General features: G+C 36.7%; 1 protein-coding gene and 1 pseudogene across 3 annotated transcripts; one reads left to right on the top strand and one right to left on the bottom strand.

Annotated features, from left to right (window-relative positions):
* Positions 1-240,376: 240,376 nt before the first annotated feature.
* On the bottom strand, positions 240,377-536,971 carry XIRP2 (xin actin binding repeat containing 2; the record flags this gene model as incomplete). 2 transcript variants are annotated; one of them, XM_079710147.1, is made up of 9 exons in its annotated part: positions 240,377-241,883; positions 244,102-244,235; positions 256,576-256,706; positions 257,660-257,732; positions 258,112-258,222; positions 285,653-285,790; positions 290,843-291,003; positions 349,868-350,021; positions 536,555-536,971. In XM_079710147.1, the coding sequence occupies 9 exons, from the start codon at positions 536,969-536,971 to the stop codon at positions 240,377-240,379; spliced, it is 2,826 nt and encodes a 941-aa protein (XP_079566273.1). The 2 variants fall into 2 exon arrangements, with proteins under 2 accessions (XP_079566273.1, XP_079566272.1); XM_079710146.1 differs by lacking the exon at positions 240,377-241,883 and adding an exon at positions 246,550-255,913 and having other exon boundaries at positions 244,141-244,235.
* LOC307057112 (signal peptidase complex catalytic subunit SEC11C-like) lies at positions 494,922-495,429 on the top strand (annotated as a pseudogene). The gene has a single exon. The product of its transcript is annotated as a signal peptidase complex catalytic subunit SEC11C-like (transcript).
* Positions 536,972-576,716: the final 39,745 nt, after the last annotated feature.

Genomic DNA, 576,716 nt, shown 5'->3' with positions numbered 1-576,716 from the left:
ACAGTTCTAAGACCCAACCACAAGGATCAAAAAAGTGGGCAGTGGCCCAATTTCTGGAAATCCCTGCCCCTTCCTAAAATAGCTGGAATACTCCTCCCACTCATTAGCCTATGAAATTACTCACTCCTATAAAAACTAACAACCCCATACCCTGGTGCCTTTCTCACCTTCTGAGATGGCCCACACTCTGTCTGTGGACTGTTTCTCTCTAAATAAATCCGCTTCTTACCTATCACTTTGTCTCTCACTGAATTCTTTCTGTGATGAGACATCAAGAACCTGAGCTTCATTAAGTCCTGAAACCAGGTGTGTGATCTCAGTAGGAAGACAGTGGGTTTTGGCCAGGTTCGAGTCCCAGCCGCGTGGGTTCGAGTCCCAGTCAGGGTTTTGGCTGGGTCTGAGTTCCAGCCACGTGGGTTCAAGTCCCAATCTGAGGTGCACGGTTTCAAAAGCGTGTCATCAGTTTGACAACTTGCCCTGTATTCTGCTTCATTTGTCCCCATAGTGCCTATCAATTCCCAACAGATCCTATAGTTATTTTTATGTCTTTTTATTGTCAGAATGTGAGCTTCATGAGAAAAGGGACTCTGTCTTTTGTGTTCACTACCCTGTCCCTGAGCTGGCCCATGGTGGGTATGAAACCAAGTGGGACCCTGTGGGATCCCAGGCACGGAGGCCTTTTCTTTCTTGTAGGCAAGACTCCAGCCTCCATGACCTTCCCTGAGTTCCAAAGGGCAGATTCGAACAGTTGCTAATCCAGGGAGGAGCAACCAAGAAACCACCTGAGGCAGGATTAAAGGGACCAGAGAAGCCCATCAGGATTAGGAGACTGCCCACCTGAGACCCTGCACACACCCTAATGTTGTCAGCAACCCCGCCCTTGAACGGTTGCCATAAAACTCCTCACCTAGCTCCCCTGGGTTGGGACACATAGTTTTCAAGGGCAGGAGCCTGCTGTGTCCCCCTTTGCCTGGCAAAGCAATAAAGCTATTCTTTTCTACTTCACCCAAAACTCTGTCTCTGAGATTTGATTTGGCACCAGTGCACAGAGAAGCTGAGCTTTTGGTGTCAGGTACCCAATAATAAATGCATTTTGAGAAAGTGAAAGTAATAAGTTCAAATATGTTCTTTATGTTAAAATTCAAGTCCGTCTTACTATGTGTCTTTATGTTTTTCATGTAATTTATTATTCCCTTCTTCACAGATGACTTATGTTTTCTGAATATACACATTTATGTAGAAAATTTGGAAAGTATGGAGAGGTAGAAAAAGGAAACCTACCACTCAGGAATAATTACTTCCTAACATTTGGAAGATTTTCCAGATTAAAAAAATATATATGTGAAAATACATATTTCTGGTCTATCTAAAGTCAAGTATATTATTAATCTATTTTACTTGTTTTTATTTTTGTCCATTATTTTTAATAAATGAATGAAGGCAATTAATTTAACTATTTTTTATCATTTGTTTTCAATGTTTCCTTATTAAAATAATACAACAAACATTCTTCACCATTTTTATGATTATCCCACAGGGTGAATAACTTAAACTGAAATGTCTGAATAAAATGGTATATATATATTTTAAGGCTCTTGATTAATATTTTGTCCCTCTCTATTTTACTGATTCTAATGTTGCTACTTTAAGTTTTACTTTTCTATCCATTCTCATTCTTCAGATGATCACATCTTATTATCTCATGGCTTTAAACACTGTCTATATGCCAATGATTCCCAAATTTGTATGTACATTACAGACTTCACCCTGAATTCCAGATGCATATAGCTAATTGACTAACTGACATTTCTACCTAAATGCCTAATTCACGTCTTAAACTTAGAATGTGCAAAACCGAGCTACTATAGTTTCACTCCACAGTGACTGCTTTTCTCACTGTCTTCCTCATTACAGTTAACAACAACTCTGTCCGTTGTTCAGGAGAAACTCCTGAACACCATCTCTGTCTCTCTAGGAAAGCAAGCGTTAGTAGCAGGCTTGCAATCTGTATGTCACCTTAATCCATCTAGGAAAGAAAGATATGACCCAGATGACCTTTGTAAACACATCGATGACAATGCCGGCAATTTACTCGTGGGAAAGTCCTTATCAATAGAATGGTTTTAGTAGGATGTATCTGGCATGCCTAGGATTGTTTACGTTGAAAATACCACTACCACAACAGAACAAAAACAAACTTGGAATTTATAAATTTCTAAGGCACGGCTCCATGAAAAAATCACATTACGAAATTAAAGAGATATAAAAAGAAGATGCTTCATAACTGAAATGACTCCTTGTGCAAGCACTGTATCACATACATTATTTAAACCTCTCATGTTAAATCTGAACCAGAGCACATCCTTATGCCTGAAAAGATCATTTTATGGAGAGCTGCACTGATGGCTTCACACCTTTCCAAGGGAAGGATGCTTGGCTTCTGCATAGCTACTAGCTGTATCCGTGAATTATTAGTAAACTTGATACTGGGTAAGATCTGTAATTCATCTTGAGTCTGCTTTGACAATCTGCCCTTAATTTTATCTCATTCTCCATATCTGACAGTCAACACATTCTACTGGATCTGCTTTCAAAATGTATCTGCTGGGCTTCCCTGGTGGCGCAGTGGTTGAGAATCTGCCTGCTAATGCAGGGGACACGGGTTCGAGCCCTGGTCTGGGAAGATCCCACATGCCGCGGAGCAACTAGGCCCGTGAGCCACAACTACTGAGCCTGTGCGTCTGGAGCCTGTGCTCCGCAACAAGAGAGGCCTGCGCACCGCGATGAAGAGTGGCCCCCACTTGCCACAACCAGAGAAAGCCCTCGTACAGAAATGAAGACCCAACACAGCCAAAAAAAAAAAAAAAAAAAAAAAGCGCCAAGCATTTGAAGCCCTGAAAAAAAAAAAATGTATCTGCTATTCTCCTGCTTCTCTCCACTTCCCAGTGTATGTCCATCACCTGTCTCCTGCACTATTTCATTAATTTTCCCAGTGGCATTCTTACCTCTGCTCTCAACCTCTTTCATTCTGTTCTATACATAGTGGTCAGAGTCATAATCCTTAAAAATTGTAAATGGACCACATCAGTCCTTTGTTCTAAACCTTCCAGATGCTGCTCATCTCTCTCAGAGTAAAAGCCAAGTTCCTTCCAAAGAACTACAAAGCCCTCTGTGATTTGCACCTTTCCTCCCCATCACTTTTCGGACCTCATTTTCTGTTGCTCTTCCCCAGACTCACTCTGCTCCAGCCATGTTGGTTCATTGGCCAAACCAGGTATGCTCTCATATCAAGGTCTTTCCAACTGCTAATGCTTTTAGCTGGATTTCTGCATGGCTTGCTTACTGTCTCATTTCCTTAAGGACTTTAAATAAATGTCTCCTTCTCAAAAAGGCCTTCTCTGGCCATCTTAATAAAATTGCAATTGCACCTTCAATATTTCCTATCCAACTTTCCTTTTTTTTTTTTCATCCTTAGCAATCATCACTCTCTAATATATCATATACTTTCCTTATATATCATATTTATTATCTGTCTCTCCCACAATACTGTAAGCTTCCTGAAAGCAGGGATTTTTGTTATTTGCTGTATTATTTGTTGTTATTTTCAGATTCCAGACAAGTACCTGATACATAGAAGTGGTTCAACATACTTGGATCTAAAGTGCATTCTTGGGAAGGGGGGTGTTGATGAGTTCTGGGTAGCTCTGGATCAAGCATTGATTATATGCTCAAACTCCAAGATGACTGAACACCTCATGACCAAATACATCTGCTTTGTAGATGGCTATTTCCGTGCTCTTCCCTAGGGAGTCCTGGGATTTTACTCCATTTCCCCTCTTGAAATCCCTAATCACATTTCTTGAGCCTGACGTTGAACCATTTGTGAGTGTTAACAAAATCAAAAGGAGCTTCAAAGGTGTTTTTCAGATGCTTACAGGCTTAATACAAATCTATTATTTTCAGAAAACTTTCATCAGCTCCATCTCGCTTAAGAAAATTATTCCTTTCTTTTCTCCTCCTCTTGTGTTTCCATTTTAAAATTTAGAATATTTATTTTTTGATAGTTAATACAGTCACATGGTTCAAAATTTAGAAAATACAAAGTGTGTTGAGTGAAAAGTTTCCCTCTCATTGCTTCATTTTAATCATCTCCCCTCTCCTCCAAACTCATTAACATAATCAGCCCATCGTGTAATCTTCCTGATATATCCTTTACACATACATGTAGATCCACCCATGTTCCTTTTTATTTATATTTATGCAAATGACAGCATATCATACACACTGATCTGCACCTTGCTTTGTTCACTTCATATATTTTGGAAATGTCTCTATATTAGCAGAGAGAAACATACATTCCTTTTTTTAATGGCTGTATGTATTACGTTGTATAGATGTACCTTCATTGAATTAATTAGCCAGCTATCAACGGAAATTGAAGTAAACTACTCCTTTCTGATAAGCCATCTTCTATTTCTTCTTTATGACTGGTTTAAAAGAAAAGAGCCATCTGCCTGTGGCAAATGGTCCTAAAAATTTGTCTTCCCATGAAAACCAATCACAATGAAAACAGAAAAAAAGCAGTACCTTAAATCTGAGATGATTTATTTTGAGATCCTGAAGACTGACTAGTGCTTATTTCCATGGTTGATGTATAACTGGATATGATATCTAGTCCCGAGCAACTTATAACAAACAGTAGGATAGGGACTCTAGGCTGGAATTGTATCCATTCCAATTCAATGTTCTGCAGTCTCAGGAAATGATTACCACTAAATAAATAAAGCCAGCTAAATAAAAGTAGACAATCTACAGGCTTGGCACAAAATTAAGAAACTTCATTATGATTCAAGTATAGATTCTAAATTCTGAGAGTATTTTAACTTCTTCATGATTGGGAGCAATTAACCTGTTATGGAATTGTACCCACTGCATATTAATCCAGGGATCCAGAAAGCTCCTGGTGATGACACAGCAGTTCTTCTGCTTGGTGGTTACTGCTAAATCTCTGTTCTTTTTCATCAACCCAGCAGCATGCATTTATTGAACACTGAATATAGGCAAAGCACCCTGACTTTAAGGCTTTAAAGATAAGCTAGAAAGATGAATTTGAAACATAAAAAGGATGCCTAGAATCTGGGACAATATATAGATCTATTTTGTAAATAGAACCTACACATGAAATAAAGGAAACAAAGTGCACTTGACATTTTAACACAAGGACGGTAATCACAATTTCATAAGTGTTACCAAGCAGATGGGCATCCAGAAATATGGCCTTAGAGAGCCTATATGATTTTTAAAATTGGGTATCAGATAAAAATGCACTCTGGAGCGATGTAGTCAGTTATGATATTATGAAGACTGAATAGGCTTTTGAAGAAGAGAAATTGGGGGGGAGGTGTTTTGGACGGGGGAATTTCTTGGAAGTGAGATAACTTAAGGTACATTAGGAGAAAAGTAAATGAACTGCTTTGGCCAAAGCTTAGAATTTGTGTCGGGAAGTAGTGAGTGACGATGCTGGAAATGTAGGTTGGAGATCACATTGACTGTAAAGAGTTTTTAGTGCCAAGCTACTATATTTTGACAATTATCACATAAAATGCATCAGCTATTGGAAGCTTTAAAGAGTCCAGTGTGATAAAAACTTAATAGTAAGCTTTTTCACTTTTCGCAAGTGTTCAGGAACCAGCAGTAGTCTAGGTGGTAATCAGGTAAAGAGAAACCTCATGGCAGCCAGATACTCTGCAGATCTTGATTTGAAGTACATGTGGCCCTGAATTTTCCACAAATAATCACCCATGAATAGTGATTATTCATGAATAGACATTAGGTCTATTCACTGTATGTAAACACTTCTGTAATAGTGGAGTCAATCCATAAGATTGGATAAAAAGAAAGACTATGTAGAGAAATTTAAGTTTAATGGGCAGTATGTCAATAACAACTTTAAAAGTATCCTGAAATAATCTATATGTTATAAAGTATTAATTAAAATCCTATACAGTTACATTTGTGTTGCTACAGTTTTGTCCAGGAAATATGCTGATGAATATATCACTGGAACATTCTGGTTGCTTTTTCTGAGATGTTCCCCTTCCCTTCACCTATCTTTCTCCTGGAGACTCCTGACTCCTCTGACTATGGTAAGGCATTCTGTTCATCCTGTTTTCTTTATGGCATTTTTCATAATTGTACCTATGGAAAGATAGGCCAAATATTTTGTTTAGTGTGTATCTCCACTACTAAAATGCAAGCCTTCACCACCTTGTTCGCTACCTAACACAAAGGAGACTTTTAGTAAATGTTCCTTGAATAAATCAATGAATGAATGAGTGAACCATCCATGGTCCTTTGTCTTTTCCTTCTATTGTAAGAAAAATGGAATACAGAAGTGATATAGGACAAGTTCATTTCACTAGGGTGCTTACAACTTCAAAGGAATTAACACTAAGAATTCAGAGCAGAAATGAGCCTCTAGAGTCTTGCTATAAATGTCACATGTAATTGATTCATGTATTCGTCTCAAACTCAACATTACTTTGAAGGCTAAATGCCAAGAAATAAGCAGGCACTTCAACGTAAAGTCCAAGGTATTTAATTACTGCAAGAGCAGCCCAGTGGTGGCTCAACCTCACTGACATTCTTTTGCTGTTGCAGATGAGTGAATTAACATTTCTGAAAGCTGTCTTCAGGGGCAAAAAGTTTTCCAAATTTGGAAAAGTTCTCACTGGTTTTGTATTTATATTACAACTAAGAGGCAACTATAACCTGTTTCATAATGTTTGAAACATTGGTTTTGTTTTGTAAACAAAATGTATTGGTGTTTTTTATTTTGATTTATTTCTGTCCTTTAAGTTTGAAATTCAAGCTAAAATCAGGAAAAAAAATTTGACATACTTAAAAACTTAAGTGGAAAAACTGAAAATTTGAGATTTGAAAACTAGCAATACTTATTGGCTGTCTGATGTACTAGCTTTACTAAAATATTACAATATAATTATAATTATAATGTAATATTAATATAAAGATTTTTGAATTTTTAGTTAATAAACATTTTCCTGCTTGCTTTCATTTATTATTTAATAGATATGTTATCAGAAAGAAAAAACAAATTAGATCAAAATATCCACTTTAAGGTATGTTCTAATTTTGTAAATTCAAAGCCCTTTTCCATTTACTTCTATCATACAATATCTTACAAAGTTAGTTAAAAGGACAATAATTTTATAGTCACTGTACTTTATTAAAATATATCATGAAGTTTACACCACTGGCCCCTTACATGTCAATTTTTAAAGGGTATCCTATTACTCTAAGAATTTAGCAGCAAACCAATGAAATAACCTAACTGTTCAATTTATAGTTAATAGTTTCACAATCCTAGATAGTATGATAGACCTACTATCAGCAAAGAATTGAAGTGCAATCAATCAACTATTATCAAAGAGCCTATAATTACCTCATTGGGATAATCTCTTCCTGTGAATCATTCTTCAAAAGATTTTTCTATTCTCGCCCCAGGAATAAGTTAGAATCAGCAAGTGAATTGAAAGCTCCAATAACATTAGCCAAGATGATCAACCATATCCATTTTTAGATCTATGTACTAGCAATGTATTCAAGAATTATTGATGCTCACAAAAAAAAATGTAGCCATGGGCAGACACTCTTGCTTTTATAGGAAGCACAATATGGCATATTTTTTTCCTCCTAAGTCGAGGTCTGTCTGGGGTCTGAGTGTGGCACAGAACCTGTAGATGCTTGCAGTTACTCTACTGGGGGATATAGCCAGATCATCCACATACAGTCAAATCGAGAGAAGATCCCACCGCTCATAAAACAAAAACAGGGGAAGAGAATTTTCTCCAAAGATCACAGCAAGGGCACCCCAGGGGAATTTTTCCTGATTAGCTATCTTTTAAAGTGGTAAAATAAAACTAAGGCATACTAAAGCCACGTCCCACTGAAGAAGGTTAACTTGTCATTTTCTGGTCATCATTTAACTAGCATTTTAACAAGTTCTAGGACATTATTCTTGTCTTTTATTCTCTACAGTTGATGGTCTGGTAAATAAACCCATCAAGTTCTCAGTTGGTTAAACTGAGATTGACAGAGGCGGAGAACACCTTTGCAAACCTGCATCTTCTATGCTGAGACTTAAAGGCTTTTAGCAGAAACCATTAAATTGTTCCTGTGAGACTATTGTGACATTAAGTGGATGTTTTTCTCTGAAAAATTCAGACGCAAGAAGGTGAAATGATGTTTCCAAAGCAACAAAAGCCATTTTGAGTGTCAAACCAAAAACTTGAAAGATAATCAAATATTTCCTTCTGCTTGGAACTCACACTCTTTCCCCTGAGCTTTTGCTCTGTCCACCTCTTGTGCTGTCTCTCTTACATACACATGCTCACTCCTTCCCCCTCCCCACCATCCCCAAGACTTTACTTAAACTACACTAATAGTCAAGCAGATAATCAAGTTAACTTAACTATGGTATCTCCAGGTTCTAGACGGCCATATATTCTCACTTGGTCCTGTCATGTCCTTCACCCAAATTGTTCTCTTGCTCTCTTTCTTTGGGACAAGTAAACATAATTTCTTTTATCCTTTAATGCAGAGCTTTGAGATGCTCTGAAAACATGTTATTTTCTCTCTACCTCTGTTTCTATAAAGCATGTGTCTTATGTGTTTTTGAATATCGAAGGATTAAAAAAAATGATGCATACTTCGGTGCTTATAAAAGTTAAGAATTGTTATTGATGCAATTACAATGACTAATTCAAATAAAAAGCTTTAGAGAAGCTTTTATGTCTAAGTAATCACTTCTAGTGATGCCAGATTCACAGTCAAATATAACAATTCAACTCTCTTCCTCTTAACAAAATATGCCAATTTTTCTTCTGTAAAGATTTCCTTTTACTGCTAAATCCTTGAGTCTCATAATACCAAATATACTAGATTACTATCTTACTATTCTGACTGACATTTTCCGCCTTCCAAGAAATGAAACCAATAAGGGCTACCTTTTAAAAACTCATTTCTGAGACAATGCCTTCAAGGGAAAAGTGGTGATCTTTATCACAGAATATAAGATCTAGATTTCATTTTAAGATTGTTCTCATTTGAAGCATAATGATGGGAGTATCAAATAGTAAACAGTAAAAGCAACATGCAACTCACGCAGCTACAATTTTTTGTTTGCTAACAAATTTAGCCAAATTGTGGAGTTGAGAAAGAAAAAGACAGGTAAATTAAAAGCAATGAGAATCTCATTATGTTGCAATTATGGGAACTACACAGTTCCTTTAATATAAAATGGAAGCAAAAATAAATATAAAAGTGCAACCATCAAGTCAAAATTCCCTTAGAATTCCCCAGGTCTTACAATGCAGACTGAGCAGACGGATTTGTAATTATTTTAAATGGAGACACAACCCTTCTTTCCTGTTTAAAATGTACACACACTTAGGAGAAGGGACACATTGATTCAAACTCACAAGAAGGTATAGATCAGTGACAGTGGATCCTTTCCTGAGAGCAGGTTTTAAAAGGGGCAAGATGATGGGACTCAAAGGAAGAGGGAAAAAGAGAATAAGGGGCAAGAGACTGGACTTAAACAGGATTCTGATCTCCTTCAGAAAGGAGTCAATCCGGAAATTCCATGTAACTGCCACCATCTATCACATCAATGTTAACACACTTTCCTTATTTGTTTTCCAGAATAACAAGCCCATCCCTTTTCTTAGATTAAGATGTTTTTCCATTCTTTGAATGTCTAATTTCCCATTGCTTTCAAAGCACTTTTTTCTGATAGGCTCATTACATAACATAAAAAGATATTTTAAAAAATGAATCCTAGGTCACAGCAGAGGGAGCAGGCACCAGAGCTGAAAGCACCTATTTTATAAATCTCTGACTTCCGTGTACCTTTTTATTAACATTTTTAACAGACATGTATTGAATCACTACTTATGCTACGTTTTAATTCTTATAAACTTAAAAAAAAGAAATCCATTAAGGGAGCTATCGAAGAGGCTATCAAATATTGACAGGCGGGCTTCCCTGATGGCACAGTGGTTGAGCGTCCGCCTGCCGATGCAGGGGACGCGGGTTCGTGCCCCGGTCCGGGAAGATCTCACATGCCACGGAGCGGCTGGGCCCGTGGGCCATGGCCACTGAGCCTGAGCATCCGGAGCCTGTGCTCCACAACGGGAGAGGCCACAGCAGTGAGAGGCCTGCATACCGCAAACAAACAAACAAACAAACAAAAATACTGACAGTCTCCACTCTTCACCCTAGGATAACCATGTGTTTCTGCTGGCTTTTTGAAACCTGAATATCATTGTGCCCTAGAGAAAGGCTCGATGCATTACTAAAATACAAGCTTTGGTGATGACCTGAAGAAAACTCAGTTCTTCAACATGTCAACACTGGGTCTCGTTCTGAAATCAGAGCAGATGGAGGAGCAAAGAGGAAGGAGAAGTTGCACAGCCTCGGTGTGAAGCCTCACACACTGAATCTGAGTCTTTCAAGCTTGTCAACACTTCTTATCAAAGACATTTCAAAACATTATTCAAGTGCCTGTAATGGACAGCTGAAAATCTCAACTTGTCTAGGACACCACTCATTCTTAACAGCACAGATTGTCACTGTACCCGGTGGAGGAAACAGGACCCGTTGGGCACTTTGCAATCCTGTGCTCTCTCTCAGTCAATCAAAACCGTTCTCTCTAGAGTCATCAATGACCTTGGTAACCCAATGTTCCTTCTCCCAACCCCATCGGGGTTTTGTTTCTGCAGTCTTCAGTCCCCTTAATTTTTTTTTTTTTTCTCCTGCATTTGGCACCAGGGAGCCTCGTTTCTTAGCCAAGCCCTCTTTATACAGCTTTAAGGACAGATGCCACCCTGGTTTTTCTCTGCCTTCACTTTCTCTAACTGACCTTAACTAGAGGCATGGCCCAAGGCTGATTCCTTAATTCATGCTGCTTCTTTCCATCTCCTTTGTCCCTTAGAAATTTAATCCAATTTGGCCTGAAGCAGAACTGCAGAGGAGGAAGATTCTTTCCAGCAGCCAAACCCTCCATTTCAGCAGTTGGTGATGGGTACCATTCAGCACCTTGCCTTGAAATAGATTTTAAATTCAAAATGTGGCTGTTCTTGGAATACTCTAGGCACGCTCCCACTGAGGGTCTTTGCTCTTTCTCTTCCTTCCGCCTGGGATGCTCTTTCCTCAGGGGACTGGCTCACTCTTTGACCTTCCTCAAATCTTTGCTCCTTCTCAGGGACGCCTCCCCTGACCATCCCCTGGAACATTGCAAACTGCTGCAATTCTCCCTCTTGGTTCCCCCTCAATCTGCTCAAATTTTTATTTTTCTGTAACAGTTCCAACTTCCAACATGTTATACATTTTACTTACTATATGTATGAGTTATTTTCCATTATGTTTTTTTTTTAATCCTTATAGAATATATGGTCTATTTTGTTCACTGTTGTCTCAGTGGCCTAGAATGGTGACCAGCACTTAGTAGGTGATTAATCAATATTACTCTAATTGAGTTGAAAACTGACCTATTTTATCCACTACCTTTATTTTTCTTTTCACTGCCAACAGCCTCATCCAGGTTTCCGCTCATGGCAATTAGCTAATTAGCATGTTAATTGCATTTCCTATTCCCCACTCTTTAATCCATCTCCTTTACTGTTGGCTGATTTTCTTCTTCAAAACTCACATTTATCTTCTCATTATCCTTCTCAGAAACCTTCACTGTAAGGCAAAGTCCAAATTATTCTGGGACTTGAGGTCCTGTCCAATATGAGTACCAACCCCACCCAACCTCATGTACACCCACAACTCAAGTGACTCTAGTTAAGCTAGTACTGGCTTTTATCACTTAAGAAACATTTGTTGACCTCCTAGTCGTAGATCCTATGTGGTATAAAATGAAGTTACTGTTAGTTTAGGCAACTGAGGTAGAAGAATGTAAGTTTCAACAACAGCATTTGTAGTAAAGAAGAAACTGAGTCCACAGAAGAAAGACACTTGGCCGACTTAGGTATATGTGGTCCCCATCACTGAAATGCCTCTCACCTCTGCCTTTCACGTTCCAGGAAAACAAATCACACCTATTTGTAAAGGTTTAAATTCAACTTACTCCATGATGGATTCTCTGCCTTTTAAATGCCATAATTTACCTTTGGGGAAATGCCTTTGAATAAGCATACACAATAAATGTTTTGTCCTTCCACAAACATTTTGATGCGCCTTTCCTTAGCTTCCTTCTCCTCATCTTAAGAAACACTGATTTATAGACTACACAGGCCTTCCCATCCCAGAGTGCTGAGGAGCCTCTTCTCCCCCAGGAGCAACCCTTGCCCCAAAGCCCAGATCCAACATGGCAAGAAAAGCCTCCGAAGGGACCTGGACCTCTAGGGAAGGGGTGTAGGGCTTGCACTTTGGATTGGTGAGAAAGCTGCCATCCCCAAATGCTGCCATCTTTTTACTGCCATCTCTAAGTGCTTCAAGGTCTCACCACTTCTCCTCTTAACATGAAGGCTGTTAAGATGATGATGAAGCTTGTGGTTTCTGTAGCATTACTCTACCTTGCCACTAATGCTTATGAGGTTCTTGTTCCAGAAGGCCCTCCCAAATTATCCTCCTCTGAACTTCTACTCTATTTACTCTGCTATATACATTAAATATTGTAGGATTTGACATTATTTTGCCTTGGGTTTTGGGAGGTTTTTTTGTTTGTTTGTTTGTTTGGGGGTTTTTTGGGGTCATATACTGATCACTGCAGAAATTCTTGAAGGCATAAATTGTCTTCCCCACGACAGTGGTTGCCAACTTTTGCTAATCAATAAGGCCATCAGTAGAACCTTTTAAAATATCAGATTCCAGGGCCCAGACTCAGATCTGCAGAAAATGAATCACTTGTCTAGATTCTAAGGAATCCATATGTTCACAAAGCTCCCCAAATAATTCTGATAATCAGCCAGATATGAGTATCACTGCTTTAGGTAGTTTCCCTGTGGCTCGATAGTAGCATAACCTCAAAGCACCTTATGACTTGAAAACTATTTACTCTTAACTATTAAAAATTCATGACCAAAGCTTCTGATTCTGGATAGTATTGTTTCACCTTATCTAGGTTTTAGATTCTAGCACTGATTTTGTGAGCACCATATAATATCTATGAAAATTTTAGAATTCAAAACACCTGAAATTTCACCACATATACATACATATTTTATGTGGAAACAGCCATATCAAGCATATATTTGTGGATTCTAATTATTTTTTAACATAACATTATGTTAAATATTCCTAAATGTCATCATTCTTCAAAGCAGTGAAAATAATATTCTATTGGGATGAGGGTAATTAACTTAATAATTGCCCCAGTTTTGGACTTCTTGGGTGTTTATCATTCCCCTATAATTTTAAATATCATAACTGATACCTCTGAAATAAACAATTCATTGACTATTGATGTAACTGTATTATATTTTATCTATTTAGAAATACTTATTCTATTTTAAAAATACGCATATCATTCTTTTTTAAAATGTGCTAATACTGGACACAATTTTTGTGCTGGTATCTCCATTTAGTTTTCTGTCTTGTTTTCAGACTCTTAGGACAACCCTTCATCCATGACACCACTGAAAGGGGCCATGAAGTCACTCAATCTCATTTGTACGTTCTTGTGGTTCCTAGCTTTTGGCCTGATTTCCCTATTTCTCAGGGGGTACTTTCTAACAGCAACCACACTACAAGGAGGAAAACTGTAAATAGTACATATCAGTGTTTTTAAAAACAGGGCTTATAGGTCCCTTTTTTTTTTTTTTTTTTAATAGGTCCCTTATAATAGAGTAACCTGGGGTAACTGTTAAAAGTGAGGAATCCTGGACCCTTCAAATTACTCAGACATTTAGGTATGGAGTCTAAGAGAATGAAATTTAAACAAGAACTCCAGGTAATTTTTATGAATACTAATGTTTGGAAAACCAGTCTTCCGCGTACCATGATATCGATATCAATAACTTTGCAATCTAGATTTGAGGTATACCCAATGCCGACATACCACTTATTCTATTTCTCTAAAAAATTTGCATATACAATTAATCTGTGATCATTAATACAACATAATTCTGTTTCTCTTCCCCCCACCCCCCTGCCCCTCCTGCACTAGACTGCATCTTTTTTAGAAAGTAGAGAACATGTCAATTTTACCTTTGCATTTCTGTCACTGTTGAGATTCTGTTTTGCACGTAAAAATTGCTCATGTATATTAGTTGTTTAATTTTTTAACCAGATCTATTCTCCATTAAATAGGTTAGTTTTGAACATTACACAAAATTATTTACATGATTTAAAGTGATTTCCCTAACTTTTCCTTAAATTATAATCCTCATTCGGTATCTTTAGGACTTTCTTAATAGATTTCTACAGTATTTGATGTAGGTCTATCTAAATGATAACACAATACGGGGTCACTGAAATGCTACCATGTGTCAGGTGACAAAGACTCTCTCCTTGACCAGATCTGAGTGAGCATCCTCTGAGTCCTCTTCTCAACTAGGCTCTGACCTTGAATTCTCTCCTTAGCCTGCTTAGTTCAGTTTTAGCAAGAATTCTGCTGAGTCAGTTTAGTGACTCTTCCCTTGGTATCTGACTATCTTTGCTATTAGGTCAAATTCCTCACCCCCACCATCCATATCTTATCTCCTTGTCCTGCCTTCAGCAAGAATCCTGTTGAGTCAGTCTAGCAAGAATTCCCCTCGCCTTGGTAATTTTCCATCCATCCACTGATCCCCACTTTGCTCCTTGGCTATAAATTTCCACTTGTCCTTGTCCTCTGCTGCAAAATGTCATTGCTGTAGTCCCTCTTGAATAACGTCTTCCTTGCTGTCTTTAACAAGTGTCATGCAAATTTTGTCTTTAACACAGGCATTGTGCCATGTTTCAAAGAAATATGAAAGGAGTCGTACTTACACTGGAGAAGATAACATTCTAGTATGTAAGTCTATCTCATCAGAAATATTTACAAAGTAGTACAATCAAATCTAAAGCAGAAACATGCACCAAGCATACAGAAAAAATTACTATAACTTGCAAGGACTATGAAGAATCTCTTCCTGTGGCTATAGCTGCATTGCTGAATTTAACAGGATACAAAAATTGAGTGCCTAATTTGATGTGGCCTATATAAACACTGTTATTCATGTCAGAAAACTAGCTATATATAACTTCAACCATGGCTTGTTTTAATATCAGGATTCATAGAAAACTCATATTTCATTTTTAGAAACAAACAAAAAATATCTTTGATATAAACTGTATATTTTCATTTTGATGGTGTATTTTTAGAAAAGTCTTTGCCTACTATCACCTCTTTCTATAATGGAGAATAGAAGGTATGCACAGACACACATACATAGACACTTAGGTGTACATACATGCCCACCTCATAAAAATGCACGACCACAGTGAATATCGCCAGGGGAAAGTTCAGATTCTTAATCAGTGTCGTTACCAAGTAAGTGCTGAAGAAAGTTCTAAGTGTCCAGAGTCGTTTCAGTCATCAGTCACAATCTCTTTATAAATTAATTGTATTAAAAACCTAAGACAATGAGAAAACACTACACATCTATTAGGATGGCTAAAATTCAAAACACTGACAACACAAATACTGGTAAGGACGTGGGGCAACAGGAACCGTCATTCATGGCGAATGCAAACTGGTGCAGCCACTTTGGAAGATAGTTAGGAAGTTTCTTGTAAAGCTAAACATACTTGAACCATATGATCCAGTAATCACACTCCTTGGTATATATCCAAATGAACTGTGAACTTATGTCCACACAAAAGTTTGCAGAGAAATATTTATAGCAGCTTTTTTTTCATAACTGTCAAACTTGGAAGTAACCAAGATGTCCTTTAATAAGCTTATGGAAAAACAAACTGTGGTACATCCATACAATGAATATTACTCAACAATATAAAGAAATGAGCTGTCCAGCTGCAAAAAGACATGGAGGAACCGTAAAAGCGTACTGCTAAGTGAAAGAAGCCAATCGGAAAAGGCTATCTGCTGTATGACATTCCTGAAAAGGCAAAGCTATGGAAGCAGTAAAAAGATCAAAGGTCACCAGGGTTTCAGTGAGGGGAGAAGGGCAAATAGGGGGAGCACGCGGAATTTTCAGGGCGGTGAAGATATTCTGTATGATACAGTAACAATGAAAATATGTCATTACACATTTTTCAAACCCACAGAATGAAAAATACAAAGAGTGAAACTTTATGTAGTATACGTCAGTAAATAAAAATGTATCAATATTGGTTCATCAGTTGTAGAAAATGTACCATACTAATAAAAAAAGATGTTAATAATAGGGGAAATCGGGGCTTCCCTGGTGGCGCAGTGGTTGAGAGTCCGCCTGCCGATGCAGGGAACGCGGGTTCGCACCCCAGTCTGGGAAGATCCCACATGCTGCGGAGCGGCTGGGCCCGTAAGCCATGGCCGCTGAGCCTGCGCGTCCGGAGCCTGTGCTCCGCAACGGGAGAGGCCACAACAGTGAGAGGCCCTCGTACCACACACACAAAAAAAATAATAATAATAATAGGGGAAATCATGTGTCCTTTTCAGGAAGAGTATGTAGGAACTCAATGCAGTTTTTTTTCCCCTTTTAATTTTTATTTATTTAGTTAGTTAGTTAGTTAGTTATGGCTGCGTTGGGTCTTTGTTGCCATGTGCGGGCTTTCTCTAGTTGGCATCAAGCAGGGGCTACTCTTCATTGTGGTGGCTTCTCCTGTTGCGGAGCACAGGCTCTAGGTGCGCGGGCTTCAGTAGCTGTGGCTCGCAGGCTCTAGAGCGCAGGCTCAGTAGTTGTGGCGTATGGGCTTAATTACTCTGCGGCACGTGGGATCTTCTCGGATCAGGGCTCAAACCCATGTCCCCTGCACTGGCAGGCGGATTCTTAACCACTGCACCACCAGGGAAGTTCCTCCGTGCAGTTTTTAATTAATTTTCCTGTAAACCTAAAACTGCTCTGAAAAAAGTCTGTTTCTCAACATTTTTTTAAAAAGTAAAATCTAAGACACAGAGGTTATAAAACCAAAGCAAACCAAAACAAGACAAAAATCCTGGTTCGATAAGAGAGCTTCTAGAATTGGGATCAAAGGGTATTTATGCCAGTCTTTCATGGTGACACCACTGGGCATGCCCGCTATTTCCTCTTAACCTTGAGGTGGTAATTGTTGGGGGTACGTGTCATGATATTAGAATAAGGCACAGAAGAAACACCAGCGTATCCAAGTCCCATCAGCTTGCAGCCTACGATTCTGCAGGATTCAGTCTGGGTTTCAGTCAGGCCACAAATCTGCTGAAAGCTTAATCATTTTTTTGAATGACTACTGAGATAACTAAATCTTACCCAGACTAGACCAAATAATGAAGTTGAGGCCTAAACTATACAATTACCTCACCCTACAGGGAGCCCTCCTAACCCTGCAGGTAGATTCTGTCTTATGTAAACTCGCCCAAAGCCCTAGGACCACAAGGAGTCTTGTCAGAACTGACGCCTTCTGGATCCCTTAGGAGAGGACTTCTTTATCACTGTACAGATAGAGAGGGGGAGGAAAATACTTTTAAGTTCAAGTTTCTTGATGTAAAATTACTGGTCAGTCTTCAGGGAAAATTAACTTTATGTGAAAATTTAGAACTAAAAGTATTGTTTTTTCCTCTAAGAAAAGCTTCTCTAAACCCAGACTCCAATCCTAGGGATGCATAAAAAGCAGGGGATACTTCAGGGTTTTCAAAAAGGAAAGCATCTGTTGCTCCCCAGCAGAGCTCTTCCAAACAATGGCTTACTGACGTACTAAGATTTGATCCCTTCAGCTACTCTGGAGCTGAGTACCAGTTGTCTTTGGGAATGAGCGGCCTCTGCAGTGTATCATAGGGATATTACCATTTTCTACATGCACACGACAAGAAAAAGACTGAGAAGCACCTCGAGAGAGAATCTTTCCTAACAATATTTTAATCCCAAATGGCGAGATTGGTGTTTTGCAATTCCCACTGTTCGAACATATTGTCCTGCTTCAAATGTAAAGATAGTATCTGCTAAGGAATTATTTCTGCACCTACTCCACATGAAAGGTGTAAACATGAGTGACTACAAAGCTATAAACCAAATTCCGAGCATCCTTAATACTTCTGATAACGTGGCCTAATTTTACAACACAGTTTCATTAATTTCCAAAGACGAGAAGACCGAAAGTAGGAATCAACTATTACCTTACGATGAAAACTTCTGCACTCGCCTCAGGGTAAAGTGTCAGTGTCCTCACACAATCCCTCCTCCCCGGAACAGAGCAGTTCTTGAAGCGTCTCTACCGGGTCTAAGGGGAAAGAAAAATATATAAATAATCGGCTTGGTGGGCTTCAGCTAACACTCATACTGTGTTTCAAGTTGTTCAGATTCTCTTTTTGCCATTTCATGAAATTTCCACATATCTTGCATCAAACTATCTTGTACAAAATAACACCCTTTATTACAGAAGACTTAATTTGAAGGGGGATTTTTTTTCCTTTAAATCATTTATAATCTCCTCATCCATCTTTGAAAGAATGGCTTCTTTATCTGTTATTAACTCTTTGCCAACAATTACTTACTTACTTTCCCTAGATCACAATTCTATGTTTCTGCAAAAGAAGTTGAAAATTGTTAGACTTACACAAGTCTTGTCTGTGGCTTTGCTAAGGCTGTTTTATTGCTTTACTCTGCTGTGAAATAAACTAACACATTTTGCTCCCTAATCGCCTATGTCTAATTTTTTTTTTTCTGACCTAAAAATCCTTACCAGAGCCCTAAGTACCCCATCAAGTTTATAACAATACTGGTCTGAGCCAGTGAAAAAGTATGCTCCACCAGCATGTTTTATAAGATAGCCTTCCATCACCATAAAGTTTCAGGCATTCTTTTTTGGACCCAGCAAAGAAAATAAGCTGGTGTTGGCAGTCAATCATGGACTGCTCTAATTCGATGAATCCATTTTCTACAGGCTTTACTTGGCAAGCCTCTTCTCACTGCCTGCAAACTGACTAGTTCTTTGTAAACCTCCTTTACAATTCTACCCAAACACCACCCTCTACACCCCCAGAGTTATATGTTATTGAAAATATATTTTAAAGAAGACTTTCAGAGGAAATATCTAATTTTGGAGCTCTTTCTCTTTTTTACTTTTTAAAAAAGTTTTTAATTGAAATATGGTTGCTTTACAGTGTTGTGTTAATTTCTGCTGTACAGCAAAATGATTCATTTATACACATATATACATTCTTTTTCATATTCCTATTCCTCTACAACCTGTCATGCACGTGGTGGTTACCCACAGAACTGTCTTGAGGATAAGTGAAACCAGTGGTGTGCTGCTGTGTAAAGCTCAGAGTTGTCAGGAAAAGGGGCTGTGATCCCAGCTCTGAAATGTTAGGATTAATTAGGGTATTTATTATAATGTAATAAATTCCATATTATTTATTAGTGCATATTATAATATTATATATTATTATACATTATCTTATTTAGATAATAGATTATTAACATTAGAGTTATTTAGATTATTACTGATGGGTTTCATTTGTCAATTGGAAGCTCACAGTACAATGATATAAGTTGAGTGGTACTTCTGAACTCTACTTGTAAGAATCGTATTCTCTGTATCTTTGGAATTCTTGAGAGCAATGGTTGCAGACTGGGGAAGCTGGGGCAGTAAATCCTCCAAGGAGAGGCACACAGTAGTTTTTTAAATACCATCGTCTTTTCTTATTAATCTTATTACAGACACAAAAAACGTACATACTTTATGGTTACATTTAAATGAAGTTATGGAAATGACAAAAAAGAGGCTGTAGTAATAATCAGAACAGTGGTTGTGGGGGATTAACTGGAAAGTAGCAGGAGGGCACTTTCTAGAATAATGGAAAAATTCTATATTTGGTTGAGACAGTGGTTGTATGAGTAGACAGACTTGAAAAAAACTCTATGGAGCCATGCCCATGAAATCTACATTTTACTGTAAGTAAATTATACCTCCATTAAAAAAAAAAAATGGGACTCAAAGAGATCTCTTAATTTTGGAGTGATTTTGAATCAGGGAGACTTTAAGAAGGAGCCATTACCTCCTTCCTGGTCAGCAAAAACAATTCTTCATGCTTTCATTCAAGCATCCACTTGACAAAGATTTATTAAGCACAAATACATCCAGAGCTAACAGAGTGGCATTGAGCTAGAGAAAATAGTGGTTAGCAAAATAGACACAGCTCCTATTATGGAGTTTAGAGTCTGTCAAGGGAAAATAGACAATTAAAATGCACAAAAACGAAGAGTTATGGCTGTAGCATTGAGGACAAGGCCCATGTTTTAACTAAGGACTTGCATCAAAACAGAATGAACTATTTTATGCTAACCCCCAAGCTAATCTGAGCTTAAAATATTGGTGTTCATTGAGTCATTAAAAGCTGTTAGAGTGATCAGACCAAAGCAAAGCAAATAATGTTTTTCTATTAAACCAAGCCTATATGTTCTCTAAAGCTGCTGAATCAAAACATCAAAATACTTTTCATATCAAATTTCATTTTGACATTGAAGTCTCTCTTTTTTTTTTTTACAAACAAAATTTAGGTCTTCTACACCCTAGGGCAGCTTATATATACAGCTGTCCATGAGGAGGAAAACATGGTGTTAAATGACCCTCTTTCCCATGAGCAAATCCCAGCTGGGGAGACAGGTGCATCTACTTCTGGTGACTCTATTGCCAATGAGGGATTTGCAAGCTCTCCCAACAACAAGCATTACGCATACTCAAGATAAATCCAAGCTTGTGACAGGTGCGGTATTTAATATACAAACAAAGTATAACCATGAATAGATCAGCATTCCAATATAAAATGCTTCCAGGTAAATACATTTCCCTAACCCCCCACCTCAACCAATGCTTTTAAACAAAAGTCCCTCTGTGGGCAATCCAATTTTTAAAGCATATGAAAATTTTCCTTGGCTTTCTAACCTGTTTCTTATTTGTCCAAAATTCTTTCCAAAATGGGAGAAAAGATGAAAGGATATAACTAAAAAGTGAAAAGAGAAAAAAACATGAACTACATAATTAAATTATTGAATTTCCAAGTTTCTAAGGAGGCTATACTACTTATTTTGTGAAACCGTCTAGAAGAAAACCAACATGATTTTTTAAAAGATGGCTTTATGAGAAAACATGCTAGAAAGTGAGTAGTTCAAAAGTTTTCTTTGGAATAAGCAGCTTACGTTAAACCAAGGCCATAATGGATAATGAATGCTTTGTATTTAATCAGCTAAACACCCAAACATTACCTCTTACTGGTCTCTACTGTCCTCCCCAGTCTCTGACCACATAACTTGGGGTTTGGGTTACATTCTACTGGTAGGACAGAAAATGACCACTAAAATCCTAAAGTAATTGGGACATGGATAACTATCTCAGTCATGACAGCCATTCCATAAATCTTTAGAAAATACTGCCAGATTGCAATTGAAACTGTGGAATGACACTTTACTTTCTTACTCTGGTCAGTGATAAATTCAAAAGAAATGCTCTGTTGCTTAATAGAAATTATGGTTCCCGTTTCTGTAGGTTTAACCTATTTAATATTTAAGAACTATATATATTTTGACCAAGTAATAAAATTTTTTAAAATCCCATATTTTATCTTTATTCTTCAACCAAATAGTTGATAACACAATGAAGCTTTTTCCTAGCATTTTAGTGTAATTTTTCCTTCCACTTTTCCAATTTTCACTCTCCAATCTCACTTTAGTTTTGGTTTCTATTCTTTCTTTTTGCCAATGTGAATATCAGTTCTCTGTGTTCCCAGTTTCTTAGTCATTCTTTGATATTCACTGTTATTCTAAGAAACACTTTAAGGTAAAATGTGGTATTGAGCATGCGAGGTTTGAAGGAAACTTAGAAATACTGGCATTTAAGACTTTCTCAATCTCCATCCATTGCATACATAATTGTGGTGCAAAATTCTAGATGATTTCTAATGGTTTTTGCATTGTCACAGCTTCCTTCCCCCCAACTCTCAAAGTTGTCACATAATGACATTCAGTCTGCAAGCTTGTATCCAATAAGACAAGCCTTTCCTGTGTCCCTAAAGCAAATTTTAAGCAGCTCCAAATTTAACAAATCTACTAAACCCTAAAATCTATCTAACAGTAGTGAAACATTTTGAGAGAGGAAATAAAATCTTTGGAACTAGTGAATTAGGACTGAATTTTTCCAGAGGTTCAATTTTAGGAATTAGCTTTACTGTGTATGTGTATTTCAGATAAGTTCAAAAGTATATAATTAGCTACTGGTATGTGCCTGTCACTGTGCAAGGCACCAAGCACACATGAACAAAACATGGCCCTTTTGCTAAAGTAGCTCATAGCTTATCCAAGGAAGGTAAGGGGACATAAGCACATAAAAAGATAATTTAGTGTTATTTGCCAAGCACTATGACAAATGTATACATGGGCCTATGAAAAAAAAAATGCAGGTTGGACACTGAGCTTCCCAGATGAGGTGGGAAGGATTATGACATGTTCCGTAAATATTGACTGAACATCTAACTTTGGGACAACACCATGTGTCACCTAAACCAGTCCTTAAGATACTGTTTTGATTACTAGTTGCAGATTTATTTACATACTTTATACACTTGGGTTTGTCTTGTTTTTCATTTAATTTTCTTTTATTTAATATTTGTGGCTAGTTCAGGCTGAATTTTCTCACAAAATGCACATACCAATAGGCTTATTATGATATTTCATGAAATATATTAAACAGTGCAGTATCTGATATGCAGCAATTGTGAAGGAAGGAAGGAAGGCAAGAAGGAAGAATAGAAGGGAGGGGAAAAATGTTTAAACATTCCTATTGAGGATTTGGCTTATAACTTTCTACCCTTGGGCAAATTTTCCATGTGTGAAAGGTCTGAGATTAGTTATCACAGTTCTTCGTCCCTTAGAAGACACCCAACTCATCCAAACAGGTTGCTTGGGTATTTATATCTAAAGGGAGAGCTGTGTATTCCTCTAAGACTAATGCTCACATGGGGCATCTATCTGCAGCTGGAGGTGAGTTTCAAGGGAGACAGCTGAGCTGAGGAGATCTTCAAGGTTTCCACAGAGGTCCATGGATAGGTCCTATGAGGTCTATCTATTCCTCTTAAATATACTGGATGGACAAATCTTGTGAAAGACTGAAATGGATCAAAAGAAGACTGAGTATCTTTAATGCAAAGGTTACATTATCTGGCACATTCTTCTTGGTTATCCGATTCTACGGAGGGCAATTTGAGCTATTTTACAAAGCTGTAAATTATAGATAACTGATAGAAGGTACAATGGTTTATCCAAAGATATGCAAGTTCCTTCTGTTGGAGGGAAAACCGATTTCTCTCCTCACTCCAACCCTATGTAAAAATGCCAGTTTTGCATCTATTTGTAGATTTGTTTCGACACTCCTGACTCAACTATGTACCTGTGGTATTTTGAATTCTCCATTGAGACAGCTGACAACATCTTATTAGTTTCCTCATTAATAATGGATTAAATAAAATTTTTGATAGTTTTTTCATATTTGTATAACAATCCTGAGTTTTCTCTTTAAAACATTACCTTTTAATAATATATTTATGATGTATGCATTTTGATTTCCTATAGTAATTAAAAAATAATCTAAGTGATTTCTGGGTCTTCTGGACCATTATCTTATAACCATGTATTCTCACATGAACCCAGTGCTCATGTTTGTAAATACAATCATTTTGGCATCAAGAAGTATTAATAGGAACAGAGATAGAAAAAGACCAATGATGACACTGTACAAAGAGAGTTCCACAAACAAAATAGGAGAATTGTCACTATACTGCACACTGTATTGTATATAAGAATCTGTGTACAGCAAGTCAGTGCCTTTTTTACATGGTGAACAGATATTTCATTTCCACAAAACACCTCCTATTACATTAAAATCAATATTGTGAAATTGAATTTCTCAGATTTGGAGATTTGTTTGTATTCACTTGTAACTATGTTTTGTATAAGCATAAGGCATTTATGCCTGGTTTTATGTTCGCATATTTTTAAGTAACATTGTAATAAAAATGATTTAATACTGGGGTTCTAAAAGAAGATTTTTGTCCTTGTTTTTGTTTCTGCCTTAGAAAAGACTCTACATATTATATAAGTTTAAGAAACACTGGCCTAAAGGATTGTGGAAAATGTATATTTCAAATTTTGCATTTGTGGAAATTTAGTATCTAATAGATAAAGCTCTGGTATCCTGAAAGAGTTAATTTATTTCAATTTCATGATCATCTTTAATTCATCCTGACTTCCCATATGTACCATAAGAATAATGAAGGCTCAAAATAAATGTCATTTTTTTTAAACCTAGTCTTAATGGAGCTTTGAAAGCTCCCCTACGTAGGTGTAAAATATCATTCATCTCTTCAGATTTTGATATATTATTAATTTGAGTTTAGTAGTATTAGAATCAGAGTATGATATTATTCTATTAGCAGAGGACTGTAAGGAGTGATGGATTTATGCTGTATCCATTTTAAACCCAAGAAGAAAGGAAACATACCAAATCTGTGTTGTTTAAACTGATGGAGTCATTTTCTACTCCTCTAAAAACCAGTTGTGTCTTGGGAAATGGTAGATAGTAGGTGGGAAGCATGTTTTAATTATTTAAAAAACACATTTCTTTCTGTATATTATTCATATAAATGAGCCTTTTACAGAACTCAGCCTTAAAATTGTGTATCTTGAGTTAACTCTTTCGGGGATCTAACAGAGTGCTCTCTCTAGGGGTGGAGAAGGAAATGCCAAATACACAGTTAACTCCTCCACCAGACGGAAAAGTGAAGATTCTAGGCGTGGCTTTGGACTTCTTGGAGAGGTGGGGTTTGGGAGTTCTACTACTTGGGGTATAAGCTGGAGGACTTTTGATATTTACTTGGTGACCAAGAAATTCTCAGCATTTAGTAGATTAGGGACACATCAATTGTTCACTTATTTATCCCTAGTTCCCAGCATATAGCAGACATTCAATAAATGAACCAATGGTGTTTATAGCTAAGAGGGTTCAACCAAGACAGCATGTTCATGTTAAAAGATTTTTAAAAATAGACTCAATGAGAGCATGTGCAGCTCTATTATAGTAAAAACTTTTTTTTTTTATTCTTCCTTCCTACTCACAGTCTCCAATTAGTGGTCGCTGTGTTTACAGCTAAGGTGGTGCACTTTATTTGTGCAAATGGCTTTAAAAATAGTCCAATCACTTTATTAACTCTGCCTTCCACACACTATAGCAAAAACTTTTTAACGTTAATTGTGTTTTAATTGGAGAACATTACTTAAGTTAGAATAAATACAAAGACATATAACCAGCACATTTATTATTTTGTTTTTGTTTTAGCTTATGGAGATAGGTAAACGTAGATAAATATACACTACACCTATCATTCTATTCTAAACTAAGTGCTGATTTTTTTCTATTTCTTTTAGTTAAACTTTTCTACTATATTTAAGTAGCAAAGAGAACTTTCTCGAGAAAAACAAATATCATATATTAATACATATATGTGGAACCTAGAAAAATGGTACAGATGAACCAGTTTGCAGGGCAGAAATAGAGACACAGATGTAGAGAACAAACATATGGACACCAACGGGGGAAGTGGCGGGGGGATGGGGGTGTGTGTGATGAATTGGGCGATTGGGATGGACATGTATACACTAATATGTATAAAACAGACAGCTAATAAGAACCTGCTGTATAAAAAAATAAATAAAATAAAATTTAAATGATAAAAAAATAAGTACTGTCTCGATGCCTCAGGGTATGGTTGATTCAGAGAGAACAAAGAATCACAATTTTGGCCTTTGAGCAACTAGTTTGACCTTTGTAAGACAACAGCGCAGACAATAGTCTTTAAAACCATGGCTTTGAATTGCAAGTACCAGCAGCCTAAAGAGGAAAAAAATTCCAAAAGCTTGGATTTAAGTGTCAAGAGCCAAATCTTGGAGAACCTGGAGCAAGGGTTTAGGTCATAGAGAGGGTAGAAAAAAACTAAGAGATGCCATAGGACCAGTTTTCCTACAAAACAGAGAGGTGATAAAAATAAAGATCCTTTCTGGACTAGAAAAGGAGAACAAAAAGAGTACAAAGAGTATGGGTGGCTCTATTCCCTGAACCTCCTTTGGGGTTGAAACTGGAGAGTGGGGTGACAGAAACTCCCCCAAATATTTAGGAACTCTTGTACTGGTGACTTACACCACATCTACTCTGGACCTTGAGAAGAAAATAACCTTGCTGGTTATCCTTCATCAAACTAGTCAGCTACAATAGGTAGAAAAGTCAGCCAGATAGATCTAGGTAGACAGAGAGCCAGAGATGGACCCCTATCCTACCCAAGTTGTCTTCAGCTGTCATTACATATGGAGGAAACAGCAGAAATTCTCAAGACCATGACTGTAGAACTAAAAAGTTAACAGAGAGTTAGAGAGCCTAAAGGGTTTGACGCTAGGGGATTCCACAGCTGAACAAAATTTGCAGAAGGGGCAGCTCCAGTTAGAAGTCAGATGGAGGTTGCTGCTAAATCCCAGAGGACCACAAAATCAGTAAAAGCCAAACAGGGGCCTAGGTCTGCAGCGGTAGAACTTTATGGTCCTACAGGGCAACTTCTATGTTGTCAATGCCTACAGGACAGGCATCAAATACAACCAAGACTGCAGATGACAGAGATGCAACCATAGATGAGACAATCTTGATCCTAGGAAAATATCTCCAAGGTGTGCCTACAGTACTATAAACAATACCTAAGGCTGTCCTTTCAAAGAGCTTGTTACATCTGTCCACTGTAAAGGAATTTTATAATGGCATGAATACTACTATCTCACATCTCTGAGCTATTTTATTGCAAGGTGGATTTCCCTATTTTGAAGTTCTATTTTGTATACATTCTAATTAATGTTCTGGGCCAACTTGCACAATACCCAAAATGTGACAGAATATCAATTCTGTTTGAAACAGTAAAGAGACCTTCCAAATGCCATTCACAGTTGTTAGTATTTACTATCCTGTCTTTCAAAGTTTGTTTTTGTTGTTTACTTTTCAATCAGCTTACTGAAAAGGCATGGGTGGACAAACAGATGTACTCGAAACTGATGGTTCAATGGAATATGTATAAGGAGAAATGATATCTTTAAATGTTGAATAATTTTCATAACCATCCATTCTTGAAAACTACTATTAGACACCAAGGTACATTGACAAATGGGTCTAACAGTTTCTCAGCAGTGGTCATCAGAGAAGAATTGGTAATGCACTCCATTATTTTGTTAGACATGCACTTCTAGTGCCATTATAGTGCCCATAAAATGGTCTGATAACTTACAATCAGGATACAACTAAAGTAATACATTACAGACCTCATAAAAATGTTTCTTTGAAACTCACTTTCACATTATTATAGCATCTCACTGCATCATCCTGCCTCTTTTGTCTAATCATCTTTCATTCTTCTTATGATCTTTAAACTGCTCTTGCAGCTACTTTATGTTTGAAAACTCTGCTTCTATCACTGTATATGGTCAATCGCTACTTGGGCTGGAGCAACAAATGTGCAGCTGGGCCAACGATTTGGGCGCAGTGGGGACAGACTGAGAGTGGGTCACATAATGTCAAGGATGTCATTTCATCCTGCACCTCTAGCTCTACCTGCTCACAAGACTTTTTAAGCACCTTTAATTTATGTCTTTCTTCCTCCTTTTCCAAAAGGCTAAACTATCAACCTCCTTCCCACATACAGAGTTTAAATTGGCCCAACACTCAAAAGCACATACGCTCATAAGTGGGCAAAACTTTAAACATAAAAAGCATTTGCCGATGTCTTAGCTTTTGCTCCTCCTATTGAGTTATGCATTAGGATTCTTTGATGACTCCTAAAGCTTGAATAATGAATGAAAACATGGATGTGACCAAACAGTTTGAAAGTAATTGGCCAATCTGCTCCTTTTATCTTCTGCAGACAGAATTATTTATGAAACTACAAAACTTACTTAAGAAAGGCTTTCTGAAAAGTCAGAAGAAAGTCTTTTCTCTTGTTTTCTTTTCTTCACATTTGGTCATCCCCTTATTCTCTTTCCCTCTCTCTTTTTTTTTTTCTTCTTTGCCTCCTCTTCCTTAATTTCTTTCTTTATAATGATTCCATTTTATCAATTAAAATTAAATATGAACTGTAGGTGATGAAATCAAATGCTCAACTTTGCTCAAAAATTTAAGGAAGCCATTATTTCAGTGAGAGGTGTAGAGAATAAAATTTCAAAATTTTATTTTGAATGGGGTACCTATATTTTTAAATGAGGGAGTACCCTTTTGCATAGAATGTTTTATTAAGATATTAAGACCCTAAACAGTCAAAAGAATTTCAAAACTGTCAACAGTATTCTCCCTTAAAGGAAAAATCTGAAACCTGTCAAGGTTTAATAGGACAAGAAGGATCATGTTTTATATCTTTCAACATCAGTTGCTTTAAAGTTTCAGGCCCCAGAACTGAAATGCAACTTGAGGCCACAACCTAGTGGGCAAGATATGATATTTTCTGAACTCCTGACCATAAAAATAATAAATACTTAGAACTATGTCCACTGACATTAGAAAAATGCTCAACACTTTTAGTTATCCTGACTCTGGCTTTGCCTACTGAAGATAAATACTCAGATCTGCTAACCTGAATTCTAAGCACAGTCCACAAGAGAAGCAAGCCAATGCATGAACGTCATACTGTTCTTTCTGATCCATTTACTATCACGTGTTGTTATGGCCTCCCCCCGACCCCCAAACTCATATGTTGAAGTCCTAACTCCCAGGACCTCAGAATGGTACCTTATTGGAAGTAGGGCTGTTGTCCACGTGACTAATGAACATGAGGTCATACTGGAGTAGGGTGGTCCCCTAATCCAGTATGACTGCTGTCCTTGTAAAATGGGGAAATTTGGACACAGACACACACAAGAAGAATGCCAGGTGAAGATGAAGGCAGAGATCAGAGTGGTGAAGCAGAAGCCAAGGAACAACAGAGATGGCCAGCAAAACCCCATAAGCTAGGGGACAAGCATAGAACAGATTCTTCCTCACAGCCTTCAGAAGAAACCAACCCTGCCAACACCTTGATCTCATACTTCTAGCCCCTCATTTACTGTGAGACAATAAACTTCTGTTGTTTGAGCCACTCAATGTGCAGTACTTTCTTATGGCAGCCCTAGCAAACGAATCCAGTTGTTTAGTAAGAAGATATATAAAAGATGATGTGATATTTACAATGCATAGCATGTATATTTATTTGTTATTATGAGAAGATAAAATTTTCAATCATCCAGTAATTGTATCTGAATTGGCAATTCAAAATTTTTAGAATCACTTTAGAATCACATTTATGTACTCCCTTTGCAGAGCAAACCACATGCTGAATAATTTACATTTTAACATCTGGGTCAAAATCACATCAAATTTTAGAAGTCTACCAAATACTGATCATAAGAATCTGCAATGTAGCTTCAAGAGCTGATTAAAGTACTGTTGACAGCTCTTTCAACTTGTGCCATATCACTTGTATCTGAGATAACTGCAGGAGTAAACCCAAGTTTTATGGGGCCTGAATCTTATACAACTTTGGGATCTCTATTTAAGAAAAGAAGATAGGATTACAAGTCAAAAATTAGATTTGTATGTAATGGGCTATGTAAGTGATAGGCCTTGAAGCTTAGCCTTGGTTAACTTCACTTTATATCCATTTCTGGAGATAAGACAGTGACAACACAGCCAAGAGACAGTACAACCAGTTTCACAGGGATGAAGTGATGCTTATATCGACACAATTTTGCTAGACTATAACTGTGAAATAAATAGAAGTGAAACACAAGGGAAAAGAGAGATGATAATGCCAAAAGATACCGCAAGTGTTTTAGACAGATAAAGCTAGTCGAATCTCATGTCAGCATTTCTCAACAAGCAACTGTACCAAACAGACAGTAAGTAAGACTGTCAATGAGAAGGCAAATTAGGTGGCCAGTTTGGCAACCTAATGCAAACAGTAAGTCAAAGCAGCTACTGAAGTATGAACCAGTTGACTGACTAGAAATTTTTCATATTCCAGTGGTGTATCCCATAGACGAAGCCTCGTAAACTAACATCCCCATTCTGTCACTTTCCCTTTCCCTTTGCACAATATTAAGTACCAAGCGTTTTAAGAACCACTCAAGAACCTTTGCTATTTCATGCGTTTATGTCTCTGTCTGTTCTGGTTTCTCTGATCCGATGTCATCCCTCTTTGTCTTCCCAGTAAATATCTACTTACCTTTCTGTGTCCCATACAGTTTAGTCCCAGACTTTACAATAATGGGTTGAGCATCTATTACTTTGCATTACTCTGCATTATGCCAGGATAGTTACACTGTTGAACCCATAAGTGTGATACATGGTCTAAGAAGAGCGACACTTGTTAAAGCCTCCATTTTTCTCCCGTTCATTTTCCTCATATACAACAGCAACCCCTACTCATCTTCCTTCTAAATTATCCCTAAACTCCTCGCCAGGTCCTGGTTCTCTCCTGTATTCCCCTTCTTCCTTCATTTGATTTGCATAATCAAAGAACTGATCAGTCAAAGAGAAAACCTTTCTATGAAGGCAGTGGAGGGAAAGAAACTAAGAAAACTACCTTTAGCTCCAGGTGGAAGGGAAAGGCTGGGAATACTCTATGTTGATAATATGTGCTTCTTCTCTTTCTGAAACTCAAACACTCTCGGATACTCCAGGAAAACCTCCCTATTGGCCCACTGCTGCCACCTCTCTCATCATTCATTGATGACTCCACCTTCTTTTCTTTTCTCTCTCTTTTTTTTTTTTTTTACTACCACTATACCTTTAACATGTTTATGTTATTGTACTTATGATGATGTATATTGAAATTATTGGGTTTTTTTTTCTTAAGTCTGTTTCTGCCAGAGTCCAAACTTCTTGAAATCAGGGATTTTATATTCTCGGTGCCAAACACAGTGATGGGCACATAATACATTCTCAGGTAATGTTCATAGGAAAATGAGCTGTCTTTACTGGTTATTTCCAATGTGTTTATTCCTTTGGTTCATGTTTCTTTAGAATCTACACGATAACTGAAACGTAGTATGCTAACTTTCAGAGTGACTGGCATAGACTAGGTGCTCAATAAATACTTATTAAAAGAATGAATTTGTAAGATTTGAGCTTATGAATAATTAACTTCTGCAAATACACTTTAAAGCTCTAAGTAAAACCCCTTACAGACTTCTGAATACAGAATGTGCCTGATATAGATTCCTTAATTAATTATATAATTAAGGAGTCAAATTCAGGCTAAATTTACTTTTGGCAATTTTAATGTTCCACATAGAAAATGACTTAACATTCCTTCACTTTTTTCACAAATACATAGGAAGGACATTTCGATCACGTGTATATGGCCATCTGTCATAAAGAATTCCGAAAATACTGAAATTTCGACAACACTACAGGTCGTTGCCATTTTTCACCATTTCACGTAACATTTGACAGATCTGCTCTTTTGATGCTGCCAAATAAAAACTATACTTCATTTGTAAAAATGAAGAGTGAGGAAGAGCACAGCAAGCAGAGGGAAGAAGGAGGCAAAGTCTTTGAAACAGGAGGAACTTGGAAAGTTCAAAGAAGAGTAAGGCTACCTGAGTGCTTCACAGACAACAGTGAGGGTTTGGTGGACAGGGGTAAATTTGCGTAGTATCCTTTAGACTATGATCAGAGGTTTAAATTTTATTCTAATGTTTCATGGGAAGTCACTGAATGTTCAGCATGGTGTGAATCACCAAGCTGGATCCACTGGACCCAAAAGGTAGAGCCTACAGTGAGACTGGATTTTATGGGCAACACTGAATCAGACTCATAGTTGGGAGGGTGATGAGATGATTTGGAAAGGTCCAGTACCCTTGGGGGCTACAATCTTCTGCAAAGAGATTCCTGTTTATTCTTGTTAACATCTCTCACCTCTACTTTTATTCCAAACCCTTCCAAACACACACACTGAGACAGTAGGACTGAAACTGAAAAATGTGTATGGATGAATTCTGACTTGAAGTCCCATGATGGCATCTCATCAGCAGCAACACATAAAGATTGACTAATTTGTATATTCTGTAAACCTACAGCCAGGTGTGCAGGAACTGCCTAGTCAAATATACACTAATTACATTTGAAACACTGCCAACATACTGAAACATACTGAAACACACACTAAAACACTGAACACACTGAAATTAGTTAGTTTGTATACGGCCAATCACAGCAAGGAAGTGAACAGCAAAACCATTAGGAGAACCAATTACAGAAAAGGAGCTCCTTATTACAGAGTATAAGAACTCTGAGCTTTTATGGTCTGCTAGCACTTTCCCCTAATACAGTGGTTCATACTATCCCTCTGTTCTTCTAACATTTAGCTGAAGGCTCTGGGCCTCTCGCTGAGAGCCCTTGAACTGGATAGAATCCACAGGCTTGGCCTAAATAGCCACCATGAAAGAAAGGCCATCCACAGCTTTAAGGTGACTAATGGACCATGCTAGGCACCCACCAAGAACTTAAAGTATGCACTATGAACTTGTACTTCTGCTTCAAAATGAGTATGTGTGGTGTATATATGAAGGGGAATGTAAATTCTAGATATATTGAATGATACTACACTAGGTAATTTTTTGTAATGGAGAATAATCCTATAAGGAATTTGGAAAGGCTACCTCTGGTCAGTTTCCAAGTGCCACCTTGAAGCTGGTTCACTGTAGGTGTTAGACATCCTATAGTTTTTATAGTAATCTATCCAAACTCTGTATCAGCTGGATTTCCCCAAAGCTCATTAGTTTCTGACAGAGGCTGCCAAAATCTCAGTTTCTACATCTGCTCTTTTAAATCTTCAACTCCAAACCCAGCTTTCATTTTCAATGGGAGTAATTTAGAAGATGGGGTTTGGTATATCGATTTCTTTTTCTCCTTCTTAGCTAACTTTGAAGGGATAAAACTATTCCATTTTATGAAAGGATAATCTGTACATAGGAACATGTCTTCCCACTAAGTCTTAGTTCTATTTATGTGGTATAAATATATCAAATGTCAATTTTTATTTTCAAAATGCACAGATATTTAATATGTGCTAATTAATTAGCTAGTCCTGTTCAGAAATAACAATTCCCACAGGCTTCTTTAGGAAAGGAAACTAAACAAGAAAGGGTCTCTTCATTTTGTTTATCCAGCATTCTGCGTATCTATTTTTAGCAGAATCTTCTTCACTTTTCCCCACTGGACAGGATCAAGGAGCTGAAACTACACTATAATGAAGCTCTTCAGTCGGCCTGCTCTTTCCTACCTGTATAAAGGATAACAAAATACCAAGCTGCTAAAAGCCACAAAGCCTATTTTCTAGGTAGAGTAAATGAATCCTTGGGACAGAGGCTCTGCATGCTCCCTTACAATAGCTATATGAAATTGATCAAGCTACATGGAAAAGTACATATTTTATTTTTAATTTTAGATTTCCTCAATGCTTTTCATAGTTCTTTAAATAGAAATTAGCTCCAAGAAACTGGTCTACTATCTCTCACAAAGTAAAATGAAAAGACTGGTGAATATAATCTTAAGTAACACTGTAAAATCTTCGACATGGGTTGAATGGATCATAATAATGTACAGTCAGTAGAGTAGGAGTGAAACTTATCATAAAGATAAGTTCCAATCCCTCTCCAGCTCCTTCTGTTACCAACTGCAATTTAGATAACATTTTTTAAAAAGAAAGCAGAATATTTAATACCTTTTATAGTTTTAAAAATAATCTCACATCACTCTAGGAAGTATTACTTAAAATCCAAATCTTTACAACATTCCAATGAATTGCATTGGATTACAAATCTATCTATATATCTGTATCTATATATAACTAAAGTTAAGATGCTGACACTAAAATCTCTCTCATCTATCTCTTAATAAAAGAAAAAGAAGACAGGACATATTCAGACTGGTATTTCTATTTATTTCTGATTGCTATAACTGTGAAAAATGAGTTAACCAATTTTTAGTATTTTCTGGATTGATCTGACAGCAGAAAATGATTAATAGGTCCATTCTCAGGGATGATTATACCAGTGAACTTAGTGGACCTTCTTGGTATTATGAAATTAATGGCATCAAATAAACTCCCTTTGGGATAGAGAAGGAATCAAGTAGAGAGACATTGGGTTTGAAGCTGGTGAGATGTACTGCTAGCCCTTGGTCCTAGAACTCATAAATATACATCAGGATTATAGTTCAGAGGAAAGCTACTGTGATGGGAGTTTATTTTTGAAAGTGGACAAAATGAGTGTTCAAAAAAAAATAACAATTCTATTCTTGAGAATTAACACTGTGGACAGTCCTTTGTAGCAAATCCTACAGAAATAATTTTACACAATTTGCTATTAATAAGAAAACAGAATACTTGACAATTTGCAAAGGTATTGGAGATATAAAAGGCTAGCAGCTTTTAAATGCTAGAAGTAGTTTTTCCTTACCTGTTTTGATTTTTTTTTTTTTTTAAGAAGAGGTACATAAGGTGAGATCTGGAAGAGTCCCAACCACAGGAGATTCTGTCCTCACAGAGATGGGTGCGTCACCCTCCCAGCACGTGGATGTGTTTGCCAATTCTGAAGTTCACGAGATCTCTGTTTTTTTCTTTTTTAGAATTTTATTTTATTAATTTTTTTATACATCAAGTTCTTATTAGTCATCCATTCTATACACATCAGTGTATACATGTCAATCCTAATCGCCCAATTCATCAAATCACCAACCCCAAACCCTGCCACTTTCCCCCCTTGGTGTCCATAAGTTTCTTCTCTACATCTCTGTCTCAATTTCTGCCCTGCACACTGGTTCATCTGTACCATTTTTCTAGGTTCCACATATATGCGTTAATATACAATATTTGTTTTTCTCTTTCTGACTTACTTCACTCTGTATGACAGTCTCTAGATTCATGGACGTCTCTACAAATGACCCAATTTTGTTCCTTTATATGGCTGAATAATATTCCATTGTATATATGTACCACATCTTCTTTATCTATTTGTCTGTCTATGGGCATTTAGGTTGCTTCCATGACCTGGCTATTGTAAATAACGCAGCAATGAACACTGGGGTGCATGTGTCTTTTTGAATTATGGTTTTCTCTGGGTATATGGCCAGTAGTGGGATTGCTGGGTCATATGGTAATTCTATTTTTAGTTTTTTAAGGAACCTCCAGACTGTTCTCCATAGTGGCTGTTTCAATTTACATTCCCACCAACAGTGCAAGAGGGTTCCCTTTTCTCCACACCCTCTCCAGCATTTGTTGTTTGTAGATTGACGATGCCCATTCTAACTGGTGTGAGGTGATACCTCCCTGTAGTTTTGATTTGCATTTCTCTAATAATTAGTGATGTTGAGCAGCTTTTCATGTGCTTCTTGGCCATCTGTGTGTCTTCTTTGGATAAATGTCTATTTAGGTCTTCTGCCGATTTTGGGATTGGGTTGTATGTTTTTTTTAAATATTGAGCTGCATGAGCTGTTTATATATTTGGGAGATTAATCCATTGTTGATTCATCTGCACATATTTTTTCCCATTCCGAGGGTTGTCTTTTCGTCATATTTGTAGTTTCCTTTGCTTTGCAAAAGATTTTAAGTTTCATTAGGTCCAATTTGTTTATTTTTGTTTTTATTTCCATTACTCTAGGAGGTGGATCAAAAATGATTTTCCTGTGATTTATGTCAAAGAGTGTTCTGCCTATGTTTTCCTCTAAGAGTTTTGCATGGAATATCTTTTTCCGCCCCCTCACTTTCAGTCTGAATGTGCCCCTAGGTCTGATGTGGGTCTCTTGTAGACAGCATATATATGGGTCTTGTTTTTGTATCCATTCAGCGAGCCTGTGTCTATGCTTGGAGCATTTAATCCATTCATGTTTAAGGTAATTATCAATATGTATGTTCCTATGACCATTTTCTTAATTGTTTTGGGTTTGTTTTTGTAGGTCCTTTTCTTCTCTTGTGTTTCCCACTTAGAGAAGTTACTTTAGCATTTGTTGTAGAGCTGGTTTGGTGGTGCTGAATTCTCTTAGCTTTTGCTTGTCTGTAAAGCTTTTGATTCCTCCATCGAATCTGAATGAGATCCTTGCCCGGTAGAGTAACCTTGGTTGTAGGTTCTTCCCTTTCATCACTTTAATTATATCATGCCACTCCCTTCTAGCTTGTAGAGTTTCTGCTGAGAAATCAGCTGTTAACCTTATGGGACTTCCCTTGTATGTTATTCGTCATTTTTCCCTTGCTGCTTTCAATAATTTTTCTTTGTCTTTAATTTTTGCCAATTTGATTACTATGTGTCTCGGCATGTTTCTCCTTGGGTTTATCCTGTATGGGACTCACTGCACTTCCTGGACTTGGGTGGCTATTTCCTTTCCCATGTTAGGGAATTTTTCGACTATAATCTCTTCAAATATTTTCTCGGGTCCTTTCTCTCTCCCTTCCTCTTCTGGGACCCTATAATGCGAATGTTGTTACGTTTAATGTTGTTCCAGAGGTCTCTTAGGCTGTCTTCATTTCTTTTCATTCTTTTTTCTTTATTCTGTTCTGCAGCAGTGAATTCCACCATTCTGTCTTCCAGGTCACTTATCCATTCTTCTGCCTCAGTTATTCTGCTATTGATTCCTTCTAGTGTATATTTCATTTCAGTTATTGTGTTGTTCATCCCTGTTTGTTTGTTCTTTAATTCTTTTAGATCTTTGTTAAACATTTCTTGCATCTTCTCGATGTTTGCCTCCATTCTTTTTCCGAGGTTCTGGATCATTTTCACTATCATTATTCTGAATTCTTTTTCTGGAACGTTGCCTATGTCCAGTTCATTTAGTTGTTTTTCTGGGATTTTATCTTGTTCCTTTATCTGTTAAATAGCCCTCTGCCTTTTCATTCTTTCTGTGAATGTGGTTTTTGTTCCACAGCCTGCAGGACTGTAGTTCTTGTTTCTGCTCTGTTTTGAATTTTTAATGATTATACATATTAATTAAAATCACGTATTGATATCTAAACTGTGAATGATAATTAGACACTGCTTTTCAATACAGTTTTCTCTTTTCAGAGAGATAACTATAGTTTGGCAGTATTTTATCAAAGTCTCTTAACTCCATATAGATAATATTGTTAACTACTTTATTTTATAATGATTGCAAGTATCTATTAGATCTCATGTTCAGTACTGTTGATAGTGATTTAAGTTGCACTTTATTTAGAATGTGCTCTTATCATGAATGCATCTGCTCACGTGTAGTGCTTAATGCTTAAGTGTACCCACACACTACTTATTAGTTTGTAAAGACTTAGTATAAATGGAGAAAAACAATTTAATTCTAAACGTGAGATTTCAAAATTCCATAGTTCAAATTTTGTTTTTCCGTAATATTATTTATTTAATAAATGTATATGAAACACGCAATAAACACATAATAGAAAGTATAAATACATAGAAAATATTTATTTAATAAATATATACTAAATGAATACATATTAAATCAATATTTAGGCACTATTCTAAATGTCTTAGAAGCCTTAATTTATTTAATCCTCAAAACAACCCCCTAAGATAGATAACATTAACCCAGATAACATTAACCCCATTTCACAAATGAGAAACTGAAGCACAGAGAAGGAAATTACCCAGAGTCACTTAGTTAGCAAGTGGTAGATTTGGCTTTTACACTTCGGTAGGCTTCAGAGTCCACCATTTTAACAATAACACTATGATGCTTCTCAGGATACCACTATGTTGCTTGTCTTACAGATTTGGCTTCTACAGTTCTCTGGGTTGTAGAATGAGTGTTTCAGGACACTTCAGGTATAGCAGCACCACAGAAGACCTCTTTATATCTCCTCAAATCATGCTTTATGTTTTTCTTCTAGACAGGTAATCATTATTGTGATTTAACACCAGGGAGTAGTTTAACTGTTTTTTACTTTATATATGGATCAATCATATCTATCTACCTATCATTTCTCTGTATCTGCAGTTGTAGCCGTATTCTCTTCATTTTTATTCCCTCTCCAACACATGAATACATCTATTCCAATATGTGAACATACCACCTTCAAAAAAAAGTCCATGCTACTGTTGATGGATATTTGGGTTGTTTCCAAATACTTTAGATATAACAAATAATGCGGACATGAACTGTTTCCTAGGGCTACTGTAACAAAGTACCCAAAACTGGGTGGCTTGAAACAGAAATTTATTATCTCTCAGTTCTGAAGGCCATCATGCCCCTTTGGAAACCTGTAAGGAAATCCTTCCTTGCCTCTTCCCCCTTCTGGTGGTTTGCTGGCAATCTTTGACGTTCCTTGGCTTGTAGCTGCGTCCCTCCAGCCACATGGCCATCTTCTCCCTGTTTGCATTCATACCATTTTCCTTCTGTGTGTGTGTCTCTCTATGTCCAAATTTTCCCCTTTTACAAGGACATTAGCCATATTGGATTGGGCCCACCATACTGACCTCATTTCAACTTGATTACTGTGCAAATACCTTATTTTCAAATAAAGTCACATTCTGAGGGACTAGGGGTTAGGAGTTCAACACTCTTTTATGAGATATAGTCCAACCCATAAGAACATTTTTGTATATGTCACATATATGTATATTTGGTGAGCATCTTTTCAAATCCACCACAATATTATATAAAAATATATTTTAAAATGTTGACTTCAGGTCTAGAGGGCTTGCTAACCTCACTTATTACTCTAATAATTTCTTTGTAGTTGCTTTTGTCCTGTCTTCATATACAACCATGTCATCTTTTCTTCTAATTCCTTGACGTTTGTTTCTTTTCACTTTATTCACTAGATAGGTCCTCCAGTGCAGCATTGGATAGAAGTGGCTATAGTGGTATCCTTGCCTTGTTTCTGGTCTTATAGGGTAAGTAGTAAGCACTCCATCATTAAGTATAAAATCAGAAATACTCTATCAGATTGGGAGGATCTTTCCCATTACTAATTTAAGAGTTTTATTTTTTAATTATGAAGAAATGTTGAATATTATTAAACTACTTTTCTGTATTTATTGAGATGAACATCTCCTTTCTTCTTTTATTTTGTAAATGTGGGAAGTTATATTGATTTAATTTTTGAATCTTGCATCACTGGAATAGACCCACCTTGATCATTATGCATGATCATTTTATGTATCATGGAATTTGGCTTGCTAATATTTGGGGTAAATTTTTTGCATTTATGTTATGAGAAAGAGTAGTTTGTAATTACCTTTTCTTATAATGTCCCTGTCAGATTTTGGTTAGATTTGATTAAAAAAACATTTTGTAGTCTACTCTCAGAAGTAATTTATTCTGAAAATTGTTTATCATAGACCTAAAGTCATAAAATATCTATCTATAACATTATTGCCCTTCAGATTATGAATATCAGTAGTCTATAGAATTTTCCCAAGATTGTCATCATTCTAGAAAGCTATGCCCTAGAGTGTCCCACTGAACAATAAATGGCATCACTGTTTGTCCCTTTCTACCCTCCCCCCTTACTCAAACCAAACAGAACCCTGCAGGCCTTCCCTTCCCAACCCGAAGTACAAAGGCCCCTCCATGTCCCCTGCCTCTTGTTTGTAGAAAAGCTAAAGTTTCCCAAGTGTTCCTGAGTCACAAAAAAGCAGGCTCAAGCAGTTAATTATTAGGACAATAGAATCACAGAATCTTTCAGTGTCTGATGCACATTCCTGAGTTGTTTTATAGATACTATAACTGCCACTAGAGGGAAAAAGCTAACTGCATGATGACCAGACTGTAGCCATGACATCAGCTGTTCCATCTTGAGCAGTACTGAATGTATTCTTGTCTAGCACAATTCTGAGAACTGGCCTCAAGAGAATGGGATTAACTCTATTGCTCATAATAATCTATATCTTTGTGGGCATCAAAATAGTTGTAGCTTTCTCTGCCCATATATGTAAGCAGGCAACTAAAATTGTTAGGAAAGAGATGTTACAGACTCATGTCAACTTCTTCCACTCTAAGAAAATGGCTACAGAAGACAGACCCAATCCCATAGAAATGGAATGATGTCTGACAAGTGGGGATTTGTAAGCAGCTCTTTTGCCCTTTTCCTGTTTGCCTATTTCTCTTCCCTTTAAATCTTAATTATAAAAATAAGATCACTAGGTAAACATTTAACATAACTCCTGACTTATGCTCTACTGAATGCATGCAATGCTTTGCCTAATCTGTTGATTCTTTTCCTAGATTAAAAGAAGTAGGAATGAAGAATTAAGTAGTTAAAGAATGACCAGCTCTCTACCTCCAGCAGCCCCCTTAGCAATGCTGCAGGCAGACCACAAAGAGATGAGATCATATCAGAAGAAAGATCATGAGGAGTCAGTCAGCTTACACTCAATGGAAAATGACACAGAGCTTGACCTCCTGCCTTGATGATTCACTGAGATTCTTTCCCCTTTTCCTCTTTAAAAACTATCCTGGCTGAACAGACTCTTGTGAGTTGGTTTTGGGACATGAGTCCACTTTCTCCCCAGATTGCCATCTTTCTGATTAAAGCAACTTTCCTTTCTACCAACCCTTGCCTCTTTACTGGTTTCTGAGTGGCAAACAGCTGAACCTGAGTTCAGTAATAATACCGTGCTTTATGTATCTTCCAAGTACATATCACCAACTAACAATGTGTATTTCTTTGGGTGTTTATTAATTGTCTATTTTGCTCCACCAGAATATAACCTGCATGAAGCAGGGTCTTTGCTTTACCCCAGTGCCTTAAACAGTGTCTGGCACACACTAAACAATGTATATTTGTTGAATGAATGAATACATTAATCTCATACTATATACTCTACGTTATACATATATGTATTGTATCAAGTTTATAAAGTGTATGCTTAATTAATATACTTAATTGATTGCTTTTTTTCCAGTTGTGGAAAACAAATTTTTTTTTTTTTTTTTTTTTTTTTTTTTGTGGTACGTGGGCCTCTCACTGTTGTGGCCTCTCCCGTTGCGGAGCACAGGCTCCGGATACGCAGGCTCAGCGGCCATGGCTCACGGGCCCAGCCGCTCCGCGGCATGTGGGATCCTCCCAGACCGGGGCACGAACCCGCGTCCCCTGCACCGGCAGGCGGACTCTCAACCACTGCGCCACCAGGGAAGCCCAACAAATATTTTTTTTTTTTTTTTTTTTTTTTTTTTTTTTTTTTTTTTTTTTTGTGGTACGCGGGCCTCTCACTGCCGCGGCCTCTCCCGTTGCGGAGCACAGGCTCCGGACGCGCAGGCTCAGCAGCCATGGCTCACGGGCCCAGCCGCTCCGCGGCATATGGGATCCTCCCAGACCGGGGCACGAACCCGTATCCCCTGCATCAGCAGGCGGACTCTCAACCACTGCGCCACCAGGGAGGCCCCCAACAAATATTTTTGACAAAATACAAATGACACACACAATGGCACTGGAGTTAAAAGCCAATTTATTTATCTCCTCTTTATCTGTACCACAGAATGGCCTTCTGATCCCATCCTCTATAAGGAACACAGCCCTACCAGTCATGTGTCATCATGTCAAAACTCTGGCTGACAGGACAAAACAAAGAATAATCAGCCAACCATTTATAATATAGGGTTTATAAACATGTGGGAATAATCACTCAAAGAAATAAGACAGTCTTCTCTCAAGAATCTTAACATGACATTTTTGTTCTTTACTGTTTGTACGACTAAGTAATACTATATAGCTCAACATGGTTGCTGAGGACTATTTGTGTGTTATCAAAAGCAATGCCTGGGGGAGACCTTGCATTTAGTAATAAGCCAAGGGAATACTTGGATTTCTGTACTTTTCTTTTTACTTTTTATTCCCAGGAGAACAAAGAATAGTTATAGATTAGCTCAGATAAAGATGCATTATATTAATGTGGCCCTGAGTGGGCCAGTCAGCTTTGTTCTTTTTCTTGCTAAGCATGCCTCCCTTCCCTTCAGCTCTGCTTTGCCATCTGCAGAATGTGAAGGTCTCCTAACCCTGTTGGTCATTAGATTGACTAAAGGGAACAGTGGATGAATTTGCATCCACCCAAAAGTCTACTGCTACAGCACAGTGTTATCTTGTTTTAATATAAAGGAACATTATAGTAGTTAATGATTATACAAATAAGGTATACAGCTTACTGAGGCCAAGTTAATAGCCTTTTTTCCCCAAGACCATACTGCTTAAAATATTCATAAATAACATGCTAATTTTTCTTAATATATGCCAAATATATCCATATTAGATTCTCAAATTTATTGCTTCCTTTTTTGATAACTTAGCACTTATTTCTCTTCTTAAACAAACAAACAAAAAACAGCTCCCTGGACCTATCAATAAAACTGGGCCATAGGTAACATTTCCTTTGAGGAATTCACTGAAATATTTCCATCTGACTGTAAGAGATGGGTTTGCATTTATAGGAGGGTGAAGCTTTCTGAAGACGACACACTGAGGTATGATTGGGGGCAATGTGTTTTCTTGCCTTAAAGCAAAACCTGTGACTGACTTAGAAGCAGCAGATGATTTCTGCAGGCAATGTCACTGAGCTTTTCTTTCACAAAGGTCATTGTGAGAAAGGCCCTTGGAGATAGAAAGAAATAACCTTACTGAGGGGAAGAGAAAAAAAGTCCAGTCACATCTTCATTAAATTGCCACTTTCCCTTTAGGCAATATGAAGTTTTTTTTTTTTTTTTTTTTTGTCATTTGGCACTATTCCTTTGTACAGTTCAATCTCAGTCACTAAACAATGTTTTAAATAATTAAAAATAATGTATATTTGCTTTTTGGAATTCTTTTGAAAATACATTTGAATACACACATCTTTGATCTTGTCATGAACAAAGACTTTAAGCCATATTAAAAACATATACACCCAAACAAGTTCAATGGAATGATTTTTTTCTCTGAAATACTTTACTCTTTCTTAATACTGAAATATTTCTTAAATACTTTTCTTTTCATATTCCAGAATGGAATGAAAATCTTAGATTCATACAAAAGACTGAAATAGAGCAGTTATCAGGTAACTCCAAAATAACTGTAGGAATGCCTTGTCTTGAAAAATGAGGTATGTATGTATGTATATCTCTATCTATCTATCTGCTTATTTATTTATGCTTAAAAGATCCTCCCTCTCAAGAACCATTTGGATTTTTAAAGTAGTAACTTATTTATGTCAGCACGTAAAGAATTGAGCAGAATAGACCACAATGCCAATACAAATTTGAAAAACGTTCCTGTGATCAATTATGCTGTGAATAATAAATGAATGAAAAGCAGAGTGTTGAGTTTATATTATAACATTGTAACTTCCATTTATCGCACTTGGCACCTCATATCTATTAGATCATCTATTTCCCGAATGATCCTTTGAGTCAATATTTCCATTCATACCCATGTCAGAGATTTGGAAGTGGAAGTTAGGGAAAATTAGGTAACTTAAAGTCAATCAACTAATACTCAGAAAAGCTGAGTTTCTAATTTAAGATTATCCAACTTCAACCCACCCTCCCTACTCATAGCCACTATCCTGTGTTGCCTTACTTGTGTTTATATGGGATGAATTCTGATTCTGCTAAACAGATAAGGACTGGCCACCACTAGCACTCATAAATTTTTTTTTTTTCTAGAGAGAGGGTAGATTATATTTTTCCTCTTAATTGGAATGTCATGGAACTTTCAGATGGCCAAATAAAATCTGCTGCAGGAAACAACAATTTTATCTTCTTACGAGGAAAAAATAGCCCATTTTAAATAGTATAAATTTTATTCTTGTCTGAAAAGAAGAATGATTATTTCATTGAGGCCAAGAATTTGCATTTTAATTGTCTTTATTTTCAGGTTATCTCCTTTAAGAAACAGCTGAAGCAGTGCAATAAAGGCATTATATGATTATCCATATAATGCCTTTATTGCACTGCTTCAGCTGTTTCTTAAAGGAGATAACCTGAAAATAAAGACAATTAAAATGCACCTGATACTTTGCGTTTTTCAAATCATTTTTTTAAACGAAAAGAGATTCTTTAAAAAAAAAATTATACAGGACTCTTGGCTTCTAGTAATGAATTCCTCAAATAAATCATTTAAGGTAACTATGTTTCAGAAAGCCCATCTCTTTCAGTTTGACTTTTCTTAGAAATTATATTAAAGATTAAAGATGGGATAATTACATTTCTCAGACCCGAGTAAGGCAGAGCTTTGAAAAGATGGCCCAGTCCAAAGCTCAGCTTGTCCTAGCTCTTACTCAGGTCCTCTGGGTTAGACAGAGCTTGCCAAAGACATGAACTATAGTTCTAAAGTGTCAGGTCTGGTCTTATAAATGCTGTCTTTATAGTACATTTTCAACGGATTACCATATCTATCTTGTTTCTCACTCAAATCAAATGTCTGTATTACTCAGAGTTTATTCTTATGTCATCTCTTATATTTGCTATTATATTTGCCATTTTCATGTCTTTCGCTGCATTAGCCTTAGAGAACTTCCCAAACTCTTAAATCCATTTTTTATATAATCTTAAAATAAAAGCACTGAAATCCATCAATGTTGGACTTTGTTGGCAGACATTTGAAACATGCAGCTACTGCTTAATCATATCTGGATGTAAACTATGTGATGGTGGGATAACTTTTTTCTTTTACTTAGATTGTGGTAAGAATTATATGAATAATTCATGTAAAACAATTGGAATAGTGCTAAGAATTGTTAAGCACTAAATATTATTATTAATATATTAATAATAATAATATTAAGGAGATATAACTGTATGGACCCATGAGCAGAACCTCACACTTCTTTCTAATAAAATTTAAAAGGTATTTGCTTACTACTATGTTGCTGATGCTAGTAGGGGACAAAAAATAAGTAAAAAGTTCTGCTCTTATAAACATAAAATTTAGTGGAGATAAGATTACAATGAGAAAACAATGGAGCTCTAATTTTGCCACAGAGAAAGTAACTATATATTAGAAAAAATAAATAAACAAACAAATAAACTAGGGCAAATCATTAGGAAAGATTTTGCAAAGAAGATAGCACTTAAGTTGTGTCTTGAGGGAAAGGCTTATGATGTTTTCCAGAAGCTCATGTGGAAATAAAATTTCATTTACAAATAAATTCACATTTGTTTTATTATTAACATACTTTAAAAACTCTGAGGAAAACTGACACAGAACAAACTTACATGGCACTCATCCTGTTGTCATATTTGAAATTTTGTTCCCTGAATAAGGTCCTTCCTTTGATATCCTTTACATGAAAATTAGAGACAATATGTAGGCAGAAGGTGTTTAGTTAGTATTTGTTAATTTTCATAATATATTATCATGAGCTAAAGATTATCAGGAGAAAAGTTTAGATTGAAGGAATCCTTAGAATGGTGAACATGATCCAGCCAACAGAAGCTGGCTGCATTTAAATTCTTATTATTCCTGTCTCCTCACTGAAGTTAATGACACAGAATTACACCAACCTTTGGATATCAAATGGTTTTCAACTCCTCTCTTCCCTTCAGTGCCCAAATCCAATTCATCAGTGTATTAGGACAAAGATGGATATAGTTGCCAATTTTTAGGGAGAAAATAATTTGATGGTGGAAAAGAGGAGTGGACAGAAATCAGATTTTCTTCTTTTAAAAGAGAAGCTTAAGTAGTCCAGAGAAAGGATGAAGGTCTTGATATGGCTTATTACATTTGTCATTTTGGCTCATAAATTTTGAGTCAGCAGTAAGCATGGGGAATTGGCCTAAACCAGTGGCTTTCAACCTTTCCAGCACAGTCCAATTGTGTGCTTGAGCTGGTGCATGAGAAGTGATTGTTAAGTTTTCAGGAATGTTGTGAAACAGTTGTTAAAGATGGCCATTATTAAATATTAAATTATATAATTTAAAATCAAATACATTACATTAAATTAAGTTAATAAAGACTCAAAACATATCCATTTCTAATTATTTTACTACATTTCACTGTAGGCTCATAAGGTTATTTACATATATTATATCTGTAGGATTAGAATACTATATAACCGTGTGCACTGTGCATCTTGCCCAACTCCACCTTCAACAGAGTCACAATGGTAGCTTGACATCTGCTATGAGCAGGAGGGATTGTAATATTTACGCCATGGAAACCGACAAACTATAAACCAGAGCAGTTTGCCCCCAGACAGCTAGTTGTTAAGCATGTTATGTTACAAAATAGTAGCACATACATATTTATACATGTAGACATATACTTGAATCAAAATTTCACATTACTGCACTCTATTTTCTATTCGAATCTCTTCTATATATTAAATCTAATAACATTAAAAAAATCTGGTCACAATTCAATAAAGTAACTTCTATAATCACCCAAAAGCACCCCAATCCAAAGTATGAAAAATAAACCACTTCAAATAAATAAGGGTTTATCTCATTTAAAATAGATTCCAAAAAAGGACATTTTATGACTTTAATTAACTAAACATAATGCTTTTGAACATTTTTCAATATAAAATAAGACATGCTTCATATGCTTTGTGTGTGGTCAGCTTTATGGCTATACCTATAATATATTTCACACCTTTCCAATTAATTAGTACCTCTTTGAGGGTTTGACTCCAGCTCTAGATGTAGCATCTGATTAGTCAAAAAGTGGTTCTCAAATTTAAGCTGGCAGAGGACCTCCCAGAGGACCTGATAAAATATAGGTTGCTGGGGCCCTCCCTCAGAGTTTCTAATTCAGTTGGTCTAGAAGGAGGCCCAGGTGCCACTGATGCTGCCATTTCAAAGATCACACTTTGAGAAATGCTGGGCTAAGTTATGCAGGGTAACTCCAGGCCACTTGCCCCAGTGGTTCATTCAAGATGGGCAGCTTAAGTCAGGGCCATTCCCCTGGTAACAAAGATTTGCTCAAGAAATGGGTGTATGATAGATTTCAGACCAAAGACAGGTAAGGGTAGGTTTGATTATGGGTCTGGGGAAAGCAGTTTTAATTACAGGCCAAATGTTGAAAGTTACACTCTCTGCCTTTGATCTACTTATAAATGTGAAACTAGGAGTACGGTCACCACATCTTGTAAAGAGCCTGATGAGGACACTGATACACACAGGAGGCAGAGCCACAGAACAGACAAATGAACTTGATTCCTGAACCACCTCTGAATTTATTCAGTTAAGAATAGAGACCTCGGGACTTCCCTGGTGGTGCAGTGGTTAAGAATCTGCCTGCCAATGCAGGGGACATGGGTTCGAGCCCTGGTCCGGGAAGATCCCACATGCCATGGAGCAACTAAGCCCGTGTTCCACAACCACTGAGCCCACACTCTAGAGCCCGTGAGCCACAACTACTTAGCCTGCGTACTACAACTACTGAAGCCTGCACGCCTATAGTTTGTGCTCCGCAACAAGAGAAGCCACCACAATGAGAAGCCCGCGCACCGCAATGAAGAGTAGCCCCCTTTTGCCGCAACTAGAGAAAGCCTGTGTGCAGCAACAAAGACCCAATGTAGCCAAAAATAAATAAATTTATTAAAAAAAAAAAAAAAAAAAGGGCTTCCCTGGTGGCACAGTGGTTGAAAGTCCGCCTGCCGATGCAGGGGACACGGGTTCGTGCCCTGGTCCGGGAAGATCCCACGTGCCGCGGAGCGGCTGGGCCCGTGAGTTATGGCCGCTGAGCCTGCGCGTCCGGAGCCTGTGCTCCACAACGGGAGAGGCCACAACAGTGAAAGGCCCGCAAACCACAAAAAAAAAAAAAAAAAAAAAAAAAGAATAGAGACTCCTAGAATTTTCAACATTGTTAAGCTGGTTTGAGTTGAATTTTCATTTCCTTAGAGCAAAAATGCATTTTAACATATCCTTGATGAAGCAAAGTATTTAAAATTCCCTACAAATATATTTTAAATCTTCATGCTTTTTACAACAATCTCTCTGGACTGAGATATTGTTGTGGGAAACCTTCATAAGTGTATGCAAAACTGACATTTTATCCTGTTGCCATTAAGGAAAAGGGTACACATTACATTCCAATCAGGAGTCTGCACTTTGCATTCCAAGAAAAAGAAAAAGCAAGGTCACCCTGAATAACTGAAGTCCCCCAAATAAATAAAAACTTAAGTATTATATACCCTAACAAAACAACTTAACCCCTGGCTTTTGCAATGCTGATTTAAGATATATCTTGATCTTTGAAGATATAATATTAATTTAAGGAGAAAAGAATGCTACTTTCCCACCATGAACAGACTGATTATAAATTTGGTAACCTTGGCTGTTAGTGGGAATGTAAATTGATACAGCCACTACAGAGAACAATATGGAGGTTCCTTAAAAAACTAAAAATAGAATTACCGTATGACCCAGCAACCCCACTACTGGGCATATACCCAGAGAAAACCATAATTCAAAAAGACACATGTGGGCTTCCCTGGTGGCGCAGTGGTTGAGAGTCCGCCTGCCGATGCAGGGGACGCGGGTTCGTGCCCTGGTCCGGGAAGATCCCACATGCCGCGGAGTGGCTGGGCCCGTGAGCCACGACTGCTGAGCCTGCACGTATGGAGCCTGTGCTCCGCAACAGGAGAGGCCACAACAGTGAGAGGCCTGTGTACCGCAAAAAAAAAAAAAAAAAAAGACACATGTACCCCAATGTTCATTGCTGCACTATTTACAATAGCCAGGTCATAGAAGCAACCTAAATGCCCATCGACAGATGAATGGATAAAGAAGATGTGGTACATATATACAGTGGAATATTACTCAGCCATAAAAAGGAATGAAATTGGGTCATTTGTAGAGACGTGGATGCATCTAGAGACTGTCATACAGAGTGAAGTAAGTCTAAAGAGAAAAACAAATATCGTATATTAACGCATATATGTGGAACCCAGAAAATGGTACAGATGAACCAGTTTGCAGAGCAGAATCTGAGACACAGAAGTAGAGAACAAACATATAGACACCAAGGGGGGAAAGCCATGGGGGGGTTGGGATGGTGGTGTGAAGAATTGGGAGATTGGGATTGACATGTATACACTGATGTGTATAAAATGGATGACTAATAAGAAAATAAATAAATAAATAAACATGAAAAAAAAAAAAAGACACATGCACCCCAGTGTTCACTGCAGCACTATTTACAATAGCCAGGTCATGGAAGCAACCTAAATGCCCATTGACAGATGAATGGATAAAGAAGATGTGGCATATATATACAATGGAATATTACTCAGCCATAAAAAGGAATGAAATTGGGTCATTTGTAGAGACGTGGATGGATCTAGAGACTGTCATACAGAGTGAAGTAAGTCAGAAAGAGAAAAACAAATATCGCATATTAACACATATATGTGGGACCTAGAAAAATGGTACAGATGAACCGGTTTGCAGGGCAGAAATTGAGATACAGATGTAGAGAACAAACGTATGGACACCAAGGGGGTAAGTGGTGGGGGGCGGCTGGTGGTGGTGGGATGAATGGGAGATTGGGACTGACATATATACACTAATATGTATAAAATAGATAAGTAATAAGAACCTGCTGTGTAAAAAATAAATAAAAATTTAAAATATAAATAAATAAATAAATAAATCTGGTAACCTTGGAAATTTTGTGAGATCTTTTTTTTTTCTATTGTGATACCTGATGGGCTTATATTTGATGAGCCAGTCCTTCTGAAGTCTGACTCTACTCCAATGGCTTATTAAGGAAATGTCTTCTTTCTTTGACAAGATGCCTTTGTCTCTCAGTCTTCCTTTCACTTACCTCTTTTTTTTAAGACCCAGGAAACTATAGCCCACAGGCCAAATTTTATATTTACATATTTTTTTCCCAGTCTATGCCTTGCCTTTTCATTCTCTTTAGTGGTATACTTTGATGAACTCATGTTTTTAGTCTTAATATGTGATCCGATTTATCTTTTTTTAAATTCCTTTATTATTGGCATTTTTTTTTTTTTCCTATTTAAGAAATCCTTGCTTATTCCATGGTCAGGGAGATTTTTTTGTACGTTTTCTTCTTAGAGTATTATTGTTTTGATTATCACATACAGATCGGAAATTAACTGCAGTTGAGTTATATGTATGGTTTTTGTTAGTGGTCGAATTCATTTCTCACATATACAATTGACAATTTATTGAAAAGATCACCTTCCTCCATCGCACTGTATGGTCTCTTTGCCTTAAATCAGGTGGTTATATATGTGTTGGCTGGACCTCACTTTTAAGAGAATACGACATGCTGTATGTACTCTATGATTTTATAGATATTTATTAAGAGTGTAGCATTTAGAGTGATCTATTACAAGTAAAGAACTGAATTCTTCTTCAATATGATGGAGCAATGGCATTTTTATTTTGCTTCTCTATCTTGAAGTCCACCAAAATCAACAAAACTAAAAATTACATAAATAATATATTATATATATGAAATATATATTACATATTCATATATATATATGAAATAAGGAACTTGCTTGTTCCCCCAAATGATATTAGGTATATTTTTCCAAATCTGGTGAAACTTGGATTTAAATCTGCGTAAACACTAATAAATAACCTTGATCCAGTTAGAATTTTCCCTAAAAGTAAATGTCAGCATTCTGACAAGTCCATTGTATGAGCATAGCTTTTAGAAGTTCTCAATCAATCTAGGGCAATCATGGGACATAGGAAAGTATGGAATGTCCCATACTTCCAAGCATGGAAACACCTGAGTGGATAAGTTTTAATTTGGAAATGCTGAACTCAGAGGGATGTTCTTAGTAGCAAATGAGATAACAGATACGACTTTTATTACTATAAAATCCTATTCAAAGGGGTTATCATTTCTAACATTGCTTTCCTCTCTTAGCATATTCAGTTTTCCAAGAAAACAAGGTTGACAAATAAGCAGATGATATTTACATGAGGCATAAGTCTGAACTACATCTCTCCTTCTGTCTCAATTGTATTTGAGAAATTGGCCTCTGAAATTTTAAAGCAGTTTTCCTTCCATATAGCTCCCCAGATTCCTTTTTTTTTTTTTTTCTCTGAAGTGATGAGGTTGATATTTGCTGTTCCAGTACCACCAGGTAATGGACACTGGGGAGGGCTGGGGTGGAAGTGGCTATGATGGTTAATGTCACGTGTCAACTTGACTGGGTCAGAGGGTGACTAGATGTTTGGGTAAACATGATTTTTGGGTGTGTCTGTGAGGGTATTTCCAGATGAGATTAGCATTTGAGTCAGACTGAGTAAAGCACATTGCCCTCCCTGACATGCGTGGGCATCATTCAATCCTTTGAGAGCCTGAACAGAACAAAAATGTGGAGGAAGGGAAAGTTTGTTCCCTCAACTTACTTGAGCTGTACCATGAGTCTTCTCCTGCCCTCCGACTGGGACTTAACATCATCTGTTCTCCTGGTTCTCAGGTCTTCAGATTTGGACTGGACTATATACCACTGGCTCTCCTGGATCTCCAGCTTGCAGACAGCAGATCATGGAACTTTTCAGCCTCTGCAACCATTGCGTGAGCCAATTCCTTAATATATATATCTTTACTGTGCTAAAAACAACCAATTTAACATACATATATTGAATGCCTACTGCATTCCAGGCAGTGTTCAGGCCTCCCCCACCCCCAAGGAGCCATCTATTTTAGTTTTGTTGATTGTGGTGGGCTTCAAGATAGCAGAGCAAAATAACAATACCACTGCTCCATCATATGTATATGCTGTTGGTTGTTTTCCCTGGAGAAATCTGATTTCCAACCCAGGCTCTATGGCTATATGGTATGGCTTATCCAGAATGTCAGTCCTGATATTCCAAGCCAAGCTAACACTCCACTTGCAGATCACTGACTTTGTTGGTAATTTACACACACACACACACACACACACACACACACACAAATATTCCTGTTATTACTGTATGTGATTACTGTGGTTCATCTGCAGTTGTAGGTTCAGAATATACAAATATAACATAGACATGGTTATGACTTAATAAAAATGCAGTGCACATACACAAAAACCTTAGATCATTTTGGATAAGCCTCTAGTGTAGATAAATAAAACTCTAACCATGCAAGATTCTAGTCTAGATTACTTTAAAAAATTTTGTAATTTGTATGCCAAATAAATAGCAGCTGAAGCTCATTTAAAGTCAAGGTAAATTACAGCTGTTACTTCAACTGATATATCCGTCCTATAATTCTGACAGAGAGGAAAATTCAATTAGTCTGACAGAACTTCACAAAGAATTCCTGATTACTACCTCCTTCCTTTCACATGTTTTCAAAATGATCTGTTGTTAAAATTTCCATTAAGTTTCATGATAGTAAAAGTTTAACCCCCCACACACAAAAAAAGAATAATTCTAGGTGAACCATTTTCCTGCTTAAGATAGAAAGCCAGTTAAACACTCCATTGGCACTTGTCCAGTTTGCAGGTTGAAATGCCTATGTTGAACAGTATTTCCTAAGTGACAGAAAAACGTAGTCTTGTTCTATGAACCTAAACTACCTTCTACTCAGTTTCATTTCATCTTTATCTTCACCTATTGTAATCCTTGCATTAACTTTGTGAAAAGTAGAATATATACATTGCATTTCATATATTTATATAATTGATACTGAACAAATAATTTAGGAATTATAAAGTTGGTGGGGCTGTTTAACATTTGGCAATAAAGCTTACACTCTAAGGACGAAACTAAAAAGCAGAAAATATTAGACCTATATAAAGAAAATTCACCCTATGGCACGCACAATGAAGTGAACCATGGAGATGTTGGGACATCCACTGTCAATGAAGGGGACTAAGAATTTTAGGGAGCTGGAAAGAGATGATTAAAGTTAACAGGAATAAATGAATAAAGTGAAAGTCTATGTATTATATAAACATAAAATGTATTTGAAAATATGTTTTAAAGAATGAAGGAAAATAACAGAGGTAGGATAGTCTGCCTTAGTATAGAAAATGGGAGCTTAGAATGCAAGATTATATCAGTTGAGGAAGGTCACTGAAGGGTCTACTGCACACCCACATCCTTGGCAAGCATATCCTATGGTGAAGGTGTACCTATCAGGTGTGATGAATTTCAAGTTATTAAACTTCTTCCCTTGTGATTCTACATTCCCCAGGCAAGCTACCAACTTCATCCTGCCTCCCTATGTTGATATTCTTCAGGGAAGAGGACGTGCTGATCAACTAACATTGGTAGCTGATCTACTGGCATTACACATCTCAATGTAAATCAGTGATCCTCACTGTAGCTGCATATCAGAATCAGCTGGAAAGTTTTAACTATATTTCAGGACCATTCCAGACCAATTAAACCAGAACTGTGTCTAAGCATTGACATTCTATATGTTACTCTCATGGCACTCAGAGTTAAGAAGCAGTGCCATAATTAAACTGGCAATTTGGCTTAAACATCAGCCTCCTTTCTCTTTGGTTATTGTATGTTGTCTTTCCATGATCAAATTCGATATGAATTGGAAAAATTGAGATTGTGGATTTGCAAAGTTGAAGACCGGTCTCAACTGGTCTCAACTTGCTACATGAAGTGTGTTTTTTCTGAATCAGCAGCACTGGCACTACCTGGGACCTTTTTAGAAATTCAGAATCTTAGGGCAGCCCCAAGACCTACTGAATCAGAATCTGTATTTTAATAAGATATTTAGATGATTCTTTTTCCTATTAAAGTTTGAGAAGCACTGTGCGTTAATGTTTCTCAAAGTACAATTCTTACACCTGTGTATATGAATGATGCTACAAATGCACATTCCTAAACCTCACCCAGACTGTACATACAGTGAGCCCCTGACTCTGCAGGCAGGCAGCTTTCCGCCGTGACTACTCTGTCACCTCTTTCTCTTTCATCATCAATAAATATTTCAAATATTCCTGAAAGACACAGATAACTATAATCATTTACAAAATATGAACTTTCTTATAATTAATCAAAATAGTAAAAAAAATACTAGAAGAGTGGTAATTCTCTCTTTGATGAATCCATGACACTTAGAAGCCAGAATGACAATAAAAGTAGCTACTAAAAAGGAATTTAAAAAATATTTTAAAAATATATTTTCCATTAAAAACTTTGTCATTGAGTTATGGTTATTCATGCAGCTGTCAGAGGCTCTATTTAGAAGGAAATAAACTATCTAGCATTCTTATGAAATTGGTCAATCTACCACAGAATTCTGAATAATGTATGAGGGATCCAGGGAAGATTAATTTGAACAAAAGAATAATCTGAATAACTTTCACTTTTTACCTCACATCAAAATTGAAAACAATATTACTGCTAAACCATTCATTCATTTTTGTTTATATTCTGAAGGTTGCATGGCTGGGAGTCTCTCCCAGGAAAAGGATGACATACATTAGAAATTACCCAGTGCACATGCATTTTTCTTTCTTCTTTGGTAGATAACAATTCCCTAAATACTCATTTTTTGTAGAGGAAGGCAAAAGATTCTTCCATCATTTAAGGGAAAGTTAAAGGTGAAAAATACGTGGTCATTAATAGGCATCCATGATTCTGACCCATGAAGTGCCTCAGAAAAAAAGAGCTACCATTGGAGAATGATTTAAAAACAAGCTTTGCAGATATGATTCTCCCAGATACAACTGCTTGATAACAGAATAATTGTGTTTAGGATGCCATACGATGACCGTTTTCCAGTAGAGTTCCCACCTTAAATCATATCTCTAATGTCTGTTTGTTTTAATGAATTGTAAGATGCAGCTATGAGGAGGAGTCACTGCCATTATTTGCTAGAAGTATCAAAAGAAGGATGATTCTCTCCACCTTATACACCCTGACAACTTCCCTTGTTTGAGTAGGATGAAAGCATCTGACTGATATTTTGATCTGAATTCAGGAAGCAAAGGCAATGCAGCTGATACTCTTCCTGAGATTCTCTGCTTCTGTATGTGTTTTCTTGGCAGATTTTCAATGTCTCTCTCCAATGAAAGTTAACAAATGTAAGAAAGAGAAGCCATAAATAGTAAAGCATCCTACTTCAACTATTTATAAGTAAAATAATTTAGAGAACTGGATATCAGAATCACAACTGTCCCAAATGATCATTTTGTAAATATTATAAGACACCTTACATTAAAAAATAGATGTATCTGTTTTTTTAATAATCAGACATCTAAATCCAATAATCTGGGTCATCAAAACCAGAAGGGCATCTGACTATATTTGTTCGTCCCAACCCACAAAAAGATGTCAAAATATAAGTAAGAATAAATCCAGTATACTAATAATTAACAAGAAAGGGTGACATCAAATCAAATCTTGAAGATTTTCTGGAAGATAACATATGTATGATATAAGATTGGTAGAAAAAACATGCAAAATTTAAGAACTCACAATACTATATGAGCAGAACTGCCAAAAGTGATTTTCTCAGGAGACCCTATTAACAAACCATGACTTGCGGCAGCAAGAACGGGGAGCAAGACTGAAGGGTGGGCAATAAGTGGGCCCATTAACAAAAAGGATGTACAAACATGTTTAATTCCCTTGCTTTCAGAACTGCTGGCTCCAGAGTTTGATTGAGCTAAAAATGAAAGAACAGCCCTTTAAAGCAAACCTTCCCCCAGAGATTCAAACTGTGGGTGTTAGGACCAAAGCTAAAAGTAGAGTCATGGTCCAGGGAAGTTCTCAATCTCTTCATGAACCTTGAAATTCAATTACTCATAGCATATAATACTAGAGCCCATTTGACCAATCATATGCACAATGTAACTCATGACAGCCAGGGATCCTGTAATCAGAATCTAGATTCACTGTCTTTGAGGGCCATTAGAGATAGATAAACCCAGTGTGGCAACTAGTACAGATCAATCTACACTGCATCCTTGGCATCAGTGACCAATTATGTTTAATCAGAATTCTCAAAAATTAATCATGATCATTATTTTTAAAGGCTCAATTAGAAGGTTGAATAAAATAATGGCTATGACTGGAAGAAAAAAATAGAGAAAAAAGAGAAAAAAAGCAAAACAAAAAGATCAAGTAAAGGATCTGAAAAGTTGAAACAGGAAGGTTATCTCAGAACACAATGCAAAGGGAAAGAAAAAAAAGAAAATTCTGAAAGAAAAGCTATGAGATATGGAGGATCAATTAAAAGTATCTAATAACTAGCAAAACAGTGATTCCAGAACAGAGCTATGAAGAAGAAGAAATAATCAAAGACAAAATAAAGGCCAATATTAAAAAAAATAAAATACCTGGACATAACTAAATTAAATTAAGAACCAAATAAAGAAAAATATTGTAAAACCATATAGGAACAAAAAAAGTTATTTTCATAGACAAAAGACTCACACATCAAACTTTTAACCTAAAACATGAAATTTTAGGGAAATCATACTGTAAATTTATAAGGCACAGGAGTGACAAATGCAAACTTCAACGCTTATGCCCATTTAAACCAGTATTTTGAATTCATAGTCATAGTGTATTCAAAACCTCAAAATGTTATGATTTAGAGGCCTTTATAATTTTTTCTTGCTGATGTCTGAGAAAATAAGAAAACAAAAATCCAAGATACAAGAATATAAAAGATAAAAGAAAGGTAAGCCAAGAGCTCAGGAAAATGTGTATTTAACTCCAAATAATTACTTATATTGTAGTTGTGAAATATACTGCTTTTATTACACTAGGATTCATGAAAGAGGCATAATGGAAAAACATAATATAACAATTTCAATTTTGGAACTAAAATTGTAAACAATTACCACAAAATCTGAAAGGTAAATAGGAGGGGAGAAGAAATAGGTAAAAATTTTGCTAAGCATCTTCTCTCACTTACAGGTGAGGTTATAGATATAGACTGGATGTTTCCATTGATAGCAAAACAAATGTTTAAAAATCATCTATTAAAGATCGGGGTAATTTTTACTAGTAGAGAAATAAACTAGAATATGATGACATCAATAAGATTGAAATATAGCTGTAATTTTAAATATTAATTCTAAGATTGGAGGAAGTATATACATATACACCCAAATCCAGCAACCTAAAACAAAATAACATATAAACTTGAAAACAAGAAAATTTAAAATAACATATTAGGAAAATATTAGTAGAAAGAAAGCAGAGTTCATAATATTGATATAGAAATTAGGATTCAAAGGAATTAAAACTGTCTGAGAAGATATAATAATCACAAACCTTCATGCATCAAACAATATAGCTTTAAAGTACAGAAGCAAAATCTGAGTATAAGAAAGGCGACAAAACAACAATCATATAGACTACTATTAGTGTTAATCATTAACACTACTATCTCAGGTATCCAAATATGAAGGGAAAACCCCATTTAAGATGTAAAGTGTTTGAATAACAAAATGAACAATGTTGTTATACGTATCATTATATACACATATATTATACATACTATATGCACACTATATATAATACACTATATATAATGTATATGTAATATATAGTATATATGTATATATCATGTGATATCATGATATCAAAGGGCAGAAGAAAGGGGCAAAATAAGGCAGTTTAGTTTTTTTTTCATGACTGCCTTTGAAAATTCACTCTGTGGGTCTTGGTCTTCCCTTGCCCTTAGATGAAGTCTCAGGTAGATCTCATCTCTCCTTTGGTCACTTTATGATAATACAAAGTCCTTCTGAGTGCTATAGATGGAAACACTTCAACGGGAAAGGGTGACATAGTTACTTCTCTACTGACTCCACCTGAAGCTACTGTCTCTCTTCCCTATTCCAATACATTAGACTGCCAATGCTCTTTGAAGTTTGAAAGGCTGTGGGGAGAAGAAAGAAGCAGAGAATCGCTTCCTAAAGTGAAAGACTTATAAGCTGGAATCAGTACTCTCTTAGCTTGGTTTATGTTAAATCCTAAATTTCACTCCTCAGTGTGCCTTGTGGATTCCATAAAGAGTATTCGTTGCTTAGACTCTTTCACTGAAATTCTTTGGTGCACTTTCCAGCTGGCTGCTTATGACCTTCCCCTGCCCCCAATTCAGATTTTGATTCTCAACAGTCTAAGTCCATCCAAGAAACTCTCTTTCAGAATTCCACCAAATCTCCAGGTGGCACTCTTAGAAATAATCTCAATGAGACAACCCCAGGGAACTCTCTCGTGCATATATCCATAGGAAACATGCATTTTAAATAAATCTTTGAGAAAGCAGTTATTTTCCAAATTACAGCCTTCTACTGGGCTGCCACAAGCAACTTCCATTTCTTGCACTTTGGTTCTCTCAGGCACATCAGGCACTAATTGACACGTATTGTTCAAACCTTCATAGAAAACATCACACTTTCTCAATGGTTTCTTTGAAACCTTCCTCAGTCTGCCTGAGGTTAAAGGAGGAGCACCTCCCTTCCTCCGTAATGTTGTATGTGGGGATATGCCACAGCATTCCAACAACTTTTTACAAAGATGTTCTTTCTCCAATCTCCAATTCCATTTTGCCCTTTCTATCCTCTTTTATTGATGGTTAATCAGCTAGAAGTTGAAAATCTCCTTTGTAAGGCATGTGTAGGTTGTCTAACGCCTTACTTTAGAACACAGGAGAAGTTGTCACCTACAGTTTTCTACTCTGTTGTTTTGGTTCACCAGAAACTAAGACTCACATCCCATTTAAACATCTTGTTACACAAGGGGTTGGTATTGGGGTAACAGGTCTACCCTTGCAGACTATAATTTTCCAGTATCTATCACAGACATCAGCAACGAAGATGTGAATTTCTCTAGCTCAGGACATGGAAACTGTTTTCCATGAGAGTCAAAGAAATCTGGGGCAATGGTGGCATATGATACTCTTAAATAAGGAATGGCTGAGCATTTGGGGATTTAACTGTGGTGGAGAAATATGTGACACTGGGAAAATCTCCATTGCTTCCATTACTTCAGGTGATAAAGAAAAAAGCAAAAATTCTTTGAACAGATGGATCATGACCACTTCCAAGCCTTAAAATGTAAGCAGGGCAGTGAATTCATAAATAAGATATGGTTTTCTCAGTTCAAGGTCAGAGGATACAATTGGCCTTACTCCATGAGTATCTCCTTGATGAACATGGAATGCTGATTCTGGATATCTGAATGGGCACACAAATTTTAAAACTAAACTAGGTAGTGATTTTTTTCCCCCCAAACTGTAGAGGTTATCAAATCCAAATGGAAAACTTGTGCCTGCTGCTTCTAACAGAATGCTCTGTGCACACAGGCAGCTTAACTTGAAGACTATTCAAACAGGAAGCACTGGAATTAGTGTGCAGAGATCTTTGTGTTTAACCAGGGACATATTTGCAGTGGCTAAACCCTTCACCTTTTAGGCCCAACCTATCCCACACAAGATCAGAAGGCACAAACAGATGTTCACTTATCCTAGTAGACTATAAGAGAACTTCTGACTCAATTAACGGAGGATTTCCAGAACCCCTTGCTGTGGAAAGTGCTCCACCTAGTGGGAGTTCAGAAATCTAGAACCTTCCATCCCTCAACAAGAGAGACCCTCAAGAAGAGAGAATTAATGAAAATCTACTAAATATATTAGGGATACAATATAGAGTGCTCTTCCATAATGCTACCAGGACAACACCATTGTTTTTCTTTTTTTCATATTGGGGAACATACCTCAGCTGCCATTTATCTCTGTATACAGTGTGAGTGATGGAGATTATATATCCAGAAACCAGTATGCAGCTAAGCTCAGGGACAAACTTCAGGTATAATACCCCTAAGTATCAAGGTAAAAGTTAGGCTACTTAACAATGGTACCTAACTAGAGTGAATGTTCCTGAATCACAGACTGCAGGGTAAAAGCAAATGGATGACTCTTAGAAGCCCACACCATGCCTGATACTAGGGTGGTGCAGATTTTACCTGTATGCAAGGTGAGAGATGAAAGTGGGTCACATTCATTAACCAAATATTTATTGAGTAAATGTACTGTTCTGGGACCTTGAGACACAGCAATGTAGTTTATATTCCAGTGGAGGGAGATAGATAATGAGAAAATATATTAAATAAATAATAAATACGTAGATTAGAAATAAATATACAGTGTTCTGAGTGGTGATTAAGAGCAATGAAGGAAATTAAATCCAGGTAAGGGAATGGATAGGCGTTATTTTTATTTGGTTGGTCAAAGAAGGACGCCTGAATAAGGACGCAGATTAGTAGAGACCAGGGAAGTAAAGACAGAACAAGTCGTACACATGTCTGAGGAAGAGGGTAGCAGAGAGGGGAGGGCACATGCAAAACACCCGAGGTGAGACTATACTTGGCACGTTGAAGGAAGGGCAAGGAGGCCAACCTGAACTGGACAGTTAGCAAAAAGAGAAAAGTAGTAGAGAGGTCAGAGAAGTCACCAGAGGCCAGATGGTGTAAGGAATTTTATTTTGAGTGAGATGAAGGTTTTGAGCAGAGAAGTGACATCAAATGAGTTATTTTCTAAAGGATTATTCTAACTGTGTAGAATACAGAGGGTCAAGTGTTGGGTAGAGAGATTGGTTTAAGTGTTATTGTCATAGTCAAGATGGGACATAGTGGTGACTTGGACTGAGTGTGTGTGTGTCTGTGTGTGTGTGTGTGTCTGTGTGTGTGTGTGTGTGTGCGCGCGCAGAGATGGAGAAAAACACAGACCAAGACAGAAAGACAGAGCAATTCATACCCATCAAACAGAGACTACATATTCTTTTTCAAGGAATTTTGAGACATTTATAAAAATGAACCATTTACTAGGATATCAATTAAAACTCAAACAATTCTAACAAGTAGAATAGAAATAGGCAACATCCTTCAATCACAATGAATATTAAGAGTGAATGAATAGACAACAAATCTAACCCACTGGAAAACTTTTAAAGTCCTGTGTATAACTTTTAGCTTATTGCCTGACAGTCCTTATTAAACAAGGATCCGTGTGGCCAGTCCTCTTTTTTACCCAGGTGTAGAGGAAAACTGGTAGGTTTACATTTCTCAGATATACATCTCAGAATAAATTTTTTCCAAGTCCAGGAATTCTTGTGATTTATCCCCACACCCTCTTTCCAAGTATTTTTTAAATTATACATCTCCTTTTTTTTGTAAGTATATATTTTTTAAATGTCTCTCTCTTGGTAAAGCCTCTCATGCTTCTTTCCTTTTGTAAGTGTTACTCTAATTCTGAGTTTTCCTGTGCATACCAAGGCTGGAGTTCTACTGAAAGCCCCTCCACAGTGACTACAGAACTGGGGCTACTCTCCAGTGTGAATCTGCTGATAATTTTTAAAGGATAAATGATCAGTGAAGGCCTTTCCACAATGACTACAGACATAGTTTTTTGATCATGTGTTCTCTGTGTGAATAAAGGTTAGTTCTCTGGCTGATGTCTTCCCCATATTCATTATATTTAGTTTTTCCCCTTGTATGAATTTTCTGGTGTCTGTGTAGGTACACACTCTGGAAGAAGGCTCTTCCACATTCATTTATAAGGTTTCTCTCCAGTGTAAAGTTTGTGATGTTGATAAGAACAGAGTATGCATTGAAGGCTTTCCCCTATAGAGACCTGTATGCTTTCCCTCGGTATGAATTCACTTGTGGTGCTTGAAGGATGAATTACTGAAGGCTCTACTATATTGATTACAGACATAAGCTTTCTCTCCTATGTGAGTTTTCTTTACCAGAGGGAATCGTCTTGGGGAAAAACATATAATTCATGCTGGAGAAGCAATTCATGGAAGTAAAGGCTGGAAATCAAGTACTCATAGAGCAACACTTATAGAATATGTGAGGATTCACACGTTATAAAATGCTGTGTCATGAATGAAGGGATGTCTTTAATGATTACTCAATCCTTAGTCAACATTAAAGATCTCACACTGAGGATATATCAATTCTACAGGAAAAGGAGAAAAAGTGCAGTTAGAGTTCACATCAGAATATTCATCCCAGGAAGATACTCAATAAAGAACTCTTTAGTACCCAAGTGAGCAAAAAATTTAGACTTTTGCTATATAGGATAAAGATGTAGTACTCTTAAAAAAGTTGAGTCCAGGGCTTCCCTGGTGGCGCAGTGGTTAAGAATCTGCCTGCCAATGCAAGAGACACGGGTTCGAGCCCTGGTCCGGGAAGATCCCACATGCCGCAGAGCAACTAAGCCCCTGTACCACAACTACTGAGCCTGTGCTCTAGAGCCTGTGAGCCTCAACTACTGAAGTCCGCACGCCTAGAGTCCGTGCTCCACAACAAGAGAAGCCACCAAGATGAGAAGCCCGTGCACCGCAATGAAGACTCAAAGTAGCCAATAAATAAATAAATAAATTTATTAAAAAAAAAAAAAAAGTTGAGTCCAGAATCTGGCAACAAGTAATAACAGCTAGATAAATCCCCTTCAATACATTTATACTTGCAATTAAAATTAAGCAGAAGTTGTTGAAAAACCTTAAAAAAAGTATCTATCTCTACAAATTTGCTTTCAGTTTCTTAAATTTTGCTTTTCTAATAATCCACTTAAAGCATAAATGTAAGAGATGTGTTGACCATCCACTATGAAAAAAAATTAATTTAAAATGGTTTTATTGAAATCATCTATGATTACAGACTCATACATTATGTATCTTTGCTTTTAAGAACCAGTCACGGGCTTCCCTGGTGGCGCAGTGGTTGAGAGTCCGCCTGCCAATGCAGGGGACACGGGTTCGTGCCCCGGTCTGGGAAGATCCCACATGCCGCGGAGCGGCTAGGCCCGTGAGCCATGGCTGCTGGGCCTGCGCGTCCACAGCCTGTGCTCCGCAACGGGAGAGGCCACAGCAGTGAGAAGCCCGTGTAATGCAAAAAAAAAAAAAAAAAAAAAAAGAACCAGTCACAATATTTTCATTCTACTTTATATGGTAGACTTGTAATTTTAAGACTTAATCCTATTTTCATTGCCAGTTCTATATCAAAACATTTTATTTTCATAGATTTTGTTGTTTGCTTACATTTCAGGAAAGGTACATGGATGATACACTTTCTAATCTCATGGACAAATAAGTGACTAGATGAATAAATTCAGAATTTAATTGGAATTTAGAATCACAGTGTTTTCCCTCAAACTCTGTAGAATGGAAAAGTAAGTATTTCTTCAATGAATAAACTGTAAGGAAAAAAGAATGGGAGGAGACATTTACAGATTAAATAACACTTTAAAGATTTATCAACCAAACAATTTGTAAATGTATTTGGGATCCTGATTTGAATAAATCAAAAGTGAATGTATAAAGCTGGGGATGATTTATACACTGATTGGCTATTGAGTGATATTACATAAGTGTATTTTTTTAAGTAGAGTAATTGTTTGTAGTTATGTTTTCAGAAAAAGAGCCCTTATATTTTAGAGACATGTACTGAATTATTTATGAAAGCAAGTGATACAATGCTTCCAAGATTAGGGGGAGGGTGGGTGGAGATACAGATGAAGCCAGGTTGGCAATGAGTTGATAACTATTGAGCTGGGGAATGTGTACATATGGGTTTATTTTATTATTTTGTATGTATTTGAAATTTTCCATAATAGAACAAGAAGGGGAAAAAAAGGGCTAATTATTATTTATTCTTTTCTATAACTTTGTAAGAAAGATCTAAAAATACAGTTTTCTTGGCAAGAAAGGTATTATTTATTCCATTCTACTTCCAGCCAGAATGCTTATTGAATTTCTTTTGCTTACATTTTAATATCTTTACTACATCCATGTCTTTGTCTTTTAAAATTAATTCTATAAATTTTGTTAAATATCAAATTATATCTTTAGCTATGAAATGGTTTCTTCTATTATGTGTTTTAATACCATTTTTAACATGTGCTGATTTCTCTAGCAATTCTATGTTGTTTTCCACATCATTTATCTTTTTTCTGCTCAGTTAAATGTTTGTTGTTACAATTATTATCTGCATTCTAAGATCTATAACGTTTGTTCAGTTTTCTGTTGTATAGTTTCTGCCCTTAATTGGTTTTAAAACATTTAAAAATTCTTCCACAACTTTATACTTTACTTTCATTTATTACTGATCTCTCTTCAAACTTCTGTTTGCCACTCAGCTCCATTTTAATAATCTCTTTTCTTTTACCTTTTATCTCTCTTCTTATACAGTTTATGCTTTCAAAGTAGAAGCCTCTTTCAACTTCTTGGCTTTTTTTAAAATTAATTAATTTATTTGTTTTTGGCTGCATTTGCATCTTGGTTGCTGCACGCGGGCTTCCTCTAGTTGCGGTGAGCGGGGACTACTCTTCGTTGTGGTGCTCAGGCTTCTCGTTGTGGTGGCTTCTCTTGTTGCAAAGCATGGGCTCTAGGCATGCGGGCTTCAGTAGCTGTGGCTCTTGGGCTCAGTAGCTATGGCTTGCAGGCTCTAGAGCACAGGCTCAGCAGTTGTGGCACACAGGCTTAGTTGCTCCATGGCACATGGGATCTTCCCTGACCAGGGCTCGAACCCGTGTTCCCTGCATTGGCAGGCAGATTCTTAACCACTCCACCACCAGGGAAGTCCCCAGTCTCTGCTTTCTTCTTTTGTCAAAGAGACAAAGCAAATAGAATCTGAAATTTCTTGCTGCATATATAACATTTTTCAAGAAAATGTTTTTGTACAGATGGCCAAGAGGCACATGAAAAGATGCTCATCATCACTAATTACTAGAAAAATGCAAATCAAAACTACAGTGAGGTACCACTTCACACCAGTAAGAATAGCCGTCATTAAAAAATCTACAAACAATAAATGGTGGAGAGAGTGTGGAGAAAAGGGATCCCTCTTATACTGTTGGTGGGAATGTAAACTGGTGCAGCCACTATGGAAAATAGTATGGAGGTTCTTAAAAAAACTAAAAATAGAGTTACCATATGATCCAGCAATCCTACTCCTAGGCATATATCCAGACAAAACTATAATTCAAAAAGATACATGCACCCCTATGTTCATAGCAGCACTATTTACAATAGCCAAGACACGGAAACAACCTAAATGTCCATCAACAGACGAATGAATAAAGAAGATGTGGTGCATATATAGACACACACACACACACAATGGAATATTACTCAGACATACAAAAATGAAATAATGCCATGTGCAGCAACATGGATGGACCCAGAGATTATCCTACTAACTGAAGTCAGAAAGAGAATGACAAACACCATATAATATCACTTATATGTGGAATCTAAAATATGACACAAATGAACATATCTATGAAACAAACTGACTCACAGTCATAGAGAATGGACTTATGGCTGTCAAAGGGTTGGGGGGGTGGGAGAAGGATGGATTGGGAGTTTGGCATTAGCAGACACCAACTATTATATATAGGATGGATAAACAACAAGGCCCTACTGTATAGCACAGGGAACTATGTTCAATATCCTGTGATAAACCATAATGGAAAAGAATATGAAAAAGAAAATATATGTGTAACTGAATCACATTACTGTATAGCAGAAATTAACACTGTAAATCAACTACACTTCAATAAAACTGAAAAATAAAGTCAGCTGATCAACAACAAAAAGAATATGTTTTTGGATGTTTATGGGAGTTTTATTTATAATTGCCAAAACTTGGAAGCAACCAAGATGTCCTTCAGTAGGTGAATGGATAAATTGTGGTACATCCAGATCATGGAATATTATTCAGCGCTAAAAGAAAATAGGCTATCAAGCCACTAAAAGGGAGGAAACTTAAATGCATATTACTAAGTGGAAGAAACCAATCTACAAAGGCTACATACTTTGTGATTCTAACTTTATGACATTTTGGAAAAGGCAAAACTATCGAAATAGTAAAAAAAAAAAAAAAAAAAAAATCAGTGGTTGACAGAGGTTGAAGAAGAGAGGGAAGCATGAATAGGCAGGGACTGGAGGATGTTTAGGGCAATGAAAACACTCTGATACACGTCATACATTTCTCCAAACCCACAGAATGTACAACACCAAGAGTGAACTGGAATGTAAACTACAGACTTTGGGTGACAATAATGTATAAATGTAGGTTCATCGCTTGTGACCAGTGTATCACTCTGGTGAGGGGGATGTTCATAATAGAAGAGATTATACATGTGTAGGGACAGGGGATACATGGGAAATCTCTGGACGTTCTGGCCAATTTTGCTGTTCTAAAAATAAAGTCTATTTCTTAAAAAATGATTTCCCTCTGCCTCTTGAATGCTTTATGCTTCATTTTATAATCTTTTCATAAGCCCCCTTTGAATTTCTTTTTTAATTTTTCAAAAGTAACAAGGCTCTCCATGCCTGGCATTTCCCCACAAAAACATGGCATGGGGATTCTTCTTGGGCTTTCTCATTTTCCACTTGCCTACTGTTAGAGAAATTCTTTTAAAGCTCAATCCACAGGGCTTACTGCTCATGTGTTGACATAGTGTGTAAAAGAAGTGGGGCCACTAAGGCTGTGAATGATCCCAGCAGGCCAACTTCATCTCTGCATGCTTTCTCCTCTGCATTTGCAGAAGCCTCTGGGTCAGAAGCTAGATTTGGTGAGACCCAGCCTTCTTCCAAGTGTACCAACAGTGGTATTTCTTTGGACCAATCTTACTAACTTCCCAATCAACAGAACCTCCCATTCAGTATCAGGATATCATTATTCCAGTTGCACAGTTCCTGGCATCCCAGTTCAATTTCATCATGGAAGTCACTGAAGTGTGGAGCCAACTCACTGCTGTCATCATTACTGCAGATTTTCTGTTCCCTTTACTTTTCTGAGTTCCCAGCTCTACTGCCACTAAAACTTATGGGATTTCTGCTGACCCTTATGACTCATTAAGGCCCTACAGGGGGTTTGCCTGGTCAGTCTCTCAGTTCATTCCTCCAAGTCCAGGAAGGCTTATGTCCTCCAGGATATTGATTGCATACTTCCTAAATGACAATCCATCTCTTCTGGCCCAGTGACTTATGAGTAATTTCTTCTTTATTCATGCCCCATCTGCAGTGATTCTAACAGAAAGCATTTCAAGTTAGTGGCAGATTTACAGCTTATTCCCTAGTTTCCAGTGTTGTTGCAGATTTCCCCTAGAAAATCTGCATTGTATTTCCTAGAGATTTTTGAATTTCCTAGAGATTTTTCTTAGCACAGGAGTTACTCCTCCCCGAAAAATTCTCAAGCAATCATCTCTTCTGGAGAGACTGACCAAATTTCAGATAATAATTTTAAAGGGTTCGAAAGAGCAGTGTGCTTTGCCCCTGTTTTCTTAACAGATATCCTAATGACCTAAAACTGCTTTTGGTTGATTGGGATGCACTTACCCCTACCACAGTAAACAGAAAGTTGCCAATGGTGTATTTTTATTATCTCAAAGTAAGAGACGTCTCAATCAACAACGGAACATGAGGTCCAACTAGTGTCAAGACAAATGATTTAAAGACTAATATTCTAAAAGCAAAAAAACCCTATATGAGGGAGGTATCCTCTAACAACTGTCCTGCAAGCATAACATCTTACAGGTTAACCCACTTAGCTACTCAGAGATGCATTTTTGCAACTTAATTAGTCCTGTGGAATTCATCAAAAAGTTATATTACTTTAAAATAAAAACTATCAAGTGTCCATTAATGAAATTTTTCTATGGAGGTGATAGGTAATATTGCTTTGAAATTTCACCAGGTTACAGTTATTACAGACAGAAATGCTCCATGGAAAAGAATCTGGGGGGCGTTTATTTTCCCACTTGTCTAAGTGTTGTTTTCTGAGGAAAGTATTTATCTCTGGCCCTTTTCTCCCTCACCTTCTTCTATGTGAAGGTGGAATGATTATCTCTTTAACCATAACTCTTCTTATTTTCATTGTAGATAATTAATTATACTATCCACTCAATTGACTTTCAAAGCACATGGATTTTCCCTAGGCAGTAGCATAACGAACATGACAGTTTCGTGCCAAAGAATTCTCTGTTGTCTAAATATTATCAACATTTCAGTTGTAAGAAATAACATGGCAGGATGCCTGAAGGATAAGCAGTCCATTAATTCCTCTAATAGCCTAAATTTTATCCTTGCTTTAGTTAGACCATCAAAAAGCTGCACACTTACACTACGTTCCCTCAGATCCTCATTGAAGTGCTTTCTCTCTGAATTGTATTTTGGTGGCATGTCATCCCTCTGCTCTGAGGAAAAGAGTAATACTATTAAAAGTAACAACGATAATGTTGATGCTGATATTATTCTTCCTGAAACTGGCTATTCCCATAATTTTCCCCCAATACCTTTCTGACTTTACCCAGTTGGTATCAATTCCATTCTTTCATTTGCTCAGACCAAAAGCTTTGAAGACATCACTGCCTCCTTTTTTCCTCTAATATCCCACATGTAATCCTTCACATCTTGTTACCTCTAACTTCAAAAAAAGTTACAGATGCTTACTAGTTTTCACCACCTCCACTGCTTCCATCCTGATGCAAGCTTCTATTGTTATTCCCTCACCTGGATAAGTCCAAAAGCCTCCTGACGGAGGAATCAGATGACTCTATTCAAATATAAGTCAGATCGTATCATTCCTCTGCTTTAATTCTCCAGCAGTCCCATCACATTCAGAAGGCACTTACAGATCCCAATGGCACTGGTCCTCATAAGCTCCCTAGCTATATCCCTGTCACTCTCCTCCTCATTACCTTGCTTCCCCCAAACTGTTTTCCTTGTTCCTCAAACACTCATGAATAGCCACTCTGCTCTCTCTGCCTGACATGGTTTCTTCCAGATACACTCATGCTTTCTCTCCAACTCTTCAGGGGAGGCCTCCCCAGCTACGTTATTTAGAACTGAGACCACCTGCACTCACCCTTGGCATTATTTAACCTCATATCTATTTTTTTCCACAGAATTTATGGTTTCCTATCATACTATTCATTCTACTTAAATATTTTGATCATTGTCTGCCTCCTCCTAGTGTAATTCAAGCTCTCTGCAGGCAGGGATTTTGACCTGTTTTGTTTATTGTTGCATCTCCAGTGTGTAGAATGGTGCCTTGCATATAGCAAGCATTCAATAAATATGTATTGAATAAATGGTTATGAAGAAAAATATACTATTAGAGGCTAATATAAATTGCCTTTTGTATTGGCCAGGCATAATCTTTATAGGAATTATTTATGTTCACAATCTTATGCAGTTGGTGATTTTTCCCTCTATGGGAGGAAACTGAGGCCCTCTACAGGGAAAATTTAAACTGAGATCACATAGGTGGCAGTGGCAGAGCTGAAATACAAACCCAGTCTCTTCGACCTTTAAGTCGCCATTTCCTAATCACAACACTGAACTTGCTTTCATCAGAAACTCATATGATACTTGTCTGTTTGTGTGTATGTGTGTGCGTGTGCGTGTGTGTGTGTGTTTTAAGTAGAGGACATTGTTCACTAACTGAGAAAGTTTCTCCTTTATGTAGATCAATAGAAGAAATTTGTCTCAGGTCTCAAGGACAGAAAAGTTATGTTTCTCTAGATACCTGGCTCATTTTATCTTTTGGACACTGTTAATTACCTAAACATTTGTGTTTCCATCTGGGTTGTTCATTAGGAAACTTGGGGAGAAAATGTGAGCTAAGTTTATCATGCAATGTTGGGTGCTAATCTTAACCTTGGTTCTATACTACTTCCTAAAAGTCCTCATTCCCATAAACATTCCAACTTACCTTGTTATGTATTTTATCTTTTGTAGTGTATGGTATTTATGTAAACATCCCAAACCCCCTTAGGATGAAATGGCATGGAGATAAATATATTTATTTAGAAATTAAATCAAAGAGTTGTGTTCTTGTACCAAATTGCTTTGACCTCATAGAAATGCCTATTCCTCAATTGTCTTTTAGTGTTGTGTTCTTCTCATATTATATCATGGGTTGGATACTATAAGGATCAGCCATGAAAAAAAAATAGCTTGCAAGTATCTCTTGCTTTTGTTTTCTAGATGTCTATATCCTTAAAAGAACATAAAGGGGTTTGTGGAAGAGAGCAAAGAAAGGGAGAAGTCTATTGTGGATGGAGAGGAGAAGATGGGGGAAACCAGAAAATAGCCAGTGAGACCCAGAACAGCAGAGATGGGCCCTACCTCTGTCAGCAACACACAAAAGTAGCCCTTGAGAGGCTATGGGGAGCATCCATAGGCTAGACCTTAGGCGGCCTTGGAGAAAGCACCAGGGTCCCCAGGTTTGCCCAGAATTGGTAAAGAGCTGAGGGATTACGCAGCAGGGGCAATGGAACTTTCCTGAAGTCATCTATTTAGACAATGACCTAAAAAGGAACGGCCATGGTACTCTGAAAGACACCAGAGCTGTGGAACCATCCCAGGGAAGAGTAAGAACGCAGGAAGCACAGAGGTTAAATTTTCTACCAGATCCTGGGGGTGCAGGGTCAGAAACTGAGTTAAGTGAGAGAAAATACATTTTTTTTTAAAGTGACAGCTTTGCAAACCTGAGTTTGTGGACCTAAACATATGTAAGCTACTTCAACTTCCTTTCAGAACCAGGTACAGTCCAACTAAACAATCAACCCAACAACAAATACATAAACCAAGAAGAAAACATGGAAATAAAGTTATATGAATTGTAGATAAAGAATTTGTAATTAGAATGATATTATGTTCAAGGTTTGAATTACAATCTCTAAATGATATTTAAATGGTCTTGCTACTGAGTACCCTGAAGACTGAATTAAAATCTGTTCTATCAAATTTATCTTTCCTACAAGATATATTATAGTTTTATTATATATCCTAATATAGTTATGAGGACCCATAATTTTTCCCAGTTTTATTGAGAAATAATTGGCATACACCACTGTACAGTTTTAAGGCATACAGCATGATGGCTGATTTACATATATTGTGAAATGAGTACTGCAATAAGTTCAACTAACATCTTCCTACATAGATATAATAAAAAGAAAGAAAACAAGGGAAAAAAACTTTTCCTCGTGATGAGAATTCCTAGGATTTATTCTCTTAAAACTTTTCCTATATATCAAATGGCAGTGCTGTCATACATTATAACCCAACTACTTATAATTGGCAGTTTGTACCCTTTGACCACATTTCTCCAACTCCTCCTCGCCCCACCCTCTCTAGTCACTGCAAGTCTAATTTTTTTCTATGAATTTGTTTTTTTTTTAAGATTCCATATATAAGTGAGATCATATAGAATATGTCTTTCTCTGTCTGACTTCTTTTACTTACATAATGCCTTCAAGGTCCATTTACGTTGTTGCAAATGGAAGGATTTCCACATTTTTTATGACTGAATTATATTGCCATGTATGTGTGTGGGGGTGTGTATGTATGCTGCTGCATGTTCTTCATCCATTCAACCACTGATAGACACTTAAGTTCTTTCCATGTTTTGGCTACTTCTGGCTATTCTAAATAATGCTGCTATGAACATGGGGTACAGGTATCTTTTCAAGTTAGTGTTTTCACTTCCTTTGGATATATTCCCAGAAGTGGAATTACTGGATCATATGGTGGTTCTATTTTTAATTTTTTGAGGATCCTCCATTGCTTCTCCATAGTGGCTGTATCAATTACAATTCTAGCAACAGTGTATAAGGGTTCCTTTTTCTCCATAGCCATGCCAGCATTTGTTATCTCAACTTTTTGATGATGGACAATCTGATAGGCATGAGGCAATACCACATTATGGGTTTGACTTGCATTTCCCTAATGACTAGTAATATTCACCATCTTTTCAGGTATCTGTTGGCCTTCTGTATATCTCCTTTGGAGAAATGTCTATTCAGATCCTTTGCCAATGTTTTATTTGGGTTATTATTATTTTGCTATTGAGTTGTATGAGTTCTTTATACATTTATCCCTTACCAGATATATGGTTTGCAAATATTTTTCTAATCCTATACGATTTCTTTTCACTTTGTTGATTGTTTCCTTTGTTGTGCTGTGCAGAAGCTTTTTAGTATGATATAGTCCTATCCATTTATTTTTAATTTTGTTGCTTGTGCCTTGGGTGTCATATCCAAAAAATCGTTACTAAGGCCCATGTCAAGGAGATTTATTCCTTATACATTACCGTTACTGTTTACACTATGTTTTTATGTTTTTATGATGTTAATTAGTGTTCTTTTACTCCCACACAAAGAACCCCCCTTAGCATTTCTTGTAAAACAGGTCTGGTGGGTAATAAACTCCCTCAGTTTTTGTTTGTTCAAGAAAGTCTTTATCCTTCCTCCATTTCTGAAGGACAGCTCACCATGTACAGAATTCTTTGTTTAAAGTATCTTCTTTCAATATTTTGAGTATGTCATTCCATTCTCTCCTGGCCTGAAAAGTTTCTGTTGAGAAATCTGCCAACGGTCTTATGGGGGCTCCTCTGTAAATAACTTCTCTCTTTTTTCTTACTGCTCTTAAAATTGTCTTTGATTTTTGACAATTTAATTTGAATGGGTCTCACAGTAGCCCTATTCAGGTTCAACCTATTTGGGGTTTTCTGAGCGTCATGGATCTGGATGTCCATTTCTCTCCCAAGGTTTGGGATGTTTTCAGCCATTACTGCTTTCAATATACTTTCTGTCCCTCTCACTTTCTCTTCTCCTTCTGGAATTCCTAAAATGTAAATATTGTTTCCTTACATTGTGTCTCATAATTCCCTTAGGCTGTTCACTCTTTTTCATTCTTTTTTCTTTTTGTTCCTCTAACGAGGTAATTTCCAATAACCTATACTCCAGGTGGCTGATTCTTTATTCTGCATGGTAGAGTCTATTTTTCAAAATCTCTATTGAATTCTTCAGTTCAGTTACTGCATTTTTCAACTATAGAATTTTTTTTTTTTGATGGTTACTATTTCCTTAGTAACTTCTAAGTTCTTAGTTGAACTTCTATTTTCTTCATGCACTGTTTTCCTAATCCCACTTAGTTGTCTCTTGGTGTTTTCTTGCAGTTTGCTAAGCTTCCTTAAGAGAATTATTGGGGGGGGGGATCAAAATGGCGTACTCGGAGGACACAGAATTCACGTCTCCACACAACTAGGGCACCTACCAGGCACCGGTGGGGGACCACAGACACCTAAGGGGATAGGAGGAACCCCCAGTGACCTGTTGTTTCAATTGTAGTTTTATTTTTCTTAATACATTTTTTAATCTTTCTAATTTTATTTTGTTTTTTTATTCTTTGATATTGTACTGCTCCTTTTTTCCTTTCTTTCTTTCCTTTTTTTTTTTTAAGCTTGCGGAATATTGGTTCCCAGGCCAGAGGTCAGAGCAGAGCTCCTGTGGTGGGAGCTCCAAGCCCAAACTGCTGGACTAACAGAGAACCTCAAACCCCAGGGAATATTAATCAGAGTGAGGCCTGATGGAGGTCCTCATCTCAGCATCAAGACCCAGCTCTATAAAACTAGCTGCAAACTCCAGTGCTGGACGTCTCGGGCCAAACTACCAGTAACATAGGAATACAGCACCACACATCAAAAGGAAAAAAAATGAAATGACAAAAAAATGTGTTACAGACAAATGAGCAAGGTAAAAACCTACAAGACTAATAAATGAAGACAAAAGACGCAACCTACCTGAAAAAAAATTCAGAGTAATGATAGTAAAGATGATCCAAAATCTTGGAAACAGAATGGAGAAAATACAAGAAACATTTAACAAGGATCTAAAAGAACTAAAGCAAACGAACACTGATGAACAACACAATTACTGAAATTAAAAATACTCAAGAAGGAATCAATAGCAGAATAACTGAGGCAGAAGAACAGGTTAAGTGAGCTGGAAGATAAAACGGTGGAAATCACTGCCCGGGAGCATTATAAAGGAAAAAGAATGAAAAGAATTGAGGATAGTCTCAAAGACTTCTGGGACAACATTAAATGCACCAACATTCAAATTATAGGGGTCCCAAAAAGGAAGAGAAAAAGAGGACTTCCCCAGTGGCGCAGTGGTTGAGAGTCCGCCTGCCGATGCAGGGGACACGGGTTCGTGCTCCGGTCCGGAAAGATCCCACATGCCACAGAGTAGCTGGGCCTGTGAGCCATGGCCGCTGAGCCTGCGCGTCCGGAGCCTGTGCTCCGCAACGGGAGAGGCCACAGCAGTGAGAGGCCCGCGTACCGCAAAAACAAAACAAAACAAAAAGAGAACAGAAAAAGAAAGGGTCTGAGAAAATATCTGTAGAGATTGTAGTCAAAAACTTCCCTAACACAGTAAAGGAAATAGCCACCCAAGTCCAGGAGGCACAGAGAGTTCCATAGGGAATAAACACAAAGAGAAACATGCCGAGACACATATTAATCAAACTATAAAAAATTAAATACAAAGAAAAAAATGTTAAAAGCAGCAAGGGAAGAGCAACAAATAACATACAAGGGAATCCCCATAAGGTTAACAGCTGATCTTTCAGCACAAACTCTGCAAGCCAGAAGGGAGTGGCAGAACATACTTAAAGTGAGGAAAGGGAAAGCCTACAACCAAGATTACTCTATCCAGCAAGGATCTCTTTCAGATTTGACGGAGAAATTAAAACCTTTAAAGATAAGCAAAGGTTAAGAGAATTCAGCACCACCAAACCAGCCTTACAACAAATGCTAAAGGAACTCCTCTAGGCAGGAAACACAAGAGAAGGAAAAGACCTACAAAAACAAACCCAAAACAATTAAGAAAATGGTAATAGGAACATACATATCAATAATTACCTTAATGTAAGTGGATTAAATGCTCCAACCAAAAGACATAGACTGGCTAAATGGAAACAAAAACAAGATCCCTATATATGCTGTCTACAAGAGACCCACTTCAGACCTAGAGGCACATACAGACTGAAAGTGAGGGGATGGAAAAAGATATTCCATGCAAATGGAAATCTAAAGAAAGCTGGAGTAGAAATTCTCACATCAGACAGAAGAGACTTTAAAATAAAGACTATTACAAGAGATAAAGAAGGACACTACAAAATGATCAAGGGATCAATCCAAGAAGAAGATATAACAATTGTAAATATTTACGCACCCAACATAGGAGCACCTCAATACATAAGGCAAATGCTAACAGCCATAAAAGGGGAAATTGACAGTAACACAATCATAGTAGGGGACTTCAGCACCCCACTTTCACCAATGGACAGATCATCCAAAATGAAAATAAATAAGGAAACACAAGCTTCAAATGACATATTAAACAAGATGGACTTAATTGATATTTATAGGACATTCCATCCAAAAACAACAGAATACACTTTCTTCTCAAGTGCTCATGGAACATTCTCCAGGATAGATCATATCTTGGGTCACAAATCAAGCCTTGATAAATTGAAGAAAACTGAAATCATATCAAGTATCTTTTCTGACCACAACGCTATGAGACTAGATATCAATTACAGGAAAAAAACTGTAAAAAATACGAACACATGGAGGCTAAACAATATGCTACGCTACTAAATAACCAAGAGATAACTGCAGAAATCAAAGAGGAAATCAAAAAATGCCTAGAAACAAATGAAAATGAAAATACGATGACCCAAAACCTATGGGATGCAGCAAAAGCAGTTCTAAGAGGGAAATTTACAGCAATACAGTCCTGCCTCAAGAAATAAGAAATATCTCAAATAAACAACCTAACCTTACACCTAAAGCAGTTAGAGAAAGAAGAACAAAAAACTCCCAAAAGTTAGCAGAAGGAAAGAAATCCTAATGATCAGATCAGAAATAAATGAAAAAGAAATGAAAGAAATGATAGCAAAGATCAATAAAACTAAAAGCTGGTTCTTTGAGAAGATAAACAAAATTGATAAATCACTAGCCAGACTCACATCAACAGAATTAGAAACAACAAAGGAGAAGTAACAACTGACACTGCAGATATACAAGGATCATGAGAGATTACTACAGGCAACTATATACCAATAAAATGGACAACATGGAAGAAATGGACGAATTCTTAGAAAAGCACAACATTCAGAGACTGAACCAGGAAGAAATAGAAAACATAAAGAGACCACTCACAAGCACTGAAATTGAAACTGTGATTAAAATCTTCCAGCAAACAGAAGCCCAGGATCAGATGGCTTCACAGGCAAATTCTACCAAACATTTAGAGAAGAGCTAACACCTATCCTTCTCAAACTCCTTCAAAATAAAGCAGAGGGAGGAACACTCTCAAACTCATTCTACGAGGCCGCCATCACCCTGATAGCAACACCAGACAAAGATGTCACAAAAAAAGGAAACTACAGGCCAATATCTCTGATGAGCATAGATGCAAAAATCCTCAACAAAATAGTAGCAAACAGAATCCAACAGCACATTAAAAGAATCATAAACCAGGCTTCCCTGGTGGCGCAGTGGTTGGGGGGCCACCTGCCGATGCAGGGGACACGGGTTCGTGCCCTGGTCCAGGAGGATCCCACATGCCGTGGAGCAGCTGGCCCCGTGAGCCATGGCCGCTGACCCTGCACGTCCGGAGCCTGTGCTCCACAACGGGGGAGGCCAAAACAGTGAGAGGCCTGTGTACCACAAAAAAAAAAAAAAAGAGAGAAAAAAAAGAATCATACACCATAATCAAGTGGGGTTTAACCCAGGAATGCCAGGATTCTTCAATATATGCAAATCAATCAATGTGATACACCATATTAACAAACTGAAGGAGAAAAACCATACGGTCATCTCAATAGATGCAGAAAAAGCTTTGGACAAAATTCAACACCCATTTATGATAAAAACCTCTGGAAAGTAGGCACAGAGGGAGCCTACCTCAACCTAATAAAGGCCATGTATGACAAACCAACAGCCAACATCATTCTCAAGGGTTAAAAACTGAAACCATTTCCTCTAAGATAAGGAACAAGACAAGGTTGCCCACTCTCACCACTAATATTCAACATAGTTTTGGAAGTTTTAGCCACAGCAATCAGAGAATAAAAAGAAATAAAAGGAATCCAAATGGGAAAAGAAGAAGTAGAACTGTCACTGTTTGCAGATGACATGATACTATACATAGAGAATCCTAAAGATGCTACCAGGAAACTACTAGAGCTAATCAATGAATTTACTAAAGTAGTGGGATACAAAGTTAATGCACAGAAATCTCTTGCACTCCTATACACTAATGATGAAAAATCTGAAAGAGAATTTAAGGAAACACTCCCATTTACCACTGCAACAAAAAGAAGAAAATACCTAGGAATAAACCTACCTAAGGAGATGAAAGACCTGTATGCAGAAAACTATAAGACACTGATGAAAGAAATTAAAGATGATACAAATAGATGGAGAGGTATACCATGTTCTTGGATTGGAAGAATCAACATTGTGAAAATGACTATACTACCCAAAGCAATCTACAGATTCAATGCAATCCCTATCAAACTACCACTGGCATTTTTCACAGAACTAGAACAAAAAATTTCACAATTTGTATGGAAACACAAAAGACCCTGAAGAGCCAAAGCAATCTTGAGAAAGAAAAACGGAGCTGGAGGAATCAGGCTCCCTGACTTCAGACCATACTACAAAGCTACAGTAATCAAGACAGTATAGTACTGGCACAAAAACAGAAATATAGATCAATGGAACAGGATAGAAAGCCCAGAGATAAAACCATGCCCATATGGTTACCTTATCTTTGACAAAGGAGGCAAGAATATATAGTGGAGAAAAGACAGCCTCTTTAATAAGTGGTGCTGGGAAAACTGGACAGCTACATGTAAAAGAATGAAATTAGAACACTCCCTAACACCATACACAAAAATAAACTCAAAATGGATTAAAGACCTAAATGTAAGGCCAGAAACTATAAAACTCTTAGAGGAAAACATAGGCAGAACACTCTGACATAAATCACAGCAAGATCCTTTTTGACCCACCTCCTAGAGAAATGGAAATAAAAACAAAAATAAACAAATGGGACCTAATGAAACTTAAAAGGCACAGCAAAGGAAACCATAAAGAAGACAAAAAGACAACCATCAGAATGGGAGAAAATATTTCCAAATGATGTAACTGACAAAAGATTAATCTCCAAAATATAGAAGCAGCTCATGCAGCTCAATATCAAAAAAAAAAACAAACAACCCAATCCAAAAATGGGCAGAAGACCTAAATAGACATTTCTCCAAAGAAGATATACAGATTGCCAACAAACACATGAAAGGATACTCAACATTACTAATCATTAGAGAAATGCAAATCAAAAGTATAATGAGGTATCACCTCACACCGGTCAGAATGGCCATCATCAAAAAATCTACAAACAATAAATGCTGCAGAGGGTGTGGAGAAAAGGGAACCCTCTTGCACTGTTGGTGGGACTGTACATTGATACAGCCACTATGGATAACAGTATGGAGGTTCCTTAAAAAACTAAAAATAGAACTACCGTATGTCCCAGCAATCCCACTCCTGGGCATATACCTTGAGAAAACCATAATTCAAAAAGAGTCATGTACCACTATGTTCATTGCAGCACTATTTACTATAGTCAGGACATGGAAGCAACCGAAGTGTCCATGAACAGATGAATGAATAAAGAAGATGTGGTACATATATACAATGGAGTATTATTCTGCCATAAAAAGAAATGAAACTGAGTTATTTGTAGTGAGGTGGATGGACCTACAGTCTGTGATACAGAATGAAGTAAGTCAGAAAGAGAAAAAACTGTATGCTAACACATATATACGGAATCTAAAAAAAAAAAAGGTTCTGATGAACCTAGGGCCAGGACAGGAATAAAGACACAGATGTAGAGAATGGAGTTGAGGACACGGGGAGGGGGAAGGGTAAGCTGGGATGAAGTGAGAGAGTAACATTGACATATATACACTAACAAATGTAAAATAGATAGCTAGTGGGAAGCAGCTGCATAGTACAGGGAGATCAGCTCGGTGCTTTGTGACCACCTAGAGGGCTGGGATAAGGAAGGTGGGATGGATGCGCAAGAGGGAGGGTATATGGGGATATACGTATGTATATAGATGATTCACTTTGTTGTAGAAACTAACACAACATTGTAAAGCAATTATACTCCAATAAAGATGTTAAAAAAATTAAAATTTTAATTTAAAAAAAGGATTATTCTAAATTATTTGTCTAACTGTTCATAGATCTCCATTTCTCTAGGGTCCGTTATTGGAGCTTTATTCGTTTTCTTTAGTGGTGTCATATTTACCTGATTTTTCATGATCCTTGATTTCTCACATCAGTATCTGCACATTTGAGTAATCAGGCTCCTCTTCCAGAGTTTACAGGTTTTCTTTGGCAGAAACAATTCTTCAACAGTTGGCTCAGTTTGGGTTTCTGGGTGTGTCTGCTAGTAATGTCCTTGAGAAGATGAGGACTGTTATTATGGTCTAATTTTGGGTGAGACAACTGTTCAAACTCTAAGGACGGGGAATGGTGGCTGGCTGCCACTGGCTGAGAACAGTTTGATAGGACTGCTGGTTTGGCTTCCTATCAAAGTAAGGCTGAGTATACGTTCTGCATTTGCCGGATTCTCTGGTCAGGCTTACTACGTGGTTGAGACTGAGTACTATATTCAGCAGTAGACGGAGCTATGAATTAGCTTCCCTGCCCTGGCAAGGCAGCAGGGTAGCACACAGTGCCTGTACAGCTAATTGTTTGGGGATTTGAATCAGGCCAGAGTGTGCACTGAATTCCCTGGTCAGATGTGGCCACTAGTTTTGCTCTGCAGATGAGGAAAGCCACAGTCTATGATCTCTGTTCAAGTGCCACTCTACAAGAGGACTACTGAACGGGCTGTGCAGCTTCCTGTGTGCTCTGGTTAGTTTCCCTGGTCAGACAGGCTGAGGCTGTATTCTGTGATGAGCAAGGCTGTGAATTAGATTCCTTGCCCAGGCACAGAGGGAGAAGCAGCTCGAAAGCTGGTAAAGCTTTCCTGTCTTAACTGAAGCTGACCCACACCTCAAGTTCCCTGCTTAAACAGGGCCACCCACTTTGCTCTGCAAACTCTTAGCTCTGCCTGTCTGCCTGTTGGCTCACCCGCTGCTGGGCTGCACAGCTATCAGGAATTTTAGCCAGCCCTTCTGGTCAGATTGAGTCAAAATTCACTCTTCACAGTGGGCGGGGCTAAGTGACGGCTCCCTTACGGTGGTGGGCGAGGTGGGGATGGGTGCGCCTCTCCAGGCTACTCCCAATTTCAAACAGGCTCTGCAGTTGGGAAGCACAAAGACCCATCCTCAGCCTTGGCCATGAATTCATCCCTCTACCTGTGTACAGTATAGGAGGAACACACCACACCCAGGACATGCAGTACTGGCTTTGCTCTGGGGGTGATCAGTTCTGCTCAGTCACCATACTATTCAAGCACTGCTGGGCTGCAGAGCTTCTAGGAGTTGTTGTCAACCCTTCTGGTCAGATGGGGCTGAGAGACACTCTCCACAGTGGGCGGTCTTGTGAGGGGCTGGGGTTGGGGAGGGAGGAGTCTTTCTGGGCTACTCTCAATTCCCCAGACAGGCTCTTCACAACCGATAATTTAAGGTGAAGTGTTTTATTAGTCTAAATCCTTGGTAAATAGTTGTTACTACTATTAATTATGTCTTTTCATGTCTGTATTCTGAATTTTCAAGCGTGATTGCATGCACTATTTCCCTTCATTTGTTATTTATTTATTTATTTAAAGTGAAAAACTGGTTACAGCACATGGGGAACTGAAGAATGATGATCACATCTTATTCTAAGTTAAAGTACATTTTACTATTAAAAATAATCACGTAAATGGTGCCCTGTATGCGTAGGACAAACATCTTGCAAAATCATGATAGCCTTTCTAGGGCCTTTCCAACTCCACTACCAGTGTAATTCTGGGATGTTATGCCTGAAATCTGGAGCAGTTCCATTAAGCAGGAAGGGCACATTCCCAGCATGGAGGGTCACAAATAAAATCTGCTTTTCCCACTGGTTTGATCAGGACAATCTGCCTTTGTTCCTGGAGCTCTCTTAGGGATGTGGGATTGGATAATATAGTTATCATGGTACTGTCCTCTTACAAGTGCCCATTTTCCTTTTAAAGAAAACTGAGATCTGTTGTCTTGTACAGTATTTCTGAAATGCCCTATATTGATTTCCAGCTTACAAAAAGCACTGGAAAACAGTCTTTCAGGCAAGAGTTTATTGTGTCACTTCAAAGTTTAGTTTTCTTTAATTAAACAGCTGAACTAAAAAATTATTAATGTTATATAAAGGCTTTATAAAAACATCCAAAGTGGTTAAAGTTTTAGGTCTAAACTCTTTTACTTATCCATCTATAGAAATTCTAAAGGAACTACTGCAGTGGAAAATGGCATTTTTGTTTATAGTTTCCATGGTATGTGCCTTTTATAAATGTTAACATTTATAATGTCATATTATATATTTTTTGATATTCAAAAATAACTCAAAATTCACACCAAAAAAGAAAAAGCTAAATTCTTCAGATTAAGGTAAATCTGTAACCTCATAAAAGTTTCTGGTGAAATTTTCAATAACTCTGAGACTGACAAACTTTTTGTTCATGATGGGTTCTTCAGCCCACTGTGTTTCATGCCAACTAAACCTAATCTGTGTTTCCCTTGGGCCACAGCATCAGTATCCTATGGATATTTGTGAAGAAGGAAGGTTGTAGGGTTTAATCTCAACCTATTAATTTCAACCTTAGGTTTTTAGTCTAATGGACTTCCCAATGTTGAAGAACTCCTGCACCAAACTCAATCTTTCATTAAAATCTCCACCTGAACCCCTCTGTACAAAAACACTAATGAGGGCCTCCCTGGTGGCGCAGTGGTTGAGAGTCCGCCTGCCGATGCAGGGGATACGGGTTCGTGCCCCGGTCTGGGAGGATCCCATATGCCGCGGAGCGGCTGGGCCCGTGAGCCATGGCTGCTGAGCCTGCGCATCCGGAGCCTGTGCTCCGCAACGGGAGAGGCCACAACAGTGAGAGGCCCGCATACCACAAAAAAAAAAAAAAAAAAAAAACACTAATGATTACTTTGCACACAATTTAGCTCATAGTAGAATCAGTAAATACTATTAAGCCATAGTAGAATCAGTAAATACTATTAAGCCATGGCCCATCCGATTCACCCTACTGCAGCTAGACTACAGAGAGAAGATAGCCGGAAAAATAAGAAGTTTAATGAAATGAATAGCCACATGGCTTCAAAGAGAAGAAACCTGGATTTAGACTGGAAGAACAGATGCACATTTTCCCCTTAACTTTATTTGTAGGAGAAAAATTTAGGAATAACATGCCTTCGTGTTGGAGAGAAACAAGATTGGCACTTTTGACCTTTAACACTCAGATTTATTTATCTAAACTTAGCCAATTCCTTTTGGTCTCAATGACTTAATCTGAATAGTGACATAAAGGGATGGACTATTTGACTGTGGACATTAATATTTTATGATTCTAACATTAAAAGTGATCATAAATAACTCGACAAGTATAATATTAGTTATCAAGAGAAAGTTATTAGTGATCTGTTGTTAGCGATCTACTATAGTTACTATACTGTATTGTATATTTGAGAGTTGCTAACAGATAAGACCTTAAAAGTACTCATCATAAAAAAAGTATTGTAAGTATGTGATGTGTTCACTATACTTATTGTGGTTAACATAATGTATACGTATATAAAATCATGTTATACACCTGAAACTTATCCATGGTTCTATGTCAACTATATCTCAATAAAGTTGGGGAAAAATGCTACTTCTTGCCAATAACTCCTTGTGGCGGGGAGCTCATGATCAATATACTGTCCAACTACTTTAAATAGACTCTGGTAAATATAAGTTGGATTGAACTTTCTACTTGTTTTATCTTTTTACTGTGAAATATATTTACAGAAGAATACATAAAGCCTTCATAGAGTTTAATCAATAATTATAAAGTGATCACTAGTGTAATAATCAGGTCAGAAAGAGAACATCATTGACCCCCAGATCCCCTCCCCAACCCATGTAGCCTTTTCCAATCACAACTCTTTCTTTCCCATATAGGTAACCATTATCCTGAATTTATAGTACTAACTTCCATGTTATCTTAATCACGTTACCTCTGTATACTTTATCTAAACAATATAGTTTAGTTTTGCTTATTTTTGAGATTTGGATAAATGAAATTGTATTTTGTGTTCCTTTATGTTTTTCAATTTTATTCAGTATAATATTTGGACAATTGAGCCAAAGCAGATGTTTCATTTTAATTGCTGTATAATATTCTACTATATGACTATACCACACTTATTTATCCATTCTACTATTGAGGAACATTTAGGTTGAATCCAGTTTGGGGATATATTAAACAATGACACTGTGAACATATTTTTCCTTGCATCCTGCAGCACACAGCCACACATTTCTCTGGAATATATATCTAGGAGTAGAATGCAAGGTCATAGGGTATGCATACCTTCAACTTAACTAATAATGCTGCACCATTTTGCAAAGCGGTTTTGCCCATTTCTATACTTATTGGCAGTACATACGCATTCCTGAGAGCTTTATCACTACCTAACAGTATATTACTTAGGCTATTATACTTAAGATTTTCTATGTCCCAGTCAGTTTGCTAGGAACTAGGAACACAAAGGTGAATACAACAGACACTCTTTCACTGTATCCATTATAAACTGAAATAATGCTAAACAAATCCTGCATGCCCCTCAGGATTCAAATTTCTATCTGCACTCCAGTGGGCCCATAAACTATGAACATGATTTTTCAGGAAAGAGTCCTACTGCAGAGGTAAAAAAGTCTAAGGCATCATCCTGGTCATGATTAACACCATATTCAAAAGCAGTTCAAGCTGCTTCACTTCCGTTCTATTGGCTTGGAACGTGCATCTTACATGGGGAATAATATGCTTTTCTCATGTCACAGGAAACAATTCCTGGATTGTTGCTTTGGAGGTTATAGGTTGCATGTCTTAGCCCGACAAATTACGGATGGAATGAAGAACACAGGGAGGGGGAAGGGTAAGCTGGGACGAAGTGAGAGAGTGGCACTGACATATATACACTACCAAGTGTAAAATAGATAGCTAGTGGGAAGCAGCAGTATAGCACAGGGAGCTCAGCTCGGTGCTTTGTGACCACCTAGTGGGGTGGGATAGGGAGGGTGGGAGGGAGACGCAAGAGGGAAGGGATATGGGGATATATGTATACGTATAGGTGATTCACTCTGTTATACAGCAGAAACTAACACAAAATTGTAAAGCAATTTTGCTCCAGTAAAGATGTTTAAAAAAAAGCAACAAATGGTATATTATGCTTCATGTCAGAATAATATTTAATCAGTTTTTAAATAGGAATTCTGATTTCATTTAAATTCAATGAACACATTTTTCTGAGTGCCTCTGTTTTTGCACATGCATCTACTGTGCTTGTAATTACAAAATTAGTGCATATAAATCATGTACAAAGGCACTGAATCATTATAGATTTGGTACTCAGATACAAATATACATTTGTGTGCATAAATGCAAAATGAAACATAAAAAAAGAACCTGAGAAAATCTGGTACTGAATATCAAGTAAAATACTGTGCAGCAGAGCAATTCTCTTATTCCCACACTAATTTGCCAGAGGAGTTAATTCTGATAACCCAAGTCTGGCAGTGGTTTGCACAGCATGCAACTGGAAAATTATATATCATCCTAAGATGTATGAAAAAGTGATTTTTCTCAACCATATTACTATACTGTTCTTAATCCTTTAAAACTCATATTATCTGAGATAAATGCTTCTTTTAAACAGGTGGGTTTTTCCCCCTTGGTGGGATTTGTCCTTTAACAGTCCATGGTGGTCATTTAAACCTGTGCAGAATCTCTTGGTTATTCTATGGAACTTGTCACTGCATTACTTCAAGAAAAAAAGAAAAAAGTCTGAATCACATACAAAATAACAACCAAAGCAGTTGTAGCCTTCAAATTATTTTTAAAGTGATAAATGGCAACTGCCAACAGAATGTTTAAAGCTCCCAGTTTTGGATCTGCACTCAATACAGGACACAAACAGCAGGGTTCTGTCTGCCAGGGACAAAGAAGGACTCTGCAGGCTTGGTCAAGTGCCTATCATCCACAGAGGGTGCCAGCATTGTTTACAGTCACAAATACAAATTATTTACTGCAGCATATTAAGTAACAGGGTAGGTTTATAGTAGCAGGAGAGGCTGATAAAACCACTGGCAAGACGTAGCTTGTAGAAGTAATAAATTAACCAGAGGAGCAGCTGGGGAAAGAAGTGCAGGCATATGTGTGTGCATTTGGTGAAAATGCAATGTTGACTTCAAAATGATGGGAAAAGAATTCTCTTCCTTCTCCTCTGCTCACCTCAAGGCACAGAATCTAAAAAGGATACTTTCAAATTTCATTGTCTGTCTGCTGTTGGAAATCAGTTGTAGTATATGTAAGTCTCCTATTATTGCTATAAGTCCACAATCCTTCACGACAACCCCCTTAGCTATAAAAGAGAATGGCTGTTAAAAAAGTGTATATTTTCATTGTCAGCTGTAGAAAAATGAGCAGGGGATAAAAGAGCCCTAGGACTTACAGATTTGCTTGCCTCAATCTAAATATGGCTTGCAAACTATTTTTGCTTCATCATTTTGGAAATCACTACACACATACACACACACACACTACTGTAGAGAACACTTCTGAAAGTTTCAAGTTGGAAAAAAAAGACTCTTCCTAGGATTACATAACTTTAATTATGACTTCCTTCTGGCATTTTAGCAGGTGGCATTTCAGTGATCAATGAAGCTCTGGCATCTGCGCTTCCCTGTATATTTTGCTAGTCTGCCAGTCCACTGATCTAGAATTACATTATCGTCAACATCATTTTTAAATGCCTATAAAAACCAGGTCTTCTGGCACCTTTATTCACTTTGTAGCATAAGAGTTATCCAAAATTCTCTCATATTTTTTCCTTAGGGAACAAAATTTCTTTTTCTTTCCCTCTTTGATTCCATATAAGACCCTTTCACTTACGGCATGTGTAGTACTCAAGACAGATTGGAATAGATACATCAAAGCAAAAAGCTGAACGTGTTAGGCACTTAATAAATTGCCATTGAATGATTAGAGATGCCAAATGTGCCTGGGAAAGATGGCATCTTGACATTTCAAATCATTTCCATTCTGCATAATGATACTTTGTGTATACCTTTGGCTTCTGTCGTGCTTATTAAAACATGTTGTCATGTCTACCACCTCATCTGATCTTCGCAGTATTCTTGTGACCTTGGCAGGAAAGCCATTCATTCAATGTTTATTATCTCTTATATGATAGGCACTGTTCTTGGCACTAGGAACAGAGGGGGGAAATAAATGAAACAAACGCTCCTAGTTTAAGGGAGGGGGATTACATTCTAGAAGTTATAACTGCCAACCTACAAATGTGAAAACAGAAGTACCAAGAATTAAAGGTGGGCCCCAAGTAAGCAGTTGCAGGGACACAACTAGTAATCAGGTCTTCTGGGTCCTGCTCGTGGTTCCCAGGTTACTCATAACCCTCTTTGGATTGGGATTAATTGCTGCAAAGAATGATGGTCACAAACCTTGAGCAGAGATATTCAGTTTGTTAATTTGAATGGAAACCCTCAGACTGTGCTTGACAATATATCATGTGCAATTTTAAAGGCTCTTTACACGCAAAGATTTTAAATGACTCCTTGTACCAGGGAGAAACACTTTGGGTATTTGTATCTACTTTATTGCACAAACTGGTCCTGGTCAGTTGTGAGCAGAAAGAAAATAGATTCTTTCTCACCAAGACCCCTTCAAAGATCTCTACATCTTTCTTCCTTTCTTCTGCTTTTTTACATTGCTTTCCAGTATTTCAAAGATCAGTCTGGTTTAAGGTGATCACTCATCCAATTGAGAATTTCTCCCTTCTCCCAGCTGAAGCCTGGACTCCACACCACCTTATGGGCAGGGGGTACCAACGACTTCTTTACTCCCTGCCCGTGGCTCTTCTAGCCTTTTTACCCATTAACAAAGCTGCCTCTTGATCCCTTAGGCTGGAGTGGGGAGACAAAGGAGAAGCAAAAAACCAACAGATGTCACTTGACTGGTAGGCATATAACCTAATATTGGTGCCCTATGGATTTTGATGTCTGGATGCCGCTTTTCCTCTTCTGGAATGCTTCTGAGGGGTTTTTAGACTGCTGTTGCTGGGGTTTTTCCAGCTGTAATTCTCTGACATAAGTGATGTCTCCTCTGGCTAATGCTTCTGTGTTTTTCCTCAGCCCCGTTTTGCAGTAATTCACCCCACATCGCTTTCTCAGTAAATCACCTCACCCCCAAACTCGTGGCTGGGGTCCACTTCAAGATGACCTAAACCTGGCTCCCTTCTGTAGAGTCCACATGAGGCTCCTGGGAAAAATGCACCTTTGCCCGGCCAATCTCTGGAAGGGGAGGCCATTCCCAGAAGCAGTGCTCTTGGCTCTGCCACGCGTGCCTAGAACCTACCATCTCAGCGCAGTGCCAACACAATTAGGATCTTGATATCTAATTCTTTCCCTTTGCACAACAGTACCCAAAAGGATGTCCTACTTATAGTCCATTATTCTATTCAATCAATAATGAATGACTGTTATTTCATCATTTTCACATTAGCAAAGATTAGCACTTAAATGTGTCTAGCAGGTGATATTAGTGTAAGCCACTTTTGATAATATTCTAACACCAAATAACATCCCTTTCTATTTTCTACCATAACTATGCCTATGCCCTTCTTCTACTTCATGCAATAAAGTAGTTTTGGAAGGTAGGACTTAACAGAGTGGGCATCATTTGTCCTTCAAAGAAGCTTTAGAGCAATGCCTCTATGTGTTCTGAGACTGAGCCTATGTACAACTGCTAGAATGGACACAGATAAGATGTTTCATAGTTTGCAAAGCCAATCATTGTGGAAGATATGGACTGCAATGGCCATGCTGGGTATGAGTTAATTTATATTTATTTCAAAACACTTTAGAGATGCAAAGGACATGCTTGAGTCATGTAGTGCTCATTAGGCTTCTCTGGGGTTAACCCCAGGATGCAGTGAGTTTTTCTAGTTCATGGATCTGTCCTTGCTTTTTGAAATGTACAATATCTTCATACAAACAAACCTGTACCATCTCTGATTAACTCTATGTTGAACTAGATACCCCAGAGCTTTACTAGGAGCCCCACCCATTACTTTTAGCTCATCTAGTAAATTTACAGTATTTCTGCTTTTTGTTAATTTTCGTGGTTACCATTCATTAGTTGGCCAAACCATCCAGGTTCTATCCATTATTCACCAGGTTAAGTGGAATACCATTGACACTGACCTTCAGTGAGTATGCCATGGGCACACTCCAGAATTTCACTGGTTACTAATTCTGTCATTCGAAACAATGGGTGGCACAGAAATAATACTGATGTTGATACATAGAAATCTTATGTGAATTCTGAATCAATTCTAAATCTCTAGTGTGTGTGTGTGTGTGTGTGTGTGTGTGTGTGTGTGTGTATAACCTTCAGACTGCTGCAAAAACCTTCAGTTTGCTCTAGATTTTCACCTGGAGTTACGCTCTAAGGAATAGACAAAAACCAGATATCAGTTTGCTGGGACTAATTTTATAGGAGGTAACCCATTAAGCTGATATTTAATAGTCTTTTAAATCCTCAGAATAAATACCAAAGGAAAAAATACGTTTTGTTTAACTATCCTGATTATAGCAGTGTTTTTAGTCCACTCTGATAACCTCACACGACGTAGCATTGAGGGAATCTGCTGGGAAATAACAATACTGTCAGACACATTGGTTCTGACACAGTCAGGCTCACTGGACTGTTTCTGACTAAAGGTGGTGAATAAAGTCAACATCCACTGAAAATAGCAAGTACGATCATCCTTGTGTATTTTCAGAGCTGAAGAGGTTATCAGATGCATCTTGGTGCATTACAACAGATTAACTCAGGTACGATTTAAAATTCTTCATCCTTTGAGTGTGAATGATGACATGAATAAAGGTATTCTGTCCCAACTTCTCCCTACAGATCATCCCAGATGTTTTACCTCATATCAGTTTTTTACATTTTCTAAATTCCTATGGTACTTGCTATTACACATTTTGACAATTTAATGATATACTTTATTATCACCTCTCACACACAGACTCTGCTTCTAGGCAAGAGAACATGTCTCACACATTATCTGTATTTTTCATAGCATCTAGTATAGTGTTAGGCAACTAGAAGGCATCTAATAAATTCTTGCTTATTGGTAGTAAGTATAAGGTCAAACATTCTTGAGAAGAAGAAGCTAGATTTAAATATTGTTGTCTTTTGTGGGCAGAGATTAAACACTGACACCTCATTTACTCAGGTAGGTACTCTACACTTCAAATAACTTTGCAATTGTCTTCTTATGTGATCATATTTGAAAGCACAGTAGCTCCCAATACATTAAATTCTGGGTCTTATTTATTAGTTCTTTATTTGATACAACTATAGATCTCCTTTTCATTTAGATATATTGCCCTGAGCCGTGGTCAAGCTTTCTTTCATTTCATCGGAGTATTCCTAAACCAGAGGCCACAGTGTCATTTTCCTAATGGTATTTTTTTTTCTGGAAAAGTAAGAAAACCATTTAACACATAGAACCCTCTCATTCCTACAGTGGGACATGGACAGAGGCAACCACAGCACCCAGAGGCTGGGTGGTGTCTGCCACTCACCAAAAGCAAACACACAATATTCTCCAATGGAGTAAGAGCCACCATGGCAACTGCTCTCCTCAATCAAAGATCCGGCATCTCCAAGCTCAGATGAGCAGGAAATAGAGAAGGAGGAGGAAGAAAGTGGGAAAGTAGCTTCCTCTGTAGACTCTGGTAAAGTCATAGTCTTGTTCGTGAGAGACAGTTGCAGAACCACTACCAAGTACAAACTCCATTCTACAACTGCCTTTAGGGTCATTGGGGTCCATGGAAAAGCTCTGCAGTATCATTTAAGGCAATAGAAAATTGGTTTTCTCTGGCACTGAGGCAATTAGCTTCTCTTCTGGTAAGTTCTTTTTAACCACCATAGAAAAGACATTAGTTTTCCTTCGTCATCATCCTTTCCCCTGACTTATGTCTTACACCTCTACCTTTTGCTCCTCTCAAGGTTTTGCAGACAAGCTTAGACTTTGCAGCAAGCTGTCTTCTTCAGTTAAGTCACTGCTTTTACACCCACACTGAAGTAGAGAAAGTAAAAGAAAGTAGGAGTAGTCAGAGAGTTAATTCACAGATTTCTGGAGATCTGAACTTTCCAGAAGCACTTGAAAAGCACAGGGCCTAAGAGCTGTGGACCACTTTGGGAGTCAGTGGCATCACGGAAACAAACGGAAGTCATTCCTGAGAGTGCCTTCAATCAAAACAGCATAGTGGCCACAAGGTGGAGGTCCAAAATGGAAATAAGTCACATATAAACTCTAAGTGAATATTAAACTATGACCAAAATCTGCCATTTTCAAGAGCGAAAAATAAAAACTCTTTTAAACTGCAGAACACATGGGACTTGTGTAACACAGTAAATAGTGCTTAACATTAAAAAAGCATCAGAAACTGCTACTGCAATACATTGATCATACCATGAAATTCATATCGTACACTTACTAGACCAAGGTCTGCACAATGCTCGTTATAGCATCTGAGTTACCACTGCAGTAGGAAAACTGTCATTTTGCCAGAGAACTTAGTATTTGTTTAAGCAGTTAACACTTTCAATAATCATGACTATGATAGTCTGTGATTCATTGGGCCTAGTAGGTTAAGTAAAATCATGAAACTATTCACTTTTAGACTAACCATTATTCCTGAGGCCACCTTTCAATGGTGGGCCAATGAGTCCTAGAAATTTCCAGGAAATAGTAACCGTAAATAATACTAGTTTCCTTTAATTACTCTTAAGAGAGCACAGATACTGACTTGACAGTTGATTGACTATGTAAGTCTGGCCACGTGATGTAACCACTCTCAGATGCAGTTTCTAATCTGCAAAAGGTGTTGGGGGTGGTGAGTAAAATCTATCTACCTCATTGAGTTCCTATAAAATTAAATAAGATAATGCATTTATGACATGTAAAAAACACTCAGTAAGCGTGGATTTACTTCTCACTAGAAAAGCGTTAAATGTATTATAGTACTTTGAAAAATGTCTGTTAAAAAATTAAAACAGGGCTTCCCTGGTGGCGCAGTGGTTGAGAGTCCGCCTGCTGATGCAGGGGACACGGGTTCGTGCCCCGGTTTGGGAAGATCCCACATGCCGCAGAGCGGCTGGGCCCGTGAGCCATGGCTGCTGAGCCTGCATGTCCGGAGCCTGTGCTCCGCAACGGGAGAGGCCACAACAGTGAGAGGCCCGCATACCGCCAAAAAAAAAAAAAAAAAAAAAAAAAAAAATTAAACCAGCAATCTGAGCCATGCAGTAAGGGAATATACCTCATACTCCTCACACACATGGCTGCCAAGACTGTTAATACAATTATTTGTGAAAGCCTGGTGAGAGATGAAAGCATATTTGAATGAATCCAAAGCACCACCAACTTACTAGTGGCATTAACATGAGTTGCTGATTGACAGTTTCCAAGTGTTTATAGTGGGCATTACCCTAGGTTCATTAGAGTTAGCATGCATTCATTCAAATGTAATAAATCTTTAATATAACTTATTTTTTTAAGATTCCACAGTTCATATAAATAGCTTTTATGGAGAAAGCCCACTTTGCTTTTCTGCATTGAGATCTACGATTTGGCATTTTTAATTTACTGTGGCTCTTATAAAAAGCACTGAACCAAGAAGAGGACACATGGTTAATTATGTGCCACTTTAGGAGAAATGTAACACACAGGGAACAAAAATGACTTCCATAAAGCGAACATTATAACCTAATTGGTTACTTGGACCTTATAAATTAGAGCTAATTAGCAAAAAGAAATTTTTGCATCTCAGAGTGGTTACGTGGCCTGGCCAGAATTACATGGTCAGTCAATTGCCAAGTCAAGATTTAAGCTCAAGTCTTCTTGATTTGATGTTAATATTCATTCTATTTGCTGTTCTCTCAAGAAGTAGTAAGAAGAAAACTAGTGGTGTTCTGGGTTTTCATGGAAATTGCTAGAACTTAATGACCCAAGACTAGGCAAAAAGAAATTGTCTTCACTGTTTGCATTATCTACAAGAAAAGCAAGGCTGTTTTTTTTAAAACTCGAATCTCTCCATTTTTCTTCAGTTCCTTTATTTATAAATGAGTTTTATAGTTTAACCTATATTATGGGGTATTGTGAAATTAATTGTCGAGCCAACTTTGAAAAATTCATGTTAATAAAGATATTTTAAAACATGCACAACAGGAATATTGACCTATCAAAATAGATACTGGCAGTATATAATAAGAACTAGAGTGAACAGCAACGTGATTATCTATCAACAAAAACTTTAGTTGCTCCAATTTTTAATTAGTGTTACCAATTCCTAAAGTCAATGAATCACAGGTAGTGCAATAATCTGTTTCACAGATAAAGATAAGATTTTAAAATCATGTTGCAAAATGGGAAACCAATGTAAGCATAATGCTGAGGTATCAGCAGTAAGTTGTTCTCATTCCTCTTTCATAGAAATTACCCTCTAACCTGAATGGCCTCTTATTTCCATTAACAATTACTGATTAGACACGAAGAGGTTGGCTATATCTTTCCCACTCTATCAGATCATTGATACAGAGATTCTTTCTTCTCAAAAGAAACGTAAGAAGTAAAAACATTTTAATTTTTAATGATTCTTCCTTTCTTTGTCTCTTTTGAAAACACTTCCCAAGATTAAAATAACCTGTCATTATGCTTGGAATGTCTAGAGCAGTTAAAGAAATATAGCAGATTGATGGTTGAGACATTCCTATTGTAAGTTTTATACCTGAATGCTCTTCAATCATTCTGAGAACCACTCCCTGCTGGATGTGTGTGCAGTAAATACCTGAATAAAATGATTTTGGTAACATGCTGGGGCAGAGAAATAAACTGAAGACCTTTTTCAATAGGTCTACAGAGTAGACTTATGGCTTTCAATGTTTTTGATCATCAGTCACAAAAGAAATACATCTTACATCTTGATCCAACACACACATGCATCAATATTAAATCACCAAACAATACTCTCCTCAACTACTAAAGTGCTTTTCTTATTAGGGGGAAGATATTGCTATGTTAAGTGCAACAATAAGGGTAAATAAACTGAATATGGTTCTTAAGTTTTGGCAACTACAATAATAAACCAGAATGAATGACTTTTAAATCATCAATAAGAAAGCAAAAATAAATTAAAATGAAACAAATTAATAGTAGAGAGTTGAAAATATGGACAAGAAGACAAAGCTAAGTCCTAATAAAACAGCAACTACAATATATGTAAATGACATAAAACAAAAAGACATAGGAACTATAGTATTAATAGAATTGAAAAAGATATCAGGCAAATATGAACGCACAGTAATATTACCATTTGAAAATTTAGAATTTAAGGCAAAAAATACAGTACAAAGAAAGATGTTTATGTACTTTAAAAGTGAGCGATAGAAGTGAGAGAGTGACATGGACATATATACACTACCAAATGTAAAACAGATAGCTAGTGGGAAGCAGCCGCATAGCACAGGGAGATCAGCTCGGTGCTTTGTGACCACCTAGAGGGGTGGGATAGGGAGGGTGGGAGGGAGGGAGACGCAAGAGGGAGGAGATATGGGGATATATGTAAATGTATAGCGGATTCACTATGTTATAAAGAAGAAACTAACACACCATTGTAAAGCAATTATACTCCAATAAAGATGTTTAAAAAAATTTAAAAATGAGCAATAAATAAGATGCATTCATCATAAACACATACGTATCCAACAATACAACTTCAAAATATAAAAGGGTTAACTAACAAAACAAATGACATGTAGTGATAAATAAAAAATTTGGATAGAAAATTTTATCATGCCGCTCTCAAAAAATGTAGGTCATGCAAAAAAATGCAGTGATATAGAAAACCTCAACCAAACAACTTTGCAACCATTGCTAGGTTTAAGCCAGAAGACACATATTAAATTCTGTCTCTCAAATCAGAATACACAATCTGTTAAAGCACACATAAAACATTAACAGTATTGGCCATTTATTAGGCCGAAAAGAAACCTCAGTAAATTCCAAAGGCTGAATATAATGCTAACTATATTCTCCAATTTTTTTTCTATTCCCATCTATTCTCTTTTTCTCCTCTCCCTCTGTCCCTCCATCCGTCCTACCCTCACTCTATCTGTAAGTTTTATTCTGGAACAATCTACATATAGAAAAGAGCACAAATCACAATTGTACACTCAATTAAGCTTCACAAAATGAACAAATCAGTGCAACCAGTCTTCCAAACAAAAAACAGAATGTTACCAGAATCCAAAAAGCCCCTTTCTTGCCCTTTTCTAGATCTTACCCTTGTGCAAGGAATATCCTGATTTCTCATACAATACATGGAATCATATAATATGTACCTTTTTGAATGATGTCTTTTGTTCAACATTATGCTATAAGATCCAGCCAGTCTGTAGCTTTCTCATTTTTTTCTTTCATTTTCTTCTCATATTTGTAAAGTATTTCAATATACCACAATATATTCACAGACATTTGAGATCTTTATAGCTATTTCCAGATCCAATGTTTCCACAGAATATATTTTTGTACATGCCTTTTGGTGAGGAGATGTACACATTTCTTTTGGCTATATACTAGGTATGCAATTGCTGGGTTATAAGGTATGCCTATGGTAAACTTAAGTAAATAAATCTAAACAGTTTTCCAAAGTGGTTGTACCAGTTTACACACTTATTACTGATGTATGAGAGTTTCAGTTGCTTCATAGCCTTGCCAACACTTGGTGTGGTTTTTCTTTTTATAGTAGCCATGTGGTAAGTATGCATGGTATTATGTTGCAAACTCAATTTTTTTTCTATAATAAATTTGAACATATTTTCAAATTTTCTATTGTTTACTTGGGATATCCTTTTTTGCAAAGGGCATGTTTAAGACTTTTGCCCACTTCTATATTTGATTGTCAGTGTTCTGATTATCAATTTGCAGAAATTCTTCACATATTCTGGATATAAGTCCCTAACTAGGTAAAGGTATTGCAGATACTGCAATTCTATGGTTGGGTTTTTTCACTACTTAAAAGATATCATTTGATGATCAAAAATTTGTAGTTAAAATGTAACTTACTTTACTTCTTTATTTTTCATTTTTTTCTAAATGGTTAGTGCTTTTTATATGCAATTTATCTTTGCCAACAACATGTCATAAAAAGTTTCCCCTATGATTTCTTTTTAAAAGCCTTATTGTTTTGCCTTTCATGTTTATTTCTAAAATCCATCTGGAGTTGCTATTTGTATATGCTATAAGGTAGAGTCAATCCACCTCTTTTTTTTTTAAACTTAAATTTTCTGAAGTTGGGGTACAGCTTTAAGTATCACCTGTAGTTTTGAAGTTTAATAAATACTGCATGATGCCACCAATAATAAAATAACTTTAAAAAATAGCTGAAACCTAGAAATGATCTTATAAAATTTAGTATTTTTTGAACAATGACATGCTGTACTGTGTGGGACTGGAAATCAGGTAATCTTTCGTCTACCACAGCTGTCAAAATTGAAGCAAATCAATTTCTGGATATCATTCACCTCAGCCAAAAGGTGTGGTTTTTTTCAATTCACAGTCCCTGCTAAGATCTTTCCTCCTAGTTCTAACCTTTTTCTCCCTTGAATACTTTTATGCCATCCTCCTTAAAGGCAAGAAATTGCACTGGGTGCTCACTTTAAGTAATTATTTTTAAATATTTCAATTATGTTTACACTTAACAAAATAAAAAGATTTCCCCAAATATCATCCTTTCTTACGTAACAGCTGCCTTATTTCCCAATATTTATCTCTACTCATTTTCTTTCTTTCTTTTACAGTCATCCCTTGGTATCTACAGGGGATTGGTGCCAGGACTCCATTAGATCAGAAAATCAAAGTATGCTCAAGTCTCATATAAAGTGGTGTCGTATTTGCATAATCTATGTACATTCTCCTATATATTTAAATCATCTCTAGATTACTTATAATACCTAATACAGTGTAAATGCTATGTAAATACAATGTAAATGCTATGTAAATAGTTGCCTCTGCACCAAATTCAAGTTTTACTTTTTGGAAATTTTCACAATTTTTTTCCCCAAATATTTTCGATCTGAGCTTGGTTGAATCTGTGGATGTGAAATCTGCGGACACGAAGGGCCAACTGTACTTATCCATACATGTTTACATACTTCATTTATTCAACGATAAGTTTTGAATATGGGCATACCTTGTTTTATTGCATTTTGCTATTCTGAGCTCTTTACAAACTGAAGGTGATTCACTCTATGTTATATTTATATTTACAAATTTGTGTGACTTGTTTTACCGTGATAGGCCCTTTATTGTGTGAATCAAACTACACAGTATGCTTAATATTGTACATTTCACATAAAAAGGGAAAGCACGAGGAATCTAATAATTATTTCTGTAGCTCTAAATATATATATGTGAAGTAAATCCTTTGATAATGTAACAAAGATGGTCAGATTGTCTTTATCTTGATCTCATCCTGCCTTTAACATGAACTTTTCAATGATTTCCTAATAAGGAATAATACTACCTCTGCCTCTGACCCATTCTGACCCAATAATAACACCCCAGGAAACTGGGCTTATTATAATTTAAAAAATGATTACCATAATAAGAATAGCATTTAGAAAATAATTATTGCACTGCAATAGTTAACATTAACAACCTTCAGATACTCAATATCCTTTAAGCATTCCTAATGTAATAAATTGGCTATTTATTCCTAATGTAATAAATTGGCTATTTATTTCAGATATTTCAGATCACTAAAGGCATTATTAAAATATAATACTTTTATGTGATAATAATTATTTAACAATACTGAATAGGATAAAATATTTGCTCCTGATGTAATTGAAAGCTACTTTATACTTACAGATATTTTGATATCTGCATTGAAAACTGGTTGCACCTCTAAGTTGTCTGAAGAGTTCTTATTCTATAAAAATTATTATAGTGATAGAATGCTTACTTATCATGGCCAAAGGGACACAGTCATGAAATGCAGTCACTCAAAGGAATCCTTTCTAAGGAGTGGACCAAATGTACCTTTAGTAATAGTGGGCACAAAATGATTAAAACATTGACTGAATATCAAGATTCAGGATGTTTTGATATTGATATTCAGGATGTTTTCCCTGTGCTCATAACAGCAAAAATGAGTTTATAAATTACCTGTGTATGCAACACACATGGTTTGAAATCTGTTCTTTAACTGCCACAAGCCAGTGGAAATAAAAGGACAGCAATTAAACAAGCATCCTAATTATCATAACCTCTGAGGAATACATGAACAGAGTGCCAGGAGGCATTCATTCATTTTCATACCAGGATGTGCTTTATTTAAGCATAGTACAAATCACCAAAGCATTTGAAATCTATGCTACAGTAAGACATTCTTGGTTAATGGAGAGAGAGGTCTTTGAGCACACTACACTGAGCGAAGAATGGCTGTGCCATCCAACATCAATTTTCACTACAAGAAGAGGACTTACATTACAGTGATCATATGTATATTTACTGTGATGCATCTTCACAATTTCAAAATAATTAGTCAAGTTGGGCAAATAGGCCAAAAATACCAGGCAAACAAGTTGTACTGAACAGCAAAGAAACAAAACAATGAAACAGAACAACCTATCAACTGAAATTTCTCCAGTTTAATACTTGAACAATCACTGATAGTATGTTTTATTTTTTTCAACTCCGTGACAAAGTACTTCCTTATGTTATCCTGTAACCTTCTATTTACATCCATCTGTCCTTGCCTCTTGGGATCAAGCAGAAAAAAAATTCTAATCCCTTTTCATGAACAGGCCTTAACCTTTACATACAGAAAACCTCTCATGTCCTCCCTTTTCCTTCCTTTCTTTCTCAGGCAGTAGTCAACTATTCTTTGTCAACCTAGTTTCTGGTTCTTTTCACACTGAGTTGTCTCCCTCATGAACATGTCCAGTTTGTCCATAGTTGTGTGCAGTGTTCTAAATTGTGTGCAGTGTTCTAGTCTGGTCATTCCAGCGCAGACTGGTGGGGGGGGGCTCTATTCCCTGGTCCCAGTCACTCTCCCTACAGCCATCATCAGAAGTTCATTGGCCGCATCATAATACTGATCACATAACTCTCTGGCATGACTCAACTGAAGCCGTATTTGTGTAAACAAATCTGAGTCTTTTTTAAAAAATTATTTTCTATTTAGCCAAATCTCATTCATTACTTAGAGGCAAATGCAATGGGTTGGAGGTCTTGCCATTAAGCCATATCGGGCTTGTTAGAAAATTTTTGAATTTTAAATACACTGTCAGAATTGCACCGCTGGATCCAGAGGAAGATGGCGGAAGAGTAAGACGCGGAGATGACCCTCCTCCCCACAGATACATCAGAAATTCATCTACACGTGGAGCAACTCCTACAGAACACCTACTGAACGCTGACAGAAGACCTCAGACCCCCCAAAAGGCAAGAAACTCCCCACATACCTGGGTAGGGCAAAAGAAAAAAGAATAAACAGAGACAAAAGGATAGGGACGGGACCTGCACCAGTGGGAGGGAGCCGTGAAGGAGGAAAGGTTTCCACACACTAGGAAGCCCCTTCGCGGGCGGAGACTGCGGGTGGCGGAGGGGGAAGCTTCGGAGTAGCCGAGGAGAGCACAGCAACAGGGGTACGGAGGGCAAGGCGGAGAGATTCCCGCACAGAGGATCGGTGCCCTCAGGCAAACACCAGCCGAGAGGCTTGTCTGCTGGGGCGGGCGGGGCTGGGAGCTGAGGCTCGGGTATCGGGTTTCGGTCGGAGCGCAGGGAGAGGACTGGGGCTGGCGGCAGGAAGAGAGCCTGAAGGAGTTGGTGCGCCGCGGCTAGCCCGGAGGGAGTCCGGGGAGAAAGTCTGGAGCCGCCGAAGAGGCAAGAGACTTTTTCTTCCCTTTTGTTTCCTGGTGCGCGAGGAGAGGGCATTAAGAGCGCTGCTTAAAGAAGCTCCAGAGACTGGCGCGAGCCGCGGCTGAAGGCGCGGACCCCGGAGACGGGCGTGGGACGCTGGGGCTGCTGCTGCCGCCGCCACAAGGCCTGTGTGCGAGCGCAGGTCACTGACCGCCCCCCCTTCCAGGGAGCCTGTGCAGCCCGCCACTGCCGGGGTCCCGGGACCCAGGGACGGCTTCCCCAGGAAAGCGCACGGAGTGCCTCGGGCTGGCGTAAGGTCACGCCGGCCGCTACCGCCGCAGGCCCGCCCCGCACTGCGTGCCCCTCCCTCCCCTCGGCCTGAGTGAGCCAGATCCCCCAACTCAGCGGCTCCTTTAAGCCTGTCCTGTCTGAGCGAAGAACGGACGCCCTCCGGCGACCTACGCGCAGAGGCGGGGCCAGGTCCAAGGCTGAGACCCGGGAGCTGTGACAGGAGAGAAGAGACAGGGAAATCTCTGTGCAGCCTCGGAGGCAGCGGATTAAAGCTCCACGGTCCGCTTGATGTGCCCTGCGCCTGTGGAGTGCACGAATGGACAGTGAATCATCCCAAATTGAGGAGGTGGACTTTGAGGACAAGATTTAAGATTTTTTCCCCTTTTCCTCTTTTTACAATGAATTATCCCAAATTAAGGAGGTGGACTTTGAGAGCAAGATTTCAGACTTTTTCCCCTTTTCCTCTTTTTACAACGAATTATCCCAAACTGAGGAGGTGGACTTTGAGAGCAAGATTTCAGACTTTTTCCCCTTTTCCTCTTTTTACAACGAATTATCCCAAACTGAGGAGGTGGACTTTGAGAGCAAGATTTTCGATTTTTTTCCCCATGTTCTCTTTTGGTGAATGTGTATGTGTATGCTTCTGTGTGAGATTTTCTCTGTACAGCTTTGCTTCCACCATAGGTCCGAGGGTTCAATCCGTCCGCTCTTTTTTCATTACTTTATTTTTAATAACGCTACTATATTTTATACTTTATTCTATTTTACTTTATCTGCTCTCTTTCTTTTCTTCCTACCTTCCCTTCCTCCCTCCCTCCCTCTGCCCCTTTCTTTCTCGCCTCTTTCTTTCTTTCTTTCCTTCCTCCCTCCCTCCTGTCTGTCTTTCTTTCTTTCCTCCCTCCCCCACTCCCTTCTTCCTTTCACTCTTTCTTTTTCTTTCCTTCCTCCCTCCCTCCTTTCTTTCCATCCTTCCTCCCTCCCTCCCTCCTTTCTTTCTTTCTTCCTTGCTCCCTTCCTTTCTTTCCTTATTCCTTTCTTTCAATCTCTCTTTCTTTCTTCTACTAATTCTTTCTTTCTACTTTTTCTCACTGTTATTCTGAGCCGGGTGGATGAAAGGCTCTTGGTGCTGCAGCCAGGAGTCAGTGCTGTGCCTCTGAAGTGGGAGAGCCAAGTTCAGGACATGGGTCCACAAGAGACCTCCCAGCTCCACATAATATCAAGCAGCGAAAAGCTCCCAGAGATCTCCATCTCAACACCAGCACCCAGCTTCAGTCAACGACCAGCAAGCTACAGTGCTGGTCACCCTATGCCAAGCAACTAGCAAGACAGGAACACAACCCCACCCATTAGCACAGAGGCTGCCTAAAAACATAATAAGGCCACAGGCACCCCAAAACACACCACCACACGTAGACCTGTCCACCACAAAGACAAGATCGAGCCTCAACCACCAGAACACAGGCACTAGTCCCCCCCACCAGGAAGCCTACACAACCTACTGGAACAACCTTAGCCACTGGGGACAGACACCAAAAACAACGGGAACTACGAATCTGCAGCCTGCAAAAAGGAGACCCAAACACAGTAACATAAGCAAAATGAGAAGACAGAAAAACACACAGCAGGTGAAGGAGCAAGATAAAAACGTACCAGACCTAACAAATGAAGAGGGAATAGGCAGTCTACCTGAAAACGAATTCAGAATAATGATAGTAAAGATGATCCAAGATTCTATTTCCATGATCCAAAATCTTGGAAATAGAATAGACAAAATGCAAGAAACAGTTAACAAGGACCTAGACGAACTAAAGATGAATCAAGCATCGATTAAAAACACAATAAATGAAATGAAAAATACTCTAGATGGGATCAATAGCAGAATAACTGAGGCAGAAGAACGGATAAGTGAGGTGGAAGATAAAATAGTGGAAATAACTGATGCAGAGCAAAATAAAGAAAAAAGAATGAAAAGAACAGAGGACAGTCTCAGAGACCTCTGGGACAACATTAAACGCACCAACATTCGAATTATAGGGGTTCCAGAAGAAGAAGAGAAAAAGAAAGGGACTGAGAAAATATTTGAAGAGATTATAGTTGAAAACTTCCCTAATATAGGAAAGGAAATAGTTAATCAAGTCCAGGAGGCACAGAGAGTCCCATACAGAATAAATCCAAGGAGAAATATGCCAAGACACATATTAATCAAACTGTCAAAAATTAAACACAAATAAATCATATTAAAAGCAGCAAGGGAAAAACAACAAATAACACACAAGGGAATCCCCATCAGGTTAACAGCTGATCTCTCAGCAGAAACTCTACAAGCCAGAAGGGAGTGGCAGGACATAATTAAAGTCATGAAGCAGAAAAACCTGCAACCAAGATTACTCTACCCAGCAAGGATCTCATTCAGATTTGATGGAGAAATTAAAACATTTACAGACAAGCAAAAGCTGAGAGAGTTCAGCACCACCAAACCAGCTTTACAACAAATGCTAAAGGAACTTCTCTAGGCAAGAAACACAACAGAAGGAAAATACCTACAATAACGAACCCAAAACAATTAAGGAAATGGGAATAGGAACATACATATCAATAATTACCTTAGGGCCTCCCTGGTGGCGCAGTGGTTGAGAGTCCGCCTGCTGATGCAGGGGATACGGGTTCGTGCCCCGGTCTGGGAGGATCCCATATGCCGCGGAGCGGCTGGGCCCGTGAGCCATGGCCGCTGAGCCTGCGCATCCAGAGCCTGTGCTCCGCAACGGGAGAGGCCACAACAGTGAGAGGCCCGCGTACCGCAAAAAAAAAAAAAAAATAATAATAATAATAATTACCTTAAATGTAAATGGACTAAATGCTCCCACCAAAAGACACAGAGTGGCTGAATGGATACAAAAACAAGACCCATATATATGCTGTCTACAAGAGACCCACTCCAGACCTAGAGACACATACAGATTGAAAGTAAGGGGATGGAAAAAGATATTCCATGCAAATGGAAATCAAAAGAAAGCTGGAGTAGCAATTCTTATAGCAGACAAAATAGACTTTAAAATAAAGACTATTAGAAGAGACAAAGAAGGACACTACATAATGATCAAGGGATCGATCCAGGAAGAAGATATAACAATTGTAAATATTTATGCACCCAACATAGGAGCACCTCAATACATAAGGCAAATACTAACAGCCATAAAAGGGGAAATCGACAGTAACACACTCATAGTAGGGGACTTTAACACCCCACTTTCACCAATGGACAGATCATCCAAAATGAAAATAAATAAGGAAACACAGCTTTAAATGATACATTAAACAAGATGGACTTAATTGATATTTATAGGACATTCCATCCAAAAACAACAGAATACACATTTTTCTCAAGTGCTCATGGAACATTCTCCAGGATAGATCATATCTTGGGTCACAAATCAAGCCTTGGTAAATTTAAGAAAATTGAAATTGTATCAAGTATCTTTTCCGACCACAATGCTATGAGACTAGACATCAATTACAGGAAAAGATCTGTAAAAAATACAAACACATGGAGGCTAAACAATACACTACTCAATAACGAAGTGATCACTGAAGAAATCAAAGAGGAAATTAAAAAATACCTAGAAACAAATGACAATGGAGACACGACAACCCAAAACCTATGGGACGCAGCAAAAGCAGTTCTAAGGGGGAAGTTTATAGCAGTACAATCCCACCTTAAGAAACAGGAAACATCTCGAGTAAACAACCTGACCCTGCACCTAAAGCAATTAGAGAAAGAAGAACAAATAAACCCCAAAGTTAGCGGAAGGAAAGAAATCATAAAGATCAGATCAGAAATAAATGAAAAAGAAATGAAGGACACGATAGCAAAGATCAATAAAACTAAAAGCTGGTTCTTTGAGAAGATAAACAAAATTGATAAACCATTAGCCAGACTCATCAAGAAAAAAAGGGAGAAGACTCAAATCAATAGAATTAGAAATGAAAAAGGAGAAGTAACAACTGACACTGCAGAAATACAAAAGATCATGAGAGATTACTACAAGCAACTCTATGCCAATAAAATGGACAACCTGGAAGAAATGGACAAATTCTTAGAAATGCACAACCTGCCAAGACTGAATCAGGAAGAAATAGAAAATATGAATAGACCAATCACAAGCACTGAAATTGAAACTGTGGTAAAAAATCTTCCAACAAACAAAAGCCCAGGACCAGATGGCTTCACAGGTGAATTCTATCAAACATTTAGAGAAGAGCTAACACCTATTCTTCTCAAACTCTTCCAAAATACAGCAGAGGGAGGAGCACTCCCAAACTCATTCTACGAGGCCACCATCACCTTGATACCAAAACCAGGCAAGGATGTCACAAAGAAAGAAAACTACAGGCCAATATCACTGATGAACATAGATGCAAAAATCCTCAACAAAATACTAGCAAACAGAATCCAACAGCACATTAAAAGGATCATACACCATGATCAAGTGGGGTTTATCCCAGGAATGCAAGGATTCTTCAATATACGCAAATCAATCAATGTGATACACCATATTAACAAATTGAAGGAGAAAAACCATATGATCATCTCAATAGATGCAGAGAAAGCTTTCAACAAAATTCAACACCCATTTATGATAAAAACCCTGCAGAAAGTAGGCATAGAGGGAACTTTCCTCAACATAATAAAGGCCATATATGACAAACCCACAGCCAACATCGTCCTCAATGGTGAAAAACTGAAACCATTTCCACTAAGATCAGGAACAAGACAAGGCTGCCCACTCTCACCACTCTTATTCAACTTAGTTTTGGAAGTTTTAGCCACAGCAATCAGAGAAGAAAAGGAAATAAAAGGAATCCAAATTGGAAAAGAAGAAGTAAAGCTGTCACTGTTTGCAGATGACATGATACTATACATAGAGAATCCTAAAGATGCTACCAGAAAACTACCAGAGCTAATCAATGAATTTGGTAAAGTAGCAGGATACAAAATTAATGCACAGAAATCTCTGGCATTCCTGTACACTAATGATGAAAAATCTGAAAATGAAATCAAGAAAACACTCCCATTTACCACTGCAACAAAAAGAATAAAATATCTAGGAATAAACCTACCTAAGGAGACAAAAGACCTGTATGCAGAAGATTATAAGACACTGATGAAAGAAATTAAAGATGATACAAATAGATGGAGAGATATACCATGCTCCTGGATTGGAAGAATCAATATTGTGAAAATGACTCGAGTACCCAAAGCAATCTACAGATTCAATGCAATCCCTATCAAACTACCACTGGCATTTTTCACAGAACTAGAACAAAAATTTTCAAAATTTGTTTGGAGAAACAAAAGACCCCGAATAGCCAAAGCAATCTTGAGAACGAAAAACGGAGCTCGAGGAATCAGGCTCCCTGACTTCAGACTATACTACAAAGCTACAGTAATCAAGACAGTGTGGTACTGGCACAAAAACAGAAAGATAGATCAATGGAACAGGATAGAAAGCCCAGAGATAAACCCACGCACATATGGTCAACTTATCTTTGATAAAGGAGGCAGGAATGTACAGTGGAGAAAGGACAGCCTCTTCAATAAGTGGTGCCGGGAAAACTGGACAGGGACATGTAAAAGTATGAGATTAGATCATTCCCTAACACCATACACAAAAATAAGCTCAAAATGGATTAAAGACCTAAATGTAAGGCCAGAAACTATCAAACTCTTAGAGGAAAACATAGGCAGAACACTCTATGACATAAATCACAGCAAGATCCTTTTCGACCCACCTCCTAGAGAAATGGAAATAAAAACAAAGATAAACAATGGGACCTAATGAAACTTCAAAGCTTTTGCACAGCAAAGGAAACCATAAAGAAGACCAAAAGACAACCCTCAGAATGGGAGAAAATATTTGCAAATGAAGCAACTGACAAAGGATTAATCTCCAAAATTTATAAGCAGCTCATGCAGCTCAATAGCAAAAAAACAAACAACCCAATCCAAAAATGGGCAGAAGACTTAAATAGGCATTTCTCCAAAGAAGATATAGAGACTGCCAACAAACACATGAAAGAATGCTCAACATCATTAATCATTAGAGAAATGCAAATCAAAACTACAATGAGATATCATCTCACACCAGTCAGAATGGCCATCATCAAGAAATCTAGAAACAATAAATGCTGGAGAGGGTGTGGAGAAAAGGGAACACTCTTGCACTGCTGGTGGGAATGTGAATTGGTATAGCCACTATGGAGAACAGTATGGAGGTTCCTTAAAAAACTACAAGTAGAACTACCATATGACCCAGCAATCCCACTACTAGGCATATACCCTGAGAAAACCATAATTCAAAAAGAGACATGTACCAAAATGTTCATTGCAGCTCTATTCACAATAGCCCGGAGATGGAAACAACCCAAGTGTCCATCATCGGATGACTGGATAAAGAAGATGTGGCACATATATACAATGGAATATTACTCAGCCATAAAAAGAAACGAAACTGAGCTATTTGTAATGAGGTGGATAGACCTAGAGTCTGTCATACAGAGTGAAGTAAGTCAGAAAGAGAAAGACAAATACCATATGCTAACACATATATATGGAATTTAAGAAAAAAAATGTCATGAAGAACTTAGGGGTAAAACAGGAATAGAGACACAGACCTACTGGGGGTGGGCTTGGGGATATGGGGGGGGCTGTGACGGGGTGGGGGAGAGGCATGGACGTGTATACACTGCCGGGCACGGGGTGGATGGATGGTGGGGGGTGGCCGCGTGGCGCGGGGGGATCGGCTCGGTGCTTTGTGGCCGCCTGGAGGGGTGGGATGGGGAGGGTGGGAGGGAGGGAGACGCAGGAGGGAGGGGATGTGGGAACAGATGTATATGTATGACTGATTCACTTTGTTGTAAAGCAGAGACTAATAAAAAAATTTTTTAAATATATTAAATAATTAAAAAAAATAAAAAAAATTAAAAAAAAAAGAATTGCACCGCTAAGTGATTCCCAATATCTTCCAATCATCTTCCAAAATCTCATGCCATGGAAATGTGACTAACTCTGGGATTTCGGAAATCTGACTTGATGAACCCTATGTGTTGGCCAACTCAAACATGATGATAACTTCAACTGTTCACAGGGGTCTGGTCACTTCCAGGAGCATAATTATTAAGAGCAGAGCTCTGCCACCAGATGTCCTGACCCCTGATTCAAATTGTGTGATCTTGAAGCTACTTAAAGCCCCCATGTCTTATTTCTTTATCAGTACAGTGGAAATGATATAATAATAATAATAATAATAATACCATCTCACAGGTTTTACTTGTGAGGTTTCATTTAATTAAAATATATTAGTTACTAAGAAAGCATCCAGTACATAGCAAGCCTTAGTAGTTGTTTAGCTATATACTCGCAACCAATCTGTCAGAACTGAGATCAGAATAGTGGTTCAGTTATGTATTCTATCAGACAGTAGATTTTCAGAATTTATTATGCTTATGAATCACTTTGCTTAGATGCATATTTCCAAGTTCCACCTGATTTGTTAGGCCTTTTGACTTTTTTTTTTTTTGAAAGTAGGGTATACAAGTACATAAGACAATCAACAGAAATTTGTTTGTTACACTTTTGAGTTATTTAAGTCAATAATTTCCATTATTCATAAATATCACAATTGAGCATAATTCTTTATAATGTTTTCCTAGAAATTAAAATTATTTTATCGTATTAGTGACAAAATTAATTTGTAGGTATTTTAACAATTCCTTCCATTTAGCTCTCCTAATGAAATTGTTTATATTTTCAACATGCAATTGAACTCTGAGCCAATTCTTACTCAGACATGTGCTGTCTGAATTTCTTAAAAGCCAGTCCATTTTCAGCTTTCACCCAGAGCCTTTTACTTCCAAATTAGTGACAATCTCAAACCATTTATTGGTAAGAACTCATTTGTTTCCACTGAATTTCTTGCTTTTTATGAGATTCTACTCCAGTTACAGAATTCAAGCTTAAGGAGTCTTCCTTAGTTCACAGAGTTTTAAAAAATCATTCAAACTTTTCATCAATAATGTGTTCCAGAAAATATTAACTTGTGCCAAACAGGCTTTTAAAATGTGACTTTTCCTTTCTCAGCTTTGGTTGAGGCGTGAAGGCCATAGGTGATGCTGACCAAGGAGAATTCTGAGAGAAAGATTGCTGAAATTTGAGAGGAGGATTTATTTGAAGAGAACTGGTCTGGGAGTCCATCCCCTGAGGCAGAAGGGCCAAGGAGGTGCTGTATTCTAACCGCAAGCAAAAGTAACAGAGAGCTGCAATGAACATTTTGGTACATGTCTCTTTTTGAATTATGGTTTTCTCAGGGTATATGCCTAGTAGTGGGATTGCTGGGTCATATGGTAGTTCTATTTTTAGTTTTTTAAGGAACCTCCATACTGTTCTCCATAGTGGCTGTACCAATTCACATTCCCACCAGCAGTGCAATGTTCATTGCAGCTCTATTCACAATAGCCCGGAGCTGGAAACAACCTAAGTGTCCATCATCGGATGAATGGATAAAGAAGATGTGGCACATATATACAATGGAATATTACTCAGCCATAAAAAGAAACGAAACTGAGCTATTTGTAATGAGGTGGATAGACCTAGAGTCTGTCATACAGAGTGAAGTAAGTCAGAAAGAGAAAGACAAATACCGTATGCTAACACATATATATGGAATTTAAAAAAAAAAAAAAATGTCATGAAGAACCTAGGGGTAAAACGGGAATAAAGACACAGACCTACTTGAGAATGGACTTGAGGATATGGGGAAGGGGAAGGGTAAGCTGTGACAAAGGGAAAGAGAGGCATGGACATATATACACTACCAAACGTAAGGTAGATAGATAGTGGGAAGCAGCCGCAGAGCACAGGGAGATCAGCTCGGTGCTTTGTGACCGCCTGGAGGGGTGGGATGGGGAGGGTGGGAGGGAGGGAGATGCATGAGGGAGGGGATGTGGGAACAGATGTATATGTATGACTGATTCACTTTGTTATAAAGCAAAAACTAATAAAAAAAAAATATATGTGGTCGTGCAGCTAAAAGAAAAAAAAAAAAAAAAAGTAACAGAGAATTCTAAGGGAGCACTCGGAGAAATTGATGCGTATCCCCTGCAGTTGTTGATGCAGTGGATTAGTGAGAAGGCCCTTGTCAAAAGGATCCTGCCAAAGAAGGCAGCCTGCCAAGACAAGAGGACCCCAATTATAAAAGTCTGTGGGTGACACTGTGGGGACTGAAGCTGGGAGCTCAGGAGGAGCCAGGCAAAGGAGGGGCAATGTCCACCTCAAGGCAGTTGCAGAGAAAAGAACCCACTAGCAGATTCTTCACAGAATTCAGAGAAGTTCCCATGAGAGAGTCAGTGTTAAACAACAGCCAAACTCAGAAAACACATGACCATCCTTCCTGTGCTTTCTTCTAACTCCAGTTGGGCTCAAAACTGAAGTTATCCTGCTGAGACTAGAGGGGCAAGAAAGGATGGAAGACTAATTTTACATAAAGTTTGGAATGTTCTACATTATCTGGAACCAAGTAATTTTAATTATTTAACCAAGATTCTTTTGGTAATTTAAAGTGACTTTTAGTTCGGCCTGGGCTTTTCTGTGGCAGGAACATACAGTTCCTCACCAAGCAGATTTAAAGAGAGAGTGGAAGACAAAAACAATGAGCTTTTCTAACTATATCCTATGAGACCTGCTTACTTAAACCGACTACACAGATGTACATGAAAAAAAAAAGGCAACTAAAAAAGTAGACTGAAGCAGAGTAAAATTCTCACCCTATGTTAGTCACCAGCAACTCTGCTAGAAGTTCCAGTTATTGGATTGAGTATGAGAATTTTCTGTTTAATTCAGTTCTGTGGAAGTTTAGGTTGTAGTTTCTGTATCCTGTCTGTGATGGTGATCTTTTGGGATAGATTTCCTACACAAAGCCAGATTTTCTAGTAGGCTCTTCATCCAATTAAGCTGTTGAAAATGTGTATCCTGTTGAGTTCAAGATGGCCAAACTGCTACACAAGTTTTCCCTCCAGCCCTTTCCAAATCCCACTAAATTGATGGTAAAGACGTGTAAGGAAGAGTGTAAATCTGCAACAGTGATGGAAATAGAATTGAGAGAGAGAGATCTTCAGTGAATGAGTTTATAAGAAATTTCTGAAAATGGTATATCTCTAGGGGCTAGTCAGGGTTCAGGAAACCATAGCTGCCCCCCTCTCCTTACCTCAACTGAAAAATCCTAGAAATCTGTTGCATTTCTTTACACCGACAATGAAATATCAGAAAGGGACAGTAAAACAAAAAATCCCTTTTAAAATCACATCAAAATAAATAAATAAATAAAATATTTAGGAATAAACCTGACCAAGGTGAAAGACTTATTTACTAAGAACTATAAAACATTGATAAAGGATATTAAAGATGATTCAAAGAAATGGAAAGATATCCCATGCTCCTGGATTGGAAGAATTAATATTGTTTAGATGGCCATACTACCCAAAGCAATCTACAGATTTAACACGATCCCCATCAAATTACCCATGACATTTTTTACAGAACTGGAACAAATAATCCTAAAATTTATATGGAACCATAAAAGACCCAGAATTGCCATAGCAGTCCTGAGGGAAAAGAGCAAAGCAGGAGGCAAAACCCTCCCAGACTTCAGATAATACTACAAAGCTACAGTCATCAAAACAGCATGGTATTGGCACAAAAAAGACATCTGGATCAATGGAACAGAATAGAGAGCCCAGAAATAAACGCACACACTTATGGTCAATTAATCTTCAACAATGGAGGCAAGAATATATTGGGTGGGCCAAAAAGTACCTTCAGTTTTATAAGTAAAAATAAAAGACACATTTTTCATTTTCACCAAGAACTTTATTGAACAACGTATTCACCCTTTGTTCCACTACCTTCTGCCATTTTTCAGGCAACTTCATAATTCCATCTTCCCAAAACCTTTTATCTTTTTAAGCAAAGAAGTGTTCCAGGTGCCTTTTACAGTCTTCCAGGGAATTGAAATATATTCCATTAAGAGAACTCTGTAAAAACTGAAATAAATGGAAATCCGAAGTGCAATGTCTGGTGAATACAGCGGATGAATCAGAACTCCCCAGCCAAGCCGTAACAGTTTTTGCCTGGTCATCAAAGAAACATGCAGTCTTGTGTTACCCTGATGGAAGATTATGCGTTTTCGTTTGACTAATTCTGGATGTTTTTCATCGAGTGCCACTTTCAGTTGGTCTAACTGGGAGGAGTTCTTGCTGGAATTAATCATTTGGTTTTCCGGAAGGAGCTCATAATAGAGGACTCCCAATCCCACCAAATACACATCACCTTCTTTGGATGAACATCGGCCTTTGGTGTGGTGGGTGGTGGTTCATTTCACTTGCCCCATGATCTCTTCCATTCCACATTGTTGTACAGTATCCACTTTTCATTGACCATCATAATTTGTTTTAAAAACGGAAGATTTTCATTACATTTCAGTAGAGAATCGCATGTGGAAATATGGTCAAGAAGGTTTTTTCACCTAACTTATGTGGAGCCCAAACATCAAAGTGATTCACATAACCAAGCTGGTGTAAATGATTTTCAACACTTGATTTGGATATTTTGAGTATGTCAGCTATCTTCTGCATGGTATAACGTTGATTGTTCTCAATTACTGTTTCAATTTGATTGCTATCAACTTCAACTGGTCTCCCAGGCCGTGGAGCATTGTCCAGTGAGAAATCTTCAGCACAAAACTTTGCAAACCAATTTTGACATGTTCAACCAGTCACAGCACCTTCTCCATACACTGCACAAATCTTCTTTTTGTGTTTCAGTTGTGTTTTTACCTTTCTTGAAAGAATAAAGCATAATATGCCAAAAATGTTGCTTTTTTTCTTCCATCTTTGATATTAAAATGGCTATTCAAAAATTCACCAATTTTGATGTCTTTTTTTAAATGCACGCTGAGATGACAGCTGTCACATACAATCTAACAAAATTGTTTCAAATGAAGTTGAAGACAACTAAGTGCTACTAGAGCCATCTTACGGAAAAAAACGAATGAACTTTTTGACCTACCCAATACAATGAAGAAAAGACAGTCTGTGCAGCAAGTGGTGCTGGGAAAGCTGGACAGCTACATGTAAATCAATGAAGTTAGAACACTTCCTCACACTGTACACAAAAATAAACTCAAAAGGGCTTAAAGACTTAAGTATGAGATATGACACCATAAAACTCCTAGAAGAAAAACTAAGCAAAACATTTTCTGACATAAATCGTACAAATGTTTCCTAAGGCTAGTCTCCCAAGGCAACAGCAATGAAAGCAAAAATAAACAAATGGGACCTAATCAAACTTATAAGCTTTTGTACAGCAAAGGGAACCATAAACAAAAGGAAAAAACCTATGGACTGGGAGAAAATATTTGCAAACCATGCGACCAACACGGGCTTAATTTCCAAAACATACAAACAGCTCATATATCTCAATAACAAAAAACAAACAGCCCAATTAAAAAATGGGCAGAAGACCTAAATAGACATTTCTCCAAAGAAGACATACAGATGGCCAATAGGTACATGAAAAGATGCTCATCATCATTAATTATTAGAGAAATGCAAATCAAAACTACAATGAGGTATCGTCTTATACTGGTCAGAATGACCATCATTCTACAAATAACAAATGCTGGAGAAGATGTGGAGAAGAGGGAACCCTCCTACACTGTTGGTGGGAATGCAAATTGGTGCAGCCACTGTGGAGAACAGTATGGAGGTTCCTTTAAAAACTAAAAACAGAGTTGTTATATGATCCAGCAATCCCACTACTGGGCATATATCCAGAAAAACACATACTTCAAAAAGATACATGCACCCCAATATTCATTGCAGCACTATTTACAATAGCCAAGGCATGAAAGCAACCTAAATGGCCATTGACAGATGAAGGAATAAAGATGATGTGGTATATATACACAATGGACTACTATTCAGCCATAAGAGACAATGAAATCATGTCATTTGCAGCAACATGGGTGGACCTAGAGATTATCATACTAAGTGAAGTCAGAAAGAAAAAGAGAAATACCACATGATATCACTTACATGTGGAATCTAAAATATGATACAAATGAATTTATTTATGAAACAGAAACAGACTCACAGACACAGAAAACAAACTTATGGTTATGAAAGGGGAAAGACTCACAGACACAGAAAACAAACTTATGGTTATGAAAGGGGAAAGGGGGTGGGGGAGGGTTAAATCAGGAGTTTGGGATTAGCAGATACAAACTACTATATATAAAATAGATAAACGACAAGGTCCTACTGTACAGCACAGGAAACTGTATTCAATATCCTGTGATAAACCATATGGAAAAGAATATGAAAAAGAATATGTATGTATATGTGTAACTGAATCACTTCGCTATACACCAGAAACTAATACAACATTGTAAATCACTATACTTCAATTAAAAAAAAAAATCCTAACAGAGATTCAACTAGAAAAGCAGAGAGGAAGTGGGTAGAAATTTGATGATGGATAAAACATTATAATAAAATTTATATCAAAGTGTAAAAGCAGATTAAAAATGTGAACAAAATATAAAAATAATTTAAGAAAAGAAAGACAGAATAGAGGGGGAAGAAATTATCAAATATGTGACCAAAAAATTGCATAGCACTTATAAGTCCTTAGATTGAAATGACTCACCTACTTCCAAGCAGAATGGATGAGTCAAGTTCTGTTCTAACACATATTTATGAAATTTCACAACTTCAAGGAGAAAGGGAAAATCCCCAAAACTTACAGACTTAAAATCAGATCTCCTATAATAGAATAAGAATCATTCTGCTATCAGATTTCTGATAAGCAAAAATAAATGTTATATAATATTAGAGTGACATGTTCAATTTTTAAAGGAAAGTGATTTTGGATTTGTAATTTTATGTCCAAATAAGTTATTAATAAAGGTAACATAAAGACACTTTCTGACATGAAACTATCAGACTTTTATTTCTTTACTCTTCCCTTCATGCTTCTGAAAAATCAACTTGAGTATATGTTCTAGCAAAATGAGAGCCAAACAAGATAGAAAAAGGCATAAAATCCCAGAAAACAGTGCCTCTCACACAGAAGTACATCTAAAAGAAATCCCATAATGACAACTATGAAGCACGTCTAGAAAACAAATAATTCATAGTAAAGCGGTAGATCAAAAACTATGGGAGGGATCTTACTGGGAGGAAAGAGAATTCCTTATATAATTGAAAAGAATAAATAATTTTGAAGAAGAAAGGAATATATTGTTTCTCTGAACCAGCAAAAATAAAGGCAATAAAAAATCTCAGGAAAAACTGAAAGCAAAACAGTGAATGTTAAAATATGAAACAACTATATCACAATTTTAAACAGTTGAAAGTAAAAGAAAAACAGAATGAAAGAGAGAAAGAGAATGAGTATGAGCCATCTGGTCTTGATGGTAGAAATACATTACAGGTGTTACTACATTATTTAAACTTTAGAGGAAAAAAAGGTGTTTAAACTTTGTTTTATCCAATTTGTTTCTATCCTTTCTATAAATTAACAACTATTCTGACCTCTAAGTAACAGAAGACATTTGACACATTCTAAGAGTCACCTGCTGCTTGTTTTTTTTTTTTTTGTGGTACGCGGGCCTCTCACTGCTGTGGCCTCTCCCGTTGCGGAGCACAGGCTCCGGACGTGCAGGCCCAGCGGCCATGGCTCACGGGCCCGGATGCTCCACGGCACATGGGATCCTCTCGGACTGGGGCATGAACCCCTGTCCCCTGCACCGGCAGGTGGACTCTCAACCACTGCGCCACCAGGGAAGCCCCCTGTTGCTTGTTTTGAAGATGATTCCCGATGGGGGGCATTCAGCTCAGTTATTAGTGTGTGCTGTTCCTGCTGGCCCATGTGTTTCTAGAATTTCAAAGGGCTGTGGCTGCCTGCATTCTGTAACTCCCCTAATAAGGCCACCTGCACCATACCTACCCAAGCCATCTCAATTAAATGAGAAGTCTGCCCTTTAGTGGCTATAAAGATATTTCTGCCTGACATGGCTATGGCAGCTTGCCACATCTAGAGTAGCTCAAAATTATGGGGAGCTGTGAATCCTGTTGATTGATTGCAGTCACTAAAGTCTTACCATATGAAGGTCTGTGCTGGCAGATGTCACTTTGGCATTAGAACACAGATCTCTGAGGCAGAGTTCCAGCATGGAAATGCAAAACCCACTAGCGGACACAGGTCGTGGTGGATGAAAACTAAATTCCCTTTGTTTTGTAGCTACAACCATTAGTATAAATCTTGATATGGTAGGCACCTAAGATATGCTTGATGAATGAATAGAGGGAGGGATAAATTAAATGAGCGACTGACTAAATGATATTCTGACCAGTTAATTTAATCAGACCCATAACCTTAGTGGACATTTCTCTCATTAGTATCCTTAGTGGGTATTCCTCTCATGAATGGTTAATACTTTAAAATGTATATGAAGTTTATTTTTCATAACACTTCAATGTACAACAATTGCTTTGTTCTCCATTTTATCATTCCTTCAAATCTAAATAAAATTCATGTAGATTTATACCTGGAACATATTAAATATTCAGTAAAGATTAGCTATTAACTATTATGATTTTTTAAGAGTTGGGGAATAATAGAGAGATAGAGATTGAAACGAAGACAGAGGTAGAGATAGAGAGGTACAGCCCTGGCAATAGATGGAGGAAGGAAGAAGGGAGAGAGAAGAGAGAGACTAGGAAGGCAAAATAAAATCAAATGTTTCTCTCATTACCTAATGGAATTTGTAAGTGCCAAGTCTGCACTAACAGACTGAAGATCTAAGGCTTTTTGGTCATTACTTGGAACCTGATCCATTCAACTGCATAACTGCTAACTTGAACTCACTTTGATTATATCCTCAAAGACTGAACCACAAACTTTTTTCAAATTAGTAAATAAAACACACTATTTATAGTTATAAACTAGTGGATTAGATTGCAAACACAGGAGTATATCAAAAGGTTCCCTGTTATTATTTTGCATGGGCAATAAAGATTAATTGCTCCATAACACTCGAGGTGCAAGAAATGTCACATTACTTTGCAAATCAAAGCTAGGTCTGAATCCATTCAACCAGTTTAATAAGAAGTCCAATCTCAGAGTCTCTTGTCTTTTTTCTTAGATTGTGGCAGAGCAAGGATTACCCTCCCTGAAGAATGGGGGAGAGAATATTTTGCTTATTGATCTGCTGTCTTTAACTGATGAAGATGTTCCTGGATGGAATGAGGGTAAATTCCATCCACCCATGGGACAACAAAATCCAGAAACTGAGAACACAAAGGCACGCAGGGGAAAACAACTTTTCATTTTTTAGGTGGCAAATCTATAATATCAAGAAAATACAACACATCATTTCTTAATAATTCACTTGTTACATATGCAATATGGAATATTTGAGTAGAAAATGATCACTCCCCCTTCATTCTGTTCCATTCTCTTTCTTAACTGTCCAAGAATCTGTTTGCATTGAGGGTTGGTCAGTACAATCAGGGAGCCAGTGAGAATAAGACATCCTAAGAGGTTTTCAAAGTATAGTAATGACATTTCAATACAGTGCCTTCTGAGTTAAGAAGAAAAATGTTTTCCTCTCACCTCTCCAATAACTTGAGAATTATTTAAAAAGTTTTCTCCATATTTGTCCCAGAAAAAAGGCTTGGCATTTTAGATTCAACTTTGACGGGTTAAGTAGAGCAAAAGGAAGGAGGGATGGAAGAAAGGAAAAAAAGGATGAAGGGAGGGCAGGAGAGAAGGGAAGGACGAAGTAGGAGGAAAAGGAAAAGGGAGGATGGGAAGGAAGGAGGATAAAAGAAGGAAAAAAGGAAGAGAGGGAAAGACATGAAAGAGAAAGACATGAAAAGAAATAAGGAAGTAAAAATCTTCAATCTAAATAAAAGGTGATTAATAAATCAAAAATCAGATTTCACCTAGGATTGCAACAAATAGAGATCTTATTCTAAACATCATATTGCCTTTAAAGGGGTACAATTCCTTTTAGGAAGTACTGAATTTGAAGACCTGGCAGATTCGGATTAAGAACATTATTTTATTCAAACTTTACTTTGGCTTTACACCATTAGCCAATATAGCCAATATGAAGGTTCTTTATTTGAAAAGAACCTAAAAAAATCATTGTAGTAATAACCCTAAGGATACTGTTGAGGTCTTTGCTGACTGCATCAGAACATGCCATTTTTATGAAAACCTTCTGAAGGAATTTCATGACTTTGAAGTAACAAGATGTTATATTTTTCCTTTTTGTTCATACATACTAAATCATGTAAGTAATGATATCACCCTTTTTTGCACTGCTTTTTAGACAGGTCACAGCCATTCCTGTGACCCTCCTTGGGCATGTTCTGGACCTCAGGTACACTCATGTTTTACACATCTCAACAAGCTTATTCTTGTGTTCTTGAGCTTTGGTCCAGGAAAATAGTGCCTTATTGCTAATACAGTATCATTGAGGAAAAGTTCATTTATATTTCATATGTTACTTAAAAATCACAAATAAGTATGATTTACATATTGCAAGAGTTTCCTTACAAAGTGCTAAAATCAAAAAACAAGAATGCAAATATATATAACATTAGGTACATATATATGGCTTTTTGATTAAAAGGAAAAATTCTATCCAAAAAAATGTTTCAGTCTGAAACAACTTATTTTTCTGAGACTTCCAGGTAGTAAAAGCTTTGGTCTTCTTAATGAAGTAAGTACTTTGTTCCTCCAAAGACTAATATTCTATTTAATAAGCATTTCAACACACAGAGTACAGCAAAACAGGAAATGTTCTGCAGAATAAAATTCATAAATGATACATTGGCTTTTAGCATGACTAATCTTCAGATGAAGAAGCTTTTGGATTCATAATAATCAACTCTGTTTCCATTCAACTGTTTTCCATGAGAAATTCAAATCAAATTATGCTAGATAGCAATTAATTATAAACTCTTCAGAGGAATTATTTGGTTTTATTTCCAGTAAAAGCCAAGTCTTCATAAAAGCCATTAATTAGTGTATCTTTTGTCTCCACAGTGAAACTAAGAGTTGAAGCCCTTGAACTCCATTTAACCTTCAAAAGGGTCTCTGCAGGTCCAACTTGAAATGCTCTGGAGTGGGGGTGAGTGACACAGGAGAGAAAACATCCAGGAAAACCAATATGAAAATGGGTTTTAATGCAGTTTTTTGGATACTAGTTGAAACAGCCTAGTCAAACTGTAAAATTTCTCTTCTTTATTACCCAATAATGTGTGCAGTGGATGTTCCTGACCTTTACTTCATCTCCAGCTCCCACCCCTGTTACATAGAGTTTTATTGTCTGTATTTGATTTTGTCCAAAAAGTATAAAGTTAATATCCAAGAAATCATCAGTTTTCTCTCAGAATCCATTGTTATAAAGCAGTTTCATATGGATCCTCTGTGTTAGTTTCTCATTGCTGTTGTATCAAATTACCATAAACTGAGAGGCTTAAAACAACATGAATTTATTACCTTTGAATTATGGAGGTCAGAAGTGTGAAATCAATTTCACTGGGCTGAAGTTAAGCTGTCAGCAGGGTTACATTCCTTTTGGAGGCTCTAGCGGGTAATTGGTTTCCTTGTTTTTTTCCAGCTTCTGGTTGCCACTTGTATTCCTTGGTTTGTAGCCTCTTCCCCCATCTTCAAAAATGCATATGGCTGATTCACTTTGTTGTACAACAGAAACTAACACAGCATTGTGAAGCAATTATACTCCAATAAAAATCTATTTAAATAAATAAATAAATAAAATTGACTTGTAATCCCCCCAAAAAACATATGATTCTAATTTCTGCCACAACTACCACATCACTTTCTCCTCTGACTCTGCCTCATCTTGTGTCCTGTGATTACATCAGACCGACACAGATAATCTAGGCTAATCTCTCAATCTCAAAATCCTTAATCTGATTACTTTCAGAAGTTCTTTTTGCCTTATAAACTAACCGTCACAAGTTTCAGGGACTAGGACAGGGGCATATCTGTCAGTATTCAGCCTACTATAGTCCACCTTCTGGGCCCCAAAGATTCACATCCATCTCACATACAAGATACATTCATCCCATCCCAATATCCCCCAGAGTCTCAACTCATTACAGCACCAACTCAAAGTGAAAGCTCATCTAAATATCATCAGCTCAGAAGTCCCAAACCTCATCATCTAAATCAGGTGTGGATGAGACTCTGGGTATGAGCCATTCTGGGGCAAAATTCTACTCTATCTAAGGACTTGTGAAATTAGAGAATAAATGATCTGCTCCCAAAATACAATTGTGGTACAGCACAGGATAACATTTATAGACATTCCCATTCCAAAAGGAAGAAAATGGAAGGAAGAAAGGAGTCACTGGTCCTAAGCACTCACATCCAACTGGGCAAAATCCATTAGGTTTCAATGCCTGGGAATAATCCTCTGTGGTTTGCAGTTCTGCCCTCTGGAAGCTTTCTCCACCCCTAAACCACTTCCATTCTCGATTTCCATGGTTGGGGAGTAGGAAGTATTTGGTGATGTGTGTCTCAGAGTTGGAGGGAAAATATCTATACTGCACTTTGTAATGAAATGCTGAAAATAATGTTTTTTTAAAAAAAAAATGTATAACATATAAAAATGTCCTCACATCAAATTGCTTCTAGCAAAAAGACCACTTCAAAGCATCCCCAAAATTAAAAAAAAAAAAAAAGTTCTTTCTTCAATAGGCTGCATCAAAGCTGCAGTATCAAAATATCATGTACACATCTGGAGTAACATATAAAAAAACTCTGTTGCTACAATTATCTATACTGTTTCAGAAATACAGCAGAGCACATCTTGTGTAATGAAAAATCTGGTTATGGCAGTTTCGTTTCAGAACTAAATGCAATGATTACTTTGGGATAATCTGGCTTTTGTAATGACAAATGAAATTTAGTAGGCCTGCCAAATCTATTCTGCACAGATAGAGAAAACAAAGCGTGTTTGACCTGAAACTATGAGTGTTTAAATCAGTAGAAGGAATGGTTAGTTTTAAACTTTTTCCTGATCCCAAATTTTTGTTGGATACAATCTCATCAGAAATCTTTATAATTCAGGGGCAGATGAAGGATTTATTGTTAAAAGGTACACATTAAGGCAGCAATTTATTTTGATGTTCACTTTGGATTAATTTCACAGCTAAACTGAATATGCAGAATGTCTTATTTTAGATAAGAATTCTAACTAGAACAAATTTGTGATGTCTCCGGAATGTTATCTCTATCTGCCTCTAATTTAACAAGCTAGCTCCAGTAAAGGAGGGGGAAATTTAGCTGTATCATTAAGCTATAAAAAGTAAATTATTATATATTTAAATATAATGATAAAGGACAATATTGTTCACTCCATGTCCAATTTAGAATAATTTAGAGCAAAGTCAGACAAGTGGATAAAGGCTCTAGAGCATGATGCATGTCTGGTCCATTTACAGTCTTAAGTTCCTGCCCTATGTAATGAATATTAAGAGTGACATATGTAGGCCTGAAGTTGAAAAAAATACCACATTATGTTGAAAGATTTTTTGAGATGACCTCCAAAATATTACACAGTGGACTGGATGTGTGTCTCATTGAAAGCAGGTCATCTTTACTGAGAGAGAGAGAATAATTCCTAACTTTGAAAAGAGGAATGTAGAAAGTTAAATCATTTTCAAAATCATTTACTTTTTTAAAACAGTCTTGTTCAATTGCATTTATTTTTAAGAAAAGAAGTTAAAGGCTATGTAGACTGATGTTTGGTTGTTTTGTTTTCTACCATGTCTTTGTTTCATGTTGTGTTTCTGTTAGGAAAGAAACACAGTGTGAAACCAGATCCATGCTGCCTCCAATCCCCGAATCCCCATTCTTAGCATAAAACTCTCCCTGCCCTTGAACATCTTGGTCTTGCCCGAATCTGTTTTAATGAACCTTGGTTCTTCTACCAGATCACAGATACGATTATAAAACAAACAAAACATAAAAAACCAACAACAGAAATATTTATTAATGGCTCATTTTCAGCCCAGAAATGTGTGGATTTTTCAGAAGTGTTCATTCTAAAGGGGAGCGTATTATGGTTTATCCTTCACTATCATATGGGTTATAAATTGTTTTTGGCATGGCTGATTTTTGTTGAATTAATATAAACAATAATACATTGAGTCAAATAAATGTATTAAAATACTGTCTCTGTTATTATCTTAAGTTTTAATGTTCTTTCGTGCTATTTGATGCTGTCTTCCAAAAAACTAAAGTTGTCTAAGACAGAGCAGCTACTTAAAAATATTTACTGACCAAGTAACTTTAATTATATCTTATTTGATTTTAAAAATAATTCAACTTTAAAATAGTGATGATGCATCTCAAGATAAGTTTCAAAAATTAAAATCTATAATGACTCAACTCTGACCTTTCCTACCATGAATAATACTAAATGCATGACAAGTGAGACTGTACTGTTTTTACCATGAGTTGAGCATCGGATTACCTGAAGCAGTTTGAGGTATAATGGATTACCCAGTGGGCTTACATTCTAAACAAAAGAGATGAAAGAAGCAAATCAGCAAGCTGGGGAAAAAAAAAAAAAAGTATATATCCCTAAAGTGAAAGAGCACCGTATTTGGGGAATTTATTTATTTATTATTATTATTATTTTTTTTGGTGTGACCTTTTTTCAGATTCTTCCATGTACCCAACCCTTCTGTCCCTGAGAGAAAACTTCCCAGATTAGATAGTCTTGCTAAAGGCTTACAGAAGTAATGTGAAGGAAGAACTTGCAGAACAGGAAAGAAGAAACATTTCTGGTCTAGTTTACTTGTAGGGCCTGGGAGGAAGGAATAAGATGGTCACAGAAAAGTAACAACAGTGGTCTGCCTGGACAGTGCAAGTGCCACAGAAGAATATTCCTTCCACAGAACTGATGAAAACTCTGGAGCTCCCCAGGGACTAAAAAGTCAAGTCTAAAGAGGCTGTAGGAGAGGGTCAATATTTAGTCACTTTAAAAATGTGTGCACTTCCTAATCAGATTCATCCTTACCTCATTCAAAGAGGGATGGTAAAGTTGCATCATTCAGCGGTATTTAATTTAATTCAACAGGTATTTATCACAGGCTTTCCTTGCCTTAGGCTCTGCTCTAGGTGCCAGAGAGCAAAAGTTCAGACACCGTAGACATCCTGCTTTCCTTATAGAAGTTACAGTCCATTTACCACAGGATGGAAAACAAAGCACAAAAACTGGGATTGAAGGGGGGAATGAGAATTAAGTTTCCACAGACAAAGAACCAAAAAATGTAACGGTAGTCAGGAGGACAATGGTCATACATTATTGATCCTCTCAAAACAGGAAACATTGAAAGCTCACATTTGCCATAAAAATCTATTAGCTCAGGTTAATCCAGATTGAGCTTTAGCAAAATTACACCTGCTTAATGAAAGCTACCATTAAAGCAGCCAGCGGTGGGTGTAAGAGCATTCATTATTCTTTCATCAGTTATTCCCATGATTCATGCAAGTGTTCTTCATCAACTGATTTATTAGGCCTAACATTCAGTATTATAAGGTAATTCTAAGTCTTATCAAAGCACAAAGCTGTTATATAAGGGTTTCTGAATAATAAATAAGCTATAATAAAGGAACAAAAAACAAGTTCCATGGAGCTCACAAAGTCAAAAAATAATCATGATATAGTAACCATGGAACTATAATTAAAATTGCCACATAAATGTACTGTTATCCAGTGCATTCACTCATCCATATAGTACTGCTGTGTTCCGAGGAGACAGAATTTCTCTCATACAATAAAACTAGATGATGGAGGATGATACAACAAAAGGTATAACCTCCATCTTTGGGAAGCCAACAAACCAGATTCCTTCCCGTAGTATCCACATTCCTCTCCCTTCAATAATTCGAGGTGACAGATGTGAGAAATTTTGTCTCAAAGCAAGTTTCATAGTATATTTCAGAGTAAATATAGACCTGTTCTATCCTTCTACATCTAGAGCCATATAAAATGAGAATGATGAGCAACAGGGAACATAATTTAAAAAAAGAAAATGACTTGAAATGTTCTCTATGTTGTGGTTGTTAAAGCAGGAAGGAAGATCAATGAATGTGTTGAATTAAAAATGGATAGATAAGTAAGTGGATTCACTCACTCCCTCATGTGGATATTGACCAAATGCTTCCTCTACTTCAGACATGGATTCATCCCTCATAGAAATCAGTAGCATGGCTCACAGCCTAGCAGAGAATACATTAAATACATAATTACAAATGTCATGAATAATATGGAAGAAGGATCTTAAATAAGGAAGATTTCTGCATTTTGTCCAGAACGTAGGTAGCGGGGCTGAGGGATGGAGGGAGAGGACATAATCAGAATTTCCAGCAAAATATGGAGATAAAGAGAAGGTAGTGGTATGCTTAGTTTGGAAAAGGTGCAAAGATAATGCTGTTATGTGTACTCCAATTGACAGCCTCCACCCGGAGCCTAGGTCAAAGTCTGAAAACTTTAAAGAGAACCTTCTTCCAATATACCCAGTGTTTAATCTCCATGAGCAATGAAGAGAATAGGAGAGGAAAGAAGCAAATCATTTTGACAGGTGAGAATGAGCTCATTTTCTTTAAAGAAGTGTGGTGACCACTCTGCTGGCAATTTCTGTAAGTGGCAAGATCAGGATCATGTACACGGGGGGCAACCGCATCAGCTCTTACCTCATTTCTTCTACATCTCTGTAGCCCCTCCACCCCCAAACTTGAATCAACTATTTAGCCCCACCTGCACACTGGTCTAGCTCCAGTCCCCAGGATCAATCCTAGCTGGAATGGCAAGTATTTGAACAGCCTTAGTCTCACATTCTATTGGGGCTTGGAGGCTAGCAATGAAGCATAGCAATGATTCATTCGGTCCTGGGGCCTTACATAGCTGTTATTTTACCCTTTCTCGTCCACAGTGGCCTGGTATATAGGTCTGGGCTTCTGCCTTGGTCCCTCCTTAATATGGCTGACGTCCCTCTCAGAATGGGGTCATTACCAGAACCTCTTCTCATGGGGTTGTTCTCTTGATAACTCATCTGGCAATTGCCTTTTCCTGTAGGTGGCTGGACTTTGCTTCTCCTACCCCTGGTTTCTGACTAGGATCCCTTTGTAAGTAAGCAAATTTCCTACAACCACCATGTAACTCTAGTTCACTGTACAACCACCTAGACTTTCCCATTTAAGGGCCCTATTCATGCATGAGACATTCATGCTGCACTCTGTTAGGCCTTGAAGTATTTGGTTGACCCCACTCAAGGTAGTATCAGCAAGCTGATTAATTCACACAATCTAGAGCAAACACTCTTGAATGTGGCTCCTCTGGTCTTAAGGTAGTCGTTTCCTACAGACATGTCAGTTACTCAAACTGACACTGAAGTAATAAAATAGCACCAAGTCTCTGAAAATCACCTGGGTCCCATCAGTGGTTGGTTCATTGACATTTTTATTTTTCTCTGCTTTCTACTGAATGAAACTACTAAGGTGTATACATCTGAATTTTTTCTCTGACTTGCAAACAGAAGAATTAGAATGCTTAACATAGACATAATCTCAAATTCCTCATATCTCATGCTTGTATGCAGGGAAAAAATAACCTAAGACTTGTCTTCCCCATCAAAAATATTCATGGGCACACCAGAATCACAGAATTAAGTCTATGACAAGATGTTCTTCTTATATAACATACTGGCTCTCTCTGTAACCAGACTGTGACTTCTTCTTGCCAGCCAAAAGCTGATATATTCTTGGAAATGCCTCTGCCAGAATTTTTAAAAAAGGTAATTTACACTCTAGGAAATTATTTTGTCCATAAAAGAAACAGGTGCATTCGCCTTTAAGGGACAAGACCTCCCTGTCCTTCTGTTGTATTTACAGAAGTCAAATTTGCCAAATATCAGTGTATGGTTTTTATCAAGGAGATGACTCTCCTTGTTTCTGTTGCTATTGTCTTCTTACTACAGAAGTTCTCAAGGCTGGCTGCATGTTAAATCACCTGCAGGGGTTTTCAACAAATCCTTCTAATGCCTGTGTTTCATGCCCCAGGGACCTTGATTTAACTGACCCAAGATGGGGCCCAGGCATTGGGATTTCTTTCAAAGGTCCCCAGGCAATTCTGCTGTGCGGCTGGCATGGAGAGCCACAGCTGCAGGGTCAGTGTGCATTTTTCCTTGTTACTGTGCACTGAAATCCTGGGTACCTGGATAGAATGTTGACCTCAGATGTTTTCACTTTTTAATCCCCAGGTATCGTCTTCAAGTCTGGCAAGGTTCGGATCAATAATGAGCCTGAGTGAGACCCCGAGGAGCATAAGCTCCGTGTGAGTTTTCTGCTCCTAAATGCAGGAGCCTTACTGGAGATTTCCCCAGTCTCCTTCTGATGCTTTAGAACAGATGGTTTGTCTTAACAAAACATTTTGCTATTTTAAATTTGTTTGATGATTTAAGGCCAGATCCCTCCGTCAGACTGCACAGAAGCCTTCAGTGGTTGCAAGGCAATCTTAAATCCTACCAGGTAAAGGTTATTCTATCCTCCTGTGTGAATTACACAGCACCAAATCCACTCTCCCTTTATTTTGTCGTATCTATTTATCTCATCATCTTGCATCTCCCAATAAATGCAGGATTTAGTATTCTAATGCCTCAGTCTCCTCCATCTACAATGTTTCCTTTAAAAATTATACTTAATGCTGCTGACAGGAAAGCTATCTTTCCACACAATGTCACCTGCTATTCAAAAATATTCAATATTTGTTTTACATTTTTATTCAAGTTTTGCTCTTTAGGAAATGCCACCGGTGATGCAATAGGTGGTATCCTATTAAGTTACATATGTTCCTTTCAAATATGCTTCAATACTATCATGAAATAAAGAAAATTGAATTTTGAAATGCAATATTCTGTATTCTGCCAGCTGCAAAAAAATAAGGCATTATTAGCTTCTGGGGGTAGGGTTGGCAGTGGACATTTATGCTATCTTTCTTTTTCCTTTTCCAAATAAAATATGCCTACAGTATTATATGGTTTATAAATTAAATGCATGCAAATCAACACATTCTATGATTTAACTAGTAAAAAGGTGTACTGAAAAATGAAATGTGCAAGTTTAGTAACAAACTGAATCAGCCGCTTTGGAAGTTTTTAAGGTAAACCTAGTAGTTGCTAAAGTAAGGAGAAAACATTGAGTTACATGGTTTGCTTTTCTTTACCTTCATAATTTTCTTTGGTAATGCCTATTAGTCTTTCTTTGACCAAAGGGAAGGGGACTCAACTAATTTTTACGTTTTTTAGTGGAATGTATACAAGAGAAACGCCCACAAGATTTCACATAATGAGATAACATATCACCTCCACTACAGGGCCCTATCCAGATCCAATTTTATGATTTTGCAGCTTCATTTTATATATATATATATATATATATATATATTTTTTTTTTTTTTTTTTTTGAAGTACGCGGGCCTCTCACTGTTGTGGCCTCTCCCGTTGCGGAGCACAGGCTCCGGACGTGCAGGCTCAGCAGCCATGGCTCACGGGCCCAGCCGCTCCGTGGCATGTGGGATCCTCCCGGACCAGGGCACGAACCCATGTCCCCCCACATCGGCAGGCGGACTCTCAACCACTGCGCCACCAGGGAAGCCCCGCAGCTTCATTATATTACTCGACTTAACTAATATCACATCCCATTTTATTGTATTTTTCCCAACTGACAAAATCAAATGATTCCTTTAATGGGATAAGAAATCTAATTTAACTTTACATACATTTTCCCATTTATTTTAGCAATCATAAATTTGAGTTTAGCAATAGCATGCTGTCGATAAAATGTTAGTAAGGACAACGGCAGCCTACTGTATCTTTCAATGCCCTCTCTTGGCAGGAGTCAAGAAAAGTAATAATGTAAAGTGTATTAGAATGACAGTGAGGGCTTTCATGTTCTAACACTGGTTCCCAAGGTAAGTTGCTTCACTAAGCCTCAGTTTCCTTACCTGTGAAATGGGACAGATAGACTACCGGTGGTTAAAACTGTGTCACCCTAAGGGAATCAAGAAGGTCATTCAAGGCCTGGAGCAAAGAGGAGGCAATTATGCAGCCCTCACTTCATCCAGCTGGTCTCTTCATTCATCTATTATATAGTTAGGGCTACTTTTATTAGGGGGAAAAAAAAGGTTTCATTTTCTAAAACTAGTCTGAAACACCTTTAAAATAAACATTGGCCAAGGTCTTATCCAATTCCAGAAGTCAAAGAAAACTTTACAGTAGGATTTAAGCTCCTGGGTCATGTGTCCTAAGCCTCCCACTAGAAATTTGAATTTGCATCTCAGTGATATTATACTAGACTCTGATATTAGAGGATGAAATCTCATGGCTGTGTAAGGCTAGTAACATGGTTTGATACTATTGCTCCTGTTTATAGTTCAGAACAGTACATCAGAATTACTCAAAAAGCTTTTGTAAAAAAAAAAAAAAAAATTCAGTATGTGGCAATATCCCAGGTGTACTGAGTCAGAGTCTGGAGACAATGGGAGATGGCTGTGTTGGTATGTATTTTGAAAGCATGTTCCCAAGTTCTTCTGCTGCTCACCCTCAATTAAAAACCATTATTTATACTGCTGTTTTGTGTGTTTTTATTCCATAGTTTTCTATTTGACTTCCCACCATAAAATTAATACCATCATGTGTACCAATCTAATCAACTAGATTTGGGAAGCAGAATTTTCATTTTACACTAAAGAACTCTCTTAAGAGGAAGCAATGCAATCTTCAAATGGCCTGCCCAGGCACCCAGAGAGCTCTCAAAACCTAACTGAATTTTATTAGCATCTTCTAAGGAACAACAGTGCTAGGGTTCTCCTGAAGAAGAGATAACTGGATTTCCCACTGTGCATCTATTTCAATCTAGACTATGTCAATTAGCAAAAGCCTCTAAAGGCTTAGAGTCTCATAGTAGGGAACCAACCTGCTTTGGCTTAACAGCTGCAGCATGCAAGACAAATAAGAGAGGAAAGAAGAGACCTAAGAAACAGGTTATTTGCTTTACCCGGAATACGTTACCAAGAATATAAATGAAAGTTTATAAACAGTCCTCCTTCCAAACATTACTGTGTTTGCATGATGGAAAATGTGGGAAATGGCCTGATAGAACCTTTTTAATGGTCATCCTCCAAGAAGCCTGAGATTAGGCTGCCAAGTGGAATACTATGGTAGTCAACAAATTGTCTTGAGTAGATTTTTGAACCTGTGCTAGCGGTGTCCATCAAAGTAACTATTTAGACGAATGGAAACCTGTAATTATGTTGTCTCATAATCTCAGTTATGTTTTTTCCTAGCAGTGTGGCCTTTGGAATCTTTCACAACTCCTCTGCCATGAGGAAGGTGGAATTTGGGCAGTATCTTATAGGGATGAGTTGGAAGTTGACAGGCAGAGGAGAGGAAGCATTTGGGGCAGAAGGAACACCATGGGTGGGCAGTGTGGGGAAAGAGTGCCTGCTTTTTTGGGGAAAAGGGCAATGAAGCAGTGGTTTAAAGCTCTGGCTCTGCGGTCTTAGTGGCCCTATATTGGGGTTCTGTTTCCCAGCTTTTACTGAGCTTCCCCAAGCCTCAAGTTCCTCCGCCACACCACCACTGCCCTTGTCTGTGGCAAAAAAAGACACGAGATGACTCTGGTCCTCAGCACAGTGCTCGGCATACAGTAAATTGTTACTGTGGTAGGGCGCGGGTGGGGAATGATGATACTGAGGATAATGCTGATGGTCTGCATGAAGACTGGGCTGAAAAAGTAAAAGGGGACCAATTACCTTCTTTGGGAACTTCTGGTCCAGATAGAGAAGAATGGGCTTTTAGCCCACAGAAACTAGTAAGATGGAGGTTTTATACCTGGGGGAGAGCTGAAGCACAGATGATGGTTTAGATGAGAGAAAGGAAAAGCCAGGTGCTTAGAGAAATGCTGAGCAGGGGCTATGGCAATAGTACAGGAAAGAGATGCAGGGGGCTGGCCAGAGGGCAGAGGTAGTGAGTATGGCGAGGGTGAGATAACAAGACAGATATTTTGGAGAAACCAGGTGACTGGCAGCCTATGGGGAGGGAGGAAACACAACTCAGAGGTTTCTAGATTGGGCAGCTAACTGGATAATGAGTTCTGACAAGTAAATCAGGGAATATAGCAGTGTGTATGAGGGAATGAATGGGTGGGGGTCCAGAGAGGGTTTCAAAAGTAAGAGTCTAGAATTTAAAGTGCCCAAGGCTGCCATAGGACCCCCAGAGCATCCCCTGAGCACACCATATATGTTAGCTTCTTCGAGGAAAACTGCAGTGTGTCAGTCAACAAGCTTATCGAGCATGTATTTGCACCATCCAGGGAGGGAGATGCTTTCTAGTTCTGTTCCAGATCTCTAAGGATCTGGAAAAGATAATCAGCTCCATTTTACCAACATGGTATGGTCTTCATGGTTTTCAAATTCATCCAGATTCACTGTCTCATTCAAGGTGCACCACTTCCCATTTTTAAAGGGATCAGATTTTGTTGCTACTATTTCAAAACTAAAATGGAAAGGTTGGCTAGAGCCCCAGTAGCTAGTTACCCAAGAGCTGGTCCTCTTTACACTAATCCTTACTAACCATAGCTCTATGTTTAACATATATGTAAGGATGTATATATAAATAGTGTGCATTTTGAAAGTATGATATCTATGTTTAAAAGTGTTATAGTTAATGTTATACTACATTTCAAAATGCACAATAAAAACTTTAGCCACAAAATGTAAAACTTTAATCATAAAACTTGAAACCAGAGAGGTTTGCATTAGAAAAATGTTAAGAAAAACTTTGCCAATGTCAGTGACTGAAGGCTTATATTGCAAAGGGCTGTGGAGTGCTTGGTTCACTAGTACTGAAGTGGCCACCAGCAGAAGAGAACTGTGGACAGTTCTACCACCAGACAGAATACCTGGATACTCATGCATGTGCTTTAAAAAAAAAAAAAAATTTTGCATTTACAATGTGTTTCATAGTATATTACATGCTGGTGTTTCAGCACTGAAAAATATGATCCCTAATCCCATTCAGTGGAGCAGTCACAAAAGTACAGAGAAATTATTATTGTAATACCATGTGTTACAGAGGAGTGGTTCCTAACCTAGGCTCTGGAGCTAAGGCAGGCCCTGAATCAAAAGATATGTAGAAGCTAACCAGGATAAAAGCTGGGCAAGCGTATTGTCAAACTGTGGGAACTGTTTAGGCCTCCTTCCCATTCTTTGGAAACTTCCTGCTTCCCAGAAAGATCTCTGATTTGGACCCCACATACTGACTTACTTTGGAGCCCCTTTTTTGAACAGTTGTTTCTCCTATGATTAGAAATTACTCAGAATTGAATCATAGTTGTAGTAAACGTGCGTTTGTAGTAAACGTGCATTAAGAGAGTACCCTGGGCTTCCCTGGTGGCGCAGTGGTTGAGAGTCCGCCTGCCGATGCAGGGGACACGGGTTCGTGCCCCAGTCCGGGAAGATCCCACATGCCGCGGAGCGGCTAGGCCCGTGAGCCACGGCCACTGAGCCTGCGCGTCCGGAGCCTGTGCTCCGCAACGGGAGAGGCCACAACAGTGAGAGGCCCGCATACCGCAAAAAAAAAAAAAAAAAAAGAGAGTACCCTATAAATTCTGGTCAAAATAAGGCACTGCTAGAACTATGGAGACAGTAAAAAAAAGATCAGTGGTTGCCTGATGGGGGAGGGATGACCAGGCGGAGCACAGAGGATTTTTAGGGCAGTGAAACTACACTCTATGATACTATAAGGATGGATACATGTCGTTATACGTTTGTCCAAACACACATAATGTACAACACCAAGAGTGAACCCTAATGTAAACCGTGGATTCTGGGTGGTGATGTTGCATCCATGCAGGTTCATCGACTGTAACAAATGTACCATCTGGCATGGGGGAGGGGCGTGATCATAATGTGGGAGGCTGGGGCAGGGGTATATTTATCTTCCTCTCAATTTTGTTATGAACCTAAAACTGCTCCAAAAAATAAATTCTTAAAAAAAAAAAAAAAAAAGGCACTGCTCATTGTAGAATTACAAAATGCTAGAGCTGGAAGGGAATCGACTCCAACTCTTTTAGTGTATATATAAGGAATCTAGGAATGTAAAGGCATTTATAAATAAGGTATAGAGTACAGCATCTAATTGAAGGGAGATGCAGTCCTCCCTGGTGATTTATAAAGTAACATTTGGCGCATATGCAAATTCAGATGCGACTTACTCCCCGCCTCCACCTGCCATCCCCATTCTTCCTTCATTTCACCTGCAGAGAAGGTTGGGTAGGCTTCCACATACCATATTCACCAAGTTTAATTTCTAGGTATGTAGTTTACTGCAGTGTCTTCTGCCTATTGTATTTCTGGCACTGATTGTCTTTAAAACTACTGGTTTCCATTCTAAGGTGAAGCACTTACCACTCCTTGAATGATTCTCATAAAGGAGTTCTTGATAATATACCCAGGGATGGAGAGAAGAAAGAAAGGAGGGAGGACAAGACGGAGGAAGGGAGAGGCAGGAACTCAGCTCAAATACAATTTTTAACCATAAGTGGCATCCTTAACTAAAGAAAAAAGTAATGCAAAGGTAGTGAAGAGGATAAGAGAGAATTCATTAAAAACTTTTAGGGAAATAAAAACACAGAAGGGAGAAAAAACTCATGCAACTGGGTAGAATGAAAACGTGAAGAGCTTTCATGGCAAAATTATCATTGGAACACCAAACCTAAATAACACCAATGAAGTTTTACCATGTGAGAGAAAAGTATTAAATGGTGGAATCAGTAACATTATATAACCGGGACTTAAAGGCGACTTGATAATGGAGATATGGAAAAATGACATCCTGCAACTATAAAATGAATAGCCTCAATTTAAGCCCGATAACTTATTCCTACTACTGTTGTTACAACCAGCCACCTTTGGCTCACACCATCAACCTCCAATAAAACACAGATGGCAGCACTGGTTACTCAGGTAATAGGCTATGCCCAACATATCAGATCCAAATTTAAAAGGATCCCGCTGTCTACATCATCAGGGTAAGAAAAATAAACTGATCAAAATTGTAGGTAAATAAACCATTAAATGAGATGTTGGTTGTCAATTCTGCAGCCTCAACACCACAAAGCCTTTTATATGGTCCTTAAAACAACAGTCCTTCTCTGGTTAACAGTTGGTATTACCTGCTCCCCGTAGGTTCCTGTTGTATAATGTTCAATATATCTTCATAAAGTTGGCAATGGTAAATCAGATTTTAATGGTACAAATGCAGCATAGCTTATGTAAGCTTCCCTCAATCCTACAGTCAGCAGCATACATCATATAAGTATTAGTTAGAGCACTAGTTCTCTACTCCGACTACATATTACAATCACCAAAAGCTTCCAAATAATATCAATATCCCCAGCATCTTCACCCCAATGATTCTGGTCTGGGATGGAGCCACAGCATTGGTGCTTTCAAGGCTACCAAGTGATCTAATACGTAGCCAGAATTGAAAATCACTGGCTTAAATATTTATGATAAGTCAGAGTATAATTTGGAAAAAAAATTACATTAAAACAAAAGCATTTACAAGTCAACACTTGAATGCTAATTTTATCATCATTTTCCTTTCTCAAATCATGATATTAAGCTTCTCCTTTTATGAGGTATCTGTTCAAGTCTTCCCTTTTTTTGCCTGTTTGTTTTTCCTAGTGATTTATAGGAATTATTTGTTAATTATAAATACCAGACATTTGGGCTTCCCTAGTGGCGCAGTGGTTGAGAGTCCTGCCGATGCAGCAGACATGGGTTCATTCCCCAGTCCGGGAGGATCCCACATGCTGCAGAGCGGCTGGGCCCGTGAGCCATGGCCACTGAGCGTGCGCGTCCGGAGCCTGTGCTCCGCAACGGGAGAGGCCACAGCAGTGAGAGGCCCACATACCACAAAAACAAAACAAAACAAAAACAGACCTTTCTTTGATGTATATACTGAGTTCATGTCTGAGAGTATTTTTCTCCCAGTCTGTGGCTTATTTTTTCATTTTTTCTTAACGGTATCTTTCAAAGAGCAGACAGTTTAAATTTAGATGAAGTTCATTTTATTAATTATGTTCTTGTATAGTTTGGGCTTTGTGTCCTGTCTATCCCAAAGGTTTTAAATATATTCTTCTATATTTTCTTCTAGAAGCTTCAAATTAGCTTTTAAATTTAGGTTTATCATCCATCTTGAATTAGTTTTTGCATATGATGTGTAGCAGAGTTGAAGCTCATATTTTTCCCCATAAACTTATCGAATTGTTCCAAAACTATTTCTTGAAAAGATGTTCTTTTCTCAATGGAATTACCTTAGAACCTTATCAACTGGCCATGTATGAGTAGGTATGTATTTCTGGGCTCATATTATATTCAGATGATGTATTTGTTTATCTTTATGCTAATGCCACTCTGTTTTTATTATCGTACCTTTAAATAAATCTTGAAATCAGGTAGTATGAGTCTCATAACTTCTTTTGCAAAATTGTTTTGGCTATTTTAGATCAGGTCATTTATATTTCATTTGTATTTGTAACAAATTTTAGATATCTTATAAATTTCTACAAACAAACCTGCTGGGATTATGGTTGGGATTGTGTTGAATCTGTAAATCAATTTAGAGAGAATTGACATCTTAACAACATTGAGTATTCTAATTCCTGAACATGACATAGCTCTCCATTTACTCAGGGCTTCCATAATTTCTTTCAGCAATGTTTTATAGTTTTTAGTTTACAGGCCTATGTCTTTTTTTAAATGTTTTCTAAGTATGTTTTTGCTTTGGTATTATTGTAAAGGACTTTTTAAAATTTCATTTTCTCATTGCTTGCTTTTGATGTATAAAAATATAACTGATATTCATATATTTACTTGTTAAACTGTGATCTTGCTAAATCTATTAATTTTAGAAGTTACTTTTTAGATCCTTTAGGATATTCTAAATAAACAATTATGTTTTTGTTACTTTTTTATTTCCGATCTGCAGAACTTTTATTATTATTTCTCCCCTTATTGTATTGGCTTGAGCCTCCACAAAAGTTAGAACAGAGGAAAGAGTGAGCTTCTTTGCTTTGTCCCCAATCTTAGGAAAATCATTTAATATTTCACCATTTGGAATAATGTTAGTTATAGGTTTTTAATAGATCCCATTTATAAATTGAGGACACATCTACATTCAGTTTTCTGACAGTTTCTTTTTTAAACCATAAATAGGTGTTAAATTTGGTCAAATGCTTTTTCTGCATTTATTGAAATAATCATACATTTTTCTCTTTTATTCTGTAAATATAGTAAACTATAGAAGTTATTTTTGAATGTTAAATTAGCTTTTCATTTCTAGGATAAATCTCACTTGGTCATGATGTTTTACCATTTTACGCATTGCTGGATTCAATTTGCTAACATTTTGTTATGGATTTTTCCATCTATGCTCATGAGAAATAATGGTTTATAATTTTACTTGTTTTTAATGACTTGGTCATGGTTTGTTATGAGACTTATGCTGTCCTCATTAAAGAGTGAAAGACTTTGTGTAAAATTAGTATTATTTCTTCTCTAAGTATGTGGAGAATTACCAATGAAACTATCCAGACTATATGGGAATATTTTTTATTATAAAATTAGTTTCTTTAATAGATATAGTTCTATTTAATGCTTTTCTGAAATTTTACTTTATAATTTTAATCATATCTTTTAACCATTTTAATAGTAGACTACCAATTTTGAAGAAATATTGTAAGTATATATCTAAAAGTTAGATAATCAAATCTACTTTATGTTAGCAAATGCTTTAAAGTCTCTAATTCCCCCCAAATTTTCATCTCATTAAAAATTTTAGAACTGATATAGTAATACTATTGTTTAAGTATTTCTTCTCTTATTAGAGATTCAGAATTAAGCCATAAGAACTTATGAAAAGCAATTATTTATTTCTCCTCTTAAGAGTATATGTAATTTGAACAATTTATAATTTCTACCCTCATTTTCAGTTTCCTAGTTTATGAAATGAAGGAATTGGATTAGATATTTTCTAAGAATTCACCCAGCTACAATAGCCTATTAATTCCAATTTATGCTATTACCTTCTTCAGATAAAGTATTAAGTGTTTTACCTAAAGTTTTTATAAATTTAGCCTGCCAATAATCTTAATTAAATCTATTTTTGAGAGTTTTGAAAGTATTCCACAAGAACATTTTTTAACTATATGGGGTGGAGTATCAGTACTATCTATTTAAACACATTGTTATTAAAAGCCAAACAAGATCTTTACCATCTAAATGTTGCTCTTTTAGAAATATGCATTCTTTGTTAGGAAAATATGTATTAATTTTTGAAAATAAAAAGATGTTTGACTTATAAAGACTAAAAAATTTTATGACATACTGTGTAAACCTTCAAGAAATATTTTTGAGTACATACTATGTGCAAAGCACCAAAGATATAGCAGTAATCAAAAATACACCAAAAAACTCTGCCCTCATAGAGTGAATATTCCTGTAATACAAATGAGAAGAACACCACCACTGAATTAGCTTGGACATTCTAGACTCACAGGTGAAATTTTATATAGTTCCTGGTATTGACTGCTGCTATACCTTCTTTTTCCTTCTACTTTTACTGCATCACTGATGCCCTGCTTCCTGATGAGGAAATTTGGTGCACAGAATTGAAATTTTGTAAATCATGGTTGATGATACCATTTCATCATTGTTTCATGCAATTGATCAATTAGGTATTTTATTTTAACAAATAATGAACAGTTTGGAGATAACCCAAATAATTAGAATATTGCCAGTTATATCTACCTAAGTTTCCCGCCCCCTTACCCCACCTCAATGCAGCTCCACCAGAAGTAGCCATCCTTTAACTCTCTAATTCCTCCAGCAGACTAATCTTCCCATCTTAGAAGCACCAAAACCTGAATGTGTGTGTATGCCCTACTGAAGAAAAGGCTGTATCTTCTTTATTTTCTTCCCACAGGGCCTAGCACTAAGCCGGTCAAGAGTATGTGCTTAGTTAATGTTTGTTGAGTGAAAGCACTATAAGAACTCCTGGTTCTGTCATTCAGTGCCTGCAGACATTGCCATTAGGTATAATATATGCCTCTGCAGGAAATATGCTTAACAAAATGAAGCATCATGTGCACAGACTTAGCAGTTAAAGGGATACAGTCGTGGCCTTTTAAGAGACTGGATTCTAAACTAAACATCTATGTATATACAGTAATGAGGTATTCGCATAATCACTGTAAAGTATATTAAAACCTCATAATACAAGCAATGGAAATTTACTAACATTTGTATAGCGATAGAAACTTTGGCTGAAGAAAGAAAAAACTAATACTAACCTGCTCTGCATTTAATTACAGTTAATTTCAACCATCACTGCTTCCATTATTAAAAAACAACAGACAAACAAACAAACAGAAACCCATAGAGGATTACCAAGTGTCAGTAGTGGAACTGAGGCTTCTGATTTGTTTTGTTAATTGAACCAGTGCAATAAAAAAAAAAAAAAAAAAATCACCAACTCCCAAAAATAAATAAAATTTAAAAACGGCTAAGAAGGATAATATTTTTTATCTGCACTATGCTGAATTTCACTTTGTTCCTTGGTCCAGTGTGATCCTGCTATAATACTTTCTGAAACATGGCTTTTATTTAATCATAACCACTATTATCCTTAATATCACATGTTCCATTTCTTGTTGGCTGCTGCACATACAGTATTGAAGCTAAAAGCAATCCTGTTCCAGACCTATGAAATCATCCTAGCCTCATTTCCTCCACTTAATGTACTTCAATCTACGCTTGGATGGTTAAAATAAAATCGAGTATTACTATCACTACCTGTGTAAGGTATATATTTTTACTCAACTGTTTCACAGCTCAGTCAATTTGGTAGTGAGTTGATGTCAAATATTTTCCAGTCCCTAGTTTACTCAATGCAATACTTCAAACTTTAATCTTGTCTGATATCATTCAAAAGAAAACATCTACACTATAACCCTTTCCTGAAAAATCTCTTCCATCTTTTGGCAATTAGTATATACAAAATACTGCAAACACTACCATTCTTAGCAACTTTTGATGTGATTTCGCCACACTATGGTTCGAATTCATAGAATCCTACCCCTCACTCTTTCCCACTATTCTGAATACGGAGATAGTAAAAGGCAAGGCCTCCAAAACAACTTCACTATATTGTGTCACATACATAACAGCACAGAGGCCCCACTGAGTGCAAAGCTAGGCACATCCAAAAATAGACTAGTCTCTCCCCTGTTCAAAGATACTCAATACACACACACACACACACACACACAGAAGATATGAATAGTATCTATTCAATACAAAAACATCTTACTACTTTGGATTGAAAAAGTAAATTTTATAAGACAAAACAGTCAAGCTAATTCCTTATAAATAATTCCTTTGCTGATTAAATTCCTCATTTTAAACTGGCTGCTTTACATCCCCATCTACTATCTTAGGAATACCAACATAATACTGTAAAATGTATATACAACTTATAAAAAATAAAAACATTTACTGATAGTTTGCATAATCAAATACGTACAGCACAGTTGTAACATAAATAGTTTGGAAAGCCACATGAGTAATTTACTAATAATGCAGCACAAAACTGAATAGATGGAAAATATGACTGAAAAGCTACAGAATTTAGAGAATCAATGAATAAATCTAGACCTTTATAATAGGAGTTTAAGCAGAAAGAATAGAAAAAGTGAAAGGGTATGAACAATTCTAAGAAATGCTAATGGAAAATACTACATAATTGAGGAAAAATATCTATCAAAAATTAAGAGTTCACTAAGTGAACAAACAACTAACAGACTAAGCAAACTAAACAGTCCCCATTGACAGAGAAAAGAAATGTGCAAATAAGAATTGCACATCTAATTATTAAATTCAGATGCTAAAAATCAGTAGAATATTTCTGCTGAGGGAAAATAGCTCTAAAGTAAGATACGTCCACACGGTGTAAGACTTACAGAAATTTGAAGTGAGTTAAAGATATTCTCAATCATTCTCAAACTCAGAAATTTCCCAGAAACTTTACAAAAAGAATTGTTTGCATATATACTGCATCAAGAAGAAAAAAAAAGGATACTGATTAGCGTGGGGTCGGGGAGAGAAGCAATAACTAAGGAGCACACTAAAATACCCTAGCATCTTGCACTGCCGCAGAAGGAGACGCAGGGTTCCTAAGATTCAAAAGAGCACGGATTCACAGCAGACCTATCAATAGTAAGGCAAGACAGTAAGGATAACGTTTATTTAGACATACACGAGGTTAAATTTAGAGACTTAATTGTGAATCACATAAAGCCTTAATTAACACTTCCTATGTTTCAGGTGAATGTGATTCCTCTCTGCAAACTGCCTAAATAACAAAAGTGCCAGACCTTCACAGACCTGGAAAATGAGGGTTGTCTGAGTAATATGCAGCAAACAGTGGCTGAGAATTATTTCATTTACATAATTTCTGTATAACTATGAAGTGGTCATAGTACCTACTCCTGTCACTGGGGAACCAGGTAAAGGGCATAGGGACGAGGCACAATGGAAATCACGAGGCAGGGACAGCAGGATTTAAGGCTTCTCAAATGTAAGTGCAACCCTCAGGAGTTCTACATCAGCACAAGTAACAACTCAGAAGAATTTCTCTTTTTTTCTAATAGCTTCTGGACTTAAACTACACAGCTCTTATATTGCTAAGTAAAGCAATAAAAGAAAAAAGTTGGGACAAAACTTCAAGACACTCAAGGATGAAATTTATGTGAACCTGAGCACTCTGGTCACACACTCCAGAAGACAATTTTTCCCTCAAATTAGTTTTTTCTTTGCTCCCATTTAACTGCTTCCAGAATCTTCATATTTCCTGGTCTATAGATTACTTGAGATGAAGGTGTCATACTTTTCTCATTCTTAAAGTGTTGCTTAGAGCTATTTGGTCCTCTTGCTTTTTTAGCCTGGCTGCTAAAGGAAGGAGCATTTACAGCAGAGGGCTACCATTTAGTGTCAACTGACAGAAAATCCTATTTCCTGCTCACAAGATTGGTAGAAAAATAAATGGGAAAATTCCTGCTTTTGAAGTCCTGCTATATTTGATTTGCTATATGCCTTGAAACACTCCAGAGATTCTTATTTACGATTTAAAGAATGACTAGAGGGGCTTCTCTGGTGGCACAGTGGTTAAGAATCCACCTGCCAATGCAGGGGACACGGGTTCGAGCCCTGATCTGGGAAGATCCCATGTGCCATGGAGCAACTACGCCCGTGCGCCGCAACTACTGAGCCTGAACCTGAACTCTAGAGCCCGCAAGCCACAACTACTGAAGCCCGCATGCCTAGAACCTGTGCTCCACAACAAGAGAAGCCACCGCAATGAGAAGCCCGTGCACCACAGCAAAGAGTGGCCCCCGCTTGCCACAACTAGAGAAAAGCCCGTGTGCAGCAACGAAGACCCAACGCAGCCAGAAATTTTAAAAAATTTAAAAAAAAAAAGAATGACTAGACCACTGTAAGGAGATGTTGGCGAGGGAACCACAGCATTTGATACACACCCCACGAGGGAGGCCCGTCTTACTCAGCAGCAAGTAGGGTGGTTTATCATTTAGTTGGCAAATAAATGTTCAAACTCTTGATCAAACTCCTGCGGGAGCAGTCTATATGTTTAACTGGAGAGAACTTCATTGCCTTTCCCAGATGTAAAGGTGATGACAATAGTTGAGCTTTCCATTCTTAACAGAACCGGAGGCTTCTCCTGGTGAATAGAGTTATATACATAACCCGCAAACCTACATCTCATCCTTAAGATATCTTATTAGCTTACTCTTCAAAAACGTGTCCTCTGAAAAATAAGTGATTTCTTCAAGGTGACACAGAAAAAGGAATGAGAGGCTATTCCTGTGGCTCTATGTCCAGCAGAGAATGTTGGAAAACATTGGGCATGCTCGCAAAGAAGATCCAACACTAAGTAATGGATAATCCATCACAACCTCACTGAAAAGATCTATTTGAAGTCAGATTACTAAGTTGCTAAGAGGAAAAAAAAATAGTTAAGATAGATTATTTTCAATTTATTTATTTATTTATTTATTTACTTACTTACTTATTATCCTTTTCAAATCACAGTGGATTCTTTTACCTGGCTTATTGGAGGAAGTAACGAACATTTCCCATTAACTAAAGTTTATTTTTTTAAATACCCGACTTGTTAGAAACCTTTCAAAAATATATACTATGTCTTTGTCTTTCTTAATCAGAATATTCTAAACTGTATGTGACGTAACAGTCAGTTGCATCAGTGGCCCCCACTAGGCCGTACCCACCATGATTTATTTGTGCACTTGCAGAGTCTCTTCCCCGAGTCTGGACTAGCACTATGACGACTGGTTTTAACCAGCAGAATGTGGCAAACATTATACTGTGCTAGTTCTAGGCCTAATACTTAAGAAGGCCTGGCAGCTTCTGCTTTTGTGCCCTAGAGGAAGTCAGGCACCCCCATAAGACACCCAATCACCCTGAGCCTCACGGGGAGCCCACAAAGAAGAGGCCTGATGTCCCTGACAGTCCAGATGAGCTTCCAGCCAAAAGCCAAAACCAACTTGTCAGACCTAAGAATAGAGCACCTTCTGAATGGATCTTCCAGCCTCAGTTGAGTGGAGCCACCTGACATCTGTGGAGCAAAGATGATGTCCCCCCTTGGGTCATGCCCAAATTGCACACATAAGAAAACCAACTGACTGCTGTTGTTCTAAGCCACTATGTTTTGGGATAACAGACAACTGAAACACTGTTCTTCATCTTTTCCTGATGGCTCATGGTCATCATATTTTTTGAAGAGCACAAAAGCAGACATCAGAGGATCTGGATTCTTGTCCAGGTCCACCATCTATGGTCTGATCATTTGACTATTCATACTCGCAATTTCCACATGTATAAATCCTGATTATTCCATAGGATTGTCGTACAAAGTGACATAAAACACATTACAGTGCTTTCAAAATTATTCTATATATCTGAATCTATTCAGTGTTAGCATATTACCTTTAACTCTCAATTCTAATTTTTTATCTATTACTCCCAACGTAAAAATAAAGTTTTGGAGCCAAAGAGGTAGCTCAAATTTTTTGCAACAAAGTATGTGATTTTGTACGTGATTTCAAGTTGGTGAGCCCCAGTTGCCAGCAGTTTGAATACTTCATAAACAAGATGTTGCCTTGCTTGTACACACAGTGGTCCAATTTTCACTGTAGACAAGTTAGAGTGTTTCAATATTATTATTGGTCTCTCAAATTTTTTTTCACGAACTTTATGATGTGCCTTTGATAAGACATTTCCCAATATTGTTTTCTGCAAGCAATTCTGCTCTTTCTTCTGATGTTTTCCAAATTGCTAGACAAAAGGAACACAGGAATCTTACATGTGTGCAGCCTTCAGCCAGTCACTTAATCATTTGGAGATTCAGTTTCATTCTACATAAATTCAGGATAACTATTTCTGCCTTGCTGTTCTGTGTGAGTAATTATTGTTAGAGGCATTACAAAAACATTCAATAAATTCTGGTCGATAATTATTGTCACTATTATCACCCTGATTTCTTTTGTGTGCCATAGTAGTATATATGCCTTCATTTTTAGGGTTTAGAGATTTTAGGACAATCTACTTTTATATCCTCACTCAGAAGAAAGAAAACAAGCATTCAAAAATAAAGTTTTTTTTTCTCTTTGAGAATTTGGCAAAAGGCATTTTACGTGTGAGTATGTATGTGTGTGTGTGTGTGTGTGTGTGTGTGTTTATCTCATATTATGAATATGAGCTCTCTAAGGAAAGACATGTGATTTTCTTATATCTTCTGTTCAGCATCTTGCAATCTAGGGGTGATTAAGAAAGATGTCATTATAAAAAAAAAAAAAAGAAAGATGTCATTATGACAGCAGCAGCAGCAAAAGCAAGAACAGATATGCAAGAGCCAGTATCTCTGATCCTTTCACAGTAGAATAAGTCCGTGATAATTTAGTGAGAACAAATGAAACATAACCTGAAGACTTCTGCCTAGTTTTGGAAGCCAGGTTTCCAGGCAGCTTTACCAAATGCTCCAAACTGAAAGGGCGGGAAGAACATAATTCTTTCTGATCCTACTCGGAGACTGTTCTTAGACTCCAGTTCCTGCTCTGTGAAGGGAGGTGGGCAAAGAAATAGGTATCCTGGATGCAAGTCTCTCGTTTTAATTCCTCAACTGTAACGCATTCTTTGAAGCCCTGGAAACTACCTGTAGTCAAGCAATTCCGAAACTGTTTTGGAATCTATTCTTGAGCTAATACCAAGAACCAGAGTATAATGCCCATCAGGAAAGCATTCCCATAATTCACATTTTACTGCTGCTGTTACATTTCAGGCATTTAAAGCCAAAAGAAACATTTCCACCTACGTAAGGCATTCATAAAAAGTAATTTAAGGCCATCTAAATTGTTCATCGAATAATACCCAGTGCTCCCAGAAATAATAGTGGGTTTTAAGAGGATCTCATGCATTTTTTTTTTTTTTTTTTTTTTTTTGCTGTACTCGGGCCTCTCACTGCTGTGGCCTCTCCGGTTGTGGAGCACAGGCTCCGGACGCGCAGGCCCAGCGGCCATGGCTCACGGGCCCAGCCGCTCCGCGGCATGTGGGATCCTCCCAGACCGGGGCACGAACCCGCATCCCCTCCATCGGCAGGCGGACTCTCAACCACTGCGCCACCAGGGAAGCCCTCATGCGTATTTTGATCCTGCCTAGTCTAACAATATATGGGATGCAAACTGGAAAGGACAAAGTAAAGAAAATGAAGATATGAGCTAACATCAACATTTATGCTAAATATAAAGCACAGTGCTGTCGAAGTGTACGTGTCTACATGAGAACAGGAAGAGAACACCTAGGTATAAATGGATTCCAGTCTTCTGGCTGATGCAAACTACACCTCAGCATCCCTCCCAGGTCCCTTGGTGAAAACGTGTAGAATGGCGGAAGTGCCAGAGGTGGAGGTAGGTAGATATTCAGTTTTCACAGCAGGCAAAATAATGGATTCACTCAATGTTTATTCCCTCATTTAGCAAAACTGTTTTGAGAACGTCTGTTACCTACTAGGTACTAAGATGTTGGGAGTCAGAGATGGAAAGCCTGCCCTCAACAACTAAGGGAAACAACAGTCGAGTAAACAAAAACTCGGCAATAACACGTGAGGAGAGCATACAGGATCGGGGGAAATGGTACGGAGAGTATGGACAAGAAAAATGTACTTTAATCTGGTTCCACAAACATGTATTAAGTTCCCCTTGTGAGCCGGGCACTGGGCATAAAAAAAAAACAAAAACAAGTCTGACCCAGGAAAGCAGGTAGCTCACTCCTGGCATAACAATAGAAAATGGAGTAGGAGTGCATCCAGCTTTCAATGGACTTGAAGGTTTACCAGCTGAAGGGTGGGGCTCGAAGAGAGAGAGGGGAGGGAGTTGAAAAATTGAGAAAATGTATGACCAGTAGTGTCTCTTTTTTTGTGAATCTGGAGGCAAGGCTATCTTCCAACACTAGAAAGCAATGAGACAGGGCTTAAGGGAAGATGAGAAAATGAGGCAAGTTTGAAAGTGCCACAAGTAAGAATGAGAAAAATCATTAACACCAAGTATCGAGGGACTGGCGGACAATGCATAGGACACCTTTAGAGGCCTGAGTCAAAAGCCACTGTGAATGTTGCCTTCTTTGTGAGCAACAGCAATGACTATTCATCTTGCTACGATGCATATACATTTCAAGCTTTGCAGACAGTATGCATTTTTATCAGATCATTAACTATTTTATTGAAAAAGAGTGAAGGAGAAGAAAGTGAAAAAAAGTTAAAATATAGAAGGTGATGAGAAGGGCAAGATCAAAAGACAGTTAAGTAAGGCCCAGCTGAAAGAGGACAGATGACCAGCAGGGAGAAACAAAGGCATGAGGATGAAGGAACGGGGACGTGAAGAATAATGAATATGTGAATGAGTGAATGTGACAATGCAGCAAAAAAGAACGGGGGAAAAAATGGTCATTTTAAAAAAGAAAAGTTGGAAAAGGGGGAACAAAGGACATGGGATAATGACGTGAAAGCGAAAGGTAACACCCTAGAATTACAAGTAGTAAATGTGTATGAACAGGCAGAAATGAAGAAATGTGAGAAAAGAGAATAAAGGCAAGCATAGAAAAAGAGGGGGAAATATCGACCTGTTTCATGGCACTAACTACATTTTATTCAGTCTCATGTATCACTACATCTTCGTCAGTTATGCAATGTCTAAAGACTTTTTAAAGTCAAAAGTGGAAAAACAATAGTTGATTCAGAGGATTTGCAATATATCATATAGCGTTGAACTGTGGAATATGTATTTATTTTTAAAAACATCTCTGCTACAGTGATAGGTAATTTTCTTAGACTCTGAAACTCTGATTTGGGATGAAGAAGGTTTTAGAATGAAAAACAAAGGAGGGAGAAAAACAAGGAAACAGGAGTAGATGTTGATTGGTGCTGGTTGTCAGCATGTTGACAAGGAGGAAACAGATGAATAGTTACCAAGAATGCTAAGCAGTAGACGCTCTGACAAAGGAAAAGCAGAGAGATATTTTTTCTTTCAATTTGCCCTTTTGGATTTTGTTCATGGATCACAATCTGCTGTATGTACAGAAGCACTAAATCTGTCAGTTCCCTGCTCACCACCTGACTTGAATCTCTGCTCCTTTTGCCTCCTGTGGTTTCCACACTGCCACATGGAACCCTTCATGTTCCCAATTCCTTTTTTCAGTTTTTGTTGGATCACTCGATTTTTTTCCTTAATGAAGAATTTTCTCTGTATCATTTAGGAGGGATGAGTCATTGAGAATTTTCTTATTTTCTTATGGCACAACTGGTTCTACACGCCCCTTCGTAAATGATGTCTCCATTTATGCAGATCAATGGTTCATAGACTTAAATGTGCATCAGGGTCACCAGGCCTCACCTGCAGTTACTGACTCAGTAGGTCCGAAGTGAGGTCCAGGAATCTGCCCTTCTAAGAAGTTCCAAGGTGATGTTGATGCTGCTAGTCTAGGGGATCACATTGTGGGAACCATTGATAAAGATCATTCCTACTAGATTTTCTCAAAAGACTTAGTCTTATATCTTGAATGACAGCAAGTGAACTTAAGGTCCTTGATTAGCCACGATGCTCTCTGCTCATAACATTAATTGAACAGAATGCTTAGAATACTCCGCACCACTAATGATAGCAAAATAGTTGCTTACATACCTGTTTGTATCTGGCAGAAATAACAGTTCCTAACCTACAAATTCGATACATCAAAGTGTGGAAAAATCAACCTGTAGAGTTAAAATTTATTAAAATCCTATCACATAATAGTGTACAGTGTTAATGATTCAGATATCACATCAAAATAAAGGATTGTGAATGCATTACTTAATGAGTATAAAGTTTGACAACTTCAAATTGAGCCTTTCGTAAAATTCTCAAGTTATCACTGAAAAGACATTTACCAACAGGCTCTACAAAATTGGATAGTTTTTCTTAGCTTTATTCATAATTAGAACACTGTAATTTAAAAAAAATCTTTGTGTATACTGTCTCCAACAAAACAAAACCTACCAAACAGAATGTGCCTGAGGTTTTTACCATTATGGCAACTTAATCCATCCATGTACCTCTAAAAAATAGCCCACAAAGGTTAAGTCCTAAACTTTGATGCCATTCTTTAAAAATAACCCAGAACGTTCTTCCTTCACTCCTTTTTCAAACTGTATCTACTCCTCACACATACTTTTATCTCTAGGACTTTGCGTTTGTGAACTTATCTTGGCTCCCCTGCCTTGACCTCTTTCTAAAGTAATGGTTCAGACTCAATTTATGACCATCTTAGCTCGGGTTCCCAGCAATCATCCAAGTCATCAGCACATCTATAGGTTTTGCTCCATCCCTTGTAAAAAAAAAAAAAAAAGTATGTAGTAATTTTGGTATCAAATAAGTGCCCTTTTTAAAACAGGCGTCTACACTTTAAATCTTATTCAAAATACCCAAAGTTTGAAGATATAACCAAACAAAACAAAACTTCACTTTATCATACATTCAAAATGCTTTTATTTTGATATCCTATGGTTTCTGCAAATGTTAAAGTGAATCTTGAATTCAAATTAGTTAATGGTTTTACCTATCATTTATATTACAGTTTAAAAAGAGGAATGGGCAATGTTTTATTAAAAAGCTATGAACTGTGTCCAAACAGATATAAAGAAATGTTGAAATAGGTTCCATGTAGAAGAAAGTATAACTTTTATTTTCCAAACAGCAACTTCAATAAATTAAAGTGCTCAATACTGTACCAGCCAGGTGTCAGAAATGAATAGTGAACCTGCCAGCAGAAATGTTTTCAATTTCTTAAGCACCAACCTGGTCCCTGACCGAATTAATTGGCTTTTTGACACAAAGTTGCTGTGGCAGGGATTAAAAAATAAGAAAATTTGCCTTAACAAACTATCTGGGTAATGAACTGTATCCAAATGTAACTCAATATGCCAAACGCTCTATTTTAGGGTGAAGCTAAGATAAATACCAGCACTATTATATTCTGGCATTTAAAATAATAATAACATTGAAGTGAATTTCCAAGAGAAAAATATGTTTAAAAGTTAATTAAATGTTTGTTTTTTTAATATGTACATTGTCATTTCCTCCACTGTTTTTCTGTATATCTTTTCTTTCTTTTTACATAGATCTTTATTGGAGTATAATTGCTTCACAATACCATGTTAGTTTCTGTTGCACAACAAAGTGAATCAGCCATATGCATACACATGTCACCGTATCTCCTCCCTCTTGCGTCTCCCTCCCATCCTCCCTATCCCACCCCTCTAGGTCATCGCAAAGCACTGAGCTGATCTCCCTGTACTGTGCTGCTGCTTCCCACTAGCTATCTATTTTACATTCAGTAGTGTATATATATATGGAAGTTACTCTCACTTTGCCCCAGCTTCAACATCCCACCCCAGTCCTCAAGCCCATTCTCTGTGTCTACCTCTTTATTCCTGCCCTGCAACTAAGTTCATCTGTACCCTTTTTTTTTTTTAGATTCCATATATATGCATTAGCATATAGTATTATTGGTTTTTCTCTTTCTGACTTACTTCACTCTGTTTGACAGACTCTAGGTCCATCCACCTCACTACAAATAACTCAATTTCGTTTCTTTTTATGGCTGAGTAATATTCCATTGTATATATGTGCCACATCTTCTTTATCCATTCATCTGTCGATGGACACTTAGGTTGCTTCCATGTCCTGGCTATTGCAAATAGTGCTGCAATGAACACTGTGGTGCATGTCTCTTTTTGAATTATGGTTTTGTCAGGGTATATGCCCAATAGTGGGATTGCTAGGTCATATGGTAGTCCTATTTTTAGTTTTTTAAGAAACCTCCATACTGTCTTCCATAGTAGTTGTATTAATTTACATTCCCACCAACAGTGCAGGAGGGTTCCCTTTTCACCACACCCTTTCCAGCATTTATTGTTTCCAGCTTTTTTGATAATGGCCATTCTGACTGGTGTGAGGTGATACCTCACTGCAGTTTTGATTTGCATTTCTCTAATAATTAGTGACATTGAGCATCTTTTCATGTGTCTCTTGGCCATCTGTATGTCCTACTTGGTGAAATGTCTATTTAGGTCTTCTGCCTATTTTTTAACTGCATTGTTTATTTTTTTGATATTGAGCTCCATGAGCTGTTTATATATTTTGGAGATTAATCCTTTGTCCATTGATTTGTTTGCAAATATTTTCTCCCATTCTGAGGGTTGTCTTTTTGTCTTGTTTATGGTTTCCTTTGTTGTGCAAAAGCTTTTCAGTTTAATTAAGTCCCGTTTGTTTATTTTTGTTTTTATTTCTGTTACTCTAGGAGGTGGGTCAAAAAATTCTTGCTGTGGTTTATGTCCAAGAGTGTTCTTCCTATGTTTTCCTCTAAAAGTTTTTTTTGGTAATATATTTATTTATTTATTTATGGCTGCGTTGGGTCATCGTTGCTGTGTGCAGGCTTTCTCTAGTTGGCGGCGAGCAGGGGCTACCCTTCGTTGCGGTGCCCAAGCTTCTCATTGCGGTGGCTTTTTTTTTTTTTTTTTTGCGGTACGCGGCCTCTCCCGTAGCAGAGCACAGGCTCCGGACACGCAGGCTCGGTGGCCATGGCTCACAGGCCTAGCCACTCCACAGCATGTGGGATCTTCCCGAACCGGGGCACAAACCCATGTCCCCTGCATCGGCAGGCGGACTCTCAACCACTGCGCCACCAGGGAAGCCCCCTTCTAAAAGTTTTATAGTGTCTAGTCTTACATTTAAGTCTTTAATCCATTTGGAGTTTATTTTTGTGTATGGTGTTAGGAAGTGTTCTAATTTCATTCTTTTACATGCAGTTGTCCAGTTTTCCCAGCACCACTTATTGAAGAGGCTGTCTTTTCTCCATTGTTTGCTCTTGCCTCCTTTGTCATAAATTAGGTGTCCATATGTGTGTTTGTTTATCTCTGGGCATTCTATCCTATACCACTGATCTATATTTCTGTTTTTGGGCCAGTACCATATTGTCTTGATTACTGTAGCTTTGTGGTATAGTTTGAAGTCAGGGAGTCTGATTCCTCCAACTCCGGTTTTCTTTCTCAAGATTGCTTTGGCTATTCGGGGTCTTTTGTGTTTCCATACAAATTGTAAGATTTTTTGTTCTAATTCTGTGAAGAATGCCATTGGTAGTTTGACAGGGATTGTACTGACTCTGTAGATTGCTTTGGGTAGTAGTGTCATTTTCACAATATTGATTCTTCTAATCCAAGAACATGGCATATTTCTCCATCTGTTTGACTGTTTATGTATTCTTTGATTTCTTTCATCAGTGTCTTATAGTTTTCTGAGTACAAGTCTTTTGCCTCCTTAGGCAGGTTTATTCCTGGGTATTTTATTCTTTTTGTTGCATTGGTAAATGGGAGTGTTTCCTTAATTTCTCCTTCTGCTTTTTCGTTGTTGATGTATAGGAATGCCAGAGATTTCTGTGCATTAATTTTGTATCCTGAAACCTTACTAAATTCATTGATTAGTTGTAGTAGTTGGGTTTTTTTTAAAACAATTTTTCTCCTGGATTTGCAACATGAATTCATTAAACATTCTGTACCTACTCTACTTCAAAAAAAATTTTTATCACAAAAGAAATGCAAGTTAATTGCAGAAACTTGCAAAATACATTGAACTCAAGATAAATACTAAAATCCATATTTTAAATGGTATTAAATATAAATACACTTGTGTATTTATTATACACTTTTTATATAACTTGTCTGTAAGGCAAAGTTCTAGAAAACACTAGAAAAGTAATTCTGTATACATGTATATTCACAGGTATATGTTTATGGCCACACATATGTGTATATATGCACACAACTTAAACTGGGGAAATTATTTACAACAGTCACGTTAAGGTTAATGGTGTATCTATTCTTTGTTTAGTATTTTTATGATTTCTTTACTTAAATTTAAATTATGAATCCATTTGAGAATCCATTTGAGAGTATTATCAGTGCATTGAAATGCCACCCTAATGATGCTAGACTCATATAAGTTATTTTTTGGAAACTAGGCTGTCTCATTATATATATATGACTATGTAAATTTTATTAAAACCAACCTTTAGCAATTACTGTAGAGCCAAGGTTTATGCAAATCTATTAGAGAAGTATGAAATTCTAGGACATAGTAAATACAATTTTATTTTTTAGATTACCAAAAATTTCACTTTATAAAAGGATTCACAGCTAGCTTTCTTTAAATGTAAGACTCCCAACAGTAGGTAGTATTTGTTTATACACCACTACCTATTCACAGTGTTGCAGACAGAGAAATTTACAATTAGAATGACAGAAGCAAGGAAAGTAATTTAGCACATTTATATTAATACATTATCTACTACAAAAAATAGTACACCTTAGGCTACAGTATAACAACAACAGTACTTAGAAATAAACCAAATGCATATAATCTACATCCAACCTTCATTCTCCAAATTTTGGCCAAGGACATATGTGTGTGTTGAGGGTCTATTTCACTTTCATTAGTTGCTATAGTCTGTATTAAAGCAAAGTAACAACAGGTACAGAAATACGTGCACATTATCCCCATTTCAGACACCACAGTTCATAATGTATTATAAATGGAGGTATTGACCTTACCACCAAATGGAGAGCAATTTCTGCAGTGAGCAGGGGAGAGGAGTTAGGGTAGTAACTCTCTTGCCGGAGGAGATTTAACCAATCTTGGGCTTCACACTCCACCAGTTGTGCTTAGTTTCTCATTTTCCTTGGAAAACTTGATATACTCAGTTGCTATAAACATTACTGGGTCATGCTTGGCAACTCTGTACTATATAAATCATTCTTAGTACTAATCATTCTTAGATCTCTTCCTTTCACATTGAAAACAAAAATACTTTCCTACCCTTATCACCCCAGCTGCATGTTTCAATCTATTTACCATGAATTATCCTTTTTTTTTTTTTTTTTTATGGTACGCGGGCCTCTCACTGCCGCGGCCTCTCCCGTCGCGGAGCACAGGCTCCGGACGCGCAGGCCCAGCGGCCACGGCTCACGGGCCCAGCCGCTCCACGGCACGCGGGATCCTCCCGGACCGGGGCACGAACCCGCGCCCCCCGCATCGGCAGGCGGACTCAACCACTGCGCCACCAGGGAAGCCCGAATTATCCTTTTTTAAAAATTTATTTTTATTTATTCATTTTTGGCTGCATTGGGTCTTTGTTGCTGCACATGGGCTTTCTCTAGTTGTGGCAAGTGGGGACTACTCTTCGTTGGGTGCGCGGGCTCCTCATTGTGGTGGCTTCTCTTGCGGAGCACGGGATCCAGGCACGTGGGCTTCAGTAGTTGTGGCTCGCGGGCTCTAGAGTGCAGGCTCAGTAGTTGCAACGCATGGGCTTAGTTGCCCCATGGCATATGCGATCTTCCCAGACCAGGGATCGAACCCGTGTCCCCTGCATTGTCAGGCAGATTCTTAACCACTGCGCCACCAGGGAAGTCCCTGAATTATCCTTTTTGAAGAAAAGGAAAACTATGAATGTTCATCTTTCTACATTTTATTACATTAAAAATGTCCATCATTGATATCTGGGATTTCAGTACAATGTTCAAACTAACTGCACACATTTTAAACTTAGTCGTTGACAAAAATCTCTTGTTCTAAAATAAAAAATTCATTATAAAGAAAAAGTGTTCTGAATTTCAGAAATATTAAAAACCAGGACAGGGACTAGTTTTAATAGACATTTTTCATGAAAGACAAACTAATACTAGACTAATGCTGAACAAAACTAGGAGTGTATATATAATGGCATCCTGTTTAAATATCATTTATAGCTCAGATTGTTTGAAAGCAAAAGACTGATATTTCTAGGCAATATTCTGTATTTATTGACCCTGTAAAGTTGTTAAGTATAACACATAGGTATGTATTTGGCAGTCACTCATCAAATTCAACTTTATAAGTTAGGGTCACCCAGCATACCCCATGAGTCCACTCAGCCCTCACTTCCTCACCCGTATAATGCAATTTTCATCAATTAAGTTTCCACTTTTAGACTAACTATAATTTGCAAATTACTTCTAGGTCTCTGAGCCTTCAAAAGTCCTTGAGATAGTTACCTACAAGGTAAAGCTGGAAAAGCCTTATCATCCTGAGACATATGTTGGAAAGAGGGGAGTAAAGAAATGCATGTTTATTGGTCACTCTCCATGTAACAAACTCACCGTAAAGCCTACTATGAATGAAGCTTTTGTTGAGCTAACACTGATGGATTTAGCAAGATTTTATGGAGGAGATAAGACCTGAGGTTAGCAATGGAAGACAGGGAAAATTAAGATATAATTTAGGAAGAACAGAGGAGGTATTGAATGAGCAAAAGCATGGTGACAGTCTAGACTCCACAAGGCGCGTTCTAGAAATCAATGTGCTGGTAATCGATGGTTGATGTAATGACGTTATGAGAGATAAAGATGGAAAAATAAGTTAGACTGGGCAACCAGATCATAAATGTGGTACAGGCAATGTAAGACAATTGAAGGATTGTGAAGCAGGGAATAACTTGCATGGAGTACTGTCATAGACTGAAGCATAAAGGCCTGTTAATGGGCTCTTAATGAAATGAGTACGAGGTTATAAGGATCTTAGCCTAAGCCGTGGCAAAGAAGAAAGAAAAGAGCCGACACAAAAGATTTAACAAAGGAAGAAACAACTATCCTTGTGGATGTACTACTATGAGAGGAAAGGAAATAAGAAAAGTTGGCGATAACTTGAAGAGGCTTTAGCTGTTTTAGAAAGAGGATGGCACTATGGCTTGATGATAAGTCAGGAAAAAATATATACAAAACTGAGAACTATTATACAATCTGGCAACTTGGAAAGGCCATTGTTCTAGAACATGCCTATCAGACAAAGGAGCTGACATACCATAGGTGGTGGAAGATTCCTCATGACTTATGGCATCCTCAGACAAAATGGTACCATCTTTCCAGAGGAAGAAAAATACTAAAATCTGAATTAGTATCCATATCGCATACTTTAATGAATTCAATTAGTTTTGTAAGATTTCAGTTGTTTTTGATGAAACATATTTATGATTATATCATCCTTTATTATCACAAGAAATAAAAGGAAGCTTGAAATTTCATCCTTCAGAACTGCAACACTAAATTCCTTTCCCCAACTTCTAGGAGGTATCAGATAACCAACAAACACAGCACCTATTAGGCAGGTATTAGGTACTGCAAGTGACTCAGTCAGCTACAATATAGTGAAAACACAAGGAACTGAAAAATCATGCAAGTCTCCTAAACTGATATATTTCAGTAAGATTTCAGAATTTAATAAAGATTTTATACTGGTAATTATTTATCTGATGTACTTGGATTTTGCAATGATACAAGCTACACTAATAAAAAATAGTATCCTTCATGACAGTCATATTTGCTCTGTTAGCTGCATTGGATATATACATTGACTGGATAAGACCTATATGTTACTAATTACACATGCAGAATTCAAAAATACAAAAATATTCCTGAACATTAAACAAACCTTGCATCTGACCATTCCTCCACATATACTCATATCCTTTGGTTTGCCACACCAAACCTTTTTCTCACAAAGCCAAGTCTGCTTTCAACAGCAAAATTGCTTTTTATCTTTCATTTCATCAGTAGGAATTAATGCAAAACTACAAAGGCTGATTTTTCTTGTCATGAGATATATTTTATTTTTGCTCCAGAAAAAACTACTCAAATACCTACTTTATCTGCAACAACATGGAGAAGTCATGACACAGACTGTACAAAAACACCTCCGGAATGACAATAAATAAAATGCTACAGTTTCACAAAGTGGTCAATTGTGCCCCAGGATAGAATATAACAAGTGCAGCCAAGGTTACAAGGCAGGTAAGTGCCACCTGGGGAAGAGACAAGTGCATGAGGTTCCTGAGATAACACAGCACGCACACCAGGCCCCAGTACATCAGTGTTTATTTGCAGAAAGAGAAGAGAGAAAATACACAAGATCCAGCCCCTTGCAAAGCATTGGTCCCCCAAGGCCACCAGCTCCACTCTGTAGCCAATGTGGGCAGTGAGGCTGCATGAACCTTACTTCATGCTACAGTAAAATAACTCCAACCTTGGGACTTCCCTGGTGGCCCAGTAGTAAAGAATCCACCTTCCAATGCAGGGGATGCAGGTTAGATCCCTGTTCGAGGAACTAAGATCCCACATGCCGTGGGGCAACTAAGCCCGCGCGCCACAACTACAGAGCTCACACACCCTAGAGCCTGCACCACAACGAGAGAGAGAAAACCCACATGCCACAACTAGAGAGAAGCCCGCACACCACAACAAAAGATTCCACACGCCTCAACAAAGACCCCACGTGTCATAACTAAGACCCAACGCAGCCAAAAAAATAAAGGAAAAAAAAGTCCAATCTTGGAGGTGTGACCAAGGGCCATAGAAGTATGCATAGCTAAACAGTTCCAAGAAAAGTTTGCTTGTGCCAGATACAGACGGACCAGGAATGTATGTACTGGCTGAGCTCTTTGCATGAAATGCAGTTTGCGAGCTTGCCAGCATGTCATTTATTGAGTACAAGTTTCACAGAACCTTAGGAACACAGAAGAGGTGTCCAGCTGCACTGGGACCCTTCCCACACTGATATAAACCTTTCTTTCAAAAGACTGAAAACATGTATTCTAATCAATGATACTATTTATATATCATAAGCAATTCAGAGATTAAAAATTCCTTTGCTTATATAATCATAGTTGATCTTCTCAACAACCCACAGAGTAGGCAGGCCATGTGCTATTATCCTCGTTTTCAAATGAAAAATAAATTGTAATTCAAAGAGATTTAGGAATCTAACCAAAAGCCCACTGTAACAATGAGTGGTGGAATTACTTAGAGTTATGATTCTGATCAGTTTACATACATTTAAAATCTTTTTTCAATTACCATGTTTTCCTTAAGGTTTAAAAGATTGGAAACAATAATGCTTTGCTATCCCTGTGAAAATGCTGATTAGTCCTTATTGGCAATTACAAGTGTGAAGATACATTTAAAGTTCTTTGTATTGATATCAGATCTTTTATAAAAAGCATTTTATAAATGGAGTTCTATTTTTGTATTCCAAATATGGAATACATTGATTGAAATTATGGTTTAATTGTAAACTTCAAGTTCTTCAATATTATTTGTAGAGGAACATAAAAAGAGTTAGTTTTAAAGATAAGCTGTTATAGATATAGGTATGCTCCATTAAAAATTCACACAAGTTACAGTCTGTCTTTATAGAATCCTGAGTATAGTTAGTTATCTATCTCATCACTTAACAATTAATATGACATTTCAATACCTATATCCTGACCTGGAAAATCTGAATTAAGACCAATTCAACAAACATGTATGGTTGGCCTACTAAGTATAGAACCCTCTCCTCACTACTGCAGGGACACAAAGATCAATTGATCATGGATCCTACTTTCAAGGAACTTTTAAAATAACAGGAAAGATATGATGTAGGGAATATGATTATATTACAAAGCAGAAAGACAGATACTATAAACCCTCTATAGAAAAATAATAATGGGGGTTAGAGAAACAGTGCATACTTTTAGTAAGTGAATCTGGGAAGGCTTCCTGGAACAGGTGACTTTGAGAGAAGTCTTTTAGAATGAATGAAATGTGAACATATTGAATACGGTGGAAAGGCTTCATATTCCGAGTGAATAAAAAATAATTTATAGTTCCAGAAAGTGAAATTCAGCTTACATAATAATAAGTGGATAAGGAGAAGATAAGTTTGGAGAAGTAGGGACCAATTCATTGTAGGCTTTGAACAACTGACCAAGAAGTTTGGATTTAGGTCATTTTATGTGGTTAAGCATACCAGGTTTTATCAATTGCTTCAATTCTCTGGCAAATATTAAGCCCTAAGGCCTTCATCAAATAAAATTTGTTTTATTGAGTTCTATCTATTCATGAGGATATTCTATGCAATTAAAGGTAGTAGTGTCCATCAAGAATATAAAGAAATGAATTTATTGCCAAAACACTGCCTCAATGCAATCTCATTTCATATAACATAGAAGAAATACTTTAAAATTTATTGAAAAGGCACCAGGAAGAAAACTGGTTAAATGTATGAACTCATGCCAATATGACTTAAAACTTTTATTAAATTTACTGAAATTTTTCCTTAAAAAATCCATCACTGTTTCTAATAATAATAAGAGTCAACCTCTTCTAAATATATAGTACATGCCAGTTGCTAGGCAATATTTGGGTTTTCACACACTATCTTTGATCATCACACAGCAGTTCTGTAATTTGGAGATTACTATTGCTAATTTATAGAAGACGAAATTAAGGTTCAGAAATGCCCAAGATCACGCAGTAAAATAAGTTTTGGACATGGGATGATTACCCAGGTCAGCCAAGCTACAAAACTAGTATCACTTCTTTTTGCTATCCGAAACACCAAACTAGTACCTCTAAAGGTAAACCTGATTTCTGAAGATATTAATACATGTGGGTTTTCCAGATACGAATACAACTCTTCCATGATAAAAAAAAAAAATAAGTGAATTATTTTCTTTTTCTACCTAATCACAGAAAAAAAATGTTATCTTTAAAAAATAGCAGGAAGTCCATGGATACTAAAGCAAAGACAAGACAGAATTACAGATTCTGTAAGAAACCATTCTATCCACACTTTTATATAAACTCTACTGGTACTGATACTGATGTTAAACAATGTCAAGCCAGTTTCAAGTATAATCTAGTTCTTGTGAATCCCAAGTCACATGGAGCTTGAAGAGTGATACAGTACACATAAAATTTAATTTTCCTATATTAAAAAATCCTGCCAATGCAGAACTTCAAATATAATCCTAGAACACAGTTGGGAAGATGATCTGATAATCAGAGAGAGAACACTGGTGAGAAGGCCCCCTTGGCAAAGGACATTTCTTGAAGAACTGAACTTGCTTTAGGGATTCCAAATGGTCATGAGGTAAAAGAGATTTCATATAATTTCACCCAGTCAGGCTCACCTCTTCATTTCTAAGCTCCTAATCTATTAGTGATGGTATTTGGAGGTGGGACCTTTGGAAGTTACTTAGGTTATGAGGGTGGATACCTCATGAATGGTATTAGTGCCCTTATAAGAAGAGACCCTAGAGAGCTCCCTCACGAGGATACAGCAAGAGGATGGCTGTCTAGGAACCAGGAAATAGGCTCTCACTAGACACTGAATCCATCAGCACCTTGATTTTGGACTTCTCAGTCTCTAGAACTGTGAGAAATAAATTTCTGCTGTTCATAAGCCACTCAGCCTATGGTATTTTTGTTTATAGCAGCCCAAAGGAACTAAAGACATAGGACAAATCACAGCCAGGGTGGCTACATTATTTAAATTACAACTGGAGGATCTCAAAGGACTTTGATTTAATGACTTACTCTTGGCTGGGATTTAAATATGAAGACATCCCTCAACTAGCATTTTTACTGCAAAAATTGCATAATTAACAATACTTGTGTCTATAATATATTTTTTTACAACAGAAGACAGTAACTTGGAATTTTATTTTAGATAACTTAGAAGGTTCATTTTAAACTGTCTCAATGTTTCAGGAAAGGTCTTTTGGTTAAATCCTAAGACATGATGGGAAATTTGTATTTTTTAACTATGTTATATTATTATTTTCTTATAAAAATTGACAACTACCTTATTATTTAAGTTGATGTAGATATTTCACGGAAGTTAAGCTTCAAATTATAGCTCAATCTTTTCAGGATCTTCCAAGTAAAATATTGAGGTTTTCATTCCTTCTCCACTCACACTTATCAGATAATTTTCTAGATAATTCTATAAAGTTATTTCATCTTTAACTTATCATGTGTTCTTTTTAGTCAATTTTATATGATATTTCTATGTCCCCTACTGAGGTTTCACTACAAAGCTTATATCTAATCTAGTTAAGATTTGATTCCACTTAAAAGGAAATAATAATAACTCCACCTAACACAGTTAAAGAGTCAAGCATTTAATGTGACCCAGAAGTCTTCTTTCGCTTAATACCAGGGCCCATTTTTGTTGTTTTTTTAGATTTGGTATAATATCCATGAGGACCAAAAATCTCTCTCTTTTTTCTATTTAGAATTTTGCTCTACACCTAGATAGATTAATATCCCCAAGGAGAGTTTGTGAATTGTCATTCATTTACCCAAAGCCCCAAGTTTACTTTCAGAGTGTTTGATCAGTATGAGGAGGGAGAAAAGAGATGTTGCTTATAAGCACATGATTGAAATGAAATGTCAGCACAATAGGATGTTAAATGTATTTAACACAAAATAGACATAAAATAGTTTCTCAATTATGCTGCTTTTCTTGTCTATCCTCTTCACTTTTGGAAGTGAAGGTGAGTTTGTTTTGGGGGTAAGTGGACAAGGCTCTTTTTTCCCAGCTTTATTCAGATATAATTGACACATAACATTGTGTAAGTTTAAGGTGTACAACATGCTGATTTGATATTTATATATTACAAAATGATTACCATCAAGGTTCTTTCTGATGATATAGGAGCAAACTGTGGGTCAACAGATTGTCTTATTTTTATACGTTAAACTCTTGCTTTATTTCAATTATATTCACAGATCACATTCTCTGTTACCTTGTTATTTTATTTATTTATTCATCATATTCATCAATTTTATGTATAATGTTTGTAATGATTTTTAAAAATCAAGAAATAGATGTAAATAACTATAAACTGACTACCCAAAAGCCATCCAAGGGCTTCCCTGGCGCCACAGTGGTTAAGAATCCGCCTGCCAATGCAGGGGACACGGGTTCGAGCCTCGGTCTGGAAAGATCGCATATGCCGAGAACCAACAAAGCCCGTGCGCCACAGCTACTGGGCCTGTGCTCTAGAGTCCGCGTGCCACAACTATGGAAGCCTGCACGCCTAGAGCCCGTGCTCCGCAACAAGAGAAGTCACCACAATAAGCCCGTGCACCACAACGAAGAGTAACCCCCGCTCACCGCAACGAGAGAAAGCCCGTGCACAGCAATGAAGACCCAACACAGCCAAAAATAAATAAAATAAATAAATAAATAAGCCATCCAATACTCTCTTCTCCCTCATCTTCCTCTAGTACAGAGGTGAGATTTAGAAATGTGATCCAGTTTTGGCCAATGCTACACACGTAGAAATCATGGGGTGTATGAGAAGGGAGGACTTGGGCAAGCACTTTTTAAAGCATATCCTCTTTCATCCTCTACCTTTTAGCTTCTTCCACCTGCCCCTTCTAATCCAGCCTGAAAAAGAGAACTGAAACCTGAAAACACAGAAATCATCTTGCAATCATAATGATGAAGGCCAGAAGGGGGACCATAAACTCATAAATCCATGTCTTTTTTTCTCCCTCCTTTCACTACTGATAAAGTGCACTGAAATTAAAAGTTGGGGTTCTGGGGAAATAACTGGGGTAACAATTGACAAACTTTCTTTTGTGTGATGCCATATAGCAAGTTTGCTCTTTTCCTCCTTCCCTGGATACTGATTTTATTTTTCACTCAACCTGCCTCACATTTAGGGTGTTATGATTCAAACATTATCAGAGAAAAGATGGAACAAAAATATGAAGCTACTTCTTACCACTACAGAATTTTCCAGTTTTATATAATTCACAGACACTCAATCCAGTGGGCAGGGTAAGGAATTTCTTTCAAGAAGAAAAAATGAATAAACCCTGAATGCCCCCTTGAGGTGACACGTGTGTGGACCACCTTAAGAGCTCATTTGCTTTGGTTATTCTTTCTCCTTTGAGCAAACTCTTAGGAGCCCAGAAGCATAATTTTCAAGACGATGAAAAAGAAAGCAGTGAAAACAGGTGTTAAACACTGCGACAACCGCCACAGGAAAAGGTGTCCCCATGACCAGTCAAACCCTTTATGTTCAGTATACATACCGGGCTACGTACTAGAATTAGAATTGCAGTTAAGGGAGCCCGATTACAAGGGGAGGAAAATTTTTTTCAAGTACTAAATAATCAGAGAAGTGATATAGACTCATTTCCAGTATTTTACAAGTTATTTTTCTGTTGATAAACTCCATCTCATATTAAGAAATATTGATCCCAAGACCTTTCGTCTCAGACATTTTCAAAATGTGTCTCTTTTTGTTGCTGTCAGTATTTATTTTATGTTGTTCACTTTATTTCCCCTTGAGTCTTATATTTAAAAACCTTACAATTCTCTATTACTTACAGCAATATCTTTCAGATACTTTCAATGAATTTCTGACTTTGATGATTTTTGTTATTTCTGGTAAGGTTCAATATAATTTTTATGTGACTTGACTATATATCACTGAGTTCAAGAAAAACTGGACTAAGAGTTGATGATTCAACCAGGCAAGTGGCATCCATCAATTTATGGAAAAAAACAAAAACAAAAAAACTCCAGATGTATTAGAAATTTAATAAGGTGAAGAAAATTCTAATATTTCACAACTCCTCTCTGAAAAAATACTCCATGTGATTAGAATGAATATTTTTTTAATTTTTTATTGGAGTATAGTTGCTTTACAATGTTGTGTTAGTTTCTACTGTACAGCAAAGTGAATCAGCTATACGTATACATATATCCCCTCTTTTTTGGATTTCCCTCCCATTTAGGTCACCACAGAGCACTGAGTAGAGTTCCCTGTTCTGTATTAGAATGAATATTTTTATAAGCTCCTTGGATAAGTCCTGATATTACAAAAGTCATGCTCAAGGAACAACAGGGTTGGCTGATATCCTTCTAAGAAAAGTGAGTCTGATGAAGGACATTTTTTTTTGAAGGCTCAATGTTACCTTTTATTTGACAATGCTTCCTGTGTAATATAATATACCAAATATGCATCATTAAGTATCTCTCTTTGAGATGCTTCAGGACAATATGACGAAGGACATTTACAGGGTTGAGTGAAGAATGCATATTTAGAACCGGAGCTGAATTGTTCACTACAAGAGAGAAAAGGCTGGGCTCTAATCCTCATGTTTGCCTTTTTCAGATATCAGCCTCTCTTCTAAATAAATGGTGAAGTAATACATGAAGTGAACCAGACTTCAAACAATTGTTTAGTCAGAATATCCTCACATCTCAGTGAAGCCCTGGAGTAAAGCACTCAACCAACCAACCAACCAACCAAACAAACAAACCACTATTCCTTTACCCTAGCTGGATTATTTTGGGGTCTTTTATTTGTCTCCATATTCCAGAATTGCCTTTCCTGTTTATCCATATTATTTTATCTGTTATTCGGTTTGTATATTTTCTAATGTCCTAAGTACTGTGATCCTATCGTCTGTTACTTGCTGTTAAATCCATCGAGTTCTTTTTTTTTTTTTTTTTGTGGTACGCGGGCCTCTCACTGTTGTGGCCTCTCCCGTTGCGGAGCACAGGCTCCGGACGCACAGGCTCAGCAGCCATGGCTCACGGGCCCAGCCGCTCCGCGGCATATGGGATCCTCCCAGACCGGGGCACGAACCCGTATCCCCTGCATCGGCAGGCGGACTCTCAACCACTGCGCCACCAGGGAGGCCCCCATCGAGTTCTTAATGTCAGTTTTCAGTTGTTGAGTTTCTGTCTGCTGTTACTGATAGATTCCTGTTTTGTTATAGTTCTCCATATTTTTATTTTACTCTGATTTTCCTTTGCTATCTTGAACATATTAAACATAGTGATTTTCAAGTGAATACCTGCCAACACAAATAATTGACTTGTCTATTGTCTGTTTCTTTTCATGATCAATTTCATGGTTCTATCTTTTCTCTCCACGCCCTAGTAATTTTTGTTTGAATGCAAGATATTGTATATTTTCAAAAAATGATAAGAGAGTCCAGATGATGATATCTTCAATTAGAAAAGATTTACTCTTTCTTCTGCTAGGCAGGTAGAGTGGGGTGGGTGTGGCGGTGATGCTATTAACCTTAATGCAGCCATGCAAAGTTATGTCAAGGTGAGGAGGCTCCTTTGCTAAGACCCAGGCTCCACTCTGGTTTCCTTTGTTCTTACTGGATGGTCCTTCACGACTCTCCTTGGAAATCCTTGTGAATCTTTGTCTCCTCAGCACTAAAACCCAGCAAAAATTTCACTTTTTAAAAAGATTTTTATGACCTAGCTTTTTGGCTCCTGCCTGTGCAGCTTCAGATTTTGACACATGTCCTGAGTTGAAGACTGCATGTTGTTTGGAGGCCTCTTAAGTCCGGGATTTTGTAACATCAGCCCTGCTCCACTGTCACTGTGTTTTTGTTCCCAGTTCAGCAGTCCTCCCTTAAGGGTGAAACCTAGATTATCAACCTCTATGTCAGGATTTTTAAGAGACCCCAGGCATTAAGAGGTTGAGGAGATCATCAAAGTCAATCTGGCACTCCTTCAAGTCCTTTCGGCTCTCACCTGTTGTTCTCACACACCTCTCCTTGCTTCCACCCACAGCAGGTCTTTATTTCCCAAACATGAATGCAAGGAACTCATGCTGCTTTTACAAAGATTTTGCTCAAAGCTTATGCAGCTTCAGAACTCACCAAATGTCAGAGTTGGAAACTACACACGTTTGAGACTTCTCAAGTTCCATTTTTGTTAGTTTAGCCCAGTGAGGATGTAAAAAGTTCTGCTAGATTCTTTGTTTCTAGCAGAAACCTTCTGTCCAGGTCTAGCTAATATCTGCAATTTGGAGCCTGTGTGTTGATTCAGTAACTGCCCCGGGGACCACTGCAGAGCCTCAGTTCACTTCCGAAAGGTTCTCCCTGTCTGCAGTTTTACTCCTTTTAGTTCTAATTGCTCTCACTGCTCTTTAATGCCTTTACATATATCATTTTCATAATTCATTGGCTTCTTTGTTTTTAGTGAGAGTCTTGGCCCACTGTGAACTATTTCATCCTTCTTGGAAATGGAAAACTCCTACTGTTTGAATTTCCATTCCTCAACTGAAACCCTCATTCAATTATAAAGTATTTTAAGACTAGCAAAAGACACAGAGAATAATGTATATCAAATACCAGTGTATCCTCCACCCAGCTTAAGAAGTAAATGTCTGCAAAGCAGCCACTTCCCAACATAATAAATAAACCACTGCAAGTACACTAGAAAGTCCCTGTATATAATTCCCTCCCGCAAACTATTCATTATCCTGAATTTAATATTTATCATTCTTATACACATCTTCATGCTCTTTATTTACACCCACCTATAACCACACCCACACACTCCCAACCCTCCACACACGCATTCAAATTCATAATGTACTACTTAGTATTTTTTGTACGTTTCTAAACTTTATATCATGGTATCATACATTATATTCTCTTGTCCAACTTGCTTTTTAAAAATTCAACTTTCTTGGGCTTCCCTGGTGGCGCAGTGGTTGAGAGTCCGCCTGCCGATGCAGGGGACACAGGTTCGTGCCCTGGTCCGGGAAGATCCCACATGCCGTGGAGCAGCTGGGCCCATGAGCCATGGCCGCTGAGCCTGTGGGTCCGGAGCCTGTGCTCCACAGCGGGAGAGGCCACAACAGTGAGAGGACCGCGTACCGCAAAAAAAAAAAAAAAAGAATTCAACTTTCTTTTAAATTTGTGTTGATACATGTAGTTCTGTTCATCGAGCATTTGAATTTTTTCTGTTCTTTTGCCACTGCAATCGATATAGCTATGAATATCCTTATAGTTTCTCCTTTCACAGGTATAAGAATTATCTGTAGAGTATACACCTAGAAGGAGAATTGCTGGGTCATAGGTTATGCACATCTTCAAAGTGAGCAAATTGCTCTCCAATGTGATAATACCAATTTAAATGCCATCCACATTTTACAGGAGTTTCTGTTCCTCTACGTTCTCACTAATATTTAGATTACTTAGCCTTTATAGTTCTGAAAATCTGATGGTATGAACTGGTATCTCATTTTGTTATTTTTTAAATTTATGTTTTCTTATTTATTGAAGGAATTTTTATATATGCTAAATATTAATGCTTCTTTATTATATGTTTTGAAAACTCTTTTCTCAGTCTGTGGTTTTTCTTTTTCACTTTGTTTATTGGGTCTTTTAATGTACAGACACAAAACTTCAAGGTATTCATTTATATCATTTCTTTTTCTTTATAGCTTATATATTTTTTTGTCTTGACTAAGAAAGAAATTCCTTCTCTAAACTTTCTCCTAAATGTCTTAAGTGCTTACTGTGCACATTTTGGGTTAAAATCCATCTACAATTAATATCTGAATAAGGTATGAGATAAGTATCGAATTTTTTTTTCATATCTGTAGCCAATGGACTATTGCAATGCTACCTACATCATCTACTAAGTTTTCAGGTATGCTTATGTTGTTTTTTCGAATACCTATTCAATTCCATTCATCTATTTGTTCTCTCACCTTATATTTATTTGTAAATAATTTACAAATACTATATATTTGTAAATACATATTTCAAAATTAGCTACCTATTCCTGGCATTTTTCTGCTTCATATAAATTTTTATTATTAGTTTTATTAATCTAGATAGGTGTGAATATGTGTTATAAGCAAATAAATCCCCACAAAATTCTAGTGGCTTAAAAAATTGTGGCTCTCCTCCAAATGGTGAATGAGAGATTTAGGGTATTTCATCTGTGGCCTCATGTCCAATCTCAGTGGCCTGAAGCTCACACATGATGCATATCATTCCCTATCATGTTCTGTTGGCTAGTGCTAATTGCCCGGCCAAACTAATTACATGAGAAGCTGGAAAATGTAGAGGTGTACACCTTCTGCTATACATATAAACATTCATGCAAAATCCACTGTAACTTTAATTCTATTTCACTGAATTCAGAGATAAATTTTGAGAGTACTGATTTTTTTAAATTACAACTTTAATTATTTAGAGTGGTTTTAGGTGCACAGCAAAACTGAGGGGAAGGTATAAAGATTTTCCCTAAACCTCCTGCCCCCCCCTCATTTATTGCCTCCACCATGAAAATTAAGATTATCAACATCCCCTATCAGAGTAGTACATTTGTTACAATTGCTGAACCTGCATGGACACATCATAATCATCCTAAGTCCATAGTTTACATTATAGTTCACTCTTGGTGTTACACATTCTATGGGTTTGGACAAATGTATTATGACATATATCAATCAATATGGTATCATACAGAATCTGTTCACTGTTGTAAAAATCCTCTGTGCTCTGCCTGTTTATCCCTCCCAACCACCTAGTCCCTAGAAACCACTGATATTTTTATTGTCTCCATAGTTTTGCCTTTTTTAGAATGGCATATAATTGAATTCAAACAGAATGCAGCTTCTTTCAGATTGGTTTCTTTCACCTAGTAATATGCATTTAAGATTCTTCTATGTCTTTTCATGGCTTAAAAGCTTATTTCTTTTCAGTGCTTAATAATATTCCATTATCTGGATGTACCACAGTTCATTTATCCATTCACCCACTGAAGGACATCTTGGTAGCGTCCATGTCTTGGCAATTATGAATTAGCTGCTGTAAACACTGGTATGCAGACTTTTGTGTGCATATACGTTTTCAACTCTTTTGAGTAAATACTAAGAAGTGTGATTGCTGGATTGTATGCTAAGAATATGTTTAGTTTTGTTAGAAACCACCAAATTTTATTTCAAAACAGTTTCACCATTTTTCATTCCCACCAGCAATGAATGAGAGTTCCTGTTGCTACACATTCTCATCAGCATTTAGTGTTATCAGTGTTTTTGATTTTTATTATTCTATTAAATGTGTAGTACTACCTCATTGTTGCTTTCATTTGCATTTCCCTAATGACATATGATGTGGAACATCTTCTCACATGTTCATTTGCAATCTGTAAATTTTCTTTGGTGAGGTAACTGTTAAGGTCTTTGGTACATTTTTAATCAGGTTGTTTGTTTCCTTATTGTTGACTTTTAAGAGTTCTTTATATGTTTTGGATAACTGACCTTTATCAGATATATCTTTTATACACATTTTCTCCCAGTCTGTGGCTGGTCTTCTCATTCCCTTGACATTGTCTTTCTTATAGCAGATGCTTTTAATTTTAACGAAGTATACGTTATTATTTCTTTCATGATCATGTCTTTGGAGCTAAGAAGTCATCACCATACCCAATGTCAATCTATGTTTTCTCCTCCATTAACTTCTGGGAGTTTTATGGTTTTGTGTTTTACATTTAGTTCTGTAATCCATTTTGAGTTAATTTTTGTGAAGGGTATAAGGTCTGTGTCTAGACTCATTCTAGCACCATTTTCTCTGTCAAAGGTCCATTGGCCATATTTATGTGGGGCTACTTCTAGGCTTTCTATTTTGTCCAATTATCTATTTGTCTATTCTTTTGATAACAGCACACTGTCTGAACTATTGCAGCTTTATAGTAAGTCTTGAAGTCAGGTAGTGCCAGTCTTCCAACTTTGTTCTTATCCTTCAATATTATGTTGACTGTTCTGGGTCTTTTGCCTCTCCGTGTAAACTTCAGAATGTTTGTTGATGTTCATAAGATAACTTGCTGGGATTTTGATTGGAATTGTATTGAATCTATAAATCATGTTTGGTATAACTGAATATAATATTGAGTCTTCCTACCTGAGAACATGAATTATCTCTCCATTTATTTAGCTCTTTGATTTCATGTATCAGTGTTTTATAGTTTTCCTCATATAGAGCTTGTACACATTTTGTTAGATTTATATCTAAGTGTTTCATTTGGGGTATTTACTGTACATGATATTGTGTTTTTAATTTCAAAATTCATTTGTTCATTGCTGGTATATAGGAAAGCAATTGACTTTTGTATATTAACCTTGTATCCTGCAACCTTGCTATAATCCTTATTAGTTCCAGGAGCTTTTGGTTAATTCTTTTGGCTTTTCTACATAGGTTATCATGTCATCTGTGAACACAGTCTTATCTCTTCCTTCCCAAGATGTATACCTTTTATTTCCTTTTCTTGTCTTACTGCCTTAGCCAGAACTTCCAGTATAATTTTGAAAAAGAGTGGTGAAAGGGGACTTAACTGATATCTTTCTAATATTGAATATTTATGCTTACAAATGTAGTATACCTTTCTAAAACCCCTCACTTAAGAGAAACAGAACTGATTACAGAGCTGTAGAGCCATGTGAGGGTGGGATGATTTAATTTTGCACATTGATACATTCACTCCACAAAATTCCAAGCATCTGCTAAGCTGTGTGTGCCAAGACCAAAAACTACGATGACTAAAATTCTGTTTACTTTAGCTTAACACTTTGATAACTCCTGTACACTCTAACATATGATCTAAGAAATAATACATTCTGTCCACCATGTATAACCATTTTGACTTATTAATTTTTCCTAAAATGGGAAATTAGGTCACTTCCTTCAAAAATATCTTGAAAACATGCAATCTTATCACCTTTTCAGTCCAAAACATTCATTGTTTACCTTATTCACACAGGAGAATGCAACAAAAGTTGCTAGACCCACTGTCTCTTGGGTTTCAAAATTTTTCCCATTTAGTAGTGAAAAGAAGGCAGAATACACTTAAACCTTCTCTAATTAGTTTTTGGGAATACAGAGAATTCGTCCAATGAGAGTAGTAACATTGATAATCGTTCATTATTAGCAACCTGAGAAAACAAATGCATATCAATGATTACTTCTTTAACAGACTACTTTTCATGCTATTTACATAGTGAGTGCTAAAAAGCCATCAAATACAAAGGCATATTAGTTTTACATGGCTACTAGTACCTAAAGGTCAGATTTAAATACAGATATCGGATGCAACAACTATGCAACTAATAACATTGTTTCTAGTAATAAATTACTTAAATAGAGGACATTTGAAACTAAAGGAAGTACATTCTTTGTCATTTTTTAAATTGTTAGGATGACAGCTACCAAATGAATACTCAAGTTTATTGCAGCAGCCTGAAAGAATTAATTATATACCCCAAATGCTAAAGTTATCACTAGAAAATAAATTATACAGGAAAGCCAGCTGGTCAGATATTTCTTCACAAAGGAAATGTATTTTGGGAAAGATTTTATTCTGGTGTGTGTGTATGTATGTGTGCATACGTGTGTGCGTGTATGTGTTTGAAGAGTGTAGCAAAGGAATGGATGAGAGATGGATACTCTCCAGAAATGACTTTACATACTGCAATCCTTACAGCATATTACCTATATCCCCTGGTAAGCACCTGAATTATAGGAAGCCACAAAAATGATATCCTATGACTTTCCTGTAGTGGAGGGTATTTTTCAGTTAAAATTAAACGAGAAGTTCACCTCCAACAATAGTTTTAAACCAGCCCTCATGTAATGCTGGTATTCTTCAACATTCTGATTGTGTTCTAACCAGCCCTAGCTTCTCTACATCCTAATCCTACCATAGGAAGAGAGAGAGGAAGGTAAGGAGTAAAGTAAACCTGAAAATCTGGAGGGGAACTGTGAATTCTGCTGTTCCCACCTAGCCCTACTGGATGAGGAAGGGATTTCCAGGTAGAAATCTATGTTCATTTGTGGCTACAAGCTGAGGTTACAGTTGGCTGGGATTTCTGGGCCAAATTCAGGACAAAATTTAAGATATGGACCCTAAATGGAAAATGTTTAAAACTTTTAAAATTATTGTACCTCATTTATTGATTAAAGAAAAATGAAAATTAGTACATAACCTGTATCTTCCAGGTTAGAGACTTTATGGTAGACTTGTAAAGAGCTAAAAAAAAATTTTTTAGGAGGAATTAATTACTAAAAAGTATCTGTTTTAAAGGAGACAAGAGTGGACCTAGGAAATGGAGACATCTAGCTTAACTTCTACACCTGTAACAAGGACCGGACAAAATAATCCCCAATCAATTGTCAAGTACCTAAAAAAGAATGGAATGGAGAATAATCATCAGCCTGCCTTGCTACACTAAATTAACCTGCTTTTATGTAAGAATGCCCTAGCTGACCGAACACTGTGCTCATAATACCACAGCAGCAACATCTTTCAGAGATTAATTTGAATGCCAAATAATTATTTAGTCTGATCAGCACCACTGTTGATGATCATTAGAGCAAGTGCCTTCTGCGTGGTAAACTTGCCTTTCTGGATAAATCCTAACAGGCTTACCAAGCATGAACCCCAATTCCCACCCTTTGAAAGGATGGGGGAAATGTATGTTATTTTTAAGGACTCCACTTCAAGATGCTTGCTTGAATAGATCTCAGATGGCCTAAAACAGTTGATCCGAGCTGACATGTAGAAAACTACTTCAATCTTCAAGTCACTATAGCAGTAAATTTGTGGAAGCAGAATAAACGCCATCAGGTTTTCCTCTGGAGTTCCTATCAACAAGATACAGTAGGCCCTCCATATCTGTGGGTTCCACATCTGTGGATTAAAGCAATGGCTGATAGAAAATATTTGAAAAAAAAGTCCAGAAAGTTTCAAAAAGCAAAACTTGAATTTGCCACATGCCGGCAACTACATACATAGCATTTTCACTGTATTAGCTATTATAAGTCATCTAGAGGTGGTCTTAAAGTATATGGGAAAATGTGCATAGGTTATATGCAAATACTACTGCATCTTATATAAGGGGCTAAGGATCTGTGGATCTTGGTATCCCTCGGGGAGGGGTGGGGGTGGCCCTGGAACCAATCCTTTTGCAGCTACCAAGGGATGACTGTATTAGCAAACGGTCCATTGCCTGGCAAATATAATTGAGATAAGGCAAGAACTAATAACGCATGCAGAATATCTAGGCTCTTGTTTTTAACCAAAGCTTTTTATTTTCTCCCAACAACGTAATCACCAATAAACTAACAAATAAATTAGAATTTGCAATAATTTAGCTGGGGAACTCTGGCTAAAATTCCAAACTACCCTAAGTCTCCATTTGCTCACCTCTAAAATGAAAGGGTTAAATTATTAGATGATTTCTAAAAATCAATGCAGCACTAAACTATGGTTCTTGAAGATAAACTGGAATTATATGCTTCCTATTATGCCTATCTTTTCAAAATGTAAGTAACTGCAGGCTAAGCAGAGAATGTTTATCAGTGGATACTTCCAAGATATCAAGCTAGGGAAGGTGGATAGTATATTAAGAAGTGGTTATCCTTATACAAATAAGACTTCTTAATTAAATGAATAGATGGTCAAAAATATTCCTGTGCTCATTAGAAGGATAGATAAGCCACTACACTTTTTAGAATAAACTAAGCTGTGCTGCTATTTTTTCCTTCTGAGAAGTTTTGAAGAAAACAGGCCAAGAACTAAGAGGTAAAAAGAAGTATTTTAGGCCTCTTAAGAAAATGGATCTTAACCTAGAGACCCAGCCATGTAAGCAAAGCCAAAAATTATACCTCAAGTTGAAATATAAAAGAGGAAATAAAAAGCTTAAGTATTCTAGCAAGAGAGCAACAGTAGCAGAGCTTCAGCAGAAAATCTGAGAAATGAAGCAAGAATATGAATGAAGGACAAAGAAGAAAGGGAGGAAGGAAGGAAGGAAGGAAGGAAGGAAGCAAAGAAGGGAAAATAACAGAACACAGTCACTCGGAAATTAAGAGAAAACAGACCTCAGAAAATTATTTTGCCACAATCAAAGAAAAGCAATCTTATATCTATGACATATAATTCTTAAGAGATGATTACAGAATGAGCCTGTACAAATAAACTTTTGGTTATGTTAAAGTATTCTCAATTGTTAAAATATCTCTGTATTCACCTTATTCACCATATTTTATCTGTATTGTAAATAAAATTTAAAATTCCTCATAAAGAATAGCACCCTAGGGCTTCCCTGGTGGCGCAGTGGTTGAGAGTCCGCCTGCCGATGCAGAGGACATAGGTTCGTGCCCCGGTCCAGGAGGATCCCACATGCTGCGGAGCGGCTGGGCCCGTGAGCCATGGCCGCTGAGCCTGCACGTCGGGAGCCTGTGCTCCGCAACGTGAGAGGCCCGCGTACCACAAAAAAAAAAAAAAAAAAGAATAGCACCCTAAAATACTATCCTTTTCATTAAGGAAGAGAAGCTATACTATCATCTTTAACTAAAAGACTGCAAACCTATTTTTATTGCCCGTTTTACCATCCTCTTGCTTCAATAAGTACCCAAGTAACAGTAGAAAATGATTCTATGTTAGTGTGTGTGTGTGTGTGTGTGTGTGTGTGTGTGTGTCTGTGTGTGTGTATTCCAAATATCTTTGTTTCAAGATGGTTTCAGAGGGAATTACAAACCTGAATGAATCAGCTCATGACCTCCTTTAAAACTAACTTCAGAAATGACTGCTTCACGCTTCATCAACTGTCTTTAACATAATGAATTATAAAGCATGGTTAAATCACCTGGCAGGGACTATTTAAAAGTGAATAGAGTCCCTTTACTTTCCAATGTATTATTCCTCTTTGAGGAAGATTAGGAGGAGACACCGGATGGTTAGTTGTCCATCCACACTAATCTTAAAGGCAGTCGATATCAAATGATCCATACTATCATTAAGTTCTGTAGTGCATAGTGTCACTAGTAGTCTAATCATAGTAAGTAGCTAAAATACTTGTTGAATTGTACTGTATCATGTTTATTTTCCAATATAAATAGGGTCATGTCCTGAACTGTACTCAATTATAATATAATAACTAATGCTAATGGACATAGTAATAAAGTTAAAATAAGCACCTGAATAAAAGTTTTAGTAAGCTGTTATCTGGAAAGTAAGAAAATGGTAAGATAAAATAAAAAGCTCCTTAAACCTAAATAGCAAGATTTCCCAGAGTCGTGAAATACAACTCTGAGAAGAGAGGCTGTTTTAATCTTTTTTTTTTTGCGGTACGCAGGCCTCTCACTGTTGTGGCCTCTCCCGTTGCGGAGCACAGGCTCCGGACACGCAGGCTCAGCGGCCATGGCTCACGGGCCCAGCCGCTCCGCGGCACGTGGGATCTTCCCGGACCGAGGCACGAACCCGTGTCCCCTGCATTGGCAGGCGGACTCTCAACCACTGCGCCACCAGGGAAGCCCTGTTTTAGTCTTTTAAATACGTCCTCATCCTTCCATTCCCAGTAACTTCACCACAGTTTAGGTTAACCTAGTCCATTTCCTCTGTGAACTATTGCAATAACTTAAATTATCTCTGTTCTTGCCATCTAAATCTCATCTAGTGCATTTTACAAACCACCAACTGATTATTTCTCACGAAATTATCTAGTTCCAAATCTTGAGTTGTATATCCTGTTACTGATTGGTCCAAAGCATTCCCCTGCAGGATCATTCTGGGTTAGCAGGTAGTTTCAACGTAGATAGAAAGAAATTCAGAACCTAGTTCTAATAAAGCCACAGTCACTAACTAGCTGTCTGAGCTTGAGGAAGGCCCCTTAGGCTCAGGATTCAAACACCAATGTAACACTGACTTTCAGATTATAAAATTCTACATCTGTACAACACTGCGGCAGGCAGAAAGCAGCAGTGGATCTGAGGACTTAACTTATTCTTAAACAGAATTGTGACCAATTCTCCTGTGTTTAGCTCTGCTTTACACTTATTTCCAGTGGCTCCAAGGAATTTTGTGCACATGCCTGTGTTTCCTTATCTGAGAGAGAAAGTGAATCTAGCATGGCCATTATTAAGGAGGGCAATCTGAGCTTGTACCTGCCCTTTCTTGAGACCTTGCTGTGAAACAGCCTTTGGATGTGATGTGTATCCTTAATTAAATCCTGTTGCAATATTTCATCATTTTTCCTACCATAAATTGTAGGTTTGCATGCATGCATTGCCATTTTGGATCTCATGACTCTTCTTAAGCAATTTAACACTTTTTAACTGCCCTTGTTCGTGCAGTAGGTAAGCATATAATTTTACATTTTAATAAGATTGCTTCAGTAATTTCTGTGCAACAAATTAGTGTATTATATGTACTAGGTACAAATCATTCTCCTTCGCTTTAGGTCCTCATAAAATAAAACCCTCAGGTATGAGTAAATTAAAATATGCCATTGGGGATCTCAAAACAAACAGAAACTTTATAAACAATAACAAACACATGCCAGCACCAGGCAGCAAAGTTAGGCATGTGTTTTGGTGCCACATGGACAAAAGACAAACAATTGATAACTCATGATTATCATCCTGATACTCCATCATCCATTATAAAGTAATGTGCCTCAAACCGTAAGCTGAATGTCATGAACTGAAGCAGTCAAAACAGAGAATCCCAGAGACACAGATTTTCCATCTATACACCTAGAAATTTTTTTATAGAACTACTGCTGTTAATTTCATCTACTAAGCGCACAAAAAGGAAAAAGAATCATAAGTATGGTCATTCTGGCCCATATCCGGTAGGAATTTCAAAACCCATAGTGATCACTTGAATTCAAAATGTACTTGAATTGCATTTTGAATCAACATTCGTGCTCACTCTGAAGCAGGGTACTAGTGTGTTTCCAGCCAAAATAGTGTAGCCAAATCCTGCACCTGCTGAAACCGCACTCATCGATCACAGCTACATGTGAGCCAAGGAGCAGTAAGACACCATGGAGATTGTTGGTGGCCTGGATTGTTTCTATCAAGCTCCCACTAGCAAGACAATATCATTGGCCATATTTCAAAAAGGAATCAGGAAACTGAGCCAATGTGTAATTCTGGACTTGCAGCGTAACTTGGGAGTACTAGGTCCCAGATGTCAGAAGGAAAAAAGAAGTACAACTTCTTAAATGAAATTTTTATTAAAAAACAGAATTTTTTTAATAGCTACCAAATGTGAACCACTGAGCTAAGGGTTTTTATACACAAAACCTGGTGAGAAAAACATAACTATTCCCACTTTATGAATGAGAAAATTAAGGCTCAGTTTGATGAATGAGAAAACAGAGTGTAAGTAATTGTCTGACACTCTCATGCTTGAAATGTCACAAAGCAGACTCTGAACACAGATGTGCATCGCTGCAACGCGCTCTTTCTGCTACACCACATTCTGTCCTAAAAAACCTCTATTACTCTCCTATCCTCTGTCTGTACATGCTCACAGCTAATATCCCCTTTCTACGTTTAACATGGCTACCTATGTTGCTCAGTTACTGAGTTTCCTAATAATTTGGCATTTCAGCTAAGTAGCCACCCATTCATTCATTCATTCGCTCATTCATTTAATCATACGTGCATTAAATAAACATTTTCTGAGCACCAATCTACTCAAAGTCTTATGTACAGATAAGAATACAGAAGCTTTGACCAAGGATTTTCTAAAATAGAAAACAACTTGCATTTAGGATATACTTTACCACCTAAAATGAACCTTTCACTTGTGCGACATGCATGCCACGTACAACTTTACACCTTATATACTCACACTCTTAAATTTTCTGTCCTTTGCTAAATTATGACCTATATAACACCAGCTGGTGAACAAATACTTCGAGCTATTGAACAGTGGGGCTACCTGCCTGCCTGCTTTGCGTGGCTATGTTCTCACACACAATACACTTTTGTCTATGCAGCAATGATTGTTTGAGCAATCATAATAATGTCTGATTGTGCTTTGCCTTTATTTCATTAAAAAAATAACCAGAAAATAGAAAACGAAGGCATTGTTTTGGAGATAACACAACTGAGACAAAATGGAAATGGTGAGTCATGCCAAAAGTGATGAATCCTAAGCCGATAGGCTGTGTTTTCAATTGTGAGGAAAAAATAACACAATCCAAAATCATGAAAAAGAACTGCCTGATTTCTATCAGTGACGATTTTGTCTGAAAGCCTCTATTTAGTGATATATTAAATAAATAAGCGTTTTAGATTATAAGTTTAAAAATCAAGGTTCAAGAGCTCGCCAGTAATTTGGATTTCAGAGAGGGTTTCACCACCCTTGCACAGCTGTTACAGGCCACTTAACCAAAAGAGGAAAACTTGGAATTCATATTTCTTTTGAGAAATTCTTCAAGGAAGTTGATAAGAAGCCACCAAAGTGGGACTTCCCTGGCAATCCAGTGGTTAAGACTTCGCCTTCCAATGCAGGGGGTGTGGGTTCGATCCCTGGTCGGGAAGCTAGGATCCCACATGCCTTGCAGCCAAAAATCCAAAACATAAAACAGAAGCAATATTGTAACAAATTAAATAAAGACTTTAAAAATGGCCCACATCAAAAAAAAATCTTAAAACAAAAAAGAAGCCACCAAAGTGAATGGCAGAATCTCTTATTCCTTTCCTTGCAAAAGCATCGTCAAATACTTCTCAATAACCAAATCACTTATTTTAATTTTCCTAAATGTCATGCAAGTAATGTGAAATTATCTAGTATGTTATAGGAAAAATATGGCACATTCATGCATTTAGAGAAGTAGATCAGGTAAATTTTTATACTTAGTGCTTAACTTTTTTAAATATTACAAACTATAAATCATAAAATTTCACTATTTATAGATTAACTATGGATTTTATCTCTTTTTAACTTCCAGGGAGTTGAATCTCATTAGTGAGATTCTACTGTTTTTCTTTAAGACATTCAACTATTAAATATATATTCAGGAATGTTTTAATTGGAAAGGAGGGGACAGCCTGTATCTGGACAATCCCTTTAAAAATATGTTGGGGGGGCTTCCCTGGTGGCACAATGGTTGAGAATCCACCTGCCGATGCAGGGGACACGGGTTCGTGCCTCGGTCTGGGAAGATCCCACATGCTGCGGAGCGGCTGGGCCCGTGAGCCATGGCCGCTGAGCCTGCGTGTCTGGAGCCTGTGCTCCACAACAGGAGAGGCCACAACAATGAGAGGCCCGCGTACCACACACACACACACACACACACACACACACACACACACAAAATATATATATATATATATATATATGTGTGTGTATATATATATATGTTGGGGAAGAACTTTTCCTAGAAATTAGGTAATAACTTGATAATAAGTACTTCTCTTCATAAAAATTAAACAATACATTTAACCACTATATTAATTTTTTTAGATGTTCAAAATAACCAGATTCTAACTTTCCAGAGAATATGTGTCTTTATTTCACATAGGTAATACACAAGAGGAGAAACTCTCACCTTTAGTACCTCACCAGGAGCAATGAGATCATTGTCTGGATTCTTGGAGCCATTCAAGATTTTAATATTTTAAAAATTAGACTCCCCCTGTCTCAGAAATAGTTCATTTCCCAAATGAAATATCCCTGTAATTTTTCTCTCAATTTTAGTGTTCTCCTTTTTATTAAAAAGCTTATAAATATTAGATAGCACATATTTTTGAACTTGTTAAATATATTACGTTATTTCCAGGTAGCTCACTCTAATGGAATCTATTATAGATCTTTGTTACATTGGAGTCTTTGAAAGACATGCCTAGGCCTTTATGAATTGTTTTACGTAACCATCTGTTTTTAAGAGCAAACATCTCAAGATGCTGAGTATTTTTTTGCTCATGGTGGGTGGGGGGTGTGTGGAGAGAGACAGTTGATAATTAGACAATTTTTTTAGTACATAAAAAAATTAATTTGAAACAATTCACTTGTATTTTTGAAAACTAAGATAGAAGTAACAAATTCCTCGATATTTTATTCTAACAGTGTTCTGCTTCTATTGTTTTTAAGACTATTACAATAAAATAGCTTAATGGCTTTGCATGCCAGTCCTCTTGTAGAAAATGCCATCTTACAAAATGGCATTTTATCATCTTTTAACAATGTAAATGCCTGCCATAAAACTATGGAAGGAGAAAAAAGTCACCATGTCCTTAGAAGCACAAGGATATCACTTTAGATTCTCCACATTTGACCTCTTCTTTCTTCGATCATGTACCACCTAGTCAATGTTAATGTGTATATAACAGCTGTGAAATTATCCATCATGTTACAGGCAAAATATAGCACGATGATGTGTTTACATAATTCCTGACTGTCAGATTTTGAGTCAGATACTTCAGGTAAGATATGGGTGGAGAGGGGAAGTGAAGGGAGAGAGGAAGAAAGAAAGAGAGAATGAAAGAAAAGGAATGGAAAGGAAAGGAAAGAGGGCGGGAAGGAGGGAGGGAGAGAAGAAGAAAGGAAGGAAGAAAAGGAATAGGGAGGAAGGGAGATGGGGGGAGGGAGGGATAAATTGTCCTGACATTTCGAGGAATTTATATACCACATAGCCATGGAAAACTGGTTATGAGGTAGATACTTAGATATTAGTAGAAAGAAAGAAGGAATAAATAATGAAAATACCACTTCAGTCATTTAAAGAATTGACAGTAGAAGAGAAAAGAGACTGAGATTGAGTAACCAAGTCCCAGGAGGAATGCCAAGATATTGTGGTGTCTTAAACGCTAAGAAGGAGTTCCTAGGGTAAGGAAGCAGTGGCCAAAGGTACTGGATGATGCTGAGATTTTAAGCAAGAAATGAACCAACAACTGCTCTGTATATTTTGCTTTTGGACATTAATTGTTAAAGGTTTTCAAATGACTGGTAACTACAGAAGTTGGATTAAAATCGGCTGAGGGGTAAATGGGAATTGGGAAAACAGACCCAAGTTTAGATGACCACTTCCACACATTTATAAGTGGAAGTAAGCAGTTAAAATAGGATGTGGGATAGACAGGCACTTTGTTTCTGTTGTTGTTTTCAAGATAGAAAAATTTTAAATGTACACTGAGAGGTATCAATAGAAAAGGAGGTAAGATTCCTGAGAAAATATGAAGAAAAAATCTTGAGAGTCAAGTGGATGGATGCTTCTTCCACCTTGACCTGGTTAAAGGATCAATGAATTGGTGTGAATGCAGGTGTCTCACTAGATATGGTGTTTGAATATTGAGGGTTTGGATATTGAGGGTTTACATATCAGTCTGTTCCTGACTTTGATTTTCTCTGTGCATGGACATATATTAGAGACTGAGAATAGTGGGAAGGTGGAATTCAAAGCTGTGTAAGTAGGTGGTACAAGATAAAAAATAAACATTACATATAGTAAATATTAGCTTAGTGATTTAAGACAATGAATCTAATAGTTGATATGCTAAAACTAATAACTTTATAAATACTGGGTCAATTTTTTCTAAGACTATTTTCTGTAAAATGAAAATGCTTAGAGATGTATTTTCTTTAATAGATTTATAAGTATTAAATTTTCAGCATTTATTCACTTCACTTCAATAAATATCCTCTTAGTTTTTTTTTCTTTAACTTTATGAGTATAGTATACATTAATAGATTTTGAGGGTTATATTACATTATGTTAACACAAGGAATCCAATATTTAAAAAGGAAGCATCAAAAAGCAATACTTAGGATAAGTTTAACCAAGGAGGGGAAGATCTGTATACTGAAAATTACAAGACTCTGATAAAAGAAATTGAAGAGAAACAAACAAATGGAAAGATATCCCATACTCATGGGTCAGTAGAATTAATAATGTTAAAATATCCATATTACCCAAAGTCATATCTATAGATTTAATGCAATCCTTATTAAAATTCCAACAGCATTTTCCACAGAAACAGAAAAAAATCCTAAAACTTATATGGAACCATACCCTTGAACACCTAAAGCAATCCTAAGAAAGAAGAACAAAGCTGGAGACATCACATTTTCTGATTTGAAACCATACTATGAAGCTATAGTAACCAGAGCAGTATGGTACTGGCATTAAAATAGACATAGGGACTAATGGAACAGAATTAAGAGCACAGAAATAAATACCCACATATATGGTCAAGTAATATTTGACAAGGGAACTCATTATATTCAAGATATTGAATATAACATATAATGTTTCTTCAATAAACGGTGTTGGGAAACTGGATAATACATGTAGAAAAATGAAATTGGACCCTATCATACAACTCTCAGAATGAATTAAAGGCTTAAATGAGAAGCCATAAAACTCCTAGAAGAAAACATAGGGAAAAATCTCCTTGACATAGGTTTTGGCAATGACTTTTTAGATATGACACTAAAAGCACAAGCAACAAAGGCAACAAGTGGGACTACATTGAACTAGAAAGCTTGTGCACAGCAAAAGAAACAATCAACAAAATGAAAAGCCAACCAACGGGATTGGAGAAAAATTTGACAACCATAAGTGTGATAAGGGGCTAATATACAAAATACATAAAGAACTCATATAAACCCATAACAGAAAAACAAACAATCTTATTTTTAAATGGGCAGAGGAACTGAATAGATATTTTAACAAAGAAGACATACAAATGATCAATAGGTACATGAAAAGATGCTCAACATCACTCACTAATCATCAAGGAAATGCAAACGAAAACTACAAGGAGATATCACCTCATATCTGTGTGAAGGTTCCTGAAATAATTTAAAATAGTACTATCATATTACATATTATCCAGCAATCCCACTTCTGGGTAGATATCCAAAGGAAGTGAATATACTATAAAATAGCAAAGAGTTGGGCTTCCCTGGTGGCGCAGTGGTTGAGAGTCTGCCTGCTGATGCAGGGGACACGGGTTCGTGCCCCAGTCTGGGAAGATCCCACATGCTGCGGAGCGGCTAGGCCCGTGAGCCATGGCCGCTGAGCCTGCGCATCCGGAGCCTGTGCTCCGCAACGGGAGAGGCCACAACAGTGAGAGGCCCGCGTACCGCAAAAAAAAAAAAAAAAATAGCAAAGAGTTACCTGAACTCTCATGTTTATGCAGCATTATCCACAATAGCTAAGATATGGATATGACCTAAGTGTTTGTCAATGAATGAATGGATTAAAAAAAGATGTGATATGATATATATCATATAACACAATATAATAATGGAATATTATTCAGCCATGAGAAAGATGGAATTTGTGACAATATGGATAGTCCTTGAGGATATTACACTAAGTAAAATAAGTCAGACAAAGACAAATACTGTTTGTTATCACTTATATGTGGAATCTACAAAAAGCCAAATTCATAGAAACAGAAAGAATGGTGGTTTCCAGGGGCAGGGGTGGGAAAAATTGGGAGATGTTGGTCAAAGGGTACAAACTTCCAGTGAGAAGATGAATAACTTTTGATGTACAGCATTGTGATTATAGATAACAATACTGTGCTATATACTTGAGAGTTGCTAAGAAACTGGATCTTAAATGTTCTTACCACAAAAAAGAAGTGATAATTATGTGATATGATGGAGATTTTAGCTAACACTCTGGTGGTAGTCATATTGCAATATATAAGTGTATCAAATTAACATGTTGTACACCTTAAAGTTACACAATGTTATATGTCAACTGTATCTCAATAAAGTTGGAAAGAAAAAAATAATGATCAAGTGAATTAAAAGACAAGCCACAGGCTGGGAGAAAATAAATATTTGCAAAAGACACATCCAACAGAGTAGTTACCCAAAATAAACAAAGAGCTCATAACTCAACAATCAGAAAACAAACAACTCAATTAAAAAAATGACCCGAAGACCTTAACAGATATCTCGCCAGAGAAGATATACACATGGCAAATAAGCCAAAAGATGCCCCACATCATATGCCATCAGGGAAAATTCAAGTTAAAATATCATCAGGGAAATGTAAATTAAAACAACAATGTGGTTCCACTACATACCTATCTGAACAGCCAAAATCCAGAACACTGACACCAAATGCTGACAAGGATGTAGAGTAACAGGAACTCTCATTCATTGCTGGTGGGAATGTAAAAATGTACAGCCAATTGGGAAGACAATTTAGCAGTTTCTTACAAAACTAAACATCTATCAATCATACTCCTTGGTATTTACCCAAAGAAGTTGAAAACTTATGTCCAAAAAGAAAAAGCCTTCACATGGATGTTTACGGCAGCTTTTCTTCCTAGTTGCCCAAACTTGGAAGCAAACCAAGATATCCTTCAGTAGGTGAACAGATAAACTGTGGTACATGCAGATGATGGGATATTATTCGGTATGGAAAAGAAATGGACTATTAAGCCATGAAAAGACACAGAAGAACCTTAAATGCATATTACTAAGTGAAAGAAGCTAATCTGAAAAGGCTACATACTGTATGATTTTGACTATACGCCATTTTGGAAAAGACAAAACTACGGAGACATTAAAAAGGTCAGTGGGGTTAAGAGATGAATAGGCGGAGCACAGAGGATTTTTAGGGCAGAGAAAATATTCTTCATGATATTATAATGATGGATATATGTCTTTAGGAGTGAACCATAATATATACTATGAACTTTGGATGATTATGATGTGGCAATGTAGTTTCATCCTTGGTAAAAAAAGAAAAAAAAAAAAAGTACCGTTTTGGTTAATGATGTTGATAATGGAGGAGGGGTGCATGTGTGAGGGCAGGGGTATATGGGAAATCTCTGTACCATCCTCTCAATTTTGTTGTAGACCTAAAACTGCTCTAAAACATTAAGTCTTTAAAAAAAAAGTGACATGAAGGCCTTGGCTTAATTTTATTCTTATATTTTAGGTTTTTCTCTATTTTTAATGCATACTAGATTTTCAGCCTAGGTTCATTTTTCTTTTCAATCTTTTAATGATTTTCTTTCTGCTCCAATTACCAAAACTCTTTAAAAAGATGTGACTCCATATTTTTTTTATTGTTTAGAGTATTTGACAGTAGGGGATTTGTTTTATGGTGATTGATTCAAACTTGGAAATCTTCCCTTTAACCTAAAAAGCAGACCTTAGGTGAACATTTTTCTTCAAGAGCCATTATACGATTACAATGCCCACTCCTGAACTGCTTGATTCCCATTTGGCCAACTAAATGTTTTCAATCGATTTTTTTAAAACATGTTGTTTTCTAAAAATATATCTAAATAATATCAGTTTATAATCTATACAGGAAACATTACTTAAAGTGCCTTGAAAATGTTTTTATGCCTGTATATATGTACTTGGGGTGAGGACACTTTGAAGAGAGGAAGAACAGAGATAAGAGTGGAAATGGATTTTACTGTTTAACACAAACATGGCAATATCCAACTCTATGATGGACTTTGAAACCTAGATGTAGAGGCAGAGTCTTAAAAAATAGTCCAGGATGTTGAATTCCAAAAATAGAGAAACACTTAAAGATTCTTAAAATCAAAACATTCTTCAACCTAACTGGAAAAGGCAGGTTTTATTGCATTTCCAAAAGAAGCCAAAGGTTACAAACTTATAGTTTTAAGATGATTAAGTTCTGGGGATCTAATGTACACCATGGTGACTATAGTTAATAATATGGTATTATATACTTGAAATTTGCTAAGAGAGTAGATCTTAAGTGTTCTCACCACACACACAAAAATGGTATCAATGTGAGGTGATGGATGTATTAATTATCTTGATTGTGGTAACCATTTCACAATGTGTGTGTATGTGTATAAAATCATCAAGTTGTATACCTTTAAAAAGAGAAGGCAAGAAATATGATAGTGATTAATCACACCAACAAAGGATTCTAATAGACTGGGTTCAAATCATAACTTGATCACTTCTAAGTTGTGGAACTTAAGGTGTGTGAGTAACCAAGTCACTTAACTACTGGGCCACAGTGTTTTCATCTGAAAATGGAGCTAATGCACCCTCATCCTAGCCTGCTGCGATCCAATGCGTACCCGTAACAAAGGGCTTAGCATAGGGCCTTGGCACACAGTAAATACTTGGTGACACTAGCCATTATTATTAATCATTAATAGATTTTTTGTGTGTCTAGGTACCTATATCTGAGGAATTACAAAAATCACATGTATTACAACTTTGTATGTCCCTCTTTTAAAGAAGGAGATAAGTTTCTTCATCTGAGTTCAAACAAAGGAGAGTGTGCTCTTCTTTTTGTTCTTCATGTCAAAAAGTAATTGGGGCAATGCTGTTATTCTTGTAAGACAATTCTTAGAAAGTCCAACATGTGACTTCCAGAGATTCTCCATGCTCTTCTGCTTTCTGTCTAATTACAGTGGCCGCAGTTATCACTTGCATCTTTGCACAGGTATTTGATAACTGAAAACCATTTCCAGCTTTTGCTGCATTTGTGCATGAGTACCATCTTCAGACCAACAGGTCAGAAGCTACCATCTTAGGCTCCCTGGAAAGGAACTTTGGCTTCAGGGAAGAAAGTTACAAAAGGTAAACAAAGTAGAGTGAAGGAAAGATGAAAGGTTTAGAAAAGCCCTCTCAAAAGTTCAGAGATGTCTGAATGCAGACTTGCCCATTGTAGAAATGTGATCAAAGGCATTGAGATTAACGGCAGCTTCGCTCCTAATGTGCTCCAAACAGACATAACGAGCAAAAAGAGGTCACCTTCCAGTTTGCCCTAACCATTATTATTCCTTACAAAGAGTCCTAAAACCCATCACAAGCAAGGCAATGCCGTCTTATGCTGAACTCTCTAAGGCCAGTTTGACCCATCTAAGTCATCCTTCTTCACAGCTATAAACAGAAGTGGCTCAAACTCCTCTGAGAGCAAAGGTGATGAGAAAGGTGTTCTTGACAGCGAATGGCACCCTGCAGGTTCCAAAAGGCCAAACCCTTCCAGGGATCCCACTCTCCTGTTTGCAGCTGCATTCTGTGGCTGATTTTCAGCCTGTCAGAGAGACTTTTTGCAGCCTCTGTGTAGACAGGAGTCTGTAGGCCACAGCAGCTGAGTATGAGGCTGGCCAGAAGCCCAGGCACCTCAGGGAATCCAGGAGGTTGGAGAAGGAATTTTTTCTTCTCCTTAGCCAAGGAGTGCAGTTGGCTTGCATTTCTGAACCAAATTTGGCTAATTAAGATCAACAAATGTTGAACTTAAATAGCTATGAAATCTTAATGAACTTTTTTAAAAAATAAACTTTTACAGAAAGTAACTACAGAATACACAAGTTGGATTTCTTTTTTTTTTTTTTTTTTTTGCCTCTTCTAAACATCAAATTTCTTAATAGGATAAGGGCACAGTTGAAAAGAAAAGGAAAGTTATTAATTATCTGACTTTTGATTTTTTTTAAAGAAATTCGCAAATATGCTGGATTGCAAATATAAAATGCATATCCATCCAAATTTGTGATGTCATCACTCAAGGAGAACATAAACGTTTCTTTGTTTTTTCAAACATAAACGTTTGGAAATTCAAAGAAGAGGGTAGGCTTCTTTACCACAGCTGTAAGAAATCTGCCAGACAATCATGGTCTGGGTATTCATGAGGTTCACATGTTTTTAAATGTGTCCTCAAGTCACTCCCAGGAACAATGTGACTGTACTGTGTTGGCAGAGCTGAAGCACCCTGGCTTTTCCTTCTCCACACCTGGAGGGCTCTGGAGGCAGGCTGAGTCCTATTAGCATATGCTTCCCTTTAAAGTGTGATTTGTCCACTCACTGTGTGTTCCATTGCCATCCCACGTAGCTGAGCTGATTATCTGGATTCTCTAACATCGTCTGCAGTGTTCATTTATGTTTTGATCAATGCTGGAACAGCCTACATGTTTCAGTCTATCCTCTGACACACATTATTATTATTATTATTTTTTTTTTTTTTAGGAAACCTGTAGGCTTGGACCCACTGGGATTGATTTACTAGCTTGGGGTTCTTTGTTTTTTACTCTTTTTTTTTTTTTTTTTTAAAGAAGATGTTGGGGGTAGGAGTTTATTAATTAATTTATTTATTTTGGCTGTGTTGGGTCTTCATTTCTGTGCGAGGGCTTTCTCTAGTTGTGGCAAGCGGGGGCCACTCTTCATCGCGGTGCCCAGGCCTCTCACTATCGCGGCCTCTCTTGTTGCAGAGCACAGGCTCCAGACGCGCAGGCTCATTAGTTGTGGCTCACGGGCCTAGTTGCTCTGTGGCATGTGGGATCCTCCCAGACCAGGGCTCGAACCCGTGTCCCCTGCATTAGCAGGCAGATTCTCAACCACTGCGCCACCAGGGAAGCCCGACACACATTATTTAAGTAGCCCTCTAATGCCTATAGCACTTCACACTGAAATAATTACAGCTGTTTCCTTATTTCTTTATTCCTCTCATCCTAAAATATCCACCCCACTTAATCTTAGGAGCCTGGGAAAATGGAATTGTTACATTACCAAGTCTCAGAGGATTGACACAACCTGAAAATTGGTAAAAGAAACAAACAAAAAACTTAACTAGTGTATGCCTTCAGTATCTGTGCTATGACATTTACCTTGTTAGTGTCCTGAGAATTTTGTGGTAAGTGCTTTTGTTAGTTTGGATGCCCCTAGGAAGATTTGAGTGCAAGTAGTTTATTTGGGAGCTGACCTCAGGAAGTATCAATAAGGGAAGACAGATGCCAGATAAAGAAGGGTCAGAAGCCAATAAAGGGTGTGTGGTTCAGATGTAGAAAACAAACCTATGGTTACCAAGGGGGGACGGGGTTGGGGGAGGGATAAACTGGGAGATTGGGATTGATATATACACACTACCGTATATAAAACAGATAACTAATACGAACCTACTGTATAGCACAGGGAACTCTGCTCAATACTCTGTATTGACCCGTATGGGAATAGAATCTAACAAAGAGTGGATATATGTATATGTATAACTGATTCTCTTTGCTGTATAGCAGAAATTGTAAATCAACTATAAATCACTGTAAATCAACTATACTCCAATAAAAATTAATTTTTTATAAAAGGGTTTGTGGTTGAGTAGGTTACAGCTTTAGGCAACTGTGCTGCTAGGGAATGCTAGGAGACAAGACAGAATATACCTCAGACTTAGCCCACTTGGGGAGCAAATAGATGTGTATCTACCTCCAACTTCAAGATGTTATTAGCTAAGGACGTTCTTGGGGGCAATAGCCTCTGGGCTTGTCCATCCAGCCCTGCCTGGGATCTGAAAGCCCTCAGCTGGAGAGCAGCAAGACTTGCAGCAATGGCGCACGCCAGTATATTGATGCTGAGCATGAAACGAAGCAAGACCCTATGGTCCTCTCCCACCATGTCCTCTGCCTACCTTTTGTCTGTAGAAAAAACTCTATCCAAAGAAGAAGTTTTACCAGAGAAGTGAGAAAATGCAGAAGCAAAGGAAAGCAGTCAACAGGACAAAATAATAATAGTTTAGTCATTAAACAAAGTCAAGGACTTTTAGCTCCTGCTCAAGGGCTATAGATAATTTTCTGAGCCACATCCTTTGAGCTGTTTTGTAGATCTGAAATCCCCACCAGGTGGAAGAAGTTAACTACAGGATAACCAGACTGTAGCCATGACATAAGCAGCCACAATTTCAAGAACTGGCCTCAAAGAAATGAGAACAAATCAACCCTGGAACCTAAGATTAACCGTACTCAAAACAATCAAGATGACGCTGATCAGACCGCTGCATGACTAATTCCAAGATGACTGTCAGAGCTGACTCTGTTGTTTACACATGTAGCCCCCTCCCTCTACCTAGACACCCCTAAAACTCCCCTTTAAAAGCTCTTGCCCACTGACTGTCAGTGGGGAGGTGGCCTTTGGACATGAGTCCACCCTCTCCCCTGGTTGCCAGCCTCTGACATAAAGCAAATTTTCCTTTCCACCAATCTTGCCTCTTCAGTACTGACTTCCTAGCAGTCAACAGCTGGACCCAACTTTCGGTAATGAGCAGGTTACAAGCAGAAATAAAATAAAGGGTGGATACCAATTTTCTTTACATAGCAGGTGTGATGCTGAAATATTTTGTCATACTTTAAATGATATTAGCAAGACTGCTAGTTATTCAATAATTATCTTTCAACTGTGTACTATGGGGCAGGAAGCACTATGCTATGCAAGAATCCTAAGGTAAAGGTTTTTATGAAGCAGATGCCCATCCCCATTTATTTTTTGTTGTGCTTGTTATACATGCACTTTCATATTTTCACTGTGCATAAAGCATTCCTTATCATTTCTTCCCAATAAATAAAAAAACTTCTAAGAGGTTGGTATGGCACCTTCTGCACCAAATACCCTAGCTTCCCCACTCTCCCATTCATGTCTAGCAGTTCTCACAATCTCGGTAGAAGCACAACTATGCCAGAAATTCAGCAGTAGCTTTTATTTCTATTTCCAAGGCCTGAACAAATGTGAAAGAAAATCTGGGTCACTTGTCCTAATATTTCTTCTCATGCTATGAGGAATTATGTAACTATGTAAAGGACTGGGTATTGAAAAACACTTGCATTTTATTAATATGTGAAATACACAAAATATACTTGTCAATTTGATAAAATGGACAGAAATGCTTCAAAACATATCCTATCATATTAAGCGAACTGGAACACTTTCTCTACTTCTGTGGAAACAAAACTCGTGTCACGTGCAAAACATCGTCTCTCAGCATAAACCTGTTGCCTTAGAAGTAAACAGAAAAACTGTGAAGTCAGGTCTGCAGAGAGGAGTTAATTCTGTTCAAAACTTACTGAGCTAAAATGGGATTATGTTTTGCAGTGGAGCGGAAGGCAGGGGAGAAAAGACATTTTGAATTTCATAGTAATTACAAAGTATTACATCAGCCTAAGCTTTCAAGATACAAATATCTCATTTTATTCTCATAAAACTTTTCTGACATAGGTAAGGTGCTACTTCCCTCTGTTTTCCAGATAGAAAATCTGATGAGCCGTGAAGAGCTCCCTGACAGCCCTGAAAATAGGAACCAGAAGATAGGGAATGATGAAGGAGGTAGTAGCTGCCATTGCTCCCAGTACCTCTGTCACAAAAAAAAAGAATATCATGCCATAGCCCACTGGGTAATGCACTATGAAAAAATCCCATCCGAGACTGAGAAAAGTTCAGACTTTCCTTCTGCCATATAAACAGAGCATAAAAAGTCTTTATGAAAATAAATTATCTCTTCATTTTGTATCTAGATTGGGAAATACTCTACGAGCCTCTTCATAGTATGTGAACTTATACATAGTCAGTATGATATTAAACAGGGATTTTATTTATTTTTTTAATTTAATTTTATTTACTTTTTTATACAGTAGGTTCTTATTAGTCATCCATTTTATACACATCAGTGTATACATGTCAATCCCAATCGCCCAATTCATCACACCCCCACCCCCACCCCCCGCCACTTTCCCACCTTGCTGTCCATACATTTGATCTCTACATCTGTGTCTCTATTTCTGCCCTACAAACTGATTCATCTGTACCATTTTTCTAGGTTCCACATATATGTGTTGATATATGACATTTGTGTTTCTCTTTCTGATTGACTTCACTCTGTATGACAGTCTCTAGATCCATCCATGTCTAAACAAATGACCCAATTTCGTTCCCTTTTATGGCTGAGTAATATTCCATTGTATATATGTACCACTTCTTTATCCATTCGTCTGTTGATGGGGATTTAGGTTGCTCCATGACCTGGCTATTGTAAATAGTGCTGCAATGAACATTTGGGTGCATGTGTCTTTTTGAATTATGGTTTTCTCTGGGTATATGTCCAGTAGTGGGATTGCTAGATCATATGATAATTCTACTTTTAGCTTTTTAAGGAACCTCCATACTGTTCTCCATAGTGGCTGTATCAATTTACATTCCCACCAACAGTGCAAGAGGGTTCCCTTTTCTCCACACCCTCTCCAGCATTTGTTGTTTGTAGATTTTCTGATGATGCCCACTGTAACTGATGTGAGGTGATACCTCATTATAGCTTTGATTTGCATTTCTCTAATAATTAGTGATGTTGAGCAGCTTTTCATGTGCTTCTTGGCCATCTGTATGTCTTCTTTGGAGAAATGTCTATTTAGATCTTCTGCCCATTTTTGGATTGGGTTGTTTGTTTCTTTAATATTGAGCTGCATGAGCTGTTTATATATTTTGGAGATTAATCCTTTGTCCATTGATTCATTTGCAAATATTTTCTCCCATTCTGAGGGTTGTCTTTTCATTTTGTTTATGGTTTCCTTTGTTGTGCAACAGCTTTGAAGTTTCATTAGGTCCCATTTGTTTATTTTTGTTTTTATTTCCATTACTCTAGGAGGTGGATCAAAAAAGATCTTGCTGTAATTTGTCAAAGAATGTTCTTCCTATGTTTTCCTCTAAGAGATCTATAGTGTCCTGTCTTACATTTAGGTCTCTAATCCATTTTGAGTTCATTTTTGTGTATGGTGTTAGGGATTGTTCTAATTTCATTCTTTTACATGTAGCTGTCCAGTTTTCCCAGCACCATTTATTGAACAGACTGTCTTTAATCCATTGTATATCCTTGCCTCCTTTGTCATAGATCAGTTGACCATAGGTGCGTGAGTTTACCTCTGGGCTTTCTATCTTGTTCCATTGATCTATGCTTCTTTTTTTGTGCCAGTACCATATTGTCTTGATTACTGTAGCTTTGTAGTATAGCCTGAAGTCAGGAAGTCTGATTCCTCCAGCTCTGTTTTTTTCCCCTCAAGTCTGTTTTGGCCATTTGGGGTCTTTTTTGTCTCCATGCAAATTTGAAGAATTTTTGTTCTATTTCCGTAAAAAATGCCATTGGTAATTTGGTAAGGATTGCATTGAATCTGTAGATTGCTTTGGGTAGTCATTTTATAGTATAGTCATTTTCACAGTATTGATTCTTCCAATCCAAGAACATGGTATATCTCTCCATCTGTTGGTATCATCTTTAATTTCTTTCATCAGTGTCTTATAGTTTTTCTGCATCCAGGTCTTTTGTCTCCTAGGTAGGTTTATTCCTAGGTATTTTATTCTTTTTGTTGCAATGGTAAATGGGAATGTGTCCTTAATTTCTCTTTCAGATTTTTCATCATTAGTGTATAGGAATGCAAGACATTTCTGTGCATTAATTTTGTATCCTGCAACTTTACCAAATTCATTGATTAGCTCTAGTAGTTTTCTGGTGGCATCTTTAAGATTCTCTATGTATAGTATCATGTCATCTGCAAACAGTGACAGTTTTACTTCTTCTTTACCTATTTGTATTCCTTTTATTTCTTTTTCTTCTCTGAATGCCGTGGCTAGGACTTCCAAAACTATGTTGAATAATAGTGGTGAGAGTGGACATCCTTGTCTTGTTCCTGATCTTACAGAAAATGCTTTCAGTTTTTCACCATTGAGAATGAAGTTTGCAGTGGTCTGTCGTATATGGCCTTTATTATGTTGAGGTAGGTTCCCTTTATACCCACTTTCTGGAGAGTTTTTATTGTAAATGGGTGTTGAATTCTGTCAAATGCTTTTTCTGCATCTATTGAGATGACCATATGGTTTTTATTCTTCAATTTGTTAATATGGTGTATCACATTAATTGATTTGCATATATTGAAGAATCCTTGCATCCCTGGGATATATCCCACTTGATCATGGTGTATGATCCTTTTAAAGTGTTGTTGGATTCCATTTGCCAGTATTTTGTTGAGGATTTTTGCATCTATATTCATCAGTGATATTGGTCTGTAATTTTCTTTTTTTGTGGTATCTTTGACTGGTTTTGGTATCAGGGTGATGGTGGCCTCATAGAATTAGTTTGGAAGTTTTCCTTCCTCTGCAATTTTTTGGGAAGAGTTTGAGAAGTATGGATGATAGCTCTTCTCTAAATGTTTGATAGAATTCACCTGTGAAGCCATCTGGTCCTGGACTTTTGTTTGTTGGAAGATTTTTAATCACAGTTTAAATTTCATTACTTGTGATTGGTCTGTTCATATTTTCTGTTTCTTCCTGGTTTAGTCTTGGAAGGTTATACCTTTCTAACAATTTGTCCATTTCTTCCAGGTTGTCTATTTTATTGGCATAGAGTTGCTTGTAGTAGTCTCTTAGGATGCTCTGTATTCCTGCAGTGTCTGTTGTAACTTCTCCTTTTTCATTTCTAATTTTATTGATTTGAGTCCTCTCCCTCTTTTTCTTGATGAGTCTGGCTAATGGTTTATCAATTTTGTTTATCTTCTCAAAGAACCAGCTTTTAGTTTAATTGATCTTTGCTACTGTTTTCTTTGTTTCAATTTCATTTATTTCTTCTCTGATCTTTATGATTTCCTTCCTTCTGCTAACATTAGGTTTTGTTCTTCTTTCCTTTAGATGTAAGGTTAGATTGTTCATTTGAGATTTTTCTTATTTCTTGAGGTAGGCTTGTATAGCTATCAACTTCCCTCTTAACTGCTTTTGCTGCATCCCATAGGTTTTGGATCGTCGTGTTTTCATTGTCATTTGTCTCTAGGTATTTTTTGATTTCCTCTTTGATTTCTTCAGTGATTTCTTGGTTACCTAGTAACGTACTGTTTAGCCTCCATGTGTTTGTGTTTTTTACGTTTTTTTCCCTGTAATTGATTTCTAATCTCATAGCATTGTGGTCAGAAAAGATGCTTGATATGATTTCAATTTTCTTAAATTTACTGAGGCTTGATTTGTGACCCAAGATGTGATCCATCCTGGAGAATGTTCCGTACGCACTTGAGAAGAAAGTGTAATCTGCGGTTTTTGGATGGAATGTCCTATAAATATCAATTAAATCTATCTGGTCTATTACATCATTTAAAGCTACTGTTTCCTTATTTATTTTCATTTTCTATGATCTGTCTTGGTGTAAGTGAGGTGTTAAAGTCCCCCACTCTTATTGTGTTACTGTAGATTTCCTCTTTTATAGCTGTTAGCAGTTGCCTAATGTATTGAGGTGCTCCTATGTTGGGTGCATATATATTTATAATTCTTATATCTTCTTCTTGGATTGATCCCTTGATCATTATGTAGTGTCCTTCCTTGTCTCTGGCAACATTCTTTATTTTAAAGTCTATTTCACCTGATATGAGTACTGCTACTCCAGCTTTCTTTTGATTTCCATTTGCATGGAATATCCTTTTCCATCCCCTCACTTTCAGTCTGTATGTGTCCCTAGGTCTGAAGTGGGTCTCTTATAGACAGCATATATATGGGTCTTGTTTTTGTATCCATTCAGCAAGCCTGTGTCTTTTGGTTGGAGCATTTAATCCATTCACGTTTAAGGTAATTATCGATATGTATGTTCCTATGACCATTTTCTTAATTGTTCTGGGTTTGTTTTTGTAGGTCCTTTTCTTCTCTTGTGTTTCCCACTTAGAGAAGTTCCTTTAGCATTTGTTGTAGAGCTGGTTTGGTGGTGCTGAATTCTCTTAGCTTTTGTTTGTCTGTAAAGCTTTTGATTCCTCCATCGAATCTGAATGAGATCCTTGCCGGGTAATCTTGGTTGTAGGTTCTTCCCTTTCATCACTTTAAGTATATCATGCCAGTCCCTTCTGGCTTGTAGAGTTTCTGCTGAGAAATCAGCTGTTAACCTTATGGGACTTCCCTTGTATGTTATTGGTCGCTTTTCCCTTGCTGCTTTCAATAATTTTTCTTTGTCTTTAATTTTTGCAATTTGATTACTATGTGTCTCGGCATGTTTCTCCTTGGGTTTATCCTGTATGGGATTTGCTGTGCTTCCTGGACTTGGGTACCTATTTCCTTTCCCATGTTAGGGAAGTTTCCGACTGTAATCTCTTCAAATATTTTCTCTGGTCCTTTCTCTCTCTCTTCTCCTTCTGGGACCTCTATATTGCGAATGTTGTTGCGTTTAATGTTGTTTCAGAGGTCTCTTAGGCTGTCTTCATTTCTTGTCATTCTTTTTTCTTTAGTCTGTTCCGCAGCAGTGAATTCCACCATTCTGTCTTCCAGGTCACTTACCTGTTCTTCTGCCTCAATTATTATGCTATTGATTCCTTCTAGTGTAGTTTTCATTTCAGTTATTGCATTGTTCAACTCTGTGTGTTCGTTCTTTAATTCTTCTAGGCCTTTGTTAAACATTTCTTCCATCTTCTCGGTCTTTGCCTCCATTCTTTTTCCGACGTCCCGGATCATCTTCACTATCATTATTCTGAATTCTTTTTCTGGAAGGTTGCCTATCTCCACTTCATTTAGTTGTTTTTCTGGGGTTTTACCTTGTTCCGTCAACTGGTACGTAGCCCTCTGCCTTTTCATCTTCTCCTTCTTTCTGTGAATGTGGTTTTTGTTCCACAGGCTGCAGGATTGTAGTTCTTCTTGATTCTGCTGTCTGCCCTGTGGTGGATGAGGCTATCTAAGAGGCTTGTGCAAGTTTCCTGAATGGAGGGACTGGTGGTGGGTAGAGCTGACTGTTGCGTAAACAGGGATTTTAAATATGGGTTGGCATGGAGCAAAAAACAAGTCTTATTAGTCTCTGCCTTTCAGTTTATTATGTAGAAACAGCTCTTCATTTTTGAAAGGTTTAACTAATAATTCAATTAAATTTCAAGATTCAGTGGATGTATATCACTATCACCACTTTTACAGAGTTTTTACTAAATATGCATGATTTGTTTTAATAATGCTTAAGAGACATAATTTATTAAGTATTCCTGTTCTGGAGATATTTGGCAATCTAATGGACACACTGAACTGAATCATGAAACAGCTCTCTAATTAGAAATGGATAGTCAATATGTAACAATCCATTTATGTAAATTTGAGAATTTTACTAGGATATAAGATTATACATCCATATAATTTATGCAAAGTATAACTTATGACCTTTATTTGTGAGAAATGGGAGGTCCAGAATCTTGAAGGGCTTTAAAATACAAAATAGAAGCATTATTTTAGTCAATATAAATATACCCAAACTTTTCAGCAGCCCACATTAACAGTATTATCACACTCATAAAAAAAAATCTGTTCATATAAAAATGTGTCCTGTTCGCATGCCAGCCAGGAAAAAATATGGATTCTTAATGAAAATGATAATTTAAAATGATACATAAATATTCACTATTAGTAGTTTTGAATATTTTGCATTTAACAACAACAAAATAAACCTATATTTTAATTCCACACAAACAATTAATCTGGTAAAACCACAAATGACACATCAACCTTTGACACAAATTATATCTTTACTAGAGGAGCTGGTGGACTTACAGGACCAGAGGAACACTTGTTAAAGAACACATTGGCAGCACGTCAATTAGCCTACAATGTTCGTACAATTGAAGTAAAATTGTACATGCTAGTCCCAGTGACAGACCGATTCTGGTGCTGGTAGGTAGCCAGTTTACATTATTATAGGGCAAGGACAACATCTGAACAATTTTCTCTCCCCTCCAAAGGGACTCAGGTTCCTCAGAATCTCAGCCAGTTTTCCCCAATCTTCGTTTTAAAAAATTTTATTGTTCCTCATTTAAAATCTGGAAACCAATGCCAAGCAGCATTTATACACTCATGAGTAGGGAGTATTTTTAAGTGCTCACTGCTAAGCTCAGTTCAAAAGCACATCAGGCTAATATTGTTGACAACCATTTTGGGGGGAATGATTAAGACCCTCCAATCTCCCAGCCAGTGATGCTTACAACAGGATACGGTCTTAATCAGGATTTTAGCCTAATGGCAAAGCCATGTTACTCCTTGTGGGTGCAGCATGAGAAGAGATACTCTTAATATACTTCAGGACTGAAGAAATGCAATTTAAAAATATAAGGGCACTTTCCTTTGGTCAAAGGGAAACAATGGTAAAGAAACTCTAAGTGACTACAAGTGACATGGACTTTACAAGTCTGAAAAGAAAGCATATTTTTGTTAGGTGTACTAAATTGCTGTGCATCCATCAGATGCACAATTATCATCTGATAATTATCAATAAATCAATATCTTCTCAATAACTGATTGACAGAAATAGGACTAGAGACCACATTTACAGACGGTCCCAAACCAAGAAGTTCCCTATGATAGCATCTAAATGCTGAGCTATACAGGGAAATGTTTTCTCTCCTTGCCTTAACCAGGTCAAAAAACCAATTGAATGCTTTGCATTTGAGAGGAGTGTTATTTGACCTGTTGCATTACGGTCATTAAAGGACCAGAGTGCTTAAAGTCCCTTGGATTGGGAGATACAGCCTGGATTTGGATCCTAAAAATACTCTTATTAATCTTTCTATATATAGGCAACTATTTGTGTTTAAATTAATGTTGTTATATTCAGTCATTTAACATGTTGATCATAGTCAAGAATAATCTGTCAATTTTTTAGGTAAGGTTGTTTAAATCACACTGAGTCATTACCAAAAGATGGTTTAGGAATTGGGATATGGGCTTCAAAATCTTCCCTTATTCCTTGCTTTATAAAAAGTAGAGAACAGGCAGGCAAAAATACACGTTAAGTTATCCTGAGAGGAGAGTTAGTTTACTAAGATCCCCACAGAACAATGACAAAAGTGATGGTACACTGGTTTTTCCATGAATTAAGAAGAAAATTGGGACTTAATAAAGCCAAGATATTGTAGCATTATATTGGGACATTGCTTGACTTAACTCACTATGCTTTGTTTGAGGGAGTGAGGGAGAAAGAAAAAACATCCCAGACAAAACTACAACAGAACTACAGTAGTAGTTTAATGGTACATTTTTATGTATGTCTGTTCTTTGTAGTGTTTTTAAACTAACCAATTAATATATATATATATATAATATATAATGTGAATGCAATCTTATGTTTTATTACAAGTAATTTTTCCAGCTTGAGGTTTAATTGACATATAATATTGTGTAAATTTGAGGTGTACAGTGTGATGATTTGATACGGGTATGTATTACAAAATGATTACAACAATAAGGTTAGTTAACACCTTCATCACCTTACATAATTACATTCTTTGTGTGTGGTGAGAACATTTAACTCTATTCTCTAAGCAACTTTCAAGTACACAATACAGTATTGTTAACTGTAGTCACCATGCTGTACGTTACATCCCCAGAACTTATTCATCTTATAAATGGAAGTTTGCACCCTTTGACCAACATCTCCTCATTTCCCCGAACCCCCAGGCCCTAGCAACCAGCATTCTACTTTGTTTTTATGAGTTCAGTTATTTTTAGATTCCACATATAAGTAAGGTCATACAGTATTTGTCTGTCTCTGTCTGACATATTTCACTTAGCATAATGCCTTCAAGATCCATCCATGATGTTGAAAATGGTAGAACTTCCTTCCTTTTATGGATGAATAAGATTCCATTGTGTATACACCACATGTCCTTTATCCATTCGTCTATTGATGGACACTTAGGTTGTTTCCTAATATCTTGGCTATTGTCAGTAATGCAATGAACATGGGGGTGCAGATATCTCTTCAATAGCCTGTTTGCATTTCCTTTGGATATATATCCAGCATTGGCATTGTCAGATCATATGGTAGTTCTATTTTTAATTTTTTTGAATACTCTCTATACTGTTTTCCATGGTGACTGTACCAACACATTCCCACCAATAGTGCACTAGGGTTCCCTTTTGTCCACATCCTCACCAACACTCGTTATGTCTCATATAGCCATTCTAACAGGTCTGAGGTGGTATCTTATTGTGGTTTTGATGTGCATTTCCCTGATAATTATATCACAAATATTCTTCTAAATTAATACTGGTGTTATATGTCTCTCTGACATATATTTACAACCCTTACAATTAACCATGCCTAAATTGTTGTGCTGTCTTGAAAAAAGTCATCACTACCCACACAGAAACAGTGAGTAGTGATAACTTTTTCCAAGCCTTTGAACTTCAAACTTTCCACATCCTAATGTTATAGATACTCCTTTGAAAACAGTACATAGTTAAAATTTTTTAATACAGTCCAACAATCTTTGAGATTGAGATCATTTAATCGATTTACATTTTATGTCATTACAAAATATTGGTTATGGCTTCACCATCTTATATATTCTATTGGTCCCAGTTGTGTTTTTACAATTTCTCTCATTTTTTTGATTGCCTTTTAGACTGAATGTTCTTTTAATTAGAATTTCACTTTTCCCTGTATTACAGTACACTTTTCTATCCTCCCAGATTTACCCTAGAATTTATAGCACACATCCTTAATTTATTAAAGTCTTATGTCCCTCTTCAGATAACTCAAGGACCAAAAGAACCAATTTAACTTCATTTAACTTCCCCTTGATTCATGATTTTGTTGTGTTGTGTATTTTAATTCTCTCAATTCAATTTATTCAATTTCATAATTATTTTATAAGGTCAAATTTCATTTAGATTTATCTATACATTTAACATCCTCCTTGTTTCCTGCACCTATGGGATCACTTTCCTTATACACAGAAAAACTGGTTTAATGCAGGTTTGCCAGCGAGAAACGCAGTTTTTGTCTTTTTTTCTGAAAATCTAGTTTTACTCCATTTTTTTAGGGCTTTAAGAATATTTCCACTGAGTATAAATTTATAGGTAAGCAGTTATTTTTATTCAATATATTGACTATAATATTTTACTGTCTTCTGCCTTCCATTGGTGTTCTGAACGTTGTTCTAATCTATTGAAAGATATGTCTTTCTCTTCTATGTTACTATTTTTGCAATTTCATTATGAAGTGTCTTAGTATGGTTTATGTTTGTTTTTTTTTTTTTTAAACTTACTTGGGACTCCACGGACTCCTTAAATCTTTGGATTAAATTTTTTAATCAGTTCTGGAAAACTTTCAGGCATTGTGTTGTCGAATATTGCTTCTGTCTCTTTCTTTCCTTTCTTTCTGGAACTCCATCTAGATGCATGTAAGGTCCGCCCACTGCCCTTCTATTACCTCCTTTTATATCTTCATCTTACAATTATCACTGTTCTGCCCCATCTTCCAGCTTGCTAAGTCCCTCTTTTTTTAGGTCTCATTTACTGTTAAACTTATTCCAGTAAATTCTTAGTTTCAATTATTGTTATTTTCAATAATAATTTCAGTATGATTCTTTTTCAAAGCTGCTATGTCACCTTTGCCTAAATTTTCAAGTTTGGCTTTTTATATCAATGAAAATAATAAATGTATATTGATTTTTTTTAGTAAGGTATTATAGGTTGTGCTGATAACTTAAATATCTTAGGTCCTGGTGGGCTTAATTTTTCTTTTTAACTTTTCATTTGGAAAGAATTTCAAAATTACAGGAAATTTTTAAGAATAAAAGCAGTACATAACACATCCATGTAACCTTTTCTTGATTCAAATATTGTTAACATTTTGCCCCTTTGCTTTACCATTTTATCTGTCTGGCTATCTACCTAATTCTCTCCCTACATATAATTCTATATATATAATATATGTATATAAGTCTTCTCTGAACCATTTGAGGATAAGTTGCATACATGACTGTTTACTCATAAAACCTTTTGTGTTTAGTTTCTAAGATAAGGCTATTACCTTATATGACTACAAGACAGTTACCAACTTCAGTTATTTTAACACTGTTATAACACTGAATGTTTGTGTCCCCCCTAAAATTCATTATGTTGAAACCCTAATCCCAATGTGATGGCATTTGTGGGGCCTTAGTGAATGGAGTTAGTGCCCTTACAAGGCTTGAGAACTAGCTAGCTCTTTCTACCATGTGAGGACACAAGGAGAAGTTAGCCATCTGCAATCCAGAAGAGGTCTCTCACCAGAACCTAACCATGCTGGCACCCTGATCTCAGACTTCTGGCCACTACAACCGTGAGAAATAAATTTCTGTTCTTTATAAACCACCCAGACTATGGTACTTTGTTGTAGCAGCACAAACTAAAGACAAATATTTTCATCTAGTCTTCCATCCAATATACTATTTTATGAATTGAGCCAGTAATGTCATTTTTTAGCATATTTTCCCCTTCAATATAGGATAATGTATAGCATTTAGTTGTCATGTCTCTCTGATCTCCTTTAATTTGGAACATTTCTACCCGCTTTCTTTGTCTTTTATGACATTGACATATTTAAACAACACAGTCTTGCTTTCCCTGTGCAGTATGCAGGATCCTAATGACCTCATTAAGGCTAATCTGTTATTTCCCAATGATTAGATTCAAGTTATAAATTCTCAGTCATAATACTACATAAATGATACTGTCTCCACCTCAGGATATCATACCTAGAGGCATATGATGACCATCCGCCCTGCATTGATAGTGTTAATTTTGATTCCTTGGTCAATGTATGTCTGGTTTAAATGTATACTGGCTATTATATATGAAAATTTATTTGCTAAAGCATTTCAAACCTAGAATGATAATATTTCTTCTAGACAGGCTTTTCATTTTCTTCTGCCAAGTACTTGATATACTAGCTAGCTTGACCCAGTTTAATCTGATTTCAAGGCTTGTGGTTTTCTAGGCCAACCATATAACATGGAGGTAGGTTGTAAGTTGTGCAAAAACAGGTTTGCTTCCAATAAATTTACTCCTAAACTGCAGCTCTTTACAAATCCATCCCCAGATGGAGGATGGTTAGCTAGTGAATCCCCCTAGGGAAGTTCTAGGGATTCCACCCAGACCCACGAGAGCACCAAAAGTGCAACTCACCCCTCAGACATTTCTTCCTAATGATAAAAATATTCTGGAACACTGAACTCACTTCTATGGGTTCTTCCTTCTCCCAGATTTCAGCACTGTAATTCTTTACAAACTTTGTTGCATTGGAGAAAGTTTTATTTTTCTTTTAAGTTCCATCCAACAACTTTTCTTGCTGCTCTTGGTGGAAAGTTTGTTCAAATGAATGTGTGTATCACAACTGGAAGCAATGTGTTAACAGGCGATGATCCAACCATTGTTATCTCATGGCCACTGGGTAATTTTTACATTCACCCAAATGACAATGACGTTTGTTCTGTTATGTCAGACTCTAAAAACCTCTCCTCACATAAATTAACCCCAAAATAGAGTGGCAGCTTCCAAGGAATCCAGAAAACCTGAAATGTATTTGAAGTAAGTCAACTGAAGTAGATGTCATTACTTTTTGTCTCCCCCTCAACTTTCCTTAGGATCATGATTAGGCCTTATAAGGAGTTCCAGAAAAGCAAGGTGTAGACATATGTGTCAGCATTCGTTTCTCCTGGTCACACGTATTAGGTCACATGACCTAATCATGACTTTCCCCAGAAAAGAACCCCACTCCTTCTTTTCTGGCATCTTTAATTTGGAGATGACTAGTTTAGGGACGAAGGGTGGGATGGGAGGGAGGGCGAGGTTGAAGAAAGAGAGAAAAAGAAAGAAATCGCCTGAGAATGAAGCCAAGCAGAAGCTAGCAGAATACAAAGATGCTGGGTTAGAGAATGTCCCCATATCATTGGCTGAAGACTTTGATCCTGATATACCTGAAAATACCCCTTGGATTGTTCAGTTACGTAAGCCAATAAATTATCCTGAGTTGTTCTGAATTGGGTTCCTGTCTTGCACTAGAGTCTAGACAGGTTAAAAAGTTTTAAAAGCTATGTACCCAATAAAATTATGTGTATAACTATAGAGTGTCTCTCCTCTCATCCAGGTCAGTGAGCAATAACCAAACAAGAAGGAGAAGGCATGTAAAATGATAAACAGTGTAGTAGGAATTAAATCTAAAGAGGAGAGAAGATGGAAATGCTAATTAGCACATTTAATTTTCATGTAGCCAAATCTTTTAGTGTTTTTATTATTGATAAGTTGCCTTAGGAAAAATAAAATGCACACACAGGATAAGTGTAGAATGCTGCTCCCAAATGAGTCTGCAGCACCTTGGTTTCTGCCATTATCCTTACATAATGTGTAGAATCAAAAGTGAGACATTAGCAAACAAGATAAATCATTTTCAGACATACTTGGATAAAGCTGAGGAGTTTCTATTCCATGACTCCAAGGCCACCATTGTTTCTCAACTATATCTCTGAAATAGCCTCTAGCTCATTTCCTAGCAGGCTCTTTCTCCCCCTGCTGTCAATTCGACACATGGTAGCCAGAAAACCCATCACACTACCTTCCCTATCAAAACCCTGCAATCCTTGACATTTCAAACATACTCTATGATCTTTCCTGCAAGCCTACAAAGGGATTGTTGGCAGGCCCTGGCTAGCTCTCCATCCTCACCTCCTGTCCTATTTCTCACTCATTCCTTGCAGTAGTGCTGGGTTGCTTGACGTGTCTCTAACACACATGGTTCAATCCCCCTGCAGCGCCTCTGCCTGAAGAATTCTTCCCCAGGTAGCGTCAAATGGCATGGTCCTTCCTTAATTCTCTGCTCAAATATCACATCTTCTGAGAAATTGTTCTTAACTACCCTACCGAAAGCACACCACCCACTCTTCCATCAGACTGTATGTCCTCTGCCTTGTTTTTATTCGCAGCACTCACACTACCTGACATGCTATCTTGTTATATTATCTGTTTTTTGCCTCTTTCCCCCTCCTCTACTCACACCCCTCCCCCTTTCCTACTGCCTATTAACTCATTTTCTTTCTTTTACAAATTATTTTTATTATTTCACCCTTTATTATCAATGAATTGGGCTCTTGGAATTATAATGTGATTTGATAGGCATAAGAAAATATGGATACTAAGTATTTTCTAAATCACTGGATGACAGATTACAAAACAGCCTAAAACTTTTATGAGGTAAGTCAACGTAGCTATGGAGTCCTACTAGAACAAATAATCACGGGTACCTCATACACTAATTCTGCCACACAAAAAAAGTGGTTCATGAATATGAAGTAATACCAAAGAAGTGGGTATACAATTTTAAGGTACATAAACTCTACATTTCCATCTTTCCAACATTCATGTATTATCTATTTCTTCATTTGCAGAAATTCTGGAATTCTGCTGTTAATTTGGGATTTTACAGTACATTAGTTTTGAGCTAGCATAGGATGTATAAAAGGTAACCAAAAAGAAAGCAAAGCAAATGTGAGAAAAAGAAAAACCAAGTAATAGGGATTAATGCCAGATCTAACCCTTCTGCTCTGGAGCATCTAGCATCAAATATAGACCAAGGTACATTTAATAGTTTTCTTCAACCATAATCTATGAGAAGTCAGTTTCTTGAAATACAATATTAATATATTTAATGAAAAAAAATCTCATGATTGTGATTTATGGCCCCTTGGATGTTAAGCCAGATCCTGCTGGGTAAATTACTTTTGCAACTGGTAAAGTTATAGATAGAAATATGACAATGAATATGACTTTAAAACAGCTAGGAAACAAGGCTTCAGGTGTTTAAGTCCCCAGTTCAAACAGGAGTTAATCACTGAGTTTCTGTATAGTGAAATCACTGCTTTAGATATTTTTAGTTATTTTTTAGGATTTTATATAGATGAAAAAGATCAGCCATCATAAATATTTGTCAAGCCACTGATGGCATAATATAGTTCTCACATCCTATCTGAGCTACAGGGGGAAATTAAGTATAGGATGTCATTTTCCCATCACCAACTAAAAAAGAGAAATAAACTCTATCAACTTAAAATGAGCCTTAAAAAAAATCTGATAGAAATGTACTCAACTCTCAACTCCCACCCCCATCTCACAAAAAAAGCTTTGATTAGAAGCCAAATATCTTGATTTAATTTTTAAACTGACTACATGGAGGGAATCTTACTGCAAGGCCTTTCAAATTTGATTTTAAAATATCACTTACTGCATTTCCCAACTTTAAATTGAAATTTGAAGTAATAAAACAGCATAGTAAATATATGACAGAGGATATGAATAATACAGACAGAAATTATAGCCAATGTCTGAGGAAGATGGGATTGTTTGCCTGGTTATTAGACTACCCTCGGCCTGTTCCTTTCTAGTAATAAATATAAACATATACATATGCACATATGCATATGTGTGTACATGTATAGATGTATGTATATTTGAAATTTCACCTCCTTTATTGAGTTTGTTCGTCAGAGGGGGAAAAGCTGAAAATTCACTATGCACCAAAAGCCAATAAACAAAAGTAGTTCCCTTTTTGTTTGAGGTTTCAGAGTTAAATTCTTGAGTCCATCAAAAACCCATTTTTGAGTCTTGGAAATGTTACTTAATCAATATCTTGTTCTTAGTTTCAGCATCTATAAAATAAAATGATTAATGACAACTACCTCCTAAGGTTTTGCTAAGTATTAAATTCTATAATTCCTATAAAAGGGTAAGCAATTCTATATCTAACACATAGTAACACTCTAAAAATTATATACTGTTATTATTACTATTACTATTATTCTCAATAAAAAGCTTAATGAGATAGTAACTAGGGTCCCATTTACTAAAATGATATTTTAACTCCATTTTCAAATTTCGTTATATCATCATTACTCCTAATCATGGGATGAACATTTAACTATGAATGCAATTTTAAATGGATATGTTTGTAGAGCTTGAGAATTTGTTGAAGTTGTTGAAGGTCTTTTTAATGGAGATACCCACAATTTTTTTAACTATCAACTGGTGGGGCAGTGGGGGGACTTTGGAATAGCTAAGAGTAAAATCTCTGAGTTTAACTAGGAAAAGATAAAGGCAGGGATGATCTTGGCAGTGATATCCCTAAAGGGTATAGTGAAAGGAGAAAGAGGAATTTTAGTATTCCATAAGCAAAAACAGAGGATTCTTTAAAATCTGCCCCAGTCTCAGATGACAGTCCTGGCAGACCACTGATAGGGCATGTCCTAAGCAAGCTCTTTAAACAGCTACACTACTGCCTTCCACTGTAACTTCAAAATGATCCCGTCTACTCACTGGTTCACTGTCTCAGAAATTAACATCTTTACAATGGAGTATTCAAAATCAGTTCACTTGACAGGAAAGATAAGTAGATAGAACTGTAAAATATAGTGCTTCAAACTTGAGATGACACTCTTCTCATTGCCATCTCTTTGAAATTAGCTGTGAGCTTAATACTTTGAAGATAATGTGATAATCAACTGGGCAAAGATAACAAGATAGGCTATGATATAAAACGCATTTCAATAAAGAGAGATAATGCCACTGCATTCATTTCCCAAAGAGTTAGTGAGGGAAAAACGCATACTTCACATTGTTCTTTCCTACTTCAAGTTAACAAATTAACTCATATGTTAAAAGGGTATTTTTCTCATTATATTTTAGTTATTTGCTTTTTCATAAAGATATATAAATATCATGGGCAATCTTATCTAGTGTCCACCTATTTCATGGGGTAAGTATATTGATAGCATGATATATGTGCTATGCTATTAACTGTCTCTTAGTATATTTAAATGAAATTTGTAGAATTTAATAAAAAATTAGGGGACAGTCTGATTTGGCTTATAGTAAAACAGAGAAAGATCAGCATGGTAAGAGCTTAGTGAGCACAGGAGGGGACGGTAGGAGGTTAAGTCTAAAAAGAAAGTAAGAGGCAAGTTCAGTACTGTTCAAAATATTTGAATTTGTCCTTCCAAAGAGAAAAAATTTCTGTCATGAGGAATGAGAGTGAAAGGAGGTTGAGTGATTAAGATGTCTTTTGATACATAGAAGGGGGTGAGAGAGCACTTTTGAAGGCAACAGGCATTGCATTGCAAACCCTAGGACTACAAACACTCATCTCTACAAAAAAGAGAAGATGAAAAATCTCACATCACTGAATAGTAGAAAAGAATCATCCAAAGCTGTAACTTATATTCAGTACAAAATAGTAAAAACAAAAGGGAAAATCTAGTGCTTTTTCAGTTTTAAATTTAAAATGTCGTAAAACATTCTAGATAAATGTTATCTAGATAAATGAGACAAAAAGATAAGAAAGGGATTACCTCTTTTCCCACCATTTTATAACACATTTATAATTTCAGTGTTCATAGGTGTATGTTTTATCTAGCTATAGTTGAACTTGTATATAATTCTGCACACTGTTTCCTCCAAGAAACAATATAGCATATGTATTTTTATTTTATTATAATCCTATTTACCTTTAATGGTTGCATATTATCCTCAAATATATGTGCCTAAGTGTATTATTGGCCATTTGAGTTGCTTCTGAGTTTATTTCACAAAATATATCCATCAACATCTTCAAACATATGACCTTTTCCATATTTTGTACTATTTTCTTAGGATAGATTCCCAGAAGTAATAGTAATAGATAAGACAGCATGAATATTTTCATAGTCCCCCCCATATGCTGCCAAATTGTTTTTCAAAAGGGCTGTGCCAATCTTAATTGCAACGAACGGTTTCTGAAAGCACTGGATTCACTGCATCCTTGCCAACAGGGGGCATGATTATTTTTAATATTATCATTTAGTAGATGAATAACAAGTCCCCCTATTGCTCATATAACTGATTTAGTCTAGTAGACCAAAGGATAGGAAAGGAGAATATCTGAAATTAAGGAACAATTTGACAAAATCTGCCTATTCTAGTGACTATTATTGTGGTCAAGATGGTTAAGCAGATGCTGGAAGCTCACTAAGCAAGCTAAGCTCACAATAAATTGCATAAACACAAAGCATGCTGATAGATAAGTGTAAACCTGGGCAGGGGTCTCTAGAGTAATGTCAGGAATCCTAGTTTTAGGTCCAGTTCAATTCAGCACTATTAATCATGCAACTAAAGACAAGGAAAGCAAGGTAATCAAATGTGAAAATCAAGGTAATCAAATGTGAAAATAAACAAAGACCCATACATTCTCAAAGTAAACAAGCACACATACATTTTAATCCAGAGACTCCACTTCTAGGTCTTAAAGACTTGCACACATGAAATAATGTGTACAAGATTATTCATGACAGTATTGGTTGTGTTGGTCAAAAGATTAGAAAAACATAATCGCTCATCAGGAGGGGACTATCTAATAATAAATAAATTATGGTACTTTCAACAAATGTAATACCACGAAGCTTAAAAATGAATGAGGAAACTATTGACAGTCCTTCCAACACTGCTGAGTTTAAAAAGCAGGAAGCAAAACATATATACATATACACACACACACACACACACACACACACGCACACACACAATGTTAGCATCTGTATAAAAATTGCGGGAAAAAAGAAAAAGTTGAAAAGTTTACTGTTTGTTTGCATGTGCTAGGCTATCTCTGAAAAGATACCAAGAAACTAGTAAGAATGGTTACCTATTTGGGGAAGATGCACACTGGGTATATGGGGAAGGGATATGAGAGGGAGAATTTTTACCGTGTGTTTTCTGAACCATGTGTATATTATCCATTCAAAAAGTATATACAGTGGGGGCTTCCCTGGTGGCGCAGTGGTTGAGAGTCTGCCTGCCGATGCAGGGGATACGGGTTCGTGCCCCGGTCTGGGAAGATCCCACGTGCCGCGGAGCGGCTGGGCCCGTGAGCCATGGCCGCTGAGCCTGAGCGTCCGGAGCCTGTGCTCCACAGCGGAAGAGGCCACAACAGTGAGAGGCCCGTGTACCACAAAAAAAAAAAAAAAAAAAAAAAAAGTATATACATTAATTTAACAAAATAACAACGAAATGATCCTTTCCTGTGCCTTGGAATGGTACTAGCTGTCAGACTGCACATCCCCACAAGCTACAAGGAGGCAGTGGTTATTGGAAGGAACAATGATCAACCAATTTTCTTTTTCTTCTGTTTTTCTCCAGTAATTGCATTATTTGTTCAAGTATAATTCACAAGATCATCAAAATCATCCCATACAGAGCTCAGCCAATACACCAGAGTAAACTGCTACGGAAAAATGCATTACAATAGTAATGCATTATTCTTTTAGGAAAATTCCACCCATTCTTATATCCAGACCCCCTTGTTCTTCTTTGGAAATTATAGTTTCTGAGCTGTAGGTATGAGCAACAGGAAAATAATATTCAAAATATTCAGCTATATTTGCTTTCTGATTTATATGAGGCGGCATGGTTTCCTGCTTTATTATAATCAAATTTTATAGTATCTTTAATTTTATTTAATAAATAGCTGGGCCAGACTATAGTTTATCTTAAGATAGAATAGCTTATATTGTCTCAATTTAAGCATGAGCCTATGGGAATGTGAAGGGTAAATGATGAGATACACACATATCAATACATGTAATTATTTTTATTCTTTTTGAACTTCCTTTGCGAGAAAGAATTCTTCATTTGAACCATAAAATGAGACAACGTTTTAAATCCTATTACATTGAGATTAAAGAGTTAAAAAGCAAAGTCCAAGATGGCTCCTGAAAAGTTATCCAAGTAGGAAACTAGCCAAATTTCACTTGATATATAGTAACTATCTTAATGTGGAAAAGGGAATATTGTACAATTAGCTCCTTTCCTTACAAAATTAAGTATGTCAGTCCAATGTTCTGCTTCCAATATAGTTGTCTAGAAGCTCAAAGCCACTATCATTTCTCCAATGATTCTTTTGCTTTTATGTTTTAGTATTGATTTTTGTATGATTATTGAAGTAGTGCCTGTTCCTGCCAAAAAATACTTTTATAGGCTTAAACATAAAATCCCCGTAATCCTACTGGCCCCCAAAACAAACGTTAATATTTTATTTAAGCCATTTTGTGAATGTGAATGCAAGCTTCTCCTTCATATTAAATTTTGTATTCTTTTTCCACTATGATTTAATCAGCATTTTCCAATGTTATTACCAAGCTTTCAAAATCATGTTTTAATGATACATACCATAATTTCATTATTCCCATATTACTGGCCAAATAGATTATTTTTACTGCCAAACTACTACAAATGCCATTTTAATGAAACTGTGTGTTATTTCTGACTAATTACATGGAATTAATTTCTAGAAGTGGAATTACTGAAACAAAGGCAATACTTTTAAGGCTTTTGATACACACAGTGGATGTCTGTTGTTTTTACCTGTCCAGCATCCATTTTCCCTCCTCAGTAACAGTCCCTTTTTTTTCCTTTGAATGTGGTCTTGATAGGACCAGAAATCAAGGTGCCCAGTGATCCACTGACCAAAGCCTAGGCATGAAACTTGAGCTAGGTCAATAATACTTCTCATTCTAGGAATTTGGGCCTGCAGGAAATTGACACATAGAAAAGGACTGATACTGATTCATCCCAGTGATGGTACCTGGCAAAGATTTCATCAGTTTCTCCTATGATCTCTGTAGTTATTCTATTTCCTCTCCTTGTCTTTTGATTCTGTAAGCTACAAACTACCTTTCTTCCGTTGTGGATCTTATTTATTCCTTGAGTTAGTCATAATTAATACCTGCAGCATGCAACAAAGGAATTCTGTAAACACCAATGAAAAGCCTTGCCAGAAGTTTAGGGGAATCTGCAGTTTGCCCCATCGTCACCATCTCCATCACCTTTTGTAAATGAATCAACCTTTACTGACAGTCTTAACGACTTTGATAAGCGAAAGAGTGCTATCATTTAATTTTTTCCTTTACATTTTATCATTAAGTTAAAATTTTAGCTGCTTATTGGCCTTATATATTTCCAGCTTTCATAGATTATCAGTTTATTTCTTAGTCCATTTTTCTATTGGTATACTTGGAAATTTTTTGGTAGCCAATGACAATGCCTATTGTCTCCAATTATGTTCAAGGCACTAGGGATAAAATGATGATGATCAGTTTCTCTCTTTAAGACATTTTCAATCTAGTGAAGAGGATGGATATAAGCTGTGAATCACAATATTTTGGGATAAGTTCTCTAATAGGAGAAAATGCTGAAAGGTTTTTGTAAGAGTAATGTTAAACTGTTATTCACAATTTGTATTGAAAATATTTTCTTGATTTACTTATGGGATTTTTGACTTAAAACTGTTAAAATTTATGAGGTCAAATCTTTAGGGCTTCCCTGGTGGCGCAGTGGTTGAGAGTCCGCCTGCCGATGCAGGGGACACGGGTTCGTGACCCGGTCTGGGAGGATCCCACGTGCCGCGGAGCGGCTGGGCCCGTGAGCCATGGCCGCTGAGCCTGGGCGTCTGGAGCCTGTGCTCCGCAACGGGAGAGGCCGCGGCAGTGAGAGGCCCGCGTACCGCAAAAAAAATAAATAAAAATAAATAAAATCTTTATATTTTCCCTTTATATTTGTGTTTATGAAGTCTCTATTTTCTTCTAACTTGATTTAGAGTTTCTTTATATTAACTCTTCATACCATCTGACATTTAATTTTGAAATGTAATGTGAGATAGGGAGTGTCACTTTTTTGCAAATAATTACTCAATTTTCCCAGCACAATATATTGATCATTTTTTGTTTTCACACAGGTTTGTGATTACTGCATATCATGCTTTATTTTCCATATTTTAGAGTTCGTGTCTGAGGTTTTTTAAATTTCTTCTTCATGTTTGTCTGCATGTTAATATACTGTATTAATTACCACCATTTTTAATATCTTTAGTTGATAGTACAACTTTGTCTCAATGCTTTTTTTATTTAAACATTCTTTTGCTATCAAAATTTATTTGCTATTCCATATGAACTTCAGAATCTCTAAATTTTGCAACAATCTCTGGATTTTTATTTGGATTGTCTATATATATGTATGTATATACACATACATAAACATAAACATTCAGTATTTCTATTTTGAAAAAGTCTCTACTTTTTCACAGTTATTGTCAATATCCATTAGTAAAAGTTTGCGTTTTAATATCTTCTGAGTTTGAGTTACTTTAACAAAAAGTCAGGAGAAAATTTCAGGCAGCTTTGAAATAACTCCTTATAACACTTAAAGTATAAAATATCTATCTATCTATTTATCTATCTGCCTATCTATCAAGAGACAGACAGACAAAGGGACAGAGAGACAGAGAGAGAGAGAGAAGGAACCAATAAAGATGGAGAAAAAAATGACTATTTTAGCTGCCTTCAAGAAATTGCAGGATTTGGCCTACTTTTTATTTTAGTCAGCATGGTTAGAAACTAAAGATTATCTTTTATTTATTTGAATAAAGGGAATTAGGCCAACATAATCACTAAAATAACTTTATCAGTATACTTCATTATTTTTTAGTTTTTGCCTATCAAATATAGCCACTCTCCTGTCTCTAACTGGATGGATGTGTTCACTCAGAGAAATCAATATGTATTACTCACATTCAATTCATCTAACCCCTCAAAAATTGGAATTCAAGTAATCAGTAATGCTGCTGTCATTTAACAGACATAGAAACTAAAGTAGCGATGGACTGTGGTGGGAACTCACCAGCAACGGAAGGAGTCTAACTATTAGTTCATGTGCCCTATTCATGCAGCCACAGTGTGTGTGTGCACATTGAGTGCAGTTTTTCTTGTCTAGTAGCATTTAAATTTATAACCAATTGTATACAACCAAAGTATACCTCTGGCAATTGTCTTTGATTGAGTGCTAGGGCCCTGGGGAAGTCGCCGATAAATTTTGTTGTTCAGTGAGGAATTGATTCAGCCCTGATGTCACCTATATATCTCATGAGAACATTTCATAGTCAAAGACCAAACAAAATGCTAACTGCAGAAACTCAGAACGAAGTGCAGTATATCAGCTATAAACCATCTCTTCAGTTGCAAATTTGCATCTTAGGACAATGAAGTGTCTCTTCAAACCACTGTCTGACAGAATCTAGCAATAGGTTTGTTTGTTTTCTTTTTCTTTTTCCTTTCCTTGAGTCATAAGAGAGCTCCTAGTTCTTTACAATCCTCTCCTTATCCCCACATGTCCCCTCACTCTGCTGTATTTTGTTTTGTTTTTGTTTTATGATAACTTAAAGCAGTAGCTTTTAAGGTTTTCTTAACCATTTTCCCTTGCTATGGAACGTTCAAGAACGAAAAAATTTGGAAACAGTTGGTATTTCCTGAAGTCCCTGAATTCACCTATTGATCACTTTGAAGCCCGTAGACCTCTGGAAGTAAGAAATCTCTTTTTTAGAGATACTAGTAAATATTTTAAAGGAATATTATAGACAAAATGACTGAATTAAATACAAATATTTTACATGCAAACACACCTCTAGCCCTATAAACCTTAGATGACATCTCTGAATGCCTCTCAATTTATCATTTTCTTGATCCCAACATAATATTAATGTGATGTATTATTATTTCAGATATTAAAATATTTAGATGCACAAATTGGTGGATGTTGTCATTTCTTCTTATACCTCCATTTTAAAAAATGTAGGGCTGTATAATGGGCAATTGGTATGGAGTTAACTTATACAAATAGTAGTTGGCAAACAATGTTTCTAGACCTGGTTTTACTTTCAATTGACTTTGGGTATTATTAACTTCCTGGAGTGAAATTCTTCCTTATACACAGGAGAGGTTAGACTAATGACCTGGGTTTTTCCCAGGTCCAAATATCTGATTTCTGCTTAGCTTTCATCTAACTATTTAATAATCAGCCAAAGCTGACTTTGTGTGCTAGGTATGGTAACTGTTGATTGGTTTACTTGCTTTTTAAAAAACACTGTTTTCCTAAAGTTTTGTATTTGGGGCAGAAAGGAGAAAAGCCAGGGCAAAAAAAGGTAAAGGCTTAAGTGGGTGGTATATGCATCTCTGAATCTAGATAAATATTGAAACAGCATTATCAGAAGACTTTTCCTCATCTCCTAAAACTGGATTGTAGAGCAGCAATCTTGAAGATTTTTCTTGAATGATGGAAATACATTCAGAAATGACTATTAGCATCGTGTGCCCTGCACTAATACCTTGTCATAATAGAACTAGTAAGTTGGCATTAATTCATTATATGATCTGGCTTCTTGGGAGTACAACTTCAGTTTTCCTCTAATATGAAAATACTGTTCACAAACCAACTTTTGAAAGCCAAGCTAGGTTCCATTCTTTACACGAAGGTAAACACACACACACACACACACACACACATACACACACACACACACACAACTATTTTGAGACTTAAGCTAAAGACCCTAAAGAAAATAACGAAATGGAAAGCACAGAAAGTGAAACTGCAATCATAATTGCACACTGTTTTACGCCCAAGAGAACAGAATCTGGGAAAATACAGCAAGGTTTTATCTGTAATTGGACAGGATAACCAAATCAATTCTGAATTAAAGACAAACTTATTTTGAAGTGTTTTGGCATTTCTTATTAGACGATCAGATGGTGAGTCTTTTTTTTTTTTTTTTTTGATGAATAAAATTTAGGAAAACCTTAACCTGTAACTCCAGGATTTTTGATCGACTTTCACAGAGTTAATGAATAGTCACTCTCAATATGGAAGAAGTAGAATGTTTTGCATTAGAATTACGCTTTGGGGTCCTTTATTACCACTTCAATTCACTCATCCCCTTTAAATGAGGTTATGTAGATTTGACCTTGGATAGTCATAAATGCCTTTTAAAATGTTGCTAGTTTGTTGTTTTTTGGGGTTTTTTTTTGTGGTACACAGGCCTCTCACTGTTGTGGCCTCTCCCGTTGCGGAGCACAGGCTCCGGACACGCAGGCTCAGCGGCCATGGCTCACGGGCCCAGCCGCTCCGCGGCACGTGGGACCCTCCCGGACCGGGGGCACGAACCCGCGTCCCCCGCATCAACAGGCGGACTCCCAACCATTGCGCCACCAGGGAAGCCCTAAAATGTTGCTAGTTTGAATGCAATATGTTAAAGGATAAAGTTTCCCACTCTAGTTTCTCTGTAAAATATTGATTTTAAAGAATTTTTAAAGGGCAGATATCCTGTCATTTTATTGCTTAATCATCTTTGAATCCCTCTCTTACCTTTAACCTTCATCATATGCACTGCTGTTTTTGGATACATAGCTTCAGAAGTAACATGTATCAGATATTTATCATGATTACTTTCCAGTTCTTAGATTAATTTGAGTATATTTGTGTGGGTGAGTGGGTAGATGTGTATTAACTGGAGAGAAAATGAGATGGAAAGAGACTGAGCCATGGGATACAGGGTAGGTTGGTAGGAGATAAATCTTCTATATAAGTTACCTACTTACATTTTTTGTTTATGATCTATTTTACCTCAAGAAAATATAAGCCTTATGAGGGCAAGGTTCTTTAATTTATTCTCTGATATGGTCAAAGCAACTAGAACAGTGTTTTGCACACAGTTGGAACACAGTTCAACTTGTTAAATTTTACTTGCATAAACCAGTACCATAATTAATTAGTAAAAGATTACCTAAGAGGATGAGAATTTTGCCTTATGAAGTATACTCATCATTTAGGATGGGTTGGTGAACTTGTTTCAAATGCAGGGGTGGTTATATTCTTCCTGAGAAGCTTTCCAGTACGTGTGCGTGTGTGTGTGCGTGTGTGTGTGTGTGTGTCTGAGAGAGAGACAGAGAGAAAGAGAGACAGGGACAGAGACTTCAAGAAAATGCAAATGAATTTCTGATTTACTGAACTGGTTGAGGATTTTAATTCCCTGAAACATGTTAGTTTTCAAAAACCAAAATGATCTCATCATTAATTAAATGAATACAAATTATTATTAAATAAAATAAAATAAACTTCACTGTCTTAATGTAGAAACTCTAGTCATGACTGTGACAAAACAAATATGTTTTATTTAATAAGATCACGGTATTTATTGCATTGCTATTCACAGTAAATGTGATCTTTTTAGAAAAGTTATGCAGTATTAAAATTAAAATCCGGTATAGGTCAAAAAGTGAATTTAGTGGCCTAGAGTCTTGACAAGTTGACATTTACTTGAGTTACTAAAATCCATCTAGAAAATATGGCAGTCTGAGCTCATGGATTGCCCTGCAGCAAAGCAAGTCAAAACTGAAGTGGATCTGCAGAACGGGCAGAACTTGAATTGCTTGTATAAGCTACGTGGCTAGCACTATTACAGCCCCTATGCCTGAGCACTCCCCCTCCCACCCAACCCTGCCACGTTTCTGCTCTCTGTCACACACAGACACTGCTGCTTTATCCTAACATTTCTGCTCATTGACACATTTCTCCGCACTTTACTACATTTGGGTCTGGTGGCTTTGAAAATGTATTTAATTATCTGAAAAATAATCCCAAAGTAAAAGTCCCCCTCCAAAAAAAACCCTCAAAACACCTGAAAATGAATACAAAAGTTCTGTTTAAAAACTTGTGACTTACCCCAATATATAATGCAGTGGATTTACAAGATATTACTTGTTAGCAATGTGAAAACCACATTCTTAGCCAAGTAGTTGAAAATTTCCTTAAAAGTTCCACTTTGATTACTGGATGTTATTGGTAACTTGGTTTTAATTTAAGCTTATTTTTAAAGTATTGATTAGTAATGCATAATATAATGCAAGCCTATTTCTCCCATATCCGCTAATAGGGGAAAACAATTTTATCAGCTCATAGCACTGCATAAATGAAACACAAAACAAAAATCAACTGCCTAATGTGTTTACTCATCTTAATAAAGTCCTAAAAGTTACAACTAAATATTGCAACAATAATCACCTGGCAACAGGTAAATTGTGTATTGAAATGTAACAACCACAAGCTATACTCCCTTTAATGATATCAGAAAACTATCCTTTTAAACCAGATGCGATGACTACTACAGGGAAAATATTTGCTACCAATTTCGTACTACCCCAAACGCAATGTGTGTGTTCAACTAAAATAGTACGAAAAATTCCATTTACAGTTCATGAATTAAATGATGAAAAAATGTGCAACCATTCTCGGACATAAAACTAACATCACTCCTAGTTCACCAGTAAGTTACTCATCTGCTTCAGAATTATTTTATATTACTAAATTGGGGGTAAATACTACTTTTACAATTTAAAAAAAAAACTTACAAAAAATGCTGACATTTTGGACAGCTCCCTCCTGGTTTATCTACAGTATTTCTATTAGGTGTCTTACTTTCATTTTTTTCAGCTTTGCCAAATCAGAAATGAGTCCAACCAAAGTCGTTTCTGCCGCTTGGGTTTGGGTTTTGTTTGCTGTGTTGCGCGTTGTGTTTGGGGGCCAAAGATTCCTCCAGGGAAAGGGATTAAAGATCTACATAACTGGGAAAGTGCTGTTCTCAGCTCAAGAACCGGCTCCCTGTACTGAGCCAATTTTTAACATTTTTCCAAAGATTCTAGCTGGTAAGAACGGAGCTGCCCTCTCCAGTCCCATTCCCCGCTGCAATTCCAGCGCCTCTGTAAAGGACCACAGCCTCTCCATCTGTGCCAGGGCAGGGGCATTTTGTTACTGCCGAGTTATTTCAAGAACTTTCCAAGCAAAGACTCCTAGGAGACAAAGGGCCACATACAAAACAATCGCCAAGAATAAGTTTGTGCGTCCTGAAGAGGGGTGGAGAAACCACTGCACTGAGCTACGGAGACTCGGACTTAGCCCGGCAGCACCATCCATTTGCAGCAGCGCAAAAATCCGCCTTCTGCGGAAAGGTTTGCAGCGCGGGTGGGACTCCCAGTGGCTTTACAAAATAAACTACTTTAATATAAAGTAAAAACAGTGTAGGTACTGGAAGAAGCTGGGTTCTAAACCTTGGCGGTTAACATGCTCTAGGTCTGGCTGCCCAGACCCCAGTGGGCCGGAACTTTCTCGGAGGGCGGGGCCACCCGGCAGAACGCAGCTGCCGCTGGCGCGCCCGGCCGAGTTCCGACCCCGAAGGTACCGGGCCAAGGTAGCCTGATGAGGCAGGGGCTGCATCTGAACGTGCACTCGAGCCCCGCCCCGTTTCAGCCGCCAAGTCTCTGATACCCGTGCCCCACGCTGGCGCGGGCCAGGAACAACCTCCATCAGGCCCTCAGAGCGGGACTCTCTCCATCCCCAAATCTGCGTTCCCGAAAAGTGTAGCGAGCTTCCTACGTGGGGCGTCAGACACACAAAAATGCCGCCACTCTCCAAGCCTAGTTCCACTCCCCGCCCTCTGTCCTCCTTTTCTCCAGCGAGGCGGACCAACCGTTACTTTCCTGTCCCATCCCCTCCCCTCCAAAGTCCCCGGCGCAGTGGGACTTTGGGGAGCCTCGGTGAATGCGCCTGTCCCCTGGCGCGCTGTATCCACAGCTCCCTCTTTTCATTAAGGCAATAAAGTTCAATTTTCCCGGCTCTTAACGAGCCACGGAGGACTTTCCCGTGCGTTGCGTGCGCTCTCCCTCCCGCTGAGCCAGGTGCAACCTATTCACTCCATCCCAGCCTGGATCCCTGAAGGACGTCGGTTCACGCAAGAGGGGACTCCCCGCGCTCCCCGCAAAGTGCCCCAAACCGCGCACCCACACACGCAGATGCACACACAATGCCATCCCCGCGCTATCAAAGTCTGTCAGCGCGGAGGGGAGAACGCACGAGCAGGAGTGGCGCCGGAGCGAGTATCAGCCTAGCCGTGCGTCCGGACTCTCTGTCCGTGTCCCAAACACCCTTGTCTGAATGCCCGGGCACAATGAGCCTCGTAACCACTAAAGATAACCCCGGTGGTCCCCGAGCCGGCGCGCGTACCGCCGGGCCGGACCTTACCCGTGGGGCGCGTGGTCTCCCGCCGCTCGGCTGGCCCTCGGGCCACAGGGACGCTGCAGCCTGGGTCCCGCAGATGCTGCTGCTCCGCTGCCGCTGCCCCATCCCCGGCGCCAGCATCACTTCTCCGCCGCCTCCACCTCCTCGTGCTCCGTTCTCTCGGCCGCCCCTCCCCGGCGTCCGCCTGCAAGACCGGCAGCGCCGGCGGCGCGGCAGGGTGGGCAGCCGCGGAGGCGGCGGCGCTCGCTCGAGCTCGCCCAGCTGCACCGGCTTGAGCGGCCGCGGCGGCAGCCGAAGCACCCGAGCCCGGCTGCGCTTCCCCGGCGAAGGTTCTGGCCTCGGCGACTGACAACGCCCGGCAGCCAATCGCTGCCTCGCCCTGCGAGGCGGGGGGAGACCAATCAGAGCGGAAGGCCCAAGGTTTTCCTCCGCCTTTGCTCAGCAAGCTCGTTTCCGGGAGAAGCGGCGAGGCTCGAGGCGTTTGCGATGGGGGGAGGTGCGGGAGGGCTTCGCGGTGGGGGACTCCTGGCTCCCGAGCCTTAGGTGTGGCCGGACGGCCGGGCCCACCGAGGTGGGCCTGGGGCGTTTTGTGATGGCTCGGAGCCCGTGGCTTGGCAGAAAAGGGCCCCCCGGGGTGACTCTGTCCCCAGAGCCTCGGCCCGGAGGTTCAGCGTCTTGGCATGCCTGTGTAGCGGTCGTGGGACCCTAGTACGAACGGCATTGCAGGAGAGCGTTATCCCTGGAGGTGGTGGCGGCCTGGAAGGAATCACGCGAACAGCCACTAGACAGCGCCCCCGTCCTTCTCCCTTTGGCAGCTTTGGCATTTTAGAAGAGTGGTACTTCTGAGCCTCCGAACCACTCCATCTCCTAGCAATCAGCCCAGAAGTGTGCCCGAGCTATGAAAGAGGCACCTGGAGAAATGTTCTCAGAGTTGTAGGTGGAGGGACCTTCCAGACCTTCCTTCCAAATAAACTTCCCCACCTTCACCCCGTCTCAATAAAACAAAACAAAACACAACAAAACACCTCAAGTAGCAATAAGAAAGATAGTTTAAACAGGCAACCTAGCTGGTTTGCCTTTTTTTTCCCTTTGGAGAGTCACTTCTGAATGATAAAATAGGTTTTTGTTTGTTTTTCGTGTGTGTGTGTGTGTGTGTGTGTGTGTGTGTGTGCTTGACACAAACACCAGAGAAGTTATGTTATTTAACAAGAAAAGAAAAAGCGAAAATGGCAAACTCTTTCCCCTCATCATTCTCTCCCAGAAACTTGTGATGATCTTTCCTTGTGCAGCATTTTAAGTCCCTTCAGTGCAAATACGTTTGAAAGGTCTAGAATTCTAATAAGGCTGTAATCCATGTTGCAGTAAAAAAAAAAAAAAAAGTAAACGAAGTTCTACGTGAAGAACTTAACTTGTGGGTCATTCTTCAAGCAACCTTCTCTATCTTACAACTTTGTTGTGAAGGTCAAAAATCAAGGGTATAAATTAGCTACATAGTTGTCTGACAAATAGTTGGAATTCGGTATGTGTTAGCTATGCTGCTGCTGCTATTTCTAATTATATTTAAGTAATCTTTATTTTTGCAGTAATCACCCCTTCCTTCATTTACCTTCCTTCCAAGATAATTCCATGTGACCTGTGATAATCAAAATAAACCCTGCCGAAATTTTATGAGCACTCTAAGGAAAATTTAAGTGCACTTGTGTTGTTGCCATCTTCTAGTACTATAGGAAATGTATGCATATCAGTACCATTCTTCCCAATTTTCTTGTACTCCTTTCCCCCCTCATCAGTCACTTGACCAATCTAGTTTGGGAGGTAGACCATCTCTGATTAAAGAGACAACTATGCAAATGAAACAGATGTTATTTACTTTTAAGTCTAAAAACAGACATGTACCACATCACTTTGAATTTTTAATCTAGAGGTTTCTGTTGCTATTGTTTGTTTAGTTTTTTAAATTATTTATTGTTCATTATTTTTTGTGGTTATTGTGTAGCTGAAAATCAACACCCTCAGGTGATCAGTAGAGGAATGGAGTTTCAGTCTGAGAGAGAAAAAAATAGGTGTTTTATTCAAACTTCATGGGGGGAAAAGGGAGCTGTTATTTGCAATAAGTAGAAATATTAAAAAGTATATCTTAAAATTGGAAAATTTAAGTGCAATGACAATTTAGAAATATCTCTGATAAAAGATGTTTTGAATGACCTTCAATCAAGAGTAATCCTGACTAAAGAAAGCGTATAAAATATGAAAATGTTACGAAACTTCAGCATACTAAAAACTTTCAGAGATGTGCACACAAATATCTACATAATTTTTCTAACCACCCCTCCATGCCCTGCCAAACATATTATTTTCCAGTATCATGTAATATTTTTTCATGATATCTGGTATTTTGCAACAGTTAATCCTGAAAATATATGGGTCCTATGTTCCATGGGTTGTTAGTGATTAAGATAATCAAATGACTGTCTGACAAGCAAAAAAGTTAAAATTAACAGCACACATACAGCTATAAAGTAATATCTCCCATCACTAGTGCTATGCATAAACAGCTTTGAGCAAAACAAACCTGCACAATTAACAACCTACTAAGAATGAAAACCATGAAATATTTAACATCAACAAAGATGGAAAAGTAAGAAAAAAATTTTTAAGTAGCTGAAAAGACTGCATGCTGATGCTAAGTTTTATGCATTGCTGTGAATTTCATGGGATGTATTGGGCAGAAAGCCCAGTGTTATTTAAATATATGACTATTTAATGAGCTAATTATATTTAAGTAAATAACTGTTTGATGTTTCCTTTTTTTTTATTGTTCCTGCCTTCTTGAGTATGTCTGTTTTTCTCCCCATGCAATGAGAGAAGTTACTCAACTTGTTAGTGGAGGAAGAAGTTTGCTTAGGCACTACTTAAATCAATAACCACTTGTCTAACCTTGAAAACATATAAACTCATTGTATATTAATTGATGCAAAAAATCTGTGTTTATCAAGAATAGAAACTGAATACTTCACTAGAGTCAGTTCTGAGAAAAGCTACATCTAGCAGACGGAAAACTGAGTAGAAAGGAAAGAAATCGGTCTAGTTCCAGCTCTGTTTATGACTGGGTGAGTAATTGCAGGTGAGTCACTTAAACTTGCCCAGCATTCCTTATCTGTAACATAGAGATTAAAACCGAAGTAAACCTGTAGCTGCCTTTCTCAGGTGTGAGGATTAACTTATAATTGGAACTGCAAGCTAAAACGGTCTTTTTGCAGAGAAGACTTTCCAGAAAGGTACAGCACTGGAATTTAATGATAATATTACCCTCTTTTGAGTGTGAGTTAGGTTAATTCTCACAACAGCCCTGTTCATTGTGGATATGTCATACCTATTTCTACAAATGAATATATTAAGTTCCAAAGAGGCTCTTTTACCAATTTTTTGTTAAATTGACTATCAGGTGCATTTTATTTGTGGATGTAATCCAGAGAGAGTGTTTTTCCCATGGTTCCTGCACTCTGCCATTTCCAGTATGGTTGAAATATGCAAGTTTAAAGGCTGGCTCCTTAATTTAAATGAAGCTCAACCCATTTTGTTTAATATTGGATGTAAATTGCACCTGGAATAAAGCTATTGCCCCCCCCGCCAATAATGTAATTAATTAGATAACTTCAAATACATAAAGCTTCTATTTTCATATTTAAAACTCTGAGACATCTGTAACGATGATGTCATGCTCATGTTAAAAGATTACTATGTAAGTTTCTTGTGTTAAAAGATTAAAGAAAAATCGATGAGAAAACAAAACCACCAGAATGGAATTGTATTCTATTCAGGTCATCATAACTAGTATTTTATTTTAAATACACTTTATACCAGGACCAATGATCTTCCCCCACCCCAGCATACACAGGAACACAATAGTCACTCATCAAAATTTTATAAGGGGACAGGACTCCAAACTAAGCAAATGTTCCAACTCCTAGCCTTATACTATTCCCCCCTCATCATACTTTTCTCCTGAGATTTGGGAGTTGTCAGTAGAGAGGGAATCACTGAAACTAAGAGAATGTAAAAGATATCCAAGGACAAAATGTAGACACAGCAGCAAGCCTAGGAGATCACCTGCAGTTAAGAGAAAATAAGGATGGTGGGGTCATTTTGCGGGGGAGGGGATTTAATCTGAAACCTGGGAAGAGAAAAGTAATTGGGTACCGTGGAATCCAAGGAAGGATAAGGTAGTTAAAGGACTGGAAGGTGAAATATACCAACTCTTGACTCTAAGTGTTGATGAGAGATTGTGGATTAAGTGAGATCTTTGGTTTCTCTTGAAAGGACAGTTATGGTAGGCTGATTAGAGTGAAAATCATTTGATCCACACAGAATGGGAAAAAGATAGTTCAAGTGGGTATGTTTCTATTATATTAGAAAAGAGTTATGTTATTCTGGGTTCAGTATTTTGAAATAAAGGTGGAATTATGATTTATGCAGAAGGCTGTATAAAGAACTTTAACTGAGACAAGGTCTCACAAATTCTTAAAGTATTGAGAATATTTATTGTTATTATTGAAGCAAACTCATTTGCAAAGATACGCAGTCCTTCAATGAGTGTGTATGTTATAGAAATCAAACTATTATCAACATTGAAGAAAAAATCTTTCTTGAACTATCCTATAGATTATCTTCAATTTTTATAATCTAGAATTAGGTTATTTGCTTGACTAAGAAAATTCAATCTGTTTTAATAATGTTTCTTTTTTTTTTTTCTTTCCTGTAGCTTTAATCACTAAAGAGAGCTGCATATTGCATTGGTCCAGCATGAAGTAGGAAAGTGGAAAGGAAATGTGTGTGTGTGTGTGTGTGTGTGTGTACTTGTGGGGTTGGGGCATTGGGGGGAGGCTAGGCAGGTGAAGGAGAAGCAGGGAGGGATGGGAAGGGTAGGAAGGAGAGGAGTAGAACTTTTTTAGTAATTTGCAAAGCAGTTTTCCATGGCTTCATTAATCAACACTTCTTTCAGAAGCCACGTAAAGCAGAGGACACTAAAAAATTAATTTAAAAAAATTAATGACTTCTATATTACCACAACAGAATGTTAAGTGCCTAGCAGAGTGCTAGGAGTTCAATAAATGTTTGATCAAGAAAAAATGAATTTATAAATATTGCATGGAGTTTTTTGGGGGGGAAGGAGAGGGCTGCTGCTGAAAGTTGAAATCAACTGATAATATTTAACATATGTCCTGCAATTAGGATTATTTTAAATTTACATAAACGAAATCTTAACATGTAATTTTACTTCCCAGGTTTTCCCCAGATTGCTGGGCAGATCACACATGCCATGGGATGCATTCTCTCCTCAGACTAAATCTTTTCCCTTAGCTTCCCAGCCCCTCTCCCAGTCAGGCTTTTAACTCATTCTCCTGGTGTTTTTAGGTGATTAGGAAGTATGCCTGGAGAATGATCCTACTTACTTGGGAGAAAAGTGCTAATAAAAGGTCAAAGTTGAGTTCCTAGGGACTGGGGCTGCTGAATCTAATAGCATGAATCATCATTAGCTTTTACTGATGCCAAGTCTTGCAAGTCTGTGGAGTTCACACAGAAAGAGAAATTTGGATCAATAAGGCTTTATGGTACCATGCAGCTTGATAATTACTTTCTAGAAATTAAGTTTGTAAAGCTTTTTTCTTCCTTAAAAAAAAGTTGTTTTCTGTTCTGAGATCCTGCCTTAGTTTCTGTACCTATAGATAAACCTGTAGTATTTTCCTTTAGCAAACTTTTAAAAAAATTCTTCTTTGATGTTGCATTACTTTGGACGTTGGCTGGATGCTTCCTTTATATTCAGTAACCTTTGGTGTCTATTTAACAGTGGCCTGATATTTCAGAGCAGGATTGATTTTAAAAAATCCACTTCTCCAAATGTCTACAACACCAAGTCACAAACATATTCAGTCCTTGGTTTGTAATCGGCTAGTGTTCTGGCTGTTGACCTGGCAATGTTAGGGGTAGGTGGGTTATGTTGTTTAGTTGGTAAGTGAAGTGTGCAAGCCGTTGCTGCTTCTGTTTTATTGCATATTGACTGCACAGAGACCCAGTGAGCACCATGAAATGCTTTTACATTCACAGGGAAAAATATAATAGACTTGCACATCTCAGTGTTGAAGGCCTTAAACAGAAATAGCCAACAAAATATTTTATGCCCTTGCAATGTCAAGAATTTTTAAAGCTTTAACATAAACCAGGGACCTGAGAGTTGTTTATGACCTTAATACCATAGAATGTGAGTTACCTTGCACGTAGACTCAGTCATGCCCACTTGCGTTTAGCTGCTAGTGGACAGGACTTTTAGATGTGGTTAGAGAGAGAAAGTGGAAGTAAATGTTTTTAAAGAGGTAGAAAGACCTACCTTTCTTATTAGCATTATTTTAATCACAAAGTGAAAATCTGGTTTCACATTTCAGAATTTTCTTAAAATGCAGCTTATGTAAACTAGAATATTAGAAATCTTATAGTCTACATCTTTACGTCCCTGGCTTACAATCTTTTCTAAAATCTTATAACTCTATTCCTGTACTGATGAGTTTTCTCTCCCAAAAGATGTGAATTCCTGACAGTTTATGTAAATGTCTCTGAAAGAAAAAACCTCATTATTTGAATTTTAAAAACTTGCAGTAATAATGGCTTCCATTTTTTATATCCTTCAGTGTTTTAATTGTGATTTTATGTGTATATACTGCATTCAGGTTTTTTTTTTTCCTTAATTATACTCACTGGTTAGACCTATACAGTACTTGACTGAGTAGTTCATTCTTAGAGAAGCAATTCTGATTATTATCAAGCACTTTTCAATTGAGACATTAATTATAAATATTTTTAACAAGGACATTGCAAAACATAGCTGCACAGGATAAAATAAGTCAGATTCCCAACATGATACACTTGTAACATCTCTACCAGGTTTTAGGTACTCTATAAATATGTTATATTAGAATTAATGTTAATATGTATAAGAAAGATAGATGACAAGGTATTTTACCTTGCTGGTGTTTATCTCCCCTATGGCCTCTTGGATGGTCAGCTCTCATAAAGCCACTGCCCTGTGGATTTTAAGTCTTTGGTGTAAATCTTCCTGAATTAATCCAGTCCTCAGCCACATGCCATCTCAAGCCCTTCTAACCGCACCTCAGGGTTACATCCCCTAGTCCAGTATACCAAAAATGTTCTAACAGTACAACCCATTAGACATTATATAAAGTCTCAAGCTGTTGTAGCAACTTGGAAATCCCTTAACAGAATATTTGTCAGTTACTTTAATGTAACTAATTAGCGTCTTTTTAGTCTTTGAAAAACTTGTTGTTTCTGGGGATTGAACAGGAGACCCTAGAATCTAAAAGCAATAGATCGAATCTGAGCAGGAAGATAATTTCCAACAGCTGGTATTGGCACTAGAACATAGATCCTCTTTGTGGGGCTTTCGCCTCTGGGGGCAAGAACATCATTGTTTTCCGAAGAGTAATAAGATAATTGCATGAAGCACAATAGCAAATCAGCCACAAGAAGCAAATAAATGAAAGACCCCAAAATGTACAAGTATTCTTTTTTGCTTGACTTTTAATGAGAAAGTAATGAAAATTAACCACTAAGTCATTAATGTGTAATGTCTATTTTCATTGGAATGGAGTGGCTAGTATTCAGTGACATAAACACAAGTAAAGTATATATTTTATGGGATTTTCTGGACATTTACTGAGTGACAGTGGTACAATAAGATGAGCGCTGGTTTAGATGATCAACTGAAAAATGTGTTTAAGAGAAGCGTGGTTCGATTCATTTTGGAAAACCCCACCACAAAACCTCAATCATCCCAGGCACATTTTCATTTACATCGAACGGGTAAAGCAGGGACATTTTAAAGTGCTTTGCTTCCTAAGCAATAGAATGAAGTGATTAAGAATGGGGAGTGTGGGGACAGACCAATCTGAGCTAAAATTCTAGGTCTACCTTTTATGAGATGTGTGACCAGGCCCACTGAGTTTATAACTCAGTGCCTCAGTTTCCTCACTGGTGTAAAATAGGAATAATAATAATAATACCTAGTTCTCAGAAGGACTGTGAAATTTAAATGAGATAATATGCTCTATGTGCTTAGTTTAGTACCTGGAAGGTAACTGCTCAATATATATTAGCTATGTAGATAATTTTCATTATTATTGATCAATATATTAGAGCAGGAGTAATCAAAGTTGGGGTGGTTGACGTGTTTCAACTTTCAATCATTCTTTTAAAGATCCATCTAGTCTTATAGTTTTTGCTCATGCTTTTCCCACTAAAGAGATATGTTTCTTCATTACAAGTAAATTACAGGAGCTATTTCACTTTTGCTTTTTTTTCTGCGAAATCTTCCCTAAAGTAGTTGTTGGGATAGCTACCCTGAAACAGATAAACCCCAATATATCAATGGCTTAACACGATAGACATTTCTTTCTTCCTCATTCTTGTTCTATTGGTATAGTGAAGAGGAGAAGCAAAGGGATTTGCTCCACAGGGTCATTCAGGCTCCTTCATCGTCAACATATAGCTTTCAAAATGATTCTGGGAATCAACATCCAGATGAAGATGGCATATGAGACAAGAAGCATTGTTCAGGTGCGACATGTCATTTCTGCTGACATGTTATTGGTCAAAACTTAATGACATGGCCACATCAGCTGCAAGGGGTCTGGGAATGCCAGTCTAACTGTTCACCAGGAGGAAAGAGAAATGCTTTTAATGAACAGTTCACCTGCTTCTACCACAGGCTACCCTTTTAAATTTTCTCTTGACCTCCACTATGGTTAGAAAGATAAACCAATTCCCAACTAGTTGCTGCATCTGGCTCAATACTAAGATATTTGTGTGCTGTACCTTCTTCTCCATCTGGCATGCTTCCTCATAAACTATAAACTAAAAGACTAGTTATCTTACCCCAGCCCGCCACTGCCCCAGTGAACAACGGTAAATAGAGAATAGAGTAGCAATTAAAAACCATCTTCTTAGGAATGAGAGTAGTGGGACATGTCAAGGAGACACTGGTCCATAACAATTAAGAAAACTTTACTGTGGGCTTTGTCAAAGCCCCCAGTCTGGGTGAGGGAAAGTTCTTTAGTGAGGCCCTGATTCTAATTTCCAGGAGGAAGACTCTTGTGCATGTTTCTCTCTGGCCCCGCTTTTACCTGCAGGAAGGATTTTCTCTAGTACATTATTCTTCATGATCACATTTGAAGTGGTGATGGGCATATGCTCTTTTTGCACCTGCTTCTTGCTGGTTCAAGCTTGGAAACTCAGTGGTTTTTTTTATACCCTGAAGAATCCAAGTTTTGTTGTTGTTTTTAAAGCCTGGACTTCCGATGTCTTTGATAATACATCAAAGACTTAATAGGCTCCCATCCTACTTGTTTCCAGATAGTACTGTATGCTAGTATTCACATATTCACAAGTTCCTTCATAGACATAATTCTCAAGCCTAATTTATTTGTTTTTATCCTTGCTCTTCTGTCTCTTGCCCTTCAACTCAGTGAAAGCTTCTTTGAGATCAATCAACAGAAATGGGTGGGGTGGATACACTCTTAAACCAACTTAATGGATCAAGTTGCTCAATCTATTTCTAAATTGTCTTTCCTAATATGTGAGGACCAGAATCAAATTTGTCAAAACTTTAAGTCACCAACTTTTGGGTCTTTCACTATTCCTTTTCATTTCTACTTGTAAAACAATCAATTCTTGATTTACCTCATGTGTCTTTATTTTTAGTACTTGCTAAGTTTAGCTATTAGCAAATGATACACACTGTTACAATTGCATTTTCCAACTTCTCCTAGTTCTAAAGAAAGGCTCAGTGGATACTTGGTATTATTCACTTTATTGCCGACAACAATTTTTCCAAACAACAATTTTTCCAAACATTTTGCTTGCACGTGGCATCGTTCTACATCTTCAAACTCATAATATTAATTTTCTTGTAGCCTACTGCCCAACTACTAAGCCAGTGTCACATATTTTAAGTTTTAGTTTTGTAGCATTCCCCTTCTAATACCAATTTATGTGTTAGTAGATGTAGCATTAGTTGCTATGACAGATAAATCTAGAAATATTATTGGCTTAAATTAGTGGATATTCATTTCTTGCTCACATAAAGTCCAGCTAGGGGTGGGTAGTACTGAATCCATTCAAGAATTCAGGCTGAGGGAAGCCCAGGGAAAGAAAGAGAGGAAGATTACACAGGTGACGTTTATGGGCGAGGCCTGGAAGTGATATATACAGTCATGGCCAGACTAACTGTAAAGTAGGCTGAGAAACGTAGTCTGTCCAGAAGGAAAGGGAGATGGGTTTGTTGAAAAGCTTACTAGTTCCTCACCTATTTACTTCAGTTCTTACTGATCTTTCCTTATACTAACTGTGACACCATAGGAAATTATTTTTCACCAGGAGCTATATTTAGGTCAATTCTTCCTCATCTCCATCCAAATGAGAAGTATATATACAAACATAAGACACACACTTGGTTCTTATTTCTGTATTGGTAGTTGAGAAAGCTTAGGCTTTTGAATCAGTCAATCCTGGGTTCAGAGTCCAGCTCCACCACAAATAAGCTGTGTGCTATTGGGTTACTGCACTTCCCAGATAACCAGTTTTCTCATTATAAAATAGGAATAATAAGAGCTACTTTGTAGGGAAATTGGGAAGATTAAAGGATACAGTGGCAAAAGATAAGGTGTCTTTTCTCCTAGGTACAGATTAAGTACTAATTTACTTGATTAACATTATGAAAATTGGAAGGGAGTTTGTGTACCCAATCAATAATGGAATAATAAATGCAAGCCTTTAATTCATAGTTTATTTTTGTCCTGATTATTATCAATCAAGTGTGATTCAAGGGACTCAAAAGACCCCTAACCTTGATCTTGCTTGTAAATTTTATCTTTTAAAGATAAAAATGATTCAGTGATTCTATGATTCAAATTCCCTTCCAAGTTTTTTCTCTCTGAAGTCCTATTCTTAGATTTTAAAACATTTTATATCACAAAAAACTAGGTTATACTCTTAGTAGCACAACCGAAGGCATGTTGACATTCTGATATCTTTAAGCATCTACCTTGACAGTGCAACAGTGGTAGCAGCAAAACAGAAATTAAATTAAGAAGAAATAACAGAAAAATACAGAGAATATAAAAGGAGTTTTGTTTCAGATAACAAATTCATTTATTCATAAAACCAAAAACAATTTTTGTGCTAATTTTCCACTTAATGAACTTAGAAAACATTTCTTTCACACTCTTCTCTGTCTAAAGTGTTGTCTGCTTTTTGAAACTATAAGGGTATATTTATTAACAAGGAATATGCTCACAACATATTATTAAGTGGAAACAGCAGGTCAAAAACAACAAGCTTGATCCATGAAAGAGAAAAATTGATGTTGGACTTCATTAAAATTAAAAACTCTGCTCTGTGAAAGACCTAGTAAAGAGAATGAAAAGACAAAGCCATACACTGGGAGAAAATATTTGTCAAACCCATATCTGATAAAAGACTTGTATGCAAGATATACAAAGAACTCTTAAACCTCAACAATAAGAATGATTGAAAGTTGAAACAAGTCAACCACCCCAACTTTGATTACCCCTGCTCTAATAGATTGATCAATAATAATGAAAATTCTCTACATAGCTAATATATATTGAGCAGTTACCTTCCAGGCACTAAACTAAGCACTTAGAGCATATTATCTCATTTAAATTTCAAAGTCCTTCTGAGAACTAGGTATTATTATTATTATTCCTATTTTACACCAGTGAGGAAACTGGGGACCTGTATATTGTAAATACAGTTTAATAAAAACATTCAGTTGTGAATTTAATGATAGAAGCTCAACAAAACCTCTTCCTTGCTGAAAAAGTAGGTAAGAACTGCTAATTCCTGCCTCCATATACAAAAATGTGGCTTTTTCAAACTTTTAAGGATAGGAATAATCCTTTGGTCTTAGGAACCAAAAAACTGGTGCAACTCCAAATAAAAGTAACAAATCTACACTAAGTACACTGTTCAGACTAATTTTGCCAATTCTAATAACCACCTTTGACATCTACAAAAGCAACCTGTACGCATTTTGTGTAAAAAACGTGATCTCATATGCCTTTATGAGAAGCTTAATGCCCACAGTAACGTTCATCCATTCAAACCAATAAATAATGAATGACTTCAAGCTGACCCCAGTTTGCCGCAGGCCCTACTGCTCCCCTTTGTCCCTGCCATGGGAGGTGAGTGATAGTTACTGTTCATGACTGAGCTCGCTTTCTGTACCCAATGTGCTTGTCATATTTAGAAGTCCTGTTTGGCTCCACGGGCATTTGTGCGTGCTACCCTTTACTGTGTGTCCTTAGACCTGGAAGAGAGAGACAAGCAGTGGACTAAGTCTGTACAGTTTCTACATCCTGTGCCTCTAGACCACTTTTTGCTTCAGTCTTAAATCCAAAATTTGAAAGGAGTAGAAATGTGTTCAACTTCTTCACTGTCATTCAAAATGATGAATGTATTTAGGAAAGATGATAATGATGGATCAACATCTAAATTGCCGCTTTGTTTGTTTCTTTCTGCTGTGAAATGTCTGGTGAATCCAGGAATTTTTCTTTATTGTTTTACTTACAAGGAAAAGTTATAGAGCAGTGGAGAGAAAGATTTATAATTAGAAGACATGGTATTGTATTTTAAATCTGGAATTCACTAGCTGTGTACCTTGGGGTAAGCCACTAAACTTTTATGAACACATGCATAAACTAATCTATAAAATGGATATAATATCTCCCCTATCTCTTTCACAGGACTATTTTAAGGCTCAAGTATGATTATGAGTATGAAATGCTTTAAAGAGCATGAAACTGTTAATATAAGGGATTGTTTTTAAATGGAAAATAGACTCTCATACATTAATAACAGAATGAAATTCAGGTATTTGCCTAATTTTTATATTATTTTGACTATGTATGTTAGACAGAATAATGTCCCCCCAAAGACATACACGTCTTCATCCTCAGACCCTTTGAATATATTATTTACATGGCTAAAGGGACTTTGCAAGTGAGATGAAGTTAAAGGTATTGCAATGGTGTGCTTATCCTGGATTGCTACTATGCTGGCATACATGAGCCAACAATTGCAGGAGGGCTCCAGAAGCTGGAAAAGGATAGGAAACTAATTTTCCCCTAGAGCCACTGGAAGGAACACAATCCTGTTGATATCTTGATTTGGGGACTTCTGACCTCCAGAAAGAAAAGATTATAAGTTTGTGTTGTTTTAAGTCACTAAGTGTGTGGTTACTTGTTATAGCAGCAATAGGAAACTCACATATCCTCGTAGCATACAGGTACAAATTTTAAAGAGTAATACTTAGTACAAAGGTAATGAAAAATAGATGTGGTTAGGTGTCTGAAAGTCTGGACTTCATTTTATCTCATTACGGCAGAGGTTCAGATATATGCATGTTTTTATTTTCTTCCTGGGCCCAAAGTTTCCTACATTTCCCAGGCTCCCTTAGGTAGGTGTGGCTATATCATTGAGTTCTGGACAATGAAATGCAGGCAAAAGTGATGTGCCCCATTTCCAGGCCTGGCCCATAGAAACCTCCCACTGGTGAGCCTCATTCCCCTTTACCTCTCTGTCTGCCAATTCAGGACACTCCAGGGCCTCAGAGGAGTGTAGAGCCACAACGTGGGGAGACTGAGTTCCTGAAAGCCTTTTTGGAGCAGATTTTCTTCCTCGCCAACTCAAAGTGGTTTGTGATACGAGCAAGGATTAAACCACTCTTATCTTAAACCACTGAGATTTCAGGGTCTGTCTGTTACACCTGGAGTTACTGTTGGTAACCAGTATGTTCCTCTAACTGCCTTCTTTGCTTCTGGGGTTTCAATCCTAGAATCTGAACCAGTCTGTTTTCACTGATGGAATGAACCCCACTTATACTGCTAAACCCTTTGCTTTTCCTTCATCTGTTCATTATCACTCACATTTAAGTGAAAAGCATAAATAAGAACAAAAAACAAAAACATACTTCTAAGCTGTTTCCCTGGATAATTTTCTCTTTTACTATTTCCCACATACCTCTACTTCTCAGATCTCCCAGATTAGGTTTAAGCATACTAATTTTTAGCCAGTGTTCCCATGGTCTCTCATAATTTATTGTGATCTGCCACTTTCTAGATGGGTGACCTTGGGAAAGTAGTTTAACTTCTTCAAGACTTAAGTTCTTTACATAGAGATAATAATACCTTATCTCAGAAGTATGTTATTAAAACTAAATGAACCTCAATCAGTTACCTCAATTATAAAAGCATGATACTTAAATATATGCCCTATATTTTAAGTATCAAATGGATATTAATAGATTTTGAAAGATCTATTTACTTTGGCAAAATATAGGCATCCCCATAAATTTCTTCCCTCCTTTCCTTCTTCCTGGTCTCCTTACTCTCTATTATCAGCTATATTTGGGGACAAAGATCTGAAGGTGCTTCTGCAACGTGCTACCATTCGCTGTCCACGGGAACCTATGCCATTCATTGGTCCATTTATTCATTCGTTCGTCTATCAAGAATTAACTGAGCACTCATCGTGTGCTGGCATTAAGGGAGACAGAGGCAAGATGCCACAGCTAATGAAAAAGGCTGGAAAAGGCGGTGGTGTGGGAATAAGTGGCTGCCTACCCTGAGGGCAGGAAAGAGATGAAAAGGAAGACCATGGGGAATGTCTTTAGCAGGATCTTGTAGAAGATTGCCATTTAAAGCAGAAGCAGCAGAAATCCAGGCTATGTCATTTATGCTCACAATTCCCTTCCTTCTGCCTTGGAATAAAAATATCAGAGGAAATTACTCTGTAAACGTGGCCATTATGTTTTACTTCTGCTGATATTGAAGTTCGTTCTTATTCCCCGAGGACACAAGTGAAGGTGGAAGGGAGCTAGTGGTCTGGGTAGGTTGGAGACGCCAAGCCTGGAACTGAACATTTTCTGTAGACAATCTCTTCGTGGGTAATTGAAAGTGGGCTCTTTGAAATGCTAGTGATTTAATAACTTTCTTATGAATTAAAAAATAGGCACGTGTTCTTCCTTTCTTCTTTATAACGTAGCCATTTACACATCTTCCAGTCTTGGAAGTATTTCTAGCTTAAACATTTCAGAACTTTGAAACTTAAAAGGTTTGGTATTTAGGGCGAATAGTTCTTGTCCCGTTTCACATAACCAAGGCTGAACATTTCACGTCCTGACATTTCCAGGCACAGGGACAAATGCTGCCATGTTTTACAGCCACATGGAGAGTGAGGTAATTACTAGCAGCAGAGGCGTTGATGTCTTTCTCTAAGTTATTCACAGTCTTCAGGTCCCACATGTGCTGATTCCTACATGATATCTCCTCTCTGCCACATTCAATTGCTTTTGTTAATTTCATCGATTTAAAAAGAGCAGTTCTGCTTGCTGCTTGCCTTTAAGGTAGGCATGAGGATTGATATATTTCCTTCACTTCCACTCCCTGAGGTTGATGACATTTTCGATAAGCAATCTTATTTTTTTTCTCCACTTTGCATTATAAATGTGTCTTTGGAATGTATAGGCATAAGTACCTGGTTGTAGTCATGTAATAATATACGTGTGTGTATGTGTGTATACAAATGCACAAATGCACATAGAAACACACACAAAATGTGATCTGCATATACATTGTACATGTGAATATTCTTTGTATTATATAAATTTATATAGTTATAGGCACATTACTGGTGCATACCTGTGTTCATATGTATATATGTGATCATTTCATGTATATATTTTTACACACACAATGAAGGGTTGAGAGGCCAGATGGAGGTGGAAAAGCCATAGTTAATGGACTTTTTAGTCAGTTAGGTCTAATTTCAGTCTGTGCTTTGGCACTCACAAGCTGGATAACTTGGTTAAACTCAGTCAAGAAACTTAACCTCCCTAATCCACAGGCCCTTCAGCAGGAATAGTGAAACTTTATCTCATGTCATACCCATGGAACACTTGTGAGGAATAAATGAGATCAGGAACCACAGTGCTGTCCTTGCTGTGAGCTTGGAACACAGCAAAAGATGAATGCTATCTGCTACTAATTTATATTATTTTTGTATGGACATGCATAGCTGTTTTCTCTAATAAATGGCAATTAGTTCCCTGCCTATCTGTAATTTCTGGTTAAATAATGGTTAATCCAGACCGTTTTTTTTCTTTTCAATTCTTGTTAAAATCTTCCAAAACCAATGGACTCCATAGGTTATCTAAGTTCATTAAAATCATCAACACACTAAATTTCTAAACATATTGAAATTATGTGTTTATGTAAAAACTAATAAATTGTTTTTTCAGCCAAAACATGTGTAGGACCTTGATTGAGCAATAGATGTTTCATGTAGTGCTAGAACATTAGAACATTAGTGTGTGTGCATACATATGTATATGCACACATAGATGTACATGTATGCATAAGTGATATATACACACATACACACACATATATATATATATCACAATTATATACAATGATAAATGCAGGAGCAAAAAATAAAGTCAGAAAATGAAATTTAAATTCTTGGTAGCAAAATCACAACAAACTTTTCACAGAGACTGTTTGGATGGAGGAAAGGGTATGGGACTTCAAATAATAACTCTTTTTCATGTCTTTGTGTCACAGTATTAAATGTGTGATCTTGGGCAACTCAAAATCTCTAAATCTTGTTTTCCTCAAATATGAACTAGGAATTCTAAGATATCTTTCAGTTCTAATTTACTGGGTTGTCTTGGGATAAATATGTATCCTCTCTGAGCCCCAGTTTCTTTATATGTCAGATGAAGTAAAGATTTACATACAGTATAGGGTTTTTGTGAAGACTGAGATAAATCATATTGACATGCTTTATAAATTACAAGAGAACCACATAAACTTCTATAGCTAGTAAAAATAATAGAGGTATTACCATATGAATTCTTATACTTTAAATAAGTTCCTTTAAAATTCCATCTTTAACATCATTTTATTTATATGTGGTTCTACTTTTTGAAATGTGACCTCCAAATCAAAGATTTATCATCATTCCAGCCTTTAACTATCCAACCAAAATGTTCTATACAAGTTATTGTACAGAAAAATGTAACTACTAATACATGGGAAATATACACTTTAAAGCTATTGTAATGTATATTAATACAGATTTCACATATATGTACGAGTGTATTTGTGTGAATGAATTTGTCTATCCTTAGGTGCTGGATTAATTTTGTCAGTCTTTAAGAAAATAAACATGTTTTCCTGTAAAAATCTGTCTAGCACTATTTGTAATAATGAAGTCTACCCATTCAGCCATTGTTCTAGAAAAATGCCCAATGGTGCCATTGACATTTAGATTGGCAATCTGGGAGTACAACTGCAGTTCTCTTGGAAGTATTGCTTTTAAATATTATCAACATGGTCTGCGGTTGAAACTTTGTGTATAATGCAAAAATCATTCCAGTAGATATCCTTATCCATTTCCATATATAATTCTAATACAGTGTGTACAGTGGCTCAAGTTTTAGATATAAATAGTGATTGGCTCTTTCAATTTTTTCAAAATTTATTAAATGCCTACCATATGCCAAACTTTTTGCTGGGACTTGAGGAAATGTGGAGAGTAAAATCAGACCCAGTTCTGTCTTTATAAAGCTTTCAGTCAGTATGGGAGGGATGGGGTTGAGTGCTAATTGCACTCAACAAATAATTTATAAAAAACACATAATACTACAAACGTGATTTGTGCTAGGAAGAAAAGATAAGAGAGTTATTTAAGCTGTAAAAATGAATTGGATTTGGTGAAAGATTTTAATTGTGAATGGATGAAAAAGTAAGAGTATAAAATATGAGTCCTAGTTTTTTAGCAACTGGATGGCTAATGGAGTCTGAGATAGGAAATAGAGGAAGAGACCCAAATTTGAGGCTGGAGGTAGGGAGTGGGTGATGCTTTGATTTGGACATGCTGGATTTAAGGTGCCATTGAAACATCCAAGAGAAACTGTCAAACAGGCAGTTGTCTATATGATTCTAGTGTTCAGGGGAGAGCTCAGGGAAGGTGATATAAATTTGGGAGTTATTGATATTAAAGAGGTAATTGAAGCCTCGGGCATGGGTAAAATTGCTAGGAATCATATAGATGATGAAATAAAAGAGATTAGTATAATGTTTTGAGTAGCTATAATATGGTTACAAGAATTATGTTAATGGACGTGCATTTGCTTACAAGTACTATATCTACGTTGTCAACAACAAACCAATGAAGGTATTAACAAAAAAGAGAGTAAAATGTATAACCTGAATATTACAGTTGGTAACATAAATGTTATCCATTTGATAATAAATATCCAAATAATGTTGTTATTAACTTATAACAAGTACGTATTCAATGTTGGTGATTTTGACAGCAGTAAGATTAAATGTGTTGGCTTGCTAAAAACAGGCTAAACAGCATTGAAAAGTGCTGATATTGATATTTTTAAAAATAATTTGGATATTAGCTATAAACACATACTCATACATTCACATTCACACATACAAACATGTACACTTACAGTATGAAATTCAGGGATTAAGATTTGTTTAAGACTTTAAATAGAACTAGGGTATGGCATTTAATAATTTTTTCCCATTATTTGTTCTTAGACATTGCCAGCTTAATTGTGTTTTATGTATCATCTCAGTTACAAAATACCTGAAACTTTTATTGAACAAGAAATATTTTAGGTTAGATAGAGTTCAGGAAATAACGAATTATTTTGGAATTGGCTTTTTAACTAATTTGTTCAAGGAAATTTCTATATAGGAAATATAGAAAGGTTTGTTCACCAGAAATATCTGTTAACCAGTTTGTCCTGCTCCTAAAAGAAAGAGTTTAATGGAGATGAAAGGAACGCCATGAGAATTAATAAATAAACATCTGTCACCATCTTACAAAACATGTGGTAAATGAGAGGGTGGATACTGTAGTTGTTGTTACCAATTATTGTCTCTATGAAACTTTTAAATCTTCATTCATCAGGAATCATGTGTGGGATGGGTCCAAGTGCAGTGGGACACCTCTTCTTTTTTACCCCAAAGAACCCTGTGCTCCTAAAGGACATGCTGGAAAGGTCACAAATCACACTGCATGCAATGCTCAGAGCACAGCCTGTACCTACAAGCCTGTTCCCTCCGTATCAGGGTACATGCAAACTTTTGTTGGAACTGCTTAGCTTTGGTGTGTCAATGGCTCTTGGGAACACCCTCAGCTTCCTGTATTTCAGACTCCATGGGGCAAGGGTCAGGGTCCTTCTACTGTAGCATGAAGTGAGTTGACACTGCCCATGTTGGCTATAGAGTGGATCCACCAGCCATGGGGGACCAACGCATTGTAAGGGGCTGGATCTTGCACACACTCTCTCCCCTCTTGCTGTAAGTAAACACTATACAACTAGAGGCTTGCAGTGCTCTCACTCTGACTCTGAATATAAGACTTGCTTCGGCCATTAGAATGAGGCAGAAGTAAATGGTGTGCCAGTGTTTCTCCTTCTTCTCTTTCACTTCTGCCATCACCATGACAAGGGCATGCTCAGAATCACATGCTCAGGTCACAGGAGAAGGATGAATCACCTACAACAGAGCTGTCTCAGCTAAGCACAACCTAGAATACAGCTCCCAGAAGACTTGCTGATACTTGAGTGAGGTCAGCCAAGACCAGCAGAAGCACCCAGTTGAGTTGGGGAGAGGCATCCGCATCATCTTTGAGTAAGAGTTTAAGTGTTAACCTTTAATAGGGAGGAATGGGCCACTTCCATAGGCTCAGGTCGTTCAGAGGAATCTGGGGTTTCAACATTTTTGGTTGCATCAGCCAATTTATCTCCATCCATGTTCTGGATCCCATTCTTTTCCAAACAAGTCCCTGACCTTGGCAAAAACTTTAACCTTCCATGGGGCTCAGCTACTCTTACAATTAAACCACATTTAGCCTTTTATTGTTAATTAATACTTTCAGCGTTCTGTTAATTTTTCCCCACAGAGTGACAGGGCTTAACAATGGCCACTCAGTTCCATTTTCATTGCAGTAATTGCTATTTCTCCTACACATCTGATATATGGTACCAGCTAGGGATTTGCTTCAATCAGTATAGCCATTCTAGTCCAACAATGCTGGGATTTTTAACAATTGCACTGCCATCTTGTGCCCAGTGTCAGGCAGCAAATATTTTAGCTCCAAAATACCATGCCAGTGTCTGCTTTCTTGGGCCACTCCTAGCACCAGCTGGTCCAGGTTGGGTTCTCAAAGACATTGATTTTGAGACAGAGATTAATGTTGGGGATGTTTTATCAGGGTGTGCTCTTGGTTCCAAGGGCAGGGAAGGGATGGGGAAGAAGGCAGATTGGGCAGAAGTTGAGTTGTGTTGTAGGCTCAGTAGAGACCTCAGCCAGCCTTACAGGGAGATTGACATTGGAGTGACCCTTCAGATTTGTGCCAGGTTGTCCTTTCACTGATCATTACTGAATACAGTCCATGTGGAGGGAAGTGGCTCTCTTTTGCTAGACCAATCCTGGCAGGGGTCTGAAAGACAAGAGGTTTCTGTGGGCAGTACTTTCAGCATCTGGGGAAGTAAATCCTTCATTCCTGCAGGGGGAATCTTGGCTGTGCATAGTAGAATCCACAACCACATAATTACATCTAAGTAAATTATGATTATGGCAAAATGAAGACAGTTTAGCTTTCAAATCCCTAAATTTCCCACCTGTTTATTTACTACTACTTTGAAATCTTCCAGTTTAAGAGAACTCTTTGTGGTTTTACATTTTCCTGGGTTGGTTTCCTCTACATCCATAAGCATCAGCTGTAATTAGTGGGTTTTTTAAATGTTTTTTATTCCAGTCTGAGAGCTTATATGGAAGGTACCATGATGTATTCTTAAAAAGAAAAATCACTGTGCTAACACATACCAAGGGTTCCATAATATTTGTGGAATGGCTGTTGACTAGGGCACCACAGTCTATATTTGTCAGGCTTTCTATCCATCAGTTTACTTTCTGCAAAGAGGTACTATATTAAAAGATAATGATAATGATCCCATTGTAGACAATCTACAACTATTACTTTCCCTTTATCACTTCATTTGCATACAAATACCTAAAGTTTTAAAATTTCTCATAATATTTTAGGGGGGAAATATCCATGGTAAATGAACCTTGTTAGGTAGCTTAAATTAGCCTTTCCAAAAGACTCCATCAAATCTGAGATTAAATTACTTTTAGATTATATTTATCCAAAAATATTTCTTGTCTTTTATTAGAGATAATTTCCATGGGACTGAGACTCCAAATTCTTCAGTACCTCTCATATGCTTTCATGGCTCTTATTTTGAATCTGAGTATTACGTTCATTGCCTATTTCTGAACTCCATGTAAATTCAATTTTTCTAAAGTAAGATTTTATATTATTGTTAATACCTACAGATTTTTAAACTTTTACATTAGATATGGAAATCACCCTTGGTTCTCAATAGCATTTCCAGAGAGGAGGAAATGTATTGCACTTCTCTTTCACTGCAACATCTGTGATTGTCTTTCTATAAGTTCATTTTCTTAGCAATGGGAAAACTTTTCTCCTCCTCAGTTGGATAGTAACTAGTAGTCAGTTACTAAAACGTAGCAGAGAAAGTATTTTTCTATCTTCCAGTTCCTTAAAAAATTAATGTGCCTTTAGAAATTACTCTAGAGATGTTTATAGAGAATTGTTAGTCTGGGGGAAAATATGGCAGCTGCACATGTTGTTTGCACATTAGGGACTGGGTAGTAGGTGTGCATTCTGCAGTATTATTGCACTGTGGGAAAACCATTGTCCTAAACCAAAGAATGTGCTGCCTAGAGTTCCAAATCTCTCACAAGGGTTGATTGTGTGGAAGCTGAAAAAGATAATTCAGCACAGTTTTCTGGGTAACAGAACATTTTTATAAGATTCATTGGAAGGTCCAGTCTTGAAAAAATAATGCAAAACCCCATACATGCTAAGCTCTGCCATCATACAGCCTCCTCTGGTAAAGCACTTGGTCTATCATGAGCCTATTTTGATTCCTTTGAAAGAGAATTATTTTCCTGGAAATATTAATTTTTATAGCATAAATCTATATATGACATAGTTCTGTGATATAAATCCCAAGTGAAAAATTATTAGGAAGTTTTTTCATAATATTAATAGATGTATTTTAAAAAGACTCAAGGTGAAAGGTGATTACTGCTGTTATGGACTGAATTGTGTCCCCCTAAAATTAATATGTTGAAGTCCTAACCCCCAGTATCTGGAAAAGTGACTGCATTTGGAGGTTGGGTCTTTGAAGTGATAATTAATGTAAAATGAGGTCATTAAGGTAGGCCCTAATCCAATATAACTGATGGCATTATAAGAGGAAGAAATCTGGACACAGACCCATACAAGAGAAAGACCATGACAGAAAGAAGATGACCATTTGTAAGCCAAGTAGAGAGTCATCGGAAGAAACCAACTTGCCAACTTGATCTTGGACTTCAGCCTCCAGAATTGTGTGAAAATAAATTTCTGGTTGTTTAAGCTATTCAGTCTGTAGTACTTAGCTATGGCAGCCCCAGCAAACTGAGACCCTGTCTGCAACAATAAGAAAACTTGCTGTATTTTGGATTTGTGTGTTTATCTGTACTTTAGTTCCTAAAGCTTGCTATTTATTTAGCTGAAAGATTTTGTCATAGAGTGAAACAATACTCATTACTAAATAAAACAATATCTGGACTTCTAAGTATATCTGAATTTTAAAAAAGTCTTACATGTCATCTAAGGAAGGTGATGAAGTCAATAATTAAGATATTTCTGATAAAGAAGATTTTAAAACAATATGTTGTTGATTGAAGGAAGGGTAAACAGAAGAACAATTCATATTTTTCTATTGTTTTCCCTGATATGTACCTTAGCTTATTTTAATCCCAAGTTTTAACATAACTGAACAGTGGACTGGGCTACAAAGATTAAGTGGGCAGAGTCCCAAGGTAGAATTTTTATAAAGAAAGGCAATTTAGTAAAAGCACAGCTGACATTAAGAAACTATATCTTAGGATGCTATGTCATGATCATTCATAAATTATTTTTTCTCTATGGAAACATTTGTGTAATTTCAGCATATATGATTATAGGTATAATGCTGTGTCTTTAAGAATATATGAAGGGCTTCCCTGGTGGCGCAGTGGTTGAGAGTCCGCCTGCCGATTCAGGGGACATGGGTTTGAGCCCTGGTCCGGGAAGATCCCACATGTCGCGGAACAGCTAGACCACTGAGCCTGCACGTACGGAGCCTGTGCTCCGCAAAGGGAAAGGCCACAACAGTGAGAGGCCCGCGTACCGCAAAAAAAAAAAAAAAAAGAATATATGAAGAGCAGTGCAAAAGTGCACTAATTCAATTTAAACAATACTTTTGCTACTGTAGCCCCACAGCTTACTATTTTCTTGGCAGACTCTCACAGTATTCAATTAAATTGAGTAAATATGTCCCCACAAAAGGTATATGTTGAAGCCCTATCCCCCAATGTGACTGTATTTAGAGGTAGGGCCATTATAGAGGTAATTAAGGTTAAATGAGGTCCTCGGAGAGGGGCCCTAACCCAATAGGACTAGTGTCTTTACAGGAAGAGGAAGAGACATCAGCAGTGCACCTGCACAGAGGAGAGGCCATATGAGGACAGAGTGAGAGGGCAGCCGTCTATAAGTCAAGGAGAGACGCCTTAGGAGAAACCAATCCTGCTGACACCTTGGTCTTGAACATCCAACCTCTAAAACTGTGAGAGTAAATTTCTCTTGTTTAAGCCATCCACTATGTGGTACTTTGTATGGCAGCCCTAGCAAACTAATAATGTCTCAGGTATCTGTTGAGAATATACTAACAAGAGAGAATCGTTATAATTTCTAAAAGGAGCGAGTTTTCAACACTGCATTTTGGTTTGGACAGGCAATGGTTTGTGCTTATGTAGGAAAATATGGGATAGGGCCTGTTTCATATACGTACATTCTATATCATCAGGAAGCAGCGCATTTATATTCATGTTAGCTTTCTTCTTAGAATCATCAAATGTATTTGAGGAAAGGCAAATTCAGCAGAAAATTCAGAAGCCAAATCTTCTGTTTTCCTAACAGAAAAAATTAATATCCATTAATTAGGATAAGAAAAAAATCTGACAAAATGTAGTGATATCACTTGTATGTTTATCAATTGCATATAGTAAGCAATTAAAAATGCAATTGGCATAATTTATTTAAGTAACTTCTAAAACCTTTCCAGTTCATTTGATTTCTGAGTATGGACTCCACATTAATTTGAAGAAAACTGATATTTTTCATTACATGTTTATAGACATGTTCCATGATAGTTTAATGTAGGTAATTAATTAAAGAACTACAGTAGTCTTTGTATCTTTACAAAAAGAGCAAAAAAGAGAAAGAATATTTTATATTTTCTAACGATACTGTGGCTTTGGTTTAGTATTTAATTTTTCCAGGAGTGTGTGTGTGTGTGTGTATTAAATACTTGGCCCAAGACAAATACTTCCTAAATCATGGAAAACATACATACTTAGAATGACAATATATATGGAAAAAAGAAACACAAGTGTTTTGGTTTGCACCCCAGGTGATTTAATTTTATTTCAGCAGAAATTATAGAGGAAGTTTAAGAACAGTGATAAATATCAGCAGTATAGAATGTCACCAGTGATGTTATCTGGCATGTTGAAAAACAGAGCAATATACTTAAGTGCCATTTGACAGGAAAACAGAGCCATGTTGTTTCATCTCTTCGTTGCATTCAGATTCAAACCAATTATGAAAAACAACATATAGTGTAATACAAGGAATATTCCATTTTGATACACATGAGATTTCAACAAGTTCAACAAAAGGTTATCAGAATCCCCAAAGTCCTATTTCAGGGCACTGATATTTCTTGGTGCCTGAGTGCAGACTGCAAGTGGCCAGAGATGTTTCACTCAGTGTCACTGTAGCACCTGTTCCTTTTAATTTGCTCTTCCACCGTGAGTTGTTCAAACTGGACCTCCACTGTGGGAAATGGAGGCTCAGTTGTAAATTCACTGTTTGAAGCATCAAAACTTGTGTTTCCATTAATATGTGCTGCTCCTATTGTTTCACCATGCCAATGTCTGATGTCCTTCTCCAATTCTCTTAAATACAAACATGGCATATTTTTAATTTGATCTACAGAATCTATTAAATTATTCTTAAAAATGTTCTCATTCTTCTTGGAAAAAGCAGCAATTTTCACAGTGTTAGAAAAGAAGAACTGTAGGTTTTTGTTATTTGAGTGGTTTCCTTTGATATTTAAGATATTTGTATCAGAAGAGGGCATTGACCTTTTCCCCTTTACTATGATCCTGTCACTGAGGCCTGACTTGGGGACAGACTGCATAGGACTGCCAGCAGTAGCTCTGTCAGTCTGTTTATCAAGAGCCATAGCCAGTACATTCCCCGAGTAAGTCTTTTCAGATTCAAATACACCAAGTAACTCTGAGATTCTAGAAGCATTTTCTAAGTTTTCAGTTTGATATTCATTTGCAGTGTAGTGTGCTTCACTTGACAGTGGCAATAGATTAGGAAATTCTAAAATAGATGTCTTCTGCCTGCAATTATTCAGATATGACGCTGCTACATAATTGTTATTATTATTCTTATTCAAATTCTCTTTACGATTTTCTGGCTCCACCTCATCATCAGTGTTAGTAACCTGTAAAACTTCTGTACCATCAGGTTCATTAGTTTTTTCATTTTTCTCCTTCTCAGCACTCTGCACAACCACATTACTGTTGTCATGAAGATCCATTTCACTTTTCCTCTTATTCTTTGTATCTTTGGGCTCATTCAGCTTATCTTGCACATTCTTATTTCCTTCCTTCTTTTCATCTTTTCTTGCTTCATACATTTCCATTTCTTTGATTCCTGTAACATCCTCTTTCTGACACATGTGGATGGGCTGCAGGCATGGCTGCAGGAAAGAAATGTTATCTTGTTCTTGTCCTTTATTTTCCACAGTTTTCATGTGTTCTATTAGCGACTCACTTTTAAATTCAGCAGATGTAGAGGTTGTCATTTCCGGTGGCCATTTAGGTTTACTCATTTTGAGCTCCTCCTCAAGGGGGAAGGTTTTCTTAGGCATCTCCCTGGAAGGGGGCCAAATGATTTTTAATTTTCCCCTCTCCCCACATTTTCTCAAGTCATCCCTTTGCCCTTCACTGTTACCAGCATCTAAATGTTTATTAAGCTCTCCAAGCATGGGGGTATTTTCTGCATTGTTTTTACACATATTTGGTTCTTCACTGGGAGTAAAGTCAACTGAGCTGCTTTGATTTTTGCAATTCCATCGATCTTTATGCTGTTTGTGTCCAAAACCTTCATCATAATTTCCTTTAGATTTGAAAAGTTGTTTAAAGTGAGGTTTACAATATATTTGTCCATGAAGCGATGCATAATTTCCCAAACTGTCAAAAAGAAAAAAAAATTTAACATTCTAAATATACACTGCAAATTCATAAGGAATTAGGGAATTGATTATTTCAAGAATGAGTCAGAGATTCAGCACAATTAACTTACTGACAATAGGAATGTGCTTATTAATTGAACATTCCTGTTAGATAATAGTCACCACTAATGCCCTACATGATACTTGTCTCGGAGTATTTAGAATTTCATGCTGTATGTCAGGTATTGGTATAATAGGTATTATAGTGTAATGCATATGTAGTTATAGATGGTGTAAAATGATAGGATAAGTCTTTGCTAACTCAGTGAATTGTGTGAGGGGTTTCAGTTTTCAATAAATCCTGAAGAGCATACATGCAAAAATCAACTATTTGAGCTTCCTTGTTAACTGGATTTTGAATGAATTGGAAAGCTTGCCTATGCAATTTTTTATCTTGTCTCTTTGGAGAGATTAACAAATAGAATGCCTGTTAAAATTAAAATCAAATTTAGTCAAAGGCAGCAGCATCAGTTTTTGAATATTTCTGAACCTCCACATAAAAACAGAAAGCAAAACTTAAAACACATGGATAAAATTACAACAAAACTAAGTGACAAGGTATCCTCACCAGCCCCAAAATACAAGGAGGTAAGGACAAACCAACAACAGCTACAAGACTAGCATAATAGTTGCATCTGTATGAGTGACAGTAGAGGGAGAAATGAAGGTGTCTAATGGACCTGACAATATGAGACCACAAAATAGGCAATCAATATTTCCTGGAAAGTGTCACATGCCAATCAGAGAGCAGCAGCTGAAATTGGGAGGGGTTTTGCCCATTTCAATAGCCAGTGAGTGCAAAGGCCCTGTGGTAGGAAAGACTGAAGAGGCTAGAGAAATCAAACTCAAAACTGACCCACTGAGATCCCCTCTTAGAACAAGACTCTACCCTGAGAAAAACAATTATGGGAGTGGAATCAAAATTGAGTTGGATAATGATGACAGAAATGAAAAGAAGGTCCCAATCAACATGGGGGAGAGGATCCAAGGCAGGAAATCCAAGAAGTCAAGCCACCATACTTTTTTGAACAGTATATGAAAACCAGAAGAGGCAGTTCTGTGAAGGTGGGAAAACCATCCTGAATTTTTCTTCCTTCCAAGATTTGGATAAACGAATTCAATATAAAAATGAGCAACAGGAAAGGACACCATTTACTCACACGCAAGAGATAGGTTGTGTTTGGGTGGGGCCCAGGGAGGAAGGAGCTTCTGGAATGACTAGCAGTGTCATATTTCTTGACCTTGATCGTGGTTACAATATGTTCACTTTATAATAATTTAGTGAGCCACATACTTGCTTTGTTTGGTTTTTTTGTATTTGTGGGTTTTTATATAATGATTTTTAAAAATAGCAGTCATTAAATAAATATTTTTGAGTCCTTATTGTATATCTGCGTTTACTAGGTGTTGGCAAAACAAACATTAATACATTTCCTACAGCCAGTGACAACTACATTAGATTGTGTTAAGAACAGGGCAAGCACAGGGGATGCTGTGATCCACATAGGGGAGTTAAAGCAGGTTTCGTCAAAGACATAGTCTCAGTTGAGATCTGAAGAATGAGTGGTTATTAGCTGGGTGGAGAGCTGGGAGAGAGGCATGGGAAAACTCCTCCAAGGAGCAGCAGTAACATTTGGAACCAGCTAGATGTGACAGAGAAAAATAATGATTTTGAGGAACTGAAAGAAATTCATGGAAAGTAACATGCAACAGGAGGAAGGGGTGTTGGGAGATGAGAAGGGACAAGATCTTGATGTGCCTTTTAATTCATATTTAGATGTTAATTTTGGGGAGAGAGGAAGCCATTATATGTTTTAAACTGAGAAGGGCTCTCAGATTTGCATTTTAGAAAGATCATTCCCCCTGCACTATGGAGCATGCCACTGGGGCAGGTTGGTGGTGGTGAGAGTAACACTTGATTTTTCTTATTTATGTGATCTCCATGCTGGGACAAAAGGGACCCTTCTGGATTTGACTAAGAAAGCAGAATACCAAAAGGAAAAAGGTCACGGCCATCCTGAGCAACACATAACAGAACATGACCACATTCCTGTTTGTTGTTGTTTTAACTGACGGCAACAGGATCTGGAAAAGTTGACATCTTTCTAGAGACATGATGTTATAAGTATACTGCAGACTCTTCAAATATTTGTGCCCCAGACCACAAAACATTTTACCTCAGTTTACTGTTGCAATGGTGGCAGCGGAAACAGGATTTATGAAAACTCTGCCTGTCTGCTACTAGGCACTCCATTGGATAAACCGTCTTCTGACAAAGTATACATATTTCCTTGTCTTGGAGTTGCAGTTTCTAAAAATAAAAATTTATAAAAGCTTATGTAATATTGTCTTCAGTCGCATTGTAAAAACAAAACAAACAGCAACAGCATGTTAACTGGCCATGCAGTTAGAGTAGAAAGCGCTAACACTATTGCCCTGGATGTTGTGCCTCTGGATGCAGGGCATCCCACCATCAGGTTTAAGGTCCTGGTACAATCAACCTTATTCTGGTGTCTCTATTATTTATACATTGTAAAAGTGGATTTATTATTTAAGGAAATATACATGAGTATAACGTGTTCATTAACTTTAATACATTAAAAAGAATATATAGGGAACTCAGCCATGAGGAGCCCTGAGAGCACTTATCCTTCTAAATAACTCGGCTTTCCATATATATAAAGGTTTACACCTAACTTGGTCCAAAGTGTTTGTTTTTAAAGCATTCTGAAGAGATTTTTCCAAAATATATACATATCTTTTTCAGCTGATACTGTATTTGTTTAGATAGTTTCTTGATGACTTAGTGTTGACTCTCTAACACCAATTTTTAACTTTAAGACGAGCCTCCTAATACACTGAAATGTTCAGGGCCATTTGTCCTCAATCTAAACGGCTTAAGATTTTATGGCTCTGGGGATTCTTTTTTTTTTTTTGCGGTACACAGGCCTCTCACTGTTGTGGCCTCTCCCGTTGCGGAGCACAGGCTCCGGACCCACAGGCTCAGCGGCCACGGCTCACGGGTCCAGCCGCTCCGCGGCATGTGGGATCTTCCTGGACCGGGGCATGAACCCGTGTCCCCTGCATCGGCAGACAGACTCTCAACCACTGCACCACCAGGGAAGCCCGGCTCTGGGGATTCTTATATCTGCTTCTTATGATTTTCCTACCTCTACCTACAGTCACATGCTGCTGCTCGCATGTGAATGCCAGCTCCTATGAATAATAGTAGTTATATTACTAACCAGTGTTTGTATAATGGTTCAAAGCTGACACAGAACTTTCACTGGAGTATTGTTTTGATCTTCACAACAATCCTGTGAGAATAAGTAAGCTTTCATAGTAGTTATATACAAGAGCATATATGCTCAATGTTCTTTATATAAAAAAATACATACACTTTAATGCTTTGATGCTCAATTTGGGCTACTGAGAAATTGCCTTTGTTTATTTTGTTCTACTAGGAGACACACTTCTATATTTAATACCATTTTCCTTGTGTTTTTTGTTTGTAGTTATCTTAGAAACTGAGCATTTGAAATTAATTAGAGAGCTTTGCTTAATTATGCCAGAAGCAAGTACATTAAGAAATCATATTAACCTATAAATTAGACACATATGTTGCAAATATGATAGAGGCAGAATTATTAGTTTCAGCAGTTTTTATTCTTAAACTTGCTATTTCAATCTGTCCAAAAGAATGCACTACATTAATTATGTCAAGTATTTTTATTGTAAAGCCTCATTAATTGTAAAAAGCAGGAAAATATAAAGAAATGAGCTGTTCTCTGACGTTAAAAATTTTGTACTAAGTTCATATGTTTTAAATCTCCCTCCTTCCAAATATAATCATATTTTAAAATTATTGTCCATGTTCATCTGTGAATGAGGCCAACTGAGCTATAATTTGGGGTTTAAAAAAGGTGAAAAAAATCATTTATAGAAAAAAAAACAGTGGCAGTAGAGAAAGCTAATTCCATCCAACTCAGTAACAATAATTTATATACAAAAGGTCTAATTCCATATCTACACTTTTGTCAGAGATCCCAATCAATAAAAATCCTTAAAACACATATGAAGAGTGTAAATTGTTTCTTGGATTATTAACAGGCTGTGTTGAATTCAAGCTCAAACACCACTTAAGTCTGACAGTTAAAAATCCGTCAATAGTAGGTCAAGGAATATTATTTAATATTGTCTTCAACAAGTGGTTGAAATAATAACTTTTCATAAGAAATATTCATAATGTGCTAATGGTATACAATGATTAATAAATATATAGTTCCATATAATAGTTAATACTATCACAATAACAAATATTATTATACCTGCTGCTTTATCCAAAGCCTTATTTACGTTGATAAACACAGGTCTCAATAATCTATATAGTAGTATTTGTTACTCTCACACAGTGCTGGTGAATCATATTAAATTCCTTTGCAAAGAGAAAGTAGTAAAAGCAAGCATTGTAAAGGGAAGGATATCAACAACCAGGGAAAGCTGTTAGTTTTAGGTTATGTTGTTTAGTACTTTCCAGGTACTCTTTTATCTGCAAATCATCTTAGTTATGGAACAGGTGCCTTTAAATGGGTTAATCTTACTTCACTCTTTGCAAGCTCATTTACCACTTATAAATTCAGATTCCTCTTGGAAGGTGGTTTTCATCTCAGTTGCAGAAGCATCTGGGGTTGCATATCCCAGGTTTTTAAAAACTCTTTCACTCTCCTGCCACGTCTGTTGAAAATTCCTCCTGAGTTCTTTAGGTGAATCAGAAACATCTAAAATATGGCCAGCGATGACATCCTCATAGGTTGGTGGGGCGTGCTTGAAGTCAAAGCCGGATCTGCCAGCTTCTGAGCCTTGTGATGAAGAGACCATCATCTTCGACCCAACAACTTGACTCTCAAATGCATCCACACCTGAGAAAACTTCACTTAGAGATCTTGTTTCAGAGCAGATGCTGGGCGGCTTAACAGGCATCGTTTCTTGCAGCTCTCTAGGATGACTGTGAGAAAAGCCGGTAAAGCTAGCGCTTTCTAAAGATGTTAATCCAAATTCCTCCTTACAAAATGTACGACTTTCTTGTTTTATATTATGGTTTGCTTCTCCATTTGCATAAACTCTTCTATTTGACTTTGCGTCAAAACCTAGGCCATCCTCAAAGCCCCTGAACCATCTGTTTAATTCATTTTCATGGTCATTCATGACATTTTCAGCCATTTGAGCAGTCCGGTTGTTGGCTTCATACCTCTGCATGTGCTCTGATAGGTGAGGTTTTTCGACTTTGCGGATGATTTCGACTGCGTCAAAACTCACAGTATCTGGCACTAGGCGCTTAGTGGAATTTACTCCATCTTTGTGAACGTAAGTCGCCCTTTTCCCTACTTTCCTTTCTTCCTCTTGAGCTTCCACGGATTCTCTGAAGGAACCACTATCAGCGTGATTTACACTTATAGGTATTGTGATTGTAGGTGGAGAGTCCCTACCACGAGCCTCTATCTTAATTTGACGACGAAGTGTTGCAGGAGATGTGATGATCTCAGACCTCTTCTCTACAATGGGAACCGGGGTTATGGATGAACCTGGGATGGTCCCCCTGGATAGCTTCGCAGTGGTGTCTTTGAGTTTGACAAGCTGTTCAGAGTGACTCTTGGGTGGAGACGGGGAGGTATTTGCTCTGAGAATTCTAGATGGTTGTGACACAGGTCTTGGTGATGGTTCAGCAAAACTGTCCTTTTGAAGGGACTGGGAAAGCTCATCCTTAGCAGAGGTTTCTGTTTGCCGTGCAGTAGACTCGATTGTTATAAAAGTTGGTGATGGCGGGCGTGTTTTTAAAGAGGGAGGAGAAGCCTTGGCATCAACTAGTTTAATTTCCTGATGGGTTTTCACATGATGCTGAGCAGTTCCTTCTTGATGAGTTGCTACTTGGTGGTGCTCTGTTTTTTCTACAATTGTATTTTCTTTCCGCTCAGTGTTTTTATTATAGCTGACATCAGCATTAGACACTTTAGATAATGTTTCATTAACATTAGTAGCTTTATTTCTCTGCTTTCCTGCTTTAAAGGATATCATGGCTGTTTGAATTATATTTTCACAGGACACAAGCATATCCTCTGCCTGAGTTTTAATGTGCATTATTTCTTCTTTGATTTTTTCTATGTTATTCTCCATAGCAATGCGAACTCCATATTCTCTTTTTTCTTCACTTAGTAGCCATACTGGAATAATATTTAAGAGCATCTGAAATGTTTTAAGGCCATTTTTATCTGGCTCTGCTTCAAACTCTTTTACCCTAGACAAAATCTGTTGTAGTTCTTCACGTTTTCTCAAGAATCCCAATATATTTACAGCACATTTTCCATCATCCTGCTGGGATTCTCTCATAGAGGAAAATAAAGACTTGTCCTGTGTAATCTCTTGCTTTGAATCTTTAGTGTTAGAAAAGACTTGTTTCTGTTGTATGCCCTTGACGCCAAGACATTTTTCTTCCTGCAGATTATTACATGCCTGGGGCAATTTTTTATGTTCACCTTGACTTTCAGAAGTCTGTATATATGTTTGCTGAAAATTCTGAGTCTGTGAATCAAGATGAGCATCAGTAACCTTTTGTTTGACTACCTTCTGGGCTGATTTATTCAAATGTTTTTGTTTTCTTTCAACTACTAGTTTTTCTTTCTTTGGACCAATCATTGGTGGTCCCTGAATTGTTTCTTCACTTCCTGGAAGTTTCCCACTCTCAGATTCTCCAAATTCTTTTTGCTTCTCATGAACTATATTGAGCTTACTTTCATGGCTTTTCTCTGTGGATTCTGTAGGCAGTTTTACTGTTACTGTCTTCTCCTTCATAGGTAACTGGTAATATTTGTCAGCCACCAATTGCTTATTGCTACATTCAGTCCTTGCTTCTGTTTTCTCGGTTTCCTGGTACTGTTGTTTGGTAATGGTTTGAACATCAACTTCAGCTTGCTTTTCATGGCTTTCATAGCTGTGGTTTGTTTCATTTAACTTATGGTCTAGAGTTGGAAGCTTGATGGTTTTAACTTTGAAACTGGGGGAAACTGGTTTGCTTTGGGGCAAGTGCAACTGCTCCAGATACTTCTTCTGTTGTGTTTGCTCTGTCCTACATTCTTGGTGACTCTGTTTAATTTCACGAGCTGATTTAGATTGGCTCATGTCCCTTGAGCTCTGCAAAACTTCCTTTTTCACAGTATCTTTGTCTTCTGAGGCTGCTGGAACACGTTGGAGCCTCTTGGCAGTGAATATCACTGCTGGTGTTGTGGAAAGCTGGTTATCGGTACACACTCCTAGTACTTGAGAAAGACTTTGAGAGACTGGGTTGGTTTGGGTCACAGTGACCCCTGAATCCATTCCAGCTAGGGGGACCTCCTCCTTTGTTTTTTGTAACAACACTTCCTTTTTCAACTCTGATACATTTTGATTTTGGCTTTCTCTTTTGATTAGGTTGTAGCAAGAACTCTCCTGTTTTTTCTGTTTTTCAAGTTCTTCTCTTTGTTGTCTGTATTTTTCTTCAGCAATCATTAAAGGCGTCTTAAATTTTCTCATATAAGGTTTTGGACTTTGCTGTCCTGAACCTGCTGGAAATGAATGAGATTTTATGAGAGGTGCTATCAGTTTTTCCTTGGGTGGTGAAGTTTCTGGAACTGTTTGTGAGAGAGACCTTGTAGAGTCCATAGATAATTGTTTTCTTTTATCAAGACTTTTTCTAGATACGTTCTGCTTTGTCTCTATGTGTTCACTGCTACTTGCCATTATTACTCTTTTCTGATCCTTTGAGGGAGTAAGTTTACATTCTATATCTGGCGGTGAATTTTCCAATTCAACTTTTGGGGAACTATGATTCTTCTTATCTTCTATCTGCTTGGGAAATTTGGGTTTGGGGAGTGTGGGAGGTGGCAAACGTCCTCCAGATTTTCCTGTTATGATTTTAGCCTGAGAGCTTGAGGCTTCTTCTTGGGAATATTGTATGAATGCCCCACTGTGCTTTTCTTGAACAGAAGAGGAAAGGGGATGTGCTGGTTTTAGAGATGGAGCTGGCGGAGGGGGAGGTGGTGGAAACATTGCTAGACATTCTCTTTCAAATTTCTCATCTTCTGGTGGTGGAGGAAGAGGGAGGCCTGGGAAATTCTCAACTTCAGCCTTTATCTTCTCTGTGGACAGTGAGGGAAGAAACGCATTTTTTTCAGGCAACATCATGAAAGGAGGTGGAGGAGGAAGAGGAAATTCAATTTCAGCTGATGAATTGGAAGGTAGAGGAGGAGGTGGAGATGGAGGTGGAAGAGGGAACTCACTTTCTTTTGCATTATTTTCAGGGTTACAGTTGATTGGATTAAAGGACATTTCCATTGCCATTTTTAAGTCTTTGGAAGTATTTGTCTTCATTAGAAAGTCCTGGCTTCTCAGATGAATATCAGTCTGCTTTTTGTCAGTTGCCTTAAATTTATTGTGGCTTTTTGGGGAGACTTTCACTTCTGTTACATTTGACATGTCTTGATCCACAGGCAAAGTCTGCCACACTGGTTGAGGGGTCACGTTCTTTTTCTTTATATCTTTATTAGAATATTGCATTTCTTGCTTTAACAGAGTCTGCTTCTGAAAGTCCTCTGAAACTTCACATGTTTCTTTAGCCATCTTGTTGACTGGACCCTGGGTTAAACTGGGCTTAGAGCTTTGTGTATCTGTTGACGTTTTAGTGTTTTTGGTATTTTTAGGACTCTTGTCAGGGAAAGCCTCAATCTTCTGGTGGTCATTCCTCAATTCACAAGTTTCAGTCTGTTGCTTTCCAATTGTTTTATCAATAGATTGGGTAAAGACAGCATCCTTCTTCTGTTCTCTCACTGTCTCTGATTCCTTGGTTTTTAGATGTTCCCTAACTGACACAGTTGAAGTCAGTTGTCCACTCACATGTTCATCTCTAAGATGTTGCTCTGTTGTGTTATCAGTCCAGATACCCATTCTGTCTCCTGATTCCAACACATTTTTAATAGCTTTGTGGTGTGAATTAGATAGCCTTCTAAGGTTTTTCTCAAGAGCATCATTGTTTTGTTCACGATCTATGACAATCTTTACGGTGCCCTTGGGGGCTTTTGGAAGATTAACCTCAGTTCTTTCTTCTCTTAAATCCCCATGACAAGATTTGTCTATAGTTTGATTAAGAATGTCTGTTCCCCCCTGCCACCTGGCTGCCGGCTCAAATGGTCCTGGTCTTGGCTGAAGAACGCTTTTTTTGTCCCTCATGACAGCCACCTGATGATTCTCAGTTTTCTGCTCTTTCTCAGATCCTACCATCACAGATTGCACATCTTCTTTGATTACACTTTTTTTATTTACCTCTTTGAAAGCTCTTTGTGCTTCTTTTAGATTCCTTAATGATGCTTCAAGGTCATCTCGGATAAGCTCCTTTTTCAGGATTTCCATCTTTGTGTTTGCAGTCTTTTCAAGGCATTCAGTAGCTTTCTCTATATCCCCAGGGATGACATCAGGCTGTTTAGATTCTTTCCATTTTTGACTTGATTCCTTAAGTGACATGAGTGTGGCCAGCATGTCACCTTTTATAATTTCTTCTGTTTTAGCCACTGTTTTCTGACTTATGGCCTGGCTCAGGGAATTTAGGGTTGACTTCAAATCACCTTTTATGATTTCTTCTTTGGGTAACTTACAAGATGTACTCTGAGGCTCTGTCAGAAAAACCTTAACTGTATTATGCACATCTCCTGGGATGATGTCAGTTTCATTAACAGTACGTTCAACCTGAGATTGCCTTTTCTTTAATAACAGTTTTGTTCCTTCTACATTGCCACCAATTATATCTTCCTCTTTTTCTTGTTTCCTAGCTGTTAGTGTTTCATTTGACCATGTCTGGAGCTCTCTGAGATAATCCAAAGCTCCAGTTTCTATGCATGTTGTAAAAAACTGAACATTTCCCCTCTCAGAGGCATCGATTTTAGCCCTTTCAGATGTTTTATTGTTTGATATGGAAGATAGCAAATTATGAATAGTACGTTTTACATCACCCCCTATTACTTCTTCACGCTTAATTGTGTCACCAGCATTTTCATGAAGAAGACAATAGATAGTCATGTGAACATCTCCTCTTTCATCTTCCTGAATCAAAATGCCTTTCTTTACAGATCCTTCCTCAGAGAACAGGTTTTTTATTGCTTGTTGGACATCACCACTCACTATCTCTTCTTTTTCAGCATGAAATTCTGTTGATCTGTTTAATAATTGAGTTTTGGTCAAATTAACGTTTCCCTTCTCTTCTTCACTAACCCAAATCTCTCTTTTCTTACAGTCTCTTTTGGAAAGTAGCTTCACCATTATACTTCTGAGATCAACCCTGAGGATTTCTTCTTTCTGTATCTCAGGAGAGGCTTGATTCAGGAGCTTGTATTTTGCCATTCGAACATCCCCAACTTCATCAGCTTCAATGATGATTCCAGGAGCCTCAATAACTTTTTGAGAGCAGAGTTCTTCTAAGGTTTCTTTAATGCTCTTGCCAATAACTTCCACCTTTTCTACCCTATTTTCAGTAAATTCATGAAGGGGTGTAGTTTCAAAGAGCCATGTAGTTGTCTTGACATCAGAAGGAGGGATTTCTTCCTTAGTGATTTTTGTGATGCTTTCATCTGCTTCCTTAATAGAATCTAAAGTTTGATTTTCAAAAAGCCATACTGCCTGCTTCACATCACCTTTCTGCATATCTTCCTGGGTGACTGTTTTGATATTTTCATATCCTGACCCTTCTCCTCTCAGCTCATCTAGAGTGTGGGTCTCAAATAGCCAAGTAGATGTTTTAACATTGCCCTTTTGTATTTCATTGACACTTACTGTTCTTACATAAGTCTTCTTATCCAAATTTTCAGACTCAAAGAATTGTTTACTTGTCTTTACATCCCCACCTTGAATACAGTCTACAGTGGGCACAATATCATGTGGTTCTTTTGCAATCTGATCCAGTGGCTGTGTTTCAAATCTGTATCTGACAGAACTAACATCTCCCTTCTGAATGTCTTCTTGTGTGACAGATTTAATAACATACACAGTCTCTGATTCATTAATGGAGTCTAATGGTTTCGTTTCAAAAAGCCACCTTGTCCCTCGTACATCTCCATGAATTACCTCTTCCTTTTTAACTGTTGTCACTTCATGATAAAACCCTTCTCCATCTTGAATTGCATAGAGTGGCTGGGTTTCAAAGAGCATTCTGTAGCTTTTTACGTCACCCTTTAGTGCTTCTTCAGTCATTGCTTTCTTGGTGCTAATATAGTCAGATTCTTCTTTAATCTCATCTAGAGAAAAAGTCTCAAAAATAAAGCACCCCTTTCTTACATCTCCACCTTGTATGTCTGTCACTGTCTTAACTAATTTATCACCTTCTTGGCTTTCTTTTATCATATCAATTGGTTGGTTTTCAAAAAGCCACCTGCAATTTAAAACATTGCCTTTCTGAATATCTTCAGTCTTTAGGGTTTTGATCTTTTTCAAAACTTCCTCTGAACTGGAACTTATAGAATCTAAGGACTGACTTTCAAATTTATGCCGCAGGCTGGAGACATCCCCAGCTTGGATATCCATTTCCACGGCCTTGATTTCCTTTCCTTCTTCTCCTTTTATGCTGTCCAAACTTTCTGTCTCAAAAAGAAAGCATGCTGTACGAACATCCCCACCATGGATTTCCTCCTGTTTTACAGTTTGCAATTTGACTGTTGCTTCGGAGTCATCTTTTATGGAATCAAGTGACTGAGTTTCAAAGAGCCAAGTACAGGCTTTGACATCTCCCTTATGAATTTCTTCACTGTCAGTCATTAATGAAACTTTTTCATAAAGAGACTCCATTGGCTGGGTTTCAAAAAGCCATCTACAGGTTTTGACATCCCCTTTAATAATATCTGTAGCTTGTTCAGTTTTACTTTCTACTTCTTCCATATTACTAAAATATTTAATCGAATCAAGAGGTTGGGTTTCAAACAGCCATTTAGCAGATTTCACGTTCCCAGTCTGTATTTCTTGAGCAGATATTCCTCTAATTATCTGAAATTTATGAATGCTTTCATCAAACTGGTCAATGGGTCTTGTTTCAAAAAGCCACCTACAGCTTCTTACATCCCCTCTTAGGATTTCTTCTTGCTGGACTGTCTTTACTTGATGATATTTTCCAAGGTGATCTTGAATGGCATACAATGGTGTTGTTTCAAAGAGTGATTTATTTAACTCTACAGCACCTCTTGTGACTCCTTCCACCTCTATTTTATCCGATGCATCAAATTTAATTAAGTTGTTTGATTCAAAGATACGTGTGTAATTCCTTACATCTCCTCTGTCAACTTCTTCAAGTTTCACTGTTCGTATGTACTCTTTTTTATCTTCTCTAATCTCTTCCAGAGGTTGGGTTTCAAAAATCCATTTCTGGTGCCTAACATCCCCCTTTTCTTCTTCAGAAGTAGTAATTTTTTGAAGTTTTCCAACATCAGGGCTATCTTTTAAAGCCTTTATTGGAAGTGTTTCAAATAAATGCTTAGTAGTTTGTACATCACCCCCTATTATCTCTTCAGACCTTAGAGGGTCTGCATCAGGAACTTCTTTTAGAATATCTAATGGCTGTGTTTCGAACATCCAACACTTTCTAGAGACATCTGTACCTATTACTGTTTCCTTTTCAGTGATGACCTCTTCTGACTCTTCTTTGATTTTCTCCAAAGGTTGAGTTTCAAATAACCACTTTGCCCTACTCACCCCACCTTTGACATTTTCTTCCATGGATATTCCTCTGATGACTTTAATTTCTGTTATATCCTTGTTAATTGTGTCTAAGGGCTGTGTTTCAAACATCCAACGTGCTCTTCTCACATCCCCCTTTTCAACATCTTCTCTGTGAACGGTTTTAATCTCTAGCATTTGACCTGAACCATCTCTAATAACATACAATGGTTGAGTTTCAAAACATTTTATACTTCTCTTAACATTTCCCTTAATTTCTTTGAGCTCAGACCTGAGTTGCAGTAGGTGCACCTCATCTACTGAGTGAAGGTGTCTAAGTTGATCCAGATGTTGAGTTTCAAACATGTATCTCACAGTCTTGACATCCCCCCCGGTTATGTCCTTTATGGCAGTTACTATTGATTCTTCTTGATTTTGATGCATTTTATGCATTGAGTCTAATGGCTTTGTTTCAAACATCCACCGGGCTGTGCAGACATCTCCTCTGGCTAGCTCAGGAATTTTCTCAGCATTTTCTTCAGTGCCAGAAGAATGATCCCCCAGAGTATCGATGGGTTGGGTTTCAAACATCCATGTTGTATATCTCACATCACCACCAGCAATGATTTCTCGATCAGCAATGCCCTTGGAGATGTTATCTTCATCTGGAGAGCCATTGTTAATGGAATCTAATGGCTGATTCTCAAAGATCCATCTCATGGACTGCACCTCTCCCTTCAGAATTTCATCCCACTCCAAGTGTTCTCTTTCTGAGTTCAGACCTTTTTGAGAACTGTCATTCGTATTTTCAAAAACATACCGGGCTTGTTGCACATCTGCTGAAACTGAGCTCCCCAGGTTCACTTGACGAGAAACAATCTCAGAAACCTCACTGATATAATCTTTTTCTAAGTTTTTTCTTAACTCAGGATGGATGTGTTTATATAAACGGTTTAATTCATACAAATTTCTTTGCTTGGAATATAATTCTTTGGGGACTGGTGGTATTCTAGGAGGGCTGGGGAGTTCAGGGGACTGGGAAAATGCTGTCACATCTATTGGAGTTTGAAGTATGTCAGGTGGGGGAGGAGGAAATTCTTCTGCCTTTTCCGAAGAAGTGGCATTAACTTGTGCCAGAGTCGAGGAAGTGGCACTGTGGTCACTGTATCTTGTGGTTGATGTTTCCTTCCTCTGGCTGGTTGAAGTGTAAGAAGTGGAAGAGGTACCCACAATTGATGATGGCTTTAAAGTCTCTTCATATTCATTTTCAATCTTTAAGGGAGAGAAAATCAAATCTTATAAAGATGAGTGTAGTGGTAGAGACTTTTTAGGCACTGCCCTTCACCTGTCCACCTGCTATGACATCTGCACTGGGAACAATGGGTGGTATACTCCATTTAGAGACCTACTTAGGAGCAACAGTCAGTATTTGTTACTATCTTACCTATAATCTATTTTCACTTTTTAAAGTTATATTCCCTATTCAAAACATCAACAACTCAGTATTTTAACTTTTACACGTAATCTTGATTATTTTTCCTCCTTTACGTAATGTGCTATGCAGAGTAATCTAGAGGGAAACAATAAAAGTCTTAAAGGACTTTTGAGGGTTGTTTTGTTTTCCTTGGAATTTTAAACAGAACAGAGTAAGTAGCTGACATTTTAAAATTGGCTTTATTACTTTAATGTTAGTTATTAAACTTTAGTGCATACATAATTTTTTCTTCCCTAATTTTCTCTAGTGAGAAAAGTTTTCTTTCTACTGCTTTTCTCATATAGAATAATATTCTTCTTACGGAACAGAATAAGCACTGGCTCTGGATATTTTTTGTTGTTGTTGAAAAACCAGCTCAAACATTCAATAATTTGAAAATGTTATGTATTTACATCTGGATTTACACTTAGTATGTCTCTGTGCAGAGAAATTATCTTACCTTAATCTGCTTGGTTGGGGTCGTCTCTTTGTCAGAATAAAGGAGCTTTTCCTGGGCAGACTTTTCAAATTGTTCTTTTAAAAACTTAGTTGAAACCTTTGGAATCTCTTCATCCTCAGGTGTATCTATGACTACAAACAGAAAACAACACCAGGGATATTATGTAACTAATAAACATGATGTTTAAGAAGACATAATAATGCTATGGAAAACTTCTCATAATGTAAGTTAAGTAAAAATATTCAGGATATAAATGTATACATATGGCAGTATTTCATTACATAAGTTAGTATATGTCAAGAAATATAGGAGGAAAAATGGTGGTGATTATCTCTGGATGGAAAGTCATAAGTGATGAAAGTGCTGTTTATTTTAATTGTATGTATTTTCCAAATTTTCTACAAGCATGTTTTGCTGTTGTGCTCAAAAAGAATAATAAAAGTTATAAAACAAGAAAAGAACAGTAGAAGAACAGAAAAGGAAGATCTACTTCTTTAAGCAAAACTAAAATAAAACCAAATTCAGATATAGTCAAATAACGTTTGGGTCACAGTTGGCTTAAATCTACCCTTTTAGCACTTTGGGACAGCAAAACTTCTCATTCTGCTTTTATAGGCAAGACACCCTGTACCCATCTTATGCAAACTTGCGCAGGTTTGCCTGTAGTCTAATCTCATATCTGTGGGTTGGAGAATTAGACTTAAACGTGCTTAACTTTGTTATTAAAAGTAACACAATCTAGATAACTTTTCTGTTCTCAGGGAGCTTGATAACATCAAGTTTTATTCTGGATCCCTGAGCAAAATGCAATTCAGAGGTGGCTGGCTTATCACCTTCTAGGCGTTTTGGATGAATACATCATAAGGCTGAAGGGCAATGAACAATTTTAGAAGCTTATTGCATCTCGTACCACAGGCAGAACCTAATTATATATAGAAATACTACTCTGTCCCCTTTGGGATCATAAGTCATAGTTACTAAATTTTTTTAGTGGGAAGGTTTGTGATTTGGAAGTCCTCCATTCAAACACAGAAACATCAATAGGAAAAAGATATATTGGGGTGAAATAATACCAGATTCTTACCTGTTTCTTGAACATATTGATGGAGTGGAGAAGCTTGATTTATTTCCTCAGTGTGTTTTTCAAGATGAGAGACCTGTGTTTAAAGATAATTTTAAATAAATAATTGTTTTTAATTAGTCAATTATTTCAGTATTGCACACATATTCTTCATTGCACCGTGATTTTCATCCAAGACTTCAGCACACATTGATTACACTTTGGTCATTTATTTTAATGCATGGGTTCATGCTATAACAGAACAAATATGAATTGACACCTAAAGTGCACTTATATTTTTAGGGTGCCCATTTTATTTTTCAAAGAATATCAACCCCAAAGTATGGAAAGAGACACTGATGTGTATTGATATTAAATATATAAAAGGACAATAAAAGCAACTGTTTATAACAAGGTCAGAATTTCCACACAGTTCTGCAAACTGTGTGGAAAGTGTTGTTTTTCTAAATAGTTACCATTTCTGTTCCAAGCACATCAATTTTGTGTGCTTTGGAAGTTTCTTGTTCATTTCTTTCCATTTCCTGGCTGTGTCCTGCAATGTCGACCTGGCTGCTACGGATTACCTCCTGAAAATGAATGGATGAATGAATGAATGAATGAATGCCTTAAGAAAATTCTGAAAATTTTAACTTTTATTTTATTAATGCAGTTTCAGAGACAGACGCTTCTGAAAAAAAACTGTTTCCTCAGTATATTGTTTACTTGGCTGTTGTAACAATTACCACAAAGTTAATATCTTACAGTTCTGTAGGTCAGAAGCCCTGAATGGGTCTTACTGAGTGTTGGCAGGTGTCAGAAGGCATGCATTCCTTTCTGCAGGCTCTAGGAGAGAATCCATTCTATTGCCTCTTGCAGTTCTAGAGACTGCCCACTTTCATTGGCTCATGGCCCCCATCCTCCATCAAGTTGAAATTTTTCTCACTCTGCCACCTCTCTGATTTTCTCTTGGGATCCCCTCTTTCACTTTTAAGGACCACTGTGATTACACTGGACTAATCCAGAGTATTCAGGATTATTTCCCTGTCAAAAGGTCAGCTACTTAACAGCTCTAATTTCATCTACAACCTTAATTTTTCTTTGCCATGTAACTTAACATATTCACGAATTCTGAGGATTAAGACATAGATATCTTCAGGAGCCTTTATTCTGCCTACTACCCTTAGAAAGCAACAAATGTTAATGAGGCAACTCATACCCAATATGACAAAGATGAATCTCAAAAAGAAAATGAAAACCCTTGATGAAAAAGAAACATATTTTGTTGTTTATAAGCCAGATTTTCATTCTACAGAAAGACATTCCCATCTTCAAGGTGGCCTTCTGGTTTGATGACACATCCAGAGTTCAATCGAAGAATATAACCATTAAATATAACCAATACAAATAGGCCATATTATGCTAGCGTGTCTCTATCTTCACACATGGCACTACTTTTTATTTTGGTTAAGTTAGCACAGTGATCCTGGCTGAATTGGAGGGTTGGAACTCCTATTAATTTTGGTGATCCAGCCCTGCTGTTACTACAGAATGTGATCTGACACAAGTATATGATTGATTGATTGACTGATTGATATGGTGAAGCAGCTGGTATACTGCTAAAAATCTTAACATCAAAAAATAAGGACATAGACATATGACTCTGCAAGAACACACCTATTTGAACACCTTTGAAGTTGGGATTTCACTTTACCCTTGATATCTACATGACTAACAAATACTGTTTCTGAGATGGGATTTAAAAATTTTTGTCTTAGTAGAGAATAGTCAAGTGAGCAAAGGGGTATTATTACTATTAATCAAATAGGAGCACTAACATTTTTTTTTAAAAAAAACCATGGAGTTAAATAGTTCTAAGGGATCAAATTCTAAAGCTTTAAACCAAGAATAAGTTTAAAGTTAACTCATGAGATCTTGACTTGTGATTTTCTTTTCTTCCTAGTGGACTTGTAGTGTCTGGCTTACCCCCAGGGGTATCTGGTATACAGGGTTAAATTTCTGATTAACCAAGTGGCAGTCAGACATTTGCTTAGAGATATACAGTATTATCTGATCTTATTACACTATCTAGGAAGGAGAATTAAGACAAAAAATTGATACCCTCCCAAAAGTCCTTCAGAGAATTGAAGCCAAAATGTAGGTTTGCACTTTAAAATGTAGATTACATTTCATTGGGTGTGTTAATTAACTAGATGGGAGGAATCCTTTCACAGTGTGTATGTCTATCAAATTATCGCTATGTACACTTTAAATATCTTATAATTTTTTCAATTATACCTCAATAAAGCTGGAAAAATATAAATTATATCTCATTAAATTAAAGGCCGGTGTAATCTTTTCCCAAGCAGAATGGGTTTCTAGCCCGAGTTAATGATCCACATATATCAATAGATATTTATTAACATGCTTGACACATAGTTTATGCTAAGGAAAAGTTTACTTAATGAATGAATGAATAAAATAGCAAATTTCCGTTAATAAATGAATTTCATTCAACCTTCTATTGGTCTGAGAATGTCCTAGAACCTGGGGTTAGAACAATGAACAAAATGTGTACTTTACTTTTTCAAGAGGGAGTATAGAAAATAAACAATTCATATTCTTTCCTTTAAGTTCAAAAAATCAAAATTCTATATAATAAAAAGTTTTGCATAATCAAGTTTTATTTAAGGGTATTAATAACATTAGGCTGGAGGGAACAATAACCATCATTGAAGACCACAGATAGAAAAAAATGCATGGGCACAAATAACAACTCTTTGCATAATAACTGTTTACAACTATGGCAAGTCTTTCCATCTATAGGAATATAATGGGGATATTCTATGGCTTTCTTATGACACACTGAGAAATAGGAAGTACTGATTAAACAGACAGTGAAAGAGCAAAGGACATGAGAACCTGACCAGTATCAAGATCCTTATTGAAGGGCACAATGATCATTACTATAGAATCACATCTCTGCCTAGAGGCTCAGATGACAAGCTGTGGCCCAGAGACAAGCTTATTTGACCCACTCAATGTTTTTAAAAGTTTTGAACTAATTAAAACTTACAAAAAAATCAAGATTTCTGCTTATGTTTGAAAAATTTGAAGATCTGGCAATATGCCATATTCCAACATGGCAGTGGCTTGCTGGAACAAAGTAGTGGCCACCTGTCTTACTTGGGGCATATACTTTTCAGTTGGTCACTTTTCCCATCACTCTCTAATGGAGTATTTAACACCAAGTTGACATTTTAAAAAAAAACCTGCCTATCATCTTTAAATATATTTTCTTGTGGGAGATGACACAACATAAACAGTAGAAGGATACATAAATTTAGTTTAAAGTTATAAGTTTCTTCTTCAGCACTATGTGCTATTACTAAATACAGCTGTAATTGCTACACCAGTTTGGTATGTCAGTGTCAATGCATCAATTTTACTGCCCCCTGTTTTCTGCAGTTTACATAACGTCTGTCTTAAAATATTCCAAGATTTTGTTTCCATCATTTACTGTGTTTCATATTATGCAACTAGTAGAGTTGGATTTTAAATCTGACTTTCATTCTCCCCAATTGCTGGTGTCTATAGAGTGAAGGGTTAGATAAAAGGATGGATCATCATAATGCTCAGGAAGAAGTCAAATTACACAAATAAAGTGTAATAAAGAATTCCGGCCAGAATACCATATGCAAATTCACATGAAATAGTTTATGAAATTGGTACTTAAAAATTAAATTCAAATATAGATCGGGCTGCAAGAAGAAAAATGCAGTTTTGTTCACAGGTGGATTAACCAAAGTCAGGAATGGGGATAGTACTCACTCTCTCCTTTATATTAGATATGATATAATCTTGGGTAAGTTACTAAATCACACTTAAACTCTTTTTTTAAATCTCATTCATCCATGAAAAGAAACACAGATGATATACGTGGTCTAATTTTGGAATCTAAAGGAGAAAATGTGGCATGATCATAAAATGTTATAATATTTGCATAGCTCACGCCAATCTGATATCAGCTCATAGATTAGTCAAGTATATTACAAAAGTCTCTCATGGATGTACACTTCTCCTATGGAGATTTCTCCAGCACAGGAAAGAGTTCACACTCTGCCTACCCAACTTGCCACTGTTATTATCATTACAGGAAAAGACATTGTACATTTCCACTGATAAAAATGCAAACTCATGCTAGCATAATGAGTAAGGAAAGAAAAGGACAGACTTTTTATGGTGACTCACTATTATTGTGACTCCTAGAAGTATACCCAGTAGAAAAATGTGTGATGAAAAACTGGCAGAAGAGTAGATGATTACTGCCTCACTGGAGTGGAAAAAACAGCTCATGTTCAATACCAGTAATTCAGCAATTTTACCCATCACTAACCTCATTCTTAATAAAACTAGGAAGGGTTATGATGTATTAATGTTATATGCATCGTTGTCAAACAGACAGAAACAATACCAAAAATGTGCTATTTATGTTAGCAAAAATGTCAGTTGATTCAAGGTTTGAAAGAATAATCAGTTCTTTCTTTTAAGTGATGAGCATAAAAATTTGTGGTTGATATATTGTGTTTGTCTAGATTTTGATATGTTTGAATTCAAATATGTTTTCTTTTTGCCCTGAATTTTCTCTTTATATTTTAAAAATTTACTTTAAAACTTTGCAGTATAAAATTTGACGTCCCTAGCATTGGAGCTTCAGGTTAGGGCTTTTCCTCATTCACTATACCCTTCTGAGTCTTGGCTCAAAAATTATTTTCTATTTGAAACCTTTCCTGACTTTTCTATACAGAGTTCCCTATTATTGCTTCTTTTATTGTATTCCTTCTTTTATTGTATTGGTCACTGTTCCCATCACTCTCTAATAGAGTATTTAACACCAAGTTGACATTTTTTTAAAAACCTGCCTATCATCTTTAAATATATTTTCTTGTGGGAGATGACACAACATAAACAGTAGAAGGATACATAAATTTAGTTTAAAGTTATAAGTTTCTAGTTCAGCACTATGTGCTATTACTAAATACATCTGTAATTGTTACACTAGTTTGGTATGTCAGTGTCAATGCATCAATTTTACTGCCCCCTGTTTTCTGCAGTTTACTCTATTATCTACCTATCCATTTCACATTCATTATTTGATAATACGACCCTTTCCTTTAACTGAATTCATGCATCCTCAAATCCCAATGTTTAGCTTCCTGGAAGAGAGTAGATGCCCCCCAAAATATCAAGGAGTGAATAGTAATATTATGAGCAAATAGTCAATAGTAATATCATGAGCAAATAGTCACTTTTTTCCCAGGAGTGTGAAAATTTTATAATTTAAAAATTAAAATTCTATTTTTCCCCACATAATCCTATGATTTTATTTTTTGGTATTTTGGCTGACAATCTTTGACACTGAACATTTTATGATTGGTAGGTGGAGTTACTGAAGCTGATGCATATAACAATAACATGTCAATCACTGACAAAGTATATGAAGAATTCTCTTGATAACATTGCAAGTGATCAGAACATTTATGGAAGAATATGGGCAGTGCTGTGATGCTGTGAAGAGCAGCTGACATCATTAGAGGGAGGAGAAGCCTGTACCAAGAAACCAAAAAATACACGAAGGTAACAAACACGTACAAAAAGGTAACAAACACATACAAAAAGGTAAAGAACATTGAAAAATAGGAAAATTTATTTTCAGGTGGTCTTTTTATAGAAAGATCTTCATGGTGCTAAAAAAAAAAACTAGTCTGTATGTTCTTTTTTTAGTGAATTGTTATTATTCACTGAGTTTGTGAATCTGATGTATTGCCAAGAAATAGCAGTAGAAATGTGTTGAGCAGAATTACTATGACATCAAAAACTTAAGTTGAGGTATTTATGATGACAGTAAAAGACAATACTTTATCCTTATTTTTAATATCAAGGGAAAAGAAGAATCAAGGCAAATGTAAGTCGTGATTCTTCATATAACTCAATATATTTGGAAGTGAAGACTACAATTTTACTTGGTTCAGTAGTAATGCTGCCTGAAGCTATGAGTGTGTCCTAGTTGGACTGTTGGATCCTAAGAGACTGATGATGCAAAACATTCAGAAAAAAAATTAAGATAGTAACTTTTTCCTTTGAAATCACTGCATCCCTAAATGTGAGTGATCGTATATAGCTTCACTTATACATTTATTTATTCAACCAATAGCTACTGAGCACCAACTATCTCTACAGCATTTTGCTAGGCATTGTCAGTACTGTTTTAGTAAAAGTTTTATCTACCAACCTATCTACATATCAATCATCTGCCTATTCATCTATCTCTGTATCTGTGCAATATATAAAAATATGTACAGGATTTCCGGTGGTCCAGTGGTTAAGACTCTGCGCTCCCAATGCCTGGGTTAGATCCCTGGTCAGGGAACTAGATCCCGCATGCTGCAACTAAGAGCCTGCATTCCACAGCTAAAAAGATCCTACACGCTGCAACAAAGACCTGGTGCAGCCAAATAAATTAATTAATTAATTTTTTAAAATGTACATACATATCTAATGGAATAAAAATGGCTCACTTAGCTTGAAATTCTCTTGAGACAAGATTTGTAATATATACACATGCATGAATTATGCAGGTTTGTTGTATAAATCTCTGAGAGAAGCACTATCATTCAATTAATTTCAGCTCTTTCTGGGCTCAAAACAATTATGCTTTGGTCATATTTAGCTATAAAGAGCAAAACATATAATTTTTCAATAAAAATACTTAATTTGAAAGTAGGAATATTTGACTTCAAAGAGGGAGGTTTATGAAGAAGTAAAGCCAGCTTTCACTACTAAAACTTTGTCCTCTACTTTCCCCAAAGTGTTATTTATAGAGCCATATCCCAGCATCCAAAAATGCTGAAGATTCATTAAAAGAACATGTAAAAGATGTACTCTCAACTGGGCCATCAAACATATTAGTAATATAAACAACAATACTTATTTGACAAACTAAAAAGAACAGGATACATAAAAACATTCAATTTTCAGTAAAGGAAACCTTCTAGAAGTTTTATGTAGATGTATGTTTTATATACACACACATACATGTATACAAGATTTCAATCTAACATAGACATAAGGCATCTTAAAACAAAAAAGGCACTTGTATATAAATAAATATAAAAGTACAAAAAAACAGGCTAAAACTTAGTCTCAAGGAGCAGTGAAATTACAAAAACAAAGCTTGCAAAAAGAATGAAAAAATTTTAAAGAAAAAGAAAACCAAGGGTAACATATATCTTTCATTAATTAATGCAATCCAAAACAGAGAATTCTACCTTTTTATTATTACCCCTCTTCACCAATATCCAATTGATTTATAAGCTCTTCCAGGAGTCCGGAGGAAGATGACGGAAGAGTAAGATGCGGAGATCACCTTCCTCCCCACAGATACATCAGAAATTCATCTACACGTGGAACAACTCCTACAGAACACCTACTGAACGCTGACAGAAGACCTCAGACCCCCCAAAAGCCAAGAAACTCCCCACATACCTGGGTAGATGAAAAGCTCTTGGTGCTGCAGCCAGGAGTCAGTGCTGTGCCTCCGAAGTGGGAGAGCCAACTTAGGGACACGGGTCCACAAGAGACCTCCCAGCTCCACATAATATCAAGCAGCGAAAATCTCCCAGAGATCTCCATCTCAATACCAGCACCCAGCTTCAGTCAACGACCAGCAAGCTACAGTGCCGGTCACCCTATGCCAAGCAACTAGCAAGACAGGAACACAACCCCACCCATTAGCAGAGAGGCTGCCTAAAAACATAATAAGGCCACAGGCACCCCAAAACACACCACCACAAGTGGACCTGTCCACCACAAAGACAAGATCGAGCCTCAACCACCAGAACACAGGCACTAGTCCCCCCCACCAGGAAGCCTACACAACTTACTGGAACAACCTTAGCCACTGGGGACAGACACCAAAAACAACGGGAACTACGAATCTGCAGCCTGCAAAAAGGAAACCCCAAACACAGTAAGATAAGCAAAATGAGAAGACAGAAAAACACACAGCAGGTGAAGGAGCAAGATAAAAACCTACCAGACCTAACAAATGAAGAGGTAATAGGCAGTCTACCTGGAAAAGAATTCAGAATAATGATAGTAAAGCTGATCCAAGATTCTATTTCCAAGATCCAAAATCTTGGAAATAGAATAGACAAAATGCAAGAAACAGTTAACAAGGATCTAGAAGAACTAAAGATGAATCAAGCATCGATTAAAAACACAATAAATGAAATGAAAAATACTCTAGATGGGATCAATAGCAGAATAACTGAGGCAGAAGAACGGATAAGTGAGGTGGAAGATAAAATAGTGGAAATAACTGATGCAGAGCAAAATAAAGAAAAAAGAATGAAAAGAACAGAGGAGAGTCTCAGAGACCTCTGAGACAACATTAAACACACCAACATTCGAATTACAGGAGTTCCAGAAGAAGAGAAAAAGAAAGGGACTGAGAAAATATTTGAAGAGATTATAGTTGAAAACTTCCCTAATATGGGAAAGGAAATAGTTAATCAAGTCCAGGAGGCACAGAGAGTCCCATACAGAATAAATCCAAGGAGAAATACGCCAAGACACATATTAATCAAACTGTCAAAAATTAAACACAAAGAAATCATATTAAAAGCAGCAAGGCAAAAACAACAAATAACACACAAGGGAATTCCCATCAGGTTAACAGCTGATCTCTCAGCAGAAACTCTACAAGCCAGAAGGGAGTGGCAGGACATAATTAAAGTGATGAAGGAGAAAAACCTGCAACCAAGATTACTCTACCCAGCAAGGATCTCATTCAGATTTGATGGAGAAATTTAAACCTTTACAGACAAGCAAAAGCTGAGAGAGTTCAGCACCACCAAACCAGCTTTATAACAAATGCTAAAGGAACTTCTCTAGGCAAGAAACACAACAGAAGGAAAAGACCTACAATAACGAACCCAAAACAATTAAGAAAATGGGAATAGGAACATACATATCAATAATTACCTTAAATGTAAATGGACTAAATGCTCCCACCAAAAGACACAGAGTGGCTGAATGGATACAAAAACAAGACCCATATATATGCTGTCTACAAGAGACCCACTTCAGACCTAGAGACACATACAGATTGAAAGTAAGGGGATGGAAAAAGATATTCCATGCAAATGGAAATCAAAAGAAAGCTGGAGTAGCAATTCTTATATCAGGCAAAATAGACTTTAAAATAAAGACTATTAGAAGAGACAAAGAAGGACACTACATAATGATCAAGGGATCGATCCAAGAAGAAGATATAACAATTGTAAATATTTATGCACCCAACATAGGAGCATCTCAAAACATAAGGCAAATACTAACAGCCATAAAAGGGGAAATCGACAGTAACGCAATCATAGTAGGGGACTTTGACACCCCACTTTCACCAATGGACAGATCATCCAAAATGAAAATAAATAAGGAAACACAAGCTTTAAATGATACATTAAACAAGATGGACTTAATTGATATTTATAGGACATTCCATCCAAAAACAACAGAATACACATTTTTCTCAAGTGCTCATGGAACATTCTCCAGGATAGATCATATCTTGGGTCACAAATCAAGCCTTGGTAAATTTAAGAAAATTGAAATTGTATCAAGTATCTTTTCCGACCACAATGCTATGAGACTAGACATCAATTACAGGAAAAGATCTGTAAAAAATACAAACACATGGAGGCTAAACAATACACTACCCAATAACGAAGTGATCACTGAAGAAATCAAAGAGGAAATTAAAAAATACCTAGAAACAAATGACAATGGAGACACGATGACCCAAAACCTATGGGACGCAGCAAAAGCAGTTCTAAGGGGGAAGTTTATAGCAATACAATCCCACCTTAAGAAACAGGAAACATCTCGAGTAAACAACCTGACCCTGCACCTAAAGCAATTAGAGAAAGAAGAACAAAAAAACCCCAAAGTTAGCGGAAGGAAAGAAATCATAAAGATCAGATCAGAAATAAATGAAAAAGAAATGAAGGAAACGATAGCAAAGATCAACCAAACTAAAAGCTGGTTCTTTGAGAAGATAAACAAAATTGACAAACCATTAGCCAGACTCATCAAGAAAAGAAGGGAGAAGACTCAAATCAATAGAATTAGAAATGAAAAAGGAGAAGTAACAAGTGACACTACAGAAATACAAAAGATCATGAGAGATTACTACAAGCAACTCTATGCCAATAAAATGGACAACCTGGAAGAAATGGACAAATTCTTAGAAATGTACAACCTGCCAAGACTGAATCAGGAAGAAATAGAAAATATGAATAGACCAATCACAAGCACTGAAATTGAAACTGTGATTAAAAATCTTCCAACAAACAAAAGCCCAGGACCAGATGGCTTCACAGGCAAATTCTATCAGACATTTAGAGAAGAGCTAACACCTATTCTTCTCAAATTCTTCCAAAATAGAGCAGAGGGAGGAGCACTCCCAAACTCATTCTACGAGGCCACCATCACCTTGATACCAAAACCAGGCAAGGATGTCACAAAGAAAGAAAACTACAGGCCAATATCACTGATGAACATAGATGCAAAAATCCTCAACAAAATACTAGCAAACAGAATCCAACAGCACATTAAAAGGATCATACACCATGATCAAGTGGGGTTTATCCCAGGAATGCAAGGATTCTTCAATATACGCAAATCAATCAATGTGATACACCATATTAACAAATTGAAGGAGAAAAACCATATGATCATCTCAATAGATGCAGAGAAAGCTTTCGACAAAATTCAACACCCATTTATGATAAAAACCCTGCAGAAAGTAGGCATAGAGGGAACTTTCCTCAACATAATAAAGGCCATATATGACAAACCCACAGCCAACATCGTCCTCAATGGTGAAAAACTGAAACCATTTCCACTAAGATCAGGAACAAGACAAGGCTGCCCACTCTCACCACTCTTATTCAACTTAGTTTTGGAAGTTTTAGCCACAGCAATCAGAGAAGAAAAGGAAATAAAAGGAATCCAAATTGGAAAAGAAGAAGTAAAGCTGTCACTGTTTGCAGATGACATGATACTATACATAGAGAATCCTAAAGATGCTACCAGAAAATTACTAGAGCTAATCAATGAATTTGGTAAAGTAGCAGGATACAAAATTAATGCACAGAAATCTCTGGCATTCCTGTACACTAATGATGAAAAATCTGAAAGTGAAATCAAGAAAACACTCCCATTTACCATTGCAACAAAAAGAATAAAATATCTAGGAATAAACCTACCTAAGGAGACAAAAGACCTGTATGCAGAAAATTATAAGACACTGATGAAAGAAATTAAAGATGATACAAACAGATGGAGAGATATACCATGCTCCTGTATTGGAAGAATCAACATTGTGAAAATGACTCTACTACCCAAAGCAATCTACAGATTCAATGCAATCCCTATCAAACTACCACTGGCATTTTTCACAGAACTAGAACAAAAAATTTAAAATTTGTTTGGAAAAACAAAGACCCCGAATAGCCAAAGCAATCTTGAGAATTAAACACGGAGCTGGAGGAATCAGGCTCCCTGCCTTCAGACTATAGTACAAAGCTACAGTAATCAAGACAGTGTGGTACTGGCACAAAAACAGAAGGATAGATCAATGGAACAGGATAGAAAGCCCAGAGATAAACCCACGCACATATGGTCAACTTATCTTTGATAAAGGAGGCAGGAATGTACAGTGGAGAAAGGACAGCCTCTTCAATAAGTGGTGTTGGGAAAACTGGACAGGGACATGTAAAAGTATGAGATTAGATCATTCCCTAACACCATACACAAAAATAAGCTCAAAATGGATTAACGACCTAAATGTAAGGCCAGACACTGTCAAACTCTTAGAGGAAAACATAGGCAGAACACTCTATGACATAAATCACAGCAAGATCCTTTTGGACCCATCTCCTAGAGAAATGGAAATAAAAACAAAGATAAACAAATGGGACCTAATGAAACTGAAAAGCTTTTGCACAGCAAAGGAAACCATAAACAAGACCAAAAGAGAACCCTCAAAATGGGAGAAAATATTTGCAAATGAAGCAACTGACAAAGGATTAATTTCCAAAATTTACAAGCAGTTAATGCAGCTCAATAACAAAAGAGCAAACAACCCAATCCAAAAATGGGCAGAAGACCTAAACAGACATTTCTCCAAAGAAGATATACAGATTGCCAACAAACACAGGAAAGAATGCTCAACATCATTAATCATTAGAGAAATGCAAATCAAAACTACAATGAGATATCATCTCACAGCAGTCAGAATGGTCATCATCAAAAAATCTAGAAACAATAAATGCTGGAGAGGGTGTGGAGAAAAGGGAACACTCTTGCACTGTTGGTGGGAATGTAAATTGATACAGCCACTATGGAGAACACTGTGGAGGTTCCTTAAAAAACTAAAAATAGAACTACCATATGACCCAGCAATCCCACTACTAGGCATATACCCTGAGAAAACCATAATTCAAAAAGAGACATGTTCCAAAATGTTCATTGCAGCTCTATTCACAATAGCCCGGAGATGGAAACAACCCAAGTGTCCATCATCGGATGAATGGATAAAGAAGATGTGGCACATATATACAATGGAATATTACTCAGCCATAAAAAGAAACGAAACTGAGCTATTTGTAATGAGGTGGATAGACCTAGAATCTGTCATACAGAGTGAAGTAAGTCAGAAAGAGAAAGACAAATACCGTAAGCTAACACATATATATGGAATTTAAGGAAAAAAAATGTCATGAAGAACCTAGGGGTAAAACAGGAATAAAGACAAAGACCTACTTGAGAATGGACTTGAGGATATGGGGAGGGGGAAGGGTAAGCTGTGACAAAGCAAGAGAGAGGCATGTACAGTACCAAACGTAAGTTAGATAGATAGTGGGAAGCAGCCGCATAGCACAGGGAGATTAGCTGGGTGCTTTGTGACCGCCTGGAGGGGTGGGATAGGGAGGGTGGGAGGGAGGGAGACGCAAGAGGGAAGGGATGTGGGAACAGATGTATATGTATGACTGTTTCACTTTGTTATAAAGAAGAAACTAATAAATAAAAAATTTAAAAAAAGCTCTTCCAATTCTATCTTTAATTATCTTTTGAGTCAATGCCCTCTTTACCCTAGAACTTCTGACCCATTTAAGTCCTCATGTATTTAATCTGCTATTTCAGTAGTCTCCTAACTTATCTTCTTCAGTCTAACCTCGACACCATTTATATCAATACTATACAGCTAGTAAAAATGTTTCTTAAATGAATATCTATTCATCTTACTCACCTGTTTGTTTCTTCAATGGTTTTTGATTGCCTTAGAATAAAGTAAAAGTTCTTTATTATAGCATATACGTTTTTCTCTTATCCAGCCTTTGGCTACATCTCCAGGTTCATGACTCAATTGTGCCTCACTATATTCACAAATATACTATTTTACCTTTTGCATAAGTTGTTCCTTTCACCTAGAATGTAATTCTGTATTTATAAAAAATTATTTTAAGTCTCAGCTGAAGCATCCTCCACCCTCAGATTCCCCTCCTTGACCATCCTTCATCCAGAGTAAAGTTTATCACAACCTCCTTGTGTCCCAACAAACCTCATTTATATTTTCCATGATAGAATCTACCATACTGCACTTGTAATTATTTGTTATATGTGTTTCTCTCTGATAGAGTGAGCTTCTTGAGGGCAAAATAATATCATACTCATCATTGAATCTTTTGTGCTTGACATATGGTGAGTGCTTAATGACTATCAGCTGAATAAAAAAAAAATAAGGCACAGACTCTGGAGTCAGCCTTCCTGAGTTAGGACCACATTTGCTCACTTTCTTGGGCAAGTCACTTAGATCTTCCATGAGTTCATTTCTTGTCAAAAAAAAAGTAGGGGGTGGGCAGCTAAAAATAATGCCTATCTCAGAAGGTTATAGTGAGGAGAAAGTCAGTTAACACATGTGAAAACCTGGCTCCTAAGTGCTACATTAGTATTTGCTATCTTTGCTTAACATATTCATTGCACACTTACTCTGCATCAGCTATTTTCCTAGTAACTTGGGATACATAGTAAGCAAGGCAAAAAAAAAAAAAAAAAAAAGACTGAAGGAAAGTAGATTGTCTGTGGTTATGTCAATAAATTTTGCCATGAATTTTTTCATTGTAGAATTAAGCCCAGAAATGAAAGAAAAAACAAATTTCAATATGTACATTTTTTTCAACCAGAGAAGCAGTGGATTTGGGGGATTTTTCAAAGAGAAGCAAAAAGGTGCCTAGGCATATTATAACTCTTCTAAGTCGTTCTGGCCCATAAGATATGGACATTTCTATAGAGGCATGGCCAGAGAGTGGCCTTCTGATCACCTATCCAGTTTTTCTCTGGTTCATTGTTCATGAACTGGTACCCAGTGGAGAGTCAGTTCACAGTGATTTAATCTACTATTATACAATTCTTCTCACACTTGACTCTTTCCTAAAAGGTCCTTTTGTGTGCCTCTCACCTAGACGATAAAATAAGAATGTTAAGATTTGTAATTTATATAGTTTTATCAGTCACAGCTCCCAGTGTCAAGCATCAGAGTCTAACTGATTTATAAAGGACAGGTACTTTGTTAAAGAGACATTTCATAGCAGAAGTGTATTTCACAGAATCTCCAGGAATAAGACTCCAGAAATATACTTATTCTCACAGAATAAGACTTGGAGGTTTTGTAGCCAGGAACAGTGCTGAAAAATGCTGCAGAACCTTCTGGAGAAGGCACCATTGCTGCTGACATTGGACACACTCATTGCCGAAGCCATTGATACCATATAACAGATATTGCTTCTAGAATGGCTCTTTCTTGAAAATTGATGTAGCTAATCTCCGCCACCAGCCATCACCAAAACTGATTCTGCATAGTCCCTGCTTCTCATGCCATTTCATCGCTTCTTTATGCAAAGACTGAGTTGGAGGTGTCTGATTGGTGCAGTCTAGTTCACAAGCTTGGGTCCTAGATACCAGGGAGGGCCAGGAGAGTGAGTGTATGGTATTTGCAGCTTCTTCTAGTGGAGGCTGGTTTTGCCTCATGGGGTGGTGGAACCCCCAAGTACAGGAGGTTCAGATGTCCAAAAGAATGAAAAGTGCACATTACCTCTCCTAAGAAAGTATTATTTGCCAACACGGAGGTCTTATTAACCAAACAGAAACCAGTTAAAAACACAAGAAAAGGAATGCCACTCATTTTTGACAACAGATAACATAGTAGAAAATGCTACTCATGTCCCATGATGAAATTGATTTGGGCTTATTTCTTGGCGATATATGTTCCATGTGACATTACAACTTCCTTTAGGAAGACTGAGACAGTACAATTTGCCTGCTAATAGGATCATGAAGAGTTCCTGTTATACAAACCTGCCTCCTTCTTTCACTGTCCCTCTGAGCCTTTATGGTCATCAGTCTTGCTCACTGGGAGGAATACATTTTAAATCCTTATATAAAATCCAAGAGGAAGGAAAAAGCACCATAAAACAGATTTGGCTCTGATGTAAGCATTCCGAGATAATCCATGCAAACAAAGCATTTCAGGATAATTATTAATTATGACTACAAATTAATTACTCTGATCGTTTGGGTTTTCTTCATAATGAGGAAAAATGAGGAAAAATAAAAGGGTAATTAGTTGCAATTTCACTGGTGAATGTATCTACTAGTAAAATGGGGAATGGAAAGAGATTGAAGTAGAGACAGGAATGTTGGGTTATGGGCTGGAGTTAGTCATCAATTCAAGTGAGAAATCAGGTAAGTAAATCACAGCTAATTTCAGTCTCACTTAGAATCCTCATTTGTAATCTGCTGGGGTAGACAGTAGGGAAGCATTGAAGGAGATAGATAGAAGGAGCTACCACTGATTGAGTGCTGTTATGTATCAGGAAATATACAAGGCCCTTCACACTTTATAACATCTAATTTCTTTTTTTAAATCTTTTTTTTTTTTTTTGAGGTACGCGGGCCTCTCACTGTTGTGGCCTCTCCCACTGCGGAGCACAGGCTCCGGACGCGCAGGCTCAGCAGCCATGGCTCACGGGCCCAGCCTCTCCGCGGCACGTGGGATTCTCCCGGACCGGGGCACGAACCCGTGTCCCCTGCATCGGCAGGCAGACTCTCAACCACTGCGCCACCAGGGAAGCCCCTAACATCTAATTTCTTAAGAATTTTCCCATTTTTAAATTCTACATGTTGATTACCCATGGACTTAACCAGTAAAAGGAGTTGAAGGGAGAATGCTGTGCAAGATTTGAAAATTCCAAACATACACCATGAATATAGAGATTAACAAGAATTCAGTCAACCAGTTGTTTTGAGTCAATGCTTTTAACACCTTAAAGCAATACGTGATGTGCTCAACGTGCACTTGTGATGTACCTAAAGTGCATTTAAAGTAGGGACAAGAAAGGAGAGTTATTCTCAGCTAGCTAAGTATGCTGAAGAACTGCACTGAAATGCCTTCAAAGAATCTAAAAATTAATAATCATGTGCTGTAATTTTTATTGTATATTAATTTTTTTGAAAAAAATCACTGAGTCTTTTACCCTAATATGCTTTTCACCAGTATATCAGGTAACCACACAATTTTCTTTATTTCTTTTAGGGTTGTTGATTCAGTGAACCATCTTTTCTATCAGTATAATATTGGTCATCAAGTGCAAAGGTTTCAAGAAATATAAAAATCAATGTCAGAGGTTAGAAGGATCTCAGAATGGAAACCAGGTTCTTAGAAAAAAGGATAAAGAACGATTTGCTTTAAGTAGATGCTTAAATAGTTTCATTTTGCCTAAAAATGTACATCTACAGCTTATATAAATTGAGCCATTTAACTCCCATAGATTTATAGAAACAAATCAGATGAAATGAAATTTAAGGACATACCCTTTGATCTGTACTGGATTTTCTCCCAGTTACACTTATCAGTTCCAGGGTACTGTAAAGGATAGGGCACCCACCCACTTGCTGAAGACTCATGACTGAAGATCAAGTTGGTTCTATAAGGATGCATCAGAGTGGATGAGATTCAAACAGGCTTTGCTAAGGAGTGATAGTCTTTAAAACTTATTTCAAGTATAGTGGTCTATGAAACAGTAAAATATAAATACTTGATCATGTATCTCAAAATTATAAGAAGAGAAATAATACTGAGCATAGGTGCCAAACACAGAGCCTATGATTATTATATTTAAGTAATTTAACCTGTATTTTGTGTGACATGATATTGTCTGTCTCCACTATTTTTACAGGAGGAAATCAACATATTTGCATCTGATTCTGATATAGAAAAAGTAGCTCTGTATGTAAGTATCTATAATTCTCTCATCAGTATTTTTTTTCACACTCCCTCCTCCCCACAAATGATTGCTTTTCTTTCTCTATTTTCTGTACCCAGACTTGATGGTACACTTTCTCATTATCATAATCCCCTCTCTACTAATGAAAGTCCTGGAAAAAATAAAGACAGGAAAGAAAAGGAACTGAGGAAAAAAAGGAAAACTTTTTCTGATCCTCTAAAAGAAAAACAAAACACAGAAAATATGATTGGGGAGAATTTGTTGATATTTTTAGAATAATGATACTAAATGCTTCTGATAAAAGGCTCACAAACTGAACCCCAGCCTAAAGTACTGACTTCATCGAAGCACCCTAAACCTCCCCAAACAGTTCTATACACTGTGCAATATGATGAATTGCAGGATCCAAGGGAGGAATTTCAAATGCCATAGCAGAATGATGTCTCTAGAAGACCCTGGTATTTATCCAAGGATAAGGAAGATGAATTGAGCACTTGGCTCCCCCTATTGGTGTCCATCTAGTGGCTGGTATATGATGTGCCCTGTCCTCCTGATGGGGTTAGAAATGAAGTAGTCTCCTAAAAAGCTGTTTCTTGGACCATGCTGGGTAGATCACTCAGGATAGATAGGGATAAAGAACAAGGACAAGAAAAGGCTGTTAGAAGGAGATGTAATCTTACTCTGGGTTCTGTGATGTTGAGATTTGCAAAGAAGCTGGAAAAAATGAAGAATTTCTTAAACATATCTCTGTAAGGGCATGGTGCTAAGGACAGGCCTTATGTTCTTCTTGTGTTTGCTCAGGCCTTGTGTTCTTCCAGTTTTTTTTAGCATGATAATTTTTTTAGCATGATAATTCATTTGTAATTATGCAAACTAATAAATATACTAACAACCAAAAGAATAGACAAGCTTGACTCAATCCAACCATTTTCAGAGATCCATGAAGACAGGCTTATTCTGAGAAATATCAGACCCAGAAGCAGCAGAAAGAGCTAATAATATCCTCTCATGTCAAGTGCTTACAGAAAACACCCGTTTTATAAAAGTAATCATGTGGAAAAAACATTTTGCAGATTTTACTAAGTTCTGCAAACAAAATGATTGTGTAATGTTAAGGGTTTCTTTTGTTGTTATAATTTTCCTTGCTCCTCACAAACTAGCAAAATCTCAGAACTTAAAATTCTATATCTTGCCAATCTATTATAAAATTTAAAAAGAAAGTAAATCTAATTAGTATATTATAAGTTATTGTCTATATACTTGAGAATTCTATTAAGCGTAATTATACAAAGAGCACAGTTATAATTCTAAACTAATAGGAGACCAGATTGAAGAAGGGGCTATACAAATGTATTTTTTTTTCTATTCCAACTTTCCCTAAATATCCACTCCCTCCCATAAAAGAAGACATAAAATTTGATTATGTCAAAACCTCTGTGTTTTACATCTTTATCAACATCAAAAACCTTTTCAGATCACCTGCTGAACCTCTAAGAACATGAAACTCTATGCTCTCACTTTGTGTCTTTGAGGAAAGGGTCTAGGTGACACTCTCTCAATAACCATAGGCCCTGTGATAAGAACAATACCACTCCTTTTCTCCTAAAGCAATCCCAATTCCTTTCACTTTAAAGGAGCAAAGGGTATATCTGTATGTATACTTGTCTTCTGTAAATGAAACTGAAAATGGATTCTATAAGAACAAATAGGTTTCAGAAACAGAAAACTCACAGTACCATTAAGAGAAAGAGAAACTTTGATAGTAATACTCCAATAATTGGGATAAATGTTACTACTACAAATTTTATTTTGGAGAATAAGATGAATCATAGAAAAGCAACAAATTCAAGGTTTTTTGAAAGCATTGAATCTTGCAACTCAGTTTTACTTATGAATGTTTGTACCATTCACTGAGGCCCTGACTGTCTGAGAAACTGTGCTGGGGGCCCCCCTTCCTCTGGTAATGTTTATAAACCCCTCCAAGCCACCAGGCAGATTCGTTTGTTTGCTCATTTTCAGCACAGTAAAGGAACCCAGGCAGAATGCACACATTGGATGGACTATACTGTTTCATCAAGAAGATAGAGTTTCCACACAAGACCCAGGCAAATGCTTTGCGGGTGTCTTCACAGTGTGGGGTTGGAATGTGTTTCCCTTTATAATGCTGCACTGGAATGGCCTGCAGTGCTGTCTCAGGGGAGGGAGGTGTGAATCCCTCTGTGCACTAGCATCTACCAACAGATTCTGCAATAGAAGCTGAAATTGGAAGTTGCAAAGGAACCATGACTGAGACTTTATGGTCACACCTCAGTAGACAGTTAGCAATTACCATCAACTTCATTTGGGGACAGCAGAAGTTGAGAGTTATATTGTGTGGCTCTAAAGTAATGTGATTAATGCCAGTAGATCACATAAGATAGTCTTATAGTGCTTTATGGGCACACCTTGTAACCCAGGGGGAGTCCACATATTAGTTTAGCTGTGTAAGGAGCCAAATGTCTATGAGCATGTTACTATATGATTTAATAAGGTTTATCACTTTATAATCGTCTTATGTCTTTCAGAAATTAATATTATTTTTATAGAAATATCAAAGGGACAAACTCAAGAGACATTAGGTATCCAGATTGCATAATCCTATGAAATTAAAATTTTTAATGAAAGATGGCAATATTAATGAGTTAAATCTCAGTTTTAATTAATTATTGGCATATCAGTGTAGCTTAAGCTAATAAATTCATTATTTTTAGTTTATTTTTATTTTAATTGGTTTATTTAAAATGCTTTGATATGTATTTCTTTAGTTCACTTATATCACTCCATTATCTAGTTTTTAAAAAATATTTGAATATATCTTTTTATATATGCAAAAAAATCCTCACTATTTTAATACAGTCTGCAATTAACACGGGAGTTAACTGGGCTTGGAGGTACCAGTAAATTGGTCGTTTGGCTGATTGGCATTTATTATATTTACCATGATTTTTTTAAGCCCTTGATTTCTCTACTCTCAGCAGCCCCTGTTTTATTCTTTGCAGTAGGCACCTCAAGAAAAATCTCAATAGAAATAGAAGGGCCTTGGTATCAGCGTGAAGAATGAGGTGGGCAGTGGAGAAGCCTCAGATGAGAAACTAAGAGGGGAGTGGTCATCTCTGGGATAACAAATCCTGGCTCAAGTTTGAACTGCCATGCTCATTGCTGCACATTAGAATCCTCTGGAGGGCTATAAAATTCCCTGATCCCTGACCACATGCCAGGGCAATTAAACCAGAATTACCTGGGCTGCCCGAGGAGTTCCAGTGCATGACCAGAGTTGAGGACCACCTTACTGAGAGCCTAGGAGAGTTAGATGACAAGAGCTCCCACTGAGATTTCATGTCATTTCTAAATCCTTATCCAGTCAGAGAAAAGGTAGGAGAAGACATGTCAGGAGCTCTGAAGAGGTCTTGCTTCAGGTCCAGAGTGATGTAGAAACCAGCAGACAGAGGACTTATTGAAACCCACTCCTACTACATTCCTGTACCCCAACCCAGGGAGGCCTGGGGTAGAAGCACGTAATAGGTGCTCCATAAGTACTGGAAGCCCCATTTCTAGACAAACCAGGCACATACGGGCTTTATGGAAGCAGGAGAAGAATTAGTGGTTTGTTGGGGCTGGTAGAAAAAGGCCTTCATCCTGAGAAATACACATTTTCACAGAGTTTAGTTTGTGTTTTTGCTTTTGTTTTCCTCATAGTTGGGAAAAGCAGTCCTAAAGGCAGTTAATTGGCTTCACATCTTGAGCAAGGAAATTTTTTTACCAAATATAATTCTTTTCCATTCACCTTCTGTAGGAAAAAATGTGGGATTCCACCAAGACCTACAGAGCTATAGGAAGGTGGACACGGGTAGGAAGAGAGGAGACAGATGGAGACTGGGTAGCAGGAGGTCACCAGTTGCAAAGCATGTACAGGGATGTTAATTTTAAACTAATCTTTAATTACCTAATGAGCTTCTAGGAAATGATTCTGTCTCCCCAGGCTAAAAAACTGAAAAAACAGTTAAGGTGTGAGGCACAGAACAATGCCATCCTTCTTTGTCATCTTACCTATACATAAAATGTTTATGAATCGCATTCTACTTTGAGAATAATTACCACTGGATTATGCTTTAGTGGCAACACTACTAATGATTATAGCTGGTGTTTACTGAACTTTTAATATCTGCTAGGCATTCTAGTAAGAATTTTACATGAACTGTCTCATTTTATTCTTAACACACCTGTTACTTCATCCTCATTTCACAGAATAGGTTATGTGGTTAAATCAGGGAATTCTAACCTGGGCTGTATGACTGTGGAGCCAATAAGCCTAACCATTAGTGTAAACTGCCTCATTTTGAGTGGGGTTACTTTAGCTATAATAGTCATTTTAAAACCGTGCACACAACTACAAAACTTTTCAAGACACACTTTTGGTCACAACCTTGTGTGCTGATAGAGACCTAGGTTAGATTGGGGTTGTTAATAGCAATCTAGGCCCTTGAAAAATTGTGCATGTGGCAGAAAGCTAAAGGTAGGTTTAAAACATTTACGTGAGAAATGCTTTGCAATGTGGACATTTAGCTGATAAAAATATATTTAGTTTGCTAGAAAATAATTATGGGTCACCTTTAAAGAGTCTAAAACACACAGATGTCAGATTATATCTGTCACAACCTGTCAAAAATATTTTCTATCAGCCTAAAATTGTCCAGAGGTTGTTCCAAATCCACATAATCCTACAGAGCGCTAATGTTTACATGAGGATTTCTGCAACAGCAGATGTATGCGGAAAGATACATACTGTCTTGCAGCTCCCTACTGGTCCCCATCAGACTTGGCGGCAGGGAGTGAAGGTCAGGAATACTTTAGACCCTTGACATAGATTCAGTGCAGCCATTTTCACATGAAAGCAATTACCTAAGTGCTGTATCGCACTGATTACTTACCAGACTTTTGGAGCCCCATCTGCTCTTCCCTACTTAAGCGACTTAAAATGAAAAAACAAACAAACAAACAAAAAAACAACTCCAGAAAAGAAGAGGCTTCTAGGGCTTCACAATTAATACGCAAGGAGCTACTCAGTACTGTGTAAATAAAAGAGAAAGAAAATGAAGAGGAAATAAGCATGAGAGAATGAAAATCAAACCCTGAATGTGAGACTATGGCACAAAGAAGGAACATCTTAAGACTGCTAATGGGTCCAAGGTTTGTTTTTTGGAGGAATGGAAATGTTCTAAAATTAGATTGTGGTGACACTGTACAACTTTGTGAATATATTAAACAGACATTGAATTGTACACTTAAAATGGGTGTGTTCTATGGTATGCAAATTATCTCAATAAAGCTGTTAAAAAAGAAGAAAGAGAGGAAAAAAATCTTAAAAAAAAAACCAACCCAGAAACCATGGAAAGGGTGAGTGAAAATCAGCTCTGAAAAGAGACAATGGCCATTTCATACCAACAACATCTGCTCCAGCATACTTCAAGACACCCTTTTAAGGATGAGGGGATGGGTTATTATTTTTTTTTTCCCCAAATGGAGCCTGCTGTACTGAGTGGATTAAAAATATCCCTCTTTAATGGTCCTTTCCATTCTAGCATTAAGAACCTACTGATTTTCACTGGCATAGAATTCTGAGAAATAAATCCTAAGACAAAGTCAGAAACAATGCTAATGTGATATTTCTAACCTAAATATCAACAGGACACATGCCGAATGGCTCATAATCCCTTAAGGAGGGTTGGATTTCATTCATATCTACAGGAATCAGTAATGGCTGTTTTGAAAAACAGAATCTAAATGGGTGATATTAAAAATGGGTAGTACTGGGCTTCCCTGGTGGCGCAGTGGTTGGGAGTCTGCCTGACGATGCAGGGGACACGGGTTCGTGCCCTGGTCCAGGAGGATCCCACATGCCGCGGAGCGGCTAGGCCTGTGAGCCATGGACACTGATCCTGTGCGTCCGGAGCCCGTGCTCCACAACAGGAGAGGCCGCGGCAGTGAGAGGCCCAATTACCGCAAAAAAAAAAAAAAAAAAGGGTAGTACTAACTACCAGAGCCACCTAATAAAGTTTTCTCCAACACATTCTTCTAAGAAGCTGAACCCTCACCCCAAACATCCTTCACCCAGGGGCCCTGACTGTTGAGAGTAGCTCCTTTTTCTAATTTACATAAGGATACTCCACAGGCTAGCAGTGATGCTGGTAACTGTTAAACAGGCAGAACCATAAAGCATAAGTCTAGAACACATAACTAGGACATCATTCCAAGTTTAAAATGTCTGGCATAAATGAATGTTCCTATATCTTGTACCTCCTTTTTCCCCCCTATTTCAGAACCTCTTTTTCAATAGGTATGAAATAATCAATCAAAAAAGAAGGACCTTTAACCTCAGAGATAGCTAAATTTTCAAAACTTGTTTAGTCCCATTGCTGATCTCCCAGACAAACTGTTTCCAAATAGCTAATTACCCTGAAATAGCTCACTTCAATACATTAGGAAGGAAAGAGGCAGATTGGATTGAATTATTACACCTTATGAAATATTACTAATTGTGATATTAAATATTGTCAGAATCCAAAACAAATGTTCTTTCTTTTAACTCTAATTAAACTTGATTTCCAAGCTAATATTAATTTTTATATGTCAGCAAAATAAATATTTTTCTGACCAGTGGCAGACTTAGCAGAGAGCTAAATCTCAAGTACTTTCAATAAAGAGACTGAAAACACCCTCAGAGCCGACAATAACTTGGGTAAGTCAGAATTAACTGTCTGTCTACCAGTAAATGTTTTGTTCTCAATCCCTGCTGATAAAAGAAGTGATTTTTATTTTATTATTTTATTTTTTTATTTTTTGCGGTACGTGGGCCTCTCACTGTTGTGGCCTCTCCCGTTGCGGAGCACAGGCTCCAGACGCGCAGGCTCAGCAGCCATGGCTCACAGGCCCAGCCGCTCCGCAGCATGTGGGATCTTCCTGGACCGGGGCACGAACCCGTGTCCCCTGCATCGGCAGGCGGACTCTCAACCACTGCGCCACCAGGGAAGCCCAAGAAGTGATTTTTAGAATGCATTCAGATAGCTTTAAAAGTTTAAGTGAATATCTAAGACATGATTTTTCTATGTTTTCCTCTCTATAACCAAATCTGATATGTATCTCAAATTTCCATTAAGTATTATAAGTTAGTCATTTGATTTTCTAAGATACAGATGACTTTTTTCTTTCATTTTCCTACAGACTTTTGCATACAGTTCAATAAATGGTATTTACTAGTTTACCCTTCTATATATTCCCTTTATATTTTATTTATATTGCATTGCACTGTGACTTAGATTTAGTTATTCCTCATGGAATTATGGGGTATTATTAGTATATCTAAACGTAGATAATGAAACTGAAGTTCAGAGAGGTCACTACAGGCCCAGAGTCATGCAGATATTCAGATTTTTAGCACATGTTTTTTTTTATTACTCTCACACACTTTAGTATGTCATGGTCACAGAGAAGGAACTACAGCTTATAATAATAAACTATATTTGCAAGGAGCTTATAGTGGCTATATATATATATATATATATATATATATATATATATATTGCTGGTTTGGTTGTTTTTGTTTTTACCCAGCATTCATTTATTCTTTGTTCATAAGGGTATGCTGAGATCTTCCACGTAGGTAAACAAGTACAGAGGCCTCAGCCAATCAGCATCTTCTAGCTACAGCAATTTAGTTCTAGGGGGAGCATGTGTATTCCACTTAGAGCCAATTAGATGCTGTTAGGTTTTTTTCCCTGGGGCTTCTGGGAAAAGGATTCTCACTCTTTCTCTGCATCATTTGTACTCCTTTCTGGGGAAAACCTGGGAGAGAATGGGGCCAGCTCAGAGGAAGTGAGGCTGAGAGGTAAAAAAGAAGAAATATGATCAAGGGGATACTCAGTTTTTTAAACAAACACTTGTGAAGTGCTTATAAAGGGCCAGGCACAGTTTTAAGCACTTTACAAAAACAGCTTACTTAATCCTCTTAACAAACCTATAAGGTGGGTACTATTATAATCTTGATTTTATAATTGAGGAAATTGAGACACAGAGAAGTTAAGAAACTTGCCTAATGTCATTCAGCTAATAAATGAAGGAGGGCTTCCCTGGTGGCACAGTGGTTAAGAATCTGCCTGCCAATGCAGGGAACATGGGTTCGAGCCCTGGTCTGGGAAGATCCCACATGCTGGGGAGCAGCTAAGCCCATGTGCCACAACTGCTGAGCCTGCGCTCTAGAGCCCACGAGCCACAACTACTGAGCCCACGTGCTACAACTACTGAAGCCCATGTGCCTAGAGCCCATGCTCCACAACAAGAGAATGAGAAGCCCTCACACTGCATCGAAGAGTAGCCCCTGCTTGCTGCAACTAGAGAAAGCCCACCCGCAGCAACGAAGACCCAATGCAACCAAAAATAAACACATAAAATAAATTTATAAAATAAATAAATAAATAAATGAAAGAGCAGGGATTTGGACCCAGGTGATCATGCTCCATTCCAGTTCTCTTAGCTACTATGCTAGAGACATACTGTGAGTGATTAATTATATCAGTGGTAAGGTAATATATGTTTCACAATGGGTTCTCAAAGAAAAGAAGGAAAGAGGGAAGGAAGGAAGAAGGGAAGGGAAGGGACATCCCTGATTTTTTGCATTTGCCAATTCCCTTGGTATAAATATTCTCAACATGGCTGATTTCAAACTATTAACACGATATTATCTGGTTTGCAAAATTCCTGAAAAGTTAATAATCAAAGAGTTGGTACAAGCCAGTTGCTCTAGTACACCCCTGGAACTTACATCAAACCTCCCGTCCACAAGACTGCATTTTTATGAATCTGTAATGTTCCTTTTGGTTTAAGAGTCTTGTGGTTGAGTTTTTGGTCTTTTGCAATATAAAGCATCCTAATTGATATCAAGTTCCACAGATGATGAAATGCTTTCATGGAAACTGCTCTTTGTCATCTTTGACTACCACAATCACCTCATGAGATAGACAAAATACTCATCAGTTTCTCCATTAAACTCAACAGAAACTGAGACTTTGAGGGGCTTATGAATTTGGACTATGTAGCACTGGCTACATAATTTGCCACACCCAGTGCAAAATGAAAATGTAGGGTCCATTATTCAAAAATCATTAAGAATTTCAAGATGACAGCAGAGCATGAAACTAAGTGCAGGGCCCCTCTAAGTATGGAGCCCTGTTTAACTGCCCACAATGAAGATGGCCCTGGGTCTTATGGGACTCCGCTGATAAATGTCAAAGGTGGTGTGTGAACTCAGATCTACAAGTCCCATAGCTCTTACACTCTATCACACTGCTTCCCTGCAAAATAAAGGATATGGAAATATTTTACCTATCTTCTATGTAGGATTTATTTAAATTATTAATGATGACTATATAGTATGTGGTTGATCAGTTTCAAGTAAACACATATACTTGATTCACTTAGAATCCTATGTTTCAAGAGCTATACATTAGGTCACAAGTATATCCAATCTTAATTTATTTACATTACATTTCCTTTAGGCAAAATTAAAAGAAATCTTACCGTAAACTTATTGTGAGCAACTTACATTGCACATTTTTTTCTTGTTTACTTTTCAAACAAAGCCAGAAAAAGAAAACAAATACTATTCCACATACCAGACTTTTAATCAATCTATCTGGTATACTGCCCCTGACGCCACCTTACAAACCCAACTGCCTTAATAGTCACAACTTAGACAACTCTAAATACCCTAGGGAGTTTTCTGAAAAAACAAGCAAACAAACAAACAAACAAACAAAACCAAAAACAAACCCCACATTTATCTCTGACTACAACATGTCAGAAATACCCCAGTTACTTTCTTCCTCCTGGAAAACCTGGGCCTAAGCCCAACTGTTTACAATGCAATTACTATTTTCCAAAGTGCCAGGCTCACTCTAATGAGTTTTATTACTTAGATTTTCACATTCAAAAATCATAACCCATGACAATATTCGGTAATAAATGACAATGGTGTAATGAAATGTGAAAGAATCTTTTATATAAGATAGCATTTAGAAGTTGTATTATGCAGGTTTATATAACATCTGGTTTCCACTACTCAATTTTTGGTGATTTTTTAAAGAAAGCAGAAAACTCATCACAATAAGCAGCTGAATAATGCTTCAGATTTAATCTATGCAAACAAATAACAGATAGTTTATCATGAATTATAACCTAAAGGCAGAGGCTCAATGTAAATTTTGTTCTCAACATTTCTATTTACCTGTTGACTAATCTAGGCTATTTAATTTTCATTTTTGCTTGAGACATTAGAAGCCAAGAGAAAAAATATTCCAGTATGATTCCCTAGAAACATGGCAAAATGATCCAAGTAAATAAATCAATACATTGATATGCTTTAAAGGTGATTTTCTAAAACATTTAAAAATTATAATTCTTGTTAACGAGTAATGAAAATAAATATACCACCAAAGAGGGCAGGGATGTGTGTTTTATATTAGCACTGAAATGAAAGCATTTCAACCAGACATGATTTATCCTTTACCAACAGTAGTCCTACCTGCTCAGATCTGTCCTGGTGCTGGTATTGGTGCTGAGTAAAAGTATTACGGGAAGAAGCAATTTTGTCCTTCTCAAATTGTTTCTTCACTCTGGCCAAACCACCAGGCACTGTGCACATTTCTGATTCTTCCAGCATCTAAGACAAGAAAAAGGAAAGAAAAAGGAAATTTCAGCTTGACATCTTCTCAGGATGGGATTCTCAAGCTATTTTTTAAAAAATGGTTGATAATTATTGAGTGGTATATTAAAAAGATATTAACATACACAATTATTTCAGGAGGATCTTATTACAGAAAACCTTAATAAAAATAATTTCTCTATGTTGTTTTTTCCTGTATTAGCCTTTTGATATAAAGTCAGAAGGATCTTTAAAATATTGAGTTAATTTTCCTTATCTCAGATAGATTTTGATGTCTGGAGATTAGATCTGTTAGAATGGATTTCTCTCATAATACACAGACTAGCAGAAATTAGAATAATGGATTCAATTTTAATCAACAATAAAGTTGTCATTAAAATTCCAAATGTCTATATAGGTAACACATTATTAAGAATATTAAAAAACATTTGACTAATTCCAAAATGTATTTAAATCATTAAGGATGAACAAAATAGCTTTCAAGCTATTTTGGGGAGCATATTTTTATTAATATACAAAAATATTAATATTAGTAAAAATAACAACTACTTAATACATAGTGCTGAGTGATTTTCTATGTATTTACATATATTTTGTCACTTGATGCTTCTCCATGTTCTGTGAGATATGGTCATTTATGGTGGGGATGTCTAAGTTTAGAAGGATTCAGGTCTATCATTGGCATTTTACTAATGAGAAAGCCTATTCCAGTAGGTGTCATTTAGAACAACCTGAATAACTTTGAGGAGTCTTGTCAGATATTATGCCCCTGTGGGAAGTGCAGTAATTCGAAGGCTTTGGTTTTGATGATTCAGCACATTCCCCAGCCTAGTGGGCACTCAAGCCCAGATGGGATGACAACTGTCAAGCAAACAGGCCCCAGGCCAGCCCACTTTCCTCTAAGATACATCCAGGTCCACCTGAAACTGGGAGGAGACTCAGTGACACTTCATGCACAGGAGGTCTCCTGAGGTCTGGCCTAGTCCTGACATAACTCTGGAAGCCTTGAGACCTGAGAGTAACTGAATGCCTGTGAGCTGAGGTTTCCATACCTTGGACTGTGGACTCTTGAGATCCTGAAAGCTTTACCCAAATATGTAGTTCCTCAAACAAATACTAAAAATACAGCTACTAAATTGGGGTTTTCCATACTCATAAATACTGGAGGTGAAATTAATATTCAGGATTATCTGAATTACTAGCAAATACTCAAGTGGTTGCTTTATCAAGTTCAGCCTTTCCGTAGTTACAAGGACTGCCAAATATTTAAGAATATGCACATTGACTCTATGGAAAGAAAGGATACATTCTATCAAATTCTGCAACAAATTTCACATGTAAATCCTGGTCAATTACTGTCACTTGATACATGTTAAAGTCATTAGAAATTATGGCATCTCTTTTGAAATTTAAGATAAAGAAAGGGAAGGGTGAATTAAGGCTACAATATTTCTTTTACCCCCTCTGCCATTTAATTTACATAAATGGTCTTCTTCAATTGATCATATGCAGATAATACATAAATATTAAATTACAGAAATTAAGGCAAATTTTGTTAAGAAGAAACTTACTTTTTCCAACAACTATAAACAGTGTCCAAATGATGTGCAAATTAATCTGGTAAGCCTCATTAATTATGCTAACGAGTGGATATTTTACTAGTGTGTGCGTTTACACAAAAATATCAGTTCCTATACTGAACAGGTTGCCTCTTATCTACTAAATGAATTAAAAAACAGATATATCCTTTTATTTACTTTAGCACTGTGTTTTGGAATCAGATCATGTTACACAGGCAAAAATGCATACAGTTGATTATTTTTACTAGTAGTACAACCATGACTGCAACCCTCCTGATGCTGCTCTCCGGCCTAAGGGAGAAAGTCCTTTGAGCTATAGTTTAGTTAGTGGTGGTGATGAGGTCATCTTGTTCAGCTCAGCTTGGAAAGTTTACATATGTAAGATGGAAGTACTTACTCAAGGAGAAGCCTATGGCCATGAGCTGGAGTGATGTTTCTTTGCTCAGACTGAGATCACTTTGCCTTGTTTACCACCATGGACTAACATCCCAACTAATCCATGTAATTGTAAATGACCAGATAACTTAGATTGCTTTGTGTTGAACCTTTTTAAAAATGTTTATCCTTATTCTATGTATCTTATTCTTTTTTTTTTTTTTTTTTTTTGTGGTACGCGGGCCTCTCACTGTTGTGGCCTCTCCCGTTGCAGAGCACAGGCTCCGGACGCGCAGGCTTAGCGGCCATGGCTCACGGGCCCAGCCGCTCCGCGGCATGTGGGATCTTCCTGGACCGGGGCATGAACCCATGTCCCCTGCATTGGCAGGCGGACTCTCAACCACTGTGCCACCAGGGAAGCCCATATGTTTCTTATTCTTGGACACAGAAACAAGATTTGGAATTTAATGGATATGCCGATAATTATTCTATTAACGAATTAATTTAAATACTTAATACAGAACCTACCTAATGTTATTTTAATAATAAGTTAATTTAAATACATAACACTGAAGCCTAGGTAAGTATATTCCACACAGAATCAGCAATTTCCTTTACAAAGAACTGATCTTGGTTTGTAGGGCATAATAGAAATAACAATCTGGGGAGTTGGACAGACAGTAATTCTAATCCCAGTTGTGACACTTAAAACCTTGGGCTAGAGTTCCTGAACCTCAGTTTTCTTTCCTATGAACTGGGAATAGCAATATATTTCTCACAGATTTCTTGCAAGTGTTAAAAAAGATAAAGGAAATAAAACTGCACAGTACAGAACCTGTTATTTTGTTGCCTAACAAATGTTATTTCTCCTTTCTCCTCTAGGGGGCTTCTGAGGACCGATGCCTTTTCACAGGCAGGCCTTTCGTTTAGGTTCAACAAAATGCCATCTGCCTGAGTCTAGGACAAAGAACAAACTGATCTAGGACAAAGAGAAACTGATCTAGGACAAAGAGTAACTACTTCAATGTGACTGAAATATAATGGATTCAGTTTGGGGCCAAATCAGTGACTTCCAAATTTTGCACATAAAATATTTGGTTTATTTGTATAGACAGAAATTTGGTTATAAGCAGTTTCCATGATTTTTTGATTTAACAAACATTTGATGCAACTGACCAAATAAGGCAGTTATTTTGCTTTACTTTAGATATTTATCAGGATTTCTCTGAGACAATATGTGTGCTCATTTTTCTCAAAATATTAGCTTAGGGCCAAACCAAACAGTAGGGCACTTTTTTTGGACCAAAGATGCTTTCTTATATAAGAGGAGGCAAAGAGTACTAGAGGGGCTTCCCTGGTGGCGCAGTGGTTGAGAGTCCGTCTGCCGATGCAGGGGACACGGGTTCATGCCCCAGTCCAGGAGGATCCCACATGCCGCGGAGCGGCTGGGCCCGTGAACCATGGCCGCTGAGCCTGCGCGTCCAGAGCCTGTGCTCCGCAACGGCAGAGGCCACGGCAGTGAGAGGTCCGCGTACCGCAAAAAAAAAAAAAAAAAAAAAAGAGTACTAGAGTCAAGAGACTGGAATCTAGTCTGGCTTTGTCCCTGTCTAATTGCATGATCTAACATAAATCACTGCCCCTCAATTTGTGTCTGTAAATGGGCAGGAAAGAGAAGGATTATTAAATTCCTTATATGTAGAATTTCTTCCGAATAGCATTAAAATTTAAAATTTTTATATTAAATAGTGAGATAATTTAGTTTCCTTATGTGCCCAATTTAAATATTCTCCTTTTAGTACACTATAAATACGAATCATGCCTTATACAGATTTGTTTTATGGTATATTCTCCTAGTGTTTAGCAAGATAAAAGTCTTCCTAGATAAAAGATTGCTTACTAAACAACCAGTCTTCAACTAGGTATTTTCAAAGTCAGCTTGTTTCACCAAGAATCATGTTTCCAATTTAGAATACTAATTTGTAGTAAAGTTCCTTAATGATCCAGCAGGGGGTGCTATGTAAGAAGACTGGCAGGAGGCGCTGGAGGGATACTATTTGTTTTGGAAGTGATGACGTTACTTATGTCATTTCTGTACATTCGTTCAAAATCTATGGTGCGCCTGAAATGTATTTCAATAACTATGTAAAAACTTAAATGTCATCTAGAATTGCAACATTGTTAATGAGTTTGGCACAGTCATTCTTGTCTCTGAATGATTTGTAAAGAAAAATGTTCAGAGTAGCTATTTTAGAATACCAGGCTTCTTGGCTATTCTCTCTCTCTCTTTCTCTTTTGGTTAAATGAACAACTTTGCTAACTTGGAGATTATAATTATAAAAGAATATCCTTATATTCCATTAAGCTATGAAGCTGCTACTGATAAAATGACTTATCAAATCCTGTGGATTGAAGGTCACAGAATATGGAACCCAACAAATTCTTTTGAATATGACTTTATTATGCATTCGCTCTAAAAACTGGTGGTCTTACTGAATCCTGCTGTTTCCTGTAATCATAATTGGTTTAGCAGAGTCTCTACATTGCTAATCTCCCTCACTTCTATGTTGATTAAGCTATTTCTAATGGATTTAGGGCATACAGAGAAACGAGAAAAGCAAAACAAATTATACTGCCAGTGAATTTATATGAACTATACATGAGACCAAGGAGGGCAGCATGCAGACCCACATTATTAAGATCTGAAATTAATTCCCAACATTCCCAAGGAGAATAGCTATAGGTTAAATGATAATTATGGCAGTAGTAACACATTTATACAGTGCCTTATGGCTTACACGTAAATTATCTCTTTTACTCTTCATGGAGACCCTCCGCAATAGATGGTTTTTTCCCATTTTTCAGTTAAGGAAACTGAAGTTCAGAGAAGGGTTAAGATAGTAGCTCAAGTTCACACAACTAATAAGTGGCAGAGCTGAAGCTTAATTTCAGATACTCTGGATTTGATACACACTATTTCTGTGTTTTTTCTACTTTATCCCATTGTCCAGTAGTATTCTTATATTGCAATGTAAAGGAGGCATGTGAAAGGCAAACAAGCAGCCTGCCTAATGCAGAAGCACTAGAAGCAGCTTACGTTGGCGGAGAAGCTGCGGCAGTCACCCTTGGAAACAGCTGCCTGGTACCTCGCCATCCGCTCCTTCAAGGACACCACCTCCTGGAGGTCTGACACACCCTCTCTCTGCGCAGCACTGTCTTCTGCAAATCCACTCGCAGGCTTACGAGGGCCAGCAGTCACTGAAAACAAATGTAGCATCGTTTCAGGTTTTGAAAAGAAAATAGCATCATCTTAGGAACAGTGAAGGCACTTAAAACATCTGGTCTCGGAAAACAGACTGTAACATTCCATGGTATTTTCCACGTTTCATGGTCACCCTCTTTTTTTCAAGCTTTCAAGCAAAGCTACAAAATGCCTACACAGAAGCATATGCTTATGCAAACAGCAAAAGAAAATATTGTCCCCACTCCTACTCCTGCAATTATTCTGATAAACAATAGGTATTTATTAAGAGATACATAATGTTAATGAACATTTCCTGAAGCATTACGTGTTGGAGTTATGCTAAATGCTATAAAAGCATCATCTCATTTACTTCTTTAACATCCTCATGAGGTAGGTTCTATTATTTTCTAAAATTTATAGATAAAGAAAATGGAGAGTCAGAGTAGTTAAAAAACTTTCTCATGATCACACAATTAGTAAGTGTCAAATTTGGTGGGTTGACTAAATCTTTGGCAAGTCTAAAAATTGCTCTTTGCTTCTCACCCTACCCTTCAACCCTCAAGGAGATAAATCTAAAATATGTGAATGCTATGAGAATTACAGACTGTGGATTTTTTTCCTTTTATTCCATAGAGGCATGTGTAACATAAGAAAGAAATAATAGTCCCATTAAGAAAAAGCTTTGTCAGTTGTTCCAGAGCATCCTATATTTTCCCATGTAAGCCATCTATCTGACAAAAATACAGGGTATTAGGAATTACATACTTGCAAACAGAGCAAAAGACTGATTGCATGATCACAGAATAACAGTTGTTAGAAACAGAAATGTCCTAGAGATGATACAGTCTCACCTAGTCTAACCAACTCCTTTTAGGCATAAGGAAACATGTCTAACTATTTCCTTATGTGAAAGAAACCTAAGGATCCTCCCTGGTTAATGTGATGGTTATTTAGATATAGGTGCCAGAGTTGGTTCCAAAACTAGTTTTTCTTATTTTATCCAGTGTTCTTTGCTGTTATCACTCTGCTTGTTGGTTTACTATTCACTCTTAAAGAATTGTAATTACAAAATCATTTCAAGGGCTCCTTCTGGGACCAACCAGTATATGGTGTGTGTGTATATATGTGTGCATGTGTGAGTTTTGATATGTTTATCACTCATTCATACACCCCCTGCCTTTCACCTTAGGGCTGGTAGTTTTTTGGACTCACAGGGTTAGCGGTCTTTGGTATACTTTATTATTTGAATCGGTTTGACTTAATTACAATGAACCAAGTTCCAGACAACCTCAGGTAACAGACTACCACCAAGCTGTTCCTTCCCTGCCCTGTTCTCCCTACCTTCTTACCCAGTCCCTACACTGAACCATCTTATTACATTGTTTGTTCTTTCTATTAGCTTCTCCAAGATTTCTGTACACAACAGCAGTTGAGAACAACTACTGTGACCCAGGAAAAATTAAAAATCATTTGTTTTTTGACTCCCTGAGTATTTGCTTTTCCTTAAGGACTTCTTATTCAGTTAAATTTTTCATTTATTTTAATAAAATTTGAAAATATGTTTTAAAAATTTTAATATTTATTTTTTATATTTCATTTCACACAATATTGAAAGAAAAAAATATAAAGGAATAAGACATTGTATCATATGAATACTGTGATTGTAGAAACTGATATGTTCACAATAAATGTCAGTTAGTTTTAAAAATTCAGCTGTCTTCCAAAACCTCATATCCACACAAATGTACACTCCTCCAGTTGATCTGATAAAAAGAGATTCCCACCAACTACTGAAAGTCTTTCACATGCTGAAGAAAATATATCTTTATTTTCCTCTCTGGATTATCTATTTGCACAGATGAATTCCATTTATGTTCAGCTGTACTCTTCTTACTTTGTTGTAAATGGTCACTATATAAATTTTATTGAACATGAACCACTGAAGTTTTTCCACATTAAGATATAAATTTCATTTTGCACATTATTAATTAAAGATGTTATTCTTTTATTAATCTTAACACAAAGTCAGCAGTTTATTTTTGCAAAAATTTACAGAGAGTATTTACTTTCGAAATATTTCCAAATGATTTTTATCATTTTCATCCTACTGGGAAATGCCTAAGATTAATGGTCAGGAAATCAGTTGCCTGAGTATTAAGAGATTTGGACTCCATTGCCTTGTAGCCTTTTATTCTGATCACAGAAAAAACATTACATCTTTGTCTCTCTTTTTCTCGCTCTCTCTCCTTCTCTTTTTCCCATCAGTAACTTTGCCTACACAGGTAGGGTCATGGAATAGAAAACCAACCTTCAGCTAACAAACTGTGTCCATGTTATTTCTTAACCTCCTAAGTCAGTGTCTTTCAATTTCCTCATCTGAAAAACAAGGTGATGTTTCCTGACTAGTATACTATAAGGCAGTGCACCTATCTGTTCCTATCTTGATGCTGATGACACCTGATGTAAATTTGTAGGGTTGATAAGACAGTTCCTTACTTAGGGACTTAGGGGTGTGTGGGGAAGAAGATAGGAACATTGGTCGCCTGACCTCACAATGTGTTATTTCAGAAGACTTGGATGCAACTGAGATTGGAAACAGTGTTTAATGAGTTTAGGGTAACTTTAAAGAGAAAGGTAACACAGAAGAACAAGTTGGGTGTAAGACAGACTCAAGGATGCATTGTACAACATGGGGAATATAGCCAATATTTTGTAATAACTGTAAATGGAAATTAATATTTAAAATTTATATAAAAATTTTTAAAAAGCAAATAACTGACTGAAAAAATGATGCTACTGTCATCAATAAATAAGTCTATAGAATAAAGTAAAAAGTACTTTGACCTCTTTATTTCACTAAGAGAACACTTGCTAATATCTGAGTTGTGAAGCTGATATTTGCTCTGTCTGATTTACAATACAGGTGTAAGCAGAGGTGTGTCTGATTTCCTAGCCATGGTGAAATCAGAAGAAAGGAAAGTTATCAAAGGTGAGAAGAGAACTAAGGGTATTGAAGGTTTCTTAGAAGAATTAAAATACACATTGAAGGCAGTTAATAGAGTAATATATGCTGCAGAAGAGAAAAACCAATAACATACTAACAACAATGTGAAAGAAGACAACAAAGATAGAGAGCAGACAGCAAAATTCAAACTAGAAGATAACAGCATTTCCGTGGGAGGGAGGGAGAGTGGGCAGAACAAATGAAATACAATAGAAGAAATTTTTGTTGAAGATGAAATTTGGGCATAGATTTAAAGTATTTACCATAATATAGGAATAAACTTAATTTTAAAACATGAATATATCAGCAAATCCTAGTAAAACATTTCAGAATCAAGGAAAAAGAAAAGTTCTACAATTACCCAGACACATGAAGAGTTTCTGTGATGAAGAAAGAAAATTCAGAAATCCTGAGGTATCTTCTTTATAACACTGAACACTAAAAGCAGTTAGAGAACTGATTACCTGTTACTGAAATTTTAGTTTTGAGGACTACTCTATGTGAATTCAAGTTGTTACTCATGTGAGAAGTCAACAAAAAGCCAAACACAGTCCATTTAACAAAAGTCAGCCAAAAAAGAAAACAAAGAGCCTTAACAAAGAAAACCAAATGTAATAGTGTAAAACCAAATGTAAATAAACACGGGTCAAACTTCACCCTAAAAGACAAAGACAAATAAATCCAACCATATGCCACCTGCAAGACACAAAATTTTAAAAGAAAATATTGGCCAAGAAATTGTGAGGCAAAAATGAATGAAGAGAAGTTATCATGACTATATTCCTTTCATGCAAAGTAGCATTAAAGACAAAATATGTTAAATGAAATAGAGAGCTATTCTGTAGATAGAAGATGCTGTCCCACTATAAAGTTGTAACAACCATGTGACTCTACATGCTGACTAGCATAGTACAGAAACATATAAAGAGCATCTGTAACAAGAAGAAGAATTTTATGGGACTGTAATTGCTGTGGATGACTTTAACTTTCTTCCATCTTTGCCATATGAAACTTCAAAAATAAATTATTTGAATTATATAATTAATAAGATTTATTTTAATATACTTATTCATTATTATTAAATAAATATTGATTATCTACAGTAAGCATAAGACACATTCACTATGCTCCAGAGATTTCAGTCTAGTTAGCAAGAGAAACAGGCAATTATAGCCCAAGGAGTTTACGGTTTTGCACCAGGTGAGTTGGGAGCCTACAGGGGAGAACCTAATCCACCTGGGTGTGTCAGTGAGCTAGGTGTCTGGAAGGCATCCTGAGAAGTGGAACATTTGCACTGAAACACGAAGGAGTTGGCCATGTGACTATGTGGAAGAGAGAACAATGCAGAAATGGGAGGAAACAGCAGAATTACCAAAAAATCATGTTGGGAAAAGTAGGTAATGATTTGAGGAAAACATTCAGAGTTCCTCACCACACTGCATATTACACACGGAGTATTAGATAAAGACTTAAATGCTTTTTTTTTTTTTTTTTTTTTTTTTTTTTTTTGCGGTACGCGGGTCTCTCACTGTTGTGGCCTCTCTCGTTGCGGAGCACAGGCTCCGGACGCGCAGGCTCAGCAGCCATGGCTCACGGGCCCAGCCACGCCGCGGCATGTGGGATCTTCCCGGACCGGGGCACGAACCCGTGTCCCCTGCATCGGCAGGCGGACTCTCAACCACTGTGCCACCAGGGAAGCCCTTAAATGCTTTTTAAAATGATGAAAAATTCTTAGAGAGATATAAGTAATTCATAAAATGATTTTAGTTGGACTTTCTAAGCATGAAAATTCAAAGTGAAAAAATCTTTCAAAAAATTTATACAGCAAAAGGAAAATGGAAAAGGGACAATTATAATAAATAGGTTGAAGTGTTAATTTTCTGTAAAGAATATTGGTTGGAAAAAAAAACTAACGTTATTGAAAAGACAGATAAAGGACTTAAAAGAATGATTCACAAGTAAAAAAATAATAGCAAATATGTATAAAGTGCTTTCTATGTGTCAGACTAGTTAGTCTTTTTAATGGTCTCAACCACCCTATGAAGTAGAGACTATATTTATTTTTAATCTCCATTTTACAGATAAGGAAACAGAGACATAGAAAAGATTGTAAAACTTGCTCAAGATCATGTGGCTGGTGAGCTTCAGAGCTGGAAGGGAAGCTAGACAGTCTGGCTCCAGGTTCTGTGACTTAAGTACAATTCTATGCTACATCTCAAGAAGTACAAGAGTCCAAAAGACAAACCCAAACAATCACTTGCCCAAGGAAACAGATGAAGGAAAATTCAAACAACAAAAAGATGCCTTTTTTGTTGTTAACTGACTAATTGCCTGTGCAATAAAATACATACAATAAACAAATAGTCCTATAACTAATCCAATGTATAAGTATGACTCAAAAGAAATTGTAAGATTCAATAGTAATTTGAACTCTCCAGCAGAAAAATGAGAATTTAATGATTTTTTTCTTGGAAATTTTCTAAAATCAATTCGAGAAGCCTTTATTTAGTCCAAACTAAAAGCCAGGCAGAGAATGAGCTGGGGTGTCACATGGAAGCCCACAAAGCTGATGCAAATATAGATGCCAGCTTCAAGGAGGCAAGCGTACTTTTGGTGACATATCAATAGCCTTGCTATTATATTCTGGATGCATTATAAAGAAGTCAACTGCTTTGAACTCAGAAAATTGATTGAGAACTAAATTGGGAGAATGACGAACTAAGTTCTATCAAATCTAAATATATGATCTACAACCCAGCTCGGATTTGTGTACAGCATATCATACCAATGGACATACCATAGACTCAGAGACATTAGCATGAATAAATTTTCTATAATTTATAAAATTTGCATATCCCTCAGCTAATAATAAAATTCATCTCTTTTAAACATTCAGAATGCTGCTGCCAAGTCAAATTTGTAATCAATTTGAGTTTTATATATTTTACCCTCATTTGAATATTATAAAGCCAAGAAACGGAGAATAAAATGAAAGAGCAAGTGTATAGCACAATCTTGCATTAATTTACAGTTTTTAAAAAACATGGAGAGGAAGGGCAAAGAGTAAAATGAGTGGAAGTGTATGCCATGATGGCACGAAAGCTATACTGTGCCGTCCCTCCAGCATACGAACCCAGTGAATCAGATTCCATCTTTTAAACTAACCTCCTTATGGTCCCACTCCCCAAAAATGCATTGTGTTGTGTGTACTACTGTCACCTTCCCCAAAATCCATCCATTCATTTGATTAGCATGATTTATACATTAACAAAAACAGATCATCTCTCAGGGTAATAAAAAGGATTAGTTCTTGCCTCCTTACTAAATCTTCCATAACCACTATTCTCCTAATTCACCGGGTACTGGAAGAGATCCTATACATCCAGTTGCCTGACAGAGGAAAACGACAAGATTTAGCAATGTGGTAAACAAAATATTGGTCCTCCAAAGATGTGCACACCCTTATTCCCAGAATTTGTGAATACACTACATTACATGGCAAAAGGGACTTTGCAGATGTGATTAAGTTAAGGATTTTGAGATGGGGAGATTATCCTGGATTGTCCAGGTGGGTTCAATGTAGTCACAAGGGTTCTTATAAGTGAAAGAGGGGCAGGAGAGTCAGAATCAGAAAGGAGAGGTAATGACAGAAGGAGAGAGAGAGGGAAGAAGAAGAAGAAAAAAAAGAAGAAGGAGGGGGGGAGGGAGAAGAAGAGGGAGAGGAAGAAAAAGAAAGAGAGTGAGAGAGAGAGATGCATTGCAGAATCTAAACTACTGGCTTTGAAAGTGGAGGAAAGGTCCCATGAGTCTAGGAATGTAGGTAGATTCTAAAAGCTGGAAAAGGCAAGGAAGGAAACAGGTAACCTCCCTCATAGAGCTTTTAGGAGGAGTGGGGCCCCAGCCAACAGCTTGATTTTGACCCAGCAAAACTCATTTTGGATTTTGGATCTCCAGAACTATAATATAATGGATTTGTGCTATTATAAGCCCAATTGTTTGTGCTTACAATTGTTTGCAGTAATTTGTTACAACAGCAACAGGAAACTAATACAAGCATCCACTATACATACACATACACCTGCCCAAGTCAGAAAGCACTACACAGTAAATTCTTCTTAAGGCATATTTCAGTTCTAGCTCCCCCTAATCTCACAGATTCATATACACAAACCACCCTGTGATGGAAACATCTTTGAATTTCTTTACACCCCAAAGAATAAATGTCCACCTACTTATAGATAAGACTCAGCATAAATGTCTATTTAGATAGTAATCTCTTTGAGTAACAGAACTGCCATTTCTAATTGTAGTAAGTTTTTCTTATATAGACTTGTCTTCTGTTTTCTGCAGCCCCTATCATCTCACAAGAAGTACTTCTGGTACGAGAGCAGTTATAAATGTACAGAAGTTAGACAGAAATCAAATAATCATTAGTAGGTTAATATTGTTCGTTTGGGCATATTTGAAAATTCAATCATATTGCTATTAAATTAATTAATTGCTTAGTTTAGTTAAGGAATTGGCCAGTTAAAAAATCAATAATTGAATAAAATGACTTAAATTCCTTTGAAATAGTCAAATAAATTAAAACTACTAAATGCTTATAGATGATGCATATTTTTACAATGTAAGTCTCTTGTTAGACACTTCCCTAGCACAATCAGACTTATGTTGCATTATAACAATGATAACCATCTGTTAATGAGTATCAATTACACATTAATCATTTTACACGTATTCTTACACATCTACATTTTACATCTAATTCTTATAACAACTATATCTGATGGGTGGTATTATTTCCAGTTTACTGTGGTGAAAGTAACATTTAAAAAGGTAAAAAACATATAGTAAGTGGCTCAGCTTGGCATTAAGTTCAGGTATTTCTGAGTACAAGGCTATTTAACTCTACACAGTCTCTTATGTAAGTATTTTTCATTAAAATATAACATTATAAAGTAAATTTTAAATTAAGGGTATGAATTCTCCTTTCTGTTTCCTAAACACCTACACACAAATCCTTTATTTCAGTGTATCTAGGGATAAATCAAAGGGAAACCAATAAGTTGAATTTCTATGTCTCTAAGTGAATCCTTTTTTTGTCCTTATAAGCTTGAGTTTAGAATTAGAAATCAAAGCAAATTTTTCAGTTATATTTCTTTGGTCACTATAGAGATCAAACTTGAGATGGGGTTAGGTATTGATCCAAACCAGCAGGGAGAAAGACAAACTTTACTATAAGGGAAGGAAAATGTGAAGCAAGGTCCACTGTTCTGATTTCTATTGATTTGTTTTGCCTCAAGGCATGGGAGGTGGTGGCATGCTTCCATCAAAGTTTCCTCTTGTTTAAATCTGCATCCCAGGTATACAATAAGAGTATTTGATAAACTCTCCTCTTAAGGCTTTAGGCATACATTCAGTAAACATCTACTATCCATCTGCTGTTGACCAAGTACAGTGCTCAGGGCAGGGCACAAATTACTCACCATTGTATTTAGTCCTGCTCTACCGAAAAGAGAGGGAAGGAAAAACACCAGAGAGTTCCTCAAGAAATACAGTATTCTAAGTGTTAATCTGGCCTTATCTCTAAGAACAGAAATACAACAGGTTGCACCATTTCGACATGCTGATTTAGGAATAAAAAATTTCCCAGATAGCTGGCCCTGCTAAGGGAGTTACCTTTTCTGAAGACATACCAAATGGAGTCCTCCTTAGGTGGGGAATCCTGAGGAACTTGGTAGCACACACTCCACATCCCCATTCCCAAAATCACATTTATTTATACTGAGATGAAACTGAATTAAAATAGATCAAGACCAATCAGATTTGATGGGGTTGAAAAGTCCCTCACATGTATCCTCACAGTGGCTCAATTTCTCTTCAGATTTTTCCCCACTTAATCTAGGCAGTGAGTAGCTCCCTCTGCTGTGCTCTCCCAACATTTAAAAATTACACTTCTGTCTGTATTACTTGTTACTTTTTAGTGTAGCATTGAATTTCTCTGTCTTCCCTTCTTCTCTCACCTTTCACCCACATGCACGCTCCTCCAGCACAGGGTTAAGTTCATTTAGGAGACCTGTTTTATGCTGGGTTCTGTCTTGGTTTCATCCGCAGCAGGCAGACCCACAGGGAGGTTGACCATCTACTCTGGACACAGAAGCCCAATATTTATTCTATTTCTGACACTTACTTTTGACTTTAAGCAAATTTCTTAACCTCTCGAAGTCTCCCTCTTCTTAGCTATAACATGAGAACGATACCAGAATCTGATTGCCTGTGAGGACTGAAGGAGATCTTATTAAAGTAAGGGGTTTTACATAGTATCTTGCACATAGTAAATAATATATGCTCACTAACTTCCAGTCACCTTAGGTGTTATTATATATCCTATTATTTTCCAGATAATCTGACATGATACAAGTTTGAGATAATAAAAGTTATGAAATTTTCCCAAATCTCAAAGCTAGTAAGTAGAAAGGATAGGACTTGACTCTGGTCCATATGAATCTAAAGGTTATAATGATATTCCATTCCTCTTTATAAGCCAAGTATCTGCCATGTTGCTTGAAACAAGGAGAACGCAATAGATTATGAAAGAATAGATAATTACAGTAAGAGATTAGGGCAAGGAAGTTGGCACAGTTCTGCTCATATGGCCATAGGAATGGAGAAAATATATATAAAAGAGAAGAATGTCCATGTATATGATATCAAAGTGTTAGTCTATCTGTGTTTTTGGCACTAGTCAATGAGCTACTAATTTTTCACCAGCAAAGAAGAGGGCAGTCCCCTGAAAATGTAAAGTTCATGAAAATCACCCTAGTATGGCCCACTATAGGGACAGATCTGCTCCTTTTCTTCCTGCGATGGTTCCTCATGTTTTCCCCTGCTCTCTGTTTTTTAGGTAAAATCATGACACCATGACTCAAAGTTATTCACATTTTTCATTTTCCTATAGGGTCTCTGAACAGTGGGCTTGGCACAATGAACCCTGGCCTGGACCAGACAGGCGGGGATGACTGGGCCGCTCCCTAAGTCTCTGCTGCCCTTGTCACCACCCACCAAAGGCAAAGAAGAGAAGGATCCTGGATCCCTCACTTATGATCCATTCCATTGCTCTACTAAGTACCTTTGCATTGCTAGGCACCTCTGTACCCCTACTAAGAAACTTATTTAGGTGTTTGATAACTGCTAAAGGAAGAGGTGTTTTAATATCTGGTTAGTTTGAATATAGGTATTCTTTCTATTTAATCTGTGTATTCCTTCTGTTTAAATTGATTTCCATCCCTTTTTTCCTAAAGTCTCTGTTCTAGAAAATCTTCAAAGTTGGTATCATTCTACATTATTCACCTCTCCCTAAGTTGTTACCTCTTTGATATAACTTCTTTTTCTCACTCATTATTTCCTAATATACTTGTTTTTTATTCCTACTGATTACTAGCTTAGAATTTGTCTTTCCCTAAAATAATCGACTTTTGCTTCTCATAGGCTTTTAAAAAATCCATACGAAGTTAGTTCATGTGTACTGAACTGTTTCGTTTAGTTCTAAGTATGCTGTTGTCACTAAACAGATCAAAAATAAACAACAGTAATAAAATGCAGATGAACATTTAATAATTTGCAGCTTTGAAAAACATCTTCCCAGCATCCCTACCTTTAAATTGTTTGAGCATGGGCAGGGTAGGAAAGTTACTTAGTTATTATTACCTTAAATAAGTTCTATGCTAGCTGCAGTCTGGAAAAGCCAGACGTTTCCAGATCCATTTTTAGGAATTCCTCAATTCTTCATCCTCTTTCTGACTTTCACCTCTCCATTAAGGTTAGCATCTGAGATTTATTCTGACAAAGGATATTAAAAGAAAGCAAATCACTAAACTCTGACTCTCAATGACTTAGACAATTAATGCTGTGGCAGCTTCTCTCTTATTAATCATTATTTTCCTTTGAATAATAAAATGTATTTAATTCAGTCCACCTTTTGTCTTAGAGAAATTCGGTCTTTGAATTTACACAAACTCTTTTCAATGACCTTAAGTAAGTCTTTGTTTAGTCTTTGTTTAAAATGCTTCCTCTGCCTAAGTCCACAAATAATAGCATACTTTGATATGGTTTTCTTTTGAACTTAATGGCTAATAGACTTGATCAAAGAAAGGAAAGCACACTAATTCCATATACTTTCTTTACTGAACATTATCTGGAAAAGCTAAGCAATCAAGGAGAAAAGTGAAAATGCTTAAATAATGCAACATTTTGCTTGCTGAATAAAAGATGCCTTTGGAAGTAAATTCACTCTTTCAGAGCAGTGATGTACTTAGAAAAATTCTACCTAAAGAAATAAACACTTTGCAAACGATGTGATCTTCAATCATTTAAATGTTTCCTGGGTAGGAAGATAAAACTGTGAATGTTAAGCAGAAATATTAAGAATCTGTTTTTCTTACCAAAGCTCTGGTTCTTCTAACATGCTCTAAAATGAAAGGTAATCAGCACTTGTCAAATGTTTGTACTGTCACAACTCCTTTCTGATTATTGTCCCCCGTAATTGCAGGGGACACTAGATAGTGCTGTATACATTTTGAACAGTCTTTTAAATTTCGCACAAGGATATTTATAAATTAAAGCTATAATGATTTTAATATATCAAAACTTTGAATTAGCCAGGTGCTGGGTTATTCTCCCTGTCATCATTAACATGACTTAAATATCCTCTGCATATCAACACAGACTGTAATTTCAAAAGAAAGAGATGATGTCAGTTTCCTAATGATATGCTGGCCCTAAGAACTGTCCAAAGAGTGGAAGTAATTTAATAGTCTCCCCTGCTTAAGATACACGTGGGATACATAGTTAGTCTCATCATCCCTTAATTTATTTATAGTTACTTATCTTAAAACATTTGGCACTGGCATTTGTTTCTTTTCCCTCAGATACAAAACCTAATCCTGTAAGTGCCCCGTAAGTGGAGGAACTCAGTTTATGCTGCTTATTTCACTCCTGTTTTTAGAGGGTGTAGTGTAAAAATCAGTCTTTAAATGTTATTCAGATTGAAACTTGCTCTTTTCCATGCACATTAAGACAGTAATATCTGTGAACAACAAAGAATTTAATTAAAACTTGCAAACAAAATTTTCCTAGACCAATGGTATTTAAATTCAAGTGTAGTAGAAGGTGAGAGGAGGAAAGTTGTGGGGAGTGAAATGTAAGAAGCAATTAAAAACTATATATTGGGCTTCTTTGTAAAATTCCATATGAAGCTAGGCTTTCACGGCTTTAAAATAGAATCACTTTCCAAGACAACTCCCTTTAGGTACGAAAAGCCTTAGGTGGATGGACAAATCACTTCATCTTAGTGTGACCTCCTACTGTTTTAGGACAACTTACTTAAAAGGGAACTCAGACTCTAAAGTTAAGCATCTCCTTGTTTGTTTGTTTTTTTGTTTGTTTGTTGTTTTGTTTTGTTTTTTGCTGTATGCGGGCCTCTCACTGTTGTGGCCTCTCCCGTTGCGGAGCACAGGCTCCGGACGCGCAGGCTCAGTGGCCATGGCTCACGGGCCCAGCCGCTCCACGGCATGTGGGATCTTCCCGGACCGGGGCACGAACCTGTGTCTCCTGCATCGGCAGGTGGACTCCCGACCACTGTGCCACCAGGAAAGCCAGCCTTATTTGTTTTTAAAGATTATTTAAAAAATTTAGACACCTAACTACAACTACAGGTTGTCAACCACTAGCCAGGAACTCAGCATCAGTCTCCATCTCTTAAATCTTCTAGTAGCCTGCATAACTGTGTCCACCATGATTTCAGTCAAAGAATCTCTTAGTTTCATCAGTTTACAAAATGGCAACACCCACATTGTGATTATGAAAGGCTGACCATCACACAGTGGCCAGAAATGCTCCTTGTGGGCCCTTATGTGGAGGTAGAAGAAATATAATGCACCTCTAAGCATGACATGCTTGTGCTTTCCCTAAAAATAAGTGCCAGAGACTTTCCTAACATTTTTGCAGAACTGGTTATTCAATTTTTATTATTACCTAAAATACCTAGATTGCCAAGAAGCAAACCGACAGTTGAGATGAATCCGGCCAACTTCACAGGTATGTAACATATAACATCATGACTTGTGCACAGTGTATGTCCAATAAGCATTTATTGAATGAAACTGCCTTGCAAAAATACTGCAAAATTCAATGCCCATCTTTTTACGGTTCCTGTTGACAGATTTTAATTTCTCTCTCGTACTTCTTTTTAAAGAGCAGAAAACAAGTTCCAAATTCTGTAACAGAAGTTATTTAACCAGAGCAGCAATGTGAAATTTGGGATTAGAGCTTCCGGGAGGGAGCAAAAATAAACTTCTTGCCTGTGAACCTGTGAGTCTGCCACAATGAAATCCAGCTCAATTCCCAAATGCTCAGTGGGACACCACATGAGCAGGTGAAAATTAGAACTGCACAAAAATCTGTGTTTGGAAAGTTAAACTAGTCAACTTTGGGCTTTCTGCCCAGTTTAATTTCTGCCAGAAATTCTCCTGTTATTACATATTTGCAGAAAGAAATTAGAAAAGTGTTATAGCTAAAAAATTTCAGATACATTCATATCTCTATCGCAGTTTGGCCCAGAAAAAATAACTAGCTTCCCCAGGCCAGTGGGCAAGTACAGGACTACGGCTAGAACATGGAAACACTAATACACACACACACACACACACACACACACACTTTTCTTTGGAGGACCATTTAATCACAGATAGTATCCGATTTGTTTTATGAGATCTAGGAGGAAGACCTCAGTAAGTTTTCAGAGTGTCCCAGTGCAGCTCTGAGTTGAAAGTCTGCCAAGGAAAGCAGATGTGGCAGAAAGCCCCAGGTCCCATTCACCAGCAGTGCAGGGCCTGAGGAAAATGTCATAAAACTCATGGGGCCTAACACTTGCCATTACAAGAAACATCTCAGAAGGAGGAATTAAAAATGCTGATGCTTTGCAGCATTCTCTGCATTGTTCTTTATAAACTCTCAAAACCGAGTGTGGAGTTGGTGAGTAGCTTAGACCAGGAAAAAGTAACACTCATCTATCTATGTCTCCTGAAACACACACACACACACACACACACACACACACACACACACACACACACACAATTCTTGACACCCAACCATGTATATTTTTCAGGGCTCCATCCCCAATCTTCTATTTCTGTCTTATCACACACACTCCATCAGTTCTCAGCTTCATCCATATTATATCAATGTATATGTCTAGTAACTAAGAGTTAATCTTAACCTTGACAAACCTTTAAAATTCAACGTGGCTTTTTAAAAAACATATTACCCACAAATTTGTTTCCATTTTCAACTTTTCCAGTGGTATAATAGAATAGAGAACATCTGGGATTATCAGGAATAATGGTGAATGTGATATGCAGTCAATTAAAAGTGAATAAAATGATTGTTGGGTATTAGCATATATACAAAACCACAGACCTTTAAATATACATATTTAAATATATATATAAATATGTACACCTAGGCAGCCTGGGAATGGGAGCAAATATATCAGATTATGAGGAAAATGTTGAACTGGCTTTTGATGAGGTAGATTTAGCTCAAGAACATGGGGACAAATGAGATGGGAGGTCAGTGAAAGCTCTTCTCTTGCAGCTGACAATGGGGCCCAAGCAGAATGGGCACTGGGTGTCTCACAGCTCCTTTAAGCTTTAGACCCATCCCTGAAGCCTGGAGTCAGGAGCCCTTAACACCAGGCCACCAACACTTCTGAACTGTTCTTGGCCTTGGTTGAAATGGGTGCCCTAGTCCATCCTAGGCTCCATCCTGTCGTGTTCCTAGCTCTCCTTACTTCTGACTTTGTGATTTATTTTCCCGCTTAGCTTCATCCATCAAACCTGATGCATTGTACCATTTCACTGGCTCATAAGCTTTTGTTTTCTCTTCCATTATTGGATTCTTCTTTGCCTTTTCTGCTTTAGATTCTCCTGATAAACAGTCTGGTACCCACAGCCCCATCTTTCAGTGCCTCCCTCCCCAGTAAGAGTCCTCCTTCCATCTTTACTCAGACACTGTGAGTGGATCCAAAATACAGAGAGATGAGGCAAAAGAGGCAGAGAGCTGAGGGGCAGGATGTGTTGAGGATGGGAAGACTATGCTGTGGGTCAAGACCAGTTGTAGTTGAAAAGAAAGAAAACAGTGATCTAAAAGAGTATTCTGAGAGTCCAAGAACTAACTCAAAGTAATGACAAGGTCCAATGTATGACTGTGAGCAGCTCCATCAGAAAGGAGACAGAGTCATTATGGTTGAAGTGGTTGAAGAGTTCAGTTTCTTGAAGTAATGTGATGCTGACATCAGGGAGGATAACTGAAAAGTTATTAGTTTCAAGTGTTGGAAAGATTATCATAGAAGAAGGGTATTTAATAGCTTTCTACAACCCCAGAGAGGACAGAAATTTAATTTGAGCTCAAGAGTGAACCTCTGAAAGGGCAGGATGCCTTTAACAAGAGAACAACCTATTAAATCAGGTAGATAATTTTCTCTCAAACGGTTCTCATTTAGTGTGCTGTTATTTTGAATGTTCAGCATCTAGGATAACTTGGTACTTTATATTCTTATCTTGCTCTCTGGGAAAGATGTAAAGGTTATTATATTAGTCTCATATATTGAACAATAATAATGATAATACAGCAAAAGCTTATGTAGAACTTACTATGTACCAGGCTCTATTGTTTTAGTCATTTTACAAATATGAATTTATTTAATCCTCAAAACAACCCTGTGAGACAGATTTTATTATTATCTCGATTTTCAGATGAGGAAACAGGCACAGAGACGGATTAAGTAATTTGCCCAGATTCAACCAGCTGGTTAAGTGTCAGAGCTAGAATCCAAACCCAGGTAGTCTGGCTGCAAAGTCTGTGTTCAACTAATAAGGGTTTACCTGACAGCATTTTCTGGTTTCCTAGTAAAGTGTTATGTGGATTTCCTTTGGAATTTCTTCTGGCCCTGGGAGATGCTGTTTCTGTGATTCTGATAAACTGAGGACACTTCATACATCTTAAGGATAGTGATAGCTCTAGGGTTAAGTAATATATTCCAGAGGTCTTTACTAGAAATGAAATAAAAAAGAAGGAAGGAGAAAGGGAGAGAGAGAGAACATAGCACATCATTTGTGAAATCTTTCTAATTTCAAAAACTATTCAAAAAACTTTATAATTTCAATATGTAAAAATGATATCAATAATGAATTTTTATATGTCAACTCCTGGAACTCCTTTTATATAACTATCTATGGGAGAATAATCCTGTAGAAAATGTTTATTATTGTCATCATTATTATAAAGATGTAGCTTCGCACTTTCTCAATACAAATGTTTACAAAACTCTGTCAGGCTCTTTACGCAATGTTACACAAAAGGTAAAAAGAGGTGTCATTATGGATGATATTGTGGTTACTGGATGTTGTTTGAAGACTACTCATCTTTCTTTGAACGTCTAAATGGACTTTTAAAATATGAAAGAAATGGAGAACAATATGGAGGCATAGGTAACACTGTGCTTTACAGAAAATAAAATATACATACACAGACACACATATATACAAACATCTATGTATATATGAGCATAATGGAGCACAAATTGAAAGAGATAGTAATAGAATAACATAATGACATAGTCGAGAAGCTGGGGCCAGTGGGGCTGAAATGGTGAATTAAGTGAAAAGCAGTGAAAATTGAAGTTTGCAGTAATTTGTTGCTTCTATTTAAAGGGTGGACTGTTAGAAACTATAAATTGTAGTTTTGAGCTGACAATTGCAATAGCTGGACTACATCTTTGTAGGGAAAAAAATATTGCGACTTTAATACAAAAATATGCCTTCCTTTCAAATTTCATTTCTCTGATATTTTACAGAGTTAAACTTGGGGTTATTGTTCAGCTCTGGATGAATGAATGGATGATGAATCCTGAAATTATTCCCATTCCAGAATGAGTCAGTGACTGAAGCACACATGCACTAATACAGTTCTATTCTTAAAAATAAATGTTTTTGAGTCCTCCGGGACCCAGAGGGCTAGCATAGTTTCTACTGAAGAAGTCAGAGCTGTAACGAGGTTCTATTCCCACTCTGAGCATCCTTGGATGGCACAGAGGACAGAAAGAGCTGACCAAGCGGCTGACTGCTGCCCGTCGCTCTTTCTTTGGCACCTCTAGCTCTGGCCCCTGTGTTCCAACTTGAAACTGGGCTGGGCTTCACCCTAGTAGCCAAATAGCAGACTTTTACCCTATATAATACTCAGGAGAATCGGTCAAAATCCAACAGAAGCAGAGGCAGTGAATTTTAAACAAAGCTTGTAGCTGGGATTGACCACCCTTAAATAATGTGACCAAACTCACTTTATTCTATCTCTTTCCCAGAATATTCCAACTTGACAATAAGACCCTTGTGTCAACAAGAAAAACTTCTAACTTATAAGACAGATAAATTAAAAGGTGATCCTTGGCTTAAAAAAAAAGATTTTTCACTGTTTCCCTGGAGCACTTATTTACTATAGTTACTTATGAAGTCTAATTACTTGACAAAAAGGCTTAGTGGTTAGATAAGATAAAGCTGAATTCTTATTATGATGGTACTGACTAAAAATAAAATAATCAACAGCAACAGAGATAGTGATAAAGCACCCTTGAATTTTAGTGCAATTCAATGGGGAACAGTGACTGTACTCATCAAAATTTAATATACATAGTTTAAACAAACCCAGCCACTTTATAATGTGAGTTCTGCGTACAACTTATTTCAATGCAATTAACTTCCTATGAATTAAAAAATAAAATAAAATGATTATTATTTGAACATTATTTTATATTCAGTTCATATTTATGAAACTTTACATGAAAACCATTGACATGTTTTGAAATCATTTATAATGCTGGACTTTGCTTTTAAAATTAATGGTGAGGGCTTCCTTGGTGGTGCAGTGGTTAAGAATCCGCCTGCCAATGCAGGGGACATGGTTTGAGCCCTGGTCCGGGAAGATCCCACATGCCGTGGAGCAACTAGGCCCGTGCGTCACAACTATTGAGCCTGCGCTCAGAGGCCACGAGCCACAACTACTGAGCCCGCGTGCCTAGAGCTCATGCTCTGTGACAAGAGAAGCCGCCGCAACTAAGGAAAGCCCGCGCGCAGCAACGAAGACCCAACGCAGCCAAAAACAAATAAATAAATTTATTTAAAAAAATTAATGGTGGTACAATTTTTTCTTTTTAGCTTTTCTATGTTGATAACTACCAAGTTAATGCATTTAGAAACACACATGCTGATATATTCAGATTTGGGGGGAATGTGTTATTGGATCTTTGACCAACAAAAATTTCCTAAAATAAATACTTTTAGTATTATATTTATTTTAAGTTGTATGTGTGCCTGGAGCAATTTGGCAATTATTTACTTTTGAACAGTCAGACATATCTAAAGCGTTCACCTCGCCGGGCAACAGGATATCTCCTGCATACAATTAGAAAAATGTAGAAGACTAAAACCTACTTGAAGGTCTGCCAAAAAGAGCAGTGAAAAATGATGTCTCCAATGACAAGGTCATGGTGGGGGTCTGCGGTGGGGTTGGGGGGCAGAAACAGCTCATCTAGCACAGAAGATGAGCAAACTTAAATGCTTAGTCAAGTTAAAAAATAAACCAATCACCATTTTTTTGAGTTTTAAGTGAATATGTGGGTCTGTTCTCCTTTTCCATAATTTAGCCTAAATTAAAGAGAAACAGGAAATGCAAAATAAAAAGCAACAAAAACCTGGGAGAAAAAAGGCTTTATGAAGGTTTACCTCTAAATGTGTTCCAAGTCATGGGGGTGGAGTAAGGTTGGGGTGATATGGCACAAAGCTTTGCAGAATGACATATAGCACTGAAATATAAGTCAAGAGAGTTGGTTTCTAGTTCTCTCTGCCTAAATCTTGTAAGTTACTAGTTAATGTTCTGTGGCTCAGTGTTCTTATCTAGAACTTAAAGGTGTTAAATCAAATAGTCACTGAAGTTCTTTGTGTTATCTATGTAATAAATTCCTTTTATCCTTTGTGATATTTTAAGAAGTACAGCCACTCTACCAGGAATTTGGATTACCTATTGCACTGCTCACTGCCAGATTATTTTTATGCCATCATGTACGCCCACAAAGTCCCAAGAGTCATTAAATATAGCAATACGCTCATTTCTTGTATCCAAACTGATACAAATAACTCATTGAATTTGCTGATTCTCAATTCTTAAGGAAAAAAAACCCTTTATTCTTTACACTGGCTGTCTGATTATCATTGTTCTTTGTGCTTTTCCTGATTATACTGTACAAATGGAGAAGTACTCAGGTTAGTTAAATTTGCAAAAGAAGGATTCCAATGATTAGGAAAATAAATTGGATGAAACTTTTACTCTGGAGTTTATAGGTAGCGTTTCATAGACGGAGAAGTAACATTGTGGATATATGTGATATAATACACAATAAGGATTTGGTATTTGTCTCTGGTTCCTGGCACAGAGCTCCTAAAACCCTTCAAAACTCCTGAGTGATGGTGTCTTTGGTATGCTAGCTAATGAGCTAATTCCTGGCCTTATGCAGGGGTAGGGGGAATAGAGATAGCTTCAGGATGGGGGCTGGTTGCCAGAAAAACCAACCAAGCGATTAGAGTCTGAATATTCAGCCCCACTTCCCACCTTGGAAATGGGGAGAGGGGTTAGAGATTGAACCTACTTAACGATGGCCAGTGATTCAGCCAATCATCCTACATCATGAAATCTCAATAAAAATTCTAAACAACAGGATTTAGTGAGCTTCCAGTTGGTGAACATATTGATGGGTGGTGAGCCCGGAGAGTGCATGGAAGCTCTGTGCCCCCCCTGCCCATTACTCTATGAATCTCTTCCATTTGGCTGTTCCTGAGTTAGTGGCTAAAGTGCGGGCAATAGGTGGGTTCTGCTCTAACTCTGGAAGTTAATGTGAGAATTGAACTGAATTGTTGTACACCCCACTGGTGTCAGAGAATTGGAGAACTGGCTGGTGTCAGAAAATAACATGCATTTGGTGTCAGGGAAAAAACAACAACAATACAACATATCATGCAGTCACATAAAGACCATGTACTAATATTGAATAAATCAGTGTTCTAAAAAAAGTTATTCCTGAATCAGAAAAGTCTGATGTTACCCACATTCTGCAACGGATGAACCTATAATTTGAATGAGCAAGGGTCTGTCCCAGTAGCAGGGAAAAAAAATTACAATTTAATTAAATTTCAAAGTGTAACTTGAATGCTTTTAAAAGAGGGGGTGGGAAGCAAATAGAAAGGACAACGTAATGTCATTTAAGTTCTATCCCTCACAGATTGTTCAATCAGAAATCTGGGAATTATACTGCCAAGCACTGATTAACTTTCTGGCCTGGTCTGTAAATTACTGAATCTAGATGTGACTCCAAGCTAACAAACAAGCATTACAAAATGGTCTCTTACTGCCCAGACTTATGTGCATACATGAGAGAGAGAGAAGAGAGGAAGTATCAGATTCCTGTTCCAAGGTTACCATGGGGGTCCAACCCCAAATTGTCTCATCATAAGTAATATTTTACCAAACGAATAAAACGAATACTGATATGCAGAAGTTTTTCAATTGTGGTAAATGTAAGTGAGAGGCAAAATACTGGAAATGACTGAATAGCAGACAGCTACCAATGGTAAACAATAGTAAATTATCTATGAACTTTGTGGGGTTTTTTTTACCCAAAAGTAAACTTGAGGAAAGACAACCAACCCTCTCTTCCTTTGTAATCACTGAAGACTTGAGGCCCACCTGACATTTTCTGAAGTAAAGCTCTCTGTGATCATTAGAATATCTACTTTTATTTTTCAGGTGGTTGAGGGAAGTTGTATCTAAAAGATGCACAACACTGCATGCAGAAATATTTACTCCAAACTCCAGACTACATTTTCCCCAAACAGCTGGCACTTTGCCGTATTGTAGACATCTGAAATGCTGAATGACTTTAAAAAATGGATCTAGTTGTTCATTTACATGTTAACAGTAAAAAAGGTAAAAGATTCAAAGATTAGGCAGAGAAGTAGAGAAATATTTAAGAACAGAATTCAAGACTTTCCCATTTTTTATCCAATATTTTTGCCACTCAATGGTAATAGCTTCTAAAATTCAAAACTGGTGCTCATATTAAAATTCAGGGCTCTGAATGTAGCTGAGGTAAATATTTTACTCGTCCTTTGGCACCCTGCACATAAAATTTTAAAATAATTCAAACAAACTCCAACTCGTCAGTGACCAAATAGAGCTCTGGTAAAAATAAAACATCTTTCAGTTCAGCACCAGCTGGCTAAATTTAAACCCTGTATTATGTAATCTTAAAGTGTCCTTGCTTTTAGTTGGTGTCATAAGAGATTCTGTTATAATGCCTCTTCCAAATCACTTCAGTCTCTAACATCTAGACATTTAAGGCACAACAGGAACAAATTAAGGTGTTCATAGGCAACTGAAGACAGAATAAATTCATTTGAAACAGTATATAGGCCATGTTATTTTAAAAGTAAAATCTCAGTCTTCTCTCTTTAAGTTTGTAGTTACTATAATTAGGCCTGGCAGATCCAACTGGCAGTGCTTTTCTTAATTCTGCAAAACATGTAAGGACCTGATTCTTTAATCCTTATTCCAGTAATACTCCCAGAGGAGATAAGACTAGCTGGGGCAAGAAGCACAAAATCAAACTAAGGCTGGAGAAAGAATACATTTTATACATTTCTCTGAGCAAGCTGCAACAGTTGAGCATATTTTCAACTCTTTCTTTCCCTCAGCAAATTTTAAGAAGTATAGTTAAAAAAAAAAAGAAATATAGTTTAGAGTTTCAAACATATTCATTGTATACATTATCAATTTATGCTCATAAAAGATAAACTAATTTTTTCAGTTTTCCCTTTTAGCTATAAATTGAAGTATAATTTTCATTGATGTCTGTTCATCAGGTTTGGTTCATATTTCTTCAATACTAAAAATAAAAAATGCTAACTATTCTACAAAATCCAACTGAATATTTGCTGTGATGAAAATTACAATTTGACCTGTGGTCTTCATTGGTCTTAAGCAATCAGCAAGAACATATCACAACTCTGGAAGTAGAGTATCAATGACTATATAACACATACCTTTTGTAATATTTAGACTTAACCCCAAGTTCGTGGAAATGTCATATATCTTTACAGTTCTTCACCGACTAGTTTCCTTCTTTGTACAGCAAATTTCCCAGTCCCCTGAAAGCAATCGGTGGAGTGGAGGCCAGCTCCACTGAAGGGTCTATCAAGAGAGTAGATGGGACGGCTGAATTTATTTCAGCCCTGCATCGAAAGGATGCAACTTAGCACCTATTTTTAGGAACTGAGCTCTGTATAGGTGGGGCCTGAGTCAACTACTCTTTTCAGAAGTGTTCTCTAAGGGCACTCTGCCTCGTAGTGCCCTCAATAATGTATGCATAGTATTAGCACATGTGCAGTCAATCAAACTCCCTTCCACAGCCATGACCATCGAGCCAACTCTGACCTTCTGAACAAAGCCTAAAATATAACCAGCACCGATGAGGAAAAAAGGGAATGAAAGCTCTTGAATTACTTGCATTTGTTTTAATAATTTCAATCTTTAAGAGTCAAGAATCTGAAAATAAATCACAGAGAGAATGTTCCAATTTATTCTGGTGGAATTTGGGTTCTCAGGAAGTGGAAACGCTGTTTTTATTTACAGAATGTTCTTAGGCATGGAAAATATTAGTTTGCTTTTTGAGACTTCACATATAAAGCAAAACACTATTGTGATGTTTATATAAGTAAAGAAAGTGCTCTTTTGGACAAAAAAGTGAAGGAGGAAGGAGTGATAAGGCATTCTAGAGAGAATAAAGGGCACACCTACTGTGTGATTCCTGCCCATTAATATTAGCTTAAAATCACTTGGCAGGAGGAACAGCGGGCAAGGGACAGGAGTCACCTCACATGCTCCTGAAAGAATCATATTAAGTGTCCTTTGCTGCCACCCTGCTTATTCAGCACACCCTGCAGACCTGACCCGGAAGGAAGTAGGAGAACTCACCATTTAGCTCCATAATGCCAACATCTAATACATTCTAAGTAAATATAAAACAACCAGCTTCCCCTATCTTTCCTCTCTTCTATTATTTTCCTTATGTGGGCTTAAGTATGTATACTAATGCCCTCACAGCAAGCCCAAATAAAGAAAGAGAAAATTGCCCTTTGACTTAAAGAAAGCACCTGACTTACATACTGTTTATTTCATACAAATATTTACAAGTAAGCTATTTACCATATTATTTACTAATAAAGACCAGTATATACATTACATTTTTTCCATATACAGTATTGATTTCTATTAAAAGTAGGTCAAGGAGTGATGTTCTAGCTGATTAAGAAAAAGCTTCTAAAATGGTGTTCTTGTACACTTCACAAGATTTTTCAGGGCCAGCAGCCAATATACTCTAATTAGTTTAGAGTTGTGCTGTCCAGTGTGGTAGCTACTAGACACATGTGACTGTTTAAATTTTACTTGATTAAATTAAATAAAATTAAAAGTTCATTTCCTCAGTTGTACTACGCACATTTCAAGTACTCAATTTCTACATGTGCCTGGTGGCTATGTATTAGACAGTGCAGTGATAGAACATTTCCATTATTGCAGAAAATTCTATAGGACAGTGCTGTTTTAGAGCACAGGATTTTAACACAGCTTTGACACTAACTAAACTCTATGACCTGGCAAATTTCATATGTTGTCTATGCTTCATTTTACTTCTCTATAACTAAACAGGACTAAGTTTACCTACTTTAAATGGTAGGTGTGAGGATTAAATGTCATAATATATAGGTAATACTCATGAAAGTCTAAATCTAGGACAAAATATTTATTTTAAAATTATTATTATTATTATTATGACTTTATCCTGCTATATGGATAAGAAAATGGCATTAGACCGATCTAAGATCATAATAGTTCGATTTAAGTCATGAGGAGATAGACCCACAATGAAAATATAGTTAAATTTAATCTGGTATTTGCATATAGGTGCTAATGATGCTTATCATGGTTTTAGTCTTTCAAAATATTGATAATTACTCAAGGATATGACTTGTAGCTTCCTTATTTTCTCTTCTTACTTAAAACTGCCTGCCTTCTCCTTCCATTGTAGTGATAGGTTTCTTCACTTGTTTCTCTAAGTTTCATTCAAGACAACCTTTCTTCAAACTTTCTTTTTTCTGCCCTTTCAGGAAAGAAATATATTTGATTTAAATACATACATAAGTAAAATTATTTTTTCATATTTTCTAATGTTTATAATCATCCCAAAACTCAATGATTATGCATTGTTAAAAGAAAAAAAATAATGGATAGGAAAAAATCCTTGTTGAAACATTATAAAATAGGTGGTAATGGAGTAAGAGCAATAAATGTTAGATCTAAGGTAGTATGCATAAATTAACTAACGTAAGATCAAGCAAAGTTTTTCAGTTATAGAATTAGCTAGCTATCATACAATTTGGTTTATTCATTTTAGTCATGAAGACAATGAAAATGTCAGCACATAGATTTTACCATTTGTTATTTCAGTTGTTTCAGACACTGATTTTCATTCTTCATTTTGAAACAATCTAATTAATTGTTATGAAATTACTCTGAAAGAAAGATGGATGGAGGGGTGGCTAGATGGATGGATGAATGGGTAGATGGATGGATGAATGGGTAGATGGATGACAGCTAGCTAAACAGGTAGAAAGATCCAGAAGGTTATTCCTTGTATCAAAAATCTTAGAAAGTTTAAGTGGAAAATTTTGTTCCCTATCCAATCCATAAACATACTTTATCTTCACAGAGCCTTGATACCTCTACCTATTAAAGCCTGTATTGTACTCATTTGGAACCTACATAAGACTGTTGCTTTTAGTGAGATGGAGTCATTAGCATCAGGCCAATGCTCCCACTGAGAAAAATTAGAAAAGCTGAATCAGTTACAAAAGTAATATATGTAAGGTATCAAGGATCAGCCAAACAATAAGCACCAGAGGGAGCACAATTCAGGAAATGCAAGACTAAGAGCTAAGAATCTGAAGCTGTCCTTGGAGGTTATTTTTCATTTCCGGATGCAGATAGAGGCTGAGAATCCAGGCTCAACTCAGGAAGAGCACTGCTGCTGGGGGACAAAAGAACAGCAAAACTTTTGGCAGTTACATGGGACTGGAGTAACAAAATTGGAGAGTAGCAGGACCTCAAATTCTTTTTTCTCCCCAAGATATTTGCTAAGTGTCAAAATTTCACAGCAAAGCAGGCTACAGTCATAAGCCCAAACACAGAAAATTAAAGTGGAATAGCCTGTATTTTCATGATACTTAGGAGACAAAGGTCTACTGGGAGGACAGGTGACAGCTGAAAGTCCTCACAGGAAAGGGAAATTGACTCTAAAATAATCTGCGATAACTTTGTTCTTAGTGGTGCTTGATAGTGTGGGCTGAGCTGGAGGCTGAGTGAGGATCCTGTTTCAGCCCTTAGAAGGTGGGAGACAGGTGAAACAGCAAAGTTGGGGACCTGATCAGGCTTGGGGTGATAAAAGTGGTGACTTGAGTAGACTCAGCCATAGCCAGTCTCCCCCTCAAGACATTTGCCAAATTCGGAAGCTTCATGGGGTGTGAGGCTACATATCCAAGCTGAAGACCTCTGAAAAGTAGAGCAGAGATAGAATCTGACAGATTCTCAAAGAAAACTTAAAGTGATCAGCCCCACTACCCCCTCTACTCTATCTGCCTAGCAGAGGACAGGCTGAACCTCTCTGATGAAAGTATATCATCTGGAGAGTATATCATCTGGAAAGTATATCATTTTCCACCTTTGCTTTTTGAAAACACAATGCTTGACTTTCAATTAAAAAAAAAAATACCTGGCATGCAAAGAGACAGAACACTGTGGCTAGTTATAAGTAAAAAAAAAAAAAGGGAGAAAAAGCAGATGGTATGGATGTTTGAATTAGCAGATAAGGACTTTAAAATAATAATGATTTATATATTTAAGAAAATACAAGAAATAACATAGAAAATATATAAAAGATGGAGAATTTCACAATAAAATTAAACTTACAAAATAATAATGAAATGGACATTCCAGTATTGAAAAATACAATATCGGACATTAAGAACTCAAGGGATAGTTTAATAGCTAATGGGAGACAGCAAAAGACAAGATTAGTAATCTGGAAGACAGATGAATAAAAAATAGAAAGCTTTGGTTTGGATATTTTATATTGAATATCAAAAAGTGCTCACAGGGTTTTCTGCAGCAATATGACATTGCTGAATCATATAACTATCGTCCATTAAAATGTCTTTTTTGCATATATTACTGACAAGCCACATCACATTCTCCTATAATTGTTTAGTTTATGCCTAAGCAAATGGCAATGATTCCATCCCATTATTCCAGCTCGCTTCTGCCATCAAGCATAGTTGTTCTCTTCACAAGGCAATATATGTGTTACCTAAGTCAATGATAAAGGATATTTAACAGAATGGAACCACTAACATATATAAAGTCATACTCCTGCTAAAGATCTCCCTCTGAAGGAAAACTGATATATGAGTTTAGATCCACTTATGTATCTACATTTGTAGATATTCTTGATGACTTGAAATAAAATGTATCTGATTAGGGGATTTCAAAATTCTCTGTGCTTCTTTACTAGGTCATCAGTAATCTTGAATTTATTCCCTTTTCTACTTTTGCTGATACCATTTGTTGGTTGAAGCCTATTCTCCTTAACAAAAAAGACCATTTAGGAATTCATTTGGTTCACTTTCTTTTCTTGTTCATTAATATTAAAAATTTCCAAGAAAAGCAGTGAATCTCTCTTCTTCCTTTAATTTTCCCTTAATAATAAATCTATACTTTATAAGAGAATTGTGCCATTGTGATTTACATTTATTTTCTTTTATTCTTACAACAACCCCAAGATTTTGGTATTATCACCATTTCATAGAAGGAAACTGAGGGTGAGTGAAGTTAAGTAATTTCTTCAAAGACAAAAGTTTATCAGCATTACTGGGAATTAGACTCAATTCTGTTGATTTCATATGTTTGGATTATTTGGCATATATTATTTATCCTGACCTTAATCTAAAAATTCTATCCAATCACTATTACATATCCTGAATGATATGCTTTGAGAGGGGTCAACTCTTTCACATATTGATAAATACTGTGGCTAAGGCCTGCAAATTAGGTAGGCTCTGGCAAGGCCTTTTGTACATGGCAGCAAGCAAAGTGAACTATCAATCAGTGGACACTCCAAAGACAAAAAGATTGGATGAGTGAGAACTTTAAAGCTGGGACAATTGTACTTCAGTTACCTGCTATATAGTCCCTGGACCAATGGGGCCAATCTAAGATTTCTAGAATTAAAGAACAAAAAGTCTAAAATTTTTAGAATTAAAGAACTTGAATATATATAGTCTCAAATTCTACATTATTATCTAGCATACATGAAGTACTAATCCACCAATTAGAATTTAACAATCTGCTTTGAACATTGTTGATGGCATGACCCATTCAGTTGTCATGCAAACAGGAATAGGGTATTAGTAACTAAATTATGGCTGAATTTAATTAACTGTAATTTTCACTTGCTCAATTCCATTAAAATTACATCACAAGGGGGCTTCCCTGGTGGCGCAGTGGTTGAGAGTCCGCCTGCCGATGCAGGGGACACGGGTTCATGCCCCGGTCCGGGAAGATCCCACGTGCCGTGGAGCGGCTGGGCCCATGAGCCATGGCCACTGAGCCTGTGCATCCGGAGCCTGTGCTCTGCAATGGGAGAGGCCACAACAGTAAGAGGCCCACATACCAGAAAAAAAAAAAGAATTACATCACAAGGGGCTTCCCTGGTTGCGCAGTGGTTAGGAGTCCGCCTGCCAATGTATGGGACATGGGTTTGAGCCCTGGTCTGGGAAGATCCCACATGCCGCAGAGCAACTAAGCCCATGTGCCACAACTACTGAGCCTGCACTATAGAGCCCACGAGCCACAATTACTGAGCCCGTGCGCCACAACTACTGAAGCCCGTGAGCCTAGAGCCAGTGCTCCACAACAAGAGAAGCCACCACAATGAGAAGCCCGTGCACCACAACAAAAAGTAGCCTCCACTTGCGCAACTAGAGAAAGCCCAGATGCAGCAACAAAGACCCAACAGAGCCAAAAATAATAAATAAATAAAAATTTAAAAATTACATCACAATATTAAGGAAGCATGAGTAAGTCTTTCAGGCATATATGACTCACATTTTAATTGTATCTCATAGTCTTATGTAGGATGATGCAAACCAGGATGCTTTAGATAGTGAAAGGAACACTATAAATAATTATGCTAACACAACAGCACAATCTGAAACAGTCCAGGTCAAACAGGGATGTGGAATCACCTGACTAATAAGCCATATGTAGACCTTCTTGACTCACCATCAGGGTCTGCATACAGGGGGATGTCTAGTGACCTGGCTTCCAATATAAAAAAGAAAAAGAAAAGCGTTCTTTTTTTTTTTTTTTTTTTTTAGTTTCTGCTTTATAACAAAGTGAATCAGTCATACATATACATCTGTTCCCACATCCCCTCCCTCATGCATCTCCCTCCCTCCCACCCTCCCCATCCCACCCCTCCAGGCGGTCACAAAGCACCGAGCTGATCTCCCTGTGCTCTGCGGCTGCTTCCCACTATCTATCTAACTTACGTTTGGTAGTGTATATATGTCCATGCCTCTCTTTCCCTTTGTCACAGCTTCCCCTTCCCCTTCCCCATATCCTCAAGTCCATTCTCAAGTAGGTCTGTGTCTTTATTCCCGTTTTACCCCTAGGTTCTTCATGACATTTTTTTTTTTTAATTCCATATATATGTGTTAGCATACGGTATTTGTCTTTCTCTTTCTGACTTACTTCACTCTGTATGACAGACTCTAGGTCTATCCACCTCATTACAAATAGCTCAGTTTCGTTTCTTTTTATGGCTGAGTAATATTCCATTGTATATATGTGCCACATCTTCTTTATCCATTCATCCGATGATGGACACTTAGGTTGTTTCCAGCTCCGGGCTATTGTGAATAGAGCTGCAATGAACATTGCACTGCTGGTGGGAATGTGAATTGGTACAGCCACTATGGAGAACAGTATGGAGGTTCCTTAAAAAACTAAAAATAGAACTACCATATGACCCAGCAATCCCACTACTAGGCATATACCCTGAGAAAACCATAATTCAAAAAGCGTTCTTTACTAGGTACTTCAGTATGTGAATCATCCCTACTCTTTAAATATAATTTGTATAAAACATGTTCCTTATAACAAAGACAGGGATGAATTAAAGAACTCTAGGGAATCTATGAGATTTGATCCAGAAAAGGGTAAGTTAAAATTAGGGAGCTACCTGGTTAAAAAATGACAGAGGACTAGACATTCCTAATAGGATTTTTATTAACTGTCAAGTAAAATAGTAAAAAAGAAAAAAGAAAAAGCAGCACAAAATTGCATGAATTGCTAATACAGTAATGAAAGAGAGAGAGTATTAATGTGATTTTATGTTTGTGTAAGAGAGAAGATGAAGGAGATTAAAAAAATAAGAGAAAAGGAGGAGGAAGAAGAAGAGGAGAAAATACTCTGACATTTGTACAGAATTTCCAATAATGGTTATGATTGAGAGTGACAAACATGAATCACAGTTTTGGATGACACATTGCATAGTGAACACTCTGAATCAGAAGTGGACACAGTTTTCTCAAGTAAGAGGGAAAGACTGACTCACTCCACAGCCTCATGTTGCTCTGACCAAAACTAGGAGGTCTTCCCTCAGTACCATGTGAAATACTTCTGGGCCAACCTGAGCTATAGCCCTGACTCATCTCCATCCCTACCCCTCTCTGTATATATCAATACATGCACTACATCTCTCAGAAGGGAGAAATGGGGTGGATTTTAGGTTCCTAAAGAAGCACTTTAGAGAGTAGATGATGGAACTTTGTACAATTTTTCATGCTTTGCACCATGCAAAAGCAAATTTACACACTGTATCTGATAACCTAAGTTAATTTTGTAAGGTATGGGGTAAAAGTTTCAACCTCTCTTCAGCAAATTTGGATAGGGCCAAAAATTAAAGATTTTAGATGTAGTTCAGAGACAAAAAGGAAAAATTATGGGAGAAATTATAAGAGCCAAGTGTTCTGTGATGGCGGAAAAGGAAAAAGTCCACCTACCCTATCTGAAGGAAATGGCAAGCCTGAATCAATCTCAACACAGTGCAAGTAAAGTAAATAAGTCAAGATGTCATAAGGAGGCACTGCTGGAAGAAGGCAAAGGGCACTGACTTGATGAGGCCAGTTGATAACATAGTTTTTTTAAATTAGTTTATTTTTGAAATAGCTGAAAAATTTACACTTATATTCTTGATGTTCTCAAAAAGATTCAGGAGGAGGAGCCTCTACAAAACCATAATAGGTGCTATTAAGGAGAGAATAGGATGGAATGAAAGAATGGAAAAAGTGAAGACTAAAACAGTTTGTAAGAAAATGCAAAATTCAATAGAAAATTAAAGTAGCATTTGAGATAGTAAAGAGCACATATGAAAAAAATTAATTCAATCAACGAAGTGGGGAAAGATTTGAGAACTTTTTCTGTAATGCAGGAGCAAAATCAAAGAGATGAAAATGATGGCCTAGATAATCATGGATATGAATTGTAGAGATATGATCAAAGAAACAACTGTTTCAGGGGAAGGAAGAGAAAAATAGCAAGGACATAAATAATTAAATTTAAAAGAAAAGAAAAAGTTTTCAAGCTGAAGATCTGAGAGGAAAAAAACCAAAGGCTCATCAAGATACCTGGATATGCCCTTATAAATTTTTGAATTTTAAAGATAAAAAATAATGAATAAGGAAAAAGACAAGCTGTTCTCAGAGTTCTTCACTGAGACATTATGTATTATGAGAGAGTAGAATGTTGTATATGAGGTGTTTTGCTTTTGTTTGTTTTTATGATGGACATAGATTTGAATGAAGAATTCTCATCATAGACAAGTGTCTGTTATTCATGTATGAGGCACATAGAGATACATTTTTCAATATATAAAAAATTTCTCAAAGAAAATGGTTAATATATCCTCAGTAGGGAAGCAGCTAAAGTATATCTGCAAGCCTACAAAAGATGATTCAACATCAAGAATAAAAGAATGAGAAATTTATTGTATAAAAGACATTATTTGAATTGAAAGTAAACAAATATTGTAAATGCAGTTACAAAATTGAATGTAAACTCCCCCAAAATCTTTGAAAAAATGTATATGGAAAATAATATATTTTTAGTATTCATGACATCTTATCTTAATAATGTAATAATTCAGGGCTCTAATCATAGATTAAAATAAATTATGTGACATTAAATGTCAAGAGTGGAGAAAAGCAGGGGAAATAAAATCGAGTGTGTGATTTTTTTGGAGTTTGATGAATTTATTCAATCACTCACACATGCATTCATTCTTTGAGTAGGTCAGTCATCAAGTATTTATAGAGCAGGTGTGTATCAAGTGCCACCTAGATATAGTGTTTATAGGATGAACAAAATTCATGGGCCCTAGTAAATACACAAATACATATACTGCATAAAGAGGGATAAGTTTATGAAAAAGAAGAAATCAGTGGTATGAAAAAGAAAACACTTTAATTTGAGTGGTCAAAGTACACACCTTAAGGTGGTGACCAAATTTCAAATTTCATCAGAAAAATGTATACAAAAATTTAATAAAAGAGTGAGGTAAAAAACATGATAAACCATAATGACACACTAGCCCCAAAACAAATTTCAATTTACAAAGCTACATTAATTCAAATATAGTGAAATTGGTGTTGAAATCAATATTCCTTTTAGTGGAATAAAAATAACTATTCTGAATCAAGCATAACAAAATGGAATTAATTCTTCAGAATAAACTCAACTAAATAATTGGAAAAAAAATATTTCAAAGTCTCACCTTATACTTTACTTCAAAATATATTCTAAGCTAATAAAATACTTAAGCCTAAATGCAATAAATAACCATAAGAAATAGAGGCATGTATATTTTTCCAAAGTCATGTATGGTCAACATTTCACACAGCACAAGAGAGTAGGCATAAAATAAAACCTTTCTCCTAGCCTAGACACCCAGATCTTTTGCATATGGGCAACAGATTGTTGTTAAGTTTTTCATTATCCTGAAATGTTCTCTGTACATAAAAGGACACGTATGTGAGTGATAATATATGCATAAAACATGTCTATGTGTGTGTGTGTGTGTGTATATATATATATATATATATATATATATATATATATATATATCTCCATACTTTCCTCTTTTATACAAATAGGAGAATTATATACCCAATGGTCTGCATTTGCTTTATTTTTTCGTGAGCAATGATGCAAATCCATTTCCATCTCCAAAGCAAATAAAGTCATTCACCATAATTGTAGATTAAAAAATTTTAAGTAATTTATCATTCTAGTAACTGAAGAACCATACTTGACAACATTCAATATCCTTTCATGATTAAAAACTTTCAACAAACTAAGAACAAAAAGAAATTATTTAAACTTCAAAAACAGCATGTACATAAAATTCTATAGCCAACATCACACTTAATGATAAAAAGTGAATGCTTTGTTTTTATTAAAAATTAGATGAAGATGTCTACTCTCATCCCTTCCACTTGGCATCATGCTGGAGTGTCTTGCCAGTGTAATAGGACAAGAAAAAGAAATATGTGACAAAATGATTAGAAAGGAAGAAGTACAACTATCATTATTCAAATAGCATTACTATATATTTAAAAACCTTCAGAAATTACTATAACTAATAAAAACACAATCAAATACCACCACACATCTTGTAGAATATAGAATACCACTACACAGCTAGTAGAATGCTAATTCCTAAAAATGTGTATTTATATATGCTTATTTACATGTAATCCATTGAGAAAAAAACTAGGAGGAAATACACCTGTTTCTCGCTGGGTAGGAATATCAGTAATTTTTATTTTCTTTAAACTTTCTCTATCTTGTAATGGGAAATCCGTGTTATATTTACAACAAGAACAAAACAATAAACCCCATTAAATTTTTTTTTTCAAATAAGAAACGTGCTGTCATTTGTGTTGGACAATATACATTTACAAGTGGAGGAACTTTTGTAGCCAGATTTTTTTTTTTTTTTTGCAGTACGCAGGCCTCTCACTGTTGTGGCCTCTCCCGTTGCAGAGCACAGGCTCCGGACGCGCAGGCTCAGCGGCCATGGCTCACGGGCCCAGCCGCTCCGCGGCACGAACCCATGTCCCCTGCATCAGCAGGCAGACTCTCAACCACTGCGCCACCAGGGAAGCCCTGTAGCCAGATTTTTTAAATCTAATTTTTTAATATCTTATTTTTCTGTTGCTTATATATGTTAGAAACAACTAGATTGCTTAGAGAATTATTTATTAATAATCACCTCTCCCCAAGACCTGCACGTGCCATTCTACTGTCTTCTAGCATTGCACAGGTTGGAGAAAAATTCAGTGCATCTTGACAGTGTTGCTTTGTATATGATGGATTTTCTTCCCGGGATGCTTATAGATTTTTATTCTTTATCCTACATATTTAAGATTTTTTAATGGAAGAAGTAACTCAATAATATATGATAATAACAACAGTAGTCTACAAATGAGCATTATGTATGTGCCAGCTACATTCCAAACACATTGCAAACATCATCTAATATAATCTTCATAAGAAATATATGAAGTAAGTTCTGTTTTTTGTTTGTTTTTTAAATGAAGAAACAGAAACACAGAGAGGTTAAATATTTTTCCCAACATATTTTGCCCAAAGTCTAACAGTCAGAAATTGGACCAGTCTGGTGCCAAATTCAATGCTTTCGATTACCAGGTTGTAAGTTTTACTCCTTATAATAATGGGCAAAATATTTAATCTCATAGTTCTTTATCTTTTAAAACAAATACAGGAAATATATTTTTAAATGACTTCATCCATGACATAAGAATAAAATATGTATCCCCTTAGCGAACTGTGACAAATAAATGATATGATATAATTCATCTAAATGTTCTTGATATACCAATGTGTCTCTTATCATTTTATTCCTCTAAGCTCCAAATCTACCCTCTGTGGCTCTGTTTGCGATACTGGAATGTTTCTCCCTTGCCAGTTGGCAAGATGGTAAGCTTCATCAGTAGAGAACCCTGGAGGGATCCTGGAAGAGAAACAGTTCTCGGTTTCTGTGCATCCTCTCTCCTGGCAGGCTCCTGTAATTCTCTGTGGCCAGCAGCATATGGCACCTCTCCATGGTACCTCCCTCAGCAACCCAGAAGTTGATTTCCCACTTTCCCAGTGCAGCCCCTGGATGAACTTCTCTGCCATCCAGTGGGCCACAGGTAGTGCCCTGAGGTCTGGATCCCAGCTTTATTAGGGCAGAGGCCCCTTTCCATATTTGTTCCTTTCTTGGCTGCTCTGTGTTATCCCTAGAAATCGTGGCTGCTCTCTTTTCTTTACCCCTTTATATTGAACACCCTTTTGCTTCTATTTCCTGCTATAGTTGACGATTCCTTATTTTAAACTTTCCCTGTTGAAATTACTGTAGGTTTCTTGTCTCCTGATTGAAATCTTATTGAAAGAACCATTAAGTGAAATAAAATATAAATGGCTATTTTTGTGATTGAATATCCTCTACACATATTTGTAGTTATCTCTGAATCTCCCAGCCTTAAAATGTCCAAGTTTTAATAATCTCATTTATATGCTGGGAATAATAACACTTATCTCAAAGGATAAGAAGTAGATAAGACAAATGTTTGTAAAAATGCCTTACATATTGTTGAAGCACAATAGAAATGTAAGCTATTATTACCACATGGTAAACTCTGTGAGGGCAGGTCTATCTCTGTCCTGCTGTTTCTGGATACCCAGGGCCTTTAACAAGGCTTGGTACACTGTGGGTGTTCCATAAATGCTGGTTTGGTGAATAGATGCTTGGACACATCTCTATTACTCCATTTCATGCTTAAGTCCACTTGAACTAAATTTCAAAAACGTTAGATAAATCTAGTGCTTTCAACTTTGCAAAAGGTAAATACTATACAATTAAAAAAAACTTTGTATCCTTCAACTGCATGTCAAAATCTTCTACTGTAGATTCTTGCCTCCAAAACATTTGTAGTTATAAATGAGATAGAAAATACAGAGAAAAAGATGTAGCCTCAGAGACTAAAACTGTGATGCTCTGTTTAATTAGTGATTTTCAGGTGCATTTTGTAAGGATATTTACTGTTTGTAACCTGATAAGACATATAATTGACTACAATTTTTCTTTTGTTATCTTTAAGCAAATTATAGGTTCTGATGGCAAACTGTTTATGTTTCTGCATAACTACAACACTGTTTTAAGGCATTTTATTATGTCGATAAATAACTTCACACCTGATGCCCTTTATTTTCAGGGAGAAAAGAAACAGCTTTCATAGATTTTTTTCACTCTTAATAGTCTCTCCTACAGTATTTTAACCAAAAGCCTTGACAGATATCAAGTTGAACTATGTCACAATGACCAAGATGAAGCTGTACAATTTTTTCTTCTTACATCAATACTCAGGCTTGTGTACACATACTGTTTGTTCCTCCTTCTGCAACATTTTTCATAATGATCTCCAGCAGCCTTGTCAAGGAAGTTTATTGCTTTTTTTCCTAAGAGTATGGAATTAGTAACATTTCACAAGCTGCTCTGATCATGGGTGGGGGGTGGGTGGGGGAAGAAAGGCAAGGGTTCTGGATTCCCAAAACTTTTTCTAAAAGTAATGAAAAATCACTTATTTTTCAGTGGACTTCCTTCTCTGTGTCTGTGTCTGGTGTTTCTAAAAAAAAAAACAACAACAAAACAAAAAACAATTGGAGATGAAGGATAGCCTCTGAGCTGTTATACATGTATATGTATTTAGTATCTGTGTAAGCTTCTTTCCTTTGCTTCACGTAAATTAAGAACAATATCCATACAAAGTAGATACTGACTTTTGACATAGGAACATTCCGTTGAACATACTTGGATCAAATGTTATCCCAAGCAAAAATAATGAATTAAGTCAAAAGCACACCCAAAACATCTGTTTGCTTTATGAAATACAGATAAATAGATAGATAAGTAAATGAATAAATTAATCAAATGAAAGTCAAGAAGATTTGAGGGAAGGATTTAGCAGTACAAAACTAGGTTCACTGGGTTTTCTCATGAACTTATCACTTTTTTCAAGAATGCCATTTGGATGTCATAAACTGCTTCATGTGTCTATTGAGGATGCTTGTTTCCATGCCTTTATTGCACTCAATGCGTTTGTCGTTGTTGTAAATAACAAAGCATAGTAAACGTTTCTAAGCAACATTTGATTTGTTTATGTTGGGAATTGAGAAAATGTGTAGGGATGATTTAATATGGGCATTTTTAGACTGTGAATTGAAAAAACATAAGCAAGATGAAAATAAAAATCTAAAAAAGATGCAGTGGAGCTTGGAAGAGGAAAGTCATGAACAGTCAGACATAAGCAAGATGAAAATAAAAATCTAAAAATGATGCAGTAGAGCTTGGAAGAGGAAAGTCATGAACAGTCAGTTTCATTATCTTTGAAGTTTTAGACACTTGTCTGTTTCCTCATCTATTTTTATTGACTAACCAAAGAGCCATTTATGTTTTGCTTCAATTGTCATTTTACATTGATAGGACAGTTTTTCTTACGCTTCAAGCCTTACTTATTTAAAAAAATATTTTTCTATTGACAGGTCATAAAAACATGAATACAGCAGACTTTATCTGATACAAAGTTTTTTCAAAACTTATCATTTAAATTTATGCCTCAGAAGTGCAATCCACAGCCAACCACCTTGTCAAGACCTGGAAAATCACGTATTCACATAAATAACATTCCTTGAATGTCTACTAGGTACTGAGTATGCAAGTACAACTTGCCTTGTATTGATGAACTTACAATTGTTTATTGATGCAAAGAACTTGGAAACATCTTAGAGATATGCTTTAAAATGATTCACTCTATAAATATATCTTATAGAAGTTTTATAGAATGTACTTTCCCTAGCTGACAAACAAAATCTGTGCCATTTTGAGTGCTATGCCGTATAATAAGTTATTTTTATGTAATATTCAAGGTAATACCAACAACAGGCCTAAGAGATAGCTATTATTAACTTTACTATTTTAAAGAGTAGGAAATTAAAGCTTAGAGCACTTAGGTAACTTTCTCAAGCTTGCACAGTTTATAAACGCCCAAAACAGAATTTAACCTGGACTTGCCTGCCACCAAAAGGCATTTTCAACTATTTTATCACAAGTCTGTATATGAAAAAGCATATTCCCATATGCACAAAATTATAACTATGTTCAATGATTCTTAGTATCTCAAAATTAATTTATTAATTCAACAAGTATTTTGAACATATACTTCACACAGGGCACATATTGCTATGTACTTGTGAATAACACAGACAAATAAATCATAACACAGTGTAGAACATGCCAGAATCATCATATAGATACATGTAGAGGTTGCATGTGCAATTGGGGGAGGGGTTTCATTTGACGGAGCATCTGAAGAAGACGTCCTGGGATCATTTTATCTGTTATTCTAATGTCAGTGGCTCAAAACACCAACTTCCCTTTAAGCCATCTAGGTATTTTCTATTTTGTAGAATGTTGTACTTCTCAAAGTGATTACATGGAAGCGGAGGCATCAACATGGTAAACATTTCTCCATGGGCCCATTTTTTCTTCTTTTAAATTTTTTATTGGAGTATAGTTGCTTTACAATGTTGTGTTAGTTTCTACTGTACAGCAAAGAGAATCAGCTATACATATATCTCCTATTTTTTGGATTTCCTTCCCATTTAGGTCATCACAGAGCATTCAGGAGAGGTCCCTGTGCTATACAGTAGGTTCTCATTAGTCATCTATTTTACACATAGTATCAGTAGTGTATTTATGTCAATCCCAATCTACCAATTCATCCCACCCCCACTTTCCCCCTGGGTATCCATGTTTGTTCTCTACATCTGTGGCGTTTTTTCTTATTGAGATAGCTATTCACATATCTAGAGCTGAGGTTTCTGTTATATAGTTTTTCTAGCCCTAATTAACTATGATTTGACTTATCTTCTTGCTCTTCAAGCCCAGGTTGTGTTGGGCATGAAGACATATCAAGTCCGTTGCTGTGAGGACGTAAATGACTATGTATGTATACATGAAGACTTTAAAAAAAATAAGCAATAATACCCAGCTGGTCTAAAAAAAAAAGTAAGCTTAACCTGAATGAAATGAAAGTGCATGGTCAGAACATTCCTCTCACAGAACTGTCAGCCACAGATGCTTACTTCAGGAGTTAGTTGATTTACAAATACGACAACAAGAAAAGAGAGCTGATATCACCTCTACAATCATTTGACAGCCTACTGACACATACATAGCTCAGAAAATATCTTGTCAGACTTAAGAGCTAATTCTTTTGAAATCTAGTTGGAAATTCAATTTTACAGATTATGTTTAAATGGTTCCTTTGTCCCCAGTAATTCTGTAGTCACCCCCATCCCATACACCCAGTTTTCTTCCTTTACTCTCACAATTTGTCATTACCTATTTTGTTACTAGTTTATGTACTTATTGTCTACGTTCTCCACCAGAATGAAAGATCCATATGGGCAGGAACCATCTTTTTGTTCATCATGGTATATCTAGTGCCTGGTGTCCAGTAGTCACCCCATGAATTTGTTGCTTGAATAAATGAATAGTGATTTCTATAGCTTTATCAGCATTTATTTCAATATATTTGTATCCATATCCATCTTCTTCTCTAAACTGTGAGCTCCTTGAGAGCAAGATTATAGTCTTAATTCATATTAGTGTCTTCTGAGCCTAGTCTATAAGAGATGCTCAACCATAATTTGTTAAATGAATTGATTCAACCCAGATATTGCAAGACTGTTCCACTCACACAAACAACTCCAACATATAATTTCCTTGAATGACTTTAATGGGGAGAGAGGGAGAATCCCAGGATCCATTTGAGAATATATTTCCTATTTCTCTCTGTCTGAAGAGAATTTTTGCTGATCTAAAATTTACGGTACTTTTTTTTTTTGCGGTACGCGGGCCTCTCACTGTTATGGCCTCTCCCGTTGTGGAGCACAGGCTCCGGACGCGCAGGCTCAGCAGCCATGGCTCACGGGCCCAGCCGCTCCACGGCGTGTGGGATCTTCCTAGACCGGGGCACGAACCCGTGTCCCCTGCATCGGCAGGCGGACTCTCAACCACTGCGCCACCAGGGAAGCCCTTATGGTACTTTTAATTTGTGTTCTTATGCCTTTGTTAGCTATTTTCATGTTGACTGGCCTGTACCCAAAACTCAAAACTTTGATCCCACTCCAGCCTAACTCCTGCCTCTCTGCAAACACAAGATGGATCTTGGTACTTATAAGCTGCTAGAATTCAGTGGTATTTCCCTTAGCAAACAAAAATCCAAGATAATATAGTTTACCAAACTAGACCAGAATGCAAGGAAATCACTTGGAAAGTTTATTAAAATGCACTGAGAGTCAGAGTCCAAATCAAAGAGATAAGCTACATTTTACTTTAAGCTATAGGTTGCACTGAGAAATCTGCATTTTAATAATCATGCTAGCAGGGTGATTTGAGAAACTAAAATTATAAGACTTGAGAACTCAGAGAGGATGTTTTACGCATCCTTGCATTGTCAGTGCCTATGTCTGACACATAATTGGTATTAACATCCTCCCTTAAAATGTAAATGCCTAGGCTCCCTAGAGAATCGGTTTTCTCATGATCTATCTTCTTTTGTTAACCTTTTTTCTGTCCCAGAATTCATTTCCTATTACTTCTTATCCTATGTTAAGGCCCAGCCTCAATAGGAATTCAGCCTATTGGTTTATATTTAATGACAATCTTTTTTATGCCATTAACAATTTCCACGGGCTTCCCTGGTGGCGCAGTGGTTGGGAGTCCGCCTGTCGATGCAGGGGACATGGGTTCGTGCCCCGGTCTGGGAGGATCCCACATGCCGCGGAGTGGCTGGTCCTGTGAGCCATGGCCGCTGAGCCTGCGCATCCAGAGCCTGTGATCCGCAACGGGAGAGGCCACAACAGTGAGAGGCCCACGTACCGCAAAAAACAAAACAAAACAAAACAAAACAATTTCCAATATCACTTAAGATAACTGAATTGTTTATTAAGAGCCAGTTGAAATGCAAACAACTTAAGCAATGTCCTATAGCCACTGGGACCCAATCCAGATTGCTTGGTGGTAAATGACAAACATTGAATTTATTCCTTTGTAAACTTGTAAAAGAATCTAGACTTTGTTCTTCAGACAATGCAATATCATAGATTGAGTTATGTCCTAAAATAGATTTTACTTAAAGTTATAAGATTTTATATTAACCTCTTCTAAAATACTTTATTCACTAATATTTGTTAAACTTGAAAATCTCTAAAAAACTTCCACCAAGGTGGAAAGAAATTGAAATAACAGTGGTCTTTTAAAAAATGTGGAATCAAATAAGCAACAAAAGGCCAGTTCCACTGTCCAAATAGCCACGTTTTAATATAATAGTTTTTCACTTATATTGCTATTATAAAATTTAAACCTAACTTTTTGCAGCTTTTTACGATTCTTAAGCACATAGCTATGCCACTCACAGTACTGAAACCAAGCAGGACACCGTGGGGCCTTCCCAGATACAAAAGCCTTTCCGTGTCCCCCATTTCTTGTTTGTAGGAAAAGGTTTCAACCTCCTAGACCTTCCTTGACTTCCAAAGGGCAGATTCAAACAGTTACTAATTAGGGGAGTGAGGGAATGCAGAAACAAAGGAAAGGCAGTCAAGAAACAATAGTGCAGTGATGGGGCAGGGTCCTGGATCCTCTTCGAGGGATATACATAACAATCTGATATATATTTCTGAGTTCTTCTACAGGAACTAAGGCCCCCACCCGGGTGGAGAATGATAACTTCAGGCTGAGCACAAGGACATAGACCCCAGACTGATTGAAATCAGAAGACTTATGATTAAGATTCCTGGAAAACCACCCTGTTACCTCACCATCAACCAATCAGATGAAGGCCACACACCCTGCATACCTCCCCCTAAACTTTGCCTATAAAAACTTTTCCAGGAAAACCATCAAAGAGTCTGGGCTTTTTGAGCATGAGCCACCCATTCTCCTTGATTGGTCCTTGCAATAAACCTTTCTCTGCTCCAAACGCTGACATTTTTGTTTGTTTGGCCTCACTGTGAGTCAGGCACACAAACTTGGGTTTGACAACAGTACTATGAAGATTTCAGTATTTTACTTAATCAAAAAAGTTGCCACACTCTTAGGGATTTTTCTATTTTCAAAATTATACTAGTAATACATGGAAAATACTTTCTTGGTGTAGAACATTAAAACAGCAGAGAAACCTAACAACACATCTTAGAAAACTTTCTATGTCAGTACCAACTGAACTATCTTATTCTTATCAAAGTTATATAGTATTTCTTGGTATTGGTGATCCATAATCTATTTAATCATCTCCTTATTGATAGGCATATAAGTGTTATCCAATCAATCTCTAATAAAATCAATACTGCAATATATATCCTCCAATATTGATGATTATACTCATTTGTAGTGTTTCTTTTAGATAAATAGATAAAAGTTGATAAAAAAATTTTTGGGTGAGATTTTGAATTTTAATTAACATTTTAAAATTGTCTCTCCAAGAGATCATACCATTTCTGTACTACCACCACTAATGTATGAGAGGGTTTATTTCTTTATATATCCTACAAATGCAAATTGTTACACAACTTTTTTTTTATTCTAATGGTCTGATGGAAAATATTATGCCTAATTATTATGTTAATTTCTATTTTTCCCATTCATTAGTAATGCTGTTCACATTTTCATATGATTATTACCTATTACAGTTTTGTTTTGGTTCATATACTCTGCCCAGTTTTAAGTCTGGTTGTCTCTTCTTTGGTAGATGTTTCCTATATATATCCTGGATATTAGTGTTTTGTTGGTTATATATGCAGTAATATTTTTTAATTTTTCTAATCTTTTAATTAGTTAATATATTGTTCATAGAACTGTGGAAAAAGAATGTCACCTGCCATATCAATAAACAAAGGACGTTGGGGCCACCAAGCCATTGACTGCTGAAGCCACTCTGATGGTACAACCTGAGGGGGTTCAGAATGGAGAAAAATAGGACACTGGTCCTAGATAGTTGAGGTGCATATCAAAGGAATAATTTCATTAAGCCCAGACTCTTGCATCTTCCCTTACATAGAACAATGTTAAATTCATTAACTTGAGATGTCTGTTTTTTCTTTAATTAGCAGTAATCTTTTGATGTTCAACTACCTCCTGGGTTTGTTTGGTTTTTTTGCAAAAACTCCTATATATCCCAGCTCCTCCCTTACCTCCTTAGAACAGTCCCTTGGAGATATCTGAGAGGCTGTGTCCTGGGCTTAATTTCTCAGTAATGTCCCCAATAAAACATAATTCTCAACTTTTAGGTTGTGCATTTTTTTTCAGTCAACATAAGTTTAAATACTTTTATGATGTTGGGTCTCATATTTTCTCTTTCTGGTTCTTGTTTTTAGTGTTCCTTTTCCCCTCTGAAGTCATAAATATATCCTTCTATCATTCTTCTAACTTGTTAGAGTTTCGAGATTTATGTGTAACTCTTTAAACCATCTGGCAGAAAGTTTGTGTATAATGAAAGACACGAACTACTTTTTATTTGTTTGTTTTTAATGACAGACAGTTATCCAAGACTACTCTATCCATTTCCAATGAACTTGAATGCTAAATGTTTTACAACTAAATTCCATAGTATACAGAATTCCCTTTCTAAAATCTCTAATTCATACCGGATGTCTATGTAGATATAGTTCTGCTTTGTTATACATGTTGACTCATATAGATTCGTTTCTTGTGTATGTTGTGATTTTTGATTGTGAGCTCATGTTCACTGGAACTCTATCCCTAGACTTTACTGAGGCCCCAGTTAAAAGTACATTCCTCCAGAGAGGATTTATATTTTGTCCTACCAGCTATTTACCAAGCTGGGTCCATTATAAATTAATATTAAAATTCCTTAATAGTTTCCTATCTATAGTATAACTAAAAGTAATGGGCTCCATGCTCTGACGCTATCTTCCCACAGAGCAGTACATCATTGCTAGGGATGGAAGCTGAAGATATTTAAGCAATGAGTCAAAAGTATTATGACGTGATGATGTAAAATAGGTTTGGAGGTGGTGTATCAAATTCTTCCCTGACGTTTATGAAAAGCGATGGTCTTAACAGTCACTAGAGAATGATTATATACTCCCTAATAAATCTGGAATTATCTAAAATGTTACATGCTGAAATATTAGGCCTAATAAACTGTTAAACAGGACGAGTTTCCAATTGTGTTTGGCAAGAATTGATTACCTTTTTTTATTTTTTATTTTATTTATTTATTTATTTATTTTTGCGGTATGTGGGCCTCTCACTGTTGTGGCCTCTCCCGTTGCGGAGCACAGGCTCCGGACGCGCAGGCCCAATGGCCATGGCTCACGGGCCCAGCCGCTCCGCGGCATGTGGGATTTTCCCAGACCGGGGCACGAACCCGTGTCCCCTGCATCGGCAGGCGGACTCTCAACCACTGCGCCACCAGGGAAGCCCTGAGTACCTTTTTTTAAATAGGTGATCTTCAAAAAATTGAACAACTGTTTTTTTGTCTTAGGCAATACAAAGTTATGTGTTATTCTTTAAGAATTCTGAGACCCTCTGGCTGGGACTTTGTGTACTCTTCTAATTGAGGCCTCATATAGTATTTCATCACTTTGGAAGCTGCAATCATAACTGTGACAGGCAAAACTTATTCATAGAACATTATTTTAGCCCCATCCTCATATTTATAGATGTTCAAAAAAAGCCAAATATAGAAACGTGTAACTCTTTGTAAATGTAACTTCAGAAAGAGAAAAGTTCATGTGCTATTATGTTTTCATATTTATTATTAATAAGTTATTATTCTTATAATTCATCATAGATACTATTTATTTTAAAGGGCCATGTGAAGCTGCATTAAGCAGAAATAATAAGAAATTACCTTTAAAAGTAAAATGTTTCTAATTAATTTTGATTTCAAATAAATGAGGTATTTCTAATATTAAATTGTGTGGGAAAAATACACATTTTAAATAAAAGTGTGTGGCTCAAAACCTGAAACTACAAATACATAAAAAACTTTATATACTTTGAAAATTGAATTTTAAAGAATTGCTAATTAGCTAATATACTTAGTGGCTTTTTTCCCACTCCCCATATCTAGGATGTCTAGAGCTTAGTATTGCCCCTAGAATGCTAGTTTTTTATTGTGGTTAAAAATAGACAAATACTCCACTCCTTCACTTTTGTAAACATCGTTAAAACATGTCAATGAACATTTTAATCAACTCTGAAAGCATAAAAATTGTCTTCCCTTTTCATTCAAACCAGCTCTTAACCTGGCAACTGAGTCTAATTAACCTCAACCTGAATTGTTTCACCCTCATTTTAGAATTGAGAACCCACTCTGGCCCCAGCTCATGCAGTATAAGGACATTCATCAAAATGACCTACTAAGTATCAAACATATGGAGGGTCCCTATTTCCCTCAAATTCCTTACTTTCAATAACCCTTCATGATTTTTCTAGATCTACCTGGAATTTCCACCCTTCCTCCTATTCCTCCCTCTCAAACATCCCTTCTTTCTCTTCTTGATCAAATCCCAATCATACTTCACAATCAGCGGAAAAAAAAAAAAGTAAAAGAGAAAAGGAAAAAGAAAATCAGCACTTCTACAAAGCATCTCAGGTTCAGGCACACATGGCTTCTTCTGTGTCCTTCCCTGGTAGAACTGTTCATCCTTTAAAGATGATGTTTGTTTATGAACCTGCTTCCTTTCTTAAAATAAAATCACTCAGGGACAGAGTGGGTCTTCACATACTCCCCAATACCAAACACAGGAGCAGGTCCATAGTACATGTTCAGTAAACATCTGCTGAATTTATGGATTTTGCTACTGCTCTCCCTCTGTGTTTGTCTCTGACACCAAAAATAGTTCTTTAATAACTGGATTCTAGCTACTTCTCAAAAGTGTTTTAGAACTGCTTTTTCCTCTCTGTCTCTTCCTGCCTTTTTCCCTCCATTCTTACTTGTGTTTCTCTCTGTCCCTTTCTCTGCCTCTGTCCCTCTCCTCCTTTATTCTTTCCTTCTTCCCTTTCCCTGAAAATCACCAGCTCAAAGTAATGAGTTTTCTTAGTCATGCACTAATCCTTAGCGACTAGGTTTTTTGCTTAAACCCAGCTAGGATTGCATCTTCAACACCGGTCATTGAACCTCTCCAATGTGGACCTAACACATTCATGAACCTCTAACGTTGCCTTTATTTTGAAACACTGACGGTCATCTGAGCCATGCCAACCTAGAGAGACACATGGAATCATGAACTCAGGTTAAGATATGGGGTTCTTGTGTTTCACTTTTGTACTGACTTTCTAATTTCAAACCTATTAGGTAACACAATTCTCATGTCCCTTTCCCTAGGATAACCACTTCTAGTTCGGCTCCCATGTGTGGGCTCCAAGTCTTCAGCCAGCCGTGTGATTCTGCCTGAACTCTTTGTCTCCTATCTGGGCCTGTTCTCTGGAGATCAAAAGAGAGCAATAAATACTCCAAATGTATAAGATGTGTATTGAGGAACAAAGGGAGGAAGAGTCACACACTTTGCATTGGTGACAGTGGTAAGGTGTAAGGATTTTACTGCCATATATATCTTTCCTCTGCTTCTAGTAACTGCATAAAAACCAGCAATATAGTCAACTCAGATCATGGGGTTTGGCATCACCCAGGGAGGATTCTGCCTCAAATCTTCTTGGATATATATGTGTCTTAAACACATTTAAAAATATGACTTTGTATACCCCTAGAGATGAAGAAAAAGAGAAAATATTTTATTCAAGTCTTTGCTTAAATGTCATCTTTTTGTTGTGGCTGATCCTGACCACCCCAATTAAAACTGAAGTCCTTCACCAAGTGCCATCCATTCTATCCTGGTCTATATTTTCTATAGTACTTATTACCTTCTGGTATGTAATCTACTTTTTAACTATTTTTTATTGTGCATTGTGTGTTTCTCCCTGTTAGAATACAAGCTGCACAAAGGCAGGGTTTTTTTCTTTTTTCTCATCTGTGTCTGTTTTATTCATGGATGTTCCCAAGCACTTAGACTAGTACCTGGCTCAAGTAAACACTCAAAAAATATTTGCTGAATGAATGAATGGACAAATGAAAACAGTGCATAAAAATATACTCTAGGAACAGATATACATTTCTGATTCTACAATCAGAATATTTAAAAACAATATTTAGTTCTTTCCAATTGCAAGGGAGTAAGATGAATGAATGGTTTTCAAGTGGGATATTTATATTTGTTGTTCTCTTTCTTTGATGGCATCATGTTTTAAAATTAAGTATGACCATGTCCCAGCTCAAAATGATTTCCTGGGATTTTGATTATTAATCAATGGAAATTTTCCAGCATTCCAAGGTGTTGATTTATAGCTACCATGTGAAAGACTTAATGAATAGACCTTTCATTACAGTTTCCTCAGAATAGCAAACTCCCAGCTGCCCCTTCCAGCAGAGCCCATGATTTAACTCTGGAATTTGTTTTGACTCACTGACTATAAAAGGAACTAAAAGGGCCATGTGGGAGTCATTGAAAAACTGCAGATGAAACCCACTTTAAGAAAGAGAAAAAACAACTCCAAACTGAGTAAACAGATCAAACATAGCAAATCCTTTTGATGTGACAAAAGGATTCTTCACGTTGTAAAGGACGTCACCCACGTCAGGATTATTTTAAATGGTGATTCACTAACAATAATTTTACTGATGAAATGTCTCCTGTGTGAATCAAAATAATGGCTCTTTTTAAGGAGATTGTCTGGGGGCGTGAAAGAAGGTACAAACAGGGAAGGAAGCAAGTCTGGAAGCAGAAGTTGGTGTTGAGAGTTTAGGGTTCACCATGGTGTGTCCAGAGACTAGGTTGAAAACCTGTGCTCTGAGTTTCATTAGAGAGAACACATCAGTCAGAGCAGAACAAATGGTGCTGATAGCCATCACAGGAGATGCTCTGTGACTAAATGTCTGATTTATTTATAAGCTTCCAAATGAAGCCCGTTTTTATTAAGGGAATGGTTCTGTTAATTTTAAAGCATCCTGTTACGGCATTTCATTTAACTTTGTTGACCTTAGGAATTTAGAGAATGGGCTATTTCCTGATCTGAGAGGATTCATATTCCCAAGACAATTAAGCTGTAGAAAATATGTTATAGAAAAATGCATAGCCTAACAGTAGATATTTCTGTTCCTATTATAAAACCATTGTTTTTTAGTGCATTGAGAAGGGAACACAGGTGAAACTACGTTTCTCTTTATTTTGTTACTAGGAAATACTGCACAGAAGAGACTGTCACTAGATCTCGAAGACAATCTTTTTACTGTGTGGATTATTGCTGCTTACTTGTTTATTTTGCTGACATAAATTTTCTTTATATTTATCCACATATATTTTAAGAAGGATACATTTGTGGAGACAGGGTAAAAAAATGAATCACTATCATCTGGATCCCTTTCTATGTGAAAGGTAGAAAATGAGTTTCTTGGAGAAATGACAACTACTAAAACTATAATGTCCAAAAGAGTGACTACTTGTATTTAAGTTAATTAAAATGCAATAAAATTCACAATAAGTTGCTCAGTCTCACCAGCTACTTTTGAAGTGCTTAATTGACATTAGTGGTTATTGGCTAGTAGTATTATCACATTGGACAGCATACATGTGGAACAATTTTATATCACAAAAAACACTACTCTAAAATGCCTAATTTTAAACAAAAAATGAGATATGTAAATAATAATCACTCACACACACAAATATATATAGTGCACCTACATCAATATTGTAGAAGCATTAATAATTGAAAGGATTCCACCACTTAAAGAGCAGTATAAAGTTTGAAAAAACAGAACACTCAGTTTGTTTGTAAAATCTGTCAGAGAAGATGAATGGCCATTAAAAGAATAAAGAATGAATTTAGCTTTAATGGAGCATAATAAAAAGAGATATACAGCAGGTAATTTCTAAGGTTTATCACAAAAGCCTTGAAGAAGTGATTTTGGGGCTTCCCTGGTGGCGCAGTGGTTGAGTCTGCCTGCCGATGCAGGGGACACGGGTTCGTGCCCCAGTCCGGGAAGATCCCACATACCGCAGAGCGGCTGGGCCCGTAAGCCATGGCTGCTGAGCCTGCGTGTCCGGAGCCTGTGCTCCACAACGGGAGAGACCACAACAGTGAGAGGCCCGCATACCAAAAAAAAAAAAAAAGTGACTTTGAATGTATATTTTATCTGTTAGCATTTTACATGTTGATGACTTAGAAAATTAATATTAAAATTATGGTTTAGAGAATAAAAGTGAAAAGCAGGTAATTGTCATATAAAAAATCCCAAGTAATTTAAACTTGATAAACATTACCCAATCACCTGTGATATGTGAAGCATCCCTTGGACCAGAATCTTTCAGCAGAAAAAGTAGATGTTTTACACTATGTACAGGTGGATCAAACCCAAGTAGATCAAACCACGTAAATCAGTACCCAAGGCTCTCGATATTCACTTTCCAACTTATCAGCTTTTAAATTTCTAAAGGAAATTCCACAAATCAGATTTTTTATATCCCTACGATACTTCCATCAAAACCATTTATATAAATTTATTTTTTTCCTCATACCTATCACGTCATCCAAATTTGTCAAATTATGGATTTATCATGCTTGACATTTAATTTCAAATGAGCCATGTCTTCCTAGAATCATTGGAACAATTAACTGCTAGAGTACATACCACAGAAAACGTGAATGGAATGCACTAATGTGTACACACAGCACTGTGTTTTATTTGACACCCGTAGATCAGTGAGGAAATCTTAGCAAACCTAAGAAAAGAGTGGTAAGAGCAATTAAACACAACCTGGGATGGCTCATCAAACATAGAAAGGAGTCTGGGGAAATTCCAGTGCCTTCTGTGCTGCTCCCTGGGACCTGCAGTTGAGGATAAGGGGCCTGAACTAATCCATCAGGCATCTCTATTCCTGAGTCCTGAGATGGGACTATCAATTTACATTGATTTTACTAAATTCTAACAATGCAGGACATTAGGTAGCTACATTTTAATGATCTATTGTTAGTTTATTTTTAAAATTCTACTGTTTATGAAAGAGCTATAAATAAATAATACATTCAAGTATGAAATGCTTGAGGCTACTTAAGAGGTTTAACTAATATGTGAGGCCATTATAGTCACTCATATAATTGTATAAACTCTGACAGCTTTCAGTTATCACATTTTATTCAGACACTTGTATTTATCTTCTTGGAAAAAATTCTCTTTGCAGCAGAACGACATCAATATACTCTTTGGTTGTGTAGGTTTTGTCAAGATTATAAATTAACTCTAAGTATTAAAAGGGCTTATGATCATACCATCAGAGAGAAAAATTTTGGCCACCACAGAAGAATTAAAAGGATCCCATAATGGGGCTTCCCTGGTGGCACAGTGATTAAGAATCTGCCTGCCAATGCAGGGGACACGGATTTGAGCCCTGGTCTGGGAAGATCGCACATGCCTCAGAGCAACTAAGCCCATGTGCCACAACTACTGAGCCTGCACTCTAGAGCACGCGTGCCACAATTACTGAAGCCTGCACGCCTAGAGCCTGTGCTCTGCAACAAGAGAAGCCACCGCAATGAGAAGCCCGCACACCGCAACTAAGAGTAGCCCCCACTCACTGCAACTAGAGAAAGCCCGCACGCAGCAACAAAGACCCAACGCAGCCAAAAATAAATACATTTATAAAAAAGAAAAAAGTATCCTATAATAAAAGAAGTTTCTCTTTTAAAAAGCAGTGATGGGCTTCCCTGGTGGCGCAGTGGTTGAGAGTCCGCCTGCCGATGCAGGGGACATGGGTTCGTTCCCCGATCCGGGAAGATCGCACATGCCATGGAGCGGCTGGGCCCGTGAGCCACGGCCGCTGAGCCTGTGCGTCTGGAGCCTGTGCTCCACAACGGGAGAGGCTACAACAGTGAGAGGCCCGCGTACCGCAAAAAAAAAAAAAAAAAAAAAAAAAGCAGTGATGCATAGGGATTAGAGTTCTTGGGCAATGTGCAGATAAAATAAAAATGAAGTTGGTTGCTATCATCAACCTTAGTGCAATTTCCCTACAATGGTTTTTTTTCAGTATACCTGAAAATTTAAATCTGTGATCACTCTTAAATTTGTCATATCTCTTTTTAAAAAAATACATCTTTATTGGATTATAATTGCTTCACAATACCGTGTTAGTTTCTGTTGCACAACAAAGTGAATCAGACATATGCATACACCTGTCCCCATATCCCCTTCCTCTTGAGGCTCCCTCCCATCCTCCCTATCCCACCCCTCTAGGTCATCGCAAAGCACTGATCTCCCTTTTCTATTCTGCGGCTTCCCACCAGCCAACTACTTTACATTCGGTATTGTATATACACCGATGCTACTCTCACTTTGCCCCAGCTTCACCGCCCCACCCCATGCTATCAAATCCATTCTGTGTCTACCTCTTTATTCCTGCCCTGCAACTAGGTTCATCAGTATCAATTTTGTTTTTTAAATTCCATATATATGCGTTAGCATACAGTATTGATTTTTCCCTTTCTGACTTACTTCACTCTGTATGACAGACTCTAGGTCCATCCACCTCACTACAAATAACTCAATTCCATTTCTTTTAATGCCTCAGTAATATTCCGTTGTATATGTGTGCCACATCTTCTTTCTCCATTCATCTGTCAGTGGACATTTAAGTTGCTTCCATGTCCTGGCTATTGTAAATAGTGCTGCAATGAACATTGTGGTGCATGTCTCTTTTTGAATTATGGTTTTCTCAGGGTATATGCCCAGTAGTGGGCTTGCTGGGTCATATGGTAGCACTATTTTTAGTTTTTAAAGGAACCTCCATACTGTTCTCCATAGTGGTTGTATCAATTTAAATTCCCACCAACAGGGCAAGAGGATTCCCTTTTCTCCACACCCTTTCCAGCATTTATTTTTTTCTAGCTTTTTTGATAATGGCCATTCTGACCGGTATGAGGTGATACCTAATTGTAGTTTTGATTTGCATTTTCCTAATAATTAGTGATGTTGAGTATCTCTTCATGCGCCTCTTGGCTATGTGTGTGTCTTCCTTGGTGAAATGTCTATTTAGGTCTTCAACCCATTTTTTAACTGGATTGTTTGTTTATTTGATATTGAGCTCCATGAGCTGTCTGTATATTTTGGAGATTAATCCTTTGTCTGTAGTTTCATTTGCAAATATTATCTCCCATTCTGAGGGTTGTCTTGTTTATGGTTTCCTTTGCTGTTCAAAAGCTTTTAATTTTCATTAGGTCTCATTTGTTATTTTTGTTTTTGTTTTTGTTACTCTAGGAGGTGGGTCAAAAAAGATCTTGCTGTGGTTTATGTTAAAGAGTGTTTTTCTTATGTCTTTCCCTAAAAGTTTTATAGTGTCTGGTCTTACATTTAAGCTTTTAATCCATCTGGAGTTTATTTTTGTGTATGGTGTTAGGTAGTGTTCTAATTTCATTCTTTTACATGTAGCTGTCCAGTTTTCCCAGCACCACTTATTGAAGAGGCTGTCTTTTCTCCATTGTATGTTCTTGCCACCTTTGTCGTAAATTAGGTGTCCATATGTGTATGGGTTTAACTCTGGGCATTCTATCCTGTACCATTGATCTATATTTCTTCTTTTGTGCCAGGACCATGCTGTTTTGATTACTGTAGCTTTGTGGTATAGTTTGAAGTCAGGAAGCCTGATTCCTCCAACTCTGTTTTTCTTTCTCAAGATTGCTTTGGCTATTCAGAGTCTTTTGTGTTTCCATACGAATTTTAAGATTTTTTTGTTCTAATTCTGTGAAGAATGCCATGGGTAGTTTGATAGGGATTGCATTGAATCTGTAGATTGCTTTAGGTAGTAGAGTCATATTCACAATATTGATTCTTCCAATCCAGGAACATGGTATATTTCTCCATCTGTTTATGTCATCTTTGATTTCTTTCATCAGTGTTCTATAGTTTTCTGAGTACAAGTTTTCCCCCTCCTTAGGCAGGTTTATTCCTAGGTATTTTATCCCTTTGTTGCAATGGTAAATGGAAGTGTTTCTTTAATTTCTCTTTCTGATTTTTTGTTGTGGGTGTATAGGAATACCCGAGATTTCTGTGCATTAATTTGGTATTCTGCAACCTTACCAATTTCATTGATTTCTAGTAGTTCTAATAGTTTTCTGGTGGAATCTTTAGGATTTTCTCTGTATAGTATCATGTCATCTGCAAAAAGTGACAGTTTTACTTCTTCTTTTCCAATTTGTATCCCTTTTATTTATTTTTCTTCTCTGATTTCCATGGCTAGGACTTCCAAAACTATGTTGAATAAGAGTGGCGAGAGTGGACATCCTTGTCTTGTTCCTGATCCTAGTGGAAATGCTTTCAGTTTTTCACCATTGAGTATGATGCTTGCTGCAGGTTTGTCATATATGGCCTTTATTATGTTGAAGTAGGTTCCCTCTATGCCCACTTTCTGGAGAGTGTTTATCATAAATGGATGTGGAATTTTGTCAAAAGCTTTTTCTGCATCTATTGAGATGATCATATGGTTTTTATTCCTTAATTTGTTAATGTGGTGTATCACAATGATTGATTTGCGTATATTGATGAATCCTTGTGTCCCTGGGATAAATCCCACTTGATCATGGTGTATGATTCTTTTAATGTGCTGTTGGATTCTGTTTGCTAGTATTTTGTTGAGGATTTTTGCATCTATGCTCATCAGTGATATTCGTCTAGAATTTTCTTTTTTGTGATATCTTTTTCTGGTTTTGGTATCAGGGTGGTGGTGGCTTTGTAGAATGAATTTGGGAGTGTTTCTCCCTCTGCAATTTTTTGGAAGAGTTTGAGAAGGATAGGTGTTATCTCTTCTCTAAATGTTTGATAGAATTTGCCTGTGAAGCCATCTGGTCCTGGAGTTTTGTTTGTTGGAAGATTTCTAATTACGGTTTCAATATCATTACTTGTGACAGGTCTATTTATATTTTCTAATTCTTGCTGTTCAGTCTTGGAAAATTGTACCTTTCCAAGAATTTGTCCATTTCTTTATGGTTGTCCATTTTATTGGCATAAAATTGTTTGTAGTAGTCTCTTATAATCCTTTTTATTTCTGCTGTGTCAGTTGTGATTTCTCCCTTTTCATTTCTAAGTTTATTGATTTGTGCCCACTCTCTTTTTTTCTTGATGAGTCTGGCTAAGAGTTTATCAATTTTGTTTATCTTCTCAAAGAACCAGCTTTTAGTTTTATTGATCTTTGCTATTGTTTTCTTCATTTCTATTTCTTTATTTCTGCTCTGATCTTTATAATTTCTTTCCTTCTACTGACTTTGGGTTTTCTTTGTTCTTTCTCGAGTTGTTTTAAGTGTAGGGTTAGATTGCTTATTTGAGATTTTTCTTGTTTCTTGAGATGAGATTGAATTGCTATAAACTTCCTTCTTAGAATTGCTTTAGCTGCATCCCATAGGTTTTGGGTTATCGTGTTTTTGTTGTCATTTGTTTCTATGTATTTTTTTATTTCTTCTTTGATTTCTTCAGTGATCTCTTGGGTATTTTGTAGCACATGTTTAACCTCTATGTATTTGTGATTTTTTACTGTTTATTCCTGTACTTGATTTCCAATCTCATAGTGTTCTGGTCAGAAAAGATGCGTGATATGATTTCAATTTTCTTAAATTTACCAAGGCTTGACTTGTGACCCAAGATGTGATGTATCTGGAGAATGTTCCACGTGTACTTGAGAAAAAAGTGTATTCTGCCACTTTTGGGTGGACTGTTCTATAAATATCAATTAGATCCATCTGGTCTATTGTGTCATTTAAAGCTTGTGTTTCCTTATTTATTTTCTGTTTGGATGATCTGTCCTTTGGTGTAAGTGGGGTGCTAAAGTCCCTTACTATTATTGTGTTACTGTTGATTTCTCCTTTCATTGTTGTTAGCATTTTCCTTATGTATTGAGGTGCTCCTATGTTGGGTGCATAAACATTTATAATTGTTATATCTTCTTCTTGGGTTGATCCTTTGATCATTATATCCTGTCCCTCCTTATCTCTTGTAATAATCTTTATTTTAAAGCCTATTTTATCTTATACAAGTGTTGCTACTCCAGCATTCTTTTGATTTCAATTTGCATGGAATAACTTTTTCCATCCCTTCACTTTCAGTCTGTATGTGTCCCTGGATCTGAAGTGGGTCTCTTGTAGACAGCATATATATGGGTCTTGTTTTTGTATCCATTCAACCAGCCTGTGTCTTTTGGTTGGGGCATTTAATCCATTTACATTTAAGGTTATTACCAATATGTATGTTCCTATGATCATTTTCTTAATTGTTCTGGGTTTGTTTTTGTGGGTCTTTTTCTTCTCTTGTGTTTCCTGCTTAGAGAAGTTTCTTTAGCATTTGTTGTAAAGCTGGTTTGGTGGTGCTGAATTCTGTTAGCTTTTGCTTGTCTGAAAAACTTCTCCATAGAATCTGAATAAGATCATTGCTGGGTAGAGTAATCTTGGTTGTAGGTTCTTCTCTTTCATCACTTTAAGTATATCCTGCCACTTCCTTCTGGCCTGCAGAGTTTCTGCTGGAAAATCAGCTGATAACCTTTTGGGGATTCCTTTTTATGTTATTTTTTGTTTTCCCTTGCTGCTTTTAATATTTTTTCTTTGAATTTAATTTTTGTTAGTCTGATTAGTACATGTCTTGTTGTGTTTTTCCTAGGGTTTATCCTGTATAGTACTCTCTGTGCTTCCTGGACTTGGGTGACTATTTCTTTTCCCATGTTAGGGAAGTTTTCCACTATAATCTCTTCAACTATTTTCTCAGACCCTTTCTTTTTCTCTTCTTCTTCTGGGATCCCTACAATTCGAATGTTGGTGCATTTACTGCTGTCCCAGAGGTCTCTGAGGTCATCTTCAATTCTTTTCATTCTTTTTTCTTTATTCTGCTCCTCAGCAGTTATTTCCACCATTTTGTCTTCCAGCTCACTTGTTCATTCTTCTGCCTCCGTAATTCTGTTATTGATTCCTTCTAGTGTATTTTTCATTTCAGTTATTGTGTTGTTCATCTCTGTTTGTTTGTTGTTTAGTTCTTCTAGATCCTTGTTAAACATTTCTTGTATTTTCTCAATCTGTGCTTCCATTCTATTTCTGAGATCCTGGATCATCTTTACTATCATTACTCTGAATTCTTTTTCAGGGAGATTACCTATATCCTCTTCATTTATTTGATCTTGCAGGTTTTTAACTTGCTCCTTCATCTGTGACATATTTTTTGCCTTTTTTTTTTTTTATGATTGGGATTGTGTTCCTGTTTTACTGGTTGTTTGTCCTGAGGCTTCCAACACTGGAATTTGTAGGCTATTGGTAGAGCTGGGTCTTGGTGCTGAGATGAGGAACTCTGTGAGACCACACTCTGATGAATATTCCCTGGATTCTGAGGTTCTCTGTTAATCCAGTGTTTTGGACTCAGAGCTCCCACTGCAGGAGCTTCCACCCAACCCCAGGCTCATGAATCAAGATTCCACAAGCCACATGGGGCAGCAAAAAAAAAAAAAAAAAAAAAAAAACAGAACAATAGCAAAGTAAAAAATTAAATTAGACTAGGAACTAACAGATACGTTAGAAAGAATGTAAAAATAAAAAATATAGATGAATCAACAGCCAGAAGGTACAACAGTATGACAGTAGTAAAAAAGAGGAGGAAGGAAAAAAAAAAGTGCAGGGTTGGGGGGTAAGGGGGTGTGAGGGGGAAGGACTCGGTTGTGGAGAGTGGGGTCTAAACAAGGGCGAGGTTTGGGCGGTGGGCAGAGCCAATGCTCAGGAGCCACAGGGATGGAAAATGCCCTAGGGGATATAGGGGGTGGGGCTTAGGCTCAAGGAACAGAAGGGGCCCAGGCTTGCCCCCCACCCATGGTCTCAGAGGGCAGGGGACCTCACTTGGGAGCCCAGCAGGCTTCCTGTGCTCAAGTGGGTGGGGCAAACACCATCCTCACTTCTGCTTCTCCGTTCTGGGGTCTGGGAGGGCCCCTCCCACCTGCTTCTCCTGTTGTCCCCTAGGCCTACCCCCTATGTCCCCAAAGACCCACATGACCTGGAGGCAGCTTTGGAGGGCAGGGGATTGGCCTGGGAGCTCAGCTGGCTCCCCAGGCTGAGTGGGCAGGGGAATCGCCCTCCACTCTTCTCCTGCTCCTCCCACAGGGCCCCTCCCACCTGCCTCTCCTGTTCTCCCCTCAGCCTCCCTCCTATGCCCCCAGGACCCACGCAGCCTGGATGGGGCTTTGGAGGGGTGGGAAGTGGATTGGGAGCTCAGAAGGCTCCTCAGCCTGAGTGGGCCAGGCGACTGCCTTCTGCTCCTCTCCCGCTCTTCCTGGAGAGTCTCTCTCACCTGTCTCTCCTGATCTCCCTGGCCTCAGGGGCCACTTCTCCTCCCCCTTCGGTCCCCCTACATCCTAACAGTTCACTTTGGGGTTCCTCCTGTCTCCTTGGGGGTCAGAGTTCCCCACTAGATGCCGGCAGACACCCTAGTTGTGGGGAGATGCTAACTCCGCGTCTTCCCACACCGCCATCTTGACTCCTCCCCTCTAAGTCATATCTTGATACTAAATTATAGCTGCCCTCCAAGACTGCCTTTTCTAAGCTTGTAAAGTAAAGAGACTTTTAAGAAGCTTTGCAGGGAAACCAAAGAAAACATGGGATAGGAGAAGTAGGGTGAGATGAGAGTTGTTTATGTCACGTAACTTTGATCAGTTTGCCAACTTCATATACACCTCCCAGTGCTAAGATCTCCACAGGCCAGCATCATCAGAACATAAATCATTCCCTAAAGCTTCCCTGTTTTTGGCCTCTGCTAATCTAATTCTTTTCCATTCAGCAAAGTGCACACAAAGTTTAATCACAAGGCTAGAAATATGTGGAGTAAATTTTTCAAGACTGATACTAATCCTATTAGGATATCAATTGGGCATACCAAAATTAATTGAAAATGAAAAAGAGAGATTGAGATTCTAATTCGAAGGTATTTAGAAATCCACGCTTGGCCCATCCTTAGAAAACTCCCCTTTATTCTTTCCACACCACCTCCCACTCCAAATTACATACTTAAACCAATTGGAAACAGAATGGGCTAAATCATATGTAAATCATTCTGAGGTTCAGTCTGTACTATCATAGAGTATAGCTTCTCAAACTTTAAAGTGCACACGAATCATCTGAGGATCTTGTTAACATGCTGATTCTGATTCAGTAGGACTGGTGAGGGGTCCAAGGTTCTGCATTTCTAATATGCCTCCAGGTGATGCTCCTGGTCTGATTCACGGAAGACATTTTGAATAGCAAAGTTTTAAAGTAGAGTGTCATTTGCTTTCCAAAATTGTGACCTGTCTGTCATACTCCAAAGACTATTCCACATTACTAATGTTGACTGGTAACTTGATATTTGGCTATATATAAATATATATATCAAAGAGTGTCCTAAAAGTTGTACTAATTATGATCTTTAACAAACATCACAAATACTATAATATGCATTACTTGGCTAAAATGGAAAAACCCAGAATGTGACTAATCAGAAATGATAAATGATATCTCTATTTTATAATAAATTATTTATATTTTGCACTTCTGTCATATTTGAAATTATATTGATAGTGTAATTTCTAACATATGAGCTAGTGACTTTTTTGTTTTGTTTTTTTTTTTTTTTTGCGGTACGCGGGCCTCTCACTGTTGTGGCCTCTCCCGTTGCGGAGCACAGGCTCCGGACGCGCAGGCTCAGCGGCCATGGCTCACGGGCCCAGCCGCTCCACGGCATGTGGGATCCTCCCGGACCAGGGCACGAACCCGTGTCCCCTGCATCGGCAGGCGGACTCTCAACCACTGCGCCACCAGGGAAGCCCTAGTGACTTTTTAATAACATTTGTAAAACATTAATCTAATTTAAGAGGTTTTCCCTTAAATTATGACACTCTCATGTCACTTTTTATTCTGAATTCATTAAGCACATTAAGTTTAATTGTCTGAAAAAGAGATGCTGAAGGCATTAAACTTTTTTTGTTTTGCCACCAACAATTACTTATATTTTATCCTTTTATTTCCCATAGACAGAGAGACAAATATGTTTCCTTTCTTTCACAAAAGGAAAAGTCAAATGACGGTCAAATGCATTGTTCCAAAAGCATAATACAGAAATGCTTATTGTACTGATTTATAATTAATTAAAATATATTTTACTTTTAAAAATTAAAGCAAATATGGTATAGAGAGAAGTATTTAAATATACCTTCCTTCTTTCCCCCTGAATTGTGTTTCTTGAGCTATTCCTTCCCAATTTTTAAACGAAACTTTTTAAGATTTTATTTATTAACCACTCATGCTGTATAATATATAATCCCAAGAAATCACATCAAAATATTATGCTAACCTTCAAAGATGTGGCTGTGACCACTTTCAGGTGACATCTTGTCAAAAGGTGTTTCCTCACCTTTCTTGTCTGAGTCTTTCACAGAATCATCGGACTGGCTCCCAGGCTGACTCTTAAATGTTGGTGAACACAAATTTCTCTCAATTTCCACTTCCTGTTAGAAGACATTAAAGGGATGTGTGTTAAAGCTATCAGTGGGAAACGGATGTGGTTTTTAGGGGGTTTAGAAGGCGGGAGTGAGTGAGGGAGGAGGTTTCTATGAGTGATGTTTTCCAATATGCTTCGGGTAAAATGTTGATAACTTAGCCAAGAATGGCAAACACACATCTGAGGCTTAGTTTATTTTTCTGCCACTGGTTCCACTTCTGAATTAGCTTTTCTTTCATGTGGCTTTTTTTGCTCTCATAAAAGAGAGAAAGTGGAAATAAGAGTCAAAATACAACATAATATATGTTAATAGATGCAACTTCCTAAGGCCTGAGAAATGTCCATAAGGGATTTCAAAAAATAGCTATATATCAACATTATATGCTTAAGACAGAAGGAAATGAGTTTTTGTTTAATGTCATGCTCATCCTATAGTGATAAACTTAGTAATTACAGAGCTCCCAAACCTATTCAGCTACCATACAAAAGTACAGTTTGGCAGTTCATAGAGATTGTGAAATTACTTCTTTGAGACAGTAATTCAAAACTGGAGAGAGAAAAGTTTCCCAATGGAAAAAAGTATAAAGAATATTTCGAATACAGGGAGTCTAGTGTTTCTTATTTTATAAATTAATACAATCCAATAAAACAAACCAAGTCAATCAGACTAATTATTTTGAATAAAAAATTGTGAAAAATAAGTAAATTAGCCAAGACAGCTTGAGAAGCAAATTGTATTTTTTTTAAATCAAGTAATACATTGAAAAAGGTTTTAATAGCTACTCACAAGTTTTATATTTTTGTACATGAGGTGGTATTTTCTAAACAACAACCATTCAGACAAAATGTGATAAATTGCTCTTCACTTTTGTTACATTTTAAATACACTGGCACGAATGAGTCAAGTTTGAGATACAGCTAAAAACTCTAAAACATTTCTTAGAGTAGGTATATTTCCTGTATCTATGATATGTTTAGAAAGGCAATGCTTTCAGAAAAATAACCTCTTAACTTCTTAGCATGTTTATGTTTTCTAATTTTCACATACAGAATACACACACACACACACACATATATATATATATATATATATATATATATATATATATATATATATATACAGATACTACATACATAATATCTATACTACATATATACAATATATAATTAGAAAATATTGGAATGTGTTTAATCATCTCATCTTTAAATCTCCCCCCCTCCCCAGTATATGATATATACTATCTTCTTTATTGTGAATGTTTAACTGGAACTAAAAACACTTACAGGAGTAAAACAAAGGAAAAGAAGTTTCCATTTTTTTCAAGGCATTGCCTTTAACATTTGTGTTTCCAACTATTAGCAAAAACCCAAAGGTTCATAACAGCAGTTTGCTTTACGTTGTCAAGACACAGTGTTAGACAAGCCACGGCATGTGGCGTGAGCTCCTGAGCTAGTGGACGAGCACAGAATTCCCAACTCAGTTCAGTCTGGTGTCCTCTCCCACTGTCACATGAAATGACTCTATGAAATGGATGCAATATGTTTATTTGCTCTTGTTTCAGCAATTTAATCCAACTCCTAGCATTGGCAAAAATAAACTAAGTTAAATAAAGAAAAAATCAAGATGCCTAAAAAAGTAGTGATTCTTGTTCAGAAAATTTTCGTTTTGACAAAGGGAGGAATGCTGAACATGGTCCATGAACTTGATAGATAATGTGAAAGTATCATCTCTGTTTCATATAGAAACATGAAATGTGATTTGGTGAAATCATTTAAGCAAATTTCAGGCAGTGTTGACACTAACTTATGCTATATTGATATTCCCAACTCCGAATTCACAACTATCAAAAGTACATTACATATTGAGGCAGTAGGGGCCCCGCAGACAATCCACAAATGAAAATAGTAGACTCATTTCTACTCCTTGATCATCAGATCCAAGTCAGTCTGTGGCAAGTTCCTTAGCACCCTGGCAAGTGGTAAGAAGGGGCCTGTGTAGAAAAGAACTTCTTAGATAAGGTTGAATTGAGCTATCTCTAATCAAAGCAATGATCTGCTTTAAAATCTTTCAATCTGTTTTATGCACTGTGCTTCTACAAAAGATTTACTCTGAGTGAAAATCTACAGGCTTAAACAAATGCACCCAACACCAGTTTAGAGGGGAAAAACACCACAGCTTTTGATTATGAGAAACTTGGGTTCAAGCCTTCCCTTCACTACTTATTAGCTGTGTGACTTTCTTCACGTCACTTGATATATCTGGGACTAAGTTTTCTCGTATGTTATAGGAAGAGATTTAGTCACTGAACATCTAACATCCAACAATCAACCATTTGTAGTGCAATTTCATTTGAAGTTAAATAAAACAAAATAAAGGATTATGATTCATCTGTTGTAGCTTCCAGTCTAGTAAGGGAGACAAAGCGTAGTAAAGCACATAAATAAATGTAAATATGTAACTATGTACAGATTACAAAGGAGAGATACATACACTCTGAGCACCTAAAATAGAGGAATTAGCCTAGTGAGGAAAGTCATAAAAAGCCACCCTGGGGAAAAGATCTTCAGCTGATATTTGAAGGATAAATATCCTACTTTAGCAAAATCTACTCTAGAGGTAGGCTAAGCTTTTCACACTGCAGACCTGATTCTATCATGTGTGCAAATGTACACACTCACACACACACACACAAATTGCTGAAAATTCTTCAGTAACTCCTCACTCAGCTAAGATCATAATAGTTTGTATGTCCCTCCACTGGCACCACTGACATTTTGAACCAGATAATTCTCTGTTGTGAGGGGCCTATTCTGTACATTGTAGGATGTTTAGCAGCCTTCCTCCTTTTTGCCCGCTAGATGCTAGTAACGCTGTCCCCTAGCCGTGACCATTAAAGTGTGTTCAGACATTGTCAAATCTCCGATGGGGAGCAAAGTCACCCTTGGTTGAGAGCCACTGCTCAAGAGTTGGATGGACTGGAGGAAGGTCAATAGGTACATGAGAAGCTCAATTATGAGAGTATGGTAGTGCTCCAGGCAAGCGACGACAAAGAGTGGTTATGGAAATAAAGAGAAGTGAACTAAGTTGAAAGCTATTTAGGATGTAAAACTGACAAGACTAGATAATGGACTGAATCTGAGGTTTGAGAAAGACAGAGAATTTCATTTTTCTTTCTGGCGTACACAGCTAACTGAGTTGTGGTATGATTAAATAATGTCAGAGCACCAGAAGAAGCCTGATTTGGGAGAAAGGAAAGACCATGAATTGGGTACCAAGATGTTCAAAAGACATTGGATTGGTAGTCTTGGAGCTCAGTGGAGAGGTCTTAACTGAACAAGTAATTTATGAGTCATCTGAGTTATAGTGGTTGGTAATTGAAACAGTAGGTGTGAATGAAGTTGCTTCAAGAGTGATGAGGAAAGTGTCCAGAGCCAAGCCTTGAAAAATGCTGACATTTAATATGATGGCAGAGGAGCAAAAGCAGACAAGAAGAAGGATGGAAGAAAATTAGAAGCGAAGAATATTGTTAACAATATTTAATTCTTACTGAGAGTATAAATTAGATAGGAACTTAAATATAATATATCCTTTGAGTTTAGCAACATGCATATAAACTGTAGAGCAAAACTGTTTTGGTGGAAGTAAAAAGACTGGAAGGCAGATCGAACTGGTGAAGGGTTGACTGAGAGATAGCGGGTGAAGATAATTTCTTGAATGGTTTAGTGTTAAAGTGAAGGGCAGAAATAAAGCAGTAACTTGAGAGACGTGTTTTGCTTATTTTGGTCGTAAAGAGAGAGACTTGCATATGTTGAAAAGTCAATTGAAGGGATTAGTGAGTTGGAGAGGTTGGCTGTGCTGAGGAGAGAAGGAAAAATCAATGATGTAAAATCCCTGAGAGGGGCAAGAATATGGCACCCAAGGTGCGGAATCAAATATAACACAAAGATAGGAGAACATAAAGCATTCTGGTTGTCACTGATGGGAAGGAAGGTGAAGTTACCATAGATATAGGTGATTTGTATGCTTGGTAGCTTGAAGACAGGAACATCCCAATCTGAAATTGTCTGTTTTCTCAGTTAGGATGTGAGGTCTGAAGAAACTGGGAGGAGTATTGGGAAGACAATGAAGAAAGTTTAATTTCATTGCTGTGGGTATGGGAAGTGAGATGAGCAGACAGAGGTGGCCATGCCTAATGCAGCACTGGGTTCCCATTTGAGGTTAGTAATATCAAGTTTACAGGGCTATTGTTAGGTGTTATTGAGTGAATTTCTCTGAAATTTCTCCACAGTTCTACTTTAGACAATGAGAAATTGGATAGTTGCTGACTTCAGCCAGATAGAGGTTTTGTAAGGAAAAAATAAAAAGAAAATTGGTATTGTAGGATAGTCTAAGGTGTGGGAGGGGAGAGGTATTAGGGAATTTAGGTTACCATCAAGAGAAATAAGAGAGTGATTGAAATGATACACCATGGTGTGCAAGATGGATCGAAAGGGAAGAAAGTAAAGGAACGGTGGATCAGAAGACAGAAAAAGGATCAACAAACTCACTCTTGGTGAGTTTAAAGAACACTTGTATGTACAGTGAATACTCGGTGAAGCAAATTGGAAAGAAAGGCGAATGAGCTGTTCGCTTTACTGATTTGGGAAGTAGAACAGTTACAGTTGCTAGGATCCAGTTGTGACCATAAAAATGGAAGCTAAAGTGGAGTAGAGGAGAAAGTTGTTAAATAAGAGGAAAGCTAGGAACTCAGAGGCTATGATATCTCAGGTTAATGGAAGGACTTGGAAGGCTGAGAAAGACTGTAAGTTAAGTCTCAGCCTCCCTGGTAAGCAAGGGAACCTTAACTGAAATTTAATAAATAACAATGATGAAGGGGGACAAGATGGTACACCTGACTGCCATGAGCCTCAGATGATCACAGTTTTTAACAAGAGAGTGGGAGAGGAGTGGCCAGAAAGAACAATGGCCTCAAAATACACAAGGAGGATTCAAGGATGATGGTTTTTCAAGGGAGAGTCATGCTCCTGTTAAGGCAAGAAAGTAGAGAAAGCATTTGTGGAAGAGGCTGAGGGTAGAGAGGAGGTTGCTGATGATGGACAGGTAGCTCCAGAAGCACTGATGCAAGCTCTGGTTTAAATAATATCCAAATAAATAAAATCTGTCAATAATATTTATAATCTTTTCTAGCTTTAAAACACCCTGAAACCAGGAAAGGCATGGAAAATAGGATAAATTTAAGCTTAAAAGTGAATGAAAACTTTTTTTACATACATTTATTTCTTTAACATGATATATAATTATTATCTTAGAAGATAAAATATTTATTTTTAGAAGTGTCAGAATGGAAAATGCCAACTTTTAATCACAATCTAGCATCTACTCCCCAAGAGAACATGGAGCTATATAAGATCACCTAAAATGGTCAGAACATCTTCCCAGGCACTTCAAAGGAAAGTGGTTTGCCTTATTACTTTGTATTTTTTCCTCTTAGTATGGATTCATGAGTGACAAGGTCACTGAGGTGGGAGGGGGTGGAAGGTGAGCAGGGACTAATAAAATGAGAATGTTTGGACTTGTCTATATTTAAAGTGCTGAGCTAGCTCATGTACATTCCCGACTCAGTGGGTTCTTGCCTTTAGAGAAATAAAAAGGAAGTTTTATGCCGACATAAAGAAAAGGCCAGAAAGAAAGGGAAATTATCAAAATACAAGAGACAAGTGAAGAAACCTCCTCATGATGAATTCTGCTGACTTGAGGGAAAAGGAGAACTCCAATCATGGCTTGAAGACTTCATGAATGAATAATTCTCCTGAAGGTTTATAATCCCTTTTTCCCAACCCTTTTTCTGGAAGGTTTTATCTCCTCCCTCTGTGTATTTTTTCTTTTTAAATCAATTAATTAATTAATTAATTAATTAATTTTTGGCTGCGTTGGGTCTTTGTTGCTGTCCGCGGGCTTTCTCTAGTTGCGCGAGCGGGGACTACTCTTTGCTGCGGTGCATGGGATTCTCATTGTCGTGGTTTCTCTTGTTGCAGGCTCTAGGTGCACAGGCTTCAGTAGTTGTGGCACGTGGGCTCAGTAGTTGTGGATCTCACGCTCTAGAGTGCAGGCTCAGTAGTTGTGGTGCACGGGCTTAGTTGCTCCGCAGCACGTGGGATCTTCCCCGGCCAGGGCTCAAACCCGCGTCCCTTGCATTGGCAGGCAGATTCTTAACCACTGCACCACCAGGGAAGCCCCCCGCTCTGTGTATTAAAAATATCATTTCCCTCGTAACACAATTTAGTGCAGCCTTCTCTATGAAGTTCCTTCAATCATTCCATTCCACAGCATCTTTCATCCATTCAACATACTTTTGAACATTTAATATGTCTCAAGCACTGTTCTAGTCACTGTGAATACAAAGATGATTAAGCTTCAGGTTGGGTCCTCAAGAAGCTCATAGTCTAGTGACAGAGAAAGTACATCAATTGACCCTTGTAACACAAAAAAGAGTGTGTAATGGTAAGGAAATGCAGGCATCCTGGACACACAGAGGGAGAATTTCTTTAAGATGTGGTCAGAGCGAGCTTCCTAGAAAAGGTTATGTCAGAGCTGTTTCATGGACTGAAGTTGAATTCCATCCTGTAGGTAACAGGAATCCTTGAAAGTGAATGAAATAGGGGTAACAAGATTAAATTCATACTTTAGATAGATATCTGTCAAGTATATGAAAAATATATAATAATGGAATAAGATGACTATCTTATATAGTAAGTATAATAAGGAGCTTATTAAAATTTCCATTTGAGGGATGGAACAAGCCTACAACAGACTAGTGAGAAGGGGAGTAGAAAGAGAGCACATTAAAAAGGTATAATATTTACACATAAAATTAGTAATTTGTAGGATAAAGGTAGTAGGGGAGTGAATGAAGTCTAGCATAACTTATAGATATTCTAATTTGGATGGTTGTATAAAATTAATAAAACAGGATGAATTTCTTTTCCAAACCCAAAGAAGTTAAGGCCAATTTCAGGGTTCCTTCTGGACCCACCACACAAAGTGAGGTGATCTAGGAGGGATCCTGGGAGATCAAGCATATACCACACCCTAACGGTTTGGGGGCAATATTACTCCGGATGGAAGCAACAGGGGCTTCTGTTTCTCCCGGTACATATTTCACACATGAAAGCGAAATTTAACTTTTCCATGAAAATATTGATAAAAAACAACAGAGTTATCTTGCTTTAAAAATGATGCCTGGGTTTCATTTTTGAGGGGTTGGTAGGTGCAGCCTCCTCTGTGAATAAGGTCTTTGACATGTGGAATATGAGTTTTCCATGAGACATCCAGATGAAGTCATCCAGGAGGCAGCTACATTTCTCAAAAGAGAAATCTGTGCTAGAGTGAAAGATTGAGGACTCACTAGCAACAAGCTGATAGTTACAACAGTAAGAGTGTATTAAATTACCCAATTAGAGTATATGGAATAAGCGCAGAGAGCTGAGGAAGAACTTCACTGGCATTTAGGAGACAGGCGAAGGAAGATTATCTGGGGAAGGCAGTAGAGGAGGAACAGTCAGAAGCAGGGCCACTCCCAGTCCACTCGGTGCCTTTAGCTAATCAGAAAAAGGTGCCTTCTCTTCCAGACACATTATTCCATCTGTCAGAAAGTTGTCATACAATATTGATTTTGTTAGACCAGAACATGTTACTGCCACCTGCTGGAAAATGTCACAATAGATACATGATTCTATCTTATTTTTGCTGGGCACCTCTTTCCCTAGATGTGTGACCTTAAGCAGATTACAACCTGCACAACTGTACGTGGCTGCCAGAAGCAGCCAATGAAGAGTGAAGGCCATGAATGCCAAGGATGTAGGGCATTTTCAGAAAACTGGAGAAAAGAAACACTCCTTGAAGAAATCTTAAAGGCCAGCATTTCCTGAATATTACTTTGTGCTACAGGTTCTGCTCTATATACATATTTTTATTTGATACTCTAAACAATACTCTGAAGTAGTTATCTTTTTTGTTTGTTTGTTTCAGTACTTTGAGTTACAATGCAATACTACATCATTGTTTATTTTGTTGTTCAAACTGTTTCTGCTTTGGCCATTGGGAGCTCTTTCTTTCTTTCTTTCTTTCTTTTTTGGCTGCACTGCCCTACATGTGGGATCTTAGTTCCCTGACCAGGGATCAAACCTGTGCCTCCTGCAGTGGAAGCTCAGAGTCCTAACCACTGGACGGCCAGGGAATTCCTCTAAAGTTAGAGAGCTTAAGTAACTTGAATAATTTGCCCAAGTCCACACAGTATTAAGTGCTAGACCTTGGTCTCAAATGCTGATCTGTCTGATTGTTAGCTGATATTTTTAATTGCTACATAAACCTGTCTTCTTACTGTAATTTATTAATCAATCCCCCAAATTGAAATAATATGGGTTAGAATGGGATGACAGGTAAAGTATCAACTCCTTTCCAGCTATAAATGGGCCTTATTCCTCCTTAGACCTTTAGTAGCATTATGCCTTATACATTGCAGGCATTTAACAAACATTGAGCTGAATTTTTAAAATCTCATGACATTTTATATTCACACAGCATCCAGGAACAGAAGTAGAAAATAGGCAAATTCAATAATTAGATGGGGAAAGTGTGATGAATGTTACAACATAACACACCCTATTGCATGCCACTGCTCAAGAAGGGTCAAAAGAAATCTTGTCTAACTCCCTCATTTAATCACACTTGATAAATATTTTCAATGTTGGGTTTATCAGGTGAATTAACTGGGCTGCATGATTTCCCAATAACTTCTCAGTAACTTGGCATTTAGAACCTTTTAATATGGCTCCACCGGGCCCCATCTGCCTATGCTAGCCCATCCCTCTGGCTGTTCTCAAAGGTAAATATCTTTGAGGTATTTACCTAAATACCTATTTACCTTAAGGTAAATACCTATTTGCCTTAAGGTAAATACCTAAATCATCTCTGCACTTTCTGCTTCTCCACTTGTGTTCATACATGTTTGCCTAAAAACACTCTCCCCCATATGCCCACTTGCCATATTTTCCTATAGAAATTCCAACTGTCTTTTCACATGAGGGTTAAGTGGCTCTTGCTTTAGGAAGCTTTCTCCTAATGCCACAGCGAAAAGCAATCCCTCCCACATCAGAACTCCTCTAGTATTTGCAATCTCCTTGATGTCTCTTTTTCACTCTGCTTTTCATTCTACTCTTTTTTTTTGTTTTTAAAAAAAATTTTGTTTTGTTTTTGAAGTATAGTTGATTTACAGTATTATACTAGTTTAAAGTATACAGCATAATGATTCAATATTTTTATAGATTATGCGACATTTAAATTTATTACAAAATAATCTACTCATTTTTGACACATCTTGTTTTCCCCATTACACTGTCAGCTCATTAAGGTTATGCTTTATTCATCTTTATAGTCCACATGACATCTAACACACTGCTTTCCTTGAACACTGCAGATACTTACTCAATATTTGTTGAATGAATTCAAATAATTTTTGAATTTTATATTCACATAAAAACTTAGAACTCAATACAATCTAGAAATGTCCAGAGATGGTAAAGACATGTGAGATAGAGTGAAAGGGCAGACATTAAAAACAAAACAAGACAAAAAAAAAAAAAAACAGGCTAACTCCTTTGGGGAGAGAAGGAAAAACAAAATTTATACACTACACAGGATAACTCAAAACTTTACTGCCAATACTTTAAAAATATTCCTTTAGATACAACTCAGCAGTCTAATGCAAAGCAATTTTATCACAATTTTAAAACTTTAAACTTAAAAAAATCTATGACACATGAAATAAACAATTGGAGTATTAAAATTATTGTCTATAAGCAAGAATATATGCATTTTTGCTAAAGTGCTATAAAAAATTTCCTTTTTTAAAACTGATTATCAGTTATTATGATATTTCTATTACTCCTTCCAGCATGGGTTTAAATATTAAATAACAGAATAGAAGCTACCATTTTCCAGGGAAGAAAATGAATCAATAATTTTTATAACTTTCAAATTGCTTTTATCAATGCTTATTGACTGTACAGCAATAAAATTAACATCATCCACGTCACTCCTATAGGTACTTTTTTCCCAAGTAATCCTACAGTCTCCTGTTCTACTATGGCGCACACAGATACCACATCCAACCACGTTAATTAATCCATTTCACTTACTACTGTTATGGGCTGAATTGTGTGGCCCTCCCCTCATCCCCAATTCGTATTTTGAAGCCTCAATGCCCTGTAGCTCAGAATGTGACTGTCTTTGGAGATAGGGCCTTTAAAGAAGCGATTAAGTTAAAATGAGGCCCTTAGGGTGGACCTTATCCAATCAGACTGGGATCCTTATAAGAAGAGGAAATTTGGACTCCCTAATAGATACCAGGTGTGCACATGCAGAGGGATGACCACAAGATGAGGTACCAGAGGGTGGCCATCTGCAAGCCAAGGAGAGAACCGACCCTGTCAGCAAGTGTATCTTGGATTTCGGTCTCCGGAATTGTGAGAAAATAAATCTCTGTTGTTTAAGCCACCAAATCTGTGTATTTTGTTATGGCAGCCCTAGCAAATTAATATAGTACACTTAGAGCAGTAAGGATATAACTGGTCATTGAATACATCTATTAAAGTAAGTTCCTCAGTAGGTTTAACAACAACAGCCTTATTCAACTAGTTGTGTCTCTACAGCCAGACAGAAACGTTCTTACTAACTACCACTAAGGTGGTCTCTCCTTAGTGAGAGACCGATAAGTCTCTCACTTATTGGATGAATTTAACAGGATAACTATCAGAGTAGTTGTGCATCACACTTTTTGAATGCGTTTACCTCACCATATCTACTCTGCTTTGGAAGTAAGGCTCACGTGATATAAGGTATGCAGGCCATAGCTTCTGAGACTAAGCCATAGGCAAAAGTTTTCCTAGTTATTTTATAACCTCCTGACAAAAGTGAGATTCATTCTTGAAATTCTGACTTTTGCAAATACGTTCCCACTGTGACTCTGTCTGCATTCTGGTCAATGTTATTAAATTCTGACAGATTTTTAGGTCCTCAGGTGAAATGAACATAAGCCTTATCTGTCTCTTGACAAGCCAATACAAATCAAGGCACAAAGTCCCAAAGAATTCTTTGGCAGAGAGACCTAAAGCAAAAAACCATAAACACATAAATAGCACTGACCCTCAAGATCATTCTCTCTGTGTTTTATTTTATGTTACATTTGATTTCTTTTCTTTAATTCTAGGTCCACCACTTAAGGCCATTCTTCACTTTGACTTTAGTTCTGCAATGATGTAAAGACTTCTTGAATTTTATCTCTAAACCTGTGATGTATACTAAAATTCTCCCAAACATTTCTTCTTTAGAATTCCTGAAACGGATGCCATGGCCCTCAGGAACAAGGGTATGTCTCTACCATCTTTCATCTTTTCCTCTTAGTGCCCTGCAGAGGGCTAGGAATGGAGGAGGCATGCAGTAAGAAATGTTCTCAAAATAAAAGACGGTCTCTAGGATTTCTGTAGATCACCTAATGTAATAAATGCGCCTACCAATCTTTACTATATTATCAAAGAATTTGACAAATATATTAATTCAAAAAGAGGTCTTTTGCTCACAAATGCAACTGGTGGGCCATCATATAGCTGCAGGACTCAGGAGAGCTCAGCCACCGGGAACTTGGGTCTCCCTGAAGCCAGAATCGGGTCCCTTCAGAGGATGCTCTCTGGTGCCTGTGCTCTGCCAGAGAGGTTGGTGAGCCTGGACAGCCAAGCCAACACTGTCACAGCCAAGTAAATGCTGTCACCTATACTTCTGGGGCTGGAAGCAATGTTGCTATCAACTATGGGTAGACCTTCAACCTTTCCAATGCCTGTTATGTTATTTCTCTGCAGAATGAGCCTGCTCCTCCTCGCCTCTCTTAGAACGTACAAATGGGTATAAAGCAACTCAGCACACATTCACCTTCTTGGTGTGAAACCTTGTACTGTGCCCTACACGTTAAGTTAGATGTTATCATTCCTGTTTTCTAAGTGGAGGAAATGAAGTACAATTATAGTCCTGGTTCATAGCCCCATTTTTGGTTGAGTCCAAAATGAAAACTCCTAGGTCCCAACTTTTTAAAGAAAATATTCTGTACATGTGTGTGCCCCATTATTTAATATTCTTGGAAGAAGGACTCTTCAGGGAGGGGAAAAGCTGATTCGGGTCTTGAATGCATGTTTCCTCATTTCTTTAGTTTAACTGATCTCATTTAGAAGCTGGGCATGTCCATGATTATTTTGTTATTTGTTATTGACCTAACAGAAAGAATGCTGTGAAATTGAAAGAGGTATGTTTTGAAGTTCACTGAAGTTCCCCATGCGCAAAAATAAACCATGTTGTTATTTGAGCTTTGAGTGGCAGTGCATATCATTATGTCCCTTCGTTTCTCACCTCCTTAGAGATCATGTTCATCTGACTTGCTGTGTGCCTAAGAAAGCCTGTGGCATTTTATGCTCTGGGAGATCTGAACACAAATTCCCCCTGAGATGTAGCTTTTTAGTGCTATGTACCCTTATTTTCATGCTGGCATCCTATTTCGGGAGTTAATTTTCCATAAAAAGCAGAAATACCACCTTCTTCTCCTTCTCAGTCAAGAATCAAATTCTTCAGCTTGCCCAGTTGCTCTAATTTTCTTAAATAGACCCCTAAAGTATTTTATGATTATCTTTATTAGTTGGAGACTATATCCAGGCTTGAAATAATTCTAATGAAAAGAAAACTTCTATTAAAATATTCTAACTAGTTTCAATCGGCCATATTACTGGCAATGGAAAATTCCCTAATGGCTAAACCCTTTAAAGCTAATCTGCTTTAACACAACTTAAAACTGATGTGCCATTTGAGATTTAGGTGTTAGCATGCAAAGTGTTTTCTTTTCCTATTCGTATATTCACTTGTTATTTCATTTCCCCTTAACTTTTTGAAAATGAGAAAACCCAACAATATTCCCTAGTGTTGCATGAATGAGTTAAAAGCAAATTTCTGTATTCAAACTATCATACTAAAAAATGCAAAAGAATAAAGTGAAAAAATATATACTTGCATGGATGGTGATCTAACAATGCTCAGAGTGAATCATTTATGTTACCTGAGGGACACGAAGTTCTTGACAACTAGAACATTCACATGATTGTGTTGAGTTGTGGTGACAAGGTGGAAAACGGCTGGAAGCTAGTCGGACCTGGGTTTAAATTTCAACTTCATCACTTTCCGGCTTAGTGAATTTGAGAAAATTATTTCATCTCTGTGAGCTTCCATTTCTTCTTCTGTAAAATTATGATAATATTGTTCACTTTGAGGTGAATATAAAATATGGTATTGGGTAGAGTAGGCATTCAACACCTGATAGCTACTCCATAGACATTTCAATACATGATTTTAACAATCATCAATGAAATACTAAGAAGGAAACAGTTTTCCAAAGTCAAAGAGACACTTCAGAGAAGACTTCTTGGGGAATGTATTTGATTTCTGGCTGTGAATTCTCTTCTAGACACTAAATTGAATATTCAGAAAAAAAATGTGGTCCTCATAAGGTATAAATATTTATATTCATGGGCTAATTATGCCATGTTGAGATTTTGTTAAAAAGAGAGCCTGAGATACATGCTCTTATGAAGCTTCTGACTGTCCATATTTTACAAAAGATAGAATCTTCTAATTATCAGAAAAGATGGGCTTTTATCTTCTTTCATCTCTTATGAGCTATGGGAACTTGATATATCATAAACTCCCTGTAACTCTTTTTCTTTACCATAAATTGAGGACAATGATAACTCAGACTTACTGAAGTGATAATTAGAATAATCACCGAAAATAATGCCTATAAAATGCCTTAGATGCTTCGGAGGCAGTGTTGCTCTCATTCAAAGTTCGAATTGTTCAGAATCAAGAAGTAGAAATATTGAGACTTGTGAAGGTATCACATACCTTAACACTGTTATTTGCTGTTTGTAGGGAATACAACACCTAGCACCATGGAGGAACAGGTGGCAAAGAAAGCTTGCTCAAGTCCTCCCTTCCTTGGGGACTGTGCTCTCTGCTAGAAATAACACTGTGGAGCCCTAGGAAGCCAGATACGCTCCCATAGAGAAGTTCACAGATACGCTCCCAGAGAGAAGTCCATGGAGTGGCATTGAAGAAGTACAGAAAAGGCCTCATCTTTTCCTGGGAGAGTTCCCATTTCTGTATTATGTACTACAGATGGTCAAAAAAATGTCAAGGGAAATCAGCCCCACTGTGACTGAGGTAAATCATTTCAAAGGCTCAGGGAAAAGTGGAAAGCATACTAGCACTCTACAATCTCTCATCTCTCAGAAACTCATTTTATAAATCCCCATGAACAACACAACAAGCTGTTTTAAATATAGTAGCACAGAAAGGGAGGCTCTAAGTGGATTATCCATCTAACATTTTTACAATGCTGAAAGGGAAAAGAGAGCTCTTATAGGCCAATTAGATCAGCACTTTGCATGCATGACAGACTGATGTTTAACATTTGCAGCAATGAGGGAGAGAAGCAGAAGCAAAATTGTCCTATAAATAAACTGCTGAACTTTAGCATGTGCCATATTAAGAAATTTTCAATCTTCTTAACTCAGAAACTGTGTGCTTTGAATTATAATTATTTCTGTAGCCTTTGGAACAATTGTTGGCATCGTAAGTATAATCCATTTGTTCATTCAGCAAATATTATTAAGCAACTATCAAATGCCAAAAACGTTATCGAAGACTGATATTTTAGAGAGGTGAATAGTCAAGAGCTTGTACTTCAAGAGCTCCCAGTCTGGTAGAAGCACCTGTAGGCTGGTGCAATTGTTCTCCAAGGTGGTGAGTCATGAGACTGTGCCCAAGTACTGAACTTTGCAAGTGAATTACATATACTTCCTCTTTGCCCTATTTCATGGTGATCCCCATAGTATTTTATTCTTGTTCTGCATTTCAAAGCATTATCTTAATTTAAAAGGGGTGCAAAGGGCTTCCCTGGTGGTGCAATGGTTGAGAATCTGCCTGCCAATGCAGGGGACACGGGTTCGAGCCCTGGTCTGAGAAGATCCCACATGCCACGGAGCAACTAGGCCCGTGAGCCACAACTACTGAGCCTGCGTGTCTGGAGCCTGTACTCCGCAACAAGAGAGGCCACGATAGTGAGAGGCCCCCGCACCGCAATGAAGAGTGGCCCCTGCTTGCCACAACTAGAGAAAGCCCTCGCACAGATACGAAGACCCAACACAGCCAAAAAAAAAAAAAAAAAAAAAAAAGGGGTGCAAGGCCAACCACTGCAGCAGAAAACCATGAGTTCATTTAGGAGAATGTATCATTCCTATGACCACCATCCATCATGTACATTTAGAAGTTAGGCCACGGAGACTACTATCTCACATCAAAGAGCTGAAAGAGTCATTTGTGAGTGGACATTTTGCTCCTAAAACTGGATATATTTTAAGAAATCACATTTGTCAATGGAGAATACCTAAGAAGCTAAATTAAAGAGGATGAATTTAACAACTAAAATTCTATAAAGACCATTAAATTTACCTTAAAATATTGTTTCTGTCCATGCACATAGGAAGCTTCAAAGAAAGAGTAGTGTATATACTCAACCCAATTAAAATATTATTCCATTTCAAAGAAATTGTATCTGCCTTCTCCCTTAATTTTCACAACTGGATTACAGTGAAACAGGCATTATGTTTTTCCTCTAAATCTATGATCTTGCATCTCCAGTCCACCCTTGCTTCCTTTTTTTAATATAATTTTTTAAAAATTTATTTATTTAATTTATTTATTTTTGGCTGCATTGGGTCTTTGGTGCCGTGCGCGGGCTTTCTCTAGTTGTGGCGTGCGGGGGCTACTCTTTGTTGTGGTGTGCGGCCTTCTCATTGTGGTGGCTTCTCTTGTTGTGAAGCACGGGCTCTAGGCACACAGGCTTCAGTAGTTGTGGCTCGTTGGGTTCTAGAGCGTGGGGTCAGTAGTTGTGGTGCACGGGCTTAGTTGCTTGGCGACATGTGGAACCTTCCTGGGCCAGGGATCGAATCCATGTCTGCTGCACTGGCAGGTGGATTCTTGACCACTGTGCCACCAGGGAAGTCCCCAACCCTTGCTTCTTTTCTGTATACCAAGTGGTATCCTCCCTTTTCTAAGACTAATTCTCTCACCTGTGCCCTTATTACCACACCTTCTGCCAGAGTTCTCATCTCTGGGTGTTGTTGGGGCCCCACTCTGCATTAATTAAATCAGAATCTCTCAGAGTGGAGCCAGGATTTAAGTACTTTTAAAATATTTTGCAGGAGATTCCAATGTGCAGCCAGGATAATTGCACTTTCTTGTCTTCTTGGAGATCTTACTCTATAGTTATCCAGCGTCTCTAATGTATGTCAGAAAAATTATCTACAATTTGAAAATAAGGCCAAAAGCATGGAAGGTGCATTTCAATATCACATTGGAGCTAAGGCACATAATGATTGTCTTGGGAAATGTATTTAATTCACCTCATATGTTTACTAGAGACCTGAAGTCCAAAATCGGAGACTTAGAGAAGACACATGTTAATGTGTATATTTTTGTCCAAAAGAGTTGCAATTTCCGACCAGTGGAACTGATAACTCCAGTGACTTATGGTGTGTTGGACATGATCAAGTTTTATATCTAATCCAGTAATCTTATCCTAAAATATCTTTGTTAGATTGCCTATAACAATCTCAGCTTCTCAGATGCTGTAGGAACAGGTCACAATATCACACTGCTTCCTTCATTAATTAATGAGTTATATAAAATCTTTGACTTTATATTTCCATTTGTCTGTTATGATTTTTGCCTTTTTTTTTTTTTTTTTTTTAGCTAATTGGGCCTCTCACTGTTGGGGCCTCTCCCGTTGCGGAGCACAGGCTCCGGACGCGCAGGCTCAGCGGCCATGGCTCACGGGCCCAGCCGCTCCGCGGCACGTGGGATCCTCCCGGACCGGGGCAGGAACCCGCGTCTCCTGCATCGGCAGGCGGACTCTCAACCACTGCACCACCAGGGAAGCCCGATTTTTGCCTTTTTGAAAATTATATTTTAAATACTTTTAACTTTTCCCCAGTTATTAGATTCCTGCTAAAGAACATTCTAAGATGCCAATGTTTATCTAATGTTAAAAAAATTTTTTTTTTAATTTTCTTCTCCTGGTTCCCTTTCAGGAGCTCATTATCTTCCTCCTCCTTTTTGAAAACCCTGGAAAGAACTGTCCACTGCCACTACCTCCACTTCAGTACTTCTTACTTGCTCCTCAACACATCCTAATGCAGCTTCTGCTTCCACCGGTTCACTGAATTGATCTTGCTGTGTTGTCAATCTCATCTATATCCTCCTTGCTGCTGAAATCAGTGGACATGTCTCAGTCTTTAATTCACTTAACACTCTAGGCTCCTTTCTCCCCTTGAAATCATCTCCTTCCCTTGGCTTCTATGACACTGCACTCTCTGGATTTTTCTCCTATTTCTTTGGTCACCTTTGTCTATTTCTTTCTTGTTCTGTCATAGTCCTCTTTTTTCTCTCTCTCTCTAATATTCTATTACCTAGAATATATAAACATATACATAAACATATATTCTAGGTAATCTCATCTTCATGATTTCTATCTATATATTTTAAACTCCCTATAGATCTTGCAGATATCAGAAGAATAAAAAAGGAATGTTGTTCATCTCTCCACACATAATATGATAGCTCAGATGAAGAGGACTAATTCCTTGAAATGCACTAAATATCAAAACTTACCCAGGATAAAACATAATATTCATAACCCCATAACTACTAAAGAAATTGAATTTGTAATTTTAAAACTCCCCTAAAAGAAATATCCAAACACATAATATTTTTACTTCAGAACTGTACCAAATATTTTAAGAAGAATTAGGAAAATTGTATAGAATCTCTTCCAGGAAAATAGAAGAGGAGGGGACACCTCCCAATTAATTTTGTGAAACTAGTATTACACTGATATCAAAACCAGACAAAGATAGTACCAAAACAAAATAAAACAAGACATAATGACTACAGAACAATATCATAAATATAGGTACAAAAATTCTTAATAAAATATTAACAAGCAGAATTCATAATATATAAAAGAATTTTACACCTTGAACAATTATAGGGATGCAAGGCTGGTTTAATATTCTAAAATCAATCCATAAAATCCACCACATTAATAGATGGAAGAAGAAAAATCTCAGGATTGTATGATTTAATGAAAGAAATTTTGACAAAAATAAGCACTAATTCATGATAAAAAAAATCTCTGAAAAGTAGAAATAGAGGGAAACTTCCTCAACTTGACAAAAGCATCTACAAAAAACTTAGAGCTAACATGATACTTGACTGTTTCCCACTGAAACTGGGAACAAAGCAAGAATGTCCACTCTTACCAGTCTGATTCAGTATAGTACTGGAACTTATAGCCAGTGCAGTAAGGCAACTAGAGGAAATAGAAGCATGTAGATTAGAAAGTAAGGATTAAAACTGCTCCTATTTGGAGATGACATGATTGCCTGTGTAGATAATCTTGGGTCATTTACAAAAAACTTCTTAGGATGAAAAAGTGAGTTGAGCAAAGTCATAGAATACAAGATATACAAAAAATATTTAATTTCTTTGTACTAGCAGTGAATACTTGCACGTTGAAATTAAAAATACAATAAGATTTACAATTGTTCAAAAATAAACTACGTGTAAATAAAACATGTACAGGACTTAGATGCTAAAAACAACAAAACACTGATGAAAGAAATAAAAGAAGATCTAAGTAAAGGAAGAGGTATATATGTGGAAATCAAAGAAACTAGAATAGCTAAAACAATTTTGTAAAAAAAAAAAAAGGAATAAAGTGGGAGGAAAAAATCAATCTGATTTTAACAAGTATTGTACAGCTACAGTAATCAAGACTGTGATATTAGCAGATAAATGCATAGATTTATGGAACAGAATATAGAACCTAAAAAAAGACCCATGCAAATATGCTCAACTGATTTTTGACAAATGTGCAAAGGCTATTCAATGGAGGAAGCATAGATTTTTAGGCTTTTCAACAATTACTGGAGCAAATGGACATCCATAGGCAACAACAAACAAATAATAAAAAAAAATCACAAGTGGCTTCCCTGGTGGCGCAGTGGTTGAGAGTACGCCTGCCGGTGCAGGGGACGCAGGTTCGTGCCCCGTTCCGGGAGGATCCCATGTGCCGTGGAGCGGCTGGGCCCGTGAGCCATGGCCGCTGAGCCTGCGCGTCCGGAGCCTGTGCTCCGCAACGGGAGAAGCCACAACAGTGACAAGCCCGTGTACCGCAAAAAAAAAAAAAACAAAACAGAACAAAAACAAACAAAAAAAAAACACAAGGTAAACCTTACATCTTACACAAAATTAAATCAAAATGGAGCATGGATTTAACTGCATAATGTAAAACTGTAAAACTTCTAGGAAGTAAACATAGGGGAAATTATTCAGGATCTAGGGCTAGGTGAAGAGTTTTAGACTTGATATAGAAATAATGATCCACAAAAGGAATATTGATAAATTAGACTACATCAATATTGAAAACTTTTGCTCAGCTAAGAACGTTGTTAAGAGGGTGAAAACACAAGCAACAAACGGGGAGAAAGTATTTGCAAATCATATATATGTCAAGTGACTGGTATCTAGAATATATAAAGAACTCTCAAAACAGGAAAAATAACAAAACATAACAAAATTTAATTAGAAAATGGGTAAAAGTCATTAAGAGGCATTTCATTTCAGAAGCACATGAAAAGATGTTTAACTTCATTAGTCGTCAGGGAAATGAAAACTAAAATTCAATAAGATAGCTAAAATAAAAATAGAGACAACACCAAAAGGATGTGGATAAACTGGATCATTTATACATTATTGGTGGGGAGGTAGAATGGTATAGCCATTCTAGAAAACAGCTTAGCAATCTTCAGAAAAGCTATACATGAAACTATCACACAACCCAGCAGTTGAACTTTTTGGAATTTATCTTAGAAAAATTAAAATTCATGATCACACAAGAGCCTGTACATAAATGTTCATAACAGCTTTATTTGTAATAGCCCCAAACTGCAATCGACACATATCCTTCAGTGGGTGAATAAACAGACTGGTGCATCCATATCATGGAGTACTTTTCAGCAATAATAATAAAAAAAAAACTATTTACACATATACTCAACAACTTAGATGAATCACCAGAAAATTAGGCTGAATGAAAAAAGCCAATGCTAGAAGGTTACAAACTGCATGATTCCATGTATAGGACATTCTTGAAATGACAAAATTATAGAAGTGGAGAACAGATCAGTGATAGCCAAGGGTTGAGGAAGTGGAGGGACTGGAACGGAAGTGGATGTCACTATGAAAGGGAATAGGAAGGATCTATGTGGTGATGGAAATACTCACTGTGAATATCCTGGTTGTGATACTGTGCTAGAGTTTTGCAAGATGTTACTATTGTGGAAAACTGGGTAAAGTGTGCAGAGGATTTCTATTATTTCTTACAACTGTGTGTAAATCTACAATCACCTCAAAATAAAGCTTGATTAAAAACACTAACTTACTAACTCATTTGGTAATTAGTTATTAATCACAAGTAGATTTTGCTATTCAAATATATTAATTCAACATTTAATTTATAGATCAATTTAGCAGAAAAAATGTGTTGAGGAACTTTTTACTTTTAGTAAACATTTATATTGGATGATTTCATCATCTGGACTAGCAGCTCAAATGAGCTAAAAGGTATGTACAGAATAAGAATAATTGAATGTTATTATACACGGATATTGTGAGTGATCAAGAAAACAAACTGAAAGTAGCTTTGATGATATAAATCCATCATAACTATGGCTGTGGGTCAACTGATTTGAATCATAAATATATCTAATGCTATTCTTGATGGCAAAAACTCAATTTCATGTGGGAAGAAATAAATTAAGCAACACTAAAATAAAGCTATGAAAACACCATATTTACCCAGAGGTTACTTATTTGGCAACTACAACCATTAAGAATTCAGAAAGGCATGTGGAAACAAGTAAATATCTCTAAGAAGCCAAGAAATGTCACTAAGTTCACAAAATGAAGCACAAGCATTTGGTTCAGGTCATTACTCTTTTAATTTTCCTTCAGAAAAATTTCAAATAGCTTGGTTATTTGACGTTTTAAAAGTGGAAAATTAGAATCTGTGAGAGTATATAAATGTAAATTGAGACTATTTTGCAAGGATAGTGGCTATTTGGGGGGAAGGAATCAAATTATTATGCAGGGTTGGTGAAAGTGTGAAGGGGAATTTTTAATTTTTATTCTATACGCACTGGTATTTTTGAACATTTTACCAGCATACATTTCTTTATTTACTAATTTTACAAGGAATAAAATGGAAAATAAAAATAAGACATGAAAAATACTCAGATAAATTCTATTGCAAGAAGTAAGATAATTATTCCAATCAAGTAAAAATATGAAAATCCTTCATGAGAAAAGCCAAGAGAATAGAAGACAGTAATTTCTTGTTAAGGAGAATTAATCACAGAAGAACGTCAGCTCCTATCAACTGGTGTGCTGGTAGCTTAGTTTTTGTTCTCATACAAAATGCAAGTGAACACTTTGTGAGAAAAATTCTAAAGGAGCCCTAACAATAACTATAACATGCAAGGCTTTACTAAGAGAGTCAGCTGATTCCTTTTTCTGACGGGAGGAATACAGATTAGGGCAGAAAAAACAATCACTGGTGCTGGTAATAATGCAATAATAGTGTCTAGTGATAAGAGTAGCTACATTTAAAATCAGCTGTAGTTTGACCTTGGCACTTTACTACTTTTTTCTATAAAGTGAAGTCATAAGAATGAGTTTTCACAAAGCTGGGCAAGGACATAACTAGTGTTTGATTCCATTTAGCTAAAGTGTTTTCTGCCTAATGAATTTCTGTATTTCCTTAGGTATAACTACTTTATGAAAGGTTTCTGTAGAACCTAAAATATAAAGAGTAATCTGTTTTTCTACTCTGTAATAACATCTTGGTCAAATAACAGCTTTCCTGTAGCCTAGAGCATTGCTGTAATATTGGTTAAGTCTGTTTGCTGATTTTGGGCAACATAAATTCCTGGTAGCAATGGTGACTTCCTAAATCTCGAGATTTGTTGGAAAAGCCTGTTTGGGTAAGAAATAAAGATTTTACTGTGCAAACCCAGAAGAGGCCAATCTCAAAGAAAAACAACAAAGCAGGGTCGCGGGGGAGAATGCTAAAGCCAATTTTATCTGTGATAGACCATTATCCTTTTCAAATATCATAGCTGATGATTTTCAATTTGGAAAAGAAAAAAGTCAATTCTCTAAGAACTGTACCAAAATAGGACACAATTCTTTCTTTGAAAATAATAATAATAAAAATTTAATCTGGTAGATTGCAGTAGGCAAACTCCAAAGGGTTCTTATTCTTTGTTATTTACAGCAATTCATCTTTTGTCTGACAGGCCAGTTGTAGAAAGATTATATTGTAATAAAATGCCCCAAGAGATAAAGAATAAGACTTGAATGTCAAAGGGAAAACTTTTAAATTTGGAAACCAAATAGTGGTAGAACAAAAAATTTGCTACCAACAGAGTCTGCTATATTCCATAGAGAAATAGGAAATCTGGCGAATAAATGTGACACAAAACTGATAAGACCACATTACAATGCAGAGGAGGTGAGCAATGAAAACTGTGTTGATGGTCTCTTCAGCTTTCTGATCCTTCTGAAGATAGTACTTTTATGGAGATTAAAGGAGAGCATATATTACAATCTTTATTATGTCTAAAAACAACGGTATTTTCATCATTTTAAATGCTAGATTTACAACAAAACGTTTCCTAGAAATAAATCCACGTTAATGATAAAGTGTAGTTTTCACACAGCATGTTTTCAAGCTTTAACTACAATTCTTAGCTGTCTTGAAGCTAATTGCTTCTCTACATTGTTTATTTGTATGTTAAGATGTTTATATGAATGCCAATATTCATACTTCTGCAGTTATTTTTGACAGAAAGTGGTCCATAAATGGCCATGTTAATGTACATAAAGGCGGTCATTGAGAATGGATGAGCTTTAAAAGCTACCATCCCAAAGAATTCCTTTGCTTTAGGATTCTGATTATTCATCCTAGCACCTATTCTTCTCAATGCCCCTCCAGGTCTCTGAATCGGACAGCTGTTTCTATAATCTCTAGATTTCTCCCTATTAATTGGTGTCCAAGCCGATCTAAACCAAGCAGTTATTATCAGGGTTCAACAGTTCTGTAGGGGTAACCACTTACTATAGGGGTAACCTACATAGGCAAATAAACCCTTCAATTGAGACCACTAATCTACACTAGGGCAACCTGGACACAGAGTATGAAATTCATCTTGGACAGATAACTGCTCATTTCTAACTTTCAGAAATGTTGATACCACCCCCTCTACTCATTGTGTCCTGGAAGCACAATGACTACCCTACTCCCCACCTTCTTCCTCAACAATAACTCAAGTTTAATAGGCAGCACATTAAGGAGGTTTAATAAATGGTTCTTGGATGAATGAATGAATGAATGAATGCATGCATTATATCCTATATAATCTTATTTTGAGAAATTTTGAATTGCGTCATTTTATTAACTTTTTAAAATTGAAACTATCTGAAGCATTTCATAAGAATTTTGAGTGGTACACAAGAGTGTATGAGTAAAAAGTAAGTCTCCCTTCCACCAGGGAACTCAGAAACTACTCTTATATATTTTTCCACTCATAATCAATGCATATCAAAAAATATATGTACATATTCAGACAATTTCACCATTTTTTATAAATGAGATTATACTCTACACACAGTCCTATACCTTCATTTTTATTTAGTAATAAATCTTGTAAATTATTTATATCATCACATATAGACCTTCATTCCTTTTCATAACTAGATAATATTCCAATGTATGAAATATATTAATAGTTTTTAAATTGTACTTGTAGAATTAGAATACATGGAAGGTAAAGTAAATCTCAGTTTTGCAAAATTATAAACTCAAAGTGTGCATTAGGTTTTTTCTTAGTCTTCAAGTGACCTTGAGCATCTGGGTAAAGATATTAGAGAAAAAGAATAAACAACAACAGTAAAAACAAACAAAAAGTAGGACAAAAGGATCCTTTTATATTTGAACCTCTAAGAAATAAGTATCTGCTTTATCTTCTCCATAACTTATTTTTCTGGCAAGAAATGAGGAGATGCATTAAAACATGACTCTACCCAGAGCTTAGGAGCAGGGAATTAATAATGATCGAAGGATGAAGGCTAGAGATAGAGGACTGAAGATCAAAGTAGCACACACAGACCTGACAAGAGGCAGCTCTTTGATTTCAAGTCAACCCTATTTCCTGAGTGACTACTGTAGGCAAGATGCTTACTTGCTTTTAATCTAGAAAGACAAATGACAATTCAGTACAACATATGTTCAGTCCCAGGTGAGTGATTATAGATTATAATTGCTAAAAGAGTTTGCTGAAAATATTAACACAGCATGTAGCTTCCTTCTTAGGCCAAGGGGAAGTACTGCAGTATTTAGTGGTCTGCCTCTATGGGGGAGAATTTGGTGCTGCTAAATGGGAGATTATCTCCTCAGGATAATAATCTAGACAGGCTAATATGTCACATGTGGTTCAATAATTTCCAAGCAACTGTTACATTATTTATTACTCATATAAATCCTGAGATTTAGAGATTTTATGCACTTTGATAATATATTTGAAAAAATTCTAAAGAAGTAAACAGTTCTCAAAGAACTTTTTACTAATTAACCATCCCAGCCATAACCAGAAGTCCTTGTACAATATTTCATAAATATTATACCTATTATATATGTTTGTAAACACCAGTATCATGTCTGATTTTTTCATTTTTTTCTCCTATTTGGTATAGTATAGTGGGAAAAATATAGTTTGGGGGATCAGACAAGCCTGTGCTCATATCTCAATTCAGCTATTCACTAGTTGAGTCATTTCTATGAAGTTTTTCCTGGTCCCAGTTCTTGGTGTGGTTGTGTGGACATCCCTGGTGGCGCACTGGTTAAGAATCCACCTGCTAATGCAGGGGACACGGGTTCCAGCCCTGGTCCGGGAAGATCCCACATGCCATGGAGCAACTAAGCCCATGCACCACAACTACTGAGTCTGTGCTCTAGAACCCACGAGCCACAACTACTGAAGTCCCCGTGCCACAACTACTGAAGCCCGCACGCCTAGAGCCTGTGCTCCGCAACAAGAGAAGCCGCTGCAACGAAGAGTAGCTCCCACTCGCTGCAACTAGAGAAAGCCCACGTGCAGCAATGAAGACCCAAAGCAGCCAATAAATAAATAAATTAATTAAAAAGTATATATATAAAACAAAAATATGCATTGATATATATCTATCAAACATATATATTTTATATTATTAAATCATTTGTTTAATATTTATTAATACTATTTAATATATTAATTTTTATTATACTAATTAATATAGCTAATTATATATGTTACATTATTATTTCCAAAACTTTAAATCAAAAATTTCTGGTACATATTAAAGCTGGGATACTAAAGATTAAGAAAACAATTTTCACTTTTACAACTATTTGCACAAGTATGTTTTGCTTTAACATCCATCGTAAAATCATGTTATTATAAGAGATTAATAAAGCATTTAGTTCTGGTTACTTTTCTAGGTACTATATACACCAGTAGATATATTTTTTTAAATTTTGTTATAGTCTACTTATACTCCAATTAAAGTTCACTCTTCTTCAGTATTGGGTCTTCCCTTTCTAGATCAGTACCTGGCTTGTAATTTGCTTAAATCTCCCTCTACGACTCACATATAATGATCAATTTCTACCATTAACTACTATTCTTAAAGCCAATCCTTGGATAAACCACAGTGGAACCATGGCATTGCATTTTTAATTGTATAATCTGTACATGATGTAATCAAGAAGTCCAAAAAGTTACTAAAGATAATAGGTAAGAATTATTATATTTGCCAAGAAATGCTGCCTGGTTGGGAATATTTTTTAGATTCAACATGGAAACTAAATTTAGAATCAGTAAACTGCAATGCCACATGGAAAAAAAACACCTTTCCTCTAAAAAGTATGTTAATTGGTGGGATATCTTTTATTAAATATTTTGGTTTTGGTGTTAATATTGTGCAGTTCTGTGCAATTAAGATCAGAACATGCTTGAGATATGAAAGTGCAATTGATAAGGTCTTTCTTCTTCAAGCATGAAAATATCACTTGCAGATGGAGAGACTGAGAAAACTTAACTATTGTTATTGAAATCCATGATATTAAAAAAGTAAGCATCAAAATATTATGGGATATGAACTGTATGGTACTCAAGGGAAAAGAATGTAGAAAGTGAATTAATGAAGAATTTCACGTAGAATGGGCTATGACAGAGGTGTACCAATCCAGAATTTACTTCCAATAATGGTAGACTAGGTAATTTGGTTCAATTTTCCAAACAATAGCAATTAGCTGAAAAGCTGGACAAAATATTTAACAGTTGTATGAAGGCATTGGAAAGCATTAAAAGTAGTGTAGATTTATAGAGCCAAGATCCAGGAGAAGGGAACCCCAAAAGGTGAGCCTCACCTTTGGGGCTGCTTTTCTCCTAGAGTTAGGATACCATAAAATGTGAGAGAAACTAAGAGGTTGAGCAGGGCTGTTGACAAAACGTGGAGGCTTGAGTGACAAATAATTAGAGTTTGGAGCCCCTAAGGAGGGATTATCTAGTAAATGTCCTAAGCTTTGAGATTGAACCCTGAGGTACTACAAACTAAAAGGAAGGATGAACTGACAATTGACTAGCACTGAAAAGGAAGAAGACCCAGTTTCAAATGATCTCAGTCCCTTGACTGGGATATGATGATTCGAACGTCGAATACTCATAGTATCCTGCCAGATGTAATTATTAATTCATACACATTTTCATACGCAATGTCTAAACTAATTCAGAAGTAGCCAGGAACATAAGAATACAAACCCACAAGACCAAAAAAGTGACAGACAATAAAAACAATAGAAAACTCAGAGTTATCAGATACAGAATTTAAACTATGGTTAATACATTCAAGGAAACAAAAAGACAAGTTTAAGAATTTCAGGAGAGAAAAAGATACATTTAAAAAGAGCCTAATGGAAATTCTAGAAAAAGGAAAATACAGTGCCTAAAATTAAGAATATAATATGGTTTGAATTCTATTAGACACGATTGAACAGGGAATTAGTGGACAAGTCAGAAAAAGTATACAAACTGAAATACGGACAAAAGTAAGGTTGCAAAATACAGATGGGGCATAAGAGACATAACGGATACTGTGAAAAGGTCTCTTATATGTATAATTGGAGTCTTCAAAGGGAATGGGAGAGGGAACATGATGCAAGCAAAGTTTAAAGAGATTAATTGACTGAAAATTTCTGAAGACTGATAAAGGCACCAAATCACAGGTACAAATACTTCCACAAAGCAAAGATTTATAGATAAGCAAAATGACAATCCTTAGAGTGCCATCATAGGAAAATGACTGAAAGTTAAAAACAAAGAAAGACCATTCTAGATCATATTCCAAGAACAACAATAAGACTGTCAGTTAACTTCTCATCAGAAACCGTGTCAGCCAACCAGCAAAGGAATCATATTTAGCATTACAGTTATTTCATTTTAGCATACTGAATGTACCATGCCTTATCCAGCAAAACATCCTTCCAATATGAAAGTGAAATAAATATATTTTCAAACAAATATAAATAGAGAGCATATATTACCACCAGCCACAGATCAAACAAAATACCCTAAAGTGTTTTTCAGATGGATGGCCAGTGATCCCTGAGAGAAGGTCGGAGATTCAGGAAGCAATATTTGAAAAGATATTTGAGTGATATTAACTGCTTAAAAAATAATGTCTTATGGAGTTTAAATAGAGAGAAAATTCATATCACAATAACATATCAATTGTGAATGGAGCAAATGGAGTTAAAGTGTTCTAAAATTTTGCATTGTCTAAGAAGAGGTAACACTACTAATTTATATCAGGTTTTGGTAAGAATGCATGTTGTAATCTACAGAATTATTCTCAAAGTGTGGTGTACTGGTCTAAGGGGTCCCTAAGACCTTTTATTGGGTCCATGAAGACAATTTTATTTTCATAATAAGATGTTGTTTGCTGTTTTCACTGAGTTGGCATTTTATCTGTTTGTACAGAAGACATGATGAGTAAAACTGCTAGATTCTTAGCCCAAATTAAGGTAGTGGCACCAAACTCTACTAGTTGTCATTGTACTCTTCTGTGCTAGGGGTCAGTAATTTTTTTCTTCTGTAAAGGTCTAGACAGGAAATGTTTTAGACTTTGTAGGCCATACAGTCTCTGTCTCAATTACTAAACTCTGCAGTTTGAAAGCAAAAACATATGTAGACAATATATAAATAAATGGGTATGGCTGTAGTCCAGTAAAATGTTATTTTAAGAAAAGTACTTATGGGTTATGTTTGATCTACGGGCTGTAGTTTGCTGACCTCTGTTCTATGACTCACATTTGCAGTAAAAACAAGTCATACACACTCACACACACACACACAGGTTTACTTAAGAATGCCCTTGCTGGAGCAGTAGGAATTATTGATTTTATTAAAGCTTTACTATTGAGTACACATCTATTCTTTGTGACATAATGGGTAGTAAGCATAAAGCATATTGTCTGCATGCTGAAGTATGATGATTATCTTAAGGAAGTGCACTTACATGATTGTATCATTTGTGTGCTGAACTAATTGCTTCCTCATGGAATACCATTGCTACTTGAAAGAACAATGAACTATAGTTATTTAGATTTTGAAATTTGGTAGACCAGCCAATGAGATGTGAAGGGAACTCTTACAAAGAGTTTTGGGAAAAAGTTGTCTTTGCTATCAAAAAAGACAGCTTAATAGTTGCTTCTCCTCCACTGGGCATTATCCTTCCTACATGAGATGCCCAGAACTGTGACAACCATCTCACAAGGTAGAAGGCAGCTTACCTGAGGACAAAGCCAACAGCACCTTAAGTGACATACTTCTGGTATACTGAGTTGACAGGATTGCAATACAAGGGTTACTACTCCACTTTTGTCAGGTCATTAATTTATCCATTTATTTACCAAACATTTACTGAATGCTAATTATATGCCAAGTACATGGGAAAATAGCAGAGTCCTTCATCTCCTAGAAGTTAAATTCTAATAGGGAAGACAGAGAATGAACTTGTAATTAGATACGTGAGGAGAATTCAGAGTGCTATGGAAATGTGACCTGTCTGGGGTGCAATGAATGCTTTTCTGAGAGAATGTGAAGTATAAGGCAAACCTGAAGAATGAGTACAAGTTGGCTAGGATAAAAGATAGAGGGAAGAGTTTCCACTTAAAGTATGAGACAGTGGGGAACACATGATAGGAACTTAAGGGAAGTCAGTATGCCTGGAGCACAAAGAACAAGATGTGGCAGTCATGGAGGCTGGAGAAGTGACTGGTCACGCTACAATCTTAGAATGTTATGGACCACATTAGAGATTTTAAACTATCCTAAAAAATATGCCAATGTATTGAGACTTTAAATCTGGTCCTTTGCATGCTCAAATTAGCATTTTTAAAAGATCATTCTGGCTATAATGTGGAGAATGGATTAGATTGGGCCTGAATTGAAAGCCAGGACCTCAGTAAAGAGGTACACAGCAGTGGAGGAGAGAGAAGTGGCAGTCAGTGGGGCAGTGGCAGTGGTGTTAAGACAGGGAAATGTAACCTAGTCCAAGATGCAGTGAATGTGAGAATGTGAGGCTTCAGCAGACACTTGAAGGATGCTTAAGAGTTGGCTAGGATAAAGGATAGAGTGAATTTTTGACAGATTTGCTTTTGGGGGGTTGGGGCAGGGAGGAAGCATATGTAAAATGTTATAGAACAAGTCCCAGAGCAAAATTTCTATACTTTTCATCTAATTTTGTAATATGTTTGATACTTTCATACATTCCAGATTTTGCCTGTCTATACTTCCTATTCTTTCCAAAAGAAAAGTTTTAAGATCCATATTGCCAGAAATGTAATAGTACCTGATGAAATATTTTCATAGGACACACGACTTACAAACATATAACTTTTTATGGGATTAAACTTAATTGATTAAAGTACATGGTTAAATTGGTGTAATCTCCACTCCTCCTAGCTACCTATGCTTTCTCACGTAAGGTACCAAACTTGATATCCCTTGAATATTTTTAAGACATTTAAAGGAAATAATATATTGAAGCAGGCTATACGTTTTTTGTGTGCTTATTTCTGTTAATTCTTGAATAGCTTTATTCCAACCATAAGTTAAAAGACCTATGTTTAAATAATTTCTGGCTTCTGACCCAGTAATTAGAGATTCTTATTTTATTCATCATAGATAAATAACAAAAAATAACACTCAGATTCTCAGAAACTGAAAATACTTTGTGCATGAAGAGTCTCCAATTCATCATATGATGATTTTAACAATAGAAGACTATTTCTTACTGAAAGTTACAATTTAATATATACTTTGATTCCTTTTAACTGCAAGAATGAAGCTTCTTCAGGTTCTCTCTGAAGTTATAACAGTAGTAAGGGATCTAAGTTATATATAGTTATTTCATTTAGAAATTTAAATTTGCCCTTGTGTAAATTTAAAAGTAGATTCAAAACAAATCTTACATTATTTCTTGGTTAAGTCACTTCATTTTCTTTTTTTAAAAAAGTAATTAAATTGAATATTATATACTCAGATCAGAAAGTTATGGCATATTTTTGTCTTAAAACCCTCAAAATGTTCAAATCTAATATTTTGGAAATTATTAAATATTTCCTTAATACAATCTTAAATGTTACATTTATTAAAATGTTATATAAATTGGGTTAAATAAAAAATTATGTTCATGGAGATGGCTACATTTCTCTCCAGAAATGGTTCTTTCATGTAGGGAAATGTTCCATTGGAATCCTAACTTAGACTGAGAAATTATTTTATTCCAGGACTCCAAAGTATAAACTAATATTCATACAGTAAACTCATTCATGAGTTAATTCATTTAGTCAAAAAATACATATTTGTTTTTCAACTCCTCAAATGAGATTGGGATATTTCCACTTTCCTTCCTTCCATCTCTTTTCTCTACTCAATCCTCAGGGGGTGAGAGGTATTGACTTAACTTCTGGGTCATCTTTACCATAATAAGATTCTTTCTCTTCAGGGTTCTACTTTATTATGCATGTTATCCCATTGGGGTCTTGCCCTTAATACCCTCTTGGCATTAATTTCTACTCCCTCTCCTTGGGAGTCTATCACCATATCAGTTAGTCTAACAATTTCAGCAAGTGCCCTTTGGACCAATGCATCTTAAGTGTCCTGTTCTACCTTTCTGGGATTTTGCTTTCTCTGAGGATTATTTATTCTAAAAGTCCTTGCTATATAGTCAGTTCCTGAAAGCTTTCACAGAACCATTTTTACTTTTGTCTCCCCACGTCTTTATTTCAGAGTTGGTCTAAATAACCGATGTCACCATTACAGTAAAGAGCACCATGGCCATTTTTTTTTTCATGCTATACCACTTTGGTCCAAGCCACCATTATATCTTATCTGGATTGTTGCAGTACTTCCTAACTGGTCACTGTTTTTATTGCCATTGCACACCAACAGGCATTTTCCACAGGACAACCAAAATAATTCTGCAATAACTTAACGCTAATTATGTTACTTATTGGCTCAAAACTTTCTACAGCTTCTCATCTTACTGTGGGTAACAGCCAGACCCTAACAGTTTCATATAGGTCTTTTCTGTGACACTCCAGGTATGCTCTTGCCTTCAGACTTTAGTACTTTATGTGTGTATGGCTGACCCACTCTTTCCCTGGGTATTTTTATGGCTTACTTCTTCATGGCTTTCAGATATTTACTCAGATGTATTTCAGTGACTTTCCTGGGTCACACCACTTAAAATCACAATCCTCTTTCCTTCTTTGCTCTTCCTGTCCTTATCAATCATTATTCTCTCTCTGTAGCACTTAGGGCATGCTGTGTAGGTATTTATTTATTTTGTGTCTCCACACCTAAAAATCAGCTGTTAAATGGAGGGAATTTTGCCTTTTCTAAAACTCCTTCATCTTCAGTCTAGACTAACACCTGCCACAAAATATGCTCGCAACAATTATTTGTTGAATAAATGATTCAATATAGGCACCAAGGAAGAATTAGTGTAATATTAGAGAAGCAAACCATTAAAATGTCTGTACTACAGCTTTGGAATGTCATTTGACAAAGTTCATCTAACTACTCCATTTATACTCTCACAAAGGTTTTCCTTCATTGAATAATTGTTTTTCCCTGAAATAATTTAGAAAAACAGAGCAAAAACAAATAAATAAATAATCACAGTAGTGTTACTTTAAAATGGAAAAATATTTTCTTAGCTCTCATGTTCCCTGCAAAGTGAGTATACATTCAATGCTTATGGACACAGTGAATCTTCCACTTCAAAAATAATTTTCACACCTTAAACATGTAATCAATTCATCTAGACCAGTCAACCTGAAGAGTAACAAATATGGCTAAAAGGCAAGAAAGACTATTTCTAAAGCTTATTAAGTGTAATTAAGGTAGAAGATACAGTCCTTGTTTTCCTTTAATAAAATCTCTTCTCTCTCCAGTCTATATTCATTCTTCTGCATGTTAGCTGTCTGGCTTTTTTTTTCTTGACTCATTTTGCAAGTTAATTTCCTTCTCTTCGATGTGTTTTCTCTTGCATATAATAGACAATGTTTTCTGAACATTCATCATGTCTTTTATAACAGTTTATTCACCTACCTCCATTGTGTTATTTTAACTTCAACAGTAACTGAAAGCCTTCCAGCTTGAGGTGTCAGCATTAAAATAAAAGACTGAGTATACTCGAAGGCAGAAATTGCCTGGGTGCCATATAAATCCCTTCTAAATTTCTTTGGAAATGTTACCTTAACTTTCACTTATGATTTGAACACCTAATAATTTAAGATCATTTACATTCCAGAAAAATATAAGCTAGACAAGTGAGGCACCATTTTCTATCATAATTAGTAAACATCTGTTGCCACTCTCATGATACCACCCTCTGCATTTTATGAAGGTTGTATTCTAGGGACGCATTCTCCTTTCAGAGAGAACTCAATAAAGAACTGCCTATTCTGCAGGATTTGTGAAGTGAATACTCATCAGTCCTTGTTGAAAGACAAATCTTAGTAAAAGAGATGAGACTAAACTCTCTGTTAAAATATTGGTCCTGGATGTAAATGAGGTTTAAAAAAATGGACAGAGAAAATAAAACCCAGAGACACTAAGAAGCAAAACCTTTAACAGTTTGATAAAATTGTCCCTTGCTAAGAAATGATGATGATACCTTGAAGGAGAAGCTGTGAAACTGTTAGAAATGATGTGTGCCTCAAATCTGAGTGAATTGTTCCAGATGTGGGGGAGAAAGGGCTAGGTTGTAAAAAAACAGATATCTCCCCAAATCTTTCTTGGATATTGTTTGCCCAGGTTGAAAGGTCTACTCAATAGGCAATAGTTTTTTAATGCCACATTTCTAGACACCCCTTCCTTCCTTCCTTTCTTTCCTTCATTCCTTCCCACCTCCATTCTATGTTTTCGTCCTTCCTACTTTTATGAAAAAAGAAAAAAAAAAAAAGATAGAATACCACTGGGGACCAGACAGTGTTCTAGGTACTAGGTATACAAAAAAGATTGACAGGATTTATACTGAATAATAGACACCCACACACACAAACACAAAAACACTGTAGATGTTAAAGCTGGGAGCAAATATGAAGATAATTCATCCAATCCCCATTTTATAGCTGATGATTTGGGCCTTTTACAATTAGTTGTCCAAGATCACTCCTTTAATTAAATGGTGAAAATGTGGTACTAGAATCTAGGACTTCTGAGGCTTGGTCTAATTCATTTTCTCCTAAAGCTTGCTGACTTTCAGTGAGAACAAAGCTTTTAGCTAAATAGCCAAATGAAAGTTTAAAGTGAAGAAAAGATTTTTAAAAATGTTAAGCTGGGCTTCCCTGGTGGTGCAGTGGTTGGGAGTCTGCCTGCCGATGCAGGGGACACGGGTTCGTGCCCCGGTCTGGGAAGATCCCACATGCCGCGGAGCAGCTGGGCCCGTGAGCCATGGCCGCTGAGCCTGCGCGTCCGGAGCCTGTGCTCCACAACGGGAGAGGCCACAACAGTGAGAGGCCCGCAAAAATGTTAAGCTGAACTATACTATTAAAAACTTAAACTTGCTTTGACATTCAAAGATGAAGTTTTAAATCTAAGATATTTACTGTTTAAGCTTTTATTTTTATTTTTTTCCTGTTTATTATAAAGGTCATTATTTAGTTTTAGAAACAGGAAATGGAAAACTGGCCCCTCTAGTTAGGGCCATGTATACATCGAAGTATTCCATATTTATGAGAATAAAGAGCTTTTGATTGATACATTCAAAGCAATTCTTTTCTAAATTTAATTTATCTATTTGTTCCTTACTCAACCTTTAATTTCACAGGTTTAGACAGGTAGACATTTGCTACAAAAGAAGAACTGAATGATAATGAAGCACTAAATAATGAATGGAATGACACTGATATCTGGTTGCCAGGACTTGAAAGCTTAAGATAAAGATTGAAATAAAGTTAAGTGACAGATCTTGTAAAGTAGGTGAAAGGACACAGTATGTTATTGGATGTACCAATAACCTACTGTAGAATTCTCTTACAAAACAGGAACATGTGTCCCACACAAATAAAAGTTTATTTGTTTAATAGTGTTTTCACTATTTAATAAAAGGTAAAATAAATAATTGTTATTTACATTACAAATGGATTTGTTTGATTTTAAAAAGATAAACAATTTTTGAAATAATAATTCAAATCTGGGAGGTTTAATTAATGATCATTTGATGTGTTTACAATGAATTGTTGTGATGGTCTTCAATTCATCTTTAAAATCATTATTTTGGCCTACTGAATGAATCATGGTTTTTTGAAGTTTTTTTTTTTATCTTTTTACTTTTTGTTAACCAATATAATAAGTCTAAACTGGAAAATGCAGAATGTTTCAAAGAATTCTTATTTAAAACTATGCTATGAAATGTAAATATCATTTATGCAGAGTATGTGCCCCTCGATGTGGTATGATTTAGGAGGCTAGGGAAGCCTCGCTTGAATCCTCAAATATTTCCTATCTGCTTTGTAGGATGGAAAAATTTAGATTTTTTTAATAAGTGTTTTATATAAGCAATGATGTTCACAATGTAAATATTGATTGGAAAAGTGACCCAATAATAACTAGGTTAGTGTATAAGTCATTGTTAAATACTCATCTGAGGGAAGCTTTTGATTTGGGAGAACATACCATTCAAATGAAGTATTTCTGAGCGCCTGTCACTCTGCTTGGGCTGAAGATACAGAGTAATAAATAATTAGTCTATGTGTGCTGAATAATGACATAGGTATTGTCATATTAAAGAAATGTAATCAGTGCTATGACAAAGGAAATCAGAGTACCAGAGGACCCTAGAACAAAGGGATCTGACCTAATGTGAAGAATGAAGGTCACCTTATCATGTGAAGAAAAAGTAGAGTGTACCAGGCAGAAAGGGCAATCCAGTCAGGGATTACATATTTACTGATTTAATATTGTCAGTTTTTTTGCCTGATATTATACAAAACATATGATATACAAATCACTATTTTCTATATGCATTTTCCCACAAAATCACCTATGCATAAAACAGTCTCTGAGAGGTAAAATGTTAGTTTCTATAAACAGGATATATGTATGTGTGTATGTATGCATACATGCACACACACATAGAGATACTCATACCAGACATATATGCACACACACCTATATACATATACCTATATACGTGTATATATAGGTATATATATTGTTTTTATATCTAGATATATCCATATTCTATATTTTAAAAATATTTACCCCATTGTGCTGCTATACTAAATGAGCATTATTTTATGCACTGTGTTCCATTCATGGCATATGATAGTTCACTGCTAAGCTCCTGTTAATTATTTCTGAGTATAATGCCTCAAAACTATTTATGAGCAAAGTCTCTCACCAAATGTGGTGTTAATAGTGGTTGAATGTGTTCCTCACCTAGGGTCCTGATTCTTCACCCAGGAACCTATGCCCACTGGGAGTGGCTGATGCTTCATTATCTCACTGGAGATGCCAAGCCTACCAGACACTGACACTAGCCATGTGCTACATTCTCAGGAGCTGCCCCTATGTGAAGGCTGGCTAGCTTCCAGAAGAAATGGAGTTAATAACACTCTGTCCTTTTCTTATTTCTCCTGGGTTTTTTTGGGGCTGCCTTACACAGTTTAATAGTTATTCTAATTTTTTCTTAGAGGTTAAGTCGGTGAGGAAATGGGCCAGGAGCTGAATATGGGTGGCACCCCCTACCCTATATTCGGAATTCCCTTTCCCTTCACAAATGATGGCTTTAACATGAGACCAAGCTTCTCTTATCAGTTTGTTCCCATAAGATATTTTAGTTCCTAAGTAAATAAACTTCTGAAGAGTCCTCTCCAGTTCCCCAGGCATGCCTGCTCAGATATGTTAGAAGCACAGCAGTGAATTATTATATTTGTGACATATAATAATGGGCATTTTGGGGAGTAGAGATATTTTCAGGAAAATGTTTCAATTTTATTAATTCATGAAACTTTCTAGGTAAAATGGTGTCATTCACATCAGTTTATAGTAAAAATTAATTTATATTCTATTAACCCAATTCAGCTCAACATTTTAAATCACACACATTCATGCTATATTATTTTACTGTGATTCCTTCTATAATAAATCATTATTGGTGACTTTCCATGTCTTGGTAGAGAGCTAATAGTTCATATGTGAACTGTACAGGTTTTGGAATTCAGACAAAATTTGGTAAAACCCTCATCCTGGCACTTACCAAACTTAATGTTTGGTCTTGGGCAAATTATTTAATTATTCCAAGGCTCAATTACAAAATGAGGGTTATATAGGTACCCACCTCATGATGTTGTTGTGAATTTTAAAGGAGATATAATCTGGACAAATGCTTAGTACAGGGATGCCAACATAATAAACTTCTAAGAAGCAATAGTTGTTGCCATTACATATTGTTGTTTCTTTAAGATATTTTTTTCCTTCTGAATCAATTTAAGAAAAGGGCATCAAGATGAACTTGTTCTTTAAAGGAAAATGCTAAAATCATGGTATGGATAAAACAACTTTCTGTGAACCTAGTTTGCTCCAACTTAAATCTTTAAAAGTCTTAATGGAAGACTTTCTACCAGCAGACATACTGTCTGTCCCTATAATAAAAACTCATAAAGGGAAAGAATAGATAAAAGTGTTGATAAGAAAAGCTATTTTTATTAGCTGATAAGAAATAGGCATCTGGGGTCCTGTGGACATTTTAAAGAACAATATATCTGAATTTAAATTCTTAACTATATTTAGTCATTAAATTCAGAATATGTCAAAGATAAAGATTTCAATCTCACTAGTCTATTCAGTTACTAAAACTCATTTAGATATTGTATCTTCTGTTTATCTGGTTCTGTATGGCTAACCCGAAGGTCACTGAGCTCAAAATATTATGCTTTCACCAGGAAAAACCCTAGCTAATAAAAGACTTATCTGGAACTGAACTTTCCTAGATTAGGGGGTCATAGAAAGAAACAGCAAAGGGTGTCAAAACACTAAATAAAGGCTACTCAAATAAGATCATCAAATATTTATTGAGTTCCTGCTCTGTGTACAGCTCTGAACTATGAGACATCAGAAAATCTAAATACAAGCAAGACTCAGTCTCTAACTTCAAGGAGCACATGACTGTGGAGAAGAGTTAAGTAGATATGGCTTCTACAACCAGAGATTCAGAGCAGTTAGATTAAGAAACTCCAATGAGTAATGTTGAGAGACTATTTGGAGCACTCGGTAAGTTAGGACTGAAATGTGTACATTCAGGCATGTGGCTGAGATATGATTGGAATAAAGATTGAGTTCAGACTGTGGAAGGCTAAGCTGATGATCTTTTGCTTAAATATTAAACCATCTTAAAGAACTCTGCTTGAGTGGGATAGGGTAGCTCATGGCAGTGTAGCACTCCTTCCTAGAAAAACTAGGAAAGCCAAATAGAATACAGAAATCATCTGTTTGAAGGAGATGGAGAATTACAGAAGCCAATGAGAAACAGAAAAGCCAACATGAAAAAGAGGGAAACAACCTAGAGAAGTGAGCTGACCTTTGCTAGCTTATCCTGGGGAAATGTGCCAATTCTGGGCATGGGCAGGGAACTGAGAATCCAGACCAAACTTGCTGGGAATGCCAGTGGTGGGGACAGCCACTGTGGGGTGGAGGACCACTATGGACAGAAGAGGCTTGGGGGGTTTCCAGCACAGGGCCAGTTTCTCCTCAGGATATTTTCCAAATACTGTGGATACCTGGGCTGGGAGACTAAAAATCTGAGCAGAAAGCCTCTGGACAGCAGAGTAGAAATGTTGGAATTCTGACAAGACAGTGAGTAAAGTGTAGGACACACAAGAAGGAGGGATCTGCAGATTACACCACCATGCTCTTAATTAAAAATGCTGGGGCTTCCCTCGTGGCGCAGTGGTTGAGAGACCACCTGCTGATGCAGGGGACATGGGGTCGTGCCCCGGTCCGGGAAGATCCCACATGCCGCGGAGCAACTGGGCCCGTGAGCAATGGCCGCTGAGCCTGCACGTCCGGAGCCTGTGCTCCGCAATGAGAGAGGCCACAACAGTGAGAGGCTCGCGTACCGCAAAAAAAAAAAAAAAACCCCACAAAACACTGGAGGGCCATGGGTATAGCAGAGATAAACAGAACATTATCAGACTTCTACCCAGTTTCAACTCAGCACAGTGCCTGTTTATATTAAGGTGACCAAGCACCCTTCTATCTGGCAACTAGAAGGAAGGGTGAATTCTCTGTAATAGAAGATAAGACTCTCCAGAGTGGGGCAATAAAAGTATTTTACAACAGTATTCAATGCCAAAATGTCTCACCAGGAAAAGAGCTAAATATTAATCACAACAACATCTACATAAGGAAGGTAAGACTTTTTTCCTGTATATATTCAAGATTAGGTTTAATAAATATCAATTTAAGCTGTTACAGATACTGGTTAAAGGACCATGTTTGGGAAGTTACAGTATTTAATTTATTGAAGATGATACCTGTGTATTATATGAATGTGTTTATTAACTTTTGAACATTATTATTTACCTACTAGTCTATAATGACTTTGAATAGTCTGCTATGTAAGAATATATTTAGTCATTTAAAACTGCATATTATTATTTGGTTGACTTTGTACCAAAGCATGATGAAAGAAGTGTTTTCTCAGTACTATTCTAAGGGCAGGGCAGGTATTCACAAGTCTCAGATACACTGTTTACTAGGATGCAGTTTGAAGATTTGTTTACAAAATATACTTTGCTGCCCCAGTCTAAACTCTATAGAAATTTTGTTCAGATATGCTTATTAAGGAAATAATAAAACCTGATTCCTATTTTGTTCAACTCTACCTTTACCTTTGACCTTGCTCTAGATGTCTTCTTGAAAAAATCTAATCTTGACAGCAGTCAATTATTGAATTGCCAACTCATTTCTTGCCTCCCCTTTAACTCTTCTCTCAGAAAGATGTCTACATCTGTACCATTGGCATCCTATTTCCTAGTTCACCATTTCCATCTCCTGAAGTCCAGCCTTTCAAGATTTCACAGCACTGAACTTTTTACCAATACATTGCCTATTACCGTGGACTCAGCAAACCATGGCTGCTGTGGACTGTTTTTACACAGTCCACAAGCTAAAATGTTTTTAAAGCGTTGCTACCAAAAGAAAGAGAAAGAGAAAGAGAAAAGAAACATATGAGACAGAGACCATAGACAGCCTTCAAAACCTAATATTTGCTATTCCCTTCTCTAGAGCGTCTACAATTATTTATACACAGTTTATCATTCAATTAAAGAAAACTATTCTTGTGAAAGAAAGGGACACATGACTGAGAACCAAGAGTGAAAACAAACAATTGGAACAGATATAAATGTGACTGAGATATAGGTATTAGCTGAGGAAGACTTTAAAATCACTATGATTAATATGGTCAAGAAGTTAGAAAAAAGATGGAACCACAGAAGGTGAGCTGGAGATTTTCACCAGAGAAAAGAATCTAATGGAAATTCTAGAGATGAAAATCTCTATTAAGAAAATTTGGGGGAAAGAACGTATTAGGGCAGGATTAGTGAAGTGTAATACAGACCATTAGAAAATATGCATATTGAGCCATAAAAGGAAAAAAATGTGAAAAATATAGAAGTGTTCGAGATGTGTAGAGCAGAATAAATACGACTAAATTAACTTAAATTGGAGTCCCGGACAGAGTAGAGAGAGTGAATGGGCAGAAGCACACTTCAAGAAATAATAGCTGAGAAATTTCCAAAACTTACAAAAGGAGAGGAGCTCTGGAGAGCACATAAAAAGAGAGTTGCAAGATATGCAGAAAGGTCACTCAAGTTTTTGGCTGAGTTATGATCTAACATGAAAAAAGAAAACTAAAAACTACATAAGGCCTGAGAAAGAACCCTTGGAAAGGACATTAAAACAGTAATTATAAATATCTTCATAGCCTCAAAATATCTATTATGAATATATCTATATTTTTAAGAAGGTACAGGAAAATATGAGCACAAGAAATGGAAGAAAAATTGAAAACTGTAGATATAAAATAAATTTATTTTGTTTTTTTTTAATTTTAATTTTATGTTGGAGCATAGTTGATCAGAAATGTTGTTAGTTTCAGGTGTACATGAAATTAAAAATACACTGTTTGGGATTAATAGAAACTTAAGCATTGCAGAATAAGTGATCAGTGAAACTGAAGACATAGCATTGGAAAATATTGAAAATAAAGCATGGAGAGAAAAAAAGACAAAAAGATAAATAAATAGGCCATCAGGGAACTTGGAAATATTATCAAGTGGTCAAACATAAACATATATAACTGAAGTCACAGGAAAAGAATATAGAGAAGGGAGGCAAAACACATATTTGAAGAAATAATGACTGAAAAATGTCCAAATTTACTGAAAACTATATACCCACAGATTCAATTCAAGGAGTTCAAAGACCCATAGATTTAATTCAAGGAGTTCCATGACCCCTTGCAGAATAAATATAATAAAACTACCCCAAAGTATATCTTAATGAAATTGCTTAAAACTAGTAATTAGGAAAAAATCCAGATGAAAAGGACACATTATGTACAGGGGACAAAGATAAGAAGCATGTGTGGACAGTCACCATTAATGTACTGAAAGAAAACAAACACATAACACACGCATACACACACACACGTGTGCGTACCCACACACACCTCTGTTGGCTCTGAATTCTTTAACCAGTGAAAGAACTCTTTCAAAAGTAAAGAAAAGACTTTTTGAGCCAAACAAAAGCTGAGAAAGTGTATCACCTGGAGACATGCATCACAAAAATTGTTACAGATAGTTATTTAAACAGAAAAAATAGCACACAGAAATTTGAATCTTCATAAAGAAATAAAATGAGCCAGAAATGGTAAACATGTAGATAAACATAAAAACAATTTTTCCTATAAAAAACTTAAAAATAATTTACATGACAAAGGATTTGGCAATGATTTCTTGGATATGTCACCAAAAGCACAGGCAACAAAGAGAAAAAAATTGATAAGCTGGACTATATTAGAATAAAAAATAACTTCTGTGCATCAAAGAATACAGTCAACAGAGTGAAAATGCAGCCCATGGAATGGGAGAAAATATTCGGAAATTATATATCTGATAAGGGATTAATATCCAGTGTATATACAGAACTCATAAAACTCAACAACAACAAAATAAACAACCTAATTAAAAAATGGGCAAGGGGCTTGAACAGACATTTTCCCAAAGCAAGTATACAAATAGCCAATAAGTACATGAGAATATGCTCAACATCACTAATCATTAGGGAAATCTAAATCAAAACCACAATGAGACATCACCTCACACTCATTAGACTGGCTACAATCATAAAACCAGAAAATAACAAATATCAGTAAGGATGTAGAGAAACTGGTATGCTTGTATATTGTTGGTGGAAATGTAAAATGGTGCACCTGCTATGGAAAAAAATATAGTGGTTCCTTAAAAAATTTAAAATAGAATTATCATATAATTCAGCTATTCCTCTTCTGGGTATATATCCCCCAAAATTGAAATGAAGGTCTCAGATATTTGTATACCCATGTTCATAGCAGTGTGATTCAGTATAGCCAAAAGGTAGAAGCAACACCAGTGACCATCAACAGGTAAATGGATAAGCAAAATGTGTTATATACACACAATAAAATATTATTCAGCCTTAAAAGGAAAGGAAATTCTGACACATGTTACAACATAGATAACTCTTGATAACATTATGCTAAGTGAAAGAAGCCAATCACAAAAAGACAAAGGCTGTATGATTCCATTTATATGAGGTACCTAGAATAGTCTAATTTATAAAGATAGAAAGTAGAATGGTAGTTGCCAGGAATGAGGGGAAAGAGAATGGGGATTTGTTGTTTAATAGCTATAGAGGTTTAGTTTTGCAAGATGAAAGAGTTCTGGAGATTGGTTGCACAACTATGTGAATGCACTTAACACTACTGAACTGTACACTTGAAAAATGGCTAAGATGATAAATTTTGTTACGTGTATTATATCACAATTACAAATAAAATTAAAATTAGATTATACACGGAGGTAATATGTGTAACAATTACATAAAGGACAGAAGGAAGTGAATTGAAGTATACTGCTATAAGGATTTTATGCTACACATAATCTGGTATAACTATTTGGAAACAAAGTGTGATAAACTGGAGACGTATAATGTAAATCCTAAAGCAACCACCATAAAATAAAACAAGGAGGAATAGCAAGTGTGGCACTAAAACAGAATCTTTTAAAAAGGCAAGGAAAAAGAGAAAACAACAACAAAGAGCAAATACGAAAATTTGAAAGCAATAGGTTGATTGCAGATTTAATTCTAAACATATTGATAATTATATTAAAGGTAAATTGTCTAAATATTCTATTTAAAAGGTAAAAAGTCAGACTGAATTCAAAAAGTAAGACCCACTATATATTATCTACAATGAGCTTATTTTAAATATAGACACAGAGGTTAAAAGTGGAATGATGGAAAAATATAAACCTAGAAAATACAAATAAAAAACCTAAATTGGCTGTATTAATATCAAGACAAAATCAATTCTAAAACAAGGAATATTACTAGGAGTAAAGTGAGATATTTCATAATAAAAGGTGTCAATTTATCAAGACATGACAATCTTGAGTGCGTATATGCCTGATAACAGACCTTCAAAATACATGAAGCAAAACTGATAAAATTGAAAGAAGAAACAGGTAAATTATATCACACACACACATATCCCACAGCTATACTTGGGGATTTCAACCCTCCTCTTTCTATAACTGATAGAATGAATACAAAGAAGATCAGTAAAGATACAAAAAACTTGGATAACAATATCAACCCATTTAACCAAATTGAAATTTATAGTGCACACTATCTCAAACTAGAAGAATATACATTCTTTTCAAGAGCATACACAGCTTTGTCCAAGATAGACTATATTATGAATCATTAATCAAGTCTCAAAAAACATGAGGATTAAAATTGTACAAAATATAGCCTCTGAACACAATGAAATTAAACTGGAAATCAATAACAAAAATATTTCTGGAAAATACTGAAATACTTGGTAGTTAATGACTTCTAGACAAAAAAACATTCACAAGGAAAATTAGCAAATATTTTGAAGACTGATAATAAAAATGATATCTGAAGGATGTAGCTAAAGCATTTCTTGAAGGGAAATTTAGAGCAATGCTTCTAATGCTTACATTAGAAAATATGAAAGATCTCAAATCACTGTGGAAACTTCTATCTAGAAACTAGAAAAAAGAAGATAAAATTAAACTTAAACAAAATGAGAAAATAAAGATAAGAATAGAAATCAATAAAATTAAAACCAGAAAATTGACAAAAATCAATAAATCCAACAGCTGGTTCTTTGAAAAAATCAATAAAGTTGATAAAATTCTGCCCAGACTGATGAAGAAAAAAGAGAAAAGACACCAATTAATATCAGAGTGAAATGAGGATATCACTCCTTTAGGTGTATATGTATAGCTGATTCACTTTGTTATAAAGCAGAAACTAACACACCATTGTAAAGCAATTATACTCCATTAAAATAAAAATAATGGAATTTTATAAACAACCTTATGCCCACCAACTCAACAAGTTAGATGAAATGCATAGTTCAATGATGAAATGTCACCTACTGCCAGACTCACCTAAGAGGAAAAGATAACCTGAATAACCTTATATCTATTACAGATATAGACATCATAGTAAAATCTTTTCCACAAAGAAAACTTGAAGCCCTGATATCTTCACTAGTGAATTCCACCAAATATTTGAGGCTGAAATAGTATCAATTTTACACAATCTGCTCCCGAAATATAAGAGAAGGGGATAATTCCCAACCCATATTATGATGCCTGTATTACCTGTTATCAAAACCAGATAGTGACATAACAAGAATACTACACTACAGTGGCCCTAATGAACAGGGGAACAAACAAATAAACAAAACTGCATAACAAAATTTTAGCAAATCAATTCCAGAAAATATAAAAAAATACACATCATGAAAAACAGATTTATCAGAGAGTTGCTAAATTGATCTAACAGAGTTGTGTGTTGGTGTATGTGTAACAACAGGCTCCAGAAGGGGGAAAAAGAAAAACTAATTTGCAGCATTTGCCAATTTTCCTGTTGTAATTCCCACCATGGACAATTTTCTTTCAAGTATCACTGTTCATTTTACTGAATGCAGAGTTGGAAAAGAGGCACACAAGTGACATACTATTGGTTTAACATTTAAAAATCAATTCAAACGAATCATCATATTAACAGTGTAAAAGAAAAAAACAACAACTATGATCCTCTCCATAGATGCAGAAAAATCATTTGAACGTATTCAATACAAACTTATAAAAACTGAGCATATTAGTTTCTTAGGGCTGCTATTACAAATGACCACAAATTTGGATGGCTTAAAACAACAAACATTTATTATTATACAGTACTGGAGGCTAGAAATCCAAAATCAAGTTGTTGGCAGGGAAATACTTTCTCTGGAGCCTCTAAGGGAAACTCTTCCTTGCCTCTTAGCTTTTTGTGGTTGCCAGCAATGCCTTGTATTCCTTGGCTAATTGATTACTCTGATCTCTGCCTCCATCCTTAATGGCCTTCCCTGTGTCTATTTCTGTCTTTCTTATCTTCTTATGAGGACAACCCTAACCTAGTATGACTTTATCTTAATTATAAAGACCTTACTTTCAAATAAGGTCATATCAACAGGTAGTGGGGGTTACAATTTAAACATCTCTTGGGTGGGGGGAGGCACAATTCAATCCATAATACAGAACAAACTTGGGAAGATGGCATCTACAAAAAATCTACTGCAACATCGTACTTCAAAGACCAAATGCTTTCCCCCTAAGATCAGAAAAAAGGCAAAGATTTCCAGTCCTACCACTTCTTTTCAACATTTTACTGGAGGTCCATACTTGATCAATAAAGCAAAACAAAGAAATGAAACAAATTCAGATTGAGAAAAAAACAATAAAATTGTGTTTATTCACAGACAACCTGATTTTCCATGAAGAAAATCTTAAGTAATATACTAATTAGCTATTAAAGCTAATTTATGAGTTTTGTATTGTCATAAGATATAAGATCAGTATACAAAAGTTAATTATATTTCTATATACCAGCAACAAACAATTGGAACTTTACAGAAAAGTATTCCATTTTAAATTATATAAAACATGAAATAATTGGGGATACATTTAAATTTAATGTACATTTAATACTGTATGCTTAAAACTGCAAAACATTACTGTGATAAATTAAACACCTCAATAGAGAGAATGCATGAACATAGGTCAGAAGGCTTAATACAGTTCAGATCTGAATTCTCCTCAAAGTGATCTAAAAATTCAATGCAACCCAATCAAAATCCTTTCAAGTTTTCTGTAGAAATTGATAAGCTAATTCTAAAATTTATATGAAAATGGAAGACTCTATATAATCAAGGTAAATTTGAAAAAGAAAAAAAATTGAAAAAACGTGGACTTTATCTGATTTCAAGAATTACAATTAATCCTTGAACAGTGAGGGGGTTAAGAGTGCTGACCCTCACCTGCAGTTGAAAATTCGAATATAGTTATTGTCTGACCTCCACATCCCAGTTTCTTCCATATTCACGGTTCTGCAACATGCATTCAAACAACCTAGGGTCATGTAGTACCATAGTATTTACTATTGAAAAGAATCCACAAGTAAGTGGACTCACGCAGTTCAAGCCCATGTTTTTCAAGGGTCAACTGTACTATTACTTTACAGTAATTAAGATAGTATTATATTAGCATGAAGATAAACATATAGGTTAATGAAACAGAACTGATTCTACATTAGACCCACATGTGTATTACCAAAGATTTCTGAAAAGTTCCAAGGAAATTAGGAAATTCCAGTAAGTTGTGCTGGATCAATTGGCTATTTATAGGCAAAAGATTAAACCTCATTGCCTACTTTATACTATATATATCAAAAGTATCTCAAAATGAATCATAAACATAAGAGCTAAAAGATAAAATGGAAAGAAGAAAACTTAGGGAAAAATACTTCCCCTTTTTGTAGGTTTAATTGTCAGTGAGGAGGACATATTTATAGGAGAATTTGCTTTAGTTGTGGAATAGAGAGGCAAGAAAATACCACTCCCACTAAACTGCCATACTAAGGAGGGGTTGTGGGGATTTTAGTGTTTTTCCTGCTGATGGATATGGTTGCCCTTCTTTCATTTTTCCTTTATATGCCTTCTCCCGATCATGAATGTTCCATACATATGGAATTACATACATTTCTGGTCTTTTTTTTCCTCTAGTCATCTATTTTTCTCACTTACCTACTGCTGTATAACATATCATCTGAAAATTTAGTGGTTTATAAAACAGGCATCTATTTAACTCAAAATTCTGCAATTTGGGCAAATTTGGTAAGATCCGGTTGTCTCAACATCATGTGATATCAACTGTGACCACTCATGGCAGCTCAGCTGAGATGGACAGGTCGAAGATGTCCATGAGTTCTTCAAGACTTCTTTCCATGTGGTGTTCTCTTATCATTAGAAACGTATAGCCAGAGCTCCTTAGAAGGCAGCAGGATGCTAATAAAACTCCCCACGTGGATACACTTCATTGGGTAAGCTATTGTAAAGCCTCTGTCAGTATAATTCTTGCTGTCTCATGACCAGATTAAGTATTGGAGGGGAGGACACAAGGTGTGTATCCTGGGGATATCTCCAGTATAACAGTCTGCCACATACCAGGAGCCCTGTCTAAGTAGGTAGCTCTCTTTTATCAGACTTCCACTGCTGCCTACTGCTTGTTATATATGGATTTTGTGTAGGTGGGAAGGGAGATATTTCCCTGAAAGTTTCCCCCAAAGTTAATTCTGCTAATTCTACTTGTTCTCTCTTGGATTCTAGTTTTTTCTGGAATAATCATTTCCTTTGCAGAGCTATTTTCCAAGCTTTTTTTGAGCAGTTTTCTCAACAGGTCAATCTAATCCTACTTATACCTAAATCTTCTAGTGATATCTACCAAATTTTAAATTTACAATTATTTTTCATTTTTATGATAGATTTTTTTGTTTCTTTTTGTCCCCAAATATCTTTTCTATCCTTTTTTCCTGGGATATATGGTTGAAACCAAAGTAAAGGAGACACATAGGCTGTGTCCACCATAATGTTCTGTGGTGATGAGATAAATGACTCTAGTTGGCTCCATCTCTGAATCCTTTCCATTAGAACTGCCAGCTTCCCCCATTCTCAATATACCCACAAGTCACAACTCTCAGTATTCACTTTTCTGTATCTCTCACATTGACTCCAGAGGCTTATTCACATGACTTGCTTTGGTCAGTGGGGTATTAGCAACAGAGATTCAACAGAGGCATATATATGTTTTCACACTGGGAATTATCCTCTTGAAATGCTCTTTCATGGAACATTTACAGCAGCCATGCTATAAAGTAGTCCAGGCTATTTTGCTGGAGAGAGGTCACATGGAGAGGTGCTGGTGAATAAGACTTCATGAACTGAGAGAAAAGGACATGTCAAGGAGAACTGAGGCATTCCAGCCCGACTCCCCACTGAATGCAGCTACTTGAACGACCCCAGTCAAAACCATGTGGATCAAAGGATCTGACCAGTCAACCCCAGAATCACAAGAAATAAAAAATCACTGTTTTAAGACACTGTTTTGGGGTGTTTTATTATGCAGCAATAAATAACTCAATCATGCACAAAGGAAAGCCTTGCCCCCAAACTGGACTACTCACGTTTCCCATAAATTCTTTCTCGTTTTTCCTCCTTTATTGGTTTTCTCATGTTTTTACTTCCTTCTAGAATGTGTATGCCTCTCTGCCTATTGAAATCCTACACATCCTTCAAGATGTTGAGATATTAAGTATTGAGCAAAGTGATAAAGGTAACCTGTATTTCTAATATGTTTTGGCTTATCTTTCTTTACTTCTTACCAAGCAGAAAATCCCCCAGGATTTATGGTTCTCTCTATTTTCATTAACTAGGCAGAACTACAACACTGTCATTATTTTAAACCCAAGTGATTGTAAACTGTCGACATGCCAAGAAAACTGCTATTGTAGTTGATTGAAGCTGTTTTAGGAGTTCATTTTCTTTTTCAGCTATCTGGTCCTTGCAATTAGTGGAAAATGGACCCAATGATAATAATTACAACAGTCGTTTTTTTGAATGCTTACAGCACTCTGTTAAGGCGTTTACATGTGTAATCCAGCATTACACATGTAAACCTCAGCATTCCGTGCTTACCAAAGAAGCATTCTGTGCTTACCAAAGAAGGTCCTCATCCAGAAGCTACCATGTTATTCTACTCCTGCTCTAGCTCCACTTGGTAAAATCTGCTCACAAATCCACTTGGTAAAATCTCATAGTGTCATTTCCCATTGTGAAAATGCCAATCTACATTAGGAGTGTGGTTTCCCTGTTTCCCCATAGCTTGGGACTACTTGGTTTGGGTTGTAAGAGCATGGGTGGGAAAGGAGCTTCCTACTCAATTCTTTCCCAGGCTTGTCAACTGTGTTCTGAAACAGGTCAGCTTATATAAAGAGTCTCATAGATGATAAAAAATAATAGTAGATATTTATTAATCATTGGCCAAGCACTTTACTTTTTATCCACAGTTCCATATAATATACCTAACACCTCTACGAAATAGTATTATTATCATAACCATTTCTCAGATGGGTATGCAGACTTAGAGAGGTGAACATACCCAAGATCAAACAAGTTTCCAAGAAATTGCATCTGTTTTTGTCTGTCCCTACTCTAATCATAGGCACTCAAATCCAGTTCAAGGAGCTTGATGAGTGTCATGCATGTCCCATTTCATTTGTTTACCCAGGTCTGATTGTCACCAGGAACTCTCAGGCCATTCCCCCATTCCACTGCATTGATTTTGCAACCAAAGCTCCTCTATTATAAGAGAATGAAAACAGATATGGAGGAAAGGAGGACACAGAGGAGCTGCCTGCATTACCGTGTGTATCCAACTCAGTCAGCCAAAACCAGCCCATTACACCTGCATTATCTTGCTATTCTAAACAACAAATACAATATATATGATGGTTAGACTTGTTCCTGTTTTATAGCTGAAGAAACTAACACCCAGCACTGTTAAGCAATCTGCTCACACTCACAAAGGGATCATGTAATTATGTGCAGAGTGATTAGGAGTGCAAACTGAGCTCATGAACCTGTCGTAATATGTCCTGGAGAAGGCCTTAGGAAAGTGAGAAAACAGAGTTTACATAAACTGGGAATTTCGAATATTTATTTAGGAGGAAACATTTTTTGCTATCAATTTGAACAAAGGGACTTCCAATTACTAGAGATATGTGTTGAGACTCTCAATATAGAAAGAGATAACATGCAGACATGAACAAGTAACTGCTTAAATCAATCAGATTTATATCTGTAAAAAAAGTAATTTCACATTTATATTCTAATATTGATGTTATAACTTCAGGCTTCTAGCAGGAAATGAGAGGAATGCCCTGTCTTATTTTCCCCCAGTGACTTAGAAGCCCATGCCAGGAACAAACTGCAAGTACCCAATTTCCTCAGTAAATGCCACCCTAGCTGTTGCTTTTCATATTAAAATATTTCTAATACAGACAGGGTTTGTACTCTAAGGAGAATTGGTTTCATTTTTATTATATACTTAAGGAACACCTTAACTTTTCAAAATGAAAATTAGTGAGGAAGGAAATAAATTAAGATGAAATAGAAGGTATTTACTGAACTTGGTATATTTCTGAAGAACAGTGTGTGGTATACCACATAATTATGAAATTAGGTCTTAATTAAAATGGCAAATGCTTAATGTGTTAATGCATTTCATATAAAATTAAACTCTATAGTCCAAGGTAGCAGATAAAACTTTATTCTATCCCCGTAAAAATACATAAATAAAGATTCAGAAGAAGATGACAGCAATCTAGTCTGAGATTAGGTTGTAATTTTATTATATGAATCAACCACTTTTTAAAAAAAAATTATTAAAATCGTTCCTTCTCCCAATATATTTTCTTTAATATATTAGGTTAGTATTGTAAATCTATTCATTTTCCCGGGTTTCTTAATATTAGGTAAAATAAGCATATTCAGAGATGAGGCTGCATCATCATTTCATATTTTTAGCCAGGAGGGGTGCAATGGACTGAATATTTGTGTCCCTCCCAAAATTCAAATGTTGAAATCCTAACCTCCAGTGTTACAATATTAAGAGGTAGGGCCTTTGGGAGGTGGTAGGTCATGAGAGTTTAGCCTTACTGAATGGGATTAATGCCCTTATAAAAGGGACCCTACAGAGATTTCTTGCCCTCTCTTCACCATGTGAGAATACAAGAAGTTGGCAATTTGAAACCAGAAGAGGGCTTTCATCAGAACTCAGCCGTGCTGGCACCTGATCTCAGACTTCTGGCCTCCAGAAATGTGTGAAAAAATTTTGTTTATAACCCACTCAGTCTGTGGTATGTTTTTATAGCAGCCTGAACTAAGACAAGGAATATGCTTTATAACCATCAATGAGAAAGGCTTATATTTCTGATAAATTTCATCAAATGAAACATAAACTTTCTTATATTTATTCCATAGCATATAATCTGTAGATTATAATTTTTTATATAAAGTGATCCACACAATATTCTCAAAAAAAAAAAAACACCTTCTTGGGCTTCCCTGGTGGCGCAGTGGTTGAGAGTCCACCTGCCAATGCAGGGGACGCGGGTTCGTGCCCCGGTCCGGGAAGATCCCACATGCCGTGGAGTGGCTGGGCCCGTGAGCCATGGCCACTGAGCCTGCACGTCCAGAGCCTGTGCTCTGCAACGGAAGAGGCCACAACAGAGAGAGGCCCGTGTACCTCAAAACAAAACAAAACAAACCACACCTTCCTGTATGGAATTGCCTCCTTCATTAAAATAAACACATAAAGCCTCAGTGTTTTACCCCTAAAAGGATAATCAGTAGGTGGAAGGGAGCAGCTGGACTGAGTTACTCCACATCTATTCCTCTCGAATTATGTTTTCTCTACCCTCATTTAGCCCGCAGAAGCACACTGCCTTTTTTTTTTTTTTTTTTTTTTGGGTACGCGGGCCTCTCACTGTTGTGGCCTCTTCCGTTGCGGAGCACAGGCTCTGGACGTGCAGGCTCAGTGGCCATGGCTCACGGGCCCAACCACTCCGTGGCATGTGGATCTTCCCAGACCGGGGCACGAACCAGTGTCCGCTGCATCGGCAGGCGGACTCTCAACCACTGCGCCATCAGGGAAGCCCCAACACTGCCTTTTTAAAAAAAAAAAAAATTCGTATTCAAGCATGGACACAGAGCTTTTCTATTTGTTGTCCTTCTTTTTTTTTTTTTTTATTAGTTTCTGCTTTATAACCAAGTGAATCAGTCATACATATACATCTGTTCCCACATCCCTTCCCTCATGCATCTCCCTCCCTCCCACCCTCACCATCCCACCCCTCCAGGCGGTCACAAAGCACCGAGCTGATCTCCCTGTGCTCTGCGGCTGCTTCCCACTATCTATCTAACTTACGTTTGGTAGTGTATATATGTCCATGCCTCTCTTTCGCTTTGTCACAGCTTACCCTTCCCCCTCCCCATATCCTCAAGTCCATTCTCAAGTAGGTCTGTGTCTTTATTCCCGTTTTACCCCTAGGTTCTTCATGACATTTTTTTTTTAATTCCATATATATATGTGTTAGCATACGGTATTTGTCTTTCTCTTTCTGACTTACTTCACTCTGTATGACAGACTCTAGGTCTATCCACCTCATTACAAATAGCTCAGTTTCGTTTCTTTTTATGGCTGAGTAATATTCCATTGTATATATGTGCCACATCTTCTTTATCCATTCATCCGATGATGGACACTTAGGTTGTTTCCAGCTCCGGGCTATTGTGAATAGAGCTGCAATGAACATTTTGGTACATGTCTCTTTTTGAATTATGGTTTTCTCAGGGTATATGCCTACTAGTGGGATTGCTGGGTCATATGGTAGTTCTATTTTTAGTTTTTTAAGGAACCTCCATACTGTTCTCCATAGTGGCTGTACCAATTCACATTCCCACCAGCAGTGCAAGAGTGTTCCCTTTTCTCCACACCCTCTCCAGCATTTATTGTTTCTAGATTTCTTGATGATGGCCATTCTGACTGGTGTGAGATGATATCTCATTGTAGTTTTGATTTGCATTTCTCTAATGATTAATGATGTTGAGCATTCTTTCATGTGTTTGTTGGCAGTCTGTATATCTTCTTTGGAGAAATGCCTATTTAAGTCTTCTGCCCATTTTTGGATTGGGTTGTTTGTTTTTTTGCTATTGAGCTGCATGAGCTGCTTATAAATTTTGAAGATTAATCCTTTGTCAGTTGCTTCATTTGCAAATATTTTCTCCCATTCTGAGGGTTGTCTTTTGGTCTTGTTTATGGTTTCCTTTGCTGTGCAAAAGCTTTTCAGTTTCATTAGGTCCCATTTGTTTATCTTTGTTTTTATTTCCATTTCTCTAGGAGGTGGGTCCAAAAGGATCTTGCTGTGATGTATGTCATAGAGTGTTCTACCTATGTTTTCCTCTAAGAGTTTGATAGTTTCTGGCCTTACATTTAGGTCTTTAATCCATTTTGAGCTTATTTTTGTGTATGGTGTTAGGGATGTTGTCCTTCTTATGGTTGAAAAAGGAAAGAATTTTCAAAGATTTTATACAATACTGAGGTACAATGAAAATGACATTAAAATAGAAAGTATATGAAGCTTAAATAGGTTACTGATTCTACCATAACTAGTTTACCTTCAGTACTGCAGATGCATGAATAAGTCCAGCTGAGCTTAGACATCAGAAGAACCCTACAACTAGCTCAGATAAAAATTTTGATCCACAGAATTGTGAGCTTAATAACTTTTTTAAAATAGAACTTATTGGAGTATAATTGCTTCACAATACCGTGTTAGTTTCTGTTGCACAACAAAGTGAATCAGCCATATGCATATGCATATTAACTTATGAATAAGTTAATAATATTTTATTTTTAATTCCTATATTTTGGATTTTTACTTTTGTAGGGATGATAACTTTCAAAATTTAAAGGTGTTAATATACAGAAAATAAATCTAAAAATAACTAAGAAACGACACTAGTTTTACAGATTTATTCACATAATTAATTAACTCCTTCTTATAATGGCAATTTTTTAGAAGAAAAACTTCCAAAGAACTTTAGAAACCACCATAAAATGGAGGAAATGGAGCCTGAAAGTGGTATTCCAAAAGTAAAAGCTTTAATAAAGTTAATATTACTAATAATAAATTTTTCAAGTACAGCAATATAATCAAAATAATATCACTTGGAAGCAGAGATATCAGAATATAAAAGCAAATAGTTATATCATCATAAAACATTTTCCTACAAAAATTATGAAAGTTATTGACAAAGGAACTATGTTTTAAATGGAGCAATAAAGCATAGCATTCAACTTTCATACAATGAGACCATTTATTCAAACAAAATCTTATATGTAATCACACTAAAACACATCTGAAACCATGGCTTCTCTAGACTGATAGGTGCCAAAATGATTATATATAAGAATCATGTAGGAAGTTTTAAAAGCATGCAGATTAGACCTCATCACAGATAATTAAAAATACTAATCCCCCCAAGTGATTCTAACACACAGGCAGGGGTGAGAACCAGGGCTCTGGAAGAATTAGAAGGTGACCTGGAGGCCCATTCACTTGGACCACTGCTGTCAACTGAAGAATCCAGGAAGTAGATTTGGAAGACCACTAGAATAACAGGTTGTTTCTAATTGACAATTAATAAACAAATTATATTTTGAAATAAGTAAGATTTTAGTAAAAGTAAGTTCAGGAATAAAAATACTAAATGTTACTTAGTCCTTTGAGGAAGATGTGATCATATTAAATATACCAGACAGTGATAAAACAAATAATTATGAAACAGGAAAGGAATCTATCTGTTATAGAAAAAAAATTCCACCACTTGAGGCAGTTAGAAAGAGATTTAGAAAAGCATCAGCCTGGCTAAAAAGCACATGAAAAGATGCTCAGCATCACTAATTATCAGAGAAATGCAAATCAAAACTACAATGAGGTATCACCTCACACTGGTCAATGGCCATCATCAAAAAATCTACAAATAATATATGCTGGAGAGAGTGTGGAGAAAAGGAAATTCTCCTACATAGTTGGTGGAAATGTAAATTGGTACATCCACAGTATGGAGGTTCCTTAAAAAACTAAAAATAAAGCTACCATATGATCCAGCAATCCCACTCCTGGGCATATATCTGGAGAAAACCATAATTCAAAAAGATATATGCACCCCAGTGTTTATTGCAGCACTATTTACAATAGCCAGGACATGGAAGCAACCTAAATGTCTATCAAGAGAGGAATGGATAAAGAAGATATAGTATATATATACAATGGAATATTACTCAGCCATAAAAAAGAGTGAAATAATGCCATTTGCAGTAACATGGATGGACCTAGAGATTGTCATACTGAGTGCAGTTAAGTCAGACAGAGGAAAGACAAATATATGATATCACTTATATATGGAATCTAAAAAAAAAGGGTACAAATGAACTTATCTACAAAACAGAAATAGAGTTACAGATGTAGAAAACAAACTTATGGTTACCAGGGGGGTAAGGCGGGGAGGGATAAATTGGGAGATTGGGACTGACATATATACACTACAGTATATAAAATAGATAACGAATAAGGGAACTCTATTCAATACTCTGTAATGGCCTATATGGGAAAAGAGTCTAAAAAGGAGTGGATACATGTATATGTATAACTGATTCACTTTGCTGTACACCTGAAACTAACATAACATTGTAATTCAACTATACTACAATAAAAATTAAAAAAAAAAGCATCAGCCAATGAATTAACAATTTGTGTTGTCCAGTATGAGACAGTTGGAGCTATATATTTTAGAGTAGACTTGATTCCTACTCTCGAGAAATCATAATAAAAAAGAAATTTCTAGTTAGAACACATAAACACAATTTACATAATGCATGGTGTTGTGTATTATATATATGTTGTATGTATACTAGTATATATAATATGCTCTACACACATACATATACAGTATAGACACACATAAATTCATTTTTAAATGTTTAAATGATGATCTGTGGTCTTTGTTGATGGTAGAAGGATATAGATTTAGAATATATTTTTAAAATCAGAATTGGTTATTATTTACGTTTCATTATTATTTGAATATTATGTTTAATAATATGCACACTTTTTAAGCAACTATTTAAGTAACCAAAAAGTCTGTTAATAAACTTTAACCTGAAAGATCAAGATAGATAAGATAAAAGTGAAGATTTTTAGTATTAATTAATTTTTAGGATCATCTACGAGTTCCTGCATCCTGGGTGTGACCCTTTACATTCAATTTTGGCTGTATACACTCTCCATGAAAGTTGAAGCAAATGCTTTAATATAGATGGAAACAAGTTAATTAGTGGACTTTTTTTTTTTTATTATGGTCTTCGTCATGCCTGAAAGAATGAGTAACATTAACATCTATCCCCTAAAAGCTAATAATGCATTTGTGAGCCACACCATAAGTTTATTGAAAACTTGAAAATAAAAATACAAGCTTTAAAAAAGTAATCTTGCTACAAACAGAAACACTTAGAGTGGCAATACAAACGACTGCTATAAAATGTACCTAAGTTTTAATGTATTAAAAAACGTGATATTTTATTCACATGGAGAAAGTGTAATAACTTTAGGAATTCATAATCCCTGAAGTATATAATTCATTTCCTGATATTTTGGCCAAACATCTTAATAAAAATTCAAAGTTATGGAAATCATTTTAAAATTAAATTTGCTTTAATCAATGGGAAATCATCTGACCATATTGCCACTTCTCAGTAAAAAAATGAATACAAACACTGCAAATCTGAGTTTAAATTCAAGACTCTAGGTCTTAACTCTAGCTGGCTAATTGGGCATGTTTGACATTTGTTTCTTTTTTCCTTATTCTTTTTCACATTGAATTTTTTTCTTTAATGAAGACCAAATTCTTGACAACTACACTGCCCCAGAGATTAGATTTGTAGCAATGAGGTCAAGTCGCTCTATATTTATATTTCTCCTAAATTCTTATCCTTTTTAGTAACATTATCCATTTCCTTACCCTCTTTGTGGTGACTTATTTCACCTGCTAACCTTTCTCTTTCACGGTATTATTATCAGGGTCACTATTTCTTGTAATCAGAATGCACATCTTGCTATTAGTTTAAAGCACAACTTTTTTTTCCAAATAGGTTGACACTCAGATTTTGGTAACAGCAGAGACTGAATGGCACCTTGAGTCATTTACTTCTTAAATCACTTCAAAGTTTTAAGTCTCCAAACCAGGACAGGAAGTTGAAAATATTTCACTATTTACAGAGAGGTATTATAGACTCTTTCATCGCTGTTGCATACAAGTTTTTGAACCTCTAACCTGAGTAGACCTCTTTTGGTCTCTTGTGCATGCATTTGTTCACTCAGCAAACACTTGTTCAGCATTTGCCACATCCTAAGAATTGTGTGAGGCAGTAAAAACTCAGAAATTAAAAAAGAAAAAAATCCCTGCCTTCCAGATGCTCACATCAAAGATCAAAGCAAGCAGACATTTGGTGTACCCTAGGATCCTGGGGAATGGATTAAAGTTTTGCATTTTATGCAAAAGAAAGAGAAGGGAAGAGGAGAGGAAAGTTTTCCTAGTGGAAATAAACACAAGCTAAATTTGAATGAACAGAAAATGTCAGCAAGTGGTGGGGAAATGGTACTTCAGGTCTCTGGCCAAGAAAATGCACTGCTCAGGTCTCCTGCTGCAGGGAGCATAGTTGACTGACAGCCCCAGTTGGACTCACTCCATTCACGTAGAGGCTATGCTTCTTTTGGCCTGTTTTGGGCCCAAACCTGAGAGCTGTGGGGTACATGTGCAGGCCATTCCTGTGGGATAGGGGACTCTTCTAATGGATGCCTTTGGTTCCATTCCTCTTCGCCTGATGAAGCTTTCTTAGAATTGTGCTGAAGTCTGAGAATCTTCCTTCCAAGTCCTCCTTCCTCTCTCCCACCTTTTCTTTTTCTTTTTTTTTTTTTCAGGTCAGACTTCTTATCATGGACTGAATGGTTTCTCTCTATATTTCTTCTTTTTCCTTTTTATCTTTCATAATTGCCCCCCTCCCTCCACCCAATCTCTCTTTCATGACTAATCTTGTTTTGGAGACAGCTCCGTGGGAAACCTGAATTAACACAGGTGGTGCCAAGAGTGGGCCAATGAACATGTGGTTTGGGGACTGGTTCACTTGCTGCCTGGTGAGCGAAGAGTATACTATCCTGAGTGGTATTTGGGTAAAGATAGCCCCTGGCAAAGGTGGTGTCCTAATTGCTGAAGATTTCACTGGAGGTAACCTGGGAAAATGTCCTGGTACAGGGGAAGCCCCATGCAGGTGCAAAGATTGAGACAATTTATATTTCAAATGATATGACTGATAAGGGGTTAATATCCAAAATACGTAAACAGCTCATACAACTCAATACCAAAAAAACAAACCCAATTAAAAAATGGGCATAAGACCTTAATAGACATTTTCCCAAAAAGGACATACAGATGGCCAAAAGGCACATGAAAAAGTGCTAAACATTGCTAATTATTAGAGAAATGCAAGTCGAAACCACAAGGAGATATCACCTCACACCTCTCAGAATGACTATCATCAAAAACTCTACAAATACGCTTGGCGAGGATGTGGAGGAAAGGAAACCCTAGTATACTGCTGGTGAGAATGTAAATTGGTGCAGTCACTGTGGAAAACAGTATGGAGGTTCCTCAAAAAACTAAAAATAGGACTACCATACGATTCAGCAATCCCACTCCTGGGTATATACACAAAGAAACAGAAACACTAATTCAAAAAGATACATGAACATCAATGTTCATAGCAGCACTATTTACGATAGACATGATATGGAAGAAAACTAAGTGTACATCAGCAAATGAATGAATAAAGAAGATGTGGTATATATACACAACAGAATATTACTCAGCCATAAAAAAGAATGAAATTCTGCCATTTGCAATAACATGGTTGGACCTAGAGAGTATTATGCTTAGTGAAATAATTCAGAGAAAGACATATACTGTATGTTATCACTTATATGTGGATTTAAAAAAAACAAACGAATGAATATAACAAAACAGAAACAGACTCAGAGATACAGAGAACAAACTAGTGGTTGCCAGTGAGGAAAGAGAAGGAGGGAGGGGCAAGATGGGGCAAAGGATTAAGAGGCACAGACTACAATACTATGTATAAAATAAATAAGCTACAAGGATATAGTGTACACACAGGAAACATAGCCAATATCTTATAATAATTTTAAATGGAGTCTAATGTATAAAAACATTGAATCACTATGTTGTACACCTGAAACCAATATAGTATTAAAAATCAACTATATTTCAATTAAAAAAAATAGGACGAAGTGAGAGAGTGGCATGGACATATATACAGTACCAAATGTAAAGTAGACAGCTAGTGGGAAGCAACCACATAGCACAGGGAGATCAGCTCGGTGCTTTGTGACCACCTAGAGGGGTGGGATAGGCTGGGAGGGAGGGAAACGCAAAAGGGAAGAGATATGGGGATACATGTATATGTATAGCTGATTTACTTTGTTATAAAGCAGAAACTAACACACCATTGTAAAGCAATTATACTCCAACAAAGATGTTAAAAAGAAAAAAAAAGGACTTTTCTGATTAGTTAAAAAAAATTCAGGCGTTTTAGAAATATGGGGGCAATGATTCCTACAAGGACCTGAGAGCTGGCTGGTTATTGCTACCCTGAATCGACTTCTTGCCAGGGGGGTAATGAGAAACTGAGGGATGTTAGCAAGCAGTAAAAGGCTAAGTGTGAGTGCCAGAGGTTCTCTTTGGTAGCTTACACAAAGTGTTTTGTCTCCTGCAGTGGAATTGTGGACCGAGCTGAGGCAGTAACTCATGACTTGATATTTATATTCAAAGAGCTCCAGAAATGTCCAAATGTTCAGAAAACCATGTCCTTTTTGCTGAGTCCAAGGCTCTGGTTGGGAAAACATGGGACTCTAAATTATGGGATGGGGACATCTGGATGGATGCCTTTGAGGATGCTGGCACTGCAGAACCCCCTGAACGATGAGAACTTGCAGAGCAGACTCTCTCCTTCTTAGTAAGATGTAGGACATCTGCTGTGCTAGAAGATGCTGTAGAGGTTTCTCCCTCTCATAGCAACAAGTGTGTCCTTGAGGAGCTGTGCCAATTTCCTCCCCTGGTTGCCAGGCTGATAACTAGAGTTAAATCCCAACATCATCCAGGTGAGGGTGTGCTTAAGAGAGGAAAGAGAACCCACTGAAGGAGATGTGAGCATTAGTTAGCAAGCACTGAAAGGAGCAAGGAGAGTAAATCTGAGATTGAATTTTGGATGTGTCTAATCCATGGGATGAGATGTAAGGTGAGGCAATCAAGAATTCACTCACTTGGGGGCAATTATGGGGAGCTGGGGTGGGGGGACACAGGATTTAACACCCTGCCATTACTGTAGGTGGTGAGGCAAACTTGCTGCTAGAGTAGCTCTTACAGGCCTGAAGAAGCTATGCCCTAGGCTGAGCAAAGCGGAAATGCCTGAGTTGCCCTGGAAGATGGTAGAGGAATAAGCAAAGAGGTGAGGGGATTGTTAGAATAAATATATGAGGTCAGGGGGCTTCCCTGGTGGCACAGTGGTTGAGAGTCTGCCTGCCGATGCAGGGGACACGGGTTCGTGCCCCGGTCCGGGAGGATCCCACATGCTGCAGAGCGGCTGGGCCCGTGAGCCATGGCCGCTGAGCCTGTGCGTCCGGACAGAGCCTGTGCTCCACAACGGTAGAGGCCACAACAGTGAGAGGCCTGCGTACCGCAAAAAAAAAAAAATGAGGTCAGAAGACCCAACAGGGTATTATGTTCCACAGGAAGGCCCAGAGGACATGACATTCACCATGATCATTGGGAATGCACTGAGGAGAGAGGCACCAGCATCTCCAAGGAGTTCTGTGTTGAATCTCTTCTGCAGGTCTGCAAGGGGGGGCAGTCACAGAGCTGGGATCATCAACATCAGTGGGGGATAACTCTCTCCTAGTTATTAGAGTCAAGGTGTCAGAGTAGGGGAAATGGCATTCTTTACTGATTTATATTAACTGACTAGCAATAATACGGACTTTAACAATTTCTGCAAAGATTTTAACACTATACCTAATAAATGCTATAATTGTCATAAGTATCAATCAAAAGGAAAAGAGAAAAGTATTCAAACTTTGAGTCTATATTGAATTTAGTTTATGTGGTGATATCTGGTGAGCTGTTTATGACCAACTTGTGTGTGGACTAAAGAGGGTCCTGTGAAAGAACTCATTTTCACAGAAAAAGAAAACAGTGATGTGCTTAAACCAACATGAATGTTTTAGTCTTCAGTGGAGACAAGTGAATGTGTAAAATTACAGTTGATTGGACAATCTACCCAAGTAGGTAAGATTAGGAGGCAGTAAAATATGACCTATTTCTGCGGTATTGAAGAGCATGAGGTTTAAACTGACATCTGAATCCATTAGGCACTAATAATGTAACATTGAGCAAATGATTTAACTTCTATAAGCCTCAGTTTTCTAAACTTTAAAAGACGAATAAATACTTGGCTCAGAAAATGGCACATAATAGAAAGCTAAAGAAAACTAGTTATTACTGTTATTATTACATCATTCATTCTGCTCAACATTTCATGGGTCCTTTTATTCTGAAGATATTTCCTCTCTTTGGCTCTGGGAAATTAACTTCTACAGTGTTCTTTCTTTTGTTTTACTATTTAGTTTTTGACCTTCTTTCTATAGGTCTGATTTTTTTTTTTTTTTTTTTTTTTTTTTTTTTTTTTTTGCGGTACGCGGGCCTCTCACCGCTGTGGCCTCTCCTGTTGCGGAGCACAGGCTCTGGACGCGCAGGCTCAGCGGCCATGGCTCACGGGCCCAGCCGCTCCGCGGCATGTGGGTCCCTCCCAGACCGGGGCACGAACCCGTGTCCCCTGCATCGGCAGGCGGACTCTCAACCACTGCGCCACCAGGGAAGCCCTAGGTCTGATATTTTATTAAATTGTTCTGTGTTTCATCTTTCCTTTTATATTTTTTACCTCTTTGTAGTTTTGCTCTTTGCTTTGAAAAATTTCATCAAATTTTATCCTCCAGTCTTTTTACAGATTTTTAAAACATACAATCATATTTTAACTTTCAAAGAGCTTTTTTCCTGTAATCTTCCCTTTTTTAGAATTATATACTTGTTTCTTAGAAACAATATATTCTTGATTTTCTCTGGTGATGTATCTAGATCTTTTTATATCTACCTATCTAGCTTACTATTTTCATATTTCCTGAAAAATCTGTTTCTTCTCTGTTTAAATATTCTTTTGTTTATTTTATTCTATAGGTTTTTCTCAGAAGTCTGGCAATCTTGGACTGTTCTCCTTTTTTTTTGTAATACGGATCCATCTGCTTCTTCCCTGAAATGGGAAGTGTGACTGGACTAGCAGTGGACAAGAAATGGTAAAGCAATAAATAAAAGAAGGTGAAAGAGACTCACTGTTTATATGTAAATCTCAACAGATAATTACTAAAAATTGTTACTACTGGATTAGTTGTAAGGTAATGATAAAAGTGCTTAAATGTTGAATGTCTGGACCGATTTGCATTCAATTTATTTTAGGAGTGTTCTTACACCCCTTTAAGGAAACTGATATTACATATTTAATTTATACCGTGGGCTGTAGTAGGGTAAGAATGAGGAAGGAAGACTCCAATTAACTAATGTACTCAAAAGAAAAACTTTGAGTTTTTCTATGTGGAAAGATTGTGTCTGAATGTGCGTTCATAAGTTTAAAGCTACAATGAAATACTTAAGATATCCAGGTATTATTTCTGGGGTTTCTGGCTATAAGTGACTTTTTGATCTATTGACTAAATACTAATAGTTTCACATTAAAAGTGTGTACTAAGATGGCAGACAAATTTGTCTTTAACAAATATAAAAATAATGTTATAGTTAGTATATTCATCTATATTTTCACATGAATAGTCTTTATGTTAATTTAGGGCTCCTTGTATTAGTATATGCTTTTAAAGAGGGGGAGCTTTGCTACACAAAGAGAGATCCACGAACCAAAAGTATTATCACCCTGGAGCTTGTTAGAGATGCAGAATTTCAGCCCCTCCCAGACCTACTGAATCAAAATCTGCATTTTACCAAGGTCCCCTGCTGATTCTCATGCTCACTGAGGTCTGCCCAGTAGATAGGGAAGAGGATCGAATTGAGGGTCATTATTCCTTATTCTAGAACTGCTTTTTTCCTTATGATATGTTTTATGTTGAAAACCATACTTCAAAATCTTGGAAGTGTTGGTATAATATATTCAGGGGGGAAGCTTAGAAGAGAACAATGAATAGCATTTCATGTCATACATTTGCATGAAAATCCATGTACTTGAGAGCAGACATATACTGAAAAACTGGTGAAAATAAAGGCAAAAAGAAAATAACTGGCAAGGTCATATTAGAGATGACAAAACTGAATCAGAGATAAGATATAGTAATGGTGGACATTTTAGCTAGGTAGACAGTTTCTGGATGATTCAGTGCAAAAGCAGGGTAGCAGATAAATTTTTTCACTTTAATTGATGACTTAATGTCGATTTTTCCCCTGAGAAGGAAGAGCAAGTGACAAGAAGTTTTACTGCTATTGTCCTAACTTTACCATCACAGGAGAGCCAATTGATGAATTGGAAATAATAGGACATTGGAGAATTACAGTTAGCTATTTAAGAGTCTGTGATAATGAGGGAAATCTAGGCATAGCCAGACTAATAGGCCAGATTATGGGAAGTTAAATTTCAAAAATTGAAAGAATGTTGGATATGTAGTCTGAGTCTCTAAAAGAAAAATAATCAAAAGAGAGGCATTCAAAAAAGAAGTCACAATTCCAGTAAGGAAGAAGAGAGCTGTAGCTTTAAGAACCATTGGAGTTGACCAGCAAGTCTTACAAGGACATAGAAAGACAGAGATGAGGAGACCTACAGAATGAACATATGGCTTAGTTAGGTCAGGATAATGACAGGAAAGTTCAAATCTAGATAGACAAAGTCCCTTAAGTGTGGATTATTATGCGGAGATTATGGTATAACCTTAATATAGCCATGAGAAGGAAGCCAGATTACTCAACTCTCACTGTTTCTCTATTTCTACTTGTATTATAATAATTTGTTCACATCTGTCCCCCAAATTAAATTGAGGGCAAAAATCTAGTCTGGTTAATTTTTATATTACCAAATGATAGTATAAAGTAGAAACTCACTGAAGTATAAACTCAGTCAACTGTGTTGAATGAGTGAAGAATAAATACTGGTAAGAGGGAGTTGTAACAACTTTGGTTAAAAAAGAGAAGTTATCTCTTAAAAATATTTTTATTTGTATTTTTTAAGACTGTTAGTATGATGACTAAATAATCTTTTTTAGAATTTTATAAAATTCTCAACTAGGTGAAAAGGAAGTTCTACTAAACTCAGAGAGCAGGGATATTAAGTACAGCACCCTGGTCTTGATTAAATGGATCCAAAATGATTGAGAAAACATGAAGAATATAACTCTAAATTGCCATTTTTCTATACAGTTTTCTTATATTTGAATAGATATTACATGAACATAGTTAAGATATTGGAATGTACAAAGGTACATAATTAAATGTAGTACTTCAATTTCAAGTTAATGATTATGTTTAGTTTTAAGTTTTCACAACTGTATATATTAACAACTCATTGTTTACTTTTACATATTTGTGTGGTGTAAGTAAAAGTCATACTGTGTTTAAGTTCCCACCTTCCTCTATTTTGTTGCTAACCACTTCTAGTATTAGCTTCTTATGTAACCTTCCATAGCTTCCCTAAGTATCACTACATGAATATGAATCTACAGTTTTATTCCTCTTTCTCTTTTTTGTATACAAATAGTAGCATAGTATACACTTTATTTTCCAACTTGGTATCTCCCAACTTCGTTGTGTTTTGGTAATCTTTCCACATCTATGCATAAAGAGATTTTTTATAATTTTCTATTTTCATTTTTTATTATGGAAACTCTCAAAACAAATAAAGGTAGAAAGAATAGTATAAGTTTCAGCAATAATTATCAATATTCTGCCACTCTTGCTTCATCTATTCCCCATTTTTATTTTTTCTTGGGATATTTTAAAACAAATCTCAGATATTTTACCTCATCAATGAATACTTTGATATGTACAGTTGACTACTGAACAATATGGATTTGAACTGTGAGAGTCCACTTATACATGGATCTTTTTTTTTCAATAGTAGATACTACAGTACTAAAGGATCCGAGGTTGGCTGAATCCATGGGATAGGGAAACTTGGATACAGAGGACCCTTGTATAAGGAGGGCCGACTATAAGTTATATACAGATTTTCAGCTGCACAAAGTGTCAGTGCCCTTAACCCCCAAATTATTCTAGTGTTGACTGTATTTCTAATAGCTAAAAATATTATTTATTTGCATAAACCCAATGCCACTATCAAACCCAGCTAAATAAATGACTCATTTATATAATCTAAAACTCAGATCATGTTCAAGTCCCTCCTCAATTTTGCTCAAAATTATTTTTTTACAATTGGTTTATTTGAATTGCTATTCAAACAAATCTATACATTGCAGTTGGTTGACATGTCTCTTAAAGTCTCTTTTAATCTATAACATTTCTCTCTCTCTTTTTCCCCCTGGCCTTTATTATTATTATTTTTTTAATCTAAGGATCATTTGTCATGTAGAAGTTCCTACATTCAGACTTGTTTCCACATTCAGATTTAATTGGCTGTATCCTCCTAGTATTTAACATAGTCCTCTTCCCATTATACTTCCTATAGTTAGGGGACTTCCCTGTTGGTCCAGTGGTTAAGACTTCCCCTTCCAATGCAGGGAATGCGGGTTCCATCCCTGGTCGGGAAGCTAAGATCCCACATGCCTCATGGCCAAAAAACCAAAACATAAAAACAGAAGCAGTATTGTAACAAATTCAACAAAGACTTTAAATATGTTCCACATCAAGAAAAAATCTTTAGAAAAAACGAGATAGTTAGAACTAGAGGCCTTATTAGAGTCAGGTACTTTATTAGATTCAGGTGTAATTACTTATAAGCATCCTTCATAAGTGATTCTATCTTCTTCCTGATGCATCTCAGCAGGATGCACGTATCATGGGATAGTTCAATTGTAGTGATTAATCAGTGGGTCTAGGCACTATCAGCCTGGTTCATTCAGCATAAAATTCTCCCTCAATGATTCCCTGATGCTTTTAGCAGCCACTGATGATTGTTGCTTAGATTCTTTTTTCATAAGGAATTGCAAAATGATGCTTTTATAATTCTATCATCCCTCTTGCTTTAATTTGCTGTAATTCTTTTGATAACAAACTTTTGTTCACCAACTTTTTGGGTACTGTAAGATACCTACAGGAAAAACAGGATATTTATCATTTTTTTGAAGTAATGAATTAGTGTTCCAGCATCCTGCAATAGAGACTGATGGGGGTATTTTTTTTTTGTCATTTTGAACTCCTGATTTTTATATATTTTAATATATTTTAATTTGTAACCATAATTCCTTTAAAGCTTTAATTGTTCTGTATTTCATCATTTGACTACATTGCCTTTTTTAAAACAGAGGTTAAATAAATCATGGATGCACGATGATTTATTTAAACACTCCTCTACTGATGGGCATCTAGGTTATTTCTGATCTTTTGCTATGCCATGTAACACTGTAATAAATAAACTTATATATATATATATATATATATATATATATATATATGTTGTTTCACACATGTACAAATATATATTAAGGATAAATTCCCCAAAGTGAAATTGGTCGTATGATAAGCACATTTATAATTTTGTTAAACGCTGCCCAATTGCCCTCCATAGGGGCTGCACTAACTGAAGTTGCATGAACAAGTCATGAGAGTGCCTATTTGCACCACAGTAGCACCAAGAGAATATATTTTCAAACTTTAGGTGGTTTTTCCCCTTGACTCAATAAGTAAAAACAGTTATCAAAATAAACATGTTCAATATATATGATTCAATATGGATGATTCCCAGAAAAACAGAAAGTATTGGCTAACATGGCCATTTTTACCAGAAGTCTACCAATTGCCATTATTAATCTTTTTGACAAATTGTGAAATACGGATAAAGAAAAACATAATATGAGGAAAAATATCTGTTACAAACATTAAAGAGTCTGAGATTTAATCTACTCACAAGCTGTAATTTAGCCTGTCGTAGTGTCCTACATGGTGCCAGACATGAGTTTCCTAGCTCAGAGACAAAAGGCTTGATTGCTAATAGCTAAAGGTATATCCAGATGCAAGTTAGTGTCAGTTTTCCAAGCCCCATTTCCAACAGGGGTGGTGCAGATGGGTCTACCTAGATACCTGTGCATACAGTGAGATAGGCTACATGAGAGGAACACTGAGTCTAAGAAACCTACTATTGATACTTTATGGCACCTGCAAGCAAGTCTGCTCTTTGTCTCATAAGAAGACATTACTTCATCCTTAAAAGTTGCATTTTGCAAACACAATCCTGAAAAATTATCTAAGTAAAAGCAGTTAGGACTTTACATTCTTACATACCCAGTCTTAGCAATATGTGCAGGAACAGGAGAGATCCATGGAGGAGTGTATCCCAGCAATGTCATTTTTGATATTCAAATGATGGAGAAAGCAAATTTGTTAAATGCCAAAAAATGTGAACAATGACATTCCTAAAGTTACATATTATATTATTAAAATGTATTTTGTGAGCACTTCGAAAAAAAGATTATTGAAAATAAAAATGACTTCAATAAGATAAGCTATATAGAATTAAGAGTTTCCTCTTAAAAAGGGTTTTATCTTTTGCAGAGTGGAGAAATTTAGCAGGCATAGTATATCTGAATTTTAGAAGATTTTTTAATGGAAAATTGAATAGTATATAATGGTGGATTTATTCCCGATTAAATAAGAATAAGATTATTTTCAAAAAAGGATATTGCTTAGTCAATTTAACCCTGGAGAAAAGCTATTTGTGAGGATATCTCTTACCAAGAAAAGTTGATTTTTTTCATTTATGTTATGAATAGTATCTAGAATGGGATAGCAGAAATACTATTGTATTATAACAGTATTTTATGACTTTATTATAATTCATCATATCATATCTTGCTTATTATGAGCTTAGCAACACTTTAAGAGTAACAGGAAGCATAGACAGAAAAGAGAGACAAGTTTACTATTTCCATATAAAAAGTGGTTGAGGAAACAGAGGATACTGTCCAGCAAAAATAAGACAGAGAATAAGGAGAACGATAGGTCTAGTTTGGAAAATAAAATTAAAGCTGTTCTTTTTGGTTTTTGAGGATTGAGCTTTGGTCTATACCAAAAGACATAGATAGGTTGACAAGTTTGAGTTAAACATAAAAAAATTTCAGCGATCATATGATGGAATGGCATTTGAGATAAAGTAAATTCAATCCAAGGATGGCTCCTGGCTTTGTGGGACCTGAAGATTTTGCAGTTTCAGGGGTTGTCTTTAAGAAAACAAACAAAAATAAATAATTGCAATATAAAATAAGTACTGAAGGAAATGTTTATTTACAGTGAGAAAATATCCAACAAAGTATACATTTTCAAAAGATGTCCGATACCACAAATTTTATAAAGTCCAAAATATAACCTAATATTTTAATTAAAGTATCTGATATACTTCTATAATACTTCCCCCCTATGTTTTTGACTGCATATATACTTAGATCACATCTTTTTGTATAACAGTCCTGTCATATCATTTTCTCTTGGGTATTGGAAAGATAACTCAGTCTTTTCCTTGGTAATGTTGATTAATGTACATGTTTTCAAGATAATAATTTAGAAATGTTTCTTTTAGCTTCACAGCTCATTACTAGCAATGCCATTGTGTTTTCTGTTTGTTTGTTTTTTGTAAATCTGAGATTTCTGAATCTGTGATTATATAACTTCTAATCTCATTTAATTGTGGTTTCCAGGTATATCTTTAGGTTAGAAAAAATTGCCTTTCTTGTTTTTAATTAGGTACTTCTTATAGTAACATAGAAATTATTGCCAAAATCTTTGAAAAATCAAAAGATCCACAAATTAGAGAAATAAAGTGGTGATTTTAATAAAACATTGCTCCTCATAAGTTGTTTCAGGTAATTTTCCTTTGGTATATTACATCCAGTAGTTTGATTCACGTAACCCATGAAAGACTTTCTTTTTTGTTCCTATAGATTTTCTCCTTATTTTTCTAGATTACTTTAGTGAAATATGAATAGCTTAGTGAAATATGAAAGCAAACACATTAAAGAAGGATGGGAAAAAAAAGGGACTACGAGAAGTATGAGAAAGGTAAAGCACATGACTTAAATCTTTAAGATGGTCGAACTTATTCAAAGAAGAAAAAAATATTACTAACAGAAAAAAATTTACTAATGTGATAGAATTTTTTGTTGTTGTTGCGGTACACGGGCCTCTCACTGTTGTGGCCTCTCCCGTTGCGGAGCATAGGCTCTGGACGCACAGGCTCAGCGGCCATGGCTCACGGGCTCAGCTGCTCTGCGGCATGTGGTATTTTCGCGGACCAGGGCACAAACCGGCGTCCCCTGCATCGGCAGGAGGAGTCTCAACCACTGCGCCACCAGGGAAGCCCTGCAATTACAAACTTTTTAGCTGCATTTATATGTAGTAGACCAAATTTGCTAATAGAAGGTCTTAAAAATAAATGTTAGTTAAAGCTTATTTATTGATATTTTTAAAAAGTCAAACGGGGCTTCCCTGGTGGCGCAGTGGTTGAGAGTCTGCCTGCCGAAGCAGGGGACACGGGTTCGTGCCCCGGTCTGGGAAGATCCCACATGCCGCGGAGCGGCTAGGCCCGTGAGCCATGGCCGCTGAGCCTGCGCGTCCGGAGCCTGTGCTCCGCAACGGGAGAGGCCGCAACAGGGAGAGGCCCGCGTACCACAAAAAAGAAAAAAAAAAAAAATTCAAACGGCTGTGCCAATATTATTGTGATGAACTGAGGGAAGGTACTTAACTTCTCTTGACCTCAAATTCCACATCTACACATTTCAAAGGGTTAAAAGAAAATCAATGAACTCATGTTCATAAATGCAGCCCAGAAAGGTGACTGACACATACACTTAATAATAATGATACACTTCTTGCACTGCTCATAACATCCTCATAGATAAAAGAGTTTTGATTTTCCTTATAATGCTCCACAAACAAAAATATTCCATGGACTTTTTCTTTTATTATATAACCTTTGAAATGGAGAATATAACAACTTTATTAGACTCAAAGAACATAGAAATTATTTCCTGGCCCTGACTAGAAAATCCTAATTAAAAACCTTTCAACAACAAAAAGGAACACTCTAATTTAGCCTTTGCTCTCTCAGTAATTGAATGTTTTGCAATTTATTTCATTTCTGTTTTCCAGTGTGGATGAAGGTGTTATCGAAAAACAATTTATTAAGACACGGGCCAAAAAATAGGATTAAATACGTTCTTGTATTTTTCACTGTCAATTGTAACACTAACTGGAACTATTGGCTTAAATACAAATTTCATTATGTTAGTTGCTACCTAAAATCCTCCAGCTGTTTTCCATTGCCTCAAAGATAAAGCCTAACATTGACAAACTCTTTTAAAGTCTTTCTTCTGATGCCATTCTAAGTCACTTTCTTGAGGAGCAAACCTTCCAACTACTGCAAAATATTCATTCATAATCTATACTTCAACCCTACAGAATTATATCCCATTCCCTAAATCTTTCATACTTCCTCATACTTCCATAAATTTGTAATTCTGCTCTCTGTGTCTGCAATACCTTTCACTGCCTTTCTCCACACAGAAACTTATCAATAAAATGTATACTTTAACAATCAGCTCAAATGCCACCTCTTCTTCGAAATTTCTTGACCACCCCACAACCTATTTTTAGTAGCCTCTGTCCTTCTCAGTATTTCCTTTCACTTTTCAGTCATCTCTTTACAGAACTTACTTAATTCATAATATTGTACTTAGGTTTTTATATTTCTATCTTCTAACTTAATGATGAGAATTCTTCAAGGGAAGTGTTTTCTTTATTCATCATTTCTTTCTACGTATGCCAGTCCCACTGTTAGATCAGGCCACCCAAGATGGCTGTTCCTTTGCTTTCTGTACATCCCCTGCTGGACCAGTGTCTGTCACCTACACCTGCTCTCATGACTGACCTTCCTACATATTTGCCCCAGGCCCCAGCTAGTGACTGTTCTTATCAAAGGGCAGTGAGGGGTGTGCCCCTCTGCTAGTTTCCCCAGTAGCCAATGAGCCAACTTACCATCAATTCCCTCTATATCTGGTAATATCCCCTTCCCCCTGGGAGCAAAGGCTGCTGCCATGTCCTGCCCCACCCACCATCACCTCACATGGTGGGGTGTCGCCCCAGGACCTTGCTTCAGACCTGTAAGCTCCCCCTATCCATTACACCATTGATGTCTCTGATGCTGACTCCAGGCTCTTTCTTTGGTCTTGAAGCTAGGCAAGTATAGGCCTTGCAGGACTGTGGGGTGCAGCCCAACATCTGAACAAGTGTTTGTTGACTGAATAAGTGAGATTCAATTATATGTAATGTTCACCTGCAACTAATGAATATTACATATGTTTTTTAAAATATCTTTATTAGAGTATAATTGCTTTACAATGGTGTCAGTTTCTGCTTTATAACAAAGTGAATCTGTTATACATATACATATGTCCCCATATCTCTTCCCTTTTGCATCTCCCTCCCTCCCACACTCCCTATGCCACCCCTCTAGGTGGTCACAAAGCACCGAGCTAAGCTCCCTGTGCTATGCGGCTGCTTCCCACTAGCTATCTATTTTACGTTTGGTAGTGTATATATGTCCATGTCACTCTCTCACTTTGTCCCAGATTACCCTTCCCCCTCTTGTATCCTCAAGTCCATTCTCTGGTAGGTCTGCATCTTTATTCCCATCTTGCCGCTAGGTTCTTCTGAGCGTTTTCTTTTTTCTTTTTTTAGATTCCATATGTATGTGTTAGCATACAGTATTTGTTTTTCTCTTTCTGACTTACTTCACTCTGTATGACAGTCTCTAGGTCCATCCACCTCACTACAAATAACTCAGTTTCATTCCTTTTTTTTTTTTTTTTTTTTTTTTTTTTTGCATTACGTGGGCTTCTCACTGCTGTGGCCTCTCCCGTTGCGGAGCACAGGCTCTGGACGCGCAGGCCCAGCAGCCATGGCTCACGGGCCTAGCCGCTCCGCGGCATGTGGGATCTTCCCAGACCGGGGCACGAACCCGTGTCCCCTGCATCGGCAGGCGGACTCTCAACCACTGCGCCACCAGGGAAGCCCAGTTTCATTCCTTTTTATGGCTGAGTAATATTCCATTGTATATATGTGCCACATCTTCTTTATCTATTCATCTGTTGATGGACACTTAGGTTGCTTCCATGTCCTGGCTATTGTAAATACAGCTGCAATGAACACTGTGGTACATGACTCTTTTTGTATTATGGTTTTCTCAGGGTATATGCCCAGTAGTGGGATTGCTGGGTCGTATGGTAGTTCTATTTTTTAGTTTTTTAAGGAACCTCCATACTGTTCTCCATAGTGGCTGTATCAATTTACATTCCCACCAACAGTGCAAGAGGGTTCCCTTTTCTCCACACCCTCTCCAGCATTTATTGTTTCTAGATTTTTTGATGATGGCCATTCTGACTGGTGTGAGATGATATCTCATTGTAGTTTTGATTTGCATTTCTCTAATGATTAATGATGTTGAGCATTCTTTCATGTGTTTGTTGGCAATCTGTATATCTTCTTTGGAGAAATGTCTATTTAGGTCTTCTGCCCATTTATGGATTGGGTTGTTTGTTTTTTTGATATTGAGCTGCATGAGTTGCTTGTATGTTTTGGAGATTAATTCTTTGTCAGTTGCTTCATTTGTAAATATTTTTTCCCATTCTGAGATTACATATGTTTTTGATTGTCAAATTATATCTCTATTTTCTATTCTTTTTAATGTAGACATATTTTATCCTTTCTTGGTATTTATACTTTAAAACTAACTTTGTTTATTTTATGAATTATTCAGTAGGAGAAACGTAAGAAATAATGATTTTAAGAAATACAGGGATACCTTGTTTTATTAAGCTTTGCTTTATTGTGCTACACAGATTTGCGTTTTTTACAAATTGAAGGTTTATGGCAACCCTATGTTGAGCAAGTCTATTGGCACTATTTTTTCCGACAGGATTTTCTCACTCATGTCTCTGTGTCACATTTTAGTAATTCTTGAAATATTTCAGACTTTCCCATTATTATTTGAATTGTTAAGGCGATCTGTGATTGGTGACCTTTGATGTTACTACTGTAATTGTTTTGGGGCACCACAAACTGTTACCGTATAATACGGTGAACTTAATAGATAAATGTTGTGTGTGTTCTGACTGTCCCACCGACTGGCAGTTCTCTCATCTCTCTCCCTCTCCTCATACCTCCCTATTCCCTGAGAAACAACAATATTAAAATTGTGTCAATAACCCTACAACACCTTTTAAGTGTTCAAGTGAAAAGCATGTGTCTCACTTTAAATCAAAGGTAGAAATGATTAAGCTTAGTGAGGAAGCTATGTGAAAAGCTGAGACAGGCCAAAAGCTAGGCCTCTTGTACCAGTTAGCCAAGTTGTGACTGCAATGGAAAAGTTCTTGAAGGAAATTAAAAGTACTACTCCAGTGAACACACGAATGATAAGAAAGTGAAAAGGCCTTATTCCTGATATGGAGAAAGTTTAACGATCTGGATAGAAGATCAAACCAGCCACAATATTCCCTTAAACCAAAGCCTAATCCAGAGCAAAGCCCTAACTCTCTTCATTCTGTGAAAGCTGAGAGAGGTGAGGAAGCTGCAGAAGAAAAGTTTGAAGCTAGCAGAGGTTGTTTCATGAGGTTTAAGGAAAGAAGACACCTCCATAACAGCAAAGTGCAAGGTGAAGCAGCAAGTGTTGATGTAGAAGCTGCAGCAAGTTATCAAGAAGATCTAGCTAAGACGATTAATGGAGGTGGCTACACTAAACAATGGATTTTCAATGTAAACAAAACATCCTTCTATTGAAAGAAGATGTCATCTAGGACTTTCATAGCTAGAGAGTGGAAGTCAATGCCTGGTTTCAATGCTTCAAACGATAGGCTGACTCACTTGTTAGGGGCTAATGATAGGTGACTTTAAGTGGAAACCAATGCTCACTGACCATTCTAAAAATCCTAGTGCCATTGAGAATTAAGCCAAATCTACTTTGTCTATTCTTTATAAATGGAACAACAAAGCCTGGATGACAGTGCATCTCTTTACAACACAATTGAGATCTTAAGCCCACTGTTGAGATCTACTGCTCAGAAAAAAAGATTCCATTCAAAATATAACTGCTCCTTGACACAGCACTTGGTCATACAAGAGCTCTGATGGAGATGTACAATGAGATTCACATTGTTTTCATGCCTGCTAACACAACATCCATTCTGCAGTCCATGGATCAAGTAATGATGTAGACTTTCAAGTCTTATTTTTTTGAGAAATGCATTTTGTAAGGCTATAGCTACCGTAGACAGTTATTCCTCTGATGGATCTGTGCAAAGTTAATTGAAAAGCTTCTGGAAAGGATTCACCATTCTAGATCGCATTAAGGATATTTGTGATTCATGGGAAGAGGCCAAAGTATCAATATCAATCGGAGTTTGGAAGAACTTGATTCCAACCCTCATGGATGACTTTGAGGGGTTCAAGACTTCAGTAGAGGAAGTCACTGCAGATGTGGTGGAAATAGCAAGATAACTAGAAGTGGAGTCTGAGGAGGTGACTGAATGTTACAATCTCATGATAAAAGTTTAATGGATGAGGAGTTGATTCTTTGGATGAGCAAAGAAAATGGTTTCCTGAGATGGAATCTACTCCTGGTGAAGATGCTGTTAATATTATTGAAATGACAACAAAGTATTTAGAACATTACATAAACTTAATTGATAAAGCAGTGGCAGGGTTTGAGAGGATTAACTCCAATTTTGAAAGAAGTTCTACTGTAGGTAAAATGCTATCAAACAGCACTGCATGCTACAGACAAACTCTTCATGAAAGGAAGAGGCAATTGATGTGGCAAACTTCATTGTTGTCTTATTTAAGAAACTGCCACTGCAACAACCATTCAATCAGTCAGCAGTCATCAAAATCAAGGCAAAACCCTTCACCAGCAAAAGGATTATGAATCACTGAAGGCTCAGAGGATGGGTAGCATTTTTTAGCAGTAAAGTATTTTTTTTTTTTTTTTTTTTTTTTTTTTTTTTTTTTGTGGTACGCGGGCCTTTCACTGTTGTGGCCTCTCCCGTTGCGGAGCACAGGCTCTGGACGCGCAGGCTCAGCAGCCATGGCTCACGGGCCCAGCCGCTCCGCAGCATGTGGGATCTTCCCGGACCGGGGCCCGAACCCGTGTCCCCTGCATCGGCAGGCGGACTCTCAACCACTGCGCCACCAGGGAAGCCCAGCAGTAAAGTATTTTTAAATTACAGCATGTACATTGAAGTTTTAGACATAGTGCTATTGCACAAAAGGCTACAATATAGTGTAAACATAACTTTTTTTTTTTTTTTTTTTTTTTGCAGTACGCGGGTCTCTCACTGTTGTGGCCTCTCCCGTTGTGGAGCACAGGCTCCGGACATGCAGGCTCAGTGGCCATGGCTCACGGGCCCAGCTGCTCCGCGGCATGTGGGATCTTCCCGAACCAGGTCACGAACCCATGTCCCCTGCATCGGCAGGCGGACTCTCAACCACTGCGCCACCAGGGAAGCCCTAAACATAACTTTTATATGCAATGGAAAACCAGAAAATTTGTGTGACTCATTTTATTGCAATATTTGCTTTATTGTGGTGGTTTTGAACTGAACCCGCCCACGATATCTCTGAGGTATGCCTGTATGCAAATGCACTAGTGACTTTACTTTTTCAAGCTTTATAAGCTATAAGATTAATAAGCCATGAGCATCTGACAATCCAAGCAACAAACAGATGCAGAATATGTCCTGACTACATTAACACCACATTTATCATATTTGGATATTTAAAGAGCTATTTACCAGATAAAGATAACATTATCATCTTTCCTTTTACTGATGCAGTTCCAGTAATTAATTTTTCATTCATTCAACAAATATGTATTGAAAATCACTATGTGCAAGACACTAGACCTGATGCTCTGGGAAATAATTCTTACTTTCAAAAAATTTAAATTCTAGGAGGTGAGATAAGGCATGCACATGAAAAAGCCAGACATTGATAAATGACATCAATAATGAAATACAATAAAAGTTCAAAATAAAGAAAGATAATTCCCTTTTAGAAACAGAAAAGAAAACTTTTGAATTGTACCTTAAGACATTAACACTACCTGGTCATGTGATGATAGAAAATTACCATCCTCTCCGTTTTCAATATTTGTCCTTTTAAGTGCTAGATTATCAAAAACCATTAGGATTATGTCAAAATGACACAGTGATCAATACGAAGGCACTCCAAATGTCCAACTTGGAGACAACTAGAACTTAACTCAAGAAAATAACTGCAAATTATTGAAACACATGATATGTGTTTAAATTCACAAGTCCTTAGTGGTACTAAAAATTAAAAATTAAGAAATGCTCCTGGCAAGCTTATTTGTTGCCACAAAAATTCTGCATAAAAAACATATATAAACTCAGTGAATTAAAACAATAATTAGTTATTCTTTCCTGAATATATGTGGGTTAGAGGGGGTTGATTGATATAGGCTAGATTTGGCTTAGTTTAGCTCTAAGTTGCAGGTTGGCTTAGGGTTTTTCACATCTTCCTCAGCCTCCTTTTACTAATATCCCATGGTTAGAGTCAAAGTCAAGGGGATGGAAAATACACTTTGCTTTTATTGAGAGAAACTCTAAAGTCACATTGCAAAAAGCATGGGTAACCAGAGGTGGAGAAATTGTGGCCAATAATTATATCTATTATAGTCAAAATTAAAGAAAATTTCTAAGAAAAAACTTATTAAAGTTGCTAAGAAAACAACTTATTTTTTGGAAAAATGATAAATAAAGAGAAAGAACCAAGTTTTATTCAGCTCTCTTATATAAACTATACTACTGTATAAACAAATAGATGAGGAGATGTGTCTCTTTATAACCAATTTTTCAACCCCTAATGAATTCATGAAACCAAACATCCATGGCCACTAACATAACAAAAAGAGGCATATGTTTCTCCTCTTAGAAGAACATATACCACTTATAAAGTAGTCTTTGCCATAAAACAAACAAACAACAACAGAAAGAAACAATCACACTTGACTGACAAAACCCTAGACCCAACTACAAATTTAGAGGACTTTGAGAGATCAGAGGAATTGGACATAATTCAGAAAAGTAACAGCTAGGGAAACTCTATAGGAAAACTTTCTAAATTTCTTCAACAAATAAATAATAAAGAAACAAAGAAAAGAGATTAAAGTGTCTTATGAAATCCATTAAATAATCACGACATACGGGCCTTTGTGGATCTTAAGTCAAGAGGAAACTGCAATCATTTCCTTTTTTCCTTTCTGAAAAAGACAGTATAAATTAGCAATGGCAAAAAACCAATACTGTCAATTTCATCAGTGATGTTTCTCTAATATGTTCTCTGATATTCCACATCAAATATTGTTTTTACCTTTCCATACTGGAGCACTTTCATATTTATGACAGAAAACCCAGTGGGCAATTTAAATTTTACACTATTATCAGGGCTGAGTTTTTCGTAATCACACATTTCAAATTGGAATTATACAACACATTTGCCTACTTTATACACTCTATTTTTAGTTAATGTAAAATCATTTATAGCTCTACTTGAGCTCTCTATACAATAAATATATTTTCTTAAAATAATTTCCTTCCAGGTACAGGAAGGAAATAACTTGAAGAAGAGCACTAAATTCTAAGAAAATAGTCACTTCCATGTCTGACTTGAAATGCTCCTGAATTTTTAGTTACCTATGTTTGGAAGAGTAAATACTGTTGATAATATACTTACCCTTTACTAAAGTTTATCAAATATTGTGTGTTTCCCTATAACTGTAGATTTGATATTAAGTCATCTATTTTAAGTGAGGATCAAGTAAGGGGTTAATGATTGAGAGTCTAAAATACTGGGTTAGATAGAAACAGACGTGGCCTTTGAATGAATTGTGATAGAGTATAAAAATGTATATCTTACATTTTTACAACATTAAGTTTACAAGTAGAATTTGATATAACAACGTAGATATGTTTTTGCATATATATTGGCAATGGTGTCTTTTCTTTTGGCCACAATGAAAAGAAGCCAGCACCTAAACACAGTCATACATGGTCTACCACTCTTCTTTTTCCCTTTTAAAAGCTTTTCCTCATTTCTTAACTTAGAAAGGTAATATATATTTGATTTAAAATTTTAAAAATTGTATGTCCACACAAACGACACTGAGTAGTCAAAACAATCTTGAGAAAGAAAAATGGAGTTGGAGGAATCAGGCTCTCTGACTCCACACTATACTACAAAGCTACAATAATCAAAATAGTATGGTACTGGCACCAAAGCAAAAATATAGACCAATGGAACAGGATAGAAAGGCCAGAGATAAACCCATGCATTATGGTCGATTAGTCTACGATAAAGGAGGCAAGAATATACAATGGAGAAAAGACAGCCTCTTCAATAAGTGGTGTGGGGAAAACTGGACAGCTACATATAAAAGAATGAAATTAGAACATTCTCTAAAACCATACACAAAAATAAACTCAAAATGGATTAAAGACCTAAATATGAAGCCAGATACTATAAAAGTCCTAGAGGAAAACAAAGGCAGAACGCTCTTTGACATAAATCTCAGCAATATCTTTTTGGATCCGTCTCCTAGAGTAATGGAAATAAGAACAACAACATGAAGAAAAGAACCAAATGGGACCTAATTAAACTTAAAAGCTTTTGCACAGCAAAGGAAACCATAAATAGACAAAAAGACAACCTACAGAGTGGAAGAAAACATTTGCAAATGATGCGACCGACAGGAGATTAATCTCCAAAATATACAAACAGCTCATACAGTTCAATATCAAAAAAAACAAACAACCCAATCAAAAAATGAGCAAAAAATATAAATAGACATTTCTCCAAAGAAGACATACAGATGGCCAAAAGTCTCATGAAATGATGCTCAACACTGCAATTATTAGAGAAATGAGACTCAAAACTACAATGAGTTATCACCTCATGCCCGTCAGAATGGCCATCATCAAAGTCTATAAATGATAAATGCTGGAGAGGGTGTGGAGAAAAAGGAGCCCTCCCACACTGATGGTGGGAATGAAAACTGGTACAACAACTATGGAGAGCAGTATGGAGATTCCTTAAAAATCTAAAAATAGAGCTACCACATGATTCTGCAATCCCATTCCTGGGCATATATACAGAAAAAAACATAATTCAAAAAGGTACATGAACCCTAATGTTCATTGCAGCACTATTTACAACAGCCAAGACATGGAAGCAATCTAAATGTCCATCAACACATGAATGGATAAAGAAGATATAGTACATATATACAGTGGAATATTACTCAGCCATTAAAAAGAATGAAATAATGCCATTTACGGCAACATGGATCAACCTGGAGATTATCATACTAAGTGAAGTAAGCCAGACAGAGAAAGACAAATATCATATGATATCACTTACATGTGGAATCTAAAAAAAAAAAAGATACAAATGAACTTATATTCAAAACACAGACGTAGAAAACAAACTTATGGTTACCAAAAGGGAAAGAGAGTGGGAGGGATAAATTAGGAGTTTGGGATTAACATATACACACTACTATATATAAAAGAGATAAACAACAAGGACCTACTGTAGAGCACAGGAAACTGTACTCAATATTTTGTAATAACATATAAGGGAAAATAATCTGAAAAATAATACACATAAACATATATGTTTATATGTATATATATATGTGTGTATATATATATATATATATATAAAACTAAATCAGTTTGCTGTACACCTGAAACTAACACAACATTGTAAAATAAAATAAAATAAAAAGTAGCAAAGAATAGTAATAATAAATATAAGGAATACCAGTTGATAGCATTCTTAGGTGCATAGAAAAAGAAAAGGCAAAGTACATTTGGAGGAAAAGATCCCCAATCCAATTGCCTTAGGGTCACCTAAATTCAGCTCAATAAAATATTACCTTGTTATAAAAATTACTAAGAACAAAATGAAACAAGCTACTAGAAATCTGAGTCAATCAAAAAGAAAATAATAAATCTATACTTCCACTGATTTTAAATATTGAATTAGAAATAGAAGATAAAAAGACTGTGCCTATACTGTATTGAATATCACTGGCATATAGGATAACATTTGATTCATGTTCCTATACTAGTCTCTCATTTTAGTTCTAATATTTCCACTTGATTCTCTTCTGATTCCAAATATATAGTCATATAATCTGTTGATAACAGCACAATGTATTGCTATGAATTGTCCTATAAGTTTTTCAAAACTTTTTGGGCTAAGTGACCCTGTTATCACAAAAATATATATGATATATGATTTTAGTTCTGAACAAAGAGTTATTTTAGGAAAGTTTACTTTTTAAGGAAAAAAATGGTTAGCTTTTTAAAAAATATCATTTCTCACTTTATTGCTTGTATGATTTCTCACTTACTCTTTAGGTGTATATATGGGAGCTAACATATTACCGATTTCTAAAAAAATATTTGCTTAATTGAAAAAAAGATGTAGTGTCTGTTTTTAGGACACAGAGTTCAGTATCTGCAGTTAGATTCCTGTTATATATCTCAATTTCTAACCATTTATCTTTTGGTTTTTTATTGCTAGCTTGATCTCCCATGGAATGACAGAGATATATTCAATTACAGTGATAATATGTTTTTATCATTATTTCCTTAATGTGTTTTATATATTTTGATGTTAATTCATGTTGAAAATGACACCATTCACTGATATAAAATGATGATTCTTATTACATTAACTTTTGCTTAAAACAGATTTGCTAATATTAATACTGTTCTCCCCACTTGTCTATATTTTAAACTTAGCTGAGTTATATTTTATTAAAAAGCATTCGGAGACATTCACAGAAATATAGACAAGATGAAAAGGCAGAGGGCTATGTACCAGATGAAGGAACAAGATAAAACCCCAGAAAAACAACTAAATGAAGTGGAAATAGGCACCTTCCAGAAAAAGATTTCAGAATAATGATAGTGAAGATGATCCAGGACGCTGGAAAAAGAATGGAGGCAAAGATCGAGAAGATGCAAGAAATGATTAACAAAGACCTAGAAGAATTAAAGAACAAAAACCAGGGATGAAAAATACAATAATTGAAATGAAAAATACACTAGAAGGAATCAATAGCAGAATAACTTGAGGCAGAAGAACAGAAAAGGGACCTGGAAGACAGAATGGTGGATTTCACTGCTGTGGAACAAAAGAAAGAAAAGAGAATGAAAAGAAATGAAGACAGACTAAGAGGCCCCTGGGACAACACTAAATGCAACAACATTTGCATTATAGGGGTCCTAGAAGGAGAAGAGAGAGAGAAAGGACAAGAGAAAATATTTACAGAGACTAGAGTCAAAAAATTCCCTAACATGGGAAAGGAAATAGCCACCCAAGTCCAGGAAGCAGAGTCCAAGGCAGGATAAACCCAAGGAAAAACATGCCGAGACACATAGTAATCAAACTGGCAAAAATCAAAAACAAAGAAAAATTATTGAAAACAGCAAGGGAAAAATGACAAATAACATACAAGGAGACTCTGATAAGGTTAACAGCTGATTTCTCAGCAGAAAGTCTAGAAGCCAGAAGGGAGTGGCATGATATACTTAAAGTGATGAAAGGGAAGAACCTACAACCAAGATTACTCTACCCGGCAAGAATCTCATTCAGATTCGATGGAGAAATCAAAAGCTTTACAGGCAAGCAAAAGTTAAGAGAATTCAGCACCACCAAATCAGCTCTATAACAAATGCTAAAGGAACTTCTCTAAGTGGGAAACAAAAGAGAAGAAAAGTACCTACAAAAACAAACCCAAAACGATTAAGAAAATGGTAATAGGAACATTCATGTCGATAATTACCTTAAACATGAATGGATTAAATGCTCCAACCAAAAGACACAGGCTTGCTGAATGGATACAAAAACAAGACCCATCTATATGCTGTCTACAAGAGACCCACGTCAGACCTAGGGACACATACAGACTGAAAGTGAGGGGATGGAAAAAGATATTCCATGCAAATAGAAATCAAAAGAAAGCTGGAGTAGCAATACCCATATCAGATAAAATAGACTTTAAAATAAGGAATGTTAAAGAGACAAGGAAGGACACTACATAATGATCAAGGGATCAACCCCAGAAGAAGATATAACAATTATAAATATATATGCACCCAAAATAGGAGCACCTCAATGCATAAGGCAACTGCTAACAGCTATAAAAGAGGATATTGACAGTAACACAATAATAGTGGGGGACTTTAACACCACACTTACACCAATGGACAGATCATCCAAACAGAAAATTAATAAGGAAACACAAGCTTTAAATGGCACAAGAGACCAGATAGATTTAATTGATATTCATAGGACATTCCATCCAAAAACAGCAGATTACACTTTCTTCTCAAGTGCACATGGAACATTCTCAAGGATAGATCACACCATGGGACACAAACCAAGCCTCAGTAAATTTAACAAAATTGAAATCATATCAAGCATCTTTTTGACCACAATGCTATGAGATTAGAATTACAGGGAAAAAAACGTAAAAAACACAAACACATGGAGGCTAAATAGTACGTTACTAAATAACCAAGAGATCACTGAAGAAATCAAAGAGGAAATCAAAAAATACCTAGAGACAAATGACAATGAAAACACGATGATACAAAACCTATGGGATGCAGCAAAAGCAGTTCTAAGAGGGAAGTTTACAGCTATACAAGCCTACCTCAAGAAACAAGAAAAATCTCAAATAAACAATCTAACCTTACACCTAAAGGAACTAGAGAAAGAAGAACAAACAAAACTGAAAATTAGAAGAAGGAAAGAAATCATAAAGATCAGAGCAGAAATAAATGAAACAGAAACAAAGAACACAGTAGCAAAGATCAATAACACTAAACGCTGGTTCTTTGAGAAGATAAACAAAATTAAAAAACCATTAGCCAGACTCATCAAGAAGAAGTGGGAGAGGACTCAAATCAATAAAATTAGAAATGAAAAAGGAGAAGTTACAACAGACACCTCAGAAATAAAAAGGATCCTAAGAGACCACTACAAGCAACTGTATGCCAATAAAATGGACATTCTGAAAGAAATGGACAAATTCTTAGAAAGGTATAATCTTCCAAGACTGAACCAAGAAGAAATAGAAATTAGGAACAGACCAATCACAAGTAATGAAATTGAAACTGTGATTAAAAATCTTCTAACAAACAAAAGTTCAGTACCAGATGGCTTCACAGGTGAATTCTATGAAACATTTAGAGAAGAGGTATCACCCATCCTTCTCAAACTCTTCCTAAAAACTGTGGAGAAAGGAACACTCCCAAACTCATTCTATGAGGCCACCATCACCCTGATATCAAAACCAGACAAAGATACTGCAGAAAAAGAAAATTATAGACCAATATCATGGATGAATATACATGCAATTATCCTCAACAAAATACTAGCAAACAGAATCCAACAACACATTAAGAGGATCATACACCATGATCAAGTGGGATTTATCCCAGAGATGCAAGGATTCTTCAGTATATGCAAATCAATCAATGTGATACACCATATTAACAAAGTGAAAAATAAAACCATGTGATCATCTCAATAGATGCAGAAAAAGCTTTTGACCAAATTCAACACCCATTTATGAAAAAAACTTTCCAGAAAGTGGGCATAGAGGGAACCAACTTCAACATAATAAAGGCCAAATACAACAAACACATAGCAAACATCATTCTAAATGGTGAAAAACTGAAAGCATTTCCTCTAAGATCAGGAACAAGACAAGGATGTCCACTCTCGCCACTATCATTCAACATAGATTTGGAAGTCCTAGCCATGGCAATCAGATAAGAAAAAGAAATAAAAGGAATACAAAATGGAAAAGAAGAAGTAAAACTTTCACTGTTTGCAGATGACATGATACTATACATAGAGAATCCTAAAGATGCCACCAGAAAACTACTAGAACTAATCAAGGAATTTGGTACAGTTGCAGGATACAAAATTAATGAACAGAAATCTCTTGCATTCCTATATACTAATGATGGAAAACCTGAAAGAGAAATTAAGGAAACACTCCCATTTACCACTGCAATAAAAAGAATAAAATACCTAGGAATCAGCCTCCCTAAGGAGACAAAAGACCTATATGCAGAAAACTATAAGACACTGATGAAAGAAATTAAAGATGATACCAACAGATGGAGAGATATACCATGTTCTTGGATTGGAAGAATCAATATTGTGAAAATGATCATACTACCCAAAGCAATCTACAGATTCAATGTAATCCCTATCAAATTACTAATGGCATTTTTTACAGAACTAGAACAAGAAATCTTAAAATTTGTATGGAGACACAAAAGACCCCGAATAGCCAAAGCAGTCTTGAGGGAAAAAAATGGACCTGGAGGAATCAGACTCCCTGACTTCAGGCTATACTACAAAGCTACAGTAATCAAGACAGTAGGGTACTGGCACAAAAACAGAAATATAGATCAATGGAACAGGATAGAAAGCCCAGAGATAAACCCACGCACCTATGGTCAATTAATCTATGACAAAGGAGGCAAAGATATACAATGGAGAAAAGACTGTCTCTTCAATAAGTGGTGCTGGGAAAATTGGACAGCTACATGTAAAAGAATAAAATTAGAACATTCGCTAACATCATACACAAAAATAAACTCAAAATGGATTAGAGACCTAAATGTAAGACTGGACACTATAAAACTCTTAGAGGAAAACATAGGAGGAACACTCTTTGACATAAATCACAGCAAGATCTTTTTTCATCCACCTCCTAGGGTAATGGAAATAAAAACAAAAATAAACAAATGGGACCTAATGAAACTTAAAAGCTTTTGCAAAGCAAAGGAAACCATGAACAAGATGAAGAGACAACCCTCAGAATGGGAGAAAATGTTTGCTAATGAATCAATGGACAAAGGATTAATCTCCAAAATATATAAGCAGCTCATGCAGCTCAATATTTAAAAGGCAAACAACCCAATCCAAAAATGGGCTGAAGCCCTAAATAGACATTTCTCCAAAGAAGTCATACAGGTGGCCAAGAAGCACATGAAAAGCTGCTCAACATCACTAATTATTAGAGAAATGCAAATCAAAACTACAATGTGGTATCACCTCTCACCAGTTAGAATGGGCATTATGAGAAAATCTACAAACAACAAATGCTGGAGAGGGTGTCGAGAAAAGGGAACCCTCTTGCACTATTGGTTGGAATGTAAATCTCCACCAACTATGGAGAACAGTATGGAGGTTCCTTAAAAACTAAAAATAGAATTACCATATGACCCAGCAATCCCACTACTGGGCATATACCCTGAGAAAACCATAATTCCAAACAACACATGCACCCCAATGTTCATTGCAGCACTATTTACAATAGCCAGGTCATGGAAGCAACCTAAATACCCATCGACAGATGAATGGATAAAGAAGATGTGGTACATATATACAATGGAATATTACTCCGCCATAAAAAGGAACGAAATTGGGTCATTTGTAGAGACGTGGATGCATCTAGAGACTGTCATACAGAGTGAGCAAGTCAGGAAGAGAAAAACAAATATCGTATGTTAATGCATGTACCTGGAACCTATAAAATGGTACAGAAGAACCCTTTTGCAGGGCAGAAACTGAGACACAGAAATAGAGAGAAAACGTATGGACACCAAGGGGGGAAAGTGGCGGGGGGTGGAGGTGGTGGTGTGATGAATTGGGAGATCGGGATTGACATGTATACACTGATGTGTGTAAAATGGACGACTAATAAGAACCTGCTGTATAAAAAAAATAAATAAAATAAAATTTTTAAAAAAATTAAAAAAAAGCATTCTGAATTGCTTTTAAAAATGTTTTTTAAAAATAGCAGAGTTCGGACTTCCCTGGTGGCGCAGTGGTTGAGAGTCCGCCTGCCGATGCAGGGGACACGGGTTCATGCCCCGGTCCGGGAAGATCCTACATGCCGTGGAGCAGCTAGGCCTGTGAGCCATGGCCGCTGAGCCTGCGCGCCCGGAGCCTGAGCTCCACAATGGGAGAGGCCACAACAGTGAGAGACCCGTGTACCGCAAAAAAAAAAAAAAAAAATAGCAGAGTTCAATTTGTTTTTTTCCCTCCAATCTTAGAGTACCTATTTAATTTTACTTTTGTAACACATTTCATTTATGCTTGCCAATTCTTTTTTTACAATTAGCTTTTTTCTCTGCTTATTATACTTTTATTTATATTTTCTTCCTTTTTGAAAAAAATTATGTTTTTATTCCAGTAATTGATCAAGCTAATTTTTTCAAAAAATATGTAAATAAAAATGTTATATATAAGATTATCTATTTTCTCCTTCAAAAATAACTAAATCCCATCTATGCTTATCTGAAAATAAATTAGTATACATCTTCCTTCTTGCTTCCCAAATTTTATTCCTTTTATAATCTGATATATTTTAGATTATGTTATTATTGTGTTGTCTTTAAGAAAACTATCAATTTGACTACAGTTGAAGCTACATTTATGATAATTAAGAAGGTAATTCGATACTTAATATAAGTTTCAGTACTGGTACCATTTCATTATGTTAAAATCTCCTGCTAGGGCTTCCCTGGTGGCGCAGTGGTTGAGAGTCCGCCTGCCGATGCAGGGGACGCGGGTTCATGCCTCGGTCTAGGAGGATCCCACATGCCGTGGAGCGGCTGGGCCCGTGAGCCATGGCTGCTGAGCCTGCGCGTCCGGAGCCTGTGCTCCGCAACGGGAGAGGCCACAACAGTGAGAGGCCCGTGTATCACAAAAAAAAAAAAAAAAAATCTCCTGCTAGGCTAGAGTACTTCCTTAAGTATCAGTTGTTTCTCAAGGGTGCAGTGTTATATATTTCCTAGATAGGTTTGTATTTTAAAATTTATTCCTGTGGTCTTCTGCTCTGAATAACAACTTGGCTGAGTTTATGAAAACCTTAGGTCTCAAGCTTTTCATTCAAAAGCTCTATACATTTTCCCTTCTATTATATGATTTTTTAAAATACAAATTTATTTATTTATTTTTGGGGCTGTGTTGGGTCTTCATTGCAGTGTGCGGGCTATCTCTAGCTGTGGAGAGCAGGGGCTACTCTTTGTTGCGGCACGTGGACTCTAGGCCCTCCGGCTTCAGTAGTTGTGGCTCACAGGCTCTACAGCGCAGGCTCAGTAGTTGTGGTGCATGGGCTTAGTTGCTCTGCAGCATGTGGGATCTTCCCAGACCAGGGCTCAAACCTGTGTCCCCTACATTGGCAGGCAGATTCTTAACCACTGAGCCACGAGGGAAGTCCCCTTCTATTACATGTTTCAGAGAATTCTGAGGCCAACTTAATTTTTCTTGCTTTTTTTCAGTTAGCCTGTTTTTTATTCCCTGTATGGACTCTGTAGAGACCTTGTTGTTTGGAAGCTCTCTAACTCAACATTCTTCCTATTTGGTTGGAAATCCACCTTTTGTAGTGGGACACAAGCCCCCACCTCTCCCTATGAAGCTGCACATCAAGATCTTTCCTTTCTCTTTTCTTTAGAAGGTAGATCTCCTCCCTGTTTTCCAAGACTGGTTCTGCAGCACTTTTACAAGTTCTATAAACTACCATAGCCTCCAAAAACCCTGAGACATTTCTCCCAGTTAGCCAGAGAAAGTTTGTGTTGCATACAACTAAGAGACTAACGCCAAGAATTTGCTCCTTAACCTTTATGCATATATTTTATATATATTTCTGTATTGTATATGTATATATAATACATATTTCTATGTTGAATATTGATCGATTGATCGACTGGTTTCTGTTTTCAGATACCTCATCCTAAAGTTACTAAAATGAGATTTTCAAAGGTAGAGCTATATTACAGAAATTGGGCATCCTTATCTTCCCTGCATTCCCCGCCCCCTGCCCCCCACTTGCATGTTTAAAATTGGTTTAGAGACCTTTTAGCAACAAAGACTCATGGATATTTGCTAGTTCTGAGATCTAGTTTTCAAAATAGAGTATGCATTAGGCAGGTCATAAGTAGACCTTAAGAAGTAAATTCATCTTTGTGCAGTCTCTTTCTTAGGTTAATCCATTCTCTAAAGCGCCAAACACAATGTGACACATTTTTCATGCTTGAAAAAGTAATAGTTTTTGATATTTTGTCCAATGTAGCCAGATTCAAAGGAACAAAAAAGCTTAGTGTTTCAGGAGACTGCTCATTGTGAGGGTACCTGCTATGTCTTGACCTACACAAAGAACAGGGACCACTGCCAGAGAGAGATAAAGTGAAAATACAACCTGGTCTGTTCAGGAGCCCCTGTTATGCCTGCTACCATGGTCTAATATTAACAGTACGCACTTTCTCTCTTAAAAGGGCTCCGGTTTAGATGATATAATGGTACAGAGCCTGTGTGCACAGTGTCCAAGCCCAGTGTCACAAGGCAGTCAATAACAGAATCACCAAAAATGAGCAGAGATGGCATTCCTTCATATCTTCTGCCATCACAGCAGCGGTCTAAAACTCCCATTGCCACAAATACTGTATTCAGTCTTAGTTTCTACAATGAGTATTAGTTTCTCACCAACTGGAACTTTTAAATCAAGCAGTTAATTGAATTATCAAAAATAACTTCACGATTTCAGGGAAAAATCCATTCTAAATCACTATAATGGCCACTAGGTTTTCTACTCATTAGTGTTTTCTGGTTCCTGACTCTGCTGTTGTCCTGTGACTAAAAAGATGTACAGTGAAAAAAATGATTTAAATTGAGCTTTCTCAGCCAGCCTTATGAACCACACCCATTCCAAATATAGCTATTGATATTTCAAGTTCGGTGTTGTTTAAGAGGTCCATGATTTCACTGATTTACTTCTGATCTAGCAGTGGTCTAACAGATTTATAGATTGACCAGGCCCTTCTATAATCTGGTGTAATCTACAGTGTATCAAAGAAACATGTCTGAAATTCCTGGATATTTTATGGCTGTCTTCCTTAGTTTAAAGGGAAGAATTGAATTTTCCTGTCTATGTACCTATTCTGGACTAGTTCTACAGTAATTGTGGAGGTGGGGGAGAGGTGGGAGAGTTGTGTTTTGAAAGCAATATGTGTTCACTCACTGCATTATCTTTAAGATATTTTAAAGCTTATAATTAAATATTTTCAAAACATTTTTCTAAGTTCTTCTAATTCAGTAAAGCATATGACTTTGCCTGAGCAAGCAAATATAGCACTCGAGTGGGACTCATATATTTAGAGTAGCTGTTATTGATACAAATCTCCTATGTCTAGAGTTTAGTGAAATAATCCATAGGTTTTTTGTTTTTTTAGATTTTATTTATTTATTTATTTTTAACATCTTTATTGGAGTATAAGTGCTTTACAATGGTGTGTTAGCTTCTGCTTTATAACAAAGTGAATCAGCTATATGTATATGTATATACCCATATCCCCTCCCTCTCACGTCTCCCTACCATCCTCCCTATTCCACAGGTTTTTTACTTTGAGTTTATAATTAAAATTAGCCATGCTTGACCTTTTTTTTTTTTTTTTTTTTTTTGGTGTGAATGTATGTGTGTATGTTTAGTCAGTTTTTGTTTGTTTTAGTTTAGTTATGTATTTTTTTATCACCTATTTAACTTAAAATCTAGAAATATATGCTCATTTTCTCAAAAATTCATTGTAAGTTAAAAAAAAAATACAGATTTTAAAGTTGTTTTCTAGAAATTAACTATGAAGATATTTTAAGTTTTGAGTTAATTCTAGAGGATAGAGTTCAGAGTCACATGCATTTGATGTTATGATTTATAAGGAATGCTGGAAGCCATTTATGAACTTCATAATGAAATACCTTTTCTCTCTCCCTATTTCTCAAGTTGGAACTCTTTTATGTGACCTACAGAAGTCAACATCTAAACCAAAAAGTATTCCAATAATCCTCAGTCAGTTCAGTTGAACTTCATAGAGAAATTCATTTTGTGTAAAGTCAAAGCATACATTTTCTGCAAAAGTCATTTCAAAATGTCATTTCTGAGTAACTTACATTTATGAAGAGACAAAGACTGGAAAAGAAATAAGTAGTTAAATGGAACCTACTCCCTACGTGACTGACATATTGAACTAGATTTTCTTAGCGAATAACCTACTTTCTGATTTAAACATTTTTATGTAGCTTCTTAAATCTACATGAGTTACTGATTTGCTCTCAAGGACTAAGCTGAGACCTAGAAAATATTATGTAATTATAAGCAGAGGATATTTAAGTAAACAAAAAACAAAAATGCCTATAAGGTGCAAGACACAATTCAAAAAAATATGAAGGAAATAAGGTTAAGAATGTGGTAAAAATAAAAGGCATTTTTGGAAAACTAGAAATTATTCAAAATCATTTGAAAATAGCTTTTATGTTCTTGAAATATATCAGAGCTAAATGTGTTCTGATCATCATCAAAGATGTAGAGATAATCCTATATTTAGGTTAAGCAACCTCCTCCTTCCTAGTACCAGCAAAGCAAAGCAAACTTACCTTCATTCATTTTTCTGTCATATCTAGGAATCTTTATCTTAGGTATATTTTTATTTATGGCCTCTCTATTAAGGTTAAGATGTTATCTAGAAAGGACAAATATTACTCCTTCTTGAAGTAATGTAATTATTCTTTTGGGAATGGGAGCAAGTGAGGTTAATTTTAAAATGGAGATGGGATCTGGCCAGAATTACAGATTGGATGAATTCCTAAATTTAAGAGGTGAGTTTCTGCGTGTGCATGTGTGCGCACGTGCATGCCTTCCTGTAAATCGGAGTGGTGGTAAGAAGGGGTGACAAACTGAGAACGACAGTGAATCATTTTGGTTTAGGCTGATTATAATCTTACTGCATTACATTAGATATTTGGAATTCTAAAATATACTATAAAATATGCCCAATGAGACATGTTAGAATTTTGCTTAGGTTAACAAATTTTATGAGATTTTAACCAGGGCTTGGTTTACTCTTTCCTGAATTTGAATCATCTGTCTCTACGTTTCTTCTCTCTTTCTCTTTCTTATTTTTTGGGGGGTGTTTACTGCTTATGTAAAGCAGAATAGATTTTTTTTCCAGCTTTTTATTGAGGTATAATTGACAAATAAAAATTATATATATTTAAGGTGAAAAATGCAATGATTTTATATATGTATACACTGTGAAATGATTATTACAATCAAGCTAATCAACACATCTATCACCTCACAGTTACCATTTGTCTCCTTTTGTCCTGGGTCATTCATTTGTTCACCCATTTCTCTGACAAATTATTCCTGCATATCTACTATGTACCAGGCACTCTCTTAAGGCCCGTGGATATGAAAAGGATAAGACTAAGACCTTGAATAAGACTCAAAGAGCTTACAACTTAGTGGGGGAGCCTAAGACATGAAGTAGTTATAAATCACTGTGACTGGCCCCTTGATTATACTATTCAAAGTGCATATAAAAGGCGGGGGGTGGGAGAGAATGGGAAGAGGGGAGATATTAAAGAGAGTTAATGAAGGTGATGAAAAGTAAAGGATGCTTCAAATCAGTCTGGTGAAGATGGGAATGAAAACCTCAGGACAGTGTAAGCATAGGTTTCTAAGCTAGGAAATAGCATTTGATGCCTTGAAGGCTAATGCCAATTCTCTTCAAGGAAACATCCGTGGGAAGAAATTTTCCAAAATTCTCAATCTACTACAAATTTCATATCAGTCCAAAGAGTCAGTACTATGCTACATGTGCTGAGAACTTTATATTTGAAAATCACTTTCACAGCAAAACTGCTCTATGGTAATTGTTTTTATTGCTTCTTTTATCTCCATATTATAAGAGATGAAGAAACTGAATAGTCTCTAATTTTATATTTGACTCAGAAGAGACCTTTTCTCAATCTCTTTAAGATTAACAGCAATAAAACAAATATTATCAGGAATCTGATAGATGATGTGACAAATTGCATAGAAAAACGTTCTTATTGATCATGCATCTTTAAAGACACCTCACAACTGATTATCAACCCTAATTGATTCTGGCCAAGATTTCTCGACAGTATAGCTAGCAATTTAGAGAGGGAGCCCTTGTAGTAAAGCATTGTTAAGAGAAAAAAAAGGTCACTAATGCTTTTTCCTTAAAAAGTTAATTTAATAAAACTCAATCGTGCAAGAAGCCATGTATCCAAATGCCAGATGGCCACTTCTACTTTTGTACATATACTAACAATTTCCTAGAACCAATAAAGAGAGTTTTTGTTAAAAAAAATCAAAGAATACATTTTTCTTATTTTTAAGCTTTTTATTTTGTAATACCTATAGACTTAAAGTTGCATATGTAGTAGAAAATTCCTGTAAACCCTTCAACTAGTTTCCCCTGGTGACAGCATCATTTATATAACCATAGTACAATGATTGAAACCAGGAAATTGATACTGATATGATACTAGTAACTAATCTACAGATTTTAATCAAATTCTCATGTTTTCTCGATTACTGCTCTGTTTCTGGGGCAGGATCTAACCTAGGGTCCCACATGACAGTTAGTTGTCACATCCCCTTTGTCTCCTCCAATCTGTGACAGTTCCTCTGACTTTCCTTGTCACTTGCCACTTTTAAAGAATATTGGCAGTTATTTTGTAGAATGTTCCTCAAGGTGGGTTAGTCTGATGTTTTCTCATTATTAGATTGAGTTTATATGTATTGCATGATTGGCAAGAGTACAACAGAAGTGAAGTTGTGTCCTTTTCAATGTCCTCATAGCAGGAGGCCCTTGATGTCCATGTGTCTTATTACTGCTGAAGCAAAGTTATTGTTTTTCCCTTTTGTTTTTCCTTTGTAATCAAAAGGAATATGTTGTAGCAAGATGCTTTGAGACTAAGAAAACTAGTATTTCTCATCATACTTTTGTTCCCTGCCTTTAGAACTCATCAGTGTTTCTTGGCTGTCACAATCACTGTGGAGTTTGCCTAATGGTGGTTTTATATTTCCACTGTGCCTTCTACATTAATTAATTGGAATTCTACTGTATGGAAGAATGTATTCTCTCCATTTTTATATGTTCAATTCTTTATATTAATATGGACTCATGGATGGATATTTGCTTTATTCTATTGACTGAATAGTTACTACTGTTACTTATCTTGTTGTTCAAGTTGTCCTATATTTGGACATTGGGAGCTCCCTCAAATAGGGTCCTACATCCTTTATAAGTGTTCTCATCATTTTTTGAGCACTTACTTTATGGCACATCAAAAGGTACATCTTGTATTTTCTCTTCCCAATCCCTGGAACCAAGCATTTCTATAAGAAACCCTGGTTCCTTTAATCACAGAACGGGTTTTAGAAATCAAGATCTGGGTGCTAGTTGAATGTAAACTTTTAAAATCTGAAGTAAGTCAGAAATAGAAAAACAAATATCGTATATTAACGCATATATGTGGAATCTAGAAAAATGGTATAGATGATCTTATTTGCAAAGCAGAAACAGAGACACAGATGTAGAGAAAAATGTAAGGATACCAAGGGGGAAGGGTGGGGAAGAATTGGGAGATTGGGATTGACATATATACACTACTATGTATAAAATAGGTAACTAATGAGAACCTACTCTGTAGCACAAGGAACTCTGCTTGGTGCTATGTGGTGACCTAAATGGGAAGGAAATCCAAAAAAGAGGTGATATATGTATACGTATGGCTGATGCACTTTGCTGTACAGCAGAAACTGACACAGCAGTGTAAAGCAACTCTACTCCAAAAAATTTTTTTTTAAATCTTTTATAGAATGAAGATTTTTAATTAAAAAAAAATTCATTATATTATTCACTGATGCTATGAATGGCCTGTCCTTCACGAACACCTCATTATTAACAGTATTGTTTTAATATTTACCCCAGGGCTTCCCTGGTGGTGCAGTGGTTGAGAGTCCGCCTGCCGATGCAGAGGACATGGGTTCGTGCCCCGGTCCGGGAAGATCCCACATGCCGCGGAGCGGCTGAGCCTGTGAGCCATGGCCGTTGATCCTGCGCGTCCAGAGCCTGTGCTCAGCAACGGGAAAGGCCACAACAGTGAGAGGCCCACATACCGCAAAAAAAAATAAAAAATTTACCCCAGATACCTCAGTGATTGTATAGATGCTAGTAATTGAAAACTTCTGTGCAGAGATGTTCTATGCTATGAGGGGTGGAGGTTGGTGGCTCCCAGGCTGCTTGCTATCATATTGGTCTTCGTGTTCCAGTTTAGATCATCTTCCTGTTGTTGCCATCTACCTTTCCTGAGTCTTTTTTATCAAGATTGGTCTATCTTTGGGCTTTTTTCTTAACTTACTCCATACCTAGTCCCACCCCTTAGGCAGACACTGTCCTCTTGCTGCCTCCTGACTACTCAGAACTAACATAAAGGTGATTCAGGTTAGCTTACCTTGCCTCACAGCCCTATATTAAACTATTTTTTTCCCTCTTCCTGCCTCAGTCAAAACTCCTGAATTCTCAGAATTGCTGACATGGGCTAGATCTTGAGAGCAAAGAAACTGATTGAAACATGGTCATACTAGGTTGAATATCACTGACATCCACCCTCCATTTAGATTTTCAAGTTTTATTTGACATCTAAATGAGACGTTAACTATTAACTTAGTGAATTCCCAGCCTGTTGATAAAGTGAGTAAAACATTTTGGGAAGCATGGACAGTATTTTTGATAATAATTCCTGTAAAATCAGAATGCATAAGTATTTTTGATAATAATTCCTATAAAATCAGAATGCATAATACTAACTCCCAACAACCCTCAGTAATGAAAAGAAAGGTCAGGATTCCAGTACAACATATTTATGCAGTGCAGACTCTATAACCTCATTTATCTAAACATATGCTTTATGATGCCATTTCACAGTACAAAAGAGTTAAAGTAATTCAATACAAAGACCTCAGATGAACATTTATAGAACAAACTCACAACCGGTCTCACATATTTACATGCAGAATATCATAAAGTACCTTTTATAAATCGATGCAAAGTCTGCAGTTCTCTGTTATCTAGTAACTATTTGGCAATATGAGCATCTTAAGAGGGAGAAGATACTAAAGGCATGTGTGACTTGTTTGGTGCTATTTATGCTGTGATGCTTTCATCATTTTTGACATGTACCTATCTATCATGGATATGTGACTGCCAACAAAATGAATGCCATGCAATGCCATGCAATGATAAATGTTCTGTACTGAAGGTTTCAGTTGAAATAAGAATTGGTATTTTATGCCATCTTGAAGGAACTACAAACATTTCATAAAAACCCTCTATCAGGTGGCAACAATAAATCAGTTACATGGGGATTTTGAAGAATGAGTTATGAAGATCCCCAGGCTATGTTGATAAAGGTCTGAGGACACTGGGGAAGCATCTTCAAGACCACAGGGTCAGTTAGAATATCCTACTATAGGAGGGATCGCAAAGCACTCCTCTGGTCATTCCAAATCACCTAGTCAATTCAAAGATATGAAGTTGTGTCTCTTATTCCCAAAAACCTCTTCTACCAGATCTAGACATGACTGATGCAGCTAGGTGGCTTTACAGGACACGTGTTCTCCCTGTGGTGCAGCCTGGTGCCTCACTCCTCTCCTCTTGCCCTTAAAGGAGAGATGAGTGTGACTTCCTAGCTCCATCAGCGCCCTTCTCTCAATTTAGAGCAATGCTCTGCCAACCTTGGCCATCTTGCTTCTCCTCCCAGATGACTATATCACTTGAACTTGAACTTGGAAATATGACGCTTTGCTCTGTTATGGACTGAACCCTGAGAGTATTATCACTGTTATTTTCAGAGCGGAGTGGTCAGAAATTCTTAAGATCTCTCCACACCCAGACCAACTCTAAGTGTAACTGTTAGAGAAGATTTTTAGGTAAAGATATTGAAGTAATTATGCAATTAAAAATAGTATTTATAAATAAAAAATTTCTGCAATATTAGCCAGTGAGTGAAAAAGCAATTACATGTTTGAGCACATACACATGGTTACAAGTTCCTGTAACTGTATAGATTACTTTTCCTTTTTCTTATCTCTCTCTCTGACCTGCTTATCAGCTGGGGTCACTTAGCTGTACTGGTAATTGCTTTAATTGCTTTTCTAATTGATTTCCATTTTTAATGAAGACAAAAGGTGGAAAAAGAGTTGTAGCACATGTTTAGCTGTCAATCCAACCGCTCTCAAGAGCCAAACTTTGTGCAACCTGTTGTGAAAACAAAGAATTATATAATACATCTGACAATGGGAGTTCTAAAGGGTACACATGACACATAGCAAATAATTACAACACAATATAGTAAGAACATACTTAGAATAAGTAAGATTACATGAGAATACTTGGTTTGTGGGTGGAGGCAAGGGCACAGCAGTTGGAACTGATTTTAAAAAATAAGTGAAGTTTGAGTTGAGTCTTACAATGTGAATAGCTCACCAGTCTGTAAGCACAGGAATAACTTGGCCTTGGCTTAATTCTCTAATCTCATTGGCAGGACCCCTGTTGAGAGGCAGAAACCCAACTCTGATATTTCATGAGACAATTGTATTCAAAGATTCTACATGCATCCTTGACACCATTTTCCTCATAATCATAGAACTACATTTTGCTTCATTTAAAACAGAATTCCCTAATACTCAGTAAGTACCCGCTGAATTCTTTTAGATACAGCACATTTTAAAAATATGTTTCTGATGCTCAAGTACTCACAAAAAAACTTTAGGATAATATCTGTCTTAAATAAAAATATAACTTTCCCTGTAAATATGTATTTGTGATCCCTATATTCTATCTTATAATATTATTTTATAGTAATATTTAAAAGACATATTCCCAAATATCTCAAAATTAATATTATGAGGGAATAGTTCCAGAAATAATTGTTATAATAATATAATTAATAATTGCTTTAATTTTTATTTATTTTTTAAACTGATTTTATCATGTGGCGCCTAGAAGCCTCCAAACTAGTATTGATTGGAGTTATTTCAGGTTGATGTGTCTTCTTCAAAGGGAACATTTTTGTTTAAATAAGATAATTCAAAGAATTCCCCAAAATATGAGAGACCTTGTAAAAATTCAAACATGTCAAATTTCTCTTTCTTAAGGTTTGGGTGAATAATTTCCCTCTTATTTAATGGTAAGGAAGTAACTGATAACCATAAAGTGTCTTCTGGCAGTCTCATGGTGAAGCTGGAAGCCAGATTACAGTATGATAATAAACTAATAGAAATTGAGAGAGTTTAGATGACCATATTGGACAATACTTTAATAAGACGGACCAGAGAAGAAAGTGAAGAAATAGGGTGGTAGGTAAAAGGAGACTTGTGGTTTTAAGGTCTGTGTTTGTTAGTTTCTTTTTTGGAGAGACGTGTCAATATTTAAAGGTTGATAGAAGGAACTGGTAGAGAAAGAGGATAGGGACTTCCCCATCTGGTCATAACTAACACCAGACTACCTTCTGCCATACACAATTATAAACAATCACAAAATATTTACAACAACCAATTATAGGTATTCTACAATACATGGAAAAACACTGCACTATTCGTGAGAAGGAAATTCATGACTCTCATGTCTGCCCTGGCTCTTTGTCTTGGAATAATATACAAGCTTCTCCACAGAGAAGACAGAATTTAGAGTGAATCCCATGAAGTTCAGGGAGGGTGGCACACACTCTGGGACTTAAACAGTCATATAATAAAGTCATGAACACAGAAATTCAAGGGGATCAGACACCAATTGACTATTTGCTATAATAAAATCAATACTCTTCAGAAGAAGACTATAGAATTAGGTATCTACAGTATACTAACCAAACAAAATATCTACCTACATAATAAAAACTTACTAGACACACCATCAATCTATCAATCAATCAATCAATCAATCAGTCAACAGAAACAGACTTGAAGATGGCCTGGATGTTGGATTTAACAAACAAAGAATTTAAAGCAACCATTAAAAGTATGATCAAGATCTTAAAGTCTTAATGAATGACAAAGAAAGGAATCTCAGGAAATAAAAGGAATCTATAAAAACAACCAAATGGAAATTGAGTGCAAAATTACAATAAATGATGTAAAATTTCTCCAGATAGATTTAAAAATCACTTTGGAAATGGTAGAAGAAACTGTTAGGAAACTTAAATGCAGGTCAATATAATTATTCAATATGAATAACTGAAAGAAAAAAATTGAAAAAAACCCACCTAGTTTGGCTTATTGCCAAGTAGCTCCTATTGAATCAAACTTCCCACAGATAGAAAATATAAGCTCTGGCTAAATACAAACACAAAATAAAACAAATTAACAATAGCAACAACAACAAAAAGCCTAACTAAATGCACCAGGGGATGAATCAAAATAGGCAGAAACTTGAGGTAAGTTGGCAGTTGGTAGAAGGGGATAGCCCTGGGTGAGCTTCACATTTTAATAGCTGTTAGTAAGGTGGAGAGTCCCAATTTGTGCCAAGTAGGAAAGACTACAACTCCAATGGAAAATCTACAGCCTTGTTGGTTTGAAAAAATAGTCACAGGATAGTCATTGGAAAGGGAATAAGGAGAAGATACAGATGTGGAATTAGCAGGCAAGGATTTTAAAGCAGCTATTTAAACTAGGTTCAGAAACAAAAGGAAAATAATCTTGTAAATAATTAAATGATAGAATATGCAAACAAATCTTGAGGGAGGAATGGAGAGTCTCAGAAATTATATATATGTGGGTATATAGAGAAGATAATTTTTTTTTCCCTTGAGTTCCTTACAAAGAAAATGACTTTTATTTTTTAAGAATAACACTGTAAGATGGGGGCTGTGACATAATGTAGAAACGAAAGGTAAGAAAACAATAGCACAAAGGATGGGAGGCCATGCATGGGATTACTTTACATTAGGCTATTTTATTTGTCAAGTGTGACTTGTGAAGTGGGAGGTGGGACTTCTCAGGTGTTGGGTGGGAAGTGGAAAGTGGTACAATATGAATTTTAAGGATGTGACAATTTTAGGGTTGTCTTAGTCCATTCAGGCTGTTACAACAAACTGACATAGGGTGGCTTATAACAAACAGAAATTTATTTCTCACATTTTCGGAAGCTAGAAGTCTGAGATCTGAGTGCCAGCATGGTCAGGTTATAGTTAGGGCTTTCTCCGGGTCACAAACTGTCAATTTTCCTTGTATCCTCTCACAGCAGAAAGATTTAGCTAGCTGTCCAGCTACCTTCTTATAAGGGCACATTAGGATTACCTATGCATGATGGCTTCATGCTCATGACCTAGTTACCTCCCAAAGGCCTCACCTCTGAATACCTTCATGTTGGGATTAGAATTTCAACATATGAATTTTAGGGTAAGTCAAACTCCTAACCTATATGGGAAAAGGATCTGAAAAAGAATGAATATATGTATATGTACAACTGAATCACTGTGCCGTACACCTGAAACTAACACAACATTGTAAATCACCTATACTCCGATAAAAAAAAAAATCAAAATGACTAACCATGTCGAGTGTTGGCAAGACTGTGGAGGAACTGGAACTCTTGTACACTCTGCTGGCAGTGTAAAAATGGTAAAATCACTTTGGAAAAGAGTTTGGAGTTTCTTTAAAAAAAATACCTAATTTATGATCCAGCTAGTCTACTATTTATTTACCCAAAAGGGGTGAAAGATTGTACTCAAACAGAGACTTCTACATAAATGTTCATAGAAGCTTTATTTGTAATAGTCGAAAACTGGAAAACACCAAAATGTCTATCAATAGGTAAAAGAATAAACAAAGTGGTATATTCATATTCAGGTATCTCCTGCTTAACAAAAATTTGCTTTATACCACTTAGCTTTTATCAAAGACCTACATTAGTATCTGTTTTTGCTAACTGAAAGAGATCCAACGAAGATTTTTAACTTTTAAGAAAAAAGGTGAAAAGCAAAAATAGTGGTCAGACTGTGTTTAGCAGTGAGCAGTTATAGAGGCACTGTGCATCCCTAGCAGTGAGAATGGCACTGCCAAGCTCCTACACTCCAAGGGAACTACACTCTGCATCTCAATACCAGGCCATCATAGCTTTGAACTGTGTCTGTAAGAATCTGTGTTTTATCTTGATTTATTTTGTGCATCTGTTAGCAAGATGTGTCCTAAGGTAATTGCTTTATGAAATTTATGCCGTTTCGGCATACAAAAGTTTCCATAGGAACACTCTACTTTCTGATAGCATAGTGGGGAAACCTACAATGGAATTCAACTCAACAATAGAAAGGAATTAATTATTACTACAAGGAACAACATGGATTCATCTCAAAATAATTATGCAGAGTGAAATAAAAGGAGTGCATTCTGTATGATTCCATTTATATATAACTTTAGAAAATGCAAACTAACTTATGTGACAAAAAGCTAATAAACAGTTGCATGGGGTGATGGAGTAGGGTTGTCATGGGTGGGAGGGAAAATCACAAAGGGTCAATTTACACACACACACACACACCCAAACACACACTCACATATATATAAAAATTTATCAAATCATACACTTTAAATATACATGGTGATTGTGTATCAGTTGTATGGCAATAAAGAACTGAGCTATTTAAAAATAAAAGATTATCCTGGCTTTGTAAAATGAATGTTCCCTCTTCCTTTATTTTCTTAAATTGTTTGATTGGTATTGTTTTCTCATTAAATGTCTGATAGAATTCACAAATGAAAACATCTCAGCTCAAAGTTTTATTTATGGAAAGGGTTTTTAATACAAACAAAACTCTATGTGTACAATTGATATCAGGTGATTCATATTTCCTTACTCTTTTGAATCAGTTTTGGTAAGTAGTATTATATAAGGAATTTGTCAGTTTATCAAAATTATCAAATTTATTGGTAAACTATTTCTCATGATGTACTGTTATTTGTCCTTTCAATATTGTAGAATCTGTAGTGGTATCTATTCTGTCATTCCTGACATTGTGTATTCTCTTTTTTCTTGAACAATGTCCTTAAGGTTTCATCAATTTTATCAGTATTTTTTAAAAAAACTTTTGCTTTTAAATATTTTCCTGTATGTTTTCTCTTTAATTGATCTCTGTTCTAGTTTTAGAATTTCCTATCTGCTACTTATTTTGGTTTTAATTTGTCCATCTTTTCTAGCTTTTTAAGGTAGAACATTAAATAATTTACTTTAATGTTTCTTCTTTTTTAACATATGAATTTAAAGCTATAAAGTTCCCTCTCAAAACTATATTATCTATAGCTCACAATTTTATATGCATGTTTCCATTTTAATTCTGTTTGAAATAATTTAATTTTCCCTTGTGATTTCTTCTTTCATACATCTGTTATTCAGAGGTATGTGGTTTAATTTCTAACTATGTGGCATTAGTATGGAATTCTAATTTGCTTTGTTTTCTAACTGAAATCAGCTGGGGTCACAGAATGTATTCTATTAGATTTCAATTTTGAAATTCATTTAGATTTACATTTTGCCCCACTATATGGTGTATTTTGGAAAACATACCACATGTACTCAAAAAGAATGTTCATTCTGTACTGTGATGCATTGTTCTTCAAATGTCAATTAGGTTAATTTGTTCAGCAGTGCTATTTAATCTTACATCTTAACTAATTTTTTTCTAGCATTTCTATCAGTATTTAACAGAAATATGTGAAAATCTGCAACTGTTGTGGATCTTTCTATTTTTCCCTTTAATTCTATCAGTCTCTGCTTCATGTTTTTGAAACTCTTTTATTAGATACATGTATATCTATGATTATTATGTCTTATGTATTGACCTTTTGTTGTTATGAAATTATACTTTTGCTCTCTGGAAACACTTCTTATCTTGAAGTCTTGTCTGATATTAATATAGTTACACCAGCGTTATTGTGTCTCATGCTAGTATGGTGAGTCTTTTCAATACTTTCAATCTACATTGTTTTTTATTTTAAAATATGATTCAATTGGACAGTATGTTGTTGGGGTATGCTTTTTTATTTATCTATTTTGACTCCCTGCCTTTTGGAATGTTTAGTCCATTTACCTTTTTTTTTTTTTTTTGCGGTACGCGCGCCTCTCACTGTTGTGGCCTCTCCCGCTGCGAAGCACAGGTCCCGGACGTGCAGGCCCAGCAGCCATGTCCCACGGGCCCAGCCGCTCCGCGGCACGCGGGATCCTCGCGGACCGGGGCACGAACCCGTGTCCCCCGCACCGGCAGGCGGACTCTCAACCACCGCGCCACCAGGGAAGCCCAGTCCATTTACATTTGATGTTATCAGTGATATGTTTGGATTTAGGTGATTCATATTTGCCATATTTTTATAGTCGTCCCATTTGTTCCTCTGTTCTTCCTATCCTGCTTTCTTTAGGTAGGATGTTTTCATTCCTTTTAGCTTTACCTCTTTAATTATTACTTTCCATTTAATGATGGTGATACTATTTACAATAATTATCCTTATCACCATCTATTTAGAATTAATACTGTACCACTTCATGTAAAGTGGTACAGTATTAATTGTAGAAAGCTTGGACAGTATAATTTCATATTTATTATGGGATATATTCAGGTGCTCTTCATTCCTCTATCTAGAGAGTTTCCACTTGGTATCATTTTTCTTCATCCTGAAGTATTTGCTTTATTATTTCTTGCAATTTGGGTCTGCCACAAACTCTGGCCTCTGAAATCTCAAGCCAATAAGACTGGAGAATTTTGCTTGCATCTAGTCAACCTATGCTTAGCAGACTGGGAAGTGATCTCAGGGTAAAAACCATATAAACACACACTGCACTCAGTGTATATTTCTTTTTTCAATGGGAAAATATCTTCCAGTTCCTCTGATGGCCCTTCACATAGTTGTCTTTAGTAATTTATCCTAAGTTCATAAGTTTTGTCTGAAATAGATTTGTCCGTTATAAGGCACTCTGCCGTAACTGACACTAGACCCCTTCATTTGCTCTATTTGAAAATTCAGTATAAAACATTAAGGGCTTCTCTGTTATAAATAACCATTAGCAATAAATATGTCTACAACTTAATGGAAAATTAATGGAATCATTTATCTGTATATAAAAATACATTTTCAAGAGTATTTATTGAAAAATGAACATGTAGCTACATGATCCATCTTTGGTTAAATGTTCGTGGATTACAGAACAAATCATTTTATCTCTCAGTCTTTGTTTCTTCTCTGTAGAGTAAGTTTCATGTCTAATAATATAAGAATAAAGTTAGGCATATTGTGGAATCATATTTTTTCCTACTCCATGTGTGGAAAATAACTGAGACGCTGTATTATTTGGGCCAAGGTTTGTCTTCAATGACACAAATGACCTAAAGCACTACTTCCCAGACTTTAATGGAAAGTTATTATTAGAATGTAGATTCTGTTCAGTTTTCTCAGGTGGAGACTGAGATTCTGCCTTGCTTTGAAGTGTCCATGTGTTACTGAAACTACTGGTCTGTGAAACACACTACAGTGAGAACCTGCAGTGTAGAGTGGCATTGCGTAGATTCTGGATATTTTAGCTAGACTGACCTGGGTTTGGCACTCTGCTCTGTGACTTTGTAGCTGTGTGACTTTGGGCAAATAAATGTACTATGTTAGTATTATATACTCATCAGAGAAGATAGAATAATTACACCACATGACAAATCTGTTGCCATACTTTTACCTTCAATATTTCTAAGGTACTCAGAACAAAGACTAAAGTTAAAAGATAATAAAAGAAGTTCTCACTAGTTGAACAGAAAGTCTTATCGTGCTCTTCTAGTCAATGATATGAGGAAATATATTTCCTGAAATTTTCTAATAAACAACACAATTCTATATAAGCAGTTTCTTCTCACTTAATACTTCTTTCTTAAAATATTATATTCTCTGTAAAATTCATAAGTACTTCTCTTTTTTCTGAAGAAATTTTCATTTGCCAAACTATGGCAGACTTATAGAAAAGGAAAATGGCCTATGAAATGTAAGTGGTGTGATATGAAGCAATACTTCAAACCAGATTCACTCAGCCCTTTAGAGAATTTGCTAGAAAACGGTAAGCTAAAACAAAAAAAAGTTGTGCAAAATCTTTTTGGAACATGAAATGTGCTTTCAAAATGCACATCATGTTAGATAAGTGATGATATATTTAGAAAGCATTATTAAGATATCTTGGAACATGAAATATTTGATTACAGAAATTGCTACTCTTCTTTTAACAAGTCCCCTTTTAGTCTGGAATTTACCCCTCCCTTTAACACTAGCTACACCTTTATCACTAGCTACACCTTGAGTCTGAATGACAACACTGTGAAATAAAGATGAAAAGAGTCCCCTGGAGACAGCTGCTCCCTTTTTCCCACTCCCAATAAGGGTTCCAGAACTATATATTTGAAAACCTCTTCTATATATTCCTTATTCTGTCTCTCAGGGAATAACTGTTTTCATAGTTAAATAAAGTTTTGAAATGCCTTCATTTTACTACAATCTATCAGTATATTTTTTATTCAAATGAATATTTTATGGGTGGGGGTTAGAGAATATGAACTGTGTTTTATTGCCTACTATCCAGTGCCCAACCGGAATCCATCTTTTTCCTCTTCCTTCCTAGCAGAATCATTTCCCCAGCAAAGCTGGGAAGGTAATCCAGTAACAGGTATAGATAATAATTAGTTTAAGCCAGTCAGTACCTATTAGCTGCTTTTCTGTTAACATCATTGAGCTGCTGATTTTTCATATCCATATAAAGAGCATTCTAGCTGATATGTAGTACGTAAGAAAATGAGTGTTGTATAAATCAGTGGCTATAATAAAATACCACAGATTGGGTGGCTTAAATAGCAAAAACTAATCTCATCCTGGAGGCTCCACCCTCATAACCTTATCTAAACTTACTTACTTCTCAAAGGCCTCACCTCCAAATGTCATCACATTGGGGATTAGGGTTTCAACATACGAATTTGGGGAGAACACAAACATTCTGTACATAGCAAGTTGTCCTTTATGTTTGCATCCATTTACATTATGTATTGTTCGGTTACTATATTTAAAAGTGTCATGCACAGGTTAAGCTAATTATGGGCACAACTTTGTACAAAAGAAATGCCCTTTGCCCAAGTTGTTAACTAATTCTGCAATACTCTGTATGCCATGTTGTTCATATATCCCTACTCAGGGTTAGATAATTTAAAAATAATTTTCCTAAGGATATCTCAGATACTTATAAAATATTTTTCATTCGATTTTATAATATAGCTCTATATTCAATCTTGTAGGTCAATATCTGATTTTGTAGAATGACTTAGAGAGCCACTGCAAAATGGCCACCTTGAAAAAAAGTTATGATATAAATATAACGTTGTACATTTTTTAATACATTTTAGACAAAGAAACAATATATTTGTGAAATTACAAGACAAAGGGGTTTGAGCTTGGGATAGTAAATTAGTAAAGAAGGTTTGTTTATACAGCCTTCTTGGCCTTGAATTTCCTATCTCTGATAATAAAAATGTCTCTTCACTTCCTGGTCGAGGGAGGGTAGCTTTCACAAGTGAGATTTATTTCCTGCTTTCAGGACAAAGGAGGGTCAGACTGTCCTTTTTGCATTGGCTGTTTCTTTCTTTTTCTTTTTTTTAATACAGCAGGTTCTTATTAGTCATACATTTTACACACATCAGTGTATACATGTCAATCCCAATCACCCAATTCATCACACCACCACCACCACCAACCGCCACTTTCCCCCCTTGGTGTCCATACGTTTTCTGTCTACATCTATGTCTCAATTTCTTTCCTGCAAACCAGTTCATCTGTACCGTTTTCTAGGTTCCACATGTATGCGTTAATATACGATATTTGTTTTTCTCTTTCTGACTTACTACACTCTGTATGACAGTCTCTAGATCCATCCACATCTCAACAAATGACCCAATTTCTTTCCTTTTTATGGCTGAGTAATACTCCATTGTATATATGTACCGCATCTTTATCCATTCGTCTGTCAATGGGCATTTAAGTTGCTTCCATGACCTGGCTATTGTAAACAGTGCTGCAATGAACACTGGGGTGCATGTGTCTTTTTGAATTATGGTTGTCTGTGCCCAGTAGTGGGATTGCTGGGTCATATGGTAATTCTATTTTTAGTTTTCTAAGGTACCGCCATACTGTTCTCCATAGTGGCTCTAACAATTTACATTCCCAGCAACAGTGCAAGAAGGTTCCCTTTTCTCCACACCCTCTCCAGCATTTGTTGTTTGTAGATTTTCTGATGATGCCCATTCTAACTGGTGTGAGGTGATACCTCATTGTAGTTTTGATTTGCATTTCTCTAATAATTAGTGATGTTGAGCAGCTTTTCATGTGCTTCTTGGCCATCTGTATGTCTTCTTTGGAGAAATGTTTATTTAGGTCTTCTGCTCATTTTTAGATTGGGGTGTGTTTTAATATTGAGTTGCATGAGCTGTTTATGTATTTTAGAGATTAATCCTTTGTCCGATGATTCATTTGCAAATATTTTCTCCCATTCTGAGGGCTGTCTTTTCGTCTTGTTTATGGTTTCTTTTGCTGTGCAAAAGCTTTTAAGTTTCATTAGGTCCCATTTGTTTATTTTTGTTTTTATTTCCATTACTCTAGAAGGTGGATCAAAAAAGATCTTGTTGTGATTTATGTCAGAGTGTTCTTCCTATGTTTTCCTCTAAGAGTTTTATAGTGTCCGGTCTTACATTTAGGTCTCTAATTCATTTTGAGTTTATTTTTGTGTATCGTGTTAGGGAGTGTTCTAATTTCATTCTTTTACACGTAGCTGTCCAGTTTTCCCAGCACCACTTACTGAAGAGACAGTCTTTGCTCCATTGTATATCTTTGCCTCCTTTGTCATAGATTAGTTGACCATAGGCGTGTGGGTTTATCTCTGGGCTTTCTATCCTGTTCCATTGATCTATATTTCTGTTTTTGTGCCAGTACTATAGTGTCTTGATTACTGCAGCTTTGTAGTATAGCCTGAAGTCAGGGAGTCTGATTTCTCCAGCTCCATTTTTTCCCCTCAACACTGCTTTGGCTATTCGAGGTCTTCTGTGTCTCCATATAAATTTTAAGAGTTTTTGTTCTAATTCTGTAAAAATGCCATTGGTAATTTTATAGGGATTGCACTGAATCTGTAGATTGCTTTGGGTAGTATAGTAATTTTCACAATACTGATTCTTACAATCCAAGAACATGGTATATCTCTCCAACTGTTGGTATAATACTTAATTTCCTTCATCAGCGTCTTATAGTTTTCTGCATACAGGTCTTTTGTCTCCCTAGGTAGGTTTATTCCTAGGTATTTTATTCTTTTTGTTGCAGTGGTAAATGGGAGTGTTTCCTTAATTTCTCTTTTGGATTTTTCATCATTAGTGTATAGGAATCCAAGAGATTTCTGTGCATTAATTTTCTATCCTGCAAATTTACCAAACTCACTGACTAGCTCTAGTAGTTTTCTGGTGGCATCTTTAGGATTCTCTATGTATAGTATCATGTCATCTGCAAACAGTGATAGTTTTATTTCTTCTTTTCCAATTTTTCTTCCTTTTATTTCTTTTTCTTTTCTGATTGCTGTGGCTAGGACTTCCAAAACTATGTTGAATAATAGTGGTGAGAGTGGACACCCTTGTCTTGTTCCTGATCTTAAAGGAAGTGCTTTCACTTTTTCACCATTGAGAATGATGTTTGCTGTGGGTTTGTTGGATATGGCCTTTATTATGTTGAGGTAGGTTCCCTCTATGACCACTTTCAGGAGAGTATTTATCATAAATCGGTTTTGAATTTTGTCAAAAGCTTTTTCTGCATCTATTGAGATGATCATATGGTTTTTATTCTTCAATTTGTTAATATGGTGTATCACACTGATTGATTTGCATATGTCGAAGAATCCTTGCATCCCTGGAATAAATTCCACTTGATCATGGTGTATGATCCTTTTAATGTGTTGTTCGATTCTGTTTGCTAGTATTTTCTTGAGGATTTTTGCATCTATATTCTTCTGTGATATTGGTCTCTAATTTTCTTTTTTTGCAGTATCTTTGTCTGGTTTTTGATATCAGGTTGATGGTGGCCTCATAGAATGAGTTTGGGAGTGTACCTTCCTCTGCAATTTTTAGGAAGACTTTGAGAAGGATAGGTGTTAGCTCTTCTCTAAATGTTTGATAGAATTCACCTGGGAAGCCATCTGGTCCTGGGATATTGTTTGTTGGAAAATTTTTAATCACAGTTTCAATTTCATTACTTGTGATTGGTCTGTTCATATTTTCTATTTCTTCCTGGTTTGGTCTTCAAAGGTTATACCTTTCTAAGAATTTGTCCATTTCTTTCAGGATGTCCATTTTATTGGCATACAGTTGCTTGTAGTAGTCTCTTAGGATGCTTTGTATTTCTGCAGTGTCTGTTGTAACTTCTCCTTTTGCATTTCTAATTTTACTGATTTGATTCCTCTCCCTCTTTTTCTTGATGAGTCTGCCTAATGGTTTATCAATTTTGTTTATCTTCTCAAAGAACCAGCTTTTAGTTTTATTGATCTTTGCTATTGTTTTCTTTGTTTCTATTTCATTTATTTCTGGTCTGATATTTATGATTTCTTTCCTTCTGCTAACCTTGGGTTTTGTTTGTTCTTCTTTCTCTAGTTCCTTTAGGTGTAAGGTTAGATTGTTTATTTGAGATGTTTTCTTGGTTTTTGAGGTAGGCTTATAGAGCTATAAACTTCATTGTTAGAATTGCTTTTGCTGCATCCCATAGGTTTTGGATCATCATGTTTTCATTGTCATTTGTCTCTAGGTATTTTTTGATTTCCTCTTCTATTTCTTCAGTGATCTCTTGGTCATTTAGTAACATATTGTTGAGCGTCCATGTGTTTGTTTTTTACCTTTTTTTCCCTGTAATTGATTTCTAATCTCATAGCATTGTGCTCAGAAAAGATGCTTTATATGTTTTCAGTTTTGTTAAATTTACTGAGGCTTGATTTGTGACCCAAGATGTGACCTATCCTGTAGAATGTTCCATGCACACTTGAGAAGAAAGTGTAATCTGCTGTTTTTGGATGGAATGTCCTATAAATATCAATTAAATCTATCTTGTCTATTGTGTCATTTAAAGCTTCTGTTTCCTTATTTATTTGCATTTTGGATGATCTGTCCATTGCTGTAAGTGAGGTGTTAAAGTCCCCCACTGGTATTGTGTTACTGTCAATTTCTTGTTTTAAAGCTGTTAGCAGTTGCCTTATGTATTGAGGTGCTCCTATGTTGGGTGCATATATATTTACAATTGTTATATCTTCTTCTTGGATTGATCCCTTGACCATTATGTAGTGTCATTCCTTGTCTCTTGTAACATTCTTTATTTTAAAATCTATTTTAGCTGAGATGAGTATTGCTACTCCAGCTTTCTTTTGATTTCCAGTTGCATGGAATATCCTTTTCCATCCCCTCACTTTCAGTCTGTATGTGTCCCTAGGTCTGAAGTGGGTCTTTTATAGACAGCATATAGATGGGTCTTGTTTTTGTATCCATTCAGCAAGCCTGTGTCTTTTGGTTGGAGCATTTAGTCTGTTCACGTTTAAGTTGATTATCGATATGTATGTTCCTATGACCATTTCCTTAATTGTTTTGGGTTTGTTTTTGTAGGTCCTTTTCTTCTTTTATGTTTCCCACTTAGAGAAGTTCCTTTAGCATTTGCTGTAGAGTTGGTTTGGTGGTGCTGAATTCTCTTAGCTTTTGCTTGTCTGTAAAGTTTTTGATTTCTCCATCGAATCTGAATGAGATCCTTGCCGGGTAGAGTAATCTTGGTTGTAGGTTCTTCCCTTTTGTCACTTTAAGTATATCATGCCACTCCCTTCTTGCTTGTAGAGTTTCTGCTGAGACATCAGCTGTTAACCTTATGGGACTTCCCTTGTATGTTATTTGTCATTTTTCCCTTGCTGCTTTCAATAATTTTTCTTTGTCTTTTATTTTTGCCAATTTGATTACTATGTGTCTCAGTGTGTTTCTCCTTGTGTTCTCCCTGTATGGGACTCTCTGCGCTTCCTGGACTTGGGTGGCTATTTCCTTTCCCACGTTAGGGAAGTTTTCGATTATAATCTCTTCAAATATTTTCTCTGGTCCTTTCTCTCTCTCTTCTCCTTCTGGGACCCCTATAATGCAAATGTTGTTGCATTTAATGTTGTCCCAGAGGTCTCTTAGGCTGTCTTCATTTCTTTTCATTCTTTTCTGTTTATTCTGTTCCGCAGCAGTGAATTCCACCATTCTGTCTTCTAGGTCACTTATCTGGTCTTCTGCTTCAGTTATTCTGCTGTTGATTCCTTCTAGTATAGTTTTCATTTCAGTTATTCTATTGTTCATCTCTGTTTCTTTTTTCTTTAATTCTTCTAAGTCTTTGTTAAACATTTCTTGCATCTTCTCGATCTTTTTTTTTTTTTTTTTTGCAGTACACGGGCCTCTCACTGCTGTGGCCTCTCCTGTTGTGGAGCACAGGCTCCAGACACGCTGGCTCAGCGGCCATGGCTCACGGGCCCAGCCCCTCCGCGGCATGTGGTATCTTCCCGGACCAGGGCACGAACCCGTGTCCACGGGCCCAGTCCCTCCGCGGCATGTGGTATCTTCCCGGACCAGGGCACGAACCCGTGTCCTCTGCATCAGCAGGCGGACTCCCAATCACTGCGCCACCAGGGAAGCGCATCTTCTTGATCTTTGCCTCCATTCTTTTTCCCATGTCCTGGATCATCTTCACTATCATTATTCTGAATTATTTTTCTGGAAGGTTGCTTATCTCTACTTCATTTAGTTGTTTTTCTGGGGTTTTATCTTGTTCCTTCATCTGGTACATAGCTCTCTGCCTTTTCATCTTGTCTATCTTTCTGTGAATGTGGTTTTTGTTCCAGAGGCTGCAGGATTGTAGTTCTTCTTTCTTCTGCTGTCTGCCTCTGGTGGATGAGTCTATCTAAGAGGATTGTGCAAGTTTCCTGATGGGAGGGACTGGTTGTACGTGTTTTTTAATAAATTTATTTATTTATTTATTTTTGGCTCCATTGGGTCTTCACTGCTGCATGCGGGCTTTCTCTAGTTGTGGCGAGCCCAGCAGGGAAGCCCAAGTTCTCTTTTAAATGTACAACATTTGGACTTCCCTGGTGGTGCAGTGGTTAAGAATCTGCCTGCCAATGCAGGGTACACGGGTTCAAGCCCTTGTCCGGGAAGATCCCACATGCCACGGAGCCACTATGCCCACTCACCACAACTACTGAGCCTGCTCTCTGGTGACTGTGTGCCACAGCTACCAAGGCCCGCGTGCCTAGTGCCTGTGCTCCGCAACAAGAGAATCCACTGCAGTGAGAAGCCCACGCACCGCAACGAAGAGTAGCCCCCGCTCGCCGCAACTAGAGAGGGCTGGGCACAGCAATGAAGAACCAAAAGCAGCCAAAAATAAATAAATAAATAAATAAGAACTAATTATGTTCTGCAAGTAAATGTTTTTCATTTATTACTGTGTAAATCACAAGCTTGTGGAAGAGAGTGGCTGAATAGGGAGGCCAAAATATCAGATGTAGTTAATCCATGTTGTTCTCTAATGAACCAAAATATTTGAATTTTTAAAATCTCCCCAAATTAATGTCATCAGACCCCAACAAATTACTGAAATTTACACACTTCATTTTTTCTTCCTGCAAACTATCTCCTAGAAGCAATTGGATTTTTTATATCAGTTTTCATTTGTGCAACAAACATTTAGCGATTTTCTACAATGAATCAGGCAGTGTATTAGGTTCTAAAAAACAATTAGCAAAAGCATTCACAGTTCCTACCCTGATGTAGTTTATATTCCAGTAGAAGAAACTGATTGAACTATTTAAAAATTAAAGTAAAATCCAATTGTATTAAATGGTAAGAGGTACAGATTTACTGTTAAGAGAGTATGTGATGTGGAAAAATATTCTCAGTAGACTTACTCCCCTTATTGTTCCCCTTAGGTCCTTGCTCATTCAGGCTATGAAATTTTTCAGATAGCCATTGTATTATCCTAACTTTTATATTAAATGATTGATCTTCCCTCTAAAACTCTAGATGACACATTACCATATATTTGGTATGTGTATTTGGTTCTATTTCTAGAGTTTGTATTTGGTTTCTCTATTTATGAACAGTTTTCATTATTAAGGTCTTATAATATTTTAATAGTATGTGTAATAGCATATTTATTTTAAAATAAAAACTTCAGAATCAGTTTTATAAGCTATCAATGGAAAACACTGTTGATATTTTTATTGGGATTACTTCAAATTTATGTGTTAACTTGGGAGAACTGACATCTCACCAAGGTTAAATATTCCTATCTGAGATCATGTCTTTTCATTTGTTAATGTCTTCCATGAGTCCCTCAGTTGCACTGAGAATGTAACCTATATGTGTTCCTTTAAGTTCAATTTACTCTAGAAACGAGAATAGTTCACCACATTATTTGAGAGAAAAGTGACTAGAAAATGAGATACTAAGTCCAACCTGTCATGTTATTACTCTGTCAGTTCAGTTACCAATATTCAATTGAAAACAACAACCAAAACAATAACCCCCCAAAAACACAGCAAGAAATCTTGCCAGGAACTCATGTCATTTAAGGCATATGTAACAATCAGGTAAAATTATAGTGATTTACACACTTAGGCAAGATGTAAGGGTAGAAGAAATGCTATATTATATCCCTAAAAGGTACATCAAATCATTTTAGATTATTCATGTCTCCCTCATCAAGACCTTTTCAGATCCTAAAGACTGTTGTCAAAAATAAGGGTGAAAAAGTTAAGCCTGAAAGTACATACAGTAAGCAAAAAAATTTAAGTAAAATATAGATGCTTTTCAAAACAGAATTTCCTAATATCTGCCTTTTACAGGACCTCCTTAATATTCAGGTTCATGTTGTCCATGAACATGTCACATTATGTGGGCAGACTGTGTTCCCTTCCATCACCTAGAACCAAAAGTGAAAAGCAAAAATTATCCAAATGCTAACAGTTCATGAAACTGACCTATAGATTTTTTTTAGTTGTCTTTGCTTTTAATTTGCTTTCCTAAATGTGTACAATGTTTCTTGGAAGAGTTTATAAGGGTACAGGGGGGGTTGCTTCTTATTTAAACAATTTTAATGAAGGACTAACCTTTTACATTTAACATTTCTTCCCTTCATTTGTTTTCTGGCAGCAGTTCATATTTTTTTTGTCCTCCCAAAGGACATAGCATAATGAACAAACACGAGATTATTTAAATGAATGGTTTTAATGAGTTCTTTGAATAGACTCTTTAAAAAGCAAGCATGAAATTGCTTTCCCAATTGGGATGCTTTAAAATATTTTTAGAAGATTCATATACAAAGCCTTAAAATTCAAACAATTTTTAAAGGAACAATGATTGAAAAGTAGTTTTTTTATTGCAATATGATTTATTTTCACTCATACAGCAGAGGACATTACAAAACCCAGCAGGATTTTTGAGCTATTTTAATGGATTATCACATTTCATATTAATAAGTAGTTATTTATCACATTTAAAAGCTGTAGCTCCTATACACTACTTTCACCCATGGAAACATGTAATCTCTGTAATTAGTGAATACTAGACGTAGATAAATTTACATTATATAGTGAACATTATGCTGTTCCCCCAACCCCATTAAACACCTGCTTAAGGTGTCATAGTTTTGAGTGTGGGTGGAATTGATCCCATCCCCTTGCCACTGTGATAGTCTCAGTTTGGCATATCCCTCATTTTTTCTTACCAAACTCATGTTCAAAACTTCTGTTGTAATACACCTCATTAGTTCTCATTAGAGAGATGTTTAAGATTTCTGTTCAATGATTCTATTCATTTTCTGGATGGGGATGAGGAAAAGTGAAGGCCCAGAAACTTGTGGAAACCATTATGCCACCATGAGGACTAAGGATAAAGTGGACACAATGAGCAGCGTGTAGTTTGAAAACTGCACAGAAGAGGAACCAAAACTTGATAAGGCTCTTCTTGACACATTATGTGGCCTCAGGCTTTTTTGTTATGTGAGAAAATAAATTCTCTTTATTATTTAAGCTCCTTTGAAACTAAGACTATGGAATCTAAGAATGACATGTACTACCTTTGGCAAGTATCATTGCCCTAATTTTGAAACCATTTATCCGTTTGGTAGCATAGATCGATTAATTGCCTCTGCTTAGATTCAAATGAACTATTCTGATAGCTCAGACAGTTAAAGTTGACATTTAAAAAATTAAACCACCTCGTTAATAACAAAAAGTTGGTTGTTGATCAGTCTTGTGAATGTTGTTATCATAACATCTTGTGTGTTTTGTTTCTGTCAGCCAAAAATATTCACACACACTATCTAGTTTTTTTTAGAAAAGAATGGAAAAATATTAAAATCAATTTTCTTTAAGAGTTAACTGTCCAGTGTGATTTACATATACTTTTGAAAACAGAGGTTCAGTATAAAGGAAAATTGTGGCAAAATACACCAGCTTCCAGATATTTCTTCATATGTAAAAAGACTTTGTAACAAATAACTGGTAAGTTTCCTTCCAGCTTTAATGCCCTATGATTTTACGGCAAATGAGACATTAGGAGTTTGAGAAGAAAGTGGCAGAGGCACATAGCACACGGTAGTCATCAGGAAAGGTGGAATCATCTTGTCCTTTATAAATTGGTTTATTGTTTTACTGCTTCAAGTTCTTAAAGGACAGATTCTGTGTCTGTTCTCTGAATTGTTTCTCACATAATACTCTGATGATGTTCACATTTTTCACGGTCAGATATTCTTTATTAATTGTTTACATATTCAATTATATGTATAAAAGAACATCAATTTGATGTTAAAGACTGAAAATTTGGAGTTCTAAAAGGTTCAGAACTAGAAAGATTTCCTCATATTGGGTGGATCCTTAAAGCATGTCCTCCAAGTCATCACTGAGCCTCCTTTGGAATTCCTTTGTTGGTGAAGAACACATTAGCTCCTAAGAAGCTCATTCCATTTTTATACAGTTCTAATGATAATGCCTCCATCTATGTATTTAGCCTTCATATACTCCTTGGAATTCTAGGAACTCCAATTCTAGAAACTCATCTGACATGTTATTGTAACTGTAGCTAAATATATTCTTTTGGGGAAATCTGCTATACTCACTAATTAGACTACACCTATTTCTGTCAGATTTTTTAAAAACACGTAATTATGACCTTTTTTTTTTTAGATTCCATATATATGTGTTAGCATAGGAACCTAGGGGCAAGACGGGAATAAAGACGCAGACCTACTAGAGAATGGACTTGAGGATATGGGGAGGGGGAAGGGTAAGCTGTGACAAAGTGAGAGAGTGGCATGGACATATATACACTACCAAACGTAAAATAGATAGCTAAGTGGGAAGCAGCCGCATAGCACAGGGAGATCAGCTCGGTGCTTTGTGACCACCTAGAGGGGTGGGATAGGGAGGGTGGGAGGGAGGGAGACGCAAGAGGGAAGAGATATGGGAACATATGTATATGTATAACTGATTCACTTTGTTATAAAGCAGAAACTAACACACCATTGTAAAGCAACTATACTCCAATAAAGATGTTAAAAAATAATAATAAAATAATAATAAAAACTTAAAAATAAAATAAAATAAAAATACCTGATGAGGAAAAAAAAACACATAATTATTGAGTGGGATTGACATATACACACTACTATATATAACATAGATAACTAATCAGGACCTTCTGTATAGCACAGGGAACTCTACTCAATACTGTGTAATGACCTATATGGGAAAAGAATCTAAAAAAGAGTGGGTATGTATATATGTATAACTGATTCACTTTACTGTACAGCAGAAACAAACACAACATTGTAAATCAACTATATTCCAATAAAAATTTTTTTAAAAACCACGCAATCATTTACATAGAAGTTGATGGCTTATGACCAAACAAGTTATTTCATCAATCTAGAGTCTACTGTCATCTTTTAGAGTCACATAAATGAAATTCTTTCCTAATTGCTATTATATAGTTATGTGGGATATGATTGAAATGGTAAAACTATTCTTTTTTGGAAATGAAATTTTCCACTGATTATAGTCACAGTCCTGTTAAAAGTATGTAATGTGGTCGTTAGTGGAAAACTGCAGGCTTATACATTATGTGTGAGCATAAGACCCCTGTCATTCCTGCATAGGATAGAGGGGTCTCCCTTTACCACGTAACTCTTCACATCAGCTTTCTGATCATGTAGTGCCCAATGTGCTAGAGAAAGTGATAAAAGCATCTCTCTGGTACTCCTTCAGAAGGCCTAGACTACTTTGTGCTGAAAATCAGGACCAATAGCTGCATTGATATGATTTAGCAATATGTAATTTGTGTTTTAAGGGCCTTATATGGAATAAGTGACTCATCAAAGTTGCTTTGAACTAATTTCACATAATTCAAGAAATTTTCATTTTCCTACCAAAGGGGACTTCAAATATGTGAAAGTAATCTGTTTTCCTTAAACCTCAGGAAAATTTAACTCTTAACAGTGGGTCTGTCTTTTCTAAAAACTTGCTATGAGGTTTATGCAAACATTACTTTTTATTCATTGTTAATGTTTTCTTAAGTAGGGTGATGAAATGAGTTTTTTCTTCCCACTGTCCTAGTTATAAGGATTCTGACAACAACCAAGGGTAAGGTGATGGAAAGTGACATTTCGTACTGCAACTCAAAATAGGAAAGGAAAGAAACAAAAGGCAGTGAAATGTATTGATTAGAAGGAATGCTTCTCAAACTTCGGGGATGCACACAAATCTCCCAAAGACTTTGTCAAACAGCAGAATCAGATTTAGTAGACCTGATATGGGCCTAAGGTTCTTAGGTTGATATTGATGCTGCTGGTCCAAACACCACACTTTGAATACCAAGGTGCTAGAATATATTCCAGCTTGAAACTGTACAAGCTATAGATTGACTTTTGTTTACAAAAGGTCTGATTATCTATAATTTACCCTGACATCAGAACATTTAGAGAACCTTTACTCTCTTCCATCATCCACCTTCATGATCCAAAGTTCCACATCTGTCTCTTTACAGAAGCAGAAAGAGATGGAGCAAATAAAATCCAATAACCCACTCAAGAGGTTGGCTAAAATTGGGGGGGAACCATAAGATGGAGGGAAAAGAAAGGATTAAAAGTGTCAAAAAGTAAGGTAGAGAAAGAATAGGAAAGTAAAAAGGGTATACACATTGGGTAGAGGCCCCTGAGGAACACCATGACTTTTGCTGTCTGCTGAGTGTCTGGCTAAATGTACACCTTGAGATGACTGAATTAATGTATCATATTTCTGAGTGGATCTAGGGTCAAGGATACAACCCTGAACCTCTGCTATGCTTCATACACTATACTATCTGACTTCTAAGTAAAGAACTGACTGAACAATCTCACCAGCAAGGAGAAAGACCTTTCTCTTGAACAATGTACTTCATCTCCCTTCCTTGAGTTCCATATTCCTGAGGTTATTTATGCCAGTTTTTAAGTGTACTTGAAAAGACACACTCAAATGTGTAAATGCCAAATATTAATAAAGCAGAGACTTCCAATGCATTAATCTCTGATGCTAAGTAGTTTTGTGTAGAATTCAAAATGATGCAATTTCTGGGGACATAGTAGCACTTTATATAAATCTATCATAATTGAGTTATCTATGAAGCCCTGTACTACCTTTTATTTTTGCTGTTGATATTTTCTAGAAATCCTAACCCAATCATTTCTGCCCATGTGAAATTATAAAAGTGAATAAATCACTAGAGCACACGTAAAGGACAGTCAATGCCAAACAAGAGTTGGGCATAGACTGGTATAATCATCGTGTAATAATAAGTTAATATATAACATAAGGTATCGTGTTTTTCCCTCTATATAGATAGATAGTTAGGTAGGCAGGTAGATAGATAGATAGATATAATATCAGTAATGCTGGTGAATGACAAATGTATCTCCTGACCTGTGTCACCAATGTCACCGTTTTCTCTCTTTCTCCTAGAGAGAGAGTCAGGAGGTGTGGTAGTCATTCACCAAACATAACTGACTTTGCCTTCTAAACACATGTTACAATTGCCTCTTTTGATTGGGTTAGGCCACATAAGTAGTTCTGTTTACTGTACTGTTAGTAGAAGTGACATACATCGCTTTTGGGCAGCACTTATTGACATAGAGTTCTCCTCGCTCTCCTTATGGTGGTCAACTGGCAATGTTCAGGCTAGTTACTGCTCTGACAGACCATGTCTTTTAATAACTACAATGAGCAGAATCTCCCAGGTGACCAAGGGTGGATATATAGCATGAGCATGAACAAAAGACAAACTTTCTGATTGCAAGCATTGTTTTTGCTGTGGCATAATTAAATCTACTCTGAATGATTTGGGTGGACAAGCTGCAGATCATAGAGGGCTACTAGAAAGGAGAGGCATACTGAGTGCAGTCATGATGTCTGCCTGAGACAAGCTTAATTCAAAATATCATCCAACATCCCTGAAATATGTATGAAGACTAAATATGTATACAAACACGGCTAAGCTAGAGGTGACAAAAGATACACTCAGTCCAATTGGCTTATGAAGGTGGACATATGAAAGGAAAGCTGATAATTCTAGGGCCACAGGGAGGCAGCCACTTAAGAGAAAAAATGGTAAAAGGAGATCAGGACCAAACTTATTCTCAACTGACTTGTTAATGCATTTTAGTATGTAAGTAAGTTTTACTCTTTATTAAAAGTCATTTAAAACTTATTTTATAAAAATAAGACTGTTAGGTGACAGGAAGCGGGGGATTCTTAACACAATATTATTCTGCTCAAGATGCTGATAGCATCTCATTGAGAAACTGAAAAAATATCTCTTCCTCCTTAACTCCCATGGCCCTCCGTTGTCCATTTTCAGCCTCCAGGTACCACTCAGGGGCATTTATAATCTTCTACTAAACTAAAGATTCCTTGACTCGTGGACTTATGCCTGATCCATCCCTATCTTCCCTACTAGATAAGTGTTCAACGAATTTTTTTGAAAAAGATGATTACATGTATTTTAATGTGTTCCATTAGCCAAGGCACATTTACATTTGCTAACTAATCCAAAAATAGCACAGTTAATGGTAGAAATTTCAGGTATGTTGGATTAGAGTTCTGCTCCATGGAGAAAAATAGAGAAGAAATTTTTAGGGAGATGGGAAATGAAGATGACCATCCATATATCTATAAACATAGTCATTTGTAGGTAGATACAATGCCCCTTTTCCAAGCCCTTACTTTTTAAAACTGGACAGGAAAATTCTCATATCTATTCCTGACAAAATTTAAAAAAAGAGAAACATATTTGATCAAAGTTATTGTTACATTCCCTTGTTGCATTTAGCACATTTTATTTCATTTCCTTGTTTTCTAAATAGAATACAAAATAAGTAAACAGAAATATTAGCTGTTTAAAGGATAATTGAGCTGTCAGATTTGAGGTTATTCTTATTTGTTTTACTTTTCTTTTTTTAAGTAACTGATAATGCAAACTCAAAGTGATTAAGACAATTTAAAGCAACCCCATGGCCCTAAAGTTTACTGGCCATCAATTCTGAGGGCTCCAAGAAACATTCTGAGGCTTTAATTTGATGCTGTTCTGATGAATTTAGATGAAACATGTTTAAGTGCTCTCTGGCATACCTCGTGTTGATGCTGGGCAGGTCCAAGGGAAGAAACAAGCTCTAAATGACAATTAATTCAAAATGACTCAATCATCATTGTTAATGTCTCTGATCCTCTCACCCAGAAGTGAGGGTTAACTCTGCTCTATGTAAAATATTCTCCTAACTGCAAGTTTGCCAGCAAATCCATGGAATACCACACAGAGCCCCAGAGAGGGGGGCTGTGCAGTGACACTACATTAAAACACTCTTCAAATTCATGTCATGCTAATTAAGCAAGTACAGCCATCTAATGCAGTGATGGTACTTAAACTGAGCTTTCTAATAGCAATAATGTGTCTCAAAGGGCACAAGTCAGTGTCCTCCCAATGAGTTTAATCCATGCTTGAAGAAGTTAAAGGTCGAGGATGGTTACAGTATGCCAGTAAGTGCTTCAAAGTAGGAGGCTTGGGATAAAGCCAATTCTAGTCTCTCTAATAGAGTCCTTATAAAAGCTACTGACTTGACTTTCACTATCAAGTATTTTGCAAATATTAATTATGCTTATGTCATCTTCCATTGAGATAAGTGATATTGATCCCAATCCTCTGACTTATAGGTGTGCATAAACTACCTTAGTCTCAAAGGAAGCTAGGATTCCATACTAAGCTTACCCCAATAAGACATACTGCTTTTAACCTGAGAGTCATAAGTCTGAGATGTTTGAAGTGAATCTTCAACACTCATAAATTGGTCCTCTCAAGAGACTCACAGACTCAAAATGAAGGGAGCTCATTCCTTTCCAAGATTCTTTGCATTTGTCAAAACATCCAGTAATATGATTATCAGATCAGGGGTTTGCAAAAGTGGGTCCAATCTGATCTTGGTGGGAGACCCAGGATCCTATTTTTGAAACATTCACATGACCTTTTCACAAGTACAACTGTTCAAGCTAAAATAACACATTCACATATTTGACCTTTTCTCCATTCCCTCCCTTCTTTTTCCCCTGTTCTGCTACTTGCTCTGTGGGCTCTAGATAGGAAGGATTTTGCTGTTGGCATTTTCTTTTCCACTCATTTTTCATTTCTTTTCTCGCATCATTCAACTAACATATCCCCTTTCCACCAACTGCTGACTCCTGCAAGGTTGTGATTTCCTTAGTTAAGAAACGACCCCACTTTTAGCTCAGTGTTCTCACAATGAATAGACATTCTGCAGAATAAAGTGGATTCTCTTGTTAATAACCTCATTTTTTAAACAGTAAGACTAGCTACACTAAACATTCTCAAATAACAGACCATGCAACATGAAACTGGCAGGGTAAAAATAAATGAAGTGCTATTATAATTGTGATTTCAAATTATTTCTAATTTACTCAGTTATGCTTTCCTATTTTCCTAAACCTCAGCTACAATTCATCTCCATTTCCTTAAAGCAATTGTGTTTATCAGTTCCACTAGGTCAGCTTTGTGTTTAATAGACCTTGTTTGGAAACACAAAGACAGTCACTGGGATTGTATCCTCTGAAATAGGAGATGTTCAACCTCGGAGCCTCATTCTCTTCCGTGCAATAATTTGTGGGCAAACTATCAAAAGCACAATAAGAGTGTCAAAATACAATCACAAGGAATAAGCACAGGGAAATGAGCCCTCCTACACTGAAATTTCAGAGCAGTCAGGAGCATTTTTATATCCAAAAGCATATCTAATCATCATAAATAGAGTCTTTAAAAAAACCCACTATCATTTCTCCATAACTGGTTGCCTCTGCAGTTTTCCTTGCTTTTTGGTTTTCTACCCTGACTGAAGGAAACATTTCATCACTTTCCGTTTCCCCTGCATTTCTAAAACCAGACACATACTATAAGTACACAGCTTCTGAGAAGCAATTAGAGTTAATGGGATTAAAAATCTAATCACACTGCTGCTCTTGGCTTGTACCGGCAGAACTGCATAGCAAAGCCTAGCACTGCAAATGCACAAAAATGAGTTATTACATTGGTCCATGGAAGGTCTCTGTAGCCCCTGTTTTATCTGGCCCTCTCCAGGGGCAACTTTTTATGGTTTGATCACAGAAAATGGCTTAGGTTTATTTTTTACACCAGGGACACTTGCACTCTCTTGCTTTTAAATTGATTTTGATATATATTAAAGATGACAGCCAGAGAAGAAACAGCGGTACAACCAGGAACAAAATACATTAAAAATAGTTTCTCTTGATTCCAGAGAGCTGACAGTCACCACGGAGACTCTCCACTTTCTTTCAGGAATTTTTCTACTTTGAGAAGTTGGAAAAAATGGAGATGTTCCTGTCAAAGCGTTAAGGGGTGTGGAGCAGTCATTATAAAAGGAGAGGGGCCTGTGCTGGGGTCCTCCTGACCCTCTGTGACAAAGAGGGGATTGGAAGATAGGTTCTCTAAAATTCCCCTTACCATTGAAATTCCATGAGCATGTGATGTGAAAGGCTGGGAATACATTTATGTTGCAGAAAATTTAACTTTAAGATAACCAGGACAAGAAGATATACATCAAAAGAGAAAGACATAGCAGAAGCAATTTCACCGTAGAAAGATGGATGGCTTACTCTTGATGCTTTTTTATCCAATAAAATAAAAGTTAATAATAATAATGATAATGGGCTAGGCCTGTGAGCCATGGCCGCTGAGCCTGCGCTCCACAACGGGAGAGGCCACAACAGTGAGGCCCACATACGGCAAAAAAAAAAAAAAAAAAGAAAGAAAGAAATTAGCTGTATGTAATGCAAAATACTTTTCAGGGCAGTTGTATCTTACATGGGGTTAGGCTATAAAGTCAGTGATGAACGCGAAAATGAACTAAACAAAAAATTATCTTGGAAGACGTCCTAAATCACTCATAAGTGTTTGTCTACATGGTTTGTTTTAAACAGAGCTGTCTCTTGATAGGGTCTACATGCTTAGTGTTTCCTCCATGCAGGAACAGACCACAATTTCATATCCATAAAGTGACCATAAAATGCAACACTTGGCTTACATTTAGGGGCCATAGTGTATAAAAAATTTCTACCCACCACCCCATCCTTGGAAACTGTGTATAGTAAAATTTGTATGAAAAAAGGTTCATTTTATGTGGCATCCATAAAATCCACAAAAACAAAGATAATTATTAGTGTTAAGCCCTGGGTTAGTCCATTTACTGTATCATAAATGTAAATTAATGTATGTTTGCCTAGGAAAATAGTATAAAAGGAATCTTTACAAGTTCTAGCAAATAAAGACAACAAAATAAAAAAGGATTAAAATGATATTTTTTATATTAAATGATTATTGATATTTGAAGAAAATTATTTTAATCAAAGGAGTAAGAAAAGGTAGATATGAATTTTGGGAGGGACATTTTCCTATATTTTCTCCCTTGTATTGATACAATTTAATAAATAATGATTTTTCAAAATTGACAATTTTAAGAAGATCATAAAATATTAATATCCTTTGAGCTGTAATTAAGGAAAATCTCCAAATAAAGGGAAAAATCAACCATAAATAAGGGAGGTACTCAACAAAATAAAAATAGATGTTATTAATGATTAATGGAATATTATATAATATTACAGCACATTGCTTTTAAAAACAGCTAAATTGTGTAAAATCCTTAATGATATAACAAAGTGAAATTGTAAAATGCTTATGTATTGTTAGTTACCTATTCAATATCCATTCTACCTTCCTCTTCTTAATAGAATTCCAGTTTCTAAGGAGTAACCATATACCTAGTTTGAAAATAAATAAACATTTGCCAGACTGCTGTGCAGCCAGAGCTCGTCATGTGACACATTTCTGGCTGTTGAGATATAAGTGGAAGTCAGTGGGAGGATCTTCCAGGGAAGCTCATTTAAAAAGGGACAGAATCTGTTTGTATATACTTGGCCCTTGACCTTTCCCTTTCTTCCTACCTAATTCATGCTACACACAGAGCAGCCATCTTGAAGCCATGAGACAATGTGTGAGAATAAAACGTTACCTGGGAAGGATAGCGGACTGGAAAGAGAAGGAGCCTGGATACATGATCATTATCTTTCCTGGACTTCATTTTTATGTGAAAAAAAAAAACTAATATGTTTAAATCACTCTTTCTCAGGCTTTGGTTACTTGGGTCTGAATGCATTCTACAACTGACAACAAATTATATGAAACTGATCACATATGCACATGTGCCCCCCCCACACACAGTCTCAATATAAATATATTTCAGTTACCATAATTTAGTTAAATGACACCAGTTCCCCAAAACCACAGGTCAAATTTCAGTTACTACAGAATATTAGCAGTGAATTACTGCATTAAATAAAAACTCCACTGCTATCTGTTCAGTTTACAAATCACTACACACAAAAAACTAGACGCTCATTGTGATCAATAACAAATCATATCACTTCTTCAAAAGTCTGTTGGTGATTGGTCAATGCACATCTGTTGTTCATTCAACACAGGTAGCAAAGCATATGGTTGTGTTGCCTTCCAGTGATAAATCCATGTGCATTTTTCAAAAATCAGTATGGAAAGGTGAAGTTGGTCAATAAAGATGAAAATGCAGCACAGAAACAAAGAGAGATAATGCTGGAAGTAAAATTCCAGTCAAATGTAATGAAGTTATAGAAAAAAGAGCTGAGCGTGGGAATGCTGACACTGTGGCTATTTGAGACACCCCAGATACACAGCAAAAGGAACTTAATAAAAAGAAAGTTAGTGACATAAATGAGGAAAGTGGTTGTAATGAAAAGGATCAAGGCGGCCTAGAGAATATGTTGCTAGCAACCACCGCCCTCCCCCTCCCCCCCAAAAAAACCCTTCACATTAAGTGAATTATCAGAAATATTTCACAATACTGATAGTGCAATGGATAAAATCCTGGAAGCTGATTCAGATTTAGAATGGAGAACAACAATTTACCAAGGGATAGAAAAGATGATTACTCCATATATGAGTTATATGGATAAGAAGAAAGCAATCGCTATTCAAACTGTGCTTAATATCACTTTTATATATACCACTTTATTGAGGCATATTTATATATCATATAATTTGCTCATTCCAAGTGTACAATTCAATGATTTTTTTTAGTAAATTTCCCAATTTGTGGAACTATCACCATTTAGAATTTTAAGAACATTCCCCCTCATTCCAATAAAGTCCTTCATGTTCATTTACTGTTAATCCTGTTCCCCTCAACCTCCAGCCTAGGCAACCAATAATCTTCTTTCTGTCTCTATAGATTTTTCTTTGCTGGACATTTTGTATAAATAAAACCATACAATATGTGATCTCTTGTGTTTGCCTTCTTCACTTAGCATAATGGTTTTGAGGTTTATCCATATATTACAGCATGTATCTGTAATTCATTCTTTTTTATTCCCATATAATGTTCCATTGTGTGGATATACCACATTTGTCTATCCACTCACCAGTTGCTGGACATTTAGGTTGTTTCCAATTTTTGGCTCTTTTGAATAATACCACCAAGACCATTTGTGTGTTTTGGTAAGTTTTACAGAGAAAAAAACACTTTAATTCTCAATATTTCTAATGCTTTAAATTACAGTTTACTGAACACATATATGTTTCATTAATTTCTGCATGCATTTATAATTAATAGTAGGAGATTTTAGAATATTTTGATAAAAATGTTATAGGTCGTGGAACATTTGTAAATTTTCCCATTGATCATTAAGATTGCTATGTATGATTTAGCTTGAATGGTCATGTTTATGGTCCCACACTACCATGCAAAGTGAGGTCTGTCCGTACACACTCACAAAAGATTAATAGGGTCACTCAAAAATATACTAGTTGCCTAGGATGATGAGCTTATAGATCACTTTTCTAATCTTCTCAATATTTTTTTCTTTTTACAATTAAAAATTAAAATGTAAAAATAAATTATGTGGGTAAAATTCCTATGATTTCATTATATCTGAATACAGGGATATAACTCATAGTACTTTTATTCATAGCAGCATAATTGAAATCATGTTTTGTCTTTAAAAAAATGAAGGCAGGATAAAAGAGAGAGAGAGGGAGAGGCTGACTGACTTATGATCAGTGCACAAGAATTAGGACAGAAGAAGGAAGGAAGGTGAATGTTAGAGAAACAATAAGAATGCCATGAGAATGTCCTATAGTAGAACGAAGCTGTGTGTGAAGTAAAGGGTCTGAGGAGGTTGTGCACCTGAAGCACTGATATTAAGTCCTCACCCTTAGAACCTATACTGGTTTCTGAACTGATGGAACATTCTACTTCCTTTCCAAAGGCAAGGTCAGACTAAAGAAACCTGAGTGACAATTGTAACCTGTTGCTGTTACTATAATTTGATCAAGTCCAAAAATGCAAATACGTTTATATGCCTGATAACATTCAAGGCATCCTCAATATGACTACGTCTCCAAAGAACCTTCTAGATTCATGCTGAGATGGTATTGAATAATTTCCTTTGAAGAGGCAATAGTATTAGTCTAGGCTCTGCAAGTGACAATACGATGTACACTGTGTGTTTGTCATTAACAGCATGCAATGTGTGTTACATCTGCATAACAGGACAGGAACATTACAATATGGCTGGTCCCAAAGCAGTAGTATGTTTTAAGGAACAAAAAAATTTGTTCCTTTAAAATTATGTATGTGTTACTTGACATAACTCTATCAACATCTGCAATAATAATAGTTCTTATGGAAATACTTAAACAATTTTTAAATTGAATTTAACATTATCCATATCTATATAATATAATTAAGGTGCCATGATAAAATTGGAGACTTTCTTAATCATTTGTTTTACTACAACCTACACTGGCTGTGGAGGTAGTTAAGGGTACAAAATTATTGTCCCTTATAATATTTGTTGAAACATGGCTATGGTCTAAAATTCAAGTTTTACTTGAAATGAGCCTTGATAGTCCAAATAAAAAACACAGGGTAAAGTTGAGTATAAATTGTTCTTTTATATTTTAAAATATGGTTAAATGATCAAGGTTGCTATAGCAACTTTCAACTTTCTAAACCTTTGGAAGACTAATAACCATTTATTATTTTAGGATTCATATGAGAATTTTAGTATTAGTCACCAAAGAGAATTGGTGTTCATGGTGATGAAAACCTACTCCCGGGCTTCCCTGGTGGCGCAGTGGTTGGGAGTCCGCCTGCCGATGCGGGGGACGCGGGTTCGTGCCCCGGTCTGGGAAGATCCCACATGCCGCGGAGCGGCTGGGCCCGTGAGTCATGGCCGCTGAGTCTGCGCGTCCGGAGCCTGTGCTCCGCAACGGGAGAGGCCACAGCAGTAAGAGGCCCGCGTACTGCAAAAGAAAAAAAAAAAAAAAAAAAAACCTACTCCCTGGATGTGGAGACGTGTGAAATTTGTATAATTCTAGACATGTTTGTCCTAATTGCAAAAATCCCAGAAGAATGTATTTTCTCACGTCTCTGCAGGGTGTTTCTTAAACCTATTACTTTATGAAGTTAAATATTGGCATATGAAAACCTCAGCAGTTCAGTTATTACCTAAATTGTGTTATAATTTGAATCTTGTTCATTTTAAATTGAGTGAACATTAACAGCGTAAAAGAGGTTTGGTATGGAAGGTAAGAGTGTAAAAAGATAAGGGACTGGCAGGAAATGGAGACCTTGTAAATGGTTTAGTGGTTTAGTCTTTTTGTATAACAGTGAATTGTAAACTGCAAATGATACTTAACTATTTTTTCAAACTAGTTCTCCATAAAATTAGGTGTGAAAGCCCACCTCCTTGACTCTTGTAGGTACCATTTCAGAAACAGCTTAGTTTTAAAACTTCATTTTTCCAAGGCCAAAGAAAAAAAAGAACCTAGAAAGTTTAACTTATGAAAGCAGCCCATAAATGCCAGAAAACATGTTTCAAGTTCTAGAGAACATAATCAACATTTTTGTTTCTATGGGAGACATTATTTCATAAAACCACTTTTCTAGAAACAAGTACCCCACCTACACCTCTCTCTCTGCCAACTGGCAGGAAGAGATTCAGGACAACCTGAGGCTTGGAATGTTCTGAGGGGCCAGGCAGGAAAGTAGTAGAAGTGGTCTCTTGTTGCTGCAGTGCCCAAGGCCTGGAAATCATGTGCTGGAATAATTCAGCTACAGCAGAATCTCAGCTGCCAGAACTTACAAAAATACAGTCGGGGTGAGAATCTTGTACAAGTGACAATTGTTAGTAATGATGTCAATGACAACAGAGGTGGTGTCTTGTATCTTTAAAATTTTTCATTTTTCATTTTATCCTCATAACAATTTGAGAGCATTAACTCCATTTAATAAAATAATCATAACTAAACTTTATTGCATGCTATTTTGTCTGCATATATGGCTGCCCACATTTTCTCCCATCCTTGTATGAGCATGACATTCCTCTTATCAAGAGGCCAAGTCTATTTCCCTTTTCCTCAGTGACTTGCATTGACTGATCAAATGCAGCAGAAGTAAAGCTGTGCCAGGTCAGGCTTAGTCCTTATAATGTTTGGATGTTTCTGCTTTTATTTTCTTGGAACCCAGCTGCCATGCTGTTTTGAAGTCCCAGATATCTTGCTAGAGAGAGAGAGATCATGTGAAAAAGCAATGGAGGATAAGACATCACATGAGGGATAGGCAATATGGAAGAGAGGCCATATGGAGAAGAGTCAGGCAAGCCATCTGACTGTCAGTACCAACACCCGAGACATGAGAGAGGGCTTCTGGGACCTTCCAGCTCAGCTCATCCACCAGCTGAGTGCAACTGCATGAGCGAACCCAGATCAGATGACACATGCAGTATAGAAAAACTGCCCAGCCAACCTCAGCATCTTGAAAAGTGTTAAATCGTTGTTGTTTTAAACTATTAAATTTGGGGGTGGTTTGTTACACAGCAATAGAAAACTGATAAGTGTGCTTACACATTTGAAGCTTCCTGTGTTAATGCATTTAATCTACATAGTTCAGTGGGGAGGTAATGCTATTGTTCTCATGGTATAGATGAGCAAATGAAGTATACTGAGGCTAAATGATTTTCCCAAAATCACACTGCTAACTAGTGGAGGCTGAGAACAAAGTATGATCTTATGATCATGTCCTGTCTCTTATTTGAGAACACTGAGGCTCAGAGAAGTGAAGTAGCTCACGGCGGGATCACATCTCAAGCTCGTGCATTCCAAAGCAAGTACTATTTTGGGGTGTAACAATGTGGTTCAGCACAGCTGAAGCTTAGAATTCATGGGTAAAATTTTCAGAAGATAAGAGTAAAAGGTAAGTTGAGGCTACATTGTGAAAGGCCCATACACAATATTTTAACCTCTGGTCCAGTCATTCCCAAACCTTAGTCAATAATGGAATTTTGACCAATCCATGACAAATGTCCAAAAAAAAAAAAAGTCAAAAAGTATAATATAGTCAGTACATGACTTATTCAGATTGCCAACTCATTTTTCCCCCTTGCAAGTGTAAGCAGCTCTTTTCAGGAAACTGCCTTCAGCAGGAAACCCCCTTTTTTGTCAATTTAGCAAAGTATATTGTAACTTACTTTTTTTTTTTTTTTTGTGGTACGTGGGCCTCTCACTGTTGTGGCCTCTCCCGTTGCGGAGCACAGGCTCCGGATGCGCAGGCTCAGCGGCCATGGCTCACGGGCCCAGCCGCTCCGCAGCATGTGGGATCTTCCCAGACCGGGGCACGAACCCGTGTCCCCTGCATCGGCAGGCGGACTCTCAACCACTGCGCCACCAGGGAAGCCCTGTAACTTACTTTAAATCAGGTGTCCCCATGCTCTACTCATCTCTAGTCCTAGCACACCTATCAAAACTTTTGATCACACAATACTTTGCCTAACCTGTTGATTCTTTCTGTAGATCAAAGAGGTAGAAATGAAGAATAAGTAATTAACAGATGACCAGATCCCTTCCATAGCTTCCCATTCAGTAATCTTGGGAACAAACTGTGTGAATGAGATAGCATCTAAAGAAAGATCACAAGGAGTCGACAAGCCTCCATGCAGTAGTGGATGGCAATGACTCTGACCCCCTTTCTCAATGATTAACTGAGAATACTTCCCTTTTGCCTTTTAAAAACTTTCATGGCCGAGCAGAAGCTTCTTTGGATTTAGTTTTTTGCAGACACTGAGTTCACCATCTCCCCAGATTGCTGGCATTCTGATTAAAAGCAACTTTCCTCTCTACCAACAACTGCCTCTCGGGTATTGATTTTTGAGCGGCAAGCAGCTGGACTTGAGTTCAGTAACACAAGGACTCTCCCTTCATTTGCAATGATGTCCTTCCTAAATTTTTTTTTTTTTTTTTTTTTTTTTTTTTTTTTGCATTACGTGGGCTTCTCACTGCTGTGGCCTCTCCCGTTGCGGAGCACAGGCTCTGGACGCGCAGGCCCAGCAGCCATGGCTCACGGGCCTAGCCGCTCCGCGGCATGTGGGATCTTCCCAGACCGGGGCACGAACCCGTGTCCCCTGCATCGGCAGGCGGACTCTCAACCACTGCGCCACCAGGGAAGCCCCCTAAATTTTAAAAATACATTTATTTTGTAAAATAATGGAGAGAACAGAGAGTTGTAGTTTTTTTTAAAAATTACTACCTGGCAAAATAATATATAATATATATACATATACATGTATGCATGTGTGTGTGTGTAAATAGATATAAATACATATTTTTTCACTGTCTTAAGAAATCTAAAAATCTAGGAGGTTCAACTGCAGACAAGGAACTCTGGAAGCTAACATGATAAAATTTTTTAAGAATCAAGCTTAATTAATTATTATATTAAGAATAATTAAACATATGGATATTTGTGTTTAAAATTGTACACTAATAATAACTCACAATTTAGCTTTCTTTCATTCACTACTCATTCTTTTATGGTCATATCCCTGCCTATTCATGACTATTTGCAGACTGGGAACAAAGAAAGAGAGATTAAAAAAAAAAATCTAAGCATCATTTTTAGCTCTTCTAAGCATCCTTGATTATACCAGGAGTGGTGCTGAGTGCCTATTCTGTTCTGTGAATGTATATAATAATTGCTCAGTTATTGATCAAATGATTGAACGACTTCTTAAGGAGGGAGTTTTGTAGTATCTATACTTTTTAATAATCATTGTTATCCCTGGCCTTGAAAATGATTGGACAGCTTTCACCACACACAACAGGAAGAAAGAATATTACTGCTCTAAAAATGCCTTAGGAAATCATTCCAAACTGAACTAAACAAGAAGAATGGTAGCAAAAAGCTTTTATTTTAGCACTCAGTTTTAATCTATGAAATTCAATGATGGGCAGTAATTTAGAGAAATTGCTTATAGTGTAAAAGCATGCTTTTTCCATCTTCAAGTCAGTTGAAAAAATATTTTAATACAATTTAGATTTTATTCTACAATAGCTCCCTGTAATTATGCTTCCACTAATTAAGGCTTTTATAGTTTGAGTTTAATTCCGCCTTCAACTTATTTTCCATCTTTTTTTAATCTGTAAGCTGTCAAAAGTAACAACTCTACTCTCATTTTTCCTTGTATAAAAGTCAGAAACTACTCCCAAGACCTCACCACAATTAAATACACGATTGGAAAGGCAGATATTATAATGGGAAGCAAATTAGTTTTTGCCACAGTGACAACAAGTACTTGAGATTCTATGAAGATTCTTCAAATAGCAAAACAACCAGGGAGGGCACTTCAGTTTGCTGCATAAACAAATATTACATGCAGATATTCTAATCAAGAACATTGCCAAATGTTACCTTTAGCATTTGGTTTGTATTTCTAATTTAAATTATTCAGTGTGGAGTAATATCTTGGAATTTTAAGCGAGTGCTAGCCATCACATTTGTAAACCTGTTTGTATGTAATTAACTATCATTGGTACTGATGACATATCCTTTTATATCCAAATGTGAAGTCTGCTGTTTAGTTTCTACTCCTTAAAAGACAGCAAGTTGGAAAAGGCAAGTAAAATGAAAAAAAGAAAGCACGGGTTTGAGGCTGAGTCATCCAGATTTTTAAAGTACACACTTCAGATGAAGTAATTTTATAGTTTTAAGGTCAATAAACAAACTACAGAAATGTCTTAGTTATAAACACAATGTATGGCACATTTTAATATGAAATTCAAGGAACTTTACCTTATATTAGTGCATTGGTTCCGAAACCAATCTTAAATAATCCTTGATTGATGACCTGGTCCTGGAATCATGAATATGCTTATCGCATTTGTAGATATCACACTTGCTGATAGACTATCTGACATGAACATAACTACATATAAATTTAACCAACTGGAAACACGGTTCATAAAATTTAATAGCGTTAAGTGCAAGGTGGTGTTGACATAGAGAAATAAAAACAAGGTAATGAAAGAAGGTCTAGAAACAAGTGAAGATGATATATAAAACAAAGTAACTACCCACTCCCAAAGTTATGATTGCTGCAACTTCACCTCATGGCTACAACGAAAAAGACCAAAATGAACTCAACTTTGAATTATCAACCATGACTGGTTAAGGTATTTGCCATGCGCAAGCCTTCCTTAATTCCCATAATACTCTATAATGTAAACTCCATTATTATTTTCCTCATTTTAAAGATTAGGAAATAAAGGCACAGAGAATTTAAGTAAGTTCCTTAACGACACAGAGTTAGTGGAAGGACACAGCATTTGAACCAAAGCAGTCTGCTTCACAGCCCACACTCTCAAATCACTATATTCTGTAAAATAATATTTCAAAATGAGAATTTAAGATAAATGCTGTCTTTGATTTTTTAATATCATGCTAGATTACTTGTTAATAAACCTGTTTTACTCTCACCTAACTATCTTCTGGGTTGTAGTTCTGTTTTACTAACAAAACCCCAAGTGTTTTATATGCCTATACAGTTAGAGCTTAATCTGCAGAGGAAAAGAAAAAAAACTTATGAGGTATGATTTTTGGGGTGGAGGACTGGTAGGAAAGATAACTTCAAAAGCTATCATTTTATTCCCTAGTAGGAAAATAACCAGTTTTGTATCTAATTTAACAATCTTAGATTGGTATTTCTTTCCTTACTGACCACACAAAACTGTGCTTTTTAAATACTCCTGTAACCAACTCTCTTATTTATTTATTTTTGGTTTCCTAATTAATTAATGAAATCAGTCTTTGACATGTGGCCCCTATCTATTTTTATATTTAAAAGGGTTTTTTTTTTACAACTTTCTCTTTGCATATTAGAGGATGGAAAGTTTGAAATAAAGAGGCATCAAAGTGTACTAGTAAAAGTATACAGCTCATTAGAGTTAGATGAACCTGAGAACAAGTACAGATACAGGAAAATGTGTAACCCCTCTGAGCCTCAATATCATTGTCTATAAAATGAGGATAATAATTCTTAGCACATAAGAATTATGGAAAAAATTTTAAAAATAACATTCCTAGGGTAACTAAACTGGGCTTGACACATCATCCTCTCTCAGATTCTTGGCTCCTTTCCTCTCATATTTTTTAAGCTGAGGCAGATGAATGTTGTTAATGTTCTGCCACCTCACAACAGACTTTTGAACACCACACTTGAGCAAGCGGGTGCTGGGGGGGTAAATGTGAAGCAACTAAAAATAACAGAAAGATAACCAAAATGAACATGAATGTCAAAATTAAATAATATGAGGAAATATTAAAAGAAATTTTCCTTTTCTTTCTTTTTGAAAACAATATTTTCTTTTAAACATCTTTATTGGAGTATAATTGCTTTACCATGGTGTGTTAGTTTCTTCTGTATAACAAAGTGAATCAGCTGTACATATACATACATCCCCATATCCCCTCCCTCTTGCGTCTCCCTCCCTCCCACCCTCCTTATCCCACCCCTCTAGGTGGTCACAAAGCACCGAGCTGATCTCCCTGTGCTATGCAGCTGCTTCCCACTACCTATTTTACATTTGGTAGTATATATAAGTCCATGCCACTCTCTCAATTCGTCCCAGCTTACCCGTCCCCCTCCCCGTGTCCTCAAGTTCATTCTGTATGCCTGCATCTTTATTCCTGTCCTGCCCCTAGGTTCATCAGAACCATTTTTTTTTAGCTACCATATATATTTGTTAGCATACGGAATTTGTTTTTCTCTTTCTGACTTACTTCGTTCTGTATGCCATACTCTAGGTCCATCCACCTCACTACAAATAACTCGATTTCATTTCTTTCTATGGCTGAGTAATATGCCATTGTATATATGTGCCACATTTTCTTTATCCATTCATCTGTCGATGGACACTTATGTTGCTTCCATGTCCTGGTTATTGTAAATAGAGCTGCAATGAACATTTTGGTACATGTCTCTTTTTGAATTATGGTTTGCTCAGGGTATATGCCCAGTAGTGGGAGTGCTGGGTCGTATGGTAGTTCTATTTTTAGTTTTTTAAAGGAAGCTCCGTACTGTTCTCCATAGTGGCTGTATCAATTTACATTTCCACCAACAATGCAAGAGCGTTCCCTTTTCTCTACACCCTCTCCAGCATTTATTGTTTGTAGATTTTTTGATAATGGCCATTCTGACTGGTGTAAGGTGATACTTCACTGTAGTTTTGATTTACATTTCTCTAATGATTAGTGATGTTAACGCATCCTTTCATGTGTTTGTTGGCAATCTGTATATTTTCTTTGGAGAAATGTCTATTTAGGTCTTCTGCCCATTTCTTAATTGGATTGTTTGTTTTTTTGGTATTGAGCTGCATGAGCTGCTTATAAATTTTGGAGATTAATCCTTTGTCAGTTCCTTCACTTGCAAATATTTTCTCCCATTCTGAAGGTTGTCTTTTCATCTCATTTATGGTTTCCTTTGCTGTGCAAAAGCTTTTAAGTTTCATTAGGTCTCATTTGTTTATTTTTGTTTTTATTTTCATTTCTCTAGGAGGTGGGTGAAAAAGCATCTAGCTGTGATTTATGTGATAGAGTGTTCTGCCTGTGTTTCCTCTAAGAGTTTTATAGTGTCTGGCCTTACATGTAGGTCTTTAATCCATTTTGAGTCTCTTTTTGTATATGGTGTTAAGAAGTGTTATAATTTCATTCTCTTACACGTAGTTGTTCAGTTTTCCCAGCACCACTTATTGAAAGGCTGTCTTTTCTCCATTGTATATCCCTGCCTCCTTTGTCATAGATTAGTTGACCATACGTGCATGGGTTTATCTCTGGGCTTTCTATCCTGTTCCATTGATATATATTTCCATTTTTGTGCCAGTACCATAGTGTCTTTTTTTTTAAGTTGGTAATTTATATTTTTATTTATGTATTTATTTTTAAAAATTTTACATTACATTTTATTTTTTTATTTTTTATTTTTTATTTATTTTTTTTTTTTGCATTACGTGGGCTTCTCACTGCTGTGGCCTCTCCCGTTGCGGAGCACAGGCTCTGGACATGCAGGCCCAGCAGCCATGGCTCACGGGCCCAGCCGCTCCGCGGCATGTGGGATCTTCCCAGACCGGGGCACGAACCCGTGTCCCCTGCATCGGCAGGCGGACTCTCAACCACTGCGCCACCAGGGAAGCCCCATTTTATTTTTTTATAAAGCAGATTCTTATTAGTCATAAATTTTATACACATCAGTGTATACATGTCAATCCCAATCACCCAATTCAGCACATCACCATTCCCACCGCACTGCTGTTTTCCCCCCTTGTTGTCCATACATTTGTTCTCTATATCTGTGTCTCAATTTCTGCGCTGCAAACCGGTTTATCTGTACCATTTTTCTAGGTTCCACATATATGCGGTAATATACGATATTTGTTTTTCTCTTTCTGACTTACTTCACTCTCTATGACAGTCTCTAGATCCATCCACATCTCAACAAATGACCCAATTTCGTTCCTTTTATTGGCTGAGTAATATTCCATTGTATATATGTACCACATCTTCTTTATCCATTCTTCTGTCATTGGGCATTTAGGTTGCTTCCATGACCTGTCTATTGTAAATAGTGCTGCCGTGAACACTGGGGTACATGTGTCTTCTTGACTTATGGTTTTCTCTGGGTGTATGCTGAGTACTGGGTTTGCCGGATCATATGGTAACTTTTAGTTTTTTAATAAACCGTCATACTATTCTCCATAGTGGCTGTAGCAAGTTACATTTCCACCAAGAGTGCAAGAGGGTCCCCTTTTCTCCGCATCCTCTACAGCATTTGTTGTTTGTAGATTTTCTGATAAGGACCATTCTAACTGGTGTGAGATGATACCTTATTGTAGTTCTGATTTGCATTTCTCTAATAATTAGTGATGTTGAGCAGCTTTTCATGTGTTTCTTGGCCATCTGTATGTCTTCTTTGGAGAAATGTCTATTTAGGTCTTCTGCCCATTTTTGGATTGGGTTGTTTGTTTTTTTAATATTGAGCTGCATGAGGTGTTTATATATTTTGGAGATTAATCCTTTGTCCGTTGATTCATTTGCAAATACTTTCTCCCATTCTGAGGGTTGTCTTTTCGTCTTGTTTATGATTTCCTTTTCTGTGCAAAAGCTTTTAAGTTTCATTAGGTCCCATTTGTTTATTTTTGTTTTTATTTCCATTACTCGAGGAGGTGGATCAAAAAAGATCTTGTTGTGATTTATGTCAAAGAGTGTTTTTCCTATGTTTTCCTATAAGAGTTTTATAGTGTCTGGTCTTACATTTAGGTCTCTAGTCCATTCTGAGTTTATTTTTGTATATGGTGTTAAGGAGTGTTCTAATTCCATTCTTTTACATGTAGCTGTCCAGTTTTCCCAGCACCACTTATTGAAGAGACAGTCTTTTCGCCATTGTATGTCCTTGCCTCCTTGGTCATAGATTAGTTGACCATAGGGGTGTGGGTTTATCTCTGGGCTTTCTATCCTGTTCCATTGATCTGTATTACTGTTTTTCTGCCAGTGCCATATTCTCTTGATTACTGTAGCTGTGTAGTATAGTCTGAAGAGAGGGAGTCTGATTCCTCCAGCTCCGTTTTTTTCCCTCAAGACTGTTTTGGCTATTCGGGGTCTTTTGTGTCTCCATACAAAGTTTAAGATATTTTGTTCTAGTTCCATAAAAAATGCCATTGGTAATTTGATAGGGATTGCATTGAATCTGTAGATTGTTTGGGGTACTACAGTCATTTTCACAGTGCTGATTCTTCCAATCCAAGAACATGGTATATCTCTCCATCTGTTGGTATCATCTTTAATTTCTTTCATCAGTATCTTATAGTTTCTGCATACAGGTCTTTTGTCTCCCTAGGTAGGTTTATTCCTAGGTACTTTAATCTTTTTGTTGCAATGGTAAATGGGAGTGTCTCCTTAATTTCTCTTTCTGATTTTTCATCATTAGCATATAGGAATGCAAGAGATTCCTGTGCATTAATTTTCTATCCTGCAACCTTACCAAATTCATTGATTAGCTCTAGTAGCTTTCTGGTGCCATGTTTAGGATTCTCTATGTATAGTATCATGTCATCTGCAAACAGTGACAGTTTTACTTCATATTTTCCAATTTGTATTCTTTCACTTCTTTTTCTTCTCTGATTGCCATGGCTAGGACTTCCAAAACTATGTTGAATAATAGTGGTGAGAGTGGACATCCTTGTATTGTTCCTGATCTTAGAGGAAATGCTTTCAGGTTTTCACCATTGAGAATGATGTTCGCTGTGGGTTTGTTGCATATGGCCTTTATTATGTTGAGGTAGGTTCCCTCCATGCCCATTTTCTGGAGAGTTTTTATCATAAATGGGTTTTGAATTTTCTCAAAAGCTTTTTCTGCATCTACTGAGATGATCATATGGTTTTTATTCTTCAATTTGTTAATATGGTGTATCACATTGATTGATTTGTGTATATTGAAGCATCCTTGCATCCCTGGGATAAATCCCACTTGATCATGGTGTATGATCCTTTTAATGTGTTGTTGGATTCTGCTTCCTAGTATTTGTTGAGGATGTTTGCATCTATATTCATCAGTGATATTGGTCTGTAATTTTCCTTTTTTGTAGTATCTTTGTCTGGTTTTGGTATCATGGTGATGGTGGACTCATAGAATGAGTTTGGGAGTGTTCTTTCCTCCACAATGTTTTGGAAGAGTTTAAAAAGGATGGGTGTTAGCTCTTCTCTAAATGTTTGGTATAATTCACCTGTGAAGCCATCTGGTCCTGGACTTTTGTTTGTTGGAAGAGCTTTAATCACAGTTTCAACTTCATTACTTGTGATTGGTCTGCTCAAATTTTCTATTTCTTCCTGGATCAGTCTTAGAAGGTTATACCTTTCTAAGAATTTGCCCATTTCTTCCAGGTTGTCCATTTTTTTGGCATAGAGTCGCTTGTAGTGGTCTCTTAGGATGCTTTGTATTTCTGCTGTGTCTGTTGTAACTTCTCCTTTTTCATTTCTGATTTTATTGATTTGAGTCCTCTCCTGCTTTTTCTTGATGAGTCTGCCTAATGCTTTATCAGTTTTGTTTATCTTCTGAAAGTACAAGCTTTTGGTTTTATTGATCTTTGCTATTATTTCTATTTCATTTATTTCTGCTCTGATCTTATTTCTTTCCTTTTGTTAACTTTGGGTTTTGTTTGTTCTTCTTTCTCTAGTTCCTTCAGGTGTAAGGTTAGATTGTTTATTTGAGATTTTTCTTGTTTCCTGAGGTTGGCTTGTATAGCTGTAAACTTCCCTCTTAGAACTGGTTTTGCTGCATCCCGTAGGTTTTGGATCCTCGTGTTTTCACTGTCATTTGTCTCTAGGAATTTTTTGATTTCCTCTTTGATTTCTACAGTGATCTCTTGGTTATTTAGTAACGTATTGTTTAGCCTCCATGTGTTTGTGTTTTTTACGTTTTTTTCTCTGTAATTCATTTCTAATCTCATAGTGTTGTGGTCAGAAAAGATGCTTATAATGATTTCCTTTTCCTTAAATTTACTGAGGCTTGATTTGTGACCCAAGATGTGATCTATCCTGGAGAATGTTCCATGCGCACTTGAGAAGAAAGTGTAATCTGCTGTTTTTGGAAGGAATGTCCTATAAATATCAATTAAATCTATCTGGTCTATTGTGTCATTGTATTTCCTTATTTATTTTCATTTTGGATGATCTGTCCATTGGTGTAAGTGAGGTATTAAAGTCCCCCAGTATTATTGTGTTACTGTTGATTTCCTCTTTTATAGCTGTTAGCAGTTGCCTTACGTATTGAGGTGCTCCTATGTTGGGTGCATATATATTTACAATTGTTATATCTTCTTCTTGGATTGATCCCTTGATCATTATGTAGTGCCCTTCCTTGTCTCTTGTAACATTCTTTATTTTAACGTCTATTTTATCTGATATGAGTATTGCTACTCAAGCTTTCTTTTGATTTCCATTTGCCTGGAATATCTTTTTCAATCCCCTCACTTTCAGTCTGAATGTGCCCCTAGGTCTGAAGTGGGCCTCTTGTAGACAGCATATAGATGGGTCTTGTTTTTGTATCCATTCAGCAAGCTTGTGTCTTTTCGTTGGAGCATTTAATCTATTCACGTTTAAGGTAGTTATCGATATGTATGTTCTATGACCATTTTCTTAATTGTTCTGGGTTTGTTTTTGTAGGTCCTTTTCTTCTCTTGTGTTTCCCACTTAGAGAAGTTCCTTTAGCATTTGTTGTAGAGCTGGCTGGTGGTGCTGAATTCTCTTAGCTTTTGCTTGTCTGTAAAGCTTTTGATTTCTCCATCGAATCTGAATGAGATCCTTGCTGGGTAGAGCAATCTTGGTTGTAGGTTCTTCCCTTTCACTTTAAGTATATCATGCTACTCCCTTCTGGCTTGTAGAGTTTCTGCTGAGAAATCAGCTGTTTACCTTATGGGAGTTTCCTTGTATGTTATTTGTCATTTTTCCCTTGTTGCTTTCAATAATTTTTCTTTGTGTTTAATTTTTTTGGATTTGATTACTATGTGTCTCAGCATTTTTCTCCTTGTGTTTATCCTGTATGGGACTCACTGCGCTTCCTGGACTTGGGTGGCTACTTCCTTTCCCATGTTAGGGAAGGTTTCAACTATAATCTCTGCAAATATTTTCTCTTGTCCTTTCTCTCTCTCTTCTCCTTCTGGGGCCCTTATAATGCGAATGTTGTTGCGTTTAATGTTGTCCCAGACATCTCTTAGGCTGTCTTTATTCCTTTTCATTCTTTTTTCTTTATTCTGTTCTGCAGCAGTGAATTCCACCATTCTGTGTTCCAGGTCACTTATCCATTCTTTTGCTTCAATTATTCTGCTCTTGATTCCTTCTATTGTAGTTTTCATTTCAGGTACTATATTCTTCATCTCTGTTTGCTTGTTCTTTAATTCTTCTAGGGCTTTGTTAAACATTTCTTGCATCTTCTCTATCTTTGCCTCCATTGTTTTTCTGAGGTCTTGGATCATCTTCACTATCATTATTCTGAATTCTTTTTTTGCTGGAAGGTTGCCTATCTCTACTTCATTTATTTGTTTTTCTGGGATTTTATCTTGTTCCTTCATGTGGTACATAATCCTCTGGCTTTTCATCTTGTCTATCTTTCTGTGAATGTGGTTTTTGTTCCACAGGCTGCAGGATTGTAGTTCTTCTTGCTTCTACTGTCTTCCCTCTGGTGGTTGTGGCTATTTAAGAGGCTTAGGCAAGTTTCCTGATGGGTGGGAGTGGTGGTGGTAGAGCTGACTGTTTCTCTGGTGGGCAGAGCTCAGTAAAACTTTAATCCACTGGACTGCTCATGGGTGGGGCTGGGTTCCCTCCCTGTTCGTTTTTTGGTTGGAGGCAACCCAACACTGGAGCCTACCTTGGCTCTTTGATGGGGCTAATGGCGGACTCTGGGAGGGCTCATGGCAAGGAGTACTTCCCAGAACTTCTGCTGCCAGTGTCATTGTCTCCACAGTGAGCCACAGCCACCCCCTGCATCTGCAGGAGATCCTCCAACACTAGCAGGTAGGTCTGGTTCAGTCTCCCCTGGGGTCACTGCTCCTTCTCCTGGGTCCCAATGAGCATACTACTTTGTGTGTGCGCTCCAAGAGTGGAGTCACTGTTTCCCTCAGTCCTGTTGAAGTCCTGCAATCAAATCCCACGAGCTTTCAAAGTCTGATTCTCTAGGAATTCCTCCTCCCGTTGCTGGACCAGGTTGGGAAGCCTGACATGGGGCTCAGAACCTTCACTCCAGTGGGTGGACTTCTGTGGTATAAGTGTTCTCCAGTCTGTGAGTCACCCACCCAGCAGTTATGGGATTTGATTTTATTGTGATTGCGCCCCTCCTACCATCTCATTGTGGGTTCTCCTTTGTCTTTGGATGTGGGGTATCTTTTTTGGTGAGTTCCAGTGTCCTCCTGTTGATGATTGTCCAGCAGCTAGCTGTGATTCTGGTGTTCTCACAAGAGGGAGTGAGAGCACGTCCTTTTACTCCACCATCTTTGTTCAGGGCCCGAGCCCATAGTGTCTTGATTACTGTAGCTTTGTAGTATAGTTTCAGTTTTTCACCATTGAGAACGATGTGTTTGTCATATAGCGCCTTTATTATGTTGAGGTAAGTTCGCTCTCTGCCTACTTTCTGGAGGGTTTTTATCATAAATGGGTGTTGACATTTGTCAAAAGCTTTTTCTGCATTTATTGAGATGATCATATGATTTTTCTCCTTCAATTTGTTAGTATGTTTTATCACATCGATTGATTTGGTATATTAAATAATCCTTGCATTCCTGAGATAAACCCCACTTGATCATGGGTATGATCCTTTTTTTTTTTTTTTTTTTTGTGGTACGCGGGCCTCTCACTGCTGTGGCCTCTCCCACCGCAGAGCACAGGCTCTGGACACTCAGGCCCAGCGGTCATGGCTCACGGGCCCAGCTGCTCCGCAGTATGCATGCAGGATCTTCCTGGACCGGGGCATGAACCTGTGTCCCCTGCATCGGCAGGCGGACTCTCAACCACTGCGCCACCAGGGAAGCCCCAGAGCACTTTTATAACATAACTTACATCTAACAACTAAAGAACAATTCATCATTTTCAATATTAGGTTTTACTTAAACAGTGCAGACTATCATTCTAAGTTTAACCACAATAATCAGGATACTTTGTATTTAGATCAAGATCTTTTACTTAAAAACCCTAAATATATTTAACAGCTCTAGAAATCATAATCGTCATTTTTATACTCTGTGAGCAAACAGAGGATGAGAGTAGAATTGTCACCTGTGAGAGTTTTGGCAAAAACTTAGAAAAGATAACCAAAGCTTAAATAGTTCCATTTGTTTTGAGGTGACATGGACCAAGGATGGCAAATGAAATTCACTGGATGGTGACAATGTTCAATTTTTGTCTGATCCCTCTGGGTACTCTGGTCCTCCAAGAGTTATATTAGGGGAACAGGGCCTTCTTAAGTCCTCCAGAGGCTCAAGATTCTCAAGCTTCTGGGGAACTTCATCCTTTTTATACTAAACCTATTAAAATTTATCTGTATATGAGTGGAGCTGGGTCACAGTTGTCTTTCCAATATGTTACTTTCGTAAACATTTAATTAGATATGTACACATTTTGATTTTTGGGGTTTTTTTTTAACTTAATTTTTTTTTTAATCTCAGCACTTTTCATGGGCCTTAAAGAGCTAATAGATCCTAAACCACATTCCTAGAATAACTAATTCTTAAAACATCTTATTATGGATTTTGAAATCCATGTAAGGCTTACAGTCCTATTTTTATGCTCTCTTAGGAATGGCAACCTTCACTGAGTAAAAACAGAGTAAAACCTCATACCTTTGGCAGGTAGGAACTGCAGGGGAACGTGGAGCTGATTGTTTTTGTCTCTCCAGCAGGCTTTCCAGTACTCCTGCCTCAAGCAACTTATTCCAAGTCATAGAAGTGGGCGGGGGACCCAGGACCAGACAATCTTTTTCCCCTTGGGGTCAGTAATTGCACCTGTTAGAGGATGGGGTCCTTGCTAGATCGAAAGGCCAGGGCAAGCAGGAGAAAATATGGTCAACATACCAAGAGAAGCAAAGAGGGGCAGAGTTGACAGGGATGAACCAAGAGAGTCTTGCTGTCATGTCTGTGGTTGCAGTTCCCACAGCATTTCCATTTCTGGGAGCTACCTCAGACACCAGGAGCATTTGAGTCACTCTAGATTGGGGAATCAGTACATGATCTCTGCAGCCAAGCTGCATGTGATCAAATCCCATCTCTGCTGCTTTTTGTCTCTTGTGTCCCATTCACATTACCTAATGTCTCTATGGCTTGAATGCTTCAAAACTAAAAGGGGAATGATGATGATAATACTAATAACACCTAGGTCATAGGGATATTTGTAAAGATAAAATGAGCTAAAGCATATAAAGCACTTAGAACTATGCTTAGCATATATTGAATGATATGTGTTAATTATTGTTTTTGATCAGAGTTACATGAATGAATATACTGATTTTCTTAAGGTAGTTTGAATTAGGCTCCTGTAACAGGCAATTAATATAGCTATGATTATTAAAGGCAACTCTTGGTCCCTCTTCTCATATGACATGGACATTAACTCCCACTATCTCTCCTGGAAGCTATATGTTTCTGAGAAGGAATGCAATGTAGCGATTATCCCAGATTTCAGAATGGCTCTTGTGTTGGCAGCTCTTATCAGTGGCCCAGGCATGAAATAGTCTTTTTTAACATTCCCAGATGACCTCATATTGACTTCTCCCATGTAACTTATAAATAGGAGGTAAAATTATTTGTTTTGGAGATCTGACCAAATATACAAAAAATCATAATTGGTCTTTATTTTTTAAAGGAAATATGAATGAACTAATGACAGTTTTAAAACCCACATATACTTTAAATAAAATAATCATTAGTAGTACACATTAATTTGAGCTAAAAGAGAAAATAAAAACACATCAAAACCAATAAACTGGAAGATACCAGTAAAGAAAAATTAAGGATTAAAATGTGGTTTAAAAAAATCAGTAAGTTTCATGCCAACTTTAATTGTACCAATTATTCATTTTTTGGTTGGAAAAAAATTCAGAGGGTCAAAGAGAAAAGGCTGCCATCATACATATTTCACTTCTCACTATTTGCCATTTTACCCAATTATATGTATCAGGACATTTTGGGTGTGTGGATTCCTGCTGAGGAGTATTTCTGAACTAGAAATAATTGAACTGGACATGAAATCAAACCCACTATGGAACAAGAGTCTGTACTCTAGAGGAAAATCATCTTGATAGAAAAGTCCAGGCTAAAGATCACATCAATGACCCAGCTTATCTCTTGGAGTAGCAGCTGGAGAATAGGTGAAAAAGAAGAGACTCAAATTAAAGACTTTACAAATTCTAATTTAGGTTACAAACACACAAATACAGGACATTCACCATTTTGATTGGCCTAATGAGGCCCAGTCATATGCCTACCACTAGCCGGTCACTGTGATATGGGACAACCATGCTCATTTTTGGCCAGACTGACTCACATGCCCCACTTCAGAAGGTATCCACCCTCGTGTGAACTGAAATAGAAGGGTGTTGTTTGCTATAAGAAGTCAAGTGAGCTGTCAGTAACACCCGGAGCCCTCGGGCCACCTCGGCCCCCAGAGACCCCGGCATGGTGTACGTGGGCACCGCGGGGTCGCATCTCCCCGCGTCCAACTCGGACATCTTAGGGGACCCGAGGAAGATGAACAAGCGCCAGCTCTATCACCAGGTCTTAAACTTTGCCATGACTGTGTCATGATTGCTCATGATCTGGAAAGGCCTGATCGTCCTCACTGGCAGTGAGAGTCCCATCATGGTGGTGCTGAGTGGTGGCATGGGGCCAGCCTTCCACAGGGGCGACCTTCTTTCTGTTCCTGACAAATCTCCGGAAAGACCCGGTTAGAGCTGGTGAAATCGTTGTTTTTAAAGTAGAAGGACAAGACATTCCAACAGTTCACAGTAATCAAAGTTCATAAAAAAGATAATGGAGACATCAAATTTCTGACTAAAGGAGGTAATAATGAAGTTGACAATAGAGGCTTGTACAAAGAAGGCCAGAACAGGCTGGAAAAGAAGGATGTGATGGGGAGAGCCAGAGGGTTTTTACCATATGTTGGTATGCTCACCATTATAATGAACAACTCCCAAAATTCAAGTATGCTCTTTTGGCTGTAATGGGTGCATATGTGTTACTAAAACATGAATCCTAAAATGAAAGGCAGTTCCTGGGACCAGACTGAAATAAATTCTGTTGAAAAGGAGAAAAGCTAATATATTTGAAATGTTCCACTTTCTGTATAAAAGGAAACAATGTGGAGACGTTTTTGTCTTGTTCGAATAAATGATTCATCAGTGAAAAAAAAAAGTCAAGTGTACATCATGACAAATAGTTACATAATGACCAAAACCTCCACAGGTACACTATTACAAAGAATCAGTACTCTGTCTGATCCTATGAAGGCAGTAGTATTTCCAAATAGCTTTAAAGTGGAGACCAAAAGAATCCTCTGATCAGGCAAGGACAGAGTAAAGGGAGAGCAGCAGAGTTACTTCCTAACAGTCGCCAAAAATGGCTTCACGTTTGAATGGTTCGGCTAGCTTTTAAAATTTTACATATTGAGTTACTATATTTAAAATTAAAAATGAATTATGTATCATATGAACAATCTTTCTTTTACTTTTTAAAAAATAAATTAAGAGGAAAGTGATACAAACATATATAAATTATGTTATCAGTCTTATGGTGAAGATCTGCAGTTTGTACGTTTTTGATATTTTTCTCCTGTGAACCTGAAGAGAAAATGTTTTTATTCTAAATAACAAAGGAAACAATGTTTCCTGTAGAAATATCTCAATTAAAAACATTTAATTATTCCATCTGATAGCCATTTATTTGTATATAATGGTATTGAATTCAAATTTAATGAAACCATGTTTTAATTTTATTCATCTTCGTTAGATATTATTCCTGATGATTCATGTATATTTTGATGTTTTCATTACTAGCACAAGAGATGCCATTTGAGAATTTCAATTTAATTGGTAATATTTTGATGTGAACTATTTTTAACACTTATGTCAGCAATTTGGTTGATGCTGTGGAGCTTAATATTCAAAACAGTCCCTCTTCAAGGCATTTATTTTGCATTTTAAAAATACCTGATACTGAATATCTTTTCTAATACAAGTGAAATACAGAATTTTTCAATGAAAAGATCATATTTTGAAAGTAATGATTTTAACATTTCCTGTCTCCTCTTAGGAACTATTTAGCAATACCAGTTTATAAAATATGCATAATCACAATGCTCTTTAAATAATACATAGAATTTGATGCTTGTGGCGAGATTGTACAATATTTTTATGGAAAGAGCATAATGAACAATATGGAACTTGGCAGCTTATTTGAGTTCTGGCTCTATCACTTACTAGCTGTGTGTCCTTGGACTGACTATAGTTGCAAAGGACCTTTTGCTTATATAGGGGGTGGAAAGAATGATATTATCAGGCAATGTATTTATGTGACCTTTGAAGTTTTTCATAAATATAAAGTGAGACAGTATATGTAAAAGCATGCTATATATTTTTAAGGGCTACACAAATTAAAGACAATATTGTTTCAGGGGTCTTTGCATGACCTCTAAAGCTATGTTTGTCCTAGGACTGAAAAATGCCCAAGAGGATTAGGGGTTTTTTAAAGCCTGAACTGAGTCAGGGGAGTTTCTTGTCAAAGAGAAGTAATATGAAGAGGGATTTGACTCTGCATGGCTATGGAGCCTTCTGGCAGCTTTGGAAGCTTTGCTAGGGCATGGGTGCTTGTGACAGTTTTATAGCAGCACAGATACAGCAAGCTGAGGACCTACTGACTATTGAAGAGAACATATTTTTCTGGAGAATTTCTGTATTAACTGGGAGGAACTTGAAGGGTTAGAATTTTCACAGAGAAGACAGAAAGAGTCAGAGGAAGATGTTTTATTGCTGCTCCTTTATTATATCTTTATCACCAGACTAGTGCCATGTAATTAGTAGTATCTTCTAGTAAAGATTGGTATCAAAGGTGAAAATATTTGGCAAGGTTCTCTACTCAAAGTAAGATATATAATTGCCCTGGAATAACTTAAACTAGTATGTTTTTATGATTTCTTCTTTTTATAGAATACGTGTTCTATTGATCATTTCTTTTTCAAATAATTTCTAATTGGGAATATAAGAAAAACATGTAGAAAATTTTAAAAAGATAGATAAGCATAAAGTGTAATATAAAAATCACTAAAAATTCTAACATTCAAAGACTCATACATGAATATGGTTAGCATGTTCATACTATTCTTTCCAGTCCTTCACTCTTTCTAGCTATCTGTAATTCTATCTGCTATTTATCTGATGACCTACTATTTTGCATAGTTGAAAATATATTTTACATGTGGTTTTAGATATTGAATTTTATAACATTATGTAATCACCATTTTCCCACATAACAGACTCATTTACTAACTAGAATAGTTGCTATTACCACCTATTAGACTTTTTTTTTTTTTTTTTTTTTTTTTTTTTTGCGGTATGTGGGCCTCTAACTATTGTGGCCTCTGCCGTTGTGGAGCACAGGCTCTGGACGCACAGGCTCAGTGGCCATGGCTCACGGGCCTAGTCCGTGGCATGTGGGATCTTCCTGGACCGGGGCACGAACCCGTGTCCCCTGCATTGGCAGGCGGACTCTCAACCACTGCACGACCAGGGAAGACCTAGACATTTCTTAACATTTTGTAACGAATTCAAAAGACTTCATTAACACAATCATAGTTTCGGGGTCATTCATGCCCTCAATTATAATGGAACTCCTCTGCAAGTGTCTTAAGATAACATTTCATAATTTAGGGAAAATGTCTCTAAAGACACATTGTCACTCAAGGATATGCTTATTTATTATCTCATATTTGACAAACGCTGACTTTTGAAGTATTCATACACAATTCATGCATTCTTAAGAGGAAAGTGGAAGAAGCTGTAGCCGTAGGTAACAAAGCTATGTTATAAGGGACCAATGTTTATACTTTATTTGTATGTTTTTTGTGTTCATTTTTTAGTGCTAGGTAACAAATTATCATAAAATTTTCACCTTAAAGCAGCTCACATTTATTATCTCTCAGCTTCTGTACGTCAGAAGTCTGGGTAGGGATTAACTGGGTTCCTGCTTCAAGGTCTCAGCTGGCTGCAATTAGGGTGTCAGCCAGGACTGCATTCTCATCAGAGGTTCAACTGGGGTAAAGATCTACTTCCAAGATCCTTTAGTTTGTTGGCAAAATTCATTCTTTTGGAGCTGAAGACCTGAGGGTTTTAGTTTTTTGCTGGAGGCCACCATCCTCTTTGAGACTGCCTGCAATTCCATGCTACCTGGGCTTCTCCACTTACTTCATGGCGGCTTTCTTCTTCAAAGCAAGCAACAGAGAGAGACTCTAGCAGAACAAAGTCTTACACAATGTAACATAATCATGGGAGTGACATCTTTGACTTTTGCCACATTCTATTGATTACAAGCAAATCACAGGTCCTACCCTCACTCAAGGGCTTGAACACCAGAAGACAGAGATTATTGGGGCCACCTTAAGATCTGTCTCTATACTTCTGTGATTTTCAAAATTCTATAACAAACATGTATTATGTTTGCAACATGAAAAATAGTAAAAACAAAAACAAAGCAAAAAAAACCCCCACAAAAATATAAAGGGACTTGTATCTTTAAAACAACAATGGAATAATTAATAACATGATAATGAAATTTAAAAGTACTATTCACAAATAGCTTGAGAAATATCAAACATATAGGAATAAATCTAAATAATGATATGCTAGATACCTACACTGAAAAATACAAAATATTACTGAGAAAAAGTTTAAAAGACCTAAATAGCTAGAGATGTTTTATGTTACAGAATTGGAAGATTCAACATTTATAGGTGTAAATTCCCCCTAAATTGACATATAGTTTTAATGTATATCAATTAAAATTCCAGAAGTGGGGTGTGTGTATGTATGCACATGTCTGTAAGTTAACAGACTGATTCTATAAACTTAAATGCAAACATAAAGGGATTAGTATAGCCAAGACAATCTTGAAGAGGAAGAACTAAATTGAGGAAGTTCACTAGGTTCTAATATTTATTATAAAGATACAATAATGAAGACAGTGTGGTATTAGTCTGTGGATAGACAAATAGGCCAAAGGAATGAAATAGTGAGTCCAGAAATAGATCCATATGTGGAGAATAACTTGATTTTTATCAAATGTGCCACAACACTTCAGTATATGTCAAGGGGTGGGAGTGGTCATTTCAACAATGGTGCTGGAGCAAATAGATGCCCACATAGGGAAAAAAAAAGTCTTGACCTCCACCTTATACCATACACAAAAATTAATTCAAATTGAACCATGTATCTGAAAGTAATAAAGCCACTAGAAGAAAACACTGGAACATTATAATATTGGGGTAGGTAAATATTTCTGGAACAGAACATTAAAGTAAGAACTTATAGATTAGACTTCATTAAAATAAAGCAATTCTGATAAGCAAAAGACATTATTAGGAATGCAAATATGCAAGGCACAAACAGGGAGATGGGAGATGGAAATCTGACAAATGACTTATACCTAGTATATATATAAAAATGCTACAAATAAAAAAAGACAAAAACCAACTTAAAATGATGGGCAGCAGCCTTGAACTGACATTACACAAAATTAGATCTCCGTATGGCTAATCAACATTGACAAGTTGGTCAACATCATTAGGCATCAGGGGACTGCAAATAAAAGCATAATTAGAGCAGTACACATCCACTTGAATGGCTAACATTAAAAATTCTGAAAGACATAAATAATGGCAAGGATAGTAAGTAATTAGAACTCTCATACATTGATAGTGGAAATGTAAATAAGTTCAATCACTTTGAAGAACTCTTTGGCTGAACCCATTAAAGCTAAACATAAGCAAGCAAATGTGCCAACATTTCTACTCCTATCCAAGATCAATGTGCATATGTCTATGAAAATTCATGTATAAAAATACTCCTAGCAGTTTAATTCAAAAACTTAATAAAATAGTCACAGAATGAAAACAGCTCAAATGTACACCAATAGGAGAATGGATAAACAACTTGCAGAATACTTATAAAACAGAATACAACTTGGCAAGAAAAACATACACACCACTTTTACACACAATGACATGGACAAAGCTCAGAAAAATTATGTTGAGGGAAAGAGGCCAAACACAAAAGAACACAAACTGCGTGATTCCATTCATATGAAGTTTAAGAACACAGACAACTAATCTATTATGATAGAAGTCATAATAGTTGTTAACTGTGGGGAGGGTGTCATTGACTACTAAGGAGCATGAGGGAAGCTTTTGAGGTGAAATCTTTGTCTGAGTAATGCTTAAATGGGTGAATGGAAATACACCCATGTAAAAATCAACCAAGGGCTTCCCTGGTGGCGCAGTGGTTGAGAGTCCGCCTGCCGATGCAGGGGACACGGGTTCATGTCCCGGTCCGGGAAGATCCCACATGCCGCGGAGCGGCTCGGCCCGTGAGCCATGGCCGCTGAGCCTGCGCGTCTGGAGCCTGTGCTCCGCAATGGGAGAGGCCGCAACAGTGAGAGGCCCACGTACCGCAAAAAAAAAAAAAGTAAAAATCAACCAAGATGTACACTTGAAATCTGTACACTCTACTGTATGTGAATGAACCACTTCAAAGTAAGAGGCACACCAAGGGCAAAATTTTGTCCATTCATGTTGGTCTCCAGATATAACTGCATTACAATTACAAGTACCAGGTCCTTTGCTTAGTCTTCACATTAGTACTTAACCTTATTTGACCTTCACCAGTCCTATTTCTTTTTTCAAAAATCTTCTTTTTCAATATTTTGCTAGTTTCTTAACTTTTAGTTATCCTCACTGAGTTTACAACATGATACTATGATTTGTTTTTGCCTTCCTGGTGAAGAAACACTGCATTATGTTTTCATCCTGCCTGTGCCCTACTGCCCAAATCCTTCCTGCCTTCTGAAATTAGTGGTCATCTTGTCCACTTTTTCTACTCAACAGCTAAGAAATTTGAGGTCTAAAAGCTTACATAACCAGTACAAACTAACACAACTAACTATCCTCAAAATGTGTACATAACACAGACAACTCATTTTGACATATCTTTTTCCAACAGGAAGGTCCTGAGATAATACAACTCTGCCTGTAAAATCTGGAATAGAAGAAAAAAGAGCAGCAGTAGTACAAGAAAAGTAGAAGGGCTTCTACTTCAATTTTAAGAGATCATCATTTTAGAGATATGAAGCCTGGAATTTAGAAATTAAAACGAATTACTAATATCATTGGTAAACTATATTAATGTCAGTGAAAAGTGTATTCAGATACTATTTTCCATGTTTCTAATTCAAATGGATCTATCCAAACAACAAAACAATACACATAAATTACCTTCATACAATTTAATTTCTTTATCTCAAAACAATTTCCATATTGACATATATCAATCGTTAAACTACTCATTCAACAATTTATTGTGCACCTATTGTGTCTTCCATGAACTTATTGAAATATGTTGCTATAAATAGAAATCCAAGCTGTCTACAACTGACTTCCATTCTCAGTAGCAGATATAACAATATCAGCAATGACAATTAAAAAAAGACTTTTTTCGTGATCAATACCTCATTTCAGGAAGGAAATCTGGCCAGCTAATTAGCAGAGTCAAGACTGGTGGGAAGTGGTGTGTTCCATGTTGTGGTCAGATTGCCCTTACTTCTGAAATATGCTCTATGGGAAACTAACAGGTGCCATTATGCATCAAGTTAAAAATAAATGGAGGTGCCTTATGTTAAACATAATCTATCTATAACCCATGTTGCTGATGTCCCATTCAAATCTGAAAAATTTCCATCAGCAACACAAAAAAACTAGAATCTAGTATAATACCTCTGAAACTATGTTCTGAGGAACTTGGATATGAGGGGAAATCCATTATCAGTGGGTCTCAACCTTAGCTATATGCAGTCATTATTTGGACATTGTTAAATTATAATAATTCTCTGTATCTCAACCACTAATTATTCTAATTTAATTTGGTCTTGGGTGAGGACCACAGTTTTCTCTCTATTTTTATAATATTCCCATGTCAGCCTGAGAATCATTTTTTCATTTGAAAAGAATGAATTCAAAAGATGTTTTAAATGACTTGACTCAGGAAGTCATCTGATGTAAGAAACCCAAAGTAAGAAGGTCAGAAGAAACAAAGAAGTACATCTCCAAATATGTTCAAACCACCATTTCTTTCCGGAAATCAGCAAAAACAACATAAGAGATTAAGGAAGAGATATGCTGGTGAATTTTTATTTTAAAAATATCAAATATAGAGTAAAACAAGAAAAGAAAAACCAAAAAGAGCACTGGTTTCAATAAATAAGTAGTCAGAAACACTTTTTAATAATACTTTCACAATTCTAAAATCACCATAATCTAATAATACTATAAAGACTCACTCACAATATTACTCCAGTAATACCACAATCTCCAATAATGGATATCTGTCAATCTAAAAAGAGAAGCAAGTACAGGCTAATTAAGGCTTTTGACTAGAGCCTTTCAGAGGAACCCTGGAAAGTCAGATTTAAACCCCTGAGATGATCTTTACTTTTCAGAATTCTTATCAGTATAACTGGAAGCAGGGTTTTTGAGGACAGCAGATAAATAGGGAAGGATCCCCAAAATGCTATATTTCTAAGGACCATAGCCCTCACTTAATAAGGAGATATGTTCAAGTGAAAACATGCCTTATCTGGCCTAACTATAGCTTATTATAGAGCAGTGGTTCTTAAATTTTAGCATGCATCAGAATCACCTGGAGGGTTTTTTAAGATGCAGATTGCTAACCCTAGCCCGAGTTTCTGACTTAATAGGTGGTTAGGGTCCCCCAATTTGTATTTCTAACAAGTTCACGTGTGATGTTGTAGCTGCTGGTTGGGGGATCACTCTGATATAGAGTATTTACAAAGGCTTTATGCTGATCTCTAGTATTTGAGAACTAGAGCAAATTTCTCCACTATCTGTTTATATTGAATCGTGGAAATTCTAGGGAACTTCCACTAGTCTAATTCCACAACTGTAAGGAACTTGTGTCAAGATAATAAAGTCTCCCAAGGGTGATTCCCCCTACGGACCCTCGGCTTTATGCTGATCATCCAGAATTGTTCTCATTCATGAATAGCCCTGCTGACCTGTACTCATATTTGGCTGAAAGATGAGAGGTGAGGAAAGTTCACTAGCATTCTATTCCACCAGTTGTTTCTATTTCTTGTGTAAACAGAATATGTAAGCTAAACATTTCGGAGAGTAAAAATTTCAGAAGGTCATTTTAATTCTATAAAGGAAATGGAACAAAGGACACCCAGATTCTTAAATGATGGCAATGATCTTGGGTTAACTTTTCTCACAGTGATTTCCTCTTCTCTGGGAATGTCCTCTGGGAGAGAGAAATTGGTAGTCATGCTCTTATCTGACCCTCCCCCCAGCCACATCTGATTAGTGCTGCACTGAACGTTCAATCAACGTCAAACCAGTAAATATTTTCTAGATTTTTAAAGTGGAACTGTGACTCAGTCTTTCTATGATGGAAAATATTGTAAAATGTAAAACTGAGGTGCTGAGTGAAGGAGGTTGTGTTTCCCAGCATGATGATCATGATGAACAGGATAGATGCCATATTCCCCAGCATGTGGTGGAAGATGGTTCACACTGATAAAAAACTGAACTGACATTATTGGGAAGGAAAAATATCTGGATAGGGAGGGAGAGGAAATGAGAGAGAAGGAGATCTGGCAGAATTCAATGACCTATTTACAGTAGTTCATGATGTTCAATTGCATAATTTCCTGGACTATTAGCTGATAGTTTAACCCTTCTCTGAGCACCCAATTTTCTTAGTTTTTTTGAGTTGGTTGCTATTACTTGCAATTTAATTCAAGAGGCTCTTCTTGTTATTAAGCTTAAGTCAAGAGGATGCTTCTTGAAAAAAGACAGCTATTTAAGTTACAGATCTTGGAGTCAGTGGGGAAAAGAAGAAAGCAGAGGAAAATGGAGTAGTAGATGCACGTTTCCTCCACCTAAGAATAAGCCTATGGATGAGTGTGAGATAAATGAGAGGAAAATCCAAGAGCACAGGGCCCTTTCCTGTTCCATAACTGAGACGTTACGGAAGATGTTTGTGTAGTGCATTGTGCACCAACTTGGTATGTGTGAAACAAGCTAAGGAGAAGAACAGGATGGCCAGGGATAGAAGGGCTTTAGTTAGCCCTCCTGAACTTCTCTTACATAATTATGACTATTGCTTCCCTTGAGCATTATTTTAGCCAAAAGTATGGACTGCAAAATAACCAAGCAAAGAGTAGGGCATCAGAGACCAGTGGAGCACCTGAGGGCAATCAGGGAAGATGGGGTTGTTTTCTGGAGAAAAGAGGTCCCCAGTAAGGAATGCAGCCCTGCCAATACTTTGATTTTATCCCAATGAGACTCATGTAGGATTTCTGACCTCTAGAGTTGTAAGATGAAAAATTTGTATTGTTTAAGCCATTTAATTTGAGGTAATTTGTTATAGCAGCAATAGGAAACCAATATTGTTACTTAAATTGGAAATTGGACAGATAAACCTAAAGTAGTTCTTATCTTACCCCTCAGCTGCCTTTTTTCCCCTGTTGTTTCCACTCTGATCATTTCTTTAATAATTAATTGTAATCCCTAGATTTAAAGTCTATACTAGTGAAGAGCAACAAAAAGACTAAAATATTAGTTTTCCTATTTGAAAACAACTCCAGAAAATAACATGAGGAAGAAAACATCTCAAACTAATAGTACACATGAGTCTTTTAAAATTATATTTTCAACTTAATGAGCCATGCCCATCTTTTCCTCCCATTACCAGGAACAACTGAGAGTAGACTATTTAAAATAAACCATGTTCTCAGGGTTTCGAGCTATTGCTGACTATATTATGACTGGTGCATTGAGCCTGCTAAGTCAATGGACAGCTGCTATTTTATTTATCTGTAGACTTCTGGGATACATTTTAAGCATGAAAAACATTGTGCAGGGCTGATGTTTCCTCTGCTCTATGGTCTGCTCACTGAGTATATTCTTAGACAATGAGATTGTATTTCTTTGGCAGAAAGTAAACACTTACAATAACTCATGTCATGGAAAAATTCTGCACAAAGCTTGAATAGTAAAATGATGCCAACTGAAAATATGACTCTGTCCTGCCAAATACAACACTAGGTTAACGTGGATTTAGAAGATAGAGTTGCCACTGAATAAGAGGACTTTATTTCATAAGGCAGATTGATCTGGGTATTTGTAATAACAGCAGAGATTACTGCAGTTGGCCTCTTGTGCCCTTTGAATGCCTCAATAAAGTAGATACTTCTGCTCAACATTCCCTTTAATGGCAATGATGAAAATGACAGGTAGTAGCAGACTGGAATGGTAGCTATTTTATTTATTTATTTATTTATTTATTTATTTATTAACATCTTTATTGGAGTATAATTGCTTTACAATGGTGTGTTAGTTTCTGCAATGGTAAATGGGAGTGCTTTCTTAATTTCACTCTAAGATTTTTCATCATTAGTGTACCGGAATGCAAGAGATTTCTGTGCATTAATTTTGTATCCTGCTACTTTACTAAATTCATTGATTAGCTCTAGTAGTTTTCTGGTAGCATCTTTAGGATTCTCTATGTATAGTATCATGTCATCTGCAAACAGTGACATCTTTACTTCTTCTTTTCCGATTTGGATTCCTTTTACTTCTTTTTCTTCTCTGATTGCTGTGGCTAAAACTTCCAAAACTATGTTGAGTAACAGTGGTGAGAGTGGGCAACCTTGTCTTGTTCCTGATCTTACTGGAAATAGTTTCAGCTTTTCACCATTGAGGACGATGTTGGCTGTGGGTTTGTCATATATGGCCTTTATTATGTTGAGGTAAGTTCGCTCTATGCCTACTTTCTGGAGGGTTTTTTATCATAAATGGGTGTTGAATTTTGTCGAAAGCTTTCTCTGCATCTATTGAGATGATAATATGGTTTTTCTCCTTCAATTTGTTAATATGGTATTTCACATTGATTGATTTGCATATATTGAAAAATCCTTGCATTCCTGGGATAAACCCCACTTGATCATGGTGTATGATCCTTTTAATGTGCTGTTAGATTCTGTTTGTAAGTACTTTGTTGAGGATTTTTGCATCTATGTTAATCAGTGATATTGGCCTGTAGTTTTCTTTCTTTGTGACATCTTTGTCTGGTTTTGGTATCAGGGTGATGGTGGCCTCATAGAATGAGTTTGGGAGTATTCCTCCCTCTGCTATATTTTGGAAGAGTTTGAGAAGGATAGGTGTTAGCTCTTCTCTAAATGTTTGATAGAATTCTCCTGTGAAGCCAGCTGGTCCTGGGCTTTTGTTTGTTGCAAGAATTTTAACCACAGTTTCAATATCAGTGTTTGTGATTGGGCTGTTCATATTTTCTGTTTCTTCCTGATTCAGTCTCAGAAGGTTGTGCATTTCTAAAAATTTGTCCATTTCTTTCAGGTTGTCCATTTTATTGGCATAGAGTTGCTTGTAGTAATCTCTCATGATCCTTTGTATTTCTGCAGTGTCTGTTGTTACTTCTTTTTCAATTCTAATTCAATTGATTTGAGTCTTTTGCCTTTTTTTCTTGATGAGTCTGGCTAATGGTTTATCAACTTTTTTATCTTCTCAAAGAACTAGCTTTTAGTTTTATTGATCTTTGCTAATGTTTCCTTCATTTATTTCTGATCTGATCTTTATGATTTATTTCCTTCTGCTAACTTTGCAGGGTTTTTTTGTTCTTCTTTCTCTAATTGCTTTAGGTATAAGGTTAGGTTGTTTATTTGGGATGTTTCTTATTTCTTAAGATAGGATTGTATTGCTATAAACTTCCCTCTTAGAACTGCTTTTGCTGCATCCCATAGGTTTTGGGTCATCGTGTTTTCATTGTCATTTGTTTCTAGGTATTTTTTTGGTTTCCTCTTTGATTTCTGCAGTGATCTCTTGGTTATTAAGTAGTGTATTGTTTAGCCTCCATGTGTTTGTATTTTTTGCAGATTTTTTCCTGTAATTGATATCTAGTCTCATAGCGTTGTGGTCAGAAAAGATACTTGATACGATTTCAATTTTCTTAAATTTACCAAGGCTTGATTTGTGACCCAAGATATGATCTATCCTGGAGAATGTTCTATGAGCACTTGAGAAGAAAGTGTATTCTGTTGTTTTTGGATGGAATGTTCTATAAATATTACTTAAGTCCATATTGTTTAATGTATCATTTAAAGCTTGTGTTTCCTTAGTTATTTTTATTTTGGATGATCTGTCCATTGGTGAAAGTGGTGTGTTAAAGTCCCCTACTATGATTGTGTTACTGTCAATTTCCCCTTTTATGGCTGTTAGCATTTACCTCATGTATTGAGGTGCTCCTATGTTGGGTGCATAAATATTTACAATTGTTATATCTTCTTCTTGGATTGATCCCTTGATCATTATTAGTGTCCTCCTTTTTCTCTTATAATAGTCTTTGTTTTAACGTCTATTTTGTTTGATATGAGAATTGCTACTCCAGCTTTCTTTTGACTTCCATTTGCATGGAATATCTTTTTCCATCCCCTCAATTTCAGTCTGTATGTGTCCCTAGGTCTGAAGTGGGTCTCTTGTGGAAAGCATATATACAGGTCTTGTTTTTGTAGCCATTCAGCCAGTCTATGTCTTTTGGTTGGAGCATTTAATCCATTTACATTTAAGGTAATTATAGATATGTATGTTCCTGTTACCATTTTCTTAATTGTTTTGGGTTTGTTATTGTAGGTCTTTTCTTTCTCTTGTGTTTCCTGCCTGGAGAAGTTCCTTTAGCATTTGTTGTAAAGCTGGTTTGGTGGTGCTGAATTCTCTTAGTTTTTGCTTTTCTGTAAAGGTTTTAATTTCTCCACCGAATCTGAATGAGATCCTTGCTGGGTAGAGTAATCTTGGCTGTAGGTTTTTCCCTTTCATCAGTTTAAATATGTCCTGCCACTCCCTTCTGGCTTGCAGAGTTTCTGCTGAAAGATCAGCTGTTTACCTTATGGGGATTCCCTTGTATATTATTTGTTGTTTTTCCCTTGCTGCTTTTAATACTTTTTCTTTGTATTTAATTTTTGATAGTTTGATTAATATGTCTTGGTGTGTTTCTCCTTGGATTTATCCTGTAAGGGACTCTCTGTACTTTCTGGACTTGGTTAACTATTTCCTTTCCCATATTAGGGAAGTTTTCAACTATAATCTCTTCAAATATTTTCTTAGTACCTTTCTTTTTCTCTTCTTCTTCTGGGACCCCTATAGTTCGAATGTTGGTGAGTTTAATGTTGTCCCAGAGGTCTCTGAGACTGTCCTCAATTCTTTTCATTCTTTTTTCTTTATTCTGCTCTGCATTAGTTATTTCCAGTATTTTATCTTCCAGGTCACTTATCCGTTCTTCTGCTTCAGTTATTCTGCTATCGATCCCTTCTAAAGAATTTTAAATTTCATTTATTGTGTTGTTCATCATTGTTTGTTTGCTCTTTAGTTCTTCTAGGTCCTTGTTAAACGTTTCTTGTGTTTTCTCCATTCTATTTCCAAAATTTTGGATCATCTTTACTATCATTATTCTGAATTCTTTTTCAGGTAGACTGCCTGTTTCCTCCTCATTAGTTAGGTCTGGTGGGTTTTTATCTTGCTCCTTCATCTGCTGTGTGTTTCCCTGTCTTCTCATTTTGCTTAACTTACTGTGTTTGGGGTCTCCTTTTCGCAGGCTGCAGGCTCGTAGTTCCCATTGTTTTTGGTGTCTGCCCCCAGTGGCTAAGGTTGGTTCAGTGGGTTGTGTAGGCTTCCTGGTGGAGGGGACTAGTGCCTGTGCTCTGGTGGATAAGGCTGGATCTTGTCTTTCTGGTGGGCAGGTCCACGTCTGGTGGTGTGTTTTTGGGTGTCTGTGACCGTATTATGATTTTAGGCAGCCTCTCTGCTAATGGGTGGGGTTATGTTCCTATCTTGCTAGTTTTTTGGTATAGGGTGTCCAGCACTGTAGCTTGCTGGTCGTTGAGTGGAGCTGGGTCTTGGCGTTGAGCTGGAGATCTCTGGGAGATTTTTGCTGTTTGATATTACATGGAGCTGGGAGGTCTCTTGTGGACCAATGTCCTGAACTTGGCTCTCGCACCTCAGAGGCACAGCCCTGATGCCTGGGTGGAGCACGAAGAGCCTGTCATCCATACGGCTCAGAATAAAAGGGAGAAGAAAAGGAAGAAAGAATGAAAAAGATAAAATAAAGTGAAAGAAAATAAAATAAAGTTATTAAAATAAAAAATAGAAAAATAAGTATTAAAAAATTTTTAAATAAAAAAAAAGAAAGAAAGAAAGAAGAGAGCAACCACAGCAAAAAACAAACCCACCAATGATAACAAGTGTTAAAAAGTATACTAAAAAAAAAAAAAAAAAAAAAAAAAAAAAAAAAGGACAGACAGAACCTGAGGATGAGGACACATGGTAAAAGCAAAGCTATACGGACAAAATCACACACAGAAGCATACACATACACAGTCATAAAAAGAGAAAAAGGGGAAAAAAATATATATATATATATTGTTGCTGCCAAAGTCCACCTCCTCAATTTGGGATGATCTGTTGTCTATTCAGGTATTCCACAGATGCAGGGTACATCAAGTTGACTGTGGAGATTTAATCCGCAGCTCCTGAGGCTGCTGGGAGAAATTTCCCTTTCTCTTCTTTGTTTGTACAGCTCCCGGGTTTCAGTTTTGGATTTGGACCCGCCTCTGCGTGTAGGTCGCCTGAGGGCGTCTGTTCTTCGCTCAGACAGGACAGGGTTAAAGGAGCCGCTGACTCAGGGGCTCTGGCTCACTCAGGCCGGGGGGAGGGAGGGGTACGGATGCGGGGCAAGCCTGCGGCGGCAGAGGCCGGCGTGACGTTGCACCAGCCCAAGGCGTGCCATGCGTTCTCCCGGGGAAGTTGTCCCTGGATCCCGGGACCTTGGCAGTGGCGAGCTGCACAGGCTCCCTGGAGGGGAGGTGTGGACAGTGACCTGTGCTTGCACACAGGCTTCTTGGTGGCAGCAGCAGCAGCCTTAGCATCTCATGCCCGTCTCTGTGGTCCTCGCTGTTAGCCGAGGCTAGCGCCCGTCTCTGGAGCTCCTTTAAGCGGTGCTCTTAAAACCCTCTCCTCACGCACCAGGAAACAAAGAGGGAAGAAAAAGTCTCTTGTCTCTTCGGCAACGCCAGACTTTTTCCGGACTCCCTCCCGTCTGGCTCGGGCGCAATAGCCCCTTCAGGCTGTGTTCACTCCGCCAACCCCAGTCCTCTCCCTGCGCTCCGACTGAAGCCCGAGCCTCAGCTCCCAGCCCCGCCTGCCCGGCGGGTGAGCAGACAAGCCTCTCGAGCTGGTAAGTGCTGGTCGGCGCCTATCCTCTGTGCGGGAATCTCTCCTCTGTGCAGGAATCTCTCTGCTTTGCCCTCCGCACCCCTGTTGCTGCACTCTTCTCCGTGGCTCTGAAGCTTCCCCCCTCCGCCACCCACAGTCTCCGCCCGCGAAGGGGCTTCCTAGTGTGTGGAAACCTTTCCTCCTTCACAGCTCCCTCCCAGTGGTGCAGGTCCCGTCCCTATTCTTTTGTCTCTGTTTTTTCTTTTTTCCTTTTGCCCTACCCAGGTACATGGGGGAGTTTCTTGACTTTTGGGAAGTCTGAGGTCTTCTGCCAGTGTTCAGTAGGTGTTCTGTAGGAGTTGTTCCACAGGTAGATGTATTTCTGATGTATTTGTGGGGAGGAAGGTGATCTCCACGTCTTACTCTTCCGCCGTCTTGAAGCTCCTCTCCACGGTAGCTATTTTAAATCAAGATGGATATCTTTCTCCACTTTAGGTGGGAATGGTTGTATATATAGATTATTGGTTTGGCCAGGTTTCAACAATGACAGATTATTTTATAGTTGTCGTAATAACGAAAGAAGGTAGGTAGGCAGGAAAACATTTTACAAACTTGAGAACTGTGTTTCAATGTGAAATGAGCAAATATTTAACCCACCAAATAAACTGAATAATAGAAAAGTCTTCAGAAAACCAAATAAGCTCAGGCGATCATCCTTCAAATCTTATATATGTAACTGTCAAAGGCACAGAATTGCTTCAAGATGGATTTATTTATTGAACAAACATGGATTGCACACTTGTCCTGTACATATCACCCTGCTAATCACTAGGGACACTAAGATGAATTCAGACAGAGTCCTTCCTCATGAGAACAGAGGGGAGGCATCAGACATATACATAAATATTTTTTGGTATGGACATTGGGATATGTGTTTATGTGAAGATAGTTGCATCAAGTGAGTTGAGGTGATTATGGTGTGTGGAGCATCTATTAAATCACAATAGATGAGAAATTAAAACTATGCTGTAAACTAAAAAGCAGTATAAATTTGGTGTTCTTTTTTATCGAAATTCCCAGAACATACCTAACAATGGGAAAGATAATATTCCTGAATGCATGTCCAGTCATTCAGTAATTACAGGAGCTTGGTGAATTTGTGATGTAAAAAGGTGAAAATCTAGCTTAGAAACTGAATTAAAAGGCTCAATGAAAACTGTATAAACCTTTTATACAAAGTATTAAATGTTTAATACTGAGCCTCCCTCAGATGTTCCAGAGAACAATACTGAATGTAAGCTGACAGCTGTCTAAATGCAGAGTTGACAAGATTTTTGATAAATATAGCTATTACCTATTATATGTGAAAGTATAGCCTGGAATCCTTTTAGTATAGAGAAAAACACATTCAGTGAGGCAGTGTTGGCACAAAGTATTGGGGAGTGAGAAAGGGGAGAGAAAAACCTACACGCTGTTAAAGTTTTAGTGATCCTTAATATTAAAAATCAGACTGCAAGATTCATTTTCTGATCAAACAAGATAAACCATCTTCTTGCCTTTGCAATAAGGATAAAAGACATCAACATTTAAATGTCAGCTCTATGGAATCTTTAATAATTTTTAAATTTAAATGATTCATTAAATCTTTCAGTGATATTATTCTCCCATCACTCTTGAATTTGGCACCATAAACCACAATTAATATCAAAAGTTATCTACAGATTCAATGCAATCCCTATCAGAATTCCAATGGCATTTTTCACAGAAATAGAAAAAAATCCTAAAATTTGCACAGAACTACAAAAGACCCCAAATAGCTAAAGAAATCTTGAGAAAGAAGAACAAAACTGGAGGCATCAAACTTTCTGATTTCAAACTATATTATAAAGCTACAGGACTCAAAACAGTAATAGTATGGGCATAAAAGCAGACACATACATCAATGGAACATAATAGAGAACTCAGAAATAGTCCCATGCATATCAAGTCAATTAATTTTTGACAAAGGAGCTAAGAATATATAGTGGGGAAAGGAGATTCTCTTCAATAAATGGTCTTCGGAAAATTAGACAGGCACATGCAAAAGAATGTAACTGGAGCACTATCTTATACCATACACAAAAATCAACTCAAAATAGATTAAAGTCTTGAAACTAAGACCTGAAACCATAAAACCTGTTGAAGAAAACCTAGGGAGTAAGCTCCTTATCATTAGTCTTGGCAATTACTTTTTGGGTTTGACAACAAAAGGAAAGGCAACAAAAGCAAAAATAAATAACAGAGACCACATCAAACTAAAAAGCCTCTGCTCAACAAAAAGAAAAGGCAGCCTACAGAATGGGAAAAAAAATTGTAAACCACATATCTGATAAGGGGTTAATATCTCAAATATACAATGAACTCATACAATTCAATAGCAAAAAAAACCCAAATGACCAAATTTAAAAATGGGCCAAGGACCTAAATAGATATTTTTCCAAAGAAAACATACAACTGGCCAACAGGTTCCTGAAAAGGTGCTCAATATCACTAATCATCAGGGAAATGAAAATCAAAACCACAATGAGATATCACTCACAGCTGTTAGGATGGCTACTGTCAAAAAGACAAGAGAGAACAAATGGTGGCAAGAATGTAGAGAAAGGGAAACACTTGTGCACTGTTAGTGGGAATGTAAACTGGTACAGCCATTACTAAAAACAATATCGAGGTTTCTCAAGAAATTAAAAATAGAACTACCATATGATCTAGCAATCCCACTTCTAGCTATATATCCAAAGGAAATAAAACCATTATGTCGAAGAGGTATCTGTACTCCCATGTTCATTGCAGGATCACTCACAGTAGTCAAAGTATAGAAGTAATCTAAGTGTCCATCAACAGATGAAAAGATCAAGAAAATGTGTGTGTTTGTGTGTGCATGTACATTCGGCTTTAAAAAAGAAGGAAATCCTGTTGTTTTTGACAACATGAATGAACCTGGAGGGTATTATGCTAAGTGAAATAAACCAGACAGAAAAAGACAAATACTCCATGGTACCGCTTATATGTGGAATTAAAAAAAAAAAGAAACAGAGAGGAGAAAAGTGGTTGTCAGGAGCTCTGGGACAGAGAAGATAGGGAAAGATTAGTAAAATGACACAAACTTTCAGTTATAAAATGAATAAGGTCTGAGGATATAATATATGACATGGTGACCATAGTTGATAACACTGTACTGTATAATTGAAACTTGCTAAGCATTTATGCATTCTTACCCAAAACAAACAAACAAAAGAGTTAAATATATGAGGTGATGGATGCTTTAATTAACTCAGTGAGGAGAATTTGTTCAAAATATATACATATATCAAATCATCACATTGTATATTTTAAATATATTACAATTTTACTTGTCAATTATACCTCAATAAAACTGGAAAAAAAGTGTCATAGAGCTGGATGCTGAGAGACAGAGTTGGGAGTGTATGGGCTGATTGCGGTGGTTGGAGGAGAGGGTATATTCTGTTATCTGGCATCCTGCAAAAGAGGGTTCTAGGGCCGGAAGCACTTAGGAAGGCTCTTCTTCAACTCTGGCCCTTAACCTGCTTGTCATGACAGAGGAGACAACTGTCAGAGGAGGAAGAGGATGTGTGCAAGCATAATCAGTCAGAAAAAAAAAAAGAATTAGTATATGTATTTGTGACTGAAATTATAATTGAAGAAAATGTTTTCAATATAAAAATTAGAAGATGAAAATAACACATTTGGTATCTATCTATACAAATAAAACTGCTATAAGTCCTTGATTTGAAGCCTAGCCAGAAAAAGCAAAGCCTCAAAAGGGACATATTATGTCAGTACAGTACCACAGGGTGCTAACAGCTCTGAGGAGTATGAACTGCACTCAAGAAAGATAATAAAAATGCACAGTTGTCAAATTCTCTACCTTCCTAACCCAAGTGCTTGTTGCAACACTGGGACAAACAAAAAAAAGGCAGACATTTGTCTCTGTCAAAGTGGCTGGCACTCCCAAGTGGGTCTACAAATATATTCCTGATTTGTCTGCTGAAAAAATAAGCATAAAACTCCCAGACAAAGATTATAAAATATCTTTGAAGCAAGATACTCAAATATATTGGCTGACCTCTGCAGTACAGATTCCTTAATTAACATCCAAACTTTCTGTGGTTTTGTTTTCAGGGCATCTGTCTTTCCTTTGAACCTGCTGAGTCATATCATGCCCTTGTCATGTACAGGTTTGGCCATGACTCTTCAGTCAGGAGTATCTCAACCTCACCTCCTACTGCTAAGCTGTGTCCTGAGCCCCCAAGGTTAGACATAGCCTGTCATTCCCCGCATATTCTGTTGCTTCAAAGGGCAAAACTTTATTCAGAATATGGATACTCCCAGTAGACATTCACCTCAACATGAGGATTAACCTTCTACGAAAGACAGCCATCTGACAATTGAAATAATTGCTTTGCAAAAAGGATGAACTCCTTGAAACTGAAAGTATTTAAAGGGAAGCTGGGTTGCCATCTGCCCAGGATATAATATGAATTCCATCCTTGGGAGGGAGTTTGACTCAAAGACATCTGAGTGCAGTTTTCTCCCTTACGATTCTTATCATTCTACTTCAGTCACTTTAATTACCATATCTTTATGAAAACTGGATTGTCTCTTGTTTTTAATGATTATCTACTTTGGAACTGCACTTACTAGTTACAAGTCAGTATAATCTCTTCACGCTGGGAGAGAACTTAATAGTAATGTTCATACTGAAATTGGAATAATTTCTTTGGAAGAACTTATAGTTTTTTAATTTCTACATTTGGAAAAGCATCTCTCAGTAGAAAATGATGAATGGGAAAGACCTCATCAGATATACTCTGCTGAGACATCTCTGAGCAATATGCCGAAAAACTCCAGGGAGAACTCTAGCAAAATACATTGCTACAGAGAAGGTGTTTGTAGTAAACTGATTTTAACTTCACAGTTACTTTTTCCTTTCAAACATTAAAAGCCATTTAGTATAGGTTTATTTTTGCTTATACAGCATCTATACTCTAACCACCACTCTGAAGTTATTATTAGGGGCATTGCAAGAAAACATGATCTGTGCTTCTTAGCGGTGCATTCTTCCTTCATTTCCACCCCCACCCCATTTTCTTTGAAATAATAGGAATGTCACCTACATTTTTTTTTTCTTTTAGCAGCAAAGAAACTCAGCTGCTGATCACCCCTGGGGACCAAAACCTTGTTTTTATTCACTGATAAAGAACAAGAAAACATGATGAGTCAGCACAACTATGTCTATGAACACTTCACTTTGAGTATTAGAAAACATTTCACTTAGGTATATGTGCCATAGACCCCTGGTTACCTTTCTTTAAAATAAAAATAAAAATAAAAAAAAAGAGAGTAACTGGTTTTCCAGTTGGCTTATTTTAATGTTGTGTAGGCATACATATGTGTGTGGAGCAGGATATTTTTATTATTTATTCTGAGTTCTGCATCTGATGAGTTTACTTTCTCCTGTTTTATGTAGAAATCTTCATATATTATAGGAAAAGGGAGTTTGGACATTAGCATAAGATAAAGCTTTTTGGTGGAAATAAATATCTTTCAACACAATGTGGTATATACATAGAGGATCCCAGTACCTGAGAGCCTCTATATACTCAGCACTGCATTTCTGATGTACAAATGCAAGAAGATGCAGAGTATATTTTTATTCTTTTCTCTATGCCTGAAATATTTTATAATTTAGAAGAGTAGGTAATAATTGATTATTACTTAACATTTTCTAGAGTAGAAAAAAAACATGTCATACAACAAGTCACAATACATTATGAGGACTTTCCTGAACTGGTGATGGCAGTGGGGTTGGGTGTAAGTCAGTAGTCATGACGTAGACTCTACCAAGAGAATCTATGCAACAGCGAAATGGAAGCTCTCTCTGATATTAGCTGCATGCTCCAGGTCACTGTATAATAACAAATAGTGCAAAATGGAATAAATATGAATCCGGAAGACAGTTTATCCTTTGATAGGCTGGTAGATATAAATTGATGTGAAAGTAACATCAGACTTCAGACATAAAAAAGGTTATAAAAGTAGCATTAATTCCTTCATGTCCATTTCTTGCAAAATTTCACCAGTGTCATCTATAAGGCATACAGAGTAATAACACAGGGTGTCCAACCCAGAGAAGCTGGCACACAGCCACTGAAAAGATTGCTTTGGCTGGGTTGACCACATGCAAGGGACAAATGACATCAGGTTATTAAACACCTGCTGTCAAATTAGCAGAAGGAGTGCAACTATAGGCAGTGCAGGCTGAAGAATTCCTATAAGGTTACCTTGAAGCTGAGTCCTAAGGATGAAATGCTAAAGCACACGACCTGGAGAGTAGACCCTGAAAGAGCCAGCTCATTTTAACAAGGGCCTTCCATGCACCCATTCCTAAGGTACTTAATGAGCACACCCAATATGCTTGGTACTCTGTTAAAAACAACAGAGGGAAGGAAAAGGAAGAGAAGATGTGTTCTTGCCTTATAATCCAGGTGGATATTCAAGCAAGGTAGTAAAATAATGTATCACTCAAACTGGGACACTTTTGAGAATGGAAAGAATTCTATTAAAAATTATGCCGGGGCAACATATGTAAACCAGGACTGTTCCTACAAAGCAGGACATATGGTTGCCGTATAGATCATATATGTATAATTCATTCTTAAATAACAACATATCTGGGGAATTGAATTTGAAATGATACAGAGTAAAATAATATATAAAATAGGACTAAAAGAGCATCTTGTCATAAAGAAAGAAAACAAAACAAACTTATACCCCAAAGTTAGATACACCCAAGAATAGTGAAAAATTAAAGTCAATTTAGCACCAATGGGCAGAAGAAGGATATAATAAGTAGAAAAAAATCAAACCACTCACTATACACTTATTAGAAAGGTTAAAATTCAAAATACTGAGAATTCCAAATGATGGCAAGCTATGGACTTGTTAGTAATAATGTATCAATAATGGCTCATCAATTTTATTAAACACACCACACTAATGCAAGATGTTCATAATAGGGGAAACTGGGGGCTGGAGGGAGAGGGGATATGGGAACTCTGTATTTCACTCATTTTTTTCTCTAAACTTTCTTTTCTCTAAAAAGAAAGTTTATTATTAAAAATGTGAATATCAACATCTGGAATATTATCTTGACATGGTAGTTGGAGGAAACTAAAGAACCCTTCGATAGGCATAAATGGCCCCAAGGTAGCACCACTGGACAGGGGTCTGCATGGAAAAAAGAGCTGGAAGAAAGGAAATGGATTATTTTTTAAAGTTTTGTTAAATAAGACAATCCATCCCAGAATGCTTAAGAAGATTATTTGTATCCAATATAGGCTTAAAATTAGTCCCAATATCATGCTCAGCATTCATGATAAATAAATTACTGTAAGTAGATACACTGGCTTGGCTTCTCCTTCCCCTGGTATTGCTCCTTGGACAGGCTCCAACAGTACAGTATGTTGAGCATTCAGGGGAAAAATCAAAAAGAGAAAGTTAGGCAAAGTCCACCTGAGTCATTAGTATGAAGTGGAAAGGCAGCGATATAGACTGGAATACAACAGAAGAATTCTAGAACACATACAACACTAGGAGCATTTTACTGGGGAAGGTGGAGCCCTGTATAGGAGCTACTAGAGTGCAATGCCCAATAGAACTTTCAGAGATGAAGAAAATGCTTTATACCCATGCTGTCCAAACAGTAAACACTAGCTACATGTAGCTATTAAGAACATGAAATATGGCTAATGTGACTAAGGACATGAATTTTAACTATAATTCAATTTTAATTACTTGCAGTTAAAGTAAGCCCACGTGGTTAGTGACTCTGTAATTGAAAATGCAGCACTATAAAACAGAATGGACTCCCGAGACTGAACCAGGAAGAAATAGAAAATATAAACAGACCAATCACAAGCACTGAAATTGAAACTGTGATTAAAAATCTTCCAACAAACAAAAGCCCAGGACCAGATGGCTTCACAGGAGAATTCTATCAACCATTTAGAGAAGAGCTAACACCTATCCTTCTCAAACTTTTCCAAAATATAGCAGAGGGAGGAATACTCCCAAACTCATTCTATGAGGCCACTATCACCCTGATACCAAAACGAGATAAAGATGTCACAAAAAAAGAAAACTACACACCAATATCACTGATGAACAAAGATGGAAAAATCCTCAACAAAATACTAGCAAACAGAATCCAACAGCACATTAAAAGGATCATACACCATGATCAAGTGGGGTTTATCCCAGGAATGCGAGGATTCTTCAATATATGCAAATCAATCAATGTGATAAAACAAATTAACAAATTGACGGAGAAAAGGAGAAAAACCGTATGATAATCTCACTAATGCAGAAAAAACTTTTGACAAAATTCAACACCCATTTATGATAAAAACCCTCCAGAAAGTAGGCATAGAGGGAACTTTCCTCAACATAATAAAGGCCATATATGACGAGCCCACAGCCAACACTGTTCTCAATGGTGAAAAACTGAAACCATTTCCTCTAAGATCAGGAATAAGAAAAGGTTGTCCACTCTCACCACTATTATTCAACATAGTTTTGGAAGTTTTAGCCACAGCAATCAGAGAAGAAAAAGAAATAAAAGGAATCCAAATTGGAAAAGAAGAAGTAAAGCTGTCACTGTTTGCAGATGACATGATACTATACATAGAGAATCCTAAAGATGCTACCAGAAAACTACTAGAGCTAATCAATGAATTTGGTAAAGTAGCAGGATACCAAATTAATGCACAGAAATCTCTGGCATTCCTATACACTAATGATGAAAAATCTGAAAGAGAAATTAAGGAAACACTCACATTTACCACTGCAAAAAAAAGAATAAAGTACCTAGGAATAAACCTACCTAAGGAGGCAAAAGACCTGTATGCAGAAAACTATGACACCGATGAAAGAAATTAAAGATGATACCAATAGATGGAGAGATATACCATGTTCTTGGATTGGAAGAATCAATATTGTGAAAATGATTATACTACCCAAAGCAATCTACAGATTCAATGCAATCCCTATCAAATTACTAATGGCATTTTTTACAGAACTAGAACAAAAAATCTAAAAATTTGTATGGAGACACAAAAGAACCTGAAGAGCCAAAGCAATCTTGAGAAAGAGAAACAGAGCTGGAGGAATCAGGCTCCCAGACTTCAGACTATACTGCAAAGCTACAGTAATCAAGACAGTAGGGTACTGGCACAAAAACAGAAATATAGATCAATGGAACAGGACAGAAAGCCCAGAGACAAACCCATGCACATATGGTCATCTTATTTTTGATAAAGGAGGCAAGAATATACAGTGGAGAAAAGACAACATCTTCAATACGTGGTGCTAGTAAAACTGGACAGCTACATGTAAAAGAATGAAGTTAGAACACTCCCTAACACCATACACAAAAATAAACTCAAAATGGATTAAAGACCTAAATGTAAGACTGTACAGTATAAAACTCTTAAAGGAAAACATAAGAACACTCTTTGACATAAATCACAGCAAGATCTTTTTTTGATCCACCTCCTAGAGAAATGGAAATAAAAACAAAAATAAACAAATGGGACCTAATGAAACTTAAAAGCTTTTGCACAGAAAAGGAAACCATAAATGAGATGAAAAGACAATGTTTAGAATGGGAGAAAATATTTGCAAACGAAGCAACTGACAAAGGATTAATCTCCAAAATTTACAAGCAGCTCATGCAGCTCAATATAAAAAAAAAACAAAACAAACAAAAACCCAATCACAAAATGGGCAGAAAACCTAAATAGACCTTTCCCCAAAGAAGATATACAGATTGCCAACAAACACATGAAAGGATTCTCAACATCACTATCATTAGAGAAATGCAAATCAAAACCACAATGAGTTAGCAAAAGGTATTTGTTTTTCTCTTTCTGACTTACTTCACTGTGTATGACAGACTCTAGGTCCATCCACCTCACTACAAATAACTCAGTTTCGTTTATTTTTATGGCTGAGTAATATTCCATTGCATATATGTGCCACATCTTCCTTATCCATTCATCTGCCGATGGACACTTAGGTTGCTTCCACGTCCTGGCTATTGTAAATAGAGATGCAATGAACACTGTGGTACATGACTCTTTTTGAATTATGGTTTTCTCAGGGTATATGCCCAGTAGTGGGACTGCTGGGTCGTATGGTAATCTAACACATATATATGGAATCTTAAAAAAAAAAAAAGTTTATGATGAACCTAGGGGCAGGACAGGAATAAAGATGCAGAAGAAGAAAATGGACTTGAGGACATGGGGAGGGGGAAAGGTAAGGTGGAACGAAGTGAGAGTGGCATGGACATATATATACTACCAAATCTAAAATAGATAGCTAGTGGGAAGCAGCCACATAGCACAGGGAGATCAGCTCGGTGCTTTGTGTCCACCTAGTGGGTTGGGATAGGGAGGGTGGGACAGAGACACAAGAGGGAGGAGATATGTGGATATATGTTTATGTATAGCTGAATCACTATGTTATAAAGCAGAAACTAACACACAGTTATAAAGCAATTATACTCTAATAAAGATGTTTAAAAAAAAAGATGCAGGTGAAAGTAAAAGAGATAGAAACAATAAAAATAATAAAACAGAAGCAACAACAACAAAAAAAACTACAATGAGGTATCACCTCACATCAGTCAGAATGGCCATCATCAAAAAATCTACAAACAGTAAATGCTGGAGAGGGTCTGGAGAAAAGGGAACCCTCTTGCACTGTTGGTGGGAATGTAAACTGATACAGCCACGATGGAGAACAGTATGGAGGTTCCTTAAAAAACTAAAAATAGAACTACCATACAACCCAGCAATCCCACTACTGGGCATATACCCTGAGAAAACTACAATTCAAGAAGAGTCATGTACTACAATGTTCATTGCAGTTCTATTTACAATAGTCAGGACATAGAAGCAACCTAAGAGTCCATCAACAGATGAATGGATAAAGAAGATGTGGCACATATATACAATGGAATATTACTCAGCCATAAAAAGAAACAAAATTGAGTTATTTGTAGTGAGGTGGATGGACCTAGAGTCTGTCATACCGAGTGAAGTAAGTCAGAAAGAGAAAAACAAATACCGTATGTTAACACATATATATGGAATCTTAAAAAAAAAAAGGTTCTGAAGAACCTAGGGGCAGGACAGGAATAAAGATGCAGACGTAGAGAATGGACTTGAGGACGCGCAGAGGGGGAAGGGTAAGCTGGGACGAAGTGAGAGAGTAGCACTGACATATATACACCACCAAATGTAAAATAGATGGCTAGTGGGAAGCAGCCGCATAGCACAGGGAGATCAGCTCAGTGCTTTGTGACCACCTAGAGGGGTGGGATAGGGAGGATGGGAGGGAGACGCAAGAGGGTCGAGATATGGGGATATATGTGTATGCATAGCTGATTCACTTTGTTATACATCAGAAACTAACACAACATTGTAAAGCCATTATACTCCAATAAAGATGTTAAAAAAAAAAAAGAAAAAATAATATACTATGCCCAGACTTAACTGCTTCCAGCATCATTCATACCAGCACTACTGCTCCAAATAGAGAGAAATTTGAACCAGCTGACTGTAAACCAGAGGGGGCATGTCTTGTACACCTTCATTATTTAGCAAAGAGTTAGAAAATGACTATAGTGTATAAGACAGTATTTCTAAACATGAGATCAATAGATCCACATAGGGGAAACACTCGGGGTGGTTACTGAAGTTTGGGTATCCATATCATATCTACTGGATCAGAATCACCTGGGTTGTGGAAGAACCAGTATTCTGTACTGTTAGCAAATTTATGTACAAAGTTCAAGAAAGACAGTATAAAAAATGTACTTCTTAAGACAAAAAAAATAGAATGTATGTAGATGACATACATAAGTATATGATATTGTATACAAGTCCATGACTGTGGGAATTAGAGCTGACATTATATAACTGAGATGAAGCCTGGACAATAAAAGGTTTACCATAAAGGACTGAGATACCAGACAGGAAGGTAATGTAATAACATAGGTAAGAAGTGACAAGGGCTAGGTGATAAATAAAAAGTGGAAAGAGAAATTGGGAAATGTGGAGTTGAAGGCGAATGAGCAGGATAAATTAAACTATCAGAGAGAACTCTTGGTCACTGCACACAAGGTGTTGTCATTGAAAATATATGGGCTTTGGGTAAGAAGTTGATTTAGGTGGAGAATAATGAGCTCAGAATTGGGCATTTTGAGGTGGTTGAAGAATATCCACGTGGAAGTTTTCAGAATGAGTTAAAAACTGGGGGGACAGAGCTGAGGTAATAGGGTAAGATTGAGATAAACATGTCAGCATCATCTACATAGGGTCAAATATTGAAATCACAGAAAGAGAAGAATGAATCTGAGCGACTGTCCACAGCAAGTAATTCAGAGAATTAAGAAGAAGCACAAAAAGCAGAAAAAAGCAGACTATATTTCTGTTCATTACATTTTAAAAATTTTATTTGGTCTTGACCTACTATCTTCCTCCTCTCTGGTTGCCTTCTTCAGCAGCTTTTAGGCTTCTAAATTTTTCATAGTTAGACATTTCCTTTACATTTAGATTTTATCAAGTAGAGAATTTGCCTTCTAATGAGTATTAAAATAAACTGCAAAGTTTTTTTTTTTCTTTTATAAAATGTCTCAAAAGGGAACCCTCACACACTATTGGTGGGAATGTAAATTGGTGCAGCCACTATGGATAACAGAATGGAGGTTTCGCAAAAACCTAAAACTCGAACTACCGTTATGACTCAGCAATTCCACTCCTGGCTATTTATCCAAAAACTGAAAACACTAATTCAAAAAGGTACATGCATGTCAATATTCATAGCAGTATTATTTACAATTGCCAAGATATGAAAGCAATCCAAATGTCCGTCAACAGAAATGGATAAAGATGTGGTATTTATATGTATGTGTGTGTGTATATATATATATATATATATATATATATATATATATATATATATATATATGCATACACATGTAATACTACTCAGCCATAAAAAATAATGATGTTTTGCCGTTTGCAATAACATGAATGTACTTGGAGGGTATTATGCTGAGTGAAATAAGTCAGAGAAAGACAAATGCTGTGTTATATCACTTATATGTGGAATCTCAAAAATAAAACTAGTGAATATAAAAAAAAATCTCACTTTTTCTCTCTCTTTTCCTTCAAATATCTCTAAATATCGTTTTTTGGGTCAAGTTACACTAAATTCATCTCTGCTTCTATTCCTAGCCCCTGAGGAGAAATAAATAAGTTAAGTATAATGCTTATTCTTCCTGCAAATAAGCCATCATTGATTGCTTTCACTTCTTTATTAAGCTCCTTGTTAGTGTGGAAGTTATTCTGCACAAAATTTCTTGTTCACTAGAGTAGAAAATTTCAGCTTACTCTAAACTCTATTAGCCAAACAGACATAATACAAAAACTAGCCTTTAGTAATAAAGCCTCTGGGATTTCCCTGGTGGTCCAGTGGGTAAGACTCCATGTTCCCAGTGCAGGGGGCCAGGATTCAATCCCCGGTTAGGAAACTAGATGCCCCATGCACGCCGCAACTAAGAAGTCTGAATGCCGCAAATAAAAGATCCTGCATGCTGTAACTAAGACCCGGCGCAGCCAAAATAAATAATTAAAAAAAAAAAGAATAAAGTCTCCGGACTCAGCCGTTTCGGACAATTCCTTTTTCAACCTCTTCACAGAGGGACCTTAGACAAAGAGGGTTTATTTTTACTAAGCCTCTATTTTCTCATCTGCATAATGATGATGCTTTCCTAGCTTACCTTACAGGGTAGTTATGAAAATTAAAAGAGAAAATATATTTCAAGTGCGTAGTACATAGCTGGCATACAATGGTCATTGACTTTTTGAATTTATTTATTCAAAATATGAAGTTTATTTATGGCATATTTTATCAAAGTAAAATCACATCATTATTTTATGTACCACTAAGAAAAGGGGAAAATCCTGGCAAACTATGAAATGACATTGACTACAAGAAGCATGTCAATTTCAAAGATGTTAACATGAGAAAAAAATATGTCTTAGAATTGAGTATATCAAGTAGTGTTTGTGGTATTCAAAGTTGAAGAGTTGTGTGATTTCTATGACTGGCTAGGATCCATTTATAGCAGAAACACAGCTGTGAGATCTTGTATGAAAATGGACAATATGAATCCAGAGAACACTCAGAGAGTAGTAATTAACATTGTAGGTTCTGGATTGAGATAGACTTGGGTTCAGATCTCTGCTCTATTACTTACCAATGGTGTACCCTTGGACTAGTTATTTAACTTGTCCACCCTGCAGCTGTAAAATGGGAATAACGATAGTTCTGAACTTAAGATGACTGTGAGTATTAAATGGGCAGCAAAACTCATGAAGCCTTCAAAAAAGTACCTGGCAAATACTGTGTTTAAAAATTAGTACTTGCTAGCCATTCACAGCAGCACAGTGTCTTATCCTCCAGGAGTCTAGGGGCAGACCAATGTTAGGATGGGGTGAGGCATTCAGGGATAACATCAAAAATACGTGGGACCTGCAAAAAAAGCTATACCTATAAACCAAAGAGCAAACTTGAAACATATCTCAGGGAAAACACAATTGCTGGTCCTGGATAAATAAGTCTTTTTAGAGACATTGACACATGCCTTACATCCTCTCAAATTTACTTTTAAACATAAAATATATTTTTAAAAGCCTATGTATTAGTGTGTGTGTGTATGAGGCTATGGAAGAGGAAGAAAATTTGTCTGTGGGACTCCTGGTTTTTGTTTGTTTTTATTGTTGTTTTTTATACTTTGAATTTCCTTTCCTATGAGAATTTCAAACATATTTCAAAACACAAGTAAAAAAATAGCCCCAGGGGTTTCCCTGGTAGCACAGTGGTTAAGAATCTGCCTGCCAATGCAGGAGACACGGGTTTGAGCCCTGGTCCGGGAAGATCCCACATGCAGCAGAGCAACTAAGCCCGTGTGCTACAGCTACTGACCCTGTGCTGTAGAGCCCGCAAGCCACAACTACTGGGCCCACGTGGCACAACTACTGAAGCCTATGTGCCTAGAGCCCATGCTCTGCAACAAGAGAAGCCACGACAATGAGAAGCCCTGCGCACCGCAACGAAGAGTGGCCCCCACTCACCGCAACTAGAGAAAGCCCACACGCAGCAACGAAGATCCAAAACAGCCATAAATAAATAAATAAATAAATAAATAAATAAATAAATTTTAAAAATTGCCCCAGCACTCAAAAATAAAGGTAAATGGGAAAGAGATTAAATTATAGCATCATTATGACCAGAAATGGATGTATTTTATATCATCTTTATCATTAATAAAAGATTCTGACATCTAATCAAGGTTAAAATCAGAACATTCTAATTAATTTAAATGTTTGCTCCGGACATGGCTCCACGAGTGGCAGTGGGGGAAGAACTGCATACATTATGATGTATTACCATGCTTTAGAGCAATCTGTCTGAGGGCATCTAATAAATGACTTTACACTGACATAAAACAAGTTAGTACACTATTAAGTACCATAAACCATCATATTTGGTAGTAGGTGTAGATGAGAAACATTAATGGAGCTTGAATTTGTTTCAGGTGTTTGAAACTCATTGCATTCACTTACCACTACACATTAAACAAAGAAATAGCTTTCCAAGTAGGAAAATGTATTAGCCATTTGATTTCCACACACAGTATAGTGAGTGCAAAACAGGTGCTAAAATAAAGGTACAGTTTGGTGTCTAAAGGCTGGTTGATATCCAGGAAGAGGGTACCAGGGTGACTGTACCTGTTGTAATAACCACATCCATTCTGAATTATCAGTGCCTCCAGTACACTTCATGCTAAATATCTTGAATTTCAACCCTTTCAAAAGATTCCAGACTTCTAAGTTCAGTTAAAGAACTTCATTTGAGGAATAAGCCAGGCAACTACATTAAAGAAGCCTTTAGTATATCAACCCTGGGGCTTGGTACTCAGTAAGAAAGACCAGATAGGGGAGCCTCTGAAATTAAGAAAGTTGGCATCAGAGGGGCTAGCTCCAAAGAGAAGGAAGATAATTTTAGGAGCATTGGGAAATCTATCAAAAAATAATTTATTTTATACACCAAAGAGAGGGTGAGCATTTTGGAGGGGCTGGCAAGGTATTCTACAGATTGAAGTTTGCTGTCAAATCAGCTTCAGAACGGCAATAGTAGTTATAGTTCCTGGAGTTTGAGTCTGAGACTAGAGATAATTTGAGTTTCTTGAATTTGATGCAATGACTTAGAAGGACTATAATCAAGACAGAACCAACAGTTTAAATAACAGCAACACCTACTACAACTACAATAAAAACAAGGCAAGCACTCTACTTCTGAAAATGTAGTGAAACTCAGTGAGTGGAATTGGGGTATAAATTTAAAGCTGATCTAACTACAGAGCTGTCCATAATACTCAGCTTCTGAACTACTGATTAGGCTTCTTAAATTCTCCTAGCTAGAAAAACAATTAATTGCAGAGAACCTGAGATTATAGGCGGAGATTAAATGGCTAAAACTTCCAAAGTTTTAGAAGTACAGGAGTAGTGAGCTAGGAATCATGGTCTACAAAGGGATATAAAAATAATAAATCTGTGAGGTTTGGAAAAATCAGGACAAAAGAGGCCATAATCCTCCACTCCACAGTGCTAACACCTCAAGAATGATCATAATACTTATTTAACTTTTTATTTTGAAATAACATTATACTTATGGAAAAGTTGCAAGAATACAGAGATTCCCATACACCATTAGCTTTCCCTAATCCTAACATTTTATTTAGTCACAGTATGACTGTGAAGCCAAGCAATATGTAGACCTTATTAGAATTTCACCAACTTTCCCACTAAGGCCCTCTTTTCTGGCCCATGATTCAAAGATCCCGTCCTCAATTTAGTTATCACATCTCTTTAGTCTCCTCCAATCTGTGGCGGTTTCTCAGTATTTGTCTAGCATGGCCTTACCACTTTTGAAGAGTAATGGCCAGCTGCTTTATATCATCCCCGTATACACAGGTTTAAATGATGTTTCTCATGATTAAATTGAGATTACATAGTTTTGGCAAGAATACCATAGGAGTGGTATTTTGCCCTTTATAGTACATTCAGGGGGTACATGATATCAATATATCTTATTACTGGTGATATTAATTTTGATCACTTGGGGTTTGTGTGTGTGTGTGTGTGTGTGTGTCTGTGTGTGTGTGTCTGTGTGTGTTTCCTGAGCCTGTCCACACTACATGGAAGTTTAGCTGTCAGAGTGTTCTGGAAGGGATCCCTGTGTTATTAGAAAGAGAGGCAAAGCCCTGAGGCTGTTCTTCGGGGCAAAGTTTCCAGGAACAAGCATCACTGGTCTCCTGTGACAAATTCTAAACACCTTGCAGGTGCCTGCAGGAGCAATTGGCCCCAAGGATATGCAATGGAATGGTGCATTCGGCTGGCTGTAGACTTGGACCTTAGTAGACATCAGATTGTGGCCCCAGGGTTCCGTGCTTGAAGCCCCAGGTGCTGCCCTGGGGTCTTCCTTCTCCTAGAAGGCTACAGATTTCTGGCCCACATGTATGCAGTTCACTGCCCTATTTTGGCTTAGGGCAGTCTCCCCTCTGCACAGCCTTTGGGCCAGAGCCAGTTGCTCAGTACCTGGTCAGGAACCCTTGGGCAAGGTGCCATTGCGATGTGACACTGATTGTGAGGTTGGGCTTAGTGATGATGAGGATTGGGGTTTACTTGATAAAAGCCTTGAACCAGACTCTCCATTTGGTCTGGAAAGAGGTGCTCAAATGCCTGTTGGACCAGTTGTCTGTCAGGCGCTGTCTAGCACTCAGCTTCATGCTTGGAGATGCCAGATCAAGTGTTCATCTCATTAACTCAGTTCTGGCAAAACTGCTTTGACATAGTCTCTGGAGGTGACCAGATGTGGGCTAGGGAGAGGGAGAAGGTGAGGATGAGATGGCATTTGGACTGCCGGTTCAGTGATTAGAATGTCATTTCCATGGCCCTTGGTGGAGACAAAGGCCCTGAACAAAAACCAAAATTCTCCCTATTTAAGCATCCTTCCCAAGGTAATGTTTTCTATATTTCTCCTTTTAGCTTATCCTGATGGTAAGGTAAAAAAAAAAAAAAAAAAAAAAAAAAAACGTGGTAGCTTATGAAAATCAGCCATGGGAGAACAGGAAAGGGGAAAAAGAGTCATGTGTGGGACTCACAGAATTAATTCAGTCAGTAAGAAGAAATGTCGGCTAAGCATCTGGGGGAGAGAGGGTGGGTAAAAGAAAGTGGGTTTGCAGCAGAGGCAGCAGAGCTGGTATCAATTTTCTTATAACACAAGGGTGCAAACCCTCACTAGTTTTTCAAGTAAAATATCAAAGAATGCCAATCCATGACCTGACAGCAGTTCTCCCAGTTGAAGGTGAGTCAATATTGCTTAACATCTTTCTGTGGTTACTGGCAGTACATTCTCTACAGTCATATTGTGACTGCATTTATCACTGCAAGACACAAATGAGACGAGATGGCAGTTTCCTCGGAAAGTCTTTAAGGGCACACAGATATGTTCAGTTGGGAATGTTACCATCAGATCACAGAGCTATCTTTTCTTCAACTAACATAAAACACTGCACAGGAGGCAGTAAAATAATAAACATGTAAATGGAGGAAAAGAACAACCAAAGAACACTAAAAATATTTGAAAAAACAAATTATATTGTGAAGAAAAAGCAGCACAAAATGAAACAAAATATGGCCCATCCTTGTGGTGTCTGAAGTCTAAGTTTAATTTGTTCTGTGTGTGTGTGTGAATACAATAAACACTTTTATACCATGTAAGTCTCATCTCTTTCGGATTTGGATTTTTGACTAAGTACCAGTGACTTCTCTTAAATCAGAAAGAACAATGAAGGTGGCAAACATATCCCTGCCTAGGGTCTTAATAAAGCTTTGAAAACTGTAATTTAACAAATTGTCTTTTCATCTCAAAATGGGATTGTAACCCATGTTGGAAAGTTTCATTAACATTTGCTCCACTCAGTGAGAGCCCTTCTAGTGGGGCCTTTGCAAAAGACTAAGGTATTGTCAGACTGAAATAAAAGCTGCTTCACCCAAAGCACTTTTCCAATTTTAGAAACCATGGAGTGTAAGCTTCTGCCTTTAGGTGAGAAAACAAAAGTCCATTGAGATTAAATATTTTCTCCGAGGACATTTACTGAGTTACACAAATGATACTGGAGAAGAGAAAATAGAAGAAATATTAATTTGGTGCTACTTTGGTGTTATTTCTCAAATTTCATTTGGTGCTACCTCTTAAATACCTCTTCTCTTTCAGGTGTTACATAACTTTATCTTCACAAAAATCCTGTGCTGTATTAATTTCCTTATTTTATAGGTGTGAAATTAAGGATTAATGAGGTGAAATAACTCATTCAAGTTCACACAATGAGGAAGTAGCCGAGCCAAGGTTTCCAGCTGATCCTTTGTCACCAAATATGCTTTTATATGCTATGCTGAAATGAAAATTACAATTCTGTAAAATATATCCTCTAACAGAAAAAAAAAGGAGTGATCTTTCTCATTAAACTATTTATTCAGCTCTACAAAATCTACTTGCTCATTTTTCAGGCAAAGGAAAAAATATTTTCTTTCTTCAAAGATCTTTAAAACTCTTCCCATAGGAAAAAATACATTTTTCTCTATATTTTTGAGAGTTTGGTGGACAGATATTTCAGCAATAATTTTCAAGATTGTACTAACCTCCATCTTGTTAGATGTTTTTACAAAATACATCACACTTGACAGAAATTATTTCAGAAACACTGAAGAGACAGGAGGGTGGGAGATGGAGAATCAGAGGCTGTGACAGAGGTAACTGCCTGCAAAGAGTAGTGCTTCCTGCTCTCTGAGATTAGAGAAAAATTAATCCCTGAGTCCCCACATGCCCAAGTGTAAGGAGCAAATGTAAGTTCAAGCATCTAATGAAGTGATTTTGTAGTGAAAGCAAACTGCAAGCCATGACTCACCTGTGCTTTTAAAGGCTTGATTTTATGCAGAACTAAAAAGTAGCAGATGAAAAATTGGTCATTAAATGAAAAACCAGAGGCTTTGATTATTGGAGAGAATGAAAATAACATTCTGGAAACTATGCCATATTTAATTGTTTATATCCTATTCAATCACTGATGCACATGTAGGTCCATAGTCCCTTAGCCTGTGTCTTCATGTTCTCCTTTAAGCCTCCAATCATACAATAGATCAAATTAATGCATTCTGAGGCAGCACAACTAGCTAGAATAGGGTGATTGTGCTTCCTGGGTCTGATCAAGTTCAGCTCATGTTTGAATGCTCTATGTCAACTTAGGGCCTAAGTGAATTCGAGCAACAGTCTCTGCTGGAACATTAGGTAAATTCAACCTGATTGCACAAGTGAGTGAGGTTTTTGAGAAAGATCATAACTGTGCATTAAAAATACAAGTAAGTCACTAAGTAATCTACTGTGAAAATCAGATCATTTACTATTTGGAGTCTAAAAACATGAATGGAATAAAGGCAAAAATTAATTATTAATTGAAGCAAGAAACCCCTTATTTACACTGGGATCACAGTGAAGGCTGAAGTGATCCTTTAGGGGGGCTTGCTCAGTGGTCTCACTGTCCCAGCATTATGGACAGCAACTAGGAACTTAGAAAAAGAAGGAAGAACTTGTACAACCTGTTCTGCTCCAAATTAGTCTAAACACTGCTGCTATTCAGAACTTACTACCCAGAGTTAAGAGTTGATTTTGTTTAAAAATTGTGTGTATATTCCACATAAATTCTATCATCCATAGAAGAAACATGAACTAAAGCAAGTGTGTCTCACAAGTGCTTTGTGTTTATTTGTTCCCTTGAAGTATTCTTTCTTTTCTTCTTCTTTTATTATAGTAGTGTAGTAGTAGTAGTAGTAATTTTGCCAAACTTTCTTGATAAATTCATCCTTTTAGGTGACTATGTGTTGCATATCAAATACAGATCATCCAAAACTAATATTTATTAATGTTGCCTGGTTACTTAAAGTTACAAGCATTCATATCATCGACTACATGTAGAAGAAAGCCAAGATCTGATTTTGAAACATAGGAATATGTTCATCAGGGAAGAACAAAGGAATCAAATCAAAATCATATACTACCCAACCATTTTTAACAATGTTTGAAGAGCCTACAATATAACTGTATTAGTTTCCTATAGCTGCTGTAACAAATTACCACTACACAAATTTGTGTTTCTTAAAACAACACAAACTTATGATCTTATAGTACTGGATATCAAAGTCTGAAGTTAGTTTCACTGGGCTAAAGTCAAAATGTCTTTAGGGCAGCATTCCTTTGGGGTTCTCTAGGGGGGAACTGGTTTCCTTGCTTTTTCCAGTTTCTAGAGGCTGCCCACATTGCTTGGGTCATGGACCTATACTACTCCCATCTCTGCTTCTGTCCTCATATCTCCTCTGATTATCTCTCACTCTGACATTCCTGCCTCCCTCTTATAAAGACCCGGTTTTCACCTGGTATACTTCAGGAGAATCTTTGCATCTCAAGATCCTTAACTTAATCACATTTCAAAGTTCCTTTTGCCATATGAGTAACATATTCACAGGTTCTGGGGATCAGGATGTGGACATCTTTGGGAAGCCACTATTCTGCCTTCCACAATAATTATCATCAGTGTAGTCAATTAACTGAATCTAAGAGAAGAATAAGACATGAATTTTATCCACAAATAATTGTCAACATGGATCCTTTTGTGTAAGGTCCTCCTCCTAATATTTGCATTAATTCATGATATATTAAACCACTCTGATTCTTCAATGTATTTAAGTAAACTTGCCTATGGTAGATTGTTTACGAAGTAGCTCCAATTGTTCCTCTCCTTGTATCTGTTTACCTTTGCAAATGTAAGTTTACAACTCCTCCTATCAAGAGGTGAAGTATATTTCAGCACATTAAAATCTGGCTTGTTTTGTGACTATTTTGGCAAATAGAATATGGAGAAATGATGTGTAAGTTCTGAGCAAAGACCTCCAGAGGCCTCAGGAAGTTCCACTATTTGTCTTGAAACTTCTATGACCTGGGCATAAATCTGGGCAACCTGCTGGAGGAGGAAGGACCACATGGGGCAGAGCTGAGTCGTCCCAGCTCTGTAGCCATCCTAGACTAGCCAGACCCCTGCTGACTTGGCCACTGACCATAGATGTATGAGGGAGACCAGAAAACACCAGATAAACTTCCCAGCTCATCAGACTTGTAAGCAATCACAAATGCTTATTGTTTACAGCTGCTAATTTTGGGGTGGCTTGTTACACAGCAAATGCTAATGGATACATTGCCTTATATAATAACAGTTTAATATTTCTTAGTGTTGCAAGTGGATATGACATTCTCTCCGAAATTTATAATCTTAGATTCTTGTAAATTCTTAAAAACTCTTTTAAAATCATGTTCCATACCATTTATTTGGGGTAATATCTGTGTGAATTTATGTCTTTGAATTACAGTCTGCTTCATGAGCATAAAAATCTTCAGTTTAAAAGTTCATTCAAAGTTGCTTTTATAAGGTGTTTTAGAAATGATAACAATAGGCTGTGTCTCACTTTGGAAATTATAAAATGTCAGCTGGCAAATTATTTTAAGATTTTCTCATTAATTTTCTATTGCAATTACATTAGGATAAATTGTTTTAACAAAAGCTCTGGAATACAGTGAATACTTTTAGAGGTTGAGATCATCTCTCTTTTATGAGCTTACCTACTTATAGAAAACAATATTGGCTCTTATAGTTCCTTTTTCCAATTAACAAAATACTTTTCTAAACTGTTAATGGACACTTTTTAATAAAGACATGTTTCTCCTATGTTCACTGAAAATGCTTTAAACAAATATCTTTGTGTGCATATCTGTAAATATGTATACATATATATAAAAGATTCCATGCCTTTAAAAATTCTGTAAACTTAGACTGAACCTCAATAATTTTATGAACTTTTTCTTAACAAGTGCCTTTTGCTGAAGTTTTCTTCTACAGCAACATTAAAATGCAGTTCTTGTTTATTATTGATGAGATGATCTGCTAATTGCAAGAACTTTTCTTATCTGTAATTATTTTCTGTCCTTGCTTTAAATATCATAAATATTGAATATCTTTCCCCACATCACCAGTATCTCAACAGAGAGTTTCCATAAATATAAGCATCAGTGTTATAAAGTAGCTAGAATATTTTTGGATAATTTATGCAAATAAATGTTATTAATTTATAATAATAACAGAAAGTACTGATATGAGAAAGAAGAAAGATATCTATAGAAACAAAGGGTTAAGGGTTAAGTTGTATATAATTACTAAGCTTTTGCATGAAATATATAATTTTAAATTAAGGGGAGCTAGGACTCTTTTCGCATGCTTAGTAACATCACAAAATGATTCACTGGAGGAAAGTAAGTTAATTCCTCATTGCATTCTCATTTTTCTTTTCTTTTTTTCCTTCTTCTTCTAGAAGTCATATGGAATTTATATAGAGAGTTCTGCAAACATTAACATTCATTTATATAAAGTTATTCTAAAATTCATGTGTGTCTCTCTGCAGATGAGAAATTTCTAAATGTACAATCCATGTTTCATACATTTAGGGAAATACCATATTATGGCATAGTACCTTAGAATACCCAGAACACAGCATATTAAATATGTTAACCGGTTTCCCTGGTGGCTCAGTGGTTGAGAATCTGCCTGTCAATGCAGGGGACACGGGTTTGAGCCTTGGTCTGGGAAGATACCACATGCCGCGGAGCAACTAGGCCCGTGAGCCACAACTACTGAGCCTGCGTGTCTGGAGCTTGTGCTCCGCAACAAGAGAGGCCCGCCCACCGCGATGAAGAGTGGCCCCCACTCGCCGCAACTAGAGAAAGCCCTCGCACAGAAACGAAGACCCAACACAGCCAAAAATAAATTTTAAAAAAATGTTAACCAAATTTCATTTTTGTAAACCAAACAGTGTTTTCACATATCTGACTTCTTTCCATAATTATTTTTATAGGCACCAGATTCAAAAATCACATAGCATACCAATAGTAGGAATCTCACATTTCAACCAAAAACCCTTATTAATGTTTCTTTTTTTTTTTTTTTTTACTATTTTGTACTGCTCCGGATGAGGATGGGTTATATTACATAATTTATAAGGATGACAACTTCTACCTTTGGCCATTTCTTTTGTCAATTATCTTGAGTAAATGTCCAAAACTGTTACACTAAAGTCAACAGAGAGTGAATGGAAACTCTTTTCTGTGGTTTTACTTTTCTTAATTCATTAAGGTGAAAATAAATGACACTGTAAATATCTACGTTAAGTGTACCCCAATCCCTAGACATCCAACTAAAAAATATCATAAAGCCATAAACAAAGAGGATTGCACCTGTAGAGTAAAAAGGAGGGAAACAAAGTCCTCAAACTGGAGATTGGTAAGCAGTTGTATTTTTTGAAAAATCATCTAGTTTCAACATAACCTCATAAATATAACTTCATATTCCTTATTCTCATTAAACCAAGTTGAGTTTCTTGATATACAAGAATGGTCTCATCATAACTACTGTATATGTCCCAGTACAAAACATGGGAGCAAGTATTAGCAAAATAATTTATTTTGAAAATTTTTCTATTTCTGTGAAGACTTCAGTGAAGGCTAATTATCCATTAACAAGAATAGGACTGTGCCTCCCTCTTAGCTGTCACTAGGTTAAAAAAAAAAAAAAAGAACAGAGCATGGAGTTTGCTTCCCAATGGAAAACCTGAGATCATTTATTAATTCTTTATGAAATTCAACTATATACTCTCTTATGTAGGGGCCCTAATGAGTGTAATAAATTCGAGCAATTTAGTTTAAACAGTAGTTGCTCTTAATTGACAACAGAAGTATAAATGTGGTCTTCGTTAATAATGTTGCTAATCCTATTTCCTGCATTTGATTAAATGTCCCATTTAGCTAATAGACATATTTTATATGTGACATTATAATATACCATAATCACCGAGGCATAATCATCATCTACCACAAAATACTCCAGACTGTATGCCCAGTGGGTATACACATATTATCGATAATTCTCACAAGATCCCTGGGAAGTAGCAGATTAAGACATTTATATTTACGAGGTTAAGTGTCATGCAGCTAGAGAAGTAAATAGTAGGTTTCAGGATTAAAATCTAGGTCACTGTTGGTTCCAGAGCCTTCACTTGTTCCATTTCACCATCATTACTGATAAATCCTCGTGGAGTTCTAGCTAAATGCAGCACCATTTGTTAGATGTTTGAGGTACAAAGACAGGTAAGAAATTGTTCTTGCCTCTAAGGAACTTACAACTTAGCTGTGGAAACAAGGCACGTACATAAAGAAACATCAGTATAAAAGGGCCTATCAGAGCTGTTTTCATGGGAGTGAAAGGAGGTCGGGTCCCCATTGGAATAGACCATAAAGGAAGTCAATAACAGAGGATACCACATTTCACACTGTATTACATTGTTGCTTCAGGACATCTGTCTAGAATAGTAGTGAGGGGGGAAAAATTACATGCTTAGAAATAAATGGCAGACTAGGCAAGCTGCCTTGCTTGTCTACTGTAAATTTGGACTCTCAAGCAACGGCTCCTTACCTTCTGGCCATACTCAGCTGGTCCGGCTTGTCTGTTTCCACTCCTAGGAGCTTCAAACACACTCCTCAGCTCATCAAGGGCAATAGAGAAGCGTTCGATCCTGCGCCGACCACTCAAGGAATCCTCCTTCAGCACTTCTGGCTGGCCATAGTCCCTGGAGTTGTCACTCTTGTCCTCAGGAAACTTCTCTTCAGGCTCTGAGCTCAACATCTCTTCTCCGACACTGCGGGGCAGACTTGGGGGATCTGGAGGTCCAGGCATTGAAGCTACCTCTCCTTCAGGTTCAAGCAATTTGTTTTCTTGAGGCTGGAAGAGCCTGCAGCGACTGCCCCTGGAACTACATTCATTTTTCTGGTAATCGCTGGATTCCCATTTCTGCCGCAGGAGGTTCAGGGAGCCCTTCTGCATAGGGAACATCGATGATGCCAGGTTGTCCTGCAATATCAAAAGTCCTTTCATCAAAGATATGCATGTGAGTAATTTTCCAAACACTGTGTTTAGGAGTGCCAGCTCTTGGGATTTGTATTTCAGTGTAGAAATCCAGCTTTGCTGTATAATTTCTGGCTCTTGACCCTACAAAGCTATGTCAGTTAACCTAGAATTAGATTATGGAGGGGACTGATTCATACAGCCGAGGACATTTGACTCTAAAGAGACAAAACTAGGAAAACATGATTTTCTTCCCTTTTCTATGTAAAATCAGTCAATAATTACTTACAAAGTAAAATTTGAGCAATATTCACTCATCATTTAGTATGTTGTGAGAAAAGAACAATTTAACAAGTCCAACAGGAATGAAAGGGGTTTGTTTCCTGCCTGTAACCATTCAGGATTTTCTTGGTTTCTGCAAATGTATTACTTTAAAAGTAATGGACGAATAGCTAAAAGTTACTACATTTTTGCTATAAGAAAAACACTTTGATAATAATTTATATGTATATCTCATTTTAATCCCAACATTCTCACAAGGAGTTAGTTTCTACTATGAACACTATTTTCCAGGTAAGGATGTTGAGAAGTAATTTGCCCAGGATTCTGTGTGACAGAGCCTGGATTTGAAATACATCTGTGTGACTCCAGTATCTTCCCTTTTAACCACTGGAGTGTAATGTCTCTTTTTTACTTTAATTCATATCTCATTATGAAAGTGATTAAAATTTAACTTTGTTATAGAGTTTTGTGGTGAGTAGAAAAAAAAATCAAATGGTAGATTGCACTTCTACCAGAAACAAACACATATACACACACATACCAAAATCATAGGTATCAAGAGCTATACACTAGCATGAATTTTTATCATAGAAATAGCTAGTTTCTGTTGTAACCCAGAGATTCTACACTGCAAATTTGGGGCTTCAAAAAATAAATTCTGCTCTTGAGGGATGATGCATTTTCTTGGAAAAGTATTAGCACAGTGGGTATGGTAAACAACCTCACTTAGGTTAAGTGAAAGTATCTCAAAAGGTCACCTAATACAATGGCTCCAGACTTCTTTGACTGCCAACCACATTATAAAAAACATTTTATGCATTGGGACTCAGCGCACATACATTAATAAATTTATATACATATATATATGAAACAAACTTTTGTTTTCATTAAATAATACTTTCCCTTACTATGTGAAATGTCTGGTGATATTTTCTACTCTAATATCCTTCACTTTAAAAAAAATGTTTTCTATCCACTAATGCTTCATGGATTGCTGGCTAGCTCTATACTTAGAGCAGGAGTTCAGTCCCAGGTTGGGTTTTACTAGCTGTGTGACCTTGCAAAAGCTTCATTTGTAAAGTGGATTTATATACATTATGGCTTTATTTTGAGGAATACATTAGATAATGCATAAAATGTCTAGTGTGAATTAGACCCCCAATAGCTGTTAATTCCACTCCCAGCCCCATCTCTGGCTAAATCATTTTAATCACTCAAATATTTATGCTAAACAGGAGCCTCCTATATAGGAAAGCTTTCAGGAAGAAAGAGGGTATTTTAAGCCACAAATCCACAGATTGAACAGACCGGAAAATTTGGCTTTAATAAATTGCTAATTAATAAATTTGGATTAGTCTATTATTATAGAAAGTCTCAATAAAACAGTAGCACCCAATAAGACCTGAATATCTGTTTGGGAAAATGATCAGCATATGTTGAGAATCTAATCAACATATGCTGGAAATGCCTGTGTCTCATGTGCAAATGGACTTCAGAAAAGATCTTAATAGCAATAGTGGGAACATTGTCACAGCTGGTAATAGTGACCTCATGAGGTTATTTAATGAGAGAATTGCTTCTGAGCCAACCTTGCATAGTTAGGAATGGAAAGTTGGGAGGAAAAAAATTGGCAAATGGAGGAGGAAAACCATTTTTCTCATATAGAAAAGGCGATCCAAACATTCAAAACTGATTTGGAACTTCTGGCTCTAGATAAAGATGGAATAGACATATTTTTCTCAATTCCTCTTTCTAAATATAGCTGAAAACACTGGAACTAATATGTAAAAAGAAACGAGGACTTTGAAAGGTAGAGAGAAGGCAGACAGCCTAGGAACTTTTGCACTTGAGGAACAAGATGGTGGTGAATTCCCTGGGTTTTCTTTTAGTCTTATATATCCAGAACATGTTGCTCAAAGAGCCACTAACCCAAAGACTCCAATGGGAACAAACAAAATTCCCTAAGAATAGCCTGCTCTCTCTAGCTAAGAAGTAGGAAAGGGGAAAGTTAGCAAAGCTGTTAATAATTGCTATATGTCAGGCAAATAATGAAATATATCCAAAATATGTGTGGTTTTTTTCCCACATCAACCAATTCTCCAACTCTCTGGACTCCAACTGGGTGTCCTAAAGTTCAATTTAATTTTGACACTAACTATCTGGCATTAGCACAAATTCCAAAGGTTAAGGTCTCAGTTCCACAAGACTGCCCCCACTTCAGAAGCCAGTTACAAGTCCCAGGTTGACACCTGTACCTCTGACCAACTGGCTACAAATCGGGGGTTCCCATGATCCCCCTTCTCAGGTTTGGTAATTTTCTAGAATGGCTCACAGAACTCAGGAAGGTACATTACTTAAATGTACCTGTTTATTTTAAAGGATACAACTCATGAACAGCCAAATGCAAAAGATGCATAGGGCAAGTATGAGGAAGGGGTGTGCCACCCTCCCAGCACTTTGATGTATTCACCAACCCAGAAGCTCTCCAAAACCATCATTTAAAGAGTTTTCACAAAGGTTTCATTACATAGGCATGACTGATTAAATCATTAGCCACTGGTGATTAACTCAATCTCCAGCCCCTCTCTCCTCTTTGGAGGTCAGGGAGGGTGGTTAAATGTTTCCACCTCCTAATCATGTTTTGGTGTTTCTGGCTAGCAACCCTCATTGTAAAGCTATCAAGGGCCCCCAGCCACCAGTCATCTCATCAGCATACAAAACACACTCATCACTCCAGAGATTCCAAGAGTTTTAGGAGCTGTGTGCCAGGAACTAGGGACAAAGATCAAATATATATTTATCACAAACACCAGTGACTTTGCCCCTCACTGACTCCCCTCTCCTTACCACCACAACCATGGTATCAGAGAAAACTGGGTGGGGAGCCAGGATTTTCATACCCACTTGATGGTAATAAGACCTTTCTCTAAGATATCAGTGGAGGCCATGTAAGGATCATGTATTTCTGCACCACCTAGTGGTAATGAGACATTTCTCCCCTTCCCCGCCTGCATCAGAGGACAGTTGGCGGCTAGAACTTTCACCAATATTCACTGTTGGTGAGGCCTCTCTTTTAGCAGCGGTATCAGTGGGGGCTACATGGAGAGCAATAAAGGGGGAGCTCTCCCCTTCCCAGACAGCCAGGGTAATATCAGTGAAATCCCACCTCCACCTAACAGTAGTGGATCACCCCTCTCCAGGGAGTCAAAGGATGCTAACTGGGAAAACTGAACTTCAACCCCACTTGACAATAATGAGGCAACTCCTCCCTTCATCTTGTGAAACAGATTTAGGTAAGATCCAGAGTTCATAACGTAAATGTCCAAGTGTCCAGATACAATTGAAAATCACTGGTCATACCAAGAGCCAGGAAAACCTAACGTGAAGGAGAAAAACAATCAACTGACACCAACATTGAGATGACTCAGATATCTGGAATTACCTGACTTTTAAAATAGTCATCATAAAATTGATAAATGAACAATTACAACCTGCTTTAAAAAATGTTTAAATGGAAAAGGCTTAGCAAATAGAAGATTAAAAAGAAAAAAAGAACCAAATTGAAATTTTAGAATTGAGATATAAATAACCAAAAAAAAAAAAGGAAAAGAAAACCTCACTGGATAGTCTCAGCAGAATGGAAAGGACAAAAGAAAAGGATCAATGAACTTGAATATAGAATGATTAGAAATTGCCCAATGTAAACAACTCAAAGAAAATACAGTGAAAAAAAACAGAACATCAGAGACGAGTGAGACCGTAAAAAAAAGATCTAGCATTCATGTCATTGGGGTCCCAAAAGAAGAGGACAAAGATGGTGGTGCTGAAGAACATTCGAAGAAATCATGGATGAAACTTTCCTGAATTTAGCAAAAGATATGAAACTATAATAAAAAAAAGCTGAGCTAATCCTTATGACACATCAAAACCAAATTTCAGAAAAACAAAATTTTGAGAAAATAAGAAATGTTGAAATCAGTGAGAAAAATATGACACCTTACCTATAGAGGAAAAACAATTTGAATGACAGTGGCTATCTCATCAGAAACCATGGAGTCTAGGAGGAAGTGGCACAATATTTTTCAAATGCTAATAGAAAATAACTGCCAACCCCGAATTCTATTTCTACCAGAATTAACCTTCAGAAATGAAGGCAAAATGACAACATTCTCAGACAAAGAAAAGCTACAAGAATTCATTACCACCAAATTTACTCTAAGAATGATTAAGAGAGTTCTTGAAATACAAAGGAAATTATAAAAGAAGAAATTTGGGAACACCAGGAATGAAGAAAGAACAACATCAAGAGCAAAACCATGGATAAATACATTAGACTTTCTCCTCTTGAGTCCTCTAAATTATGTTGATGGTAGATGCAATAAGTATAACACCATCTGATATGGTACTCAGTATATGTAGAGGATTTATTTGAGATAATTTTATTATACACTAGGGATGGTGAAGGGATAAAGGAGGTAAAGTTTCTACCTTCACTCAAGCTGGGAGAATGTGGATGCCAATAGACTGTGATAAGTTATATATGTATAACATGATACCTAGAGAAAGCACTTAAAAAAATCCATCACATATGAGATAAGTTAAAATGCACTATAGATAAGTCAAAATAGATTCTGAGGTATTCCAATAACTCACAGAAGGCATGAAGAAGTAAAGGGAGAAACAAAAAGCAGAGGGAACAAAGATAAAACAAAATAAAACAGCAGGCCCGATAACATAAATTATTACATAAATGTAAATGGTCTAAAAAGACTAATTAAAAGATAGTGATTACAGAGTAGATAAAAATCATTAACTGAATATATATATATATATATATATGAAAGGGCATTATGCTGAGTGAAAAAATCCAATCTCAGAAAGTTCACATACTGTATGATTGTATTTATATAACATTCTTGAAATGACAAAATTATAGATATGCAGAACAGATTAGTGGTTGCCGGGGATTATGAATATGGGGGTCAGGTGGGTTTGACTATGAAGCGAGATCTGTGTGGAGGTGAAAAAGTTCTGTGTCTTGATTTCTTTGGTTATAAAGAATTAACAACTACAATGAAAGTACAACAATCTACACGTGTGATAAAATGGCGTGAAAATATATATACACATTGTGCCAATGCCAACTTCCTGTTTTTGAGAATATTCCATAGTAATGTAAGATGGAACTACTGGGAGAAACTGGGTACAGGGTGCACGAGTTCACTCTGTACTATGTTTGCAACTTCCTATGAACCTAGAATTATTTCAAAATAAAATGTTTAAAACCAAACAAATAAACCAGGAATTTGGTAGTCACGCTTCTAGATTTTATTCCAATTGGAGGGGAGGGTGAGAAACATAGATGTACCAGCATTCCTCTTGAGCAGTGACAGATGGTAAGGTACTCTGCTACACAGGCCGCCATTATGAATGGTAAGCGACATGCTGTGTCAGTTGTCAATTTATTGCCGCTCACCTGCAAGTGTACCCTTAAATATACGCTCTATCATAAATGACTAAATCTCTTTAAGCATTTCTCCTTTACGATGTTTAGCTTTCTCAGTAGAGGGCGCTGGAGGGACATTGTAGCAGGAAGGGCTGACAGCAAGGTGCTGCATGGGTGGAGTGTCAGGGGTTAGGAGAATGTGAGAAAACCCAGTGGAGCCTGTCCAGTCACAGAAATGGAATGCAACCCCTCATGATCTTATAGCCTTGGCCTGGGAAAAATCTTTCCATAGCCCTCTCAACATGGAAACAAATCCCATAGCTGCCTGTGGCTTGGAGGGTCACAGAGGGAGCAGTTATTGATTCTAGGAGACCTTGAGCAGCCTTCATGCAGACTGACTGTGGCCCAGGAGATAAACACTAATCTGCTCTTCCCTCTGCCAGCCCCTGCACAATCCTTGTCCTCTGAAGTCCTCTTACTTACACAGACACTCTGATTCCCACTGCATTTCCTTGTTACCAGCTATTAATCACCCATTGAGGCTACACCCTGGAGGGTGGCCTATTGCTTGTCTAGAAACTCCAGAGCAGCCCCAGCCTAGCTAAACCAGACGCTTCTCTGTTCTCCAGGGGTTGAACCACACCTTCTCCAAGGGTGTCTGAACCCTTTGTGAATTTGTCCTTCTTTGGTTACTCTACCTCAGCCCTAGGGTATCATATAATGTTTCCTTATATATTATGGTTACACTTTCATTGTAGTTGTTAATTCTTTATATTAAACTTCTCCTGTATAACCTGCTGTGTGGTTTCTGTTTCTTGATTCCACACTGCCATAATACTCTTGTTCAGTAAGAGATGTCTACTACCTAATTCCAACAATAGGTCATGAGGCCACATGTTTTCAGTATTGTCATGATGATACATGCCACTGTTCCCCTTGTGACCAAGTGTGCTGGGGTGTCCCATTGAACTCTAGTCTTCCATGACATTTTCCAGAAACCATTACAGCAAGGATTATCTAGACAAATGAGTTTAAGAAGCTTAATATTCACCCGGTTCTAAGAGAACTATAATGTGCACTTCCAGATTAAAGGCTGTTGAAAAATCTTTGAGACAAAAAGAAGCCTAAGTAATTTAGGATCTTTTTAAACGTATTTAACGAGAGGATCTTTTATCATAAATTGCCCATAGTTACCTCAAGTGTTGTCTTTCATCAAAGCCATTTTGAAAAATGTTGACATAAGGCAAAAGTCACTAACTATAGATGGTAAGCCTCAAATTCCTTCTCAGTATATATGTAGTAGTAGAAATTAATCATTCATCTCAGTCATGATTTTTGACAAGTTTTTAAAGAGTATTTGTATTAATAATTATATTTAACAAATACTTTTTTGTATTTTTATTTTGTTAAAAAACAGTGGGCATCTGTTAAAGACCACATGATAGGCAGCAACATTTATGTCTAAAATGAGAGACTTTCCCAGCATTGAGGAAACTGTATAATAAACCAGAATCTGGGTATGTATGAATGGAGGAAGATAACTGTATGTTTCATAACAACAAAAATCACTGAATTAAAATGTAGCTAAAATTAAATAAAAATTTAATTTAAAAAACTGAGTTGAAATGAAGATCCCCAGGAGCTATGTAGGTGATCTCCCTGTGACTATGCTGCAAAGGTTGCCAATTGGTTACAGAGACCTCTCCTTTCACATTCAGTGAGACAAACTTTGATTCACACAGGATTTACTTGTGTTCACATATCCAGAGGCCTGTTTGTGGGCATTGTAGAATCTAGTCACCCAGGTGAGCAACGCTCAAGAACAACTTGAGTTTAGGAATTTTGGACTTTGGTTTTATGTGTCAAGTGAATGTCATCCCTAAGTTAGGCATCACTAAGTCGAGTCATTAAGACCAAGGTTTTAGCTAGGCAGATTGAGGTAGGGTAAAACTGAAAAACGTCCACAGCAGCAGGATTAACTGATGAGTTGGGAAAAAAACATTAGGGCATAATACATCCAATGTTGTCATTTCCACAGAAATGCATGCTGCCTTGCACTGTCACATATGACACATAAAATGTTTTGGTCTAACCTCAGTAAATGGACTCTGCATTTTTCCTTGTTTAGGGGATGGTTTTAGTGATTTAATGGATTTTTAACCAAGTTTCTCCTCTGTCATCCTCTCTCTCTGGGATTTCATCACCCTATGCTTTCAGTCTCATGTGTTCCTTATTTCCTCTCCTTCCACAAGACATTTGCAAATGCTGTTCCTTCTGCCTCCATACTCTTCCCTCTTATGTTCTGGTACCTCCTAATTATGCTTCTGGTCTCAACTTAAGGCATGACCCTCTTGAAGAGCCATTCCTGACTTGTCAAAGATGTTGTGGCTCACTATTTCATAAGCATCTGAGGTGATTTTAAGGAAGGTGATCTGAAATCCATACTTGTGAAACACTAATAAAGAGTCCATCATTTGCATGGACTGGCAGAGATAAAATCTGCCAAGATTAAGTATACTGTATAAATGAACTAACATTCACATGAGTATTCCAAAGTTTTGAGTTCTTGTTGCTGCTAGGTGATCTGCTATTTCATGTAAAAGAGTAGCAGGTGTGTAGAGGGAGAAATTTTAAGCAAGGCAAGGAAAGCCGTATCTAAAATTAAGTTGTCAATGCATTAAAAACTGGACTCTTACAAAAGTGTTCTTATACCTTGTGATCTCTGTAATTGTAAGAATTATCTCCTGCCTCTGTTATTGTTAACATTGAGCTTATTTCTAATTATAATAATAATATAATATATAATTATATTAATATATAATACATAAGGTCTGTGGCATATTTCATGAACAACAACAGCAATGATTTTTGCCTGTCAAGCACACCAATCTGCTCAAAGAAAAATTAAGTCTCTGAGTAACTCTTGGTGAGAAGAAAAATTACCAAATGCTTTTCTGCTCCACTGAAATTCCCTGAAGTCAAATTTTAAACAAGCTTTGTAAATAGTCTCAGATGGTTGATTTACTAAGATTTCTTGAAAATCATAACTCTCATTGCTTGTATTTAAAAACGTGCTTTGGTATAATTTTCTTCTAAGAGTGTTTCAAGTTAAAAGAAGAGTTATTTATCAATTTGAAATATATTTCCAGATCTAAGAGATATATGATTATCATATAATGATAGCAAATGAAAATTTTTAAATAGCCTGATATATGGCACGGGTGACAAAAGTGCTGACAACTTTGACCTATATGTCCAAAAAGGAAAATTTATCCTAAAGTAAAAATTTAATAGAAGAACCTTCTTTATATGCAAATGTCCTTTGCAGCATTTTTATAGTCATTATAAAAGAAAACACTAAAGTTCAAAGCATGAGGAATGTTTTAATAAATTATAGTCAAGTTACACAATGAAATTATGTAGCCACCTGAACTAGTAAGTAGGAAGACAGCATCGAAATATTGAAATAAATTTACAGTATAACATTAAGCAAATAAATACATGAAAGTGAATATATTTCATTAATTCAAAATATATGCATATGTTCAAGAACTGAAAGCATTTTCAAAAGTAAAAATAATTGTGTTAGTGTATTGGGATTTGAGGAAATTGGCTTTCCCACACTTAAAGAAAAAAATATTGTCTTTAGCAGCTTTAAACTGTCTACCTCCTTCCATGGGGAAAAAAAATGCCTTTTGAAACAATTATAGATTTTTCTGAAATATTTTAAAATTTCCCACACATTACTCTAATATTTATAGCATCAAATTCCAATATTCTCAGTTTTCACTAAGCAGAGAATAGCCATTGAAGGTAATTTAAACCCAAGAGTCAGTTTACTGCAGTCATCTCTGTTTTAAATTACAGTACTACCAAAGCCTCCCCAGAATCAGTATGTGATCCCTCCTTTTTCCCTCTCGTGGTTATGTATATATATTTATATTGCTTCTATGAAATGATGCCTGAGCCTGACTGTAGGTGATGTCATTTCCATTGCTCAAAAATTATGGCAGTCTACATCAAGTAACCAGCCAAAGATTACTATGGAAAATAATACAAACTCAGCTTTAGGAACTTGGGAAGCCTCTTCCACTTATTTCCTGTGGGGACCTGGATGGAAAGCCTTTTGCCAGATAAAGGAAGATGGAATTCTTCAGGAGGTTATTTAACCCTATTTCACTCTGTCCAATTATTGAATGTTTATTTTGAAGTTCTGAACACATAGAATGCTGCAGAGGGTCTGAATTGCAGGACAAAGCTGTTTCATACAATAATTTCAGTCATAAATCAATTTTCTTTTTTTCCAACACCTACAATCCTCTTAAACATTGCATTTCAGAAATCAGAGTAGAATCTAGGGCTTCTCCTGAAGCCCTAAAATATGACTACAATATAAAAATATTTTTCACATATATTTTAGCAATTTTCATACCAGACAAAGTTAGGAAACTTTCTGTTAATCAAAATGAAGGCTCTAACAATTTAAGAATAAAAAAGATACCAGAGTAGAATAAAAATGTATTGTGAGATAGAACTTTTCTTTGTGGGCGTCTTGTCTTTGGTTAACTACAGCTATCTGCCTGGAAGGGGAAAATATTTCGCAATATAATGCTAGCCTCCTTTAAAAACAGTAGCTAATGATCCCAACAAGGGGACAGAGCATAAGAAGATTGTGAGGCATATCAGCGTCAGCAAACTGCAGTTTCAAACTACAAAACAAAAGGTTTCCAAGAACCTGCCAAATTTCTGTCGTCACTGAGCCAGATTCTCTGCCAAGGAAATCCTCAGTCTTGCAACTACAGAAAGCAAGTTAAGGTTAGGGAAATACGTTAAACTAGCACCTTCCCAAAAGGGTAAGAATCCCTAGTATTAGGTTTATAACACTAATATTGTGTAATTTATTTTTCTCTTTTGGTTATATTTCTGTTACCAATCATTCAGTATTTTTGCTGTGACTGAGAAATAGTCTCAGACAATACTCATTTTCTTTTCAGAGAAAAAAGTCCTAAAGGCAATGACTAAAAATGTTTGTCAAAAAAATTAATTGAGCTATTTTGGGGAGGGAACTTTTAATTAGTTTTGGCAAATAGTTGCTGAGCATCTACCTGATAAGAATTTGAAAGAAATGAATTAAGAGTTTCAAAGAATATTAAAAAAATCTAACAAAGCCTTAATATTAGATGTTGCCAATTCCATTAATTGTTTTTTGGCTCTTCTAACTTCATCAAAACAGGTTTTCAATTTGTTTTCCTTCTGAAGATGTACCTAAAATTAGTACATTACTTAATTTGCCACTAATAAGATGCATGCATAATTCGGATACGTGAAGAGAAAGATAGGAATAATGCATTTGTTTATTTTTCTTTCATCTCCTCATTCACATTTATTAAGCGAACTGGCAAAGCACCTAGCTAAGACAAGTTATTAAAAGAATTTATGAAGTTGTATATTTGCAATAAGCTTATCTTACCGCCATGTCCTTTTCTGTCAAGTTCCTGTCCTGTGACTCGGCTACCACAGTTACATATCCATTAAAGGAAAACACAAATTTAACAGTTCTTTAACTCACTGATCTCATCTAACTAATGAACATCAAGCATGATGGACATACGTCGCTAGATAGCAGTTACAAGACACCAAATCTCTCATTGCTAGCTCTGGGAGCTACATTATTTAGTAAGTCATGGAAGAGAGAAGTGCACTCTCGACCATAACCCCTGCCTGTGCTGGGTACTCAGCTTACAAGGTTTGCCAGGTAAAGGCTGATTGAAGCAGCTTTTGTTTCCAAATTCTATAGAACAAAAACCCATCCTCAAAGGACCGATCTCACAGCATCCCAGGAAACTGTCTGCAGGATGTGGATAATTAGTATTTAATAAAAGAAGATATTCATTAAATGTTTCATGGATCATCCCAAGCAGGCTGGGTACCAGACAATACCTGTTATTTAGCACAAAGCTCATGATCTGTCACATAGGCGGGCTTCTACCGCTCTCACATACAGAATACATCTGTAGAAAAACAACCATCCAAAACTTGCTCTTGTGAGGTTTAAAATACATATCTCAATGTTGATAATAGAAAAATAGAGTTTTAGAGTTTATTGTGGGAAGCTGCCAAAGGGTTAGAAATGATCAGTCCCACGTTCTAGGGTTTACAGTCTGGTCAAATGCACTGCCTTCTTACCTTTATTGTGCACCAGCATCATCTGAGATGCTGTTGACACTGCAGATTCCTAAAGCCCCAATTAGGGAGTTCCAGATTCAATACGCCTGGAATGTGGTCTTGGGAATCTGCCTTCTTACAAAGCACCACAAGTGATTCTGATGCCCATAGACGCCGGATTTAAGAAATACTTTGCTACATGGACAGAAATATCAATGAAGTGAAGAAGATACAACATCATTCATTAATGCAATAAATGCTTGTGGAAGCCTACTATAGGGAAGGTACTATGTTAAATGGTTATAAAGCATTTATAAAACAACATATAAAAATAGAAAATAGTAAGTGTTAGTGAAAGTATGGAAGAATTGGAACCCTTGTACATTGCTGGAGGGCACATAAAATGGTGCAGCTGCTCTGGAAGACAGTATGGTGGTTCCCCCCAAAATTAAATGCACATTTACCATGTGATCCAACAATTCCACATCAGAGTACATACTGAAAAGAATTAAAAGCAGGAACTCAAGCAGATTTTTGTTCACCTATGTTCATAGCAGCATATTCACAATAGCCAAAAGGTAGAAATAAACCAGGTATCCATCAACAGATGAATGGATAAGCAAAATGTAGCATAAACATACAATGGAATAGTATTCAGCCTTTAAAAGGAAGGAAATTCTGGTATCAATATACGCTGTTACATGGATGAAACTTGAAGACATTATACTAAGTGAAAGATTTTATACTAATATACTATACATTATACTAATATGAGGTACCTAGAATAGTCAAATTCATAGAGAAAGAATATTGAATAGCGGTTATGAGCGCTGAGAGGAGAAGAGAATGGATAAAGAGTTATTGTTTAATGGGTACAGAGTTTCAGTTTGGGATGATGAAAAATTTCTGGAGATGGATGTTGGTGATGGTTGCACAATGGTGTGAATGCACTTAATGTCACTGAACTGTACATTTAAAAATGGTTAAAATGGTAAAGTTTACATATATATTTATAGCTACAATAAAAAATCCAGAAAAACTTGTCATTAAAAATCATGCAAATAGTAATCAGAAAGTGTAGAAAGTACACTGGTAAATAAATGACCAGATTTGATAAAATAACTTAAATAGCCTTCTTGGTGAAGAGAATGTTCGTATGTGGTATTAAAGGCAAGGGCACTCAATCCCTGTTGCTTCTACCCTCTGTACACCCCGACCCCCCAAACACATGCACATCAAGGGAAAATGGAAACTTGGTAATTCATCATATAATGCAAAGATAAGCCCATCTGAGACATGAAGGTAGATATTGCTTAAATTCTGTCATTAAAGAGGCAAATGTATGTATAAGGTTCCCCCCCCCTTAGGCAATGACGGACAACAACAACAAAAAGAAAATCAAAATCACCTTCTTATTCAGTAAGTGAATGTGATGGAGACTGAACCATGTAATAAGAATGGATGTGATAATGTGGGCATGCTTGCAGTTCAGTAGCAAAGAATACAGATCTGGGACTAAGTGCACGGAGACTGTTGCCCTACGTTTTCCATTCAGCCACCACATGGTCTTGAGCTTTAGTCTCTTGGAAATAAAATGGGACTCGTAATGCTCTCCCTGACCTGAGCGAGTTGTATAGATCACATCTTAAAGGAAATAAGTGGAACTTTGAAAGTATTTCAGTGTCAGAAAAACCTCTTCATGTGGTATGAGAAATGACATTCAGTAGAGACATTTCTTTTGAGTACTACACTAAAACAAATCAAAACACATTTAAAACTTTCCTCAAAGATTGTCAATTAATTTTGAATTTACAAAACTTAATTAATTTTGAATTTTTAGTGAAGACAAATTATCTTTTCAGGATGGACTTTATTTTCAGCAATAAAGTCAGTCTACGTCAAAGGATTAAAATGGGATTAGATGGTTGATTATGCTCTTAGAAAACTTCCAGAAATGCTGAGATGAGGGCCAGCTGTCCAGAGAGGCAAATGTGCACCTAAAGATATTTAGTCAAGCCTCTTGGCATCTCAGGGCCTTGGTTTCTTTACACTTATATAAACTGGGGTTTGGGGTTCAAAGAATATGTCCAGTTCATTCCCTGAATGCCATGGTGATAGTAGAAAGTTTCTAAATTCTTCACCTTTACATTTTCAGGAAACCCTCAGTCTGAGACGTGAGTCTGAGCACTCTAGATCCCACTTTGGGGAGTTGACTCAGATAATGAGGGGTCACAATCAAGTATCCCTGATGGAAGTCGTGAAGGGGCTCAGGATGAGGCTGCAGTTAGTCTCTGTGGAAAAGATGCACTTGTCTCAGAAAAGTGCATCTCCTCTGTCCCTGTGAACAAAGCTGCCCACAGTGGTTTGGTAAAGACTCCATGACAGGTACAGAGCCTCTGCTCTGGCCCAAATGCAGTCCAGGCTCATGCCCATTCACAGTGATGCTTTGGAGGAAGTTCATTCCCAAGAATAACTCTCATTTGAACAGGGCCCTCAGAACAACTATGTTCACACACAGAGCCACTTCCCACAGAGAAACCCAGCCTGTAGGTGTTGGGTAAAGACTGGTTTCAGCAAAATTATCCCAGGAATTTAGAAACACCGTTTTCCTTTCCCCTTGAGACTTGCTATATCTAGAGGAGTACCAGTTTTTCTTTTTTAAAAAATATCTTCAAAACATATATATGACTATGCACCTTGAATTCCAGTTTCTATACACACAGCCCTTAGACATTCCCAAGGTTCTTACTTGCTAAGGGAGGTTGCTCTTAATAAGCCCTTCACCTACACTGTGATGAACCTGGCTACTTTTCTAGCCAACGAGAAAAACAGGTTTAATCTGTGGCAGGACACCCCCTCTAGTAGGATTTGCCGTGACTTAGTAATGCAGAGACAATATCAATAATTTACAATCACGTTCTGCTAATGCTAATAAAAGCCAACATCCACTGAACACTTACTCCATAATAGGAACTATATTAAGTTCTTAAAAAAAATTATTTCACTTACTGTATTCATCTCACAAGAGTTCTGTTGGGAAATATTATTATCATCCCAGTTTTAAGGTGAGGAAACTAATGCTTAGATATGTAAATAATGCATTTAACGTCATTTAAGTACTGGTGGTTGAGCAGGAATTTGAAGCCAGTTGTTCTGAATGTGGACTTCATGTGTCTGACTGCTTCATAACATTGTCAAATGTCCCAAACCCTCACAAGTGACTTTGAGTTAGATATTATGTTCATTTTTACACACATGGAAGACTCAGTGATGGTTAATACATAGTTTAGTCATATAGCTCAAAAATGACACCTGGATTCAAATTCACATTCCATATCTCTAGAGATCTGCAGGAAAAAAATAATAATAGGTAACCTGATAGTACCCATTAATTGATCTGGAACAGATTAACCTATTAGTTCCAAAATAATGAACAGAATATGGTTCTGATGGGGCACAAAGCAGATTCTTCTAGAACTCAATGTGTCTACATGTGGGTGTACCTAGGAAGTCAGGACTATTTGGAGTGATCCAGCAGGTCCCTAGGCAGCCAAGAGGGAACATCCCATAGGGATTGGAACATCTAGAAAAAAGTAAGATTTTTCTAAGATTGTTCATAAATTTTCTACACAAATTTGCTTCTCTTTAAGTACTTATGACAGGACACTATTTTCTCTCTATATATATTTCTTTTCAATAACACATAAAATTAGCATAATATCATAGCATCATGGATGTATTTGGGCTAGAACGTGGTGACAGACACTGCTTCTAAACTACCCAATTATTCATTTTTCTTATTAAGAGAACCACAATTTTATTTGGGGTGGTAATGTATCCAAGAAAAATACTTGGTCTCCCAGGCTCCCTTGCAGATGGGGCTGGCTAAGGGGCACAATTCTGGCTACTGATAGCCAGGGGATTCTGGGGAGGAAACTAACAAAAAGCAGCCTCACTCACCAAGAGAAGAGCATTTGACCCTTCTGCATTCTTTCTTCTTAGAACATGGATGCAATTTTTAGGATATGGCAGCTTTCTTATAAACTTGAAGATAAAAGCCACCTGCTAAGAATGATGAAGAAAGATTGATGGCATAACCTATCCTGGACTACTTCTGAATCCATTTGTGCAGGAGTCCCCAACCTCGGGGCCTCAGACCGGTACCGATTAGCAACCGGGTCGCACAGCAGGAGGTGAGTGGTGCGCAAGCGAGCAAAGCTTCATCTGCCGCCCCCCATCACTCACATTACCACCTGAACACCGCCCCCCGCAATGCCTCCCAGCAGAGGAAACATTGTCTTCCATGAAACCAGTCCCTGGTGCCAAAAAGTTTGGGGACCACTGTGATTTGTGTATGAAACTAACATGATATGGTTTTCTGTTTAAGCCACTGTGTCAGGAATTTCTATAATTTGTAGTCACATGAAATATTAATGGATTCCTAAAAGTTAAGAAATGCAGTGATTCCTAAACATTATTTTAGTCATAGTACAGTTTCTTTAAATTACTTCATATATATATATACTCCTTAAGTGCAAAACAGTTAAAAGCATTATTTCTAAGTTGAGGGAGGGGTGTTAAATGTGGGCTTCCATTTTAAGCACCCCTGACTGTCCTGTTTTGGAAAAAAAAAAATGAGACGCAAATTAAAATAAGTGTTTGTAGTGTACTAAGGGTTGAATTGCCGTCAGAAAGAGTGGAATGCTCATTGGCCATAGGCTAAAGACCACCACACTCTTAACATAACAAGATTTCAGCCTTTCTCTTATGGGTGAAGACAGCCTTGTGACCCTCTTGGTAGGAAAGGCCTACGGAAACCCATGTAGGACAGATGAGCACTCAGGATACTGGGTACACAGGGGAAAGTTTACCTTACAGTTCTAAGTTTGCAAACTTCCAAAGGGCTGAAAGAGGTTCTAATAAGATATATTTGAAAGAGGTCTTTGTGTTTGTCCAGCAAGACATTAAGGGTTCATTCATTTGCGAAGACTCCTTTTTTCTTTAACTACTGACATGCAGCGCTGTCTTATTATGGAGAGGCTATATTATTCAGGACAATATTACCTGTTTTTTTGGATAAATGAATCCAGTGGCAGAAATACATTTTAGTGTAATATCTTAAATCCTACATATTTAATGAATTTTCTTACATAAAAAGGACTATAAATCATATCAATAGTTGCAGAGTTTAGCCAATCCTCAAATTATAAGTTTCATAAGTCTTATTTGAAAGCTTGAAAATATAGAACAGCTATAATATGATATTTGGGTGTGACATAAAGGTTCCTTGTAAGACTAATTTTGGACACTGGTTACATTCTGAACTGCAAGTTCTGGTGACTTATAACCTTTTATTCCAGGAGTTTGCCAAAGTCAATAAAGAACAATTAACCTAAAATCTTTTAATTTAAAAAGTACTTGGGGATTCAACTATCCTGGGAGAATAAATGCAGTACTTATCTTAGTGTGTTTCTTTTTCTCACCCTGCAAAGATTAAAAAAAATAAAGACAACCCTAAAAATTATAGGCCTGTCATCATCACTACTTAGTTGGAAACTTACTGAAAGGTATCATCAAAAAATCAATTTGCAAGCACCTAGAAATCATGGGTTGCTGGGTAAAATCTGCTTGGCATTGTGAAAAATAAATCCTGTCAAATCAACGTAATTTCCATCTATGACAGAAGTGACAAGAACAGTAGACACAGAGAACTTGACAGATAAAATATATCCTGACTTTGGTCACAATGTAGCAGCAGTTCCACGTAATATCGAGAAAAAATATAGTTGGGGTGCCACTTTATCAAGAGCTCCTATTAATGACTGTGCTAAATATATCTGGAAATGATACTCACTTGGAATATTGGACAAGTAAGGTAACTGGTTAGACATAAAGATGATCAAGTCTAAGACCAAATTGTGACAGGGATGATTCTGATAATTTTCTCATAAAAAATTTGGAAGGTATTAGTAAGAGTAAAACCAAGAAGGAATCATCACCATTTCGCTGCTTCTTTTTAAAAAGTCATCATGCCTTTTGCAACCGTCATGTCTCTCCTCTTGACTTTATTTATGCCTTTGTTAAATTATGAATGTCAAGTTAAAGATTTGCAGCTAGAAAGGGTATAGAAAATCACAAAGTCCATGTAATGTTGCAGTGGGATCATTCTCTGAGCTTTTGGGGTTGGAGGCCCAGGAGAGTAGAGTAGATTAATGGCATGAAACCAGATGTGCCCAGTGAGGGATCCATTGTTATGTATGACCACAAGGATTTCTTTCCACAAGAAGAGTTTAATGTATCCCTCTCATCTCTGAAGACTCGGGACATCTAACAAAATGAAAAGAGTGTGATCAAACCAGAGAAAGAGTCTTATTTTTGTGAAACATAAGTAGTTCCTAAGCAGGAAGTTAGATATCTGAATATGTATTAAAATATCAAACCATTTGGTAAAAGAAAATTATTCATTTTAAAGTGAATTTTGATAAATATTAATTTTAAAGTAAATTTTGAGGAATCATATTGGCAGATTATTATTATTTGGAAATAGTGTTAAAAGACCTGATTTCAGTACATTTTATCCCAGTCTAGACAATTTAAGTTTATAAAAGTAGGAGACAGATAAACATTGTATGACTTAGCACGCAGTAGACCAATAAAAGTGTGTTTCCTTAGACTAGGGCTTGAAAATAATTTTCATCTTATATACCAACTCTAACAAATTTGTAGCAGCTAGACTTACTCTAAAGAGTGATATGATCAGTAAGTGAACCATTAATGCACTGACCACTGTAGTATTTATATTTGATTGTACAATAAATCCAGAGGGAGTAATTATTCTTGAATATCCATTTACTCATCTTCAACTAGGCATTGGTGTCTTTATTAGGACTTGAATTAAAGACTTCCAGGTGTCATTATACACACCCAATCTGTGTAAACCTACCTGGTTGCTAAAGTCCAGAATCTAATCCACAGAATACGTAACCGAGGACCTTTTAGGGAATTTTATTTTAACAAGACATTTCTGCTGGGCTGTGCTAATTCATACAGTCGAAATAATTATTTGATGGCTGGATTTCTCTTACAATACATCTGTGAATGGGCACTCCACACTCGGCTGGAACATTATTTTAAAAAAATCTCACTTTAAAAAAAATTATTAATTCACCTGACACACACTAACTGATATCCAGTATGTGCTGGAAAAAGTCACCAGATATTGGATTAAATCCCATGCTATCTTTACCCAGGATTTCATAGTATGATGAGAGATTCCAATAAATTAATCTCTGACTTAATTGTTGAAAGGGCTCTGGGTGTGGTGCTGTGAAAGTTCAGAACAGGGCACTTGCATTAACTTTGATTTTAAAAATTATTTCTTGCATTAACCCCAAATATCCTTGTAACTTTCCCTGCATTGAGCATATTCTAAGCCTCGGGGCCATACAGAACAAGTCTAATTCTTCCTCCACATGAAAAAAGCCTTTAAAAATTTGAAAAAAAATTCTAATAGGTTCCATAAATCATCTTCTATCCAAGCAAACATTCTCCAGATGGACCTTACTAGAAATGGTCTTAATTCTCCCAAACATCTCACCTCTAGCCCGTCCATCACCTACAGTCAGAATTAATCATGTATTCTCCTAGCACTTTGTAGAATATCTCTCTCCCTTTAGTACATGGAAAAATCTTAATGTTTTGATTCATTTGTGATCTCCCACACATTTTGCACAGAGCCAAAATCAATAGATTTTAATTGAATATAAATGAAAAAACATTTTAACGTCTGGAAAACAAATATTATAGAATATCAAAGACTTGTTGAGAATATAGAGCAATTACAGTGGCTGGCATAGATTCTTAGAGAAATATGACATATTGAAATCTTAGGAATTCCTTTGTTGCTAATGTCATGTTTTTATTAGAGTCATTTTCTGACTAAGCATAAAGTAGACTATAACATGAAGAAGTGATATTCAAAATATTTAACAAATAATATCTGAAGGACATGACCCTAGTATTGAAGCAGGGTCCTAGAAGCACTGACTTCAGATTGGGAAGGTCTGGGAGTCTTGGGGAGGGCCAGAGGCTATTTGAAAACAATTTCAAAATTGTTTCAATATTTTAAAAATCAGTAAGGCAATAATAGTGCATAGTGGCTAAATAACAGGCTTTGAAACACAGACTTTTAGCATTAGAGGTTTTAATAGAAGCCCTGCAATCAAATGCCCTCATTGTCCTGGTCATAAGAGAAAAAATTGCCTGTTCAAATTCACAGTGACAGAGACAGTGGTAAAACTGACAGACAACAGCCTTAACATTTCCCTCAGCTTGACTAAACATTAGATTTCTTATTTACTCTAGGTCCCTAACCTCCCACTTCTTGGAGCATTTGCTTTGGAAAACTTGCCATTGTAACTTATTTCTTTGCCCCTTTGTCATGTAAATCTTCTCCCAGTATCTTGTCAATTTTACAACCCAGGAATTTTGGTTTTTCAAGGACCTGGGAGTCATCCCTTTGAAATGTAATCATTAAGAAAGATAGTGCCCCTGTGTCTTGGGAGATTAGGAGTCTAAAATTCAATAATCGCCAACTAGTAAACACAGACGGCTGAATCACGTTGACCAACCTCCCCACTAAGTACTTTTCTACTAGCTCATGCCAGCGCCTAAAACTCTCCCACCTCCACCCCCTCCCCCACAGTGGAGTTGAATCCAGTCTCTCTCCCATATTGCAATTGTCTTGTATTCAATTTTCCTTGATTATTTAACTTGCCCAGTGCAATACTTCTTTGGTAGAACCCATATCTTCAGACTTGAGCTATTTCTATGATGCCATACTCTTTCCAGCTGGTAACTGGAGTTACCACATAAACAACAGAAGAAAGAAAGACAGCTACCACTTTCTTGGTCCACCAAAATACAAATCACACTCCAAGGAAATTCCTTTATAAACTGTAGAGTATTGATGTCAAACTTTAGTGTGATTAAGAATTTCTCACAATGCTTTTTGAAAATGTATACTCCCAAGTTCCATTATCGTTGATTCTGATTAAGTAGATCTGTGGTGGGTCCAGAAATACATATTTTAATATGCATCAAATGACCTCTGCTACAGGTTCTGCTTTGCATCATAAGCTTGTAAGGGAAAGGATCATATCTATCTTGTTCACAATTTTATCCCCAGCAAAATTTCCATAAATATTTGTTGTGTAGAAGATTGTTTTTGCTTGCCCCCTTTCCAATATATATGTTTATCCTTTATGGAAATCTGATACTTAGGACCAGAATTTTAAATATAATCTACTTCATAAATTCGTAAATGCTTCAAGAAATTTTCTTTTTTTTATTTTGGGAGAAAATAATAAATGCTCTAATAACAATAGTACCTTATGTTTCTATTGTGATTTGTAAATGTGTTTCTCTCACATTCTCATTAGATCCTCATAGCAGTCCTTCTAAGAAAACATATAATCTTCCCATTTTGTAGATGAGAACACTGAGTTTCAGAGAGAATTAGTGACTTCCAATTGTAACACAATAACAGATGACAGACAAGAGTAGAACACAGTTCTTTTGTCTCTAAGCATAGGGCGGGCCATGGAGAAAGTTTGGCAAAGAACTCTTTTAAATTATGTGTGTATTACTTAAAACAGATCTATGAATGTTTAAAAATCAAAAACATGTATTTTAGATGGTTTATAATTAGGTCATATTTTACTTCGTAATCTTTAGATGAATGTTGTAAATTTAAAATCTTTTTTAAAATTAATTAATTTATTTATTTATTTTTGGCTGTGTTGGGTCTTCGTTTCTGTGCGAGGGCTTTCTCTAGTTGCGGCGAGGGGGCGGCCACTCTCCATCGCGGTGCGCGGGCCTCTCACTGTTGCGGCCTCTCTTGTTGCAGAGCACAGGCTCCAGACACGCAGGCTCAGTACTTGTGGTTCACGGGCCTAGTTGCTCCACAGCATGTGGAATCTTCCCAGACCAGGGCTCGAACCCGTGTCCCCTGCATTGGCAGGCAGATTCTCAACCACTGGGCCACCAGGGAAGCCCCTAAAATCTTTTTTAAAATAAGCTTTGCCTAAATAAAGTAAATGTATTCAGTATGTTTTTCTAAGTTTTCCAATAGCCTTAAAGGTTTGAGCAACTCCTTCTTTTAAAAATTGTATTCTTATTGGTGTCTCCTTGACATCAAAGAGAAAAAATATGAAAAAAATCATTTCCCATTGCCCTGTGTACTATAAGAAAGTTATAAATCTTAAAAATATACATAGTTAAATCCAACTGATGGTGAAGGTTGAGTAAAATAAAAGAATTAAGAGGCTCTTTCTTCTGATTAAGAGGCTAAAAGATTTTTAGAAACTCTCAAGTTATACTTTATTGCACCTTTGGTTTTTGTAGGTCCATTAGGGATTTTTTTCCAGTGAATATACTTAATAACAATTCCATTTTCTAATAACTATCCCACTGTGTTGTACAAAATTTAAGTTTGGACACTTAAAGTTCATCTATAAGGTGGTTTCATATTTTAGTGGGGGAAAGGAGATTGGAGGTATATATGACACTTTGACTTTTGTTTACTCTAATTCCATAGAACAGTCAAATATATTTCTAAGATTCCAACATGAATATTTTATGGAGGGCTTGGATATCTTCTGTATCCAGACCCGAATGTATCACACTTTTTATCAAATATTTTTCATAATTACTAAAGCTCAAGGACATTGCACCTAACATTGTTGAAATATGTGTAAAATTAGGCCTCAAGGAAAACACGAAATCTGTATATGAAAGGGGAAGAGAATCCCTCTCCAAATTGCAACCAAGGATGGTTCTTCTCAGCATCTTTTTCATATCTAATACAGAGTGAGATCTTAGCTTACTAATAATCTGTCCCGTTTAAAACACTCATTCTATCAAAAAATATGCAAAAGTCTGATCCCAAAAATGTCTTTTCATTGCTTTCTTCTCCTGCCATTTCTTGCTAAGCTCACTGAAAAAGCAATGTGTCTCATTGTCTACAATTATTTATTGGCATTTTCTCATTAGCCCTCCATAATTTGGATTCCAGCCCTGCCATATCGCTGAACTGACTCTCACAAATTCAAACTAACATCTATATTATAGTATTCTATGGACACTTTGCAGTCTTTATCGTATTGAAGCTTACAGTCCTTAAGTTTTTTACTTCTTTGCTTCTTGTAGAACCATGAAAACGGTGTTGTGAAAAGATCTAACTGCTTTTAATTTGAAAATAATTTTAATTATTAATAATTAAAACTAAACAATTAAATTTATTAAATATTTATCAAATATTATTTATTAAATATTATTTTAATTTAATAAAATTAAAATAATTAAATAATAATTAATTGATTAATGCCCATTACCCACAAATTACACAATCCTCAAAGAACACTCTCTCACTTTCTTTCTGTCCTTGGTATTTCCATATAAAATTATTATGTTTTATAATTATTCTAGGATATACAGCAAACTTCAATAAGGAATTTATATGACTCAGTCCTATCCTGGGGAATGCACATTCTGTCCCAGAGGCTCTCCCCATCAGTGTTGTTTACTACAGAACCCTGAACTTTCCAGGGTGCCTGGAAATCAAATGGCACTGTGCCTCTTGAGAGTGAAACTAGAAAGTCAGGGGGTAATCTGCAGTTCAGCTATAGCTGAACATCAACAATTTTAGCCAAAAAGCACCATGTTTAAAAAAAAAATTTAAAGGAGTTATACTTATCTGAATCTGATTTTCTTAAGTTAACCACATCAAGGAAATAATAATTAAAAGAAAACAGAAATCATAAATAATATTGTGTTCCATAGTCCAAAATAATATGTTTGAGGATTTTTCTTCCTTTGTTAATACACATTTAAGTTACTCCCTTCCAAGTTATTTATGTCATAATTTGCCAATTCATTAAGCTTCCCTAAATTTATGGCCATCTGTTTTTCTATTTTTGCTGGAGCAGAACAATGCAAAAATGCATTAAACTACATGGTGATTCCTTTTGCACCTTACTCAAGACTGGCAGTTTCACAATTAAAATGAAACTGTTATTTTGCTAGATGAAATGATAGTCAATGGAGCATTACTCCATCTTCTGTTGACTCCAGAAGAACTGAAATTAACCTTACTAGAGCTGTCTGATTTGGCCAGCCATGGAGTGTTGCTTGAGGAAGTTGAGGGTGTCACTTTTTTCTCCCACTAAGTAGAAAAAGAGAAGAACAGACAACAAATAAAAGAAGACAAAAGAAAAAGGAAATGAAGGAAGTCGAATCTTTCATTACAGCCTATATAGCAATGCCTGAATTCCAAAATCAAGTTCAACAGGTGCCTTGTTCCAAATAAAATGCAAAGATATTGGGAGAAGCAACACATTTAGCCTTAATAGTAATCTCTGCCTAAAGGTTTGCATAAAGGGAACCAGGCAAAATGCATAAGTCCTTTGGACTCCCAAGACACAGACGATACGACTTAGGACCATGAAACACCAACACTACAGTTCACAATAGTGAACTGAGTGACTGAGCCAAGCCCTAAAGTTCATTAACAACAAAAGAAATGACCAGCTATCAGAGACTACGTCTGGAGAAGGAAATGCATCAGACCGTCAGGTGTGGAGTTCCTAAAATTCGGAAGTCTGAAAGCTATTTGTGAACTAAAGGAATCATAAAGAGGAAATATACAGATCTAACCCGTTTGTTTCTTCTCACCTGCCTGTTCCTTACTATATGAATTCTGATATATATCTTAGCTGTCAGACTGAAATAGAAATCATACAGCTGGAAACTTATGAGAGATATTCCCCAAGCTATTCTTTATTTTGAGTTCCTTCTCTCATCTTCTAATCAACTTTTTAACCTTTGTTTGTCTTTTTATTTTAAGACAGCTCATCTGTAGTCAGATATATCCATCTGTGGCCTTAACTTATTCATCAAAATAGCAATTTCAGATTTCTAAGTTTCTACTAGACCTTTCAATATGCAATTCAGAAATGAACTCATGGCTCATTTGGTTTTCCCCACCATAATGTTTTTTGGTAATTATCAGTTCTGCAAGAGTCTTATATTTCTAGTCTTCCATTTTCAGCATTGCTGAGTTATTTTAAACTTTTTATCTTTATGCCCAGTTACTCAACCCAGGAGGTGCCATCATGATGACTCCTATTTTAGAGAATTCCTTTTAACCATTACTTTTTCTCTTTCATGTTTTCTCTATGCCTATCTAAATCCTTATCATGTCACACATTGATTCACCCAGATACCCACCAAAATTTCCATGCCCATTCTCTTTTTCCTTCTGCTACCAGAAAAATATGTCCTATGTCCTAGATCACTCTTTAGCTAGTTAATTTTCCATGTAAAATCTATTATTGCTCCTATATGACTCACAGAATAAGACCTAGACTCCTTAGGCTATCAAAATTCTAGATGAGTATTTCTCAAACAACCCCAAACATTCCACATAATCAATCAAATATTGTTTTAAGTCTTCCACAGTATGAATCCCTATACCAGGAAGATGAGTGTATTAGAATTGCTGCTGGAACAAATTACCATAAATTTAGTGGCTTAAAATGACAGAAATTTATTATTTTACAATCTGGAGATCAGAAGTACAAGATGAATTTTAGGGAGCTAAAAGCAAGGTGTCAGTAGCACCCCTCTCCCTTTAAAGGTTCTCAGAGAGAAAATGTTCCCCTGAGTTTCCCAGCTTCTAGAGCTGCATTTTTTTCATTCTTTCATCTTCAAGGCAAGCCTCTCTCTTCACCACCTTCACTTTGTCTTATCCTCTCTGATAAAATCTCCTTGTGCTTCCCTCTTACAAGACACTTGTGACTGCATTTTGGACGCATTTAGTAATCTAGGAAAACCTTACCATCTCAGGATTCTTAATTACATTGAGGTAACATTGACAAATTTCAGAAATTTGGAGGTGGTTATCTTTAGAGGCCATTATTCAGCCTAGGACAGCAGGTAATACTCTCTAAACGGTTTACAAAGCAAATTTTATGTGTCTTGTACAGGTTCCCCTACCCCACCCTTATCCAAACCTTGGAATGCCTTTCTCTCCACCAGTTTCATTTTTCTAGGCAAAAATCACATAACATTTTATTTAACAAATATTAGATAGTACTTACATTGTTCAAATGAATTCATTAGGCACTGTGTGGAGTATAAATATGTGATTCTGCCCTCACCAAGCAAAAATTTACTGAAGAAAAGGAACATGCATTGAATAAATATGAGTGGAAAGAAGTTATTTATAGTCAACAATCCCATTTACTCACCTTCATTTTTTCCTTCAACCCTCTCTAATCAAGTTTTGTCCCTAACACTCCAACAATACTGCTCTTACCAAGGACCACAATGACATCCATGTCAGCCTAAGTCCATTAGGTCACTTTTGTGGTTTTATTGTACTTGATTTAATATATTAACAGGTTATGGGGATTACAATTTGAACACCTTTGGGGGGGGCATTATTCTGTCTACCACTATACATAGCTAGCTGATTTTTAAAAAATCAATTTGGCAATCTTCATCTTTAATTGGTGAGTTTTCTCCATTTACATTTAGTGAAACTATTGATAATTTGGGTCTTATATCTATCATTTTACATTTGATTTCTTCTCATTTTGCTTCTCCTATTTCTTCTCTCCCCCTGCTTTTAAATTTTTTTCTTTGTTATGTTCTTATCCTATTTGCTATCTATTATATTAGGATTTATAAATTTCTAAATTTAAATTCAGTGACTTACTGTGAGATTTTACTGTGCACATTTAACTTTCCACCATTATAATTTTTATTTCTTAAATTTTATAAAAATGTATCTGTTAACTTGGTGGCTTTTTGTACACTCACATTTGCAATTGCATCTTTGATTTCTTCAGAAATGTTCATACATAAATGGTTGTTTCTTGCTTTTGTTGATACTCTCTCATAGTGCTTCCTCACGTATTCAATAATCTTCATTTTTGAGTATGTCATTTTATCTTAGTTGTGGTAGTCCTATGGCTCTAATTTTGGGAAAACTTTTCTTTAGGTAGTAGATGTTTCTATGTCTGCTGTTCTTCAGAAAAAGAGGCATTGTTGAATCACTTCAGACTCCCTGGAGGTTTTTAATTCAGAATGGAATATAAGATAAAATACAATAAATGACTCAATAATATCAAAGTAATTGAAAAATAAAATGACAGAAATACATTTTATTTAAATATATTTATCTTTTCTTTATGGACTCATTGATTTTCATTCCTTCAATAAGCTTCAACCAGCCACAGTTTTCATCTTTTGGATGTTTATATTTTTAAAACATTGGACAGTAGGAACCTCTTTTTAGGACTCCTGTGTCCTCTTGAAATTACACTATTAATCAGGAAATCTTACTTTCTTTTGGGTGCACTAATATATCCTCGACCTGTCTTGTATCTTCAGTGACCCAGGCATGAAATTTTCAAAAGTACTTGGATTTTTAAATTTGAGAATGGTATTAGAAATTGTGATCAAGGAGCTACAGTGGTTCATGTTGCAGGGTAACAGTGCTCCTAGATCATTTCAGTGTTCAGAGGTACAAAACAATCACTTGCATTTCTTTAAATGAGTACTTCCTATTGATATTTCTACTTACCTCTATCTAACCCTATGGTGCTTCGATTTAATTTTCTATAAGTGAATCAGTAATTGCATGGTTTTTACTTATAGTAAAAATATTAATTTCTAACAAAATAAACATACTTAAAGATTCTTTGTATATCAATCCAAAAATAATAATATTAAAAAATAAAACTACTAAATCAAGTTCAAGGTTTTCTATATAGATATTTCTGCTTCTAGTATGCAGTCTAATAGACATATGTATACAATTTACTTTGTTTTAGAGTCATTCAGAACTCATTCTACATGGCTACAGCAGTATTTACTTGTGTGATTTGTGGCGGTTTATTTAAATTTGAAGGTGTTATCTTTCCAAACAGATGACAGTTCCATATTCTTCGAAAGTTTCATTTTTAGGTGTTAATAATTAGATTCTGATAGTGATGGCAATAAGTTCTATTGGTCTACTTTATGAGATGTGGAAAGAAAAAAACAATCAGCAATTTAATCTCTGAAGCCCTATATAAAGTGTTTCATTTAGCCACCATCTGGTCTATCTGCTATGGTTAAATGCATGGTTATATGCATAGATTCATATGTATGACTTCAGGCTGGGCAAAACAGTTCTGTCTTCTATGTTAAGTTTCAAACAATATTAAAATCTACATGTTTTCACATATTCACAATTTTAACTTTGTAAATTCCTGTTCTAACATATTTTATTTATCTTACTCATTTTAAAAAGCTTAAAGTCACTTTCTTTTTATAAAACATAATATTCCCTTACAACCTTAATATATTTTGCTGTGTACTGTTATGCCAAGGCTTGTAAATGTATACATTCAATTCCAAATTAATATTATCACTTAGTATCATTTAATTATTTATTTTGTTCCAAAGGGATTGTGAGAAAGATATCTAGTATCTTGATGCCATATTATTGCTAAGTTAGTATACATAAAATATGTGTGCTGAAACTTTGTCTGAGATCCTCTCCCATCTCAAAATTCTGAATATATAAAACTGGAATCTTTTTGAATTATAGAAAGTCTAATGAAGCATTCCAATGTATCTATTACTAAAATACTATATGAATTTAAATTTCTTAAAGTCAATTAAAATACTGGAAAAATGGAATTCATCAAGAACAAAGTAATTAGATTACTAAAGCATTGTCACAAAAAAAGTGTAAGACTTGTACCTTGAAACCTTCCTAAATATTTCAAATACAAATTTTTCTATAGAATAAGAAACATTTAGATTATCTGGTTCATTAAAACATTAATAGAAAACACTAAATTTTATAACTGTTATATACTTTAGTAACCATACTTTCTCTTTCAAATACTATGTTCTACTTCATATTTCTATAAAAGTCCAACTATTAACTTCAGCACACAAATTAAAATTACTCAGAAAGGAAGAATGCCATGCCACCAATTAACAATTTCATGTTCAGTAGTAACTGCATTTATCAGTAAAGAATAAAACTGTAGAACTATTATTTTTAAATTAATGTTAAACTACACATTTCTCAGTTTCATTATATAATGCTTTACTTCTTTTTAAGACTTAACACATTTTCCTCTTTAAATCTTTAAATAAAACTCTACATTTTAAAGAAAAAATTGACATTGAAATAACTAAATAATTTTTAAAGACCTCTAGCCTTAGGCAACTAAGACTCTTATTTCCTACCTATGTTCTATCATGAATATAAAATTTGAATTTCTTTATGAACTGGACACTATCTAAAAAGAAATAATCACTGGTTTACAAATAGGTAATGCTAAGGATTTTTAGTTGCATATAATACGTTCACAGAGTCATTCTGTCCTTTTAGCTAGGACCATACACTGCAGCAAATTATTGACTTAAGTTTTTTACCTTTTACAATAAAATCAGTGTTTACAATCACGTATTTTATGTTTCTGTTTTGTTCGCAGATCCCATCCCAAATAATCATTTCTGAAACCCCAAGATATCTGAATACATTTTAACGTTGAGTAAGTTTATGTAATGTGATTTTATAAATCATAGTAGCCAGATTTCTTCAAGGTAAGAAATCTTTTTTGTCTCCAAAGCAGAGATTGTCTAACCTGTAAAAATGGAGCTGCTTACATGTACACATACTGAAATCTCAGGATCCACTCAATGTTTCTTGCTAGACTGGGGCTCCTAATTTAAAGCATGTGTCCTCTGCCTTCTTGTCTTGTGCTGTCTAGGCTTACTCTGAGTAGAGAATTATTCTGTTTTGATGAATTTCCGTTACTCGAATGTGTTATCCTTAACAGCTAAATGCTCTCCTGGGTGTTCTGAGTCCTTTAGTTTGAGGGACAGCATATCACAAAGCTCAAGGCTTTTGGTGACAGTGCCTCAAAGGCTCAGTCATTTTCTAGGCAATCTGAGGGGTTCCTAGCACTCCCAGAAGCAGGAATTCTAGAAGCATGTGGAAACTTGACACAAATGTGGACTTAGGTAATTCCAGAACAGAGGAAGAGGAAGAATCTGTCCATTTAGAAGATTACTGTCTCCTGATAGGAGAATAAATTAACACATAGCTTCAGAAGTTCATACTCAGGTACAACAGTGATAAATGAATAATCATGTAGGCTACATATATAAAAATGTCACTCCTCTAGTTTTATCCAATATTCTTTATGTAGTTTTTTCATTTCTTCTGAGTATTTGAGTGGTAAAATTCATTTCTCATACATACCATTAACCTAATTGGTTAAAATGGGTTTCTTTTAGGTCTCAGGATATCTTAGATGTCTAAGGATATCATGGTCTCTGGAACCATCAAGAGGAAATGACAATTTGAATCATCTCTCTTATATCAATATAACACTGTATAGGTCAAGAACCATAACCATCTACTCCTTTCTGAATAGGAGTAGAATGTTCCTCTGTTTCTGAAATAGAGACACACTTATGGTAGACTGATCTGAACTTGAGACAAAATCAGGGCACCTGATAATTTCATGGAATCTTATAGGAAAAATTAAGAGGTATAGAGGTATGACACAGAAGCTAAAAAAAAGATTCAGTTGTGATTCCTAACTAAAACAACAAAGTCTTCTGAACTGAAACACTTTGGGGCCATGGTCTACAATGTTGGTCCCAGAAAGTACAGAGGAGGCAGGGAGGAGGAACCAAAGGAAAAATATCAATGATTTTCCCACATCTGGTCCTCATCTTGCTGACTCATTCCACTGTGTTGGGTTCTATGCCTCGTTAATACAAAATCATTACTAAATGCTAAATATTATATTGTGGTAGAAAATAAAATCATAGATTTAGAAGTTAAAATGAGACTTTGTGGACTTCCCTGGTTGCGCAGTGGTTAGGAGTCCACCTGCCAACACAGGGGACACGTGTTTGAGCCCTGGTCCGGGGAGATCCCACATGCCACAGAGCAACTAAGCCCGTGTGCCACAATTACTGAGCCTGCGCTCTAGAGCCCATGAGCCACAACTAGCGAGCCCACATGCCACAACCACTGAAGCCTGCGTGCCTAGAGTCCGTGCTCCCCAACAAGAGAAGCCACCGCAATGAAGAGGAGTCCCTGCTCGCCACAACTACAGAAAGCCTGCACGCAGCAACGAAGACCCAACACAGCCAAAAATAAATAAAAATAAATAAATTCATTAAAAACTTAAAAAAATAAAATGAGACTGTCATTAATTTTTTTTAATTTAATGCATAAAAAATGACTGTATTATCTGTCTGTTTTTGCATAACAATATTACCACAAACTTAGCAACTTAAACAAGACATGTTTATAATGTCAGTTTCTGTGAGCACTGTATAGCTGAGTCCTCTGCTATAGGGGTCCACAAAGCTACAATCAATGTATCAGCCAGGGCTGCTTGTGCCAAGCATTGTGTTAGGTGCTAGAGATACAAATATGAAAAATCTGAACACAATCTACTCCTCCATGGATTCTACCACATAATGGGAGAGTTTCACCCACGGATAGATGATTTCAGTATAATATGTTATTTAGTATATAGATGAACTAGGATTTAGTGATTGGATGCACATGGTAAGTTAAGGGGGTCAGTCAATATGGACACTTGGGTTTTAACTTAAGCAGTTGTGTAGCTTGTGAGCCATGCATTGATGTTGAATACACAGGAGTAAAAACTGTCAACAGCTCGCCATTAAATATACCTTTTATTAAATATTGCCATTAAGTATAAGATAATGATACTTTATTAATACCCATAACATCTGTTTTCTATTACACATTTACATATAAATAAATATGTACAGGCATTGTAAAAATGTCTACTACAGAAAGATCTCGTTTCGTTTTCGTTATCCTTAATTAGGAATGTCATTCCCCTGACATGGCTGATTGAGCCAAGAGTAGCTATCCAACTCCAGAGGAACTAATCCATCAATCTGAATTAATCAGTTTCCCTTTTGAGAATTTGAACTAAGATATATGGAAACCTAATAAGCTGCAAGCTGAGGTAATGGCAGATCATTAGAGTAAAGGTCCATGAACTTCTACAGACGCGCTCCCTGGAGCTTCATGTTTTCCAGCCTTGCCGAAATCTGGTTGTTCTGTTTTTCTTTAAATTTTTTAAATATGCAATAAATTTTTTCGCAATAAATATCTTTAACTTGGGCTAAGTTAAAGAGGCTTTTATTGTCTTCAAACAATTTTCCCTGTCCCAAATATTTTGATGTCTATCAGAAAAATCAAGGAACAAATCTTAGACTCCATCCCAGTATCATGAGATGAGTTGTTTCTACCTGAATTTAAACACATAAAAGCCATCTAGATTAAGGAGCCATATTTGCCAAATCTGATTTCTTCCTTTATGGGTCTTTTGTATAACCCAGTATTTTTATTAGCAATGTAAATTTATATGTCTTATTTTACCAATCATATGGTAGAATTCTAAAGGAAGAGGATCAAGGTTCTTTGGTAGCCCTAGAGCACCTAGAGTAGGAGTTTAATTAATACTTCCTGGCTCTTTTATTAGTTTTTGGTATTACTTGCATTGAGAAAAAAAATGTGTCCCATTAAATGCAGAAGAAAGAAAGTCTTCACTCAGAACATAAAGCAAGTGTCATCATTATAATCAGGTATCACTCAAGGAGGAATGCGATGGAATTCTGAACATGTTATTTCAAATTATTATGGGGGGCCAAGAATATCCATTTTTATCTTTATCTTTTCCTCAGGGGTTTTACAAAATTAAGGCAATTTTTCTCCACCAAGTATGATGTATCTGTCACTTGAACTACATTGAAATTTTAGGGAATGCTCTAGAAAACCTAGTTAATTACTGTATGTACCATGTCTATACATCTTCATATCTAATTAATATAATAGAATTTGAAAACCAGTTATTTATAAAATTATATGTGTATTGATCCAAAACTCTTTTTTTTCTACAAAATATTACTGTGAATTTATTTAGGACATATTTATGGTCACATTCTAACTAAGAGGCATTGCGCTAGGGACAGGTCTACTGTGGGAGAGAAGACACAAAACCTGACCTCGAGGATCTTACAACCCACTATAATTTTATATATACATTTATAAAAAATTTAAAATATATACAAAGACAAAACAATCTATGTGGAGTGTTTTATACAATTTGTGCCAAGTCACTGACCCCAGTTCTGACATTTTTATGATGAACTATGGTGCCCAGAACAAGCAAATCTTCCCCCTCTGCCCTTGAAAATGTATTTTCTTATTTTCTGTACTTATGTTAACTGTCATTTGACTTAAATATAACATTCGAAGGTATAAATATCTGTAGAAAGTTTAAATCCATTGATAATTAATTTCATAATTTAGAATCTGATTACTTTCTCTGTAGTGGAAATATTACTTTCATGACGGCAAATGTACAGGGAAATGATGTATGGAAAGGTGCTTTGGGGAGCGTGTGAGACTGAGTGAGACATTTTTCAGGGCACTATCTCATCAGATAATTGTATTCGGCTGATGAACAAGAGAGAACTTGGACTGGCAGACTAAGGAATCGATCAACCAGATTAACAGAAAAGAGTTGCCCTTAGAAAATCATCTTTGTCATGCAAATATTACCAGAAATCAAACCACTAGTAAGCCTGAATTCAAATAGAGCATCTGATATCAGAATTTCTCTAAATGTCACAATTTTCTCCTAGTTTTGCTTTGCTTGAAGTCACTTTCATCACTTGTTTAAAACAGTTTGCTTTCAGGTTATATTCAGATATTAAAATGTAGATATTGAATACATTAAAGCTGTTTTTCTCCCTGTTTTTCATAATATCAACTCCCTGGAGAAGCTCTTAAAATCTCTGAATTTTAGCTCAGCTCCCTGGACATTTACTTCTGAGATAGGCCAATTTGTTTCTTTCCTCTTTCTGAACCACCTTCCAAAGGAGATATTGACTATATGACTTATGATTTCAGCTCCATTTAATTCCTTCTATCTGAACTGTTTCTTTTATCTGAAACATTCTCTGCATCTGAAACATTTCTGCCTTCATTAGTTGAATCATTTAAACTACACCTACTATCCTATCCCCCTTCATCCAGCTTTATAACAGAACATTCTTCATTCATTTTCTTCAATTTTACACTAAAAAACAAGGGTTTCCAATTTTAAATGTCTCTTCACTCATACATAATGAATCTGCCCCCAGAAAGCTTCTTTTTACAGTAACGGATATGAAAGAATCTTTCCTTTAGCTTTTTTATTCAAAGAAATGATTTTTATAGGACAATTAGAAACACATTGTTCAGAACATCTCCTCAAGTTAAAAATCACAAATTTTAAAACTCCAGCCAAATGTCACCTTTCCAAATGTTTTACACATTTTTAGTTGCTGAAGCACTACACTGGTCAAAAGAGTGAGTTATTTCTAAAGCAGTAAAAGGAATAGTGAATCTACGTTAAAAAAAAAAAAGTTAGTTTCCTAAGAGGTTTCTTAGCTCTGAGTAAAACACAGAACTTGAAAACAATACTATATGAAACAACTTATTTTATTAGCATTTTTTCCTTTTTACCAAATACCAGGAATTGATATAACTTCAAACCAGAAGAGCTAACATATAAAATCATCCTGTGAGTGCAAACATATGTTGAATTCCCAGGATCACTGCTCTTTTTTCAAATCTTGCTCATGTGAGCTAGCATTTTGGGTCTGTCACCTCTCTTTATTAGGAAACAAAAACTTGATATAAATGATGTGTTTTCCCCTGTGTCTCCAAATGTTTCACTGTTTATAATTATTTACACAAGCATCTTGTGATTCTTTTCTAAATCTAAATTCATAAAGAAACATTACAATCCAATTAATTACAGAAGGTACAAACAGTATATATTGATAGATGTATACTGTCTGCCAGTTTTGTTTGTAGTTTGGTTGCTTAAAAATGCCTGTTAAGCTGAAGACTTCAGGCTTAAAACCAAAAACCATGTTTGTCCATCTAATATTCCAACTAGCTTGTTTGGTCTTTTTATAGAGTTGACACTTCTACCTTAATTAGTCCAATCATCTAACCCATATCTGCTGTCTTGACCACCCTTACATTTTGCTTTATTTGCTTTCTCTTAGGTACTTATTTTGCTTATTAATATACCTTGCACTCTGATTCCTGCTGTTTGGTTTCTTACCTTAATCCAATTCCAGGCTTTCTCTTCCTCTAAAATGCATGTTTCCTTCCTCTTTCAGGTCATAATTATGAATATTTGCAATTCCTCTCAAGTGTAGAAAGTGTTGGTATAGTTTTTCAGGCACTACCCTAGGGATCTTGAATGATTTTGGTAAATTAAGTTGTTTTGTTTACTGGATATTTTCTAACTTATAAAATGGAAGAGGTAGGTAAGATCAGGTTTAAAAACTGGTGAAGTCCATTCTCTATGTCTACATGGGGAGGGGGAAGGGTAAGCTGGGATGAAGTGAGAGAGCAGCATGGATTTATATATACTACCAAATGTAAAATAGCTAGCTCGTGGGAAGTAGCCACCTAGCATAGAGAGATCAGCTCAGTGATTTGTGACCACCTAGAGGGGTGGGATAGGGAGGGTGGGAGGGAGACGCAAGAGGGAGGAGATATGGGGACATATGTATGTGTTTAGCTGATTCACTTTGTTATAAAGCAGAAACTGACACACCATTGTAAAGCAATTATACTACAATAAAGATGTTAAAAAACCAAACAAACAAAAAAACTGGTGAAGCTTTGGGCAAATTCCAACCACAGACACCTGATATGTCTGTGTGCCTTATTTATTTTTCCTTAATGCTAATTTTCACTCCTTAAAATAAGGAATCTTTTTCTTTAGGTTATCATAGGACCCAACTTACTTATTCTCTTACATCAAGTTCAGTTCACATATTTATAGCCTGCCTGGTCCTGGCAGGCATCTAAGTTTGCAGCTCTGAGCTAGATGTCTAACATTCCATAGAGCCATAGGAAGGTAATAAATAATAAACTGAAGAATATTTTTCTTACAGTACATTCAATTCCATTACTGATTCATTATTAAACATTAGACCATGAAACTGAGGTATTAGGACATTAAATGTGGACAAACAATATAAGTCCCATTAGCCTACAGGGGAAGCAATGAATGATCTCATTTAATTTGTGGAAAGTTGAATAGCAGAAACTCTGCAAATGAACTTAAGTGCTCTGCCTCATTGAATAAGCTCACAGCTCTCAAAGGGGAGATTTGAGTTCCAGGATACAGCAAATAACAGGCAGTGTCTTTAGCTGTAATTCTGAAATGGTTAGTTGCCAAAAGATATTAAGAAGGATGTAAATGATCTAGCCCTACAGGAGCTGAGAAGTGTTCATGTCAATGAAGCTCTCAAGGTTCTAAAGTGAAATAAAAATGTTAGATTTTTATTTTTACTGTCCATTGATTGCATAATTTCCAATTTTCCCACTCATTCCCATATCTCCTCCAAAAAAGCTAGATTTAAATTTTGGTGAGATTCTTAATCAGACCTTTCAAGAGGTTCAATGATCCTTTTTTTATACCTGCTTTAATCATTTTTGACACTTTCTGCTCTACCATCACTTTGGCACATTTGCTGATTTCCATGAGTTGTAAATTCTGGGACACACTGAAGTTATCTGCCACTTTCACTCAACTTACTTCAAAAATGTATCTTAAAAATGTACGCAGGTGAAAGCAAGGTTGTGATGTAGAGGTTGTAAATGAGGCAAAGTGAAGGCAGCTCATGGCTCTGCAGGTAAAAACTGTACAATATTGCACAGAACCTTCAGCATAATTACTCTGTGTCTAGTAAACCATTATAGATAGTAGACATTTAAACAACTTTATTTTGCATAGACTTTTCATTAAAGTCATGTAAAAGTTTCTTCAAATAGTTTGTTAGTCTATAATTTAAAACATGGCAACTATCTAAACCTTACAGCAGTAGAGATTTTCTCATTTCTCTTCTTGCTTTTACGAATTTGTCAAGAAATAACCTTGTTTTCATCCAATAGCCAGATCTGATATATTGGATGGAGCATTAAGCATGGAAATAGAAGATCTGATTTTCAATCTTGACTCTGCTACTTGATGGCTTAACATTTTCTTAGAAGAGTTCCTTAACTTCAGTGATTGCCCATTTTCACATCAGGTCAATGGGGATAAAAGTACCTACCCCATCAAGTTGTTAAGAGCACTAAATAAAGTGACAGGTGTCAAAGAATTTTGTAAAGAGTTGATCACTATGTTAGGTATTGATACTAGTAATTTCTGTTAGAAATTACGTTTAGACTTAGCATGTGTTTAAAATGGCAATTGACTCCATGAATTGGGCTCATTCATATCGGCTTGAATGCCCTAATTAATTATAAGGCAATAAATAAAGTTATTCTGCTACATTTAAATGACTACTAGATAACTTGTCTAGACAGGATGATGGTGGGACCATTTAAAGTTCTTCTAGTAACCTCATTGTGTCCAACTTCCAAAGCAATGACTAATGGTCCTAAAATTCACTTTTAAAACAAACTGAAGATCAACAGTATTCTGATAGAGATTTTCTGTATATAATTTTAAGGTAAACTTCTTTTAAAAGTTTATAAATAACATGACAACAAAGTAAAATGATGTGAATTATTCAGCCCTCCTAGAAAATCCCTAACAGCATCATGTTTTTAATTAAAATATAATTCGCAATGCAATGAATTGCACAGATCTGAAGAGTAAAATATGATGAGATTTACAAATGCATATGACCATGTAACCCACATCTTAGAAAAATACAGAATATTTCCATTTCCATTACTTCAGAAACGTTCCCCATGTCTTCCTCCAGTCAATATTCCCGTATGTAACCACTGTGATTGTTCTTATTATAACAGATGATTTCACTTATTTAAATTTCATAAAAATGGAATCATACCATATGTACTGTTTTTTGTGTATGGCTTCAAAATGTTTTGATGATTCATCAGTGTAGACTTGTTTATTCATTTTTGTTTATTGCTAAGTAGTATTCTATTGACTGAATATATCACAATGTTATTTCACCTTCATGTAAATTGGACATCTGTGTTGTATCTAGTTTGGGGACGGTAAAAACAAAACTGTCTCTTAATAGACATGTATTTCCTTTCTTTCTAGAAGTGGTATTGCTGGGTCATAGGATAAGCACGTATCTAATTTTAAAAGAAATTGCCAAAATATTATTCAAAGTAGTTGCACTATTTTACACTTCCACCTATAATAAATGTTTCAGATGCTCTGCACCTTCATCAAAATTTGATATACTATTAGTCATTTTAATTTTAGCCATTTTATTTAGTACATGTGATATAGTAACTCATATTGATTTTAATTTGATGTTTACTGATGACTAATGATTTTGAACACATTTTAATATAATTATTTAGCTACTCATATATCTTCTTCTGTGAAGTTTGTTAATTTACGCATTTTTAAAGTTGATCTGTTTGCCTTCTTATTATTGCTTTGTCCACGTTCTTAGGGAATGCCCACATTCCTTGTTATGTGGGCCCATCCATTTTCAAAATAAAGAATCTTCCCCCATGTCAAATCATTCTTGTGCTTTGAATCTCTCTCATGGCAGAAGTCCTATCCCATTTAAAGGCTCACCAGACCCACTAAGGATAATCTCTCTACTTAAACTAATTTGGGATGTTAATTACACCTGCAAAACCCCTTCATGCTAGCAGAGATTAGGGTTTCATTTAATGACTGGGAGAAAGTATGTATACATCAAATGGATGGGAATCTTGGGATCATCTTAGAATTTGGCCTACTATAAAAATTGACCTTGTATTCAGCAATGTCACTATATTTACTCATTGGTTCTAACATTTGCTTTGTAGAGTTCTTAAAATTCTTTATGTAAATAATCAAATAGTGATAATTTTAATTCTTTCTTACCAATCTTTGTATACTTTATTTATTTCTCTTATTTTATTGAATTGGTCAGGCCTTCAGTTCATTTTTGATAAAAGCGGTGAAAACAGATATCTTTCTCTATTCCTAATTTGCTGAGTGTCTTTATCATGAATGCATGTAACATATGGTCAAATTCCTTTTAAATGACAGTTTATAATTACATAATCAATTTCTTTAACAGCTATTGGGTAGTCAGATTTTCTATCTTGCTGGCTGTGATCAGATAAATACTTTGTAATATTTTATTTTAAAATATGTGTTGGATACACTAATATGTATAAAATAGATAACTAATAAGAGTCTGCTGTATAAAAAATAAATTAAATTAAATTAAAAACAATGTGTTGGGACTTATTTTATGGCCTACTATATGTACTATTTGGTGACTAGTCCATGTGCCTTTGAAAAGAATGTCTATTCTTTTCTGCAGGATGTCTGTTGTTGGTCATAATGTTATACAAATATCAAATAGGTCAAAGTAGTTGATAATGTCATTGAAATCTTCTATACACTTATTGATGTTGTGTCTAGTCATTCTTTCAATTATTGGTGATAAAGGGTCATAAATATCTCCAACTATCATTGTGAATTTTTCTATTTCTACCTTTAAATTCTGATAATATTTTGCTTCATGTATTTCGAATATTTTTTATTTATGATTATATTATCTTTCTGATTAATCTTTTATCATCATTGATTACATTATCTTTCTGATTAATTTAATCTTTTATCATCATCAAATAACATTCTTTGTCATTGGGAACACAACTTGTGTCTTAAAGTCTACTTTATTTGATATTAACAT

This window comes from Hyperoodon ampullatus (assembly GCF_949752795.1).
Source record: "Hyperoodon ampullatus genome assembly, chromosome: 8".
NCBI lineage: Eukaryota > Metazoa > Chordata > Mammalia > Artiodactyla > Ziphiidae > Hyperoodon > Hyperoodon ampullatus.
This window is presented reverse-complemented; position numbering and strand designations above follow the sequence as displayed.